The 576,716-nt window shown below is 41.6% G+C and overlaps 3 protein-coding genes and 2 long non-coding RNA genes across 15 annotated transcripts; 1 reads left to right on the plus strand and 4 right to left on the minus strand.

Annotated features, from left to right (window-relative positions):
* Positions 1–410: 410 nt before the first annotated feature.
* On the minus strand, positions 411–35,567 carry LOC138739026 (UDP-glucuronosyltransferase 2A2-like). 2 transcript variants are annotated; one of them, XM_069890382.1, is made up of 6 exons: positions 34,797–35,566; positions 24,406–24,554; positions 21,195–21,326; positions 19,387–19,474; positions 8,113–8,332; positions 411–1,098 (listed from the first exon to the last, which is right to left on the minus strand). In XM_069890382.1, exons 1-6 carry the CDS (start codon positions 35,500–35,502, stop codon positions 816–818), a joined length of 1,578 nt encoding a protein of 525 aa, XP_069746483.1. In that variant the 5' UTR covers positions 35,503–35,566; the 3' UTR covers positions 411–815. The 2 variants fall into 2 exon arrangements, with proteins under 2 accessions (XP_069746483.1, XP_069746494.1); XM_069890393.1 differs by having other exon boundaries at positions 1,095–1,175; positions 34,797–35,567.
* A 105,135-nt stretch (positions 35,568–140,702) lies between these two features.
* On the minus strand, positions 140,703–151,968 carry LOC138739069 (uncharacterized). Of its 2 annotated transcripts, none has more exons than XR_011341978.1 (2): positions 151,191–151,968; positions 140,703–140,885 (listed from the first exon to the last, which is right to left on the minus strand). It is a non-coding gene; the product is annotated as an uncharacterized lncRNA (long non-coding RNA). The 2 variants fall into 2 exon arrangements; XR_011341984.1 differs by having other exon boundaries at positions 150,830–151,968.
* rasa1a (RAS p21 protein activator (GTPase activating protein) 1a) lies at positions 147,261–379,421 on the plus strand. Of its 7 annotated transcripts, none has more exons than XM_069890456.1 (27): positions 147,261–151,269; positions 174,671–174,886; positions 191,280–191,432; positions 193,849–193,984; positions 211,893–211,963; positions 248,082–248,199; positions 275,991–276,022; positions 279,704–279,756; positions 283,494–283,644; positions 289,677–289,755; positions 292,476–292,596; positions 296,502–296,658; positions 304,490–304,577; positions 317,642–317,722; positions 321,907–322,064; positions 335,998–336,074; positions 343,417–343,589; positions 345,942–346,101; positions 346,930–347,072; positions 354,054–354,169; positions 356,648–356,734; positions 357,654–357,721; positions 370,101–370,189; positions 370,747–370,824; positions 376,222–376,356; positions 377,980–378,030; positions 378,450–379,418. In XM_069890456.1, exons 4-27 carry the CDS (start codon positions 193,859–193,861, stop codon positions 378,525–378,527), a joined length of 2,490 nt encoding a protein of 829 aa, XP_069746557.1. In that variant the 5' UTR covers positions 147,261–151,269; positions 174,671–174,886; positions 191,280–191,432; positions 193,849–193,858; the 3' UTR covers positions 378,528–379,418. The 7 variants fall into 7 exon arrangements, with proteins under 7 accessions (XP_069746557.1, XP_069746529.1, XP_069746509.1 ...); XM_069890408.1 differs by lacking the exons at positions 147,261–151,269; positions 174,671–174,886 and adding an exon at positions 151,718–152,383 and having other exon boundaries at positions 378,450–378,523; positions 379,116–379,421; XM_069890437.1 differs by lacking the exon at positions 147,261–151,269 and adding an exon at positions 152,300–152,383.
* Positions 159,489–166,384, minus strand: LOC138739035 (uncharacterized). The gene is made up of 2 exons (XR_011341969.1): positions 166,187–166,384; positions 159,489–159,682 (listed from the first exon to the last, which is right to left on the minus strand). It is a non-coding gene; the product is annotated as an uncharacterized lncRNA (long non-coding RNA).
* A 2,327-nt stretch (positions 379,422–381,748) lies between the features above and the next one.
* Positions 381,749–445,949, minus strand: ccnh (cyclin H). Of its 3 annotated transcripts, none has more exons than XM_069890477.1 (10): positions 445,871–445,949; positions 427,771–427,888; positions 425,336–425,461; positions 422,142–422,215; positions 407,039–407,249; positions 396,691–396,854; positions 395,014–395,084; positions 383,819–383,930; positions 382,184–382,244; positions 381,749–382,038 (listed from the first exon to the last, which is right to left on the minus strand). In XM_069890477.1, the coding sequence occupies exons 2-10, from the start codon at positions 427,885–427,887 to the stop codon at positions 382,009–382,011; spliced, it is 966 nt and encodes a 321-aa protein (XP_069746578.1). In that variant the 5' UTR covers position 427,888; positions 445,871–445,949; the 3' UTR covers positions 381,749–382,008. The 3 variants fall into 3 exon arrangements, with proteins under 3 accessions (XP_069746578.1, XP_069746587.1, XP_069746598.1); XM_069890486.1 differs by lacking the exon at positions 445,871–445,949 and adding an exon at positions 445,837–445,852; XM_069890497.1 differs by lacking the exons at positions 427,771–427,888; positions 445,871–445,949 and adding an exon at positions 426,408–426,494.
* Between the last annotated feature and the right edge of the window lie 130,767 nt (positions 445,950–576,716).

Raw genomic sequence — 576,716 nt, forward strand, 5'->3', positions numbered from 1 at the left:
AGTTAATAAAAGCCTTTGTTTGGATCAACAAGTCTTTGGTTCTTTCGATACAGGAAAATGCCAAAGAGGATTGTAAACTCAACCAGCACCATCATGGACATTAGTCTTCATTCCATTAAGGACATCTACAAGAGGTGGTGTCTCAAGAAAGTCGCCTCAATGATCAAGGACCCTCATCACCCTGGCCATTTCCTCCTTTCAGGAAGGAGGTAGAGAAGCTTGAAGACAAACTCACAGTGGTACAAAAACAGCTTATTTTCCTTTGCTGTTAGATTTCTGAATGTACGATGAACCACAGACATTACCATCTACTTTTACACTTTTTTTTTTAAAAAGGTTATTATTGCAATTTTTGCACCTGTAATGCACAAAAATGCTGCCTCAAAACAAGGAATATTGTGACACGTTCGTGACAATAAATTCTAATTCCCATTTATTGATTCCAATTGTGACTGGCATATTTATCAGACGTGACCCCCTTGGATTGATGACAATCTGCTGATCCAAATGAACATTTTGTTTGATCTTGATAAAGGATTGCAACATCATTCCAACAGTATATGATAAATACTTTCAATGGCAATGCAGATCACAAGAATCATGAAACATTGTGCTCTTGAAGCACAGACGATTTGCACAACTTGCTGATTTGATAAAGCAGTTAAACCATTGGAAACAGTGTAGTCACAAACTAAAACGAACTTCGTCCTGAGCCGATTGTGATGGAGGCATGAAGCTCAGTGCCATTTAAAATTATAACCACAGACATTCCAAACACAATCCCAATGTGAGGAAATTTTAAGTGATCTGTAAACTCATTGAATTTTGCCTTTTTGTACTTTCATGTGCATGCATTTTCTACAACAAAACAAACAACATTTAGTGAGAAGAATTAGAAAAACTGCGAAACAGGCAGCGAGAAATGCCATCACGTCGAGGCAATGATACTGTGGCCACGAGAGAGAGTGCGCCGCAGGTCGCAAATGTTTAGCTCCTCCATGTCGTATTACAAACTCAATCCAGAATACCGATCTGTTCAGTGGACCCGTTGGTTGGTCATGCTGAATTTGAAATAACTTCATTGCATTTTTTTTGTACCTAAGAGAACAGAAGAAGTTACTTTTCCGGTTTTGCCCCGTTACTCTGTCCCAGTTGATGCCACACATCTGTAAAATCTTCGTCCGCGAAGCCAAGCCAAAGAAAGAAAAGAAAATTAGCTTCCACTTACATGGAGTCTTTTATTTAATTCAATTTCCCATTACAATTCAGAATATAATTGGACACTTTTATTTTCAAAGGAGATTTTTGCAGGCGTCAGAACTACTGTGCTTTGATATGATCCATTGGTGGTGGCATTGCTTAGATGTCTATCAGATGTCAGTTAGCATGCTTGTGCTTCTGTGTGTCTGACACAGGCACAAATCTGGAGCTGAGGCCTTCAGATGAAGGTTCAGGGGTAGAATGTCAAGGATGGAGAACAGGCTGGAATTAGGGTGGGGGGGGAGGGGTGAACACAGCAAATCCTAAATAAAGACCAAGAATGAATTTTAAGGACAAGGCTGCTATATTTAGTCTTTAATGGTCCATGAGGCTCAAGGTGAAGGATTACAATATCATGGAAGTATTCTGCACAGAATACAACACCAAGGCAGCAAAGATCAAAGAAGGAGGTGATAAATTCACAATTGGCAATGTGGAATTATGGACAAGAAGAGAGTTTTGTTTAATGACCTTTTTTTGGTGAAACTTCTCCTGAATATTGCATTAGTTCAGCATATTGTTTTACTTTCCCCTGTACAATTCAATCTATTGAGGGAAAACAACTTCAGAAAATCAACAGGGTATTCGTGCATTTGGCCCACTTGCTCAATGGTCAACACTTCAGGTCACAGAGATCAAAAGTATTTAAATTATTGCTCAGTAAGTTGGCAGGATTTGAGTTCCAAGGTCAATGACTTGAGGCTGAGTTTTGGTGAAATAGTTTACTGTGTTCATTTCCGATACCTGTTCCTTCCGGGGTAGTGGGGTAAGCCAAACCTCAAACCAACACTTCCTGTGCATTTTCTCTTCACTGTTAAATCAAACTCTTCCAAGTCAAGAAAGTGTAAAAAATGTATTCTGGATGAGGGACTCCGTAGCACCAGACTTGACCAAATTATTTGGGTCCTGACGGTTGTTGTGTCGCGTACCTATCTTTGTTGGGAGGAGGAGAGTGGGTGGCAGGACCATCCGTGCGGCAGTGAGCCAATGAGAAAGTCAAAGGAGTGTAGCGGAGTGAGGTTTAGGGAGTTGAAGAATGCAATGTTGTGTCAAGTGAATAAAAAAATGATTGGCAACTTCATGGTGGCTGAAAGAAACGAATAAGGCTATTCTTGTTTGTAAGTTGTGGTGAATCAATGTCGTTACAAGTGGTAACTCCATTTTAATTTAAAATAGGTAGCGATAGGATAAACTCCTTACTGGGAGGTGAAACTTAAGATTCTCCTCCATTTTATTAATAATGCTCCAGCATGGTTCATGATCCTCGAAGCGAATTTCTCTGCCATCTGTGTGACAAGTCAGAAGACGGAGTAAGGATTACTTGTGAAACGTCTTCCAGATCAGATTGCCTATAGTATGAGGTTGGGCTGAACTGTCAGCACTCCAGACCGTTACATAGCAGGACAGTTCCAATCAGTTGGCTCCTTGCATGGCTGAGGCTGAGGCAGGGGATGGGGTGGGGTGGATGGCTGTTATGGTCACATACTTACCTTCATCGCGAGGAGAAGAGTGAATGTCAGGATCACCCATGTGGCAGTGGCCTGAGGAGTTTATCTGGGTGGGGTTTGGGGAGTTGAAGAATGAAATGTTGTGTCCAGTGAATAATAAAATGAAGGTCAGCTTCATGGTGGCTGTATTTGCGTGTAAACTGTGGAAAGTCAGTGCTGTTACAGGGTCATAACCTCAGACTGGGTCTGTGGGAGGTGGTAAATAAACAGACCTGTGGCCGATGATCTGTCCATGATTCATTGGTGGAAATGACCATTGCATAGCTCTTGTGAAGGTAAAGGCCTGTCTTCATGCTGATAACACCTTTGATTGTGTTGTGTAGCATTACACACATGCTCAGTGGGATCAAGCAAATCTCAGCTTAAAACTGTGAAGCATCACAAGCTGGACCTCAATCAGCATATCCCGCATCCCACCATTATTATCCAGTATGGAATTCAGGAAGATGTGCTGAGAGCAGAAAGGGCTGCCAAGAGCCAGAAGGGGTGCTGAAGGCCTCGAGGGGTGCTGACAGCAGTGCGGGAGGAGAATTGCTGAGATGCATAAAAATGAAGGGGTTCAGCTGAGTGAAGCTGCAACACAGAAGTGTAAGCATGCTAACTGACATCTGATAGACGTCTAAGCAATGCCACCACCAATGGATCATATCAAAGCACAGTAGTCCTGACACCTGCAAAAATCTCCTTTGAAAGTAAAAGTGTTGCTGTGCCTTCTTCATGGATGTCTTGAGTTTTTGGCCACAGTAGAGGTCCTCTAATGTCTGGATGTCAAGGAACTTTAAGGAACTGACCCACTCTCCTGCTGTTCCCCCAGTGCGTCAGGTGTGTGGTCCCTCAAACACTCCTTCCTGAACTCCACAGAAGCTCCATGATCTTATTGACGTTGAGAGCAAGATTGTTTAAGTATCTCTACAATTCTATGAACAGGATCAATACAACACATTCAACAATGTGGCATGTTGACCAAGGATGTGTAGAAATGTAGAAGGTTGTGTTCATAGGGTAAATGTAGAAATGTGGAAAGTTGTGTTCATAAAAAAAAGAAAAAGTTTACTCAGTCAAGAAGCTCCCACAGAACAGGGTATATGTTTAAAAGCTAACAAACCTCCCAGACAGGAATCATTTTCACCTCTTCTTCAGAGCCCCCCACCCCACCCCCCTTCCAGGCTCCAGATATCCTGATACTTGCCTGATATCTGTAACACAATAGTGCTACTACTGATTGAGTTACTACCTGTTAGACACAATGTGAATTGTCAATAAGCATCTAGCAACACTGATGGTGCCCCTCAGTCCCTGGTTGATATTTTTTTCTGCTCAGAAGTTTTGGCCACCATTGTTAACTTCAATAATTTAAGATTAGAGTGAAACTAGCCATTTTCATGTGTTAATTGGAAACCAGCAATCAGGCAGTCAGAAGATGGATATTGATATGTACTAAGAGTAATCCATCCTGACTTCTGTTGATTTTTGTATACAAGAAGGATGACTCTTAATTATGGCGTGTAAGTGAAAAAAATTTCTGACAACAAATCATTTCCCTATCTTTAGGAAGAGAATATGTAAAATGTAAAACATGAGTTGTAACAATACATTCAAAGACATTATATCCTATTTGTATGCAGGAAAATGTCTTAAATATTGTACCCTGTGACTGTTTTTTGAATGGGAATAAACCGTCTCAGTGAGGCATTCTTGTCTTCCCAACACTACAGATTGCTCATTCTTGCTAGTGTTATTCAAATAAAGTCTGTTTGAATTGTACTGTTTGACTTGGTTCTACTCTTTGTACCTTGACAGGAGCCCGACTATCATAGATGTGCTTTCCAACACAAGCAACATAGTGGTACTGATAGAGCCACTGGCTTGTGTCATTGACCCAGGTTCAATTCTGATGTCGGAGGCTGTTATCCTTTGACATCTGCTAGGGATTTAACACGGTCATTCCTAAAAGACTGGTTGGTAAACTATCCTCGCTGGGCTACTACACTCCTCTCTACAACTGGAATCTGCACTTTTTGACCAGAAGACCGCAGTCAGTCCTGTATGGCAGCACTGGTTTACCTCAAGGCAATGTGCTCAGCCCATTCCTGTTCAGGCTGCTGACTAACAACTGTCCTGTTCAGTTCAGATTTCAGATTTATTGTCAGAGTACATCAAATCCAACGCTGAGATTCCTTGTCCTGTGGGCACAACATTATTACCACTAATTGGAAGTGCAAAAAAATCTGTACACAGCGAAAACATGTAAACAAAGAACTGTAACGTAGAAGGCTAAGAGGGGATTTGATAGAGGTGTTTAAGATAATGAGAGGGATCAACAGAGTTGATATGGAATGGCTTTTTCCCATTGAGAGTAGGAGAGATGGATACAAGAGGTCATTGGTTGAGAGTTGACGGGCAAAGGTTTAGGAGTAACGAGGGGGAACTTCTTTACTCAGAGAGTGGTTTCTGTGTGGAATGCGCTTCCGGGAAAAGTGGTGGAGGCATTAAAGAAAGAGTTGGATAAGTATATGGATGGGAGGGGGGTGGAGGGATATGGGCAGAGTGCTGGTAAGTGGGATTAGAGGAGAGTACTTGGATCAGTATGGACTAGAAGGGCCAAATTGTAATTGTAATTGTTATATGGTTATGTGGTTAATGAATGTAAACAAACTGACTGTTCAATACAGAGAGAATAAAAAAGAAAATCAATAAAGTGCACAAGTCAGAGTCCTTAAATGAGTCTCTGATTGAGTTTGTTGTTGAGGAGGGGCAGCAGCTGTTCCAGAATCTGGTGGTGCGAGTCTTGTGGTACCTAGACCTCTTTCCTGATGGCAGCAGCGAGAACAGAGTGTGTGCTGGGTGGGGTGGGTCTTTGAAGATTGCTGCTGCTCTCCAATGGCAGCATTCCCTATAGATGTACTTATTAGTGGGGAGGATTTTCCTGGGATGTCCTGGGTTCTGTCCACAACCCTTTTGAGGGCTTTATGTTCAAACAGAATCATCATGTTTGTAGATGATACAACGGTAGTTGGGCCCTATCAGCAGCAATGATGAGTCGACTTACAGAGATGAGGTAGGAAGGCTTGTAAAACAGAGAACAACTTGATTCTCAACATGGTCAAGGCAAAGGAGATTATTGTGAATTTCAGGACAAAGGTTGACAATTCTCCTGTACACATGAATGGTTCTGCTTTGGAGAGAGTGGAGAGTGAAAATTCCTTGGTGCACAGGATACACACCCCCTCATTAGTGAGGAAGGTGCTGTAGTGCCTATACTTCCAAAGAAAGCTGAAAAGGGCAAGGCAACTGGATCACATTTTGACAACATTTTGCAGGTCCATAATGGAGAGTGTCCCGACTGGGGCCTCATTGTTTGGTTTGGTAGCTGCAAAACATTAAGAGGAAGTGCAAGGAATGAAATACAGAGGGTCATCAAAACACCCGAGAAGATTACTAAGGTCTCCCCTTCCTCTACTGAAGACATTCACTGGGATCTTTGCTTAAACGGGGCTCAATTAATTATTGAGAATCCTTTCTATCCAGCACACAGTATCTTTGGCCATTACAATCACGGAGGTACAGGACCATCAAATTCAGGACTGCCAGGCTGGGAAATAGCTTCTTCCCACAGGCGGTGAAATTGCTGAACAGTATCCTGCAACCATGATATATAATAGACTGATAAATAAAACAGAGTAAACAATCTATATACATTTATTTTTTCATTGTATATTTTCTCATGCATGTCAATATTAGGCAATGAGTATTTTGTGTGTTTATGTGTGTGCACCAGAGTCTGGAGAAACTAGTTTCATTTGGTTGAATATGCCCTACCTGATGATAATGAACTTGAACTTGAAAGGTGCAGCCAATGCTATCCCCCATTGGTCTAAATTAGTGATTTTCAAACTGCCCCCCTAAACTCACATTCCACTTTAAGTATTCCCAATGCCATCGGCGCTCCACTATTATTGAGGTTTTGTTTAAGTTGGAACGTGATTGGATAGAAAAAGTTTGAAAACCACTGTCTCAATCGTACCTAATTGACTCATTATGCACACGGATTCATAACTCCAAAGGAAATGGGCCAATGCCATTTCTCAAACAAAATATTTCAGTAACAATTGGGTCTAGAGCAGTGATTCTCAAACTTCCCTTCACATCTACATACCACCTTAAACAACCCCTTACTAATCACAGAGCGTCAATGGCATAGGGATTGCTTAAAGAGGAATGTGAGTTGAGGGGGCATTGGTCTAAATTCTTCTTTGGAAAATCAAACAAGAACAAATATTTCTCTGGATTTTTTGAAACAGCGGGGATGGTTTTAAATTTCCCAGAAGAGTAAAGGGGCAAGGACTCATTATAGATCGGTACAAAGAAAAGGGTGGATCTCATATGAAAGACTGAATGTATTTTGGGGATCCCCATTCCAGGAGTTAATTGGAGAGCATTCTGCATGGATGGAGCAGAATGGTGTCAGGGATGGCGGAGTTGAGTGAGGAAGAGCCGCTTGAGATACAAACATGATTTCCACTTGAATAAGATTTTATTTCATGAGAATTTTGGAATTAATTTTAGAAGTTATTTGCTGTGTTTAGTAAATTAATTCCAGGAACTGTAGTTCCATTTTGGAAGAGCTCCCTACTGCAATGTCAACTGATTCTCTCTTAGTTTTTCTAATGCCTTGTCAAATTGCCAAAATGTGTTACTCTGTAACCAAACCCTACTCCGTGTCACCAGTCAGGTATTAAATGCCGTTGATAATGTTACACTGAAAGGAGCATGGTTCTCCAAATCACAGACTATCACTACAATTATGAACCTTGTGCGGGATGAACTTCATCACAATTACATCATTGTGAAGCAAAACATGATTAGTGTAGCAGTTAGCGTCACTGTGTTCAGCGCCAGGGACACAGGTTCAGATCCATCGCTGTCTGTAAGGAGACAGTCTACACTCTACACATTCTCCCCGCAACCGCGTCAGTTTCCCCCACGTGCTCTAGTTTCCACCCACATTCCAAAGACTTTGAGGGTTTGTAGATAATTGGTCAGATGGGTGTATTTGGGTGGTGCGGCTCCTGAAGGACCTGTTAATGAGCTGTACCTCTAAATTTATTTTTAAAAAGTGGGAGTGATATAAGACAGAACAAAGTTCTTCCTGCTCACCCAGCAGACAACCCCCAGATTTAAAGGGCAAATAAGGCAGACTTGTTCCTGAAATTATTAATATGTGTTTTGTACCAGATCTGCATCAGACAATAGCCTGTCTTTCCCCTTGTATCTGAGCCATAGTCCAATGACCTGCATTCTTTAGTCAATTGGAAATTTATTCTGCTTGTTTGTTTCCCCTTACCTTGTGTCGTTGATTACAGTGTTGAGAGCATCAACCAGATCCTGTCTGGTCAACGTGGGAAACTGCAGGACCACGGCCACTCCCTTTGCTTTCATGTGAACCATGTTATCGGGCTGATCAGCAAATAGAGGAATGCCAACCATGGGCACCCCATGATAAATTGCTTCATAAATCCCATTGGTGCCACCGTGAGTGATGAATGCTCTTGTTTTGGGATGTCCTGTAAGTAAATTTATAGAAAATAAAAACTACACATAAAGCCTCACACCAACTAAACTGTTAACTGGATTAATCTTCGAAATTATTACAAAGCTTGTGTTTTATTTGTTTGTGGGTGCAGATATCACTGCCAATGGCAGAATTCATTGGCCTTTCCCAATTTGCTCTGAACTCTGGGGGTCAATAAGCAGCATTCATGCTGGTGAATCTGGAGTTACTTAACAAGCTTTCCCTCCGAGTGGACCAGATGGGACTTCACAACAATCTCATATTTGAGACGACTGCTACTTTGCGTGGTCCTATTTTTAATTTCCAGATGTTTTGTTTCATTATTACAGGCAAATTCCCTTGCTGCCAGTGGTGGGATTGACTTCATGAGGCTGCGTCACTCTTGTCACTGGCCCAGTAATGTAACCACACTTACTGAGATAGGTCCGAGACAGGAAAATGTAGGTTCAAGCTCTATTCCCAAGTCGAGAGGAGACACAGGCTGAGGTAACAGTAAAATGCTAGTGCTGGAGATGCCACCTCAGCGCAACATGTTGAAGTCTGATTTAGCCGGTAGAGGAAAGAACAGTGTTTGAGCCATAGAGTCAGACAGTATAACAGCAGATTATTTTGCTCATGCTGATCAATCCATATTCATTCCACCTTCCAGGACTTGGCTTGTAGCATTCTTTGCCTTGGAGATCTAAGCACCTGCCTAGACACACCTTAAATGCAGACACAGGAAACTACAGAGGCTGGAGCATAACTTCAATGCTTTTTCATACAATGCCCTGACAGATTAAGTCCGACATCCCAGATGCCTTCTCGCCCAGGTAACAACCTCTGCTGCCACCTTCAACAAATGTAACACAAACAGGAAAATGTCTGCCTTCTTCTGAAGTCTCTATGACCCTGCATTTACTGGTAGTACCCTTGTCTCACTAATTCTCCCCAAATCTATCACCTCTTCTGAATTGAAGACATACTGCATAGAACAGGCCCTTCAGCCTAACATGTCTATGCTGACCTAATTGGCATTCTGGACTTTTCCATTTGCCTGCATTTGATCCAAATCCATCTGAATCCTTCTTACCCATGTATCTGTCCAAATCTCTTGTGATCATGGTGACTGTACCCTTTTCTCCTGCTTCCTCTGGTATCTCAATCCAGATACAGACCACTCTCAGAAAGTTGACCCTCAGGTCTTTCTCACTCACTTTAAACCTCACCCACTAGTTCTAGAACTTGCGCGCCCTGGAGAAAAAACAGTGAGCTATCATTTTATCCATGCCCCTCATAATTTAAAAGCTTCAAGAAGGTTAGCCCTAAGTCTCTTTCGCTGCAGGGAATAAAGACACAGCCTATCCAACCTCAGCCCCTCAGCTTCTCCTTTGCAACCTTTCCGATTTATTATTCTCCTCCCTATAGCTTAGGTCCCAACCATTCCCAGTAAAGGCCAGCATACCAAACATCTTCTTAACAATTTAGTAACCACTTCGAGGGAATGATGCACCTATACACCCAGGCCTCCCTGTTCTAAGCACTCTCCAGGGCCCCACCATTTACTGTGTAATTCTTGCCTTGGTTTGCAACACCTTGTACTTGTCAGAATTACATTCCATTTCCACTCTTACCCCCACCTTCCCAAATGATCCACATCTTGTTGTAAATTTGGAACTCCTTCCTCACTGTCAACTGCACCACCAATTTTGGTGTCAGCTGAAAATTTTCAAATCATGTGAACTACATTGCCCTCCACATCATTACTCTAGGTGACCAGTGCCGTACCTGGTTACAGGTCTCCAGTCAGAAAAAAAAGTAATGTTTTCTCCACGACCCTCTGCCTCCTTCCAGCGTGATAACTTTCAATCCAATGGATCACCTCACTTTGAATCACATGTGATCGAACCTTCCAGACCAACCTGCCATGTGGGACCTCGTTAAAAGCCAAATACATGATATCCACTTCGCTGTTCTCATCAATCCTTTTCGTCACCTCTTCAAAACACTGCATCAGATTTGTGAGTTACAATCTCCCATATATCGATGCTGACTAACTGATACCAGTCCCCGACCATCCAAATGTCAATAGATTTGATCCCTCAGAATCACCTCCAGCATCTTTCCAATGACTGGCCTGCAGTTGTCTGCCTCGTCCTTGCTGCCTTGTTAAATAATAGCACAACATTCACCATTGATTCATAGAAGCATAGAACAATACAGCACATAAACAGGCCACTTTAGCCCTTCTAGTTTGTGCCAAAACATTTTTCGGCCTTGTCCCACTGACCTGAATCCAGTCCATACCACTCCATACCTCTCTCATCCATGTACCGGTCTGAATTTTTCGAATATGTTAAAACTGAGCCTGCATTCACCACTTCAGATGTCAACGCATTCCAAACTTTCACCACTCTATTTGTGAAGAAGTTCCCCCCCACCCCCCCATGTTCCCCTTAAAACGTTTCCCCTTTCACCCTTAATCCAGGTCCTCTGGTTTGTATCTCACCTACCCTCAGTGGAAAAAGTCGATCTACGTTTAATTTCTCTATCTCCCACATAATTTTAAATACCTCTATCAAATCTTCCCTCATTCTTCTACGCTTCAGGGATAAAGTCCTAACCTGCTTAACCTTACCCTGTAACTCAGTTTACAAGCAACATCCTAGAAAATCTTCTCTGCACTCTTTCTAAGGTTGAGGTCTTCCATTCCAGGACATCTGTGAAGTTTTCCTTCTTCAAAACATGTGATTTCATCTGGAGCCATCAACTCAGTGCTTATCCATATCTTCTCTCTTTCCTGCACTTCTGCCCTGTCCAACTCCTCCCCTAAATACAACACCTACCACCCCTCAAGCTTCCACATCCAACATGGCATCCTCTGCAATTTCCCTCACCTACAAGACATTTACTCCCCAACCTTCCCCTTTTGCAGGGGCTACTCTCCCCGGGTCTCACTCGTCATCCTCTCAGTGGGTATGGGTTATTGCCAGAAATGCTATTCTTGCACCCACATCTTCTCCCTCACCACCACTGTATGTGCCAAACAGCTATTCCAAGAGAAGCAAAGACTCCACTTGTGAATCTGCAAGGACCATCTCCTAAATCCGAAGCTCCTGTTGTGGCCTTGTCTACTCTGGAGAGATGGTACAAAGACTGGGCTATTGTTTTGTTGAGCACCTTCACTCTGTTTGCTGCAATAATGGGAACATTCCAGTGGCTAACTATTTCAATTTTGCACATGGGTCATGCGTCAACAAACCAGAAATTGGTGAGTTACAATTATTACAAGTATTACGAGCTCCCATTTGATTTTAGTGTGACTGTCACTTTAAGGATTAATAAATCAAGCTGCAGACATACACAGCTTTGGAGAGACTGGGATGGCAACAACTCATACAGCATTTACCAACTTTGCAATTTTTGGAGAAGAGAGGAAATGTGTTGCTTTTCCAGGGACACAGTTGGAGAGAGTCACGTGAGTGAAAAACATTAAAGGAACAGCACACGCTGTGCTCAATGGCCAGTTTAAAGGAACAGCACTGTGTGAGAAGCAACCATCTGAAGGAAAACTGGTGGAGTGGCTCTGTGTGGTGATCAACAATTTGTTTCATTCTCCTTGTCAGGGGAATTATTGAGCCACATTGCGACCAAAGGAAATGTCACTGTGATGGAATTGTGCCTGGGTTTTAGAAGCATAATGGAAATGAAGCAAGTCAACAAGGATTCATGAGTTTTAGGCAGTCTGGTCACTCAGTCTCTCCCACCTCCTTCGTGATTACTTCTTTGCATCAGTTTAAGAGTCTTCATGTCAACACTGGATTTCTAAAACTGAATTGTACCAGAATTCCAGAATTGTACCTATGCTGTAATGGTTTTTGGATATCACACACACACACACACACACACACACACACACACACACACACACACACACACACACACACACACACACACACACACTCACACACACACACACACACACACGTCTATTTGCGCATAGTGGGAATCAAGTTTTGAAAAGTTGGATATGGTGTTATATTATTAGTAATTAATAATTAAAATGTTATTTTAATAATAACACTGTCTTGGCGAATTACTATTGTTGCTGGTCTGAGACTTAACCACATCATATTCCGCCTGGACATTCTCCAGTTTCTGTTAGACCCCTCACCTTCTCCTATCCATTTGTGTACTTTCCGCCCACTCCACACCCATTCCCTCTCTGAGAGCTACCCCCTCCCCTATCACTGCACTGCTTTCCTCTCATCTACCCTCTCATCCAAACCCACCTATGACCTCCTACCTGTTAGCCTGTGCTCTTCTCCCTGCACTTTCTTCCCTCTTCTCCTCTCCTCCTGATCTTTTTATTCAGACATCTGCCTGCTTTTTGTACATATTGTAGCTGAAGGTGCCAGACTCAAAATGTTACATGTCTTTACCTCCTGTGGATGCTCTGTGACCTACAGAGCTCTGCAGCACCTTTGCACAATGTCCACCCCCTCAGTCTTGCAGCACTTGACCCCAGGCCAATGGTGTTGAAAATATCTCAGCAAGGGCTTCTGTAATTTTTCTCTTTCCCTAGCTTCCCACAAGATGAGAGGAACCCCTTCATGTGGCCCTGCAGATTGCCCACTGTAATGCCCAACATCTCCTCCCTGGTACCTCTAACATGGCACAGGACATCACAACTTTTTTGCTTCATTCATGTACCTGCATCCTCCTGTGTTCACACCCAAGTTATTCCTGTACATTGCAAATTGCAAGGCTCCCAGAACCCATCCCTGTGGAACGTCGCTGGTCATGTGGTTTCAATTACTATACACCCACTGCTGTCGTCATCTCTCTCCTGTTTTGAAGCTAATCTTGATACCACAATTTGCTCTGGATCCATTGGGACCTATCTCCCCTGTCAGATCTTGTTCATGACTTAGTGAAGTCCATCTGAACCATAATTATTTCTCCCATCTCACAAACCTGATTTGACCCTTCTAGTCTGTGCTGAAACATCATTCTGCTAATCCTACTGACCAGCACTCATTCCATAACCCTCTAGACCTCTCCGACTCATGTAGCAATCCAATGTATTCTTAAAATTTAAGAGTGAGTTCGCATTTATCACATCAGATTGCAGCTTGTACCACACTCCCACCACCCTCTGAGTGAAGAAGTTCCCCCTAATGTTTCCCCTAAGCCTTTCCCCTTATACCCTAAAGCCATGTCCTCTCATATTTATCTCTTTTATTTTGAGCGGAAAGAGCCTACTTACATTTATTCTGTCTATACCCCTCATAATTTTGTAAACCTCTAACAAATCTCCCCTTATTCTTCTGTGCTCCAAGGAATAAAGTCCTAATCCGTTTAATCTTTCCCTGTAACTCATCTTCAGAAGACCCAGAAACATCCTCATAAATCTTTTCTGTGGACTTTCATTCTTACTGATATCCTTCCTATGGTTTGGTGACCAGAACTGCACACAAAACTTCAGATTTGGCCTCACCAATGTCTTATACAACCTCAGCATAACATCCCAACTCCTGTATTCAATACTTTGATTTATGAAGGCCAAGATGCCAAAATCTTTCTTTACAACCAGGCCTACCTGTGATGCCACTTTCAGGTATTTATGTATCTGAGCTCACAAAGATCCCTTTGTTCCAGGGCACTAAGAAGGAACAGTAGGGCACTGTCCCTCCTTATTGCCCTTCTATTTACTATGTATGTCCAAAATGCAACATCTCACAGTTGTCTGCATTTAATTCCATCTGCCATTTTCTGTTCCATTTTTCCTATTGGTCCAAATCCCTCTGTAAGCTTTGAAAGCCTTCCTCGCTGTCCACAACACCTCCAATCTTAGAGTCATCAGGAAAATTGCTGCTCCACTTTCCCACATTATCATCCAGATCATTGATACAGACACAACAATGGTCCCAGCACTGATCCCTGAGGCACACCACTAATCACAGGCTTCAAGTTTGACCTTCCAAGGTGCATTGCTTCACACTTTTCTGGATTGAACTTCATCATCCACTTTTCTGCCCAACTCTACATCCTGTTGTAATCCACAAAAACTTTCTACATTATCCAAAATACCTCTGACATTTATGTCATCTGCAAACTTATTGACCCACCCTTCTGGTTGAGCTAAGTATGTTTGCAGATGACATGAGGTTGGAGGTGTGGATTATGCAGAAGATTGGTTGCAAGGTTACAAGAGAATATAGACAGGATAGAGACAAGAGGAAAGTTTAGGTGAGACGTTAGAGATACTCTTTTTTTACACAGAGAGCAGTGGGTGCCTGGAATATATTGTACCAGGCTGGTACAATGTGGACATTAAAAAACTTTTAGATAGGCCCATGGATTAATTAAAAATAGAAGGGTTATAAGTGTGTGTTTGGGAAGGTTTAGATTGTTATATTTGTATATAAAATGCTGTAATGTTCTATGTTCCACTTCTTCATCTAAGCCATTTCTAAAAATCACAAAGAGTTGGGTCCCAGAACAGATCCCTCTGGAATACCACTAGTCACTGACCACCAGACAGAATATATTCCATCCACTACTACCTTCTGTTTTCTGCATGCAAACCTATTTCAAATTGAAGCAGCCAGTGCTCCATGGATCCCATTCTTCATGTCTTTCTGAATGAACCTATCATATGGGACTTTGAAATCCACATCTATTGCCCTTCCTTCATCAATTTGTATTGTTACCTCCTTGAGAAATTTAATTTGGCTTATGAGGCACAACCAGATCCTCACAAAGTCATGCCAACTATCCATAAGACCAGAAGATATAGGAGCAGAAGTAGACCACAGCCTTTGAGTCTGCTCTGCCATTTCATGATGAACTTTCCCTCCCCCCACCTTCTCCCCATAATTTTTGATACTCATATTCAGATGCCAACCAATCTCTGCATTAAATACACCAAATGACATGGCCTCCATAGCCACCCGTGGTAGTAAATTGCAGAGGTTCACCACTGTGGCTAAATAAATTCCTCTGAATCTGTTTTAAATGGGCACTCTTAAATCTTGAAATTGTGCCATCTTGACCTCAACTCCCCTACCATAGGAAATAACTTTGCCACATCTACTCTATCTAGGTCTTACAACATTCAATGCTGCTTCTATGAGGTTTCCTTGCCATTTTTCTGAACTCTAAGGTGTACCATCCAGGAACTATCTCAGGTGCCCCTTCAATCCAGTTGAGTTTCGAGCAAGATTTTCACTTACAAAAACTATGCTGACTTTGGCCGATATTGTCATGCACCACCAGGTACTCTGTAACCTCATTCTTGACAATTAACTCTAACAAATTCCCAACCATGGATGTTAGGTTAACAGTCTACAATTTTCTTTCTGCTGCCTCCCTCTCCTTTTAGATAGTAGGGGTGAACTTTGCAATTTTCCATTTCTCGGGAATAAGACCATACTTTTCCTCATGGTCCTAAATCCTTTCTCAAAAAATCCTCTCCAAGAGTTTGCCCATCACTGACATAAGACACACTGATTTACAATTTGCAGGATTCTTCCTCTTAACTTTGTTTGACATCCCCCAATTCTCCAGTACCTCTCCTGTGCTCAGGGAGAATGAAAAGATCATAACTAATGCTCCAGCAATCTCTTTTATTATTTTCTCTATTAACCTGAGGTATTTCATGTCTGGTCACAGGGGCTTATCTATCCATATACATCTTTTCAGAAGCTCTAACGCTTCTTCTTTCTCAAGTTTAACATGCTCCAACACATGAGCTTCCCCATCTCATTGTCCGTTCCCCCTCCTTTGTGAACACTAAAGAAAAGTATTCATTTAGGACCTCTCCTGCCTCCTCTGTTCCAGGCATATGTTGCCCCCTTTATCTGAGCTGTCCTCACTCCAGTCATCTTTTTCTTCACATATGTGTCAAATGCCTTTGGGTTTTCCTCTATATAATTTGAAAAGGCCTTTGCATGACTCCTTCCAGCTTTCCTGAGGCACCTCCTTCCTGGTTACCTTGTAATTCTCATGAGCCTTCCTGACTTTGGCTTTCTTCACCTTATGTATGCTTTCTTCTTCCACTTGACCAGATGTCACAGCTCTCTCATGGTTCCTTTATCTCCTCCCCTTTCCCTATCTCAGTGGGTCAAACCTGTCCAGAACTCCACACAATTGGTCCAGAAACATCCTCCGCATTTCTTCTGTGCTCTTCCCGACAAAACCTATTCCCAATTTATTCTCCCCATTTCCTTCCTAATACCATGGTAATTTTCCATTCCTAAATTAAATACTTGTCCATTTCTTGTCATGCTCCTGTCCTTGTCCATATCTATATTAAATGTTAGGGAGTGGTCACTGTCTCCAAAATGCTCAGACACTGAGAGATCTTTCACCTGACCAGCTTCATTACCCAATGTGATCTCTCCTCTTCTGGTTAGTCCACATAATGTGCCAGGAATCCTTCTTGGACACACCTGACAAATGCTGCCCCATCTGAGCCTTTTGCATGAAGGAAATTCCTGACAATATTGGGGAAGTTAAATCTCCCATGGTAACAGCCTTGTCATTTTTGCACCTCACAACATCCTTTCTTTCTCAATCTGTGATATTATCCCTGATTAGCAATGCCATTCCCCTGCTTTTACCTCTCTCTCTGTCTATTTTGCAACATCTCAACCCCAGAATTTGCATCAGCCAAACCTCTGAAATGACCAATTCCATGTACTGATCCATTTTCTTCCTTAATTCCCCTAATTCTTTATCTTGCAATAAACACCTTTCAGCCCATCCAAATGACTACATCTATGCCCCATTCACAGCCTATGCTTCCTCACAAACTCACTACAAGTTGCATCTACCTTTCAACAAGTACTCCATCAACTGGCTAAACACTCTGGTTCCTGTCCCCGTGCCAAGCTAGTTTAAACCCTGCTCAACACCTCTGGCAAACTGAACTGCAACAACATTGGTCCCTCTCCAGTTCAGGTGCAACCCATCTCTTTTTTCACAGATCATACCTTCCACAAAAGAGATCCCAATGATCTGCAAACTGCACCTCTGCTCTCTGCACCCTCTCCTCAGCCATGTATTCATCTGTCATAACTTCCTATGCTGCAGAAGCAGCAATCCCGAGATTAACCACCCTTGTTAGCTTGCTTCCCTATATTCAGCCTTCAGGGCCTCATCCCTTTTCCTCTCTTTGTGTTTGTTAAATATATGTACCACATCTCGTTGGCTCACTCTCCCTCTCAAGAATTTTCAATTAAAAATGTATTTGAAAAAGAGACTGGGAGCAGAGTTGAGATTCCCTAAACAAAGTCAATTTGAAGAAATAACAGGTGCATTTGTTACTAAGAAATGTATTACTAATATGTATATAAAATTACAAGAAACTACAAAGAAAAAAGGATTTATATAAATCAAAAATCGGATGGAAGAAAGAATTAAGTATACAAATTCAGGAGGAGATATGGTCAAAATTATGTTATGAAAATGTTACGAATTCAGTAAATGTTAGATATCAAATGGTTCAATATAATTTTCTTAATCAATTGTAATATACTCCACATAAGTTAAATGGACTTATTCCAAATTATCCAAATAAGTGTTTTTGATGTGCAAAAGAAATAGGGACTTTTTGTATTCAGTGTGATCTTGTGAAAAAGTGGAAAGGTTTTGGAATGAACTGAGTTTATTATTAGGGCAAATTAGAAAGATTAAGATACCAAAGGATCTAAGAATATTTTTACTTAGGGATATCTATGAAAAGGATATAAAAGTGAAATTGGACAAAAGCCAAGTGTAGAGCTTGTCAAAAGAATCAAAGACTTGTTGATTCAAACCAAGGCTTTTATTAGCAAAAGACAGGAGCTCTTCACAGGTGGCCGACCAGTCCGGAATGATCCGACCTGGCTAGGGACACAACCCTTTAAGGCCCAGACAGTAGGCGTGGCTAAGCTCTCAACCAACCGCTGTAAGCACAGTCTAGATACTGTAACTATATACACTATATACATTGGTGATAGATCTGTACTATCACACCAAGAAAACATTTTTAATGTATTGCAATAGCAACTTCAAAGAAATGTCTAGCGAAATCATGGAAAGACGATAGAGAAGTATTAATAAGTAGACGATATAATGAGATGTAAAACTGTAGACCTTTGGAAAAAAATGAGGTATAGTTTAAGGAATTGAGTTGAAAATTTTTATAGTATTTGGAAACCATATATGGATTTTATGGATAATTTTCCATTCACCTCTTCTATCTTATTTACTCCTCTTAATTAGTATTTTTTAATAACAATTAATGATTGTGTATGCTAATATTATTTTATATTAAATAGTAGGTGTTTCTTTTCTTTCCTTTTCTTACTTTTAGTTGGGGGGATGGGAAAAAATATATAAAAGTTTTTTTTTGTGTCATTGGCTATGGATATTTGATTAACGTTTTATTCATTTTTTTTACCTGTAATGACGCAAATAATTAAAATAAATTTTAAAAAATATAATTCTCTGGACTCAGAGACATCTCTACCCAGCACCTGGGAGGCAAAATACCATCCGAGAATCTCTATCCCCTACAGTCACACACAGAACAACCTCCTGCCTCCGAATCTCTTCTCCGTTCTTCTCACCAATGAATTCCTAATCACTATTGCACTTCTTTCTAATCTTCCCTTCTGAGCTCTAGAGCCAGACTGTGCCAGCGACATAGCTGCTATAGTTTTTCCCTAGTATGTTGTCCACCTCAACAGTACCCAAAATGGTGTTCTTGTTATTGATGGGAACAGCCACAGGTGTACCCTCCACCGATGGACTGTTTCTTTTCCCTCTCCTGATGATCACCCAGCTACCTGCCTCCTCAGTGTGACTGTCTCCTTGTCATTGGGGTGAAGAATAATCATGTGAGCGGTAATCCAGCCTCCAGTGGAAGAGCTCCCCAATATTCAATGCCTACTCTCACACACAGAGCAGAGGCAGCATCCATAGAACCCCTGTCCAGCAAGGAACAAATCTCTCCTGACAGCTTTGAGCGAAGGAGAAGAGTATATTGGATGGTAAATTAAACCATCTCGCTCTTACCAAGCAAGTCATTCTGAGGTAGCCAATTGTACAGCTTCGTGTTAGATGCCAGTGTCTTCGGTGGTTCACCAGCGTATCTCCAAAGAACCTAAAAGATAGCAGTCAATAGAAAAAAAAAACAGAAAACATCTTTAAGAGCCATAGGCTGAAAATGGAAAATTCCTGTAGACTTGTCTGGTACCTATGACAAATGTCCACAAATATAACAACTCCCAAAACACTTTCCCTCTAGAGTAATGGAGAATGTGAAGCATCATAAGATTATGAGGTGTTTAGATAGGGTGAACGGCCAGCATTCTCTTCCTGGGGCAACTTTAGCCGATACCAGAGAATATATATTTAAGGTGAATGGAGGAATGTTTAGGGAACACACCGGAGATAAGTATTTTACTCAGAATGTGGTGGCTGCCTGTAATACATTGGAGGGGGTGGTGGTTTAGGGAGGTAACAGCAACATTCAAAAGTTTCTTTAGTAAGCAAATGGATGTATGCAAAATAGAGGGTTATGGGTGTGAGGCAGGGTAGGATTACATTGGTGTGGAATAGATTTGCAGAGATAAGGTCAACATTAGCATGGTTGGCATAGCATTTGGTGCAATGCCATTACAGCACCAGCGATTTGGACCAGAGTTCGAATCCCTCACTGTCTGTAAGGAGTTTGTACGTTCTCCTTGTGTCCGGGTGGATTTTCCCCAGGAGTTCCAGTCTCCCATCACCATTCGAAACATATCAGGGGTTGTAGGTTAATTGGGTGTAATTGGGTGGAACGGGGTAATGGGCCGAAATAGCCTGTAACTGCACTGTATGTCTAAATTTAAAATTTAAAACTTAAATTTAAAAAACTAATTTAAAATATAAAACCGAGGGCCGAGGGGGCTGCACAATGCTGTGACGTTCTATGTTACTGATCACATGCCCAGTGGGTTAGCATGGAACAAGTAATCAGAACACACCAATGTGGGAGGACAAGGAGAGATTTTCTGATGCAGGCTGAGAATGGTCAGGTTTTCCCACATGAACATTATGTCACAAGTAAAATACCCGCAGATGATGAAGATCTGAAATAAAATAAGGAGTTCTGCCAATACTCAGCAACAGTTACAGAGAGAGAAAAACTGAGGACCGTCACTTCAACCAAAACTATTACATTCATGAAGGAATCACTTTCACATTTAATTGAGATTCGGCATTATGTATTTATCTCAATTGACCAGAAAGATCTGGGGTATAGCTGTTAGAAAATTACTTTGAAGTTAAGTTAGCTCTGAATAGAGTTCTGGACACATCCCCAGGACCTGATGAAGGGCACCTCACACCATGTGGGAAAGTGGAGGAGAAATTGTGGAGATGTTGGCTGAGACATTTACATCATCGTTGTCCTCGGGTGAACTGCCGAAAGTCTGGAGGTGGCGAATGTTCTGCTGTTATTTCACAAGAGAATCAAGGACAAGCTAAGGACAAGCGTGTCCTTGACATCAGTGCTTGGAAAATTACTGGAGGAGATTCTGAGGGATAGATTCTCCCAACATTTGAGTGGTCAGCGACTGATTCAAAGTTGTCAGTGTGGATTAGTTTGTGGCAGAACATGTCTCACAGATCAAGTTGAATAAATTTTTAGAAGTGACCAAGAGCGTTGATGAGGTCAGGCCAATGGGCACAGGAGATATGTTCTGAAGAAAGGCCTTTGACAAGGTCCCGGATGGGAAGTTGATCTGGAAGGTTCATTAACAATCCAAGGTAAGTTAGCCATTTGGTTTCAAAGCAATCCAGTGGAAGGGGGCGGTGAGCAACAATAAAGAGAAACAAACCTTTTGTGGAATTTTCCCCAGTGCTTCAGCGATCAAGTTGGCTTTTTCATCTGTCAGGTTCTTTATCATGGAACCCAGAGAGAACACCACAATCCCATGGTCACCTGAACTCTGAAGAAATTCTTCCATCTCCTGAAAAGCAACAGGCATCAGTTCACACAGAGCTCCTGGAGTCCTGGGCTCATGAGGGAACAAATTTTCTCAGTGTGCACAAGGCTGTTTAGCAATTGGACTCTTGTGTCCACCCTCCAGAGAGGGACGTGTACTTTCTCCCTCTGGAGATGGACTTGCATTCTCACCCTGTGGCAAATGAACTGTGTTTACAAGCCTGCGGAGAGGGATTTGTGTTCCTCCTCTCCGGAGAGGGGTTTGTGTTCCTCCTGGACTTGCGAGTAGGATTCAACTTTCTCTGCCCTCCTTTTAATAGCATTTTCCCATTTTGGCTGGGATGAAGACAATTGTGATGAGAGATTGGATGGGTGAATGTGTGGTTCTCAGACTGGGCTAAAGGAAGAGCTGATAGACATATGTATGATCATGAGAGCCCTGGAGAGGGTTGGTCATAAGACATGTTTTCTCATAAGCAGGCCCTCCAATAGGTTTAGGATAGGCAGTAAAGGACATCTGACAGTCACCACTTACACTGAGGACTTTCCAGAGATGGGGAGCATGCAGTAAGGATGGGGGCTCATGAGGAATCACCTGGGATTGTGTATTCATTTGATTAGAAGACTGAGTGGGGATCTTGCAGAGACATAAAGTTAAGAACTGAATCCATGAGATAGAAGCAGGGAAGCTTCTTTTACTGGTTGATGAGACTGGAACGGGGCTTGGCCTCAAAATTCAAAAGTAGACAGAAGACAAGAGGGAATTTCCTGTCGAGCCTACTCCACCATTTTATCAGCTCATGGCTAATCTGCTCATAGACTCACCTCCACATGCCCGTCTTTTTCCCAGAACCATTCATACCCTTTTCATTGTGACTTTAATACATTTAAGGAGGTAGCCTAGACTGCTTCCTCACAGAGAATTGTACAGATTCACTAGGCTCTGGGAGAAGCAGTTCCTCCTTATCTCTGTCTCAGATCTACTGGCCTGAATGATAAAGCTCTCTTTCAGTTCTCATCTCACCTACCAGTGGCCACAACTATGCTGCTTCTATCTTATAGAGACGTTCAAGATTATTATTATCATATAATTGTATAAGGGCAACTGGATGAAATAGCATTCTTTGGTCCTGGGCGCAAAAACAAGCAAACACATATACAGACATAACACACATATTTATAAGTGATTTATAAATAAATATTGTTAAATAAATCATAGATTTTTAGAGGAGTTGTATGAGCAGTTCATCAGCCATTCAGTAGTCTTGCTTCCTGTGGGAAGAAACAGCCTCATGGTTCTGATACTTCTGTGCCTCTTTCCCAATGGGATTAGTTGGAAGATGCTGTGTGTAGGGTGGTAGGGGCCCTTAACAATTTTGTGAGCTCTCTTTAGACAACGATCCCTGTAGATCATGTGAATGTGGAAGAAGGAGACCCCAGTTATCCTATCTGCCAATCTTATAATCCTGTGGATTGACCTTTGATCCAATGCTCTACAGCTACCGTACCCCACTGAGCTGCAACGTTTTTGATTGAGCTCCTGCCGAAAGTTGACAGGATTGTGGCTGGTAGCCTTTCCCACCTCAGTCTTCTCAGGAAGTACATTCACTGCGGCACCTTCCTGACAAGTGAGGAGATGTGTGTCCGGAAGTTGTGTGTCATTACTTAAGTGGACTCCGAGGATCTTGGTGCTCTCTACTCTCTCCATTACATGATCATGAGAGACCTGAAGAGGACTTGGTAGTAGAGGTTTGTTGTTCGTGGTCCTATAAAGTCCACAATCATCCACATTGGGGCTCAGGTTGTTATTCTTACACCAACTATTTTCCAACTATTCTCTGTAATGTTGTTTCTGATGAGGCCAACTACTGTGTGTCATCTGCAAACTTGATGACTCTGTTGGAACTGGATCTGGCTTTGCTATCATGGGTCAGTAGGCTGAGTACACAGCTCTGATTTATACCTTTCATAATTTTATATCCTTTTATAAAGTTCTCTCTCATTCTTCAGAAATCCACTGAGAACATTTCCAGACAACTCAGTCTCTACTAAGAGGCCAACCCTCTCATCTCTGAAATCAACCTGGTGAACCTCCTCTGCACCACCTCCAAAGCCAGTATGTAAGGAAACCACAACTGCATGCAGAATGCCAGATGCAGCTCATTGCCACCCTGCACAGTTGCAGCAGAACCTCTCTGATCTTAAATGCAATCCCTCAGCAATGAAGGCCAACATCTTATTTGTCTTCTTTATGACGTGTTGCACCTGCCCACCAACCTGCTGAAATTCATGCACAAGTTCTCCTGAGTCACCCTGCACAACAGCATTCAGCAATTGTTTACCATTTCAATAAACCGATCTTCTATTTCTCCTTCCAAAGTGGATAACGTCACATTTACCAACATTTGTACTCAATTTGCATGTCTCTACCCTTTGCTTCAGCCTATCCATATTGCTGACCAGACTCTCTGCATCCCCTGCACAATTTGCTTTTCCACTCAATTAAATGTCAACAGCAAACTTCCATTTTACACTCTGTCTGCTCCTCTGAATCATGCATGTTTACAGTGAATGGGGCTAGACAACCTTCTTGTCAATGAATCAGGTAATAAATAGCTCCCTGCAGCTCTACTAGCTCTACCAGTCATTATGTGATAAGAGTTTATTGTCATATAGATGAGTACAAAGTACAGATGCACTGAAATTCTTACTTGATGAAGCTACTCAGGGATATAAGGTGCACCAATGATTACAGTAGAAATTTTGTTCCCGTAATATTCCAGGAAAAGAGAGGATACAAAAGAATAAATATTCACAATTGTAGTTATTTCTGCTTCCTTCACAGACAGTACTGCAATGTTTCCACTATGTTTATCTTTATTTCAGAAATAATTCAGGATCATGGTCCACTCCCCTTCCATCCAAACTTTATTAATGAATGAATAATCTCTTTAAGATGGAAGTGATCTGAAGAGTGTCAGATCTCTGCACCAATGATATATAGGAATATGTTTTGAATCAGCCCACAGAAACACTGTATTATCTTTTGTTATGTTTCTGCTTGTTTTATGAAGTGAACATTATTCTGTTTTCATCTGGATTACCTGAGGCAACGGCTTTGAAGGTTGGCAGTGAAGACCTCCGACAAACACAAAATTGGGCAGAAGTGGACGAGGAAATTCAAAATCCCAATACGTCCGAATCAGCCAAAGGTCCGCCTTGCCCATGACCTCACAGAGAGTTGTTGGTTCACCTGATGTAAACAGAGATGGACAGAGAAGGTTTGATTAATTTTGCATTATTCTTGGGTATCCAATTATTAGTGCCATTATCTGCAGTAAATTTAACGTTTCACCAATTTCTTCTTAGCTCAGGGTCTAAATGCTGAATGCCATGACATGAAACCGCAATGACAACAGTCAATCAATTCACTGACTGTGGCCAAGTTCCAAAAATCTAGTCCTGCCCATCAGTGCCCCTCCCCCTGCCCCTCCCCCCCACCTCCCCTGCTTTGCATGGATCTCTGTTGCCAACGTTTCACTGAATATTACAGTGACATCAGCTTTATTCACCAAAGACTTCCATGTTGAAGCAACTTCGCATGTAAAGATATTCACTTATATTTATTTTCATTGTGTGATTCTGAACCACTGAACACCAAGCACTTTCTCTTCCATTTGTCCAAAACCCCAGTTTAATTTACAACCCACAGAAATTCTTCTCTCAGTTTACTTGTCCCAGCCTCTCCAAATATATCAATTCCTCCCTTGCTGATGTATTGTCAAATCCCTTATATGACCTCCATGAAATTATTCCATATGTTTCATCTCATGAGATTCCCAGAAACTGCAGTCTAGTCCCAATGATGGATTTGTAGAGTTACAGCATGGTAACAGGTCCTTCCGGCCTGCAAACCCATTTAACCAATTAACCCTAGAGGCCTTTAGGACTGTAACTATGTCTCACACAAATTTATCATTACTTTTCTTTTTTTTAACTCTCTGTTTTCTTAACAATACCCAATTATATTGGCTGTCTTCTGACTTTATCACTTCAAAAACGATTAATATTTGTAACTTTCTCTTTCTTCACAAGCTCTCAGTATTTTTTTCCATTTCCTGCAACGATTAATTTTCTTTGTTTTGTCCATCTAAAAGGAAATGCCAATCAAAAGTTCTACCAGTCAGGTTTTGTCTCCACTGTCCTGAAGTTTGTCATTAACTGACAGCATATCAGTTTTCCCATCAGAGAGCTAATTTCAATCCTCAACACCCCATAACTTCTCAGCTTCTGTATCCACCTCTGATCTCTTACCTGAAGCCTATGCTCCTCCCCTCCCCTTCCTTCCTCCCTCATCTCACATTGCTTGAAAAAGAGTGACACTTTAAATATTGGGAAATTTGGGGAAAGCGAGGGACAAAGCTGTGAGAGGGAAAGAGCCACAAGGTCCTAATGCACAGTAAAGATGATGGAATGTCGAACTTGGAGGTACCACCATTGGGGTGGAGGTAATAAATCAAGAAACAGAAATGCTGGACCTTCTGGTTTCTCTAGCAGATTGTGTTCTGATCCCTACTGTTCTCTTAGCACAGTTTATGATCCAACAACAGAGAAGCCGGAAATGTCAATTAAACTGTGAAATAGAGACCAAAACCACAATGCCATGAGATAAAGAAGCAATATTGCAAAGTATCATTCTTTCAGCTTCATTCTGATCAGTGGGCACTTATTTAGCTTTGACTCAGATCTCAGATGCCCAGTCAAGTAAAACCAACAAGATTTCGACCATCTGGTTCAGTAAGATACAAACTAAAGTGCCAACTCTGGCTTTGACAGTGGGCAGAATACTAGTTGATGTGATGGTATTAAAAGATATCTTAAGACCTCATGTGTGAGATGGCATGTCAGCAGTAATCAATTCCTTTGCCCTCTGAGCCTGATTGGCACTTGCACAGTTATGGCTAAGGGAGGCATGGTTGACAGAAGAGGTGAGGCATTTACTGAAGAAGATGAAGAAAGCATACACAAGGTTTTGAAAGCAAAAGTCAGGAAGTGCTCATGAGAGTGATATGGTAGCCAGAAAGAATTTTAAAAAATGAACTTAGAAGAGCTAGAAGAGGCCCCTGTATGAATGGAGAAATACAGGGAACCCTGATTTAATGAAAAAAAAACCACAGGGACCCCTGTACGAACAGAAAAAAAAAACACAGGAGGCACTGTACTAATTAAGAAACACAGTGGGGCCTGTATTAATGAAGAAACAGGGAATCAGCAATCCCTCAGTTGGACATCAGGCACATGGAAATGGCAAGACCCTATCTTTGGCTTGGCTTCGCGGATGAAGATTTATGGAGGGGTAATGTCCATGTCAGCTGCAGGCTCGTTTGTGGCTGACAAGACCGATGCGGGACAGGCAGACACGGTTGCAGCGGTTGCAAGGGAAAATTGGTTGGTTGGGGTTGGGTGTTGGGTTTTTCCTCCTTTGTCTTTTGACAGTGAGGTGGGCTCTGTGGTCTTCTTCAAAGGAGGTTGCTGCCCGCCGAACTGTGAGGCGCCAAGATGCACAGTTTGAGGCGATATCAGCCCACTGGCGATGGTCAATGTGGGAGGCACCAAGAGCTTTCTTTAGGCAGTCCTTGTACCTCTTCTTTGGTGCACCTCTGTCTTGGTGGCCAGTGGAGAGCTCGCCATATTACACGATCTTGGGAAGACGATGGTCCTCCATTCTGGAGACGTAACCTACCCAGCGCAGTTTGATCTTCAGCAGCGTGGATTCGATGCTGACAGCCTCTGCGATCTCGAGTACTTTGATGTTGGAGATGAAGTCGCTCCAATGAATGTTGAGGATGGAGCGGAGACAACGCTGGTGGAAGCGTTCTAGGAGCCGTAGGTAATGCCGGTAAAGGATCCAGATTCGGAGCCAAACAGGAGTGTGGGTATGACAACGGCTCTGTATACGCTAATCTTTGTGAGGTTTTTCAGTTGGTTGTTTTTCCAGACTCTACGGAACCTTGAGAAAAGAAGATTGAGAAGATCAACGTGAATTTATGTAATTAAAACCATCCTCATCCACTGGAGTTCCGTGAATGAGGAAGATATAATAGAGGAGGTGTCTGTGGATTTTTAGGATACTGATGATACTGATCCACAGGACATTGCTCAAGGGGTTAGAAAACATTCAGTTGGAGTTAGATAATGACCTGTCTGAGAATAAACTGAAAATAAATGGGCTTTCCTGTGATGTCTGGAGTCCAGCAGGGAATAGGCGCACTCTGTGGTATAGAGGACCACTGTACACAATCTTTGATTAGAACAAGATCTAAATAAGCTGCAAAGGTGGGCAAGGAATGGTAGGTGGGATTTAGATCTGACAAGTGTGAGGTTAAATCAGTGCAGGACTTACATGGTGAATGGTAGGGCCCTGGATAGTGATGTACAAAAGAAACACACACACTCACATTGTGGGAGGTTAAGCTCTGACTTTATTGAGGCTGGAAAAGCTCCTTTTATACAGTTGGATTTCCCGCCATTTGGTTGATAGGCTGACATCAGCTGTATGAATAACAAAAAAGGGATTCCCACCCATGGGAACATGCTTGCATATGAATACCTTTCTTCCCTAGCCTGGTGTTGCTCTGTTAGCTGGGCAGCTTGGCCAGGGTAATTTTAGGGCTGCTGGTTTTGCACTGCCCCAGCTTCCAACCGCATTGGTTCGCTATGCGAGAGATCGCATAAGTGAGTTATGCCACTGTTTATTACCGCGCGTTGTGCCGGATTGATCTCCACGGTTGCTACAGTTCATAGTGTCCATGTCCCCAATGTCTTTGCCGGTCTGCCTCTGCGTTGAGGTGCTGGTGTTTCCACAGGTTGTGTCGGGTCCATGTGTGCCGGCTTGAGCCTGTCTGCAGTGAAGACCTCTGGTTTGCTCCCGACATCCAGTTCGAAGGTGGCCCCATTGTTCTGGATTACTCAGAAGGGGCATTCGTAGGGCTTCTGTAGTGGTGGACAGTGTGACCCTCTGCACATGGACATATATTCACAATCTTTGTGGTCTTTGGAGATGTTGAACTTGGCTTGCCCATGACCAAAGGGTGGAGTCGGAGCCAGGTTTCCGACCTTTTCCCGCAGCCTGTCCAGGAAGGTGGTTGTATCCTGTTGACCTCTGTCCGGTGGGATGAAATCCCCGGGGACCATGAGTGGAGTTCCGTAGATGAACTTGTGTGGATGTCTTCTTTTGGTGCTGTACAAATGGCCAACAGTCACCTTAGCAGTTCTCCACCCAGTTGGGGCCCTTAAGTCTGATCATAAGAGTGGTCTTGAGGTGCCTGTGGAAGTGCTCAACCATCCCGTTGGACTGCGGGTGGTATGCTGTCAATGTCAGTACACAGGCTGGAGGTGAATTGTGCGCCTCTTTCAGAGGTTATATGGCATGGTAGTCTGAACCTTGCTACCCAGGATGAGAGGAGTGCCTTGGTGCAGGACTTAGTGAATGTGTCAGCCAGGGTGATTGTTTCTGGCCACCTGGTGAAGCAGTCATCTACCCATGAACAGATAGCAGAAATCCTGTGAGACTGGTAAAGGCCCCACTATGTCCACGTGAATGTGGTCAAACCTTTGTTCCGTTAGCTTAAAAGGCTTGGTGTGCTGCTGTACCTTGGCTGCTTGGCAATGCGTTCATGTTTTGGCCCACCCTCTGACTGTGTCTGCAATCCATGCCATGCGTACTTGCTGGCCACCAACAGGACCATGGTCCTGATTGATGGATGTGCCAGCCCTTGGATGGAGTCAAAAACATCATCTCCATGCCACTGGTACAATAGATCGAACTTGTCTGGTGGCCACATCACATAGGAGGGTAGTTTTACCTGTGCTGACTGGGATGTCCTGAAGCTGCAGCCACGTGATGGCAGTCCTGTACTAAAGTATCTCGTCGTCCTGCTGCTGTGCCTTCGCCAGTGCCATGAATTCCAATCCTTTGGCCAGAGACTGGATGCTCTGTCTTGACAAGTCATCTGCAACCACATTGTCTTTTCCTGAGATGTGCCCCACATCATTGGTGTACACCAAGATGCAAGACAAGTATCTCTGTTGGCGGGCTGACCAGGGATCAGAGATATTAGCCTGGGAAAATGTCAGTGGCTTGTGGTCCATGAAATCCCTTCCCTCTAGGAAGTACTGGAAGTGGTGGATGGCTATGTGCAACGCCAGTAGATCTCTATCGAAAGCATTGCACTTTAGCTCAGATGTTTGGTGAAGAAAGCTAGCCAGTGCCAACTTCCTTCTATCTTCTGCTCAGAACTCCACCAATCACCATTCCTGAGGCATTGACCATGAGGGCTGTGAGTGCGTCTGGCCTGATGTGGGCCAGGAATGCAGCATTAGTCAGGGCTTCCTTCACTTCCAGGAATGCTCATGTGGAGTCGTCGTCCCAGGTTAAGCCCTTCGCCTTGCCAGTTATCAGGATGAAAAGTGGGCACACGGTTCGAGCTGCTGTGAGGATGAACCTGTGATAAAAGTTGACCATCCGCATGAACTCCTGCAGTCCTTTGGTCGTACAGGCCTTGGGAAGTGGCGGATAGCCTCCACCTTGCTGGGTAGTGGCATGGCCCTATCTTTGGTAATCCTGTGGCCCAGGAAGTCAATTGTGCTTAGTCCGAACTGGAATTTGGCCAGGTTGATAGTAAGGCCGAACTCACATAGGCAATTGTAGAGGTTTCGGAGGTGTTGAGGATGTTCCTTCCGGGTTGTCATCAAAGTAGACAAAGGTGCCGACCAGGACTCAGCTCACCACATCCATCAGTCGCTGGAAGGTCTGTGCCACAATCTTGAGTCCAAGTGGTATCCTCAGGAATTCGAAGAGCCCGAATGGAGTGATGATGGCTGTCTTGGGGATGTCGTCAGGGTGCACCACGATTTGGTGGTAACCTTGCTCCAGGTCCATTTTAAAGATTGTCGTTCCATGCAGGTTTGCTGCAAAGTCTTGGATATGCAGCTCAGGGTAACGATCTGAAGTGGTGGCCTTGTTGAGCCGGTGATAGTCGCCACACAGTCTCCAGCCCCCAGATGCTTTAGGCACCATGTGCACGGGAGAAGCCCCGCATAGTTTCCAGCCCCCAGATGCTTTAGGCACCATGTGCATGGGAGAATCCCATAAACTATTCAATCACTGAACAATGCCTAACTCCTCGAGCTTGCGAAACTCCTCCTTGGTGAGTCGGAGCTTCTCCGAGAGAAGTCGTCTCGCCCTTGCATGGAGCGGTGGACCCTTGATAAGGATGTGATGCCTGATGCAGTGTCAGGACATCTCCACCACGAACTGAGGGAAAGGATTGCCGGGAACACAGCTAGTACATTGGAGAACTCGTCATCCGAGCTGTGAATGGAGTCCAGGTGCAGTACCAGAAGCCCAGCGCCCCTCAGTGCGAAGGTTTGGAATGACTCCCTGTGTACGAGTCTCTTGCCCTTAAGGTCCACTAGGAGGTCGTGGGCCCACAGGAAGTCTGCTCCGTGTAGCAGTTGTTCCACTGGGGCCAGTGTGATCTCCCATGAGAAGAGACTGCCTCCAAACTCCACTCGGCCCTACAAGTGCCATAGGTCTGTATGCTACTGTTGTTGGCAGCCCTCAAAATGAGGTTCACATTTTCCAGAAGATAATTGGGAGGATATGTGCCATGATAGTACAACTAAAGTGACCAATGTACGATATGGAATAGTCAATTATAATTTTTTACATCAGTTATATTTGACTCCAGAGAAATTGAAAAAGTATGGGTTTAGTAATTCGGATTCTTGTTTGAGATGTGGATTATGTACTGTAACATTTTTACATGCAGTCTGGTCTTGTGTTAAAGTATAACCATTTTGGGAAGGAATTAGGTTGATTTTGGAAAAATTATTTAAAATTAAATTACCATTAGATCCATCGATTTTTCTGTTGGTTTCTTTGAAAGGATTAGGGTTAGATAAATTTCAAGTTGCTTTTGTACGTTTGGTGCTCTCTTTAGCACGGAAGTGTGTAGCTAGTACCTGGAGAGATAATGTGGAGGTTAATATTTCACGTTGGCATCATGAATTGAGAACTTGTATTACTATGGAAAAAAACTACATCTAATTTACATGATAATTATCCATTTTTTGTTCAAATATGGTCTCCTTATTTGGAGTATATGAATCTAGACATACTTTGAAATATTTTTTTATATTTACTGTATTGTATTTTATATTTGGCTCCCCTTAAGGGAGCTGGATGAAGGGGTAGGAGGGTGTGTGACTTTTTTTTATATGTAAAAAAAAATCTTTTTTTTCTATTTTTCTTTATCATTGTCAGTTGATTGTTATCTTTAAATAAAGTTTTTTTTTAAAAATGGGTCTCACTTGCCTGTGTCTAGTGTCCAACCCTGTCAGGGGCATCACACTGACATCTGCTCCTGTATACACCAAAAAATGTCTTCCAGACAGGAGGTCTCATACATAAAGCAGGCTCCCTCAATGGCCAGCTACTGTGGCCGTCAGCGACAGCTGGCCTTGTCGTTTCCCTGAAACTCGCAGGGCGACTGGCATTGGTGCCACAACTTTAGTCGTAGAAACACCATCTCTCCTTGGACTCGTCCCTGCCCCTTGCCTGCCGCTCCTTTCCAGGGCCTGCCTTGGTCTGGTTGTAAGACTTCATGACGAGTCCCACAGTAGCCGAGCACTTCTGTTTCAGCTTCCACAGAATATCTGCCCATGTTGTCACTTCCCAGGGGTCGCTGAAATCTGCGTCAGCCAGGAGCAGTTGGATGTCTTTGGGCAGCTGCTCCGAGAATGCCTGCTCAAACAGGATTCAGGACTCGTGGTCTCCCAGGAGGGCCAGCATCTCATTCATGAATGCTAACAGGGATCTGTCCCCTAGTCTATCCAGGTGGAGCAGCCATGCCCCTCTCTTTCACTGTGAGAGTACGAAGGTCTCAGTCAATAGCTCTTTGAAGGTAGTGTAAGTGTTTTCCAATGGTAGCTTGTGGATGAGGTTGGCCACTCGGTCTGCAGTTTTTGGATGCTGACCACATGGTAGTACTGTGTTGTCTCAAATGTGATGCCCCAAATCTGAAACTGAGCCTCAGCCTGGTTGAACCACATGCCAGCTCGAACTGACCAGAAGGTCGGGAACTGGAGGCCAACTGCGCTGATTATCCATCGCTGGGTTTAGATTCTGTCTAAACCGTCGGGGTCACCAATTGTAGTCGACCGCTACAAAGAAACACACACTCACAGTGTGGGAGGTTAAGCTCTGACTTTATTGAGGCTGGAAGTAATTTTTTTATACAGTTGGAGTTCCTGCTGTTTGGTTGATAGGCTGACATCAGCTGCATGAATAACAAAAATGGGATTCCCTCCTGCGGGAACATTATTGCATTTGAATACCCTTCTTCTCCAGCCTGGTGTTGCTCTGTTAGCTGGGCAGCCTGGCCAGCGCCATTTTAGGGCTGCTGGTCTTGAACTATACCAGCTTTCAACCACATCAGTTTTCTGAGCTAGGGTTCACATTAGTGAGTTATTCCATTGTTTATTATCGCACATTATGCTAGCCTGATCTCTGCAGTTGCGGGCCGCCACAGACCAAGGGTTACACGTTCACAGTTTGCTGTAAAAATAGACAGGGATTGGCATGTTTTGTTGATGACACTTCCCAGCTTCTAATATTTCCCAAGCTCAAAAAATGTCACCTTCCAAGAAAAGTAAGCCTCGATATTCCGAATTATATCTTATTCATCCAAATAAATCAAACTTTGTAATTGCAGCTATAATTTTTCAATGATAAAAGCAAATAAACATTTTCATAGCTTCACCCTTCACTACGATGAATATTGTAAATGAGAAAGAGACTCAACTTCAAACAAATATAAACTAATTAAAATGATAATAAATGAGTAATATCGAATAATAATGGTGATGAATAATAATGATAAATTCAAAGAAAGGTTTCTCGAGTGAGCTTCTGAGAATGAGAATGAGCTCCTTGTCCACTCGGACATTACGACATATGGTAAGTATGGTAACTCTGCCAAAACAATTAATCCTTAAAGGGATAGTCATCAAACAACCCTAAATCATAAACAGAAGGTTTTAACCTCTACATACTTGCCTTCACCAGGATGGGCACTGGCTACAGGAACAGGGACATCATGTAACGAGACATTGGTGAGGCCACTAGGACTGTGTGCAGTTATGGTTCCCTGTTGTAGGAAGGGTGGCAAAAGGAAGGGTTGCAGAGAGGTTTCATGATAACGTTGACCATTGGCTGGAATACTGAAAGGCTGTGGAGGTGATGATCTTTGTCTCTTAAGCCACCTTATGAAAGTTGATTAAATCAGCAGCTGTGGATAAAAGGCGCCTTTTCCCAGGGTACAGGAATTAATCTAAACATAGAGGAAATAGATTTAAGGTGAGATGGAAAAGATTCTCACAGAGGATGGGGGCACATGGAACGAGGAGCCAGAGGAAGTGGCAGAGGTGGAGGCGGAGGTAATAACAATGTACCAAAGGCGCTCGGGTAGGAACATGGACAGGAAATGTTCAGAGGGAGATGGGCCAAATGGGACTAGCTTGAGACAACTTGGTCAACATAGACAATATGGGCCACAAGGCTTGTTTCAAATGGTGTACCAGTGTGTAAGTGAGATCAATGGAAATTGCATAAGAAATCAACAGAGCAGCATTTAGAGCCACATTGCCAAGTCCTCTCCGACTTCTATATTTTTAAGCATAAACAATCAAAATCATTCAAATATGTATCATTCAAGCATTGCCTTGATATTCTGTTGTGACCCAAATGTTCAAATACAATGAGATTCATGGGAAATTGAATCCAAAATTGACTTGCTAGTTGGAGATTTTGGATTGTTCTGATTGGACATCTGGGACCAGTAATGTTCCAACGTGATCTTTTCTGGGTGTTTTGATGTTCAGAGAACAGCACTGCACAGACACAGACGCTTCGGCCAATCTCGTCTGTGCCAAACTATTATTCTGCTCAATCCACTTAGCTGCACCTGGACCATATCCCTCTAGACCCCCTCATACCTATGTACCTATCAAAATATTTCTTAAATATTAAAATGGAGCCTGCATTCACAACTTCATCTGGCAGCTTGTTACATGCTGTCACCACTCTCACCATGAAGAATTTCCCCAAAATATTCCTGTTAAACATTTCACCTTTCACCAACAACACACATCCTCTTGTTCATGTATATTCATTAATTTTTATTCTTTCAGTTTCTAAATTATCCTCACATAAATCTCTTGTTTATTTACAACATTTTATGCACCTGCACAGTTGCCTTAAAAATGGAAAAGGCTAATTTGATTAGTTTCTCAACACGGGCCCTGTCTGAGGGGATATGGTGAAGAGGAGGCATAAAAATAATATTAATTCCACTATTGATTTAGCATATTACAACGTGCTCATTTGCAATTTTGTGCTTTGTTCAAGCAATTTAACACTAGCAAACCTTACCTAAAACTTCACTGTAATAGGAGTCCCAGTGACGCCACATCTGTTTCATTATCCAATCGTACATGAGCGTGTAAAGAACATTTTGAATTCTCTCAGTAAAGGACATGTCATTGGTAAGCTCTGACAGAGTGGCCGGTACATAAGAACAAGGAGATGGCATCTGTCCGCAGAGTCTCTCTGCTGTGAAGGCCGGGGAGAATCGCAGAGTGAAGATGAAAGGCACCCCCAACTTTAGTGCCAGGAGGTCCCCACAGCGATTTATAGGGTCGATCAGCATCACTTCAAACTTGTCATCTCGCAGCTTCTGCATCAGTGTCCTGTTCTTGAGTAGCCCATCACACATCTGTTTGCCAAGTGCTCTGGTCTTCTCTATGAACGTGTTGAACCTTCTGTACGTTGTCCAAGGGGATAATTGTGGTCTCTCATAGATCCAGAATTCCAGAATGGCCTCCAGAATATCATTATACATCTTGGAGGTAAATGGTACTTGAAATACTTCAAACTTTATCAGTGAGGGTTCAGAGAAGTCGACGTAAGATGCTGCTGAATTAACAGCCACCGTGACGTTGTGGCCCCTCTCCATCAGAAGGTGAATAATGGATTTTAAATTAATCCAGTGGCTTCCTATAGCAGGCCAGATCAGCACCTTCCCTGCACTGACACCGTGCAGGGAGAGGAAGACCACAAGTAGACATCTCAGCTGCATGGCTCTCACCAGCACCAGCCCAGAGCTGCATTTATACTCTGACCTCCATAATCTCACAAGATATAAACTCCCTATATTGTGACTCTGTCTGGGGGAACAAAGTTCATTTTGGTTTGAAAGTGAAAGGGAACAGAAAAATCCCGGACCAGAATACAAAATGTTGGAATTTGTTCAGGTTCAATGTTAATATCTAATTGGGGAAGAGGTATTCTAGTGTTGGGATGAGTGTCTGTGGGCTGAGCCCTAGTCAAACATTGGTCCCAATATTACTCCACCAACATGCATAAGCATGAATATCACTTATTCCTGACAATTATTCTGCTTGATAATCCATCAGATGTGAAGTAACAATGTTTAAATTCAGCGGAATGCACCATTCTGAACAAATGTAATGTTTTCCCAGGAGAATGCAAACTCAAGATTCACCTGCAGACTTCACCAGCAGGTATCTCAGAAGGGAGTGTTTTTCACAGAGAGTAGTGGGTGACTGATTTTTCATCTTCATCTAACACAGGTAATTTAACTTGTCTCAAATACTCTTCGATTTTATTATCATCTTTGAAGATTCTGATTGAGAAAGTTTGACATAAAATTCCTTGAAATTATCATTTATCTCCTGCATTTTATAAGTAATCTGACCAGTAGTTTTTTTTAGTAGCAGTTATTGTTCTAGAAACTTGTTCTGCCTTTAATTGCCATGCTAATACTTTATGAGCCCTTTCATCTAATTCATAATATTTTTGTCGCAATCTCATAGTACCCCTCTCCATTTTAAGTTTGTATTGTATTAAATCTTAATTGTTTTGATTCTAACAATATTCTTTTCTCCACATTTTTTGTACTTATATTTCCTTACCAATTTCATTGTTTATTTTTCTAACTGATCCACCTCTTTCATTTACTCTTTCCTTACATTTGAAGTAGAACATTATTTGACCTCTTAAATATTCTTTCATAGAATGATAATTTTTAATCCCTCTCTCCATATGGATCCCATTCTGTATTTTCACTATATATTTTAGAATTGGTACTTCCATATTATTATTATTAATTTCCCAGGCAAGGTGCTGTCGATACTTTGTTGCCTCCTGCAAAAAAGCATTCTGCAAAAGTCCTGCAAATATTCTGTGTTTTAAAATGTGTGTGTGCAAGCTGCTCTAACAATTCCTCCCAAACCACCTCTAAATACTCTGTCACACTCATAGTCTCAAAATTCTTTTTTTCAGTAATGTTGAATTTAACCTCCACCTATAACCTATATTTTGTTCTTCTTCCAACAAAATTGACAAGATTAAAGGTGAATGATCTGATATCACTCAACCTTTTACACTCTAAATTAAAATTGTGCATAAATTAAAAACTTGAATGTTTTGTGTCGAAAAGAGTTAAAAGAGTAATCTCTTTCACTTGGATTAATTCTTTTCCATATACCCACTAAACCCATGTCTTTCATTAAATCTTTTTTTCTTATAAAGATCTTATAGACAAGGTTGCCCATTGTTGTCTTTTTTATTTGCATTAGCAATAAAGCCATTAGCAGAAATAATTAGAATTGATAAAGAAATTAAGGGACTTGGGATAGGTAATAAATAACAAAAATAGTTTGTTTGTAGTCAATGTTATAGTATATTAAACAAGACCAGAAGTATCATTGAATAAGTTGAATATGAGATTAAAAGAATATGGATTAGTATTGGGTTATAAAGTTAATGTTGATAAAAGTGAAGTGATGCCTATGGTTGATATGGTTTATTCACAATGTAAGAGATTGACAAAACTTGTGGCAAAATGAAGCAACTAAATAAATAGGAATAAAAAAAATAGAAACAGAAATAATTTATTTAAGTTAAATTATTTTCCACTATTGAAAAAGATAGATGAAGATCTGAGAAGATGGTAAGATTTACCAATAATGTTAATAGAATGGGTAAATTGTATTAAGATGAATATTTTTCCAAGAATACAATATTTATTTCAATTATTACCCATTCATGTACTAGAATTATTTTTTCGGGGTTTGAATAAAATTATACGAGAATTCATTGGGAAAGGTAAGATGTCAAGAGTTGGTCTTGAAAAATTAATGTGGAACTTTGATCAGGGAGGACTAAGATTACCAAATTTAAAAATTATTATAAAGCAGCTCAATTGAGATTTTTGTCCTCCTGTTATCAAAGGGGTGAGAAAACAGCTTGGGTTCAGATTTAAATGAATAAAATTGTGACAAAGTATTTAGAGGTGATTTGGGAAGAATTGTTAGAGCAGCTTGCACATAGGCATTTTAAAACACAGAATATTTGCAGGACTTTTGTAGAATGCTTTTTGCAAGAGACAACAAAGTATTGACAGCATCTTGCCTGGGAGACCATGTGATCTTTGCAGGCAGAGGAGAAGAGCTTTGCTCTCAGAGAGGGAGGGTGTGAAACAGAGGGAGAGGAGACAGAAAGCCATTCCAGCAGGACAAAGCTGGCAAACTTTGGAAGGCTGTCTGGTCAAAGGAGAAGACTGGCAGTGTGAAAGGTGACCTGAAAGAAAGAGCATCATTTGGAGAACCCTGAAGGAGGCAAGTTTCGTCAGCAAGACTGATTGGAAAGGAATAAGTTGTGCATTTCCTGGAAAAGGAATCTCTCTCTGAAAACCAGCAAGAACCCTCCTGAGTGGTAACCATTTGCCTGTTAAGCACCAAAGACTGGTGAACTTTGTTAATGCTAACTTCTGTGCACAGTACAAGAATTATCTTCATCCAGTGAGATTGGACTTTGATCCAAAGAACTTTTCTAATCTTAAATATATATTACACACATTTGCGCTTAGTATTAGAGGGGGGATTAAGTAGTTAGGTGGGTAAAGTAAGTAGGTTAAGTAATAAGTTAGAGTTTAATTTTGTTTTCTTGTTAAATTATAATTAAAAATTACTTTTGTTTAAGTAACCGTGTTGTAGTGCATATCTATTGCTCCTGGTTTTTGGGGTCCTCTGGACTCTGTAACAAGAGAAACTATCCCAGAATAAATTTTGTATAAATGGAAGAATGAATTATTTAAAGGAAATATGGAAGTACCAATTCTAAAATATATAGTGAAAATACAGAATGGGATCCATATGGAGAGAGGGATTAAAAATTATCATTACCTAAAATGTTGTTAAAACAAAATCAACTTATTCCTTTCACTTTGAATAATTCTTTATTTGATAATTGGTATAGTAAAGTTTTACAGAGGATAAAGATTGTTTTTTGGGATCTTCCTTTTTAACTTTTGAGCAATGAAAAGTTAAATATAATATACAAAACAATACAATTTTTGCATATAACTAATAAAACTTGTACTTAAAAAGGAAATTAGGAACAGATTTGAGACTCTCAGAACAGTCAATTTGAAGGTATAATAACAGATCGTCTTATTATTAAGAAATTTATTACTCAATATGTATGTAAAATTACAAGAAAATACAGGGAAAAAAAGATTTATATAAATCAAAATTATAATGGGGAGAGAGATTTAAATATACAAATTCAGAAGGAAATTTGGTCAAAACTGTGTCAAGAGCATGTTACAAATACAGTTAATGCTAGATATCAAATGGTTCAATATAATTTTCTCTGTCAGTTATATTATACTCTACATAAATTAAATGAGCTTAATTCTAATTATTCGGATAAGTGTTTTTGATGTGACAAGGAAATAGGGACTTTTTTACATTTGGGTTCATCCTGTAAGAATGTGGAACGATTTTAGAATGATCTGAATGCATTATGAAGATAAAGATACGAAAATATCCAAGAATATTTTTATTTGGGAATATATATGAAAAAGATATAAAACTGAAATCGGATAAATATCAAGAAAATGTTTAAATATGGCAGTAGTGACAGCCAAGAAATGTATAGCAGTAATGTGGAAAATGGAGATTTTGGTAAAGGAGGCAGATGGCAGATTGAAATGGAAAATTGTACACCTTTAGAAAAAATTACTTATAGTTTAACGAATCGAACTGGAAACTTTTATAAAATTTGGAAACCATACATGGATTTTATGAATAAAATTCCATCCACCTTTTCCAACTTGCCCGCCCCTCTCAGTTAGAAACTATAAAAAATAGTCAATGAATATTATATCTGCTAATAATATACAAGTAGGTGTTCTTTTTTCTTTTTATTTCTTTTCTTCTTTCTTTTGAGGGGAGGGGGTTGGGGAGAAAATTATTTTTTGTATAATTTTGTATGACTTACAATAATTACTATATAAGTGAATCATTTTTTGTAATGATGCAAATGATAAATAAAATTTTCAAAAATATATATAAAGGTACCAACTAGAGAGAGTGCAGTACTGGATCTGCTATTACGGAATGAGACAGGACAGGTGACAGAAGTATGTAAAGGGGAACATTTTGGATTCAGAGTTAATAATGCCCTTAGTTTCATTTTAATTATGGAGAGGGATCGGTCTGGGCCTTGGGTTCAGATTCTAAAATGGAAAAAGGCAAATTTTGAGGAAATGAGAAAGGATCTAGAATGTGTGCATTGGGATAGGTTGTTTTCTAGCAAGGATGTGTGAGGTAAGTTGAGGACCTTCAAAGGTGAAATTTTGAGAGTACAGAGTTTGTATGTTCTGTGAGGATCAAAGGCAATGTTAACAGGTATAGGGAACCTTGGTTTTCAAGGGATATTGAGGATCTGGGTCAGAAGAAGAGAGAGGTCTATAACAGATAGAGAAAAACTGGAGTAAATGAGGTACTTGAAGAATATCAAAAAATGCAAGAAAAACTTCAAGAAAGAAATCAGGAAGGCTAAAAGAAGATATGAGGTTGCTTTGGCAGAAAATGTGAAGGAAAATCCTAAGGGTTTCAGCAGTTATATTAAGAGCAGAAGGATAGTAAGCGACAAAATTTGTCCCCTTGAAGATCAGAGTGGTCAGCTAAGTATCTCAAAAGAGATGGGAGAGGTCTTCAATGTTTTTTTTTCTCATCTGTTACTTTTTCTTTGGCTTGGCTTCGCAGACGAAGATTTATGGAGGGGTAAATGTCCACGTCAGCTGCAGGCTCGTTTGTGGCTGACAAGTCCGATGCAGGACAGGCAGACACGGTTGCAGCAGCTGCAGGGGAAAATTGGTTGGTTGGGGTTGGGTGTTGGGTTTTTCCTCCTTTGCCTTTTGTCAGTGAGGTGGGCTCTGTGGTCTTCTTCAAAGGAGGTTGCTGCCCGCCGAACTGTGAGGCACCAAGATGCACGGTTTGAGGCGATATCAGCCCACTGGCGGTGGTCAATGTGGCAGGCACCAAGAGATTTCTTTAGGCAGTCCTTGTACCTCTTCTTTGGTGCACCTCTGACATGATGGCCAGTGGAGAGCTCACCATATAACATGATCTTGGGAAGGCAATGGTCCTCCATTCTGGAGACGTGACCTACCCAGCGCAGTTGGATCTTCAACAGCGTGGATTCAATGCTGTCGACCTCTGCCATCTCAAGTACTTCGATGTTAGGGATGAAGTCTCTCCAATGAATGTTGAGGATGGAGCGGAGACAACGCTGGTGGAAGCGTTCTAGGAGCCGTAGGTGATGCCGGTAGAGGACCCACCCGGGAAGAGACATATAAGGCAATTGAACAACTGAAAAGTGGCAAAGCAGCAGGTATGGATGGAATCCCCCCCAGAGGTCTGGAAGGCTGGCGGCAAAACTCTGCATCCCAAACTGCATGAGTTTTTCAAGCTTTGTTGGGACCAAGGAAAACTGCCTCAGGACCTTCGTGATGCCATCATCATCACCCTTTACAAAAACAAAGGCGAGAAATCAGACTGCTCAAACTAGAGGGGAATCACGCTGCTCTCCATTGCAGGCAAAATCTTCGCTAGGATTCTCCTAAATAGAATAATACCTAGTGTCGCCGAGAATGTTTCTCATCTGTATTCATTCAGGAAAAGGGCACAGAGTCATCGGAAGTAATGAAAACAAGCAGTGAGGTCTTGGAACCTATACAGATTAAAGAAGAGGAAGTGCTTGCTGTCTTAAATCAAATAAGGGTGGATAAATCCCCAGGGCCTGACTACATATTCCCTTGGTCCTTAAGGGAGGCTAACGTAGAAATTGTAGGGGGTCTGGCAGAAATATTTAAAATGTCCTTAGCCACGGATGTGGTGCCAGATGCCTGGTTGGTAGCACACATTGATCTGTTGTTTAAAGAAAGCTACAAAAGTAACCCTGGTAATTAAAGGCCTGTGAGTCTGACATTAGTCGTAGGTAAATTATAGGAAGGGGTTCTCAGAGATTAGATATACAAATATTTGGATAGCTAGGAACTCATGAGGAATAATCAGCATGGCTTTGTGTGTGGTAGGACATGTTTAACTAATCTTATATAATTTTTTGAGGAGGTTATCAAGAAAGTTGATGAAGGAAAGGCTGTGGATGTTTTTTCATGGACTTTAGTAAGGCCTTTAACAAGGACCCGTATGGGAGGATGGTCAGGAAAATTCAGACACTAGGTATTCATGGTGAAGTAGAGAACTGTATTCAATAATGGCTGGACAGTAGAAGCTAGTGGATGATTGCTTCTCAGACTGGAGGCCTGTGACGAGTAGACACAACAATAGCTCAGTATCATTTTTCAACACTTCTTCCTCATTTCACTTGTAAAGGACCAAAATAATCAACTCCCATGTATGTAAATGGGGGTTCATCAAGTGAAACTCTGTCCTGCGGCAAATCCACCATTTATCATTGACCAAGTTTAGCATTTGCATGTCGACAATTAACACATTTTGATATAATTCTTTTGATCAATGCGGAAGCACCAAGTATCCAATATTTCTGGCGCAATTCTGACAATACGTGATTACAACCACCATGACCTGTTTCCTCATGTACATGTTGAACAATCAATTCCGAAAGAAGAAATTCCTTAGCTGATACAATTGGAAGTTTCACTTCTTCTGGCTTTATTGCTTTTTCTAATTTTCCTCCTACTCTCAAAACATCATTTACAAAAAGAGGATTTAACTTGTAAACACCATTTGTTTTGTTGCATTCAGATTCTTCTTCAATTTTGATATCACATTATCGAACACTTTGCTTTGACAAAAACGAATTACCTCTAATTATTCTCCAATTCATCAACTGTCAGAAAACAGCTCCTTTGGGACTTCAAATTTTCTTTCTTGATATGATGTAAGAACATAGCCTTTAATCTGAGAATCCATGCTACTATCTTTTTCAAACAAAACCACAAGGAATAATAGCAAATTAATCAAATAATCGGATATTCCTCATTTGATATTTGAATTGTATTCACATTAGTGTTTTGGATTTCTGGATCCACCATAGAAATTTCCTTTAACTCTTCTGGATTTTGAGGCCAATCTTCTTGAGATTGGAAAAGAAATTGAGGACCGAACACCCAGGTGTTGGCTTTTCAGAAATGCTTGAACTTTTGATCCTCGTGAAGTCACATCAGCTGGATTATCCACTGTTTTAACATATCTCCATTGATTAACATGTGAAACGTTCTTGATCTCATTAATTCTGTTACTCACAAAAGTATGAAGCCTCATGGTTTTTTTATTAATGTATTTCAGCATTGATGTACTATCTGACCAAAACACAGAATTGGCTAACTCCATCTGCAATTCCCTTTGTAATATAGTGCCCATTTTGCTCGCCATAGTAGCGGTCGTCAATTCCATTCGACGTGTGGTGACTGGCTTTAATGGAGCCACTGACTATTTCCATTACTAATCCACAATGTACTCACTCTTGGTTATTTCGCAGTAGGAAATTACTGACAGTATCAAAACCACCTTCGCTTGCATCACAAAATGATGAAACTAAACAAATGTGACAATTCCAAAGTCTGTTGGTTTAAAACATCTGTCGACTTCAGAACTTTCTAACATTCTATCAATCCAATTCATGCAATCTTGTCTGATGCATTCTGGTATAGTTTCATCCCACCCAAATTTTCTTCATCAAAATTCTTGCAGAATTTTCTTGGCTATTAATACTGCAGGTGTCATTATTACCAAAGGATCAGATATTGAGCTTACCAATGAAAGAATACCACTTCTTGTAGTTACAAGCCCAGAGGACCCCAAAACTCAGCAGCAATAGATATTCACCAAGACAAATGGTTACTTAAACAAAAATTGCTTTTAATTATCTTTAAACATGAAAATAGAATCAAACTTTAACTTATTACTATTAACTTACTTAACCTAACTTAACCTCCTTCTAATTCTAAGCACAGGTGTATGTAATGTGTGTGTAAGTTCAGAAAAGTTCTTTAGTTCACAGCCCAATCTTACTTCTCACTCCTCCAAGTCACTGGTTGCAGGCAATTCTTATACTGTGCACAGAATTGAACATTTATGAAGTTCACCAGGCTTTGGTGCTTGAAAGGTAAATGGTTACCGCTCAGGAAGGTTCTTGTCAATTTTCAGAGAGAGATTTGTTGTTCCTGGACACAAACTGGTCCCTTTTAATCAGCCACTTCAGTGTCTTGCTGAAGTAACTTGCCCCATCACGCTTTTCCAGAAGATACCCTCTTTCTTTCAGGTCACCACAGAGTTCCCTTTTGTTTCTCTATTTCAAGTGAAACATTAGGAAGCCAGTCCTCTCCTCTTGCATGAACCACAAGGGCTTTGACCAGGCAAAACGAAGCACTCATATCCTGTCTTCCAAATGAGGTTCTCCCACAAGCTTTCCAGCTTGTCCTGTTCCAGTCCCAGCTGCTGCTGCTGACTGTAAAATTCCAGAACTAAGCTCTCTCTCTCTATCAGAGGAAAACCTTGTTTCACTCCCTCTTCTTGCAAAACCACATGACCCTCTTAGAACGGCAAGCTGCACTCCAGACAGCCAACAATCCATTAGTAAAGTCTCTTAGACACTCCCCAAAGTTTTTGCAAAGACTCGCAAGAGCCACCTTGTCTGGCTTGAGCAGAGCTCCAGTATTTTAATGAGATCTGTTTTGAAGTGTTTATATGTGACCTACACTAAAAAAAAACCTCCACCAATTTATCTACCAAAACATATCTATACACAATACAATCACAGCATAACCTGTCACATTGTTAAAGGGTGTACTCTCAAAACAAATTTTAATTTAAGACATCAGATTGAACACACCATTGCACTCCCAGAATTCATTTGACAGGTAGAACATCACAATCCAAGTCAAGTTGTTTTATCTTGTTTGCTCTTTCTGCCTCAGGAATAACAGCCAACATATCTCAACTGTTGCTAATCCATTTCATAAGGAAGAAACTTCTTTTATTACAGATCGCTTTTAACTCATGATAAAGATCTATTGCTTCTTTTTCTGAAACCACTGAAGTAAGACAATCATCAACATAGAAATTATTTCTGATGATACTAATAGACTGAGAACTAAATGCTCTTCATTATCTTCAGCACATTTCCTGAGAGCAAAATTTGCACAACTCAGTGATGAGGTTCCTCCAAGTTAATGAACTGTCATTCTGTATTCAATCATATTTTTACTGTAATCACCATTAGGCCACCATAACAATCGTAGAAAATCACAATAAGCTCTTTACAAAATCTTATCAAAACACCTATTAAAGAACTGGTTAAGTACGGACCTTGTAAAAGTTGCGAATTTCATGAAACTTCTTGAAATGATGCTCCACAATCAACTACTACATGTAGTTTATCCTTTTGTGGATGTATAAATCAATGAGGTAAATACCATTTTCTACCATCTTTACGTTCCAAGATATCTTTGATATCTTTTCCACATAACCCTTGGTTATCATATCCGACATGACCTTGGTATATTCCAAATGAAAGGAAGAATTTCTTTTGATTTTTTTTCAAATTCAACATACACTGTTCTGCAATTATTTTATTGTCTGGCATACAAATTTCCCTTTTCTTCAAAGGTAATGCTGTGCAGTAATGACCATCAACATGTTTCACAGAATTTGAAACTAAATCCAGAAACTCTTTATCCTCCTTCAAAGATTCTTGAATATCTTTGTGACATTCAGGGAAATCAATTTTAAACTGTTGTTCCCTCAGATCATTAAGTTGGACAACTGAAATTCTGTTGACATTAACATTCAACAACTCCTGATCATTATTCATTTTTCCTCCGAATGGTCTGGGTAATAACCATCTGGGCAATTGTTCTCATAGCATAAAGTCCATAATTTTGACTCCTTATTACTTCAAGAGGTTTAAGAGCTTTTGGTACATCTAATCTAATTAACATCTCAATTTTAGTATCAATCTTTTATATGAGCCCACTGTTTGATATTCTGAGATGGAATATTCTCCTTATTTTCAGGCATAGTCTTCTGAGTATATACACTTGGAAGATCGCAAAATTCATTGCTATTCAATCTGGCAATCTGTAAACCAGAAACTATATTAGTTTCAATGTTCCTTTCATCACTCATTGTCTTCAACAAGATCTGTGATCTTTAACGATGAAGATTAAGTTTATTCATCAATTCAACAGTACAAAATGATGCTGTACTTCCTGGATCAAGAAATACATAAGTCTTCAGTACGAAGCTTCCTTTTTTAATTTTAATATGTACAGGAACTATTAAGAGAGCCTTGTCACTGGCCCCAGTAAGACTGTTTGTCTGAACCGAAGCTGAAGCATTCTCTTTGACTGTGTCTTTAGTCTTGGATTCAGATTGTTTGACTTCCTTCCCAACTTCACTTCCTTGAATATGCAGTAATTTGGGATGCTTTAAACTGCATATCTCACAAGTCAGTCTCTTGTTACAAGTTTTGCTGATGTGTCTTTTACACAGGCATGCAAAGCATAATCCATTCTTCTTTAAAAAGGTTAATTTCTCATCATGTGACTTTTTCTCCAATCATGAACATCTTTCTAAAGCATGCTTCTTTTTCCTTTTGAAAGTCTTGTTGTGCATTCATATTTTGGCAACTTTTGACTAACTCCTTCACTTGTCCTCCAGTATACTGTTCCAAGTAATAAAGACAATCTTTAGCATTTTTAGCACTTTCAATATGATATTCAAAGGATTTCATGAATGTCAGATATTGCAATGGATCTCCAGTAAAAACTGGAACTTCCTTCTTGGGTAAACTGTATAAACTTTGTTGCTGTGTTAACATAGGAGAGATTTCATTTTGTTTTGCTGTGAGTGATATTATATTGCCTTGTCCACCATGGCTTACGACTGATTGTCTTGTTGTGAATGGAGCATACAGAACTTGAACTGGTGCCATACGTGTAGGACCTTAACTTGTAAGTGATGTTATTGGTAGTGATCGTTGACTTGTGACTGGTTCTCCAGCAACATGAAGAGATATCAATGGTTGAATATGATCGAGATTGAATGTTGCTAGCTCTTTCCATAGGATTGGCCATTGTCATTTGATGATTAACACTAGAACCTCCTTGCTTGAGTATATTTATTTCTTGTGGCTACATTAACCAAGGCTCTTCTGGAAGGTTAGGTGCTACCCCTTTGTGTATGTCACTTTGAGAGACATATCTTACAGAAGGCTAAGCTAATGCTTTCACTTTGGCCATATTCATAGCACGTTGTTCCTCAAGTTCAAGTCATTTCTTCTCTCTATTCAATAATCTAGTTTGTTCTTCACTTACCATTTGAAACTTCAGTTGCTAATTCTTGATTTCAGCTTCTTGCCTCAGTTGCTGATTCCTGATTTGAACCTTTCTATCCTCTATAGCATCTTTTCTCCAACCACTGTTGTTGTGCACAGAGTAGCCAAGTCTGCTTGTGCCTTAGCATGCATAGCTGATGTGCTTGAAGCATGCAAAATTGTACTTGTGCAAGATGCCTTTGAAGACTTTGAAGATCTTCCTGTGATACACTTGGAAATACAATCATTAGGATTCACATCTGAACTTTCAGATTCCACTGATTGAATCTCTATCTCTGCTTTTCACTTGACACAGCATCAAAGGGACTTTGCAACATACATTCATCTGTTCCAGTTCCAGTAACTTTTAAACCAGTTAATGAGACCTGAAGTGCTTTGACAGAGACTTCTTGCTTGCTAGTTGAAGCCGCTTCTTCTTTGGCTACTGGCTTAAACATCCTGCTCAGTGTTGTCAGTCCGCCTTGCTGGCTCAACTCACGATCAAATAACCCTTTGAGAGGATCTGTTTGCTTGATGTCTTTAGCCTGACAAGACCTGCATATCCTTCTTGGGTTCTTCAAACTGCAACTTGGCATTTGCCCTGGCTTCTGGTTCCTGGGAACTGTCAATGAATTTTGTGTCTTACTTGGTCCTTGTAAGAGAGTTGCTTCTGGTTGAACTGACCCTGTGGTTCTGCACACAAGCTTTCTTATATCAATGTTTATGTTTACAAGACATATTCTGGGTTTCCTGCCAATTCTGCTACCAGAACTTTTCTTTTTCAAGGACGCAAACTGTCAGTCCTTTGCTCAATTTCAAATTGTACAATTCACAGACAGGTTCTCACACTTCTGGAATATTCTATCATTACTGTGTGAATGTCTCTTGGCTTTAAATCAAGTTGTTAATTCTTTCAGGCAAATTTTATGCCTTTCTTTCAAAGTTCACAATTAATTTTTTTCTTTGAATCAAAATAATAGATAACATTTTTCTTATTCTAATATATCTTAATTTCAAAGTATCATCTTCCAAAGTGTGATCTATGATATTCTAAATTTCTATCTCTTTAATCCAACAAATCAAACTCTGTGGCTGTTATTTTATGTCGTTTTAATTCATTGATAGAACAGATAAACATATGGAATCTCTTTGCATTAAAACTTTCATAACAGTGAATAACAAAGCATTTATTAGATAGAGATAGCAAAAGCTTAAAGAGACACAAAAATTCAAAGAAAAATTTCTTGTGCTTGAGCTCCTTTCACATCTTGTAGAATAGAGAGTGGCACTTAGCCTGGTGGTTATTATTACCTATTACATTATTGTCACTATGGTAACACTACAAACAATAGTTCTCTTAAAGAGATGGGCACAAAATTAACTAAATATAAAAAAACACAAGGTTTTAACCTTTACACTAGGACATCAATTCCTCTGAGCGGAAATCCCTGCAAAAGGTAGTGGACACAGCAGGAAAAACTCTCTCTACTATTGAGAACATTGATATAGAACATTGTCATTGGAGAGCAGCAGTAATAATCAAGCATGCATGTCACCCAGGACATGCTCTGTTTTCGCTGCTGTCATCAGATCAAGTGCCAGTAAAATGGAATGTGGCAAATGTTGTGACTCAATTCAAGAAAGGATGCAAGGAAAAGCCCAGAACTATGGCCCAGTGAGCCTAATATCTGTGGTTGCTAATTTTCTGGTGACCATTATGAGAGACAAGATATACATGCACCTGAATAGATGAGGGCTGATTAGGGATAGTGGAATAGACAAGGGCTGATTATGGATAGTGTTACAAGCCCTGAGGACCCATAAACCCAGCATTAATAGATATTCACCGACAAATGGTTACTTAAACAAAAGTTGTTTTTAGTTATCTACAAACATGTAAACAGAATCACACTTTAACATAACTAACTTAACTTTACCCCCTTCTAATTCTAAGTGCACGTGTATGGAATGTGTGTGTAAGTTCTTTGGTTCACAGTCCAATCTCACTTCTCATTCCTCCAAGTTTACTGGTTGCAGTCAATTCTTATAGTGTGCACAGAATTTAACATTTATGAAGTTCACCAGGCTTTGGTGTTTGAAAGGCAAATGGTTACCACTCAGAAAGGTTCTTGTCGTTTTTGAGAGAGAGATTTGTTGTTCTTTTTTAATCAGCCACTTCAGTGTCTTGCTGATGAAACTTGCCCCTTCAGGGTTCTCCAGATGATAACCTCTTTCCTTCAGGTCACCACAGAGTTCCTTTCTGTTTCTCTTATTCCAAGTGAAACATTAGGCAGCCAGTCCTATCATCTTGCATGAACCACAAGGGCTTTGACCAGGCTGAACAAAGCACCACTTACAACCCTATCTTCCAAATGGGACTTTTCACAGTCCCAGCTGCTATGACACTATGGAAGTGATCTGTCTCTCTCTCTCTCTCTCTCTCTCTCTCTCTCTCTCTCTCTCTCTCTCCCCCTCCCTCTCTGATAGAAAGCCTGTTTGGCTTTCTCTGCTTATAAAACCATATGGCCCTCTTAGAACAGCTGCAGACAGTCTGCAGCTCCAACAAGATCTTTCATCTATTGCCTTTTTGTAAGCAACAATCCATTAGTGAAGTCTCTTGGGCACTATCCAAAGCTCTTGCAAAGACTGTTGGTCCCGACATGTCTAGCATGGGGCAGAGCTCCAGTATTTTAAATGAGATCTGTTTTAAAGCGTTTGTATGTGACCTACTCTAACAAACCTTTCCCAATTTATCTCCCAAAAACATATCTATATACTCTGCCACAATAGTCAGCATGATTTTTTTTTAACTAGGATCCAATATCTCACAAATCTAACTGATTTTTAAAAAAATGTGTCGAAGATAGTTGATGAGGGCAGAGCTGTCGGTGTTTTTCAGGATGCCTAACATGGGTAGAGCCTATCTAGTGAATGGTAGGGATGTGTAGAGTATTATAGAGCAAAGGTATTCAGGAGTACAGGTACATAGAACAGTAAAAACTCCTCTTATCTGGAATTCAAGCAACCAGAAAAACAAAAGAGGAAAATAAATAAATTTCAAAAAATAAATAAGAATAAATTAAAAAATAATTAAAAGTTAAAAAGTGCAAAAGTAACTGTTCTCTGAAAAATACACATAAATCTTTGGTGAAGATGGGAGCAAATATTAGTCAGGTAGTGCCTTGGTTATGTTTTGCTCGTAGTAGCTTTTTGAATAAAGTTGTGCTTGAATAAAATGGCAACACCTAGGATGAAGATCTGGTTGATGCCACTCACCATGGGAGGACTCTCTTAAAGTGTTTCCTTATCCCTGCTTGGTAAGTGGCTTTCTTTTATTAGTATATTATTAAGTATATTAGTAAGGCTTGATCTGTAAACTTGGGTGAGGGATGTAATTATCTCTAACGTTATTGCTCGTCTTTCAGGTGGCTCTGTAGATGGGGAGGAATCTGCAGGTACTGTGACGGTTAAATGTTCTCAAAGCATGTGACTGAAAATAAAGTAAAATGCTTTAGGGTTTATATATTCATGCATGTGAAGTTTGTTCTGTGTACAGTATTGTATTTTTGTCTTTCAAAATGCAGGTGCATTAGTTAGGGATTGCAAGAGTAGTTTGAAAACTTGCTTATCTGGCATCCACCAATCCCCGTACATGCTGAATACCATGTATTTTACAATACCTTGAAAGTGACATCAATAAAGCTTTAGAGACATTGGCTTTCATCAGTCAGAGTAATGAGTATAGAAGTTGGGAGATCATGATGCAGTTGTATAAGATGTTGATGAGGCTCCATTTGAAGTATTGTGTTCAAGTTCTATTTGAGATTTTTAAATATATTTTACATTATTTACATGTATTTAGAGAAAGCTTCTATGTCTGAAAAAAAACCCCATATCTTTTACAATTGGCAAAACTGCAAGGAAGGCTTTGCTGGCTTTTATATTTTTCATAAGCCAGAGTTCTTTAATTTACCATTGGAAACTTGCTGTTAACCAGGTTAAACTCTTGGAGTCATGAATATCCTGGGCCAACAAGCTAGATTTTCCTCATCCAATTCTAAAATGTACCACCAGATGGAGACCATTGGCCTGTAAGATTCTGCTCAATTAATCTGATTTTCCCTTTCAAATTTCCAAGCAGTTAAATTGCAAACGATAAGTAGTTGATCAGTTGCTTTTCAAGTTGTGTAACATTCTCTTAAATCATATTTACCATTCAGTCATGCATTGCCAAAGTGCATTCTAACATTTTCTTTGGCTTGGCTTCGCGGACGAAGATTTATGGAGGGGGTAAAAAGTCCACGTCAGCTGCAGGCTCGTTTGTGGCTGACAAGTCCGATGCGGGACAGGCAGACACGATTGCAGCGGTTGCAAGGGAAAATTGGTTGGTTGGGGTTGGGTGTTGGGTTAAGCATTCTAACATACTAGAACATTAACAAGCAAATTTTTAAAATGTGCATTCGTGGGAGGCCTTTTAAAGAGCAAACAATCAATTTATTTAACTTGTGGCTTTGCATAGAAATAACTTTAAAACATTGCATAAAGCAACAAATATATAAAATGATAAGCCACAAATTTAGGGGGCTGTTCCTGTGCATTTCTGTGAGCCCTTTGATTATGTAGTTGGTCTCAAATTTGAGCCAGGAACAAGAAGAGTTCAGGTCTTCGCAGAAAGATTCTGAGACAAAGATTATGGATACACTGATTCCAAGAATGAGGGCTAGAAAACAATCCACTGTAAAGAGGAAGTTTTAGACTTTAGTTATACAAGTTCTTTGTTGGGTTAAAACTTTCCATACCTTACTGAAGGGCTCAAGTCCAAAACATTGGTTATGTACTGTATCTTTATCTTTGCTATACGAAGTGCCCTGTTTGACCTGCTGAGTTTCCTTGCATTGTCTTTTTTACTTCAGCCCACAATGGCTGTGCTGAACATAATGCTCAAATTAAACTAATCTCTTCTGCTTGCACACAATACATATCGCTGAATATCCACGCGTCTTCCTACTAGCCTCTTAAATGCAAACATCACATCTCCTTCCACCACTACTCCCGCAGCCCATTCCAGGCACTGACCACTATCTGTCTGAAAAATGTCTCCTCTGAACTCTCCCTTCCCTTTACTTTAAGTGCATGTCCTCCAAAATGTGACATTTTCACCCTGGGTAAAGGATTCTGACTGTTTACCATACCTATAGAACAGAGAAATCTTCAGCCCAGTGTTGTGCCAACCTAATAACCTGCTCCAACAACTGTGTGGTGATACACCATTCGCCTACTGCAGGGGGCAAACTCTGTACCCGCAGGAAGAGCACTGGAGGACAAGACAACACCTGGCCGGCTGTCAATTAGCTGCCCTGAATGGACCAAGTCCCACCCGGTCGGCTGCCAATCATCCGCCGGGATATAAGCTACATCTGGTCCCTCGAGGTCAGTCACACAGAGCTAGCACAGCTAACCACAGCTAACTGCAGCAGGGACTTTTAAGTGGAATAAAGCCTGTCGATCAGTCTTTAAGTCTTGTGTCTGCTTTCTGTATGACAGCACACCACAAATTGCCTAGATTTTCTCTATTGTATAACCCTTATTTTTTCTCAGTTCTATTTACCTAATACCCTCTTAAAAGATCCTATTGTACCTGTCTTCATCACCGTTCCCAGCAGCACATTCTATGCATCCACCACTCTATTTAAAAAAAAATTCATCTTGCATCCCTTGTGTACTCATTCTCAAGCATTTAAATTGGTGCCCCCTCATGTTAGCCATTTCACCTCTGGGATAAAAGCCTCTGCCCATGCCCTTCAACATCACATACACCTCTATCAGGTCAACCCTCAATCTTACTGATGGTGACTAGCATCAAATCACACAAATCAGAGTGCAGGTAAAACACTAGTTTTAATAGGCTAATATATACAGCTAGGTCTTGAGGTCTTGCCTCTGTGCAAGAGTAGGCCAGAATGAGGGGGGATGAGTCTTCATTGGTTTATTATGCATGGTCACCAGGTGAGCCCCTTAAAAATATTAGGACTTCCCCCCCTCCCCACCCCATCTCTTATCAAGTGTTCATAAGTTCAAAATCTGACAATGTTTCCTCTTCCTTCTGAACCTTTGGGGTGCCGGGGCAGGGGAGGTCAGGGGTATCGGAGCTTCAGGGTTCTGGCCCTGGGCGAGGTTATGTTGTGGGGGTGTAGGGCTTTCCGCCCGCGTGTTGGTCGTTGTGAATGTGCTTGTCCGTCGCTTGTTGTGCTGCTCTGTAGGGGTCTGCAACCCTCCCGCGTCATCCGTGGTGCATTCCTGCTAGTCCGCTGGGGCCTGTGGCTCTCCTGCATCATCCGCTGTCCTGTCCTGCCGGTCTGTAGAGGTCTGCAGCTCTCCTGTGCCACCCACGCTTCCTGCTGGTGCGAGGTCCCTGGTGGCCACTGAGTCTTCCAGTCCACCCCGAACATGATGTATGCGTAGTGAGGGTTCGCATGCCTCACTTCCATGGGCTCCACCAGAGGGTCCATCCTGTGGTGTCTGCAGTGCTTCCAGAGGAGTGCCAGTCCTGGTGTCATCAGCTATCTTGGCAGCACCGTGTCTGTCGTGGCTTTCCTTAAGAAAGAAAACATATGGTCATGGGGTGTCATGTTAGTGCCTCCAGTGCCTCACTGCTTCCACGATGGCTTGGGCCTTCTCCACTGCCGAGTGTTTTACCTCAGACCCCTGCAGGGTCCGCGAGAAAAAGGCCACTGGTCGCCCCTCCTGGTTCAGGGCGGCAGCCAACACCACATCTGAGGCATCGGTCAGTCATATCAATGCAAGGAAACTCAGCAGGTCAAACAGGGCACCGTCTCATCTATGGATCGCAGGGTTGCTTTCCCAATCAGATTCCTAATCTCCTTAAAGGCTTTGGTAGCTGGTGGGCTGAGAGGAAAAGATGAAGCTTTTATAAGTGGGTGGGCCCTGTCGGCATAGTGGGGGACCCAGTGTGTGTAATATGCGAAAAGTTCTGGAGATCTAGGAGCGGGCGCATACAGGCAGGGTCCGGGCTGATTTCCCCATTCTGCACCACGTAGCCCAGACTAGCCGGCTTCCTAGTGATGAAGACACATTTATCCTTATTATACGTTAGATTGCGGACCTTTGCTGCCTGAACAAAACGTTGGAAGACAGTGTCATGGTCAGCTTGCGAGTGGTCGCAAATCGTATCATTGTCCAGGTATGGGAACACTGCCTGTAAGTGGTCCTCATCCACTATGCGGTCCATCTCCTGCTGGAACAGGGATGCCCCGTTGGTGATGCCAAAAGGGAGGCGGAGGAACTGGTACAGCCTACCGTCTGCCTCGAACGCTGTGTATATCTGGTCGCTCTCCCTAATGGGCAACTGCCTTGAGATCAATGGTGGAGAACACTTTGTACTGGGCAATGCTGTTTACCTTGTCCGCAATACATGGAAGTGGGTAGGCATCCAACTGCGTAAATTTATTGATCGTCTGACTATAGTCCACAACCATATGCCTCTTTTCCCCAGACTTCACTACAGCAATCTGTGCTCTCCAAGGGCTGGAGCTCTCCTCTATAATGCCCTCCTGCAGGAGTCTGTGGACTTCTGCCCTAATGAACTCCCTGTCTTTTGGGCTGTACCTCCTGTCCTTGGTGGCTACTGGGGTGCAGTTGGGAGTGAGGTGTGTGAATAACGGGGGTGGTTCTATATTCAGGGCAGTAAGGTTACAGTGTCATCTATTTCTAAGGAGTAGTGGGGGGAGCGGCCTATCATGCACCATTGTGATGCTTTTCAGCTGGCACTGAAAGTCCAGCCCCAGCAGTACTGCCGCGCAGAGGCATGGGAGCACCAGCAACTTAAACCGCTCGTACTCTGTACCCTGTATCTCCAGTGTGACCCTGCAGAAATGTTTGACCTTAGTTACACGTTTGTTAGATGCCAATAAAATTCGGTGGTCACTCGGGTACATTTTTAACACAAGGCGTTCAACTAACCCTTGGTCTATAAAACTCTCCGTACTCCCACTATCTACTAAACAATTTACAGTGGACCTGTTAATCTTAATACTAATGGCCACATCTGATAAATCGTGTGGTCTCGCCTGATTCAATCGCAGTGTGGCCAGCATGGCACCTCCTCCGTTCTGGTAGGAGTCTGCATCTTGGTCATAGTAGCATTCGGCATCATATTCATCACCCAGTCGCGATGGCCCTGTCCAGCGTCACTTTCCCAAGATGGCCAACAGCACATGGCACTCTGCTTCTGCTTGCCTGTGGGGGAAGGAGAAGAGCTTTCCCGCCTCTCATTTTCATGAGAGAGGGCTTTGGTGGGAGCCTTGAGGCTTCTCCAGACTTTCGCGTAATGCCCCTTCTTTCCACACCTCGAACAGTCGTTCTCCCTAGCCGGGCAGTGAGCTCTGGGTTGCTTTAGCTGCCCGTAGAAAGGGCACTTGGGGCACTCCAGTGGGGCTGCTGGCACTATGTGCTGCCCTTGATCACCCGTGTATCTCTCCCTGTGAGGGACTAACGAGTCCAGTTCTGAGTACTCCTCTAGTTCCCTCCTAGAATCTTCCAGAGACTCCGCAATAGTTTTCTGTCTCTTCAAGCCTAACCATCCCCTTTTCCAGCGGCCTTTGTCTTATTTCTGTCGATCTGAGACCGGCTACAATTTTGTCCCTTACCAGGTAAGCCGCATACTCTTGGGGTGATACTGCTTTAAAAGTACAAGCCCTCGCTAAATTTTTCAGTGCGAGTATGAAATCTCTAACAGACTCCCCTGCCTGCTGCGACCTGGTCATAAGCCGATGCCTGGAGTGCAGCTCACTGTGCCCTCTATTGTAGTGTCTCTGCAGAGTGTTCATCGTTTCTTGATACGACTTAGCGTCCTGTATTAACAAGTACAGGCGATTACGCAGCTGAGCTAACAGTAGCATCAGCATCTCCTCCTCTGATACTCCCTCCATCCCCGCGTAATTTAAAAAGCATCTCTGTCAATGGCTGAAATATATGCTCACTCCAGGGGTTCTGGGATCCAGCTCTAGCCTGTCGGTCCTCAGTACCTGGCTGAACATCAGTCTGTGGTTCAGTAGCTAGCGGGGGGGGGGGGTTGCGCATTGGTCCTGATCACTCTCCCACATGGTTACGCGGTCCTGCGGGAATGCGGGTCTTCTCCGGGGAATCGGAGATGGTTAGGGGTGGCTCTGGGGTAGTAGTCCATCCCCACAGTCTTGCCAGTAAATCGTGATTGGTAGGGCAACTTTCCTCACGCCTTCCACCCACGCTTGGCGTGACTCTTGGTCGTACACCAGCAACCCCGTGGGCTGCATGGCCAGTCCTGGTCCCAGCGAATTATTTAACAGGCAGGGCTCTTGTCCGCTCATTACCTGCTCCAGGATGCTTCTGCCCCTTCAGTAGTCCACCACGACCACTGGGTGGGTCCCTCTCTCTCCCTCGATCCTGATCTTGCAGCTCTCCGTCTGATCCGTTTCTGGCTGCACGTACGCGGGGCCCATCTCTGTTCCTAGGTCCCTGAGTCGGGACTCGGCTAAGTCGAGGGCTGGTGGGGCATCCATTCTGGATATATATTAGCCTATTAAATTGATGGTGACTAGCATCAAATCACACGAAGCAAAGTGCAGGTAAAATGCTAGTTTTAATAGGCTAATATGTACAGCTAGGTCTTGAGGTCTTGCCTCTGTGGAAGCCTAGGCTAGAATAAGGGGGATGGGTTAATGAGCCACCAGGTGACCTAGTGGTGTAATAACATACCACCAGACTTACTTCACTCCAAGGAGAAAAGACCAAGTTCACTCATCCTCTCCTCATAAAGCGTGCTCTCCAATCCAGTCAGCGTTCTTGTAAATCTCCTCAGTACCCTCTCTATAGCATCCATGTATTTCCTGTGGTGAGGTGAGTAGAAATGAAAACAATATAATTGTAGTTTAATCAATGTCTTATATACCTGTGGACTTGAGCCCCAAGATCTCTGTCCACACTGCCCAGAGTCTTCCCATTAACATTGTATTCTGCCTTCAAATTTAACCAACTGCAATGAACCACTCCACACTTTTCTGGGTTAACTCCATCTGCCACTTCCACTGTAACATTTGGTAACTCTCCAGACAATCCTCAATACCACTACCTTCGTGTAATCTGCAAACTTACTAACCCACCCTTCCACTTTCTCTTCAAGGTAATTTATAAAAACCACAAAGAGGAGGGATCCCTGAAGAACACCACTGGTCACCAAACTCTATACAGAGTACAAACTATCTACAACCACCCTCTGCCTTCTCTGGCCAAGGCAAATCTGCATTCTCAAAGCATTGCCTCCTTGGATTCCATGCCTCCTTACTCCTTGAATGACCATTGCATGGGGAATCTTATCAAATGTTTGACTGAAATCCATATGCACTACTTCACTGCTCTATCTTCATCAATGTGCTTAGTTACTTCCTCAAAGAATAAGAATTCAATTATTACCTTTCCCTGGCAAAGCCATATTGACTATCCCAAATCAGATTGTCTCTCCAAATGCTTGTAAATTCTGACTCTCAGGATCTTCTCTAGTACTTCTCCTGCCCCTAGTGACAAAGCAAAGTTCATTATCAGTGGTCCAGCAATCTCCTCTCTTGCTACCCAATGGTAGCCTTTGGTAAATCTCTTATTAATTTTGTAAACTTCTATCTCATCTGCCATTAGCATCTGTCCCTTCCAGAGAAAACAACACAAATTTGAGCAATATGTTGCACCTGCCCTCCAAGAAGCATTCTGGTAAATCTCTTCCGAGCCTTGTCAATGTCTCCACATCCTTTTTGTAATAGCGTGACCAAAATTGCACACAATACTCTTAAGTGCAGCCTAAATAATGTTTTATGAAGCTGCAATGTTAAAAATTTCATTTCAGATTTCCAAGATTTTACATGACAGTACTTTCCTTTATATATTGCACACATTTATATCCAAAAGGATTGAAAATTATTCTTTTGATTTTAAATGGTTGTGACATCCATTTTACCCCTTATTTTATTCACGAGCTACTTTCAAGGGTTTATATCAGTTAACATTTAGTTAAGAGCATAACACAGTGTAAATAATAAAGAACCCTTAATAATAACCTCTATGTACAGTTCTAAGGTCTGCAGTCACCTACAATCACACTGAAGTGAAACACAAAAGTCTGCAGACAAGTGGTTGAAGTAAAAACACAATTCTGGAGAAACTCAGCAGGCCAAACTGCGTACTTTATGTAGCAAATATAAAGATACATAACTGACGTTTTGGACTTAAGTGATATGAAAGGACATAACTAGGCAGGGAGAGTAAAGTTCAACTGGACTCTGATACACGGAAAGAGCATGTATCAGAGCCCGGCTTTCACCAAAAGCTTTCTGGTGGTGTGAAATGACAGACAACCTGTCCAATGAGGTACGATTAGTGACATTTGTGCTTGCATCAATCTGTTAGTTATATTTCATAACGTGGCCAGCTGTGCTGTGACATAAAGGAGGATTCCTTTACTGATTGGGAAATTCAAAGAAATGACTTATTAAAGAAAATTGACGCATTAGAGAACCAGAGCCGTAGAAATAATGTTAAAATTGATGGACTCCTGGAAGATTTTGAAGATTCGGATCCAGTACCGTTTTTCCAGAAATGGATTCCTGATGTTTTGCGCAAGGAGTATTTTCCAAATGGTTTGGAATTAGATAGAGCTCATCAAGCACTTAGAAAGAAACCTCTTCCTGGTCAACCGCCACACTCTATTCTAATTACATGCTTGTGTTACCAAGATAAAGTAAACAATTCTGTGTTTTGCAGTTCAGAATGCAAGAAAACATTAGGGTCCTTTGGTGGTTAAGAGTAGTAGAGTTTTCTTTTATGCAGATTTAAGCCAACTCATTATCAAATGCTGGAAAGAGTTTAATCTGGAGAAAGCAGTTTTGTGGAAGAAAGGTTATAAGTTTGCTTTCAGATATCCAGCAGTGTTAAAAGTTTTCTATGGAAAGTATCAAACCCATTTCTTTAGTGATGAAGCTGAAGCTCTGGTATTTGCTAATCCTTTGCCAGAAAATAAACAGCAAAGAAGTCAAAGATGTTTTTCTCAGCAGCCACAATCAGCTCAGGGAGGGAAGAAGAATGAGTGCCTAAATCAGTGTGAATCAGCTGAAATTGATATTGATGGTGATCACGTTAACAGAGATTTGGAAGATGTTTATCACACTTGAACTGTTTTATTTACTGTCGTCTAATGTTGTTCTGTTTGGGAGACATGGTATTTGTTGCTTCTCCTTTCAAAGTTGTTAGCCACTTAGTGGCATAGGTTATTTCCCATGCGGTAGAGGGAAGTAATACTGTGGTACAGTATTTTTTTGGGGGGCGGAGGATGGATTTATTTTTTTCTTTTGAGGGTTTTTTCTTTTTTTGCTTTATTAAGAAGATGAATATTGTATAATAGTTGATTGGAGCTTCACTGCACAAGGTAAGGAGGTTTTAAGATTAAAATAAATAGGATGTCTAATTTAATATTTGCCACATTTAATGTTAACAGTCTTAATAACATGATTAAAGGGATTAAAAGGAAGGCTTATATTAAAAAATTTAAATAGATATTGCTTTTTTACAAGAAACTCATTTAACTGAAAAAGAACATCAGAAATTGAAGAGATTGGGTTGCTCAAGTTGTTGCTTCATCTTTTAATTCTAAAGCAAGAGGGGTTGCCATTTTGATAAATAAGAAATTGTCATTTAAATTGGAATCTGTTATTGATTCGGTTGGTAGACTTTAAATTGTAAATTGTAAAATTTATTCAGAATCTGGACTCTTATGAATATTTATACACCTAACGTGGATGATGAAAAATTTATACGATTTTTAAAAAAAATATCACAAGCATATGATAAAGTTATGACTGGAGGTGATTTTAATTGTTGTTTGGATCCATTGTTAGATAAATCTCCGAAAACAGTAACTATAACTAAAATGGCAAAAAATTGTATTAACTTTAATGAAAAAAATGAATTTGGTTGATATACAGAGAAAGTTAAATCCTAAAGAGAAAGATTTCTCTTTTTATTCATTTTTATATGACTCTTATTCTAGAATAGATTTATTTTTGTTATCGGCACAATTACAAGGTCAGATAGTATCTGCTGAGCATAAAACTAAACTTTTATCAAATCATTCTCTTTTATTATTAAAACGTTGAGTTTTTTTAATTTTATGAAAGATCAAACACAGCATTTTTTAAAGACAATGTAAATTCTGTTAATAGTAAGTTCATATTATGGGATACTTTGAAAGCATATCTAAGAGGACAAATTATTAGTTATACTTTTAAAATTAAGAAACAACGTCTAGCTGAAGTAAATAAATTAGAAAAGGAAATAGAATCCTTAGAGAAAGATTTACAACAGAATTCAACAGGTTAAAAAGATACAATTGGTTAATAAGAAATTACAATATAATTCATTACAGACTTATAAATTTGAAAAATTATTACAAAGAACTAAACAGAAGTATTATGAGTTAGGGGAAAGAGCTCATAAAGCTTTAGCTTGGCAATTGAAATCAGAACAAGTATCAAGAATGATAAATGCTATTAGAAAAGATTCAGATGTTACATATAAACCTCAAGAGATAAATGATGTATTTAAGGAATTTTATATAAAAAAATACACTTCTGAGGCTGTGAAAGATGAAGTTGAGATAGACAATTTTTAAAAATCTGATCTTCAATTGTGTTCATTAACTAATAAGGAAATTGAGGAGTTGCAGACCCCTTTTACTTGAAGAGAAATTATAGAAGCACTTAAATCAATGCCTAATGGGAAGTCTCCAGGTGAAGATGGGTTTATGGCTGAATTTTACAAAAAATTTTAGGGATTTATTGATTGAGTTTCTTAAGTAAGCTATGGAAACTCATTCTTTACCAGATTCTTTTTTCTCAAACTATTACTACAGTTATTCTTAAGAAAGATAGATACCTTTTGAAAGCAAGTTTTTTAGACCTTAATTGTTGATTATAAAATTGTAATGAAAGTTCTACCCAATAGACTGGCAAGGTATCTACCTTCTTTGATTCACATAGGTCAAGCTGGATTTATTAAAGACCGTTATTCTGCTGATAATATTACAAAATTAGTTTGATAAATATTGTGCAAGAGATACCTAATTTACCAATGATTTTATCAATAGATGCTGAAAAAGAATTTGATAGAGTGGAATGGGGATTTATATTTAAAGTGTTGGAAATTTTAAAATTTGGACCAGTATTTATGAATTGGATTAAGGCAATATATAGAAAGCCGATGGTTAGAGTTGTGATGAATGGGCAAATATCATCATTGTTTATGTTAGAGAGGTCTACTGGACAGGGTTGCATTTTGTCACTTGCATTGTTTGCATTGATAATTGAACCTTTGGCACAATTAATAAGATGAATATTAAAGGTATTCAAGTGAAATTTGATTAATTTAAAATTAATTTATTTGTGGATGATGTTTTGATTTATTTAAAAGAATCTTTGAGATTTTCATCTGATAGATTGGATCAATATGGAGTAATATCTGGTTATAAAATTAATTGGGGAAAAAGTGAAATTATGCTATTAATGGAAGATGATTATTCTCCTTGTAAGAATATTGTTAAATTTAAATGATATGAAAGCTGATAAAGATTTGAATCATTTATACAACTTAAATTATTTACCTTTATTTTATAAAATTAAGAATCGATGGAAAGATTTACCGATAACATTAATAGGCAGAGTTAATTGTGTTAAAATGAATATTTTTCCAAGGTTATAATATATTTTTCAGTCCATTCCTTGTAAAGTTTCTCAAAAATTTTTTAAGGATTTGAATTTTAGAGTTAGGAAATTTTTTATGGAAAGTTAAAATGCCAAGAATCTCATTGCAAAAATTAACATGGAAGTATGATGTAGGAGGTTTACAATTTCCAAATTTTCAAAATTATTATAAGGCAGTACAATTAAAGTTTATTAATAAAATGTTTGATTTGGAAACTCAATTGATAGGGGGTGATATTGAATTAAATTGAATTTGTATATAAATGGAATTTGAAGGTGTTATGTCAATATAATTCACCAATTTTGATGTATTTAATGAAAATATGGAATAAAATAAATGAATAGATACATGCGGTAAAATTTCTATGAAGACACCTTTGATTCAGAATAAATTTTTTGATTTTACAGTTAATAATCAACTTTTGAAAATATGGGATCAAAAAGGAATTAAATTTGTACAGGATTGTTATGAAGCAGGTTATTTTAATATATTTCAAGGAATGAAAGAAAAATATGAAATACCATTGAATACTTTTTTTGATATTACCAAGTTAGAACTTTATTAATTGATCAATTTAGGAATACTATGAGGTTGCCTAGACAGACTAGTTCTGAAATTTTAATTATGGATGGCACAGTTAGTGTAGTGGACAGTGCAATGCTGTTATAGAGCCAACAATTGGAACTGGGGTTTGAATCCCGCACTGTCTGCAAGGAATGTGTATGTTCTCCCTGTGTCTGCATGGGTTTTCCCTGGGAGTTCTGGTTTCCTCCTACAGCTAAAATCATACTGGGGGTTGTACATTAATTGGGTGTAATTGGGCAGCACATTCTCATCGGCCAAAATATCCTGTTACCGTGCTGTATGTGTAAACTAAATTAAATTAAAAATTAAATAAAAATAAACAGTTTAATAGACAAAAATACTATACTGTACTTTATAATGAAAAAGCTTCACTTACATGAATATATAAACATTAAAGCATTTTACTTCATTTTCAGTCAGATTCTTTGAAAACATTTAAATGTCGCTGCATCTGCAGGTTCCACCTCCAATCCACCCCCATGGAGTCACCTGAAAGATGAACAATAAACAAAGTAATGTCCACTCCTCCAAGTTTATATGGACAAGTCCTCTGAACAGGGTGCATTTTACTAAGCAGGAGCAATGAGACAATTAAGAGAGTCACCTCAACAGCAAGTGGCATCAACCAGCTCTTCATCCTGGGACACGCCATTGCTGTTTCACATATCTTTATTCAAATAACTGCTGCAAGTAAAGTGCAACCAAGGCCCTCCACTACTCCCATCTTCACCAAAGGGTTACGTGTTACTTCAGAGAACATTTACTGTTACTATTTTTAACTTAAGTATTTTTTACCTATTATTTTATTTTTATTTATTTTAATTTCTTAATTTATTTTCCTTGATTTATTTTGCTGGCGAGTTGCTTGAATTTGAGATACCAGGGGTTTTACTGTATTTTGTTTACTTCAACAGTTTTCATTGGTAGCAAATTCCATACTTTCATAATTCTTAGGTGAAAGACATTCTTTCTGAATTCCACATTGGATTTCAGGGCTACTTAGGTCATAATTGTCTCTATGCTTTTGCAGTTAAATAGAAAGATTTTCTCTGCATCCTCTCTGTCAACACCTTTCATATTTTCAAGTTAGGTCAACCCACTATACAGCATATGCCTTACATTTTTGGCATTATCCTTGACATCTTTAGTGCACACTCTCCAACATCACTACATGTGTTGACAACCAGAAATGTAAACAACATCTTTAAGAGTGCTCTAGCCAAAGTTCAATGCAGGCTGACTATAATATTGCTAACAATTATCACTATTCAATTCTATCCCTCTGGAGATAGACCCTGGTGTTTAATGTATTCAATAACCTTGCTAACATGGTATACGTTTTAGTGGTTGGTGTGTTTGTATTCCAAGATCCCATTATTCCTCCACCCTATCTTTTCTCAGGGCCTTACAAGTCATGTGACACTGATCCCCACCTATTCCTGTCCTAAGTGCACAAGTAATATTGATCTATGTTGAGAAACAAACATCCTCACCATTTCTCAGTGCATGTGATAATAAATTTAAACTTGAATTTCAATCTGCAACCATCTGGGAAGTGTTGGTGTTCAGAGGGACCTGCGAATCCTCTAAAGTAGAAGCCTCTACTTCCTCTGGAGTTGGCAGAGGTTCAGGATGACAGAGAATATAGATATGTTTTTGGGAGATAAGTTGGGAAAGGTTTGTTAGAGTAGGTTACATACAAACACTTTAAAACAGATATCTTACTTAAAATACTGGAGCTCTGCCCCATGCTAGACATATCAGGGCTTCACAGCTTTTGCAAGAGCTTTGAAGACTGCTCAAGAGACTTCAATAACAGCCAGCAGACAGCAGCTGGGACTGGAACAGGACAAGCTGGCAAGCTTATGGAAAGCCCATTTGTAAGATGGCCTGGTCAAAGCCCTTGTGGTTCATGCAAGAGGAGAGGACTAGCTGTCTAATGTTTCACTTAGAATAAGAGAAACAAAAAGGAACTCTGTGATGACCTGAAAAAAAAGAGGATATCATCTGGAGAACCCTAAAGGGGCAAGTTTCATCAGCAAGATACTGGAGTGACTGATGGAAGTATATCTGTTGTGGATGTCCTAGAACAACAAATCTTTCTCTGAAAACTGACAAGAACCTTCCTGAGCAGTAACCATTTACCTTTCAAGCACCAAAACCTGGTGAACTTTATAAATGTTAAATTCTGTGCACAGTATAAGAATTGCCTGCAACCAGTGACTTGGAGGAGTGAGAAGTGAGATTGGACTGTGAACCAAAGAACTTTTCTGAACTTACATGCACATTACATAGATGTGCGCTTAGAATTAGAAGGGGGTTAAGTAAGTTAATAGTGATAAGTTAAAGTTTGATTCTATTTTCATGTTTAAAGATAATTAAAAGCAACTTTTGTTTAAGTAACCATTTGTCTTGGTGAATATCTATTGCTGCTGGGTTTATGGGTCCTCTGGGCTCGTAATATCGGTATGTCATTAGAAACCTCGGTAAACTTCTACAGATGTGTAGTGGAAAGTCTGATGACTAGATGCATCATGGCCTATTATGAGGACATCAATATCTCTGAGCAGAAAGTGCTGCAAATGTAGTGGATACAGTCCAGTACATCACAGACATAACTCTTCCTACGTCGAGAAAATCTACACCGAACATGCCATCGGAGAGCAGCAGTGATCATCAAGGATGTACACCAGCCAGGACATGCTGCTGCCATCAGGAAAGCAGTATAGATGTCACAATACATGTAGCACCAGGTTCAGGAACATTCGCTACCCCTCCGCCATCAGACCCCTAAATAACAAACTCAACCAGAGACTTATTTAAGGACTCTTATCTTCCATTATTTATTTCTGAATATTTTATTTCTGTATTGTGTGGCGGCAACTACACTGCTACTGAAAGAACACACAACCAGACGGGTTGAGCTCAGTGAGCAGAACTGATTTATTGCAGGCTGCTGGGCTGGACTTATACTCCCAGCCTGGACCTGGCTGAGAACCGCTCTGGGGGGCGCTGACGTCACCCGGGCATCACATGGTCCCCCAGCGCAGGCTTCTGAGCCCTGTGCTGAGAAGAAGGGAAAACCCCCAATGGCACCATTTTGGCCGGCTGCCCTGTCACGTGGATTACAAGTGGGGCCGGTTCACCTGCCTAGTGGCGTGCCGCCACAATTGCACAGTTTGTTTACATTTCTCATATTTATATACCTCTCTTTTCCTTGAGTACAGTTTGCACTATTGATAAGTAGAAATACTGCCTGGCCTCCAGGGAAAAGAATCTCAGGGCTGTATGTACTCTGACAATAAATCTGATCTTTGAACATGAATCACTGAAAGCTAATATGCAGTTACAGCAAAAAATGTAAAAAAGACAAATGTTTTGTTGACCTTTATTGCAAGAAGATGTGAATGATCGTGTACAGTTTGGCCTTATTTGAGGAAATACATACTTACATAAGTGATAAAGATCATAATAAAAGAGAGCTGGTCTCATTGAAACACACAAAGTTCTTATTGGGCTCCAAGTGGGGTGCCTATAACTAGGGACCATAATCTCAAAATAGATGGGGGGGGGGGTCATTTATTCAGGGCAAGAGAGGATTGATTCCTTGAAATTCTCTACCTATTTGGCTGAGTGTTTTTTTTTTAAATACAAGCCTTCTGGGGTTAGTATAGAAAAATGACATTGATATCACAATTGAAAAAAAACACACAAATGCTGGAGAAACTCAGCAGGTCAAAAAAACAGGCCTTTATGTAGCAAAGATACATCACCAATGTTTTGAGCTTGAGCCCTTCATCAAGGTGTGAGAGATGTCTGAACAAAAGGGGGGAGTGGTGAGGGTGCAAGATGATAGATGGAAACGGGGGATGTCTGAAGGTTAGTGGGGGAGGAGTCTAGGCTAGGTGGAGAGAAAAAGGAAGTAGGAACTGGAATAACTAGTTAAGGGGGGAGGGGGGTAAAGGCAAACTGATTAATATGTTGGCCTTTCACACTACCCCACCCTGACCACCCACAGATTGACTCCAGGGCATGAGCATTGAGTTCACTGTATTCCATTAATCAGCCTGCCTTTTGTAGCAGAATCAGCGACCACTCACAGAGAAGAAGTAAGGGCCAAAGGCTTTATTGATCTAAAGATCCAAGCATGCCTCAGCATGCTGCTGGCTCAAGTCCAAGGGCATGTATAGGGGAGAAGACTAGAGCTCTCAGCTTTTATTAGGGGTCTTAGGGGGAGGGGCTACCGATTCCACAGGTGGGCCATCCTGCCCAGCTCCATGGGGAACGTGCCCGCAATATCATATTCCACCACATTCAGCCCTTCTTTTTAGAAAGAGTGTGGCAGGGTGATGTGGGGCACTATCTTAATGGTCCATGACTTTATACAGTAATGTTCACAGGTTTAGTCCCTCTGGTGGTTTTACCCATCATTTGGACCTCCGCAGTCCTGTTGACTGTGCCTCTTGCTTCAACGGCCTGGTAGCTCGATCACTGGGGCTGGTTATTGAAGGAGTGAACCATGACTGTGTCCCCCAGATCTATGGGTGTTGGGGGCGTTAGTTAGTAACCCAGGAGGGAACCCTCCAGTGGGGGAAACATTTGGGGACTGTGCTGGGGATGGGGTGGTCCCTGAGGCAGGTTCTGGGTGGTCCCCAGGGCAGACTAGTTGCTGCCCAAGGGTATAATGTGCACTTCCCACACTGGGATTTTCGCTCGCGGCAGGTACCAAATGGACACTGAGTTGTCTCGTCCATTTGGATATCTTACTCACGCATACTGGGTGTTCACATACAGGAGGTGCACTTCCTCCACCAGTGGATCCGTCGTGTGGGTCCCAACATGCTTCCAGAGGAGCAACGGCCCAGGGGCTGTCAGTCAGACCAGCAGCGTGGTTCCTGACACTGATCTCCTAGGGAAGGAGAACAATCTTTCATGAGGCATTGCATTCGTAGCCATACGAGTAGGGACCTGGTAGCATGCAGCACTTCTGGGTGCACCTCTTGTCACAGGGAAATATTCATCCCTCTCACTTTTAGGGCCAACAGGACTGCCCTCCAAATGGTGCCGTTTACCCTCTCTACCTGGCCATTCCCTCTGGGGTTGTAGCTGGTGGTTTTACTCGTTGCTATGCCCCTGGAGAGGAAGTAACGTCACAGTTTCTCAGTCATGATCACTGAACCCCCGTCGCTATGCATGTACTTGGGGTACCCGAACAGAGGTAATATGGTGCGGAGTGCTTTAATGGCCACAGCTGTGGTCATGTCTGGGCAGGGAATGGTGAATGAAAAGCATGAGTATTTGTTCACAATGTTCAGGAAATAGCTGTTCTGGTTTGTGGACGGGAGGGGCCCCTTGAAGTCTATACTGAGGTATTCAAAGGGCTGAGTGGCTTTGATGAGGTGGATTCTCTCTGGCCTGTAAAACTGCAGCTTGCATTCTGCACAGACCGGGCAATTGCGTGTCAGCTCTCTGACTTCCTCCACCAAGTAGGGAAGGTTACGGACCCTCATGAAGTGGTAGAGTCTTGTGACCCCGGGGTGGCAGAAGCTATCGTGGAGGGTGTACAGGCGATCTACTTGCACTCTGGCGCAGGTTCCTCTGGACAATGCGTCGGGGGCTCATTGAGCTTACCCAGCCAGTACCCGATAGGTGGAGAGCTCAATTCTCCACTGCATGATCTTGTCATTCTTAATTTTGCACCGCTGTTTGTTAATAAACATAAAGGCGATGGCTCTCTGGTCCGTCAGCAGGGTGAATGGCCTGCCAGCCACATAGTGCCTCCACTGGTGCACCACCTTCACTATAACCTGTGCCTCCTTCTCCACTATAGCCTGTGTTCGGGGCCCTGCAGGTGCACAAAAGGCCTGTTTGCCTAGTTCAGTGGCGAAGTCAGAGGAATCACCCTCCACTTGGAACGGGACAGACTCATCCATGGCGTGCATTCCTGCCTTGGAAATCTCATCCCTGATGCTCTTGAAGGCCTTATGGGCCTGTGCCGATGGGGTTGGGCCTTGTCAGCATAGTTGGAGGCCCATTGTGCATAATACGAAAAAGCCCCAGTCACCATTTTAAAGCCTTGGGATTCTGTGGTAGAGGTAATTCTAGGAGGGGGTGCATGCGCTCAGGTTCGAGGGCAATCACACCATGCTCCAGCACGTGCTCCAGGAATGCCATCTGTTCCATGCTGAACACATACTTCTTCTGGTTGTATGTTAGGCTGAGGGCTTTCGCAGTGGTCAGGAAACTTCGTAGGTTGTGGTCGTGTATTTTCTGGTCATTTCTGGTCATGGCCGCATTATCCAAGTGTGGGTAAGTAGCTTTTAACCCATTGTCATCCACCATGCAGTCCATTTCCCTTTGGAACTCTAATACTCCATATGTGAAGCCGAAAGGAACCTGTAAGAACTGGTACAGTCTACCATTGGTCTCAAATGCTGTGTAGGACCGGTTCTTTGGGCAGATAGGGATTTGATGGTACGCTGACTTGAGATCTGTGGTCATCAATTCGGGGCAGAGGGTAGGCGTCCAATTGAGTGAATCAATTGATGGTTTGGCTATAGTCAATCGCTATCTGGTTCTTTTCTGCCCCCTTTACTACCAGCACCTGTGCCCTCCATGGACAATTATTGGGCTCTATTATCCCCTCCCTCAGCAACCGTTCCATCTCAGACAATGAATCCCCTGTCCTCCGGGCTGTACCGTCTACTCTTAATGGCCACTGGGGTGAGGTTTTGGAACAGTGGGGGGGGAGGGGGGCACCCGTAGGGTGGCCAATATGGAGGTTAGTAGTGCTGCCTCACCTCCAGGTGCACAATTGGGCCTCTCCAAAATGGGGGGGGGGGGGGGGCAGGACCACCCAGAACTGGTCGTTCCTAACTGTGAGTGGGGGATGGGGCAGTCAAACTGCATCAGTATCCCTTGTAACTGGCACTAGAAATCCAGTCCCAAAATGATGGGAACACCATGATGGGACATCACCAACAGTCTGAAATTTTTGTATTTCATCGCCAACATGGTTAGGTTCATGTGTCACTTCCTGCGGATTTCTGTCAAGAGGGATTCGGAGGCTAGCGATACCCGACACTTCACAGGGGACACAATCAGGGAGTAATGCTCGGCAGTGCCTGGGTGTATGAAACACTCATGCTCCCCGTTTTGAACAGGCACCGTGTGGTATGACTGCTTACCCCTATGTCAATCATGGACCGTCCCAGCTGGTGTGGTTGACTTTGGTCCAAGATGATCAAGGCTAACGTTGGTTCACTGTCTGACCCACTGTTGCCATGTTGTTGAGTTAGCAGCCCCCAAGATGACTGCCCAGGAGATCGTGAAAATGGCCACCACCATGGATCGCACATGGTGGGGCCCGGAAGTGAACCCGGCAGTGACATCCCTCCTTGTTGTGACATGGGCCCAGAAGTTAGGTTCTCCACAAATGGAAGTGAAGACTAGAGCTGCTCGATCCAAGATGGGACAGGTGTCGCGGGGGGCTTGGATTGACATACCCTTACGAAGTGTCCTTTCCGCTGGAAGTTCGAGCAGGTTGCCCTACATGCAGGAAAGTGCTTCCGGGGATGCTTGCTCTGCCCACAGTGGTTGCACCTCATGTGCTGTCAGGGGCAGGGGCCCTGAATCCCAAGATATCATTGCCTATTCTGCATATCTGGGGGCCATATGGCCCATGGCATAGGCCTCCGCATTCTTTTGGGCCATCTCCATGGCCCGGGTCATCTGAATGACCTTCAGTAGGGACCGATCGCCCTTCTCCAGAAGTTGTTCATGGATGTGTTTAGACTGGAATTCAGCAACCAGCCAGTGATGGATGGGCTCCTCCCAGTACTCCACTGCCGTCACATCCCGGCACCCGCAGTCTCATCCCAGCTCCCACATGGCCCACACAATCTCATCGACTGACTCACCCGGGCCCTGGCATCAGGAGCCAAGCTGGAAGCATGTTCATGGTGTTCCTTGGCACTTCATATTGTTACCAGAGCAGGGCCATTGCCTCTTCATACCGCATGCAATCGTGGATCAGTTGGTATGCATGATGGCCTACCACTACGAACAGTAGGTCATATTCATAGTTGTCTGCTGTGATTTTGTGGTGCCTCATGTAGGCCTTCAAGGAGTGTAATTTCATGATGAATTTCACAGAGGCCTCTGGGGTCGATCTCCAGCTTCTCCAACCAAATCGCCTTGTCCATGGCGCTTAAAATTTTTAGATCAATAAATTGTAGCGTGATCAATGACTACTTACAGACATGAAGTAAGGGCCAAAGTCTTTACTGATCTTAAGATCCAAGCATGCCTCAGCATGCTGCTGGCTCGTCCAAGGGCAGGTTTGGGGGAGGAGACTAGGGCTCTCAGCCTTTATTAGGGGATATCAGTTCCTCAGGCAGGCCAGCCTACCCAGCACAATGGGGAACATGCCCGCAATACCACGTTCCACCACAGTCTGGTCCTTGAGTTGAGATTCTAAATTGAAGAAAGTCCAATTTTGTGTAAATGAGAAAGGATCTATGAAGAGTGGATTGGAATAAATTGGTTTCTGGCAAAGATGTGTCCAGTAAGGGGAAGGCCTTCAAAAGTGAAATTTTGAGAGTGCGGAGTTTGCATGTTCCTGTCAGGATTAAAGCAAAAGTTAACAGGCAAAAGAAATCATGGCTTTCAAGGGATATTGGTGATCTTGTTAAGAGGAAGAGAGAGGTATATACTAGGTATTGGCAACAAGGAGCAAATGAGGTACTAGAAGAGTATAGAAAATATAAGAAAATACTTAAGAATAAAATTTGGAAGGCAAAAATAAGATATGAGGTTGCATTGGCAGATAATGTGAAGATAAACACAAAGGGATTCTACAGGTATGTTAAGAGTAAAAGGATAGTAATGTCCCTTAGGAGATCAGAGTGGTTGTCTATGTGTGCAGCCTCACAAAATGGGGGAGACCTTTAACAGTTTTTTTGCATCATTATTTACTCTGGAAACTGGCATAATGTATTAGGAAGGAAGGGAAACAAACAATAGTAGCATGGAACATATAGAGGTTAAAGAGGAGGAGGGGCTTGCTGACTTACAGCGAATAAAGGTGAATAAATCCCCTGGGCTTGACACTCGGACCGTGAGAGAGACGAGTGTAGAAATTGCAGGGGCCCTGGCAGAAATATTTTAAAAACCCTCATCCATGGGTGAGGTACCGAAGGATTGTTCTGCTATTTAAAAAGGGCTCCAGAATAAACCAGGAAATTACAGGCTGGTGAGTATTCTGAGAGATTGGATATACAAGTATTTGGATAGCCAAGGGCTGGTTAAGGATAGTCAGCATGGCTTTGTGAGTGGCAAGTTATGTTTAACGAATCTTATCAAGGAGGTTACCAAGAAAGTAGATGAAGGAAAGGCTGTGGATGTTGTCTACATGGACTTCAGTAAGGCCTTTAACGAGGTCCCACATGGGAGGCAAGTTCAGAAGATTCAGACATAGGTATCCATGCAGAGGATTTGGCTGAGTATGAGCAGCAGGGGTGCAGTGTTAATTTTTTAGGTGCCGAAGCTCACTAAAAATGGCATCAAGGAGATGCCATAGGAGATGCCTGGAGTGACTCCATGAGGTGCTGGAGCAGTGCTCCTGTGAGCTCTGGCAGCACTGCACCCTTGAGGAGAAGTCAGAGAGAGGTAGTGGATGTGCTTCTCAAACTGGAGGCCTGTGACTAGTGGTGTGCCTCCAGGATCGATGTTGAGACCATTGTTGTTTGTTGCCTACATCAATGATCTGGATAATAACGCGGTAAATTGCATCAGCAAGTTTGCTGATGACACTATGATTGGAAGTGATGTGGAGAGCAAGGAAGGCTTTCAAAGCTTGCAGAGAGATCTGGACTAACTGGAAAAATGGACATGAACGTGGCAGATAGAATTTAATGCAGAAAAATGTGAGGTGTTGCATTTTGGAAGGTCCAAGCCAGGAAGGACATACACAGTAAATGGTAGGGCATTGAGGAGTGCAGAGGAGCAAAAAGATCTGGGAATTCTGTGGCCCTGAATGTGTCACAGGTAGACAGGGTTGCTCAGAAAGCTTTTGGCATCTTGGCCTTCATAAATCAAAGTATTCTCTTTCAATATTTTTATTAACATCCAAAAATACAGAGTACATATGGATACATGTTAAAATTCAAAAATGATACATTACACTTAAATCATATCATTTCATCCATGGTACTCCACATCAGATTATTGATATTACATTATTTTATTATATAAAAAGGAAAATCTAAACCTACTACCAACAAAGAAGCTGTTTGGCCAAAAAAAGAGAAAAGGAAGATAGAATTCTTATTAGAGTGATAAATTACCTCATTAGTTAATATTTCTACCTTCATAACAAATCAAAGATTATAAAAGTAATTCAAAAAGGGTTGCCACAGTGTTTGAAAATTTACATTCAAATCAGAAATCGAGCATCTAATCTTCTCTAAGTTTAAACATGACATGATGTCATGTAGCCATTGGGCATGACTATTCTGGGTAACGTCCCTCCATCTGAGGAACACCACCCGCCTAGCCATAAGAGAAATAAAAGCTAATACAAGTAGCTCAGATGTCATTAACGTTATGTCACTGTTCAACAATACCAATTAAAGCAGTTAATGGATTGGGTAAAATTAACTTTAAAAAGTGCAGAGAAAGTTCCAATATTTCTCAAGAATCTGGCATATCAGCTGCTCCTATGTCACCACTGCCATTTTATGCAAGGCAGTCAGCAAAATGGCAGTGAGCAGCTGAGCGGAGGCATGGACCCCGGGCCCTGCTGTCCAGAAAATTTTTTTAAAAAGAATCTGGAATGCCCAGAACATATGTATTAATGAAGTATCTTCATTGTTGTATTTATAAATGCAACAATTTAAAAAAAACTTTATTTAAAACTTTTAAAAACAACAAAATCAATAGCAACAGTGAAAAAAAGGTTTCTATACAATATAGTAAACACCCCTCCCTCCACCCCCCCCCCCCACTCAGCCAGCCCCCTCAAGGGGAGCCAAAACATAAAACATATACAATATTTTAAGATTTTCCAAACCCATACATTCTAAATAAGATGACCACATTTTAACAAAAAGAGTAATTATCAAGTAAATTATGTTATTTTCTCCATATAAATACAAGATCTCAATTCATTATGCCAACGAGCTATATCCAACCACAAACCAGTCAAAGAAACCATACCCAACAAAAAAAATCTCTGGATCTAATGGTAATTTAATTTTAAATAATTTCTCCAAAACCAACCTAACTTTTTCCCAAAATGGTTGTACCCTATCACAGGACCAAACTACATGCAAAAAAGTTCCAGTACTTAACCCACATCTAAAACAAATCCTTTCTTATATATAAAAAGAAACCCCAACTAAACAAAAGTTCTCAATCACAAACTACAATAATGTAGTAACTGGGTGTGGTAAAACCCACTAGTGGAGGATGACTATCAAAAGCTTCAGTGCCATCCACCCCCCCCCCAGTCAAACTATTCCAAAGCACTTAATCAAACACATTCAACCCAACGATTCCAGTCCCAATGACTGTTCCGAATGTTCAACGTCAAGAAGTTTCTTTGTCAATTCAACCTTCTTTCCATTCCCATTTACCCTCCTTTTAGGTGACGATAATGGCGATCGCCCACTTCCTTGTAAATCTGGCAATGAATTAGCAAATGATCATTCTCAAAAAATTGAGACTGAAAATTTCCATAAAAAAACTTTCGATACAGCAGAGTAATGAAAAGCAAATATATAACCCTTTCTCCACAGTACTTTTTTAGCTGAATTAAATTCTCTATGCCTCCTAATAATTTCTTGACTCAAATCAGCATAAAAAAACACTCTATTGCCCTGAACCATCATTGGAGTCTGATTTTGTCGACCCTTTTTAACTGCAATCCGCAATACCATTTCTCTATCCTGGTATCTCAAGCAGTGAATCAAAACTGCACATGGTGGTTGTCCCGGAAAAGGCTTCTTCCTCAATGTCTGTGTGCCCGGTCCAATTTCAGACCATCTGGAAAAAATTCACAACCCAACACATCAGGAATCAACTTTTTAAAAAATTTCACTGGGTTTGAACCTTCAATATCTTGTGGAAGACCTACTATTTTTATGTTATACCTCCAACCTTGATTTTCTAAAGAATCAATCTTCTTCAACAGTTCCTTCTTCTGGATCTCCCAACCCACGAAAGAGTCCTCCACTTTGTCCATTTTTTCTCTATTTCGTTCCATTTGATCTTTACATTCAGAAAAAGCCTCTTTAGTTTTAAAAAAAAATTATCCTGTACAGTATCCACCACCTTTTAACATCTATTAACATCACTTTTAACCACATTCATATCATTCTTCACAGAAGACATTTCTTCACAAATATTATTCATTTTAATTTTCATTTGCATAAATCCTTGATTTTACTGTGTCGACATCTGTACTGACATATTTTCCATCTGATGAGCAATCCCTTCCAGAATAGTAAATATAGAATCCAGTCCAAGTTCTACTACTTCCTTTTGAGGTGTACCTTCCTTAACCACAGCTTTCAAAATAAATTCCTCCTGCCTTGGCTCCAGCAAGGCAGGACTTCCTTCTTCTTCAGTGTGCTTGCCACTTGTCCGGTGTGGCTGCGGGTCTGCATCCCGTCAACAGCGGGCCGACCATGTCCGGGTCCCTCTGCAGCCCACACTTTATCTAAAAGCTCCCGGATGCGCGACACACCGTGCGTGCCCAGGAGCATCGCCGGCCGTGCAGGCGTGTCCACTGACACAGCAATGCAAGCCCCTAGACCACCAGTCACTACAACGGACTCGCACAACTGTCCTCGCTCGGTTGACCCACCTGCGTGCACCGCTTCATGGGCGCACGAGTCAGAATCGGCTGAGGCCAAAACAATGCTGGCACCATTTCACGATTGCAAGGTCGGCGCCGGCCTGGAATACGTTGAGGTTTGGAGGCTCCTGCAGACGACTCCGTGGCTTCAGCTTGGTAAGTAGGCCTCAATTCTTCCGCACTTTTATAAGGTAATTACTTCTGTAATTGTGTCTTGGATGTTATGGTGAGGTTGTATAAGACATTGGTTAGGCAAAAATTAGAGTATTGCGTCCAGTTCTGTTCCCCAAACTACAGGAAGGATAAAAGAGTGCAGAGAAGATTTACTAGGATGTTGCAGGGTCTTTAGGAGTGAGTAGGAAAGATTAAACAGATAAGGACTTTATTCCTTGAAGCATAGAGGAATGAGGGGAGATTTAATGGAGGATTATGAGAGGTATAGACAGAGTAAATGCGAGTAGGCTCTTTCCACTTAGATTAGGAGAAACAAATACAAAAGGATATGGCTTTAGGGTGAAAGGGGAAAGATTTAGGGTAAATGCAGGCTCACTCAAGTTTTAAAAATAAATTGGATAGACACATGGATGGGAGAGGTTATGGAATGGGTGCAGGTCAGTGGGACTAGTGGTTTGATGTTTTTGGCACAGACTAGAAAGGTCAAATGGCCTGTTTTCTGTGCTGTAGTGTTTTATAGTTCTATGGTAATGTGTTGGATGCAGAGGCTGGTGGGGTAGTAAGTGAGGACAAGGAGGATTCTGTGTTTATTGTGTCTGGGGACAGAAGGGGCCAGGGAATGGAAGAGGTGCAGGTGAGGGCTAAGCTGGTGGTGGAGGGAAAGCTGTGTTTGTGGAAGAAGGCAGACATTTTGGGAGATTTGGACTGGAAGACTTCATCTTGGGAACAGATGTGATGGAGACAGAGAAATTGAGTAAATGGAAGGGACAGGGTATGGAAATGTAGTAAGGCAACCATGGGGTTTAGTGGGCCTGGAATATATGTTGGTGAAAAGCATTTCTTTCCTTTTAATAATATTTTTATTTAGTTTAACACAGTAAGGATACATAATAAATGTCAATTACATAATGAATCAATTGTATACAAGCAAATACATACCAAAGGGAAAGGAAAGAAATGAGTGCGATGAAATGTGCATATCTCCATTAATAGTTACTTGCAATAACTCCATCTAGTAATAAATATAATGAATGCAACCATGTCAGACCCATTATTGGACTGTTATATTAAAATAATAAGGATTAAAAAAAAAGACAAGGACTGAACTAAACTAATCTAATCCACTTCCTCTAATCAAAGTTACTTTTTTTTTAAAGAAGAAAAATAAATCAATAATGATGTGGAATCACAGGAGACCCCCGGAGAACAGACAAAGAATTACCAGAATGTATAATACTTATTGACTCTTCCAATTATAAAAAAATTCCAACAATGGGCCCCATAACTTCATAAATTGAAACTTTCTATCTTTAATACAATATCTGATTTTCTCCAAACTTAAATACGACATTACATCATATAACCACTGCATACATCTCCCTTTGATTTCAATAAAATAGCTCATCTGGCTATCAATGTAGTATAAGCTAAGAGTTTTTCTTTATGCCAACAGAGGTTCATCTGGGTGACAAGAAAAAACAAACAAGCAATTAACGGACAGGGTTCCAAGTTAATCTTGAAAATTGTTGACAGACTTTAAAAAATCTCTTTCCAGAATCTCTCTAAATTTGGGCATTCCCAGAACATTTGAATCAGAGAGGCTTCAAAAATTTTACATTTCTCACAAAAAAGGATAAATATCTGCATGAAAACAGGATAATTTAAGTTTAGATATATGAATTTTGTGCACCACCTTAAATTGTAATAAGGGAAAGTTTGTTTCCTGAGGTGGTGACAGAGAGATCCAGAAAGAAGAGATTGATGTTGCAAATGGACCAGGTGAGTTTGAGATTGAGGTGAAAGTTGGCTGTGAAATTAATGAAGTTGACGAGCTTGTCATTGGTGTATGAGGGCAGCCCTGATGTAATCATCAATATAGCGGAAGAAGGGTTGAGGGGCCTTACCTGTGTAGGCTTGCAATATGGATTGCTCCACAAAGCCCACAAAAAGCAGGCATAGTTGAGACCCATGCAGGTACTCATGACTACGCCTTTGATTTGGAGCAATTGAGATGAGTTAAAGAAGAAGTTGTTTCGAGTGAGAAGTTCTGCCAGGTGAAGGAGGGTTGTGGTAGAGGGTGACTGGTCGGGTCTCTGGTCCAGGAAGAAGCAGTCTTTAAGACTTTCTGTATGATGGATGGAGGTATAAAAGGATTGGACATCCATTGTGAAGATGAGGAAGTAAATGAAGAGATGGAGGCATGTGCATTATCACAGATACACATGCACAGAAGGGAGGTGTCATTGTGGTCTTGCATGCTACCTCATTGAGGCCAAATGACAGCGCTCAGACACCTCCAACTATCTACCCCTCTCACAGGACTCCACCAGGTTCATCAAGCCACTGTCTCCAACACCATCTCCAATCTCATCACCTCTGGTCACCTCCCTCCCACCGCCACCAACCTCATTGCCGCCCATCCCCGCACTGCTCGTTTCTACCTTCTACCCAAGATACACAAATCCAGTCATCTATATAGACCCATTGTTTCTGCTTGCTCTTGCCCCACCAAAATAGTTTAATCTTACCTTGACTCTATCTTTTCTCCCCTGGTCCAATCTACATCTGCGATACCTCACATCCCTTCAGGGTGGCTTCTTAGAACAGCTTGTGACTGAGCTGACCAGAGAAATGGCAATTCTGGATTTGATATTGTGGAATGAAGCAGAGTTGAAAAGGGACCTGAAGGTAATGGAACACTTAGGAGGTAGAGTAGTGATCATTATTTCATCTGCAGTTTGAGACAGAGAAATTATCAGATGTGTCAGTGTACCAGTGGAATAAAAGGGGCTACAAAGGTGAGAGAGGAACTGGCCAACATTGATTAGAAGGCACACTGACAAGGAGGACAGTAGAGCAGCAATGGCTGGAGTTTCTGCGAGAAATAAGGAATATACAAAAAAATATATTTCAATGCAAAATGGCAAAATTGACTGACAAGTGAAATCAAATACAAAGTCAAAGCAAAAGAAAAGGCATACGAGGAAGCAAAAGGAAGAGAAAGGACTTGGAATCTTTTAAAAGCTTGCAGAAGACAATTAAAAAGGTCATTAGGAAGAAAAGATCAACTTTGAAAGGAATCTAGCAAATAATATCAAAAAGGATTTCAAAAGCCTTTTTAAAATATATTAAGTGTAAACAAGAGGTGAGAGTGGATAAAGGATTGATGGAAAATGATGCTGAAGTTGAAAACTGAATGAGCATTTTGCATCATTCTTCACTGTGGAAGACATTAGCAGTGTACCAGCATCTCAAGGGTGTTAGAGAAGAGAGGCGAGTGAAGTCACAATCCACAGAAAGAAAGTGCCTGGAAAACTGAATGAACTAAGTGTTGATAAGACACCTAATCCAGATGGATTCCACCCTCAGGTTTTGAAAGAAGATCGTGGAGCCATTAGTATTGATCTTCAAAAAATTAAGAGATTCTGCAGTGCTTATGGAGGACAGGAAAATTGTGAAGGTCACTCCGCTATTTAGAAAGAGAAGGAGGCAGCAGAAAGGAAATCATAGACCTGTGAGTCTAACATTGATGGTTGGGAAGTTGTTGAGGTTGATTATCAAAGATGAGGTTACGGAGTACTTGGAAATGGATGAGAAGATAGCTCAAAGTCAGCATGGTTTCCTGAAGAAAAGAATCTTGCTTGACAAGCTGACTGCAATTTTTGAGGTAACCACAAGCAGCTTACACAAAGGAGATGCAGTGGATGCTGTACATTTGGATTTTCAAAAGTCCTTGGACAAGATGCTGCACATGAGGCTGCTTAAAAAGATGAGGCCCATGGAATTACAGGAGAGATATTATCATGGATTCAGCATTGGTTGATTGACAGGAAACAGAGAGTGGAAGTAAAGGCATCCTGTTCTAGTTGGCTACCGGTTATCAGTGGTGTTCCACAGGGTTCGGTGTTGGGGCCGCTTATTTCCACATTGTATGTTAATGTTAATGATTTAGATTCCTGAATAAATGGCCTTGTGGCTAGGTTTACAGATAGTATAAAGATAGGTAGAGAGGCTGCAGAGAGACATGGATAGATTAGGAGAATGATCAAGGAAGTGGCAAATGAAATAAAATGTAGTGTATGGTCATGCACTTTATTGTAAGAAATAAAAGAGTAGTCTATTCTTTGGATGGGGAGAACATCCAAAATTCAGAGGAGCAAAGAGACATTGGATGCAAGTAAATCACTGATAAACATTGTCAACTCCCAATTGGGAACATGAGGGTTGAACACACAGTACCCACAAACTCACTCTATCTCTAGCAGGCACAGCACACTAACAGACAGGAAATTAGTTACAACTAGCAAGTATATCAAATGAATTTGGTCTCTAGCATTGCTTAAGGCTCATGATCCAGGATGAGCCCATTGGATTCGGCCCTCTGGAGCTGCCTCTGGCTTGAGTTCAGTGATGGCCTCCATGTAGCAGCAGCAAACAAAAGCCCCTTTCACACCACCAATCCCATGTGGGTTAACTGGCAAATTTACCTGGTCCATTCCAGTAATTGTGTGGTGTAAAACGTCTCAACCTGGCAGGGTGTGTTAAGTTCCTGTTAAATTCAACCTGGCTCTGACACTTGGTGGGACCAAGTGTCAGAGCCCGGGTGAGTTAACTCACTAATCGCCTTCTGGTGGTGTAAAAGCACAATATGCTCTTGCATTATCACTGTTGGAGGCGGGATGCCCTTAAAATCCTGGGTTGCTGATTAACCAGGTAAATCATGGTGCCGTGGAAAAGGCTTCCCAGTGCAGCATGGCTAACAAATTTTCCCGCTTCACACAGCCAACCCTCCTAGGAAGCGGTAAAATTTACTGGGCATGCTGCATCAAGTCTAAGAGCCCGGTTGAATTTAACTCACTCTGCCGGGTGAGGCAGAGGACCATAGCTCCTTTAACACTGCATGATTACCGGGAACAGACCCACTAAATTAGCTGGTTAACCAACATGGAATTGGCAGCGTGAAAGGAGCTAGAGACAGAGACTGACGTGCTCAGCTTTTACAATGCAAGACCTGTCCATGTGACCTGCGAAGACCAATCATGCATCAGCCTCATCTGTGGGCAGATCTAACTCTTGACTGGCAGGTGAGGAGACTTTCAACTTGGCTATAGCTAGAGATTCTCCGCAATCCACATTCCCACAAGATTCCAGAGAGGCCACATTAACCTCACAATCCACACTACCACCAGGTTCCAGACAGAGAGGCCACATGACCCTCCACAATCTACACTACAGATGAGGAGGAGTTTCTTTTGCCAGAAGAGTGAACCTCTAGAATTTGCTATGTTGGGCAGCTGTGGGGCCTGTCTTTAGGTGTATTTAAGGCAGAGATGGTTAGGTATCTGAATAGTCAGGTATCAATGATTATGGGGAGAAGGCAGAGGAGTGGAACTGAATAGGAGAATGGATCAGCACATGATGGAGTGGCAGAGATGACTTAATGTGCAGAATGGCCTTCTTCTTCTTCTTCTATATCACTTGTTCATGGGTTTTACAGAGATAATTGTGGCTGAAGAGAATTACATAAATATGCAAATAAAGGCAAAGAAATTCCATGGATAAACAAAGACCTGGAGAGCAAAATTAATTGAAATTCTCAACTTAAAAATCACCAGAGATGTAAATGACCTCAACTCTTATTTAAAAAATAGTAACATATCACTGAACCATGGGAAGTTATATTCCTCCTCTTTGAGCTTATGACATTATTATTCCATAATCTTACAATTCATGGAAATTTCCCAAAACTACAATTGTGCACTGTGGAATCACCAAATTAACGTGCACATTTTTCTTAGAAAAAAGGAAACACTAGAAATAAACATCAAAAGTGGAGTTATGAGGAAGTAAAATGACTGCAGCACATGAAACGTGAGGATATACAGTATTTTCCCTTTCAAGAACTTAGTATAATTATAGCATTTCTATGCTATGTTCTGCCACTCATCAATTGCTAGTATAAATTAAAGAAGAAGCATGCAAGAAGTTGAGCAGGGAAAATTAATAACAATCTGAAAAGTGGAGAAGAGGAAAAGTATTGGGAGAGGAAGCCTCTCTCTCTTAGGAAGTGACTGGGTCAATTACGTGCTTCAACTTCAACTTTATGAGTTCTAAGTCAGTGAGATGATGTCACAAAAAACACACAATGCAAGACAAACTCAGCAGATCAAACAGAATCCTTTATACCTTTCTTTCTTTTATTTTCTTTGGCATGGGTTCGCGGACGAAGATTTAAGGAGGGGTAATGTCCACGTCAGCTGCAGACTCGTTTGTGGCTGACAAGTCCGATAGTAAAGGTAAAAATACATAACCGACGTTTCAAGCTTGACCCCTTCATCAAGGTATGGAAAAATGTCAGCAAGCGTCCGAATAGAAGAGTGGAGGGGCGGTGGGGGGGGGGTGGTTGGGTGTGGTTGCAAAGGCAGGAGATGATAGGTGAAGGGAGGGAGCAAACAGCAGCAAGCAAGAGAAGAAGTGAGAGGGAAGCGGGGAGGAGAGCTGGAAGGGGAAGGGAAGGCGGATGGGGAGAGAGGAAAGCAGGTTAGTAAAAAATGGAAAAAATCTACGTTAATGCCATCTGGTTGGAAGGTGCCCAGATGGAAAATCAGGTATTGTTCTTCCAATTAATGGTGGTCTTGGTGGGATAGTACATAAGACCATGGACAGACACATGAGTGTGGGAGTGTGACACAGAACTGAAATGGTTGGTTACTGGATGGTTTCTGTCACTGGTGTGGATGGAGTAAAGGTGCTCAGCGAAGTGATCACCCAATCTGCATCCAGTCTCTCTGATGTTGAGAAGGCCTCAAAGGGAGCATCCAATGCAGTAAATCAATCCTGTAGATACACGTGAAGTGTTGCTTCGTTTGAAAGGCCTTTTTGGGGCCTTGGACTGTGGTGAGCGAGGAGGTGCAAATGCAACTCTGGCACATCTGCAGCCACAGAGAAGGTGCTGGGGGTGGGGGGAATTGGTGGGGAAGGAGTAATGTATGAGGGAGTCAAGAAGGGAGCAGTCCTTACAGAAGGCAGAGGGAGAGGAGAGAAGATTTGTCTGGACGTCTGTTGTAAATTCTAGAAATTCCGGAGCATGTGTTAGATGTGGAGGCTGGTGGGATGGTAGGTGACGATAAGGGGGATTCTGCTTTTATTGCATCTGGGGGCAGAGTGGGCCAGGGAAGATGAGCAAGAAATGGAGGAGGTGCATGTTAGGGGTGAGTTGATGGTAGTAGAGGAGAAGCTGCGTTTGTGGAAGAAGGCAGACATTTCAAAAGATCTGGATTGGAAAACCTCATCTTGGGAACAGATGTGGCGGAGATGGAGAAATTGAGTGAAGGAAATAGAATCCTTGCAGGGGACAAGGTGTAAGGAAGTGTAGTCAAGGAAATTGTGGGATTTAGTGGGCTTGTAATTGTAGTGAACTGGAATTCACTAGAAGTGTGCTGTACTGATGACTGGTCCTGCCTCCTGGCCCCTCCCCTTGGAGCCTACATATAACCCTGGTTTCCTGCATAAACCCAGAACCCCTCTGAAGCCTATTCGTGAACCCAACCTGTGTTGTAAGCTAATAAAAGTGTTTGTCCTCCCTCCAGTTGAGTGTGAGCTTTTATCTACGCCACAAGTTAGTTAGCTTTTAAAACAAGGATGGAGACATTACTCAAGCCCAGTATGCTGCTAATAGACCCCCAGTCCCCCGATGCAGCTGAGGAGTTTGCATATTTGCTCGACTGCTTCCAGGCCTACCTGAACATGACCAGGGAAATCTTCCATACAGCCGAGCTCTGGAGGTCAGCGCTCATCTCAAGGGTAGGGATGAAGGGGTACGCAGTTGTCTGAGACTGCCCAATGTACGAGGTTGCTGTTGAGGCGCTGAAGGCCCGCTACATGAAGGCCCTGAACGAGGACCTAGCAAGGCACTGACTCACCCTATGCCACCAACGTCCTGGAGAGTTGATTGACAACTACCTGCTGGATCTGTGGATCTTGGCTAAGAAGTACAGGTATGAGGACGCTTCGGGCCGCATCCAGGAAGATGAACAGATCCAGGACACTCTGGTCACAGGGGTCTGCTCGAGGTACATGAAGCAGGGACTGCTCGAGTTGGGAAGGAAGAACTAGCCACATCGAGCTGGAACAGGCTAGTCTCAAGAACTACGTCCTTGAGACCAAAGAACTCATGCTCTTGGGTGAGCACCTCCAAGGACCGGCTGCTCCCACTACGGCGGCCCCTACTCTAACAGCTGCCACTTCCAGGGAGTGCTATTCCTGCGGTAAGGGACAGCACCCCCATGCCCACTGCCCGGCCAAAGACTCAGCGTATTCCAGCTGTGGGAAGAAGGGACATTGCACGAGGGTCTGGTGCGTGAAGGGAGGTCCAGGCAAGACCACGTCCTGTACTGCTCCTGGATCCGATTCCAGCCCCAAGCCTGCTGTTCAACTCCCTGCCTACAAAAACAGTGGGAAAAGGCTCAGTGGCTATCTTGCAGCGACCCGATTTCGAATTTGGCACCATTATCATCAGAGGAGCAAGGAGGGCGGTCATCTTTCCACACCACAAGGTCTGCACCATCGTAGCTGCACGGGACAACTCAGGACAGAGGGGGCCATTTGAGGGAAGAACACGGTGTCTCCAGCAACCTGGTATTGCTAATCCTTGACTAGAACAGACCTTACCAGCTCAGCAACTTGATGATGACGATGAAGGTAAATGGACATTTGACCCAGTGTCTGATTGTCACAGGCTCCACGAAAAATTTCATAGACTCACGGAATGTGTAAAAATATAACTTAAAAATGTACACCTCCCATTACCGAATCTTCCTAGCGTCCCAGTCCCATTCAGCATGTGTAGAGAAACATTGTTTAGTTCACCTGTTGTTTGTGGGGGGACTTTGTAAATTTCACATGTACATTTGGGATAAATTGTATTGTTAGCTCTGGACTTCTTGTGTCACTTTAAAAGCATGACCTTGGAGTTTTCTGGTGCCATTCCCCCGGTAACGGTTCAGAACAGAGGGCCCTCAAAACAAGGACGCACTTGCAGCCTCTCCACGCTGAACATCAACAACCCCCCTGTTCACAAACCTGTCTGTCGACTATAAGCCCGTTGCCACCAAGACCAGGAGGTACAGCGCAGCAGACAGGGAGTTTATAAAGGCTGAGACCCAGCGCCTGCGGGAGGAGGGGATCATCGAGACCAGCACCAGCCCGTGGAAAGTGCAAGGGGTGGAGTAAAGGTGTTTAGCCAAACAATTAACAGATACACATTCCTGGACACATATCCCATCCCTCGCTTTTCGGATATGGTGAACGATATCATGCAGTATCTTGTCTATTCGACCATTGACCTGAAAGGTGCCTATCACCAGCTGCCAATCCATTTCGAGGACGGCGTATACATGGCATTTGAGGCTAAAGATCAACGCTATCAGTTTCAGAAGGTCCCTTTTGGTATTACAAATGGGGTGTCTATTTTCCAGTGGCAGATGGACTGGATGGTGGACAAATACAGGTTGAAGGCTACCTTCCCCTACCTTGACAATGTCACCATCTTTGGCCACACAGTGGAAGACCATGATGCTAATCTCCAGAGCTTTCTCCATGTGGCAAGAACCATGGATCTCACTTATAATTCTGACAAGTGTGCATTCAGGATGCACAACTGGCTATCCTTGGCTATGTGGTGGAGAACTGCCTCATTGGCCCCGACCCTGATAGGATGCGCACCCTGTTAGAGCTTCCCCTCTCCCGGACCACAAAAGCTTTGAGGAGATGCCTGGGGTTTTCTCTTATTACGCCCAGTGGGTCCCTCAATATGCCAACGAGGTTCGTTCCCTCTTAAAGGCCACCATTTTCCCCCTTTCGGCTGAAGCCCAGACAGCTTTTAATTACCTCCGAGGTTACATTATGAAAGCTGCCATGCACGCAGTGGATGAGAATATACCTTTCCAAGAGGAAAGTGATGCTCTCAAACAGGCGGGCAGGCCTGTTGCCTTTTTCTCACGGATGTTTCAAGGCCACGAGCTCCAGAACCCATCTATGGAAAATGAGGCCCAAGCCATTATAGAGGCCGTAAGGCACTGGAGGCCCTACCTGGCTGGTAGAAGATTTACGCTTCTCACGGACCAGCGCTCTGTATCATTCATGATACAGACCAAGAGGGGCAAAATAAAGAATGACAAAATTGCTAGGTGGAGGATCGAACTATCCACCTACAGTTTTGACATTGCCTCCTGGCCAGGGGTGGTTATTCACCCTCCAGATGTTTTGTCCAGGGAATGCTGTGCCTCCGCACACACCGGTCAACTGCGGACCATACACAATGAGCTCTGCCATCCAGCGATCACCCGCATGGCTCATTTTGTTAAGCACCGCAACTTGCCTTACTCAATAGAAGAGATCAGGGAAATAGCAAGGTCATGCCAGGTCTACGCTGAGTGCAAGCCGCACGTTTTTTTCCCCGCGAACGCGTACCTGATTAAGTCATCCAGGCCCTTTGAACAGCTCACCTCTCTCCCCTCTATGAACAGGAACATCTAATTTTGGTCATCGATGAGTACTCCCACTTCCCATTCGTCATCCCTTGCACAGACACGTCTGCCTCATCCATTATGAAGGCCCTAGACTCTATTTTCACCCTGTTCATGTATCCCGGCTATATTCATAGCGACCGGAGCTCAGTCTTCATGAGCGACGAGCTGTATCAGTACCTGCTGGTGAGGGGCAGTTACAACTCCCGGGGGAATGGACAGGTTGAAAAAGAGAACGCCACAATCTGGAAGGCTGTCAAACTTGCCCTGAAACAAAAAGGCCTTCCAGACTTGCGCTGGCAGGATGTCCTCCCCAATTCAGTCGCTACTCTGCACTGCAACCAATGCTACTCCTCATGACCTCGTGTTTACATTCAACAGAAGGTCGTCATTAGGGACTACACTCCCAGCCTGGCTCACTAGTCCTGGTCTGTCCTTCTCAAGAAGCACGTGAGGAGAAGCAAAACCAAACCCCTGGTGGTAACGGTGAAATTGCTTCATGCCAACTTCTCATACATTTACGTGAAATACCAAATTGGCAGGGAAGACACAGTCTCTATCAGGGACCTGGCACCTGCCGGAACAGAGGATCCGTTGCCTCAGGTGCCCCACGAGCTACTGAGTTTTTTCTCCTCACCCCCACTCAGCATCTCAGGGACCAAGTTCAGGAGGAGAGTGAACCCCCCTCTATCGTCAAGTCAGAGCCCCAGCCCACTACCCTTCCATCACAGGTGGACCAGGAGACTCAAGGAGCCCAAGGCCCCCAGTCTCCAGATCCACAGACCCCCTGAATTTGTAAATAGCATTGTAAATATTTATCTTCTGTGTCTATTACCGGCTTCTAATCCTTATTCACTTCATCCACAGACCCTTAATTCTGAAGGAAGGGTTGAATGTAGTGAACTGGGATTCACTAGAATTGTGCTGTACTGATGACTGGCCCCGCCTCCTGGCTCCTCCCCTTGGGGCTTGTATATAACCCTGGTTTCCCACCTAAACCCAGAACCCCTCTGAAGCCTATTCATGAACCCTACCTGTGTTGTAAGCTAATAAATGCATTTGTTCTCCCTCCCAGCTTTTATCTACACCATGGAAGAGTCTTGACTGTGTAGGGTTGCAGCATGGATTGCTCCACAAACAGGCAGGCATAGTACTGTGTGTATTTTTGTTCACCCAATGGCATCCTTTTAGCTCTGTCTATATCTGGAATTACCTGGCAGAGGATGCAAGAGGACCAGGTACAATTATGATGTTCTTTTTTTTAATATTTTTTAAAAAATTTTCACACTGTGAACCATATCAACCAAAATATATACAAACGTTTCTCATTAAATATACACAACGGTATTTTCTCCTTTTTCCCCCCTACCTTCCCTTCCCCCCTTTCCACCCCCCTCCAAAACTATGTGGGTACCCATGGCTATTCCTTCGATTGGAAGGAATTGAGACAGGAATTCTATATTTTTTCTCTCCAAAGATTTAATTCCATTTTTAACCAGCTGAACTGCCCCACCCCCTCTGCTTACCTTCCTGTCCTGAAGATACACTGTATCCACAGATATTTAGTTCCCAGATGTGGTCTTCTTTCAGTCACAACCACTGGTTTGCTGCAGGGTTGTGTTGTTTGTTATCTATATTAACAATTTGGATGACAATGTAATTAACAGGATTAGAAAATTTGCAGCTAAAGGCAACATTGGTGGTGTAGTGGACAGTGAGGAAGATGGACTAAGGAATGGCATAATAAATTTAACTCTGACGAGTGTAAGGGGTTATGTTTTACTAAGTCAAACAAGAAACGGACTAGCACAGTAAATGGTAGAGAACTGGAGAATGTGTAGAAGAAATCAAGGAGTGCCTAGTACTGTGTGTATTTTTGTTCACCCAATGGCATCCTTTTAGCTCAGTCTATATCTGGAATGACCTGGCAGAGGATGCAAGAGGACCAGGTACAGTTGTGATGTTCTTTTTTTAATATTTAAAAAAAAATTTTCACATTGTGAACCATATCAACCAAAATATATACAAAAGTTTCTCATTAAATATACACAGCGGCATTTTATCCCTTCTCCCCCCTACCTTCCCTTCCCCCCTTTCCACCCCCCTCCAAAACCAAAAAATATTCAACATCTTTGGCTTGGCTTCACGGACGAAGATTTATGGAGGGGGTAAAAGTCCACGTCAGCTGCAGGCTCGTTTGTGGCTGACAAGTCCGATGCGGGACAGGCAGACACGGTTGCAGTGGCTGCAGGGGAAAATTGGTTTGTTGGGGATGGGTGTTGGGTTTTTTCTCCTTTGCCTTTTGACAGTGAGGTGGGCTCTGCGGTCTTCTTCAAAGGAGGTTGCTGCCCGCCAAACTGTGAGGCGCCAAAATGCACGGTTTGAGGCGATATCAGCCCACTGGCGGTGGTCAATGTGGAGGTACCAAGAGATTTCTTTAGGCAGTCCTTGTACCTTTTCTTTGGTGCACCTCTGTCACGGTGGCCAGTGGAGAGCTCGCCATATAACACGATCTTGGGAAGGCGATGGTCCTCCATTCTGGAGACGTGACCCACCCAGCGCAGCTGGATCTTCAGCAGCGTGGACTCGATGCTGTCGACCTCTGCCATCTCGAGTACTTCGACGTTAGGGATGAAAGCGCTCCAATGGATGTTGAGGATGGAGCGGAGACAACGCTGGTGGAAGCGTTCTAGGAGCCGTAGGTGATGCCGGTAGAGGACCCATGATACGGAGCTGAACAGGAGTGTGGGTATGACAACGGCTCTGTATACACTTATCTTTGTTTTTCAGTTGGTTGTTTTTCCAGACTCTTTTGTGTAGTCTTCCAAAGGCGCTATTTGCCTTGGCGAGTCTGTTGTCTATCTCATTGTCGATCCTTGCATCTGATGAAATGGTGCAGCCGAGATAGGTAAACTGGTTGACCGTTTTGAGTTTTGTGTGCCCGATGGAGATGTGGGGGGGCTGGTAGTCATGGTGGGGAGCTGGCTGATGGAGGACCTCAGTTTTCTTCAGGCTGACTTCCAGGCCAAACATTTTGGCAGTTTCCGCAAAGCAGGACGTCAAGCGGTGAAGAGCTGGCTCTGAATGGGCAACTAAAGCGGCATCGTCTGCAAAGAGTAGTTCACGGACAAGTTTCTCTTGTGTCTTGGTGTGAGCTTTCAGGCACCTCGGACTGAAGAGACTGCCACCCGTGCGGTACCGGATGTAAACAGCGTCTTCATTGTTGGGGTCTTTCATGGCTTGGTTCAGCATCATGCTGAAGAAGATTGAAAAGAGGGTTGGTGCGAGAACACAGCCTTGCTTCACGCCATTGTTAATGGAGAAGGGTTCAGAGAGCTCATTGCTGTATCTGACCCGACCTTGTTGGTTTTCGTGCAGTTGGATAATCATGTTGAGGAACTTTGGGGGACATCCGATGCGCTCTAGTATTTGCCAAAGCCCTTTCCTGCTCATGGTGTCGAAGGCTTTGGTGAGGTTAACAAAGGTGATGTAGAGTCCTTTGTTTTGTTCTCTGCATTTTTCTTGGAGCTGTCTGAGGGCAAAGACCACGTCAGTAGTTCCTCTGTTTGCGCGAAAGCCGCACTGTGATTCTGGGAGAATATTCTCGGCGACACTAGGTATTATTCTATTTAGTAGAATCCTAGCGAAGATTTTGCCTGCAATGGAGAGCAGCGTGATTCCCCTGTAGTTTGAGCAGTCTGATTTCTCGCCTTTGTTTTTGTACAGGGTGATGATGGTGGCATCACGAAGGTCCTGAGGCAGTTTTCCTTGGTCCCAACAAAGCTTGAAAATTTCATGCAGTTTGGCATGCAGAGTTTATATATATAAATATACACACACACACACATACACACACATATATATATATATATATATATATATATACACACACATACACACATCTCTTCTCTTTGGCTTGGCTTCGCAGACGAAGATTTATGGAGGGGGTAAAAAGTCCACGTCAGCTGCAGGCTCGTTTATGGCTGACAAGTCCGATGCGGGACAGGCAGACACGGTTGCAGCGGCTGCAGGGGAAAATTGGTTGGTTGGGGTTGGGTGTTGGGTTTTTCCTCCTTTGCCTTTTGTCAGTGAGGTGGGCTCTGCGGTCTACTTCAAAGGAGGTTGCTGCCTGCCAAACTGTGAGGCGCCAAGATGCACGGTTTGAGGCAATATACAATACAATAAAACCATAAAACAATGTCTTCACACAATTTAAAATAAAAAATAAAAATGTGTCATCTATTTTTACACATTGAATCAAGTCATTTTGTCTTCTTATCATTTTAGTGGGGTGGAGGTCCAAGGCAAGTCCTTTCTATTATGTTCCATGTATGGATCCCAAATTTGTTCAAATAATGTGACTTTATTTTTTAAATAATGTTATTTTTTTCCAATGGAGTAGATTTATTCATTTCCATGTACCATTGCTGTATTCTCAGGCTCTCTTCCATTTTCCAAGTTGACATTATACATTTTTTTGCTACCTCTAAGGCTATCATAATACATCTTTTTTGCGCTTTATCCAATATGAGGCCTAATTCCTTACTTCTTATGTTACTTAGAAGAAAGATCTCTGGATTTTTTCATATGTGTTTTTGTGATTTTATTTAATATTTGATTTAGATCTTCCCAAAACATATTCACTTTCGTACATGCCCAAATTGCATGTACTGTTGTCCCCATTACCTTCTTACAGCGGAAACATCTATCTGATAATGTTGGATCCCATTCTTTTAACTTTTGAGGCGCGATATATAACCTGTGTAACCAATTATACTGTATCATGAGTTACCTTGTGTTTATTGCATTCTTCATCATTCCAGAACATAACTTTTCCCATGCTTCATTTTTTTATCTTTATGTTTAAATCCTTTTCCCACTTTTGGGAAAAGCTTATAGCTTATTTCATCATTTTCTTTATCTTGCAGCTTAATGTACATGTTTGTAATAAATTTTTAAATTATCATTGTGTCTGTAATCACATATTCAAAGCTGCTTCCTTCTGGTAATCTCTAGCTGTTTTCCAATTTATCCTTTAAATAAGCTTTCAGCTGATGATATGCAAACATTGTGCCATGAGTTATTCCATATTTGTACTTCAACTGTTCAAATATTAATAAATTATTTCCCAAAAAATAATTTTCTATTCTTTTGATTCCTTTTCTCTCCCATTCTCTAAAGGAAAGGTTATCTTTTGTAAAAGGGATTAGTGGGTTTTGTGTCAATAACAATTTTGGTATTTGGTAATTCGTTTTTTTCCTTTCTACGTGGATCTTCTTCCATATATTAAGTAAATGATGCAATATTGGTGAGGTTTTATATTGCACCAGCTTTTCATCCCACTTATAAAGTATACCTTCTCCCCTATTTTATCTAGTTCTATCTTAGTCCAGTCTGGTTTTTACTTTGTCTGGTAAAAATCTGATAAATACCTTAATTGTGCTGCTCTATAATAATTTTCAAAGTTTGGTAAGTGCAAACCACCTTGGTTATACCTCTCTGTTAATTTATCTAACGCTACCCTCAGTCCCCCCCCTCTTTTCCACAAGAAATTCTTTATTATTTTCTTTAGTTAATTAAAGAATTTCTCTGTTAAGGGAATTGGTAACAATTGAAATAAGTATTGTATCCTTCGGAAAACATTCATTTTAATGCAATTTACCCTCCCTATCAACGTTAGCGGTAATTCTTTCCAATATTCTAAGTCTTCCTGCAATTTCTTTATTAGTGGCTGATAATTTAATTTGTACAAGTGGCTTAAATTATTATCTAATCTGATACCTAGGTATCGGATTGCTTGTGTTTGCCATTTAAATAGTGAATCTTTTTAAAATTCTGTATAATCCACGTTACTCATTGGCATCACTTCACTTTTATTTGTGTTGATCTTGTACACCAATATTTCTCCATACTCCTTCAATTTCTTATGTAATTCTTTTATTGATATTTCGGTTTCTGTTAGGTATACTATGATGTCATCTGCAAATAAGCTAATTTTATACTTCTCCTTTATTTTTATCCCTTTTATTTTATTTTCTGTTCTTATCAGTTCTACCATTGGTTCTATTGCTAAGGCGAAAAATGAAGGGGATAATGGACATCCCTGTCTAGTTGACCTACTTAATTTAAATTGGCTTGATACATATCCATTTACTGTTACCTTCACCAACAGTCCATTATACAATCCTTTAATCCAATTAATATATTTTTCTGGTAGATTGAATATCTGTAATACTTTAAATAAATAGTTCCACTCTATTCTGTCAAAGGCTTCTTCTGCATCTAAAGCAACAGCCACTGTTGGCTTCTTATTTCCTTGAACTGCATGAATTAGATTAATAAGTTTACAGACATTATCCGGTGTTCGTCTTTTCTTAATAAATCCTGTTTGATCTTGTTTTACTATTTTAGGTGTACAATTGGCCAATCCGTTTGCTAATAATTTCACTATTATCTTATAAGCTGAGTTAAGTAGAGATATTGGTCTATATGATGCTGGTGTTAATGGATCCTTCCCCATCTTTGGTATTACTGTAATTATTGCTGTCTTACATGAATCTGGCAAGTTTTGTGTTTCTTCTCTCTGGTTCATTACTTCCAGGAGAGGAGGAATTAATAACTCTTTATATGTTTTATAGAATTCTATTGGAAATCCATCCTCTCCTGGTGTTTTATTGTTCAGCAGCTTTTTCAATATATCTTGTACTTCCTCTATTTCAAATGGTTTTTATCAGTTTGTTTTGTCCCTCTTCTTGCAATTTTTGCATTTCAATTTTAGATAAAAACTCTTCTACTTTATCATCTTTCTCCTCATTCTCAGTTTGGTATAATTGTTCATAATATTCCTTAAAGTTTTCATTAATCTCTATTGGGTTATATGTAATTTGTTTGTCCTTTTTTCTTGATGCCAATACAGTTCTTTTTACTTATTCTTTTTTAAGTTGCCAGCCTAATATTTTGTTTTTTCTCCCAGTTCATAAAACTTTTGCTTTATTTTCATTATGTTCTTCTCGACCTTGCACGTTTGTAATGTTTCGTGTTTTTTTTTGTCCGCCAATTCTCTCTTTTTCGTTAAATCATCCCTTTTTACTAGTTCCTTTTCTGTACTTACTATCTCCCTTTCTAACTTCTCTATTTCCCAATTGTAGTCCTTTTCCATCTTAGTTACATAACTTATTATCTGTCCTCTAATGAAGGCTTTCATTGCAACCCATAATATAAATTTGTCTTTCACTTATTCTGTGTTTATTTCGAAATATGTTTTAATCTGGCATTCAATAAACTCTCTAAATTCCTGCCTTTTAAGTAACATGGAGTTTAACCTCTATCTATATGTTCTTGGTGGGATGTCCTCCAGTTCTATTGCTAATAACAGGGGTGAATGATGAGATAGTAGTCTAGCTTTATATTCAGTTCCCTAACTTTCCCATTAATTTGGGCCGACAACAAAATCATATCAATCCTTGAGTATGTTTTATGCCTACTCGAATAATTTGAATATTCCTTCTCTCTTGGGTGCTACCTCCTCCATATATCCACGTTTAATTTCCTGCATTGATTTAACCATAAATTTGCCCACTTTATTCTTTTTGCTGATCTTCTGTCCAGTTTTATCCAACATTGGATCCAAATTAAGGTTAAAATCCTCTCCTATCAATATATTCCCCTGCATATTCTCAATCTTCAAAAAAATATCTTGCATAAACTTTTGATCCTCTTTATTAAATGCATATATATTGAACAAATTCCAAAATTCTGAGTATATCTGACACTTTATCATTACATACCTCCCTGCTGGATCTATTATTTCCTCCTCGATTTTGATAGGTACATTTTTATTAGTTAATATGGCTACACCTCTAGCTTTTGAATTATAGGATGCTGCTGCTACATGTCCTACCCAGTCTCTCTTTAATTTGTTATGTTCCACTTCAGTTAGACGCGTTTCCTGCACAAATGCTATATCTACTTTTTCTTTTTTTCAGTAAATTTAATAGCCTCTTCCTTTTAATTTGGCTATGTATTCCATTAATGTTTATAGTCATATAGTTCGTGGCCATCTTATATCTTGTTTACACCTCATTTCCTCTTCCTCACCACCTCCATCCCCCTTTTCCTGATTTTCATCTCTCAGTTTTTCCTTTTTAAACTCAATATATGACAACACATTTAAAACATAAAATACTCCAACAATTCCCAAACCCAATATTACCTTAACCCCAAATACACACCCCCTCTCTGAGTTGCCCCTTATCTCTTGCCGGGCAACCACAACTCCCCTTTCCATTTGGATTGTGATCTTGTTCGCAAGAGTCAACAGATTTCGCAGTGATGGTTATTCTTTCCCCCCAACCCCCCCAGAAAACACTTTTTTTTTTAAACACATATAAGAAAGCTCTACCTTTTTCTCCCCCCACTTCCTTCCTTCCCTTCTCTTTTCCATCTTTTGTTCTTTACAAATACATTGTTTTTACATCTTTATATATACTTTATCTCTGTTCTTCATTCTTATTACATCTCTTCATCTCTCTTTCTGTCCTGCAAACGCTCTGCGAATTCTTGTACTTCCTCTGGATCCAAGAACAGTCTGTTTTGCTCCCCAGGTATAAATATTTTAAGCACAGCTGGATGTCTTAACATGAATTTATAACCTTTTTTTCATTGGATCGATTTTGCTGTATTATATTCCTTCCTCTTCTTTAAGAATCTGGGTAAAAAAATATTTCTTGACCCTTGTATTCCAATGGTTTATTATCTTCTCTAATTTTATTCCTTGCCCACTCCAGTATATTTTCTCTGGTCATATATCTCAAAAATTTTACTAAGGTGGATCTTGGATTTTGATGTGCCTGTGGTTTCGGAGCTAGTGCTCTGTGTGCCCTTTCTATTTCCATTTCTTCCTGCATGTCTGTCATTCCCAGGATCTTTGGGATCCATCCTTTTATAAATTCCTTCATATCTGTGCCTTCTTCACCCTCCTTCAAGCCCACTATTTTTATGTTGTTTTGCCTACTATAATTTTCCAACATATCAATTTTCTAAGATAACAACTCTGTGTGTCTCTTTATTTTTTTTGTCACTTTCTTTCAATTTTCCTCTTGTCGTTACTTCCATTTGTACTACTGTTTTTCGTTCTTCCACATTTTCTAATGACAACCATTCTTTTAAAGCTCTCATTTGTTCTTCAAAAAAACTTTATATTCTGTCCATCTGTTTTACCTTCTATTTCTCTGTGATTTTGGTCTTTTCTTCCTCTTCTTCTGTGTCTGTACCTGTGTTTGTGTCTTCTTCTTCTCTTCTTTGTATCTGTATCTTTTCTGATGATTTGCTTGTATCACTTTATCGGGCCTCTTGCTGTTGGTCTTCCCCTTCTGGGCTGCTCATCTGTCGGGCCTCCTGCTGCTGCTCCACTTGCCGTTCACCCAGTTGACTTTCTTTCTCGCCTGGTACCTCACTCCCTTTCCTGCAGCCTTCCTCATCTTCCAGCTGAGAGTCCTGGCGTCGGGCGTCCCTCAGCTGGTCATGCTGTGGTTGCCCGCTCCTCAGCTGAGCCCCCCTCCTGTCGGTGTTTTCTTTTTCCTTTGATTGCGCATGCGCAGTTGCGCACTTTTGTTTGGTTCAGAGAGCCATTTTTGCAGTCCACCGGTCGGGGGGGGGTGGCGTCGCGACTCCGCAGGGCTGGCACCAACCTTGGAGCCACCATGGCTCCCTGTTCCTTCGTGCAGGTAAGGCCTTCTTCTTTCTTTTCCAGTGACTTTTCTTCTTTTTTTTCCCGTTGTTTTTACTTTTCACTTCTTGGGTGTCATCTCCTTTCTCTTTTCTGCAAATTTATCTTCTATTTCTTATATTTGTTGAACTTTGTCTTTTCTTGACTTTTTTTCTGGAGAGGGCTGGTTTTACCCTACTGGCCACTACTTCATCACATGACTCCTATTGATTGGTTGTGATGTTCAAAGGATATTTAGACAGATATGTGGATAGAAAGGGTTTCCTTAGAAGCCTGAGGTAGGCAAGGCTCGCGGCCACTGTTCTATCAACTTTTTACAGGACCCCTATCGATAATGCCCTGGCCAGTTGCATCACAGTGTGGTATAAATGAATTGTTAATGGGCACTGAAATCTCCCCATCCAGAGTAGGGAAGGTCTGTATGGGACCCTGGGTGGTGAAAATGGAAGAGGCAAAAAATGGGTTTTGCATCTCCTGTTTCCGCTGCACCAGTGATATCTTTAAATGAATGCCAATGAAGCACTTTGGTAACTGCTACCTAATGGCAAACATTCTAGTCAATTCACACATCATATGTTTATGGCCAGATAATCTGTTTAGAGATATTAATTGAGGGATTAAAAAATAACTGTGAATATTAAAAAGGAAGCCTACATCCAAAGACAATAAGACATAGCTACTAAACTTCTAAAACTTAGTAGTGAGGAACATTACTAACAAATATCATCTCCATTATTATGCAAGAGCAGGATATGCCAAAGGACCATGGGAGGAGATGATGTAATCATGACCATTTTCAGTGAAGGATCAAATCTGATCTTGGTAGCACAGAAGCGTATCTCTGCTGTATACCACAGGGAAACTCGTTGTCAGGATCCTCCTCAACTCCTCGTTGCAGTGGGTGAAGAAGCTGCTCCCCAAATCATGGTATGGTTTCAGAAGGTAGAGTGAACATGATATTCACCACATGTCAGTTTCATGAGAAATTCAGAGAACAGGATATTCACCACATGTCAATTTCATGAGAAATTCAGAGAACAGGATCATCCCCTGTACATAGACTCTTGCAAATTTACTTAAAGCTTCCAATTTGTTAATTGAAAGAAATATTCTTCCCAAATGTGGCTGTGATACACAAAAGTCTGCAAATGTTGTGAATGTAGTAAAAACACAACCACGCTGGAGGATCTCAGCAGGTCATGTAACATCCAGAGGAGGTAAAGGTTATATCAACAATCTGGAGCCTGAGCCCTTCTTGAAGTTCCTCCAGCATTTTTGTATTTTTTACTTCCAAATTAGGCTGCCCGCAGAAATTTGTCTCCATTTTCCATTTGCTATGTGAAAGCTATGAACTTAAACAAAGTGCCCATAATAGACCCAATTTCAGTGCAGACTGACGCCAAACAAGTTCTTGTAATTATCTCATCACTTTATACCTTTTTGATAGAGGTGAGATAACCTACAGAACTAATGAAAAACATTTCAACCTACATTGCTTTTGCTCCAGAGCAAGGTCATATCAACCTCATGCATCAGACTATAAAACGTGATGGTATTTATGTATGCACATGTTCATAGGCTGATCTCAAAATCATTGCCAACTCTTTCACTGAAGTATATGAAGGAATGGTGGGATAAAAAATGAGTTGCTGGAGTAACCTGGAAGATCAGCCAGCATCTGCAGAGGGAAATGAAGAGTCGACATTTCAGGTCAAGAACTTGACCGAATGTGAAAAGGGAAGATGGCCAGTATGAAGTAGAGAGAGAGAGAGAGAGAGAGAGAGAGAGAGAGAGAGAGAGAGAGAGAGAGAGAGAGAGAGAGAGAGAGAGAGAGAGAGGGGTCAACAGGTGATTGGTAGACTCAGGAAGGGTGAAGGATGATAGACAGAAGTAGCTAGGTGGGAGAGTAGTGTGGAGGTGGAAGACAGAGATAGGTTAGGGATTGGCGGCAAACAAAAAGAGGAGGAGGGGTACATCAAGGAGGTGGGAGGGATGATGGTGGGGCAGCTATTGAACAGTGATAAGCAGTATCACAAAAGCTACGAGTCAGGAGTTTGATAAGTAGGGAAGGTGATAATTGGAACCATAGAGCACTATAGCACAGAAACAGTCTAAATGGTCTCTTTGGCTCATCTAGTTCAGAGACCATTAGGGGAAAAAGTGAAGGCCAGACTAAATGAATAAGGGGAGTGGGAAATGTGTGGATGGAACCTGAAAGGTGGGGGTGGGGTATGACATTGTGTGATGGGGAGAGATCTTCATCATCTGCACTTTCGTGTGTCCCTATGACAGAATTGGTTTTACTCTTAACATCCAAATAACAAAAATCTTCTAGCGCCTTTTAAAATAAATGTCCATAATTCCCCTGGAAAAATATAAAGCACTTCCCAAATTATGGTAGATTCCTTCAATAAAATCAAGCATCACCTTCAATGCACAATCTCAGCAAGGTGGCACAGTTTGCTTAGCTGTTAAGTGCAATGCTATTACAACTCCAGTGATTGAGTTTGAATGTGGCGCTGTTTGTACGTTCTCCCCATGTCTGCATGGGTTTACTCTGGGCACTCCAGTTTCCTCCCACACTTCAAGTGAATTGGGGTATTGGGCTTGTGGGCTGGGAGGGCCTATTACCATGCTGAGTGTATATATGTCTAAATGAGTGAAGATCAAGATTCCCAAACCCAACACAATGTACAGAGCTTACTGAGCAGCAGTCATGTAGTACCTAATGTTAGCTCTACAAATCTCTAGAGAGATACCACCAATAATGTATTTACAAAATCATTCAAATCTACTGGCAGGATAAGAGAAAAAATAATGATGTCCAAACCCAAGCCTCAGTTCTCAGAATTTAGGCTCTAAATATAAATAATAATTTCTGATGTGTAGGCCACATTATTATGTAGTAAAACATGAAAGTCTGCAGACACTGTGCTTGAAGTAAAAACACAATGCTGGAGAAACTCAGCGGGTAAATAGTGTCCTTTAAAGAGCAAAGATAAAAACCAATGTTTTGTGCTTGAGCCCTTCATCAAGGAATGGAAAAATGTTGGTTGGCGTCCAAAGGAAAGGGGAAAGGGTGGGTGGGGGAAGCACTGTCCCAAAGGTGGGAGAGAGGAAGGGCACAGCAGCAAGCAAGGAGAGGAGGGATGGAAAAGTGAAGAAAGAGGGAAGGGGGTGGAGAGCTGAGTGAAAGAAGATGGGGGGGGGAAGGGAGGGAGAAAGGAGAGCAGAAATCAGAAAAGTTCATGCTAATGCCATCTGGTTGGAGAGTGCCCCAATCAGAAAATCAGGTGTTCCTCCAATTTACAGGTGGTCTTTGTGGTATAGTATAGTACATATTATACACACATGGAAATATGGGAGTGAGCCACAGAACTGAAATAGTTGGCTACTGGGAGGTTCTTAACTTTGATGTGGACAGAGCGAAGATACTCAGAGAAATGATCTTCCAGTCTGCGCCCAGTTTCTCCGATGTAGATAAAGCCATAAAGGGAGCACTGGATGCAGTAAATCAATCCTGCAAATAACCAATTAAGTGTTGCTTCACTTGAAAGGCCTGTTTGCGGCCTTGGACTGTGGTGAAGGGGGAGATGCGGGCGCAAGTGTGGCACCTAAGTGCCAAGGGGGGGCCGATTTGCGGGGGTGGGGGATGAGTGCACGAGGGAGTCATAGAGGGAGTGGTCACTACGGAAGGCAGAGGGGGGATATGTCTGGTAGTGGATCCTGTTGTATCCTGGAAATTGCTAAGGATAATGTGCTGGATGCGGGGGCTGGTAGGGTGGTAGGTAAGGACAAAGGGAATCAATCTTGTGTTGTTGCATCTGGGGGCAGAGGGGGCCAGGGCAGATGAGCAGGAAATGGAGGAGGGCCACATCATTCTCATGCTCAATATTGTTCAGGGTTTTTGCGATGTAATATGTTGGAGATGTTTTTGGGACATAAATTGGTAAAATTAGAGTAGGTTACAAACATACACACATTTTAAAACAAATCTTATTTGAAATACTGAAGAATTCATATTCAGTGACTTTACAGAAACTATGGAGAATGCTATGCACATTTCACAAGTAGGTGCTAATTGAAATGATGTCATGAAATGAATGGACTGGAGATAGGTCATTTGTGTTGAACATTTTTACAATACTTCTGACTTTTCTGCAAAGTGCTCACTCAAAGGTCATTGAGAGGTTTGTTTACCTAAAGCAACAGATGGGAGCAGAAGACTGACTCCTATTGTTTGGTGGAGAAGGAGAAGTGAGAGGGAGAGAAGGACACATGGCTGACAGTTGGAATCTGAGATAGAGAGCGAAAGTCACAGCTGAAACAAGCGGGCGAAGCTTGTTGGAACTGAAACAGAAGCTCCAAGTGGCAGATGGCTGGAAGTACAATCTGTCTAATGTTTCTCTTGGAATAAGGGGAACAGAACTCTCCAGTAGCCTGAAAGAAAGAGGTTATCATCTGGAGAATCCTGATGGGGCAAGTTTAATCAGCAAGATATTGAGGTGACTAAATGTGGTATCTCATTCATGGAAATCCTGGAACAACAAATTTCTCTCTGCAAACCTACAAAGAACCTTCCTGAACAGTAAACATTTACCTTTCGAGCATCAAAGCCTGGTGAACATTATACATGTTAAATTCTGTGCACAGTATAAGAATCGCCTGCAACCAGAGAACTTGGAAGAATGAGAAGTGAGATTGAACTGTGAACCAAAGAACTTTTCTTAAATTTACACACACATTACATACACGTGCAGTTAGAATTAGAGTGGGGTTAAGTTGGGTTAGTTAAGTTAATAGAGAGAAGTTAAAGTTTGATTCTTTTTTCATGTTTAAAGATAATTAAAAACAACTTTTGTTTAAATAACTACTTGTCTTGGTGAATGTCTATTGGTGCTGGGTTTTGGGGTCCTTTGGGGTCCTTTGGATTCATAACATTTTTCCTAACCAGAAGCCCTTGATGAAATCTGGAACCTGCTGAAAACCAGATTACAGCATTTAAGTCTGGAGATCTAGAACACTACACAAGGATCAGGTACAACCTACAAAAAACAATCTCTCAGGTGAAATGGAGATTCCAGGCAGAATGGAAACAATGATGGATACCTAACAGCTGCGGCAAGGCCTAAATGACATAACTTGCTACAAAACCAAATCTGGTGCAGTAGGAGACAGCAAAGCTTTGCTTCCAGAGGAACTCAATGCCTTAAATTGACCACCAGAATAAGGAAGAACCTCTGCACACCCTCATGTCCACTGATGATCTTCTACTGGAGCCATTCTCAACCTTTTTGGCTATGGCACTCTGAAGACTCTGCTCAAAGTATGAAGCAGTCAAATTTTGGTTTCATCCACACATCTCTCTTACTGACTACATAAAAAATATTTATGCTTTGTGAGGTGAAAACAAGGCTTTCGCTTAAATGTGCTGTGACATCCCCATTGAGAATGGCGGGTCGACTGCCAGTATTCGAGGATGATGTGCGGGCTGCCTTCAGGAAAGTGAATCTAGGGCATGGCGTGATGGTATGAGTGAAGGACGTGGGAATATGCCTCTCTTGGGAGAACTAATTAATAACTGATTTTTATTTTTTTTTTATTTTAAATGATTGATACAGCTTTTGGAACCTTCCTGCAGATTTTTTGTATGGCTTCAAGGAAAGGGAAGCCACAGACAACTAGAAAAATAGTTATGAAAGAAGTAAAAAAAAATTGGAGAAATTTGGCCTATCTTGATGTCATAGCCTCAGGTTGTAGTTCCTTTCCCTGCTCAAGCAACAGCAGCACAAGTTCAGATGATATCAGAGGCTCTTCTCCAGGGAGCCAAAGAAGATGGCGCTGGAGTCCAGAAGCCCATCAAACTACAAAGACTGCAAGAGCAAGTGCGCATGCACAAAAGTTGGCAGGTGCGCAGAATGGATCAAATGGCAATATTCCGGGAGACTGGTAAAGCTGCTGTCAGCAGTGCTACTTTGCAAGATCTGTCTCCTTTCAAATTAGAGACAGAATCAGAAGCTCCTTTTTCAACATTAAGTGATATAGAAAGACAAAAAGAAGAAGACTAGGATAAAGAAGAGGAGGAGGAGGAAGAAGATGGAGATCAACTAAGACAAGAAATAAAAACTATGCAGAAAAAGGCATCTGAGGCTAGGGGACAGGGTATGGGCAGGCAATTGATGAATCAATTACAGGCAATGAGTGAGAAGATGGATATGCAGTTTGTGTCTGGAAGGCGTGATTAATAATCAATTTGATTATGTTAAAGGTGAGATGAAGAATATTAAGGAAGAAATAAAAAGATATGTTAAAGTGATGATTAAGTTAAAACACAAGTTCAGAAAGTTGAAGAAAATTTGCAAGAATATCATGAAGTGGAACAAAGTAAATATGTGGTTAATAAACTGGAAGATTCACTTACAGCATGGAGTGTCAAGAAGAAAGAACATACAAAAAAATGATATATTAGAAAATCATAGTTGAAGAAATAATGTGTAGATTGTTGGGCTGATAGAAGATTTTGAAGGTCCCAATCCTCAAGAGTTTTTTCAAAAATGGATCCCAGAAGTTCTGGGATCTGATAATTTTCCGAATGGAATTGAATTGGACAGAGCACATAGGGCTAATAGAGAGAAGCCATTACCTGGACAGATACCATGCTCTGTTCTGATTAGATATTTGCATTATCAAGATAAAGAGAGAATATTGAAAGCAACTGTCCAGAAGGATCGCCAATATCAAAGCCCATTGAATAGTGGCTGATAAAGTATTTTTTTCTAAGCAAATCTAAGTACGACAATTGTGAAAAGAAGAAAGGAATTTAATTAACCCAGCTAAATCAATTCTGTGGAAGAAAGGATACAAGTTTTCTTTTCACCATCCTCTAACACCTGAGGAGTGAAATGTAATTATTATTGTGGTTTAACATTTGTAATTAAAATATTCAAAGAAAAGGAATGAAAACCTGTGCTGTCCAACTCGCCTATGTATATCTTCAACATCTCACTCTGACACGATGTGGTACTCACCTGTTTCAAACAGACCTATCATGCATAAATGATTATCAGTCAGTGTCATTCACATCCACAGTGAAAGACTGATGTCGAAGCACATCAGCTCTTTTCTGAGTGGCGACATGAATCTGTTCTGATTTGCCGACTACAGCAGCAGGAGCTATCTCAATACAGCAGATGTCATCTCACTGACTCTACAGAAAGCCTTGGAGTACCTGGACAACAAAGAGGCATACTTCAAGATGCTCTTTATTGACTATTCTTAGACATTCAACCACATCATCATCTCAAGTAGATCGGCCAACTTCTAGACTGCTCTATTCCCTTAACACATGTGGCTGAGTGGTTTGGTACGACCACACCACCATGTACAAATTTGGTGATGATACCACCATAGTAAGGCATAAGAAAAGGTGATGAGTCGGCATACAGGAGGGCATGTGAAAACTTGGGTGAATGGTGTACAAACAATAACCATGCACTTAATGTCACCAAAATGATCCAGTGGTCATTGCAGGATAAGAGGTTCAGAGGGTGAGTAAATTTCAATTCCTGGGAGTTACTATCTGTGAGGACCTTTCCTTGACCGAACACACTAAAGTCATTATGAAGAAAACACATCAGTGCCTTGACTTCCTTAGGAGTTTGCGGAGGTTTGGTATGATATAGAAAACCTTGGCAAACTTCTACATACATGTTGTGAAAAGTGTGCTGATTAGCTGCATCACGACACATCATTGGGGGGCACCAATACCTCTGAGCGGAAAGCACTGCAAAAGCTAATGGACACAACCCAGAACACGACAGGCAAAACTCTGCCCACCATCAGGAAGACCTACATGGAACACTGATGTCGGAGGGCAGCAGCAATCATCAGGGATCCGCACCACCCAACGTGTGTTCTGGTCTCACTGCTGCCATCAGGAAAGAGGTCTAGTCATCAGGAAAGACTCACACCACCAGGTTCAGGAATAGTTGCTACCCCTCCTTAATAACATTCTCAATCAGATATTAATTTAAGGATTCTTAGTTGGCACATTATTTATGATTGAATATTTATTTTCTGTATCGCAGTCTGTTTGTCTGCTCTTCTCTCTTTGCTTATATTTCTCTCTTTCTAGCTTGAGTACAACTTTTTGCACTACCATTAAGTAGAAATTCTGCCTGGCCTACAGGAAAAAAGAATCTTATGGTTGTATGTGATGTTCTGTATGTTTTCTGACAATGAACTTGAGTTTTGAACATTGGATTGTTGAAACAGGCAATTTATTCAAAATTTTTTTCACAGCAACAAATTAATGGCTTAGAGAAAGGAAATGATTTAATGAGGTTCTTAAAGCCTCTTTGAAAAATGTAACCTCGTCATCATATTGTCAGAAGGGGCCTTTTCAGATGGCCTTTGAGAACCACGAGTTCATTTGTAAGGACCCCAGAAATGATCAGCAGAAATAGCGGAATCCGTACACTGCCTCCCAAACTGTCAGTGTTCACTTAATCAAATAATTCCTGCTTCACCTGTGGCAGAGTTAACGGCCCAGCATTAATTTCATGAATCACATCAAACTCCATGAAACCTGTGGGAAACCGCATTAGACCCCATGAAACTGGAGGGAAACAAATCCCGTGTGATCCTAAAGTAGGACACACTAATGATTTCTAAAGGTCTTTATAGCCAATTAGCTTTTGAAATGTGGGTATCACTGTAATATCAGTGTGTAATTTACCTGCTAATTTTATTCTGTGATGAACAATTAGAGGTAAATATAGAATAGGTTGCTAAGTATAATTCTCTTACTATTATTTAAAATACAGTCAAACTCCTAAATCTGCTCACTTTTTTTCCACAAATTCCAACCATTTGGCTTTTGGCTCACCTGGTTCTGCTTCCCACACTCCCTTTAAACTTATTCAAGCTCTGTTTTCCATTTTTCGTTTAAACTCCTTGAGAGCCATTTCTTGGACTTACTTTAAGCTCATTGGGCTCAGTATCATACTTTCCCTTTCATCTTTGGGGTTGCAGTTGCCCCGCGCCCTTTAAACTAACCTGGTTCATTGGAAAATTGATTATATTGCTGTACAACATTAAATGAAAGTAAATAGAATATGTACATGGGTATTAACAAGAATATAATATAGTCTGGAAATGGCTAGTTTGGCATTAACAAAATTCCATATTGGACTTTTACTGAACTGACAACAAAGAAGACACTACCTTAGTTTTGTATTTCATCTGAAATATGACAACACTTGGTAGCACTCACTCAGTACTGGCCTGGAGTTACAGTCTAGATTTGTGTGTTAAGTCCCGAGGATGGTGTTTGAAGACCAATTCTCTAAATCAAAGGCGGCATTATTACATTTGAGCTGCAGCCAACAAATTAAGGAACTGTTCTTTGAAATTTTCACTGATTGAAAGAATGAAAATAAAACAAAGCTGCATTGGAAAACAATGAACTGAATTAATTTCAGCCAAATGCAAAATTACCCATCAGATGATAAACAGGGTTCAATTTAATATGCTTATTGAGTAAAAGGCTATATTTATTCTTGGGCAAATTGTGGTTAATTTTCCAATTTCAAAGGCTGAAACTAAAGAGCTCTTTCTCCTACCAAAGAGCTTACTCATGTGTGAAACTATCCCTTGAGTAATGTACCTGTTAATACTAGCTTTTAAGCCTGGAAATTCAAGGTGTCCTCTGAATACATTTGTAAGTATTCCTAGGATACATAAAATGATCCTATTGGAGATGTGTTTTTTGAAATAAAATATTTCAAATTTTCAAGGATAGCTTACTGTAATCAGTTCCATGAAATTTCCTTCTGACCCCATGTCATGTTAAAATGTTTTTGCTAAATGGAAAAGGGTATAAACAAGGATATCACAGCATTATGAATAGGTTAAAAGTGTGAAAGATGAAATTTGAAAATTGTGACTACGATTCCAGTGCCAGCGACCAGAGTTAGAATCTGGCACTGTCTATACGGAGTTTGTATGTTGCACCCATGTCTCCATGGGTTTACTTGGGTGTTCTGGTTTCTTCCCACCTTCCAAAAATGTATGGGGTTTGTATATTAATTGGTATATTTGGGTGGCACAGGCTTGTGAGCCGGAAGGGCCTGTTACTATTCTATATCACTAAATTAAAAAAAATTAAATCCCTGCAATTTTTCCTCCTAATCTACCTCTGTTGCCAATTTTTAGTATCTGTTCTACTAGCTCTGTGGCTCAGACTTAAATTTGTAAAAATTTTGGTTGTGATACATCTGTCAAGTGCTCTATGATATTACTGTAGAGCTGGAATGTAATTGTGTATGGTGTTTATTATTTAAAATTGAAACAGCAAAGGAACAGAACATAAGCAGTAACTTTAAAATCTCAAAAAAAATTAAGAGACCATGGCTTAAAATGACAGTCTTTATTACGTGGAATAAAACTGGTGTTTCTTAGGGTTAAAAGGTTACTGAGCTATTATACTCTAATGTTTCCTGCGGTTGTGCTCATATAATATATATGTATATATATATATATATATATATATATACAGAGGCAGCCAAACAAAGAGCCATTAAATTCTTCTCCCTCTTAGCTGCTCATTCCCATTGAATTGAATGGAATCACTGAATCTATGCCAAATAAATGTCTGAAACTGCAGAAAGTTGATGATTCTGCTGCCACATTCCATGGAAATCAAGGACCTCTCAGGAAGTTTGAGACTTCTTAGATGTTTATCAGACTATCAAGATCATCCTTCTTACAAAGAGGTTCTGCACCTTCTGTTTAATTAATGCAGAAAGAAGAGGCAGAAGCGCTAAAGTGTGTTTTATCATGGTAGCCGCCACAAGAGGCTTCATGGTCATGATACAGAAGAACAACATGTCTTTGTTAATGAATTAAGTCCAAGTCATATTTCCTGTCTAACTGGGTAATGTGCAAGAAACAAAAGTTACATAAGACCACATTCCTAAACTATTTTTCAGAAAACCTCTACCGGCCATATGGTCAGACTAGCATCACCAAAACTTTCCAGGTTATACTGCTTTTATGTAATAAAAAAACACCTACACTTTCTTCATTTTCACTGGAGATTATTCCTTTCTAAATTCATTGCCCCTTAACCATGCACAATCCCACGCAACTCTTCCTTAGTTTATTCAAGTCGTTTAGGCTTCATAGTCTTATGGTTTAAACCTGTTTGTCTTCTAGAACACTAATTTCTTCCAACCTCAGTCCTATTCTTTTTCTTTGTCCAGTTTCTTGCTGTCTATATTTCTGACAAACATTGCCATTTTCAAGTTTCTTGGTCCCAAGAATTTATTTTCAACATGAACATCCAATCCCTTTAAACGTTCACCCCAAACCATGGTAGTTTGTATCTTTTTCACTTCTTCCTGAATAGAAGCCCCATTAGTTGCCTCCATTGGAGAACATGTCTTTTCAAGAAACCTGTACAGAGCCAAGCCTTCTTCTCTTTGGAGCGAAGGAAAATGAGCAGCATTTTATAGGATGGACAGCCAGCACCTTTTCCCAGGATGACAATAATCAGAGGACATTTGTTTCAGGTGAGTGGAGGAAAGTTTAGGGGAGTTGTCAGAGGGAAGTTTTTTTTTCTACGCAAAAAATGCCTGGAAACCATTGCCAAGAGGGTGGCAGAGACATTTTAAAAACTCTTAGATATGCGTATGGATGTAATAAAAATGAAGAGTTATGGGTTTGAGGTAGGGAATAATTATATTTTTCTGGTTTTATATAGGTTGGCACAACAGAATGGGCCAAAGAGCCTGTACTATGCTGTAATATTTTATGTGCTAGCCCCCTTTCATGAGGAATCAGGCCACATTAATTCAACTGTAAATATTCTGGAACACTGCAAAAAAAAACCTGAAAGTAGCACAAATTTAAAAGATAGAATCTGCCATCCAGAATGTAAGACCCAATGATTCAGGGGAATATTCTGATTATTCCTATAAGTGCTGGTTTCATTTTTGGCTAATTATCAATGAATAGCTTTTGAAAACTCAATCATATCCATTTTAAGTACCTCCCAAATCTCAGAATTGTTGGACACCAGATCTGTAACCTACTACCTGGCTTGTCTTCTAACTCCACCTCTCACATTTTTACCTCACAGGTATCCCATTAACACTCAACCCCACCCTAGCTCTCCCTTTTTTTTTAACAAGGCTATCTCTCCTTCCCACCTCAGTCTTTTAAAAGAGATCTGAGCTGAAATGATGACTGCCCATTATTTCTCCATGTTTGGTGCTGGACCCATTGAGATCCTCTAGTCTCCCATAATTTGGACAGCAAAAATGTTCCTTGTTCCCAGCTTTATTCTGGTGAAAAATGACAGGAAGTACACTAAATGTCTAATTCACTCACCTCATTTTGTCAATTCAGTCACCTCAACTTCAAGCTTGAACTGCGAGTACAAACAAAACTTACAAATGTCCCCATTCCACCAAAAACTATCTATCATGGCAGTAAATTATTTTAGAATATTCATATTATCTATAAATATTGTTGACAACAAAAGTGCCCTGGGAAAACCTTTAAACTGAACTGCAGGTAACAGAATGGGTTTATTTCAAGGTAAGAGGGCATAAAATATCTTTCTCTATTTAAAATGTCCTTATTACAAAATTTCTACTTTATTTAAAGGAGAGGACTTGCAAAAAAAAAACTTTATTACTTAGGCTGATACTCGAGAACCATAGAACATTACAACACAGAAAACAGACGCTTTAACACCTCGTCAGAGCCAAACTATTATTCTATCTAGTCCCACTGACCAGCACCCTTTCCATATTCCTCCATACCCTTCCCAACCACGTACCTGTCCAAAGTTTCCTTAAATGTTAAAACTGAGCCCACATTCACCACTTCAGCTGGCAGCTTGTTCCATTCACCACCACTCTCTGTGTGAAGAAATTCCCCTAATGTTTCCCCTGAACTTCTCCCCCTTCACCCTTAACCCATGTCCTTTGGTTTGTATCTCACCTGACCGATCATAATTTTGTATGCCTCTATCAAATCTCCCCTCATACTTCTGCACTCCAGGGAGTAAATTCCTAGCCTGTTTAATCTTTACTGGAACTCAGTCCCTCAAGCCCCACTGACATCTGAGTCAATCTTCTCTGCATTCTTTCAATTTTATTGATATCTTTCCTGTAGTTATGTGACTAAAACTGCACACAATACTCCAAATATGGCCTCACCAATACAACCAATACACGACTTAAAGAGATTTATGTATCTGTATTCCAGATCTCTCTGTTCTACCACATTCCTCAGTGCCCTACTGTTTACAGTGTATGACCTACCTTGGTTTGTCCTTCCAAAGTGCAACACCTCACACTTGTCTGCATGAATTCTATCTGCCATTTTGCAGCCCAATTCTCCAACTGGTCCAGATCCCTCTGTAAGCTTTGAAAGCCTTCCTCACTATCCAGTATCCAGAGCTGCTGTAACACCAAGCAACACTGCTGTGGATCCTGAAGAGCAGAGACCAGAGACACAGCGCTATTCCTAAGGTTTTAACTGTACGATCCTAAGACCAGCAGCACTGTACCGTCTTTAAGCAGACTGTTAAAGGAGATGATGGTGTTTGTAAGGAAAATTCTGCAACCACGATATCTCTGCCTAAAATGGCGTTGCATCTGCTCAGTAGTGACCACGAGTTGTTGCAGAGGAGCAGAGTAGGGCACCAGAAATGGGGAGTACACCCCCCATTGAGAAGAAGCAGTGGAGATAACCCTTCAGGAAAGTGACCACAGAAGCAGATCAGCGAGGGGCTCAATGACTGAAGGACCCACACAGACTGTGGGCAACATATGGTTGGATGACCTGCAGGTGACTGGTCACTGGCTCATGGAAACCAGGCATCAGAGCTGGGATTCGAGGTGCTGAGGGCAAGAAGAGTTCCTGAAGGACCTTGGGCACTGAAGGTGTCTTGATTGTGTGGGAGGTTTGGATCTGGAAGTCGAGTTTCCCATGAATCAAACAGGAATCTGCAGCTGCAGAGGCTGAGAGAGCACTGGAGGTGAATCCGTGGACACAGCGACTCTGAAACTATTATTATGGGCACTGGGCAATGCTCATGGAGACTCTTTGTTTCCCTCATAGTGAACAGTTACATTTGTTACATTTTTAATGTAATATTACAGAACATTAAAAGAAACCTTGAACCTTGCTCCTTGTTGTCTATATCTTCTATATACCTCTCTCATCTTCTTAACTAGATCTCCAATATCCCTCAAAAACCAAGGTTCTTCATGCCTGTCATTTTACTTTTAATCCTTACAGGAACATAAATATATTGTACTCTCAAAATTTCACCTTTGCAGGCCTTCCACTTCCCAAGCACATCCTTGCCAGAAAACAACCTAGCCCAATCCACACTTTCTAAATCCTTTCCCAGTTCCTCAAAATTGGCTTTTCTCCAATTTAAAATCTAAACCTTAGGGCCAGGCCTATTCTGATCCTTAAAAATCTTGAAACTGAAGGGATTATGATCACTGGACCCAAAGTACATACTTTTGTCACATGTCCTGTCTCGTTTCCTAATGGGAGATCCGGTATTGCACTCTCTCTAGTTGGTATATCTATATATTGATTTAGAAAACTTTCCTGAACACATTTGACAAACTCTTACCCATCCAGCCTTTTTACAGTATTGGAATCCCAGTCAATATACGGAGTTAAAATCACCTGCTATCACAACTTTATGCTTCCTGCAGCTGTCTGTTTCTCCCTGCAAATTTGCTCCTCCAATTCTTGTTGACCATTGGGTGGTCTATTATACAACCCCATGAGAGTAGTCAAACCTTTCCCATTTCCATCAGCTCAATCCATGTAGCATCAGTAGATGAGCCCTCTGGTCTGTCCTGCCTGAGCACAGTTGTGAGATTTTCCCTAATGAGCAATGCCTCTCATCTCCTTTTCATCCCTCCCATCTGTTGCATCAGAAACAACAGAAGCCCAGAACACTGAGCTGCCCGTCCTGCAACCAAGTTTCACTAATGGTCATAATGTCATAATTCCATGTTTCAATCCACACTGTAAGCTTGCTTGGCTTTCTTACAATATTCCTTGTATTGAAATAGATGCACCTGAGAATATTATTTCCACCATGCAGAACCCTTTTATTTCCGTCTCTATATGCAGTCTTAACATCATTTCCCCCCCCCACCCACTCCAGTCTGCTCTCTGCTCTGGCACTCTGGTTCCCATCCCCCTGTAAATCTAGTTTAAACCCCCTCACCCAGTACAGATTCCATGTTCCGTGACAGAGATCTAGAAATTTGAAGCCTTCCCTTCTACACTATCTCTTTAGCCACATGATAAGCTGCATTATCCTCCTATTTCTAACCTCTCTAGCCAGTGGCATGGGTTGCAATCCTGTGATCACAATTTTTGAGCTCCTGCCCTTCAAATTCACATCTAACTCCCTGAACCCTCTTTGCAGGACTTCCTCACCCTTCCTACCCACATCATAGTCCTTAATGGTCCACAACATCTGGCTGCTCAACTTTCCCCTTGTGAATGCTATTAACTCGATCTGTATATCCCAGACTCTGGTACCTAGGAGGCAACATACCATCCAGGATTCTTGATCTCCTCCACAGAACGCCTTGAGTGAAACACGAAAGTCTGGAGACATTGTGATTGTAGTAAAAACACCAAAATGCTGAATGAACTCAGCTAGTCTTTTCAGCATCTATTGGAGACAAAGATATATTGCCAACCTTTGGCCCAGAGCCCTTCTTCAAGGAATATGCAGAATTGCATAGAACCTCACTATTGAAACCCCTATCACTACAGATCACCTGTTCTCCTCTATTACTTAGCTGCAGGACCAGATTCTATGCCAGAGATGTGACCACCATGGGTTGTGGTGTGGCAAAGACTATAGCTTTGAGATTATATATGAAAACAAGGCTACATTGGTGTAAAAACATCCAAATAGTTCTATGAAAAACAAGAATGCATTCATACATGCCAACTTTCATTCATCATCTAAATCCAAGTAAATTAATGTATTCACATTGTAAAAACCCCTGAAGTCGCCAATGTCCGCGCTGAGCTGGGTACATTTGGCGAGGCTAGTCCACCACTCATTTTGGATCTCTCGAAGATGGCTGCATGCACGATGGAAGGCTTGTTTCTTCTCTGGCCAGGACGGCTTTGCAAGGTGAGCCTGGTGGGCAGCTCGCTTCTTTGCCAGCAACTCCTGGATTTCCTGGTTGTTTTCATCGAACCAGTCCTTGTTTTTCCTGGAGGAGAAGCCCAGTACCTCTTCAGTGGATTGCAGTACGGTAGTCTTCAGCTGATCCCAGAGGGTTTCAGGGGACGAGTCCGTGAGGTGGATTGCATACTCGAGCTTTGCTTTGAGGTTTGCCTGGAAGTTTCCTCTCACTTCATCTGACTGCAGGTTTCCAACATTGAACCTCTTTCTGGGGGCTTTACTGTTCCTGGGCTTTGGCTTGAAGTGAAGGTTGAGCTTGCAGCAAACCAGCCGGTGGTCAGTGTGGCATTCCGCGCTGGGCATGACCCTGGTGTGGAGCACATCTCGTTTGTCTCTTTCTCGCACCAGGATGTAGTCCAGGAGGTGCCAGTGTTTGGATCGGGGATGCATCCAGGTAGTCTTCAGGCTGTCCCTCTGCTGAAAAAGGGTGTTTGTAATGACAAGCCACTGTTCTGCGCAGAGCTCCAACAGGAGGCGCCCGTTGTCGTTGCACTTGGCAACACCATACTTGCCCAGGATTCCTGGCCAGGTTTCTGAGTCTTTTCCGACGCGAGTATTGAAGTCGTCAAGGATGACAACCTTGTCGGCTGTAGGGGTGCGTTGAATTAGGTTGCACAGATCAGTCTCTTCAATCTGGCCACCGTGACAGAGGTGCACCAAAGAAGAGGTACAAGGACTGCCTAAAGAAATCTCTTGGTGCCTGCCACATTGACCACCACCAGTGGGCTGATATCGCCTCAAACCGTGCATCTTGGCGCCTCACAGTTCGGCGGGCAGCAACCTCCTTTGAAGAAGACCGCAGAGCCTACCTCACTGACAAAAGACAAAGGAGGAAAATCCCAACACCCAACCCCAACCCACCAATTTTCCCCTGCAACCGCTGCAACCGTGTCTGCCTGTCCCGCATCGGACTTGTCAGCCACAAACGAGCCTGCAGCTGACGTGGACATTACCCCTCCATAAATCTTCGTCCGCGAAGCCAAGCCAAAGAATGTATTCACATGGAAGAACAAAGCAGGTTTACATCAAAATTATTTTTTGATTGTAGAGGGCTTTTATTTAATTTTTTATATATTTAGGCATATACACAGTAACAGGGGATTTTGGCCCACAAGTCCGTCCCGCCCAATTTCCACCCAATTAACCTACACCCCGTTATGTTTCAAACTGGAGAAACCAGAGGCCCCAGGGAAAACCTACATAGACATGGGGAGAACACACAAACTCCTTACAGTCAATGTGGGATTCAAACCCCGGTCCCGAATGCTGGTGCTTTAAAGGTGTTGCGCTAACCGCTACACCAATCGTGCTGGCCAATCTCCTGTCAACTCATATTATTTTGTGGAATCATTCCATCACCTTAATTAGTTTATAAAAGATGCTCTTGGGAATTTCTGATCATTTATATTCTAATGTCTGAGTTTATAGATCATTCAGAATATTAAAGGTATGAGAAAAATTAAAAACAAAATGGCAAGGATTATTTTCCATTATTTTTCTCAAAGGGGATAATAATTTTGAAATTAGGTTAACCGGCATGGAATACAGCTGAGCTACTGAAATGTATTAATTTGCACAGCTTGTTTTGAAAGCTGTGCTTAGTGTCATTGAAGACATCTGTGATAAAGAATTAAGGTCAGAATTATAATGACAGAAAGCATTTATTTTGTTTTATTTCTTTGGTTCTAATACTATCTAGCACAGTCTGCATTATATCTTCTTAAAAAGTCTTCTGAGACTCAAAAGCATTGAAAACCCTACTGTATGACAGGAAATAAACAACTATAGAGAATGCGCACCTGAGGCTAAAAGGGACAATTAAGCATACATGGAGGCATTTGGGTGCTTGGGATTTAGAGGTAGGAAACAGCATTGATGGCAAATTTAGATAATGTAAATATTTCCAAATGCGGGCCTTGTTACCTACTGCACCAATTGACACTTGCATTTCTGGGAGTTCAGTAGGTTTTTTTTTGAATGCTTTGAATTTTCATGTTAAAATTTGCCAGTTTCCTTGAGCAAAAAAAAAAAAAAGACCATATAGGGAATTGAAACCAAGTGTAGTATTCAACTGAAATAGGATTCAAATTCAGGGATAATTACAGGCATGGGCTGCCTGCTGAAACTCTCACCATTTTAAGGTTTTCTGCTCTGCCTTTGTTGGACTAGAGCTAATCCTCAGATCTAATGGGCAACAATCAAACCCAAGGTATCTACACTCCAGAACCAAGGTCATCTAACCCCAGAATGCAAATAACATGCTTCCAGCCATCATTGATTAATTCACTGATTAATACATGTGCAGGCTTTACATTCAACTTCTTCCAACACTAAAAAATCCACTGTACAGTATCACCTCCTAAAAATGAAAGTTTATACTGATATAATGGAAAATATGGACCACTTCTCATTTCTTGAGAACCATCTCTCACAAAGGCAGATGACAAATTCACCATTGCTTTTAATACATTAATTTAATTTTTGTGAATGTGGTAAAGAGTATGTGAAATCAAAGATCTCAAATTTAGCAAAAAAAAAATCATGTTTGCCAGGGAACAGTAATGCTTTCCTACCTAAATGCTTCTGATTCCTGGATTAGTTTCAACTGGTACTTCAAGGGATTACCAGACAGACAGGGGAATAAATTCAAGCCTCTGAGAAAATACAACATTTCCATTGATTCATTGGAATCCCATACCCACTGAAATAAAAAGTATTTGGAATTGTATTCAGATCCTCAAATCTATGAATCAGAAGCATACAGAGGAACCTCAAAGTTGTCAAATCCATCAGGCACTTCCTGGCCCCATCCTACACTGGCCTCATTAGTGATCTTGGAATCCACAAAACCATAATGGAACTAAATCATCCCAAATCCCCAAGGACTGCCCAAGAAGAACTTTAAAATTGTGAAAAAGCGCCAATATGATTTAAAAAAATATATTCAATAATATACTGTATAGGCTTTGGAGCCCACAATGTGGTGCTACCAATATAAACCTAGTCCTCATCAATTTAACCCTTCCCTCCCAGCCCATAATTCCCCTCCTCATTTTTTCCTTATATCCACATGCCTAAAAGTCTTTTAAATGTCTGATTGTACCAGTGTGATGTTCTCCCGTTTTCAATTCAATTTATCATGTGGGACTGTCCCTTTAAGAGAACAGATTTAACAACTTGCCTGCAGGATTTGAAGTGACTGTGAAACTAGCTCGAAAACCCAGGTTCAGAGACCATATGACCAACAGATTAAGACTGAATATACAATTTTACTCAAGGGCCATTTTAAGGAAGCAGCACAAGAGTCAACAGCTCTTCGTCCTCCTTTGTGGGAATGAGAACCCCACTTACCCTCATTGTGTGGTTATAGACAGAATTGTCAGATTTCCTCTTTTTGCTTACAGAGGAATGAGAGACCACTTCTACTGACTCATGAAAAGGGTTTTAAAGTTGCAGAAGAAATACTGCACTCTACCTCGACTGACCCACAAAAGGAGTTTTAAATTTGCAGAAGAAATATTGCACTCCACTCAACTGACCCGTGAAAAGGATTCTAATTGCTGAAGAAGGTACTCGTCTAAAAAGGAAATTTCTCTGAAGTACCTCAGCAAGGGTTTTGTGAGTTAATCAACCTTCTGTCAAGCCTGGTCTCTTTCACCCACTTCAGGAATTGCTATCTTCATCTTAAGGCCTTTGTGTCTCAACCATTTAAAGCCTGCATGTCGTATCAATCTCAAGCCCACATGTTATTACCGAATTTCTGAACTTTGATCTTGGAACTGCCTTCCCAGAATTGAGCCTTGAGTTGTAGTAGCTTGGGGTATTCCACACACACCAATATGTTCGAGTATAGTTTAAATTAGATAATAGTATATAAATTTAGTTGAGTTTAGATAAGTTAGTTAGAGTGGGTGTTATATCATTGTTAATTAAAATAATATTTTAAATATAACATCTGGTATAATTTTTATTACTGCTGTCATATACTTAACACCAGCCTCTACCAACACCCCCAATAATTTACTCTAGGCACCCATCACTCACTCTCTATGTTCAGAAAACCCATCCCTCTGATGTTACCCTAAACATTCCTCCTCTTACCTTACATAGATGTCCTCTGGTATGGGCCACTAGTGTTCGGGTATAAACTATTTTTAATTATACATAGTTAATATTCTGCCTCATAGATAATTTAAGTTTATTTATGCTAGTAACATTGTATTAACTGCACACAGGGATTTATTTTCTTACCTTCAAGCCTACTTGTTTAACCAATCCATAATTTATTATAGTCTCCTTGTGTCCTCCAAATACCCTCCTCTGCTTTTCATTCAGGAGCCAGTAATTATTGGATTGTGACTGAACTATGATAAGAAAACTGTGGTATTTAGATTTAGTTTGGGGAAGTAAATATGGAAAAACCTGAATTAAAAGAAGCAGCGCTATGATTGAATGCATTAGAAAGAAATTTAAAAGCAAGTCTTGTGGTGATACATTAGCCACACTCCTATCAGGGGGCAACCACTGTACCTGCAGGTAGGCAAGCTGGGAGACTGGCCCCACCTGGCAGGCAGTTAATCACCGGCCTGTATATAGAATCAAGCTGGCCCCTCCCGGGGTCAGTTGAATACATGGAACCAGCAAAGGACAGCCAGGCACACATGGAGCCAGCAAAGATATTAAGACTGGTGCATACAGAGTTTGAGCTGATTAAAGCCTGAGGTACAGTCTTCTTGTGTTTTGTGTTTGCTTGCTGCACCACAGCACGTCACAAGTCTTTCACTTATTGTCATAGTGTAAAGACCAATTTTTGAACCTTACTTTCCTATGTTTGGAAGGCAGCATTGATTTGAAGATTGTCTCATTATAAAGGCTTTCAATTACCCCTCGATGAGATTTAAGGCTATAAATGTTTGTTTATTACTTTTAATAAAAATTCCATTACATGAATGCAAATGAGTAGCCTACTTTGGATAAAAATCAACTTTCTTCTTTTTGTACGAAATAATGTCAATCTGCTCTAGAAATTCCTAATTAAAAACAGATGGTATGGTGAAGATGCATTTTTTTACTAGCAGACGACACTGTTGGTGTAGCAGTTAGCACAATGCCTTTACAGCACTAGCGATCGGGCTTTGAATCCCGCACTGTCTGTAAGGAGTTTATATGTTCTCCCCGTGTCTTCATGTGTTTTTCTCGGGGGCTCTGGTTTCCTCCCGTTGTTTGAAATGTACCAGAGTAGTAAATTAATTGGGTGTAAATTGGGCAGCACAGACTTGTGGGCCGTTTCTGTGCTGTATGTCAACATTTTTTTTGAAAAGAAGTCAAATACTTGGTTAAAAAGACAAAAATAAAGGAGTAGATGATGCATAGGAGACCACAGTTGAAGGGGATGTTTGTTAAAGAAGGCGAGGGTTGAGGAGATTACAAAGATAGCAGAGATGGTGATTGTGGTATGTGTGGGTGGAAGAAGGGGAAATAGTTCTGAGGCAATAAACAGCTTTAAACACAAAAATGAGAATTAAAAATTGGAAAATCCAATGTGATTTAGCAAATGGAGAAGCAAGAAAGCCCTATCACTACAAGGATACTGACATTATTTAATGAGGAAATGGCCCAAATTAGACTTTTCAAAGTAATTTCATGGGTCCTTTTTGCACTCCTAATTTTTTCCTTTTCTCTCTGATATCTCCTATAAACCTCAAAAGTCTTGTTTAATACTAATTTCCTACATCTGTCATATACATTTTTTTAACCTAATCAAATTTTTTAATACTCTTTGTTAAACTAAACTTACCATCATTGTTTCTTATCTTAAACAGAAATGTGTGACTGAACTCTTACCATCTTGCTTTTAAACACTTTCCACTTATTGGATGTTGTTTTACTTCTCTAGCACTTGCTCTTAGTCTATTTCAACAGATCATGCCTTGCACATACCACCCACCCACCCACAAACACACACACACACACACACACACACACACACACACACACACACACACACACACAAACTCTTTAGGGTCTTATCTTGAGGATTAATCTTATCTTTTAATATAAATATCTTGAAGCTTACAGAACTATAGTAATAATGTGAGAGGGTGCTGAGGGTTCACTAGGATGATGCTTGGAATGCAGGGCTGAGCTATAAGGAGAGATTGGATAAGTTACATTTATTACTGTAACATGGTCTGAGGGGCAACCATGTAATGATTTATAAAATTATGAGTGGCATAGATAGGATAGATGGTTGGAATCTTTTTCACAGGGCAGGAAACCTAGAACTAGAGGCACAGGATGAGAGAGGTGAAATTTAAAAGCGATCTGAAGGGAAAGGTTTTCACGCAGAGGGTGAATGACTTGCCAAAGGAAGTGGTAGATGCAGATGCAATCACATTCAATAGGTACTTGAAAGAAAAATTATAGGTGTATATAAGCCTAATGCAGGCAAACAGGATTAGTAGAGATAAGTATTTTGGTCAACTTCATTGCGGTTGAGGAAAAATGGCGGTGCTGCTTGAACCATTGTAATGCCAGTGCTGCTGCTGGTGCGGACTTGCAGAGAGCGGGGAGCAGAGACACTGCGCTCCTATGGCGTCCTTTCATGGAATCTGACTTCTGTCAGCTCCATACAGGCTTTGAAGGACCTGTTAAAGGAGCCGACGATAGTTTTGTATAAAATACCACAACCGCAGGGTCTGGTCCCAAGATGGTGGCGCCTATGATCGGCAGCAGCTGTGAGTGGTTGCATACTCCAGGGAAGTGAAGGACTGGTGCAGGGCACCAGAAAACAGGGAACACCAGAAAACACCTTGTCTGAGAAGGGAAAACAGAGATGACCCACGGGATGGTGACCACGGTGGAGGACCAGTGAGGGGTAGACTGCTGGTGACTCGAGGTGAGGAAACAACAAAGATTGGATACTGTGGTCAAGTGAGTCACACCAGGATGTGGACTGGCTTGAAACTAGCTGTAGGGGTGTAAGAGGTGCCATTTGGAGACTGGGGTGAATTCTCTTTAGTTTTTCTTTCTCTGACTGCAAGAGGAGCTTCAGGAAATTTCTGCCAATATCAAATTTGTCTTTCTTACAGCAGACAAAAGGCAATTTCATGTAATCTTCTTGGCTTGGCTTCGCGGATGAAGATTTATGGAGGGGTAAATGTCCACGTCAGCTGCAGGCTCGTTTGTGGCTGACAAGTCTGATGCGGGACAGGCAGACACGGTTGCAGCGGTTGCAGGGGAAAATTGGTGGGTTGGGGTTGGGTGTTGGGTTTTTCCTCCTTTGTCTTTTGTCAGTGAGGTGGGCTCTGCGGTCTTCTTCAAAGGAGGTTGCTGCCCGCTGAACTGTGAGGCGCCAAGATGCACGGTTTGAGGCGATATCAGCCCACTGGCGGTGGTCAATGTGGCAGGCACCAAGAGATTTCTTTAGGCAGTCCTTGTACCTCTTCTTTGGTGCACCTCTGACATGATGGCCAGTGGAGAGCTCGCCATATAACACGATCTTGGGAAGGCGATGGTCCTCCATTCTGGAGACATGACCTACCCAGTGCAGTTGGATCTTCAACAGCGTGGATTCGATGCTGTCGGCCTCTGCCATCTCGAGTACTTCGATGTTAGGGATGAAGTCGCTCCAATGAATGTTGAGGATGGAGCGGAGACAACGCTGGTGGAAGTGTTCTAGGAGCCGTAGGTGATGCCAGTAGAGGACCCATGATTCGAAACCGAACAGGAGTGTGGGTATGACAACAGCTCTGTATACGCTTGTCTTTGTGAGGTTTTTCAGTTGGTTGTTTTTCCAGACTCTTTTGTGTAGTCTTCCAAAGGCGCTATTTGCCTTGGTGAGTCTGTTGTCTATCTCGTTGTCGATCCTTGCATCCGATGAAATGGACCAGCCGAGATAGGTAAACTGGTTGACCATTTTGAGTTTTGTGTGCCCGATGGAGATGTGGGGGGGGGGGGCTGGTAGTCATGGCTGATGGAGGACCTCAGTTTTCTTCAGGCTGACTTCCAGGCCAAACATTTTGGCAGTTTCCGCAAAACAGGACGTCAAGCGCTGAAGAGCTGGCTCTGAATGGGCAACTAAAGTGGCATCGACTGCAAAGAGTAATATGACACTTTTCATTACACGACAATAAATTGAATCTTGAGGTGAGCATAAACTGTCTACTTTTGTGCTGTATATTTTTGATTCAATTGTAATATACTCAACAGCTCAAATTGAGAAAAAAAATAGACATTAGTTCCTAAGATTCTAGTTCCATAGTAAATAGTGGCAAAGATGTGGAATTTGGTGCAGAGATTAAAGATGTTGGCTTTAATATTAGCAAGAATATTGGTCAAGCTGCCCAATAATATAATAATTTCAAGAGCATTTGAAGGTAACAACAGTTCTGGTAGGCTAAGATGAGTATCAGTAAAGTTCGAAGTTCAGACTTATTGTTAGATTATATACATTACATCACATACAACCCTGAGATTTTTTTCCTGCAGGCCAGGCAGTACTTCTACTAATCAACTGTACAAAAAGCTGTACTCAAAAGGGAGAAATTAAAACAAAAAAATCTGTAAACTGTACAATAAAAAAAACCAGAATAAATATTCAGTCATAAATAATATGCAAAGCAAGAGTCCTGAAATGAGTCCCTGATTGAGTTTGTTGTTGAGGAGTCTGATGGTGGTGGGATAGCAGCTGTTCTGAACCTGGTGGTGTGAGTCTTATGGTATCTATACCTCTTTTCTGATGGTAGCAGTGAGAACAGAGAGAGTACTGGGTGATGTGGTTCTTTAATGATTGCTGCTGCTCTCCAACGGCAATGTTTCTAGGTGGTAAGGAAAGCTTTGGCTGTGATGTACTGGGATGTGTCAATAAGATTTTTCAGGTCATTCTACTTAAGATATTGGTGCCCTTATACCAGGAAGCGATATAGCTGCTCAACACATTTTCTACTCCATGTATGTAGAATTTTGCCAAAGTTTTCGATCTCATACCAAGCCTCTACAACTCCTGAGGCAGAAGAGGTGCTGACATGCTTTCTTCATGATGACATTGGTGTATTGGCTCCAAGAAAGGTTCTTCCAGGTGGTGACTCCCAAGAATTTAAATTTGCTCATCCTCTCCACCTCTGATCCCCTAATGATCCCTGGATTGTACACCTCTGGTTTTCTCCTCCTGAAGTTCACAATTAGCTCCTTGGTTTTGGTGACATTGAGTGCGAGTTTGTTGTTAGTACACCATTTCAATATCCCTCCGATATGCTTATTCATTGCCCGTTTTTATACAGCCTTAGCATTACCATAGCATTATCAGCAAATTTGTAAATTTGTCAATGTGTTGATGTCGAACAGAGCCACACAATAATAGGTGTAAAGCGAGTAGAGCAGTGGGCAAAGAACGCATCCCTGTGGTGCTCTGATACTGATGGAGATTGTGGAGGAGATGTTCTTACCAATCCTCATTGATTGTGATCTGGAGGTGAGGAAATCCAGGATCCAATTACACAGTGGGGTGTTGAGTCCCAGGCCTTGGAGTTTGTTGATCAGTTTTGAGGGGATGATAATTTTGAATGTTGAACTGTTGATGATAAAGATCTTTGCTGTCCAGGTGTTCTAGGACTCTGAGTAGATCCAGTGAGGTGGTATCTGCTGTAGACCTGATGCTATTGTTGGCAAATTGGAATGGATCCTTGTCGCTGCTCAGGCAGGAACAAATGTACTTGTTCAGCTGTCTCTGAGGATAATGTCTTTAAGAGGCAAACTTGTGATGAGCAGGAGGAGAGCGTAGATTAATTTGGAGTGGGGTGAGGGAAGATGCCTAGAATTAACACCTAAAAGAAATGCTTAATTGATACAGTACATTTAACATTTTTTTCTGTAGCCACTTTTCAAATTTCTACTTATTAATTAAATATCTATTAAAAATAGAACAAAATGACAATAAATATATTTTAATTCCTTGGGGACAATACAAAAATAGTTTACAGTCATCTCAGAATTTGAAGTGCTCTTTGCAAGATGTGAGAGCTGCTAAGGGAAAAGGGCAGATAACCTAAAGCTACAGGTACTCAGTATCTTTGTCTGCTGAAGAGTTTATATGTCTGGGTCACTTTTATTCTGAACATGTCTGTGTGGAGAACTGCTACAAATGTTGACATGGATCTTGAAAAACAAATGACTTTCAGGGACCAAATTTAAAAGGAATGAGTGCGAGAATCACACACTAGCAACAGAGGTACTCCCACACAATGTGACACCTCTAACAATGTAGACTAAGTGAACATGTATTCGTAGAGCCCCCCTCCCATCCTAAAATTTCTCAAAATTCAGTTTTGACTTCTAGTTGATTTTATTTCCCTTTCGTAAAACCAATTAAACTAACCATTTAGCTCATTTTTCATAAGGATGGAAGAAAAATAAAGCATAATTCTGTGAATTAAATAGGTCATACAATTGAAATAAAGAAATGAGATTATTTCAATTAGCTGACGATCTGATATGCGGTGACCAAATTCAAGATCATTGTCAAAGAGCAAGTGGACATACGACATTTCTAAAAATGTAATGATTAGTTGGCATTTTGAATATGAAAATTGACGGGCCTTTCAGCGAACCAATAGAATAGCAAGGAGAGAGAGAGAGTTACGCACAGGTTGGGGAGAAGAACTTAAAAAGGAGTGTTTTCAAGGGTCAATGCTTTAGTGGACCAATTGAAGAGAGAGTTATGTCCAGGTAGGGGAGAAGAATTTAAAAAGAAATGTTTGGGGGGGCGGGGGGGTGGGGGCTAGGTGTTTTAACAGACCAACCAAATTGAAATTCAATTAGCAGGAACAAATAAAAGTAAAGCAGTCACAAGTGGAGCAGCCATTCTTGGAGTGGCAAGTGTATGATTGGCCCAGTGTAGGAATGGCGAGTTAGAGGCTTTGACTTGCAGAGATTTCGGCGAGCAGGGTTTGATGATGTACGACAGGGAAAGGTCAGGTCAAGTATGATCTTTTCAGTAGTACTTCAGAGTAGTTAGTGGAGATGGCAACAAGGGCAGTTGTATGCTCCAAATGCAGCATGTGGGAAATCTGGGACAGTACAATGTACCTGATGTCTACACCTGCAAGAAGAGCATCCAGCTACAGCACCTTTCAGACCAAATTAGGGAACTGGACCTGGATCTGGATGAACTCCAAACGATACAGGAGGCAGCGGGGGGTGATAGATAGAATCTATGAAACAGTCACACCCAAGAAGCAAGAGGCAGGTAAGTGGATGACTGTTAGGAGAGGTAAGGGGAATAGGTAGTCAGCACAGAGCAACCTGTGGCCATTCCCCTCAACAATAAGTATGCTATTGTGGATACTGTTAGAGGGGACAACCTACAAATAACAAATCATTGTGGTCAAGTCTCTAGCAGAGTCTGGCCCTTGTTCTTTGGCTCAGAAGGGAAGTGGGAAGAAGAGGAGAGCTATAGTGATTGGGGGATTCGATAGGGGAACAGACAGGAGGTTCTGTGAGCAAGATTAAGACTCCCAAGTGGTATGTTGCCTCCCAGGGTCAAGGACATCACAGAAGAGAGCCCACAGCATTTTCAAGTTGGTATCGATAACATCGATAGGAAAAGGGATAAGGTCTTGAAGAGGGAAAATAGGGAGCTAGGAAGGAAGCTAAAAAGCACAACATCAAGGGTTATAATCTCTGGCTTGCTGCCTATGCCACACGCAAATGAGAGCCTGATTAGGAAATTGTGACAGATAACTGCGTTGCTGGAATTGATGCAGGGGGCAGATGTTCAGATTCATGGATCATTAGGATCTCTTCAGGGGAAAGACTGACCTGTACAAAAGGGACAGGCTACACTTGAACTGGAAAGGGACCAGTATCCTGGTGGGCAGGTTTGCTGAAGCTGTTGGGAGAGTTTTTCTGGATTAGCAGGGAGATGGGAACCAGAATAAGAGGGCAGTAAATAGAGCAGAAGATACACAAATAGATACACTGTACAACAAGATTGTGAGGAAGACTAGACAGTCACTAGGGTAACATTGCAAGTGTAAAATTAAGGAATTAATTTAGGGTACTTTGGAAACAAAATTGAAAAGGGTGTTGAAGACAGCACTGAAAGTTTTGTATTGAAATGCCCACAGTGCCAACCCTCCTAGAAAGCGGGAAAACTTACCAGGCCTCCTGCGCTCAGGAGCCTTTTCCACTGTACCATGATTTACCTTGTTAATCAGCAACACAGGCATTTTAAGTGGGGGGGGGGGGGGGTCCTGCCTCCAGCAATGACAATGCCAGAGGCAATTAGTGAGTTAATTTGGCCGGGATTTGACACTTGCCTACACCAAGTGTCAGAATCCAGTTGAATTTAACTCACCCTGCCAGATTGTATTGTTCACGCTGCATGATTAGTAGGAATATACTCACTAAATTAGCCAGTTAACCCACAAAGAATTGGTGGTGTAAAATGGGCTGGAGACAGAGACTGCACGTGCTCAGCTTTCTCAATGCAAGACCCGTCCACGTGACCTGCGAGGTCCAATCATGTATCAGCCTCACCTGTGGGCAGTTCTAACCCTTGACTGGCAGGAGAGGTGACTTCCGACTAGCCAGAGAGGTCACATGACTTTGCAATTCACATTCCCACCAGATTCCAGACGGAGAGGCCACATGACCTTCCGCAATCCACACTACAGTTGGGGAGGAATTTCTTTCACCAGAGGGGTGAACCTCTGGAATTTGCCATGTTGGGGGCGGCTATGGGGCCTGTCTTTGTATGTATTTAAGGCAGAGATGGATAGGTTTCTGAATAGTCAGGGTATCAATGATTATGGGGAGAAGACAGAGGAGTGGAACTGAAAAGGAGAATGGTTCAGCACATGATGGAGTGGCGGAGATGACACGATGTGCAGGAGGGCTAGGTGAATAGAGAGGAAAGGGGAAGAAGAACTGGAAAGGGGGAGGGAAAGAGGGAAAGAGGAGAGCAGGTTAGCAGAAACTAGAAAAATTGATGTTAATGCCATCTGGCTGGAGAGTCTAGATTGAAAGTCAGGAGTTGTTCCTCCAATTTATGGTGGTCTTGGTGGGACAATACATATAGCCATAGACAGACATGTGAGTGTGGGAGTGTCACACAGAACTAAAATGGTTGGCTACTGGGAGATCTCTGTTACTGGTGTGAACGGAGTGAAAACCTTCACGAAGCGATCTCCCAATCTGCTCCTAATCTCTCTGATGTAGAGAAAGCCAAGAAGAGAGAAAGGCCTATTTAGGGCCCCAGACTGCGGTGAGGGAGGAGATATGGGAGCATGTGTGGCACCTCCTGCGATCACAGGGGAAGGTGCCAAGGGGGCTATTTGCAGTGAGGGATGAGTGCACAAGGGTGTTATGGAGGGAACAGTCCCAATGGAAAGCAGAGAGAGGAGAAGAGGGGAGGTTGTGTCTGGTAGTGGGATCTTGTAAATGCCGGAGGATAATATGTTGGATGTGGGGCTGGTGGGGTGGTAGGTGAGGATAAGGGTGATTATGTGTTTATTCTGTTTGAGGGCAGAGAGGTACAGGGCAGATGAATAGGAAATGGAGGTGGTGCTGGTGAGCACTGAATTGATGGTGGTGAAGGTAAAGTCACATTTGTGGAAGAAGGCAAACATTTCAGAAGATTTGGACTGGAAGACCTCATCTTGGGAACAGATTCGGTGGAGAGAGAGAAATTGAGAGAACAGAATAGAATCCTTGCAGGGGACTGGATGTGAAGAAATGTAGTAAAGGTAATTATTGGGAGTTAAATGGTTGGTAATATATATTTTGGTGGAAAGTTGGTCTCCCGAGATGGAGGCAGAGAGATCAAGGAAGGAGAGTGATGTCAGAGATGGACCAGGTGAGTTTGAGATCAGGGTGAAAGTTGGTTGCGGAGTGAATGAAGTTGACAACCTCATCATGGGTGCATGAGGCAGCTCCGATGTAGTCATCAATATACAGGAGGAAGAGTTGGGGGGGGTCTTGCCTGTGTAGGCTTGCAGCATGGATTTCACCAAAAATACCACAAATAGGCAGGCATAGCTGGGACCCATGTGGGTATCCATGGCTACCTCTTTGATTTGGAGGAAGTGAGATAAGTTAAAGAAGATGTTTGGAGTGAGGACAAGTTTTGCCAGGCAGAGGAGTGTAGAGGTAGAGGGTAACTGGTCGAATGTCTGGTCCAGAAAGAAGTGAAGTGCTTTAAGGCCTTCAGTATGGGGGATGGAGGTATTAAGGGATTGGACATCCATCTTGAAGATGAGGCAGTCCAGTTCAGGGAATCTGAGGTCATTGAAGAGATGAAGGGCATGTGAGGTATCGCGGATGTAGATGGGGAGAGATTAGACCAGGGAGAAAACTATTTTGGTGGGGCAAGAGCAAGCGGTAACAATGGGTCTATCTGGATGGTTCAGTTTGTGTACCTTGGATAGAAGGTAGAAATGAGAATTGCAGGGATGGGAGACAATGAGGTTGGTGGTTGTGGGAGGGAGGTGACTTGAGGCGATGAGGTTGGAGATGGTATTGGAGATAGTGCTTGATGAACCATGTGGGAGGGGTAGGTAGTAGGAGATGTCTGAGAGCTTTTGTATGGCCTCAGCAAGGTGGTCAGTGTTCCAGACCACAACAACACCACCCTTGTGTGCATGTGTCTAATCCTTCCCCACCTACATCCACATTAACACACATGCCCTCAATCTCTTCAATTATTTCAGATTCCCAAAACTGGACTGCCTCATCTTCACGATAGATATCCCATCCCTTTATACCTCCATCCTCCATACAGAAAGTCTTAAAGCACTTCACTTCTTTCTGCACCAGAAACCTGGCCAGCCACCCTCTACCACCACCCTTCTCTACCTGGCAGGACTTAGAGTGTCCTCACTCTAAACAACGTCTCCTTCTAGAATTATTTTTATTGAGTTTTATCAGAAAAACAAACAAAAAAACAGTAAATCAATTGCAATGAAACCTTGGCAGATTTTCAAATAATAATATATGGTACAGTACCAATACTATTTAATTCTAAATCCAATAAATGGTAATACATACAATATTATGAGATAAGTAAGAAAAAATGAAAAGAAATTCAAACCTATAGCAGTCAAGGTTAAAATTCATATTCTGTGTAATGTTAAATCTGAACAAGTGGCCTCAGGGTATTCAAACAAGCACGCCCAGTGACATTTATCATCTCACCTAATTAGTCAAATAATAGAAGTGAGCTACAAATGGGCCCCAAGTCTTATTAAAAGAAATCTTGATTTCCATGACATTATGATTAATTTTCTCCAGATTTAAGAAGGACATAACATCTAATAGCCATTGACTACATGTAGGTGGGAGCTCATTTTTTCATTTTAACAGAATTGCTCTTCTAGCTAATAAAGTCTATAACCTGTCTTTGATTAGAAGATAAAATAATATTTATATCCTTAGAAAAACCAAATAGTGCAATTACCAGATATGGACCCTGAAGTGATCCTAAATATGGATGAAAAAGTTCTAAAAATGTCAGTCCAATATTTTTGCAAATTAGGGCAAGTTCACAACATATGTAACAAAGTGGTATCGAATATTTTACATTCGTCACAAAGTGAACTAATATGAGAATAAATTCGAACAAGTTTGACTTTGGAAAAATTCTCCTTTAGCTCATCTCATTTCCTCCAAATCAAAGTAGTCATGGGTCCCAGCTATGCCTGGATGCTTGTGGGCTTTGTGGATGAGGTGCTACCACTATGTGAATAGATGTATATATGTGCTGTATGGGCTGGCCCACCCCCTGAACCGTGACTCCTCCCTCCCAGATATCCCCATAAAGGCTGTTATGCCCAAATCCCTCCCTCAGCACCTGGCTTGGAACTGGGCCATCAATATGCAAGGTGTGCTGACACTTTAAGGTGATTAAAGCATATTAATCATGATTCTCTGTCTGATTGTGGTGAAAATTGGCTGCGAAGTGGTACAGTTGAGCAATCCATGTTGCAAACCTACACAGACAAGACCCTTCAACTCTTCCAGTGCTGGGGGGGCGGGGCAAGATGGTGTAGAGTCTAGATGTGTAATCTCGACCTCTCTGGCCAGACTTTTAAGAACCTGTTTTTAACTCTTTGTTTTCAGGTTTAAATTTTTTAAAATTTAGTTTAAAGTATTAAGAAATTGTTATGGCTTTTAATGGTAAAAAGATTAAACCTCAAGTACAGAAGAAACTACATTTTCGGAGTGTTGAAGATTTAGGGATCAAACAGTTTGCTACAACTTCAGGTTTGCTTTCTTTCAAGCCTAAACCACAGAGATTGCCTGTGGGAGCTGAAAAAATGACTACTACTCACCAGGAGAAGGACATCGCTGGAATTACCCGTTCTCAGAAGGAAGGTGCGTGTGCCCCCGATGTGGATCCCGATCCTGGCAGCCTGCCGACTTTAACGGAGGGGGCATGCAAGGAGACGACTCCATTGCTTGAAATACCCCAGGATATACTCCAATCTGAATATTTTGGTCTTTTTTGTGAGTTTTTGAAGCAACAACGGGTTGCGGGGGGAGAACAGCGTCGGCCCCCTGAGAAAGTTGGGGTGCCGTCGCTGGGAATTCAGACCCGCAGTAAAACTGTTAAACTGCCTGTTGTTGAGATGCAGCAGGAGCCTCAGTTACCTGGTTCTGCCACTACGTTAGAGAAAGCAGGACTGAGCTTTTCTGAATTACAATGTGAACAGCTAAGCCTTATCATTCAGCCTATGCTGAATGAAATGTCTCAGAGGCTCAGTTTGGAACTGGATACAGTTAAAATACGTGTGGAAGCATCTTGTGAGGATTTTAAACAATTTCAGGCTGCATTTTTGAAATGTCAACAACAAGTGGCTTCTAATACAGAAAAAGTGTTGGAGGTGGAAAAATACGTTAAAGAATTGCGAGAACGTGAGAGGGAGTTAGAGAGGAAAGTAGATTATTTGGAGAATCAAAGTAGAAGGAATAATGTGAAGATTGTTGGTTTGCCAAAAGGTATGGACGAACAAGATCCTCTTCGTTTTTTTACTGAATTGATTCCACAAATACTGGGGCAGGAATTTTTCTCTGGAGGTTTGGTATTGGAAAGAGCTCATAGAGCCTTAAGAAGACCTCTGCTTGGTCAACCACCGAGACCCATGATAATTCAATGTTTGAATTATTTGGACAGAGAAACGATACTTTGTTTAGCAGTGCAAAACGCGAGACGACAAGCCCCATGAATGATTCAGTATAGTAGAGTTTTTTCTATCCTAATTTGAGTCAAGAGGTTATTCAGCGTCGGCGTCGATTTAATCCAGTTAAAGAAGTTTTGTGGCGTAAAGGTTATAAGTCTACTTTTTGCTATCCGGCAGTGTTGAAGGTGTTTTATGGAGACTTTCAATCTCGGTTTTTTGAGAATGAGCATTAAGGAATGAGTTTTGCTGACTCGTTGCCAGATGTAAGAGGACAAAGACGTAGCCCACCATTGTCTCCTAAAGAAAAATCTGGTTGTTCTGGAAATGGAAGAAATGGCAGAAATGTGAGAAATGGGAATGGAAAGAGTCCGTTTCCTTGAAATGGGGTCACCGAGTCTGGAATCTCTTGGATGAATAGAAGAAATTTTTATTTTTACTTTTTTTTAATGTCATTATGATATCTTGTTGTTATTCTTTGTTTGGCTGGGGAGAGAGAAATTTGCTCTATGTTCTACTAGTCATCGGCCATGGTGGGTAATCCATACCCAACTTTTGTTTAGGGATTACTACTTTTTGGTAGTTTTTTTTTGGGTTTTTTAAATCTTTTTTTAAAATTTTCATTTTATTTACTTTAATTTGTGGTTTCTTTTTCTCCTATTGGAGGGCCTATTAACATTGATCTGAGTCTTTATATATTGATATTATTAGTTTTTAGTAATATTAGTGGATATGTCAAAGTTGAAGTTTGCTACTTTTAATGTTTGGGGTTTAAACAGTACGATTAAGCGTAAGCGTATTTTTATCAAATTTGATTTTTGGTAAAACATGTGTTTGGTAGAGATATGATTTTACCTGAAATGATTAAATTTGAGACTTTTGGCATAATGAGATGAAATATTGTTTAATAATGGAAAAAATTACATGTTTCGCGGATAACTATAGTTCTTTTTATTAATAGGTGGTTGTTATATTCACAATATTTACATTTTGATTTATATTGACTAGATTTCAATATGTATGCTTTACTTTTATTTATCTTTTTCTTTTTTCTTTATGGCTCTCCTTAGGAGAGTTGGCTGAAAGAGGGGGGGGGGGGTTCTTTCCTTTTTTTTTTCTTTCTTTTTTTATATATATAAAATATGACGTTCATGCTGTTTATTCTTATATATGTTACTTATTATCTGTATTTTGAACGAATAAATAAAGTTTAAAAAAAACTCTTCCAGTGCTATATTGATATATAGGAACTATATCGGAACTGTCTCATGCACCCACGACGAGCTTGCGAACTTAATTAATTTCATGGCCAACTTTCACCCTGATCTCAATCTCACCTGGTCCATCTCCAAAGATATTCTCCCATTCTTGGATCTCTCTGTCTCCATCTTGGGAGGCAAGCTTTCCACTGACATACATGACAGGCCCACTAACTCTCATGGCTGCCTTGACTACACTTCTTCACACCTTGTCTGCTGCAAGGATTCGAGCCCCTTCTCTCAATTTCTCCATTTCTGCAACATCTGTTCCCAAGATGAAGTCTTCAAATCCAGATTTTCTGAAATGTCTTCCTTCCACAAAAAAGGCTTCCCCTCCACTACCATCATCTCAGCCCTCACCTGCATCTCCTCCATTTCCCGCTCATCTGCCCTGGCCCCCTCCCCTTCCCTCCCCCCTACAAGTTCTTCTCCCCTTTCCCTCTCTATTCACCTAGACATCCCTCCTCCACTTGATCGCTGTTGACCTCTCCCTGCCTTCTCCATCTATCACCTCCTGTTTTTGCGACTGCACCTCCCTCCAACTCTTTTGTTTGGATGCCTGCCAACATTTTTCCATACCTTGATTAAGGGCTCAAGCCCAAAACATTGGTTATGTACAGCAGTCCCTGGGTTGAAGACATTCGATTTATGAACAATCCATAGTTCGGAACCAGAAAGCTGACCAGAAGTAGAATGGCACCAATTTACAGTTTGAGCGTAGTTCAATATAATTTCAATTAAATAATTTTTCTTAAAGAGTAAACAATGTGATTTCAATCTCATTTTTCCAAAAGTGTCACCTTTCCCCCACCCCCCACCCCACTGCGATTTCCTCCCTCCCTCCTGCTTGCTCTGATGTGGTTCCCTCCCCTCCATGTGGTCCAAAACAGTTCCCTGCCCTGCTTGCTCTGACGTGGTTCTCTCCCCCCCCCACCCACTCAGACATATCCACCACCCTCGTTTGTTCCGTCGTGGCCGCCATCCCCCATTTGTTTTTACACAGCTCTCCCCCCACAAGTGGAGCGAGCAAGAGGGAAGGGGGTGAGAGGGAGGGAGGGAAAGAGGGCAGGATGGGGGGAAAGGGAGAGAGGGGAAGGGAGAGAGGGAGGGTAGAGGAGAGGAGAAGGGAGGGGAGAGAGAGAGAGGGAGGGAGCGAGGGGGGGAAATGGAGGGAAGGAGCAAGGTGCGAAATTCAGAATTCGAAATTGAAAGTACCTGTACTGTAGCCATATCTCCATCATGTCATGTGAGTGTTAACTTTTGAACATGATCTTATGACCATATGTAGTCACTTTTATTATTGCATACAAAATTGTATTATTACCAATATTATTGTTATGTTCTGCATTATTATGTTAATGTTTTAGAGTATTGGGGAGTGTTTTATATGCATATAGATGTATAATATATATATATATATATATATATACATACACACACACACTGAGATAAACATTTGGCTAACTGATGCTAAATAAGGACTGTACGTACAGGTTCTGACTTAAATACAAATTCATGTTAAAGACAGACCGTGGTAATGGAACTTGTATTTAACCCGGGGGCTTGCTGTATTTTTATCTTTGCAATATAAAGTACACTGTTCGACCTGCTGAGTTTTCGCTTCGACCAGTGTCTGCAGATTTTCGTGATTTACTGGTGAGGTGCTATGACAGGAAATGTTCTCTTTCATGAGAGTATAAACAGGAACATGGTTTGTGACATGATGTCCTTTTTCTGCTGCCATCTAAGCCAAGCTTCAGCGTTTTCTCATAAAGGAATTCAAGGTTGAAGGCATGAGGTCAAAGTAGGAATTGCAGCATTCCATGAATCCGTGGGATGTTAGTCCTTTTCAAATGTTTAAAAGTTCCTTTAACTGTCATTTAATGATACATTAAAAATGTAATATGCATGATATATTGCAACCTCTATCTGCTGTAAAGCAATCAAAGAATTGCCACTGGGTGTCTGCGGATTTGATATCAGCGCTCCTGCAGCCTCTGCAGCTGAACAGACTCTAGTTCAAACCATCAGGCTCCCGAGTTTCAAATACAAACTTCCAATATGATCAGGAAGTCTCCAGCACCCGGGTCCCTTTGGGAGCCCTCAGCACCCTCTTGAATCCACGTTCCATAACCTTGTTCTCATGACCCAGTCTCCAGATGCTCACAGCTATGTGGGTCCTTTGACTGCAAAGCATCAGCAGCCCATATGAGCATTTTGACTGCAAATCGCCAACAGCTCTCCTGGGTCTGCACTTGTGACAGCACTGCCATTATGGCAGCTCTGTTAGCGCTGCCATTTTTATTTTCAAAGAAATTTTGAGGATGTCCTTGAATTGTTTTCTCTAACCACCGGGTAATTTCTTTCTCTGATGGAACAAGGAGTTTGGAGACTGTATCTGGAGTTTGGTTTTGACATACAAACAGGATCTGAACAAAATATGTGGAAGTTAGGTTACCAGCATGTTGGCTGGGGAAAGAATGCTGACATGGTATTGTTTATACTGGCAGTTGACTTGAAAAATTTTGTGGAGACACCATTAGTGATACCTCCTCTGTCCTTTAGGACGCTGATAGCAAATTGTCCATGATTTAAGTTCAAATAAAACTCAGAGGTTTACAAGAAAGCAGCATGTGTTACATTTTAAAATTTAAAATAGCCTTTGCTTTCAATATGCTGAAGGACTTGCGTGTATTCACAGTGTTAAGTATCAAACGATTGCACGTATTTCTAAAGAACAGTAAAATCTCAAGTGTCCAGCTCCTATGAGGATTGGTAGATGTTGGATAAGTGAATTTTCTGGTTGACTGTGATTGCGTGTTGCATAGATTGTCGAACTAACGGAAAGGCACATCAATTTTAAACTTCCGAATTTTTTACCTACCATATATTTCGGTGGAAAAGGTGACCTTCAGATAAGATGAGACCACAATTTCAGCCTGAATTTCATGGTTTTAGCTTATATTGGTGATATGATGACCCCCCCAAACCTTACATGTGTTAACTTAGCTGGAGGGCATGGCCAGTAGGTGGGTGACTCACCATCACATAGTGATTCATGGTTCAGTCTGTTGCTAGCTTCTGACTTAACCAGTTAAAATGTTTTTTTATCAAATTATCTTTCAAAAAGTACGGTATCTCCAGTGCATGGACGGTACTGAGAATGATTTATTGTGGGACTCTGATGACGAAGCTGAAGCTGACTCACCAGATTCAGACCGGGACCCATATGATGACAGTGTAAACATTGAGACTCCAGATATGCTTGCTGAGTTTTTTTGCCTCAGACGAAGGAAGCTAGCGATTTAGTGATTTTCAAGGATTTTAAATGCGTGTTATGTGCTTTTTTTATTTTATAATTCTTTTATTGGTTTAAAACCACATTGGTAATGGATTTTAGTACAGAATAAAAATTGTGTACACTACAGCAGCTTTTTTTAAATATACCAGTAGCTTAAAAATTTGTTACAGGATGGGGTATGACTGGGTTATGGAACCAATCAAGAGGTATTTTGAGTAGAATTTTAAGGTCACTGCTTTTGTATCTGACCTATAGTATGACCCTTTTTTTTGGGGGTGTTTCAAGTGTCATCATATCCGCCAACATATATGGAATTTATTTTCTGCAATTGAGACTTGAGGCTGCAGGTTGCTTGAATTCCAGGTAACAGGGTTTTTTTTAGTTGTGGTTAAGAAGCAGACCGTTCAGAGGAGAAATGAATGATTAGCTAAGAAATGTTTGGACACCAGGGAATAAAAAACCTGCTGCTTTCAAGAATACTTAAAAGTAATGAGTGATCTTCACTTTGAATATGACTTAACTATGCATGTATGTGCATCAAAGAGCATGTCACATGTTTTAATGGAGCTTGCTCAATATTCTTCATTACATAAACAGCAGATGCAGGTCTCACACATTGGAGTACACAGAAAATCAAGCCCTTTTTCAGCCATTATTTAAAAGGGGGAAATCTTGAGCTGCCTCAATATCTATCGCCCAGTGGCACTCATATCTACTGCAATGAAATGCTTTGAAAGGTTGGTCATGGCCAGTAAAGACCTGCACTCATTGCAATTCACCTACCGCCACAATCTCTGCATAGCAGATGCAATCTCACTGGCTCACCGCTCAGCACCGGATCACATCAACAACAGCAACATGTACATTAGGATGTTTTTCATTGATTACAGCTCAGCTTTCAACACTCAGTATTGACAAGCTTCAAAACCTGGGCCTCTGCATCTCTCTCTGCAACTGGATCTTTGACTTCCTCATTGGAAAACCACAATCAGTAAAGATTGGTAACAATGTCATCTCTTCACTGACAATCCACAAAGGCACACTTCAAGGATGCGTGCTTAGCTCACTGCTCTACTCTCTCTACATCCAAGAGTGTGGGGCCAGGCACAATTCAAATGCCATCCATAAGTTTGCCGATGACACCACAGTTGTTGGCAGAATCACAGACGGCAATGAGGAAGCATAGAGGAGTGAGATAAATCAGCTAGTTGAGTGGTGTCACAAAAACTTTGCACTGTGCTAGCAAAACTAAGTAACTGATTGTAAATTTCAAGAAGGGGAAACCAGGAGGACACAAACCAGACCTCAGCGTAGGGTCAGCAGGGGAAATAGTAAAGAACTTAAAATTCCTGGATGTCATTATCCCTCAAGATCTATCCTTGGGCCTTAAAATCAATGAAATCATGAATAAAGCTCACCAGCAATGATACTTTGTTAGGAGTTTGAGGAGATTTGGTCTTTCACCAAAGACACTTGCAAATTTCTACAGGTGTATCATGGAGAGCAGTCTGATAGGATGCATCACTGTCTCATCGACCCCCTGAGGAAGTCGGGGTGCCGTCGCTGGGAGTCCAGACCCGCAGTAAGACTGTTTAAATGCCTTTTGTTGAGTTGCAGCAGGAGCTGCAGTTACCTGGTTCTGCCACTACGTTAGAGAAAGCAGGGCTGAGCTTTTCTGAATTACAATGTAACCAGTTAAATGCTATCATTCAGCCTATAATGAATGAGTTGGCTCAAAGGATAAGTTCAGAATTGAATACAGTTAAAACACGTGTAGAAGCATCTTGTGAAGATTTTTAAAAAATTCAGTCTGCATTTTTGGAATGTCAACAACAAGTGGCTTCTAATACAGAAAAAGTGTTGAAGGTTGAAAAATCCGTTATAGAATTGCGAGAACGTGAGAAGGAGTTAGAGAGGAAAATAGACTATTTGGAGAATCAAAGTAGAAGGAATAATGTGAAAATTGTCGGTTTGCCAGAAGGTATGGAAGGACGAGATCCTCTTCATTTTTTTACAGATTGGATCCCACAAGTACTAGGGCAAGAATTTTTTTCTGAAGGCTTGGTATTGGAACGAGCTCACAAAACTTTAAGGAGATCACCTTTACCTGGTCACCCACCGAGACCTGTAATAATTCGATGTTTGAATTATTTGGATAGAGAAGCAATACTTCGACTGGCGGTGCAAAATGCGAGAAAACGACAAACTCCGTTATTGATTCAGAATAGCAGAGTTTTTTCTATCCTGATTTGAGACAAGAGGTTATTCAACGTCGACGTCGATTTAATCCAGTTAAAGACGTTTTGTGGCATAAAGGTTATAAGTCTACTTTTCGCTCTCCGGCAGTTTCATGGAGACTTTCACCATTGTCTCCTAATGAAAAATCTGGTTGTTCTGGAAATGGAAGAAATGGTAGAAATGGGAAAAACAGGAATGGAAAGAGTCCAACTTCTTTTGAAATGGGATCTTCGAGTTTGGAACCTCTTGGATGAATACCAGAATCTTCTTATTCTTATTTTACTTTTTATGTTATTATGATATTTTGAGATTTTTTTTGTTCAGCTGGAGAGGGAGAGATTTGTTCTGGGTTCTATTAGTCATCAGCCACTGGTCGGTGATCCACACCCAAATTTTGTTTAGGGATTACTACCTTTTGGTAGTTTTTTTTGGGTGGGTTTTTTATTAATTTTTTTTATTTTTATTTTATCTAGCTTTAACTTTGTGATTTTTTTTCACCTATTGGAGGGCCTATATACGATGATTTGAGTTTTTATATAAAGATATTATTGTCTTTAGTAATATTAGTAGATATGTTAAAGTTGAGGTTTGCTACATTTAACGTTTGAGGTTTAAACAGTTCGATTAAATGATGAGGGACAGCTATGGTATTGATAAGAATTCTTTGTTTCTTTATTTTTAAATTTGATCTTTGGTAAAATGTATGTATGGTAGCGATATGATTTTATCTGAAATGATTAAATTTGAGACTTTTCTTATGAAGGTACCAGAGAAGGGTTATATTTCATTCATGCATTAAATATTATAGGATGGTATGGATAAAAAGGGTTGGGATAAATCCAAATCTGTATAAGACTAAAATACCTTTAGATCTTTTTTTTTTAAAACTTTATTTAAGATTTTTATAACATGAATAAAATAGAAAGTTACAGTAAAAAGATTAAACATAAGGTAATAAAAATTACAATACTACATTGGCAGACTAAATAAACTAAACCCCCCCCCCCAAATTAGTACACAACATTAATGAGCTAGCTTAAAGTTAGTCCAACCCCCCCAAAATAAAGAGTAAAAGAGTAAAGAGTTAATAAAATGAACAATAATTATATATAAAAAACCCCCTTACACAAAAAAGATAAAACATAACAAATAAAGATACTAACATCAAAAAAAAGAAAAAAAATTATCAATACTAAAATATCAAACTTAAAAACATATTTAAATCAAACTTAATTGCATATATTTAGCAAACGGAGTCCACTTCAACCTATAAAAATACATCCTATCCTGAATTGAAAAAGATATCCTTTCCATAGTCAAACAGAACTTCATCTCCAAATACAACCTATCTTTCCAAGTAAGAGCTATACATTTCTTGGCCACAGCTAAAGCTAAATAGATAAAAGAAATCTGATAATTTTGTAGGCCCAAATCAATTAATGATTGCATATTCCCTAATAAAAATATACCAGGATCTAATGCAAGACAAATATTATATAAACTATTAAATATAGATTGAATACCCTTCCAAAACTGTTGCAATCGATCACAAAACCAAACAGTATGCAAAAAGGTATTAGCTGTCTGGTCACAACGAAAACAGCAATCCAACTTACCAAACTTTTTTAGTTTCTCCGGTGTTAAATATAACTGATGTATAAAATTGTAATTAATCATCGCTAATCTAGCATTAACCAATTTCGTAATACTATTCTGACAAATTTCCATCCAAGCTTCTTCAGCTATTATAAAACCTAAATCTTTTCCCCATTTCAACTTATCCTTATCCCAATCTTTTTTACTATCAATTTCTTGTAAAATACAATACAAATCAGATATATATCCCTTTTGTGGTATTGAAAGTACATATTCCTCAAAATTAGAATCAGGCAATAAAATCATATGTCGACCACATATCTGTTTTACAAAAGATCTTAATTGATAATACACAAATACAGAATTTCCACTAATACCGAATTTCCTTTGTAATTCATCAAAAGAACAAAAACATCCCTCAGAAAAACAATCGGATAAATTTTTTATTCCCTTCCTTTCCCACTGTTTCAAAGTAATATTGGAGACTGCAAAAGGAACAAGTTGATTGTTATATAATGGCAATCGTCCAGACCATTTATTTTTGAGCCCCAATTTATTAAGTTTACTTGTCCATAAGTTTAATAAATGCTTCAATATTGGGACATCATAAGTTCATAATAAATTTTTATTCCATCGAAACAAAAACTCATGAGAAAATTTTTCTGAAATAACCGCCATTTCTATCTTTGCCCAACTGGGCGGATCATCCATATTCATTAATGCACTAAGAAATTTAAATTGAGCTGCTTCATAATAATGATGAAAATTCGGTAATCTTAAACCTCCAAATTGAAAATCCCACATCAACTTTCTCATCGCTACCCTCGGAAATTTTCCCTTCCATAAAAAGTCTCTAATTGCTTTATATAAATCCTTAAAAAAAACTTTTATTTAAAAAACAAGGAATTGATTGAAACAAATACTGTATTCGGGGAAAAATATTCATTTTTATAGTATTAATCCTCCCTAATAGACCCAAAGGCAAATCCTTCCACTTAATCAAATCTAATTTAATCCTTTTTATTAAAGGAAGATAATTAATTGAATATAAATCTTGAAATTCTGTATTAACATTAATTCCTAAATATTTAATTTGTGTGGTCCACTTCAAATTTGTAATACTTTTATACATTGAATAATCATTTTTACAAATTGTTAAAATTTCACTTTTGGTTCAATTTACTTTATAACCATAAATTTCTAAACATTCTTGAGTTGCTGGTAAAGAAATACCCGGATCCACCAAATATAATAAAACATCATCAGCAAATAGATTAATCTTGTATTCCTCATTCAAAACTCTCATGCCTTTAACATTTTCATTTTGACGTATTAATTGTGCCAAAGGCTCAATAACTATAGCAAATAAAGCAGGTGACAATGGGCATCCTTGTCTAGTAGACCTTGTTAAATTAAAAGAGTCTGAAATCTGCCCATTGACAGCAATTCTGGCCTTCGGGTTATTATATAAAGCCTTTATCAATCCAATAAATGAAGAACCAAAACAAAATTTCTCAAGTACTTTAAACAAAAACTTCCATTCCACTCTATCAAAAGCCTTTTCTGCATCCAGCGAAACCACTATTGGATAATTCATCTGAGATTTAGATTTATTTATCAAAGTTATTAAACGCAAAATATTATCTGTAACATATCTATTTTTTATAAATCCCGTTTGATTTTATTTTATTATTTTAGGCAAATATTGAGCTAATCGATTAGCCATAGCTTTTGCTACAATTTTATAATCTACATTTAACAGCGATATTGGTCTATAAGAAGAAACCTGTAAAGGACCTTTATCTTTTTTGGTATAACTGTAATTATTGCATTGGAACAAGACTCGGGTTATCAAAAAGTATCATAAATTTGTTGTAGAACATATAGGAAATATATCAGCATAAAAAGTTTTATAAAACTCTATAGAAAATCCATCTTCACCAGGTGCCTTTCCATTTGGCATATCTCTTATCGCCGTTTCTATTTCCTTTTCTGTAAAGGATTTATCTAACTCCTGTCTATCTTCTTGATTCAATTGTGGCAATTTAATATTTTTCAAAAAAGAATCTATAGCATCCTCAGTTACATCTTTACATTCCGAATTATATATATTTTTTTATAAAAATTACAAAATTCCTCATTAATTTCCTTTTGACTAAAAGAAATACCAGATTTTTTTTCTAATTACTGGTATAATTCTAGATAATTCTTCCTTTTTTAACTGCCATGACAGAACTTTATGAGCTTTCTCACCCCATTCATAAAATTTATGTTTAGTTCGATTCATTAAACATTCAAACCGATAAGTTTGTAATTCATTATATTTAAATTTTAAATTAGTTAACTGATTCTTTTGCGTTTCAGTAGCATTTTTTTGAAATTCTTTTTCAGTAACAGTTATCTTTTTCTCTAAATCTTCAATCTCTTTAATTCTCTCATTCTTTACTTTAGAAGCATAACTAATAATTTGACCTCGTAAAAAAGCTTTCATTGCATCCCATAAAACAAAATGACTAGAAATTGAATTACTATTATTACTAATAAAAACCTCAATTTGTTGTTTTAAATAACTAATAAATTCCGGTTTTTGCAGTAACATAGTATTAAATCTCCATCTTGGAGCTCTCTGAACTTCCTGTAAACTCTGATATTCTAATAATAATAATGAATGATCCGAAACCAATCTTGCCTTATAATCCACAGATGTAACCCTATCCTGCAAATGTGTTGAAATTAAAAAATAATCAATTCTAGAAAAAGAATTATGTCGTGACGAATAAAAAGAAAAATCTTTCTCTGTAGGATTAAATCTTCGCCAAATATCAACTAAATTCAAATCTGACATCATATTAGTTACTTGAACTGCCATCTTCGATTTCTTAATTACTCTTGGATACTTGTCCAATAAAGGCTCCAACACCACATTCAAATCTCCCCCAATCATCACATTAGAATTTGATTGTCCAAGTAATAAAGACATATCAACAACAAAAGCTGTATCCTCAACATTCGGAGCATTCTCTTTCTTTGGCTTGGCTTCGCGGACGAAGATTTATGGAAGGGGTAAAAAGTCCACGTCAGCTGCATAAACATCAAGCAAAGTCATTAAAAATTGTACAGTTCAATTTTAATAATCTTCCACCATTTTTCTCTTCATTTTGTAACTGAAATGGTAAATTCTTGTGCACCAAAATTGCCACTCCTTTTGCTTTTGAATTAAATGAAGAATAAAAAACTTGTCCAACCCATTCACGTTTGAGTTTCAAATGTTCCTTATTTGTCAAATGAGTTTCCTGTAAAAAAGGCACATCAACTTTTAATTTTTTTAAGTAAGCAAGTACTTTCTTATGCTTAATGGGATTATTTAAACCCTGGACATTAAAAGAAGCAAACTTCAATTTAGACATTCCTTACAACATCTCAACACAAGAAAAAAAAAGAAAAAAGAAAAGAAGGAAAAAGAAAGAAACCCCCCCAAATCCTTCCTCTTATTCCCCCTTAAAACTACAATCAAAAACAAATAAAAAAGAGAAAAAAAAATTAAAAAAAAAAGGAATTAAAAAAAAAAACTTCACTCCTTAACCCAAAAATTAAGAAAAAAAAAACAGGCAGGAGGTTACTACTACCCCCTCCTGTTTAAACCGCACAATGCGGTAACTCCCACAAAATACTGGGTGTGAGATAACTCACACATAGCTGACGACTTCTGGAAAATAGTGCCCACCCAGTTCCCTCTCCCAACTCCCATTTCATATTAAACTATCATCAATAATTAAGATCTTCCAAAAAAAATGTATTATTTTTTAAATCAATTTTATCACTTCTACCACCATTGTTTCCATTTCTTCTTGGAATCTGATTCCCATCTTGTATCTCCACTCCCTTTGGAGACCAAGGAGGACTACGTCGTTCTTGAAATTGTGTGATCGGTAAAGATTGAACAAAGTCCATAGCTTCTTTAGGATTATCAAAAAACTTTGGCTGATATCCATCTTGAAAAATCTTCAATACCGCAGGGTACCTAAAAGTTGCCTTGTATCCTTTTTTCCACAACAACTCTTTCACAGAATTAATTTCACGTCGTTGAAACATAATTTCTTGACTCAGATCCGGATTAAAAAAAAACACGATTATTCTGGACGATCAAAGGAGATCTATTTTGCTGAGCGTTTCTAATAGCCACACGTAAAATTGTCTCTCTATCACAATAATTTAAACAACGGACCAGAACAGGTCTCGGATTCTGTCCTGCAAAAGGTTTCCTTCTTAAAGCTCTATGAGCACGTTCCAATATTAAACTTTCAGGGAACTTATCTTGCCCTAACACTCGTGGAATCCATTCGGTAAAGAATTTTCTTGGATCTGGCCCTTCTATATCTTCTGGCAAACCAACAATTTTTACATTGTTCCGTCTAGATTGGTTCTCCAAATAATCAACTTTTTTTGCTAGATTTTTATTCTGAATCTGCAATGCTTCAATTGTTTTGTTTACATCTTGCAGTTGATCTTGTACATCAACTAAACCTTGATCACACATATCAAGTCTTTCAGTGGTTTCAAGTTTAAATGCTCCATAGTCAGCCATCTGTTGAGTATTGATATTCACCAATTCATTAAGCTTAGAATGGACGCGAGTTATAGAGCTACCTAGCTGTTTCATTGAAGAATACATCTTAAATTCAAGATTCTTAACAATCATATCAGCAAAAGTAGATTCAGACATAGTAGGATCCTGCAGTTTCTGAGAAACCAAAGGGTCTTCTGTCCCTTCCCTTGGTTTAGCAGCCTTTAATTCCTGCCACAGCCCCCTCAGCAACATCAGAAGGCTGATAGTCAGAGTTATCCTTATCCTTAAGCCATATGTCATCAAAAGCTTCCATTATATCCATACCTGGGGAAAATGTCATGACTGATGGTGCATTTTGCAGCGCCACCGCTATATCAATCGGAGGTCGGCTCTTTAACTCTCCAGCTGGCGGCGCCCCAGCTGATTCAGCTGTCAAAGTCTCAGTGACAGCGCTCACAGCGTTTGCTGTTTGAAATACACGCACCCGGCCAGCCCTTTGTTCTAAAGGCTGCCGAATGCCTTCTTTCGAGAGCCCTACCGGTACAGAGCGGAGCTCCAATGCCGAATCCTGCACTACTTCTCCTGGATCCATCCCACGCTGAGTCCTGGCTTCTTGTAAACAGGTAGGCTCAGATAATTTCGGGAAATGTAATTTTTTAACAATCTGTTGGTGTTTTCTTTTACTTTTTTTTAACAAATGTACCATTAGGCATTAATTCAAGTACTCTTACTATTTTTAAACAATAAATCAGAGTCAGGAGAGGACTGGAAGGCACGTGTGTTCCTTACGCCATCTTGCCACGCCCCCTAAAATACCTTTAGATCTGATAGTATCTTTATTGGACAGTTTGTAACCTCTGAAGGGCTTGGGATTAGATAAATTTCAACTTGTTTTTGTATATTTAGCATTATTTGTAGAGAAAAAATGTATTGTTAGTATGTGGAAAGATACAAATATGATTGATATTAATAGATGGCATATTGAGATGACATACTGTTTAATAATGGAAAAAATTACATGTTTCGCGTGATAACTATAGCTTTTTTATTAGTAAGTAGTTGTTATATTCAGAATATTTACATTTTTATTTACGTTGATTAGATTTTAATATGTATGTTTAAATTTTCCTTAATATATATATTTTTTTCCTTTCTTTATGACTCTCCTTAGGAGAGCTGGCTGAAGGTGGGGGGGTTCTTTTTTTTCCAATAAAATATAACGTTCATGTTTTTGGTTTATTGTTGTATATGTTATTTACTATCTGTATTTTGAACGAATAAATAAAGTTTAAAAAAAAAGATATGCAAGTACTCTGATAGACAGGGACTAATGAAGAATGTCAACATGATGTGTGTGGTAGGCCATATCTAAAAAAAATTATGGAATTTTTCGAGGACGTTACCAGGAAAGCTAATGCAAGAAAGGTAGTAGACATTTTCAACTTGGTCCTGCATGGAGGTTGGTCAAGATCGTTCAGCTGCTTGGTACTCAATATGAGGTAGCAAATTGGATTTGACATTGGTTTTGCAGGGGAAGTTTGAAATGGTTGTACAGGATTGTCTCTGACTGGAGATTTGTGATCAGTATGTGCCTCAGAGACTGGTGCTAGGACCATTGATGTTTGTCATCGAGAGCAATGATCTGGATAATGCAGTAAATTGGTTCAGCAATTTCACAATGACACTAATATTCAGGATGTAGTGTACAGTGAGGACAGCTTTCAAAGCTTGCAATGGGATCTGGACCAAATGGAAAAAATGGGTTGCAAAATGACGTGGAAAGCTTAATGTGTTGTATTTTGGGAGGACAAAACCATGGTAGGTCTTGCACAGTAAATGGCAGCGAACTGCAGAATATAGTAGAACAGAGGGATCTGGGAATATAGATACATAACCTTGATAGTGGCATTGAGAGAGATTTGGCAATCAAATATTGTGTACAAGCGTTGGGATGTTATGCTGATGTTGTATAACACATTGGCGAGTCCAAATTTGGAGTACTCACCTAACAAAAAAGGTATCAATAAGATTGAAAGAGTCCAGAGAAACTTTACAAGAATGTTGCTGGGACTTGAACAGCTGATTGTACAGAAAGGTTGAATAGGTTAGAACCTTATTCCCTGAAGCATCAGATAATATTTGATGGAGGAATACAAAATGATGAGGGACAAAGGTTGGCTGAGTCAAGAACCAGAGGACAAGGGTTAAAGGTGAAATGTTTATGTGGAATGATCTACCAGTGGAAGTGGTGAATGCACGTTCAAATTCAACATTTAAGAGAAATTTGGATAGTTACCTGGATGGGAGGGGTATGGAGGACCTTGGTCTGGGTGCAGTCAATGGGACTTGGCAGAATATGTTTATCACAGATTAGATGGGCCAAAAGTCCTATTTATGTGTTGTAGAGTACCATAGTTCTAAACAGGTTATGGTAATTCTATTAACTTAAAGAATATTTTTGCCAGTCTTCTGCAAATCTCAGATTCTGCAAAGTCTGCAAGTCCCTTGCTGATAATCTGACAATTATTTGAAATTAAAAATATCTATAAATATGAAGCTAGTATATGATGCTAAAATTAGCTATGTGGTTGATAATGAGGAACGAAGTTGCAGGTTTCAGGAAAACCTCAATTGGCTGTAATAGGTAGGCTCAAAGTGACAACTGGTCCATTCTACCCTAATCTTCCATTTTACCTTTATCCATTCAAAACTGTTTTGAGTTTTATTCTATTTCCCAATTCACTCTCTATTTCCCATCCAAACAATACCAATTCCCCATATTTGTAGCTCAATTAATTTTTCCAAATTGAGTGTCAAAGGCAAAGCCTGACAGACAGTACAATTTTTGGTGTTAAAATTAAATAGGAAAAGAACAGTCAGAATGGAGAAAAAATAGTACGAAGAAAATGTCTTTGTTGCTGAGATTTTTAAATTATATGTATTGATTAGATCATGGAGGAAACAAAAGGAAAAAAAGGGAATTTTCATAAAGTATTTTGGTCCTCAGAGATCTAGATGAATCCATGCTTTACTTGATATATTTCATGAATATAATTCTTCAGTAATTCTTCAAAATGTGAGTGTGATAATTAAAATTCAAGCATAACCCTGGCATAGTTAAAATAATTGAATATAAAACAGAACATGTTCGTTTCCTTGTACGTGGCTTTCATCAGGGTTCGATTATTGTTTCTAATCTTGGTGGTATCTTCTCATGTTGACAACATTTTAGTGGTGTTCTTAATGGAGAGTTCAAAGTTTTTTAAAATTGTCGGAAGCTTAAAAATGGTGTATTTTCTTTTCGAAAGAACTAACAAAATTGAATGTATGTTATGCTATATAAAATGAATTAAACAATTTAAATGAGTTAATATCATGGCTTGGCTTCATGAACAAAGATCCAGGAACAATTGTAGAGATAAGGATGTCTTGAGAGGCTGCACAATGGATATTTTTAAGGTGGAGCGTAGTGTGTGTAGTACTGGCCCCACCTGGGGTTTATCTGCCATGGCCTAGCACGCTGGGACGGGGACAGCAGGTCGTAGATGTTACTTCAGTATGTCCTTCGCATAGATGGATGGCACGATGAGGCTAATGAGCCCCATCTGCCTGGGTTCGAACTCAGAGATTTCCTTCTCTTAGGCTGGCTACAAATCAAGGCTCACAAGCCCAGCCTACTCATCCAGATAAACCACCACACGATCCCGCCATGACATAGCAAACTCAGTGAAAATGTGGGCATCATGAGGTGTTGCTACGCACACAGTATTGTTCGAGAGGCCATTTGCAGTGACTTCCTGCATGGCAAGCCAGACAGTGGTGATTACTACACCGAGAACTTTCCCTGGGTGAGCAGGACATCAGGTCCAAACCTCACCCACGCCCCTCCCCCACTGAGATAAGAGGTATTACGAAAGTTACACAAGCCTTGACCTGACAAAGGCTTCAATGTGTTTTCCTTTCCATGGGGCGCTAACCGATGGAACAAGTTTTTGGTAAAGGAAAATTGGTGTAAACTTGTTATAATCATTCTAAAGGAAGGCAGTTGATTTCTTGATTAGGTTATTTTTTTTGTGTACAGTGAGCATGCTGAGTATTGCATAAAATCTTTGGTTACAAAAGTTGGAAATACACTGCACCTAAGGGAAGAGGAACAGAGTCAAGGTTTCAGATTCAAGAGCTTTTGTCGTAACTTCATGACAACAGTAGTTTCTGAAGCATATTTTCATCCACTTTGGAATGTGGAAGTGGTTGATTGATACGAGGTCATGGTAGCAATTGCTCCCATAGTTTTGTAAATAAAGAGATAACATAGCACCAGAAATCAGAGCTGCAAATTTATGCTGTCATTTGATGGAGTTCTGTTGGAGTCTATCTGATGAGATAGTATGATTTTAATTTTGTATACCAGCAGATCTCTTTTTACCCATTGTCTACTTTTGAATACCAACTCTGATTTCTTTAACCATGAAATCATGCAATACAGATTAGGTGTTAAAAGAAATAAGAAAGGCAGCGAAATGAAAGACTTAATTCAGTTGGGAGAATTCTTGCTCCAAGATGCACTCCAGAGATTTGAGCACATAATGTAGGTACAGTAAAACACTGGAGTACTATTGGGCATGGCATGTTTGTAACGAGTTTGTACGTGTATACACACCAAGATTCTTAATTACTGCAGTTGAAAAGGTACTTCATAAAAAAAATAACCACACTTGTATACAATAAATTAAAGAGAGAAATATAAAACATAGCTAATATTTAGTTGCCATACTGCAATAAAAATGTTGAAACCATACGCGGATCACTTTTTGATGAGCAGGGAGTTCTTTCCAGCTTCCTTGGAACATGCGGCATATATGGTTATTTTGTGGCGGCGCACATCCTCATGGCGAACCGGCCCCACTTGTATCGCCATATAGCGGGGCAGCCATGGGGAAATGGCGTCGTCAGAGGTTTCTCTCTGACTCCAGCATCCCTTCCAGCCCACACCCTGGGCAGCGATTATGATGTCACAATGCACCAGGTGACTGAGCTCATGCTGCCCTTAAAGGGTTGTGGTGAATTTGAATAAAATCAGTCATTAACGATCCTCAACTTGGTGGTTGTGTCCCTCTCACTGCTCACACCACCACAGTGGTAACCCCGACAAGACCAGATGAATTTCTGGACTCCTGAACACCATGGATTCAGCAGAGGTTAACGCTGTCTCCATCAAGCTTCCCCCCTTTTGGACCCACCTACCGAGAACATGGTTCGGGCAGGCGGAAGCACAATTTCAACTCTGCAACATCTCCTCAGACGCCACAATATTCTATCATGTCCTGAGCGCTCTGGACCAAGTTACGGCAGCGAGGGTGGATGACATCATCCACCACCCCTCGGCTACGGGCAAGTACACCATCCTCAAAGACCTGCTGCTGGGAACTTTTGGGCTCACCCCCCAGCAACGGGCTTCCAGGCTCCTACACCTGGATGGGCTTGGGGACCGTAGTCTGTCGGTGCTGATGGATGAGATGCTGGCCCTGGCAGAAGACCACAAGCCTGGTTTTCTCTTCCACCAGATATTCTTGGAACAGATGCTGGAGGACTTTTGGCTGCACCTTACGGACGAGGACTTCTCAGACCTGAGAAAAACAGCAGCCCGTGCGGATGTCCTCTGGCTCACGAAGAGGGAGAATGAGGTGGCCCTCAACTTGGTGGCATGTCTGGGAACTAGCAGACCGCCCCCAAGACCAAGCCAGAGGAGGGCCAGTACCACCAGCACTGGGGAGCACAAGCCCGTAAGTGCACCAGCCTTGTGGGTTTCAGGGAAACTACCAGGCCAGCCACCGTTAATGTCTGGCCGCATAAACAGCCTCCTTCATGTGACGGACAGGTCCACCAACCACTGATTCCTTCCCCCACTGCATTAGAGACTCGCACCCGATCTTGCGGTCCAACCCTGCGGGCGGCCAATGGCTCCACCATCAGGACCTACGGCATGCTTAGGGCACAGGTCCAGATAGGGAGGGAGAAGTTCCACTGGAGGTTTGTCCTAGCTTCCGTGGGCACTGCGCTGTTGGGGGCCGACTTCCTGAGGGCTCACAGTCTCCCGGTCAACATGAAGGGCAAGATGCTGGTCAACGCCCGAACGTTCCACTCCACACGAGATGACAAAGCAGACACCTGCAGGCCTGAAATTGCCGCTGTAGCCTCCCCAGAGATGAATTCACCAACATCCTAGAGCCATGTTTCAACGCCAATGTGCCCCAGCATGGGGTCTTTCACCACATTGCCACTCAAGGCCCCCTGCTGCACGCTAGGATCAGATGGCTGCCACCTGAGAAGCTCCAGCAAGCAAAGAAGTTCTCTAGAATCCAAGAACTCGGAATCAACTGGCGCTCGGACAATGCTTGGGCATCACCGCTCCATATGGTCCTGAAATCGTCTGGGGGCTGGAGACCACGTGGGGACTACTGGCGGTTGAACATTGGAACCACCCCCGACAGGTACCTGGTCCCCCACATACAAAATTTCTCCGCCAAACTCCACGGCGCACAGATCTTCTCCAAGGTGGACCTCGTGTGGGTATACCGTCAAATCCTGGTGCATCCAGACGACGTGGGTAAGATGGCCATTATCACCCCTTTCAGCCTCTTCAAATTCCTACGTATGCCTTCGGCCTAAAGAACGCAGCCCAAATGTTCCAGCGCCTCATGGACGCGGTAGGGAGGGATTTGGGCTTTGTGTTCATTTACCTGGACGGTATACTCATTGCCAATCGCAGCCCTGAAGAACACAAGGCCCACCTCCGCACCTTCTTTGCTCAGCTGGCGGATTTCGGCCTCACGTGAACACAGCCAAATGACAGTTCGACAAGGTGACCCTTCTTGGGGTACACCATATCAGTGGCTGGGTCCACACCAATGCCGGAGAAGGTGGTAGTTGTCCAACGTTTCCCCAAAACCTCCACTCTAAAAGGCCTTCAACAGTCAAGAGATCATGGGGATGATGAACTTTTACCATCGTTTCATCCATGGAGCTGCTCGCACCATGCGCCCATTGTTCGCGCTGATGGCCTCCAAACAAGACTCTATCCTAGCCGGAAGAGGCAATTAAGGCCTTTGTCATGACGAAGGAGGCCCTTGCCAATGCGACACCACTAGTGCACCCACGCCCAGAGGCACACAGGTACTCTCCGTGGATGCCTCAGTTATGGCAGTGGGTGGGGGGGGGATCTTGGAACAGTGGCTCGATGGACACAGGCTGCTGGCCTTTTTCAGCAAGCAGCTGCACCCGCCAGAACTCAAATATAGCGCCTTCAACCGGGAGCTCCTGGTGCTGTACTTGGCCATCCACCACTTTTGCTACTTCCTCGAGGGCAGGCTGTTAATAGTCTTTATGGACCACAAGCCCCTCACCCAGGCACTGGTGATGGCCAAGGATCTGTGGTCCGCCAGACAACAATGACGCCTCACATACGTGTCGGAGTTCACGACCAACATCCGACACAAGGTTGGCAAAGACAACGTGGTGGCAGATGAACTCTCACAACCCGCCATCAACACTCTCGCACCCGGCCTAGATTATGCTCAACTGGCCCAGGCCTAGAGGAACGTGCGGAGACGCAGACCTTGCGGACCACCATCTCGGGCCTCAAACTCAAAGACATCCAGTTGCCCAGGAGCCTGGACACACTGCTGAGCGATGTGTCAACATGTACGCCGCGTCCTGTAGTCCTACCACACTGGAGAACGAGGGTCTTTCAGTCTATTCCACAACCTCGCTCATCCAGCGGTGTAGAGGACGGTGCATATGGTCGCAGAGTGGTTCATGTGGCATGGGCTCAAGAGAGAGGTGGCGGAGCTCGCCAGGAACTGCACCAGGTGCCAGACCTCCAAAGTCCATTGACACACGCAGGTTCTCTTACAGAAATTTGGCTTGGCAGCTCGCAGGTTCCAACACATTCACGTCGATATCATTGGATCCCTGCTGGTGTCAAAAGAGGCTCGTTGCCTCTCTTGACTGCGTTACAAGGTGGCCAGAGGCTATCCCGATCAAGGAAGCCTCTGTGGAGATGTGCGCCAGGACTCTGGTCAACCAGTGGACTGCCTGATTTGGAGTCCCATCACACATCACTAGCAACAGGGGTGCGCAGTTCACCCTATGGACCCAGATGGTGAAACTCCTGGGGGTGAAGCTCCACCATACTACCCGCAGTCCAATGGGTTGGTGGAGAGGTTCCACAGGTATCTGAAGGCATCGCTAATGGCCAGGCTCTCTGGCCGAGGTTGGGTGGATGAGCTACCCTGGGTCCTCCTCAGGATTAGGACGGCTCCCAAGGAGGACTTACAATCCTCGGCAGCGGAGATGGTGTACCGTGCACCGACCGCTTTCCCTACTGGGTGAGTTTTTTGGTTCAGACCCTGACAACGCGACCGACACAAACCTGCTGGCGGACCTCCGCAGGAGACCGGGCTCCCTAGCTCCCCCACCACGGCACCCTGCCAATCCACCTCCCCAAAGAACTTGATTCGGCTCAGTTCATTTTCGTGCGAAGGGGGCCGCAGGGTGCACCGCTGCAGCGACCGGATGACGGGCCGTACAAAGTCTTGCACCGGACTGGAGAAACCTTCACCCTAGACAATGGGGTGAGGGAGGAACTTTAGGTGGCCCATCTGGACTTACCACAGCAGGTGCAGATGGCCGTGCTCAAGCGCTGGCCGCCAAAGCGGCAGGACGCGTAGCCGGTTCTGGGGGGGGGGGGGGTTGTGTGGCGGCGCACATCCTCATGGCAAACCAGCCCCGCTTGTATCGCCACGTGGCGGGGCAGCCATGGGGAAATGGCATCGTCAGTGGTTTCTCTCTGACTCCAGCATCCCTTCCAGCAGGCACCCTGGGCAGCGATTATGACGTCACAATGCACCAGGTGACTGAGCTCATGCTGCCCTTATAGGGACGTGCTGAATCTGAATAAAAACTATCATTAACGACCCTCAACATGGTGGCTGTGTTTCTCCCACTGCTCACAAGCCAGTTTAATCTTTACCTGAAATCTTGTTTATTTGCCCTTGAGGATGACGTTCACACAAATTGCTGGGCCCCGATAGAAATACCCGTCAAAATTGGTACGTTGTTCCATGTTTTGAAAAAGTTGGCGAACTTTTAAACCCGAGCTCGAAGGATAAATGGGGATGGATGTTGATGCATTTTCCCCAACCACCGCACTGACAGTCACTGGGCATCTTCATCGGGGCAGTCGGCATTCCAGATGCCACAAGTGAAGCTCGGAGCTATTCTAAAGCGATACACCATCTCATCACCTTTGGTTCGAAGGCACCTCTGTTCGTGTTGCGAGCAGGTTGCCAGCTTTGCACGTACTCGCCCCTCACTTGCTTGGCGAGATCGCAGATCACATCGTTCCGACTCGCCGCGGCGCGCAGTCGATTCCTCGAGCCTTAATCGGATACGGCGGGAGTTGCGCAAGGAAGGGGCCGAGGCGAACGGGAGGGTGGGGGGCGGGAGAGAGGAACTGGTTGACGCGGGGGGCGGGAGAGAGGAACTGGTTGACGCGGGGGGCGGGAGAGAGGAACTGGTTGACGCGGGGGGCGGGGGGCAGGTCCGAGGCCACGAGCCGAGCCGAGCGACGGTTGAACGGCCCCCTCGCCCGAGACGCAGTGAACGGCCGCGAGCTCAAGCCTCTCCCCCCCCGCCCCCTCCGCCGCCGCCGCCGGCGAGAGGACGGGCCGACGGAAGGAAGGCAGATGAAGTCATGAACTCTCCGCTCCGTTAGCGCTCTTTCATTCAAGTTGCGATTCCATCTTCCCCACCCCGGCCGTCGCAAATAACACAACAGAGTGTGGTTCCCCCCCCCCCCCCCCCCCTTCCCCTTTCTGCTCGCTGTTATCGTGCGCCTGGGCGGCCTGCGACCATGATGGCGGCGGAAATGGGCAATGACTGCATCTTGGCGGCTCCAGGCGGAGAGGGGAACACGGTGGTTTTCCAGCCCCCGCTGCAAGAAGCGGCAGGATTCGGCCCGCTCCTCGTGGAGAGCGAGTCCACGTCGCCGGCCTCGGCCTTCGTCTCCCTGCTGCCGGAGGCCGCGGCGGCCGCTGCCCCTCTCGCCGACGCCGCGGCCGCCGGAGCCCTCCCTTTGCCCCCGGACGAGGTGGATTCGTTCGACGGCCACGAGTTCGAAGAGGAAGAAGTGGAGATTCCGCTGATGGCACCCCCGACCAACCAGTGAGTAAATGACAGCGGCCCCCACCCCCAACCCCGTGCAAGGCAGCGGCCCAGGGCTGGGGAAGGAAGAGGGAGGGCTCCGGAGAACAAAGAACCAAAAGCCGCGGGCCTGTGCTCGAACCCGAACTCAGGCAAAGATCGTGCAACAAATGTCCTTCACTGACAGTTGTGGGAGTTCAGAGATGACCGGGGAACTTCTTTTTACCCTCGTGCAGCTTGAAATTTAAATAGCCGAGAATTCACGCTATTGAATGGATGCACGGATTAGAAATATTCCACTTGATTTCATTGACTCACTTGGGGGGTTTTTCTTGCGTATTCTTTCAGTAATTGATACCGGATCCTAGTGTGCAATGAAACGCGGCCGCCTGAAAGTTTTTATTAACGTGCATGTTGTGTATTCCCTTCATTTATTGATCAAAATGTATTGCTTCAATAGTGACTTGAAATCTGACGTGAGATGTGTTTCAATTGGATGCGTGGCCGTTTAATTTAATACAGTCGGGTTCCTTCTTAAAACGTGCACTTTAACTGGATGTTTGCTTCTGCGCAGAAAAGATATGATCTGTTGCAATGTTCCCAAAACATGCTGGTTTTATTTAAAGTAGAAGTATTGAGGTGTCCCAGCCCTATATTGCTGTTTGAATTTATCCTCGCAATAATTCAAGGAAGTTTTTATTGAATTGTTTTGTAATGTGTATACATTTCGTTTTGCCTGCGATCCAGGGAACTTAACATGCAATAGAACAAATAAGACAACGGTGCAGGGATTAGTACTACCGCGGTCGAATAGTGCAGGGAAGCGAGCAAAGTAGTTGTAAAAGAAGTACAAGATGCTTTCAAGAGTATGATTAAGTTTATTTGTCACAAAATATCAAGTTTAGTGACCAGAGCCCTTCTGCATTTCATGCAGCAGAATAAAGAGGGATTGTAATAAAAAGGGTAAACAGAAATCAGCAGATTTCTTAGTCTCCATAGAAGGATAAGATATAGATACTATAAAAAGGCTGGGGAAAGGAAATTGGGGGGGTGGTGAGTGGTGGGGAGGGCAGGAGGAGGGTGGTGAGTGGGGCCGATAGATATGAATAGGAAGACAGCAGAGGAAAGGTGAGAATTGATCGAGGGAGTTGGTGACTGAATGCAGAGCTCGAGGAAAGAAAACTGAGGGAAAGAGGGAGATGGGGTGGGGGTAAGGACCTGGAAAGTCGACTTCAATCTCACCTGATGGGAGAGTCTCCGGACAGAATATGAGGCGTTGCTCCTTAATTTGTGGGTGGCCTCAGTCTGGCAGTGCATGAGACCATGGACAAACATCAGCATGGAATGAGGCAGGGAATTGAAATGGATGGCCACTGGGAGATCCATGCTATTGCAATGGATTGAGTGAATGTCCTCAATGAAGCAACCTACTAGTCTTTGTCCAGTCTCTAATGTAGAGAAGGCTACAACATAGCATGGAATGGAGAAGATAACCCCTGCAGATTCACAAGTGAAGAGGAAAAACTGTTTGGGGGGGCTGACAGGTGGTGAGAGAGGAGGTGTGGGTGCAAATGTAGCATTTCTTGCAGTCGTAGGGGTAGGTGCCAAGGGGGCAATTAGTGGGAAGGAAAGACTGGACAATGGAGTCAACGAGAGAGCAGTCCCTGCGGAAGGAAGGCGGAGAGGGGAAGATGTGTCTGGTGGTGGATATGGCTGAGGATCATGTGTTTTGGTGTAGAGGCCAGTGGGTTGGTAGGTGGGGACTTTGTGCCTAGGGGCAAAAGGGGACAGGGCAGATGTGGGGGTAATGGAGGATATGCGGGTGAGGGCTGTTGACGGTAGTACAGGGGAAAGGGGGACATCTCAAATGATCTTGCATTTAAGATGTTGTCCTGGGAGCTGATGTGTCGGAGGACTTGTGAAAAAGTAATGGTTATAATATAAATGTTTCCACCATGATGCTGCTGCAAACCACCAAATTTCATGACTTATTCTTGTCAATAAATTCTGACTGAATCTGGGCAGGGTGTGAAGCGTTGTAGTCGAGGTAGATGTGAGAGTTGGTCGAAAATGTCTGTTGAGAGTTTGTCGCTCAAGATGGAAACGGGGAAATCGAGAAAGGGGACAGTGTTGCCAGAGATGGACTAAGTGAACTGGATCTCAGGGTGGAAGCTGTCAGCTAAGTGGATAAAGTTGATGAGCTCAGCATGGTGCATGAGGATGCACCGCCAAAGTAGTTGTCAATGAGGCGAAGAAAAAGTTGAGGAACCTTGCTTGTGCAGGCTTGTAGCATTGATTGATTGTGCCACATAGCCCACAAAAAAGGAAGTGAGTACTCATGGATAGCAAGTCATGGTTATCTGCATTGGCTCCACCTGCACCAGCCATGGGTGCCCACATACGTCCTACCATGTGATCTCACCACTAGACACAACTTCCTTCTCCACATTCTGGAGGATCTGCTCCTTCCTTGACTCCCTCCCAACCACCCCCTCACACCCCCACTCTGTAGCGCGGCAATAGGGCATTTTGATTCACAAGCCCGTGCCGCCCCTGCTATGCTTTGAACAGTGAGTGGAAACTGGAGCCTCCAGGAAAAACCCACACAGCATGGGGAGAACATACAAACCCCCTGCAGACAGTATGGGAGTTGAACCCTGGTTCCAATCGCTGTTGCTGTATCAGCTTTGGATTAACTGTGCCACTGTTCACTCATCCTTCCTACTTATCCCTGTGACTGCAAAAAAAAATGTTCCATTCACCTAGCTATACCTTCCCCATAACAACATTTAGGGGCCACTGACATTCCTTCCAAGTGAGGCAATATTTCACATTTGAAAGGTCATTTACTGCATCTGGTGCTCATAATGCAGCCTCTTCATTGAATAGACAACACAAACCAAGGATTGCTTCGTTGAGCACTTCTACTCTGCTGCAACAACAAGGATCTCCCAGTTTCCAGCCACTTAAATTTTAATTTAGACATGCAGTATGGTAACAGGCCTTTTTGTCCATGAACCCATGGCACCCAAATACACCTAATTAACCTATAACTTCCTGTACATTTTTAGGGTGGGAGGAAATCAGAACATCTGGAGGAAACCTACACAGACAGGGGAAGAAAGTACAAACTCTTTACAGACTGTGTTCGATTTGAACCTGGGTCACTGGCACTGAAATGACATTGCCCTAACTGTGGCACGCCATTCCACTAACCACACTGCTTTCCATTCCCAAACTGACATGTCTGTCCGTGAACTGATGTACTGCTAGATTGAGGACACATGTAAATTGGAGGAACAGTATCAGACTCCAACCAGATGGCATTAATATTGATCTCCAATTTCTGGTAGCCTCCTTCCTGCCCTCCAACAGTCCCCCCACCCCCCAACCCTTTTTTAAACTTTTTCTCTGTGGCCCCATCTCTTCTTTTTCTTCGACCACATCAGGCATTGGTCATTAGGCTGAGTTGGAAAGTCAAGCTATCTCATTTAAAAATAGCTGTGACTTCATTTTGAACTTAGTACTGAGAATTTCCTGGTTGATTTGCTGCTGTATGTACAAACTTTCAATCAACTGAAAACATTGGGGAATCATTAATGTAGTTCTTTGTATTTTTACATTTAATTTTCTGTTATCTAAAATGGCAATTCTATGAAGGCTTTTTTCCCCATTTGCTATTGGTTTGAAAGTTTCTCCTTATTGCGTAGATTTACTTTACAAAATGAAAATACCAGCAGAATGCTGTGGTTTCAGAATATTAGTTTTGTAGTCTGAGAGGCTTGGGCACATTTTAATTTAACCAGTTTGTTTTGGTGCAGAATTCAGTATACTGGCATTATTTTAATTCAAAGTACCCTGATGTAAACCACTGCATGTCTTGAGCAAAACATAAATGTGATAGAAACTTGGGGAAGTTTATAGTATCCTGTCTTGGGGCAAATATGTTACAATAAAATGAGAAGTTTAGTAAGTCAGACAGAATCCATAGAGAATAATAGTCACTGTTATGGCACAGAATCTACAACATTGGTTGACCATTTTCTTCTGTGGATGCTGCCTGACCCACTCAGTTTGTATTGTAGTTCTTGTGTTTCTGTTACAGTGTACATTTTCTATGAGAATATTACATAGAATCATAGAACAGAAATAGGCTCTTCTGGTCTGTGCCAAACTATTTTTATGCCTAGTCCCACTGACCTCCACCCAGTCCATTAGCCCTCCATACCTCTCCCATCTGTATACATGTCCAAATTCTTTTTAAATATTAACACTGAGCCTGCATTCACCACTTCAGCTGGCAATTCGTTCCACACTCCCACCACTCTGTGTGAAGAAGTTCCCCCTCAACTTTTTCCTTCACCCTTAACCCACGACTTCTGGTTTGTATCTCACCTATTCTCCATGGAAAAGGCCTACCAACAGTACTCTGCTTATACCCCTCATCATTTTAAATACCTCTATCATATCTCCCCTCATTCTTCTGTGCTCCAGAGGAAAAAGTCCTAACCTATAACCTTTCTTTGTAACAAGTTTCTGAAATCCAAGAAGCATCCCAGCTTCTCTGCACTTTTTCCAATATTTTGGTATCTTTCCTGCAGTTAGGTGACCAAAACTGCACACAATTCTCCAAATTTGGCCTCTCTGATGTCTTGTATAAGTTTACCATAACATACCAACTTCTGCACTCTGATTTATGAAGGCCAATACCAAAAGCTCTCTTTACAGCTCTGTCTTCCTGTGACTCCACTTTCAGGGAACTATGTATCTGTATTCCCAGATCTGTTTTTCTCTGCTGCACGCCTCAGTGCCCTACCATTTACCATGTTAGTCCTTTCTTGGTTTGTCTCTTCTATAATGCAGCACCTCACCTTTGTCTGCATTTAATTCCATCTGGCATTTTTCAGCTCTTTTTTCCATCTGGTCAAGATCCTTCTGCATGCTTTGAAATCCTTCTTTGCTGTCCACAACACTTCCAAGCTTGGTGTCATCGGCAAACTAGTTGATCCAATTTATCACATTATCTTAAATATAGATGACAAACAACATTGGTCCCAGCACTGATCACTGAGGCACTCCACTATCACATGCCTCCAGCCTGAGAGGCAAATATGCACTACCACTCTCTGGCTTCTCCAGCATTGCCAATGTCGAATCTAGTTTACTACCTCACTATGAATTCCTAATAACAAAAGATTTCTTTAGATACAATTGATCAAGGAAATTACACTTTCATTTCCAACAGACAAATTAAATCCTATTTTTCTCAATTTTTAAAAAATACTAGGCTTCTATATTACGAGAATTTAGTATTTCATATTGTAACCATGAAGGTACCTTGTTGTCTACTGTTCTTTCATTGAAAGAATGCACCTGAACCATGCTCAATCTGCAGTGTGTACACTGATACATTTTAAAGAATTACCTGACCTTGATCCTCTTCAACTACCGCACTAAATGTTCATTTGATTTTTTTTTAATCCATAGATGTGTATCAGCTGACTATGCATTCTTTTGCTGATAAAGAAAAAATGGTTAAATTGACTAATCAATTTACTAATACAGGTGCTCCACTACTTACAATGGTCCAGCTTATGGTTTTTTCAAATTTATGATGGTTCAAATCTGTACTTTCAATTTCAAATTCCGATCTGTTCCCATGTTTGCCATATGTGGTATGCTACTCTCTCGTGATGCTGACTCAACCATTCTCGCAGTCTCTGTAGATCAATGCTTCAAACATTCTTCATGCCTACTGTGCTTTCAGCTGCATATAGTATTGGTTTTTTAAAAAGATATTCAAAATTTAATTATAAAAAATGGGAGGTGCGGTATTCTTTTTTGATGATTTATGATGGGTTTTCCAGAACACAACCCCATCATAAGTTGAACAGAACCTGTACCTAACCCAGATCTCTTTGAATTTTGCTGTGAGGTTATTAGTCAATCATTATATGCAGGATTAATGGCATAAGGATGTGAAAGGAATTATTGAATGATGCTTTATCTGGTACTTTTTAACTCTGTACTACTCTCTTACTAATTTAATCAATGCTTTAGGAAAAAAGATGGAATGACTTCTTGTCCAGTTTAAATCAGTAACATTAAAAAGATGCTCAAAGCTAAACAAAACCCTGTAAGCAAATAACAGTACAACTTTGATGATCTAAAATGGTCGGGACCGGGCCTATGTTGGATAAACGCTTTTTTTCGGATAACTGGTCATTTTTTAAAAAAAACAGCCCAGTAACAATAACAAGTCGCTTGCATCAATGTTTAAGCAACAACAAACAACAAGGGAAGGCTTTTTAAGCTGCCACCGATCTCCAACACGTCCCCACCACTGCCGCTGATCCTCGGGGAGGCTTCAGGTGAAACACTCATTGGTGAGTCGGCGGGCTCATGTCTTCCTGGTCACGTCCGAGTCCTGACTCCAAATCCTCCCCTCGGCTTACTGGACATGCAGACTGGAGAGTCTGGTGTTTTGTGCAGTAGTAGGCCGAGGGGAGGGTTTGGAGTTTATGTCGGGATCTCCGTTGGGCTGAGGAGTGAGGGAGAGAAGGGGATAAGAGTGGAGGAGAGGGAACACCACTGAGCCTGAGGTCCTGCTCCTACCTGGGAGCATACTCTTCTTGATGATGCCGGGTCAAGGGATTCTTCCAACCACTTGTGGCAAGGAGACAGTGACAAGCAGTTTGAGAGGGAGAGTTGGGGAAAAAAGTTAATAGGGGAAGGTAAAGAAGAAATTGAAAGAGAGGGGAGGGAGTTACCTGAAATGAGAACAATCATCGTTCTAATTTCATGTCGAGTGAATGGTTTTTCAACCTGTGAGGTCAGTTTAGCTTCAAAAAAATTTTGGATCAATGAGGATTTCTGATTTGTTTAGGATATCCTCATTGATCCAAAATTAAAAAAAAAATTCAGATAAATGAGAATTTCAGAGAATCCGATTTCGGATAATTGAAGTTGTACTATATTGTACCCTGTAGTGACATTGGAAAACCAAATATAGCTTGAAGATGGGAGCCTGCAGAGATTTGGAGAGTTCCATGTACCTTTTGGTTTTTATAGTAAAATTAACCACGTGTGCATGATTGCATTTGAAAATAGTGTAATCGTTCAATAATGAGTTTCAGGAGATTGGTCTCCCCATTTATGATATAGCAACTATTTTTGCTCAGGGTTCCATGTATTCTTTTGATTGATATCCAACTCAAGTTCTTTACAGTAGGTACACAGTAAAACATTGATTCAGAAGGCTTGGCGAATCTTAGAATGAAGGATCAACATCTAATGAAAACATCAGGTAAAGAGGGTCACCTATAAGTGAGGAGAGAAAAAAACAGGTTAATCTATTGAATTAAAATTTTTAATTAGATAATTGTATCCTTTTTTGTGACGGATGCATCCCAGGACATTGGAGGAAACAGTGGAATTTATCATAGAGGCATTTTTGATAATTTACCACCATTCTCTGGATACGATGCAGGTCCTGGCAGGTTGAAAGAAAGCATATGTCATGATCGCTTTTTATGAAAAAAGTGTAATAGGCAGGTAACTATAGACTAGTTATCTTAATGTCTGTAATTAATGAAATGTTTGAAACTATCATTGAATAAGTAACAAGACATCTAGATAGAAATTGTTATGGGAAGTTGCAACATGGATTCAGGAAGAGCAGGGACTACTTGACAAATTTATTCAAGTTCTTTGAGGATTTAATGAGCAGTGACTAGAGGCAATCAGGTGGATGTTTGATAAGGTGCCACATAAAAGACTGCCATAAGATGAGGGTGCGGAGAATGGGCTAATGTGTTTGCATGGATAGAGGATGGGGTAAGTGGGTGTTTCCAGGTTGGTGAGCAGAGTGCTGCAGGGGTCAGGGCAAGGCCCACAGCTATTTACAAAAAGGGTCTGGGTGTAGAGTTAAATTGAGGGGAAAAGCAAATTGTGTGGAGAGTGCAGACAGATAGAGATTAAGTGAGCAGGCAAATGTCTGGCAGATGGAATACCAATTTTGGCAAAAGGAAGGCCATTGATTTTAGATGATCAGGTTATTACTTTAAGTGATGAAAGATTATAGCATGCTGTTGTGCAGAAGAACTTGGTGCTTGTGCATAAATCACAAAAGTTTGAACATAGCATGTGGAACATTACAGCATAGCACAGTGTAGGCCCTTCAGCCATCGATCTTGTGCCGACCGATATAAACCTACTCAGCAAATTCAACCTTCCCTACCTCACACCCATAACCTTCTATTTTACTGGCATCCATTTGCCTGCCTAGGAGTCTTTTAAATACCTCCATTGTTCAAGCCTCCACCACTACCCTGGCAATGCATTTCAAGCACCCCCAACTCTGTGTGTGTGTTGTATATATATTATATATATATATAAAACTTACCCATGACATCTTCTCTAAACATTTGCTACTCTTGCTCTGGGAAAAGGGTGCTGGCTTTCTATCCTATCTATGCCTCGCATAATCTAGTAGAGCCTGTAGGTACAACTGTTAATCAAGAAGGCGAATGAAAGATTAGCTTTCATTCCTCGAGGGATTGTATTTAAGAGGCAGTGTCCCAGCACTGACCTTGTGGAGCACTATTATCTACCAGTACCTGTTCAGAATAAACATTTAGTCTGACATTCTTTTTCATTTGAGTTAATTCTAAGTATTTTGTCACCTGCTCTTTTACTCTGTAGCTTCAATTTTATTGTGAGCAGTGCAGTGGCACAAATAGCAATAGTGGAGTATTGATTGCCTCACTGTGGAAGAGATCTAAACTTTAGTGATTCCCAAAGTGGGTGCTGCTGCCCCATGTGGCCAGTGGAAAGATCCAAGGGAGTGGTGAGGTAAAAAGGAGGTAGTTAGGGGCAGTGAGGAAAAAGGAGGCAGTCCGAACCTTCTTAATGAAGAAACCAGTGCAGTAATCTTCTGGCCAGATACCCCACCACCCTCTCACTGCTGCCACTGCCTCCCCACTATCCCCCCAAAGATATTTAGAGAGTGACCTGATAGTGCAGGGAAAATAGATTTAAGTTAGAAGATCAGCCATGATCTTGATGAATGGCAAAGCAAGACTCCAAGAACTATATGGCCTACCAATGACTGAGTCTTCGCAGTTCTCCAAAAGTTTCAAAGAATTCCTTACTCTCTGAGTGGAGTAATTTGTTCTGTTGAGTGGGTGAACTTGATGTTTATCTGGGACAAAAATTAAGTGAATGAAAGACTTGAATGAATGTGGCAAAGCAGAATTGAAAAGTTCAAAGGAAATTATTTACAACTTGCCTTTTATAGGACATTTTTAGAATGAAACACAAAGGAGTAAACCTATATGTGTTATTCTACTGACAGATGAGTTAATGGGTTATAATTATACAAAATAGATACAAAATTGTCTTGGAGGTTGGAGTCAGAGGTGATAGTGGAGGGATGTTTATGAGATTTATGACCTATGACCAGTGGTATGATGTAGTGTTTATTGCTAAGTCTATTGTTTTCATCATCTGTGTTAACTATTCAGTTTTAGTTGATATAATTAATAGGTTTCACGATGCATTGATGGCATAGTGAACAATGAAGAATATCTAAGATTGCAACAGGATCTAGATCATTTGATAAAATGAGCCAAGGAGCGGCAGATAGAATTTAACTTGGACAAGTGCAAAGTGTTGATTTTGGTAGGTTAAACCAGGGCAGGATTTGCACAGTAAATGGCAGGGTCATGGAGTGCTGAATGGAAAGACTCTGAAGATGATGAAACAGATGCATAGGGTGGTGAAGAAGACATTTGGTGTGTATGCCTTCATCATAAAGGGCCTGAGCACAGAAGTTGGGGCATGTTAAAACTGTATAAAATATTGGTGAGACAAGTGTTAACCAACTATAAGAAAGACATCATTAATCTGGAGAAGGGTGCAAAAATGATGCACTCTGGCAGCACACTCTCTTATGGTGAATTGGCCTCGCGTGTAATGCCACGTGGCGGGGCAGCCAAGGGAAGATGGTGCTGTCAGGGTTTCTCCCTGCCTCAAGTCTCCTGGTCAGTGTGTGCCTGGGGCAGCGATTATGATGTCACAATGCACGAGGTGACTGAGCTCATGCTGCCCTTAAAAAGGGCGCGCGCTGAAGTTGAATAAAAAGTCATTAACGACTTTCAGTGTGGTGGCTGAGTCTTTCTTGGCTGTGTCCAGCACTACATTGGTGACCCCGTTGAGCCCAGACGCCTCTGGTCTCAAGAACATGGAACCGGCAGAGATCAGCGCTGTTGCCATCAAACTGCCCCCCTTCTGGACCCATCGCCCGCGTACGTGGTTCGGGCAGGTGGAGACGCAGTTTCAATTGAGGAACAGTTCAGCAGACGCCACAATGTTCTATCACATTGTGAGCGTGCTGGATGAAGAAACGGCAGCCAGGGTGGACAATCTAATACACAACCCACCGGCTGAGGGTAAATATCCTGCCCTCAAGAACCTGCTCTTTGGTACTTTTGGGCTCTCCCCTCAGTAGTATGCCTCCAGGATCCTGCACCTTGATGGGCTTGGAGACCGCACACCATCGGCCCTAATGGATGAGATGCTGACGCTGGCAGAGGATCACAAACCTTGTATTCTATTCCATCAGATCTTCCTTGAGCAGATGCCCGGGGACATCCAACTACTCCTGGCGGATGAGGACTTCAAGGATCCACACCGAGTCGCAGCCTGAGCGGACACCCTCTGGCGCACCAAGAGGGAGAACGAAGCAGCCCTCAGTCAGGTTGCGTGACCAAGAGCCAGCCCGGCAGCAACACTTCCTCAAGCACAAGCCGGAGGAGCACCATTCCACCTGGCGCATTTACCATCAGCGCTGGAGAGCACAAGCTTGTAAGTGCCGACAATCGTGTGACTACCAGGGGAAATGACCCGGCTAGCCACCGTTGATGGGTGTGACGGCTGGGCACGAGGACAGTCTCCTTCATGTTACCGACAAGTCCACCGGCCGACGTTTCCTGGTGGACACAGGAGCAGAGCTGAGTATCCTGCCCCCCACCACCCTCGAGACACGCACCCGATCTCTTGGTCCCACCCTGCGGGCGGCCAACGGTTCCGCCATCAAGACCTTCGGTACCTGCAGGGTGTAGATCCAGATTGGGAAAGAGACATTCCGCTGGAAGTTCGTGTTAGCCTCAGCGGGTACTGCATTGTTAGCGGCCGACTTCCTGAGGGCACACAGGCTGTTGGACGACATGAGGGGCAAGATGCTGGTCAATGCTTGTACCTTCCATTTGGTGCGCCTGAGTGCCACGAATGCCTGCAGGCCCGAGATCACTGCCATCACCACTTTCAGGGATGAGTATTCGAACATACTCCATGAGTTCCCCGCCATCCTTTAACCACGATTCAGCGCCACCTTACCCCAGCATGGGGTATACTACCATATCTCCACGCAGGGCTCCCCACTGCATGCCAAGCCCACATGACTTCTGCCCGAGAAGCTGCAGCTAGCAAAGGAAGAGTTTTCCCGGCTGCAGGAGTTGGGGATCGTCTGTCGCTCGGACAGCCCCTGGGCATCCCCTATCCACACGGTCCCCAAATCCTCCGGGGGCTGGAGACCCTGCGGTGATTACCGGCGTTTGAACGACATGACCACACCGGACAGGTATCCGCTTTCACACATTCAAGATTTCTCGGCCAATCTCCATGGCGCACCAGGTCGATCTGGTGCGGGGGTATCATCAGATCTTGGTACAGCCTAAGGACATTGGCAAGACAGCGATCATCACCCCCTTTGGCCTCTTTGAATTCCTGCGTATGCCTTTTGGCCTCAAGAACGCTACCCAGACTTTTCAGCGCCTCATGGATGCAGTGTTTATCTACCTGGACGATATCCTTATTGTCAATCACAACCGTGAAGAGCACAAGGCCCACCTCCCGTACCCTGTTTGCCCGACTGGCAGTGTTTGGCTTCATGGTCAACGTGACCAAGTGCCAGTTCAGCAATCAGACGCTGCAGTTTCTGGGGCACACCATCTTGGCAGCAGGTGCTGCCCCAGTGCCAGAGAAGGTCGCGGCCGTCCAGCGGTTCCCCAAGCCAGCCACCCTCAAGGGCCTGCAGGAGTTCATCGGGATGGTGAATTTTTATTGTCAGCTCATTCCTGGCGCCGCCCGCACCATGCGACTGCTTTTCGTGTTGATCGCCACTAGGGAGAAAGTCCTGACCTGGTCGGAGGAGGCAGACCCCATTTTTGCCACAATAGAGGTGGCCTTCGCCAATGCAACTCTATTGTAGCACCCACGCCCGGAGGCACACACGGCGCTTTCGGTGGATGCCTCAGCCACGGCGGTAGGGGACATACTCGAGCAGTGGCTCAACAGACAGTGGCGCCCACTGGCCGCCTTTAGCAAACAGCTGCACCCGCTGGAGCTCAAGTACAGCGCTTTCGACAGGGAACTCCTGGTGCTGTACCTGGCCATTCAGCACTTTTGATACTTTCTAGAGGACAGGCCCATCACGGTGTTCACGGACCGCAAGCCCCTCACACAGGCACTCATGATGGCCAAAGATCCGTGGTCGGCTCGCCAGAAATGCCACACCTCCTACATGTCGGAGTTCACCACTGCCTTTCGGCACAGGGCAGGCAAAGACAACGTTGTGGCGGATTCGCTGTCTTGTCCGGTTATCAACGCTCTCGCCCCCGGCCTTGACTACACACAGTTGACACAGGTCCAGAAGCTGGGCACAGAGATGCAGGCTCTTCCGACCTCCATCTCTGGTCTCGAGCTCCAGGACATTCAGTTGCCCAACAGCTTCTCTGCGACGTCTCCACCGGCTTGCCGTGCCCAGTAGCCCCACCGCAGTGGAGGTTGAGGGTTTTCAGCTTAGTCCACGACCTAGCCCACCCCTCGGTGAAGAGACTTCGGTGAGAATGGTGGCAGAGCGGTTTGTGTGGCACGGGCTCAAAAAGGAAATGGCCGAGATAGCAAGGAACTACACCAGGTACCAGGCCTCCAAGGTCCACCGGCATTCGCAGACCCCAATCCAGCAATTCGACCCGGCAGTGCGGAGATTTCAGCACATCCACGTTGACGTCGTAGGCCCCCTGTCGGTGTCCAGAGAAGCGCGCTACCTTCTCACAATAGTCGATTGGACCATGAGATGGCCGGAGGCCGTTCCCATCAAAGAGGCTTCCGCAGAGACGTGTGCAAGGAACCTAGTCAGTCATTGGATCGCTAGGTTTGGAGTCCCAGCGCACATCAACTGTGACAGGGGCACCCAGTTCACCTCCGCGCTCTGGGTTCAGCTGGTGAACCTCTGGGGGGGTTAAACTCCACCACTCCACAGCCTACCACCTGCAAGCAAATGGTTTGGTGGAGAGGTTTCATCGTTTTATGAAATCCACCCTCATGGCTTGCCTCACTGCCCCAGGCTGGGCAGATGAACTTCTCTGGGCCCTCCTCGGCATCAGAATAGCACCCAAGAAAGACCTACAGGCGTCTTCTGTGGAGCTGGTCTACGGCGCGTCGCTCTCGCTGTCTGGTGAGTTCTTTGGTCTGGAGCCCAACATCACATCCGAGCACGTGAACCTTTTGGCAGATCTCCGTAAGAAACTATCCTCGCTAGCCCTCCTGCCTCCTTCGCATTATGGCGTCTGGCCGACACATCGTCCCAATAAGCTGGACTCGGCGGAATTTGTATTTGTTCGGCGTGGCCCACATACGGCACCTTTACAACGCCCGTATGAAGGTCTATACAAGGTCCCCCAGCGGTCCGGCAGGACTTTCACTTTGGACATAGGAGGTAAAGACTAACTTTTCACCATGGACTGTTTGAAAGTGGCGTACTTAGACCTATCTTGGCCAGTGCAGACGGCCATGCCAAACACCTGCCCAAGTGGCGGGACGTGTAGCTGGTTCTGGGGTTGGGTTGTGTGGCGGCGCACTCTCTCATGGCAAACTGGCACCGTGTGTAACGCCACGTGTGGGGCAGCCAAGGGAAGATGGCACTGTCAGGGTTTCTCCCTGCCTCAAGTCTCCTGCCCAGCCTGTGCCTGGGGCAGTGACTATGATGTCACAATGCATGAGGTGACTGAGCTCATGCTGCCCTTAAAGGGGCACGCGCTGAATTTGAATAAAACAGTCATTAACGACTTTCAATGTGGTGGCTGAGTCTTTCTTGGCTGTGTCCAGCACTACAACACATTGATATTGGAATGAATAGCCTTGAGTTACAGGGAGAGATTGGAGAGGCTGGAGCTTTTTACTCTTGGAGCATAAAGGTTGAGGGGAGAATTTGCTGAGGTATTTTATAATGATTTTATAATCATTTTATAATGATGATCATGAATAAAATGAATGGTCACCATTATTTTCCCATGTAACGGAAAATTAAAATCATAGATTTAAAGTGAGGAGGAGGGAGATATAATAGGGACTTGAGCGGCAGCTTTATTATACAGAGGGTGGTGGGTTTGTAGAGCAAGCTGTTAGAGGAAATAGTGGAGGTAGGTCCATTTTCAACATTTAAAAGACATTTGGACAGATACATAGATAGGAAAGGTTTACAAGGATGTGGGTGAAACACAGGCAGGTTACTTGGATGAGTTGAGCCAAAGGGTCCATTTCACTGTTGAAGAGGTTTGTAACTCTTAATTCTTGTATTAAGATTTTTGGATAACTAGCCAATCAAAGTCGATTTGTAGTGGAGGAATAGATCAAATAATGAAATATTGGAGGAATTCAATGGGCCAGGCAGTATTCATGGTCAGAAATGGTCAGGTGAAGCTTCAGACCCTATATTGTCTTCCATAACTAGAAACTTTCTATCATCACTATTGTTAAACAAGTAAGAAAACATCTATTGTTAGAGGTTGCAGCTTCTTAGTTTCCTTCTTGCCTCTGGCCTTGAATCTGGCTCTGTTAAGTCAAGTTCAATTTGTAATATGTTGCATCAAGGACATGTGGACTGAAATCCACAATACCTGATTGTATGTTGCAAATTTAATTGCAGGAACAACAATAACAACGTTAGATATTTTCAAATTTTTCATTTGGCCTTCTGAAGTTGTGTTATCATTTACAAATGTAAACTTATCACCATCCTCTAAAGAGATAATACAAAACAAGCTTGATTCATAAAGGTAGTATGTTGAGGGTAACTTTTAAAGTCAAAATGGAGCAAAATATGAACTTCATAAACCAGTGAAATTTAAAGACTTTAGAGTATTTTGGAGTTCATTCTCATGGATTTTCCAATGAATTCAGCAACATCATTTTAATTCAGCCTTTTGCTTTGGTGTAATGCAGTAATATTGGAACAGTTATAGTGAACCTGGTTACTTAAAGGGAGTCTGAAGATAGCCCCCCCCGTAAATGAAACAGTTTCCAAAAAACTGTACTCTGAATTTTAATGGAATGCATGATGACTCTCATGGGAATGTGGGAAATAGAACCAAATTAGTTTAAAGATTATGTGGTGTATTGAAAGGAAACAGAAGATTCAAAGCAGCTACTATCATCCCACTGCCCAAGAGAACAACAATAACTGGACTAAATTACCATCATCCAATGACACTGACCTCAACGATTATGAAGTACTTTGAATGATTGGTAATGGAACACATCAAATCACACTTTTCAGTGACATTGGGCCTGTTCCAGTTTGCCTCTACTTACTGCAAAGGCTGAGGAAAGTTAATCTCCCACCCTCCATTCTCACTACATTCTACAGAGGATGCATTGAGAGCATCCTGTGCAACTATATCACTGCCTGGTTTGGAAGTTGTAGCACCTTGGACCACAAGACTTTGCAGAAGATAGTGAAGTCAGTGGAAAAGATCATTAGGAGCTCTCTTCCTACCATGAAGGACATGTACAACATTCGAGGCAATAAACATTGTGAATGATGCCACACATCATACATGTAAACTGTTCTCCCTTCTGCCCACTAACAGAGAAGAGATTGGGCATTTTCATAAAACAGTGCAAGAACCTGAGTCTCAACATGGACAAGACTTGTGTCTTGTGGAAGATTGTGGACTTCACGAAGATGAAGGTTGACCATTCCTCATTACATATCAATGGTTCTGTCATAGAGAAAGTGAAGAACACAAAGTTTCATGTAAAAGATGTGCCTTCATGGACCCATAATGCCTCCATATTAGCCAGAAAGGCGTAGCAGCAGCTACATTTCCTGGGAGGTTGTGGAGGGAAAGGATACCACTGCCACCTTGACAACTTTTTACAGGAGCAGAATGGAGAGAGTCTGGAATGTCATTTTGTAGGATGGTAGCTGCAAAGCATTGGTCTGGAAGTCAACACAGTGAAGTAAGAGGTTTCTCTTTCCTGCATTGACACTTTTTTTACCTTGGTTTTGCTTAAATAGGGCTCAAAGAATCATAGAAAACTCTTTCTGTCCAGCACACAGCATCTTTGACTCACTACCATCGAGAAGGAGGTACAGGGGCATTAAAATCAGGACTGCCATGCTAGAAAATATCTTCTTCCTGCAGGCTGTGAAATTGATGAACAGTATCTTGCAGACGAGTAAATCATCCCAAAATATTTCTTTCTTCCAAATGATATCTTGTGTATATGTGATTATGTGCAATGTATGTGCGCGTGGTAGTTCTGGAGAAACGCTTTAGTTGGGTTGTGTATGATGATAAAGTTAAACTTGAAATTTGTATCTGGTCCACTGGATGCTGAGCCATTCGGATTTCAGAGCAATTGGAAAGCAGTTTGTTTGAGCTCTGAATCTTCCAGCATAACTCTGAAGTGGTGCTTCGCGTGTTATTTGTCATCTATATCAATGATCATTCCATTGGTGTTTGACGTCTACATCAATGATCTGGATGATAATGTTGTAAATTGGATCAGCAAGTTTGAAGACGACACTCAGATTGGAGGCGTTATGGATAAAGAAGAAGGTTTTCAAAGCTTGCAGAGGGATCTGGACCAGCTGGAAAAATGGGCTGAAAAATGGCAGATGAAATTTAATGCATACAAATGTGAGGTGTTGCATTTTGGATGGAGCATGGTAGAACAGGGATTTGGAAATACAGAAACATAATTCTGTGAAAGTAGCATCACAGAACATGGAACATAGAAAACTACAGCACAGTACAGGCCCTTTGGCCCTCTGTTGTCAAGCTTAAAAAAAACTAAACCCACACCCTACCCTGTAACCTTCTATTTCTCTTTCATCCATGTGCCTGTCTAAGAGTCTCTTAAATGCCCCTAATGTTTTAGCCTCCACCACAATCCTTGGCAAGGCATTCCAGGCACCCTCAACTTTCTGTTATATTTAAAATAAAAACTTAGCCCTGACGTCTCCCCTAAACTTCTTTCCTTTAACTTTGTACATGTTGTCATTACACCATTCAATGAGCTGAACTATCTCCCTCCTGGACGCCTCCTCATTGCTATTTGTGATTCTGCTGACAACTGTGGTGTCATCAGCAGACTTGTAGATGGCATTGGAATTGTGCCTGGCCACACAATCATGGGTGTATAATGAGTAGAGCAATGGGCTAAGCCAGCATCCTTGGGATGCATCTGTGTTAATAATCAGTGAGGAGGAGACTTTGTTTCCAATTCGTCTTTCTGTGGTCTTCCAATGAGAAAGTTAAGGATCCAGTTGCAGAGTGAGGTAGACATGGGGGATATCCACAAATTTACTGACCTATCCTTGCGATTCTTCATCCGGGTCTTTTATAAAGATCACAAAGAGCAGGGGTCCTAGAACAGATCCCTGTGGTGCTCCACTAGTCACTGACCTCCAGGAAAAATACTGTCCTTCATTACTAAGTCTCTGCTTTCTACGTGCAAGCCAATTTTTTATTCACACAGCCAAGGATCCATGGATCTCATGCCTTATGATTTTCTGAACAAGTATCTCATGGGGACCTTGTCAAATGCCTTAATAAAATCCATATAGACTACATCAACAACCTACATTCATCAATTTCCTTTGTTACCTCCTCAAAAAACTCAATTGGTCTCGTGAGGCACGACTTCCTTTCACAAAGCCATGCTGACTATCCTTGAATAGACTGTACTCAAAATGCTCATTGATGCTATCCTTAAGAAACCTCTCCAATAGTTTGCACACCACTGACTTAAGACTCACCAGTCTATTAATTCCCAGAATTCTCCATATTAACGTTTTTAAACAAGGAGCTACATTTGCCCAGCTTCAATCCTTTGGCTTCTCTCCTGTGTCCAAAAAGGACAAAGATCATAGCTACTGCTCCATCTATCTCTTCCCTCACTTCCCCAGCAACCCGGGGTATATCTCATCTTGCCCAGGGGACATCAATCTTGATGTGTTTAAAAAGATCCAACACTTCCTCTTCCTTAATCTCCAGATTGTGCAGCACACAAGCACGTTCAATTTTGACCTCCCCTTGATCGAGGTCATTTTCACTTACGAATACTCAAGCAAAGTATTCACTTAGGACCTCCCAATCTCCACTGCCTCCTTTAGCAGCCCCACCTTTATTCTCATCATCCTTTTGTTCTTCACATGCACATAGAATGTCTTGGGGTTCTCTTCAATCCTACATGATAAGGCCTTCTCAAGCCCCTTTGAGCTCTCCTAAGTCCTTTCTTAAGCTCCTTCCTGGCTATATTTCACATGAGCCCTTCCTGTTTCCTTCTTCCTATATCTAATGTGTGCTTCCCTCTTCCTCTTGACTAGCTACCTCACCTGTTTTGTCAACTTTCCAACCCTTTCCCTATTCCAGTGGGACAAGCCTATCCTGAACCCAGCACGTGGTCCCTAAAGTTCCTCCACTTTAGTTCTGTACTTTCACCATTGAACATCAGTTTCTAATTTACTCTCACTAGTTCCTGCCTCATACCATCATAATTAATCCTCCCCCGGTTAAAAACTTTCCCATTTTGTCTGCTTTTATCTTTATCTATAGCTGCGTTAAAGCTCAGGGAGTTGTGGTCACTCTCACTAAAGTGCTCACCCACTGAGAGGTCCACCACCTGACTAAGTTCATTACCCAGAATTAGATCCAGTATGAACTTCTCTTGTCAGCTGGTCCACATTCTGTGTCAGGAATCCTTTTTGATCACATCTGACAAATTCAGTCCCATCTAGTCCTCTTGCAGTCAGGAAGTGTCAGTCAATATTGGGGAACTTGATGTCTCCCATAACAACAACCATGTATTTCCTGCACCATTCCAAAATCTGCTTGCTTATCTGCTCCTTGGTGTCCCATGCGCTAGTTGGGGGCCTATGGAGTATTCCTAGTACAGTGATTGCTCCCTTCCTATTTCTAACTGCCACCATACCATCTCAGTAGACACTCCCTCAGCAGTGTCTTCCCTTTCTATAGGCATGATACTATCCCTGACCTGTTATGCTGCTTCTCCCCACCACCCCCCTCCCTATCTTACATCCCAACCTATTCCTTTTAAAACACCTATAACCCAGTATCTGAATCAGGCTATCTTGCCCTTCCTCCAGCCAAGACTCTGTAACATCCATAACATTGTAGTTCCACATACTGATCCATACTCCAAGTTTATCCCCTTTATTCCTAATACACCTACCACAGAAATAGACACTTTGGGTGATGTGTAATGAACCTGAGAAATTAGGGATTTAAAGGTTGTGGAGCTCAGCTTCCAATTTGAAAAGGAAAAAATGATATCAGGTGTGTTAATATTTCAGTGGAACAAAGGGAATTACAGTGGGATGAGAGAGGAACTGGCCCAAGTTTACTGGAAAAGTAAGCTAGATGGGGGGGACGACAGAATTGATTGATATTTCTACAAGAAATAAAGAAAACACAGGATAGATATTTTCCAAGGAAAAGGAAAATTATGAATGGTAAAATGACGCACGTGGCTAACAAGAGAGGTTAAAGCTAAAACAAAAGGAAAGGGGAGGACATACAGGGTAGCAATAATTACTGGAAAAACAGAGGACTGGGAAATGTTTAAAAACTTACAGAAAAAGACAAAGAAAATAAAATTGGCAAATAACATACAAAAGGATACTAAGAGTTTCTTCAAATTTATAAAAAGCAACACTTGTGTATCTGCAGGATTGATTTACTGCATGTGGTGCTCCCTTTGTGGCCTTCTCGACATCAAAGAGACTGGCACAGATTTTGGGAGATAGCTCCGCTGAGTACCTTTGTTCCATCTGCACCAGTGACAGAGACCTTCTAGTAGCCAACCTTTTCAGTTCTGTGTCACATTCCTTGTGTACTGTCCCACCAAGACCACCTGTAAATTGGAGCAACTACACCTGATGGCCCCAACATTGACTTTTCTGGTTTCTGCTGACAAGCTCACCCTTTCCCTTCCTCCTTCCAACTCTTCTCCTTCCCTCTCTATTTACCTATTTCTCCTCACCTTGCTTACTGCTGTCTCCTACCTCCCTTCTTCACCTATTATCTCCTCCTGCCTTTGCGTCCATGCCTCCCCCCACCCCACTCTTCTGTTTGGATGCCTGCCAACATTTTCCATGCCTTGTTGAAGGGCTCAGGCCCGAAATGTCGGTTATATATTTTTACCTTTGCTATATAAAGGACACTGTTAGGTCTGCTGATTTTCTCCAGCATTGTATTTTTGCTTCAGTCATGGTGTCTACAGATTTTTGTGTTTTGCTACATGGTGCATGATGGAGGGTTTCAAGTTTCTGGATCATTGGCCTCTCTTCAAGGGAAGGTGAGACCTGTTCTGACACAATGGTGGGGGATTAATATCCTTGCAGGAAGGTTTGTTCGTGCTGGTCCAAGGTTTAAACTATATTTGCAGGGAGATGGGATCCAGAGTACCAGAGCAGATAGAGGAGTGGAGGGAAAAATTGATGTCAAAATTGCATGCACAATTGGAAGTCAATGGGTTGTACGTGGTGGAAATGTTCTCATGTGCATCTATCTCAATACAAAGAGTTATTGTTGTTTGTCCTTTGTAGTCGAAGATGACCATGGCTTCAAAATCAAATGGAAGATTGGTGGCTGTTGGTCGGAGGTGACTGGTGAGGCCAATCCCGGCCCTGAAGGCTGGCCCAAATGTGGGACACAAGTGGGTGGGTGCTGTTGTGACAATGAATGCTGCTTGGGCCTTGCGCACAGCACGCTTTCATTGCGCCTCGATGATGCGCCGGACTTCAGCTGCATGGGCTATTGTGGTATCTTGCTGTGCCAAGCTGGATGGTCGAGGGAAAGCGTTTCCTACATGCTGATGTTGACGCCCAGGCCTTTGAAGGACGCTCTGAGGCAGTCTTTGTAACATTTCTTCTGCCCCCCGACTGAGCGCTTGCCCTGACACGGTTCTCCGTACAGCAGCTGCTTAGGCAATCAGCAGTCTGGCATTCTGACCACATGTCCAGCCCACCTGGATTGAGCTTTCAGCAGGAGGGTGGAGACGCTACAGAGCCAAGAACGTTCCAGGATTTGGATGTCTGGGACAGTCCTGCCACCTGATGTGGAGGATTTTGCAGAGACAGGTCAGGTGAAAGTGGTTGAGCTGTTTGGCATGTCTGCTGTAGACAGTCCAGGTCTCGCTGGCGTAAAGGAGGGTGGTAAGGACCACTGCACAGTAGATCTTCAGCTTGGTGGCAAGACTGTGTCCTCTCCGCTCCCAGACGTTCTCACGGACTCTCCCAAATGCAGCGCTAGCTTTGGCAATCCTGTTGTTGATCTCATTGTCTATATTCATTGCGTGAGAGATTATGCAGCCCAGGAGGTGAAGTTGTCGACTGCCTGGAGGTTCTGGCCCTTCACCGTGATGCATGGCTCCTGGTATGTCTTTCCTGGGGCAGACTGATACTAACTTTGGTCTTTTTGATGCTGACAGTGAGACTGAAGTTGTCTCAGGCTTGTGAGAAGCTGTCCATTTCACGCTGCATCTTCTGCTTTATGAGGGCGTCGAGTTCTTCATAGATCTAGTCTTTAATGTCATCTGAGTTGGTCATGGGGCGTGGGCACTAATCAGTGGAGCAATCTTCTTGCTTGCAAGTGGAAGCTGGAGGGTCATCAGGTGGTTGTTGATGCCCTCTGGGTGCTTAGTGAGTTTACGGCTGAGACTAGAATTGATGGTAAATCCCACGCCTGCTTCTCGTTGTTCAGCACTGCTGTGACCACTCCAAAAGAACATGTATCCACCACTACGTTCTGTCAGCTGGCCCTTGTCTGCTAGGCCCTTGGCTGAGAGCTGCTATGTCTATGTTGTAGTGAGCTCGCTCTTTTGCAACCAGTGCAGTTCTTCTCTCCGGTCTGTCTTCCTTGATGTTATCTCGCAGAGTTCTCATGTTCCATGTGTCAAGGTTGAGCACCATCACTCTCTTCTTCACTGTTTTAGGTCGACTGCTATGAGGGATTCCCACCAGCTGTGGTAAGCTGGTCAGGGTGAAGTGAAGCAGACTATGTTTGAGGCAACTTTTCCAGCCCCTTCCTCCATGGAGGTGAGCAGAGCGAACCTAAAGAGGGCTGCTCAGACACCCTGGGGACTGCTGAACTCAACTGCTACTTCGATCCAGTAGAGAGCGACCCTATGCCCTTGGCCACCTGTGTGCAGGTTTGTGACTACAGCTGCCAGTGTATCTGTACCTGCTACTTCGCCACTCCCCCATTGCCGCAGGACTTTAGGTGTTGCATGTTGGGTTTGAAGTCATGACTTGCGCTTGACTTGAATTAAAGTGAGGGAGAGTTGCGCAGGTAGTCAGCCTCACTCTCTCGCCCCAGTCTACCTGGACCCAGTGCCAAGACATAGTCGAGACAGGTCAGGATGCAGTGGATGGCCAGCAGTGTCTCATTGTGCCCTCTTAGCACTCCACAACACACTGCTGAGAATCACCTTTCTCCCCGTTGAACCAGTGATGATTTCTTCTGCACAGTCCACCAAATCCAGGCTTCACATGCTAGGTAGACAAGCCTTGAGTGTTATGGGTCCTCGGCAATTCTTGCGGTGTGCTCGCAAGCCTTCCTACCCATTGTCAGGCATCCTCACCTGACTTTGCAGCTGTTGGGAGATGTCTCCTCTTCCACCTGCTCCATTGTTGGGATGATCACCTAGCGGTGTAGTAATGACACCATCTCCTCGCTTGTTTTCGCCCGCTAGTTTCTAGGGAGTGACACGAGGAATCAACAAGTAAGAGATTTAGGAGATGAGTGAGGTCAGTGATGCCTACCATCTCCACCTTAGTGAGGCGCAGTTATCAGCACTAAAGGTACTCCCTCTCCTCAGAGCACCCTACACCCTAATACAAGGAGTATTGAGAAGGCAGATGAGTCTAGAGGGTGGATTAGCACGCGGAATTATGACATTGTAGCCATTAGTGAAACTTGGTTGCAGGATGGTCAGGATGGGCATCTGTTCCTTCAGATGAGATAGAACAGGGAGATGAAAGGGGAGGAGTGACATTGCACATCAGGGAAAATATTACAGCTGTGCTCAGGCAGGGCAGACCAGAGGGCTCGTCTACTGAGGCGAGATGGGTGGAGCTGAGGAACAGGAAAGGTATGACCTCACTAATAGAGTTGTATTATAGATTGCCCAATAGTCAACGAGAATTGGAGGAACAAATTTGTAGAGAGATAGCAGACAGCTGCAGGAACCATAAAGTGGTGATGATAGGAGATTTTGATTTTCCACTTATTGACTGGAACTCCCACACTGTAAAAGGGCTGGATGGCTTGGAGTTTATCAGATCTGTTCAGGAAAGTTTTCAACATCATTCTATAGTCACCAAAAAGAGAGAGTGCAGTACTGGATCTCCTTTTAGTGAATGAGACAGGACAGGTGACAGAAGCATGTGTAGGTGAACATTTTGGGTCCAGTGATCATAATGTCATTAGTTTGAAGTTAATTATGAAGAAGGATAGGCTTGGGACTTGGACTGAGATTCTCAATTGGAGAAAGGCAAATTTTGAAGAAATGAGAGGATCTAGAATGCGTGCATTTGGATGTTGTTTTCAGACAAGGATGTGCAAGGTATGAAAAGAAAGGCAGCCCTATATTAAAACATGTAATTCTAATTTGGAAGAAAATTAATCAACATTTAGAGCTTAAATTGGGGCTGTCTCCAAAAGCACCCCTGGCTCCAAATAAACTGCTCCCTAGGTCTGTGGGTACAAAATCCAAGACACCTGTCATCATAATGGCTTCCACTGTTTAGAGGACTGTTATGAGCAGGGGCAGTTAATGTCATTTGAGCAGCTTAGAAATAAATATGGTTTTGGGTAAGGATGTGTGAGGTAAGTGAAGGACCTCAAATGTGAAATTTTGAGAGTATAGAGTTTGTATGTTTCTGTCAGGATTAAAGACAAAGTTAGCAGGCATAGGAGAACTTGGTTTTCAAGGGATGTTGGGGATCTGGTTCAGAAGAAGAGAGAGAGAGGTATATGACAGGTATAGGCAACACGAAGCAAATGAGGTACTTGGTAAGTATTTAAAAAAAAAAGCAGGTAAAACCTTAAAGTAATCAGGAAGGCTTAACCTTAAAGTAATCATATTGTTTTGGCAGACAATATGAAGGAAAATCCTCACATTTTCTACAGGTACATTAAGAGGAAAAGGGATATCCAAAAAGCTTGGGAATGGACATTTTTCAGAACTGGATTTTTGGATAACTGAATAGTGGCTTTTGGCAGCTCAGTAACATCAGTAGAATACTTGTATCAGTGGTTAAACAACAACAAAACAACAAGTGAAGGCTTTTTCAAGCATAAAATAAATAATGTTTAAATTCTTCTTAATATTTTAATTTTTTCAAGAGGCCTATAGAACATTATTATATAAATAGTATTTTAAAATTACAGTCTCATACGATTTCCCAAATCTCACCCTCCCATCTGCTAACATTAGAAAAATGGTGTTTGAGCTTGCCTTCATTAATGAGTCCAAGTCTAGATCTTTAGGAATTCAATGCTATTAACCTAACTATATGATTTAAACCTTTTTGGGGAAGTTAATTACATCCTTAAACCAGTATGATTCAAATAAGGTTAAATAATGTTTAAATTTTACCAAAAAACAATGTAATCTCTGCTTACAAAATAAGATGAATGCTGATCCCCAACACCTCCCCACCACTGCTGCTGATCTCTGAGACGACATTCATCCGTTCAGTGTCTCTCTTTCCGGCTGGTTCTGTGCTCTGTTGTTATCAAACTGGCACTAACACAGTGTCAGAACCCCATATGAGAACATTAGTTGAATATTTTTCAAATTTTGACGTCATATCACTGCTGAAATGAAGTTCAGATAACTGCGCTTTTCAAATAATCAGAAACTTGGTAAGTGAGTGACAAAATTGGTTCACTTGAAGATCAGAGTGGTTGGCTTTGTATGGAGCCAAAAGCCACTCAGAAGACAGGAACAGAGTCATGGGAAGTAAGGAAAATAAGCAGTGAGGTAATGGAACCTATTAAAATTTAAGGAGAAGGAAATGCTCATTGTCTTAAAGCAAATAAGGGTGGATAAATCCCCAGGACCTGACAAGATATTCCCTTGGACCTTGAGGGAAGCTTATGTAGAAATTGCAGGGGCTCTGGCAGAAATATTTAAAATGTCTTTGGCCATGGGTGTCTTACCAGAGGATTGCAGGGTTGCTCACATTGTTCTGTTATTTAAAAAGGCTCCAGAAGTAACCCTATGTGGACTTTAGTAAGGTCTTTTACAAGGACCTAAATGGGAGGTTAGTCAGGAATGTTCAAACGCTCTGTATTCATGGTGAAGTAGTAAACTGGATTCGACAATGGTTGGATGGGAGAAGCCAGAATGTAAGAGTAGATGATTGCTCCTCAGACTGGAGGCCTTGGGGATCGGTGCTGGAACCAATGTTGTTTGGCATCTATATCAATGATCTGGATGAGGATGTGGTAAATTGGATCAGCAAGTTTGGAGATGACACTCAGATTGTAGACGTTGCGGACTTAAAAGAACGTTGCAGAAGGATCTGGACCAGCTGTAAAAATTGACTTAAAAATGGCAGATGAAATTTAATGCAGACGTGTGAGGTGTGGCATTTTGGAAGGACAAACCAAGAAAGGAAATACATAGTATATGGTAGGGTATTGAGGTGTGTGGTAGAACAGAAAGATCTGGGAATACAGATGGATAATTCCCTGAAAGTGGCATCACAGGTGGATAGGGTTGTAAAGAGTGTTGTACCAAATAGCAGCAATAGAAATTAGCCCAGACAGTGTTATATTTAAAATAATTTAAATTATTAATAAACAATGATATACCATCTAATCTAATTAATTTACACTTATCTAAACTAATCTTATCTATACTTATTTAACTTAATGTCCAACTATGCGTGAAAATACTGGTGTGTGTGGAATACCACAAGCCACAACAGCTCAAGGGCCAGTTCTTGAAAGGTAGTTCCAAGTTCAGTTTCAGAAATCCCAATGTTGTCAACCAGGCTTGAAATTGATGCAACATACAGGCTTTGGATGGATGAGATACACAGGCCTTGGTGGATGCGACACGTGAGCTTTAGATGAAATTATCAGTTCATGAAGTGGGTGAAAGTGACCGGGGGATGACATTAATTGATTGATTAACTCACAAAACCTTTGTTGAGGTGTTTTCAACAAAGTGTCCTTTTTGGATGAGTGTCTACAGAAATTCCCCTCTTCTTTGGCTTAGGGGTCATGAAGCAAGTGATGCTCACAAAGCCTCCAGAATCCTTTACGCGGGGCAGCTGAACTTAAGTGACTCTCACTCTGTCACCATCCAAGCGCAATATTTCTTCTGCAAGAAGAAGCCATTTTCGTGGGTCAGTCGAACAAAAGTGACCTTTACTCTTTTCAGTCACAGTGGTCTTCTAATTTCTCTATCACAAACTGGAGGAAATCAGATAGAGGAATGAATATATAGGCAATCTATAACTAACAGGAGGAAATCAGACAGATTGTCTATAACCACATATGAGGCCAATCCAGCACAGCATTTCATAAGAGAGCTGTTTGCTCCTCTGCCATCTGTATTCTGTGTATTCAGTCTTATATGGTGTCTGCACCTGGGTTTTTGGGATTCTTCAAACGTACCCAATTTAGGAACATGATATCTTCAGTCTGCCAGGTTTGTTAGATCTGTTCTCTTAAAGTGACAGTCTCACACAAAAATGAACTGATAAATGGAAGTGTAGCATGTCAAATGACCCGAAGACTTGTTCACTCAAACCAAGGCTTTAATCAGCAAAAAACTGGAGCATATTACAGCACAGTCGACCAGTCCAGACTGACCTAGGTCTGGTTAGGAGTAGCCTTTTATGACCTGCCAGTAGGCGTGGCTACGGCTATCATCCAATCACAACAGCTATAAGCAAATATATACAAGTATACATTGGTGATAGTTTCCTGTACAAGAGCTTTTGGCATATTGGCCTTCATAAATCAAAATATTGAGTATAGGAGTTTGGAAATTATGGTAAAGTTGTATAAGACATTGGTGAGGCCAAACTTGGAGTATTGTGTACAGTTTTGGTCACCTAACTACAGGGGATGTGGCCTGGACTTCAAGAACTGTGTTACAGGGAAAGTTTAAATAGGTTAGGACTTATTACTTGGAGTGTAGAAGAATGAAGTGAGATTTGACAGAGGTATTTAAAATTATGAGGGGGATAGACAGAGTAAATGTAGATCGGCTTTTTCCCATGTGGATGAGTGAGACAAAGCAGAGGGCATGGGTTAAGGATGAAAGTGGAAAGGTTTAGGGGGAACATGAGTGGGAACTTCTCACAGAGAGTGGTGGGAGTGTGGAATGAGTTTCCATCTGAAGTGGTGAATGTGGGGTCAATTTTTACATTTATGAAAAATTTGGACGTACCTGGATGGGAGAGGTATGGAGGGCTATGGACTGGGGCAGGTCTGTGGGATTAGTCAAAAACATCATTCAGCACAGACTAGAAGGACTGAAGGGGCCTGTTTCTGTGCTGTAAAATTCTATGGTTCTAAGAGTCAAACTATCTTAACTTAAAATTTACTGGGCATTATCATCACTGAATCCCATTAAACCATTGAACAGAGGCTCTTTTGGATAAGTCGTGTAAATATTGATGTTTCAAGGGAATTATCACAGGCTAGGCTTTTTGCAGTAAATGACATGCTCACAATCCACAAACTGCAAATAGAGAGCATGATGAAATACCTACAACATTTACAGTGGCAATGGTGCCCAAAAAAAACTGATATCTAGAACAAATCAAATTATTTGATTTGCACTCTTTCTACCACCACCACATTTATTCCTTCCATCCTGCTAAGTGCCCTGTTTAAAAAATGGAATGCTATATTTTTGTCCAAGCTACTTCAGTGCATCTGCAAAACTCAATCAACAATATTAAATATTAAAGGCAGCAGGCAAATGGGAATACTCCTGCCAGTCATACCTTATTCTGCTTTGGAAAGCATTGCTCTTCATTGTTGCTGGGACTAAATCTAAGAACCCCTATCTAGTTTTATAATATCAGTACCATGATTAAGAACCACTCACCACCCCTTTCTCATTGGTAATAAATGCTGGCCACGCCATTGTCCATCTGCTTAAAATTGGATATGTGTAAATATTTTTTTTCAGCATGCTGTAGGAAAGGTGGATATATTGTGTGAATGTTATGGTGCATGTCCTGTAGTTTAATGGCATTGGAATTTCATATTAAAATGTATACACCAGAGTTTTAATGACACAATTCAAGTACTGCATGTCATTTGTTGTTTTTTTTAAAGCTTGCATTAGGCTAGGAGCTTAATCTCATCCTATAGATTTATTTGATGAATAATCAGACATTTTTCTTTTCTGAGATGCAACTGTGACTGCAGTATTTTACCTTTCTTCTAAATTTATGTGATATTTTCACAGAAGTCGCATTGTTCTGATTATAGTATAATGTTTGACTTTCTGGAATATTCTGTCACTTGAAATTTATTTTTGTTCTTTATTTAATGACATGTAACCAAGTAGAAATCCAGTTGCACTTTGAGGTTTTATGAACTGCAAATGAAAGTGCATTTTTAAATAAAACTGCCAGCATCAAAATAGGGTCATTAATTTTGCATTGAAATTAAAGTTTTTGGTAAACTATTTGAAACAACAGTATAATTTTTTCATAAATCTGGTAATATGGAATTTAAAAATTACGTTGCCTACTGCTTCAGTGCATGTCCATGGAATATTAATGCTGATAAATTCTGACAGATTGTCTTTTGAGATGCTTCAACAAAGCCACATAACCAACATGTGTACCACTGCATGACTTTCAGTTAGTCACTTTATTTAGCTGCAGATTTGCTGCCTAGTTGTACCAGATGAGGTATGCAATGCTTTTTTTTTGTTAAGAATAAAAATATTTGTGAATTTTGTTATAATGGAAAGAAATACCAGTGTGAGTAGAGGTTTTTCCTTTTTCAAGTTACAGAATTGTACTGCAAATGTTATAGTGGAGATAGGGTATTGCACTAGGGTACCTAACCTTGTGATTTAATGGTGTCTATATTGGGGAGTTAAAAATGCATTCATTCACTATAATGCAGAACACTAATGGTATTTAATCATTCTTAATTTTAATTGTTTTTGTACTCCTGAAGGCAAGTTTTCATTTTAAAATGCATCACTGTCCAAGGACTTTCATTTGCAATTTTCCAAAATCTACATTTTCAATCCTGTTAATCTGATATCGTTGATCAGTTTCCCCCTCCCCACAGTTTTTTAAAAAAATGAGCTTTCCTCGTGGAGTTGTGCTGTTCTTTTTTAACAATATTGCAGCCAGCTAGTGATATTCACAGATTAGTACTGTATTGTTTATTTATTATTGCATGTTTGAGAAGACAAAAAATATTTCTTGTGCATTATTCTTTAACCAAATGCAAGCTTAAATTGTTTTGCCTTATTTTACACAGCCAGTATATTTTTGAAGTATTTGATTTATTTGAAAAGACTGAAAAATTAAATTTTTAAAAGTGAGAAAATATTTATAATTCTTTGGATATACTGTAGTATTGCTGATCAGTGATGTGTATACACATTGTTCATTGAGCATAAGCAAAAAATGTTGGAATTTTTTTATATTTGCTTCTCTCATGTTAGTAATACTAAACTCTGAAGTTGGGAGGATTTTCAGTCTGCTGCTCATGTAAATTGACTCGCAAATGAATGTTGGCATGCAGCTAGTATTTTTATTTGGTTAATTGCCCAGTTGAAAATATTAACAAAGGACAGATGTTTTTCCAGTGCAGCTTTATTTAACACAATATACAAGTTTTATAAGAAAGCAATCCTTTCATTGTATTAGACATTTTTTAATGGCTTGTTGTTCTGAAAAAAAAAAGTTTTTGATGGAGAAGTTTTCTATTATGTGCAAATCTTACTTTTTGACAGTTTACAGATAGTCTTGTTCAGCCTAAATGTGCTGATCTGTAAGTGGATGGAAAATGGATGTACTGTATATGGGCTTTGTTAATCTTCAGAAATTTAGACTCTCTGTGATTTAATTTTGCTTAAGCAATTGAAATATTTTGGTAAGAATTATGGAGTTTAAACATAAAACTAAACATTGAATCAAATAAACTGAGGATGCTAGATTTTAGAATTTAAAAATTCTGGAACTGCTTGGAGGGTTGAGCATCTGCTATGGGGAGAGAAAATGAGTTGATGTTTCAAGTCAAATTCCTGTAGCAGTACTTTAAGCATTGTTTTTCTTTTTAAAATAGATCACATAAAATTAACTGTTTTTATACTTTGATACACGCGAGATCTGAAGGTGATTGCCAATCTTCCCATTTGTTTTTGGTTTTTGCAACTCTTAATTCTGACAAGTACGTTTGAATGTTTTTTTTTGATTGCCTTGACTCATTGAATAATCAGATGGATTTGAAAACTTTGTTACTGAATAGCATTGGTTTGAGCTTCAGATTTCAGTACCAGAGCATCACAGGGCTGTGTTCATAGCTTCCCTGCTCTACTCACTTTACACCTACGACTATGTGGCTCAGTACGACAATAACACCATCTACAAATTTGCTGATGATACCAGGATAGTGGGTTATATAGAGGAAGGGGATGAGTCAACATACAGGAGGGAGATTGAAAAGTTGGCTGAATGGTGCACCAACAACAATCTTGCACTTGTGCCACCAAAACTAAGGAACTGATTGTTGGCTTCATGAAGGGAAAGCTAGAGGTATACAATCCAGTGATCTTTGGGGAATCTGATGTGGAAAGGATGAGCAAATTTAAGTTCTTGGGAGTTACTATCTCAGAGGATATTTCCTGGACCAAACACATTAAGGCATTGTAAAGAAAGCACGTCAGTGCCTCTACTTCCTCATGGGTTTGCGGAGGTTTGGTATGTCACCAGAAACCCTGGCAAATTTCTACAGATGTTTGATGGAAAGTGTATAGACTGGCTGCATCATGATCTGGTATGGGGACATCAATACCTCTGAGCGTGAAGCTGTGCAAAACGTTGTGGATGCAGACCAGGACATCACAGGCAAAGCCCTCCCCCTACGGAGAATATCTGTAGGGAATACAGCCATCAAGAGAGCAGCAGCAATCATCAAGGATCCACACCACCCAGCAGATGCTCTGTTCTCGCTGTTGCCATCAGAAAAGAGATATAGGTGCCACAAGACTCACACCACCACCATCAGACTCCTTAGCCACAAACTCAATCAGGGAACAATTTAAGGACACATACTTGTACACTTTATTGTATTTTTTTAAAAATTATTTCTCTATTGCACAGTCAGTTTGTTTACATTGTTATCTGTTCACAGTTTTTTATTTGTTTACCATAGAATATTATAGCACAGAAATAGGCCTCTTCGCCCCTTCTAGTCTGTGCCGAACCATTTTCATTTTTTGCTTAGTCCCACTGACCTGCACTGTCCATAGCCCTCCATACCTCTCCTATCAGTGTACCTGTCCAAATTTCTCTTAAATTTTAAAAATTGAGCCCACATTCACCACTTCATCTGGAAACATGTTTCACACTCCCACGACTGTGCAAAGAAGTTCCCCCTAAACTTTTCCACTTTTACTCTTAACCCATATCTTGTTTGTATCTCACCTAAATGGAAAAAGTCTATCTACATTTACTCTTGTCTATCCCCCTCATAATTTTAAATACTTCTATCAAATCTCCCCTTATTCTTTTCCACTCCAGGGAATAAAGTCCTAACTTGTAACTCGGTTCCTGAAGTCCGAGCAATATCCTAGTAAATCTTCTGCCTTTTACAACTTTACCATAACATCCCAATTTTTGTACATTACTCAATACTTTAACTTATGAAGGCCAATATTCCAAAGGTTTTGTTTACAGCTCTATCCACCTGTGATGTCACTGTTAGGGAATTATGTATCTGTATATCAGATCCCTCTGTTCGACCACACTCCTCAGTACCCTACCATTTACCGTGTACGTCCTTTCTTGGTTTGTCCTTCCAAAATAAAACATCTCATACTTGTCGGCATTAAATTCCATCTGCCAATTTTCAGGCCATTTTTCCAGCAGGTAGATTCCTATGCAAGCTTTGTTAACCTTCTTTGCTGTCTACAACACCTCCAATCTTAGTGCATTCACAAACTTGCTGATCCATTTTACCACATTATCATTCAGATCATTGATATAGATGACAAACAACAATGGTCTCAGATTCCTGAGGCACACCACCAGTCACAGGCCTCCAGTTTGAGAAGCACTCTCTGGCTTCTCCCATCCAGCCATTTTCAAATCCAGTTCACTACTTCATCATGAATACCTAATGTCTGAACCTTCCTGACTGCATGCGGGACCTTATCAAAGACCTTACTAAAGTTCATGCAGAGAACATCCACAGCCTTTACTTCACCTTTCTTGGTAACCTACTCAAAAAAACTATAAGATTGGTTAAACACAACCTACCATGCACAATGCCATATTGGCTATCCTTAATCAGTTCATGGCTATCAAAATATTGTATATCCAATCTCTTAGAACACCTTCTAATAATTTACCTACTACTGATGTCAGGCTCAAGGGCCTATAATTTCCATGGTTACTTTTGGAACCTTTTTTTAAACAACGGAACAACATGAGCAATCCTCCAGTCCTCTGGCATCACACCTGTGGCTAACAGCATTTTAAATATTTCTGCAAGAGCCCCTGCAATTTCTACACTTGCCTGCCTCAAGGTCCAAGGGAATATCTTGTCAGACCCTGTGGATTTATCCACTTTTTGCATTAAGGCAGCAAGCACTTCCTCCTCTTTAATCTGTGTAGGTCTCATGACCTCACTTCTTGTTTTCCTTACTTCACACCATTTCCTGAGTGAATACTGATTTAAAAAAAAACATTTAAGACCTTTCCGATCTCTTTAGCTCCATACAACGCCAACCTGATCTTCAAGGTGACCAATTTTGTCCCTTACTATACTTTTGTTTAACCTGCCGATTTAAGGGGGTTCCTGTCCCCATGATGATACGGTAAGTGACGCGTCACATACCCAGGGGAAATATCGTTAAGACTCCCCTCCCCCCCACTGGCTGTCAGTTGCCCCCCAGCAAAGTCCCATTGCCGCAAACATTGAGTTGTCACAACTAGAGTGGCGTTCACAGCAATGGCAGTTCGTGGCCCTCCACTCCAATACCCTGCTGTGTCAGCGACCCCTCTCTTGCTGATCGTGGCACCCCCCCCCCCCAAGGCAGCGACCTCCTGATTGTGGTCCCCATTCATTTCCCCTCATGGCAGCGACTCCTCTTTCCCATTCCGATCGCCGCAGGCATTTATTGGTCGGCCATTATTGTTTTCAAGCTGCCGGAGGACGTGACCTGGTTAAGTTTAACTGGGTTCCCTGACTACCTCTGAGGTAGGCAGGGACCTGGTTGGATTTAGACCATGTTGACCGGGACGGATCCTGCCCATTTTGCACGATAGCTTGAAAGGGCCTATTGTCTGCCAAAGCAACTTCGTGTCTTCCTTTAGGCTTCCTTATTTCTTTAGGTTTTTCTTGCATTTTTTCCATTCCATTTTTTCATTTGCTCTATTTTGCCTATACCTGTAATACTCCTCTCTTTTCTTTTGAACCAGATCCCTATTATCCCTTGAAAACCAAGACTCTCTATGTTTTCTAACTTTGTCTTTGATTCTGACAGGAAGATACAAACACTGTTCTCTCAAAATTTACCCAAAAATGTCATCTACTTACCTCGCACACCCTTTTTTTTGGAAAATTCTATTAATAAGTTTTGAAATTCATATAGTGATCAATGTTCATCCAAACTTACAGTCATCATTTCTGTAGAAGTTTCACCATTGAGTTTGAGCTCTGGTTTTTCCACCCTCCCCCTGTTATCACACACAACAGACTACATAACAACCAACATTCAAAACGCTCACAACAAAGGTTAAAAACTAAAATCAGGGATATGTGGATTGTTTTACACCCTGGCGGCCTGTGACCCAGCTATTATCCTATCCATGGTGTAAATTTTTTTCTTCCAATTGGAAAGCTTCAAAAACCAGCATTCTTTTTCCTGGTGTGATAGAGAGAGAGAGAGAGAGAGAGAGAGAGAGAGAGAGAGAATTTCTGGGGCAGCTGGCTTTTGTTCTGAAATCCGTTTGTTATTCCAAGTCCGACTCCCACCTCTGCCTTGACTTGTAAGTCCTGGTTTAGCCTCCCCACACCCTGCCTAAAGTAAGAAATGCATCGCCTAAATTAACTTCCACGTTTTTCCACTTCAAATCAGTCTCTATATCATTGTACTCTCGTAGGACCGTAGTTGGACCTAGTTTGTCCCTCAGAGATTATTTTATTTGTAGATATCTGTGGAATGTCCTATTTGGTAAACCATTTTTATTTCTAAGCTGCTCAAATTACATTACCTGCTCCTGCACTGAACACCATTATGATGACAGGTGTCTGCGATTTTGTTACCCACAGTCCTTGGGAACAGTTTTTTTGGAGACAGTCCCAAATGAAGCCCTATATGTTGATTAATTTTCTTCCAATTTAGAATTACATGTTTTAATATGGGGCTGCTTTTCTTTTCACACCTTGCACATCCTTGCCCAAAAACAACATCCAAATACATGCATTCTAGATCCTTTCTCATTTCCACAAAATTGGCCTTTTTCCAATTTAGAATCTCAATCCAAGGTTCAGGCCTTGGATTAACTTGAAACTAATGACATTATGATCACTGGACCCAAAATGCTCCCCTACACATGCTTCTGTCACTTAACCTGTCTCATTCGCTAAAATGAGATCCAGTATTGCATTCTCTCCAGTTGGTGCCTCTATACTAATTAGAGAGCTAATTAGGTGAGAAATGAATTGGCTAATTAATTGAAACTAATAGATCAACAATATGCTATGACTTTGAAACCTGAGTTTTATATTAAAAAAGTCAAACTTAAAACTAAGTATGATTTACCTCTTACTTATCCTATTCAGACTCAACATTTGCAAAGTAAATTGCAATTCTACATATATGGAGATAAAACAGGAAAGTTATTAGCTAATCAATTGAAAGGCTTCACTGCTAAGCAAATTATTTCAGAAATTTGTAAAGGTAATGGGGTGATTACCACTGACCATTGAGATAAATGAAGCTTTTCTACAATTTTATTCTAATCTCTAGAAATCAGAATCTCCTAAAGATTCAGTCTCTGGAGAAATGTTTTAATAAGCTGATTGCTCCTTTGTTTTCCTCATAAGACCAGTTACTGTTCAATAAGCCTGTCTCCTCTGTTAAGATTGCTGCAATAATGAACTCTTTACAATCTGGCAAAGTTCCTGGTTCTGATGGTCTCCCAGCTGAGTTTTATAAAACCTTTTCACAATCTTTGGTATCCTATTTAGATTCAGTGTTTTCTGAAACTTTTACTGTTGGGAAATTACCTGCCACTTTTTAAATGAAGCTTCAATTTTACTTATCCCCAAAAAGAACAAGGATTTATCTGATTGTTCCTCTTTTAGGCCTATTTCTCTTTTGAATGCTGATGCTAAGATTCTGTCTCAATTATTGACATAGGTTGGATAATATTATGCCTATTATTTCTGAATATCAAACCAGATTTATTAAGTGGCGTTACTCGAGTTTAATATCTGTTGTTTATTAAACATTCTTTACTCCCCTTCTGTCCTCCTCCTGTGTTATCTCCCTAGATGCTGAAAAAGCATTTGATAGGGTAGAATGGGACTGTCTATTTAAAGTAGTAGAAAAATTTAACTTTGGCTCTAAATTTATTAATTGGATCAAATTGTTATACTAATCTTGTGTTATTTCAATTTTTACTAACTCATTAAAATCCAAACCTTTTAATCTTTGCCGTGGGACAGGCAAGGTTGTCCTCTTATTGTTTTATTATATAATTTAGCATTAGAACTATTGGCCTGACCTTTAAGCAATCTAGTGATATCTTTGGAATTTTAAGAGGTGGAATTGTTCACAAGGTTTATGCGGATGATTTAAAAAAAAATTATATTTCCAATCCTGATCATTCAATCCCATCTATTTTGTCACTGTTCCACCAATTTGGTCAATTTTCAGGGTATAAATTAAATCTTCAGAAAAGTGAGCTGTTTGTATTGAAATCTGGTTCCCTACATACTGTTTTTTTTTCTTTTAAAATAGCTGGAAGTCAATTTAATTTTCTGGATCTCACTATTACTGAAAATTACAATAATCTGTTTAATGAGAATTTTTTTACTTTATTGAATTATGTTAAGAAGTCCTCCATGGTCTCCTCTTTCAATGTCCTTAATTGGGTGAATTAATGCTGTCAAGATGAACATTTTGCCTAAGTTTTTATTCATCTTCCAAGCTGTTCCTGTTTTTGTTCCTAAAACTTTTTTATTCACTTGACTCAATTATTTCATCATATATTTGGAAAAGTAAGTGTCTTTGTCTTAGTAAAGTTTTTCTATAAAATCTTAAAAAGAAAGATAGTTTGGCATGACTTAATTTTATATTTTACTATTGGACAGCTAATATTATATGCTTCAATTTTTGGATTCATTATAGGACAGAATGGATGCTTTAAATTGGATTAATTTAGAAATTAATTCTACTAAAAGTACTCTTATTTTAATATGGAGCATCGTTACCTTTTTAATGGTGCTTCAAAGTTAACTGATAATTTTGTTGTTAAACATACTTTGAGAATTTGGTTTTAACTTAGAAATCTTGGATTTTTACTAGCTAGCCCAATATTATCTAATTCTCTTTCCTCAGCTTTTAGTGTATGGTGTAAATTGGGTATCCAGTCCTTTCAACGTTTATTTATTGATAATAATTTAGCTTCATTTGAACAACTATCTTCTAAATTCAAGCTACTCAAGTATCATTTCTTTAGATATCTACAGATTAGGAATTTTTTGAATTCTTTATTGTTGAGACTTCAGGACATTTATATTAATATTGTTTGGATGATTTATAAATTTAAACCAATTTTAATGAAAAAGCTGATATCAGCTATATATGATTTATTATTAAATTCTAGGGACAGTTTCCTAGATAAGATTAAAAAGTTATGGGAACAAGATCTTTAGCTTTCATTTTCCGATATTACATGGGATTCTATTTTAAAATTAGTAAATTTTTATTTTTTTGCCCATCACTCACTTCTACAATTTAAAGTTGTAAATCGACCCTACTTTTCTAAAGTTCAATTGGTTAAATTTTACTCCCAGTATTTCTTTGCAATATGACAGGTGTAAGACTGAAAACTGTACTCTGTTACACATGTTCTGTTCTTTACTTCTCTTTCCCTTTTATTGGGAAGTTTTTTTTTATCTTTAATGTAAATCTTTAACTGTCCTATTTGGATTAACTAAAATGACTGACTTAAATTTAACAGTCTCTCAATTCCATGTAATCTCCTTTGTTTCCCTGATTGCTAGACATTCAGTACTGATGAAATGGGAAGGTGCTGTCCCTCCTTCATGTACTCAATATATATCTGATGTGATGGCATGTTTAACTTTAGAAGAAAATCAGATTCTCTACCAATGTAATGGGTTTGATTTTTTTTTAAATTTATGGGATCATTTTATCAACTACTTTCATAATTTATAAGATTATTTTTATTCAGATTTAGTGTGTGGTACAATGAACAAAGCACAACAGGAGTCGTCTGTGAGCTGAACCAACAGAACTGTTTAATGGAATCTTCGCAGTAGTTTAACTAAATACAGTTGGAGTGCTATCACTATCACCTGACCTCTGAAGTCACACAACTCCCAGAGTTCTTTGTGCCCCCCCCCCCAAACTGATTCTGCGAGGGCACACAACTACAGACACCAGAAATGGAATTTGGAGGTGACACCGCATTCTCACTTATATGACTAGAACAGGCTGGCGGATTCCCTCTGTGCCAGGGGCATTCTACCTGTACTGGTTAGTCCAGGTCCAAATGAACTGGCTTAAGGCGATCTACTGAAACAATCACTTGTTTTCCGCCCATGTCTAGAACAAACGTTATGGCTTTGTTCTGCAGCATCTTAAAAGGGCCCTTGTATGGCCATTGCAATGGTGTCTTGTGGGCATCCCTGCAAAGAAACATACTGGCAGTCCTTAAGCTCGGCTGGAATGTTGGAAGTCCATACTGGGTGGTCAAGACCAGAGCCAGTGCCCCCACTTTCTCTCTCAGGTGTGACATTGAGTGCAAAGATAGTGTTGGTGCACCATTCAGAATAACATTGAAAATAACATTTTGGGTTATTCCCTATTTATTTCTCAATTGTTCAAATGACATTAACTGACCCCTTTCAATGTTTTTGTTGATAATGATTGTAAAATAAGGATTGAAACTGGGAAAAAAACATAATTTATGGTTGCTTTGACCTTGACAACCTTCAATTTTATTTTTAATCAACTAGGGTTAACTGCTCCATTTATTTGTTCTAATTTGAATAAATTGTTATTCATAATTGTTTTTAATGCAGTACAAATACATTCCTTTTTCATTTCCCAGGTGGTATCATGGAAAACTGGACCGTACAATCGCTGAAGAGCGGCTTTGTCAGGCGGGCCGACCAGGAAGTTACCTCATCAGAGAAAGTGATCGAAGGCCAGGTTCATTTGTGCTTTCGTTTCTAAGTAACACAGGCGTGGTCAATCATTTCAGGTGAAAAGTTAAATATTTTGCATATAGTGATCATGTTGGGATTGGGGGGAGCTTGCAGAGAGGTGCGGTGGTGCAGATGAAGAAACTAAGAGATTTGATGTTTGTGTTTCCTTGAAATTCCTTTTACAACATGCTTTGTTGGTTACAGTTGCTTAATTATTTCCTGACCAACGTAACAAAACGAATATACTGTATTTCTTCACTGGCCAGTGATTATTTTGAAAATGTTTTTAAGCAGTTCCACCCTCTATAATAGTCAAGAACTTGTTAGCTTGATTCTTGAGTGACCACAAAGTTGGTCAAGTTACTTGAAATGTTGTTATTAATGTGCAATTTTTATCAAAGGTGTAAAATCCTACTGATTCTGAGATTGTCAGAAAATAGTCACAATTTGGGAAAACAGTTGAACGAGAAAATTGGTGTTGTTTGTGATACTTAATTCATTTATGAAAAAGGTCACTTGTGTGTGAAGTAACTACAGCTCTCTTCCCCCCTCCGCCCACAATACTACAGGGAGGGGAGGGTGTGTTCACAGTATCTATAACACAAAGCCAATGTCATCTGCGTATGCTGTAAACTGTTAGTTTTTTAAAAAAAATGTTTTATTTACCTTCACATAAATTCTTTGAGAGTGAATTTTTGTATCTCAAATTTTTGTGTAGCAATTTGTGAATTCTGTAAGATGAATTTCCATTACCCATAATGTGTGGGTTGCATGTAATGTATTCTGAAGATTAATTTTAATGTCACAGCAAATAATGACTAATCACAGAAGTGGGAGCTTTCTGTTACCTAAATGTTGAATTCAGCTGAATTTGCTGTTTTATTTAATTGAGATGTGAGTTAGTTTTACCGGTTGCATAACTTATCACTCTAAAATATCAATTTTACTGCTGTGTCTTGGTTTGTGGTGAGTTGTGAGCTCCATAGTAGATGTAAAATATGATTTAATCATTTAATTGTTATGTCACGGATGGCAGTCTCTTCAATCTGAGGCGCCTGCAAGCTCACACCAAGACACAAGAGAAACTTGTCCGTGAACTACTCTTTGCAGACGATGCCGCTTTAGTTGCCCATTCAGAGCCAGCTCTTCAGCGCTTGACGTCCTGCTTTGCGGAAACTGCCAAAATGTTTGGCCTGGAAGTCAGCCTGAAGAAAACGGAGGTCCTCCATCAGCCAGCTCCCCACCATGACTACCAGCCCCCCCACATCTCCATCGGGCAAAAACGGTCAACCAGTTTACCTATCTCGGCTGCACCATTTCATCAGATGCAAGGATCGACAACGAGATAGACAACAGACTCGCCAAGGCAAATTGCGCCTTTGGAAGACTACACAAAAGAGTCTGGAAAAACAACCAACTGAAAAACCTCACAAAGATAAGCGTATACAGAGCCGTTGTCATACCCACACTCCTGTTCGGCTCCGAATCATGGGTCCTCTACCGGCATCACCTACGGCTCCTAGAACGCTTCCACCAGCGTTGTCTCCGCTCCATCCTCAACATCCATTGGAGCGCTTTCATCCCTAACGTCGAAGTACTCGAGATGGCAGAGGTCGACAGCATCGAGTCCACGCTGCTGAAGATCCAGCTGCGCTGGATGGGTCACGTCTCCAGAATGGAGGACCATCGCCTTCCCAAGATCGTATTATATGGCGAGCTCTCCACTGGCCACCGTGACAGAGGTGCACCAAAGAAAAGGTACAAGGACTGCCTAAAGAAATCTCTTGGTGCCTGCCACATTGACCACCGCCAGTGGGCTGATATCTCCTCAAACCGTGCATCTTGGCGCCTCACAGTTTGGCGGGCAGCAACCTCCTTTGAAGAAGACCGCAGAGCCCACCTCACTGACAAAAGGCAAAGGAGGAAAAACCCAACACCCAACCCCAACCAACCAATTTTCCCCTGCAGCCGCTGCAACCGTGTCTGCCTGTCCCGCATCGGACTTGTCAGCCACAAACGAGCCTGCAGCTGACGTGGACTTTTACCCCCTCCATAAATCTTCGTCCGCGAAGCCAAGCCAAAGAAGAATTAGTAGGTACATGTGAGCTGTTATGTGCACTTCCGGTAGACTCAAAGTTTTCTGCAGCCGATTTAGAATATTTATGCTTCTGCAAGTTGGAATTGATGGGGACTTTTTGCCTTGGAGCATTTTAGAAGTTTAGCACAAAGCCTTGGAGACAGATGAATGAGAATCCTATGTGCATAGTTAGCTGTAATATCCAAAATGTGATCTCTTTGCAGTTATGTTGTGGAGGAAATCCAATGCTTCTCTGGATTATTTTTCTGCTTTCTTTGCAACTGCTAATAACCTGTGTCCATATCATGTACAACCAGCAATTTTTTACATTCAGTGACTTGACCAGATTATTTGAACTACAATTTCTAAAACTTATCGTATTGTGTTTGTTTCAGAATCTTTGCAATGTGCGGTGATTATTATATTGGAGGACGACGGTTTTCTTCGCTTTCAGATCTGATTGGCTACTATAGTCACGTGTCCTGTCTACTGAAAGGAGAGAAACTGTTGTTTCCTGTTGCACCTCCAGAGGTAAATGTAGAAATTAATTATATTGATACAACATTTGTTGTTGTAATATAGGTAACTCAGATGAGGCCATGGTGGCACATCCATTGTTCCCTTCTAGAACCAGTGTTGGCCAAACTTGCTTAAGATAAGAGACAATAGATAAACTTCAGATATTTGAGAGCCACGATCCATGGTGGATTGCGTGTTTTTACTCTTAAGTGCACATTTGGATACAAAACATTTTGATAAATGTTAAGAAATACATGTATGTAATAATATTTGTTCATGTATTAAGTTTTTAAACTGCTAATTTGCAATAGTTTCAATAATCAAAATGTACACAACATATACTTGTTTAATAGTTGAATTTTGTGGATCAATTTTTAGGGTAAAATTTAGGGGGTCAATTATTACACTCTGTGGTAAGTACTTGAGTTGTTCAAGGCATCAGGAGATCAGAGGCAACCGGCAGGGATGAGGTGGTAAGTCTGCGTTCGAAATGTCGGGAGCTCTGATGGGTGGGTGGCTAGGATGTCGGGAGCTTGGACAGGCAGCTGGGGTTTTGGGAGCTCGAATGGGTGGATGGTCGGGGTATCGGAAGCTCGGATAGGTGGGCAGCTGGGGTTTTGGGAGCTTGGATGAGTGGGACAGTGGTGGCGGCATCAAGAGCTCTAATGGGTGGGTGACCGGGGCAAGAGATGGCAGTCGGAATGTTGGAAGCTCGGATGGGTGGTGGTCACAGTATTGGGAACTAGGATAGCTGGGACGTCGGGAAGCTGGGGCGTTGTGAGCTCAGATAGGCGGGCGGGCGGCCGGGGGGTGGGGTCAGGAGCTCTCAGGGGTGGGCGGCCGGGGGCTCAGGAGCTCCCGGGGGCAGGTGTTGTGAGCTCCCATGGACAGGCGGCCTGGTTCCACTAACACTCTGCTTAATCCACTGTCCGCAACACAGCCACATGTGCCACAATCATGTGATCGCGAGCCACACCCACTATCATTAATTAGCGAAAATACCTCTGCGAGCCGCACATTCATGTCAAAGAGCTGCATGTGGCTCGTGAGCCCCTGGTTGGCCACTCCTGGTATAGATAACGTTGCCTAAACACTTCAAAAATGCTATTGCTGACTGATTTGAGTGAACTTGTTGGCCTCATTGTTTAAGTTTTGATAAGTCAGCAGTTTCTGCAGCTGCTGATCTGCATATTTAACATGTCCAGATAAATGTACAAATCAGAAAGCCACTGCCCTCCAGCCATGGAATTGAATACACTCTTTTTTGCATGGAGAGTCTGCATTGAAAAAGACCTAGGTAAGGTAGGTGTGTGTGTGTGTGTGTGTGTTGGTGTGTGTGTGTTGGTGTGTGTGTGTGTGTGTGTGTGTGTTGCAAGGGTCTTGGAATGAAGCAATTAGAGATGAGTTAATGTTTGGGAACCATTAAACTATAGAACACTACAGCACAGAAACGAGTCCCTTTGACCCTTCTAGTCTGTGCTGAACCATTTTTTTCCCTCTTCCCTCTGAACTGCACCCATTCCATTGCTCTCAATACATCTCCTATCCATGTATCTCCAAATTCTTCTTAAATGTTAAAATTGAGCCCACATTCGCCATCTCAGCTGGCAGCTCGTTCCACACTCCCACTGCTCTCTGAAGAAGTTCCCCCTAAATTTTTCCACTTTCACCCTTAACCCATCTCCTCTGGTTTGTATCCCATCTACCCTCAGTGGAAAAAACTTATCTACATTTACTGTTGTTGCCCCTCGCAATTGTAAGTACCTCTTTCAAATTTCCCCTTGTTCTTCTATGCTGCAGGGGATAAAATCCTATCCTGTTTAGGAACTGAGTTACAGGGAAGGGTTAAAGTTTGGATAACATCTAAGGGCGGCACGGTTGGCGTAGAAGTTAGGGCAATATATTTACAGTGCCAGTGATAGGGACTGGGGTTCAAATCCTGTGCTGTTTGTAAGGAGTTTGTACATTCACCCCGCATCTGCGTGGGTTTTCCCTCGACACTTCGGTTTTCTCCCACTGTTCAAAACATGCCAGGTTACTTGGGTGTAAACTGGCAGCACAGACTTCTGCACTCTTTCTATCTTATTGATGTCTTTCCTGTAGTTGGGTGACCAAAACTGCACAAAATACTCCAAATTTAACTCACCGATTGTTATGTTTGTTCCTTGAAGAAGAACAACCTTGTGTGGTTTTAATGCTTAAACAGTGTTATTTAATTTTAAGCTGTTTGAACCAACAACGCACTTGACTTCGTCGTAGTCTACTTTTTGTTCCAGTGCCTACTGGGAAATGTTGTTCTTTATTTCTCACGCATAATAGCACATCTTTCCTCTTTTTTTAAAAAAAAAAGAAAAAATGCAAACACAATACTACATTACAAAGGTATCTACGTTCCGTGGCTAGTCTCTTCCCACTCAGCAGCTTTCAATCAGTCTCCGAGGTGGTATAATAGTCCTTTTTGGTCTGGTATGTGTTTCCATTGGTGTGTTACTTACATTTACTGCATTAGTACTTGTGTCTTTCTGTGAACTCTGAACAACATATTCCTTTTCTACATGTGCTGGACCCTTTTGTGTTCTGACAGATGACCATGGGTTGGAGCTTGTTGTCATAGATTCACACGGTTCCTTCTCTGAGGTGTTCATCCCTCTGTCTGGATCTGGTAGGAATGTGGATCTATTTCCTCTTGCACACATCCTTGCATGGACCTATTTCCTCTTGCACACAACCTTGCATGGACCATGTGCCAGAATTGTGACCTTGGATTCGTACTTGAACTCCAGGCTTCTGGACTGGTCGACTTTTCACAGTCTTATCATGATACTGTGTCTGTTTTACTTTCTCTTCCACTTTAGCCTGTTTGACTTTGTCTGCTCCTTTAGGTGTCAACAGATTTTCATGCATTGGAAGGTTGGTCCGTATACATCAACTCATCAGCATTAGGGCAGGATAAAGGCCATTTTGTAGTGGTGCACTTCTGTGAATTATTAAACTTCTATGGAAATACTCTCATTCATCATTTGCTTTCTTCATGACGCTCTTCACCACCTTGACAGAACTCTCTACTAGGCCATTCGAATTTTGGCGATGTGGGCTTGAAGTTATATATCGAAAACCCCAACTATTGGCAAAGGACTCAAATTCACTGCTTGAAAATTGAAGACCATTGTCTGATACTACTTCTTAAGGAACTTCCTTGTCTTGCAAACACATTTTTCATGAAAGCGATAACTGCTTTGCTGGATGTTTACAGCAGTGTTGCTACCTCTGGGTAATTGAAAAAAATAGACTGTTTCTACTATATGACTACCTAACAGTAGTAGAGAGGTTGGGGATGGCATTAAACAGGAAATTGGAAATGCGTGCAACAAAGGCAAAGCAGTTAATAATGGGTGACTTTAATCTCCATATAGACTGGATGAATCAGATTGGTATGGGTACTGATGAGGATGATTTCTTAGAAGGTATACGGGATAATTTTCTAACCCAGTATGTTGAAGAACCAACGAGGGAACAGGCCATTCTAGACTGGGTTCAGAGAAATGAGGAAGGGTAAGTTAACAATCTTGTTGTGCGAAGCCCTTTGGGCAAGAGTGACCACAATATGGTGGAATTTTACATTAGAATGGAAAGTGACAGGGTTAATTCTGTAACTCAGGTTCTGAACTTAAAGAAGGGTAACTTTGAGGGTATGAGACGCGAATTGATTAAGTTAGATTGGCAAATGTTACTTAAAGGATTAACTGCAGAAAGGCAATGGCAAGGATTTAAGGATCACGTGGATGAAATGCAGCGTTTGTTCATCCTGGTTTGGAAAAAGAATAACTCAAGGAAGATAGTGCATCCTTGTATAACAAGGGAAATCAGGGAGAGTATCAAGTGTAAAGAGGAAGCGTATAGACTAGCCAGGAAAGACAGAATACCAGAGGATTGGGAGAAATTCAGAGTTCTATAGAGGAAGACAAGGGGATTAATCAGGAAAGGCAAAAGAGATTATGAAAGAAAGTTGGCAGGGAACATAAAAATGACTGCAAAAGTTTTCATAGATATGTAAAGAGAAAGAGACTAGTAAAGACAAATGTGGGTCCCTTGCAGTCAGAAACAGGTGAATTGGTTATGGGAGACCAATTAAATAACTACTTTAGTTCGGTCTTCACGAGTGAAAATATGAATAGTCTTCAGGAAATAATAGGGGACCATGGGGCTAATGTGACGGAAGGACTGGGGAAAATAAGTGTAAGTTATGAGGTTGTGTTGAATAAATTGAAGGGATTAAAGGCAGACAAGTCCCCAGGGCCAGATGGTCTGCATCCCAGAGTGCTAAAGGAAGTAGCCCATGAAATAGTGGATGCATTGTTGATAATTTTTCAAAACTCTTTGGATTCTGGAGTAATTCCTGAGGACTGGAGGGTGGCTAAAGTAACTTCACTTTTTAAAAAGGGAGGGAAAGAGAAATCAGGGAATTATAGACCAGTTAGCTTGACATCGGTAGTGGTGAAAATGTTAGAGTCAGTTATTAAAGATGTGATTGCGGCACATCTGGAAGGTGGTGAATTCATTGTTCAGAACCAGAATGGATTTTATGAAGGGAAAATTGTGTCTGACTAATCTTATTGAATTTTTTGAGGATGTAACTAGTAGAGTGGATAGGGGAGAACCAGTAGATGTGGTTTACCTGGATTTTCAGAAGGTTTTTGATAAGGTCCCACACAAGAGATTACTATACAAACTTAAGGCACACGGCATAGGGGATATGGTATTGAGGTGGATAGGGAATTGGTTGACAGATAGGAAGGAAAGAGTAGGAATAAATGGGTACTTTTCGGAATGGCAGTCAGTTACTGGTGGGGTACCACAAGGCTCAGTGCTCGGACCCCAGTTATTTACGATATATATTAATGATTTAGATGAGGAAATGGCAAACAGCATTTCCAAGTATGCAGATGACACGAAGCTGGGTGGGATTGTAAGCTGTGTAGAGGCTGTTAAGTGTGTGCAGGGTGACTTGGACAAGTTGGGTGAGTGGGCAAATGCATGGCAGATACAATATAATGTGGATAAGTGTGTGGTTATCCACTTTGGAGGAAAGAATGGGAGGGCTGAGTACTATCTTGATGGTATCCATTTAGGAAAAGGGGAGATGCAAAGAGTCCTGGGTGTCGCTGTGCATCAGTCATTAAAAGTGGGCAGGCACGTGCAGCGAGCAGTAAAAAAGGCGAATGGTGTGTTGGAGTTCGTATCAAGAGGATTCGAGTTCAGTAACAGAGAGGTATTGATGCAGTTGTATAGGGCCTTGGTGAGACCTCACCTGGAGTATTGTGTTCAGTTTTGGTCTCCTTGTCTGAGGAAGGACATCATTGCCATGGAGAGAGTGCAGAAAAGGTTTACCAGATTGATACCAGGGATGGCGGGACTTGCATATGAAGAAAGGCTAGAACAACTGGGCTTGTACTCGCTGGAATTTAGATGATTAAGAGGAAATTTAATAGAAATGTTCAAAATTCTTAAGGGATTTGACAGGCTAGATGCAGGAATATTGTTCCCAATGTTGAGCAAGTCTAGAACCAGGGGTCACAGTTTAAGGATAAAGGGGAAGTCCTTTAGGACTGAGATGAGGAAGAATTTTTTCACTCAGAGGGTGGTGAATTTATGGAATTCTCTGCCACAGGAAGTGATTGAGGCCAGTTCCATAGCTATATTTAAGAGCGAATTAGATTTAGTACTTGTGACTAGTGGGATCAGGGGGTATGGAGAGAGAGCTGGAACAGGGTACTGAGTGGATGATTAGCCATGATCAAAATGAATGGCGGTGTTGGCTTGAAGGGCCAAATGGCCAATAAACCCGAATACCCATTGGATAGTTATTCTTAGCTGCTGGCCATCCTTTCTGTATCTTTAAGCTCTTTCATTGTTTCATGTCTCTGTTGCTTTCCAGATCTGATCTGTACTATCCTGGGATATTGGAAATGAAGTGATAATCTTGTGAACATAGGCCTATAAAACTGCATTAACATCTTGGTTGCTCTTTTCTTTCTTGGCAACTGATTGAGACAATGCAACAGCTGCAAGCATGAATTTTCCTGGAATGTAGATCATTTTCACTTTGTGTTTCTGCAGTCTTATCAACATGTGCTGTACTGCCGTGGCATAGTCATTCAGTGGTTATGACATAATTGAGACCAGTTTATGTTCCGTCTTCACTTCAAGAGCTTGTCTATAAACGTATTGAGGGAACCTTTTGCATGCAAAAGTGCTGCCAAGAGGCTTTCTCCATCTGTGCATAGTTGGCTTCTGCACTTGTTAAAACCCTTGCTGTATAGGCCACAGGTTGCCATATGTCCTCCTGCTACTTTGATAATACTGCTCCAAGGCCATGTTGGGATGCATCAGCCGAGATCCTTGTGCACCCATCCGGATCATAAAATTTTAGTCCAGGCTCTTCTGTTAGGACTTTTTTGAGTACCTGGAGCACTCTTGTTCCTGCAACCAGATCCACTCCTTGTTTCTGCACAAGGAGTGACCTAAATGGTGCTGACATAATTTGCAGACAAGGGATGTACTTAGCCAGGTATGTCCCATCCCTAAGAAACGTCTCACTTCCTCTTTGTTTTGGGGCCTCACAAAATTCTCAATGACTGATGTCTTTCGTGGATCCGGCATCGTACTTTATTCAGATATGACATCTCCAATGAAGTACATTGTCTTTATACTAAATTCGTATTTCTCTTTATTTAATTTCAAATTTAAATTCCGTGTCATGTCAAACACTTGGCTTAGTTAAGTATCATGTTTATCCTTGGTGGACCACCATACAATGATGTCATACATCATGGTCTCAATTCCAGCAATACTTTCAAAGATTAAGTGGATGGTTTTATGGTAGACTTCTGGTGCGGACAAGATCCCAAATGGTAGCCAAAGAAAGCAGTATCTTCCTTGTGGAGAATTAAAAGTGCATAGTCTTGAACTTGCCTCATCGAGCTTCATCTGCCAAAACCCTGATGATGCTTTGAGCTTGCCAAACCTCTTGGCACCTGGAAACTGGGACATGATTTCCTCCCATGTCAGCAATTTAGAATGCTCTTGTAGCGGCCCATGCAAAGAGATGCGGACCAGCCCACAAAATGGCTGATGAACACGTGACCGTGTGGACCTGGCGGTGGAACTGGCTGTTGTCCCAGGTGACATCCTGCACAGCAGGAAGACGAGGAACTGGCGGGAACGCTGACCAATATCAGGCCAGCACTCCAATGATGTGGGGCCCTGACGTCAGTGCCTGGGGCCCATATAAATGCGACGGCCAGTGCAATAAACCATTTTTAACCTCAAGGCTTTGGTGTGCGTGTGGTTCTTCTTTGTGCCTTCTTAGTGCGAACGCTACACTCTCTCGATGGCTTTATTGAGATCTCTTGGGTCCAGACTTGCATGCCGTGCTCTGTTTTTCTTTTTTAAGATGACCAGTGAGCTGATGCAGTCTGTAGGTTCTTCAATTTTCTGTATGACTTTCATCCATTCAATGTGTATAGTTCTTGTTTAAGTTTGTCTCCAAGTGGATATGGAGCTTTCTTGCATGCATGGACAACAGGAGTCATTGTCTCCTTTACGTGGATATTATGTACACCAGGTAAACATCCAAGGGCCTCAAAGACATCCATAAATGTTGTGTGCTCATCTTCAGTCAGTGAAGCCACTATGAAAACTCTTTCACCAGGTTGAGCTCTTCACATGCACTCAGACCTAATATTGGCTGTGTCTCTTTTCTACAATCAGTAGCTGTGGCTTTAGATGCTGCTTTGTGTTGGAAGATCACCATACAGCCCCTTTTACTGGAATGTTCTCTCCAGAATAGTCTGTCACTTTTAATTTCACTGGATAAATCTTGCTCTTTACAGTGAGGGTCTTGTAATCATCCATATTAACCTGGGATTGGGTGTTGATCTTAAATGGAATTACTGTTTCATAACAATCACTAGAATCATCTATAGAAACATGGAAAACTTACAGGCCCTTCGGTCCACAAAGTTGTGCTGAACATGTCCCTACCTTAGAAATTTCTAGTCTTTCCCATAGTCCTCTATTTTTCTAACCTGCATGTACCTATCCAAAAGTCTCTTAAAGGACCCTAACCTATCTGCCTCCACTACCATTGGCGGCAGCCCATTTCACGCACCCATCACTCTTTGCATTAAAAAAAAATGGCCCCTGACATTTCCTCTGTACCTACTCCCCAGCACCTTAAACCTGGGTCTTATTGTCCTGATAGCCTCATAATTCCCCTTTTTCCAATTAAACTCATTTCTAACTTGTCTGTTCCTATCTCTCTCCAATTCGATTGTAAAGGAGATAGAATTATGATCACTATATCCAAAATGTTCTCCCACTAAGAGATTTGACACCTGACCAGGTTCATTTCCCAATACAAAATCAAGTAAAGTCTCTCCTCATGCAGGCTTATCTACATATTTTGTCAAGGAACCTTCCTGAACACACCTTACAAACTCCACCCCATCTTAACCCCCTGCTCTTGGGAGATGCCAATCGATATTTGGGAATTTAAAATCTTCCATCACGACACTCTGTTATTACTACACCTTTCCAGAAGCTGTTTCCCTAAATGCTCCTTGATACCTTGTTTTCATTGGGTGGCCTATAAAAAATGCTCAGTAAATTTATTGACCCCCTTCCTATTCTTAACCTCCACCCACAAAGACTCCATAGATAATTCCTTCATGAAGTTCACCTTTTATGCATCCATGACACTATCTCTGATTGACAGTGCACGCCCCCCACCTCTTTTGCCTCCCTCCCTGTCCTTTCTGAAACATCTAAAACCTGGCTCTTGAAGTAACCAATCCTGTCCCTGAGCCATCAAGACTCTGTAATGGCCACCACATCATAGGTCTAAGTATTAATCTACACTCTAAAATCATCTTTTTTGTTCACATTACTCCTTGCATTAATATAGACACATCTCAAACTGTCCTTCTGAGCACTTCCCTTCTCTCTCACCTGCCTTTCTTCCCTCACACACTGTCTCCATGCTTTTTCTATTTGTGAGCCAACTTCATCTTCCCCACTCTCTTCAGTTCGGTTCCGATGTCCCCTCCAACAATTCTAGTTTAAACTCTCCTCAGTAGCCTTAGTAAACCTCCCCGCCAGGATATTGGTCCCCCTGGGATTCAAGTGCAACCTGTCCTTTTTGTACAGGTCCACTCTGTCCCAAAAGAGGTCTCAATGTTCCCTGTTCCAATTCCTCAGCCATGCATTTATCTTCTACCTCATTATATTCCTATACTCACTGTCTTATAGCACAGACAGTAATCCAGAGATGATTACCTTGGTGATCCTGATTCTCAACTCCCTTGCCAACCCCCTATAATTTTTTTTAAGGACCTCTTCAATGTTCCTACCTATGTCATTGGTACCAACATGTACTACGGCCTTCCGGCTGTTCTCCCTCTCACTGCAGGATATCGTGGGCACGATCTGAAACCTCCCGGATCCATTTTGTTTCAGCAGTTGCAGTCTGTATGTGGTGAATCCATGAAGAATTCTTCCATTTTTTTTATCTTCTGTGTACACCTTTCTCTTAGTAGCCCCTGCTTTGCAGCACTTTGAAAAATGATTCTTCTTCCCACATTTATTGCAGGACTTTCCTTAGGCAGGATACATCTTTGGAATATGTCTACCATCGTACCTGCTACATATGCTGTTTGACCCTACACCTCTTTGTTGTAGCTTTGGGAAACTGCTGGTACTCTGCTTCTCTGTTTTGACTGCATGTACTGTTGTGTCACTCTTGTGCAGCTCCTTAGCTTGTCCTTGTGTGGTCTCTACTGCCCTACACATACTCACAACGTTTTCCAGCGTCAAATCTTTTTCACGCAACAGTTTTTCTGTAAACCCATTATCTGGGATTCCGCAAACTATTCGGTCTTGAGTGAGTTTTTCAAATCTCCAAATTTACAGGAATTGATCAGTGTATGAAGCTCGGCGAAGTTTGGTCGAAACTCATACCTTGTTTCTGGTCACAGGAGAAAAACTTGAACGTTTTTACTTGGAACAAAATACTCCTCAAATTTTTTCATCAATTGTGTCCAACATAAGAGCTGTCTCGTCAATTTGAAAACTATTATAGATGTGCAAGGCATCTTCAGCCATCACGTGTAGAAATGTAGACAATTTCTGTTTTTCGTTGGTCTCTTCTGCTTCACCAGCCTCTTAATAAATGCTGAATCACTGAAGTGTTTCCAATTATCGATTAGATTGCTGGTAAACTGCATCGGTGTGGGAGGACTTAACTTATCCATGACGGGAACTATTGTCTTTTTTTACACACTTGGCATCATGTTATGCTTGTTCCTTGAAGAAGAACAACCTTGTGTGCAATGTTCCCTCTAATTTTTAGTAGTTGGTGTGTGAAAATATGTTGTGCAAATTTTTTTCCTGTGACAAAGGTATGTACGCACTGAATGCTTGTACAAATGTAAACTTGAAATTGTTTCAAGATATCTCTTATGGCTAATAAAACTGCATTGGCATGGAAAGGTGAGGAGATGTAAATTAGTGATGTGCAAATGTGGTATTTGTAAAACTGACTAACCAGTTAACAGAAACAGTTAGGAGATTATTTTAAATAAGCCTAATTATTTATGACTACATTATTTTAGATAACTAACCTAATTAGTTAGGCCTAGGGATTTATCCACCCTCATTTCCTCCTTTTTAATCTGTATAGGTTCCATGATCTCACTGCTTGTTTTCCTTACTTCCCACAACTCTGTGCCCATTTCCTGAGTGAATACTGATTAGAATACTGATCTCCCCCATCTCTTTTGACTCCATACAAAGCCGACCACTCTGATCTTCAAGGAGACCAATTTTGTCCCTTTCTATCCTTTTGCTCTTAATATACTGGTAGAAACCCATTGGATTTTCTTTCACATTGTCTGCCAAAGCAACCTCATGCCTTCTTTTAGCCTCCTGATTTCTTTCTTGAGGTTTTTCTTGCATTTTTATACTCCTCAAGTACCTCATTTGCTCCATGTTGCCTATATCTACTATACATCTCTCCCTTCTTTCAAACCAGATCCCCAACATCTCTCAAAAACCATGGTTACCAATGCCTGTTAACTCATCTTTTATCCATGATAGGAAATTACGTTGGTGAGTAGAGGGGCTATGCCTGAATTATTAATGTTCCTTTTCATTACACCTTCTTTTGGATGCTTCAGACAACATCAATATTTTGTTTAAATTTTGTGCATGGTGTAATCTTGTTTGGATAACTTGTAATCTCTCAAATGACTTATTTTTTAGAATCCTTTAAAAGAGAGCTTGTAAGAACCCTAGGGCTGAATGAATTAGAAAGGGTAAAAGGAAAAGATGGCCAAATCAGGAAAGCTTGGATGACAAAAACTATTGAAGATTTGATCAGGAAAAATAAACATTATAGCCAACTGAAATCTGGGTTTGTCCTCCTCAGAAGCCATAGATATAGTTGTAGTTGGGGATCCTCTTGGAAAGAGTCATCACAGTATGATTGAGTTTCTCATACAAATGAAGGGTACATTGGTCTAAAACCAGTGTGTTATGCCTAAGCAAGGGAAACTACAAGAGTATGAGAGGAGTTACCCAGGGTAGTCTGGGAACGCAGGCTATATGGAGGGACCATTGAGGAACAATGGAAGACTTTCAAAGAGATTTTTTACAGTGCTCAACAAAAGTGTATTCCAGTTGAAAGGAAGATCAGTAAGGGTGGGGACACCCAGGCTTTGATAACTAAGGAAATAAAGGAAGGCATGAAGCTAAAAGCTTATGCGTGGAAAAAAATCACCAAGAGCAAGGGAAAGCTAAAAGCTAGGGAAAAATGTAAAAAGCAACAATGAATCGTGAAGCTAGCAATAAAGAGGGGGAAAGTAGATTATGAAAAAAAGATTAGTACAAAATATAAAAGTGAATAGTAAAAGTTTATATAATTACATAAAGTGCAAGGTTGGATGTGAAGGGGAATTGATATGGGGTAATGAGGTTTTGAATGACTTTTCTGTCAGTCTTCACAGTGGAGGACACCTCTATCATGCAAATGATAGATATGGATGTGATGGGAGGGGATGACCAAGATGCAATAGCTATCACCAAAGAGGCAGCCTGAGTAAATTTGTGGGTCTAGAAATAGATAAGTCTCTGGCTGTGATGGAATGTATCTCAGGGTGCTGAAAGAAATGGCAGAAGTTATAGTACTGGCTTTGGTAATTATTTACCAAAATTTTATGGTCTCTAGGCAGGTCTCGGCAGATTGGAAGATGGTAAACTTCACGCCACTATTTTAAAAAAGTACACAGGGAACTATTGCAAAATTAATTTAACATCTGTGGTTGGGAAAATGCTCGAGCTATTATTAAAGAAGAAATAGTGAGACATCTGGAATGAAAGGGATCTTTCAGGTAGCTGCAACATGTATTTGCCAAAGATAGGTTCTGTTTGATGAAGTTACTGAAGTTCTTTGAGGATATAATGAGCGCGGTAGATAGAGGGAAGCAGAAGGATGTTCCTTGAGGAGGCACAGAGTTGGGGGAGATATATTCGCATGGATAGAAGATTGGTTAACCTATAGAAAGCAGTGAGTTGGTGTTCAGTGGTGAGCGAGGTGCTGCAGTGATCAGTGCTGGAATCTGAAAGAGGGGACAGAGTGTAATGTATCTTTTTGCTGATGATACCAATTTGAATGGAAAATAAAATTTTGCAGAGGACACAGAGTCTGCAGAGACATATAGATAGTTTAAGTGAGTGGGCAAGGATCTGGCAGATAAGTACAATGCTGATCAATGTGAGGTTATCCACTGGAAGGGAAAATGGAGGATCAGATTATAATTTCAATGGCAAGCAATGCAGCATGTTGCCATGCAGAAGGACTTGATAGTGATAGAGCATGAATTGCAACTGTACAAGATGCTGGTAAGGCTACATCTGGAGTACTGTATGGAGTTCTGGTCTCCTTCCTTGAGGAAGGATGTGGTGCAGAGGAGGTTCACCAGGTTGATTCCAGAGGTGAGGCGGTTCTCCTGGGAGGAGAGATTGAGTTGTCTGGAGCTGTACTTACTTGAATTTCGAAGAATGAAATGGATATTTTAGAAATATGGTGGATCTGTGTAATGTGTTATCCATTGAAGCAGTGGAGGCTATCTCAGTAAATATACTTAAGATAGATTGGATAGATTTTTTACAATTAAGGGATGGGGAAAATGCAGGTAGGTGGTGATGAGTCTATCATCAGATCAGCCATAATCTCTGTGAATGTCAGAGCAGGCTCACAGGCCAGATCATCTACTCTTGCTCCTATTTCTTGTGTTGTTCTGTTCTTATGAATCAAGAGATCCATAAACTGTTGAAGATTAGATCTGTGATGTTTTGGTCAGGAAAATGAGAAATATACAAAAGTACCAGGTACAACTTCCAGAATGCCATTACCAATACAATGAGATAATTCCAGATCAAGGTGTCATCTGACAGATGTTGACAGCTGTGGCAGGACATGCACACCATTATATCTTACATGGTGAAACAAGGCATCATCATGAACTGTGAACATCTCTCCCACATGCTGTGAATGTCTTCTATGCTTACTTCAAGTGCAAAAATAATGAAGAACCCTTGAGAGCCCCATAGCCCAAGGTGACACTGTGCTCCTAGTTTCTGAGACAGATGTGAACACAAACTTCAGGAGGGTGAATTCTCCAAAAGTGTCTGGCCCAGACAGTGTACTTGACATTGACCTTAAAATCAGTGTGAACCAACTGGTTGAAGTTTTTACAGACATTTTCATCCTATCACTACAACAGTCAGAGGTCCTCACCTGCTTCAAAAAGAGCATCCATTATTCAGTGCCTAAGAAGAGTGAGGTGATGTGGCTCAAAAACTATTAACTGATGATATTTGTGTTAACTGGGCTGAAGTTCTTTGAGAGATTAGTAATGGAACAAATTAACTCCTATCTCAGGAAGGATCTGGACTCACTTCAATTCGCCTGTTGTCCAATAGATCAATGGCAGATGCCATCTTTCTGGTACTCCCTCTTAAATTACCTAAACCACAGGAACACCTATGTCAGGGTGTTCATTGACTAAAGCTGGCATTCAACTCCATCATACCTTCAAAGCCTATGACCAAACTGCAGGATATGGGACTCTGTTTGTCTCTTTGTTTCTGGACCCTCAACTTTCCCAATCAGTGCAAATCAGCAATATTACTTCTACCATGATGACCATCAATGCTACCCCTAGGCTAAGCGCTTTGTCCTCTCTTTCCTGAACACTCATGACAGCTTAGCCAAGTTTGGATCTAAATTAATCTACAAATTCACTGATGACATCACTGTTGTCGGCCAAATTGCTGGAATTATGATCCAGACTACAGATGGAAATTGAGAATCTGGTTTGGTGATCTAGAACAGCAATCTTGCTCTTAACATCATCAAATCAAGAGGTTTATTATTGATTTTAGTAAGGAGAGGACGAGGGACCTTGTGCATGCCAGTATTAATGGAACAAAGGTGGAGGGGGTTTGAACCTTCGTTGCTGGCAGTCAAAAGTCTTCTCCTGGAGCCAGCACATAGAAACATTAGTGTAGAACACGTACCAATGCCTCTCCTTTCCAAGGAGTATGAGGAGATTTGCCATGTTGTTGAATACTTTAATTCTCGAGGTGCACTATGTTAATTCTGCTGACTGGTTGCATCACAGCCTGGTTTGGGAATTCAAATGCCCAGGAACTCAGAAAGCTACAGAAGACTATAAACAACCAGGCACATCACAGGCTCTGATTTCCCATCCATTGTATATTTCTTTGTGAGGTTCTGCCTCAAGAAGACAGTCAAGATCATAAAAGACCCCCATTACCATGGTCACAACTGTTATCTTTGAGCAGAAGGTTCAAAAGCACAACTGCTATCTTTGAGCAGAAGGTTCAAGCCTGAAAACAAGAACCTTGAGGTTCATAGTTTATTTCCATCAGCTCTCAGGCTCTTGAATCTTCCCTTGTTACAATAATCAACTCTACAGAAGGATTGACTACATTATTGCTAAGTCACTTTTATTGCTCTAGGAAAACTGTGAATTTATTTTTTTACTTTATTAACTCTTTTTAATGCAGTATTTATTGTAGTTTTTGTTGCAAAGTAGCTGTTTGGCTGCAGAAAACAAGCGAGTCCCTTCAAGAATATAAACTAGCATAATAAGAGGCCATAATATTCTCAGTATCGAGTTAAATCATGGAGATGCCGATAATTAAAGGAATCTGTGAGGATATCACTAAATTTCAGAAGAACTCCAGCCTTGATAGTATTGACAAACTACAGACAAGAAAATTGAAGTAGTAAATAGGTGTGGGAGAATGGCCATACATCAGTCAAGCCAGTTCTTCTAGTCTGCTCACAATTACAAAAGGATATTAGAAGAATCTTCAAGTTTGCTGAGATAGTAGTTGTGAGGAAAAAGAATAGTTTTATGCAAAAAAAATCTTTCATTATAACAACAAGATTGGCATAGCAGTTTACAGTGCTATCCGGGGTTTGAATCCCTCACAGTCTGCAAGGAGTTTGTATGTTCTCCCCAAGTCTCTGTGGATTTTCTTCAGGGGCTCTGATTTCCTCCCACTCTGATTTTCCTCCTCAAAACATACCAGGGGTGTAGGTTAATGGGGTGTTAATTGGGCGGCACGGATTCCTGGGCTGAAATGGCCTGTTACCGTGCTGTATATCTAAATTTAAAAAAAAATTGAATATCAATTTACTAGATGGGTTTCTCTTCAATCATTCATTTAGAAAGCAGGAATTTTAATACTAATGCTGCATCTTTTCATTTTTAACAATAGAAGTTGAATTCATTAAGCCAAACTTTTCATTATGTGCATTGCTTTATATGACCCTTTGGAGACCAAATAAATTTCAGAATATTTCTATTCATAATTGGAGAGATGCTATTCCTAGATACTCTTATGGAAGCAGATAAAGGACAGTAAGACTTGATTCTCAAAATCCTACCTTAAAGGGGCAATTTGGAGTTGAGTCCTTTTATGAGGAGTTGAGTCCTTTTATGACAACTCTGATCTTAAATAAAATCCAAAGACTCTATTTTCGCTGTTTTAAAAAATTTATACATACAGCATAGTAATGGGCCATTTCGGCCCATGAGTCCATGCTGCCCAATTTCCACCCCATTAACCTACACCCCCCATTATGTTTCAAATTGTGGCAGGAAGCTGGAGCCTCCAGAGAAAACCCACACTGACACGGGGAGAACGTAAAAACTCCTTACAGGCAGTGTGAGATTTCAACCAGGTCTTGATTGCTGGTGCTGTAAAGGTGTTCCACTAACTGCTACGCCAACCATGTTGTGTATAATTAATAAGATTTTATTTTGTACAAAACTTCTTTTTCCTCACAACTACTATCTCAACAAACTTGAGGATTCTTTTAATTATGAGCAGACTATAAGAACTTGCTTTTCTGATGTATGGCCATTCTCCCACAACTATTTACCACAGCAATTTTCTTGTATCTCTAATTTGTTAATACTATCAAGACTGGAGTTCTTCTGAAATTTTGTAATATCCATACAGATTCCTTTAATTCATGGCATCTCCATACTGCTTTAATTACCAAGAATAGATGATGGGTCTTTCAGAGTTTCTGTCATCTACTGTACAAGCTTTTAAAATTTAAAACACAAACATAATTGGTGTTTATAAATTTAATTTAATTTACCACTGCGAGAAATCTGGTTTCTATTACCCAATGAGATGTGGTAGAGAGCAAAGTGCAGGAATTTGATCTTTGTAATTTGAGGAAATCAAAATTTACAAATACAGCAGTGGCACCTCGCTGAGGAATGAACAAAGAGTGAATAGATCTTTTGGTCACTTTCTCAATTGGAAAAGTTGCCTTGTTGCTGCACAGCTCCTGTTGCTTCTTATTCCCAGAACCAGTTTATCTCCCTGTCTAGATTTTTCACATATTAATGAATTACCTCATCCATAGAAATTAGATCTATTTTGACTCTGTATGTTTAGTGAATTTGGTGAGATTTGCCACTTGGAGTAGGGAATAACAGTTTACCTGTAGAAGTTTGAGTGTCTTCCACTTGTTTTTTGTTTATTTTTCTTTGTTTTTTTTCTTGTTTTATGATACAGGTATCGTCATTCAAGTAAAGCAGATAGTGGATGGGCTAGATCAAAACCTATAATCCCACAAATCAATTGGAGCACATTTTACAGTTATTTGGAAATCAATCACCTGCACTTTGTTTCATATTCAACTCTATTTTGTTTTGTCTAATCATTCCAAACCTGTATATAGAGAAGAGAGGGAAAACCTGCAATTTTGTCCATCATGAATCACTTGTTTTTCTCCATATGTTGTTCTATTTTCCATGCCAATAGTATTTTACTTTGAAACAAAACTTTCAGTTTTTGAATGGAAAGTTTTCTCTGAAAGATGCTGGTACCTGACTGAAGAAAGTAGCCTTTCATGGTTTATGTTTTACTTTATAAACTTGTGTTGCCAAGTATCAAAAAAGTGCACTTCAATAACTAGTTTTGATGATCATTATGTAACTTTAAGTAGTGAATTATGATTATCTGTCATAATTTTGACGTGACATGCAAGTGAGTTATGTTCACCCTGATGAGATGTTAATTCAAACAAATGATTGATTTAACTACTGGTATGTTAGTGTCCACTTTGAAACAAATTAGAAACCTAACATTGCATCCTTCAATTTTGATTAAAGAGACATTGGTATGGAATATATTATCATTACTCAGTCATGTACGAACTGAATAATACAAAGAAAATGTCGATTTTATTTTGGTATGTTGTGAACAAAAATAATTTAAATAGATTTTTTTTTGTCCAAAATTGTAGCCTGTTGAGGATAGAAGAAGAGTTCGAGCTGTCTTGCCATACACTAAAGTACCAGATACAGATGAAATTAGGTAAGTTGTTGATTTTTTTTCAGCTAAACATAGAAATCTTGAGCTGTTTTGGGCTTACCAAGATGAAACTTAGCCTGGAACACAAGTATCAAATGCTTCCAGACCAAAGAGAATGCACTCGTTAGCTCTCTATTCTGACCCAAATATACATCATAGTGGTCATGTTGCTGCTGTATGTTGAATCAATTACCTTCAAGCTGTTTTCTTTGAGGGTTGCTTCCTTTAATTTCAGGCTCTTTTCTGAGTCACTCCGAGATGCTTGGGGAGGTCAGAGTGAAATATCAATAAGTGATGGTGATTAAAAAAAGTGACAATGTTGTAAAAGTATATCTGAATCTCTGAATTATTTTAAGGGAAGGAAAACTGCCAGTTTTATTAGATGCTGATGATGGGTCTCCAGGCTCATATGACTGTGGTTGATTCTCTGTCACAGGGATAGAGCATTTTGAAGGCTGTGTTGCCTGCTTAGTGCTCAGATTTGGTGCATCTTACCTGACCTGCAGAGGAATTTGCATTTGTAAGGGAAAGATTCAGTTGTGGTCCATGTGGAACCACAAGATGTTAGTAGAACCAGGAAAGATTGTATTAAAGGAATTTGAGGAAGTGGTGACTAAATTACATAAATCTAGATCAGAAATGTACTTTAGGTGTGGTGTGAAGATTGGAACCTGGTTCTGTACAAAGGTGAGATCCTTCTGGGAGGACCTGTGGGACATTCTGAAAAAAGTTAAAGGTGGATTTTCCACAGGATCTGGAATTGTACCTTCTGGCAAATATTATGGACATAAGTTTTAAACTGTCCAGATACCAAATTCAGTCTGTGAAGGCCACCTTGTCAGTAGCCAGGAAGTGTATAGCGGTTACATGCAAGTCTGACTCCCAACTAAATATTACATGATGGAATACAGAAATCCAGAATTTTCCCTGGAGAAAATCACATACATTTTGAGGAAGAAATATGGCACATTCGTTAGGGTGCAGCAGCCCTATCTGCAACACATTGGTGCATAGATGTAATTATACCCCTTTTAGATAGAGTGAATACAACAACTGTGCCAGTAGTAGAATGCTTGAGATCAGTGAAGTGGTTGTGGCGGAGGCGACTGTCATGATAATGAATATGTATGAGATGTACCGGAAGTCACGTGGTATGAGAGAGATAAGAACACAAGCAGGAGAACAAAGGAAACGGGAAAATAAAGCCACTGAGAAGTTTACCTGATAAAACTTGTGTTTAATGTTTTATTAACTTCACATTTCGGGCCACAAATGTGACATTGGCGACGAGGATGAAAGAAGCTTGAAGAAAATTAAAGACTAAACAAGATTACAGAGGATTACAGACAACTTCAAGGTGATAAGAATTTTCTCTGTGACTCAGTACTTTTGGGGCTGGAATTTTTCCTCATGGCTGGGGCAGACGGTGACTTTCTAACACATAGTGGAATTGCTCATTTTGACCCGACTGGTGATGCAAGCACTGTAAGTGTGAAGTGGAAGGCATGGCTGGAAGAATTTGAATCCTATGCCGACAGTCATGGCCTATTTCTAGATACCGGTACAGTTGAACAAAAAGCGCAGAGAAGGGTGTTACTTCTTTTCACTGCTGGACCTGCAGTTTGGGAAACATTTAAGACACTTTTGAATACTGGAAGAAAAGATGAGTACCGGAAAGCGGTAGATGCATTAAATGCACACTATGTAGTGACACCGAATGCTACATTTCAACGCCATTTGTTTCGGAGAACGAGACAAGAAGATGGCCAGACAATTGCTCAGTACGTGACGAGGCTACGTCAGCTAGCTGTTGGATGCAATTACATGCCAGCTGATTTGGACAACCAATTATTGGATCAAGTCGTACCTCACTGTAGATCAGATAAACTCAGAAGATGTCTACTGGAAAGAGGGAGTGAGTTGGAACTCACCGATGCTTTAACCATTGCTGCTGCATTAGAGGCTGTTGAAGGGCAATTTCATACCATGACCCTGAAAGACAACTCAAGCCAGCAAATTAAGAGCCTCTCACATCGCCATAATCAACCAAGATATACGCCGACACATGACGTGGAGTGTTATCGATGTGGAAACCGAGGTCACTTTGGAAAAGACCCATATTGCCCGGCCAAAGGCAAAGTTTGCAGCAAGTGTGGAGGCAAGGACCACTTTGCAAAGAAATGCAAAAGCAAGTCCAATGCAGACCAGAAGAGGAAGAGTACAACTTCCAAAGGCAAAGCCTGGGGGAAAGGAAAGTATCCTGGAAAGAAAGATACCATTCGCCAGATAGACGGTGACGATGATGATACCCAGGAGGAACAGAGTTGTTACCAATTTACGTTGAATGAGATACATCATGAGAAGGTCCCAGTGATCATTGGTGGAGTGACAGTGCAGGTCATTGTAGACTCGGGCAGTGACAGTAATGTGATTGATCGACATTTATGAGAGAAGTTGAAAAGGAAAAAGATCATCTGTACCTCAAAGAAGTGTTCCAAGAAACTGTATCCATACACAGCAACCAAGCCATTGCAGACCATTGGATGTTTTACTGCAACTGTTGAAGCTGGAGATAAGTACACCGAAGCAGAGTTTATGGTCATAGAAGAGAGGGGAGAACCATTGCTGAGTAGAAGCACAGCGCAAGACCTGGCAATACTTCATATTGGAGCTTGTGTCAATTCAATTCAGTCATACGAGGATATGAAGCAAGAATTCCCCGCAGTCTTCCAAGGAGTAGGAAAGCTGAAAGGTTGACAATTGAAGCTAGCGGTAGATGAAACGGTCAAACCCAAGGCACAACCAATGCGCCGAACTACGTTTGGACTTCGTGGAAAAGTCGAAGCCAAAATTAAAGAATTGATTGAACAAGACATTATAGAACCGGTGGAACATTCGACACAATGGGTCAGTCCCGTAGTGATTGTGCCCAAACCAAAGGGTGACATAAGACTATGTGTTGACAAGAGAATGGCCAATGAAGGTATAATTAGAGAACGACACCCTATACCAACAGTGGAGGAAGTACTTCAAGAACTAACTACCAGCAAGGTATTCTCAAAAATTGATCTGAAGTGGGGCTATTATCAATTAGAGCTGGATCCAGGTTCCTGAGATGTAACAACCTTTGTGACTCACTGTGGATTGTATCGTTACAAGAGACTATCATTTGGAATTAATGCAGCTTCGGAGATCTACCAGTATGAAATCCATCGAGTGATTCAAGGCATTCCTGGAGTTGCCAATATTTCTGACGACATCATAGTCCATGCACCAACAAAGGAAGAGCATGACAAACGGTTGAGGCGGGTACTATCTAGACTACAGGAGGCAGGCCTTACCGTGAATGGAAACAAGTGCCAGTTCGGTGTGTCAGAAATGGACTTCATGGGACACAGACTTACACGGGAAGGACTAAACCCTGCAGAGGCCAAGGTGAAAGCTATTGCAGAGGCATGTGCACCTCAGAACGCAACAGAGGTGAGGAGTTTCCTGGGATTAGTCAATTTTTGTGCAAAGTTCATTCCTAATTTCGCTACAGTGGCAGAACCACTAAGGAAACTAACCAGGAAAGGTGTACAATTTCATTTTGGATCTGAGCAGAAGAAAGCGTTCACAGCGCTGAAGCAAAGCCTGACAGATGCAAAAACTTTTGGATATTACGATCCGGCGGCATCAACCAAAGTCATAGCGGATGCCAGCCCGGTTGGTTTAGGAGCCGTGTTGGTCTAGATGCATGATGGAGGACCAAGAATCATTGCCTATGCTAGCAGATCGTTATCAGATGTGGAAAGAAGATACTCTCAGACAAAGAAGCACTCGGACTTGTATGGGCCTGTGAGAGGTTCCATGCATATTTATACGGCATTGAATTTGAACTCTTCACAGAATATAAGCCATTAGAGGTGATCTATGCACCTAGATCCAAACCGTGTGCCAGAATAGAGAGATGGGTACTCAGACTACAACCCTACAAATATAAAGTAATCCACATTGCAGGGAAAGCAAACATTGCAGATCCGCTGTCCAGATTGGTGAAGGATGGATGTCCACAATCCAAGTCAAAATTGGGAACAGAAACAGAGAGCTTTGTACGCTTCGTAGCTATTCAGGCGACACCGAAAGCTGTGACTACGAAGGAGGTCGAGAGAGAGAATCTGAACGTGATCCAGAACTCATGGAAGTAAGAGAATGCATACAGAGTGGACAATGGGACAAGTGTACTCACAGGGCTTACATTCCCATTAGAGACGAACTTTGTTGCATCGGACAGTGTGTATTAAGAGGTTGCAGATTGGTGATACCGCAAAGATTGAGACCGAAGATCGTATCCTTAGCGCATGAAGGACACCTAGGTATTGTTAGTACCAAGCAAAACCTCAGGACCAAGGTATGGTGGCCAGGTTGTGATAAAGACGCAGAGAAATTTGTTAAAACTTGTCACGGATGTCAAATCACAAGTAGGAGTAATCCGCCAGAACCGATCCGGAGTACGCAACTCCCGACAGGACCATGGATCGACGTAGCTGTTGATTTTCTTGGACCTTTACCGACGGGTGAATCAATTATGGTAGTGATAGATTACTACAGCAGATACTATGAGTACGTGGTGTTGAAGTCCACAACCACTGAAAAAACAATACAAGCGTTAGCAGAGATATTCGCAAGATATGGATTACCTGTTACATTTTACTCTGACAATGGTCCACAATTCATTTCAGAGACATTTGCGGAATACATGAGGACCACAGGTATCCACCATCATAAATGGCTGCAAGCCAACGGAGAAGTAGAGAGACAAAATCAGTCCATTGAAAAACGATTGAGGATTGCACACGCAGAAGGACAAAATTGGCGAGAAGCATTGCTATCTTATGTGGCTGTCTATCGAGCAACGCCTCATGCAACCACTGGAAAAAGTCCTGCAGAAGCATTTTTTGGGAGAAAAATCCGCACCAAAATGCCAGAAATAAAGGAAATCCGAGACGACCAGGAGATGAGGGACCACGATGCTGAAAAGAAAGGTGCAGCAAAGCTGTACACAGATTCGAAACGTGGGGCCAAGTACTCAGACATCATGCCAGGAGATAATGTTCTAGTGAGGCATGAAACTGGTGGTAAGCTAGACACACCTTATTACCATCAACCCTATACTGTCGTATCCAGAAGTGGCAGTATGGTGACAGTCAAGTCTCCGACTGGAGTCCTGTATAAGAGAAATGTCTCAGGTGTAAAAAGGTACCAGTCCAGAGATACATCGAGCGAAGAGGTTGAAAGGCCAATACGAGATGCTGAAACTGAGAGACCTGATGATGTTCCAGAGGCAGTTACCAGCACTCCTGATGAAGTGACTAGAGCTCCAGAAACACCCGAAGCCGTGGCGAGCAGTATTGCCGACGCAGAGAGTGAACAACCGAGATGCGACGACAATATTGCAGGCAGGCCGAAACGAATCCGGAAAGTGCCCAAACGATACGAAGACTTTGTGCCATAGTTTTAATAAGAACTTTGGGACAGTATTTTAACATTATGATATATGTGGATGTATGAGTGCTGTAGGAAGTAAATTTTATGTAGTTGAGTTATAGTATTACCATTAGTTACAATGTTTGTAGGTTTCCGAGGGATATTGGTAAGTGAAGGTAAAGTTTATTTCTGATTAAAGGAGGGATGTCATGATAATGAATATGTATGAGATGTACCGGAAGTCACGTGGTATGAGAGAGATAAGAACACAAGCAGGAGAACAAAGGAAACGGGAAAATAAAGCCACTGAGAAGTTTACCTGATAAAACTTGTGTTTAATGTTTTATTATCTTCACATTTCGGGCCACAAATGTGACAGCGACCTGCTCTTGTATTTTGTTCCTTATCCTATTATTTTGGGTTTCTTTGGGTTCTTCCAAAGTTCCCTTAAAGGTTTTTGACTTCAATAATATTTTGCTCTTTGTATTTGTTTAATTTATATAATCTTTCCTTTTTTTGTCTTAGGATACGGGAGGGAGGGGAGGGGGTAGGGGATAAAATAGATTCTGTATGATATTTGTGTATTGTTTATTTGGATTTATGAGTCTTTGAAAATCAAAAATAAAATATTCAAAAAGAAACTTAGACTAAATTAAAAAGCAGAACAAAAGAGGTGATAATCTCTGGATTACTACTTGAGCCATGTGCAAATTGGCAGATCAGAGAGTTAAATGTGTGGCTCAAGGATTGGTATGGGAGAAGTAGTTTTCAATTCCTAGGAAATTGGCATCAGTATTCGGGAAGGAAGGAACTGTTCAAAGGGGATGGGTTCCATCTGAGCTGTGATGGGACCTAGATCCTGGAGAATTGTATAACTAGGATTGTGGACAGGGCTTCAAATAGATTGGAGAGGGATGGATAAAGTAAAAGATAAAATAAAAACAAAAGCGAGATTAGAGTGTAAAAGTTATCAGATTTTAAAAGCAGGAAGAGTATAAGGGCTCTTATCTGAATGCCCTTCTTATTCATAACAAGGTTAGTGAACGTAACCTTTTTCTGCTTTTATATTACAAAAACTTTTACTGTACATTTTTATATTTTGTGCTCATTATTTTTCATAATTACCTTCCCTCTCTTTATTGCTCAATTTGTGATACTTTGTTGCTTTTTAAAGTTTTTCCATTCTTCTAGTTTCTTGCTGCTCTTGGCGACTTTGAGGAGAAGGAACAGCATTTTCCAAACTAAAAATGAGGTGGATGGGAGGGAGGAGCAGGGGGAGGATAACAGGTAAGAAGTCATAGGTGGATACAGGTGCGAGGGAAAAAGAGAAAAATATTGAAGTAATAGAGGGAGGGGTAACTGAATGGAGAAGGAAGGTATGGGGAGTTTGAGGAAAGAAAGTCAAGAGAGAAACTCTGGTGAGGAGGAGTTAATGGAAAGCTGGAGAAGGCAGCATTAATGCCATCTGGTTGGAGTGGCCGAACAGAATATTAGATGTTGTTGTTCCAACTTGTGAGTAGCCACAGTTCTGTAGTGCATGTCATAGATAGACATGACAGCACATTGTTATGAACCCAGAGGACACCAAAACCCAGTAGCAACAGAATTTCACCGACAAATGGTCACTTAAACAAAAGTTGCTTTTAATTCTCTTTAAACATGAAAACAGGATCAAACTTTATCTTATTACTATTAACAACCCCCTTCTAATTCTAAGTGCATGAGTATGTAAGTTTAGAAAAGTTCTTTGATTCATAGTCCAATCTCACTTCTCCTTCCTCCAAGTTCACTAGTTGCAGGCAATTTTTATACTGTGCACAGAATTTAACATTTATGAATTTCACAAGGCTTTGTTGCTTGAAAGGTAAATGGTTACCGCTCTGGAAGGTTCTTGCCAGTTCTCAGAGATATGTTGTTCGCTGGACACAAACTGATTTCTTCTAATCAGCTGCGTCAGTGTCTTGCCGAAGAAACTTGCCCCATCAGGGTTTTCCAGATGATAACCTTTCTTTCAGGTCACCACAGAGTTCCTTTTTGTTTCTCTTATTTCAAGTGACCATAAGGGCTTTGACCAGACTGAACTAAGAACTCAGAACCAGTCTTCAAAATGTTTTTTTTTCACAAGCTTGTCATGTTCCAGTCATAGCTGTTGCTGTTGAACTGTCGAACTGAATTCTCTCTCTCTCTCGTAGAGAAAAGCCTGTCTTACTCTCTGTGCTTGCAAAACCACATGACCCTCTTAGAACAGCATACTGCACTCAGACAGACTGCGGCTCCAAACCTAATCCTTCAAGTTCTTTCATCTGTAGCTTTTCAAAACAACAATCCAATTGTGAAGTCCCTATAGACACTCTTCAAACCTTTTGCAAAGGCACTCGGAGCCAGGCCTCTCTGGTTTGAGCAAAACTACAGCATTTGAAAGATCTGTTTTGAAGTGTTTGCATCTGATGTACACTTAAAAAAATAACCTGCCACAATTTATTTCCTTTAAAACATATCTATATATAATATAAAATACAACATAATCTGTCACAACAGAAACAGGCCTCTTCGGCCCTTCAGGTCTGTGCTGAACCATTTTTTTGCCTAGTCCCACTAATTTGCCCTCAGTCCATAATCCTCCATACCTCTCCCATTCATGTACCTGTCCAAAATCTTCTTAAATATTAAAGTTGAGCCAACGTTCATTAATTCAGCTGGCAGCTCGTTCCACACTCCCACCATTCTCTGTGAGAATAAACTCCCCTTGTTCCCACTGAACTTTTCCCCTTTCACTCTTAACCTATGTCCTCTGGTTTGTATCTCACCTACCCTCAGTGGAAATAAACTATCAACATTTACTGTTTATCCCCTTCAAAATTTTAAGTACCTCTATCAAATCTCCCCTCATTCTTCTATGGTCCAGGTAACCTGTTTAACCTTTCCTTTTAACTCAGTTCCTTAAGTCTGGGCAACATCCTAGTCAATTTTGTTTGAACTCTTTTTTTCTAATTTTTTAAAATTAGATTTTATAATAAATATAGTACAATGAAGAAGAGGGAGCAAAACTGAAAATACAGTATCACATATGTATAACTCCAATTATCTGAAATTGGATTCTCCAAAATCCTCAATTATTAAAAAAATATAAAAAAGATTCGGATAAACGAGGATATCGGGAAAAAAAAAATCAGAAATCCTCATTTATCCAAAATTTTTTCAGAGCCGAACTGACTGGGGACGTCGGGCTGCCAGGCTATGCCTAACATTTTTTTGGTGAGAATTAAACATTATTTTAATACTTAAAAAGCCTTCCCTTGTTGATTGTTGTTGTTTAAATACTGTTACAAGTGATTTGCTGTTGCTACTGGGCTGTTTTTTAAAAATGACCAGTTCTCCGAAAAAAAAAAAATGTTTATCCAAAATAGACCTGGTCCCGACCACTTCAGATAATCAGAGTTGTACTCTATATCAAGCTAAAGGCTTCAAACAGTATAAGCTCGGTCCCCCATCCACTGCACTGGATGAAAACAGAAAATACATTAAAAAATTTATATAAAAACCCACCTAACCTACTGTATTGAAAAAAAGAAAACTACAAAAAAAAATCTGTGCATTTTATCATGAGGGTTACATATATTTTGACTCTGAAAACAAAGATAAGACTATATCTCATCTGGAAGAGTGAGTACATTTAGTCACATTAAAAACATTTACATCATATGAAAATAAGACATTAAAGGTCACCATGTATCTTCAAATTTCACCCATGAAACAAATACATACCATATAATTTTTTCTAAACTTAAGCAAAACATATGACAAAACCATTGAAATATTGTTGGAAGTCTTAGAGTCTTTCCATTTGAATAGGATGGCTCTTTTAGCCAACAATGTAGAGAAGCCCACAACCTGTTGCACAGGTACAAATAAAACTGCAGTTGTCCAGTTCAATAACCCCAAAGAGAACAGTTATTGGATTGGGTCGAAGCTCCACCTGAAATACAGTTGAAAAGATATTAAAAATATCTTTCCATAGATTTCGAAGGATGGACAAGACCAAAACATATGTGTCAATGTGGCAATATCAGATTTGCATCTGTCACAAGTAGGGTTAATATTAGAAAAGCTATAAGACATCTTTGGACATGTGAACACGATGCACCACTTTGAATTGGATTAATGAATGTTGGGCACATATTGAAGATGTATGTATTCACCAGTTTAAAAATCTTGTTCCATAGTTCCTCCAATAAGGGTCTTTCAGTTCCAATTCCCAAGCCTTTTTAGTCTTATCCTGGAGTGCTGGATGTAATTTCAATAATCTATCATATATAATTCCAATTAATCCTTTCTGCGGATTCAGTTGAAAAATATTATCAACTAGTTCTGGTGGATATACAAATGAAAAGTCTGGTAATGTGGTATTTAAGATATTTCTAATCTGTAAATATCTAAACAAAATCAGTATTTGTTAAGTTGTATTTACTTGCTAGCTGTTCAAAAGACATTAAACAACCTTCCTTGAATAAATTTGTGTCTCTTTAATTTTTTTTTCGCTTTCTTCCAGTTTTTCTCTTAAGTCATTTACTTCCATTTCTACAGCTGTTTCCCGCTCTTCCACATTCTCTACTCTTTTCCCTATTTCTTCATGACTAGTTCTAACCTTTGTATTTTATTTTCTGTTCTTTTCATTTTCCTTTTAATTGCATTAAATTCTAATGCTAACCATTCTTTTAATGACCTAATTTGTTCTTTAAAAACATACTTTATCTATAATCTGTCCATCAATTTTACCTTCTATTTCTCTGTGAAGATCTTGGTCTTCTTCCTCTTCTTCTGTGTCTGTACTTGTGTTTGTGCTTTCTTCTCTTCTTTGTGTCTGTGTCTCTTCTGTTTTTACTGTGGATCTACTTGTATCTCTTTGTCAGGCCTCTTCTTGCTGGGCCTCTTGTTGCTGGTCCTCCCCTCTTGGCCTACTCCTCTGTTGTGCTTCCTGCCGTCGATCTTCTTGCTGGTCGTCTCTCTCCCATGTTGCTCCCTTCTCTGCTGCCTTTCTCATCTTCCAGCTGAGCGCCCTGGTGTCGGGCGTCCCTCAGCTGTTCGCGCTGCAGCTGGCTGCTCCTCTGCTTGACCCCCCTGCCGCCGGTGTCCTCTTTTTCCCCTTGTTTCCATTGGTTGCGCATTTTGTTTGGCTCCGAGAGCCATTTTTGAAGTCCATCGGCAGGTGAGTTGCAACTCTGCAGGGCAGGCACTGACCTCTGCGGTCAGGCACTCCTCGCCACCACAGAGTCCTGTTCCTTTGTGCAGATAAGGCCCTCTTCTTTCTTCAGCAATTTTTCTACTACTTTTATTCCAGTTTTTATTTTCTCCTTCTTGGATGCCATCCTCCTCCTCTGTAACTTTATCTTCTATTTCTTCTATTTTATTTTTGTTGTGCCTTGTCTTTTTCTAATTTTTTTTCCTGTTTGAAAAAGTTCACTTTTATGAAGGTTTATTTTATATCCAGAGAAAGCTGAATTGAGAAAACAGATAACATAGCTGGGATAGATCAATCGTGTTCTGAAATAGAAACTAATAGTTTATTTGCATGCAAAGAAACCTTATCAGTTGCTCTGTTTCTGACAATTTGTTGAACCTTAATAGTCTCAAAGGGCTATTGTCAGAGCTTCTAAAACAAGATCAATTAGTAAGGCGCAAAGGGAACATCATGTCTAGTTTCCCTAAACAGCCTAAATAAGGAGGATTTGTTATTATTAGTAAGCACCATAGCTAAGGTGTACTATAAATCAATTTAATCCATGATATAAAGCCCATATCAAAATTAAATTTCCTTAATGTCTCAAAAATCTCTTTCTATCTCATTGACATATTTCCTGTAGTTAGGTGACCAAAACTGCACAGAATACTCTAAATTTGGCCTCACCAATATCTTATACAACTTTACCATAACATCCCAACTCCTATACTCAATACTTTAATTTATGAAGGACAGTATGCCAAAAGCTCTCTTTACAACCCTATCCAGTTGTGATGCCACTTTCAGGAAATTATATATCTATATTCCCAGATCCCTCTGTTTTTCTGCACTCCTCAATGTCCTTCCAATTACCATGTACGTCCTTTCTTGGTTTGTCCTTCCAAAATGCAACACCTCTCATTTGTCTGCATTAAATTCCATCTGCCATTTATTAGTCAATTTTTCTTTTCTTTGAATATTTTATTTTTGATTTTCAAAGATTAGTATAAATTTAAACAAACAATTCAATCAATTGCAGCACCAAAATGACATACAGAGTCCATTTTTATCTCAAGAAGCCCTGGAGCAACAAAATGGGTAACAACTGAAATAGATGTTGTAGCCTTGGCATCACCTTCATTTTAACACAGTTAACTCTGTCCACCAAAGTTATGGGCAGAGTTCTCCATCTACTGAGTCCTCCTCAATCTTCTGGAGCAAAGTGTATAACCAAGGTGGTTTGCAGTTACCAAACTTTAAAAATTATTATAGAGCCGCACAATTAAGGTATTTATCAGATTTTTACCAGACAAGGGTAAAACCAGACTGGACTAAGAAAGAACTAGATAAAATAGGGGAGAAGGTACCGGAACATATACTTTATAAGTGGGATGAAAAGCTGGTGCAATATAAAAGCTCACCAGTATTGCATCATTTACTTAATATATGGAAGAAGATCCACTTAGAAAGGAAAAAAAAACAAATGACCATATACTAAAATTGTTATTGACACAAAACCCACTAATCCCTTTTACAATAGATAATCTTTCATTTAGAGAATTGGAGAGAAAAGGAATCAAAAGAATAGAAAATTGTCTTTTGGGAAATAATTTATTAACATTTGAACAGTTGAAGTACAAATATGGAATAACTCATGGAACAATGTTTGCATGTCATCAACTGAAAGCTTATTTAAAAGATACATTGGGAAACAGACTGAGATTACTAGAAGGAAGCAGCTTTGAATATGTGATTACAGACACAATGATAATTAAAAGATTTATAACCAACATTTACATTAAGCTGCAAGATGAGGAAAATGATGAAATAAGCTATAAACCTAAACAAAAGTGGGAAAAGGATTTAAACATGAAGATAAAAAATGAAGCATGGGAAAAGATATCTTCTGGAACTATAAAGAAAATAATAATCACAAGCTTAACATTCATGGATTTTCAATATTCAGGAGGGACAGACAGAAAGGAAAAGTAGGTGGGGTAGCATTGTTGGTTAGAGAGGAATTAAAAGCAATAGAAAGGTAGGATGTTAGCTTCAATGATGTGGAATGAATATGGGTAGAGCTGCAAAATGCAAGGGGGCAGAAGACGTTAGTGGGAGTTGTATATAGACCACCTAACAGTAGTAGAGAGGATGGGGATGGCATTAAACAGGAAATTGGAAATGCGTTCAACAAGGCAAGGCAGTTATAACGGGTGAGTTTAATCTCCATATAGACTGGATGAATCAGATTGGTATGGGTACTGATGAGGATGATTTCTTAGAAAGTATACGGGATAATTTTCTAACCCAGTATGCTGAAGAACCAAGGAGGGAACAGGCCATTCTAGACTGGGTTCTGAGAAATGAGGAAGGGTTAGTTAACAATCTTGTTGTGCGAAGCCCTTTGGGCAAGAGTGACCACAATATGGTGGAATTTTACATTAGAATGGAAAGTGACAGGGTTAATTCTGTAACTCAGGTTCTGAACTTAAAGAAGGGTAACTTTGAGGGTATGAGACGCGAATTGATTAAGTTAGATTGGGAAATGTTACTTAAAGGATTAACTGTAGAAAGGCAATGGCAAGCATTTAAGGATCACATGGATGAAATGCAGCATTTGTTCATCCCGGTTTGGAAAAAGAATAACTCAAGGAAGATAGTGCATCCTTGGATAACAAGGGAAATCAGGGAGAGTATCAAGTGTAAAGAGGAAGCGTATAGACTAGCCAGGAAAGACAGAATACCAGAGGATTGGGAGAAATTCAGAGTTCTACAGAGGAAGACAAGGGGATTAATCAGGAAAGGCAAAAGAGATTATGAAAGAAAGTTGGCAGGGAACATAAAAAAATGACTGCAAAAGTTTTTATAGATATGTAAAGGGAAAGAGACTAGCAAAGACAAATGTCTTTGCAGTCAGAGACAGGTGAATTGGTCATGGGGAACAAGGACATGGCAGACCAATTAAATAACTACTTTAGTTCAGTCTTCACGAGTGAAAATATGAATAGTCCAGGAAATAATAGGGGACCATGGGGCTAATGAGATGGAAAGACTGGGGAAAATAAGTATAAGTTATGAGGTTGTGTTGAATAAATTGAAGGAATTAAAGGCAGACAAGTCCCCAGGGCCAGATGGTCTGCATGCCAGAGTGCTAAAGGAAGTAGCCCATGAAATAATGGATGCATTGTTGATAATTTTTCAAAACTCTTTAGATTCTGGAGTAGTTCCTGAGGACTGGAGGGTGGCTAAAGTAACTTCACTTTTTAAAAAGGGAGGGAAAGAGAAATCAGGGAATTATAGACCGGTTAGCTTGACATCGGTAGTGGTGAAAATGTTAGAGTCAGTTATTAAAGATGTGATTGCGGCACATCTGGAAGGTGGTGAATTCATTGTTCAGAACCAGCATGGTTTTATGAAGGGAAAATCGTGTCTGACTAATCTTATTGAATTTTTTTAAGGATGTAACTAGTAGAGTGGATCGGGGAGAACCAGTAGATGTGGTTTACCTGGATTTTCAGAAGGTTTTTGATAAGGTCCCACACAAGAGATTACTATACAAACTTAAGGCACACGGTATAGGGGATATGGTATTGAGGTGGATAGAGAATTGGTTGACAGATAGGAAGCAAAGAGTAGGAATAAACGTGTACTTTTCGGAATGGCAGTCAGTTACTAGTGGGGTCCCACAAGGCTCAGTGCTGGGACCCCAGTTATTTACGATATATATTAATGATTTAGATGAGGAAATAGAAAACAGCATTTCCAAGTTTGCAGACGACATGAAGCTGGGTGGGATTGTAAGCTGTGTCGAGGCTGTTAAGAGTGTGCAGGGTGACTTGGACAAGTTGGGTGAGTGGGCAAATGCATGGCAGATGCAATATAATGTGGTTAAGTGTGTGGTTATCCACTTTGGAGGAAAGAATGGGAGGGCTGAGTACTATCTTAATGGTATCCAATTAGGAAAAGGGGAGATGCAAAAAGACCTGGGTGTGGCTGTGCATCAGCCACTAAAAGTGGGCAGGCACGTGCAGCAAGCAGTAAAAATGGGGAATGTTGGTGTTCTTATCAAGAGGATTTGAGTTCAGGAGCAGAGAGGTATTGATGCAGTTGTATAGGGCCTTGGTGAGACCTCACCTGGAGTATTGTGTTCAGTTTTGGTCTCCTTATCTGAGGAAGGACATCATTGCCATGGAGAGAGTGCAGAAAAGGTTTACCAGATTGATACCAGGGCTGGCGGGACTTGCATATGAAGAAAGGCTAGAACGACTGGGCTTGTACTCGCTGGAGTTTAGCCGATTAAGAGGAGATTTAATAGAAACGTTCAAAATTCTTAAGGGATTTGACAGGCTAGATGCAGGAAGATTGTTCTCAATGTTGTGCAAGTCTAGAACCAGGGGTCACAGTTTAAGGATAAAGGGGGAAGTCCTTTAGGACTGAGATGAGGAAGAATTTTTTCACTCAGAGGGTGGTGAATTTATGGAATTCTCTGCCACAGGAAGTGATTGAGGCCAGTTCCATAGCTATGTTTAAGAGCGAGTTAGATTTAGTACTTGTGACTAGTGGGACCAGGGGGTATGGAGAGAGAGCTGGAACAGGGTACTGAGTGGATGATCAGCCAAATGGCCTACTCCTGCACCTATTTTCTATGTTTCTATACAGTATAATTGGTTACACAGGTTATATATCATGCCTCAAAAGTTAAAAGAATGGGATCCAACATTATCAGATAGATGCTTTCTCTGTAAGAAGGAAATGGGAACAACAGAACATGCAATTTGGGCATGTAAGAAAGTGAAAATGTTTTGGGAAAATCTAAATCAGATATTAAATAAAATAACATACCAAAAAGTCCAGAGATCTTTCTTCTAAGTAATATAAGTAAGGAATTAAGGCTCAAATTGGATAAAGCACAAAAAAATGTATAATGTCAACTTGGAAAATGGAAGAGAGCCTGAGAATACAGCAATGGTACATGGAAATGAATAAATCTATTCCATTGGAAAAAAATAACATATAATTAAAAAAATAAAGTCACATTTGAACAAATTTGGGAACCATACATGGAACATAACAGAGGGGCTTGCCCTGGACCTCCACCCCTAAAATGATAAGAAGACAAAACTACTTGATTCAGTGTGTAAAAGTAGATGACACATTTTTCTTGTTTATTTTTCATTGTGTGAAGACATTGTTTAATGGTTTTATTGTATTGTTTATGTTAGATATTTATTGGTTTCGGAGGGGGGTGGGAAGGGGGGGGGAGGGAGGGAGGGTGGGTGGGTGGAAAGGGAGAAAATGCCACTGTGTATATTGAATGAGAAATGTTTTATATATTTTGGTTGATATGTTTCACTAAATAAAAGAATATATAAAATTAGGATCCACACCACCCAAGTGAAAAAAAATCTTCTGGAGCAAAGGGAGATAATTGAGTTTGTAAAAATTTTGCAAATCCTTATCTGCATTTATCCCCAGATATTTAATGCCTTCTTGTGGCCATTTGAATTGACCTCCCTGTTGGTATTGTCTATAATCCCCCTTCGTCAAAGGAATGATCTCGCTAAGGAATGATCTCGCTCTTATTCAATTTACCCTATATCCAGAGACTTTCGCATAATCCTCCTGTATGATCCTCAGCCTGGCCAACAACACCCTCCTCCCCCCAAAACCCAAGTCCTTCAAATATACTAACACTGTCTGGATCTTTCCAAGAAGCTTCTGCCAGCAGCTCAATGGCCAGTATGAAAGATGCTGGGACTAATGGACAGGCCTGCCTACTGGACCTACTCAGTGGAAACACTGGAGATATCTACCCATTTATAATAATTTTTGCTTAGGCTTTTTTAATAAAGTGTCCTTACCCAATTAATAAATGTTTGTCCCAGTCCAAATTTCTCCAGTAAAAATCCCACTCCAATCTGTCAAAGGCTGTTTCCGCATCCAGAGTTGCCGCCACTCCTGAATCCACCCCTGACTGGGCCAGATGTACTATATTAAGCAATCTAGCTATGTTGTTTGCTGGTTGCCTCTTTTCTACAATTCCACTTTGATCTGGATTTGTTAATTTCAGCAAATATACTGACAACCTATTGGCAATGCTTTTGCAACAATTTTGTAATCTCCATTCAGTAATGAGATGGGCCGATAAGAGGAGGGATTCAGTGGGTCTCTGTCTTTTTTCGGGATCATCCTGATGATTGTAGTTGAGAAATGCTTTGGGACAGTATATGTCTCCACCACCTCAATCTCTCTAGAGAAGGGGGAATTCAGCCCCTCTCTATCTTCCTGATCCAAATTTGTTAGTTCCAATGTAAGCAAGAAATCATCTATATTACTGGAGTTCCCCCCACTATACAGCTCTTTTTCAAACTTACTAAATGTTTCATTTATTTCCATTGATTTATGTGAAATCTTGCCTTCCCCTGTGTGGATCGCATTGATTATTCTTGAGACCTCTTCTGCCCGCTCAAGACTTTATGGGCCCTCTCCCCCAGCTCATAATACTGTTGTCTAGATCTTAAGATCGACTTTTCTGTCTTATATTTTTGCAGTGTATTGTATTTGAGCATTTTATTCATTAAGTTCCTATTTTTTTTCTGATCCTGTTCTTTGATAGTTTTTTTCCAATTGAACTATTTCCAGTTCAAAATTTTTGATACCTTTTGTATATTCAATGTGTTCCATATTAACTTATTGTCAGTAGAGGGGCAGTTCATCTTACAAAAATGATTTTATCTTAGCTCTGACAAGGCTACAAAATTCCAGTTTTCTCAACAGCAATGAGTTCAGGCACCATCTATACACCATCTAGCCTTATGATGGACAGGGTCAAGGGTGAATGGTCTGACAGAAATTGAGCCGTGTAATTAACCTCCACTATTCTACTCTCCAACTGGCCTGATACATTTCTAGTGTAGGAATCGTGTTGTCTCAAGTAAAAGGAATATTTCTTTTCTATCAGATTCTGCCTTCTCCAGACATTATTAAATTCAACTCTTTCAGAAAGGCAACTTTGCTGCTTTGACTCTTGATACTTTCTTTGCTGACTTGTCCATGATTGGATCCAGACATAAATTAAAATCCCCTCTAATCAAGGTATTCCCACACCCCCTGTAACCTTCAAGAATATGTGTTGTATAAATTGTTCATTGCCAAAATTCAGGGCCTATATATTCATAAGAGTCCATGATTTGGAGTATACTTGTCAATGCATCATCACAAATATCCTGGCCAGATTGGCAACCACACCCTGGAACACCACCGGAACATTCTTCCCAATCAGGATAGCTACTCCCCTGGGTCTGGAACTAAAGTAGAATTACATCTCCTGGCCCACCCACCTTTTTTTTAAAAACTTTGTATGTTCTAATTCATGTTAATATACTATATCAGCCTGCATTGTTTTAAGCTGTGCCAAAATTCTCTCTATCTCTCATGTTGAAACTTACAAACTTAATTGTCTTATCCATTACCCCAGAGCCGATCCATCATTTTCCTCCCCTTCCTTCTTTTCCCTGATATGTTACTTCTGTCCTGCTTATCTGCCATAGATCTCTGGTGCAGATGATCAATCTCCAAACAAAACCCAAACAAACTTTAAAAAAAACTAAAACCAACTATTCATAAAAAGACAATAGTGCCACTCCACCCCATCAGCCCCAACCCACAAAACCTTGGCACCATCTCCCTCCATATCCTGGAGTGTGCTTAGTGCACTCATCTACCCACTTCACAGCCTCCCTAACCACCCAGAGCTCCCAACAAATTCTTATTTAGTTTTTACATTAGTAACGAGCAAAATACAATAATCAATTTTTTTTGTTATAGCTACAGTATTTACAGCCAGATTATCCTTTATCTTTCTCCTCAGTGGCTTTCCTCAGGGATTGTCCTGGCTGGTGATTGAGGCATTTATATACTGTACCTCATTGCCTCCTTGTCCTCTTTAAACACCTTCTTCCCCCCACCCCCCCGCTCCGCCACCATCCCGCCAATATCACTTTCACGGATGGAGCAGTGTAAAATTGATTCTCTTGCTTCAGCAGCTTTTCGACTGCGTCAATTTCTTTGTACCTTTTTTGTAGTGCTGTACTGGTATCTGAGTAAAAAAGAACTTTACCCTCTTCAAACTCCATTGGACCTCTTTCCCTCATGCCCACAGTTGCCGCTCAATGAATCCGCTCCCTATCCTCATACCTCAGGAGTTTAAGCAGGACAGTGTGGGGTCTCTGACCCAGACCCAGCTATTAGAAGGGGGGTCGGTGGACCCTTTCTATTTGGAGGTTACCCCCCCCCCCCACTCTTTCCTGCCCCAACATCTTAGGGATCCATTCTCTGAAGAAAGTCACTGGGTCCCTCCCACAACTCCCTTCTTAATGCCTACAAGCTTTACATTATTTCTGCAGCTCAAATTTTCCAGTCTGTCCAATATTTCCCAAATCTTTTCTCTCTTTTACCCAGGCATCTCTATCATTTTCTATTTTCCCTACCCTATCTTCTACCTCCTCAACCCTCTCAGTTACCCTTCCAAACAAATCCCCAATAGCCCTCTTAATCTCTCCCATCTCCATTGACAGTTCGTTTAATTTTTTTAAATTCTGTTTTCTGAGGCCTCCACCAAAGCATCCATTCAGTCTCTTATGGAGGGCTCCAAGCCCTTCCTCTCCCCATGATACATCTTCTTTCTCCTCCCTGCCCAAAACGTTGGGCCTCCATGCCTATTAACATCCTTGCCATCTGCACCGCTCACTGACGTCTCCGACATGAGGTCTGATTCTTCCATGCTGCCTGTGCTCTGCTCCTGTCACCCACTGGGCTCATCCTCTGCTGTTGGTGTCGCTCCTGCGGCTTTGTCTGCACCACTCCCCGAAATCTCTGACGCGCAACTTGACTAGTCCTTCGTGCCAACGCACTGTCCCTGTGGTTCATGGGTCTCTTGCATTGCAGGCAATGTTGCTCTCTCAGCACTGCCTGTACTCTTCCCTAGGACCTCCAACATGGGGCCAGGATTGCCTGCAACCCTAATGCCAGCACAGCTGCCACCACTCTGCTACAGCCGCTTGTGTGGCTCTTCTCGTGCTGCAGGCAGTGTTGCTCTAGTGGCAAAGCTCTGGACCTGCCCATGGGTGGGTTCCGCCACCACCACCTCCTTGGTGAGATGCTTTCCTTAGAGCAGGCCCCTCCATCTTCATGACTACGGGCCTCCTCTCCTGGTCATGGAGATCAGGACCCCCAAGGTAGATTTTCTTTCTTACCTATTACCCTTTCTGTTGCTTTTTTTTGTTGCTACTTTTCCTGGAGCTCTGGTTTCTACGTCTACTCTCTCCTCTGCATTACGTGACTCCCCTTAACCCATTTTTTCCAGCTGGTCCAAATCCCTTTGCAAGATTTGCAAACTTTCTTTGCTATCCACAGCACCTCCAATCCTAGAGCCATCTTCAAATTTGCTGATCCAGTTTACCACATTATCATCCACATCATTAATGTCAATGAAAAACAACAATGGTCCCAGTACTTATCCCACCACTAGTCACAGGCTCCAGTCCGAGAAACAATCATCACCACTTCTCTCTGGCTTCTCCTGTTCAGCCATTGTTGAATCCATTTCGTTACTTCTCCATGAATACCTAGCAACTGAACCATACTGACTAACTTCCCCTCTGGGACCTTGTCAAAGGCCTAACTAAAGCCCATGTAGACAACATCCACAGCCTTCGTCAATTTTCCTGTTAAACACTTTGGAAAAACTCTCTAAGATTGGTTAAACACAACCTACCATACACTAATCATTGCTGGCTATCTAAATAATTGTATGTTCAATCTCTTAGAACACCTTCTAATAATGTATCTACTACTGATGTCAGGCTCACAGGCCTTTAATTTCCAGGGTTACTTTTGGAATCTTTTTTAATCAATGGAACAATGCGAGTTACCCTCCAATCCTCTGGCACCACACCTGTGGCTAACAACATTTTAAATATTTCTGCCAGAGCTCCTGCAATTTCTACACTAGCCTCCCTCAAGATCTGAGGCCCTGGGGATTTTCTTTAAGGCATGCCTCCTCCTTAATTTGTATAGATTCATGACTTCATTGCTTGTTTACCGTACCATGACTCTTTGCCTGATTCCTGAGTGAATAGTGATTGTGGTGTGGTGGGGTGGAGCTTAAGATTATCCCCATATCTTTTGGCTCTATACAAAGCTGATCTTCAAGGGGACCAATTTTGTACCTTACGATCCTTTTGCTTTTAATAGACCTGTAGACATCTTGGGACTTTCCTTCACGTTGTGTACCAAAGCAACCTCGTGCCTTCTTTTAGCCTTCCTGATTTCTTTCTTGAGGGCTTTCTTGTATTTTTTGTACTGCTCAAGTTCCTGATTTGCTCCATGTTGCCTATAACTGCTATACACCTCTCTCTCTTCTGAACCACATCCCCAATATTCCTTGAAAACCAAGATTCCCTATGCCTGCTAACCTACCCTTTAATCCTGTCAGGAACTTACAAACTCTGTACTCTCAAAATTTCACCGTTGAAAGTGCTATTCTTACCTCACACATCTTTGCCTGAAAACAACTTATCCCAATCCAAGCATTCTAGATCATCAAAATTTGCCTTTCTCCAATTTAGAATCTCAACCTGAGGCCCAGACCTATCCTTCTCCATAATTAACTTGAAACCAATGGCATTATGATCATAGGACCCAAAATCAATAACATAACAATAACATAACAATTACAGCACGGAAACAGGCCATTAGGCCCTTCTAGTCCGCACCGAACCAAACACCCCTTTCTAGTCCCACCTCCCTGCACAATGCCCATAACCCTCCATCTTCTTCTCATCCATATACCTGTCCAACCTTTTCTTAAATAATACAATTGACTCCGCCGCCACTATTTCTCCCGGAAGATCATTCCACACGGCTACCACTCTCTGAGTAAAGAAGTTCCCCCTCATGTTACCTCTAAACCTCTGCCCCTTAATTCTTAACTCGTGTCCTCTTGTTTTAATCTTTCCTCCTCTTAACGGAAATAGTCTATCCACATCCACTCTGTCTATCCCTTTCATAATCTTAAATACTTCTATCAAATCCCCTCTCAACCTTCTACGCTCCAAAGAATAATCTTTCCCTAAACATATCTCTGTTACCTGTCCTGTCTGTTGTCTAATAGGAGATCCAGTATTGCACTCTCTCTAGTTGGTACCTCTATATATTGATCTAGAAACCTTTCCTGAACACATTGAACAAATTCTAACCCATCCAGCCCTTTTATAGTATGGGATTCCTGGTCAATACTGTATGTGAAAAGTTAAAATCTCCTAATATCACAACCTTATGTTTCCTGCAACTGTCTGCTATCTCTTTACAGATTTGCTCCTCTAATTGTTGTTGACTATTGGCTATTTGTACTACAACCCCATGAGTGTGGTTGTACCTTTTCGATTTCTCAGCTCCACCCATATAGCTTCAGTATATGAGTCTGTCCTGGCTGAGCACAATCGTGATATTTTCTCTGACAAGACATGTTAGTGTGGGAATGGTGTGTGAGATTAAAATTGTTGGCCACTGGGAGGTCCTGGTTATTGCAGCAGACAGAGTGAAGCTGCTCAATGACATGGTCTCTTAGTCTGTGTCACATCTGTCTGATGCAGAGTGGGCCACAAAGGGAGTACTGGATGACCCCTGCAGATTCACAAGTGGTGTTGCTTCACTTGGAAGGACTATTTTGGACACCAAATGGTGGTGAGGGAGGAGGTATGGCTGCATTCTTGTAGTCACAGGTAGATGCTCCAAGGGGTCAATTAGTGAGAACGCGCTCACCCCCTCTCCATATGATGTTGTGCCCATCGTAGCGTCGTGGATACAGGATAAATGGCAATGGGAGCCAAGGATGTACCATGCATTGAAAGGAAAGGCAGGTAATCAGAGGGGTGGTGTGGCTCTGTTGGTAGGAACATCATTAAATTATTCAAAAGAGGTGACCAAGGATTGGAAGATATAGAATCATTGTGAGTTCAGTTAAGAAATGGCAAGGTTAAAAAGACACTATTGGCTATTATATACAGACCTCCAAACAGTAGTAGGGATGTGGACAATAACTTACAACAGCAAATACAAAAGGTGCATCAGATTGACAATGTTAAGGCTGTCGTGGGTGATTTTAACATGCACGTTGCTTGGGGAAATCCATTTTGAGAAAGGATTTGTAGAAAGCCTACGAGATGACATTTTAGATCAGCTTGTTGATGAGCCCACTTGGGGATTGGCTGTAAATATGATTGAGTTCAATTTCAGATATAACAAGGAGAAACTAAAGTCAGGTGTGTCGATAATTCAGTGTAGTAAACTGAATTGCAGAGGCATAAGAGAGGAACTGGCCAATTAGGTAAGGTAGCAGAGCAAACAGTGGATAGAGTTTCTGCAAGAAATGAGGAAGGTGCAGGATAAACACATTCCAAAAATATCTGAAATTGAACTCAATCATATTTACAGCCAATCCCCAAGTGGGCTCATCAACAAGCTGATCTAAAATGTCATCTCGTAGGCTTTCTACAAATCCTTTCTCAAAATGGTTTTCCCCAAGCAACGTGCATGTTAAAATCACCCACGACAGCCTTAACATTTTTGAATGGAATAATGTCAACATAAGGGAAGTCAAAACCAATGTAAAAGCAAAAGAGAGAGCAAATAAGGAAACAGAAGTTCATGGGAAGATAGGATTGAGAAGATTTAAAAACTTACAGAAGGTAATTTAAAAAGTTACAAGGAAGGAAAAGATGAAGTATGAAAGTCGGCTAGCAAATAATATCAAAGAGGATACAAAAAGCTTATTCAAAGATGTAGGACCCTGGAGAAATAATAGTTGGAGACAAAGTGATGGCAGAGGAACTAAATGAGTATTTTGCATCAATCTTCACTTTTGAAAATATTGGTCCGAAAGCTAGAGTTGTTACTAATGGTTTGCTTTCAGAATCCTTTAATTTAACAAGATCTACTAGACAAGGATGTCCATTATCACCCGCCTTGTTTGCTTTAGTTATTGAACCTCTAGCACAATTAATATGTCAGAATGATAGTATCAAAGGTATGAGAATCTTGAATGAAGATTATAAAATAAATTTATTTGCGGATGATGTTTTGCTGTATTTGGTGGATCCTGATGTTTCTCTGCCAGCACTTCAAGATTTCTTAGAGATTTATGGTCAATTATCTGGTTATAAGGTTAATTGGACTAAAAGTGAAATTTTATCAATTAGTAAAGATGTTATTCAATGTTTAGAAATATTACGAATTTGAAGTGGACAAAACAAATTAAATATTTGGGAATTAATGTTAATACTGCTACCAAAATTTATATTCACTTAATTATCTTCCTTTAATGAAGAAGATTAAGGCAGATTTAGTTAAATGGAAAGATTTACCTTTGGGTTTATGAGGAAGAATTAATACTATAAAAATGAATATTTTTCCTCGTATACAATATTTATTTCAATCAATTCCTTGTTGTTTACAAAAAAGATTTTTTAAGGATTTATATAAAGTAATTAGGGATTTTTTGTGGAAAAGAAAGTTTCCTAGGGTGGCGTTGAAAAAATTGATGTGGGATTTTCAATTTGGAGGGTTACGGCTACCTAACTTTCAATTTTATTATGAAGCAGCTCAATTTAGATTTCTTAGTGCATTAATGGCCACACAAGATACGCCTAGTTGGGCACAGATAGAATTGGCAGTTATTTCTGAAAAATTTTCGAATGAATTTTTATTTTGATGGAATAAAAATTTGTTATGAACTTATGATGTACCAATATTGAAACATTTAATGAATTTATGGACAAGTAAATTACATAAAATGGGATTGAAAAATAAGTGGTTGGGAAGATTACCATTATATAATAATCAACTTGTTCCTTTCACGGTATCTAATACTATTTTGAAACAATGGGAGGAGAAAGGAATACATAATTTATCTGACTGTTTTTTAGAAGGTAATTTTTGTTCTTTTGTAGAATTGCAAAAGAGATTTGATATAAGTGGTTATTCTATATTTGTGTATTATCAGTTAAGATCTTTTGTAAAACAGGTATGCGGTCGTCAAATGAATTTACTGTCTGAAACTGATTTTGAGAAATATGCGCTCTCATTTCCAAAAAAGGGTTATATATCAGGTTTGTATCATATTTTGTTGGAAAGTGAAAGTAAAATAGATTGGGATAAAGATAAAATGAAATGGGAAAAAGATTTAAGTTTAACGATAACTGAAGAAGATTGGTCTGAAATCTGCTGTAATAGTGTTCGAAAATTGATTAATGCTAGATTGGCGATGATTAATTATAGTTTTATACATCAATTATTTTTAACACCTGAAAAATTAAAAAAAAATGTTTTTAGTAAGTCAGATCTTTGTTTTCGTTGTGATCAGGTTTCTGGTACTTTTTTACATGCTGTTTGGTTGTGTGATCGGTTACAACAATTTTGGAAAGGTATTCAATCTGTATTTAATAATCTATATAATCTTCATATTGTATTAGACCCTGATATATTTTTATTAGGGAATATGCAACCGTTGATTGATTTAGAATTAGATAATTACCAGATCCCTTTTATTTACTTAGCGCTGGCAGTGGCCAAGAAATGTATAGCGATTACTTGGAAGAATAGAAATGTATTGTCTTTAGATAGGTGGTATTCAGAGATGAAGTTTTGTTTGGTTATGGAAAGAATATCTTTTTCTATACAAGATAAAAGATGTCTTTTTATGAGTTAAAGTGGATCCCATTTATTGATTAGGTACAATTTAAATAAGTTTGAATTAATCATTTTTTTTCTTTAAAAAAACATTTTTATTATATATTTTTTCAATATATATGTTTTCTTTTTTTTCTTCTTTTTTCTTTTTTTTAGTTTTTTTAATTCGTTGGTTTTTTTTTCATTCAAGTTCTTTTTGTTTTTGTTTTTTCATATATATTCTTATATAATAAAAAATTTTTTGGATTAATAATTAATACTTAATATTTTTTTTGGTTTTTTTATATAGTATTAATTCTTCACTCTTTATCGTGGGTGTGGGGAGGGGGGGTTTATGGGTTAAAAATAGTTTTTTTTTTAGTCTTAGTTTTTAGTTGTTAGGGGGAGATGCCGAGATTGGTATTGTATTAACTATGTTACTTTGTACTTGTATTACTTTATTTTGTATTTTTTTATGTACGTGAATTACTTACTTTCTTCATATGTTAAAATTAATAAATAAAGTTTCAAAAAAAAACTTTTGAAAATATTTGCAGTGTGCCAGATGTCGAACGGTATCAGGGAAGGGCAGTGAGCACAGTTACTATTTCAAGGAGAGGGTGCTCAGAAAGCTGAATGGTCTAAGGTAGATAAGTCTCCCAGACCAGATGATGGATTGTACACTCGGGTTCTAAGAGAAGTTGCGGTAGAGATTGCGGAGGTATTGGTAATGATCTTTCAGGAATGCTAGTGGACTGGAAAATCACAAATGTCACCCCACTATTCAAGAAGAGAGGTAAGCAGCAGATAGGAAATTATAGACAGGTTAACGACATCATTGATTGGAAAGCTGTTGGAGTCGATTGTAAAGGATGTAATGTTACAGAGTATTTGAAGACATGACAAGATAGAGCAAAGCCAGAATTGCTTCCTTAAGTGAAAATCTTGCTTGAAAAACCTATTGGAATTCTTTGAAGGTGACAAGCAGGCTGGATAAGGGAGAAGCAGTTGATGTTATGTATTTGGATTTTCAGAATACCTCATACGAGATGTTGTACTTGTGGTATGTCAGGAAACCTGGGTGGGTAGAGGATTGACTGATTGGCAGGAAGCTGAGAGTTAGAATAAAAGAATCATATTCTGGTTGGCTGCCAGTTGTTAGTGGTGTTCTATAGAGGTTGGTGCTTGGGCCACTTTTTATGTAGCATATTAATGATTGAGATTATGGAATGAATGTCTTTGTGGCCAAGGTTGCCGATGAGACAAAAGCAGGTGGAGGAACAGGCTGTATTGAGGCTGCAGAAGGAATTAGAATGTACAAAGAATGGCAAATGAAATACAAATAAAATAAAAGGGGCTGACTATTATTTTTTAATTGGAGAAAATTGAAAATAACCATATGCTAAGGTACCTTGTGCAGGATACCCTGAAGTTAAACTTGCATTTTTGAGTTGATGATGGTGAAGTCAAATGCTATGCTAGCATTCATTTCAAGAGGAATAGAATATAAGAGCAGGGACATGATGTGGAGGCTGTATAAGATATCAAAAGCAGAGAGTAGTAGTGGAAGGCAAGTATTCTGCCGAGAGATCAGTGACTAGTATAGTTTTGCAGGTATCATTTCTGAGACCCCTGCTCTTTGTGATTTTTATAAATGACCTAGATGAAGAGGCAAAGGGTGGGTCATTAAGATTGCAGATGATGCAAAGGTTAGAGGAGTTGTGATGGAGCTGAAGGTTGTAGATTACAAAAGGATTTAGACAGGATGCAGAGTTGGGCAAAAATGTGGCAGATGGAGTTCAGTATGGATAAGTGTGAGGTAATGCATTTTGAAAGGACAAACCAGAAGACTGCTTACGGGGTTAATAGTCATTTACTTAAGTGTGGATGTATGGATTTGGGGTCCAAATCCATTCATTTTTCAAGGTCACCGCACAGGTTGAAAGGATAGTTAAGAAGGTCTGTGGGATGTTGGGCTTCATTAATAGGGGGATTGAGTTCGAGTCAAGAGGTTATGTTGCAACTCTACATATCATAATTCTGGTCACCTCATTATAGAAGGAACATGGAAGCCGTGGAAAGGGTGCAGAGGAGATTTACAATGATGCTGCCTGGATTATGAGGCTAGGTTAGCAGAGCTGGGAATTTTCTCTTTGGAGTGTAGAAGGATGAGAACAGACTTAATAGAGGTTTACAAGATTATGAGAGGCATAGATAGGGTTGACAGCCAACACCATTTTCCCAGGGTACATGTGTACAAAATGAAGGGAAGGAAGTTTAGGGGAGAGGGTTCAGAGGAGGTTTGCGAGGATTATTGGTTGAATGAAAAGGTTATCATATATGGAACATTTGCCACCTCTTGGACTGTATTTGTTGGAATTTATGAGAATGAGCAGGGATCTCATTGAAAAAGTTTGAATGTTGAAAGGCACGGACAGAGTAGATGTAGAAAGGTTGCTTCCCATGGTGGGAGAGTATAGGACAAGAGGGTACAACTTCAGCATTTAAAGGTGTTCACTTAGAACAGAGATCATAGAAATTTATTCAGCCAAAGAGTAGTAAATGTGTGGAATTTGTTTCCAGGGGTTGTGGAGGTCAGGTCATTGAGTGTATTTAAGGCAGAGATTGATAGGTTTTTCATTAGCCAAGGCATCAAAGGTTAGGGGGAGAACGCCGGGCAGTGGGGCTAAGTGGGAAAATGGATCAGCTCATGATTACATGGCTGGCAGACTGGATAGGCTGTATAGCCTATTTCTGCTCTAATATTCTATGTTCTCTCTTGTTCTCTCTCTCCCCCTCTCTCTATTTCCCTATTCCTCTGTCTCCTTTCCACCAACTCTCCTTCTCTACCCACTGTCTTCAGAGAGCTAACTCTTTCCCCCATCATTTCTCAGCTTTTTTTCTTTACCTCTCACCCATGACCTTTTTTACCTTTTGGCCTGTGCTTCTTGCCTTGCTCATTCCTTTCCTCTCCTCCAACTTTTATACTCACTGCCTTGACCAATGAAGGCAAATCTTCCAAACACCAGCTTTATTTTCTGTCTATTTGTATTGCTATTTTTGGGGACCTATGGACACACCCCAAGATCTCTTTATACATCAATGTTCCTAAAAGTCCTATAAATATCCCTATGGCATTTGAACTAAAATGCATCATCTCAACATTGGGACAGATTAAATTCTATCTGCCATTTCTTTGCCCAAATTTCTAATTGATTTAACACAATACAGCTCCAATTCTCCAAAATTGGATTCTCTGAAATCCTGTTATCCGAAAATTTTCAGAGCTGAACTAACCACGGATGTCGGGCTTCCAGACAAGAGCGGGACCCTAGAGACAACAAGGCCTTGGTGGAGAGGTGTCAGAGATTGGTGATGGCCAGCAATTTTTGATGAGAATTAAACATTATTTTAGTGCTTAAAAAGCCTTACCTTGTTTGTTTTTGCTTAAACATTGATTTAAGTGATTTGCTGTTGCTACTGGGCTGTTTTTTTTTAAAAAAAGACCGGTTCTCCGAAAAAATGTTTATCCGAAATGAACCCAGTCCCAACCATTTTGGATAATTGGATTTGTACTGTAAATTCAGATCCTTTAAATTTTAAACATTTTAATTAATGACTTAATTATTCTGCACATGTTCTAAAACATCTATATTATGGTAGCAACACCCAGAAGGTTAACAACAGCACCCTCTTGTGTTCTAGGCTGATGCTTCATGTTCCCTGTCTGATTAGACAATTTGAAAGTGCAGCAGACAAAAATTTAGTTGAAGCCAGGCAACTGCAAACTGTTAACTTTTAATGCTTTGATTGACTTCTTTGTCTAGTTTGAATTGAGTTTGCACACTCTCCTAGGTTCCCTTATATTAGAGGAATATCTGCTTATTACCTTTATTATTGGTTTAACTTTGATAATCCCATAACCTCCTAATTTTTCACTAATATAACTATTTCATTTAATGAATAGTTATATTTTGCTTTGGAAATTTTATTAGATTTTCTTCAAGGATCCTTCCTATCACTAAATTCCTAAAATGGAGTGAACTATTTTCCTTGAGATCTACTGAGAATAACAGTTCATTAGTTACTTGTATATTTTGTTCTATTGACATAGAGTCAGAGTCACATTAGACAGGAAAAGAGCCCTTTGGTTTAATCAAGTCTGTAATGACCATCAAGTATCCGTTTATATTAACATTAGCTAATATTATTTTTATTACCTGAACATTGCCATCATCTGTCCCAAAATTCTATTCCTTATCTGAAAACTAAAGGCAATTTATAGTGACAATTAACCTGTTGTTTACACATCTTGAGGATGAGGGAGGAGACTGGAGCACCTTGGAGATACCTTTGTGGTCACGGTCAGAACATGCAATCTCAACACAAACAGCACTAGATGTCAAAATTGAACTCTGATGCTAGAGCTATGGGATGGCACCCTTCTCCATGGAAGAGTCCCAGCCTTTGTAATCCATCCTTTAAACTATATTTCCTTGCCCCAAGAACCATTCTCATAAATCTTTTCTGGACCCTCTATAGGTGATCAAGATTTAACGTGATACTCCTGTTGATTTTTGTAAAAGATTGTTTCTCTTACACTCTATCAGTAAAGCCCAGAATTGTGTTGGACTTGTTCATTGATTTCACAACTAAACCCAAGAACATTCATCATGTCCCCAATGTCTCTTACCAATTTTTAAAGAGGCAGCAAATCCTGTCCGAATGCACCACAGCCTGGAATGGGAAATATCTGTCAAAGCCTGAAAGAAATTGAGTAGGATTGTGAAAAACACAACTCAGGCCACATGCTACCAAATTTAAAAAAAAGGAAGGTATTCCTTGGGGTAAAAAAAATCAAAAGTAAACTAACCTTACAAATTTTAAAAATAATTAAGAAATGAGCTCCATAAAGAAACATTTCAGTCGTGGAGTATCTATTTTTTTTCCAAAGTCAGACATGCCATCATATCAGACAAGCATTTAGTATGAGTGGGAGGGACAGCATCTTTCCATCTCTGTAATATGGCCCTACTAGCAACAAGGGAGGCAAAGGAAGCAAGATGTTTAATGAATTGGAATTGGATATGGACTGGTTTTGTGGATCAAAGTTCAAATTTATTGCGTACATGCATAACATCACAGACAATCCTGAGATACTTTTTTCCTGCTGGCCAAGCAGAATTTCTGTAGTCAAGAATTTGAGAAGAAAGATGTGTATACAAAGAGAGAAATGTAAATAAACTATGCAAACACAGAAAAAATTTTCAGTCACAAATGTGGAAAGTAAGAGTAATTAAATATGTCTCTGGTTAAGTCTGTTGTTGAGGAGTCTGATGGTGGTGTGGTAGCAATAGTTCCTGAACCTGGTGGTGCATGTCCAGTAGCACCTATATCTATGGCAGCAGTGAGAAGAGAGCATGTCCTGGATGGTGTGTACCCTTGATGATTGCTGCTGCTCTCTGAAGCCGTGTTCTATGCATATTTTTTCAATGAGTTTTGCCTGTGATGTACTAGGCTGTGTCCACTACCTCTCAGAGTTTTCTGTTCAGAGGTATTGGTGCAGTGAGAAGTTTGCCAAGTTTTCTTATGTTATACCTAATCTCCTCAAATTCCTGACAAATAGAGGCGTTGGCGGTTTCTTCATGGTGACATTGGTATGATGGAACTGGACTAGATAAAGGACCTCTGAGATGGTGACTCCCATGAACTTAAATTTGTTCACCCTCCACATCTGATCCCCAAATAATCACTGGTTCACACACTTCTGGTTTTCATTTCCTCAAGTCAATAATCAGCGCCTTGGTATTGGTAACATTGGTGTACTAACAACAACTTCTCACTCATTCAGCCAAGTTTTCCCACTCCCTCCTTTATGCTAACTCATCATTCCTTTTTATACAGCCCATCATGGTAGTATCATCTGCAAATTTGTAAATGGTATTGTTGGCGTACTGAGCTACACAGTCATAGGCGTAAAGCGAGTAGAGCATAAGTATCCAACCTCATCGTGCTCTGGTGCTGATGGAAATTGTGCAGGAGATATTCTTCTCAACCTGCACTGATTTGGCTTTGGAGGTGAGGAAATCCAGGAACCAATTGCATAGTGGGGACTTGAGGTCCATGTTTTGGAGTTTGTTTTAAGGGAATGATGGTGTTGGATGCCAAACTGTCATCCGTAAAGAGCATCCTAATGTACTGATCATTGCTGTCCAGGTGTTCCAGGGCTTTGTGTAGAGCCAGTGAGATGGGATCTGCTGTAAACCCATTGCTGAGGAAGGTAAATTGGAATGGATCCATGTCACCTTTCAGACAGGAGCTGATCTGCTTTAACACTAACCCCTCAAAAAACTTCATCACTATGGTTGTAAGTGCTACTGGTTGGTAGTCGTTTAGGGGGTTATCACTCTCTTCTTGGATATTGATACTTTTGAGGCCTATTTGAAATAGGTGGGTACCATTACCCTGTTGGAGTGAGATGTTGAAGATATCCGTGAGTACAGTTGGCAAATTGGTCAGCAAAGGTTTTCAGTACTTGGCTGGATAATCACTACCGACCAGATGCTTTCCTTGGATTCACTCTCCTGAAGACAGCTCACACATCATCTTTGGATGCTGACAATAGAGGATCATCAGGGGACCTGGGGTGTGCGGTGATTCTTCCTTGTTCTGGAGGTCAAATCAGGCATAGAAGACATTGAGCTCATTGGGAGTAAAGCTTTGCTGTCTCCTATTGCACTGGATTTGATTTTGTAGGAAATTACGTCATATTCTTCTCATTCTCGTCTGGAATCTCCACTTCGCTCAGGAGATGGTTTTCTATAGGTCATACCTGTGCCTTGTATAGTGTAACCAGATAAGTAATGTCAATTTGAATATAACTTAACAGAGCAAATTGACCTTGCTATCTTGTTTAATTTTTGTTATTTTGCTTTAATTTCACACAAGCTTGTTTATGAATCTCTTTTACTGTTGTCAAGAAATGGTTATGAAAAAGCATAATGGTGAAATTCATTTATTTCAGGTTCAATGTGAAGCTGTTAAGCCATATGTTTGAAATTATAAAATAATAAGATGGAGGCCATTCAACCCATTGAGACTGTCTGCCATTCAAATCATGGCTGAGGGGATTTTCTTTCATTTTCCTTCTAGTCAGGGCATCAAAGGTTATGGGGAGAAGGGAGTGAATGGAGATTTTAATATTCCCAATGACTTGTCCTCCACAGCCTTCCGTGGCTGTATCACAGATTCACCACTCTCTGGTTGAAGAAAATTCTTCTAATCTCTGTTTTAAAGGGATGTCCTTTTATTCTGAGGCTGTACCCTCTGGTCTTTGACTCTGCCACTGCTGGAAACAGCTTCTTCATGTCCATTGTATGTTGCCCTTTCAATATTCGAAATGTTTCGATGAGATATCCCCTTATCCTTTTAAACTGTAGTGGTTACAAGCCCACTCCTTGTACATTCCCCCCACCCCTCCATCCCTGGGATTATGCTCTCAAACCTCCCCTGACCCTCTCTAACGCCTGCCACACATCCTTTGACATGGGCCCCAAAACTACTCCCAATGCTCCAGATGTGGTCTGACCGACAACTTGTAAAGCCTCAGCATTACATCTTTGCCTTTATATTTCTAATCCTCTGTTGTGTTCAAGAAAAGGTTTGATGGGTTCAGAGTGAATCAAAGCTAGACACATGTTATCCACAAATATGCACAGGGGAATTCGCAAAATAGCACACGCTCACACAGATCAACCCAGAATAATACACAAATAACCACACATCAGGTCCAAATAAATAGCCTCTAAACATTCTGAATTCCCAATTGGGAATGCAAGGATTAAATGCGCAGTGCCCATTGATCCACTGGCAGAGCACACCAATGAACAGCAAGTTAATGACATTTAACAATATGTCAAATGAACCTGGTTTCCAGCATCGACCGTGGCACAAGATCTGAGACGGGCCCATTGCAATTGGCCCTCCAATGCCCGCCCGTGACTGCCAGCCTGGACTTCAGTGCTGGTCTCAAGGCAACAGCAAAAAAGGGGACCAAACAGGCTCGACATATGGATTTTCAATGCAGGGCCTGATTATGTGACATGCTCAGACCAATTTTGTGTCAGCCTCACCTGTGGACAAATCTAACAATTGATTGACACCCAGAGGACCAGTCAGCAGCAAGAACCAATCACAAGTGGGCAGATTTAAACCTTGATTGGCATGTGAGATCACTTCTGATCTCAGGCTCACTGGAGAGGTCACATGACACTCCACAATCCATACTAAATCCCCTCAAAATAAATGTTAACATTGCAGTTGCCTTCCTTACTTCTTATTCAACCTGCAAGTTATCCTTTAGGAAATCTTGCATGAGGACCTCTAAGTCCCTTTTGGACCTTTGCTTTCTGGATTCTCTCCTATTTAGAAAATAGTTTACTTCTTTATTTCTTCTACCAATAGTACATGACTACGCTGTATTCCATCTGCCACTTTGTCCATTTCCCAACTTGTCCATCACGCACCAACTAAGTGAAATAGATGTTCATCTTTGATTGGTTTCTGCAATTAAGGGATTAGATTGTGAACATTGAATTAGAAGAAGTTTAAGCAAATTGCTGCTTCACTTGGATAGACCGTTTGAGTCCCTGGATGATGGGAAGAGGGGAGATAAAAGGACTAATCTTGAAAGTGCAATGAAAAGAAGGGTGGTTGGTGGGAATGGAAGAGTGGATCAGGAAATTACAAAGTGAATGGTCCATGAATAAATTTGAGGATGAAAGGGGAAGGTGTGATTGATGGTGGAATTTCTTTGAAGATTAATAGAACTTGTGGAGATTGAATTTTTGAATGCAGATGCTGGTGGGATGGAAGGTGAGAGACCAGTGGATATTTCAGGAATACTGATGCAGTATCTCAACCTGAAATGTTGAGTATCTCTTTGCATCCACAAATGCTGTTTGATCTATTGAGTTCATCCATCAGTTTTTTATATTTTAAATTTAATCATACAGCTCAGTAACAGGCCATTTTAGCCACCCAATTAACCCACACCCTGGTACGTTCAAATGGTGGGAAGAAACCGGAGCCCCCAGGTAAAACACGCAGAGACACAGGGAGAACATACAGACTTCTTACGGACAGCGTGGGATTTGAACCCCAGTCGCGATCACTGGTGCTGTAAAGGCATTGTGCTAACTGGTATGCCAACCATGCTGCCTATGTTGCTTTGGATTACATCTGCAATCTCTTGTCTCCAGGGTACTCTATCCTTATTCTGCACCAGAGGAAAGAGGGTGAGAGCAGAAGCTCGGGCTGTGGATGAGGTGTGGTCAAGGGTTTTGTTATCAGTGGTAGAGGATGATGCATGGTTTAGAAAGAAAAACATTTCCGAGTTACCTGCATGAAATCTCTCATCATCAGCAAATGGAGATTGAGAAACTGGGAGAATGGAATAAATTCCTTAAAGGAGGCAGGGTAGGATAAAGAGTAACTGAGATGGAGAGAGAGAAATCCAGACTCATGCACGAGACTGCATAGGTGCAGCAGGCAGCACCAATGTACCAGAGAAAATATGGTAGTGAGATTCAGCAAGATTAAAACAAAGACTAGTGTTTACCTCACAAAAGAGAGGCAAGATGTTCCCCTTGCAATGTCCATGGCTGTACCTTTGATCTAGATAGAATGAATGCAGTTGATGAAGTTATTCACCCAATTGATGTTGGGGATTTGGTTAGGAAGAACTAATGGGTCCTCAGACCATCCTGATGTAGGTGTAAATAAATTACATGCCCATAGTAAAAAGGAGTCTGTTTGGACGATGGAACTGGAAACTGTCGACATGACAATTGTCATGTCATGGATATGTGGGAATGGAGTGGGCCAGATGAGAAAGGATAGAGTCAAATTAGGAAGAAATAAGTTTGATGAGGCAAGAGCAGGATGAAACGATGGGTTTGTAAGGCCAGTCCTGCCTGTGGATTTTGGGCAATAGATTGATGTGGGCTTGGCAGGCTGCATCACAATAAGACTGGAAACTTGGACAGAAAATGAGGTCCATGACTGTTGACTATGAGAGATATGAGGAGACCTCTTGGATCTAATGCCTGGCCTCTGCATGATGGAAGTTAGATGGCCAGACCATATCAGCATCGACCTTGTCAGTGGATTTGGTGATGATATTGGGGTTAGTATTTAATGCAGGGAGTTCTGAAAGCTTAAAGGGCACGAGGAGAATGGAAACGTCAAGACAGTCATTGTCCAAAAAAAAAATCAGTTTACATGTCAGAATGACATACAGTCGGTCAAATCCAGACCAGTTCTCTGCAGGAGAACTTGTCCCATACCACTGCAAATTCTTTTTTGTCATAATTATGCAGCTTCCAGATTGCTGGTGGAGCCTGGTTCAAATACACTAGCTTAGAGAATGGTGAATTTGAACCAGCCCCCACCAGTATTTCTGCAATTACTTTTAACAAAAACACCTCATTAATTTTTAAAAGTATATTAGGTCACTTTTGCCCATCAGGATGTCTTCTGATTAGATTGCTTAGATAAAATTCAAGATGCTTGTACTGATTCATGATGCATAGGAATGTTGCTTGTAAAACTTTAAATTCTGACAAAGATTTGTTTCCAAACTTTGGATTGTTATTTTAAATGGAATGTTCGTTCTGTGATATCATAAAAGGTATTTTTCTATTTATGCAGTTTCCTGAAGGGGGATATGTTTATTGTTCACAATGAACTGGACGATGGATGGATGTGGGTGACTAATTTACGAACTGATGAGCAAGGCCTGATTGTAGAAGACTTGGCTGAGGAGGTGGTGAGTAATTAAAATTAAATCCTTCTTAAGTTTGCCGTTTTATTTATTCACACAATATGAATTCAATACTGCTTACTGGTAAATAATGGGCATTCCCTTTCATCTGTTTAGAAATAAAATTAAAATTGTAAAGGTTGAACAATAGCTATTGGAACAAATTATGTAAAGCTAATTTGCTATGTAATCTTTTCTGAGTAATTCAAAAGCATTAAATTTTACAAATTTACTCATATGCATAACTATATTTAAAAACAAACTTAAAATGATGACAACTTCCATGAATATGGGAAGAAATAAATTCCATACTCAAAATATCCAAATGTAGTGAATTAGAAAAACTTTTGTAATATTTAATACCATCAAGTTTATATTATATAATTAACAATGAGGCTTGAGGTTACGTTCACCCATTAATTTGACATTTTCTTAGAGTAATGCATTCTTGCTTATGATCAGATTATTGAACTGAATTCATAAAATTCAATGTGCAATCGAGGGATTGTTGGACATAAGGGGAGATTCCATCTTTCTAACTTTGTGATTAAAATATTAATGGAAATGTTAAGAGGTAATCATGGTACAAATATTGCTTAGAATTTTTTGACCTGTGACAAGGTGTTTCTGCTGAGCATGGAAGGCCTCACTTTTTTAGTGCAAGTCGAATGGAATATTATGGAATGATATGTCCCACTTCTGGCAATATGATGCAAGAAACTCATTGATGGCACTGCTGAAGATGATTACATCTTGGGCACAGCCTTTAACACCTGCATCTAAGGACTGGATACTCATAATAGCAGCCAATGTCTTCACCAATGACCAGTTGGTTTCTAGGTTTCCACCAATGACAGATTCCATCTGTAGAGGGTTTTCTCCTTGTTATCCATTCACCAAGGTTCCTGGATGATCCATTTGGGCAAATGCTCATTATGTCTTGCTGCTGGAAATGGGCACTTTTATCCAGGAAATGAGTTTCTATTAACCAAAATACTGGTGAGATTGCATATGGAATATTGTGTGCAGTTCTAGTTATTGCACAGTAGGAAGGATGTGGACATACTCCAGAGAAAACAGAAGAGATGAGATACACTGCGATTTCCTTAGAGTGAAGAGGGCTGAGGGGGGGCCTTATGAAAGGATAAATGATTATGAAAGGCTAAGACAGTGGAAATCATTTTCCTATGCTAGAGTTATCGCAAAACAACAGTGCATAGTTTTAAGAGGAGAGGAAATGTTTTAAAATAGATATTTCGGGTATATTTTTTAAGCATCGGAGTTATACGACTATAAGAGAATTAGGACATTTGGCCTATTGAACCTGCTCCATCATTTGAATCTTGGCTGAAGTATTTTCCTCTCAATACCATTCTCCTGCCTTATCCCTGTAACCTTTGATGCCCTTATTAATCAAATCAAAACAAATTGGCCTCAGCTTTAAGTATACCTAATGGCTCCAAAGCTATCTGTGGCAATGAGTTCCAATTAAATAATATTTTCTTCACTTCTTTTATAAAGTGTTATCCTTTTTGTTGTTAGGCTGTGCCCTCATCCTACATTTTCCTACTACAGTACTACAAACATCTGCCTCATATCCACTCAAACCAAAGCGCTCAATAGGTTTCAATGCTTCTAATATGCTAACCTTCTCATCTCCAGGATTATTCTCGCAAAACGTCCTTTAATTCCTCTCCAATGCCAACTTTCTTAGATATGGGGCTCAAACTGCTCACAATATTCCAAATGTGGTCTGACTATCACCTTATAAAGCCTCAGCATTACGTCCTTGTATATTCTAGTCCTCACAAAAGGAATGTTAACATTGCATTTGCCTTCTTTACTGCACTCAACCTGCAAGTTAACCTTTAGGGAATCCTGCACTACGACTTTAAGAGTGAAGTGATATTTCTGATTTTCCACTCTTCTTGATCCATTTCCGTCTCTAATGATTCATGAAAAATTACTACTAATCTCTTCTGCTACCTCTTTCAGGACCCTTGGGAATAGTTCATCTGATCCAGATGACTTGCCCACCTTCAGGGCTTCCAGTTTCTCAAGCACCTTCTCCTTAGTACAGTCGAAGTTCGAAAATCAAGAATGGTTTGGGTTGGTCCAGATTTTTGGGCAGTACTTTTAAAATTCAAATTTATATCGTAGGCAAGTGCACAATTCCTTTAAAGACCCATGGGTGCTGAAATTTGCCAGTCACCAAAAACTTAATTTTATGCTAACCTGTTTCAATTCATTCTAGGTTTCCAACCGCATTATAAATTTGATCAGCTGTGAGATCATAGTTCGTTACATAATGTTGCACTCCTATTTTGTTGCCGCTTGTGTATCAGCCTATTTTCTTTCTCCAGTAATATCTAACAATCTAATACCATGTTGAGTCTTGCAATTCCTAAGACATCCATCACTAAATGTATACTGATTCAATGTTCATTTGCTCATTATAAGACTTTGCTTTGGCAATAAGCATTAGCCCAGAAATTGTCATACCTTCTGTTCTGATCATTTTAACAAAAAACATTCTTTGCAACACTTTATTGAGATATTCTAATTTTGGCCAATGTAAACTTTTTCTTTCACCGATTTTATTGCAAGGCTCAGATGAGGCTGTGATATCTAGAATTTTATATTTAGCTTTTTTTTTTAATATTGTAAATTGTAGACTTTGATTATTGTATGTTTCTTTTAGAACATTATTGCTCACACCGTACTCGATTTCAACATGTTCTTCTTTCTCTTCACACAATGGTTTATCTACTTTAGGATGTATTATTATGGGTTTGCAAATTCATATGCTATGCAGGAAAATTGAAAGAGTGGGATTCAAAATTATAGCATTGTCATAGTTTGATGGCTCATTTCAAAATGGTGACCGCATGGTTGCTTGTTGCTGTTGTGCACCTGTGGTGCTTATGCAAGCGCATGTTCACAAAAGCCTGCTAAGTTTAAAATGTTTGAGAGTTTTCAAAAAGTCTGGATTTCTGGCAAATGACGGCTTTTGTTCTTCTACTGTAATAGCATCTAAAATCACCTCTGCTTTCTAAGTCTCTGATTTCGGGCATCGTGCTGATGTTTTCCACAATGAAGTGAAACATGAAAGTCTGCAGACACTGACATAAAATCCAGAAAGCTCTAAAATCCAGCAGGTGGGGGGAGAGACGGCAGCACGAGTCGGCCTGGTGAGGGGGAGAGACCAGCAGCGTGAGTCGGGCTGGTGAGGGGGAGAGACTGGAAGCGCAAGTCGGGTTGACGAGGGTGAGAGAACGGCAGCACAACTCGGACGGGCAAGGGAGAGTGACCGGCAGCACGACCCGGGCAGGCCAGGGAGAGAGACTGGCAGCGTGACTTTGGCGGGCGAGGGGGGTGGGGGAGACGGCAGCGTGACTGGAAGGGGGTGGGATGGATATAGCAGCACAATTCGAGTGGCCTTAAATCTGGCTTTCCGAAATCTGGAAAAATCTGAAATTCGGAACACACTGTCCCCCAAGGGTTCCGGATAAAGGATTGTGTACCTGTAGTAAAAATACAGAGATTCTGGAGGAACTCAGCTGGTCTTAGTGTCATAGGAGGCAAAGATGTATCATCGACACTTTGGATCTGAGCCCTTCCTCGTTCTATAAGTAAAAAAAAAGAGAAAGCAACATCTATATAGAAGCTGGGAGGGGAAAAAGGGAAGAATGGTGGGGGGAGGAATACAGACCCATAAACAAAGATGTCATGGATTATGATAAGAGGACAGGAGAGAGGAAAGGTGAGAATTGATTTTTGGTTCTGTGAAAGGAGACGGGAAGGGAGGGCAAGGGAAGTAAGAGAGAAAGAGAGAGATGGAGCTAGCGGGCATGGGGAAAGATGAGGTGATTTAAATGGAAACCGAAGTCAATATTAATGCTGTCCAGTTGGAGGGTGCCCAGATGGAATATGAGTGTTCCTCCAATCTGAGTCCAGTCTCTCCGATGTAGAGGAGACCTCAATGGGAGATTGCTTCATTGAGAACCTCATTTCTGTCCGCCACAATATTGTGGATCTCCCATTAGCAACCCTTTTCAATTCCCCACCCATTCCCTTGCAGATATGTCTGCCCATGCACTGCTAGATTGAGACCACCTGCAAATTGGAGGAATGGCACCTCATAGTCTATCTGGGCACCCTCCAGCCAGATGGAATTACTATCAACTTCTCCTGTTTCTGTTTTAACACTCCCACCACCACCATTCTTTCCCCATGTTTCCCATCTTCTTAATCTGTCAGTCTCACTCTCTTCCCTTTTTCCTGTCTTTTTAGTGAGCCAACATCAATTCTTATCTTTCCTCCCTCTTGTCTTTTTATCATATCCAATTAACACCTTTTGCCTGTTGGTCTGTACTCCTTTGTCTCCCATTTTTCCCTTGTCCCAGCCCATCTATTCAGATGCCTGTCTCTTTCTTTCACCCATAACTTGAGGAAGGACTCAGGCCTGAAATGACGGTAATATATCTTTACCTCCTATGGCACCGTGAGACTGGGTGAGTTCTTCCAGCATCTGTTCTTTTACTTCTTCCACAAAGAAGACTGATGCAAAATACTTATTCAGACATCTATCATTTCTTTGTTCCCCTTTACCTCTTCTCCCAGCACCATTTTCCAGAAGTCTGATGTTGACTTTTTCTGTTATTTTTTTAAATATATTTTATTATCCTCTTATATTATTTAGCTTGATAGCCTTCATTTTTTTCAAGTTTATTTGTCATCCGATAGTACTAATACAACCCGACAAAACTGCATTCTGCAGTCCATGATGCAGAACAGTGCAAAACACGCATATAGACATAACACACATGCACACAAATGATAAATATATATAGTACATATGTACATATATTAAAATAAATATTATAAATAGTAGAGTCAAGGAGTGTTAGCAGTCATTCAGTAGTCTCATTGCCTATGGGAAGAAACTGTTCCTCAGCCTGATGGTTCAAGCTCTGATATCCCCATACCATTTTCCTGACAGGAGTAGCAAGAAGATGCTGTGTGTGGGTTAGTAGGGGTCTTCCTTGATTTTGCAAGTCTTCTTTAAATAATAATCCCAGTAAATCAAGTCAATGAAGGGGTAGGACACACCAGTGATCCATTCTGCTGCTGTTATGGTCCTGTGGATTGACTTCCGATCCAAGGCTCCACAACAACCATACCACACTGTGATGTAGCCAGTCAGAAAACTCTCCATTGAGCTGCTGTAGAAATTTGACAGATTGGTTGTAACCTTGCCCTCCTTATCCTTCTAAGGAAGTGCAGTCACAGTTGTGTCTTCCTGACAAGTGAGAATATGTTGTGTCCAGAATAATTCACTTTTTAAGTGGACTCCGAGGAGCTAAGTGCTATTAATGTGTAGCAGAAGGTGGTCGTCCCTGGTCCTCTTGATGACCACAATCATCTCCTTTTTCTTATCAAGGATGTCTCAGGTTGTTATGCTTGCACTATTTCACAAGATTTTTTTGGTGAATATTTTATTTAAAATAATAAAATACATTTAATTAATAAAGAATTATACATATAAAACAATAAATGTAATAGATAAACAATCCATTCCTCCCTCCCCACCCCCACTCCCTTACCCACCATCCACCTCCCTCCCAATCACCCCCAACTCATCATTGTTGCCGTTGAGACCAACTACTGTCAAATCATCTGCAAGTTTGATGACTTTGTTGACGCTGGATCTGGCTTTGTAGTCGTGGGTCAGTTAATTGAGCAGGATAGGACTGAGCATGCAGTTCTGAGGTGTGCCAGTGCTCAGTGTGATGATGCTCTGCTGCCAACCCGGGCAAGCTGTGGCCTTTCCATTTTTTAAACCTTTCTGTTATTGTTTTTTTTTATTCCCTTCTTTTGGTTCTGAAAAGATTCCAATCCTCTAGCTTTCATGTAATTTTTGCTATATTGTATGCCCTCTCATTTGGTGATGGCGATGGAATCAAGTAAAATTATTAAATTTAGACTCCAAATGCAGGCAAATGGGATGAGGGTGGGGGGGAGATGGGGAGGTGAGGAGGAGGGTGAGGAGGGAGGTCAGCCTGGATTTGGGTGCGGCTGAAGTTTCTAAAATGTATCTCTCTTTCTGAGGATCAAGTTGCCCTGTTTACTAAGTGCTATTTAACAGGACAGTTAATGACATATTCCATTACTTAAGAGTGGTAATAGGCCAATTAAGAATTAGTGAGCCAGATTTGATTTGTGTGTCAAAGACAATGCTGCACAATTGTTCAGTAGATACTAATGCCCCATCCTGATGCTGGAGCAGTGTGTCTTAGTATGGTTAATTCTGAAGCATATCACTACTTTTGCTTAGATGACATCTGGTTCAATCGTCTTTTTTATATTCAGAGCTCTACATAGTTTCTTAAGTGAATTGAATTGGCTGAAGACTGTCTTCTAACATGGTGGGTGTCCAGAGAGGATGCTGAGATGCCACTTTTAACTAAAACTGGAATTTCTTTAGCAATTCTTTGGAATAAACTGGGTGCTGCTGTCATTGAAAACCAGCATATTCTCAGATCTAATGCTGTGTTAAAGTCTTTGAGGTATTGAGGAGGTCAGTATTTTTTAGAGGACAAGTCCATCTCTGCAAAACCACCTTTTTATGATTACGAAATGTCAGATTTTTGTGCTTGCTTGAGTTACCAAACTGGTGTAATCACCAAGGCATTCTTGATGAATATTTGTTTATTAGCTTGAAAATGCTGAAGCTTAGCCACAATAATTGAAAATTATTGATACACTCGTCAGTTTAGTTCTTTTCAGACCATTAACTAGAAAGCAGTTTATCCAGATTTAGCAATTTATCTTTAACTATCTTGGCATATCTGTTTGGCCTGATCAATTAAGAATTTTGGTGCATTTATAAATTGTACTTGTGTCTTTCTTGTGTAATGACAATAAATTCTCATCGTTCTCTTAAATTGCCTACATGCGCATGGCTAGTTTTCAAAACGCTGTCACGCAGGCCAGACGAATGCATAGAAAGACAAAGTTAATGGTTTGGATTATGATTGCCTCTTGTTAGCTATTTTGTAATCAAAGAAATTAGATGAGGTGGAGATCAGATTGCCATCAAATGCCCTCCACTACAGTCTTGCCTTACACCCTGGGTTGTGCAAGTAACGCAGTCATATTCATTTCAATTCCTGCAATTAAAAGATGTAAAGTAATTCATCTACTCTATATTGACTATGTAATTATTTTTAGGATTCTATTGGTATTAGTTTTATTTTTTGTAATTAAAAACTAAAAATGTGTTTATTTGAATAGGTGTTTAAGTATTTCAATTCTCAGACGATCAAGGCCTTTGACAACAGCAAACTGTCACATGGTCATTGGAGGCAAACAAAAAATTTGCAGAGTGCAGATTCAGTGTTTATACAAAAGTGCTGGAGAAACCGAGCAGGTTACGAGCCCCCAGTGAAAACAAAATGCAGTTGACATTTTGGGCCTCAGAACTTCAGTAGTGCAGAAAATTGGTCAGATGCCTGAATAAGAAGGTGGGGGGGAGGGAGGGTGGTGTACAGGGTACCACTGATGGTGGATATAGGAAAGGAGCCAGAAGGTGAAAAGGGGAGAGACCAGAAGATAGCTCTCTGATAAGGAAGGGAATGAGTCGTGGAAATAGAAATGATGGAAAGAGAGGGACCAGGTGAGGGGGTGAACAGAAATTGGAGGTTAATATTGATGGCCTCAGATTGGAGACTGCCGAGACAGAATGTTAGGTATTGTTCCTCAAACATTTCAGTGGCCTCACCTTTGGGCAATGAGATGTTGAATTGTGGTGATTGGTCATTGGGGGATCTTGGATCACAAGATATGGTAGCAGAAAAAGGACACGCAGCCCATTGAGTTGCCCCGCCATTAAATCGTGAGATGATCCATTTTCCCACTCAGTCTGGCCATCTCCCCATAACTTTTGATACCCTGGCTAATCAAGAATCTATTAATTTCTGCCTTAAATATGCCCAGTGACAGCCTCCACATCCATCTGTGGCAACAAATTCCACAGATTTACCACCTACTAGCTAAAGTAATTCCTCCGCATCTCGATGCTCTTCAATTCTGAAGTTGTTCCCTCTTGTCTTGGACTCTCCCACCATGGGAAACAATCTTTCTACATCTACTCTGTTCCTGCCTTTCAACAATTGAAATGCTTCAATGAGATCCCTTCCCTTTCTCCTAAGTTTCATCGAGTGCAAAATAAGAGTAAACGCTCCTTGAATGATGACTCTTTCATTCCTGGAATCATCCTTGTGAATCTCCTCTGAACCTTCTCCAATGTCGGCACATCCTTTCTTAAATTAGGAGCCCAAAATTGCACACAGTACTCCCAAGTGCAGTCTCACCCATGGCTTATAAAGCCGCAACATCACATTCCTATTCTTATATTCTAATCCTATTGAAATGAAGGCCAGCGTTTTATTTGCTGCCTTCACCACCGACTCAACATGTGCAGGATATCCTGAAGATAAACTTGTGAGTACTCCCTGGTCCATTTGCATCAGGGTATTTTCATTTTTTTCTCCCAATTTAGAAAATAGTCTGCTTGTTTATTTTTTTCTACCTAAGTGCATGTCCAACTTTCCGACATTGTATTTAATTTACCTCTTCTCTGTTCTGCAGCCTCCCTGTTTCATCAATGCTACCTACCTGCATTTCATCTCCAAACTTGGCCACACAGCCATTCATTCCATATCTATATCATTAATATACAATATAAAAAGAAGCGACTCCAACACTGTCCTCCATGGAGCACCACTTGCAACTTGAAGCCGACTGGGATAGTATCCCTATATTCCGACTCTCTGCTTCCTGCCAATCAATGTTCTACCCACCCACGTATTTTTCCTGTTATACCATGGACTCTTAGCTTGTTAAGTAGCTTCATGTATGACATCTTGTCAAAGGCCTGAAAATCCAAATACACAACATACACTGCATTTCCTTTATCTAGCCTGCTTGTCACTTCTTCAAAGAATTCCAATAGGTTTATAAAGCAAGGTTTTCCCTTAAGGAATAATGCTGGCTTTGTCGCTATTCTGTCTTGTGCCTTCAAGTACTCCCTAGCCCCATCCTTGGCAATCGACTTAACATTTTCCCAATCCCTGATGTCAGGTTAAATAGTCCTACCTGCTGCCTCACTCCTTTCTTGAATAGTGGGACGGCATTTGCAATTTTCCAGTCCTCCAGCACCATGCCAGAATCTATTGATTTCTGAAAGATCATTGCCAATGCCTCCACACTTCAATCACTACTTCTAATCCATCTGTTCTGGGAGATTTAACCACTCTCAGACCATCCCGCTCTCTGAGCATCTTCTAGGCTGCCATTTGACACCAGGATCCTGTTCCTGCTCGCATTCTCTTTAAATGGGTGCCACAAGTGCCTGTGTTAGATCCCTGCAACGAGAGCTAGGAGTCAGGACTGAAAGTTAGCCAATTTATGATTTCAAATAAAAGCTCCTGAAGCACCCACCCACCCTGAGGTATTTGTTTCTTTTAATGGGAGGGCTGGTGGGGACGCTGGCATTGCCAAGTGGTAACAATATGTACAATATTTCTTGCTAGTGTGTGATCTAATTCTGATTTGTAACATTGTAATTAAAAGCTGAAACTACAATTTCCTGAGTGTGCTGAGAACTCAGTTGCAAAAAAAATCAATTGAAAAGGTTGTACTTGGAAGATGCACAGCAAAGGATGTGGTTGAATGTACAATGTTGAGATTTAGCATTTGCCTGTCTTGAGGAGAGTTCTTTGAATAATAAGTGACTAATTATGTCTTGCTGATTGATGTAAAGGTGCTGGCTGAAATCAGTGAGGAGATTGCAACAGTCTGTGTTGATGAGCATTTTATAGACCCTGTTGTCGAGAAGGAACAGCTTGAAGAAGTTGGGAGAGCAGCGTGAAGAGGTCAGGGGCCACCTCCAGTGAGAGAGAACCAGAAGGGAGGCTGGTCCAGGTCAGAGTGGGCAGCGCATGGGAATCTCCACTCCTATGGTGCTTCCACCTGCAATGCTCTCTCCAGAGAGTACTTGTCTCTCTAAGTCACCGGCAGGGTGACTGCGCTGAACTTTCCCTCAGCCCTGAATACTCGGGCAGGATCTCTGTGTACTTCGAATCCTCCAGAAGGGTAATGGCTTCCTGGAATCCCTTCCTCATTGCCAGTCCCATGAGGGTCAAGACCACCCCTCTCAGGTCAGAATGTGTGGTAGTGACTAAATAGCCCACCAAGTCACCAATCACCTTCGTGCTCCATGGGAGGTGGTGTTTGCAGGTGCCTCTGTAGATATCCACAAGTCGTGTCCCCATGCAAATGGTGTGCCATTGTGGCTGGCTATGTCGGTTCCATTCTAGGAAGGCAGGGAACTTGGTCCGGACCAAAGCGACCACCCATTCCCATGGGGTGCTGCTATCATTGACTCCATCTGGAGGCGCCTGCAATGCATTGTCAATTGTCTGTTGGTCAGACAGACTGCCCAGGGTGCTCGCTGCCCTGTGTGCGTGTGTGTCTGTGTGTGTGAGTAGGTGAGAGAGAGAGAGAAGGAAATTGGGGCCTCATTGTCTCCCCACTGAAGCAACGGCATGGCCGCTGGTGGTATTGATTCCCTCGCCCAGATAGCTCCTTAACAGAGTAGTCCTGGGATTCTATTATCTCACCGTGACCACATAAATGCCCACCTGAGGTTCCACCATTTTTGGCTACCTTCCCCTTTGGAGGATTGGCAGAGTGCCCTCATGGCAGACCTTGGACCTGGTCACTGGTTGGGCTTGTGAAGGTTCAGGCACACAGGGAGGAGGAAGTGTGTCGTGGAACTTAGTTTCCTCAGGGTTATCTCCATTCATCCACACATACCCGTCCACCAAACATGTGTTGATCCCCTTCCCTTGCTGGACAATGGCTCAGAATTTTCCTGAGTAAAGCTGCAAGCCAGAGCAGCGAGCTGCTTGCAGCTGCTGACTTTCAATCAGGTTGGAAGCTGCCTCTATGATTTTAATTTCTTAGTGGCCCTTATGCAATCTGCAATGCCTCTTGCAGTTTACCCCATTCGTGTTGCAGGATTCTCTTTCCCTATCTTTTTGAGCGCTCTGATTACTTAACTCGGACATGATACCCCACTGGCACCTAAGCAGCGATGTCAGTAATCGTATGGCTCCCTTACAACTCCACCCACCCTCAGTAACTCCGGGGGGGGGGGGGGGTGGGGGAAAGCCACATAGTGGCCTATTTTCATGGGGGTCTAAGATGCAAGCCTTGGCAAATGTGGAATGATTTGGATATTGGGCTGTTCCTTTACACCTCCACACTTTGCTCTTGCCATCATTCTGATACAGGTTAATGTTGGTCTCATCTGTCTACATGACTTTTTTCCAGAATTCTGCCGGCTCTTTTGAATACTTATAAGTTTGAAATCTGGCCATCCTGTTTCTGTGGCTAATAATGGTTTGCATCTTGCAGTGTAGCCTCAGTATTTCTGTTAGTGAAGTCTTTTGCAGACAGTAGTCCTTGACACATCCACAGCTACCCTCTGAAGAGGGTTTCTGATCTGTGGGACATATGTTTTGGGGACTTTTCTTCATTATGATGACAATTCTTCTGTCATCAGCAGTGGAGGTCTTCCTTGGAATATCAGTCCCTTTACGATTACTGATCTCACGAGTACACTTTTCCTTCTTAATGATGTCCCAAACAGTTGATTTTGACACTGCTAAAGTTTGGGTGATATCGCTTCCTGTTCTTTTCTTGTTTTTCTGCCTCATAATGGGTTCCTTGACTTTCATTGGCTCAACTCTGGTCCTCATGTTCAAAAATGGCAATTACAGAATCCAAAGGTCACCAAAAGCTTAGAAGCAAGCCTAGCTCTCTTTACCTGCACCAATGAAGCAATTAAGTATACCTGAGTACTCACAAACACCTGTGAAGCCAAATGTCCCAAACATTATGGTGCCCTGAAATGAAGGGACCATGTATAAAAGAGCTGTAATTTCTACATGGTCAAACCAAAATGTATACAAATAATCTTGAATAAAATCTGGATGTGCACTTTAATTACGCAAATTGTTTGATTACAAATTTAAAACTGTGGAGAACGGGGAAAATAAAGAAAAAGTTGTCTTTGTCCCAAACATTATGGAGGGCACTTTATATCACCAATGTTTTGGGCCTGAGCCCTTCCTCGAGGTACGCTTACTAAGCAGGTATCTTAAAAGACTGGGGCAAAGAGAAGACTGGGTGGGTGATGAGTACAGACCAATGGACAAAAGATGTTAATTGGATATAATAATAGAACAGGAGTGAGAAAAGGTGAGAACCCACCTTTCCCAGTGCATTTTTAGCACTCCTCATTCACAGTCACACTCTCGCAGCCCTCGACGAGATTTAAAAAGCATCTACCTCTCCTGGTGCTTTTAAAATTCTCCGCCCTCTTGTACACAGTCCTACTCTCACAATCCCCCAAGAGTTTTAAACAAGCACCTACCACCCTGGTGTTAGTATAGGTGGCATTGCATATTTGTGTAATACATTGGATTCAGACTTATCTGATCCATATTTTGGCTTGAGACCTGATTAAAAGTAACTGATGAGAAATATTAATCATTTCATTTTTTTACAGCTTCTTGCTAATCTTGTGAGTATTTGAGTACCTTCTATTTTCAATATAATAAATGACGTGATCAATATAGGTAGGGGAAAGAACAAATTACACTGACAGAGGTTTGAAATGATGAAATGCAAACATCATGAACAAAGCTAATGAGAGGGAATGCATGATGCACACAATACATCTGACCATACCAGTGCCCTTCGGAATGAGAAAAGATGTCAAATCTATTTCTTTTGAAAATGGAAAAGGAAATGGATAGGAATAGAGTGAGCAATAATAAAGGTGAAAAATTAGGGGAAGACCAGTTTCATTAACATAAGAGATGATTAGGAGCATCTATTTGCAGATAAGTCTGAAGGGTTGATTGTATTCAAAGAAGAAACAGCAGGGGTCAGAGCCATTGTGTTTGGACAAGGGTAAAGACGAAGAAATAACAAGTATTCTTATTTTTCAATCATTTTATTGATTTTAATATAAAACATACAATTGATAATGCCCAGAGAGAATAAGGATTGAAATGATTATAGTATACAACAATCAGTAAATAATAATAGTATCTTCATCTCCCCATTTTCAAAGAAAAAAAAATTGCTTTATAGTAAAATCCCTTTTTTCAAATATAATGAAGAAGAGAAAACAAAAAAAAATAGAAACCTTTGGATCAGTGTTCATCAAACATAAGAAGCCTGGTCCTCACCCAAAAGAGAAACTTAATGGCATTAGTCAGAAAAAAACTTTAGAAATTCATACTGTGACAGATTATAGATATGATTTGGGGAGATAAATTGGGGCAGAATTTTAAGAGTAGGTCACATACAAACACTTCAAAACATATCTCATTTAAAATACTGAAGCTCTGCTCAAGCCAGACAGGCGGATCCTGGGGGCCTTTGCAAACCTTTGGGGAGAGCCCAAGACACTTCACTAATGGATTGTTGTTTTGAAAAGCAACAGATGAAAAATATCGGAGAAGTAGTTCAGAGTCGCAGGCTGTCTGGAGTGCAGCTTGCTGTTCCAAGAGGGTCATTGGGTTTTGCAAGCAGAGAAAGTCAAACAGGCTTTTTCTCAGAGAGAGAGAGAGAGAGAGAGATCAGTTCTGCAGTTTTACAGTCAGCAGCAACAGCTGGGACTAGAACAGGACAAGCTGGAAAACGTGTGGGAAAACCCCATTCTGAAGACAGGTTGTGGGTGCTTAGTTCAGCCTGGTTCATACAAAAGGAGAGGACTGGCTGTCTTATGTTTCACTTGAAATAAGAGAAACAAAAAGGAACTCTGTGGTGAACTGAACGACAGTGGTTATCATCTGGAAAAACCTGATGGGGCAAGTTTCTTTAACAAGACACTAATGTGGCTGATTACAAGGGATCAGTTTGTGTCCAGCGAACAACAAATCTCTCTCTGAAAACTGACAAGAACCTTTGAAGCACCAAAGCCTGGTGAACTTTATAAATGTTAAATTCTGTGCACAGTATAAGAATTGCCTGCAACCAGTAAACTTGGAGGAATGAGAAGTGAGATTGGACTGTGAATCAAAGAACTTTTCTAAACTTACACACACACATTACATACAAGTGCGCTTAGAATTAGAAGGGGGTTAAGTTAATAATGATGTGTTAAAGTGTTATTCTGTTTTCATGTTCAAAGATAATTAAAAGCAACTTTTGTTTAAGTAACATTTGTCTTTGTGAATGTCTACTGGTGTGAGGTAGGGGTCCTCTGGGCTTGTAACAATACAAAAATATTGCATGAATGGATGCCATGTTTCTGCAAATTTAACAGAGGAATCAAATGTAGCACTTCTAATCTCCGCTAAGTTCAAACAGGCCATGGCTTGAGAAAGCCATTGAACTATAGCAGGCAGTGTGGTGTCTCATTTCAGAAGAATTGCTCTCCTAGCCATCAGGGTGGTAAAAACTCATCCCATGAGCAGAAGCCAGATCAAGTATTGAGAACCTATTTTTGTCATGGTATATTGAGGGTTGGATAAAGAGATGAAGGGAAACCTTGAAGAAGGACTCAGGCCCAAAACATATTCCTTTCCTTCCTACAGACTTTCTCCAGCACTGTGTATGGCACTACAATTACGGTTTCTGCAGATTTTCCTGTTTTACTTGAGATAAAGCATATACCAGACAGTGAACTAATAATAGAAGGTTTGTCAAGGGTATAAAAAATGTTGGGAAGCATTTCAGGAAATAGGAAGGGTCAGTGGGGTTACAGATTATCATTGGAAGACAGGATCAAGGAAAATCCAAAAGCATTCTATAAGTATTTTTAGGGCAAACGAACCAGAGTAAAATGTAGGGCTCATTAGGGACAACTGGTCAATCTGTGCAGTGAGCCAAAAGGTAGAGATTAGGTCTTAAATTTTATATCAGTATTAACTAAAGTAATAGATATTCCAGTTGGCGAATTCACTGAAATGGGTAGGTGAAAGTTTAGTGAAGATCTCCATTCGATACCTGAGTGGACTTTAAAGGTGGATGAATCCTCTGGCCCATTTGCCAAGGGAAGAAACTGCTGGGGGTCCAGCTGAGATTTTTAAACTTTTACAGGGCCTAAGGTTGCAGATGACTTGAAGACTGCAAACATGGTCCCCTTTTTCATTAAGGCAATAGAGGGAGGAAAAGTTGCTGGATAAGTCCTGATGGAGTGGATTAATTATCATTTGGAAAGGTGAGGGGTGCTCACAGACAGCCTACCTGGCTTTTTTAAAAGGCAGATCCTATTTGACCAATTTTTAATAAGGGCAGGGCAGTTGAAGTGATTTATGTGGACTTAGTAAGACCTTTGACAAAGGCTGACATGGGAGATTGATTCAAAGGGTTAGGACTTTTTAAACCAGGAAAGTTGATAAACTGGATCCAAAATTGGCTTGGCCATAGGAGACATGATGATGGTAGTGTCAGTAGTTAGTGGTCTGGCCTCGGCACTAGCTGTTTATAATGTACATGTATTACTTGGAAATGAATGTGGGAGGCACAATCATTAAATCTATAGATGACACAAAGATTGACAGAGTTGTTTGGAATATGAAAGGTAGCCTTGGGGTTCAGAGAAATGTAGATGATTTGGTGAAATGGGCTGCAAGATGGTAGATGGGATTTCAATTCATTTTTCAAATTTTCAACATCTGCAGTTTTTGATGTGAATTCAAAATTATCAGGTTGTCATACAAATGTTCTTGGGAGTGGAAGCTGTTACCCTACTTGATCTGAACTACATATGATAACTATTCTGTGTTGTGGTTAATTGCATTTGAAAGTGGCTTCGAGAGTCAATCAGGCAATTAATTGGATTCTATTGGCGTAATATATTGCTCCATCTGCTCAATAAAAGATGAGTCCTGGTTTAGAATTTAGTCCAAGATCAAGTTTATCGACTGTTAAAATTCGTCATATATAATTAGTTTTCATCTTAAAACTTAAATGTAAACTGCTAACCATTTCCTATCACAACTGTTGTGTTTTTTGGCTGTTCACAAAATGGAATACTTGATTTTCTTTTCATTTCCTTTGAGAAAATAATTTTTCATGTGGCATGAGATATCAATGTCTAGATCTGTCACCAGCTGCTTCATGCTTGTGGTCATTATGCAGAATCTATCTTCCATGCCTGAACATTTGTAAACTCTGCATCTCATCTGTTGGCTGGGTATCATATCCAGACAGGAAGCATTGTGAGCAGAAAACAGTTGACATTTTGTGCCGGAGGGCTTCGTCAAGATCTGGACCTGCCTCGATGAAGGGACTGGCCCAAGTGTCAATTTTTATTTTCCCACTGATGTTTGAGTTTTGGGTACAAATGATTTTCAACTTCCTTATCACTTAGAAGATCTGAACAAGCTGCTACCAATTGATGAATTAAGTGACCTTTTTCACTTTTATTGTCAGCAGTAGTGCAGAGATCTTGCCTTCAGTTGCATGGTTTGATGCTTAGATGAGCAAGTATGCATGTAGCCATTGATTTTTAAAAAGTGCAATATTGAGACATTTTTAGTACGACAGCATTTGCATCAAGTTGAAACACACAAATGTGGTTAATTTGAACATTATGAAATGTGCATCCCATTATGCTGGTGTGAGACGTCAGCTGTACATGTAGAACCTTTATGATCAATATTCTGATATGGGATGTTTATCGATGAGAGAAAGACCTACTGTAACATCCAGGGATTGGTGATTGATGAAAGGATATACATCCCTACTTGAAATATTCAGTATATTTTTTTTATTTTTAAAATATTTATTAATTTTAATACAGAACTTATACAAATAATATACTGTAATTCAATAAAATAATATGGATAATTATATAAAATCAATAAAACATGCAATGTAACAAACATAAGTTGTAAATCATATCCATAATTCATATTCCAAGGGCTATATATAAAAAATAATTAAAAAAAATAAGAAAAACTCTAACCCCCTGCCTAACAGCATGGTCAGATGTTATGTGATTAATATTAAAAGAAAGATCAAGGTAGAAAATTAAAAAAAACATGAAAAAGATACAATTACAGTGACATTAAATTATAAAGTAAGAAATGAGTCATAAATGGCATCCATAATGCCTGAAATCTTGTATCTGAATCCTTTCCATATTCAAACAGGACATGAGCTCACACAACCACTGATCATGAGTAGGCAGCATCCTTCCATTTAAACAAAATTGCTCGCCTTGCCAAAAGAGAGGCCAAAGAAATAGCACGACTCTGAACCAGAGACAAAAAAAATCATTCCCTCCCATTGTACTGAAGAGAATCACCAAAGGGTTTGGTGTTAAATCTATATTAAAATTTTTTGACAAACTATGGATAACCTCTAAGTTCAGAACATATGAATTAATGATGCTTCTCCACTCATACATCTGTCACAGTAAGAATTCATATCTGGATAGAAACAAAATAATTTAGCTTTAGACATGAATACTTTGAGTACCACTTTAAATTGTAATAAACAATGTCAAGCACATAATGAAGAGCTATTAACCAACTTAAGATTTGTATCCCAATCCACATCTGATATAGTCAAATTTAAATCCTATTCCCAAGCATTTTTAATTCTAACATTATGTCTGATTTAAACAACAGTTTTTCTCATAACTAATAGATATTAAATCTTTACGAGAAGGTGTTAAACTAAAAAAACTCATCTTCAAAATTTGATTTTGACTATCTTGGAAAATCAGATAGTTGTGATTCAAGGAAATGCTGGACTTGCAAATGTCTTTAAAAAAAGAGGTTTGCGCAGGTTAAATTTAACAGAAAGCTGCTCAAATAATGCAAAATATCCATCAATGAACAGATTCTAAAAGCTTCAAATACCCTCTCTATACCATCTCTGAAAAATAACATCATGTAAAGAGGATTGAAGAAAGTGATTGGATACGACAGAGCTTGAAAGAGAAATTATGAAATGCAAAATGTTTTCTAAACTGTGTCCAAATTCTCATAGAATATTTAACAATTGGATTATCTATTAACTTAGTTGAATATGGAAGTGAAGAGCCAAGAAGTGCTAAATTAGACAAATTTTGGGGGAATTCTGCTCCATTGATACCAATGGAGTGATTATGATAAAAGTCAGAGTGATTATGATAAAAGGACCATAATGTAAGATTTTGTATATTGACTGCCCAATAATAACATCTAAAATTAGGCAGAGGAACAAAAATTTGAACAGATTGAAAAAGATATAAAAAATTTTGTAATATATTCATTTTAATAGAATTTATATGGTCTACTAAAGTTATGGACAAAGGCGATCAATGGGTCAGGGAATGCTTCATTTGTTTAACCATAGCAAAATAATACTTAAAAAGATGTTTATAGTTCTTTGTAATTGTATTTCCAAGATAGGTAAGCTGTTTTTTAACAATCTTAAAAGGAGAGCCATCATACATTGCTGTAGAGGAATTCAGTGGAAGAAGTTCATTTTGTCTACATTCAACTTGTATCCTGAAAATTGACTGAATTGTGAAAGTAATAACATCATATGGGTGAGGGAGGAAACTGGATCTGAAATGAAAAGTAAGAGATCATCTTGCATAGAGGGAAACCTTGTATTCTATCCCTTTCCTCTGTATTCCCAAGATGTCCTTACACTCACGAAATGTAATTGCCAATGTTCAATCGCCAGATCAAGTAATAAGTGACTTAATGGGCCTCCTTGACAAGTGCCACATTGCAGATTAAAAGGTTGAGATTGCTGTAAGTTAGTAAGAATTGTGGCAATTGTTTGTGAGTACAATAATTTAACCCATGTAATAAAATCAGAACCAAAATTGAATTTTTTCAAGGGTTTTGAACAGATATATCCATTCTATCTGATCTTTTTCTGCATCCAATGAAAAAATACACTCAGGAGTCTTCCTGGAGGGAATATACATAAGTGATGTATATTAAAATAGGAATAATGATTTTTAATAAACCCCATCTGATCATCAGAAATAAATTATGGTAAAGTATAACAAAATTTTAACTTAGTCATCAAAACCTTCTTATCTTCTGTCTGTTTTTGTTGCACATCCTTTTCCAAAATCTCTATTCCCTTCTCCAAATTTTGACTATCAGCCAAATATTGTTTTTTAAATTTTAGTTGAATAACTAATAATCTGCCCTCTCAAATATGCTTTTAAAGCATCCCATAGGACAAATTTACTTTGAGCAGAGTTTTCATTAATTTGAAAGAAAGATGTAATATGTTCTCTAATGTATTCAATAAATTCAGGTTTATTTAACAACGTTGTATTAAATCTCCAACGAGACGTAATTCCTACATTTTCAGAACCTATACACGAAATTAATAATAAAGAATGATCAGACAAAATCCTGCTTTTGTATTCTGCTTTTATAATTCTACTTTGTAATTGTGTTGATACTAAAAGTAAATCTATTCTGGAAAAAGATTAGTGTCTGGCTTAGTAAAAAGAGAAATCCATCTCTGTCAGATTTAATCTGCTCCAACTCTCTACCAAATTCAAATCTTTCATAATTGTTGACAATTGCTTAGCCATCTTTGTTCTCTTCAAAGTCTTCAGAGATTTATCCATTAATGGATCTAAACAGCAATCAAAGTCCCCACCCACTAAAACATTCTCATGCGCCTGATTTAAATTAAAAAAAGTTTCAGTCACAAACCCATCATCGTCCACATTGGGTACATAAACATTCATCAATGTCCATGTTTCAGAAAAAAATTTACAATTTACAACTGATACTCAACCGGCTGATGCAAAAACTGACTCGAATGCAAAAGGTAACTTGTTATGTATTAAAATAGCTACCCCTTGAGCTTCAGATTTAAAAGATACTACTATATGCACTACCCAATCCTTTTTCAATTTATGATGTTCTTTTTCACTCAAATATGTTTCTTGTAGAAAAGCAATATCAATCTTCATCTTCTTAATATAAAACTAGCCTCCTTTTAAACGGATAATTAAATCCATTAAATTTAAGTTTCAAAATTTAAATTAGCCATGTTCTTCAATCACCCCGAAAATGGCCTCTCACGCAGCTCTACAATTTAAAAAAAAGTCTCCTCTAAAACTAACAAAGAAAACACCCCTCAGAGAAAAACAACATCCCTAAACCAAGAAAAAAAACTAAAAAAAAAATTAAACAACCCCCCCCCCCCCAAAAGCAACTACAACAATTTGTAGTACCCCCTTCAGTTGAACGGGTGTGGCCAATACCACCGGTGGCAGACAACTTTGGAGGCTGCAGAGTTGTCCACCTCTCCCCAAACCAAACACTACTGAAACAAATCATAGAGTTCATGTTCGACTAGCTGCCTCCAATATGCGATTCACTTGATCATCATCCTCGATTTCGATCAACTGCAAGGATTCTATCCCATTTTCCCCATTTTTCGCTTGTGGAAACTTTACCAATGGCTGGTTTGTCACCTCTTGATTTGACCTATTATCTGGCAAGGAATTAGCAAAAGTTAAAGCATCATAATCATTTTCAAAAAACTGAGCTTGATAACTCCCGTAAAACACTTTCAAAACTGCCGGATATCGAAAGGCAAATTTGTATCCGTTTTTCCATAATACTGATTTATCCGAATTAAATTCCTTCCGTCGCTTAATTATATCCGGACTAAGATCAACATTAAAAAAAAATACCTTGTTTCCCTTCACCATTAAAGGGACCTGATTTTTTTGGGGGCATTTTGGACAGCGAGACGCAAAATCATCTCTCAATCTTGATAATGTAAACATTGAATAAGAACTGCCCAAGGAGGTTGATCCTGAAAAGGTTTTTTCCGCAACGCCCGATGTGCTCTATCCAACTCCAAACCATCTGGAAAACCTCAACTCCTAACATTTCAGGAATCCATTTCCGAAATTGTTTTTACTGGTTCCGGTCCTTTAATATCTTCTAAAAGCCCAACAATCTTAATATTATTAAGACGACTCTGATTCTCTAACGAATCTATCTTCTTCAACAATTCCCTCTTTTGAATCTCCCAACTAGTAAAGGAATCTTTGATATGATCCACACTTTCCTTGTATTGGTCCATCTGATCTTCACAATCAAAAAAGGCTTCTTAAATTTATCTTGCACATTATCAACAGCCCTCAAACATTTATTAACATCCATTTTAACTGTTGAAAAGTTGCTGCAAAGGTCTAAACAACGTTATTATGAGTTAGGGTAACGTGCCCATAAAGTTTTAGCATGGCAATTTAAGACAAAACAATCTTTTAGGCCGATAAATGCTATTAGAAAAGGTTCGGTTGTTATTTATAAACTCCAGGAGATTAATGAAGAATTTCATTTAATTTATTAAGAGTTGTATACTTCTGGGGTGGTGCAGGATAATGACTGTATTGAAAATTTTTTGTCAAGTTTGGATTTGCCATCACTGGAAGAGAAAGATGTGAAAGAGTTGAATACTTCTTTTACGGAATTTGAGGTTAACAAAGCTCTTTTGGCTATGCCAGGTGGGAAATCAACAGGAGAAAATGCATTTACTTCCAAATTTTGTAAAGTATTTTATGATCTATTGCTTCCTGCATTTATGGATGTATTGAAGCAATCTACTGACACGGGTTGTTTTCCGGAATCTTTCTCTAAAGCATTAATTACTGTTATTTCAAAAAAAGATAGAGACCCACTCAAAGTTTGTTCATATATACTGATTTTGTTCTTGAATGTTGTTTATAAAATAGTATCTAAGGTTTTAGCCAAGAGATTCGCTAAGTTTTTGCCACAGTTGGTCCATACAAATCAAGCTGGTTTTATAAGAATAGGTATTCTGCAGATAATAATGTTAAGTTAATTTCTTTAATCAATGCATTGAGAAAGCAACTCAACCAATGATAATTAGCCTTAGATGCAGAGAAGGATTTTGATAGAGTGGAATGGAGTTTTTTGATTTAAGTACTAGAGAAATTTAAATTGGGGCCACTGTTTATTGGTTGGGTTCAGGCTTTATATAGGGATTCATAGCTAGGTGGTGACAAATGGACAAATATCATCTTCTTTTAATTTAATCAGATCAACTAGACAAGGATGCCCTTTGTCACCAGTCCTATTTGCATTGGTAATAGAACCACTGGCACAATTGATTAGACAAGATGTTAATCTCTTTATTATTATTTATTTTTTTTTTTAAGCACAACCTGCTGGGTTGAACAGCATCAGTGGGAGAGAAAGAACGCGTAAGTTTCAGGTTCCAACTCTCAATTGGGGATCATTGTTTATTTTTTTTTAAAAAAAGGTGGCAACCATTTAATATAGAGAGGAAGCAAAATATTTTTTCCATCTGGGTGTTTTTATGGAGGGGCTCCGCTTTGAGGCCAACTGCATCGGTGGGGAAATAAAATCTGCACTTCCCTTTTTGTCGATCTCCAGCGTCACTTTAATGTGGAGCAGCCCCTCGGTGCGTCCTGCAGAGCCGATGGAGGCGGGGGGACTCAAGATGTTAATATTAAAGTAGGTTTAGATGAATATAAAATTAATTTATTTGCGGATAATGTTTTAGTATACTTAACTCATCCTAGGAACTCTTTGGGTTATTTACAAAAGCGGCTGGAGCAGTATGGGAATATTTCGGGTTATAAAATAAATTGGGACAAAAGTGAAATATTGCCAGTAGCAACCAGAGAATACTCTGATTGTAAACAAGTGACACAATTTTGGTGGTCTAATAAAATCAAATATTTAGGAATAGTTATTGATGTTGATTATTGGCACTTATATAAGTTGAATTATATTCCTTTATTAAATAAAATTAAAACTGATTTACATTGATGGAGAGATTTACCATTAATTCTATTGGGACGTGTCAATTGTATTAAGATGAATATTTTACCATAAACAGTTTTTTTTTCAATTATTCCTTATAAGCTTACAAAGGAATTTTTAAATTAATTGAATAAATCAATACATTTATTTTTATGATAGGGTAAATTATCTAAAGTATTGTTACAAAAATTAACATGGAAATGTGCTTGGGGGGGTTCAATTGCTACATTTTCAGAATTATTATGAGGTAGCCCAGTTGAAATTTATTAATAAGATGTTTTGTATGGCTTCTTTTCCTACTTGGGCTAAGATTGAATTGGTCCAGATTCATGATCAAAATGTAGATCAATTTATTTATAAATGGAATCCAAATCTTTTATAAAGTTATAATTTACCTGTGTTGAAACATTTAATGGATGTATGGTATATTAGGGACTGAATTATTGAGACCAAAGGTAAAGTTTCAGTTAAAACTCCATTATATCAGAATAAATTGTTTCCTTTTTTGATAAATAATGCTTATTTAAGACAGTGGGAATAGAAGGGCATTAGATTGGTGGATGATTGTTTTGAAGGGGGATTGATTGAGGGAAAAGTTTGGGATTACGTCATATATATATTATCAAGTACGTACTTGGTTAGTGGAGAATTTAGGGCGTGAATTGAGTTTACCTAAATGTTCTAAGTTTGAATTTTTCCTGACGGAAAGGAGTAAAAAAAGGTTTTATCTCAGAAATGTATGATTTGTTGCAGCAGAAGATGGCCAAGCCTGATTTATATAAAATGAAAAATAAATGGGAGACTGATTTAGCTACTACAGTATCTCAGGAAGTGTGGATGATGATGTATGAGGATAGTATGACCAAATTAATTAATGTGAAATATAGTTTAGTCCATTATAATTTTTTACATCAATTGTATTTAATTCTTGAGAAGCTAAAAAGATATGGCTTCAGTTCTTCAGATGTGTGTTTTCGTTGTGGGAAATAGATTCGTACTTTTTTTTACATTTGGTTTGGCTTTGAAAAGGTGAAACTTTTTTGGCAAAGAATTATGGAGTTTTTGAAAGGTTGATTTAAATTTATATTAACACTTGATCCTTTATTATTTTTAGTGGGATGTACTACCACATTCATGCTGGGCTTTAAATTGGATAAATTTCAAGTGGTGTTTATTTGCTTAGCTTTGGCAGTTGCTAGGAAATGTATAGCGGTTACATGAAAGGACAAAATTAAGTTGAATATTCAAAGATGGCATGCTGAAATGAGAAGCTGTGCTCCTTTGGAAAAGATAACGTATAACTTACATGATAATTATTTATTTAATTAAAAAATGGGATCCATATCTGAAATGTATGGGTTTGGAAATAAAATAGTTTGGTATAGATGATAATAATAATAATTCAGTTTTGTCTTTACCTTTTTTTATAATTAAAGATATACAAGTCTCATTAAATTAATCTGGAAGTTTACCCTGTTTAAATGAATCTGAAAACACCACATTCAAGTGAGATGTGAACAATTGAGAAAATAATTCTAAAAAATCCACAGGAAACCCATGGGGTCCAGGGGCTTTTCCAGATTGTAATGAGGTAATAGCAACGGTTATGTCCTGTTGTGAGATAGGTTCATCCAGTCTAATTTGACTATCTGAAGAAATCTTGGGAATTTTCAATTTGTACAGAAAATCTTTCATCAAATTACTGTCATTTGTGCATTCAGAAGAGTATAGCTTGGAGTGGAATCTGTTAAATGTATCGCTTAACTCCCAATGATGCCATTATCATTATGGACCTTTGCAATATGTCACTTAGGACAAATTCCTCTCAGTTGGCTAGCTAAAAATTTTCCAGATTTATCACCATGAATGTAAAATTGACTTTTACATTTCAAAGGATGGCATTCGACTGGTTATGTTGAGAGAAGATCATATTTAGTTTTCTGTTCAATCCATTTTTTTGTAAACATGTGAGTTTTAATTTGAGCATATTGTTAATATAACTGTTTAATTAACTCAGAACTTTCCTTGTTAGTCTTTTTTTAGTTACAGTATATGAAATGCTTTGCTCCCTAAGAAAAACCTTCAAAGTATCCCATATAACTCTCTGAGGAAAGATTTGTATCAAAGAAGAAAACTCTGTTTTTAAATAAATTTAACAAAGTCTTTATTTGATAATAACATCGAATTGAAATGCCAGTGTCTTTTACCTTGAGGAAAATTAGGAAGAGTCAGTGACCTTGTTACAGGGGCATGATTAGATATTATAATATTGTGGTATTCACAAAAATTAGTTAATGAAAGTAAATGATTATCAATAAAAAAAGTATTCAATGCACGAGTAAGTGTGAAAAACTTGGGAAAAAAAGAGTACTCTATTACTAAGATTTAAAAAAAAGTAAGACATCTGAAATCTGATTTTAAAAAAAATGTATTAATGAGGCAGATTTATTTAAGGGAGCCAGGTTAGAAGATGAACAATCTAGGATAGGGTCCAACCATAAGTTGAAATCACCAGCTAGAATAAATGAATATAAACTTACATACAGCAAGGAAGTAAAAAAAACCAAACGAATCCCACGTCATCAGCATTAGGAGCATAAATATTTGTAAAAACCACCAATTTATCATGTAATTTCTTTGAACCAATAACAAAATGACTGTTTTATGTTTTAATCAAAACATCATTATGTATGCTAAAAGGAATATTTTGATTGATACACCTCTAGATTTATCTTGAAAGGAAGAATGATATTGCTGCCATTTCCACCACAGCATCAGGTGCAAAACATTACTGTCATGCATTTGTGTCTCATGTAAAAATTTAATCGCAGCTTTAAGATGTTTTAAATGCGAATCCACTTTATTTTGTTTTACTGGATGATTTAAGCTTTTTGCATTCCATCTCAGCAACTTAATAGGATTAGCCTGTTATTAAAAAAAACACTGACATTAAAGCTAATTTCAGAAATTCCAACGCGCATGAGCAAAGCTGAGTTTGTGCAACCTACGTAACCTCCAGCCTGCAGATAACCTTATTAAACTAGAGAGTATGACATCCCAAGCTGGATCCTTGATTTCCCCCCTCCACCACCCCGGTCTTTTCCCCCTCTGAGCCTGTTCAACAGCAAACTAATTAAGAACAGAATCCCCCATTATTTTCCAGTTGCGATAAGGTGTTCCTGCTCTAAAACAAAATAATAATTCCCCAGCAGCTGTTCATAAAAATAAGCTATATTTAGTCTAAATTACAACGTAGGTCAGAAAAGATTAAAACATTTCTCAAAATTTTCTTTTAAATGTGTTGCAAAATATCAAAATAAGATTATCCTGTTTTTAGTAAGGCAATCTACCATAAATACAATCAAAGTATGTCAAATTCTTTTCCTTCAGCCACTCCAAATTTATTCATTTCCCACTAACAATGCCTTCCTGTGAAAGCCTTAAAAACAGATTAATGAATCTTTAATGTTTCAAAATGTAATCATTGGTTCAAAACAGCTATTCAGGCAATCATTTAGTAACTGGAGCAGGAAGGTTACTCATATACTCCCGCGCTTCCTTCACTGAACCAAACCAATTCTTATTCCCATTTGGAAGAGAGATACAAAGTCTTGCTGGAAACAGGAGTGATGGCTTACACCCATGATTGTACAGCTCTAACATAACCTCCTTGTAGATGGCATGCTGCTTCATAATTTTGGGAGAGTAATCTTCAACAATTCTAAATTGTTTGCCTTGTTATTGCAGTATACCTTTCCGACGGGCTTCATGAATAAGCAGTTCCTTAGTTTGATAATGATTTAGGCATATAACCACCAAACATGATTTTTGCTGCTGTTTTAGGCTTGGGTAGTAGTGAGCGATGTGCTCTGTCAAGCTCCAGTGGTGTCAGAAACATATCTTTCCCAAACACCATTACCAACAACTTAGAAAAAGATTTGGTAGGCATACAAGTTTCAGTATCTTCAGCCAAGTCTACAATATGCAGGTTTTGTCTTCTACTTCAACATTCTAGATCAACAACTCTTGTCATTAGCTTCTCGTTGTTATCTTCCAGGTGTTTGACCCGGTCTTTCAAATCCTTTAAAGTAGATTCTATCGAGGTTAAGCGCTTACTCTGTTCTTCAGTAGAACAACAGACCTGTGTAAGTTAATTCTGTGCCATAATCTTCAAGATGTTTAAAGTCTGCAGCAATAAACATTTTGATTTCTTCAGTAATTGGATTTGGCTGTGAATTAGCCGGAGTTTCTTGTTTCTTCTAATTTTTCCACTTGTATCCATTTAATACATGGAATATGAAATTTGACACCACTTCAAAAGTTTTTAAAAAAGTAAACGGGAAGAAAGTATGCTGAAGGTATGGAGCTGTGAAGGAGAAGTCTAGTCCATATCACACTTTAACGGAAGTCGGTTTATTTTTGACCTGACAATCATACTAATTTAAGAAAGACAACATTTATTTATTGATACCCTACTATAGAGAGCATTTGTGGAGAAAATTAATGAGATATACAGTTCAAATACTGTATCAATCCCAATTCTATGGTGCTTGTTGCTTGAGCTACTATAGCAACTTCATTAGAATGAACATATTGCTTAACTTGTATGTAGAAAGTTGGTGCATAACTGATGAAAAGTACAGTGAGTCAATTACATAGAATTGACTTCCCAATCTCTGAGAATATATTTGAGAAAAGTCTAAACTGATACAAGATCAGAAAAAGAAGCAGGAATTGCCCTTTAGACCCTGCAAACACACTCCACTATTCATTGAAATTTTTGTTTATTCCAAGTTCCTGCACTAGTTCTGTATTCCTTCATTCTCAAAATATCTCAACCTCTGTCAATCTCTGCCTTGAAAATACCAAGTAATTCAGCCTCCAATCTCAATTGTTTTGCAGGATCGTGAAGAAGATCCACATGAAGGAAAAATGTAAGATATTTTAAGTTTTTAATTAATTTGGTTGTATTTCTGAAAAAATAAAGCATTCCTGGATTGAAAACAACAAGGGAAAGTGAAGCCATTATTGGGTAGACTATTGCGTACAATGAAAGTTTAAAATTCATTAAGAAAACATCATTGGATTAATACCTTTGTTTGCAAGTTCTTTGTTCCAATGTCATCTCTTGTTGAGATGTATTCCTGTATTTGATCAAAATTAATTAATTTGGATATTCTTGCTGTGTTAGGGAAAAATATAACAATTATTGTTGCGACGTGAAATTTTCTATATTGAGATTGCTCAAGAATTCTCTTTAAAGTAATGATTTCATAAAATGGAAGTTTGAAGTGCATTTTAAAGCTCTGGAGCAATGATCTTGTTATACATCCAACATGCAGGTATAGCAGGCATAATCAAGGAAATTAGACATTTGTCATTAATTTATATTTGCTTTGATGAGTATTATAACTGAGGTCTTTATAAAATAATTCAGGTTACAATTTAATATGCTTTATGCTGAATCTCCATTTTTGTTTATTGGGAATAAACAAAATTGGAGGGAAAAAAACAAAGCAGAAACTTAAGGATGAGCAGATGATTATTAAAGTGAATGCCATGGTCTTATTGTAGTACATAAAGTTCTGGAAAAACTCAGCAGGTCCTGCAGCATCCATGGGAACCAAAAGGCGAACAAGGTTTTGGGCTTGAGCCTTTCATCGTATATCTTTTAAGGTATAATAATGTTGGATGTGGAAGCTAGAGGGGTGGTAGGTAAGGGGAACCCTATCCGTGTTATGTCTATAGGGGTAGATGAGGCAGAAATTTGCGGGAGGCAAATTGGATTCCAAATGAGCTTGGTAGTAAGAGGAGGAGGATAGTGATGGTTGAAAGTCCCTGACCAGTAATGTACCACAAAGATCGATGCATGGATATTTGATTTTCCGGGCACCAAGCACTCAGAGTTTGAAAATAAAACTTGCCCTTTACATCTATTTTAAACTTTTCTCTTCCCCCCCACCTGCCTCCCCCTCCCCCCCACCTTTAATGCATATTTCTGGTTGGAAACATGTCATGTTACAATATTATAAAACATTGGTTAGGGCACACTGAGAGAATTGTGTGGTGGCCAGAACTGCATACTATTGGTAAGATGTAGTTATGTAGGAGAGAGCAGTGATCAGATTCACAGAATGTTATCCAGATTGTAGGACTGGGATTATGGGAAGAGATGGGATAGGCTGGTGTTTGCCTTCCCTGGAGCAAAGGAGGCTGCGGAATGATGTAATAGAAGTCATAGAGTCGCACAGCATGGACATGAGCCACTCTGTCCACTGTCTTTGCAGACCAATGCAAATCGATCGCTGACATCCCTTCCGGTAATCTCCCTTCCACAGCCTCTAACCACATTATATCTCAACTCTACACTGCCTATTTCTGCCTCCTACCCAAGATCTACAAATTGCATTGCCTGGGTAGACACATTATATTAGTGTACACCTGCCTTACTGCATTTTGTCCCGGTCCCCCTTGGTCCAGTCCCTTTCCACCTACTTCCGGAATATCTCACATGAGCTGGGCTACCTCATTTTTACCATGGATGACTAGTCTCCATATACCTCCAATCTGCTTAAAGAAATTTAAAGGCCCTCCATTTCTTCCTTAAATACAGACCTAACCAGTCTCCCTCCACCACCTGACAGAACTTGTGCCCACCTCAATAAATTCTCCTTTCATTCATCCCACTTACTTCAAGTCAAAGATGCAGTCATGGGTACTCACATGGGTCTCCCAGATATACCTATCTTTTTCTTAGCTACATGGAGCAACCATGCTGCAAGCTTACACAGGCAATCCTCAATTCTTCCTCCACTACATTGATGCTGCTTCCCTCATCCACGATCAGCTCGTCAAATTCATATACTTTGCTGCTAACTTTCACCCTCAACTTCACGTAGTCCATCTCTGGCAACAATCTCCCTTTTTTGATCTCTGTCTCAATCTCAGTTGACAAACTATCTGTTGATATCCTCCATAAACCAACTAACTCCCACAGTTATCTTGTTTTCACCTATTCTCACTCTGTCCTCTAAGGATTTTATTCCTTTCTCCCTCTTCCTCAGTCTCCACTGCATCTGCTCCCAGCATTTGAGATGTCCTTTCTTCAGAAAATATGGCTTCTTTTCTGTCATTAACTTAGCATCACCACTCTTTCCTGCACATCTGCCTTGGCCCTTTCTCCCTCACCCAAGATGGGAATCCCCTTGTCCTCATCTACCACCCCACTAGCCATGACATTCAAAATAATATCCACTGTAATTTCTGCCACCTACAATGGGTTCCCATCACCAGACACTTCTTTCCCTTTCCTCCTCTCTCTGGTTTTCGCAGGGACTGCTACTTCTGGTACTGCCTCATCCACTTATCTCTTCCCACCAATTACTTCCTTGGAATCTACCCCATGAGCATAAGAAGTGCTACACCGCACCTCCTCCCTCACCAATATCTGACCAAGCTTTCCAGTTTCTAGATGGAAAAAAATCCCTCCAATCTCCTCCAAATCTTTTGCCCATCACTCTAAATCTATGTCCTTTAATATGTCTTGTACGGGGAAATTTTTCCTGAAATGTACTATCTATAAATCTTCATAATTTGATATACATCAGTCATGTCCCCTTTTAACCTCCTTCACCCCAAAGAAAAGTACCTAACTTTTACATTCTTCCATCAAAACTGAAATGTACCAGCCTAGAGAACTCCCTGGTTAATCTCCTTTGCACGCTTTTTTTCTTGAGTAAGTACTCCAGCTAAGGTGTGACCAGTGTTTTATGAAGTATAATTTTCCTGGTCATTGTCTTGACTAATGAAGATTCCTTGTTTTGTCTCCCCTCCTTTTCTTTTGATTCCTTTCCCACCCAGACCTGCCACCCATTCTCACCTCTCCCCCCTTCTTTGATTCCATCCTATTCCAGACCCATGTTTCCACTGATTTTTCTCTTTTGCCCCCTGATCCCCTCCCCGTGGTTCCATCTGGTATCTCTTTATAACACCAATGACACTTTCAATACTTATCAAATTCCCACATTGGCAGTCTTTGTCTTCTAAGCACTCACTACACCCTAAATGACACATCTTCATCTGACCCCTTTAGTTTTTTTTTAACCCCTCTCTCACTATTATTTGACATCTGCCAATCTTTTGCCTCTGTCTGTTATGTTTCCCCTCTTCCTGGTCAATTAATACCATGTGAGCCCCTGTCTTGCTCCTCCCACCCTGTCCTCTGCACTGGCTTCTCCACGCTACATTCCCACTCTTGATTAAGGGCTTCAACCTGAAACATTAACTATTCATTTTCTCCCACTGCTGCTTGGTCCACTTGTTTCCTCCACCAAATTGTGCTTAGCTTCAGATTCCAGCATCTGCAGATTCCTGGTGGTCTCTAATGATGATCAGTATCTCATTACAGCTTCTTAACCATGTTATCTACTGCTATATCTACAACTTTCTAAAATGCTTGCAAAAAATATCTAAGGTGAGCATCACACTTTTATTTACAACATTTTCTTTCACACTTTTACACAGTTTAATTTTGCAGAGTTAACTCCTTGGAATACAACTTGTTCAGGCAATTGCATTAGAAAACATGATTTTAAAATGTTGTGATTACTTTTCAGTTGGTTTCGTGGGAAGATATCAAAACAAGAGGCATATAATCTACTAATGACAGGTACTGATCTATTGCAGGTTATGTAGCTTAATTGCATAGAAATGACCTTATTTCTGAGGCATTTGGATAATTACTCGGAGAAGCATTTTTGATGCAAGAATTTTAATTGAAAAACTGTTTTGCTTCAACAAGATTATTTTGCACTTGTGAAGCAGTAATATAACTTGTAATAAAATATTTTTAATGCCTTTGGTTAAATATAAATTTAGTAGCATAAGTGTATCCAATGTACAAGTGTTGAAAAATGTGGTTTTAAAAGATCCACATTGACCCTTTGATATGGGTGACAGAAGTTGCTCATGTTCTGTTGCATTATACTTAATTAAATATGCTTGGCCCATATCCCTCTAGAGCTTTTATACCTCTGTGCTTGTCCAAATATCTTTTAAGTGTTGTAATTCCACCCACCTCTGGAGACTCTGATACTCTTGGAGAAAAAAAACCTTGACAATACACCGTACACCCCTCATGATTTTACATGCCTTTGTAAGGTCACCCTTCAGCCTGTGGTACTCCAGGGGAAAAAAAATAGCCAACTTTAGTTACATGGCACCTTACCCATGACTAATAATGATACAAATTTCTTTGCCAGGCCATCCTCAATTTCTTCCTTAGCTTTTCACAATGTCCTATGATGCACTTGATCAGGCCCTGGGAATTTATCTATATATGGCACCATCTCTTCTGTAATGGACTGTCTTCAAGGCACCACTGTTAATTTCCCCGAGTTTCCAAGCATCAATGTCTTCCCATGGTAAATAAAGGTGAGAAAAACTTGTTTAGGGTCTTGCCCATTACCTATGGCACTTGCTTATTTTTAAGATGGCCTATTCTCTCTCTAATTAGTCTTTTGTCCTTAATACACTTGTAGAATCTCTGGACTCTCTTTAACCTTGTCTGTTTTAGCAATATCATGATTCCAATTTGCCCTTTTGATTTCCCACTTGAATGTACTCCTAAATTCCCTATACCCAGGGATTCACTTGTTCCCAGCTGTCTATACGTGATTGTGTGGCGGCGCATATCCTCATGGCAAACTAGCCCCGCTTGTATCACCACGTGGTGGGGCAGCCATGGGAAATGGCGTCGTCAGAGATTTCTTTCTGACTCCAGCATCCTTTCCAGCGCTCACCCTGGGCAGCGATTATGACATCACAATGCACCAGGTGACTGAGCTCATGCTGCCCTTATAGGGACGTGCTGAATCTGAATAAAAACTGTCGTTAACGACCCTCAACATGGTGGCTGTGTTTCTTACACTGCTCACACCACCACAATATATGCCTTCCTTTTCTTGCCCTGAGCCTCAAAATCTCTCGTCATCTAGGAATCCATACTCATGCCATACATGCTGTCCCCAAACTCTCCCATCTCTTTTTTTAAGCTGCCTATTTGGCAGATATCCCTTTACCTGCAACAATCTCTCCCAATTAATCTTTACCAAATTCTGTTTATGCTATTAAAATTAAGTTTGCTCCAATTTACAACTTTAACTTGTGGACTGGTTCTATATTATAACAATTATTTTAAAATTAATAAAGTTGTGGTCATTGATTCTAAATTGCTCCGACACTGACAACTCAGTTTTCCATTGGGAGAGCCAGCATTGCATCCTTTTTAGTATGCCACCTACATGTTGTTTAAAAACACTTCCTGGATATGTTTAATAAATTCCACCCTATCCAACCCTTTATACTGGGAGTTCTAGTCAATGTGAGGGAAATTTAACCACCTATTATTAGAACCCTAATATTTCTTCAATTATCTGATCTTCCTGCATATTTTCCTTATATTTGTTATTCATTTGGGAAAATTTACTGAATTTTTCAGTTTTTCGGAGGATCAAAACTGAGTTTAGCAATGAAAAGCTGAAGGTTTTTTTTAAAAGTTGTCCAGACAGCAATGTGTATTATGAGAATAATTTTATCTGCAGTCTGTTCAGGACTCTGAACTTTATTAAGGAGGAAGAGAGATATTTTCAAAACCAGTTGAATTCTGAAGCAAGCTGTAAATATCTGTTACCTGTCATCTGATAGATCTGAGATAACGCTAAGATTGTGAATGTTTTTCCTTCTAATTTTTCTTTCTAAAATATTAAACCTATATTTTATTTTTTTTTACTTTTTAACTTAATGACAGAGTGAAACTAATTATGGAGATCACTTATCTTGACAATGTTAAAAACACAAGAGTTAATATGGGACTAGATGGAAGGTTATGGTTGAGTTGTGTAAGGACAGTAAGGTTAGAAAAGGGATCAACTGGAAAAGCAGAGAAGTACAGAGGGATTCAGGTGTTCTTGTGCATGAATTATAAAATAAAGCAGGCAGTTGTAGCAAACAGTTCAAAGGGCAAATGACATGTTGACCTTCATAGCAATGGGATTAGAGCTTGGAAATAGGGAAGTATAGGTACTTCCTGACTTGCGACCTATGCACATACATCCATAGGCACATATGACTGAATTTAAAAAAAAAAATATAATTTACACGGTTTATGTATATTTGATAAACTATAACAGGGATACAGGGTATGTAAGAGCCAAGATGTGCGTACTTACATAGTTAGTCGGCGTCCTAGGGTACATAGACAAGGTGCGTCCATCTTGATTCCAGTATGCACGTACAAGTCTTTGGTTGACGCATGCGCAGTGGGTTTGTATATTAGAGTTCAGTTGGTGCATGCATGAGAGTTAAGGCCATTAATTCAAAATCATCAGGGCGCTTAACTTTCGTGCATGTGCCAACCAAACTCCAATATGTGAACCAATCGAGATGGCTGCGCCCAGCCTACGGACTATGGGATGTCTACTAACATAGTAAGTAAGCACATTTCGGCTTTTACTTGCCCTGTATCCTTGTTATAGTTTGTCAATTACAATATTTGATTAAAAGGTTTCCTTTAAGACTTCAGTTCTTCATGCAAACGGGCAAAATTCCGATGTGTCCATTTCTAGATACGACAATCCTTTGGTCCCAATTACGGTTGTAAGTTGGGGAGTACCTGTATGCAGGGTGTGGTGAGGCCACTCTTGATTTAAAAAAAAATTAAGATTGGAAACAGTCCAAAGTGATTCATCAAGCTACTTCCTGGGATGAGAAGTTTTCCCTATTGAAAAAAGGCTAATGATTTGGACCTATATTCTTTGAACTTTGGAAGAGTGATGCATGTTCTTCGTGAAATGTTAAGGGGACATGACAGGGAAGATGTTAAAATGTTTTCACAGCTGGGAGAAACAAAGAAACATAATTCTACGATCAGGGGCATTGATCCAAGATCAATAGAGGTATTTAAATTGAAGGTAAATACATTTTTGAAAGATTAGGGGATTGATACTATGTGAACTCTTACAGAAGATAAATTAAGATCTGGGGTAGATCAGCCATTTATTCCCACATTCATTTAGAATGTGGAAAGGTTTGCTGGCCAGGCAGCCTAGTCCTTTTTTTTGTATGTTCTTGTAGGGTAGAAAAGAAGGTGCAAAATATGTTCATACATCTGCGGAAAGTAATGAAACAAATTATGGAAATACAAGGATGAAGGGAATAGAATGAGATATCTTAAAAGTAAGGCAAAAAGATTGGAGTTAGGAAATGCAAAAATACATATAGACTACCTGCTGCATATAACTTAAATGTAAATTTATTTTCCTTGCCTGAAGTATAATTCAAGAATTAATTGTTAGTTTGCTTTAAAAGCATTAATTAGAATGATTAATCAGTTTTTTTTTGTTCTAGTGGGCCAAATACGTGGCTTTCTTGTAAGACCATCAGATAACACACCGGGCGATTACTCTCTTTATTTTCGGACAAATGAAAATATTCAACGATTTAAAATATCTCCAACTTCAAATAATCAGTTTATGATGGGTGGCCGGTATTACAACAGGTAATCAATGTATTTTTTACACATTAAATTCAGATAGAACTGAAAGTTACAGTTCAAATAGAAGCCACTTGTCTTCAAAGTTGTTTGGCTGGTTACTGTACTGCAAAGCCTCACATGGATAAGGAGTTCAACTCTCGAGCAAAATTCCTGATTGCATATAGAATAGGTTTAAATTATAGCCAGTTGATGAAGTTTTCTCTTTTAACTCCTAAAATTGTAATTGTTACCTATGCTATTTTTTAATTGTGTCAAAACAATTATTGCTTTAGATGCAATAGAATGGGGTGGGGGGATGAAAGGGGAGGAGTGGCATTGCTCATCAGGGAAAATATCACAGCTGTGCTCAGGCAGGACAGACCAGAGGGCTCTTCTACTGAAGGCTATATGGGTGAAGCTGAGGACGACCATACTCATGGGGTTGTACTATAGTCCGCCCAATAGTCAACGATAATTGGAGGAAGAAATGTGTGGACAGCTAGCAGACAGCTGCAGGAAACATAAGGTTGTGATAGCAGGAAATTTAATTTTCCACATATTGATTGGGACTTCACTACTGTAAAAGGACCAGATTGCTTGGAGTTTTTCCAAATGTGTTCAGGAAAGTTTTCTAAATCAATATAAAGGTACTAACTAGAGAGAGTGCAATACTGGATCCCCTATGACAGAAATATGTCTAGGGGTCCAGTGATGATAATGCCATTAGTTTCAGGATATTTATGGAGGATAGGTCTGGACCTTGGGTTGAGATTCCAAATTGGAGAAAGGCCAATTTTGATGAAATGAGAAAGGATCTCGAATTTGTGGATTGGGAAAAGTTCTTTTCGGGCAAGGATGTATGAGGTAAAGGTAGAACTTTTTCAGATGAAATTTTGAGAGTATGGAGATTGTATGTTCCTGTCAGGATTAAAGGCTAGGTTAGCAGGCAGTGAGATCATGGAACATTTACAGATTAAAGAGGAGCAAGTACTTGGAAATGAGGGTAGATAAATCCTAAGGGCCTGACAAGATATTCTTTTATACCTTGAGGGAAACTAGTGTAGAAATTGCAGGGGCTCTGGTAGAAATATTAAAATGTTCTTAGCCACAGGTGAGGTGCTGGAGGATGGGATCGTAGCTCATGTTGTTCCATTGTTTAAAAAAGGCTCCATAAGTAACCATGGAAATTATCATGCCTTTGTGCATGGTAGGTCGTGTTTAACCAATCTTAGAGAGTTTTTTGAGGAAGTTACCAGGAAATCTAATGAAGGAAAGGCTGTGGATGTTGTATACATTGATTTTAGTAAGGCCTTAGACAAGGTCCCACTCACATGGGAGGTTAGTCAGGCCACTCACATGGGAGGTTAGTCAGGAAGGTTCAGACCCTAGGTATTCATGATGAAGTATTGAACTGGATTCAACAATGGTTGGACAGGAGAAGCCAGAGAGTAGTGTTGTATGATGGCTTTTCAGACTGGAGGCCTGTGACCAGTATTTCAATGATCTGGATGATAATGTGGTAAATTGGATCATCAAGTTTGCAGATGACACTAAGATTGGAAGAGTTGCAGACAGTGAAAAAGGTTTTCAAAACTTTCAGAGGGATCTGGACCATTTGGAAAACTGGGCTGAAAAATAACACTGGAATTTAATGCAGACAAGTGTGAGGTTTTGCATTTTGGAAGGACCAACCAGGAAAGGACATGCACAGTAAATAGAAGGGCACTGAGTAGTGCAGTAAAACGGAGGGGTCTGGGAAGACAGATACATAATTCTCTGAAAGTGGTGTCACAGGTGGATAGGGTTATAAAGAGAGCTTTTTGCATATAGGCTGTCATAAATTAAAGTATTGCGTATAGGGGTTGGGGTGTTATGGTAAAGTTGTATAAGACATTGGTGAGGCCAAATTTGGAGTGTTGTTTACAGTTTTGGTCACCTAACTACAGGAAAGATTTCAATAAGATGGAAAGAGTGCAGAGTAGATTTCTAGGATGTTGCCTGGACATCAGGAACAGAATTGCAGAGAAAGGTTAAACAGGTTAGGACTGTATTCCCTGGAGCGTAGGAGAATGAGGGGAGATTTGATAAAGGTATTTAAAATTATGAGGGGGGCAGACAGAATAGTCTTTTTCCACTGAGGGTAGGTGTGATTAAAAACCAGAGGACACGAATTAGGAGTGAAAGGGGAAAAATTTAAGGGGAACTTGAGGGGGATCTTCACACAGAGAGTGGTGGGAGTGTGGAATGAGCTTCCAGCTGAGCTGGTGAATGTGGGATCAATTTTAACATTTAAGAGGAATTTGGACAGGTACATAGATTGGAGATGTATGGAGGGTTATGGACTGGGTGCAAAAAAATAGACTAGAAGGGCCCTGTTCTGTGCTGTAATGTTCTATGGTTTAATCTGGTGTAAAAATTGAAGTTGGCAAATTAATCATACTTTTTATGATTACAAGATTGATAAAATAATGTAAACTTGAAAAGATTTGCAGAACAATCATATCACTTGCATTCAATTAGGCCCCTTGACCTTATTCACCTGTAGTAACTAAGATGTCATTCTAGGCTAGTCCCATTTGCCGTATTGGGTCCATAGTCTTCAAAGCTCAACTGGCTTGAAAGTTATAAATCACCATTGCAATGAATATAGTCTTTTTTTTACTGTTTTCATGTCAACATACAACAAATATGACATCACCCTTATAAGAATTGTTTCTCAAAGAGAGCACCAATTGGTAACTTCACCTCATGGTTGGTGGTATTCATTATAAATGCAGGAATCTTGCAACCTCTGTCCTACATATGCTTGGTGGCTAAGATTTCATATCCTCTTGGTAGAGAAATTAAAAATATAATTATCCACTGGGTGGGTGAAGATGTGTCGTGCCAAGTGACTGGGCCTTTCTTTTGACCGAATGGTCTATGGTTCTAAATATCAAAACCAGAAAAACATACTGTTGGCCAACACACTGTCCGGCCCCACCCCCCACCTCAGGGTCTGTCCCAGGGAATAGACTATTCAGCCCAGCCAAGGCACAACAGGAAGACCTTGAGATCCCGGCATTCAGGACAGCAAATTCTGGGCTCAGGCTGGAGGATGTCACCATCTGCCCAATAACCAGATGCTCCAGGCAGCTTGGAGACTGCAGATCTTCGACGCAATACACAGCCTGTCAAAATGGTAGTCAGTAGGTTTGTCTGGCATGGCTTCCAGAAACAGGTCAGTCAGTGGGCCAAGACCTGCATGCTCTGCCAGACGTCCAAAGTGCAGACACTTGTTTGAGGGGGGCACACTGGACACCTCTACAATAGCCGTACAAGGGGGTCGTACAAAGTAGTCAGATATAACAGGTTGACGTGTGGTGGATATCGGAGGTAAAGAAGAGACTTTCACCATCGACCGCCTCAAGTCAGCACATCTGGACATTAGCCAACCGGTCTCCACTCAGCCCCCGCGGTGCAGAGGTAGGCCATCAAAAGTGGTGGATAGCGTTCCGATCGGCAGTTCTTGGTTGGGTGGGGAGGCCTCATGTAGCGGCTCGCTAACCAGGATGTGACCCGGTACACAAATGGCCAAGAAATGTGGTAACCCCGCAGGGGTCTATAACCTTCATCCCAGGTGACAACCCGCACAATGGGATGCAACAGCAATGGCGGGAACGCTGATCCATCCGAGGCCGGCACTGCTTTGATGTCACTCCTGATATCAGCAGTGGGGAGGTTATGTAAGCAATAAACCAGTGTTCCACTTCTTGGTGTGTGTCATTCTTTCCACACTTTGCAGTAGTGCACAAGCTACAGTCTCACTGATGTAGAGGAGGACACACTGAATGTAGTAGATTGGATTGGACGACGTGCATGTAAAGTTCTGCCTCACCTGGAAGTGGCTCTGGGTGGAGCTGAGGGAGGAGATGTAGGGACATGTTTTACAGATGTGGGAGTGCCTAAGAGGTAATCAGCCTAATTGAAACAATCAGTCTTTCCCCCATTTTGGTACCCTGTAAATCACTCCTCTTTTTCTCATTAACTATTCTAAAACTAAAAAAGTTATGGTCATTGGTTCCAAAATATGAGTAAGGGTAACCTGTGTACAGCATGTAAACAGACACTTCAGCCCATTTCAGGTAAAACACCCCCAGCCTGTTCCCCTTATAACTCAGGCTCTAGTATTGAAATATTCTTCATCAATTTTTATTTGCAGTCAGTCTATCTTAATTACATCCTTCTGCATGGCGACCAGAACTGCATACAATATTCCAGATGCAGTCTCATCTTATGTAGCTTGTAACATGACATCAGAATCAGGATTTATTGTCATGAAATTTGATATTTTGCAGAAGTATCAGTGCAAAAATACATATTATAAAAATCTTACAACATTACTATAAAACAAACTTTAAAAAAACCAATAAGCGTGCACGAAAAGTAAGGCAGTATCTATAGTTCATTGACTATTCAGGAATCTGATGTCAGCGGCGAAGAAGCTGTCCTTGTGCCACTGTGTGCTCGTCTTAAAGCTCCTGTACCTTTTCCCCATTGGTAGCAGAGTGAAGAGGGCATGCCTTGGGTGGTGGGGATATTTGAGGATAGAGGCTGCTTTTTAAGACACACCTCATGTAGATGTTTTCGATGGAGTGAAGTCTGATGCCTGTGATGTTGCAGGCTGAATTAAACCCACTGGAGTTTATTCTTGTCCTGAGAGTAGGTGCCTCCATACCAGGCAGTGATACAACCAGCCAGAATACTTTCCATGGTACATCTGTAGTAATTTACGAGAGTCTTTGGTGACATATCGAACCGCCCCAGACACCTCACAAAATATAGCCGCTGGTGAACCTTCTTTGTGATTGCATCAACATGGAGGCTCCAGGACAGATCCTCAGAGATGTTGACCTCCAGGAATTTGAAGTTCTCGACCCTCTCCACTACTAAGCTCTCGATGAGGTCTGAATCATGTTCCCGACTTCCTCCTGAAGTCCACAATCATCTCCTTGGCTTCGCTGACATTGAACACAAGGTTGTTGTCGTTACACCATTCCAAGAGCTGATCTATCTCCCTCCTGTACGCTTCCTCGTTGTCGTTTGTGATTCTGTCGAGAACTATGGTGTCATCGACAAACGTAGATGGCATTAGAATTGTGCCTGGCCACACAGTCATGGGGGTATAAAGAGTAGAGCGGATGGCTAAGCACACATCCTTGGGTGCATCCCAACTTTTATACTCAATGCACCCCATGATGAAGTTAAGCATGCCAGACTTCTTCACCACCTTGTCCACCAGAATAGAGCAATTGGTTAAACAACTGACTAGGGAGATGGGTATTATAAATCTGGTGTGTGTTGAGGCAAGATTAATTAATGCCTCAGGAAAACAAAATTTCCCCTGTGATGGTGGAGAATTTTGAGCATTTTGAATTCTCTACAGCATTGCACTATGGAGCCAGACTAATTAAATAGTTTTAAACCCAATATTTGAACTGGAGTGTCAAGAGGTGCAGGGTGAGAGTGGAAAATAGTCCCTGTACTGAGGCCAAAATTAGATCAGCCATAAAATTATTACATCGTGCAACAATCCTAGAGAGACCATTATGAATAGCTCGGCCTAGCATGTGTCCTTGCTAAACAATATTAGTAGGAGCCTGAAAATCATCCTTTTCCTCCTAGTACGTTTCTTGCTGGTTAACCTATCCAAAATCCATTCTGATATTTAGTACACTTGGGATGTGTTTCCAACCTATCTATTGCCTTCTTTCTATTTAGTATCTGCATTTTTTCTGTTTTATTATTGATCTGGCACTACTACCAGGTCAAAGATGCTTTCAAGCACTCCTAGTGCTTCCTATATTGGTATCTCTCTTCATGGTTCTAAAGAAATATATATGGTCTGAATTGTTATTTATTTAATAAGCACTACAGTATATGTGAACTTTTGAAGTGTTACCAATAAAATGAAGATATTTTTAATCCATAAGCAAGGCGACACTTTTAGCAAAAAATAGTATTAATATTTTCAAATGATTTTGACTTAATTTTAAAATGTGATTGCTTTACTATAGCATAGAAGAAATCATTGAGCACTATAGGAAGGAGCAGATTGTTGAAGGTTATTATCTTGAAAATCCTGTCCCCCTGCTGGTGAGTTAAGATGTAATAAATTTTCATCTTTAATTTTATCTGACCTTGTCACTAGACTTGTTTAAATATGTATTAACAGAGTATAAGTGGAGCAATATATATTCATTCTAATGTTTATTTCTAACGTTTTTAAAAAAAATTATAAACTTTGGATTTTAATATTTCCATAAAATACATATAATACATAATATTAGATGCAGTCCATGGATTTTGGAGTCTGATAGTTACAATTTCTACGATTGGGCAATTACTTAATATTGGTGTAATGAACACCTTTAAAGATTTTAAAAAAAGATTCTGAATATGTTACATCTTAGAAGAAAAAATTGTTACAATTTAAGAACCCATTGCAGAAAGAGAAAATTGGAACAGGTGTAGGGTGTTTGAATATTTGTTCCTGCTTTGCCATTTAGTACAATCTTGTTGGTCCCTGTTTTAATATCATATTGCTGCTCAATTATCATATACTTTTTGTGTCTAGAAATCTCTGCCTCTTTCTTAAATGTGTTCAGAACCTTAGCTTCCACTGCTTTCTTTGATAGAGAATTCAGTATCTTCTACTCCATTCTGAAGTATTTCTTCATCTCATTTCTTGCTGACTTTGCTCATATCTTGAAATTGTTAACCCTGGATCTGGGTCATTAGACAGTGGAAACATTCACCATCTATAGAATCGATGTTGCCCTGTCAGTATTCTGTATGTTTTGTTGGATCCCCACTCATTTTTTTTTAAGCTGGAGTGAATACAAGTCTACTCCATATAATCTTGCCTTGTATAACAGGAATCAGTCTGTTGAGCCTTTGCATTTCTCCCTTGAAGCCATGCAGATTATTTTAGGTGAGATTAAAATTGTGTGTGCTATACCTGTTGTTATTGTAACAAAACGTCCTTGCTCCTGTAACTCAAGGCTACAATAACAACAGGTTCTAAGGCATACAATTTGCCTCAATTGCTTGCTGCAACAGCTTGTTTGTTTTGATGATTGGTATATAAGAACACCCAGGTCCTTTCATATATCAGTATATCCTAATATATCTTCATTTCATCTATTGTATCCTGTTCTTCTATTGTATCCATTCTTACTGCTATTGATCTGACCCAGTAGGATCCAGTATTGCTAATGTATGGATCCCTCATCTAAATCATTTGCATATATTTTTAATTGTTGAGGCCCAAACACCATTCTGTCTCACTTTGATAAAGACTCATTCCTATTCTTTTTCTTGTCTGTCAACTATTTTTTAAATCTAGGCCAAGATATATATCCTTCAATTGTAACCTTTTGTCTAGGTCTTTATCTAATGTTGCCTGAAAATCCTAAGACACTACATCCACTAATTCTGTTTCTAAACTACTAGTTTCATTCTCATTAAGGTTGTCAAATACAATGTCACATTCATTGTAGATAGCACACAAGGCACTTCGTAGACCTGTTTCCTCACCATTCCAACTCCCCCAAGCGCCGGCCACCTCACTCTCCACTTACCAGATTTTGGAGCTTTCTGGTTTTTAGATGTCCAGATAAAGGATCGTGTACCTGTACTCTGCTTTTGCCTTTGACTGATAGTAGGTTAACTGGTTTGTTTCCTCTCTTCTCTTTTAAAAAGGAGTTGTCATTCTCCAATCTGCATAACTTGTTCCATAATCAATAGAATTTTGGAAGATGACATCCAATGTCACTATTTGCATACTCTCTTAGTACTATGGGATTCAGATTATCAGCATTCAGACACATTAATTTTGGCAGCTTTTTTATTTACTCATTCACATTTCCTTCAATTTCTCTTTTCAGTAGATTTTGCATTTCTAGAATGTTATCCATACCTTCTTCTTTGAAATATATTTGTTATTTTCCAGTTTTTCAATATTAATTTTCCTGTTTTGGACTGTAATAATACTAGCCAGTTATTATTGAACAAATGTAAGTTCCTGCACTCACAATTAAGCATGAAGTGAACCAAAGCAATCAATAAGCATCTCAACTATTTGTAAACTCGTAAATACATAACCTCAAATGTACGATCACTGAAAGTTTGTTTCAGGGAAAATCATATTCAGATGCTCTTCAGGTCAAAAGACCCCCCCCAAATTCAAAGTTGTCACTCATTAATAAAAACAATTATAACTTCACAAATGTAAGTATGGTAAAAGTATAACTTCCCACCAGCCTTTCAGTATGTGAGGCAACACTCACCAAAAAAAGTGTTTAGGATTACAATCTAAAAGTTCATCCCACAATTTTCATTCAATGCAGTAGCAATAGAAAATCAAATGGCATGATCAAGGTTTGTATTTTTATGTCTAGATTTTCTTGTTTCATAGTCTTTGTTCTGAATTGCACACTTTGAGTTTGCTCACTTAACTTCAGTGAAAATTCATCTGAAAAAACAAATTGCAGGTGGTCTGGTTCAGTTTTTATACTGAAGAGTAAAGCAGATTTAAGGAGGTGCTATTGGTGCTTGTTTTAAATTAAAGAACTGCTGCTGTTTGATGAATATAGTGAGTCTAATTGTGGTCTAACAGTTCTAGTATCTTAGGAATAAAGTTGAATTGAAAGTCATGTAATTGCCCTGTTATGTTGACTGATTTATTGAGTATTCAGATGTTGGGGCTGGTATTCAAAGTTTTGTTTTAGTCTTTTGTTGTTTCAAAATTGTAATTTGTGGAAAAAATTGGAAATGAAATGATACAGCTAATGAAAGATTTTAATTTATTTTAGAATCAAGAGCAAGTTCTCGATGATTCTGTTGATGGTAGAGAAATATACAATACAATCCGGCGCAAGCCAAAGGATGCACTTTATAAGAATATAGTGAAGGATGGCTACCTCTGGAAAAAGAGTAAGGAAACAATTTCAAGAGATTGTTCATATTTATCCTAATTTAGCTTTAATCATTCTGCTACAGAATTTTTTTGATCAGATAGGCTTGAAAGAAATTATCTTTCACATTGAATTCATAAATACAAAACTGGATACAATATCTAATGATTTAGCCCCTTACTTTGCTTGAGAAAAAATATTAATTTGAAATGTCAACTGAAATCAGGAAAAAGATAAAACTGGTAGGATTTTCACACTCTTTGATCTAAACACAGAAGTTTGTCACCCTGTGACTGCTTGGATTTGCTCTTGGTCATTTGGTTTTCTCTCTTTTCCCAGTGTTACACTGGTTGGTAGTTAATTGACCACCATAAATTGCCCCGTATGCATTAATGAATGGAAAATTTGGGAGAAGTCAGTGAGAATGAAAATTAATTAATAAAGTTTTGGTGCCAATAAGTAAATGATGATCAGTGTAGACTCTGGGTTGGAGGGCCTGTTTCTGTGCTGTACCTCTCTGTAATTCTGATGCTACAGAATCATAGTCTCTCGGGAATGATTTGATTAACAAATTGGGTGAAAAAACATAGAAATTTAGTTTTGACTTCCCTAAAGTAAGTTAGCCAAGGTTTCAGAAAACATCATAACACATAAATCTTTTTAATTCAAGATGAGCATCCCATGACTGCAACATGGATCATTCTCTGAAAGCTTTCCATTCTGTTTTAGTGTTATATATGTTTGGCTCATACTTTCATAATTGGTTTGAGGATACCTATCTTTTTAAAGTCAAGAATACTTGTACATCTCTCCCTATAGATCACAGTTTCCATACAAGTTTCCAGAATGTGAATCAAAGTATTGCAGATGCATAAAACCTGAAAATAAAAGCAGAAAATGCTTGGAAAAAATTTACCCAGTCATGCAGCATCAATAGAAAGAACCATTTTTTCAAGATGATGAATCACCCTGAATAATGACAGACCATTTGCCTGAAACATTGTTTGTTTCTCTCTCTGCATATTCTGCCTGATATCCTGAGTATCTCAAGCATTTTCTGTTTTAACTGATGAAATTATTCCATTTATCACCTAAAGTGTAATTTTCCAATAGTTCAAATTTGTAAAATGTTTTCTAATAACAATTCTTTCAGCATTTATTCAGATTATATTTAGTCCAAGATTTGTGATGTTTTGTGTAGTCTGAGGAATTAAATTAATTTTTATGTATATTGAAATTTAACATGTTAAGGATTAAGTCTCTTTCACCCCATACACCCTGCATTGGAGAAAAGGTAAGTAAATTAATGTCTCAGATCTCTGCAGTTATCAAGGCTCAAGTAAAATCCCTTATCCATCGTGTTCTCTTTGTATTAACTCTCTACATACTCCATCCTTGGGATGTAGATCATTAGGTCCAGAGGTCTTATCACCTTTCAGTCCCTTCTATGTTTCTTCTAACAAACCTAATTTGTCTATGTGACCAAGTTGATATTCTGTGCTAGTCCATATTGTTCTAAACCCATCCTATCAAGTTCAAGTTTGTTATCACCTGATTCTACAACTTCAACCCAATAAAATAGTGTTCTCTGGTCCTCAGTGCAAAAACATGCAAATAGATATCCAGTCATAGCACAGATGCAGACAAATGATATATATGCAGTACGAATATTTATATATAAAAATTCTTTAATAAATAGGAGAGTCTTGGAAAATTTGTATCATTCATTCAATCATTCAACAGTCTTATTGCCCCTGGGAAGAAGCTGTTTCTCAGCCTGGATGTGCTGACTCTGATGCTCCTGTATCGCTTTCCCAATGGGAGTAGCTGAAAGATGCTCCATGCTGTATGGTATAGGTCCTCCGTCATTTTGTGAGCCCTCTTCAACAACGATCCCGGTAGATCATGTTGATGGATGGTAGGGAGACCCCTATGATCATCTCTGCCACTCTTTTGGTCCTGTGAATTGACCTTTGATTCTGTTCTCTACAGCGTTGCGAAGCAGCTGGCCAGGACAATCTAAAAAGTTGATAGGACAGTGGTCAGTAGCCTGTCCACCTTGGTCTTCTCAGGAAGTTTATTTGCTGTTGCACCTTCCTGACAAGTGAGGAAATCCAGATAGATCTCTCAAAATATTTTCTATATCTTCAGGCAGCTCCTTCCAGATATGGACTATTCTCTTGTGTGAAAGAGTTTCCCTTCAGATCCCTTTTAAATCCTTCGCCTTTCCCCTCACCTTATAAGTATACCCTCTAGTTTTAGAATTGGGTCCCCTAGGAAAAAGATGGAGCATTCATTTTATCCTTGCCCCTCAATATCATTTTGTATACATTTTGTAAGTTCACCACTCAGTTAAAAAAAAGACTGAGCCTTTCCCAGCAACTCAAGCCTTCAAGACCAGATAATGTCCTGTTGAATTTCTTCAGCATCTCTTCAATATTGATAACATCTTCTTTCACCTGGGCAACCATACTCCAATTGTGGTTTTACCTGCAACTTGTACAACTGTTTCATGGTATCCCAACTTCTGTACGCCATATCTTGCCCAATGAAAGTAAACATGCTACCTTGTCCACCAGAATCTCCGCTTTCACAGAACTAAGCACCTGGGTCTTTCTCTTCTACAATTCTCATAATGGTTTGACCACCTCCTCTGCATGTCTTGTTCTGGTTTGTCAGAATTAAATAAGAAAGTACTTGTGAGCAAGTCAGGGTCTTTAATTGCAGCAACCTGAAGAGATTGATTGGGAAAGGATGTTTGCAGGCAAGTGGACAGGTGGCAAGTGGGAAACTTTCAATAAGTGAGAGAGTAAAATCTGACAGACAGCCTCTGGATCAAACTAATCCTTCATTGAGTATAAATGTGTTAAAGGACCCATCCCATCCTAGTCGCATTACCTTCTACACCCATCCCTCCCCAATCACTTCTGGCTGGCAGAAAATGCACGAGCTTGAAACGAAGCTCCAGATTTACAAACAGTTTCTTTGCTGCTGTTATCAGACTCTTGAATGGACATTTCATTAGTAAAAGATGATTTCCCTTCATTGTTTAACTGTACTTTTCTCTATGTCCAGTACTTTGTCCTATGTCTTGCAATTTGTTTTATTGTTGCACATCCTATTATACTTTAAGTATGGGTTAACTTACATGGATAACACAGAAAGCAAAATTTTCATTGTATTTTTGTACACTCGCACTTGTATTTGGTACACTAGTCGGTAACCTTATCTTGCTCTTTAATAGGAGATCCAGTGTTGTACCCTTCAATCTCTATGTAGTAATCAAGGAAACTTTCTTGGACACATTCAACAAATGGTCCATCATCCAAACCTTTTACTCTTATTGGGGGCCCAGTCAATATTAGTGGTTAAAATGACCCAGGGAAACTCCTCTATTATTTTTATTCCTTTCTGAGATCTTCTGACATATTGTGTGCAATTCTGGTTGCCAAGCTATAGGAAAGATATTGTTTAACTGGATAAGGTGCATTTCTTATTAGAGGATCTTTTAATGAGAAAATTTGGGAAAAATTTATTTTCCCATGAAGATAGATTATGATGCATGGTGTTCAACATCCAACTAGAATATGGTGTATGTGCTCCACAGCTGTTTCCTTTCACATATTTGGGGCATAAAATGCTTGGTATATCCCTGGTTAATCTAACTCTTACTTGGAAATTTTATGTAATTTAGCTGTATGACACTAAATTTTAATGCCTAATTGTAATATTTCTAAATGATTTATTTTTCTGCCTTTTTATTGATTCTTTGGGGAAAAAAAAGACTCAATTTGAGTATGGTACTGCCAAATTAGTAAAATCCACCTACATTGTGATACCATAATTAATGCTGACGTGTATTGTGAAATGTTCATTTATATTTTTCTATAAGATTGCACAAATCTTGAATGTTGTGTATTCCAGGCAAAAGTAAACGATGGAAAAACTTGTACTTCATTTTGGAAGGGAATGACTCCCAGCTAATCTATTTTGAAAGTGAAAAGAGAGCCACAAAGCCAAAAGGATTAATTGATCTCAGTGTTTGTACTGTGTATGGAGTTCATGACAGTCTATTTGGCAGGTGAAAATGATTATGAAATTTTATCTTTTCAAAAAGTCTCTGTACAAAATGTTTTTAACATTTCCATTGTTTTCCCATGTTCATTTAAATATCTATGGTATTTGTTGGAAAATCTTCCTTCATGTAACTTCAGATATTCTTTTGATTATGCCTTGTGCGTCAAGTTTTTATCTAAATAACACTAATGGGTGTTTGGCATCAATCCACTTGATTTATCTACACAAGCTAATGTTTCTTTGTCCCCCCTCCAACACTTTACCTGCTTTGGTTTAAAATAAAATGTATGCTAATAATGGGCTGCAAATCCACAGTGTAATGCTTCATCTCTTAAGAAAGGGTGTAAATTAATCATTAAAATGAATAAAGAGGTTCAATTTACAGATTTCAATTTTACTTATTTTCATTTCCACAGAAATATTGGATTAGTCAAGATCAGGAAGCTTTCTCACTTTCTGAAACTCCTTCAGGGATATCTTTCATACCACATTACTACCAGTACTATCCTCACAACCAAAAATTACTTGTATTAAACTCATTTAAACATATAAAATTTAAATGTGGCTTGACGGTTTTGAAAATGCTTCCTTTTTTGAAGGAGTAGAGCTTGGAGCTATACAGTCCAGTTGAGAATAAAAATCTAGAAATAATGATCTAAAATAACAATTGACCAATCTGCTTTCTCAGTTTAATATAGTTTATTCCCCGTCTGTTTGTGGTTGTTCCATGTCACTATAGTTAACTAGCCACTTCTTGATGTGACTCACCTTTTTAGGGGCACTGCAGGGAACTTGGATGGCATTATCCAAGGAAAGTTCATTGATTGGGAACCCTGTCAGAGAAGTCCATGGCCTTCAATTGTGTTGTATCTTACCTCTATTCAATAAGCCTTTGACCCAAAAATTATTCCTGTCACTTATCACACTTCTCAGTTCTCGGCACAATGGCTTTTTTTCATTTTGTGTCTTCTCTTTCCTGGCCGCAGTACAAGATGTTCTTGTCTGAGTTATAGACCAAAAACACACAATAAATCTCCAATCTATCCACCTCTGCAAAAGCTCAAAGAGGCCTAGCTTTCAGAAATAATGACTTTTTTCCCTTATACCGTAACCCCATAAATCCCCATCCCTATAACATTGGACAGCACGTATTCATTACCAAATATGTGCAATACATATTTCACTGCAATCAATATTGGAAATGGAAACATGCCGTCATAAAGTTTTGCCTTTACCATCCCGATTGCTCATTCCATATATCCCCACTTTCTATGCTATCAAGTCCCTATTTAAATTCTTCCCCTCTCATCTTAAATCTATGCCCCTTGGTTTTGGATTTCCTCACCCAGGAAAAAGACTGTCTTTTCACCTTATCAATGCCCCTTGAGATTTTATAAACTGCTGAGGACCCCATTTAGCCTCCTGCACTCAAGGGAGAAAAGTCCAAGTGGATCCAGCCTCTCATAATTCAAGCCTACCAGTCTTGGTGATATACTTGAGAATAATTTCCCAGTTTAGTGATGTCTTTTCTACAGCTGGGTGACTGAAATGAAAGATTTGGCCAAAGTTATCATTGATCCTCTTGCTGCACAACCTATCTATCTTTTAGGTGTAGTAGAATTTCTAATCCATTGTTAAAACAGTTTACTCAAACAAATGTGTGGATTATAAAGGTTGGTCCTGAATGAGGGAAGCCTATTCTGCCCAAATGGTTAGATTTTTTGTGATAAGAACAAAACAGCAATGTACATAGAATGCAAAAAAAATTAAAATGGCTTATACTTTAGGTAGTTTAAGATTTTAAATATATTTTGTTTTGAAAAGTTCAACTACAACATATTGGTTACATATACATTATTCTAATGAATTGGTTTTGAGATATACATTTCTATATATTATTAAAATTCAGTATTGTTTTGGTATTTGATTTGTATTTTGGAGAGATTGAATAGGCTGTGACTATTGTTCCTGGACCAAATGGGGTCGAGGGATGATTTTTATAGAGGCTTATAGAATTGTGAGGGGCATATTTAGATAGATTGTTCTTTTTCCTTGGGTAGGGAAACCTAAAACTAGAAGATCTGAGGTGAGTGTGATTTAAAGGGGATCTGAGGGAAGGTACAATTACTTTGTTTAAAATTAAAATTTGTATAGATAGGAGTATAGATAGGAACAATTTGGAGGTATGTGGGATAAATGCAGGCAAGCGCAATTAGCATTTTGTTCAGCATGGATGACTTGGACTGAAGAGCCAATTTTTGTATAATTTATAAATATTAATGAATTTAAAAATTATTTTTCTGTGTCTCGACCACAAGTTTACAGAAAAGAAATAGCCTATCTTTCTTGCACAAGAACAATGTAAAACTGTCATCTGCTGCACCAAGTATTTTTCTAATGCTCTCCATTTAATTTTGCTGAAGATGGCTAGCATGCTCTGGCTTCCCAGTAGTCGATGGGAATTAAAGGGGCATATATGTAGTGAAATCAGCTGTAGCAAGTAAGAATTTTGGTGCATATGTATATTATATAGGGTTGTAATAGAAGAAGATCTTAACTTTACTAATATTGACTAGACTGACCATTGAGCTGACACATGAAAAAGACTAGATGGACCAGGGTTGCACTCTTTGGAGATTAGAAGATTGAGGAGATCTCATTGAATCATATAAAATTCTGACAGGACTAAACCAGTCAGATGCAGGAAAAATATTCTTGATGTTGGGGAAATCTCGAACAAGAGGACACTGTTTACATATAAGGGCTGGGCCATTTAGGCCTGATATCAGGAGAAACGTCTTAACTTAAGAGTCGTAAATGTGAAATTCCCTGCTTTCTTCACTTAGAGTCGTAAATGTGAAATTTCCTGCCTCAAAGTTGGCATTTCACAAAAGGAATTGGATGTTTAGCCTAATGGCTAAAGGGATCAAGTTGAATGGAGAGAAAATAGAAATAGGATTCTTAAGTCATCTCATATAAGGCCATGATCATATTGACTAAGGAGGAGTAGAAGAAGGCATGAGAAGACCTTACTTGGTTAAATGAATTGAAGAAACCCCTAAGACATTGTACATGTACATGATGAACAAGAGCATGACTAGAGTGAGATGAAGGCCACTAGGGATAAAGGGAGAAATGTGTCTGGAGGATGTAGGGCGGTCCTAAATGAATAAGTTGCTTCAGTGAACACAGGGAGAGAGAAACCCTGATGAATGTGAGGTCATTGTAGAACAAGCTAATATGCTGGAGCATATCAAGGATGAGAAAAAAATCCAGCAACTGCTTAAAGGCATGTAGATAGATATTTCCTGGGACTAGATGGGATGTATCTTGTTAGTACAGAAAGTGAAGGAAAAGATTGCTGAGGATTTGGCAATTATTTTTGCGTCATCTTGGCCATAGGTTGGGAGGAGGGGGGCAGGGCGGGAAATACTGGAGGACTGGAGAGGGGCAAATGTTGTTCTCTTGTTTAAGAAAGATAGGTGGGAGAATCCTTGGAATTATAGACCAGCGATTTTTACATCAGTGATGGGAAAACTATTGGAGAGAAGGGACAGAGTTTATAACCTTTTAGAGAAGCATAGTCTTGGGAATACAGGAGCTCCTCAACATAAGATAGGGTTACGTTCCGACAAACTCATCGTAAGTTGAAACAGATATAGCTTGTATAACACTGATAGTGCTGAATCAGTCCCCACACTGATCCCACTGCCCTGCTCTCCTCTGACAGCACTGTATCTATCTCCACACTGATCCCACTCCCCTGTTCTCCTCTGACAGCACTGTATCTATCTCCACACTGATCCCACTCCCCTGTTCTCTTCCCATGGTCCTGTTTCAGACACACATTGATTTCAATGCCAAGCTCTCCCCTGACAGTGCTCTATTGGTCCCCACACTGATCCTGCTCTCACCCAACAACATTGTATCAGTCTTTGCAAGCTTTCTGACTGAACTAAAAGAAGTGATTGACCAAGGCATTTTAGTAAGGCATCATTGGTTCAGAAAGTCATGAGTCTATGGAAACTTGGCTGGTGGATTTGGAATTGGCTTGCCAACAGAAGGCAGCAGTAGATAGAACATATTCTGTCTGGAGGTCAGTAACTAGTGGCATTCTGCAGGGATTTGTTCTGGGATCACTGCTCTTTGATTTTTGTAAATGACTTGGATGAAGAAGTGGATGAGCGCATTAGTGTTTGTAGATGACATGAAGGTGGGAAGTATTGTGGATAGGGTACAAGGTTGTTGTAGGTTACAACACGATACAGACAGAATTCAGGGTTGGTAGCAGGTGGAGTTCAATCTGGAAAAGTGTCAAGTAATGCACTTTGAAAGGTAAAACGAAGGTGGAATATATTGTTAGTCACAGGATTCTTAGTGTGGAGGAACAAAATGATTTTGAGGTCCAAGTCCATGCATCCTTCAAGGTTGCAGCATACGTTGATAAGGTGGCTAGGAAGATGCAAGATGTGCTGACTTTCATAAGTTTGATTGAGTTTAAGAGTCATGAAATAAAGTTCCAGGTCTATAAAACTCTGCCTGAAGCACACTTACAGTATTGCATTCATTTCTCGTCATCTCATATCAGGAAGGATCTCAAGACTTTAGAGAGGGTGCAGGGAAGATATTACCAGGAAGTTGCCTGGATTGGGGAACAGGTCTTAGAAAGCAAGTAAAAGTGCTGGAGAAAATGAGCAAGTCCCGCATTGTCCATAGGAGGCAAAAATATATAACTAACATTTCAGGCCTGAGCTGTTCATCAAGGTATAAGCAAAAAGCAGGCAAACACCTGAATAAAAATGTGGGTGGAGGAGGGAAGAAGGGGCAAGGGGTGGAACACAAGCCTGTAGCCAAGAGGTCATAGGTGGACGTCGATAGAAAGGCAGGAGAGAAAAATCTTAGAATTTATTACAGGAGAGGGGTAGCTCTGAGAATGCAGAGCTGGAGGAAAGGAGCCTGAGAGGTCGGGAAGGAGAGACAAATGGGAGGAGATAGAGGAAAGGTGACACAGAGATAGGAAAAGAGAGAGTCAGATGATTGGGGCTAATGGAAACCTGAGAAGTTGCTGTTAATGCCATTTGGTTGGACCATGCCCAGGAAGAATATTTGTTATTGCTCCTTCAATTTGCGGGTGGTCTCAGTTTGGCAATGCACCAGAGCATGGACGGACAAATTGACCTAGGAATGGGGTAGGTCATTTAAATGTGTTGTCACTGAGAGAATTCCACTAATGCAGCGAACAGAGCAAAGTTCCCCATTAGAGTCAACATACTAGTATCTTCTATGCACCCTCTTTAAAGTTTCGAGATCATTCCTGTAATGAGGTGACCAGATGTAAATGCAATACTAACTGTGCTCAAGTTGAACACCCAGTCTGTGTCTAGTCTGGGTCATTGCTTCGTTGAATACCTTCTCTTTGGAGTGATGAAGGATAAGAGGTGATTTAATGGAAGTGTGTAAGACTATGAAGGGCTTTGATAGGGCAGACATTCTTTTTCTAGGGCAACAATAGCAAATACTAGGGGACATCTGTTTAAGGTGACTGAAGGGACTTTTCAGGGAAATGTCAAAGCTAATTTTTTTAACAGAGAAGTGGGTGTCTGGAATACATTGCTGGGGATGTTGGTGGAGGCTGGTGCAATTGGCACTCTTAGATTGGCATATGGATGTAGAAAGGATGTCAGAAAAATAAAGGATTATAGGTGTGAGGTAGAGAAGGATTGGATGGTTGTAGAGTTGGTTAACATTGGTTGTCCAACAGCGCAGGTTCAAGGGCTGTACTGTGCTGTAATGTTTTATGTTCTAGCTCCCTTTCATGAGGAATTCAAATCAATTGATAAATATTCCAGAACACTAACAAAAAAGGATGTAGGAATCTATTTAAAAAAAAATGTGGGTCAAAAAGAGGCTGTGAGTTACAGTATCCTTGGCAGGTAGGATAAAGGAGACTCCTAAAATTTTCTATCTACATCAAGAATAAAAGGGAGAGAGTAATTCCTGTAAAGATCAGTGTGGAGCCACTTGAAATCAATGAGGTCTTAAATGAATGCTACTTTTCTTTATTTACCTTGGAGAGGGTCATTGAAAATCAGGAAAGGAACACTGAGATCCTGGTGCAAATCAATATTATGAAGTAAGTGTTTTTGGAGATCTTGAAATGTTTGAAGTCGGATAAATCCCTGGGCCAACCAGGTGTAGGAGAAGTCAAGGAGGAGTTGACTGGGGCCCGAGCTGAGATTTTTTATTTACAGGTGAAGTATTAGAATATTAGGAATAACTAATGTTGTGCCTTTATTTAAGGCGTGGATAAAGTAATCTAAAGGGATTCAGAGAGTTAGGATTCACTTGCATTTAGAAAGGCCAAGGATAGCATAGCTTTGCATGTGGAAAATGGTGTGCCACAAACTTAATTGAATTTTATTTTAAAGAGTGTAAGCATTGGGATGACATGTTTATAGTTCTGCCATATTTTTTGTTTAGGCTGCATTTGGAGTGTTGTGAGTGGTTCTGGTTTCCATGCTATAGGAAGGATGTGATTAAGCAAGAGAAAGTCCACAAAAGATTGACAAGAATGTTGCCTGGTTTGAATAATAGGGAGCGATTGGATAGGCTGCATCTGTTTTCTCTGGTAAAGGTAGCTGAGAGGTGACATGATAAAGGTAGATAAAATTATGAGAGACATCAATAGGTAAATAGCTAGAGATTGCTTCTCATGGCATGGTAGAGGAGGGCATAGGTATAAGGTGAGAGATAAGGGATCTGAAGGGTTTGTATTTTCCGACACAAAGATCAGTTTGTATCTGGAATGAACTTTCAGAGGAGCTAGGAACAATAACATTTAAGAGGCATTTGGATAGGAAGTTGAATGAGCAACCCATCAAAGAATAATAAGCTTTGTCATCAGGCCAGTGTGATGCATGGAATTAGAAAACAAATAGCCTAGTCAGCCTAACAAGTTATTTAACCTTAAAATTCCACTATTTAAATTTAGAAAATGTGAATTCATATCAAAGTAAGTCATGATATATTTTCTCACTTCAGAATCATGAATTCACAGCCATGAGTAGGCTCAGCTCATTGTGTCAGTGACTGGTGATGAAAAAGCCATTCTAACTTAATCCTATGGCTCTTTCAATGTAGCTTTATATGAGACAATGTGCCAAAGCCAGTCTAATCAATCTTTTCTGTTTTCTTTAAATCAAAAGAAGCAAAGGAGAGGTGAAATCAAGGTGTACTGGATTTAAATTTCAGGAATTCAAACAATAAAACTAAAGAGCTCACTGTGTTATTATTCATGATCAGTAAAATTCCCATTCTCACTATCAGATTGTTTTGATGTTCAGATGGATTCAGCATCTTGCTCACTGGGTGCAGATACCCATGCTGCTTCTGGCAAACTGTGACCCAGCTTTCCATGCTCTCTTGAAACTTGCTAAGTCTGCTGTTAACAGTAATGTGTAACATTTTTTAATGAATTAAAACTGTATTGGAGTATTAATTTTAACACCAATAGTCCAAAAAAAATCATGAATTCAAATAGTATATTGTTCAGCCCATTGCACCTGTTCTGTTTCTTTAAAAGTATTGTCCTAATTTATGTAAATATACATAATCTAGTAGTTTTAATTTATGAACTTGGAATACTGGCATAGCATAAAGTTTCCTAAACATATAGCAGTTGGCAAAATATGGACCTTTAGACAGTTGTTAAAGATTTGGGTTATGTGTAAATTATTGCAGTTTTCCTGAGAATAAATTTGGAGAAGTTTGCTTCCAGCAGTGATTGCTTGGCTCTCCATCCATGGATTAATTTATTTTGTTTTTCTTTTCTGTAGGCCAAACTGTTTCCAAATAGTAGTGCAGCACTTTAGTGAAGACCAATACATCTTCTATTTTGCAACAGAAACTCCAGAACAAGCACAGGTAAAAAATTTTAACATTGACACTTTCATATTAATCAGAAGTTTTCCGATTGTACATAGTTAACTGCACTTTTCAGATAAAAGCGATATATTAATCTTGCATAACTCTTATCATGGAAACAGGCCTTTGACCCAACTTGTTCATCCTGACCAAAGTAATCCCTTTTGTCTGCGTTTGGTCCATATCCATCTAAACTTTTCCTTTAAACACATAAGAGCATAGGTAATTAGAGCAGGAGTAGGCTATCTGCCCTCCAAGCCTGTTCCACCATTCAATAAGATCATAGCTGATCTGGCAGTGGACTTAACTTCACCTTCTTTCCTTTCCCCAGAACCCTTAACTCTTGAATTATGCAAAAAATCTATCCAGATCTTTCATAAATAGCTTTAAATTTCGTCTGTGATCAGTGACATGAGGGTGTGACTGCATGTGATGCAGGTAGGGGTATTCAAGAAGAAGTGACAGAGTTTATTCAACAGGTCAGAGATTCTTGATTGTTAGGTGGACAAAAGTGGGATGAACAGCCTGACTGTGTCAATGTGGTTCAGGCAGCCATTCAAAAGGAGGAGAGAAGGGAAATGTAGTGGTAATTTGTGATGGTTTTGTCAGCGGAATAGACCTGACTTGGGCAGGCTGAGAGAATGGGCAAAGAAGTGACAGTTGGAATTCAGTGTACAGAAAATGTAGACTATTTTCTAAATGGTGAAAAGATTCAGAAAGCAGAGGTCTGAAGGGGCTTGGGTGTCTGAGTGGAAGATTCCCAAAAGGTTAACTCTAAGGCTGTATCAGTAGTAAGGAAAGCAAATGCAATGTTAGGATTCATTTTGAGAGGACTAAAAGTTAAAAGAAAAAGATTTAATGCTGAAGCTTTATAAGGCATTGGTTAGACCACATTTGGAACATTGTGAGCAGTTTTGATCTCCATATACAAGGACGGATGTGGTGGGATTGGAGGAGGTTTATGAGAATGATCCCAGGGATGAAAGGGTTTGATGGTTTTGGCCTGTTGTTGCAAGTGTTTATAAGGATGGTGGGGGGGGGGGGGGGGGGGGGGGCGAAAGGGACCACATTGAAACATACCAAAATTGAAAGGCTGGATAGAGTTGTTATGTAGATGATGTCTCCAGTACTTGGAGTATTTAGGACCAAAGGGCACAGCCTCAGAATAAAAGGGTGTCGCTTTTGAACAGTAGTGAGGGAAATTTCTTAAGCAAGAGGGTGCTGAATCTGTGGAATACGTGGCCATAGACTGTTGTGGCGATCAAGACTGGGTAAATTTAATGCAGTGTGGTAGATCTTGACTAGTAAGGGCGTCAAAGGTTACGGGGAGAAGCCAGGAAAATGAGGTTGAAAGGAAGAATACATCAGCCATGATATGAATGGTGGAGCAGACTCGATGGGCTAAATGACCTTATTCTGTTCCTTTCTCTTGTGGTCTTAAATATATTTAACGAGGTAGCATCTTCTGCTTCCTTGGGCAGAGAATTCCACAGATTCACTGCTCTCTGCAGGGAAATACAGTTTCCCCTTATCTGCTTCCTCAATCTACTCCCCCAAATCTGGAGGTCATGACCCTTGTTTAATCTTGCATACCTGTAGAAACAATTTTCCTGCCTCTATCTTATGTATACCTTTCATAATTTTGTGTGTTTCTTTCAAATCCCCTCTCATTATTCTGAATACTAGCAAGTGTAGTCCCAGTCATCTTGTCTCTCTCTGGTGAACCTCCTCTGCACCACCTCTAAAACCATTATCTTTTTGGTGTTGCCAGTCCACTGTACAGTTGCAGCACGACCTCCCTCCTCTTAAGTTCAATCCCTCAATCAATGAAGGCCAATGTTTGCCTTCTTAATTACCTGTTTCACTTTTAAACCTACCTTTTGCAATTCACAGACAAAAATCCCTAGTCCCTTTGCATGACAGTACGCTGCAATCTTTCACTATTTAAATAGTAATTATTCACCTGTGCCCATCTATCCACTGTGGTCATTAAATCCTCAAGAATCTCACTAAATTTTTCAAACAGGACCTGCCCTTTCTGAATCCATGATGCATCTGCACGGTAGAACCATTTCTATCTAGATGTTTTCCTATTTAACCTTAATGTTAGCTTCGAGCATAAGATAGCTGGTCACTAATATACTAAAACAATATTGAATGCATATTAAATTGGATTGCTCTTGGAAACACTGTAAGATCTCACATAACAACATTTTCACAAAAAAAAACATAGTTCATTAAAGGAAAACTTAATGAAATCGGAGGAGTCAAAGGAATTATTTAAAAATTTAATCCTAATATTGAGCATAAGGGCTCCAAGTCTGTAAAATAAAAAAAGAATATTTGCCTCTCAAATTGTACGTATTTTTTTTCTAATGGAGTACATCTTTGAATTTCTGTTTGCCACCTTCCTAATGTTAAATAAACATCAGATTTCCAAGTAACAGCAATACATTTTTCTTGCTGTTACCAGAGCTAATTTGACAAATTTTAATTGAGAGTCTGATAAATCTAATTAGGAATTATATTTTCAAAATTTCCTATCAAAAATAATTCAGGATTTAAGAGAAAAACAGTCACTTGTTGCAAAAAAAAATGATAGAAATCCAAAATAGTTTGACTTTTGAACGAGACTTCACCACCACATCTACATTGATCTGAAATATCTGATTCCTATTTTTTCAATTTTTGAGGCTAAAATATAATTGATATAAAAAAATTATATTGGAGCAACCTAAATCTTACATTAATTGTATTAATCATAATATCTTTACACAAATTTTGCTATATCTCTTGATCTATTGATATATTTTAATCATGTTCCCATCTTTCCTTTGACCTAAATAAATCTAATTTAGACATTTTCTCCTGTAATTCCATATATACTAATGAAATACATTTCTTAACAATTCCATCAGTAACCATTTTTTTCTAAATCAGTGCTATTCATTAATATCATTTCTGGTCTTAATTTATTTCTCATAGATTTTCAAATGAAAATAATAAAAAAAAGAGTATGATGAGGAATATCATATCTAGCTCTCAATTGACTAAATGTCATCAAATGACCACTCTCATAACCGTCCCCTATTTTACAAATTCCTTTATGATACCATATATTTAAAAATGGATTATCTTTAGAGAAAGTTATAAGAGGATTAACTAATGGCATTTTTGGTGACAGATCCTCTATCATTTTTGAGCTTTTAGTTTTTTTGGGTAGATAAGCGGGTTTTGGGAAGGATGTGGGGGTGGAAGGGTGTTTTAGTTTTTTTTTTCTTTTCCTTTTTTCTTTCTATATATAAATTTAACATGTATTTAATTATTTCCTTTATATAATATCTTGATATATGAAAACTATATCTATGTAGCCCACCTCACTGACAAAAGACAAAGGAGGAAAAACCCAACACCCAACTCCAACCAACCAATTTTCCCCTGCAACCGCTGCAACCGTGTCTGCCTGTCCCGCATCGGACTTGTCAGCCACAAACGAGCCTGCAGCTGACGTGGACATTTACCCCTCCATAAATCTTCGTCCGCGAAGCCAAGCCAAAGAAGAATTATAAATAAAATATTTTTTAAAAAGATAGCTGGTCGGTTAGTTAACTGCCTTGTGACTGCATCTTTTAAAAACTGTGGCATGTCATTCACTCTCTTCCAATCTGGCAGCACCTCCCAACTGTCCAGATTATTTTGGTAAATTATCTCCTATTACATCCACCATTTCATTCCATCAGGATCATGGAACTTGTCTGTCTATAGTCCTGCTAATTTGCTCAGCACTTCTTCTCAAGGGATGACAAGGTCCTTGCCTTTCATTTTTAAAAACCTTTATTTAATATTTTTTTCAATAAAAATAAACAGACTTTTACAGAATAAGTAGCCTAATAATAAAACAGTAAAACAAACCCATCCCCTCCCCCCTCCCACAACAGATCCCTAAAGGGAAGCATTAAAAATGAACAAAAACATTCAGTAATTTACAATATTACTAAATTCATATTCTTCATATAAGGTGTCCACATCTTAACAAAATAATCATAATTATTATGTAAATTAAATGTTATTTTCTCCATATAAATACGCAACTTCAACTCATTATGCCATCGAATTACATTTAACTCCACTTCATTTTTCCAAGACATAGCAATACATTTACGAGCAACTGTCAATTTACCAAAATAAACTTATCCAACCCCATGTCCGCTAATGGAGTAAAATAGCCTAACAAAAAAAATTTTGGATCTAAAGGAAATTGAATTTTAAACAATGTTTGAAGAAAATTCCTAATTTTAAACCAGAAAGGATGAACTTTATCACAAAACCAAACAGAATGTAGAAATGTTCCAACACATAATCCACACCTAAAACACAGATCTGAATTACTAAATCCATATTTTTTTCAATTTTTCAGGGGTTAAATATAACTGATGCAAAAAATTATAATTAACCATACTATATCTTACATTAATTAATTTAGTCAACCCATCATAACACATATTTTCCCAATCCACCTGACTAATTTCACAACTTAAATCATGCTCCCATTTAATTCTCGATGTATCTAATTTTTTAAATCATTGTATCTTATAATAATGCATACATTTCTGATATAAAACCTTTATCTGAAAAATATGAAACCATAAATTCAAATTTAGTTAACTTAGAAATTTTCATTTCTCTTCCAAAATGATCTTTCACTAATGCCCTAATTTTATAATAAACAGAGAATTCTCTAAAATCCCAAATTTCTCTTTGTTGTTTAAATGATAAAAATTTACCTTCCTCAAAACAATCCTGCAATCTTTTTATTTCTTTAATCCACCAATCTTCTACAACTATTATTCAATGAAAAAGGAATCAATTTATTTTGATATATTGTGGTTTGAACTGATAAACTACCTTTTGATCATATTAATAAATTCCTTTTAGTCCAAATTTCTAATAAATGTTTCAAAATTGGTACCCTATATTTCTGTAGTAAGACAGTATTCCATTTAAATACAAACTGATGGGGGCAAGATTCCAGTATCACAGCCAATTCCACCCTAGCCCAACTAGGAGGTTTTGAATATCTAACATAGCTGCTTCATAATAATTTTAAAAATTAGGTAATTGCAAACCTCCCAAAGCATACTGCCAGGTCAATTTATGCATCACTACTCTTGCTAATTTTCCTTTCCATAAAAATTCTCAAACTACTTTATTTAAATCTTGAAAAAGGGATTTCGGAAGAGAACAAGGAATCGATGGAAACAAATATTGAATTCACGGAAAAATATATTCATCTTTATACAATTTACTCGACCTATTAAAGTTAAAGTAAATCTTTCGATTTAATCAAATCTGCTTTAATCTTTCTCATTAATGGTACATAATTTAAATTATATAATAATTGAAAATTTACATCAATCATTATCCCTAAGTACTTAATTTTATCAGTCCATCGAAATTTACTAATTTGTCTAGATCAGTAGTTCCCAACCTTTTACTTTCCACTCACATACCACTTTAACTATTCCCTATGCTATAAGTGTTCTGTGATTAGTAAGGGATTGCTTAAGGTAGTATGTGAGTAGGAAGGGAAGGTTGAGAATCACTCCTCTAGACCCAATTATTACTGAAATATTTTGCTTGAGAAAAATTGTCATTGGCCCATTTCCATTAAGAGTTATGAAACCATGCACATAACAAATCAATTTGGAATGATTAAAACAGTGGTTTTCAAACTTTTTCTTTCCACCCACATCCCACCTTAAGCAATCCTTTACTAATCACAGAACACTTATGGCATAGGGAATACTTAGTAGTATGTGAGTGGAAAGTAAAAGATTTGGTCTAGATTGATTGTAATTTCCTTCAGAAATTGGTAGTATTTCACTTTTATCCCAATTCACTTTATATCCAGATAATTTATCATATAATTCTAAACAATTTTGCAAATAAATTAAAGATTGATCCGGATTAGTTAAATATATCAAAACATCATCAGCAAATAAATTAATCTTATATTCATCCTGTCCAATCCTTATACCTGTAATATTCTCATTCTGCCTGATAACCTGAGCTAACGGTTCAATGACCGACACAAATAGGGCTGGCGACAAAGGACAATCTTGACCAGTTGAACACGTTAAATTAAAAAAGGAAGAAGTTTGACCATTTGTTGCCACCCTTGCTACAAGATTATTATATAATGCTTTCACCCAACCAATAAATAAGGGTCCAAATTTATATTTCTCCAAAACTTTTTTAAAATTCCATTCGACCCTATCAAAAGCTTTTTCAGCATCTAATAATACTGCCATTGATAGGTTGAGTTGCTGACGTGAAGCATTGATCAATGAAACCACTCTAAGAATATTATCAGAAGCATATCTATCTTTAATAAAACCAGCCTGGTCAGAATGTACTAATTGTGGTAAATACTTTGCTAATCTATTTGCTAATAATTTCGCTATTTTATAATCCACATTTAATAAAGAAATTAGTTGATAAGAAGAAACCTTCAAAGGGTCTCTGTCTTTTTTTTGGTATAACTTATTATTCCACTCAAACATGAGTCGGGTAAAGCTTGTTCCTGAGTTACCTGATTAAGAACATCCATGAATACAGAGGACAGATTATCATAAAAAACTTTATAAAATTCAGCAGTGAACCCATCATCTCCTGGTGATTTCCCATTAGGCATTTGTTGAATAACATCCGTTATTTTTAAATCTGTAAAAGGAGAATCCAACTTTCTCACATCCTCCTCCTTTAATATTGGTAAACTTAACTGACAAGCACGCTTTAATGGAACCATCATCTCATGCTCACTCAGAAGCATATAATTTCTGGTAAAATGACAAAAATTGGTCATTAATTTCCTGGGGTTTAAAAGTAACTGAATTGTCCTTCCTCACAGCATTAATAATCCTTGAATCTTGTTCATTTTTCAATTGCCATGCCAAAACTTTATGTGCTCTGTCCCATAACTCGTAATAACATTGCTTAGATCTTTGAATCAAATGTTCAAATTGGTCAGTTTGCAATATATTATATTTTAACTTCAATTTTGTCCAAAAAAATCCTTATTATCTTCTGTAGAATATCTCTGAAATTCCTTTTCCAACTCTGCTATATGTTTTTCACACAACTGAGTCTCTACCAGAATTTCTTCTTGTCCTTTGATGCATAATTAATGATTTGACCACGTAAAAATGCCTTTAAAGCATCCGATACAATAAAATTACTCCTGACTGTATTCTTATTTAAATCTAAATAAATAGCAATTTGATTCTTAATAAATTTTACAAATTCCAGTTTTTTCAATAATATTATATTAAACCTCCAACGAAAAATTGATTGATTAACTTCTGGCCCCACACAGGAAATAAACAGCAAAGAATGGTCAGAAATTATCCTACTCTTATATTCAGCTTGAATAAAACGTGCTTGAAAATGTGCTGATGCTAAAAAAAAATAAATCCTAGAAAATTAATCATGACATGAAGAATAGAATGAAAAATCTTTCTCAGTAGGATTTAATCTTCTCCAGATCTATATCAAATTCAGATCTTTCATCAAGGAAACCAATTGAACTGCTGCTTTCGATTTTTTCACAACTTTCGGAAATTTATCCAATAATATGTCTATGACACAATTGAAGTCTCCCCAATCAAAATATTCTCCTTAGCTTGACTTAAAGTTAAGAAAGCTTCAGACACAAGCTGTTCACCATCGACATTAGGTGCATACACATTTAATAAAGACCATGGCTCAGTAAACAATTTACAATTAATCATTAAAATACGACCAACTGATTCCGACAAAGAAACAAGTTCAAGTGGTATTTTCTTATGAATCAAAATTGCCATTCCTATTGCTTTTGAATTAAAGGAAGATGAAAATACATGTCCAACCCAGTCCCTCTTCAATTTCAAATGTTCTTTTTCGGTTAAATGAGTCTCTTGCAAAAAAGCAATATCAACTTTCATCTTTTTTATACAAGCTAAGACACGTTTTCTCTTAATCAAATTATTTAAACCCTGAACATTAAACATTGCAAAGTTTATATTAGACATTATTATCAAAGTAAAACTCAACCAACAAATACAAAAAAAACCTTAACTTTCTAACCCTCTACTAACTACAAAAAAAACCCTTAAAACTCCCCTTAAAAGCCTCTCTTTCTTTCTATCTCTTCTAATAATTCAAAAAAAGATTTAATCTTAAAGCTTCCCTTGATAAATGATCACCAAACAAAACAGCACTACCAAGTAGTAACTCCCCCCTTAGCTGGGTGTGGACAGAAAGAAATCCCCCCCCCCCCACAGGTGGCAGACGACTTCAGAAAGCCTCAGCGACCTCCCTTCCCCCAATCGGACTCATAAAATAATGTCTAAATCAGCTCACAGCCCCATTCATTTTAATCCCAAAACTTGCTCCGGTTCATCAATATCAATCAAACTCTTTGAGAGATTCCCATTCCCGTTTCCATTCTTCTTCTCAGATATCCTCCTCTTAGGTGAAGAGTGCCCTATTCAACAGCCCTATCAGGCAGAGAATTAGCAAAGATTAAAGCATCATAATTATTCTCAAAAAATTGTGATTGAAAATTACCATAAATTTTTTTTAATACTGCAGGATATCTAAAAGAAAATTTATAACCCTTTCTCCAAAGCACCTCTTTAGCAGAATTAAACTCTTTACATCTCCTAATAATTTATTGACTCAGATCTGGATAGAAAAAAACCTTATTTCCCTGTACCATCATCGGGGATTGATATCTACGTGCATTCTGAGCTGCTACTCTGAAAATAGTTTCTCTATCTTGATATTTTAGGCAGTGAATCAAAACAGCTCCTAGTGGTTGACCTGGATACGGTTTACTCCTTAAAGGCCTATGAATCCTACCCAACTCCAAACCTTCTGGAACAAAACTCCAATCGCAATGCCTCAGGAATCCATTTTAATTTTTTATTGAATCTGAACCCTCGATTCCTTCAGGAATTCCCACTATTTTAACATTATTCTGACGACTTTGATTTTCCAAAGTCTATCTTCTTCAATAGATCTTTCTTCTGAATCTCCCATCCAACGAAAGAATATTCCACTTTCTCTATTTTCTGTTTATTACATTCCACTTGGTCCTTACAAACTTGATAGACACCTTCCATTTTCTTTAAATTATCTTGAACTGTGTCCACCAAATTTAAACATTTATTGACATCTCCTTTAACAGCAAAAATGTCCTTTTTAGAAGAAACAATCAGAAATATTATTCATTTTTTCAGTTATATTCATAAATCCATGTTCCATCTGAGTAGATATTTGCGTTGACATATTGGCCTTTTGATGTGCCATTGTTTCCAAATCAGTAAAAACAGCTTCAAAGTTAGTGTCCTCTCCTTGAGGCTTACCTTGTTTCTTTTCAACAACAATCAACGTTTCTTCCAATTCTTTTAATTCAGCCTTTGATTTAACCTTGCTTCTGGTCTGGATCCCTATAGGTCCAGACCCAATTTGTTCAGAACACTGTTGACCCTCACCGACAGCCCAGACCTTATTCAGTAACTCCCAGACCCGCATCACACTGTGCATGCCCAGCAACACAGGGGCCAGTGCATGCACATCTTCCAACATGCTGCCCCGAATCTCCGCGCCGCTGGGACCCGCAGCAGCGCCGCACGTTGGGTCCACTGTGAACTCCAGTGATTCTGCAGCGCTCCCGACATAATGAAGAAAAAAAATTGGTAGCCCGGCGCCATCTTGTGGTGGGGCTGGGGTAATACTCAGCTGGGCTGGAGTCCTTTGTTGCTTGGGTGGCTGTCCTGGACTGCTTTATATACAAGGTCACTGGGATGACCCCTGGTGACATATTGGTGTAATTACATATCACCACAAAAACTTTTCCAAGTATTTAAATTCAGGTATTTTTTAGTTCAACTGAGGGAATATGGAATTGCACTTCTTCCTCCTTCGCCATCAGGCCACGCTCCCCCCCACCCACCTCCTTGCCTCTAATTGAATCCATTACATCTGGCTTTGGCATGTCAGAAGTGTCCTGACGACCGACACAAAAGAGTCATTCAATGCCTTGGCTATTTCCTAACATTAATCCCCCCACACCCCCTTTGCATCCTCAAAGGGACCTACATTCACTTTAGCCACACTTCTTTATATAATTACAAAAGCTTTTACTATCTGTGTTCTTTATTCCTTTTTAAAATTTTCCCAGTCTTTGTTTCCCACTACTTGCGCTGACTTTGTAGGCATGAGCTTTAGGTTCAATATCTTGCTATGTTTTCTTAGTTATCCAAGGCTGACTCTCCCATCTTTGCAGGTAACTAGAATATACTTTTGCTGAGTACTGAAAAATCTCTTTGAATGTCTTCCACTGTACCATGACCATTTCACCATCTAACTTGTATTCCCAGTCTACACTACCCAACTCTATTGTAGTGTCCCCTCATCCCTTTGTCATCTCCCATATTTGGGTATAATACACTGGTTTTTAGATTGAATTATTTTACCCTCCATGTGTAGAAAAAATTCTATCATGCTTTCTGAGTTAATGCCACAAGCACACCTTTGAGATGTAGGAGGAAACCAGAATATTTTAAAAATTACAAAGTAGTGGAGAGAGGTGTAAATTCTGCACACCTGGCAACCGCGTTCTGGATCCCTGGAATTCTGAACCTACACCATCTCCTGCAATTCATCCTATTGCCAATCTCTAATAATTCTTGCATTGGGCCTCCTATTTCTCTGTCATTATCTTATGGCCCTTCATCTTTGTCTATAATCATCTCCTGCATCATTTTATTATTTACATGATGGCTTTAAAAAAAAAAAATGGCTGTGCAGCTGGGAATACTGCCAAGGCAGCACTGCCACTGGTGCAGTCCCAGAGAGATGACAAATGGCTCCTTTGCAGGGTTCTACGACCTAGTCCAACTACCGTCAACTCCATACAGGCTTTAAACAGCCTGTAGTAAAACACATAAATCTATAGACACCATGGTTCATTGCTGGGGAAACAAAGCAGGTCAAACAGTGTCTTTTATGCAGCAAAGGTAAAAATACGTAAGTGACATTTTGGGCCTGAGCCCTTCATCAAGGTATGGAAAAAAATTCAGCAGTCATCCAAACAAAAGAATAGTTGGGGGGGGGGGGGAGAGAGGTGTGGTCACAAAGGCAGGAGGTAATATGTGGAGAAGGGAGGGAGGTGACAGCAGTGAGCAAGGGGAGGTGAGAAGGCCACAGAGGGATATCTCAATCTGCGCTCAGTCTCTCCGATGTAGTGAAGGCTACAAAGGGGCCTTTTCCACATAGGAGAGACTGGGTGCAGATTGGGAGATCACTTCACTGAACACTTTCACTCCGTCCGTATCAGTGACAAAAACCTCCCAGTAGCCAAGCATTTCAGTTCTGTGTCACACTTACATGCCTATCCATGGCCTTGTATACTGTCCCACCAAGACCACACGTAAATTGGAGGAACAACACCTGATTCTCCAGCCAGATAGCATGAACATCAACTTTTCTGGTTTCTGCTAACCTTCTCTCCTCTCTCCATCCCCTTTGTCCTCCCCCTCCTCCCTTCCTTTCCCCTCCCCTCCTTCCTGCTCTATACATCTAGCCATCACTCCTCTCTTTGCTTGCTGATATCCCCTCCCTCCCCTCACCTATTACCTCCTGCCTTTGCGACCACAACTTCCCCCTACTCTTTTGATCGGATATTTTTCCATTCCTTGATGAAGGGCTCAAGCCTGAAACATTAGTTATGTATTTTTACCTTTACTATATAAAGGACACTGTTTGACCTGCTGAGTTTCCCCAGCATTGTGTTTAAGCAGCTGTTAAAGGAGCTGACTGTGCTTTATTTTAAAATTCTGTGTCTGCGGTATCTGGGTCCAAGATGGTAGCACCTGTGTTCAGCAATAGCAATGATGGGTTGCAGACACCAGGGAAACAGAAAACAGGTACAGGGTAGCAGAATATGGGAGACCACCCCACCCCCCAGTGCAAGGCTCTGCAGCTAAAGAACACATAGATGGCGACTCAAGGCAAGAAACCCTTGCGGGCTACAGGCGGCTGTGGTCAAAGGACTCACACCAGGGCGCAGACTGCTGGAGACTGGAAAGAATTGGAGCCGGAGGCTGCCGAGGGCTCTGAGGGCTTCCTGATAGTGTCAGAGGTTTCGATGTGGAGCTCAGGTTGCTGATGGTTTGAACTGAAGACTGTGTGGCTGCGGGAGTACTGGATTTGAATCCATGGACACTCAGTGACTCTGGGGGATTTCTTTTTTTGCTTCTCGTTTTCTGACTTAGAGGCGCCAGGCAATTTCTGCTGATGGCAAATCTTTTTCTGCGTTTATGGCAGACTAAAGTCAGTTTCATGTAATATTACACCTGTTTTATGACATGATAATAAAAGATCTTGATTTTTTTTGCATTTAGTTTATATTTGACTATGGGATTTCTCACCCATTTTTAGTTATCTTTTGACACAAGCTCAATCCTCTTTCAATGGTAAATATCAACACAAAGTTTGTCTATTTTGGGAGGTGGGGGGGCAGGACCAGAAATCTGTAAATTCTGCTCATTTTATTTGAAAGGGGCAAAAATTAGGAAGAAAATTTAGACTCAAATTAATATCACAATTGTTATGCCCGGTAAAAGCCCTGGATCAGAGCCAAGACTACAAAACTGGACTTTTCATTCAAACTAAATTTTGTGTTCTGTCTGGAAGTTTTTAACTGAAAAGTAAATCAATATCCTGCTTCAAGCTTATTTTCCGCTGTCCAGAGACATGCTCAGACTCAGTTTTACATGAAGCTGTTGATACACAAAGCTGCTAAACTGTTGTGCTTTATTGATTCTGTTCAGAGTGATTTCATTATGCCTTAGTTCCTCCTGGATGAGCTTTGTTACACTTTGAACAAGGATCATCAGCTACACCAACCAATAATAAACTTAAATTAACAATAAGATTAGAAATATAGCTATTTAGTTCTTGTCTTTTGAATAATGCCAGAGATAAGTAAGTTTTTTTCCCCAATATTTTTATTGTAGGACTGGATGAAATGCTTGCAGGCATTTTGCAATAACTTGAAGAAACCTCTGGTACCACCTTCCAGTAAACGTCTTCGACAGGTAAAAGGAACAAATTATTCACTTTGTTGTAAATTATGCCTCACAAAAAATAAATTTGTAACACATAGGACATTGCAAATAACTACAATTTGCTTTATAGTCTTATTAGTCTATTAGTATTAGACTATTAGTATTCTAATAGTCTTATTAGAATAGTTTGGGTGTGATTATATACTTTAAAGTGTCCCCTTTTAGATGCACAAGTAATAATAGTTTGCCTGGACAGTAGAACTACAGAGGGAAGAATCATACAGAAATTAAAATGAATAATTTCAGTAATTTAACAGTTACTTCTGGAGAAATTGATAAAATATGTCTCTTTTTAAAAAAAAAAAGAACTTAATGTCTGAAATTCCAATGCTTTTTGTCTAAAAACTTGTTTGAACTGATTGAGATTGTGTGGTCCTTATGAGTTTTTTTTAATCCTCCACCTTCAGCAACAATTACTATTTCTTGTTGATATATTGTGAGATGCTCTGATGCCAGATCTATTGATGTTATTGCCATTTCATAGATGCAAGAACTGTACCAGGATGAATTTCTCTTCCTTTCCTGCTATATCTTTTTTCTTACTGTACGTCAAGGTCACTCACAAATCAAGGAATACCAAAAGCAGAGAATAATGACTATTGAGATAAATGGGCAGAATAGAAAAGGGAGAGAGAGACTAAAATTAAATAAGGATAATTATCTATTTCAGTTTTGGTACATAACAAATGCAATAATGCATTTTTTAATCAAAATATGCAGTAGAGTTGGGAAATTATAAATGAACAGTTAGTGTAGTAGTTAGCATAATGATGTACAGTGTCATTGAGCCAGTTCAAATCCTGTGCTGTCGATAAGGAGTTGAACAATCTCCCCATGTCTGCGTGAGTTTTTCAGGTGCTCTGGTTTCCTTCCACTTCCAAAGATATGGGCTTTGTAGGTCAATTGGTGTATTTGAGCACACAGGACCCTGGTTTGGATGGGCCTGTTGTTGTCCTGTAAATTTAATTTAAAAAAAAATTGAAAAGATTAAAGTGGAATCTATTAGTTGAAATGAAAGTTTGGTACTTGGGTGATTCCTGACGAAGGACTTAGACCAGAAAAGTTTGTTGCATTTTACTTCCAACAGATGCTGCATGACCTGCTGAATTTCTCCAGCACTTTTGCATTCAACCCCAGCATAAGCAGATATTCTTGTTTAACTGATAATTTGGGAACAATGGGCAGTAGATTGGACACGGTAGTGGATAGGAGGAAACTTGGATCAATTTTATTAATTTACAAATAGATTGAGGATTTCAAATGTTATCCGTTAACACCTGCTGGAGTTTCTTAAATCATTATATATTGAGGACCAAACTAGAGAGGGCACAGCACTGGATTTTATTAGGGAAATAGATGGAGCAAGTGACCAAAGTGTTAGTGGGGAACATTATGACACTAATTGTTTAATCTTATATTTGTATGTGTGAGTTCTTAGATAACGCATGGATGAAGGAAAAGGTTCTTTACTTTAAAGTTGATGTAAACAGAACATGAGGCTGCAAGTGTCCATTACAGCTCTTGCATTCTGTTTGTCAGCTCCCTGCTGGCAGCCAAGTCTAGTCAAACAGTAATGCATTGCTAGTTGCCATGCAAACATGATCACTATCATTTCACTAGTGACAATAAGCTTTAAAGTAGTTTTGGAGAAAAATAAAACAGTTCTACAAGTTTGGGCTTTAAATGGGGCAAGGTGTATTGTGACAGAGTATATGGAGGTGTTTGAGAGATAAATTGGGAAAGATTTGTTAGAGCAGGTCGCACACAAACAATTTAAAACAGAATTTTTGGAGGAGTTTTGCAGAGTGCTCAGAGATTTCAATGTTGGACTGCTATTTTGCAAAAGGCAACAAAGTAGCAACATAAAGTGGCAGTTTGTCTGGAAAACAGTTTGCTGTTTGGAAGAGCACGTGATCTTTGCAGGCAGAGGCAGAAAAGCTTTGCTCTCAGAGTGAGAGAGAGGAGAGACAGACTTTGGTTCCAGAGGGACAAGCTAGCAAGCTTTGGAAGACTGATTGGTCAAAGAAGAGGACTGGCTTTCTGGTGTTTCCCTTGGAATAGGAGAAACAGAAAGGAACTCTGTGGTGACCTGAAAAAAAGAGGTTATCATCTGGAGAACCATGAAGGGGGCAAGTTTCGTCAGCAAGGCACTGGAGTGGCTGTCCTGGAACGAGAAAACTCTCTCCTCAAAAACCAACAAGAACCCTCCTGAGTGATAGCCATTTACCTGTTAAGCACTAAAGCTGGTGAACTTTATTAATGCTAACTTCTGTGCACAGTACAAGAATTGCCTGCAACCACTGAGATTGGACTGTGAACCAAAGAACTTTACTAAACTTAAACACACATTACACACACCTGTGCTTCGAATTAGGTGGGGTTAAGTAAGTCAATAGAGATAAGTTAAAGTTTGATACTGTTTTCATGTTCAAGGTTAATTAAAAACAACTTTTGTTTAAGAAACCCTTTGTATTGGTACATATCTATTGCTGCTGGGTTTTGGGACAAGGCTGGTCAGAAAAAAGGTGGTATATGTCAGATTTACACAATCCGGTGAATCTCTCATTGAGTATAAGAGGTGAAAAAGTATGCTTAATAGGGAAATCAGTTGGCAAACAGATTGACATGAAATGGATCTGGCAGGCAGGAGAGAAGCATATCTCAAGAGATTATTTAAGATTATTAAAAGGGTGAGTAAGAAGAGAATTGGTCCCAATAAAACTCAAGAGCCATCTTGGTGTGGAGCCACTGTAGGCGGGTGATATTGTAAATGAAAATCGTGAAAGGCAAGAAATTTAAATAAATGAGTTACAATTTCCTGGACCATGTACAAAGTACCAGGCAGGTAATGTTACCGACCATGCAGCGCATTAATTTGGATAGCTACCCAAGTCCTGATGTAGTGCATCCTTAGACATTGTGGAAAGCTGTGGAAGAAAATGTGGAGATCCTTGCTGAGATATTTACGTCAACTTTGGCCTTGAGCGAAATGCTGGAAGACTGGAGAGAGACTAATGTGCCATTATTTAAAAAGGACATCTAGGATGAGCCAGGACTGCAGGGCTTTGAGCCTGATGTCGGTAAATGGAACATTGCTGGAGAGGGTTCGGATAGACAACAATTACCAGCATTTGGATAGGCAGGTACTGATGATAGGTGGTTTTATGTATGGAAGATCATGTCTCATAAATCTCAGTGTTTCCTGAAGAGGTGATGAAGGGAATTGATAGGGTAAATGCAGTGGACTTTGCAACACCTTTGGCAAAGTTCAGCATGTCAAGTTAATGGGAAAAGTTAGACCATGTTGGCATGCAAGGTGACTGACCAATTGGATTCAACACTGGATTGACAGACTGAGACAGGATGGTAGTGGAGTATTGTTACTCAGATTGAAGGCCTGTATTGTGCCACAGAAATCAATGTTGGATCCAATATTCTTTGTCATCTATGTTGGATTAATTTGGATGGTGATGTAGTTAGCATAATCAGTACATTTTCAGAAATTAGCAATGTAGTGAATAGTATGAAAGGATATTTAAGCTTACCACATGATCTAGTTCAGTGGGAAGGTGAGCTGAGGAGTGGCAAATGGAATTTAACTGGCAAGTGTGACGCATTGGAGAATGTTGTCAGAGAGACCTGGGAATGGTTCCCTGAAAGTAGCAACTCTGGTGAATAGGATGATGAAAAAGGCATTTAGTATGCTTGTGATAATTTTTCAAGTTTGTTTGTCATATCATGTGACTTAGTTTATATTTTCATATTTCATTTCTTTATAATATTCAACCCATTAAATCTGTTTTGGATCTCATCAATCCTGTCTTTGTACATTCCCTGTGCTCTCTTAAATCCATCATATCTCTTCCAACCCTCTGAATACCAACCGTCCGAATGGGTAATTCACAATTGCCATCATCAACCTGCACATCCACGTGGGAGGAAAACTGGACCACTGGAGGAAAATCTGTGTGGAGTCCTCACAGATAGGATCGAATCTGGAAAGCTGATCTGTGGTACAGCAACATTACATGGAGCATTACTGTGCCACTCATAATTATTTATTAAATAGAATCGATTGCATATATTTAAATTTTGCTTGTGTTGTAATTTAAAAATCACCTTTAATTTAATAGATGCATTATTTTTCCCTAAAGGTCAATAGTCTGGTTTTGTATGTGGAAGAAGCTCATAAACTACCAGTGAAATATTTTACACACCCTTACTGTAACATCTACTTAAACACTATTCAAGTAGCAAAAACTCATGCCAGGGAAGGCCAGAATCCTGTTTGGACTGAAGAATTCATTTTTGAGTGAGTCTGTTTCTTCAAAGTAAAATAAGTAAAAAATGTTCTTTGAATATTTACAGAGGTTTTGCAGTGATTCAATAACTTCTATATTTAACATTTGAAGGCATTTTGGAAAATGAGTGCAAAGACGATTGAAAAATGTGACATTTTATGGATTTTTGTTTGTACCCCTAAACTTCTGGCCTCCATCACTTCTCGTGAAATCAAGTTCTGGGATCATCTATTTTGATCTGAAATACATGGAATTTGAAACAATCTTTCTATATAAAGATGGCACCAAGATACGGTAACTCAAGTGTATGATGCTCCAATTCAGTCCAAATTGTATACTCAAAACTTGAAGTGAGACAACTACTTAATAAGGAGTAAATTTCAAACTTGACCATATATTGCCTACTTTGTGTAAAGCAGCGAATAAGGTTGAAAATGCATATATGCACGTCATTGTAAATTTTTTCCACTGTATAAACTTTCAAGTCAATCAGCTTGTGCTTCTCATTTTATATGATCATGCCTCTCTTTTGAATAGGAAGAAACATTTTATATTAAAGTGGCAAGTAAGTCTGTAACAGAGCAAAGAACTTCCTTTAAAAGGGGACCATTTTCAGATATAAAGGCATATATTTCTACAGAGAGAACATGTTAAGGAGGCAGGATTTACATGATAAAAAAACACAAGATGCAATGAATAATTCATAAGAACTAGCATGAATCTAATAAAGTGAGCAAGGAAGTAAAATGCAAACTTGTGAACTAGTCAACTGGATATAGAATTGGCAAGTGGTGTGGAGTGTTGATTTCAGATTGCAAGCCTTTGACCAGCAGTGTACTGCAGGGATTGTTACTGTTATTTCACAACTATATTTGTGACCTGGATGTCAATATAGTTAGCATGGTTAAGTAACTTTGCAGTTAGTGTAGCGCTTTGCGCAGCACTGTTACAGTGTCAGTGATCAGGACTTGGGTTCGAATCCCATGCTGTCTGTAAGGAGTTTGTACATTTTCCCTGTGTCTGCGTGGGTTTTCCCAGAGGCTCCAGTGTCCTCCCACTGTTCAAAACGTACCATGGGTTGAAGGTTAATTGGGTGTAATTTGGTGGCACAGGTTCATGGGCCGAAATGGCCTGTTATGGTGCTGTATGTATAATTTTTTTTAAAATTTTGATGCCAAGCTTGTGGTATATTAGAGTGGATAGTTGAAGGTTAACTGAGACAAAGTTGGGATCTTAATCAACTGATTTATCGATCATATAATTGAGTTCTCAGCCTCGTTTCCCAGTAGGAAGTAAGATGTTGTTCCTTTTTCCTGTAGGGCCTCTATATATTGATTTGGAATGCTTTTCTGGATACACTCAATAAATTCTGACACATCTACTCCCACAATATATGGCAGTCCAGTTAATATTGAGAATGTTACGATTACCTTACTATTCCTACAGCTGTCTGATCCTCTTACAATTTTTTCCTCCAGTGCCTGCTGATTATAGGGCATGGGGCCTGTCAGACCTTCCACACTCTTTATCCTGTCTTTGCCAGACCTGAGTACTAGACATATTCATTTCTATATTTGCCTCAACTTCTTCATCTGCCACACTACTACTTTGGATCCCATCCCACTGCCAGACAGTTCATGGTAGACCTTTCTGAATAGCACTAGCAACTTGCCCCAGCAGAATATCGGTGTGTCTCCAGTTGAAATGTAACCAATCCCTTTTCTGCAAGTCCCACCTTCTCTGGAAGAATGCCCAATGGTCCAAGAATATAAAACCTTTCTTTGCCTCCCCCATCCCCCATAGACCCCACACTTGAGACACACATTGACCTGTGCTTTCTTTCTATTTCTTGCCTCACTCCTCATTCATGGCAGAGGGAGTAATCCTGAGATTACCATCCTTAAGGGTCTGTTTTTTTTAACTTTATAACTTCCTGAATTCTCTGTCAGACTTTCTCTCCCTTACTGCATCATCCCCTATAATCTATATCTTGCTTAATGAAGGTAAATGTTTACAGGTCTTTCTTTACTATATCTGTGTTGATATCTTTAGGAATTGTTGAACTTGCACATGAAAATCCCTCTATTCTCAAATACTCAATGGACCTGTACCATTTGTTGTGGATGCATTACTTCTATCAGTCCTAAATGTGTTAACAGCTACTCTTTATTGTCATGAAGTAAAACAGAAATGTCACATTACACAAAATTGCCTTTAGTCTGCCACAAGGCAGATAAAGATTTACCATTAGCATTGCCTGGTGCCCCTTACAGAGAGAGCAAGAAGCAAGAGAGGGTCCCCTCAAATGCATGGAATGTCCATGTCCTACAGCCTCTGCAACCTCACAAGACTCCAATTTAATTCAAGTCATTGGCACCTCGAACCCAGATCCAAACGTCTGACACAATGAGAAAGCCTTCAGGAGCCCTTCTTGCCCTCAGCATCTTCTCAAATCCACATTTCTCTGAACTTTAACCTGCCCAATTTACTATCAGACCAATGTAAAGGCCATGAGCAATACTTCTAATTTCAAGTCATCTGCAAACTTGTTAATCAGTTACATTCATATCTACATTGCTAATGAATATTACAAATAACAAGGTCCCATACTTGCCCTATGGTATACCACTGGCCAGATGTCCAATCACAATAATAATTCTCCAACATCAACCTTTACCTCCTGCTTGTGCTTTTTTCCTTTTTTATAAATGTATGGGTCACTCATTTCCTTTACAATCATCCCAATGCTTGAGGAAGTTTGGAATACCATGACTTGAACCGCGTTTCCGATCGCGGTAGATTCAACCTTTACAGTGCCAGCAATTGTGACTGGGATTCAAGTCCCGCGCTGTCTGTAAGGAGTTTGTACTAACGGCTGCAGATTCAAATGTGTTGGGCTATGGGAGTTGCCAGTCCACGGAACACCAGATAAGAGAGGTTATCCCTCATGACTTGGCCTTCACAGCCATCTGCAGCAACTAATTCCACAAATTCATCATATTCTGGGTAAAGATTTTCCTCCTCAAGTCTGTTCTAAAGGGGAGATTTTGTATTCACACTATAGGAAACATCCTTTCCACATCCAGTCTATCCAGGCCTTTCTTTATTTGATAGGTTTCAATGAGATTCCCCCCCCTCATTATTCTAAACTCCAGTGAGTACAATCCCAAAGCCTTCAAGCACTCCTCATGTGACAACTTTTTCACTCTCAGGGTTATCCTTGTCAACCTCTTCTGGACCGTCTCCAATCCAAACACATCCTTCCTTGCATATGGAGCCCAAAACTGCTCACAATATTTCCAAATGTGGTCTGACCAATGTCTTATAAATCTTCAATATTACATCCTGTTTTTTGTATTCTATCCCTCTTGAAGTTAATGCTAACATTCCACTTGCCTTCCTTACCACTGACTCTATATGCAACTTGACCTTTATGAACTTGTCGCCTATTTAGAAAACTATTTGACTTTATTCCTTCCACCAAAGTAAATGATCAAATATTTGTCTACATTGTATCCCATTTGCCATTTCCATGTCCAATCTCCTAACCTGTCCAAGTCTTGTATTCTCTGTAGTTCCTCACATTACCTCACTTAATCGAGATCTTTGCTACAAATTGGCTACAAAGCTATCTAATCCATTATCCAAATTATTTGCATACAACATGAGAAATAGCACCCCAGCACAGAGCCATGTGGAACACCACTAATCACTGGCAGCTAACCTGAAAAGGCCCCTTTTATCCCCACTTATTGCCTCCTGTCGGTCAGCCAATCTTTTATCCATGTGAGTATCTTTCCGATAATACCATGGGCTCTCATGTTGCTTAGCATCTTCATGTACAGCTCCTCGTCAAATGGATTTAAAATATCTAGATGAACCACATCCACTGACTCTCCTTAATCTGTCTGTCCTCTTGTTTCCTCAAAGAATTCCACAAGGTTGTTAGGCTCCATTTCCCCTTCATGAAACTCTGCTGACTTCTCCCTATTTTACCATGTGCCTCCATGTACACTGAAACCTCATCGTTAATAATAGATTCTAACATACGTTGGCTTCGTTTCCATGATTACTTCCACAACAACAATTCTCCATCCCCTACTACAACAGATCCTTTCTCCTGCTTTAAAACATCCTCCTCCTGGACACTTTGTACCGGTCTTCCACCTGTTCTGGACCTTTATATTTCCAACTGTCGCCGAGATATCAACTGTATTGACTTCACTACTCCCCTCACTCATTCCAATCTCACCCCCTCGGATCACCTGGCCCTTCACTCTCTGTCCACCAATCCAAACCACACCATTGAACCTGTAGACAAGGGTGGCGCTGTTGTGGTCTGGCACACTGACCTCTATGTGGCCGAAGCTAGACGACAACTCAGATACCGCCCTTTTCTTGCCTCTCCAACAGGACCCCTCAAAAACTCATCACACGCCATCTCTAAACTCATCACTTCTGGTTACTTCCCTGGCACAGCCTCCAACCTTATTGTTTCCCAACCCCATACTGGCCGTTTCTACTTCCTCCCCCAGATCCACAAACCCAATTATCCCGGCAGACTCATCGTGTCTGTGTGCTCCTGCCCCACAAATTGGTCTCCGCTTACCTTGGCTCTGTTTTGCCCCCTCTGGTCCAGGCCGTCCCCACCTATATCCAGGACGCTTCAAACACGCTCTATCACTTCAGCAACCCAGTTCCTGAACTCTATTGCCTTGTATTTACCATGGATATCCAATCCCTATACACCTCCATTCCCCATAGTGAAGGCCTAAAAGCCCTTTGTTTATTTCTGGACAATAGAACCAACCAGCCTCCTCCACCATCACCCTCCTCTGGCTGGCAGAACTTGTCCTTACTATCAATAATTTCTCCTTTGACTTATAGCACTTTCTCCAGTTTAAACGGATAGCCATGGGTCTCATCTATGCCTGCCTTTTTGTTGGCTACGAGGAGCAATCCATGCTACAAACTTACACAGGCAAGGCCCCTCAACTCTTCCCTCACTGCATTGATGATTACTTTGGTGCTGGCTCATGCACCCATTTTGAGCTCGTTGATTTCATCCACTTTGCTGCCAACTTCCATGCTGAGCTCAAATTCACTTGGTCCATCTCTAGCATCAATCTCTCTGTCTCCATCTCAGGAGACAAACTCTTGACAGACATCTTCTTTAAGCCCACCAACTCCCATAGCTTCCTCAACTGCACCTCTTCCTATCCTGTCCCCATAAGGATTTCATTCCTCTGTCTCCGTCGCATCTGCACCCAGGATGAGGTCGACCATGCCAGATCATCAGAGATGTTCTCATTCTTCAAACAATGTAGCTTTCCCTCTACCACCATCAACTTGGCACTAATCTGCATATCCTCCATTACCTGCACATCTACCCTAGCTCCATCTACACCCGTGCGCATCAAGGACAAGATTCCCACCAGCCTCCGCGTTCAACACTTCTTCCTCCGCCATTTCCACCACCTACTATGCGATCCCACCACTAGACACATATTCCCCTTTCCACCTTCTTCAGGGACTGTTCCCTCCATGATTCTCTTGTCCACCCTTCCCTCCCTAGCATTCGTTCCCTTGGGATCTACCCTTGTGACTGTAGAAGATGCTCCACTTGTGCTCACACCTCCTCCCTCTGCACCATTTGGGGCCCTAAACAATCCTTCCAAGTGAAGCAACATTTCACTTGTGAACCTTCAGGGGTCATCTACTGCATCCAGTATTCTCGCTGTGGTCTCCTCTACATCGGAGAGACTTGTCGCAGACTGGGAAATCACTTTGTTGAGCCCCTCGGCTGTCTGCCGCAATAGTGTGGATCTCCCAGTGGCCATCCATTTTATTTCTCCATCCTATTCCCTTGCCAACATATCTGTCTATGGTCTCATGTACTGCCAGACTGAGACCACATGTAAATTAGAGGAACAACACCTCATCTTCTGACTGGGAACTCTCCAACTGGATGGCATTAATATTGACTTCTCTGGCTTTCAATAAACCATCCCCCACCCCACCCCCTGCTTCCCCCACCACCTCACCATTCCCTGTCTCCTTTCACACAGACACACCTAGTCCCTTATCACATCCAATTAACACCTTGTGTTGGTCTGGATGCCTCCCCCATTGTTTGAATTCTGAGACTTTGATATATCCTGCTTCTGCCTTTTCTGATGTTTCCATGAAGAAGGGTTGAGGCCCGAAATGTCAGCAACATATCTTTGTCCCTTGTAGATACGGAAAAGACCGGCTGAGTTCCTCCAGCATTTCGGCGTTTTTACTACAATGACAGCATTCCGCAGCCTATCGTGTTTCACTGTAACATCTTACCAACCACTCGAAATTCCTTTTCTTGGGATCCAGCATCAACTTGTTTTCCTAAACAACCTGCAGAGTGAAATCCCCCATGACTATTGTAATATTTCCCTTTTTCCTGCCTTTTCTATCTCCCACTGTAATTTGCATGCCATATCCTAGTTACTGTTTGGAGGCCTTTACACAACTCCCATCAGGGTCTTTTGACCCTTAGTTTCTTAATTCTACCCATAAGGATTCCATATCTTGAGATCCAATGTCTCCTCTTTCGAAAGATTTGATTCCATTTTTTACCAGCAGAAGCACCACCACCACCCCACCTCCCCAACCCTGCTTACCTGCCTGACCTTCTGATGTTCTGTGTAGTCTTGGGTGTTTAGTTTCCAGCTGTGGTCTTCTTTCAGCCATGACTCAGTGATGGTCATGATATATCTGACACCTTCCAGATGTACTACAAGATAATCAACCTTATTTCTTATACTGCAGACTTTTAAATACAAGACCTTCAGTGCTGTATTCATTAACCCTTTCAATTTTTCTTCTAAAGTACCGTGGGTTAAATTCTTAATATTGCTCTTGCAAATTTCCCCTAATGATTGCCTAGCCTTCCTCACAATATCACTAGACAGTATATTTACTTGTGCATCATCTGCCCTATCCAGGGTGGGAACCTCATCCAGCTCAAGCCTTAGGGGCTGTTGAGGGAGCTGGAGCAGGGCGGAATCTTGGACTGAGCGGTTGGTACTGAAAAGAGATTGGAAGTGTTCTGACCATCGGTTGAGGATGGAGATCTTGTCGCTGAGGAGGACTTTGCCGTCTGAGCTGCGCAGCGGGCTTTGGACTTGGGGTGAGGGGCCGTACACAGCCTTTAGAGCCTCGTAGAAACCCCTGAAGTCGCCAATGTCCGCGCTGAGCTGTGTTCGTTTGGCGAGGCTAGTCCACCACTCATTTTGGATCTCCCGGAGTTTGCGCTGAAGATGGCTGCATGCGCGACGGAAGGCTTGTTTCTTCTCTGGACAGGACGGCTTTGTAAGGTGAGCCTGGTGGGCAGCTCGCTTCTTTGCCAGCAGCTCCTGGATTTCCTGGCTGTTTTCGTCAAACCAGTCCTTGTTTTTCCTGGAGGAGAAGCCCAGTACCTCTTCAGTGGATTGCAGTATGGTAGTCTTCAACTGATCCCAGAGGGTTTCAGGGGACGGGTCCGTGAGGCGGGTTGCAACATCGAGCTTTGCTTTGAGGTTTGCCTGGAAGTTTCCTCTCGCTTCGTCTGACTGCAGTTTTCCAACATTGAACCTCTTTCTGGGGGCTTTATTGTTCCTGGGCTTTGGCTTGAAGTGAAGGTTGAGCTTGCAGCGAACCAGCCGGTGGTCAGTGTGGCATTCCGCGCTAGGCATGACCCTGGTGTGGAGCACATCTTGTTTGTCACTTTCTCGCACCAGGATGTAGTCCAGGAGGTGCCAGTGTTTGGATCGGGGATGCATCCAGGTGGTCTTAAGGCTGTCCCTCTGCTGAAAAAGGGTGTTTGTAATGACAAGCCGCTGTTCTGCGCAGAGCTCCAACAGGAGGCGCCCATTGTCGTTGCACTTGCCGACGCCATGCTTGCCCAGGATTCCTGGCCAGGTTTCTGAGTCTTTGCCGACACGAGTGTTGAAGTCGCCCAGGATGACAACCTTGTCGGCTGTAGGGGTACGTTGGATGAGGTTGCGCAGGTCGGTGTAGAACTTGTTCTTTTCTGCTGGTTCCGCCTGGAGGGTTGGAGCATAGACACTGATGAGGGTGATGTGACGCTTGTTTTGAAGTGGGAGTCGCATGGACATGATTCGGTCCGAGAGGCCTGTCGGAAGGTTTTCGAGTTTGGAGGCAATGAAGCTCTTGACCATGAAGCCTACACCAGATAGGCGTCGTTCATCCGAAGGCTTGCCAGACCAGTAGAGTGTGTAGCCCGCGCCGCGTTCTTGGAGGCTGCCTACATCTGCCAGGCGGACTTCACTGAGAGCGGCTATGTCGATGTCAAGTCTGAGGAGTTCATGTGCAATGAGGGCAGACCGACGTTCAGGTCGATGGCTGTCAGTCTTGTCTAGCATGGTTCTGATGTTCCAGCATGCTAGCTTGAGTTTGTGAGCATCTTTTGAGGGGGAGGACGTGGAGGGGGAGGACGTGGAGGGGGAGGACGTGGAGGGGGAGGACGTGGAGGGGGAGGACGTGGAGGGGGAGGACGTGGAGGGGGAGGACGTGGAGGGGGAGGACGTGGAGGGGGAGGACGTGGAGGGGGAGGATGTGGAGGGGGAGGACGTTGAGGGGGAGGACGTGGACCTGTCCTCGGGCCTGCGCAAAGGAGCTTTTAGGTGGAGTGCAGTGCGCGCAGTACTGGCCCCACCCTTTACACCCATGGTTCGTGTGCCGTGGCCAAGCAAGCTGGGACGTGGCAGCGAGGTCCTTGGGTCGTAGGTTTTATATCGGAGTGGCCTTCTCCTATGCAGGTTTCTTACCCGGGCTGGAGGGGCCTGCCTCCCCTCCTAGGTCGGTCCATACTGCCCGGACCAGGGCCGAGGCCGCCGCAGTTCACCCTGTGCCTGGATTGGGGCCGCCGCCTCCCACTCCCTGCCCGGACCGGGGCCTCCGTCTGCCTCACTCGACCGAGGCCGGGGCCGCCGTCTCCCCCTTGTTCCTGCCCGTATCGGGGCCGCCGCCGTCTACCCTTCGCCCGGGCCGGGGCCGCCGCTGCTCTCCCTGTGCCCGGACTGGGGCCGCCGCCTCCCCCTTGCTCCTGCCCGTATCGGGGCTGCCGCCGTCTACCCTTCGCCCGGACCGGGGCCGGGGCCGCTGCTGCTCTCCCTGTGCCTGGACTGGGGCCGCCGCCTCCCACTCCCTGTCCGGACCGGGGCCTCCGCCTGCCTCACTCGACCGAGGCCGGGGCCGCCCTGGATGAGACATATAAGGCAATCGAACAACTGAAAAGTGGCAAAGCAGCAGGTATGGATGGAATCCCCCCAGAAGTCTGGAAGGCTGGCGGCAAAACTCTGCATGCCAAACTGCATGAGTTTTTCAAGCTTTGTTGGGACCAAGGTAAACTGCCTCAGGATCTTCGTGATGCCACCATCATCACCCTGTACAAAAACAAAGGCGAGAAATCAGACTGCTCAAACTACAGGGGAATCACGTTGCTCTCCATTGCAGGCAAAATCTTCGCTAGGATTCTACTAAATAGAATAATACCTAGTGTCGCTGAGAATATTCTCCCAGAATCACAGTGCGGCTTTCGCGCAAACAGAGGAACCACTGACATGGTCTTTGCCCTCAGACAGCTCCAAGAAAAGTGCAGAGAACAAAACAAAGGACTCTACATCACCTTTGTTGACCTCACCAAAGCCTTCGACACCGTGAGCAGGAAAGGGCTTTGGCAAATACTAGAGCGCATCGGATGTCCCCCAAAGTTCCTCAACATGATTATCCAACTGCACGAAAACCAACAAGGTCGGGTCAGATACAGCAATGAGCTCTCTGAACCCTTCTCCATTAACAATGGCGTGAAGCAAGGCTGTGTTCTCGCACCAACCCTCTTTTCAATCTTCTTCAGCATGATGCTGAACCAAGCCATGAAAGACCCCAACAATGAAGACGCTGTTTACATCCGGTACCGCACGGATGGCAGTCTCTTCAATCTGAGGCGCCTGCAAGCTCACACCAAGACACAAGAGAAACTTGTCCGTGAACTACTCTTTGCAGATGATGCCGCTTTAGTTGCCCATTCAGAGCCAGCTCTTCAGCGCTTGACGTCCTGCTTTGCGGAAACTGCCAAAATGTTTGGCCTGGAAGTCAGCCTGAAGAAAACTGAGGTCCTCCATCAGCCAGCTCCCCACCATGACTACCAGCCCCCCCACATCTCCATCGGGCACACAAAACTCAAAACGGTCAACCAGTTTACCTATCTCGGCTGCACCATTTCATCAGATGCAAGGATCGACAATGAGATAGACAACAGACTCGCCAAGGCAAATAGCGCCTTTGGAAGACTACACAAAAGAGTCTGGAAAAACAACCAACTGAAAAACCTCACAAAGATAAGCGTATACAGAGCCGTTGTCATACCCACACTCCTGTTCGGCTCCGAATCATGGGTCCTCTACCGGCACCACCTACGGCTCCTAGAACGCTTCCACCAGCGTTGTCTCCGCTCCATCCTCAACATCTATTGGAGCGCTCACACCCCTAACGTCGAGGTACTCGAGATGGCAGAGGTCGACAGCATCGAGTCCACGCTGCTGAAGATCCAGCTGCGCTGGATGGGTCACGTCTCCAGAATGGAGGACCATCGCCTTCCCAAGATCGTATTATATGGCGAGCTCTCCACTGGCCACCGTGACAGAGGTGCACCAAAGAAAAGGTACAAGGACTGCCTAAAGAAATCTCTTGGTGCCTGCCACATTGACCACCGCCAGTGGGCTGATAACGCCTCAAACCGTGCATCTTGGCGCCTCACAGTTTGGCGGGCAGCAGCCTCCTTTGAAGAAGACCGCAGAGCCTACCTCACTGACAAAAGGCAAAGGAGGAAAAACCCAACACCCAACCCCAACCAACCAATTTTCCCTTGCAACCGCTGCAATCGTGTCTGCCTGTCCCGCATCGGACTGGTCAGCCACAAACGAGCCTGCAGCTGACGTGGACTTTTTACCCCCTCCATAAATCTTCGTCCGCGAAGCCAAGCCAAAGAAAGAAAGAAGATCTGCCCTATTCATTGTTCTCTCAATCTGGTTCCCATCCCCCTCCCAAACTAATTTAAACCCTCCCCAACAGCTCTAGCAAACCTGCCTGCCAGGGTATTGGTGCCCTTCCTGTTCAAGAGCAGTCCATTCTTTTTGTACAGGTCAGACCTTCCCCAGAAGTGTTCGCAATGATCCAAAAATCTGAAATCCTGCCCTTTGAATCATCTCTTCAGCCATGCATTCATCTGCCATATCTTTCTATTCCTTCTCTCACTGTCACAAGACGCAGGTAGCAATTCAGCAATTATCACACTTGAGGTCCTGTTTTTTTTTTAGCTTTCCTAACTCCCTATATTCACTCTTTAGGACCTCAACCTTTTTCCTATCTATGTCATGGATACCAATGTGAATCATAACCACTGGCTACTCACCCACCCTCTTGCGAATGCCTAGACTCGATCTGAGACCTTGCTGACTTTGGCATCTGGGAGGCAACATGCCATCTGACAGTCTCAATCTTGTCCAGAGAACCTCCTACCTGTTCCCCTAACTATTGAATACCCTGTCATTGAAGCTCTCCTCTTCTCTCCCCTTCCCTTCTGAGCCAAGGGACCAGACTCTGTGCTAGAGAGCTGACCACTACAGCGTGTCCCTGGTAGACTATCCCACTCAGTAGTAATACAAAAGAGTATACCTATTTTTGAGGGAAATGGCCAAAGGGGTGCCCTGTACTGATTGTCTATTCCCCTTCCCTCTCCTAACAGTCACCCATTTACTTTTCTCCACTCTCTTGGATGTGGCTGTCTCCATCACCCCCTTTTTATCTAGCTCCAGGTCTCTAATATGCCCTCCAAGGAGCTGCAGCTGCAGCTGGATGCACTTCTTGCAAGTGTCGTCATCAGGGACATGTGCTGTCCCAGATTTCCCATTCCTTGGAATTGGAGCATATCATTCCCCTAGCTATTCTGGGTTATTATGAAAATACCTGACCTTGCCTGTAGCACGTCCTCAGTCCCGGCTGCCTGAAGCCTCTTAAGCCAACTTCTCTAAATTCTTACTGGTTTTACATTTTGTTAGCCATAGCATTTGAACCAATTAGCCGGAGTTTTCGTGGACATTTTCAACCTCTCATTACGGCAGTCAGTGCTTCCCACTAGCTTCAAAAGGACATCAGTCATCCCGGTACCCAAGAAGAGTAGTGTGAACTGCCTCAATGACTACTGCCCCATAGGACTGACTTCTACTGTGATGAAATGCTTTGAGAGGCTGGTCATGGCCAGAATCAATACATACCTAAGAAAAGATCTGAACTCACTGCAACTCACCAATCGTTACAATTGCTGCACACTAGGTGCAACATCATTGGCTCTACATTCAGCTCTGGATCACCTTGGAAACAGCAATTCATTCATACAGTTGCTCTTCATCGACTACAGCTTGGCCTTCAATACCATTATTCCCTCAAGTGCTGGTCAAGAAGATACAAACTCTAGGCCTCTGTACCCCCTTCTTCAACTGAATCCTTGACTTTCTCATAGAAAGACCACAGTCAGATGATTTGAAAACAATGTCGCCTCCTCACTGATTATCAACACAGAGCACCTCAAGGATGCAAGCTTAGCCCACGGCTCTACTCATTATACACCCATGGTGCCATGTACAAGTTCGCCAATGATACCACATTTGTCGGCAAAATCACAAACGTCAATGAGGAACCATACGGGAGGGAGATAGATCAGCTCGTTGAATAGTGTAATGTCAAAAACCTTGCACTCAACGTCAAAACCAAGGAGATGATTGTGGACCAGGAGAATTCCGGGGAATACGATCCAGACCTCATCGAGGATTCAGTAGTGGAGAGGGAAAAAACTTCAAATTCCTGGGGGTCAACATCTCTGAGGATCTGTCCTGGATCCTCCATGTTGATACAATCACAAAGAAGGCTCGCCAGCAGCTATTGTAAGGTGTCTGAGGAGATTCGGTATGTCATAGAAGACTCTTGTAAACTTCTACAAGTGTACTTTGGAGAGCATTCTGGCTGGTTGCATCACTGCTTTATATGGAAGTGCCAACTCTCAGGACAAGAATAAACTCCAGAGAGTCAACAACAGACTTCATTCCATTGAGGGCATCTACATGAGGTGTTGTCTTAAAAAAGCATCCTCTATCCTCAAAGACCCCACCATTCAGGCCATGCCCTCTTCACTTTGCTACCATCAGGAAAAAGGTACAGAACCTAAAAGCAAGCACTAAACCGGCACAAGGACAGCTTCTTCCCCACTGCTGTCAGATGCTGGAATGATCAATGAATCAGACACTTGTCTTACTTTTCATGCACTATTTTTTTATATAGTAATTGTTGTAAGATGGTTTCAATATGAATGTTTACACTATGATGCTTCCGCAAAACACTGAATGAAGAAGTCATATTTTTTGAAATTAAAATCCAAGCTAATTAATATCTCATCTGAAACTTGAACTATCCATACTCTTAAATTTACTTCACATATATTTTAAAAGCATTGAATTTCCAGCTATATGAATGTGTATCCCCCACTCCCTGTGCACCAATTTGGTCCAGAGCATTTTTTTTTTGTTTTCTGTGGAGTAGTCACTGTAGAGAAATTGGCATAATTTGTCATGAGGTTATTTGGGTAAAGTGAGTAGCTGAATTCGTGGGTTTTTAAAAAAAAAAATATATATAGAACCATTTGGTGCAAAATTACATCTCCTCAGTTTGAATTAAATTTAAAGTTGGTCTTCTCTGGGTCTGCTCTATTAAGTGCATTCTGTTCTTTTGCCTAAATTAATAGCCTACTCTTGCTTCAGTAACTTAAAAGTTCATGTCTGCTTAATATGCATCAGACTGTAATGTAAAACTTTAGTTTTCAGAGTTCTTAAATTCTTTATATCTTCATTTCCCCAGTGATCTTTCATCAGATATAAAAGTATTTGAGATTAGTCTCAGTAATAGAACAAAGAAGAGCAAGGATCCTGATATCTGTAAGTATATTTGACTGTTATGTTGTAGGATCTTATTTTTCTTTCAAAAAATGAATATGGTATGAGCTCTTTGGATTTGTATACTTTTTGACACAGAATAAATTATGTTTGCTTGCCAACAATGCTCACTAAAAATCAAAATATTCTAAAAGCAGAATACAATTATGATTGTTAAAACAAGTCCCAGGAGAGAGTTGTCATGGGTTCATTCAACACAGAATCAGACTCCTCAGTCTACCATATCTACACTGACCATCAAGCCAGTATCAATCCCATTTTATTAATCACGGAGTGGGCATAACCACTTCCTTGAACCATTTCAGTCATTTTGGTGAAAATAGCGAGTTCCAGGATTTTGATTCTGTGATAATGAAGGAGCTAGGAATGGGAATATATTTCCATAATATGTATTATGACTTTAGGATGAAATGTGCTTGCGTGCCGAGTTAGATTCATTGAGTCATACAGCACAGAAATAGGGCTTCAGCTTCATGTCCACACCAACCATCAAGTACCTATCTATATTAATTCAATTTGCCAATGCTTGATCCATAGCCTATTATGCCTTGGCCAATCAATTGCTAATCCAGGTGCTTTTTGAATGATATGAGAGTTCCTCCTGCCACCTGCTCAGGTATTGTGTTCCTAACTACAACTAACCTCTGAGTGGGAAAAAAAAATCTTTCTCAGCCTCTTGTTACTCGCCTTGCAATTATGCACTCTCGTCATGGATACTCATGCTGTAGGAAAGGTTTCCTGTTCTCCATGGCTATCATAAATATGTATACCACTTGTCTGCCTCTTCTGCTGCAAGAACAGACAAATGGCCTATCCGTTTTCTTCTCTTGATTCATCCTAGACATCCTGGAATCTTTCTTGCACACTCTCAATGACATCTTCCTATATTGTGACAGCTGGAACTGCACATAAAATTTCAGCTGTGATATAACCAATGTTTTTTGTGAATTTGCACCAAGACTTCCATGTATTAGCTCTGGCTAATAAAGACAAGCATCGTATGTGCCACCTTGCTTATATCTACTGTCATCTTCAGGGTATATTCATCAAGATATTTTTTTGCTTCTTAATACTGTCTTTGGCTCAACCATTCATGGCTTCTATCATACCCTTATCACACCCACTCATTCCCAAAATGCATCACTTCACATTTATCAGGATTTCATTCCATCTGCCAATGCCCTTCCAAACATTTAGTGAAACTCCCCATCCTAAATAGTCTAGCTACGTGGCTTGCCACCTTCAAGGATGTGTGAACTTGTACTCCAAGGCTCTTCTGTTCTTAAATACTCCCTGAGATCCAATAATTCATAATATTGGCCCTGGTTTAATTTATAGTCCCAAGATTGAGTCCCTCACTTTGACTAGTGTAGTGACTCCTTTATAGTCAGAATACTGTTGTTGTCTATGACTCATTCAAACAAATTTATGCTAAACTTAAGTTGAGTTTTCTAAAATTTATTAAATGATCTTAAACTATGGTAACATTATTATCAGTTGCCATACATTATTATAAGCCATTAAAACATTGTTAGATGCTCAGTAGAATTTGTCGGAACTTTTGTGATCCTTCCATTTTGCAAAACAAAAAAAAAACTAAACTAAAACATGTTATTCCCCCAGTATGTCGAGAAACCAGCTGTAACCTTGGCTCAAAGATGTTGCTAGGAGACGACATAAAATATGTTAAACGACAACTAGAATCAGACTGTTTGTGAGCATGAAATACATTTTAACCCCTACAACTAGATTCAAGTTCTTGACTAGAGTGTCAAGAAATTCAAATTTCTGGGTGTCAACATCTCTGGGGATCTGTCCTTGAGCCTCCATGTCGATGCAAACATGAAGAAGGCTCCTCAATGGCTATACTTTGTTGGGTGTTTGAGGAGATTGAGTATGTCACCGAAGACTCTCGAAAACTTCTGCAGAAGTGTACCGTAAAAAGCATTCTGGTTGGTTGCATCTCTGGTACAGAGGTGCCAATGCTCAAGACAAGAAAAATCTCCAGAAGGTTGTTAACTCGGCCTGTGACATCACAGACTTCACTCCTAACTTCAAGGACCCCCACCACCCAGGCCATGCCCTCTTCACTCTGCTTCCATCAGGAAAACAGTACAGGAGCCTGAAGACGATGCCTTTCTTTGATTTCTCATGCACTATTTTTATTTATTTTTGTAAGGTGAATTATATGAATGTTTTTACCGTGATGCTGCCGTAAAACTATGAATTTCATGACTTGATGATGACTAAATTCTGATTCAACCCCACCTGCCATCTTTCAGCTCATATTATCAACACATCAATATATCCTTGCAATCTCTATGATCAATAAATCTGCCTTTTTTGTAATCATCCTCCCACATCCATGTCATTCATGTGTATTACAAACAGCAAAGGTCCTAACACCAATTCTTGTAGTGCATTAATACTTGCAATTCTGTGTATTGTGCGTGCTTGCTGACTGGGTTCATTCCTGATGTTTACATCTCATAGCTTTAGTTCCCTTATCAGTGCAATTGGCTCTTCATCTTTCCTGTCTTAATCACTTATGCTTTTTATTATATTGAAATCAAAGTGCTCAGGTACTCATAAGGATGGTCAGTACTTGCAGAAAGAAACAGTTCACATTGCAAATCAATGACATTTTATCATTTAGCTAAAATATTCAGCCAGATCAGCCTAAACCTAACCTATTGTCAAAATTCCACCAGCACTAACCTGACCAAAACACAAAGGCTCTCCATGAGAGTGCTCCAACTATCATCAGAGGTGCACCAGAGCAATACGCCCCCCCCCAACCTCATTCACACAGCTCCGATTTGATGGTTTCCTGTTGTAAAAGCCTTCAGTCTCTCTGATAGACCAAAACATTTAAATACTTGTCAAATAAGCATATTTTTTTAGTTTTGAAAATAATTCCTGGTTATTTTAGATGATATATTATTAAAATGAAAATAATTAATGCCTTAAAGTCCTAAAATAAATATATACAGGGCCCTCCATAATGTTTGGGACAAAGGCACTTTTTTAAACTTTATTTGCCCCTGTGACCCTCAGTTTTCAATTTATAATCAAACAATTCACTTATAGTTAAAGTGCACATTCCAGATTTTATTCAAGGTTATTTGTATACATTTTGGTTTGACCATGTAGAAATTATAGAATTTTTTATACATAGTCCCCTCATTTCAGGGCATCATAAAATTTGGGACATTTGGCTTAACTGTTGTTTGTGAATACTTGAGTTTATTTAATTGTTTCATTGGTGCAGGTATAAGAGAGCTAGGCTTGCTTCTAAGCTTTTGGTGACCTTTGGAGTCTGTAGTTGCCATTTATCAACATGAGGACCAGAGTTGTGACAAAGAAGCTGTTATAAGGCTGAAAAGGAAGAATAGAACAGTAAGAGACATCGCCCAAATCTCTCTCTCTCTCTCTCTCTCTCTCTCTCTCTCTCTCTCTGACTAATCTAACCCCTCTCTCTCTAATCAAGGTCAACTTGTAAAATTGTAAAGATATGGAATTTCAGACACCAGACAGAGAATCTCTGGAGCATCCAGACTTCTTAATATCTTCCACTTATGATATTATTCTATGAATGGGCCCTACGTCTTGTCAAATTGAAACTTTCTGTCTTTAATATTGTATCTAATTTTATCTAAGCTTAAATAGGTCCTAATGTCATGTAACCACTGAGCATGAGTAGGCAGAAAGTCATCTTTCCATTTCATTAAAATTGCTCATCTAGCTATTAACGAGGTAAAAACTAAAATTTTCTCTTGAATTGAATATTTCCTCTTCTTAAGAAAAATCAAGCAAAACAATAAGAGGGCATGATTCTGTTACATACACCTCAGCAGCAATAAAAATGAGCCCAGATAGTGTTAAATTTAAAATAATATTTTAAATTATTAATTAACAATTATTTCACACCTACTGTAATTTACTAACATCTAAACTTAACTAAATTTGTATATAATTATCTACTTAAACATTAACTATGCACTACAGCTCAAGGCTCAATTTTGGGAAGGTAGCTCAAAGTTCAGAAATTTGGTGATAACACATGGGCTTGAGATTAATGCAACATGAAGGCCTGAGACGAATAGTGAGATATACAGGCCTTAAATCATTGAGGCACGCAGGCTTTAAAATGGTTGAGACACACAGGCCTGAGATGAATGGTGAGACATGCAGATTAGTGGTTTTCAACCTTTTTTCTTTCCACTCACATACCACTTTAAGTAATCCACATGGCATCAGGGGTCTGTGATTAGTAAGGGTTTGCTTAAGGTGGTATGTGAGTAGGAAGGGAAGGTTGAGACCCAATTGTTACTGAAACATTTTGCTTGAGAAAAATTGTCTTTGGCCCATTTCCTTTGGCGTTATGAAACCATGCACATAATGAGTCAATTAGGTACCATTAAAACAGTGATTTTCAATCTGTTTCTTTCCTCCTACATACCACCTTAAGCAATCCCTTACTAATCATTTAGCACCTATGGTATAGGGAATACTTAAAGTGGTATGTGAGAGGAAAGGAAAAGGTTGAGAATCACTGCCTTAGTTGAAGTTAGCAGTTTCTGAAGTGGGTGAAAGAGACAGGGGGTGACAGAAGGTTGATTACTCATGACACCCTGGCTGAAGTGCTTCAGAGAAATGCCTTTTTCAGCAATTAGAACCCTTTTCATGGGACAGTAGATATAGAGAGCAATTTTTCTTCTGCAAACTTTAAAACCCTATCTTGAGTCAGTAGAAGTAGAGTGGTCTCTCATTCCTCAGAAAGCAAAAAGAGGAACTCTTGACAGTGTTGTCTATGATCACACGATGAGCCCGATTGGGTTTCTCAATCCCACAAAGATGTCTCTCTTTTTGTGCTGCTTTCAAAATGGTTTCATGGGCCATTTTCAAATAAGCTGGTCATATGGTGTCTGCTTCAAGACTTCTCCAAGACTTTCTTAAAATGTATCAAGAGCATGCTATCTTCCAAAGCTATAGCCCTCTCACATATTTAAACATCTACAAAGTTTATTTAATTTGCTCTCTTAAAGGACAAGCCCACACAGTAAAATGAACTGAAAATGGGAGGAATATCACGATTCTAATTTGATCTTTAGAATCATTGATAATGTCTGAAAAATATCTTTACAAAATGTTTCTAAATTAGGGCACTCCCAAAACATATTAATCAATGAAGTTTCAAACATTTTACACTTTGTTCGCACAGTGGATCGACATCTGTGTAAAAACGAGATCATTTGAGTTTGGACATGTGTATCCTATGCGCCACCTTAAAAATCCAATCTTGGTCTGAAAATGATTTATCACATTTTCAAGTTCAAATTTATTTATTCAATTATACTACTACAACCCAACGAAACAGCGTTCTTCAGTCCACAGTGCAAAATCGTGCAAACACACATGTGCACATAGCACACTTATACTAATAGATATATTTAAAATAAAAAATACTAATAAATAGGGGAGTCTCAGAAAGTTGTTTTAGCAGCTCATCAGTCAGTCATTTAGCAGTTTCACTGCCCATGGGAAGAAGCTGATGCTGCTGTGTGCGGGGTGGTAGGGTTCCTGTCTGATTTTACGAGCCCTCTTCAAACAAAGGTCCCGGTAAATCATATATACAAATCAAATCAAATAATTTGATGGCTTTGTTGGAACAGATCTGTCGTGACAGACATGGGTCAGTAGCATGAACAGGAGTGGGCTGAGCATACAGCCCTGAGGTGTGCCAGTGCTCAGCGCGATGGTGCTTGACGTTCTGCTGCCAACCTGGATGGAATGTGGTCTTTCCGTTAAGAAGTCCAGAATTCAGTTACAAAGATGGGTTTTTGAGTCTCAGCGAGGACAGCTTCATCACTAGCCTCTGGTGACTTCAGCTTAGTGTTTAATACAATAAACGGTAGCCTGACATAGGAGGTATTGTTCTTCAGCAGGGTCAATGAAGGGACAAGGCTATAGCATCATTAGTGTAATGTTTCTATCAGAAGATGAATTGAAATGGATTCAGTGCCTCTGGGAGGTGCTTTCATGCATCCATCGCCAGACACTTGAAGCATTTCATAATGATGGAGGTCTGTACCATTGGGCTCTGGGCTGTAGTAGTTGAGGACTATTAGTATCTCCCACCTTGGCACTGGGATGATGGTGGCTTCCTTGAAACCTGCGTGGACATTGGACTGCTGTAATGACTTGTTGAAGATGTCCATGAAGACCCCTGTTGGTCAGCACAGTCCTTCAATTCCCAATTGGGTATGTTGTCTGGTCATATCACCTTGTGTGGGTTCACCTTGGATAAGATTCTCCTCACTTCAGCTGTGGCTATGCAAGGACCCTGTTCTTGAGGGGAAGACAGCTTTCTTTGAAGTCAATCTATTCTTCTCGTCGTATTGTGCATAGAGATGTTCAGTTTGTCTGGAACTGAGTTGTCATTACCTATGACTCGCAAGCTGTCTTGTAATTTGTTATTGTTTTAATACCTTACCCCTTGTGCCTTGCATTGCCAGTGTGGCACACCTGACTATAGATCTTCTGTGCATACCCCTGCTTTTCCTTCTAGAGTGTTCATCCCTGGCTGTTCTTAGTGCCATTTTGTCTCCTGTTCATGGGCACATTTCATTTATTTGAAATGAATGTGGTAGTTCTATTTGCATAAACCAGAATGCCTGGCAAAATGGCAGGGAAGTTGGAAGTCAGATGCTGGAGGTCTGATCTCCAACTCATCTAATTGACCTGATTATGGAATGTCCTGCAGGAGACTATTATAATGCCGCTCAATAACATTGTTTCACTATCCTTCGTTGTTGCCTGTGGAATAATTTACAGCATGTTCCTTTTTAATTCTGATGATTCTAATAACCAAAAATTTAGCTTTTGAACCAATCTTTCTCTCACAATTACTATGTTTATCTCTTGTTTATCTTTATCATCTACTCTACATTTTTTTGCCAATTTTCTTTAAAGTCATCCTCACTGTAGTCAATGTACACTCTTCACTCTAAAACCTACTATCGTTCTTCTTTACCCAACTTGCTAAACAGGTTTTTGCAGCATTTTTGCAATTGCAGGATAGTGTTGTGGTCAGTTAACAGATTATAGAGTTTGAAACTTGTTTTTATGAACACCCCAAGAATGGGGAGAATTAATTTTTGGTGAGTGAGAAGCAGAAAACTCATTCTGTTTGATAATCTGGTTAGAATTGTAGAAATCCAGGACATGATGTTTTGGATACTCTGCATCAATTATTGTTTTTATTTTAAACTCATGAAAATATAGTGTTTTAACTGTTTTATTTGTGTTTTTTTTCCTTCAGTATTTATGCGCTGCCAGTTGAGTAGGTTACAGAAAGGTCAATTGATAGATGAGTGGTTCCCTCTCAGTTCATATTTTCCACTGAAAGGAATTGAGCCAGGAACACTACGTGTGAGGGCACGATATTCATTGGAAAAGATAATGCCAGAAGAGGAATACAGTGAGTTCAAAGAGGTATAATTTGCTTTCAGCACTTTGCATCTTCGTAATAGTTTTAATCAAATTTTTAAAAATTGTTTGTATGGGCAAAATTCCTAAGAAATATGTGCTTCTATTGATGGCATTGCATGCAAACACCATGCAGACAGTACTAAAGGTGTTAAACATAGTAATGTATCTAAGTTGTTAGGTTGCACATTTAAAAAAAAAATAGCATTTATGTAAAGACTGTGATTTGGAGGAATACCCCAAAATAATATTTGAATGAAAAAAATTGCATTCACAGCCAAAGCGAGAACAAGATGATAAAGTTTAGAAAAGGATTTCAAAAGTTGCCTGGGAAGTTTTTTTTCTCCATGAATGCAGCATGACCTGCTGAGTGTTTCTTCTATTTTCTGAGTTGAGCTAAGAGTTTTTAGTGGAACCTTCGGAAAAACACTTATTAGACATAGAATTACTAAATTGGGACATAGTTTGAATTCCTGTTTCTGTTGATTTACCTAGCAGGCATTGAAGTAATGTGGATAGCAACTAAAAGAATTATATTTCCAAATTAAACCATTACATTTCCAAATTCATACATGTGTGTTTTACAAGCCAATGTACCTTCCCTTTTTAAATTTTTTTTTCAAAAGTTATACATAGTAACATTTTAAATATACAATATATTAAACTTTTTCTCAGTAACACAACAAACAAAAATAAAACAGTCCCTTCATCTCCCTCCCCCCTCCAATACATACAGATCCGTTCACTGTCAGAGCTTACATCTATTTTAAATATATAGAGTACAGTATGGAAAACTACTTTTTTGTATATATAAAAGTTACTTTTATACCCTTTTTTTGTTCCTTTTTATTACTGTATCTGGGACCCTATGTGGTCCAGGTAAGGCTGCCAGACCTGTACAAAAATGTCATATTTGTTCTTTAAGTTGCATGTGATTTTTTTTTCCATAGATACACAGCTGTTCATTTCTGCAATCATTCTTGCTATAAGTAGAGGGGAGTTGGACTTCCAAGTGATCACAATACATTTTTTCGCTACCACCATTTTTATACATGAGATTTGGTATTTAGACGATTTGTCATTTATTTCCATGAAATTACCTAACAGATATGGCTCTGGGTCACCCATGATGCCATTCCTGTTATCCTGGTTAATTTTTCTGTGATCTCTTGCCAAAATGGCCTCACTTCCGCGCATGACCACATGGCATGTAGAAAAGTTCCTGTCTCAGTCCCACACCTGAAACACATCTCTGAAACTTTAGTTTTTGATCTGTGTAACTTTTGTGGAGTAAGATATAATTTGTGTAAAAATATTATACTGTATCAGTCCATATTTTTGCATTTATAATTGATGTCATGCTGTCCTTACACCAATCTGACCAGCTTCTTTCTGAAATCACCACACCCATGTCCGACTCCCATCTTTCCCTTGATCTTTGCAACCCTGGTTTTGCGCTTTCGCTCTGGAGGGCAGAGTACATTTTTGTTATAAATTTGGATGTAGTTCCTATCCAAACAATTCGTTCAGTTTCACTAATTTCAGGTGGGGTTAATGTTGGTCCCCATCTTTCTCTTAAGAATGATCTAAGCTGGAGAAAACAGAATAAGATCTCACTGGCCACTCCGTATTGTGTTTGAATTGTTCAAAGGACTTAAAGAGTTTCTTCCATGTAACATTCCTTAATGTATCTTACGCCTTTGTCATATCACAAATTTAATATTGCCGATATACATAGGCATTAACACATTTTTACACAATGGGGCTTTTATTGATATCCCTACCTTTTTTTCCTATACACATTAATTTCTTGCCACATTCTAATCATATGTATTAGAATGGGGTTTATCTGTCTGTTTCTTTAGTGATTTGAAACTCCATTTATAGATAAAGTCCTTTGCTTCCCCCTCCTCTATTGAGTACATTCTCATTTCAACCCAAGATGGACAGACGGGGGGTGGGGTGGGGGTGGTGGTTGTTGTCTTCCCTTCTTTATATTTCTCTTCCCTTGAATCACTACTCTGAGAGAGAATTTAGTTTTCAATTTCTAAGCTACTGCTTTAAAAATAAGAATTGTATTTCTAAAGGACAGTGAATCACATTGAGCAGTCACATTTAAAGTTTTTAAAAAATTATTCTCTACCAGATTGCATCATCAACTAGGCACTGGACTTGATACAAATTTTTCACATCAGACTTGTTAAACTTCCTTTATGGCATTTTTTTCTACAATGTTTTAAAGTCTACACCAACAAAGTATTTGCATTGAAGTTGTACATTTCTAAGAAATTTCATCAAAATAAATTAAAATCTATTTTGCATTTTATTCACTTTCTTATCAAATATTTCATTTTTCAGCTTATTCTGCAGAAAGAATTTCATGTGATATATGCATTATCACACGTATGTGGCCAGGATCGCACATTATTGGCGAGTATTCTGCTAAGAATTTTCCGGCACGAGAAGCTTGAATCATTATTATTACGTATACTAAATGACAGAGAAATTAGCATGGAAGGTACGTCCAATTGCACCCAAGTCATTAATCTATTCATCTTCTATAATCTTCATTTTATAGAAAGTCACTTACCCCCCACATTTACCTTGACTACATTTCTTCCCACTCTATCTCCTGTAAGTATTCTTCATCTTCTATAATCTTCATTTTATAGAAAGTCACTTACCCCCCACATTTACCTTGACTACATTTCTTCCCACTGTATCTCCTGTAAGGATTCTATCTCTTAATTCCTCTGTCTCTACCAAATCTGCTCACAGGATGACTCTTTCCATTCCAGTCCTCCTTTTTCAGAAAACATAACTTCCACTCTCCTGTTATATACTAAGCCTCACCCACATCTCTATTTCCTGGATATCTGTCCTGGCTATTCCCTCATAGATATAAGGACTGGCTTCCCCTCATCCCCACCTACCAGCCCATGTGCCTCTACAACCAACATATTCTATGTAATTTCCGCAATCTAGAACAGGATCCCACTACCAGGAACACATTCCCATTCTTTCCCAGCCCACCCCCCCCCCCAAACCTTTTATTATTGGCGCATTTGCCTGATTTTTGGCACTCTTAAAGAAGGGCTCAGGCCTGAAATGTTGGCTGTTTTCTGCTTAATATGGATGCTGCGTAACTTGCTGAATTTCTCCAGCACTTTTGTGTACTGCACAAGTGTCTAGATTCCTGTTTACTTTATAACCTATTCATTATAGTTTTTTTATTTTATTTGAAATATAGAATTACTTTGCTTGTATGTGAAATATGCTTTTTAGTTTTGGAATTGGTTTCAGAGACGCTCTTTCAATTTTAACATTCGTTGTAACTTTCCCCCAGATGAATCTACCACACTCTTTCGTGCCACAACTTTGTCAAGCACACTTATGGAACAATACATGAAGTCAACAGCAACACCATTTATCCATCATGCTCTGAAAGAAACCATTTTAAAGATAATGGAGAGTAAACAATCATGTGAGGTACTGTAATAGATACAATAAATTTATTGTGACAAGGGCTGTAACTTAGGGTTACTTTGGGTATTCAGAAGTACCTTTGTAGTAAAATTTTAATATCAGTAAGGAACATGTTCAACTTTACATCAACACTAAATTTGTTGTACATATTTCAGAGTTGGAGCCTAACATGATTTCAGCAAAAATCTGCACAAGAGGCCTTAGCAAAGGAATGACCTACTCCTTTCCCTCCTGTCACTTGTCAATGCACATAATATGGAATCAATTTTCATTTTAATTAAACCATGTGTAAAATGAAGCTGTGATGTAACCATCAAATTTCAAGTTTGTTGTCAGAGTACATAACATGACAACACATACAACGAACCCTGAGATTCCTTTTTTCCTGCAGGTCTGCAGAATTGCCAATTATTGGTAGTGCAAAAGAAATTGTACATAATGTACACATGTAAACAAATAAACAAATGTCAATAACTGTGCAATAGAGAGAAGAGATTTAAAAAAATAACGAGTCCCTGATTGAGTTTGTTTTTGAGGAGTCTGATGGGGGGGGGGAGCAGCTATTCCTGAATCCCTGATGGTGTGAGTGTTGTGGCACCTAGACCTCTTCCTCGTAGTAGCAGCAAGGGCATTTCTAAGAAATGATGATTGGTACTGCTCTCAGACAGCGGTATTCCTGGAGATGTTCTCGAAATGCTGATCACATTCTGGCACTCATCCTCTCCACGTGATTGGATGGTATAAATATCATTATTAGCAACCATTCAAACAGTTAAAATGTATAAGCTTAGAAACAGTAAAATACTGAACTATTTGACTCCTTTAAGTTCAACCCAGGTAATGAACCTACCACTTCCAAAGTAAGCTCCTTCGTGGAGAACCCACCAGTGGAGCATAAATATGAACAATTCGACTCCCTAGAACTCAGCCAGCACAAGTGTGCCGTTCATATCTTAAACTTGCAGGGCCTGGGTGACAAGAATCCCTCTAAGCTCGTGCATGAGATGGTGGCATTAGCGGATTGGCGTACAGACTGTTTCCTATTCGAGGCCTTGCTGCCGGAACACGTTTCCTCGGCAGACAGGCTTTTCCGCACCCCACTGCAGAGCTCCCTCCACATGCAGGCCGGCGGCGGCATCATTGTGACCAGCCTGCCGGAAACCCCAACAGTGACCGCAGCATAGCTGCAACGTGATGGGCACACAGAGAAGCACAGTGAATACAGTTTCTACCACAGCCGATGGGGCTGGAACACCCAGCGGTGCACTCCCCCCCCACCCATGCTCAGACCCCACTACCAAACCTAACATGGCGACGGGAATAGGGCAAACCGGCTGCCAATAGTGGCCTCAGTGGTTGGCACTCTGAAAGGGCTACTCTACCTTGGAGTCCAACAGATGGAGAGACTTCTTAGTCAAGGCTAGACACAACCCCAAGGGCTTCCCCCTGCAAGCGGCGAATGGATGCTCCATCCCAAGCTACAGGACCCGCCTAGTCACCATCCATGTCACAGACACGGTCTTCCAGTGGGAGTGCACGATCACGGCCATGAGATAGGCACTAGTCGGAGCAGATTTTCTAAGGGCACACAAACTGCTGGTGGACACGATGAGATGCTGGTTGGTGAATGCTGCCACATTTCAGTCTTTCCCCCTCACCCTGCAGTAACGTTCCTGTCATTAGGGATCCACACTCTGGACCGAGATGAGTATGCCCGCCTACTGGCCAGATACCCAGCCTTACTGGCCCCAAACTTCCATGACTCTAACCCGCCGCATGGCATGGAGCACCACATAGAGACTGCCAGGCCCCCAGTGCACGCCAGGCTGACGTCTCCCACAAGAGAAGTTCCAACAAGACAAGGCTGAGTTCACCACAATGGAGGAGCTAAGGATCGTCCACCATGGGCCTCCCCACTCCACATGGTGCAGAAAAGCTCCAGCTGTTGGCGCCCATGCGGCAACTACAGACAGCTGAACGAGGCGACAGTCCCGGTCAGATACCCTATCCTACATGTCTTGTACTTCGCCACAAGGCTGCCGAGTTTTTTCCAAGGTGGACCTCGTCAAAGGATACCACCAGATCCAGGTACACTCTAGCGACGTTCTGAAAATGGCAATCATCACACCCTTTGGCCTTTTCAAGTTCCTTCAGATGCCATTAGGACTAATGAAGGCAGGGTCCTTGATTTCATGTTCGTCTACTTTGACGTCATCTTCATCACCAGCCCCGCACAACACTCACAGGATGCATCTGACCCTCCTATTCGACAGACTGCAGCAGTTTGGGCTCACAGTGAACCAGGTAAGTGCCAGTTTGGCTTAGAGACAATAGACTTCTTGGGACACCGTATCACCCCAGAGGGAGCCATACCACTGCCCGACAAGGTGGAAGCCATTCAAAATTTCCCCAAGCCAAGCATGACCAAAGGCCTGCATGAGTTCCTGTGGATGATTAACTTCTACCATCTCTCCCTACTGGGAGTGGCCCCCCCTAATGTAGCCCCTGTTTCGACCTTGTCAAGCTCAGTGACAAGACGCTCTAGTGGATACCGGATGCCACAGAAGCCTTTCACATTACAAAATCAGCACTGGCAAGGGCCATGGTGTTGGCACATCCAGATGTGTCAGACAGACCAGTGGACGCAGTCCTGGAGCAATGGGTCAACGCGCACTGGCGCCCCTTTGCTTTCTTCAGTAATCACCTTCGAATGCCAGAGCTAAAATACAACATGTCAACCACGAACTGTTGGCCCTGTACCTGGCGATACAGCATTTCCGGTACATGCTGGAGGGAAAGGTTTTCACCGCCTACACGGACCACAAACTGCTAACCTATGCACTTTGCAAGGTCTTGAACCCGTGGTCGGCGAGACAACAGCTGCACCTCTCCTAAATCTCAGAGTATACCACGGACATTCGCCATGTCGCAGGCAAGTCCAACGTGGTGGCCAACGCGCTATCCAGACCTACGATTGCTACAACCTCAGGAGGGCTCGACATCGCCCAGCTCACCAAGGACCAGACGGAGGATGCAGATAGGATGTCAGCAATTTATGCCCCTCACCAGGAGGCCCATTCCTGCTGTGCAACGTCTCTACAGGTTTTCCCAGACCTATCCTACCCATGACCTGGCGACAGTGGGTTTTCAACCAAATCCATGGCCTATCCCACCCCTCCATAAGGTCCATGGCCCACCTGATGTCTGACAAGTTCGTGTGGCATGGCCTCCACCAAGACATGACCCTGTGGGCCCAAAGCTGCTTACGGTACCAGTGCGCCAAACTACACCGGCACACGAAAGCCCCACTCCAGACTTCTGAGCCAGCGCAGCGCCGGTTTGAGCATGTCAATGTAGACATTGTCGGCCCACTCCAGGGAGCCAGGGAACGCAGTACTTGTTCACAACGATCCGTTTTACCCGCTGGCTGGTGGTAATACCTATGCCTGCGTGCGACACGGAGACATATGCCAGGACTTTTCTATCCTGCTGGGTTGTATGCTTCAGAGTCCTGATCCACATCACCTCGCACCAAGGGGCATCTCCTTGCTCTGGTCCAACCTGACTAATTCTGCAGCAGTCAAGTACACCACAACACATCCTACCACCCCCAAGTAAACGGCCTGGATAAGTGTTTCCACTGCCACCTGAAGGCCGCCTTGAAAGCCCGGCTGCATGGCCTGAACTGGGTGAATGAGCTCCTGTGCGAACTCCTAGGCATTCGCACAGCACCGAAGGAGGACCTGCCAGCAGCCTTATCCGCAGAGATGATGTAGTGCTTCCTATTCACCATTCCACTATTCCCGAGGATATCCATTTCAACCCCCCCAACCCCACCCCAGCCCACAGCCCAGTGCCTTAGACACCCTCTAGAGTTTGAGGGTGCAAGGGGTGAACGGCTCCCCGCCACTGTCTCAACATGGCTCGCTGCTCAACCACATCCCCGCAGAACTGCAGTCTACCCATTACGATTTTGTAAGGAGAAGTCAGCAAGGAACACCCTTACAGTGCCCATACGAAGGCCCGCTCAAGGTACTACAGAGAGGCAGAGTCGTGTTTACACTGGATATTGGCAACCGGCCGAACAGATTCACAGGCAACCACCTCAAAGCCACATACCTGGATTCTGACCTGCCAGCCCCGGACCCCCAGGTCAGACACAGAGACCGACTGCCCAGAGACTGTTAAACCACTCAGAGGATGGTGGCAACGATTCTGGAGGGTGGTGGTGGTGGAAGGGGTGGTGTAGCGGGCTGAGTGACCACATGGGTGGACGGGCTGAATTGCTGCAACAGTCGGCCATCCCAGATGATGTGGGCCCTCCTACACTACTGAACAGAAGCCTGCAGTTGACACCACGTGCAAACTAAGGGAGTCCCCTGATTCTGTGTGGCGCACTGCCGGCCGAGGAGTGACTCAGTGACGCGCTGACATCACTTATGGAAGCCAGCGCATACATCACTGGAAGTCGGCATTCTCCTCGGGGCAACGCGGCAAATTCTGATAATAAAGTCAGTTTTTGGTTCACTCTCGTACAATGTGGACGTCTCTTCATTTCATAGCACTGCCACAACAGTCGCTACAAAGTACTAAATTGAAAATTGACTTGTAATTTTGACATAATTGAATACAATCCAAAATTACCCATGTCAAAGTTATAAGTACAAAAAAATTGACAGGATTACAAATAATTAGTTTATGGTGACACAGTTGACGTAGTGCAGTGGTTTCTAACCTTTTTCTTCCAACTCACATACCACTTTAAGTATTTTCTGTCTTCGGTGCTCTGTGATTAGTAATGGATTGCTTAAAATGGTATGTGAGTGGGAAGAGAAGGTTGAGAATCACTGCTCTAGACCCAATTGTTACCAAAATATTTTGCTTGAGAAAAATTGTCATTGGCCCATTTCCTTTGAAGTTATGAAACCGTGCACATAACAAGTCAATTAGGCATGATTAAAACAGTGGTTTTCAAATTTATTTCTTTCCACCCACATGCCACCTTAATCAATCCCTTACTAATCACAAAGCACCGATGACATAGAGAATACTTAAAGTGGTATGTGAGTTGGAATAAAAAGGTTGGGAACCACTGGCGTAGTGATTAGCACAATGCCGTTAGGCATTAGCTATCAGGACTGGGGTTTGAATCAAAATTTATTGTCATGAACAAGTCAAGAAATTTGGTGTTTTGCAGCAACATCATCGTGTAAACTTTCATATTATAACGATCCTACAATATTAGTATAAAAAAATAGCAATAATAATACTGCACAAAAAGTAAGACAGTGTCTTTGGTTCATTGATTATTCAGGAATCTGATGGGAGCAGGGAAGAAGATGACCTTGTGCCGTTAAACGTTCGTCTTTAGGCTCCTGTACTTTTTCCCCAATGGTAGCAGAATGAAGAGGGCATGCACTGGGTCTTGGGGGTCTTTGAGGATAGAAGCTGCTTCTTAAGACACCACCTCATTTAGAAATCTTGTCTTGAGAGTTGGTGTCTCCAAATGAGGCACTAATGCAACCAGCCAGAATACTCTCCATGGTATGCCTATAGAAGTTTTGAGTCTTCGGTGACATACTGAACCACCTCAGACTCTCACAAAATATTGCCGCTGGCAAGCTTTCTGCGTGATTGCATCAATGTAGAAGCCCCAGGACAGATCCTCAGAGAAGTTGACCCCCAGCAATTTGAAGTTCTTGACCTTCTCCACTACTGAACCCTCGACGAGGACTGGGCCTTGTTCTCCTAACTTCCTTCTGAAGTCCATAATCATATCTTTGCTTTGCTAATGTTGAGTGCAAGGTTGTTGTCATTACACCATTCATTCAGCATATCTATCTCCCTTCTGTATGCTTCCTCATTGCCGTTTGTAACAACTGTGGTGACATGGGCATATTTGTAGATGGCATTGGAATTATGCCTGGCCACGCAGTCATGGGTGTATAACGAGTAGAGCAGTAGGCTAAGCACGCATCCTTGGGGTGTGTCTGTGTTGATAATCAGTGAGGAGGAGACATTGTCTTCCAATGAGAAAGTCAAGGATCCAATTGCAGAGGTAGGTACAGAGCCCTAGAGTTTGTAGCTTCTTGACCGGTACTGATGGAATAATGGTATTGAAGGCCAAACTGTAGTTGTTGAAGAGCAGCCGTATGTATGAATTGCTGTTTTCAAGATGATTCAGAGCTGAGTGGAGAGCCAGTGATATTGCATTTGCTGTGGAGTGATTGTGACGATAAGTGAATTGGAATAGGTCCAGATGTTTACTTAGGCATGCGTTAATTCTGGCCATGACCAGCCTCTCAAAGCATTTCATCACAGTAGAAGTTAGTGCTACTGGGTGGTAGTCATTGAGGCAGCCCATGCTACTCTTCTTGGGTAATGGGATAATTGATGCCCTTTTTGAAGCTGGTGGGAACCTTCAACTTCCAGAATGAGAGGTTGAAAATGTCTATGTACATTCTGGCTAATTGATTGGTGCAGATTTTCAGTACCCTGCCAGGTATGCCATCAGGGCGTGACGCTTTGTAAGGGTTCACCCTCTTGATGTTCTGATGTTGCCGTCAGAGACAGCTATCATGGGCTCCTCAGCCTTTTCAGGGATTCAAATAGGGATTGTTTAGTTCTTCTCAAAGCGGGCATTTAAGGTGTTCAGCTCATTGGGTAGAGAATCCTACGCTGTCTGTAAGGAGTTGTTACGTTCTCCCCGCATCTGTGTGGGTTTTCCCTGGGTACTCCGGTTTCCTCCCACCATTCAAAACTTACTGGGGATTGTGGTGTAATTGGGAAACATAGGCTTGTGGGCCAGAATGGCCTGTTACTATACTGTATGTCCAAAAAAAGTTAAAATTTTAAAGTTGAAAAAAATTAAATACAATAGAATATTTCCTTTTATTTTTATTGTTCTTTCTTATTTACATACAAAAATCTTATTTCCTCATGGTGCAACTGTTGTTACATAATGGAAACCTATTTATTTTTCAGCTAAATCCTTCTAAACTTGAAAAAAATGAAGATGTGAACACTAATTTGACACACTTATTAGGTCTCCTATCTGAATTGGTGGAAAAAATTTTCATGGCTGCAGAAGAACTGCCTCAGTAAGTAGCAAAACGACAGGTTACTCTATTGCAACAATCTCAAGCTCTCCAACCCAAAAGTGGAGAAAACTGGTAATGGAAATTACTTTATATCATGTGGGTAATTGAAAGAGTTAGCAAAAGAGAATCTTTATGAAAGCAGAATTTTCCAAATGTTAATTTTACGTAAGAGTGTGCTTCATGTAATTTTAGTTATTACATAAGAGGGTACTGGCCTGCATTCATCAGTGCCCATTGGCAATGCACATTCTAAATCTTTACTACCTCCATATTGCTGAAAAGACATCTGGTCAATTTCTTTTTGTTAGTCTATCCATATACTGTGACTTCATTAGATTACCTTTGGTAATTTTATCTTCTCCCATCGTTTATCATTACTTTCTTGGACATTAGCAATTTAACAATCATCATGTACATTTCTCTCTAGAATGAAATTTTGGAACAGTGTAGCCAATTGTAAATACTTGTATGGATTTCCTTTTAAAAAGTGGCTATAGTTTCTACCAGCAACACAGTCCAAACTGCCTTTCCATTGGGGTTCAGAGCTTTACTTTGGTCTTTCCCATAACCTGTTGGCTGCTTCAGCTTTTGGCCTCATGTCCAGTTTGATGCTCACTTTGGGTTCTAGCAGAACCTCTGGACTTCGGACTTCATCATAACCTTTATTCAAACTTGTACCAAAGAGCTGAATTTGAGGTGAAGTGAGTGACTAGCTTTGATGTCAAATCAGTCTTTGAACAAATGTGATTTCAAGGATCAATGGTAAAAATTGTAGTCAATGAACATCAAGAGAAAGCATTTCATTAGTGGAAATAATGGTTTGTAAGAAGGAAAATGATAATAGTTTTTTGAGGGTTAACCATCATCACCACAAAAGTTTCTCAGAGCCCGAACAAGACTCTTCTGATTTTTAACCTGATTCTTCAGTGATCTTTAATCATAAGGTCAGAAGTGAGAATATAAATTAATGTTCAATTTCTATGATAAATAAAACAGTCCATGCTTTCATGCAGCAAGACCTTGACAGCATTAGAGTTTGTCTAAGAGGCAAATTACTTTCATGCCACAAAATTGCCATCCAAAGTCCATCTCCATCAAGGGAGAGTCTAACCATCTATTTTAAAGTTCAATAGCATAACTGTTCCTCAACATCCATTCATGAGTTTTTGGTCAGGATATTGGCAAACGTAGCAGTGATAAGAGATCCTGGAAAAAGTAAATGGTAACAAAAATTCTATCCATTGACTGCTTTTGAAAATTAAATATCTGCTGACCGCACCATTATTTTTGCCAAATTTCTGCCCCTTTCCCTCAAATTATTTGAAGCTATTCATTGAATTGTCTCCTCCTCTGCGCAAAGAAAGCTTTTGAATAACTTCATTGAAACATCATTCAAGTCTTTCAGCAAAACTGAAATGCTGAATATCTGAAATAAAAATAAACACTGCTGGAAACAATGAGGAAAAGTAGGTTGGTTTTAAATTCCATAGTGGGTAAATGAATTCATAGGACATAGGAAATTACCCTGACAGAGTGAGGCTAGAGTTACCATGGCGATAAGATATCGATGGGTTATAAAGGTTAATTAGATGGGGAGAAAAAAGCACGTAAAAGCTCTGAAATGCAATCCAATGATCTGGAAAGTCAGTGGAGAGAGAAAAATTAAACAAATATCACTCGTCAGCACTAGGCAGTTCTGATATAAGTTGAAAAAATTTAATCTGAAATTGTTGAAATTGACATTTTGTCTGGAAGTCAGCAGCACGTCCAGATGGAAGATGAGATGCTGTTCTTACAGCTTGCAATGGTCTGCTTTATAACTGTGAAGGAGTCCACAGGGAGATATAAGTTAGAATGGGATAGAGAATTAAAACATTAAGTAAATTAAAGCTTGTGATTTGTGTGGCCAAAGTCATTGAACCTGATGTTCGACAAATAGATTGGTTCCTCCAATAGAGAGACCACATCGTGAACAGTGAATGTCAAACTCACTCTTTCACCTTGAAGGACAGTTTGGCATCATGGATGGTAGGAAGCTAGAAGTAAATGTAGATGAGTTGCCTTTAACCCCCTAACACAACCATGAAAGCCTTTATGGTCATCTACTCTAATCTAATTTGCCCACATTAAGACTTTATCCTTTAATGTCATGTCTATTATCATTTGAGCATACTTTCTCTGTGGTTCTCCTCATAATTTTTCTTCATGTAAGTGCAGTATGTTTTAGCTTGAATTATTGAATATATGATTTTTTTGAAGAACACCTGGTTTTGTTTTTGTAACAGTGTGATCTGTTTGTATTAATGCACTCCTGTTCTGATTCATAAATGGGTTAATAAATCCCTGAATGATGAGGTTCTTTTATATATTTATAAAATTTGTATGTCATATATTTCAAATGTTTCATTGTTGGACTGTAACTGCAAGAAATTCCTTAGTGAATTCTTAATGTATTTCCAATTCAATTTATTTTCACAGGGCTTTAAGGTTTATTTTTGGATGTTTACAAAAATCTGTTCAGCAGAAGTGGCCAAAAAATACTACGATGAGAACCAGAGTTGTAAGGTAAATTTTTTGGGACTTTGTGATGGCATCGATTTATTTCACTATTTTGTACTGTGGTTGTACTGCAGTTTTCCATTTGGGCATGTTTTAATTAGCACCATGTACTTCATATTACAGCAAGGAATTTAACACTGCTTGAACTTCACCAGATGCCATTAATAAGCCTATCAAAAAGTTAATTACCCAATGACTTTGGTAGCCACGTGTTCTGGTGAAGGGCAGTGACATTGCATTTTTGCTTGGACAAGAATTTGATCAAGCTGATACCCACAAGCTCTTGAGGCGAAGTTATTAGAGAGCAAAGCTGTAGATAAGCTAGGGTTCCATGGAAGAAACATTTCAGGAGGAACTTTTCAGAAATATTGCCAGGGTAAGGAGCAGTTGAAATAGATTATTGAGGTGACTGCTTGAGACCAGGAAACTCCATCCATTAGATCATTGCCACCACACTCAATATGTTTTAGCTATATCTTCAAGTATTTGAATGTTAGTCAGATGCCTGTGGATTACTCTATTTAATTACTTTTGACTCATTCACTCGTACAAAATAATTTGCAGATCTTAACTATTGATTTTATGGCCTTGTATGCCTCATGTTAAAATGTTTTTTTCTTTCCTCCCTATGGATTATCACTTTGCAAGTTATCCAATTAATTTGAACATTTCCGTGTAACTACCAAATTGTTGAGTCAGCTATTTCAGTATCAAGTGCACTTCAACATTTTTTTTGTCAGTTGTCTACTCCAAGATCTCAATGGATTAAGATGGACTTTGAGATTTGAAGATTGTTTGCACAGCAACTCATTACTTTGTTAAAGTTGTCTTGATGTATTCAAACTGATTTTTGCATGTGCTGATTTTTTTGGCAATGGTGTCTTTGGCAATTTATACATAATAGATGTTTTTCCTTTTGTTATAGTGGATTTGTTTTCTTGCGATTGATTTGTCCAGCTATTCTCAATCCACGGATGTTCAATATCATTTTGGGTGAGTTTTGGGTGATGGAAGTTTGTAATGCTTTAATCTCTTAAACTAAAATGTCCAAAAACCTGCCCTTAAACGATTATTCTCAAATCCCATGCAATTTGCCACTTTTTCTGCATGTGCACAATACCAATTAAGCACCTTCAATCAGTTAAATATACAGAAGATAATTACATTACATTTGTAGTTTCTGGCGGATTGAGTAATCAAGGCGTCTCTTCATCATCATTTTATCATGTCCTTTGCTTTCATGATCGAATCTTCCATCTTCATCATAATGTGACTCATGTTTTCACATTCATGCCTTCTGTATCAAAGTACAGTTTGAGTATCCCTTATCCAAAATGCTTGGGACCAGTGGAAAATTCACATGAAATAATGATTAGTACTTAACAAAAAAAAACCAGATCTTTGCTGACAAAAGACCACTTTCCCACCACCACCGCCTATTCCCGACACCTCCCCACTGCCACTGCCGGTCCCCAACACCTCCTCACTGCCACCACCGATCCCCGACTAAGGTCTCCGCAGCCGCCCAAGAGCCCAAGGCAATTTCTTCAATGCAGATGGCACCACACCCGATGTTGAGAATGGAGTCGCTCTCACTGATTCCAGCTGCAATTGATGAAGAAGACTTGGAGCCTGCTCTGTTTGGATCATTCTGGCCAGAAGCAAAGATTTCATTTTTTTAAACTATTATTGTACTAACTGGCACTAACAGCAGTAGAACCCCACATAGGCAAGTCAGGTGTTGAATCTTTTTCCACTTGTGACATCATGTCAGTGCTAAAAAAAAATTGGTTTTTTTTTAAGCGTTTTCGGTTTTTGGATCTTTGGATAAGGGGTACTCGACCTGTATTATAATGTAGTTGCTAATTTTATGTCTATTGCTAGCAAAATTGAATGCATTATGGTATAATATATTGCAACTCAGAAAGAGGCACTAAAGCACATTGTCAATGTGCTTCAATCGATCAAAACCAAAATATTTCCGATGTTAGAAATAAGGTATTGGAAATATACAAATTAAATAGTGACTACAAAGTATATATTTTAGGTACCTGGCTTTTTTATTCAAATGATTGAACTGATTCCTCCCCTACTCTTTACTCACACAAAATTTATTTCTATTCAAGTATTTACCAGTCCCTTCTACATCCACTGAACCATCAGGCAATTCAATGTAGATCTTTTGTAGCTCACTACATGATCCATTCATGACTTTCAATTTAGATTTTCATGTTCATAATCTTTCTAATATTGAATATTTTGAATAGTTTATTTATTGTCACATGAATCAAGATGCAATGAAAATCTTTGTTTTCCATGCTATCCAGATAAGTCAACTCATACTCAAGTATAAAATTGCAGTATACAGGGTTACAGAGAAAATTTCAGTTAAAACAGTGAAAGGGGTGTAATCAGATAGGGCTTGCAAGATCAAGAGATGCTCTTATACTAATCAGAGGCCTGTTCAACAGTCCGTTAACAGAATAAAGAAATGTTTCTTGAATCTGGTAGTGTATGTTTTCAAACTTGTGCTTGTCCTGCCTAACAGGAGGGGAGAGAACAAGTGTGTCAGGGAAGAGATGGGTCCTTTATTATGGGTCTCAAGACAGCAAGAAGTGTAAACTGGGTCCAAGGAGAGGAGGCTGGTTGACAGTGAATTTGTGGAACAAATCAATACAAAGGGGTATTATTTCATGGCAATTACAGAAATGTAATTGCAGGGTGGAGAAGATTGGGAATTAAATATCCAAGCTAGATATCAGGTAATAAGGAAGGACTGGTGGGAAGGTAATGGAGGCGGGGTAGCACTCTTAGTTAAGGATGAGGTCAGGGTAATAATGAGAGAAGATGTAAAATCTCAGGAGAAAAATGTCGAGTCCATTTAGGTAGAGATTTGGAACAGTAAAGACCAAAAGAAATCACTAGTGGGTGTTGTCTTTAGACCACCCACTACTAAGATTACAGTGGCATAAGTAATAAACCAAGAAATATTGGAGGCATGTAAGGATGGAACAGCAGTTATCATGGGGGACTTTAACATGCACATAGATTGGGTGAATCATGTTGGTCGAGGGCTTCATCAAATGCATAAGAATGGCTTTCTTGAATACCATGTTACTGAACCTACAAGGGTACATGCCATCTTGGAACTGGTCTTGGGCGATCTTATAGTTAGTGATAACTAACTATGATTTGAGTTTATCATACAAATGAAGGGTACAATAGCTCGGTCTAGAACAGTGGTTTTCAAACTGTGCCCCTAAACTCACATTCCACCTTAAGTAATCCCAATGCCATAAGTGTTCTGTGGATTACTTAAGGTTGTATGCGAGTGGGAAGGGAAAGTTGAGAACCACTGCTTTAGACCCAATTGTTACTGAAATATTTTGCTGGAGAAAAATTGTTATTGGCCCATTTCCTTCAGATTTATGAAACATTGCAAATAATGAGTCAATTAGGTATGATTAAAACAATGGTTTTCAAACTTTTTTTCCACTCACATACCACCTTAAGCAATCCCTTGTTAATCTCAGAGCACTTACGACATAGGGATTACCGAAAGTGGAATGTGAGTTTAGGGTGGTAGTTTGAAAACCACTGGTCTAAAAGAAGTGTGTTATGCTAAACAAGGGAGACTACAAGGGGATGAGGGAGGAGTTGGCTAGACTAGACTGGGAATGCAGGCAATATGGAGGGACGGTTGAAGAACAGTGGAGGAGTTTCAAACAAATATTTCACTATGCTCAACAGAAGTATATTCCAGTTAAAGGCAAAGACAGTAACAATGGGGATAGCCAGCCTTGGATAACTAAGTAGTTCAAGGAAGGCATCAAACTAAAAGCTTGTGTGTTTAAAGTTACCAAGGGCAGTGGGAAATCCGAAGAGTGGGAAACCTTTAAGAAGCAACAAAGAACCATGAAGCAAGCAATAAAGAAAGGGAAGGTCGACTATGACAAAAGATGAGCACAAAATATAAAAGGATTGTAAACATATTTATAATGATATAAAGCACAAAAGGATGGCAAAAGTGAAGGTCAGGCCCTTGGAGGATGAGCTGGAAGAATTGATATTGGATAATGAGGAAATGGCTGAGGCTTTAAATTACTATTTTGTTTAGGTATTCACAGTGGAGGGCACATCGAACATGCCAAAACAGTTGTTGTGGATGGGAGGTGATGATCTAAATGTAATACCTATAACTAAAGAGGTTGTTCTCCAAAAAATTTATGGCTGAAGAAAGAAAAATACCCTGGTCCTGATGGAATGCATCCCAATGTACTGAAAGAAATGCCAGAAGTTATAGTCGAGGCTTTGGTGATAATTTACTAAAATTCTCTGGATATTGGACAGGTCCCATTGGATTGGAAGATGGCAAATGCAGCGCCACTGCTGTTTATTTCAGTGTACAAGTCAAGTTGTGAAACCCCAAAAAAACTCTTAAAATATTAGGGTCAACTTATCCGCAGATATACTTTTGAGATCTTAAATTCATCTTAAAATCCAATCTGCGCTGATCCGGCATACAAGTCGACCCTTGAAAAACCGATTTGGCATATAATTTGACCCTTGAAAAACCAAAAAAAAAGCCCAACTGTGTCAGATTTTCATCAATATTTTTATTGAAAAAAAGCACAATTAGAACTCTTCAAAATCACTCTTGATATCATTGACTGAAGCAAAGATGGCAGCAACGCATCCATACTCTCACTGTTTAAAGAGTTACCCATATGGGTGTATCTGATGAGGTGCTTTCAGCTTCACCATCAGTGTCCCACAATAAATCATCTTCCATACAATTGCACACTTTTTAAACGATTTTATCACAGTCTCTAACTTTGTCCCATGCCTTGAGCATGAATTTACACAGCACATCAAGTGATGCAGCACACACTGCCCCGCCTTTTGTAAACAACTTTTCTGCACCCAACATCCATTTAATTCCATTCCTCGCTCATATGGTCTTTGAATGGCTTGTTCAGGCAGACATCGAGAGATTGCAATAGAGACGTCAAACCACCTGGGATAACCACAATGGAAGTATTATGTAGTGCTAATCTACTTTTAGTGTTTTTAGTTAAGTGGCTCCAAAACAGATCATAAAAGCTCTGTTCTTTGCGTAAACCCCTGCCTGCTTGTTCCACACATTGTCTATCCATAGTTTTACACCATTTTCATCCATCTATCCTTTTTCATGAAAATGTACAAAAATACCTGGAGGGAATTTCATTTTCAGTTTAATTTTGTGTTTGAAGATTACCTTGGGTTTTCATCCCGTCGGCCATGCACAATAATACTGTGGTAAACGTGGTCCTTTCATGACCTGTACTTCTGGTTTGCATTTTTAACACCTTTCCATTCCACTGTTCTATTGCATATCATGTCGAAATTAATGGCGGTTTGTCCACATTTCCGATATTTCCCAATGCAAACGGGTGTTTCTGCCGGTTCCGAATAATAAACAGGTGAAAACTTACAACTTTATGATCAAGATCTTTTGATCTGTGCAATTTTTGTCCTTTGGTGTAATACAAGATTTTTCCTTTTCATGAAATGATTGAACCAGCCAACTGTAGCCTCAAAATCATCACTGAGGGCTGGGTGGACTTTTGTTCTTATTTTATTTTGGCTGACTGTGTAGCAATCTTGCCTCTGTTCATGTACCCATTCTGCAATGTGATTTTCCAACTTTGGCCAACGAGTGATTCCTTTTTCTCAAAGAATATTGTCTTTTTGGTATTTTTCTTAAAGTCTCTTCTTTCTTCCTCCATTCTCTTACCGACATCACATTATATGCACATCAAATTATACTGCAGAAATGCAGTTGTTGGTTTTCTTGGCCATTTCTATCACTTTCAACTTAAAACTTGCTTAATGTTTTTGTCGTGAGCTGCATTGTGTCGATAGACCCTCCATGATAGCAATCACCTCCAACCATGTACACGCCAGTCTCATCTCATGAATTGTGAGCTTTGGGGGTTGACTTATAGGCTGGATATACCATAAACCCCTTAAAATGAGGCTGAAAAAATGGGATTGACTTGTGCGCCAGTCGACTTGTAGGCCAAAATATATGGTAATTTAAAACAAAAAGTTCTAGGCTGTAGTGCGCGTCGAAAGAACCAAAGACTTGTTGATCCAAACCAAGGCTTTTATTAACTAAAAGACTGGAGCATATCACAAATAGGTTGACCAGTCCAGAATGACCTGGTCTGACTAGGAGTAATCCTTTAAGACCTGCCAGGAGGTGTGGCTACACTCTCAGTCAATCACAGTAATCTTACACTACAATCTGTACACATGTACATATACACATTGATGATATAATCTGTACTATCACATAAGCAAAAGGCAAGGAACTATAGACCAGTTAGTTTAACATCTGTAGTTGAGAAAATGCTTGAAGCCATCATTAAATAGCGAGGCATCTGAAGCAAAATGGATCCATCAGGCAGATATGGCATGGATTTGGCAAAGGCAGGTCCTGTTTGGCAAATTTACTGGAGTTCTTTGAGGAAATAACAAGCTCAATAGATAGAGGGGAGCAAATGGACATTCTTTACCTGGATTTTCAGAAGCCATTCGATAAGGTGCCACAAAAAAGACTTGTACAGAAGATAAGGATGCATGAAATTGGGGGTGATGTATTAGTGTGGATAGAGGATTGGTGAACAAATAGAAAGGATTTGGGATACAGGGGTGTTTTTCTGATTGGCAATTGGTTGTGAGCGAAGTGCTGCAGGGGTTGGTGCTGGGACCGTAATTGTTCACAGTATACATAAATGATCTGAAAGAGGGGACAGAGTGTAGTGTATCTAAGTTTGCTGATTACATTGAGTGGCAAAGCAAATTGTGTAGAGAGACATAGATAGGTTAATTGAGTGGGCAAGAGTCTGGCAAATGGAGTACAATGTTGGTAAATGTGAGGTTATCCACTTTGGAAGGAAGATCAGATTATTATTTAAATGGAAAGTGATTGCAGCATGCTGCCATCCAGAATGACTTGTGGGTTCAGATGCATGAATTGCAAAAGGTTGGTTTGCAGGTGCAGCAGGCTATCAAGAAGGCAATTGGAATGTTGGCTGCCTTTGCTCAAGGGATTGAATTTAAGAGCAGGGAGATTATGGTGCAACTGTACAAAATACTGGTGAGGCTGCATCTGGAGTACTGCATGTAGTTGTTGTCTCCTTACTTGAGGAAGGATGTACTGGTTTTGGAAGCGGGTCCAGAGGAAGTTCAAGTTGATTCCAGGTATTAAGGGACTGACCTATGAGGAAAGATTGGAAGAATTTAGAAGAATGAGAAGAGGTATATTTCTAAAAATTATTTAAAGTTATGAAAGGCATTGATAAAATGGAGGTAGGTATGTTGTTTCCATTGGTAGGGAAGACCAGAACTAGGGAACATAGCCTCAAGATTCAGGGTAGTAGATTTAGGATGGAGATGAGGAGGAATTGCTTTTCCCAGAAGGTGGTGAATCTGTGGAATTCGCTGGCCATTGAAGCAGTGGAGGCGACCTCAGTAAATATATTTAAGACAAGGTTGGATATATTTCTATATAGTAAGGGAATTAAGGGATATGGATAAAGGCAGGTAGAAAATCTTCTTCAGCATGATGCTGAACCAAGCCATGAAAGACCCCAACAATGAAGACGCTGTTTACATCCGGTACCGCACGGATGGCAGTCTCTTCAATCTGAGGCGCCTGCAAGCTCACACCAAGACACAAGAGAAACTTGTCCGTGAACTACTCTTTGCAGACGATGCCGCTTTAGTTGCCCATTCAGAGCCAGCTCTTCAGCGCTTGACGTCCTGCTTTGCGGAAACTGCCAAAATGTTTGGCCTGGAAGTCAGCCTGAAGAAAACTGAGGTCCTCCATCAGCCAGCTCCCCACCATGACTACCAGCCCCCCCACATCTCCATCGGGCACACAAAACTCAAAACGGTCAACCAGTATCTCGGCTGGACCATTTCATCAGATGCAAGGATCGACAACGAGATAGACAACAGACTCGCCAAGGCAAATAGCGCCTTTGGAAGACTACACAAAAGAGTCTGGAAAAACAACCAACTGAAAAACCTCACAAAGATAAGCGTATACAGAGCCGTTGTCATACCCACACTCCTGTTCGGCTCCGAATCATGGGTCCTCTACCGGCATCACTTACGGCTCCTAGAACGCTTCCACCAGTGTTGTCTCCGCTCCATCCTCAACATCCATTGGAGCGCTTTCATCCCTAACGTCGAAGTACTCAAGATGGCAGAGGTCGACAGCATCGAGTCCACGCTGCTGAAGATCCAGCTGCGCTGGGTGGGTCACGTCTCCAGAATGGAGGACCATCACCTTCCCAAGATCGTGTTATATGGCGAGCTCTCCACTGGCCACCGTGACAGAGGTGCACCAAAGAAAAGGTACAAGGACTGCCTAAAGAAATCTCTTGGTGCCTGCCACATTGACCACCACCAGTGGGCTGATATCGCCTCAAACCGTGCATCTTGGCGCCTCACAAACGAGCCTGCAGCTGACGTGGACTTTTACCCCCTCCATAAATCTTCGTCCGCGAAGCCAAGCCAAAGAAAGAAAGGATAAAGGTGGCAATATGCGCCTAGAGGCGTAGGAGGTTGGGGAGGTCCTAAATGAATATTTTGCTTCAGTATTCACATGAAAAAGGGACCTTGATCAGGGTGAGGTTGGAATAGAACAGGTTTGTGTGCTGGACATTGTTGAGATTAATCTTCTTAAAACATTTAAGATTGATGTCCCCAGGGTCAGATGCAATATACCCCAGGTTATTATGAGAAGTGAAGGAAGAGATAGATGGGGCAGTGGCTATGATTTTTTAGTCCTCTTTGGCCACAGGGTAGGTGCCAGAGGATAGGAGAATGGCGAATGTGGTCTCTTAGTTTAAAAACGTAATAGGGAGGATCCTGTGAATTATAGACCCGTGAGTCTCTCGTCAGTGGTGTATAAACTAATGGAGAGGATTCTTAAGAAGAGGATCAATGAGCATTTGGAGAAGTACAGTTTACTTAAAGATAGCCAGCATGGCTTTGTGACGGAAAAGTCATGCTTCAGGAGGACCCTGAATGAGTTCTTTGAGGAGGTAACAAAAGAAATTGATGAAGGTTAGGCAGTAGATGTGGTCTATCTGGATTTTAATAAGGCATTTGAGAAGGTCCCCATGAGAGACTCATGAGGCATGGGATCCATGGAACTTTGACTCTGTGGATAAAAAATTGGTTTGCATGAAACTAGTTGTGAAAGGAAAGTATTCTGCCTGGAGGTCAGTGACTAGTGGAGTATCACAGAGATCTGTTCTGGAACTTCTGCTGTTTGTGATCTTTATAAATGATCTAGACGAAGAGGTGGAAGGATGGGTCAGAAAGTTTGTGGATGATTCAAAGTTTGGAGGAGCTGTGGATGGTGCAGAAGGTTGTCGTAGGTTACAAAAGGATATAATCAGGATACTGAATTGAGCAGAAAGTGGCAGATGGAGTTCAATCCAAATAAGTGTGATGTGATGCATTTTGGAAGGTCAAACCACAAGGCTGAGTACAGGGTTAGTGCTCTGTTAAACTGGATAGTATGGATAAACTAAGAGATCTTTGGGTCCAAATTCATACATCCCTCAAGGTTGCTGTGCAGGTTGATAGGATAATTATGAAGGCCTATGGGATTCTGGAATTCATTAATGGGGGATTGACTTCAAGAGGCGAGAGGTCATGTTGCAACTCTACAAATCTCTGGAGGGACCATACTTGAAGTATTGCGTTCATTTCTGGTTACCTCATTATAGGAATGATGTGGAAGCTATGGAGAGGGTGCAGAGGAGATTAATCAGGATGTTGCCTGGATTGGAAAATAAGTCTTATTAGGCAAGGTTAGAAGAGCTAGGACTTTTCTCTTTGGAGCGTAGAAGGATGAGAGGAGACAATAACGGTCTACAAGATTCTGAGAGGCATATATCAGGGTGGACAGCCAGCATCTTTCCCCAGGGCAGGAATACCAAACACCAGAGAACATGTGTACAAAGTGAAGGGAAGGAAGCTTAGGGGAGAAATCAGGGCAAAGTTTTTTTGACACAGAGAGTTGTGGGCTTCTGGAATGCCTTGTCAGGGATGGTGGTGGAGGTTGAAACATTGGGGGCATTTAAGAGATTCTTAGTCAGGCATATGGATGAAAGAAAAATAGAGGGTTAAAGAGACACTTTGGCACATGGATGGAAGAAAAATAAAGGGTTATGAGGTAGGAAGGGTTTCGTATTTTTTTAATATAGGAATATATGGGTTGGAAGAACATTGAAGGCTGCAGGGCCTGTGCTGTAGCGTTTTATGTTCTATGTGTTATAATCGTTGAGTAAACAGATGTAAATGGAGCAAGATATTCGTGGTGCTGATCATGTCAAAGCTCTGTGTGGTTGTAGCAAGACTTTATTAATGTTGTATTCCATTCCCTTTGTATTAATGTATAGCATCTTGTTTGTCTTAATTACTTGATGTTCCTGAGATGCTAATTTTTTTGGTCTTGTACAAGGACTAACATCCCCCTTAACACTAACATTTAACTGTTCACGTCACTTAAATACTCTACTTTTCTATTCCTCCTCCTAAGGCAATAACCTTACACTCAATATGTCTTTTTAACCACATTATACTTGTGCTGAGTTTTTATATTCATCACATCTAGACAAATTTGAATGGATTAAGATTGGTTCCTTTATCTGTCATTAATAAAGCTAAGGCCCCAGCACAGATGCTTGTACACCAGACTATTCTTGGTCGCCAGAGATGCTCTACTTGTGCCCATTCCTCCTCCCTCAGCACCAGTTGGGGCCGCAAATGTCCTTGCAAGTGAAACAACATGTAAATCTGCAGGGGTCATCTACTGCTTTCAATCCTCCGGCTGTGGTCTCCTCTACATTGGAGAGATTGGACGCAGACTGGGAGATTGCTTTATTGAGCACCTCAGTTCTCTGTCTGCCACAATAGCCAATAGCGTGACTCTCCTAGTGACCACCCATTTCAATTCTGCATCCCGTTCCCTTGCCAACATGCCTGTCCATGGTCTTGTACTGCCAGACTGAAGCCACCCATAAATTGGAGGAAAAAACCCCACCTCATCTTCCGACGAACCCTCCAACCGAATGGCATTAATATCGACTTATCTGGCTTTTGTGAACCACACACCCCTCCCCACACCCTGCTTACCCTGTTGCCTCTCCATTTCCTTTCACATAGACATGGTAAATTCTACTTAGTTCCTTATCACATCCAATTAACGTCTTTTGTTGGTCTGGATTCCTCCTCCACCATTGTTTGAATTCTGAGACTTTCTGATATTTCTGATTTTTTCTTGAGGAAGAGTTTAGGCCCAAAACATCAGCAAAATATTTTTGTCTCCTAGAGATGCTGAAAAGATCTCCAGCATTTTGGGGGTTTTAGCCATCTACACTAATCTAGTTTACCTACGTTAAGACCAAATGCTTCTGTGTTTTGACAATTATCATGCTTTACTGGAACCCAGTATATATAAAATTTTACAGAATCACTACCATACACCTACTATCTCAGTAGCCACCTTCCCTTAGAATTAAACAACGCAGGCCATCAGTCCAGTGGATTTATCAACCACAAGTTTGCCCAGAATTTTGACTCCAATTATATTATTTTAAATTCTTCCTTATTTTTAGCCCATCGATTACCTCAATTTTTTGGTATTTATTATTGTTTAATGCCTTCTACTATGGAAAAAAAATATATAAAATGGTTGTTTTAAGACTCTACTATTTCTAAACTCATTATTATTATCTCTCAGCTTCAAAGGATTCTGCTCTCTCAAAAGATAAAGAAGCTTTTACAATCTGTTTTATTTTCTTGCTAGATTATGCCTACATTCTATTTTCTCGCATCAATTTTAGTCATTATTTACCAGTTTTTTAATTTCTTCTAAACTGGTCATTTGGTATTTCTTTATAGCTTTATTATCACTTCAATCTAATACCATCTTGCTACTTCAGTAAAGCATGAATAGATTACTTTTCTCAAGGATTTATTATATCTCATTAAAATGTGTCTTCTTTGGAAATAAAGTATTTCTTCAGATGTCTGGTATTATTTATATACCAGATAGTTTTATTTTTAATTTCTTCATCCACTTAAGAGAGCTAACCACTCATAAATGTGAGTGATATCATTTCGATACTTCTAAAACTCATGTAAAATTCTATCCTGGTTATTACTGTGAGATTGTTAGCCAAAACAAATTTCAAATCTGTCTCTTTATAAGTGACAAAATCTAAAATTGCCTCTTCCCTGAGTGAATCCAAAACCTATTTCTTCCAGCATCTAGAAAACTGACTCAAATTCCAATAAACTAATTTCCAAGCTACTTCCATCATCGTTGTGGCATTATTTTGTTACAAGTCTTCATTGGTTCTGAAATTGAATGGTATTTAACTTGATGTTAATTTTACAGTGTTCCTTGTCATTTCATAATTATTTTATATCTAATCATATTCCAATAGCACTGATACAAAGTATTCCCCCATTGAAAAATGCTCCAATTGAACTGCTTAATTTTACTGAACATGAAGTCAGGTGGCACAGAGTAGCAGATAATGCAGCGCTATTACAGCACCAACAACCTGGGTTTGAATCTGTTGCTGTCTATAAGGAGTTTGTACATTCTCCCAGTGTCTGTGTGAGTTTCCTCTGGGTGCTCCGGTTTCCATCCACCCTTCAAAATGTACGGAGGTTTACAATGTTTAGCCTCTGTATAATTACAATTGCAATCATGTTATACTGAGAAAATAAAAGTTTTTCATTTATTATTATGAAACTTTGAAAAATGGAATGAAATTGCTTTGTTTTATTTTACCATTGTGTCAACTACATTGCAGTTTACCTCTAGATATGTCCAAATCAAAGGTTCCAGTCAGAATTTAGTTTTCAATCCTATTTGTGCCAAAGATTGAGAGGAATTCCATTTTTTAATGGTCTAGTGTGTTTTATACTCTTGACACCATCTCTATTTATCATTTTTCAGCAAAGAAATCTTTGAATTACTCTGCACTCTCCCAGAATACTGTTTAAATTTGATGCAATTATTCACTGTTTTGGCATCTTTGATCTTGAGCTGGGCTCCTGTGCTTTTCAGCTTCTGCTACATGCCTCATTTCTTGCAGTATAACATTGCCACTTACAGCCCCTTGTCTGATGCTGATATTTTTGCCCATACGTTCAATACTTGACTTTTGCAAAGACCTCCTGGGCTGATTGCAAGATGGTTGATTGTTTTGTCAGAAATTGACAAAGATTATTAAATAAGTGATGAAATTAAAACTTTTACAATAATGCTTGTCTTTCACTCTTTTAGATCCACCTTGCTCCACCGCTGCAAGGACACTCACTCTTGTGGCAAAGTCCCTTCAAAATTTAGCAAACTTGGTGGAATTTGGAGCCAAGGTATTCTAAATCTGATTCAAGAAAGCTCGGGTTAATAAATGTATTGTTCTGTTGTCTAGCATCTTTAATGTTTCAGTCATGTCATCACATCAACGTTATCTTTATTTTCCTTAATAATCAATGTCCACCTTTTTCCATTTTAAAAATTTTGCACAATAAACAGTTCAGACAGATGATGTTATTCATACTTGGCTTTTTCTCAACATGTTTTACATTTGATCCACAAATTAGAAGTAGGATTTGAAGAAAGACTTGCATTTTAGTATGTCATCAACGTGAAGAATATATTTTAAAATAATTGGGACCTGCAACCAGTACAATGGTACAGAAATTGAAATCACATAACCCAGAACATTTATATTGCTGAGAAATAGTGACTAGTAACCTATTCAGTTACAAGGGCACAGAATAATTGTTCATAGTTCATTTCCTGATCATCATGTTGCCTCATTGACAACATTGAGAGAAGAATTGATTCAGACTTACTAGTTTAGCACAGTGATACTTTGGACACACAGTGATATTGATTTTTTTAAGGTGATGTTACTTTGTTATAGGAACCCTACATGGAAGGTGTAAATCCATTCATCAAGAACAACAAGCATCGAATGATTATGTTCCTAGATGAATTAGGGGTAAGTGCTTCTAACTTTAGTTTTGGGGAAATATTAGTCACTTTGAAATTGTCAATTGAATTTTTTACAATTACATTCATTTAAGTTGCTATAACTTGAGACAATTATATTCAATTCTGAATTTGATTGAATTAATAAAATCCAGAATTCCATTCACTTTAATATTGAAAAACAACACAAATTAAACTAACTGACCAAAATTTATTCAAAGATGAATTAGGAAGAAGTAAGGCAGGTTCTAAAAGACATAACAAATTAATGAGGTGATTGAAGGACAAAGATGGCTAACAGTAATGGGCCACAATTTATACAATGAAAACATTTTGAATGCACAGAACAGTAAGAATCCAAAATATAGTTCTGAGTAGCTGTTGATGACAGGAAAGCTGGTACATCAGGAGAGGTGCAGCCATTATTGGATTTTAAACCCAATACAGAACAGCATGATCACTACTATATGAGTAAATTTAATGTGGTATAAGATATGAATAACTAAGTTTAAACCAGGTAGAGAACAAGTGATTGGCTAGTGGGCGAATATTCTATCTGCTAATAAGAATGCTGGTTTAAAGTTTCAAAAGCAGGGGAGGTTTAAGTCTTCTGGTCATTGACATGGAGGCAATACATCAGAAGCTTGTATTCCAAACATTACAAGAGATCAGGTTCAATTTAATACAATGGTCGTTCATGTGGGAGGTACAAAATTTGTGGCAATGTCTGAAGTGGTTTGCTTTCAATTTTTCAGATGTTAACTGGAGTAATCTGGTCACAAAGCTGGTAATTTACGCAAACATTAGGTAGTCAGGTCAATAATTTACCTCTATTAACATTAACTAACAATCTATTTTTATCATCTGAGTGACATGATCGCCCACACCAAACAGCAAGACACCTGAATGAACAATCTGTTATGAGCACATAAAAATGAGGTTTGTTTTAAAGGCCATATTTAGAACATACAATGGCATTAAGTTGAGAACCAGAAACTTGAGAAGACATTTCCTGGAGGAACACGGCACTTAAACAGCATCCATTAGTAGAAATAATGGGACTGTGGTGGCCCGTAACCTTGGAGATTGTCCGGCACAACGCACAGTAATAAATAGCAGTATAACTCACTAATACAACCCCTTAGCGAACGGGTGCGGTTGGAAGCTGGGGCAGTACAAGACCTGCAGGCCTAACATGACACCAGACTGGGGAAGAAGGGTATTCGTACATAATAATGTTCCCGCAGGAGGGAATCCTGTTTTTATTATTCATGTGGCTGATGTCAGCCAATCAACCAAACGGCAGGAACTCCAACTGTATAAAAGGAGCATTTCCAGCCTCAATAAAGTCAGAGCTAAACCTCCCACACTGGGAGTGTGTGTGTTTCTTCATAGCAGACGGCTACAATTGGTGACCCCAACATTTTAGATAGAATCTAAACCCAGCGACGGATAACAAAGCAGCGATCAGCGCAGTTGGCCTCAAGCTCCCGACGTTCTGGACAGTTCGACCCAGCGTGTGGTTTGGCCATGCTGAGTCCCAGTTCCAGATTCAGGGCATCACATCTGAGACCACACGATACTACCACATGGTCAGCGCCCTGGATCCAGAGACTGTAGACAGAGTGGCCAACTTCATCCACAGGCCACCATTGGAAGGCACTTACACTCTCTTCAAAGAGCTATTGACCGAGACCTTCGGACTCTCACGGCGAAAGAGAGGGGCATGGCTGCTCCACCTGGATAGGCTAGGAGACAGATCCCCATCAGTGCTCATGAACGAGATGCTGGCCCTCTTGGGAGACCATGAACCCGGCATCATGTTCGAGCAGCCGTTCTTGAAGCAACTGCCCGAGGACATCTAACTGCTCCTAGTTGTCGCAGATTTCAGCGACCCCCGGGATGTCGCAACATGGGCAGATATTCTGTGGAAGCAGAAACAGAAGTGCTCGGCTATCGTGAGACTCATCGTGAAGTCTCACAAACAGACCAAGGCAGGTCCAGGAAAGGAGCGGCAGGCAAGAGGGAGGGCCGAGTCCAAGGAGAGATGATGTTTCTACCACCAAAGATGGGGCACCGAGGCCCGCCGATGCCAATCGCCCTGTGAGTTTCAGAGAAATGACAAGGCCAGCCATCGCTGATGGCCACGGCAGCTGGCCATCAAACGAGCCTCCTGTACGTATGGGACCGCCTGACTGGAAGATGTTTTTTGGTGTATACAGGAGCGGAGGTCAGTGTGATGGCCCCGACAGGGTTAGACACTAGACGCAGGCAAGCGGGCCCTGCGTTGAGGGGTGCCGACAACAGCAGCATACGGACCTATGGCACTCGTAGGGCTGAGCTGCAGTTCGGACACTTACTTCTCGTGGGAGTTCTTGCTGGCCGCAGTGGAACAACTGCTACTTGGAGCGGACTTCCTCGACACCTCCGAAACCTCTACAATCGCCAATGTGAGTTCGGCCTTACCATCAACCTGGCCAAATGTCAGTTTGGACGAAGCACAATTGATTTCCTGAGTTACAGGATTACCAAAGACGGGGCCAAGCCACTAACCATCAAGGTGGAGGCCATTGCAACTTCCCGAGGCCCAGTACGACCAAAGGACTGCACGAGGTCGTGGGGATGGTTAACTTTTATCGCAGATTCATCCCCATAGCGCCTCGAACCATGCGTCCACTTTTCATCCTGATGACCAGCAAGGCCGCCTTAACCAGGGACGATGACTCTGCACGAGTATTCGTGGAAGCAAAGGAAGCTCTGGCTAATCCTGCACTCTTGGCCCACCCCAGGCCAGACGTACCCACAGCACTCACGGTCGATGCCTCAGGAATGGTGATGGGTGGAGTTCTGGAGCAGCAGATAGAAGGAAGTTGGCATCCAATAGCTTTCTTCAGCAAGCATCTGTGCCCTCCTGAGCTAAAGTACAGTGCTTTCGACAGAGAGCTACTGGCACTGTACTTAGCCATTCGCCACTTCCAATACTTCCTCAAGGGAGGGACTTTCACGGACCATAAGCCACTGTCATTCGCCCTAGGTAAGATCTCCAACCCCTGGTCAACCCGCCAGCAGAGATACTTGTGTCGCATCTCGTTGTATACCACTATCATGAGGCACATCTCAGGAAAAGTCAGTGTGGTTGCAGACACCTTGTCAAGACAGAGCATCCATTAATAGCAGCAGGATGATGATATTCCTCAGTACAGGACCGCTGTCACGAAGCTACAGCTTCAGGACATCCCAATTGGCACAGATAACACTACCCTTCTGTGCGACTAGGCTACCGGGCAGGTTCAACCTATATGCCATTGGCATGGAGGTGACGAGTTTTCAACTCCATCCATGGGCTGGCACATCTATTGATCAGGACTACAGTCGAGTTGGTGGCCAACAAGTATGCGTGGCATGGATTGCAGAAACAAGTCACTGGGTAGGCCAAGACGTGCACGCAAACAGAACAAAGGTTTGACCACATCACGTGGACATAGTGGGGCCCTGAAACTATCACAGTGTTTCCGCTACCTGTTCATGGTGGTTGACCGCTTTACTCGGTGGCCAGAAGCAATGCCCCTGGCCGACACATCCACCAGGTCCTGCACCAAGGCACTTGTCTCGCCCTAGTTAGCAAAGTTTGGACTACCGTGCCACATAACCTCCGACAAAGGTGCACAATTCACCTCCAGCCTGTAGACTGACATTGCCAACCTGAGGGGTGCTCAACTACACCACACGACAGCATACCACCCGCAGTGTAACGGGATGGTGGAGCGCTTCCACAGGCACCTCAAGACTGCCCTTATGACCAAACTCAAGGGCCCCAACTGGGTGGACGAACTGCCTTGGGGACTGCTGGAAATTTGTACAGCACCAAAAGAAGACCTCCGCAAATCCTCCGCTGAGTTCGTCTACGGAACTCCACTCATGGTCCCCGGGGATTTCGTCCCACCGGCCAGAGGTCAACAGGAGGATACAACCACCTTCCTGGACAGGTTGTGGGAAAAGCTCGGTAACCTTGCTCTGACCCCACCCTCCAGACATGGGCAAGCCATGTTCAATATCTCCAAAGACCTCAAAGACTGAGCACATGTTCGTGTACAGAGGGTCACACTGTCCTTACGAAGTCCCCTTATGAGTCATCCAGAACAATGGGGCCACTGGACATCGGAGGTAAACCAAAGGTTTTCACCATAGACGGCTCAAGCCGGTACACACGGACCCGACGCAACCCATTGAGTCGACAGCACCTCAATTCAGAGACAGACCGCTAAAGACATTGGGGACTGCATCCATGGACACTGAACTGTAGCTCCGGTTCTTTGGTGGGGGGGGGGGGTCATGTGGGACCCGCAACCGTGAAGATTGGGCCGACATGACTCACTAATGCGATCCCTAGCATAGCGAACCGGTGAGTTTGGAAGCTGGAGCAGTTCAAAACCAGCAGCCCTAAAATGGTGCTGGCCAGACTGTCACTGCTAACAGAGCAACAGCGGCTAGGGAAGAAGGGTATTCCTGTGCAAGAATCTTCCTGCGGGTGGGAATCCCATTTTTGTTATTCATCCGGCTGATATCAGCCAATCAACCAAATGGCAGGAACTCCAACTGTATAAAAGGAGCATTTCCAGCCTCAATAAAGCCAGAGCTTAACCTCCCACACTGCGAGTGTGTGTATTTCTTCATAGCAGATGGCTACAGGACAATGTTTTGGATCTAAACCCTTTATCAAGACTACAGGGAAAGAGTGACATTATGTATATAAACATAGGAACATAGGAAGTAGGAACAGGAGTAGGCCAAAAATGGCCATCCGAGCCTGCTCCGCCATTCAATAAGATCATGGCTGATCTAATTTATGACCTAACTCCACCTACCTGCATACTCCCCATATCCCCTAATTCCTATACCCTAAAGGGTGAAAGAATTTGGGTAGGTGTACAGGGAGGGGTTGGGGAGGCAGAGATGTTAGGTGGAAGTTATGGGCAGGTGCTGGCTGGTGTGGCATATAAAAGTTAGAATGGTTAAAAATCAAATCAGGAGTTTGTAAAGAAGAGATGGAAACAGGTGGGGGTAGGGATTACCTAAAATTAGAATAATATGTGTTCATACCTTTAGGATTAAGGCCATTCAAGAGGAATAATGCTAACATTTATATTTTGCCTCACCCTGACATGGTGCCCACATATGTGACATGCAATTTTCCAATATAATTTCAGATTTGTTATGAAGATTACATACATGACATCATGTATAACCCTGAAGTTCTTTTTCCTGTGGATGAGACAGAATTACCACTTATTGGTAGTGCAAAAAAATGTCATAATGCAACAATTCTTAAATCAAGAGATGTTAGACGGTTTAAGAACCATATTGTATATGTTTCTTCTTCAATGAGATGTTTTACTTTTGTGTTAAGAATGTCCCTGAGGTTCCTGATGCTACAGAGCACTTTAGGATTGACTTGTCTCGTAACCTGGCGGCTTTGCATGAAGTTTGTGCAGCACATTCAGATGAACTACGCACTCTAAGTAATGAACGAGGAGTCCAACAGGTAATCTGTTATTGTCCAGATGCTACTTTAAAATTCAAATGGTACAAATAGAATATTGGCTTGCAATTTTTCAGTGCCTCTTCAATGAGGGAATGCACGGGAGCTCATGATGAAAAAGAATTATCAATCTGATTACCTTGACTTTTGGTTATGTTCCATGTAAAAATCTGATTTTCTTATTTTACTCACATTTATGGTGATATTTTGAATATTTTTCTCACATTTTGATCAAAAATATTAAATATGAAAATCAAAACAGTTCTAAAATTAGAACATTATCTGTTCAAGTTTCAACCAAGAATAATGATCTGGATATGTAGAGACATATTAGTGGATTGAAAGAAGGGGAATTTGTGCTGCCTTTTTAATTTCAACAAACTATTCCTTTGTGCTCCATCAGAATTTGAACTGAATTTTAGATCATAGCTTTTTTAAAATATATCTTGCTATAAACAATTTGGAATTCTCATTGCACCAACTCTATTTGGATTAGTTGAAACATGTTTTGCCAGGTGATGGACACTGCCTATTTATAGAACAAAGAACATAACAGCACAGAACATGCCCTTTGGCCCATGGTCTTTTTGCAGTCCAAAATAAAGCTATTCCAAAACAATCTAATCCTTCCCTAGCTCTCACCCATAACCCTCTATTTTTCTTGCATCCATGCCCCTATCTATCTTTTAAATTACCCTATTGTACCAGCCTCTGTCAAGGCATTCCAGGCACCCACCACTCTGTAAAACAAAAAAAAATGCCTCTGACCCTAGCGTTCCTTCCATTTACCTTAAACAGATGTCCCTGGTGTTATTATCACCTCAGGAAAAAGGTGCTGGCTATCCACCCTATCTGTGTCCCTCATAATCTTGTACCTCTTAAGTCCCCTCTTATCCTTAATGGCATCAAAGAGAAAAACCCAGTTCTATCAACCTTTCTTCATAAAACATGTTTTCCAAACCAGGCAACATCCTGGTAAATCTCCTCTGCACCCTCTCTAAAGCTACATCCTTCTTTTAATGAGGCAACCAGAATGGAACAATAGTATTCCAAGTGTGATCTCACCAGAGATTTATAGAGCTGCAACATTACCTCACGGTTCTTGAACTTCATCCCCCAGTAATGAAGGCAATCATACCTTATACCTTCTTAACCACCTTATCAACTTGGGCAGCAACTTTGAGGGATCTATGGATTTGAACCTCACATTATTAAAAATCCTACTATTCACTACATCGTCTCATGTTTGAACTTCCAAAGTTCATTTACATTTATATGGCTTTAACTCCAACTACCACCACTACCCAGCTCTGCATACTGTTTATGCTCTATTATAACCTATGCCAATCTTCCACACAATTCTACACACACTCCAACCATTGTCATCTGCAGCTTACTGACCACCCCTCCACTTCTTCAACCAATCATTTACAGTGTCCCCCATAATGCTTGAGACATGCATTTTTTTTCACTTATTTGCCCGTGCTCCACAATTTTAAATTTGTAATCAAACAATTCACATAATTAAAGTGCACATTCTAGATTTTATTCTAGGTTATCTGTATACATTTTGGTTTGACCCTGTAGAAATTACAGCACTTTTTATACATCATCCCCTCATTTCAGGGCTCCATAATGTTTGGGACATTGACTTCACAGTTGTTTGTGATTACTCAGGTATGTTTAATTGCAGGTGAGGCTGCTTCTAAGCTTTTGATCCCCTTTGAAGTCTGCAATTGCCATTCCTGAGCTGAATTAACCATTATATGAGGGTATTTACCGTACTTGACATAATTCTGTTAGCCTTTTGAATTTTGTGGTCAAACTAGACAATGAAAATCCTACAGATTATTCAACTGTTTTTTTTTAAATTTCCCTTACTTTTCTTTCCACTTTCCCAATCCACAGCAGTAAAGAAATTATTGCCTGTTATCATCTGCAGGACATGGACAACAAAATGCTACATTTGCTAGAATTGTCCATGTCCTGCCCTATTACTATTGTAAAGATGGACAAACTGCATACTGCTGATGTTTGAAAAAAATTGAATTGTATATGGTAGTCACTGTACCCAATATAGTTTGTTTCTTTTTCAGCATGTCTTGAAAAAGCTTCTGGCCATTACAGAACTGTTACAACAGAAACAAAAACAATATTCTGCATCCAACAGGTAGCAGATTTCATATTCTGAGAATTTTGCATGGATCAGCATGTCCCAACGTCCTCATTGGACAATTCGTTGCAATTTCACTTTCTTGTGTACTTCTGGAAGAAAAACATCATGTACCACATTCCTTTTGTCGTGCAAACTATGCAACAGGAAAAAAAATGCTGGTGGATGTTTCCACCAGTAACTTAAGTAAGCTATTTGTGCAGGCCACCTCTTGCACTTCATTCTCTGAACCTATCACTAGCTGTTGAGCCTTGATGTACGAGTCACCTTTTGCAAACCTAAGAGGACTGACAATATAATAGACTTTTTAAGGCTTTTAATATTTCAATTTGCCAAAGTTCCCAGGATCTATACAGAGCTGCATTGTAGATTGTCAGTCAACTGACAAGGTGAAGAAACAAGTTGAATTACCTGTGTTTGTTGTGCAACTGGATTATGGGCTGTAAAGTGTATTATACTGTAATTTCTGACTGACTACCTTTATAATTAAGATTTGCTTACGTCTTTATTCTCTGGTTATATGTGCAGTTTAATGGAAATGTCTTTAAATACCAAGATCCCTCACTAAAGACTGGTTATTTTTTTATAGATAAAAACTGCAACAAGCATTCATTGCATGACAATGCAATGTGAAGAGCAATCACAGCATTTGTTGTGGCACTAATTCTGATTGGTTTAATTACACTGTATGATTGCCTACGACAATGAAAAAGTCTGTTAAAGTTGTGTAATCAAAGGCTTTTTATGTATCAAGTTTACATTTGTAAACATTCAATAGTTGAATAAATTTATTGATCACTTATTGGAAATGCATGCACTTATTAAACTATTTTGTAGATTATTACATTTTGTTTTAATAAATGGAAAGCACGTGTTGAAACTGGTTCAAAAATTTAAATAGTCGATTTCATTAACATTTGATGAGATACAATAATTATGAAATGTAAAGTTTTTCTGTATTATATGATATTTTTTGAGTAAATGTATAATAACAATTGTTAGCCTCATATTTAATAATGTAAATGAGAAAGGCTTCCATTTCTATCTTTCAAATTTTGTATTTTTCACTGTATAGGTTGGTTTTCCTTTCTACTCTCATTTCTTTGTATCACCAGTGGCTCAACGAAGGATGGAAAAAATGTTCATCAGTGACTCTCACTTTTCCACCAGACTTCCACTCTTTTATGATACATCCTTTATCGCCAGCTGTTTACTTTTACTTTCTCCAGTTCCAACTCCCCTTACTCTTGTATGAGCAACTGACGAGGTACTAGGTCACAACAAACCTATTTTTTGTTATTGACTTTTTAATTTCTCTTGAGGTGGTGATAGCCAGTCATCTTTTTTAAATACTGCAATTCTTAGGATGTTGGTCATCCAGATTGTTGTGTTGTGAATTTCCACTTAAACCGAGCAACAATGGGTCAGCTCTGAATGACATGCAATTTGAAGAAGAGCATGCAAGTGATGATGTTCCTGCCCTTGTCCTGGAGGGTAAATACGTGAATTTGAGAGTTGATTCTAAGAAATGATTATACAAAGGCATTTTTTTTTTAAAAAATGGTCCTTTTATTGAGAAATTCAACTAAGTAAATACTAGGCGTAACCAAGGATTTTGGGTAAAGATGTGAGTTGAAATGAGCCGGCATGAGAAGAGCGGAAAGGATGTAATGGAGCTAGAGTGCGCAATAAAGCCATACAAGAATTTAAATTAAAATTCTGGAGGAACCTGGAAATCATTGCATAGTGTGGTGTTCATTACTGCCATCTGTGCTACCATGTTGTGCAGGCACTTGAATGTTGATCCAATGGTAATGAAGAACATAGAAGCAGCGGCAGGCAATATGTCCTTAAGAGTGGTCCACTATTGTTTTTTTTAATCCTCTGCCCTAAGCCCTGGACTGTACTACAAAGAAGCAACCTCTCTGCATTTATTGACTGTTACTCAAGAATCTTGTATCTCAAAAAGAAAAATTCTTCTAAACTCCAGAGTATTGATTCCCCTTTAGTTATTTTTTACATTGGTTAACCCTGCTCCTTCCCCCATCCCAGGAAGCAGTCTTCTAAACCTGCACTGCCCTGACTCCTAGGTCAGTCTACACATCCTCAGGAAAGGAAGCCAAAACTGCACATAGTGTCCCACCAAGGTCAGTATGTTTTAAGCAAAACCTCCCTACTTGCCTGTTCCAGCTTTCTTACAATAAAGATCAATTTGTTACCATCCCCGCATGTTTATTTTTGGTGCCAGAATCAGCATATCCAGATCTTTGTGTTGTATTTTTCCACCTTTTTTTGTTACCACATTGTGCCTCTCTCCTAGCCACTTTCCCTTTAGAAAACTTTATATCCTACTTTAGTGGTCTATTCACTTGCCTTCCTAGCAAACTTGGGGTATTTAATATCTTTTCTCATTTCTCATATAGATCACCCAATATAATGCTGTTGCACTATATTTAAACAGTTTTCTATGTTCCTCGCTAACTTACCCAGTGGCCTTTTATTGTTGGTGCTGAAAAGATAACAGGTTTGCTTTTAGTTATTTCATTAGAGCTCTCTAGCCACTTTGAGATGCAGCCTTTCTCTCCAGCTAATTACCAATACCAGGACACTGATCTTGGGCCACTGGAATACCAGAAGATAGGCTCAAATTTTTCTGCTGGGCCTATTAACAGCTTAACTTGGTACAAGTATATGAACCCACTGAAATCAATTGTGGGAGTGGGAACAACTGGAGAAAGAATTACATTTTGGAATTATTTTATTTCTGATTGTTCATTTATATGTACGGTAAAATTTTATCTTTTAATGAAATGCTGGTTTTCTGTACTCCTGCAGTCTACTAATTTCCTGTACTCCAGTGAAACCCATCAGGTTGTTTCCAGTGATGAATAGGAATGATAGCCAAAGCCAGGGAAAACACCAGATATGTGTGCTGAATTTTGATAGAAGTTAACTGCATGCTTTAGTTTTGCATTAGCTTTAAAAAATATCTACATTATTTTCTGTAGAGCCACTTAAAACTCTGGTTTCAGTTACCAAATACATTTTTAAAGACTGATATAAAAAAGTTTGATTTTTTTTCTATGTAATCTAAGCCAAGAATAAAAATCTAAACTTGAATAAATATCATTTTTTTTAAATTTTCAATCCTTTTCTCTTGAAATAGAAATAACAAAGGCTTAACATTTTACAGAACATCCCAAATCATGAATGAGTTTCAAATTCAAGGAAGAAAATTGAACATTTAATTGTTTCCGCGTAATAAATTTCACAAAAAGTCGTTCCAGTCTAGGTAATGTGAGCTTGCATTTGATTTAACATTTCATCTCTTTCTTTAGGACTTGCAGAATTTATTTCACCTTCGAAGCCATTGAATTTAAGGCCTTTCTATCAGATTCAACTCATTTTACGACATGATCAGCTTTTCGATAATCACAGCAGCAGCTCCTCCAAAAATAGCTTCAAATTATGCCAAGCAGTATTTACAATGTACCATCATCACTCCATTCCTCCTAAAATAAAAACATAATAGAAAATGAAAAACACAAAGCTGAAGTGGTGAATTTGTCAAACTGGAAATGTCCCAAGACTTTATCAGGATGATTCAAATATTTGTTATTTTAAAATGTGCAAAAAAGTGTTTAAAAACATACTAACTTCCTCTACTTTTGGTTTTTTTGAAACTGTTCCATCTTCCTCGTATCCTTTCCTCCTCTTTCTGTTTTCAACACGAAAAACAATTGCATTAATATTCATTGACTATTTAACCTTAACTGCATCCTCCACAGTTAACGAGGACAGTGTTTGTTATTTCCAGATTTAGAGATTGAAGCTCTTCAAATGTTTGTTCAGGTACATTTTAAAATATGTTGAAGTTTCGGTCTCTACCACCCTTTTAAGACAGTAGATCCACAGACCCACTATTGTTTTGGTGAAATGGCCTTTGATTCATCTTCATAATTTTACAGAAAACAGTCTTAATGAAACTTTACATTTTATTTACAAAGTAGTAGAAGCAGATTCTGCCCATAGAAACCCATGCTGCCCAAATACAAGCTTGAAGGGTGGGAGGAAACAAGAGCACCCGAGGTAAACCCATGCAGGTCATGGGGAGAACATACATATTCCTTACAGACTGCAGCAGATTCGAACCCAAATCGCTGGTGACAATTTCAATTCCTCCCCCAGCCACTTGACCCACCGAGTTCCTCTAGCAGATTGTTTTTTGGTCCATCCTAGATATCCTGACCAGCCTCTCAATTTTATGCACTTCAATTAACTTGTTTCAAACAAAATAATCCCATCTGAGCTACCTCACAATTCCTCAAATCTTCTCTAAAGAACTTTGTCCTAAACTCGAGTTTCATTTCCAGAGGCAAGTTTTGGACCAAGAGTTAGAGTGCCAGTAAAGATGTTTGCATGGGTTTTCCTGAGGGGTTTGGTTTTCTCCCACTCTTCAAAACCTACCGAGGGTTGTAGGTGAATTGATGTAATTGGGCTCATGGGCCAAAATGGCCTTTTACTGTGCTGTATGTCTAAGTTAAAAAATGTACAAAAGGGTTTCGCCTGACTCCAGAGGGATTAATATCCTTGTGATTAAGCAGGAGAATTTGCAAACACTATGATTGTCTCAGGCCAGAAATGTTGGTTACCCTTTTCTTCCTAATATCCTTGGGGAGAATTTTAACAATATGAGTATGGGAACCAAAGCTTTAGATCAGATGATGGAGTGGAAAGGTGGATGCAATGTGCAGTGAAATGGAGGAAGGAAAAGCATTGGATAGGGTATAATTCTGTCAATTGAATGAGTTGAAATATGTTTAATGTCGGAAGTATTAAGAATCAGGGAGATCAACTTAGAACATGGATAGTATGTGGAATTATAAATGTTGTGGCCATCACAGAGACATGGCTGTTGCAAGGACAAGATTAGCTGTTTACAAAAGAAATGTGCACCTGACCTAATCTTGTATTCACGCTAATGTCAGTGCTACTCAAAACTAGGCCATAAGCTTCATATTTGCTGATCACAACAGACAACGATTGCCTGTTGATGTATAATTGGAACTTCTAATTTTTTTTTTAAAAACAAGGACATTTGCAGTATCTGGTGACAGAATAGGAATGGCATCTTGGCAGGCAGTGCTTTACAGATCCCTTTTTCCACCTTGGATTTAAGCTTTGATTTAAAGAAATTGCCTATTTGAATATGAGAAAACAAAGTACTGATAAATCCTGCTACTATTTGGAGTAATTGAAGCTATTATTTTATTAATGGTGAATAATACTTACAAACTTGTACTGACACCAAGGTCCAAGCTGTGAAAATGTTCAAGCTTCTGTTTCAGAAGATTAACTTCTTCCAGTTTTGGAGGATCATACTTCTTCACCATCATCTTTATACCTGCTCAGCATTAATCATATCATGCAATAAGATTAATATCTCAAGAAACCAAATTTTAAATACAATCTACAATAAAACCATAATTTTAAAGAAACAAAAAAAATTAGCATACAAGATTTATTTCAAATATTTCCTCAGCAACTATATAATAAAGACCTGTGACACAAGTAATGGCACAAAAAATTGAAGGAACAGGACTGTGTTGATACAGGTAGTCCTCAACTTCCAACCCACATGAGTTACGTCAGCCCACACATACAACCAAATTTTAAAAATCTCTATTAAAACTACTGTGCAAGTACATATTTTGTAGTAAAAGTACTGTATACAGTGGTTCCCGCTCCCCGAGTTACCACCAATCCTTTGATTCCTATTGCGGTTGTAAGTTGGTGACTACCTGTACGAAGAAAGGGAAGGACAGAGACATAAAAAATGCAAAGGACTGTTTCTCACAAGAATTTGATTGTGATTGCTTATATTTAATGTATGCATAAATGGCAAGAAAGGAAAAGAAAAAATATTTGACCATACCAAATTGTGGTTACTAGTTTGAATTGCATCTTGCTGGCCTTCCATCAACGTAAAAACATACAAATTGGCAAATTAATGACTGAGAAATTGGAGTGCATTTTACAAGCAACTTGAAAGGGAAACAATTAAAAACCACAAAATCTTGAACTGTACCTGAGTCAGATTGCAATAAAGTTATGACCTGAAAGGGAATGCATGAAAAAGGGCAAGTAGATTCTAGAGAAACTTCCAAAAGGAAGGATGTACAACAGAAGGATGCAGTTAATGCTTTGGTACAGTGTTGGAGTTTTGGAAAGAATATCTTGGTACTCTCAATTCTCTGTTCATGTTCTCTTTCACTTAAACTAATTATCCAAATGTTTTAATGTCATTTCTGTTCTCCCTACCACAGATAAGGAAAATCTAGAACTTCATCATTTGGTATTCAAGTTCTAGTCATAAAACCAAGTACTTCATGCCCCCCAAATAAAATCTCAAGTTTTTATTACAATCTTCTGAATTTTCTCAAATGAAAATGTTAATGCCATTTATGTTCAAGTCCAGATCAATAATGTTTGAATTTACATTTAAACATAAAGCACAATAAAAGGTCATTTCGGTCCATGCCACCCAATTAACCTACATCCCCAGTACATTTTGAACAATGGGAGGAAACCGGAGCCCCTGGAGAAAACACATACAAATTCCTTACAGACAGCGGAGGATTCAAACCTCAGTCTCATTGACACTGCACAAACCACTACACCAAATGTGCCATCCTAATCCTATTGGATCTGATATGAATTGCAGGGGAGCCATCAATTTCCCCTGTGAATTTCACCCAAAATACCAATTGGCATTCAGAGATCCACACCATGCCATGAGTTACCATATGCAGCTCTCATTGAGAGAGAGTAAGATGATGCTGTTGCCATGATCCACAGTTCCATTTTATTATCCTTTCTGATTCAATGCTGCAACCTTCAGGTATTAAAAGGATCACAAAGTCCAACAGCTCTTCAATTCTAACACTATCCTGACATTTCCACCATGTTCTACTGCCTGCCATTTCTCACCACTGATCCCAATCAGTCCTTAAACATCTGATTCTTCCACCTCTCCCTCCAAGCCCAATTCTTTGACCAGGAATCTGCACACTCTTTATTCCATTACCAAAATAGCTGATCCACCCCCACTCTTCCCTCTGGTCTCCTACCCGTGAGAGATCTATCCATTGCTAACTGATGATGTGGCATCGACCTCCTTGATTTTTTTCCCTGCCCTCTCATGAACTAAAAACCAACATCCATATAGTTATCAAATCTGCTGACAAAAATTACGCTGTTGTATCTGGCATACTGACCACTATCTCACAGAGAGCAAAGGTCAGCTCTCAGAACATCCTCGTACCTCTTTCCAAACCTTGACTCCAGCAATAAATATCGTTATCGTCTTTCCAGATTGATCTCAATTCTTCAGTAACTTTCCCTTCACTGGTTTCAGCTTTATGATATCGAAGTCCCGCATAGTTACCTTCATCGGGGTGGGGTGGGGGGGGGGGGGTCCCTCGGCTTCTTCCTTGAGCAAAGACTCGATTAGTTTTCCTCTGCCCAGATACTTCCAAACTTGACTGAACACATCCTCATACTGAACAGCAACTTTTTCGACTTTATTCAAAGCGAACTTGGACTCCAGCTTTGTCTTGTGGAATGCACAGAACGGTCAATTTCAGTCATTCTTATTTTCACATGGTCCACCTATGACTCTTCCCTTACCTTTCCAGCTCTCTCTTCTCAGGGGATAGGCAACATTCATTACAAACTAAAAGAATCCCACAGCTTGTTTCCTTCCAACCTGCCTCCTAAGAAATGCACTTCATTTTCTGAGTTTCCACCTTTCCTTCACATCTGTCTGGCTGTTACAGCTTCCCATGCTTCTGAATTTGTATTCCCCCTTTCTAATGAGTGAAATACAACAGGCTGCAGACACTGTGATTATAGCAAACAGACCAAAATACTGGAGGGTCTCAGCCACTCTTTTCAGCATCTATAGGAGACAAAGCTATATTGCCGACGTTTCGGGGCTGAGCCCTTCTTCAAGGAAAAATCAGAAAAGGCAGGAGGATATATCAGAAAGTCTCAGAATTCAAACAATGGGGGAGGAATCCAGATTAACAAAAGATGTTAATTGGATGTGATCATGGACTAGGTGAGAATTTATGCACGAAGGAGACAAGAACTGGTCAGAGATTGGGGAAGAAGTGGGTGGGGGTTTTAATGAAAGCCAGAGAAGTCGATATTAATGCCATCCAGTTGGAAGGGCCCCAGTTGGAAGATGAGATGGATAGACATGTCAGCAAGGGAATGGGATGGAGAATTGAAATGGGTGGTCACTGGGAGATCCACGCTATTGTGGCATAGAGCGCCAAAGTGCTCAACAAAGCGGTCTCCTAACCTGTGTCCACTCTCTGATGTAGAGGAGACCACAGCGGGAGCACTGGATGCAATAGACGACCCCTGCAAATTTCACAAGTGAAACGTTGCTTCACTTGGAAGGACTGTTTGGGGCCCTGAATGGTGCTGAGAAAGGAAGTGTGGGAGTAAGTGGAGCTTCTTCAGTCACGGGTAGGTTAAGAAGTCCGTAATCCAAGTTAGGTCATCAGTATGCATAGAAAGATCAGGAGAAAGAATCGCTCCAGCATCACTGTTGTGCACCCCAAGAAGCAGTGCAGATTGCCTAGGGGCAAATGATCTACTTCTAATTTAAAGTCATGGACGCAGCTTCCAAGATGATTGAAACAGCAGCTGCAAGCTGGCTCGCAGCTTGACTCAGAGGAAGTCCAAGACATTGTCCTGTGGGGGGAGGGGATCGATACGTGGTTGGAGGAATGTGTGGATGGATTGAATGACCACGAGGAAACAGAGTCCCATGACATGTCCTCCCCGTGTGCCTGAGCCTTTACAAGTCCGACTAATGATCACGAGGGCACCCTGCCAACCCTCCAAAAGGGGTAGGTAGCCAAAAATGGGGGACCTCAGGTGGGCACATTTGTGGTCATGGTGAGATAATGGAGGCCTGGGACTACTCTGCTAAGGAGCTAACAGGGTGAAAGGACAGATACCACCAATGGCCATGTGAACACCTAGTCATGCTGTTGTTTCAGTTGCAAGACAAGAGGTCCCCAATTCCCTTCTCTCTCTCATTGGGAAGTGAATGCCTTGGGCGGGCGGTCTGACAATCATTGTGGGTATCACCAGAAGGGGTTGATGATGGCACCATACGGTGACTACAGTCTGGGCCAAGTTCCCTGCCCTCCTACAATGGGGCGAACACAGCCGTCTGCAATGGCACACCATTGGCATAGGGACACAGTTTGTCAAAGAGTGGGCACTTAATGTGGGTATCTACAGTAATGCACATGAGAACCACTTTCCAGGGAGCATGAGGGTGACTGGTGCCTTGATGGGCTATTTAGTCACTGCCCCATGTCCCGATCTTATCACTCAGGGGACTGGCAAACGGGAAGGCGGTCTGTGAAGCCATTATCCTCCTAGAGGTATTGGAGTACGTGGAGAAGAGAGTACCTGCTCTAATTTTCAGAGCTGAGGTGAAGTTTAATGACATAATTCTGCCAACTCACAGGTACATGGAGAGAGCATTGTGGGGTGGAGCTTCCCATGCCCTGTCAACTATGACCTCGACCAGCCTCCCCTCTGGTTTTTCCCCACTGGAGGTAGTCCCTGACTAATCTATCTTGTAAGCTCTCCCAACCCCTCCCCACAGGAGAAAACTATTCTTCAAGCTGTTCCTCTTCTCAACATGAGGATCTACAAAATGCTCATCAACAGACTGCTGCAATTTCATCACTGATTTCAGCCAGCTCCTTCACAGCAATCAGCAAGACATAATTAGTCACTTATTATGCAATGAACTCTCAGCAAGACAGGCAAGAGTTGTTGCCATGGAAACCCAAACCTCCAAATTAGACATTCAATTGCATTTTTGTTAAGTGCATTCCGGGTGTATATTTTGTAATGGACCTTTTGTTTTGTGTTTCTCGTTTTTAATCACCTTGAGCTGTGGTACTGATGTCTTTAAGCACACTCAATGGAATTAGAGTTACAGTTCACAGATTCAAATTACAGTTACAAGCAGTGTCACAGATGAAACACCAGAAAGAAATGTTGCATATATTTTGTTACCACTCGGCAATGCCAGCCCCCACCAGCCCTCCCATTAACAGAAACAAATACCTCAGGGTGGGGGCTTCAGGAGCTTTTATTTAAAATCATAAATTGGCTAACTTTCAGTCCTGACTCCTAGCTCTCATTGCAGGCATCTAACACAGACACTTGTGGCACCCATTTAAAGAGAATGCGAGCGGGAACGGCATCCTGGTGTCAAACGCCAACCCAGAAAAACGGGTCGCCCTGGGTACACCCTGCACAAACGTCTGCCGGCCTGCCCCGTCTCACCACAGCGATGGCCATCTGCGCGAGGCCAAGGCGCGGGATGTGCAAACCAAGAGAGGGCTCTGGCACCCAATGGATGACCTTGCACTGCCTGCTCGCAGACGTTAGTTGTAAGGGTGCTCACATTCACCAGCCAAGCCAGAGAAACCAGGCATGTGAGTTGATGACCAGATTTTTCTCTACCCTCTCCTCTGACACTGGGGAGCAGTTCTCACAGCACTCTGCTCCACCAGAAACATAGATACCCTGTTTGGTCAGGGGTGGCTGGTGAGGAGTTGTTACTGAATTGGATTATGTGTGTTGTCCAGCATGCAGAAGGCATTTGTGTATATATATATTGATCCACTTGATTAGTATCTTTTATTTAAACACGTCTTTTTGTTCCTTTTATAGATACAACCTGTACATAGTTATTGGCTTTGTAGTGATTGCAAAGTAACATGACTTCCAAGGGGTAGAATAAATGTGGTCTCCCTGCTTGTCTGGAATGTATGCATTGCAGGTGGTCAATAGACAATAGGTGCAGGAGTAGGCCATTCAGTCCTTCGAACAAGCACCGCCATCCCCTGTGATCATGGCTGATCATCCATAATCCATACCCTGTTCCTGCTTTCTCCCCATATCCCGCAACTCTGCTAACTTTAATAGCTCTATCTAACTCTTTCTTGAAAGCAGGCAGAGCATTCCACAGATCCACAACTCTCTGAGTGGAAAAAAATTCTTCAACTCCGTTCTGAATGACCTACCCCATATTTTTAAACTATGGCCTCTGGTTCTTGATTCCCCCCAAAATCAGGAACATGTTTCCTGCCTCTAATGGGTCCAATTCCATAATAATCTTCTATGTTTCAATCAGATCCCCTCTAATCCTTCTAAATTCCAGTGTATGCAAGCCCAGTCACCCCAATCTTTCAATATATGATAGTCCCAACATCCCAAGAATTAATCTCGAGAACCTACGTTGCACTCTTCAAATTCGAAGACCAAAACTGCACAAAGTACTCCAGGTGTGGTCTCACCAGGGTCCTGTCCAACTGCAGAAGGACCTCTTTGCTCCTATCTTCATCTCCCCTTGTTATGAAGGCCAACATGACATTAGCTTTCTTCACTGCCTGCTGTACCTCCATGCTTACTTTCAGTGACTGATGAACAAGGACACCTAAATCTCGTTGTATTTCCCCTTTTCCTAACTTAAACCCATTCAGATAGTAATCTCCCTTCCTGCTCTTGCCACCGAAGTGGATCGCCTCACATTTATCCACATTAAATTACATCTGCCCACTCACCCAACCTGTCCAAGTCACCCTGCATTTTCGTAACATTTCACACTACCACCCAGCTTTGTCTCATCTGCAAATTTGCTAATGTTATTTTTAATTCCTTCATCTAAATCATTAATGCATATTGTAAATAGCTGCGGTCCCAGCATCAAGCCTTGTAGTACCCTCTAGTCACTGCCTGCCATTCCGAAAGGGACCTCTTAATCCCTACTCTTTGTTTCCTGTCTGCCAACCAATTTTCTATCCATGCCATTACCCCCAATACCATGTGCTCTAATTTTGCCCACTAATCTCCTATGTGGGACTTTATCAAAGTCTTTCTAAAAGTCCAGGTACACTACAGCCACTGACTCTCCCTCGTCTATTTTCTTCGTTACATCCTCAAAAAATTCCACAAGATTAGTCAAGCATGATCTCCCCTTCATAAATCCATGCTGACTCAGACTGATCCTGTTACTGCCATCTAAATGTGCAGTATTTCATCTTTTATCATTGACTCCAGCATCTTCCCCACCACTGATGTCCGGCTAACTGGTCTATAATTCAGTTTTCTCTCTCCCTCCTTTCGTAAAAAGTGGAATAACTTTAGCTACCCTCCAATCTGCAGGAACTGATCCTGAATCTATAGAACATTGGAAAATGATTACCAATGCATCCTTAAGCTCCCTAGGATGCAGACCATCAGGCCCTGGGTATTTATCAGCCTTCAATCCCATCAGTCTACCCAAGACCATTTCCTGCCAAATGTGAATTCCCTTCATTTCCTCCATTACCCTCAGTCCTCTGTCCACTATTACATCTGGGAGATTGTTTGTGTCTTCCCTAGTGAAGCCAGACCCAAAGTACCTGTTCAACTCATTTGCCATTTCCTTGCTCCCCATAATAATTTTACCAGTTTCTGTCTTCAAGGACCCAACTTTGATCTTAATGTAATTTTTCCTCTTTATATCACTAAAAAAGCTTTTACTCTCCTCATTTATAATCTTGGTGAGCTTACCTTCGTACCTCAACTTTTCTCCCCATATTACCTTTTAAGTTATCTTCTGTTGCCCTTTTAAAGTTTCCCAATTCTCTGGCTTCCCACTCATCGTATACTGTCCTTGACTTCCCTTGTCAGCCACTGTCGCCCCAACTCCCCTTAGAATCTTTCTTCCTCTTGCTGATCCTGTGCCTTCTGTATTATTCCCAGAAATGCCTGCCATTGTTCTTCCACTGTCATCCAGTCAACTGTGGCCAGCTCCTCCCTTATGGCTCCATATTCCCCTTCATTCATCTGTAATATTGGCATTTCTCATCTTCCTTTCACACTCTCAAATTGTAGATTAAAACGTCATTATGGTCACGACCTCCTAATGGCTCCTTTACCTCGAGTTTCCTTATCAAATCTGGTTCATTACACAACACCAAATCCAGAATTGCCTTCTCCCTGGCAGGCACTAGTACAAGCTGCTCTATGAATCCATCTCGGAGGCACTCCACAAACTTCCTTTCTTAGGGTCCAGCACCAACCTGATTTTCCGAGTCTACCTACATGTTGAAACACCACCACCCCCCCCCCCCCCCCATAACAACTGTAACATTACCTTTGCGACATGCCAATTTTAACTCTTGCTTCAACTTGCACCCTATATCCAGGCTACTGTTTGAGGTCCTGTAGAGTGTCACATGTCCTCCTCATCTGAAACTTATTCGGAAGTCACCACCTGTCAATCAAGGTTGGACTCCTGTCACCCATTAATGCACACCCATTAAATCATCTGGGGTAATTTTTGGCTAGAAGCACAGATTCTTCTTTGGCTTGGCTTCGCGGACGAAGATTTATGGAGGGGGTAAATGTCCACGTCAGCTGCAGGCTCGTTTGTGCCTGACAAGTCCGATGCGGGACAGGCAGACACGGTTGCAGCGGTTGCAGGGGAAAATTGGTTGGTTGGGGTTGGGTGTTGGGTTTTTCCTCCTTTGCCTTTTGTCAGTGAGGTGGGCACAGATTAGGACTGTATAAAATAACAAAGCACAGTACATTCTCGCTCTCTGCCTTGTGGTCCAAGCCCCGGACATCACTCCATGCCAGGTTGCTACTATGGACATCGCTGGAAGTGTTGTGAGTAAGGGTGGTGTGCACTACACTGAAGCTGAGCTGTTAGTAATAGGCACTGGATAGGTGCGGTGTAGACTGGGAAAACCAGGTTGGTACTGAACCCCAAGAAAAGGAGTTTGTGGAGTGTCTCTGAGATAGATTCTTAGAGCAGCTTGTACTAGAGCCTACTAGGGAGAAGACAGTTCTGGATTTAGTGTTGTGTAATGAACTGGATTTGATAAGGGAACTTAATTTAATAGGTGGGTACTCGCAGAGAGCCGCAACCACGTTGGTGAGGGAACAGGCTGTGTGTGTAAGAGTACCTGTTTGTAGTGTGTGAGTGGGTCAACTATAGGTTTACTATTGTCAGAGTCCAACCGAAGTGCAAGGTGAATGTCTATATTGTCACTTAAGTTGAATAGTGATCAAGTATTGTTTAACATTTTCCCCTTCTTGTTTCCCTTATTAATGAAAATTATGTGAGATTGTAACACCTGTGTCCAGACTCATCTCTCTGTGATCCCACCGAACCTGATACTCTTCCCAACACACACCCCCCGCAACCCTGTTCTTCCCCTGGTTGTCTCTCCTTTTGCAGACAAGATCAATTCTACCTAGTCCCTTATCACATCCAATTAACACCTTGTGTTGGTCTGGATTCCTTCCCCCATTGTTTGAATTCTGAGACTTTGATATATCCTGCTTCTCCCTTTTCTGATGTTTCCATGAAGAAGGGTTGAGGCCCGAAATGTCAGCAACATATCTTTGTCCCTTGTGGATACGGAAAAGACCGGTTGAGTTCCTCCAGCATTTAGGTCCACCTTTCTAATTGCCCACTTAAGAGCTGTTCCTGTTTATTCTCATGCCAACTCTGGCCTCACAAGTGTTCTTCGTGACTTATTCATTTCATCACCACCTAAGAAAACTATTGAGATCTTTTCCCTGTGGTCCTCAATTTTGACAACGTTGTATATATTCAGCTGACGCCCATTTCCTTTAATTTTGCTAACTCCTTTTGAAATTCTACATCACTCTCACAACTACCTTCTCTGCAACTATAAATTAAGGAATTAAAATGTACACCATACTTGAAAGTGGAACAAAATTGTTATGCTATTAAATATGTAAAGGGTACAGATTTATTTGATAGCTTTTTCAAGATGTCAACACTCATTACTCAGATTCTACTGCTAACAGTAGTAAGTTATAACAGCGATAGAATGGGTGATGAGGTGATCAGGAACAGGAAGTTCATTGTCCATACTTTGTTGGGTTTGCTGCAGTTCACTGTCAATCACTGGCATTTACCCGCCACCCTCAATTTCAGATATGCTGAAGGATTCCTACCACTGCCGAAACATATCAGCATTTAAAATAAGAAATTGCTTTAGGATCTTAGAGCCAATTCATCTCGATGGAGACTTGTGCATATAATGATCAGGTTTGCTGCAGTTCATTTTAATTACTTAACATGTTTATAGGTGTTTTGGATGATTTGTTTTCATTTCTCATAATTTTATTTGAAGGAAACACTTTTTCTCTGCAATTCAGTTATACAGGGCTCTGGAGGGCCTTGCTGGCTTTCAGCCAACAGGTTCATCCAACTCAGTGGTTTTCAAACTGCCCCCCTAAACTCACATTTCACCTTAAGCAATCCTTATGCCATAAGTGATTTGTAAGGAATTACTTAAGGTAGTATGAGAGTGGGAAGAAAAAAAGTTTGAAAACCACTCTTTTAATTGTACCTAATTGACTCATTATGTGCACGGTTTCATAACTCCACAGGAAATGGGCCAACGACAATTTTTCTCAAGCAAAATATTTCAGTAACACTCGGGTCCAGAGAAGTGATTCTCAACCTTCCCTTCCCACTCACATACCACCTTAAGCAACCCTTTACTAATCACAGAGCACCAATGGCATAGGGATTACTGAAGGTGGAATGTGAGTTTAGGGGGCAGTTTGAAAACCACTGAGTTGGATGAACCTGTTGGCTGAAAGCCAGCAAGGCCCTCCAGAGCCCTGTATAACTGAATTTAGGAAAAAGTGGATGTTCAACAGTTCTCCAATGTCTGTCTGAATCTAACTCAAAATAGTTTTGCGAAGTTAGGGGTGTAAAAATTATGAAGAGTTACAATGAGGTATGTTATAACATTTCTGATGGTGAGAGGATAGAGTAAACATGATTACAAAAAAATAAATTCAAACTAATGGTTTCTGATAGGAGACATTGAAACTTTCCTTCCTGCTTTTAATCAGACTCCTGAACAAATCTCATGCAAGTAAAACAATGTTGCCTATGCTCTGTACTAACTAATCTCTCTCTCCACACTATGTTTTACTACTGTACTATATATGGGTCGACAAGCTGGACTGCTCTCAAATCAAACTCACTGTACTAATGTACATGTGACAACAAACTTGAACTAGGCAGCAAAATGTGGACATCTCTGCCACAAACTATTGATGAAACATTGCTCAAAAATTCACAACAAAATAGAATTAGACAAGTAGCTGAAAAAGAGGAATAAAGGAGTAATGTGATGATTGATAGGTGATTGGAGTTAAGAATTAATGTACTGCGTGGTCTGTTCTTGTACTATAAAAGTTCGATGTGGAAAGACATTCTGAATATTAATTAAGGACTAATGTCTGTCATAATTTGTCTGATGAGAAAATTATCTCAATACCTAATTAACAGGGAAAGCATTTTCAACAAACGACAGTAACATTACAAGATTACTTACATCGGATTGCTTCAACCAGTTTTGACAGGCATTCTTTGTTATCCTTTAACAACAGGCATTCCATCAAGTAACTGAAGTACCAAATACAAAATCAAAACAAGTGATAATTAAACTAGATTGAGAACTTAGATGGAATTTCACTGGTGTATTCAAACATTATAGCAACAATATTGTTGATAAATAAAAGGTAATTAAAAGACTTTATGCAGGTTTAATTAAGAATAATTTCTTCCAAAACATAACCTGGAACTTATCTTGAACTTTCATACTCTTTAAAACTTTGTAAAATGTACTAGAACAATTTTAACTACCATATACACTCGTGTAATTGTCGATACTGTGTAATAGTCGAACCCACCCCCCCTCCCTTTGTTGGCCTAAAAAGAAAATCGGCTGTTTTTTGTATGACCCGTGTAAAAGTTGGCCACCCTATCTTCCAATGCTCTGACTGCGGATCCGCACCCCCACTGCCCGCCCAACCGAACTCCCGAGCACGGATCCTCACTTCAACACCCACCCATCTGAACTCCCAGCCATGGATCCTCAATCTGCTGCCCGCCCATCCGAACTCCCGGCTACAGATCCTCACTAAAGTGCCCACCCATCCAAACTCCTAACCACGGATCCTCACTCCAACTTCCACCCATTTGAACATCTGGCCATGGATCCTCAACCTGCTGCCCGCCCATTCGAACTCCTGACCGTGGATTCTCACTCCAGTGCCTACCCATCCAAACTCCCAACCACTTATCGCTGCCCCTGCTGACCACCCATGCGATCCCCCAACCGCGGATCCTCACTCACACTGCTGCCTGACCATCTGAATTCCCGGCCATGGATCCTCAAGCCGGCTGCCCACCCATCCGAGCTACCGACACCCCGACCATGAATGTACCACCTGGTCCCGGTTATCCGAGCTCCCAACACTTTGAACCACACAGGTATTCATGTGGTCAAAAGTCTGAACCATGTAAAAGTTGAGCCCCCTTTTGTAGTCCGAAAAATTTGACGATTGCATGAGTATATACAGTACATATGCCAGTCTAGGATACAATAAATTCCATTTCTGTCCTTGCTTGCACTATCCAAGAGAATGCTATGAACAATCATGTAGTAAACAGTAATAGTCTTCCATATCATCAATGCATAAAGCTGCTACTTAGAAACCAACTTGGATATCTCATTACTCTGGTCTCCCATCTATCTGATGCACATGTTCTACATACACTTTTCAAAGCTTTCCCCGATCCAGGATCACAAATTCACACATCATCTGCTACGAAACTACATTATAGAGTTTTCGAGAAATGCAAATAGACAAAGAATTGAACAGATAATTTTGTAGTTCTACACAATATTTGGAAGTTAATTTACAACTTGAACAACTTCTCATTTTAGTATTTTTGTTATGAATTTTGTGACTCAGCAACTATTTTTTCCACATCCCCTATGACTAACCTTTATTTTTACATTATTCTTAATTTTTCCCCCCAGATTTGCAATTCTCAATGGATTTTATGCATTTTTAAAAATGTTCCTACCCAAATGTCTCTGATTGCTAATTTCCAAAAAACAAGCATGAAGTCAGGTTACATAAAGATCCAATACAAAGTTAAAATATTCCAAAAATTATAACAATTATTGTTAAAGCAGTAGAATACTTAAGAGTACAAGTACCTTTCCATATTAATACCAATTCTGGAAGCACTGAAATGGATGGCTGTTAATGCTATCTGTGATGGTGTAAAGAGAAGACCAGCGTCAGTCATCGTTTCTCTGCTGAGAAATTCATCTGCTGTTTTTCGTAATGCTTCCGGATTTTCCAATGCTGAGCATCGGGTCTAAAAAGAAATGTAGAAAAGAGTAACTGTCCAGAGAAATGCATATCCACAACTATTCTTTTGAATATACAATTTGAAATAAGAAACCTACATTTATCTGAAAACTAACCAGCCTTTTTGGAGAAAGTATAAAGGTGACCCCTGAATTATGGCTAATGAAATTCATCCTCGCACAGTTCACAAATTACCCAAAAATTTGAGATACAGAATAAAATTCTCTCAAGGAATTTGTATGAAATTAAAGTAAATATTTTCTTTTAACTAATGTTTCTTGTTGCATGCACTGTTAAAATGGCTTCACATTACTGAAAAGCACTTAGACTGTTCTTTTAAGGATGAAAACACCCCACCCCCAACATGGTGGGGTGGGGGCAGGGGAGTTCCCAGAATTCTTTTATTATTTATATTTTCCAATGTATACCTGGCTGCATTATAAATATAGATAGAGGTTAAACTTGTGATTACAATTTGATTGGTTACACTTTAATTGTTAGAGAATTTAAAATTAATAAATTAGAGGTAGCATGAATATGCAAGTCATTTTTACACTAAATTGAACTATTCAAAGAAGGAACTTCTTTCTGTGAGTTGATGGAAACAAAATGATCTATGGAATGTGCATTGTTTAGCAACGTACCTCAGAAATGCACATCTTCTGTTCATCAATTATTCAAAGAACATTTTTAAATGATACAAAATAAGAAATGTTTCAACAAGATTTTTATTTTTAGAATCTTTCATTTAATTTTGGTTTAGGATGGAATTAAAAGCTTTATTCTACCACCTATCTACAATCCCATCCCACTTCCTTTGTAAAGAAACTTTTCCTATGTTCACGAGACAATTTGCATTTCACAGCACATTAGCAGTTATTTACAGATAGTAGTGCCACATTGACCACCGCCAGTGGGCTGATATCGCCTCAAACCGTGCATCTTGGCGCCTCAGTTCGGCGGGCAGCAACCTCCTTTGAAGAAGACCGCAGAGCCCACCTCACTGACAAAAGAGGAAAAACCCAACACCCAACCCCAACCAACCAATTTTCCCCTGCAACCGCTGCAACTGTGTCTGCCTGTCCCACATCGGACTTGTCAGCCACAATCGAGCCTGCAGCTGACGTGGACATTTACCCCCTCCATAAATCTTCGTCCGCGAAGCCAAGCCAAAGAAAAAAATCAAGAACACTGAATCAGACCTGAATCGAGTCAAAATGCCTGAACTGATTGAAAGAAAATATAAGAGGAAGCTATCGGAAGGCCTATAGAACAATAAAAAACGCCTCCTAAGAAAGATAAAACAACTGTTACTTTACAAGAACTAGAACAAGAAAAATAAGCTGAAAAAGAGAGGCCGACCTCGAAGAAGGATCCTGGAGCTCTCTGGAGGGTAGGTGCCCGTGGGGATAAGCCTGGGAGCTGGGGAGACCTTGGACATCACTCTCCAAGGTCTCCCTGACAATGGCCATCTGCCATGGGGGAAGAAGTGACTCTGCGCGAGGAATCGCACACGTGCAGAGAACAGAAAAAAATTGAGGCAATTTTTAAAAAGGCTCAAGAAGCCTCCACCTCCAGCAACCAAGAAGAGGAGCAGGAAGAAGAGAAATGTACGCTGAACACAGAGTTTTGGCCAAATGACAGGAGAAAATAAAGGAGTCTCATGCATCTACAATTGAAATGAAGAAATATATGGATACTTTCCAGCAAACTCTGTTACAGTTAACAATGGAAGATTAAAAAATGTAATGAGGGTATAATTGAAAATAAGTTTCTATGAAGAAGGTGGAGAGAACGCTGTGTCAAATGGAACAAAATGTAAGTGATTGATGCAAAAATTAACGGTAATGAATTTGAAATTGAGCATTCAAAGAGCAAATGAAGTAGATTCAAGCTGAAGCGGCCGCAACTAAAGATCAATTAACCCCATATGAAGAGATTTTTTTTTTTACAATATTGTATTCCGCAAACTTTGGGGCAACTGAATTTCAAGGAGATATTGAGATTGAAAGAGCTAATCGAGCATTACTACCTAAGCCACAGCCAGATCAGATGCCACGTTCGATTTTGGTCACGTTCCTTTGTTATGAAGTGAGGGAGAAGATCTTGGAGCTGGCTGCGAAATACGCAGAGGAGAGACAATCACCATTGATTTATAACAATAATGAGATTTTCTTTTAACCTAATATAAGTTTTGATTTGTTGAAAAAAAAAGAGAAAATAATTCAATGCTGTTAAAAATGTTCTATGGAAAAAAAGATTACACTTTTGTTTTAAGGTACCCAGCAGTGTTAAAAGGTTTTTGCTCCTGAGGGCAAAAACAGATTTTTTACAGAACTCAATGAAGCGAAAAGTGTTTGCAGATTTGCTGCCTGAGAGAATGAGATGAGAGCTGGGACATATCTGAAGTGAGAAAGGAAGCAGAAAGATTGTAGTTGGGGATATATAATGAAATGATACAAGTCTAGGAGGAGAGAGAATATTAGGGAGGACAGTTTCTACCCGATAAATCTGTGTAAAAAATGAATTGATAATTGTGAGACTGAATAGATTTGAGGCATAAAAAACAGCACAATATTTCGGGGGAGTTAGGTGGGAGTATGAACCTGGCCTCTACAGAATCTAGTGAGTGGGTGTGGTTTTTGATCACAACTCCTACAGATCAGGGTGTAAAGACATATTGTTGATAATGTACACCTTTGGGGGAGGGTAAGGTTTCTGCCCTTTTCTTTGTTTCTTTTTTTTTTCTTTTTATTACACCTGAAGTTAACAATTGTATTATGAAATGTTTAGTTAGTATTTTGGATGTTGGAGTGGAGGTGAAAAGTTGTGGACAGTTACTGGATTTATGAAAGATTAGATGGCTGATAAATTGAATTTTATTAGTATTAACATTACTGGGATTCAGAATCAAATAAAGCAGAAAAAATTATTAGTTTATATGGAAAAAATAAAACAGGCATCGCTTTCTTTTAAAACAGGAAACATTTGACAGAAAAAGAACATCAAAATTAAAAAAAGAGATTGGGTAGGGATAGTAATAGCATCATCTTTTAATTCTAAGGTTAGAGGTACAGTAATATTAATTAATAAAAATGTACCAGTTAAAATATTGGATATTAGTATAGTTGTAGCAGGGAGATACGTTATGGTGAATTGCCAGATTTATTCGGAACAATGGACTTAATGAATGTAGATGATGGCAAATTTATGCAAGATGTTTTTATGAATTTATCAAATGCCAAGGGGAAAGTTATATTGGGAGGGGATTTTACTTTTGCTTTAGACTCTAAATTAGATAGAATGGTGAAAAATAAGGGAGCAAAAATGGTAACAGATTTGATGAAAGATATGGATTTAGTGGATATTTGGAGAAAAATCCACCCAAGTGAAAAAGATTATTCTTTTTGATTTAAAACATATTTTTCACTGCTAGATGTGTTTTTAATTTCTGCACAATTTCAATACAGAGTACGAAGAGTGGAATGTCAAGCACGGGGTTTATCAGATCATTCACCTTTAATTTTGAAGAACAAAAGGTAGGTTATAAATGGAGGTTAAGTACAACTTTGTTGAAGAAAAGGAAATTTTGTGATTATATGAAGCAATAGATAATTTTTTTCTAGATTCTAGTAAAGATTCAGTTGTGAGTAAGTTTGTATTATAAGATTCTATGAACACATATTTGAGAGGTCAAATAATAAGATACATTTCAAAAATAAAGAAAATATGAAAGAAGTAATTCAATTAGATAAAGAAATAATGAAATTGGAGAAGGAAATTCAAGTGCATAAATATGAAGAGAACATTGTTAGAGTTAAAGAAATTAATACTTAATACTGTGCAGACTTATAGAGTGGAGAGACACAATATTTAGGAATTAAAATTAATAGAAATATAATTAATTTGTTTAAGTTAAATTATTTGCCATTGTTAAAAAAATTGGAAGAGGATTTGAAATGGTGGAAAGATTTACCAATAATGTTAATAGGACAAGTAAATTGTATTAAAATGAATATTTTCCAAGAATACTATATTTGTTTCAATCATTGCCCATTCAAGCACCAGAATCCTTTTTTCAAAGTTTGAATAAAATAGTATGTGAGGTAAGATGTCGAGAATTGGTTTAGAAAAATTAATGTGGAAATTTGACTAGGGTGGATTAAGATTACCAAATTTTAAAAATTATTTTAAAGCAGCTCAATTGAGATTTTTGTTCTCCTTTTATCAAAGGGGTGAAAAACCAGCTTGGGTTCAAATAGAAATGAATAAAATTGGTGAAACTATTCCGGAGTTATTTTGTATAAATGGAATAGTGAATTATTTAAAAGAACTAAAGATTTATTAGTATTAAAGCATATATTAAAAACATAGAACAGAATTCATATTGAGAGAGGAATTAAAAATTATCAATGACCAAAAATGTTGTTAAAACAAAATCAACTTCCTTTTACTTAGAATAATTCTTTGACAATTGGTACAGAGAGCAAAAGATTGTTAAGATATTTTTTAAAACTTTTGATCAATTAAAAGATAAATATAATATACATAATACAATTTTTGCATATTATCAATTAAAAATGCATTTGAAAAAGAGACAGGAGCAGATTTGAGACGTCCTAAACAAAGTCAATTTGAAGATATAATAAGATACATTTGTTGTTAAGAAATTTATTACTAATATGTATATAAGATTACAAGAAACTACAAAGAAAAAAAAATTATATAAATCAAAAATCCAATGGGAGAAAGATTTAAATATACAAATTCTGGAGATTTGGTCAAAATTATGTTATGAAAGTGTTATGAATACAGTAAATGTTAGATATCAAATGGTTCAATATAATTTTGTTCATCAATTGTATTATACTCCACACAAGTTAAATGGACTTAATTCCAATTATTCAAATAAGTGTTTTTGTTGTATGAAAGAAATAGGAATTTTTTTGCATTCAGAGTGGTCTTGTGAAAAAATGGAAAGGTTTTGGAATGAACTGAGTTTATTATGAGGGCAAATTATGAAGATAAATATACCAAAGAATCCAAGAATATTTTTACTTGGAGATATTTATGAAAAGGATATAACATTGAAATTGGACAAATACCAAGATTTTTTTTTCAAGTATTGCAATTGTAACTGCAAAGAAATGTATAGCGATATCATGGAAAGATGATAGAGAAGTGTAATTAAATAGATGGTATAATGAGATGCAAAATTGTAGACCTTTGGAAAAATTTACATATAATTTAAAGTATAGAGTTGAACATTTTTATAGTATTTGGAAACCATATATGGATTTCATGGATAATTTTACATCCACCTCTTCTACCTTATGCACCCCTGTTAATCAGAAATGTTAATAATAATTAATGACTGTATATGCTAGCATTGTTGTATGTTAAATTGTAGGTGTTTTCTTCTTTTCCTACTTTTGGGGAGAAAAATAAAAAAGTACTTTTTTTGTATCATTGGTTATGGATATTTGATTAATGTTTTAATCATTGTTTCTTTTTCTGATACAAATGACTAAATATTTTATAAAAAAAACAATCAGGTTTATTGTCATAAACACAAAATTGATTGCTTTGCAGTAGCAATATTGTGCAGAACAAAGTTCAAAATTACTATAAATTACAATTCCGTAAATACAAGATTTGGAAAAAAATGAAGTAGTGCAAAAAAGAGAAAAAGTGAGGTAAAATCTAGATCAGTGGTTCTCAACCTTTTTCTTTCCACTCACTATAAGTATTCCCTATGCCATAGGTGCTCTGTGATTAGCAAGGGATTACTTCAAGTGGTATGTGGGGGGGAAGAAAAAATATGAAAACCACTGTTTTAATCGTACCTAATTGACTCTTTCTGTGCAAGGTTTCATAACTCCACAGGAAATGGGCCAACGACATTTTTTCTCAAGCAAAATATTTCAGTAACAATTGGGTGATTCTCAACCTTCCTTTCCCACTCACATACCACCTTAAGCAATCCCTTACTAATCACAGAAAACCTATGACATAGAGATTACTTAAAGTGGTATGTGGGTGGAAAGAAAAAGGTTGAGAACCACTGCTCATTGATCATTCAGAAACCTGATGGCAGAGGGGAAGAAGCTGTATTTGTACTACGAAGTGTACATCCTTAGGCACCTGTACCTCCATCCTAATGGCAGCAGTGTGAAGAGGGCATGGTCTGAGTGGTGAGGGTCCTTGATGATAGAAGCTGGTTTCTTCTGATGCCTACAATGGCGCTAGCTGAGTTTACAGCCTGTTCCTGTCTTGTGCATTGGCACCTCCCCATCAAACAGTGATGCAAACAGTCAGAATGCTCTCCAGCTGTAGAAATTTGCAAGACTTTGGTGACATACCAAATCTCCTAATGAAGTGGGTGCCTTCTTCATGATTGCATTGACATGATGGCCCTAAGATAGGTCTTCAAAGATCTTGACACTCATGAATTTTAAGTTTCTTCCCCTCTCCACTGCTGATCCCTCAATGAGAAATGGTTTGTATTCTCCTGGTGTTAGGTGTGGAGGAAATGTGGCCTCCCTGCCTGTCTGGAATGAGTGTATTGCTGGTGGTCACATATTCTCCCCATCTGAAACTTATTCGAAGTCACATCAGCCATTAGTGCACATCTCGCTGTTGGCTAATTTAAATTTCCCAGGGCTATTATTGGCTCGGAGCACAGATTAGCACCGTATATAACACTAAAACACAGCACATTCTTTCTCTCTGCCTCATGTTCCAAGCCCCGGACATCACTCTTCGCCAGGTCGCTACTGTGGGTATCGCTGGAAGTGTTGCGGGTAAGGTGTGCACTGAAGCTGAGCCATAGTATTGCGATAGATCAAAACTTACAGAGAGCTGCACCCTGTTGTTCAAGCAATCCAGTGTGTGTAAGAGTCCCTGTTTGTAGTGTGTGTACTCAAGTGTTGTGAGCTTGTTGAGTATAGGTTCACTATTGTCATAATCCAACCTGGGTCCGAGATGAACGTCTATATCGATGGTTAAGTGAAATAGTAATTGAGCACCATTTAACATTCTTCCGTTTGTGTTACAGTTACGTGTGATTGTAAAACCTGTGTCCAGACTCATCGCTCTGTGAACCCACCGAACCTGATACTCTTCCCAACACAACACCTGGTTTCCCCTTCCTGAAGGCACCATTCAACTAGCTGATTTATCTCTCACCTGTTCACACTTCTTCATTGCCATCTGTGATTCTGATGAAAACCACAAATTTGTAGATGGCATTTGTATTATGTCTAGCCACACAGTCATGAGTGTCGAGAGAATAGAGCAGTGGGCTAAACACGCATCCCTGAGGTGCACCTGTATTGATTGTCAGTGAGGACAAGATGTTATTACCAATCTGCATTGACTGTAGTTTTCAGATGAAGAAATCAAGGATCCAGTTACAGAGGGAGGTAGAAAGGCCCATGTTTTGAAGCTTGCTAACCAGTATTGAGGGAATGATGGTATTTGAAGCTGATCTATCATCGATGAGAATCCAGCCAGATGTATGTGTTACAATTGTCCAGGTGATCCAGAGAGCCAATGAGATTGCATCTGCCATGGACCAGCTGTGGTGATAGACAACTTGCAGTGGATCCAAGTCTTTGAAGTTAATTCTGGCCGTGAACAGCCTCTCAAAGCATTTCATCATAGCAGATGTGAGTGCTACTGGGCAGTAGTCATTGAGGCAGCTCACTCTGCTCTTCTTGGGTACCGGGATGTTTGATGCCCTATTAAAGCAGGTAGGAACTTCTGACTACATCAGGGAGAGACTGAAAATGTCTGCGAACACTCCAGCTAGTTGCTTGCCTCAGATTTTCAGCACCCTGCCAGGTACGCCAACAGGATCTGACGCCTTGTGAGGGTTCACCCTCTTGAAAGTTGTTCTGAAGTTGCCCTCTGAAACATATCACAGGATCGCCAGCTTCTGCAGGGATACAGCTGAGTTCTCCTTTTCAAAGTGAGCAGAAAAGGTGTTCAGGTCATCAAGGAATGAGGCATCACAGCCAGTGATGATGTAAGATTTCACCTTGTTGGATGTAGTGGCCTGCAATCCCTGCCATAGCTGGCTTGTATCTGATTCTAACACACAACACAAATTGTATCAGAAAGTGCCAGATCAAATATCAGCAGAAAATAAATTAGTCCAGAATATGGAAAGGCATGCACTGATTTTGGAAAAACAATCCATTTTTTGCTGCGCTATGGAACAGGTTTCACATCAATTATGATTTTAGCAAGATGAGCACTGTGAAATATCTGTACAGTCCCAACAGTATGCAGCAGGTGGAGACAACAGCATGAAAAGCAACTACTTATGTGCTGCTTAACGTCCGCAACATGGTCTGTGAAACTGGACGTTCTGCGATCTGGACGTTGTGTGAACACCATATTATATATTTAGCAAAGCTAAATGGGATACTGTCGTGTACCTGTAAACTTTTCATTTATAAGTAAGGATTAGTGTGAGGACTGACATGGGGTTGTGGGGAGAGAGCACGGCAGTGGGATCAGTGTGGGGTCCGACACGGGGCTGGGGGGGGAGAAAGCGGGGAGGTCAGATCAGTTTGGGTACACAGTATACAATTTCCTACCGCTAGCAATCGCTTTTTCTAAATTTCTGCGGACTTGCTTGCGGTAACTGAATAATTATGGGAACCATGGGCATGTATGTGGTTGGATGTTGCCCGAACATTAATCGGCACATATCTGTATATTGTATTTTTTGTTACAGCTAACCAAGTTATAATTTAGCATTAAAAATGCAGTTCCTTAGAAGTGAATTACTTCAAGGCAAAGACATTACACATCAGGAAACTCAACTTAAAGCTTTAACATTGCAAAAAAAAAAAGCAACAATATAACTCCTCTAGTTAGAAGAAGAAATCTCACTGAGCTCAAAGTTCTGCAATGAATTTGACCGATGACAATCAAAGAAATTAAAGTCTTCTTTTACTTAGGGTTTCTTCAAAGTAAAAATTTTAATATACAAAGGTGACTAATTGGGCAACCTTCATAGCATATACATCAAAAATGTATTTTCCCATTTCTGTTACCATAACCATTAAGGCTGGGTAATCATTAAAATGAAAATTATCCATGGCCATTTCTTTATAGTATCTCACATGTTCCCAGTCTTGATACAGACAGGCATTTTCAACATTGCACGTGGATTGACTGACAGACCAAAATTAAAATAATTTAGTTCCCACACGTTAAAGATTCCAGCTGCCTTGGAAAATGGTCTGCCATCAATACAGGAGTAGTAAACTTTGACGACCCACTTTACAGGAGGCACAAGAAAATACAGATGCTGGAATCTGGAGAAAAATAATAAACTAAACTGCTAGAAGAACTCTGAGGGTCAAGCAGTATCTATGGAGGCTAAGCAATGGCCGACATTCCCCACGGACGCTGCTTGACTTGGTGATGTTTTCCTGCGCTTTAATTTTTAATCCCACTTTACATTCGTTTGCATAATTCATGCCAGCAAAGACCAATAGTGGACTATCTCAAAACACGATCTTTGAAGGAGTCCTGCTCAGCCCACTTAACCTTTATTCAAATTTATACAATGGGTATAAAGACCTCAAGGTCTTCTGAACAATTCGTTCCATATCAGGCACAGCAGGATGACTAGAAATAACAACTCCTCAACCCAAAGCCAACTACATGAGCTCACTATTCATCCCTGCCACTTCGAAATAAAAAAAAATTAGTCTTAATCTCACTGACTGAAAGGATAAGTGTACAAAGTTCATTTCTCAAATGCACAAAATGGTTTAGGTCTTAATGATGCTTTCTTAACTTTGCAATGACAGAGTACTGAAGTAGAATTACCTGACAAGACGCAATGCACAAGTTTATCATAAAAATGCAAATTCATCTTCCACCTACAATTATGCATTCCTTGTATGTTCATCTAGATTGTTTCAGCTAAGGCAGTGGTACATCTGATGGAATTGGTATACAATTGAATCTTAAATGCATATACCATATAATCTGGAGCATTAAACTAAAGATGTCATCACTGCTGTGGCAGAACTTAAATTATCACAACACATGAAACAAAAAGATTGGTTTTGTCTTACAATGAGAAAAAAAAACTTATTTCAAACTTTCAACTGGGAGAAATCTGTTCTAATGTTTTATAAAACTCCAGTCAGTTCATAAAAGTACCTTTAGATCAATAAGAAATCCTTCAAAAGGTCGAAATGGGTTGTGGATAATAAGATGAAAGTTCAGCTGCTGAATTAACAACAGCTCATACTCAAGGATTTGTTCCAGAGCCTTTTCTTGGGCTGCAGCACTTTCCCACAGATTAGCAACAAACTGGGAACTGGAGACGTTAAATTCATCCACTTTACATGCTAAATATACACTTGTCAACCTGCATAAAAATAAAAAAAAGATTTCTGTAAAAAAAATTCAAAATAACAATTAGATTCCAAAACAGAACTCCACATGATCAATTAGATTAGAGTAGCAGTGTCCTGGGTAAACTTGTACCTCTCACTTTGTTGGTTTTAGATTGGTCACAGTGTTTGAGCTACTGAAAGAAAACAGTAGAGCACTTCAGTTTATACAAATCTTTATTACTAAATCTAAAGCTGATTTCAAACTACAATATGCAAGCCCTTCCCAATTATACTTATCAACGCCTGGACAGGTCCCAACTGCCGAAGCGAGGCAACGACTGCACACTTGTAGTAGGTTGTCGGGGCGCCGGTAGCAGCTTCTCCACCTCCCCTGACCGGGTTGGACTCTAGAAGTTCTTCTTCTTGCTGAGAGGCATTTCCACCCCTCAGTCTCAAACTTCAGCAGCGGGACCACGGCTTATATTACCCATTCTAGCTTATCACTTTAAATACAATGATTTACTTAGCTTCAAGGCCTCGCCTGACAGTCTGCGACCAACAATCTCATCAATCTCAAACAGCAATCGGCTAACAAGTAGGAAGATCAAACGTTCTTGGTACCAGATGCCTTTTTGTCAGATAACTGCATCTCTGGGCCCCATGGTGGAATCTAGCTTATGTCTGCTGATTCATACATTATTCTCAAAGTAGGTTACTGATATTCAGCCTTGCATAAGCAAAAGCATGGTCTAAATCCTCCATTACAAGCAGCCCGTGCACAGAGATGCAGACCAGCCCACAAAATGGCCAACGAACACTGGGACCGTGCAGACCTGGGGGTGACACCAGCCGTCGTCCCAGGTGACCTCCCGTATGGGTAGAAGACGGGGAACTGTGGCAGGAATGCCGGCTAGTCCCAGGCTGGGGGTCCGATGACACTGACGTCAGTGCCTGGGGCCCATATAAACGCAACAGCTAGTGCAATAAAGCAGTCACTACTTCCAAGGCTTTGGTGTGCGTGTCATTCTTCTCCAAGCTCACATAGCGCAAACACTACATTGTTGACCACGACAGGTCCAATTGGCAGTTGGACCTGAAAATGACAGACCAGGCAGAGCCAGGACCATCGACGTGGTCTCACAAAGGTTCCCAATGTTTTGGGTTTTGCAGCCACACATGTGGTTTGAGCAGGCTGAGGTTCAGTTCCAGCTTTGACACATCACCACCAACGACACCCACTAATTCTACATCGTGAGTGTCCTCGATCAGGTCACAGTGGCAAGGGTCATAGATTTCCTACGGCAGCCTTCGGAGCAAAGTAAATACGCGGCCCTCAAAGAGCTACTAACCTGCATTTTTGGGCTTTCCTGGCGCAAGCATGCCACCCAATTGCGGCATGGACGGATTGGGGGACAGGGCCCCGTCCACCCTAATGAGTGAGATGCTCGCTCTAACCGAGGGCCACAAGCTCTTTCTGGAGCAATTGCCTGAAGATATCTGACTCTTGCTCAAGGATGAGGACTTCAGTGACCCTCAGAGCATCGCAGCCCGAGGGGACTTATTATGGAGAGCGAAGAAGGACACCAGAACCATCATAGACTACATCATTATACCCCACGAAGAGCCCCCGTGAGTTCGAAGCCAGTGGAGAGGCAAGTGAACACCCTGGGACAGTTATGCTACTATCACCAGCGATAGAGTGCGGAGGCCCATCTATGCCGCCCACCCAGGAGGTTTCTGGGAAACACCCTGGCCAAATGTCATTGATGGCTGCAGCGGTTGGCCCAAGTGATGGCCTCCTCTATGTTTGGGACTCCTTGTCAGACAGACATTTTCTGGTCCACACCCACAGACCTCGATACCCACAACAGCAAGCAGGGCCCAGCACTGAGGGCAGCCAACAGCTCCTGCATTCAGACTTTTGGGACCCACACCATTCCCCTTCGTTTTGACAAAAGCTGCTTTACAAGAACCTTCACCCTCACAGAAGTGGTGCAGTCAGGGGCCGACTTCCTTCAGGCCTACTGCTTGCTGGTCAACCTCAAGGGACAGTGTTGCTGCACACCAAAACCTTTCACACTCTACCTCTGGGGGAAGCCAACTACCCCCCCCCCCCCCCAACCTTGACTCTGACATTTTCAGATGAGTTTGCCCGGCTCCTGGAAAAATTCCCCTTGATAGTGGCGCCACAGTTCTCCGCAGCCGAGCCAAAGAACGGGGATAGGGCACCACAATCTAACTGAGGCCCCCCCCCCCACCCCACCCCACCCAACGCCAAGGAGTGCTGCCTCCTACCTGAAAAGCTCAGCCAAGTGAAAGAGCAGTTTAAGAAAATGGAGGAGGTGGGGATTATGCGGTGCTACGACAGTCCCTGGGCCTCCCCCCTCTACATGTGCCAAAAGCAATGGGGAGGGGGGGGTAGGGGTGGGGGTGTGGCCATGTGGCAACTACCACCATCTCAATGAGGCCACCACACCCAAGAGATATCCCATCCCCCACATACAAGACTTCGCCACCAATCTGCACGGGGCATGAGTATTTTCCAAAGTGGACTTCATCCAGGGGTATCACCAAATGGGATTAAATTATACCTGGATGAGAGAGACATCAATATGAGTTCACACATGGGTGCACACCGGCCGCTCCTAAGAGGGGCCCTAGAGGGTCATCATGGACAACAGCGCCACTTTCGCGGCCGTAAGGAGGAGACCTTTACCGTTGACTGCCTAAAGAAAACATATCTGAACTGTAATCAGCTGATCACCACTCCTGCCCCACAACGCAAGGGCAGAATGTCCAATTCAATGAACCCGATCACCAGTTCTTAGGGTGGGGGGGAGGTCATGTAGCAGCCCATGTTGGGAGACGTGGACTAGCCCATAAAGTGGTCAAATGAACACTCCGACAGCACGGACCTGGGAGGTGACACCAGCCATTGCCCCAGGTGTCTTCTCGCTCGGTGGGAAGACAGTGAAAGGTGGTGGGAACTCCAGCCAATCCAAAGCCGGTGCTCCAATGACGTGGTGCCCTGAAGTTAGCGCCTGGGGCCCATATAAACCCAATGACCAGTGCAATAAACCACTCTCGACTTCAAGGCTTTGGTGTACACGTCGTTCTTCTCCACGCTCACATAGCGCGAATGCTACATGCTGACATTTCTTTGAACTTGGCCCACTTCATCATATCACAACCCCTGCTCATTTTTTAATCAATTATTTAATTCTATACTTTTCAGATTTGTTATCGCACAGGAGGCCATTGAGCGCATCAAGTCCATGTTGGCTTCTGGTATCCGGCACCTATGGGTATTGATAGATGGCGGATAAGCAAATTTTCTGGTTGCTTGAGACTGTGTATTGTATGACTGCCGAACTAATAGTGAGGCGTGCTAATTTTTAAGTTACATATTTGTTACCTATTTATTTTCTGAGATTTTTTTTTTACAGGTGCCTGAATTCTGGATAACAGGTTTTACAGTGGTCCTTTCCATTTCTCTGATCGTTCCCATCATTAATTCGGGACTCCTGTCTGCTACATCTCATTACACAGAAGGCAAGTAATGTTTTCTTCAACAGAGTCAATATTACAAGTACAGTTGCCGTTTATACTCATGCAATCGTCAAATATTTTGGACCAATTTTTCAGGTCAAATTTGGGGTTGGGGGGGTGGGCCTCATGAAATTCTATATAACAAAAGCCTTTTAATTTGTCTGTCTCTTTATTTCTGTGTAGACGAACACTCCTCACATTCAACTCTTTAAAAGTGGCATCAATGTATTCTTGCAATGTATAGAAAGCTAGATTTCCTACATATGCTGTATATCAGGGTTCTGTTCGTAATTTCTTCTGCTTTCTATTTAACGGCTTTTGTTATGCAGAATTTCATGTCCTGGAATCACTTAAAGAAGCCTGGACATACGATGGTACTCTTCTTGGTGATCGATCTCTTCGGGTTGGCATAGTGGAAAGCAGAAAGCAGGAGAAGGGTGGTTTTGGGTTCAGGAGATCAGATGACAGAGGAAGTTCCACAGACAAAGAGTACAGTGATCATTCGATATGTGGATTCGGAGGAACCAGAGTCAGAGGTAGTCCCCTGGAGATAGACAAGGTGGACCTAGTCACCCTGGAGATAGACAAGGTCGCTTTAGAGAAAGACTTCTATGGAATTCTGAGAGGCCACAGAAGACCCAGATTGCAACTTAAACCATGCATAGTCACTGCACCCCTTAAGCAGGCAGCCAATCCATACTCAGCCATATTTGGTGGAGCCAGGACTCAGGAGGAAAAATCTGGGTAGGAGGGGCCCTAACAAGGCTGGACTTCATGGCAATCATTTTCCAATCTTAACAATGAGAGTTTTTTTTTTTTAAAAAGAGCTCTCCAGCCCATCTATATTTTATCACCTGCCTGGTACCTGCTTTCTGATAATGCAGTTGCTCCACATATAAAATGAACCTGAGATGGATTTTCTGATGGTACATGCCAATATTGGTGTCCTGACTTGCTGAAGATCAGAAGCACAACTGGTTTATTAGAACAATGTTGTGTGAAGAACTTGCACCAAATAACCTGTTTGTCTCAGACAAATGTATCCACACAATAAAACAAATTTTTTTTGGGGGGATGGGGGGTTCAAATTTTACACAGGTCAAATTTTTGACTGTGGTAAGTACCTATATTATTCAAGACATCGGGGAGCTCAGATGGTAAGTATGTGTTCACGGCATCAGGAGCTCAGATGGGCAGCTGGGGCCTAGGAGAAAGGCTGTGGCTGGGACCTCGGGAGCTTGGATGGGTGGGCGGCTGGGGCGACGGTCTGCAGTCAGAGGTGGGAGGGGCTAGGGAGTTCCAGTGGGTGGGCTGTCGAGGCCACGGGAGTTCCAGTGGATGGATGGCCAGGGTGAGGATCTGCAGTTGGGGCATCAGAAGCTCAGATGGGCAGGCGGAGCCAAAAGGGAGGGGGATTGACTTTTACACAGGTCATACGAAAACACAATTTTGGGCCCAAAAAGGGGTCAACTATTACACCATATCGATGATTACTCAAGTATATTCAGTAATTACCACTGTAATGAATAACGCCGCCAACTTCTGTTCAGACACACGATCTGTCAAGAGACTAATCAGCATCTGTTGATATTTTGAGTCTGCAAAGGTTGCCAGGGTAAACCAGAAGATGTGCAAGATGATACTCCTCAGCAATTGGTCTGACTGATTCTGTACATAATCAGATCTGATTGCCTGAAGATGAGTGGGATCTGATTGGAGAGGTCGAACATGCAATGAAAATCAGCCAGAAGGGACCAAAAAAGTCCACTAGAAATTGAATCTTGGGGATTGGCACTCCCTCTCAATAACATGGTCATCAGGTGCAAGGTGCGCTCAACACTGGTGTGTATGGAGCACATGTGGTCCAAATCCCGCACCTCCATCCTAGCAGTTACCAGAGCGATATGGGAGTCCAAGATGGATAGGATCCAAAGGAACGCCACGTACAAGTCACCAGACAATGGGGGCAAAGGCATACCCAACGTGGTCTCATCCTGTGTGTGGCTGCAACAGGCTGTGTGTGGAACCAAAGTACAAGGGCATCAAGTGCTGCTCTGTGCTGAGGGTCTTCTTGACCCAGGTGATACAAAGAATGGATCTGGCCCCACAGCCAGATGATGTTCCAGTTAGATGGACTTTGCCACACTACCAATCCTTCATGGAAAAGTTTTGCCAAGCACTTTTGACTATAATGCCATCAGCCAGCACAGAACGTCCTGCAGACACCAAGAGACGAGGGCTTGATGGACATGATGGGGTGGTTCCGAGAAGATTCTCCAGGTCATCTGGTGGAATGGCTCATTGTCAGTTCTCACAAACAAACACCAGAACTTGGCCTGGCTGGTGGTGAGAGGAGCCCTCCTGGTGAGATCCTTCCTGTACAACCAGAACATTACCTACATTGTCCCCGAGGTAACTGCTGTGGAGAGGAGACAGTCACTCACCTCTTTGCAGAATGCAGATTCACTAAGAATGTGTGTAGAAGGGGGGTGTGCCACGTGATGATGTGGGGTTAGACTCTGAATCCCTTCTCTCTCCAAAAAAGTTCAAGAGTTAAAAAAAGGTTAAAGTGGTTTAAAAAAAAAGGAAAAGTTGTCAGAAGACCTAGTTAACCCAACAAAATGTCACTTAAGAAAGATAAAACTGCTGTTACTTCACAAGGAAGTGAACCAAAAAAAGACAGATAAAGATGAGAGGCCTCCCTTGAAGAAGGATCTTGGAGCTGTCTGGAAGGTAGGAACCCGTGGGGACAAGCCTGAAGCTGGGGAGACTTTGGATGTCACTGTGCAAGGTCTCCCCTGACAATGGCCGCCTTCCATGGGAGAAGAAGTGACTCTGTGCATGTGCGAGGACAGAAAAGAATGGAGGGAATTTTTTAAAAAGCCCAAGAAGCCTCCAGCTCCAGCGATCAGGATGAAGACCAAGAAGAACAGGAATTGTACTTAGATCAAAGAGTTTTGGCTAAAAAAAAAAACCCAGAAAAAATGAGACTTGTATATCTACAATTGAAATGAAGAAATATATGGATACTTTTCAACAATCTTTGGTGCAATTAACAGTAGAAGTTAAAAAGTGTAATGAGAGTATAGTTGAAAATGGGAATTTTATAAAGGTGGAAAGAATGATGCTGAAAATGGATAAAAAATTTTTAGTTGTGGAAGAAAAATTTAAAGGGAACAAATTTAAAATTCAAAATGTTAAAGCTCAAGTGGCTGCAACAAAAGATCAATTAAATTAAAAAATTGACATTTTAGAAAATTTCAGTAGAAGAAATAATATAAAAATTGTTGAGTTTAAAGACGACGACGAAGGTCAAGACATGAAAAAGTTTTTGCAACATTGGATTCCGCAATCTTTGGGGGTAACTGAATTTCAAGGAGATGTTGAGGTTCAAAGAGCCCCATAAAGCATCACGACCAAAACCACAGCCAGATCAAAATCCACGTCCGATACTGGTCAAGTTACTTTGTTATGAATTGAGAGAAAAGATCCTGGAACTGGCAGTGAAACAAGCCAAAGAGAAGCAATCACTATTAATTCATAATGGAAATAAGATCTTCTTTTACCCTGATATAAGTTTTGATTTGTTGAAGAAAAGAATTCAATGCCATTAAAAATCTTATGGAAGAAGGGTTATGCTTTTGTTCTAAGATATCCAGCAGTATTGAAAGTTTTTGTTCCAGAAGGGAAAAATAGATTTTTTTTTAATATATACAGAGCCCAATGAGGCAAAGGTGTTTGCACATTCATTGCCTGAGAAAGAGAAGCAAGAGGGGAGGGATGGTTGAAGTGTGAGATAATACAGGATCATTATAGCTGATAATAGAGGGGAAAGAGCAAATATTTTTTTTTAATATTTTTTTTCGAGAGAGAGAATTTTAGGGAGGAAAGTTTTTAACCTGAAATAAGTTAAAATTTGTAATTCGCAGATATTAAATAGACCTAATGCAATAAGAGACAGTACAGTATTTTGAGAGTGTTAGTTGGGAGTGGAGGCTTAACTTCTACAGAGTCATGAGTGCTGGTGTGGTTTCAACTGCAACTCCTATAGATCAGGGTTTTAAGGACATATTAATAATGTACATCTTTGGTGGGGGGGGGGGGTTCCTACCTTTTTCTGTTCATCTTTTTAATACAGCTAAATATTACAAATATATTACAAAATATTATATTAGTGTTTTAAATGTGATAGGGATGGGAGTGGAAGGATGAATGGTTAGTATATTCAGTAAAGTATTTGATGGCTGAAAAACTGAATTTTATTAATATTAACATTAATGGGATACAGAATCAAATAAAGCAAAAACAAATATTAGTTTATCTGAAAAAGACTAAAATAGATATTACTTTTTTACAAGAAGCACATTTGACAGAAAAAGAACATGAAATTAAAGAGATTTGGTAGGAACTGTAATAGCATCCTCATTTAATTCAAAAGCTAGAGGTACAGCAATATTGATAAATAAAAATTTACCAGTGAAAATACTAGATACAATTGTAGATGTAGCCAGAAGATATTGTTTGGAATAATGGACCTTAATGTATATGCACCTAATGTAGATGATGGTAAATTTATACAAGATATTTTCATTCAATTATCAAGTGAAAAATTATATTAGGGGGATATTTTAATTTTACTTTAGATCCTAACTTGGATAGATCAGGAGATAAAATGGTGGAAAATAAAGTAGCTAAAATAGCAATAGATTTAATGAAAGACAAGGGCTTAGTAGATATATGGAGAAGAATTCACCCAAGTGAAAGAGATTATTCTTTTTACTCTTTTCAATATCAAACATATTCACGAATAGATACGTTTTTAACTTCTACACAATTTCAATATAGAGTACAAAAGTATCAAGCATGAGTTTTATCGGATCATTCACCTTTAATTTTGTTGAAAGAACAAAAAAGAGGCTATAAGTGAAGGTTAAATGCAACATTATTGAAGAAAAAGAATTTTGTGCCTTTATGAGACAAAAGATATTAATCTTTTCTTGAAACTAATAATGATTCAGTAACAAGCAAGTTTACAATATGTGATTTTATGAAGGCATATCTAAGAGGTGAAATAATAAGTTATAGTTCAAAAGTAAAGAAAGAATATACAAAAGAGCTAGATTAGTTAGAAAAATAATGAAATTGGAGAAGGAAATACAAGTACAAAAAATTAGAAAAGAATATTGTTAGAATTTTTTAAATTAAGATTTAATACAATACAAACAGAGTGGAGAGGGTTATAATGAGATCACGACAAAATATTATGAATTAGGTGAAAGGGCTCAAAGTAAAGTTGAGTATGAAGCACAAGTTTTATCAGATAATTCACCTTTAATCTTTTCAATTTTGTTGGAAGAAGAACAAAAGATAGATTATAGGTGCAGGTTAAATACAACATTACTGAAAAAAAGAATTTTGTGACTTTATGAGACAACAGATAATTTTTTTCTTGAAACTAATAATGATTCAGTAACTAGCAAGTTTACAATATGGGATTTTATGAAGGCATACCTAAGATGTCAAATAATTGTTATACTTCAAGGTGAAGAAAGAATATATGAAAGAGGCGGATCAGTTAGAAAAATAAATAATGAAATTGGAGAAGGAAATACAAGTGCAAAAAATGAGGAGAAAAGAATATTGTAAGAATCAAAATAATTAAGATTTAATACAATACAAACTTATAGAGTGGAGAGGGATACGATGAGATTGCAACAAAATATTATGAATTAGGTGAAAGGGCTCATAAAGTATTAGCATGGCAATTAAAGGCTGAACAAGTTTCTACAACAATAATAGCAGACTACTTACAAAACGAAGCAGATAAATCATAATTTTAAGGAATTTTATGTTGAATTTTATCATTCAGAATCTTTGAAAGATGATAACAAAATAAAAGAGTATTTGAGACAAGTTAAATTACCTGTGTTAGATGAAGCTGAAAAGTTAAGATTGTCTAATATTTTTTCTGAAATAGAAGTTTGAGACTCTGATGGCTTTACAGAATAATAAAGCACCAGGTTTTCCACCAGAATTTTATAAGGAGTTATTAATACCTGTATTAATGTGGGTATTAGACCAAATGAGATAGGTACATGACCTATCAGAATCTTTAAAAAAAGAGTTAATAACAGTAATTCCAAAGAAAGGAAGATTATTTAGAACCTTCTTCATATAGACCTATATCATTAGTGAATATAGATTACAAAATTGCATCAAAATTATTAGCTAATTGGTTAGTTGAATTTTTGCCAAAATTAATAAATATGGATCAAACTGATTTTATTAAAAATAAGAGAACAGCAGATATTATAGTTAATATTTTAAGTTTGATAAATATAACACAAAATAGAAAGATTGCAGTAGTAGCAGTTGTGTTAGATGCAGAGAAAGCACTTGATAGTTTGAATGGGTTTTTTTTTTGTTTAAAACACTTAATGTTTTTGGGATTCCAAATACTTTTATAAATTGGATAAAAGAATTGTATGCTCAGCCAAAAGCAAAAGTGGTTACAAATAGACAAATATCAAAAAACTTTTTTTTATTAGAAAGGGCTTCAAGGCATTGTCACCTTTTTCATTTGCATTAGCAAAAATAATTAGATAAAGAAATTAAAGAATTTGAGAGACGTAATAAAGAACATAAAATTAATTTGTTTGCAGATGATGTTATATTTAACAAGACCAGAAATATTGTTAAATATGATGAATATGAGATTAAAAGAATATGGATTAGTATCGGGTTATAAAGTTAATGTTGATGTTGATAAAAGTGAGGTGATGCCTATGGTGGATATTGATTATTCACAATGTAAAAGATTGACAAAATTTAAGTGGCAAAATCAGGCAATTAAATATCTGGGAGTAAAAATTAATAGAAATACAAATAATTTGTTTAAATTAAATTATTGACCACTATTGAAAAAGATAGAAGATCTGAGAAGATGGAAAGATTTATCATTAACATTAATAGAATTGAACTGTATAAAGATGAATATTTTTCCGAGATTATAATATTTATTTCAATCTTTACCCATTCATATACCAGAATTATTTGGGGGGGGGAGGGGTTTGAATAAAATTATACGAGAATTAATTTGGAAAGATAAGATGTCAAGAGTTGGTCTTGAAAAATTAACGTGGAAATTTGATCGGGGAGGTCTAAGATTACCAAATTTTAAAAATTATTGAGATTTTTGTCCTGTTATCAAGTAAGTGAAAAACAGCTTGGGTTCAGATTGAAATGAATAAAATTGGAGAAATTATCGCAGAACAAGTTTTATATAAATGAAAGAGTGAATTGTTTAAAGGAAAAATGAAAGTACCAATTCTAAAACATATATTGAAAATATGGAATGTTCATATGGAGAGAGATTAAAAATTATCAATGACCTAAAATGTTGTTAAAACAAAATCAACATATTCCTTTCACTTTGAAGAATCCTTTTTTTGATCATTGGTACAGTAAAGGTTTACAGAGGATAAAGGATTGTTTTTGGGATCTTTCTTTTTACCTTTTGAGCAATGAAAAGATAAATATAATATCTAAAATAATATAAATTTTGCATATCACCAATTAAAATTGTACTTAAAAAAGAAATTAGGAACAGATTTGAGACTCCCAGAACAAAGTTAATTTTAAGGTATAATAACAGATAGAATTAATACTAATTATATACTAATATGTATATACAATTACAAGAAACTAAAAGAAAAAAAGATTTATACAAATCAAAATTATGATGGGAGAAAGATTTAAATATACAAATTCAGGAGGAATTATGGTTAAAACTGTGTCAAGAGAATGTTACAATACAGTTAATGCTAGATATCAAAATATAATTTTCTTCATCAGTTATATTGTACTCCACATAAATTAAATAGGCTTAATTCCAATTATCTGGAGAAGTGTTTTAGATGCAACAAGGAAATAGGGATTTTATTTTACATTCAGGATGGTCCTGTAAGAAAGTGGAAAGAAGATAAAGATACAAAAAGATCTAAGAATTTTTTTAGTTGGGAATATATATGAAAAAGATATAAAACTGAAATTGGATAAATATCAAGAATTTTTTTTTAAAGCATAGCAATAGCGACAGCAAGGAAATATCTAGCGGTAACATGAAATTATTAGGCAGGTGGCAGATTGAAATGGAAAATTGTACACCTTAAGAAAAAATTACATATAGTTTAAGGAATCAAGCTGAAAATTTTTATAAAATTTGGAAACCACATATGGATTTTATGAATAAAATTCCATCCACCTTCTCCACTTTACCCATCCCTCTCAATTAGAAGCTATAAAAATGGTCAATGAAATAGTATATATGCTAATAATATTAGATATGTAGAAGTAGGTGTTATTTTCTTTCTTTTCTTCTTTCTTTTGGGGGGGTTGGGGAGAAAAATTTTAAAAATTTGTATCATTGTGTATGACTTATGATAATTACTATATTATTGAATGATTTGTTTTTGTATTGATACAAAAGATAAGTAAAATTTTCCAAAAAAAAAGGTGTGTAGAAGGATACAAGTGTCCTTGTCACGGTTCATCCCTAGCAGCAATGTGACAGAGGACTCTCTGATCTAAGGGCTGTTATTGGGGATGCATGGAGTCAAATATCCAGACCCTCAACTCGGTGAAAGTCAAACTTGGGACTGTGCAGAACCTGTTGCACTTTCAGTACATGCAGATGTCAGTCTGGGAATGCTGCAGCCTGGCACCCTCCAGGGTGCAGGAGTATATGCTCAGGGACACACTGAGGCTTGACACAGTCAATGCAAAGGTGCTGTGGGGATGGACCATAGTCTAGAGTCCTTCAGTTACTGGGTATTGAGGGGCTGATACCGAGAGGAAGCCCATCAAGTTACAGAAGGGGGAGTGTTGATCGAGGTGCTACAGTGGAACCAATGGTGTAAATATAAATTAATGTAGCAATCAACAGCAATGGAAATGTAAAGGTGGGAAGAGACTTTTGAATGGTTTTCTTTTTGTAAATAATTCATCATGAATAAAGGTTATTTTTTCCACAAATTATTTATCTTAATCCAACAGGTTATTTTACAATTATTTCTGTAACATCATGGTTTTAAATTGGTAACCAACTGTGTTCTGATGTGGGCTAATGGGACTACAGCAGACTCCTACCCAATTTAGCCTAAAGATTTCAAGGAGCTTTCCTCTAACACCATGGTTTTATTTAAACATTAACACTTCTGATCTTGTTCAGGTTAGCATATGATATTAGGAACTTTGTGCTTTCAATGTCCCATCTATCCCAATTTCTTCATGATAGTTAATTCTTGAAATCTTCTAATTCACAAAAAATTAAGGTGAACTGTTCTGAACAGCATCAACAATATTGTTACCAAACAGGAGTAAACATGACTTTTTAAAAAAATATATATATTTAGACATACAGCACGGTAACAGGCCCTTTCAGCCCACGAGCCTGTGCCGCCCAATTAACCTACACCCCTGGTATGTTTTGAAGGGTGGGATAAAACTGGAACCTCTGGAGAAACCCCACAGACACGAGGAGACTGTACAAATTGCTTACAGACAGCACAGGATTCAAACCCGGTCCAATCACTAGTGCTGCAGCAGCATTGCACTCACCACTAATGCCAACTGTGCTGTCCTTTTAATGTACATACTCATTCAAATTTAATTTTATAAAAAAGATATTTATGCAGTCAATTAGTGTGACATGACCAATAATGCTATTAACTTCCACAAGCCATTAATGTTATAGTTTTATAACATCAGTACATCTTACAAAGGTGAAATATAGGAATATAACACCATCTACAAATTTGATGATGATACCACGGTAGTGGCTATATAAAGGAAGGGGATGAGTCAACATACAGGAGGGAGATTGAAAAGTTGGCTGAATGGTGCAACAACAATAAACTTGCATTCAATGTCACAAAATCTAACAAGCTGATTGTTGGTTTCAGGAAGGGAAAACCAAGAGGTGTACGATTCAGCGATAATTGGAAAATCAGAGGTGGAAAAGATAAGGAAAGTTAAGTTCTTGGGAGTCACTATCTCAGAGGATCTTTCCTGATCCCAACACTCCAATGGCATCATGAAGAAAGCATGTCAGCCCCTCTACTTCCTCAGGAGTTTGCAGCGGTTTGTTATGACACCAGAAATCCGAGTAAATTTCTACAGATGTTTGGTAGAAAATGTGCTGACCGGTTGTACCACATTCAGAAGGTAGTGGACACAGACCAGGACATCAAGGGCAATACCATCCCCACTGTCGAGAACATCTACAGGGAACGCTGCCATCCAAGAGCAGCAGCAATCATCAAGGATCCACACCAACCAGCACACACTCTGTTCTCGCTGCTGCCATCAGGAGGTATAAAAGACTCGCACCACCAGGTTAAGAAACAGCTGCTAACCCTCCACCATCAGATTCCTCAACAACAAACTCAATCAGGGACTCATTTAAGGTCTCTGACTTGTACACTTCATTGACTTTTTTTCATTCTCTCTGTATTGCAGTTTGTTTACATGTATACACCATGTATACTTTTTTTTGTACTACCAATAGGTGGTAATTCTGCCTCACCTGCAGGAAACAAAATCTCAGGGTTGTATGTGATGTCATGTAAGTAATCTGACAATAAATCTGAAATCTCAATCTGAAAAATAAGGCTTCAAGAAATTTAACAGTCACCTGTGACGCCACTTAGAAAGAATTGTGTATCATAGATAGTTAGGATCATTAAAAAAAGCTTTAAGCACACTGGCCTTCATTAATCAAAGGGCATAGCAGTTGGGATGTTGTGTTGAAGTTGGTGAGGCTACATTTGGGGCATTGTGTGTAGTTTTAGTCACCTACCTATAGGAAAGCCATCTTTCAGAATGAAACACTAAGACAAAATTTACAAGGATTTTGCCGGTACCTCAAGAGCTGAGTTAGAGGGAAAAGTTGAATAGGTTAGGAGTCAGAGAATATGGGGAGATTTGCAAGAAGTATACAAAATTATAAGGCATATAGATAGGCTAAATCCAAATAGACTTCTTCCACTGAGGATGGATGAGACAAGTACAAGGGAACATGGGTGAAAGGAGAAATGTTAAAGGTGAAAGGGAATGTTGTAAGTGTGGAACAACCTGCCAGCGGAGGTGGTAGATGCAGGTTCCATTTTGACATTTAAGCAAAGATTGGATAGGTACATAGGAGGGATGGATATGGATGTAGATCAATGAAATTAGGCAGAATAAATAGTTCACTATGGACTAGATGGGCCAAAGAACCTATTTAAGCACTGTGTTCAATGATTCTAAATACACATACAGAAGTTGGTACATATGGCAACTATAACCTAATCATGCAAAAGGTAATAAAAACTCACATAATTGTCCTGGGATGATATTCCATCAATGAGTTGTTTAAATAAAATCTCTTGAAATACATACTTGCTGTACCCTAGACAAAGATGTATAAAAAAGTTTTCAATTGCATGTACCTCCATCTAAACAGTAGATGACAAGACCAAAATCCAATACCTTATAGTGCAGACAATGCAGGATTTTGATAATCTATAAAATAATTTTGAATGAATATTTAACTTCTTTAAAACTTACCAAAAATTATATTTTAAGAAAACACTAACTAGACATTTTCAGAAATCCAAAACAAAATCTTAGAGGTAGTCAGCGTATCAAGCAGCAGTTTGTGGAAAATAAAACTAAATTAATGGTTCAGCTCAATGACCTAAGCAGTTGTGATGAAAGTTAACAAATATATATTTTAACTCTTTATCCCAGAGATCAGCAAACTCCAAGATCTGGAACTCAACACCCCACTGGAATTGGATCATGGATTTCCTCACCTCCAGATCACAGTGAGATTGGTAAGTACATCTCCTCCCAATCTCCATCAGTACCAGAGCACACTAAGGCTGCGTTCTTAGCTCTATGCTCTATTCACTTTACACCGATAACTGTGTGGCTCGGTACAACAATAGTGGTAATGAGTCAGCATGCAGCAGGGGAGTTGAAAACTCGAGTGAATGGTGTACTATCAGCAACAGACTAGAAGGGCCGAATAGCCTGTTTCTGTGCTGTATCATTCTATGGTAATAACAGGTCTCAATGATTACCCCCTTGACCTCCACTATTCTAAAATGTTTTGCACATCTGCAGATGGAATGCATCAAAGCACACCTCCCAGAGACGCTGGATCCATTTCAATTCACTTATAGAAGAAACCGTTCCACAGACGATGCCACAGCCTTATTACTTCACTCCATCCTGACCCAACTGGAGAATGATTCCTCATATGCCAAGCTGATGTTCATCAACTTCAGCTCAACCTTTAACACGATCATTCCTCAGAGACTGATGGAGAAGCTATCCTCGCTGGGATGCAACATCTCTCTCTGTAACGCGATCCTGGAGAGGTCAGTTTGGTCAGGTCAGTAGCAGAATATCAAGCACCATCATGCTGTGCACTGGCCTGCTTCAGGGCTGTGTGCTCAGCCCGCTCCTGTTTACACTACTGACCCATGAATGCGTCACCAGATCCAGCTCCAACAGTGTCATCAAGTTTGCAGATGACACACCAGTAGTCGACCTCATCAGCAACAACGATGAGTTGCACGACAGAGAAGAGGTGGAAAATCTCATGAAATGGCGTAACAACCCGAGTCTCAATTTGGACAAGGCCAAAGAGATGATCGTGGACTTCAGGAGAACCAGGAACAACCAGCCTCCACTACACATCAACAACTCTGTAGTAGAGTTAATGGAGAGCACCAAGTTATTTAGGTCACTTATTTAGTGACCTATCGTGGACACTCAACATTTCCACATTTGTCAGGAGAGTGAAACAGCGACTGCACTTCCTGAGAAAACTGAAGTGGGCAAGGCTACCCCCCACCATTATGTCAGTCTTCTAGGGGAGCTCTATCAAGAGCATCGTGGCTGGCTGCATCAGTGTGGTACAGTTGCTGCAGAGAAATCGATTGGAGGTCAATCCACAAGACTATAAGAGTGGGAGAGAGGATCACTGGAGTCTCCCTCTCTCCCCCCCCCCCCCCCCCATCAACGTGATCTATCGAGATGCTCACAATCATTGAGGACCCCTTCCACCCTGCACATAGCATCTTTTAGCTGCTCCTGTCAAGAAAGAGATACAGGGGCATCAGAGGCAGCTCCACCAGGCTGAGGAACAGCTTCTTCCAACACAGTGAGATGCTGAACGACTGAAGGAGCTGATCTAACAATAATCATAAATCACTAATCTGACACTAATCATCCAAGACTCTCTTTTGCACAAAGCAATATTTATTTATTTTTATAGATAGAATACTCATCCTGCATATGTATTGTTTGTCTAAATGTGTGTTATGTCTGTATGTGTGCCTCCATGTTTTGAACTGACGACCACACAACGCTGTTTTGTTGGGTTGTACTTGTACAATCAGGTGACAATAAACTGGACTGCGATAGCAAAAAGAATCAAGAAGTCATTGAAGTGGCAAAGATTAGGGTTGAGGGTCAGTCAGGTCAATTCCCTTCAGGGGAATAAGACATATCTGCCTCCGGAAACAAAGCAGAGAATCTGATAACTCGTCCAGCACCCCAACAAGAACAAACTGATCAAGTGGAAAGAAAAGCAAAATGTCCAGTTTTCAGACATCCAAACTGATGTACCAATTTTCAACTTTTTTTTAGCATCAATAATTTTAAAAAATATTATGTTTCCCTCAGCTCCTTGCTTTAAAGTATTGCTTTTAGGACATTATCTGTTAAGAGGGTGATTTAAAAAGTAGCAGGCAGCATGGTTAGTGTGCCAGAGATCAGGACCTGGGTCCGAATCCCACACTGTCGGTAAAGTTTGTACGTTCTCCCCGCGTCTGCGTGGGTTTTCCCCAGGTGCCCTGGTTCCCTCCCTCTGGTTGAAATGTAGAGGGGGTGTAGGTTAATTGGGTGAAATGGCCTGTTATCATGCTGTATGTCTAAAATTTAAAAATAGATTCTGAAGTAGTACACCAAATGCTGCATGGAATGTGAACAAAATTCCAGCAGGTTTCAAAAATTAGCCAAACTACCTAGGCCATTTCCTTTGTATTGAACACTCTCACCAAATTTACATAAATATGTTCTCAAACATTCTAAAAATATAAATATGCATTAATAAACTAATTAAAATGTTTAAATAACTAAAAGAAAATTATATAACTAATAAACCACTTCCATTGTAACTTAAAAACAGTGACTGGTTTTGAAATTACAAATTTCAGCTGCATGAACACCTCTCTCTATTAGAACAGTGCACAGCAGGAAGCATCCTGTCCACGTGGTTTGGAAACTGATCACTGTATTTATACAGACAATAATTGATCCCTGAATCATGTAATGTATTGGCCAAGCTCACAAATCTGCTGAGAAAGCAGCAGCGGATAATGAAGACTACAGGAAGTGCATATTATTCTGTAATGTAGATATGTAAATAAAATTGTGGCTGAGTTAAAAACTTACAATCAGCTACCAGCTCTCAAAACGTTTTCATTCGGTGTAAAGATAACATCTGGATTCTTACCATCACAGATTTGGGCATGGTTGGTTTAAATGCAGAACAGAAATCCAATAGTCGTTTCTCATAATATTTACAGAGCACTTTTTCTTCATGAGGTTCCAACAATGGCAGAGAATCATTTGGAGAAAACTGTTCACCAAAAGCAATCAAAAAGAAAATAACTGTCAGATACATAATGTATGCCCATAAAACAATAGTTATTGACCAAATTACTCATTTTCCAAGTTTATTATACATCACCACACTAATTTGTATTTCTACAGTGGTTGGCGCATCGCTATTTCAGCGCCAGCGATCTTGGTCGAATCCAGCACTGTCCGTGAGCAGTTGTATATTCCCCACGTATCTGCATCAGTTTTGCCCAAGTACTCCAGTTTCCTCCCACCCTCCAAAACAGCATATGGGGTTTGTAAATTAATTGGTGTACTTGAAGGGCACTGGCTCATGGGCCAGAAGGGCCTGTGTGTCTAAAAATATTTTAACAAAGCCAAATGAACGAAGATGCTATTTGGAAGTATAATCCAGATCCAAGAATAGGACACTGAAAACTGAAAAGGCTTGATCAAGGAAATAAATTAATTAACAAAAAGGAAATGGTTGAAAATGGTTGAAAATTCCAGGGCCAGGAAGCTTTGCACCTGAAAAAAAAATACATGGAATTATTAAATTTAGGAATGACCAAGGGTTGAATATGAAGAATGCAGAACTCAGAGATAAGACACAAAAAGCTTTAAACAAAGAGGGAAAATTTGAGAATTAAGTTAGTTATTTGAAAGATCAATAAACAGAGTTGATTAGTGAACAGAATGTGATGCAAAATGAAATACAGAAGGTATGGTTGGAACACAACATTTACGAGGGTAAAACAAAGGTCAGAGAGTATGGTTTTGGATTAGTGAAATATAGAATTATCAAAGCAATAGATAAGGACTTCAACAACAAAGAAGCCAAGCAGGTATAATCTAACGTGACTTCATAAATAAAAACACCATATTTGCTAATGTTCAAATACTCGCGTCAGAAAGTAAAAATGAATTCACAAAAAATTGACTTTGCACATTCTAAGTATTCCTACCTCAATTAAAATCATGCTTGAATATTTATATTCATTCACGGGACATAGGTGTTACTAGGAATTCCAGTGTAAAGACATCATGAATTGACCTTGAACAGAGGAGGTAGTTAACAACTAACAATATTGGTGGATACTCACGTGCAGGGAGACCAGATGAAGATAGAGTGAGTAAAACATATCCTGTTAAATTCGGTAATTTCATTGTTTGCATCCTTGAGATTCGTTTTAGTTTTAAATTTATTTTATAACATTAAAACTCATATCTGAGTCCAAACCACGTTCTTGGCAGTGAGTCAAATTACTTAATCACAATGTTATAATGTCCAGTAGTACATAGATCAATTAAAACTAAAATATTGCTTACCTAATCTAAAGTTTTAAAATATGTAAAAAGTATCAAATCCTAACGAAAATCAAAAGGCCCATTAAATTTAAAAAGCAGAATTATATGTTAGGAGTCCAGAGGACCCCGAAATCCAACAGCAATAGATATGCTCCACGACAAAGGGTTACTTAAACAAAAGTTGCTTTTAATTATCTTTGAACATGAAAATAGAATCAAATTTTAACTTATCTCTATTGACTCACTTAACCTATTTAACCCCCTTCTAATTCTATGCGCATGTGTGTAAGTTTAGCAAAGTTCTTTGGTTCACAGTCCTATCTCACTGGTTGCAGGCAATTCTTGTACTGCGCACAGAAGTTAACTTTAATAAAGTTCATCAGGCTTTGGTGCTTAACAGTTAAATGGTTACGTCTCAGAAGGGTTCTTATTGGTTTTCAGAGATAATTTTTCTTGTTCCTGATTCCTTTACAATCAGCCACTCCAGTGCCTTGCTGATGAAACTTTCTCCCTTCAGGGTTCTCCAGATGATAACCTCTTTCTTTCAGGTCACCACAGAGTTCCTTTCTGTTACCCCTATTACAAGGGAAACACCAGACAGCCAGTTCTCTCCTTTGATCAGGCCGTCTTCCAAAGCTTGCCACCTTCTCCCTCTGGAACCAATGTCTGTGTCTCTCTCTCTCTCTCTCTCACTCCCTCCAACTCTGAGAGCAAAGCCTGTTTTTTTTTCTCTGCTCTCTGCCTGCAAATATCACATGGCCTTCCAGACAGTAATTTGTTTTCCAGACAAAGCTGCTACTGCCTGTTGTTACATTTGTTGCCATTGTGAGTCTCTGAGTACTCTTGCAAAAGCTCCTGCAAATATTCTGTGTTTTAAACTGTTTGTGTGTGACCTGCTCTAACAAACCTTTCCCAATTAATCTCCCAAACACCTCTATATTCACTGTCACACATCTTATAAGCATTGCACATCAAGTATCCAACTTAATTATTTTAGAGAACGGATTGGAATTGTTTTACCTTTCTACTTGCCAAAACTTTGGACCGAAACTTTTGATTGGCTTCATTTCTCATATTTTCTAGTATTCCTTCATTGTGAAAAATCCAGCATTTTTTCTGGGTACTGCTGTTAAACATTCTGAAAAAAAAATCACTCAAAATTTTATCCTGTAACCAAATAAACAACTCTGCTTTTGTGATAAGTTAACATTAATGATCTGAAATGCATCACATAGATCCATTAGAGACAACATCTACATCAGCATCTTCTGGTACACACTGGAATAAATCTTGGAAACAGTGGCAAGCATCAATATTTATTTTAACTCTACATTAGTTTGAAATAGTACAGGTGTTTTTGTACTGCATACCATTTTCCAATTTCTTGCATTGAATTTTGGACAGATAATGGGTAATCTTGAAGAATAAAAAGATGTCTAAACATTTTTGAATATATTAATAAATGTTGGAATTAAAATTTTCTTGAAAATAAAGTTGACTTTATTTACAAAGAATCGAAACATTTTACAAGTGGCCTTTGACAAAAGTTATCAGCACAAGGTCAAGGACTGGCAAATTGCACTCTTTCCATTTTTACTTTGAACTCGACTGCAAAAGACAAGCGGTGCTTGATTTAGAAACTCATTCAACTCCTCAAATGAGAATTTCTAACTCTCTGGCCCAACTTGCATTAAATCAGCTATGTTCTTAGTTAAGAGAAAACAGAATGACATGGCCCACAAGCCAAGATGATGGAAATGGCTGCCAGTCAATCCACTTGGAGGTCTTATTCAGAAAAAAATGTTCCCTACAGAAGAGCCCCAAGTATATTTTTGTTATCCTGGTCCTCACGCCTCCATGAAGAAAGTTTAGAACTTGTGGGAAAAGTTTCTATCCCTCGGTTCTGAATGAACCTTTCCTGATTTTAAATATCTTGATAAAAGGTTCCTGTTTTCCAGAGCCCAATCCAGCTATTTCACATAACCAAAGTCCCTTATAAATGGAATGGTTTTGGTAAATATCTTCTCCACCACCCAAAAACCTCAATTCTTTCCAGACATACAACTACTTCAAATTTACCAATCCAATATCAAATAAAAGTGAGATGGAAAACACGAAAGAGATTGAAAGTTTGGTGCCAAGATAACCACTTCTCTCTCAACCTAAATAAGATGATGAGATGATCATTGACTTTAAAAGGAACAGAGTCAACATTCAGGTCTATATTGATAGTGCTGGTGCACCATACACAGCTTCAAGTTAACAGAAATGTATATCTCCAGTGACCTGACCTGGGCAAACACCTTGACATGATGATTAAAAAAAAACTGCACCAATGCCTTCATTGTCTTCAAAAGTTCCGCATGTCCCCCCTGTACATCAGCAAGATCCACAGGCACACTATAGAAAGCATACTAGATGAATCCATCACAATATGACATGGGAGCTGCTTGGTTCAAGATGGAGCTCAGAAAGTAACATAAATGTCTCTCTTCTCCATGGACACCATCTACTTCTCCCAATGCCTAGGAAAGGCAGCCAACATATTGTTGGACCCATTGCACGCAGGCACACACTCTTCTCCCTCCGCTCCTATCACACAGGTAGAGTGTGAGAGCACACACAAGACTTTAAAAAAGTTTCTTTACACAGCCATCAGGATCCTCAATGAACCCCATAACAGTGCTATTTTATGGCTATACAAATGTTAGACTGAATACAGAAGAAAACTCACTCTAATACATATTTTGTAGCAAATAAAAATACCCAAAAATGTAGAACCAACATTTTTATAAAGGTTCATCATGACGTCCATGCTCTTGAGCTCCATTCGCCCACTTATACTACCCAAGATCCTTCAAGCTTTTACAAAATCAATTTCTCATCCTGTCACTTTCAACCAATTACACACATTGATCTAGACTTCTGTTCTTATAAACCTTTCAGAATTGTGCCCTCTTGCTTCCCGCTTCTCATTCATCCAACCAAAAACAACTTTCTATTTCTCACCAGTAAACGTAACCTGCCGCACATTCACCTAGTGCGATCAGGTCCCTGTGAAGAATGTTAGTATCCTCACAGGTCATCACTAAGTTTGAGTCATCTGCGAATTTAGTATCAATGAACAGAAGCTTCCACTGTACACTTTCCTCCAATGTTAAGTAGCTAATTTTTCTAACCACACTGCTATGCTACTGTACAGCTGTTCATTCCATTGTATTTAATGTTGATGACAAAACCTGCTACATAGAACCCAAATGCCTTTATAAATCTACTTATACAGTAACTATACCTGATATCATGTTATTAAAGCACAATTTCCTTTCAGTATACCCATAGAGGTTCTCTCAGATCAATTTACACTTCTAATTGTTATTTCTAGCTCTTCCCCCATCATCCCAGTTAAAAACACTGGTCTACAGGTAACTGGTTTTTTCCCCCACCTTATATCATTTTTAATGTATTTTTTCAAGAGTTGGATATGACAGACATGGCCAGGAACTAACAGTCCAGAACAATTCAGAGGATAATTGAGACTTTGTGAGACAACAACATCTCTCATTAGGAAGACCAGATGAGGATTTCCAATAGTTTTATGAGATATAATTTTTAAAGCAACAGTGAGTCAGAGTAAAATCTAACGTTGCCTCCCATTTGAACCAGGTGATTTAATCACCCCTAATGCAACAAGGCCCGTTCTTTATGGACTTCCATATTACTTCCTATGGTGTGACTCCGGCAGTATTTTTTTCTTCCTAAAAGGATGAGATCCCAGGGCTTTTCACTATTCACCCAGACTGTACACGATCCCTCCGGGGTGAGCAACATTTATGCAGAATACACGTCCCACCCCAAGGTGTGCACCCTTCACCCATAGAGATCATGTCACTACAGGGTCTGCACCGTTCACCCAGAGAGTCCATGTTGTTTCCCCACCCGCCCCCCCCCCCACCCCCGGGTGTGCACCCTTCACCCAGAGTCTCTACGTCCTCCCCTCCCGGGGTGTGCACCCTTCACCCAGAGACTCTACGTCCTCCCCTCCCGGGGTGTACACCCTTCACCCAGAGACTCCACGTCCTCCCCTCCCGGGGTGTGCACCCTTCACCCAGAGACTATACGTCCTCCCCTCCCGGGGTATGCACCCTTCACCCAGAGACTCTACGTCCTCCCCTCCCGGGGTGTGCACCCTTCACCCAGAGAATCTACGTCCTCCCCTCCCGGGGTGGGCACCCTTCACCCAGAGACTCTACGTCCTCCCCTCACGGGGTGGGCACCCTTCACCCAGACACTCTACGTCCTCCCCTCCCAGGGTGTGCACCCTTCACCCAGAGACTCTACGTTCTCCCCTCCCGGGGTGGGCACCCTTCACCCAGAGACTCTACGTCCTCCCCTCCCGGGGTGTGCACCCTTCACCCAGAGACTCTACGTCCTCCCCTTCCCGGGTGTGCACCCTTCACCCAGAGACTCTACGTCCTCCCCTCCCGGGGTGTGCACCCTTCACCCAGAGACTCTACGTCCTCCCCTCCCGGGGTGTGCACCCTTCACCCAGAGACTCCACGTCCTCCCCTCCCGGGGTGTGCACCATTCACCCAGAGACTCCACGTCCTCCCCTCCCGGGGTGTGCACCCTTCACCCAGAGACTCCACGTCCTCCCCTCCCGGGGTGTGCACCCTTCACCCAGAGACTCCACGTCCTCCCCTCCCGGGGTGTGCACCCTTCACCCAGAGACTCTACGTCCTCCCCTCCCGGGGTATGCACCCTTCACCCAGAGACTCTACGTCCTCCCCTCCCGGGGTGTGCACCCTTCACCCAGAGAATCTACGTCCTCCCCTCCCAGGGTGGGCACCCTTAACCCAAAGACTCTACGTCCTCCCCTCCCGGGGTGGGCACCCTTCACCCAGAGACTCTACGTCCTCCCCTCCCGGAGTGTGCACCCTTCACCCAGAGACTCTACGTTCTCCCCTCCCGGGGTGGGCACCCTTCACCCAGAGACTCTACGTCCTCCCCTCCCGGGGTGTGCACCCTTCACCCAGAGACTCTACGTCCTCCCCTTCCCGGGTGTGCACCATTCACCCAGAGACTCTACGTCCTCCCCTCCCGGGGTGTGCACCCCTCACCCAGAGACTCTACGTCCTCCCCTCCCGGGGTGTGCACCCTTCACCCAGAGACTCTACGTCCTCCGCTCCCGGGGTGTGCACCCTTCACCCAGAGACTCTACGTCCTCCCCTCCCGGGGTGTGCACCCTTCACCCAGAGACTCTACGTCCTCCCCTCCCGGGGTGTGCACCCTTCACCCAGAGACTCCACGTCCTCCCCTCCCGGGGTGTGCACCCTTCACCCAGAGACTCCACGTCCTCCCCTCCCGGGGTGTGCACCCTTCACCCAGAGACTACACGTCCTCCCCTCCCGGGGTGTGCACCCTTCACCCAGAGACTCCACGTCCTCCCCTCCCGGGGTGTGCACCCTTCACCCAGAGACTCTACGTCCTCCCCTCCCGGGGTATGCACCCTTCACCCAGAGACTCTACGTCCTCCACTCCCGGGGTGTGCACCCTTCACCCAGAGAATCTACGTCCTCCCCTCCCGGGGTGGGCACCCTTCACCCAGAGACTCTACGCCCTCCCCTCCCGGGGTGGGCACCCTTCACCCAGAGACTCTACGTCCTCCCCTCCCGGGGTGTGCACCCTTCACCCAGAGACTCTACGTTCTCCCCTCCCGGGGTGGGCACCCTTCACCCAGAGACTCTACGTCCTCCCCTCCCGGGGTGTGCACCCTTCACCCAGAGACTCTACGTCCTCCCCTTCCCGGGTGTGCACCCTTCACCCAGAGACTCTACGTCCTCCCCTCCCGGGGTGTGCACCCTTCACCCAGAGACTCTACGTCCTCCCCTCCCGGGGTGTGCACCCTTCACCCAGAGACTCTACGTCCTCCCCTCCCGGGGTGTGCACCCTTCACCCAGAGACTCTACGTCCTCCCCTCCCGGGGTGTGCACCCTTCACCCAGAGACTCTACGTCCTCCCCTCCCGGGGCGGGCACCCTTCACCCAGAGACTCTATGTCCTCCCCTCCCGGGGTGGGCACCCTTCACCCAGAGACTCTACGTCCTCCCCTCCCGGGGTGGGCACCCTTCACCCAGAGACACTACGTCCTCCCCTCCCGGGGTGTGCACCCTTCACCCTGAGACTCTACGTCCTCCCCTTCCCGGGTGTGCACCCTTCACCCAGAGACTCTACGTCCTCCCCTCCCGGGGTGTGCACCCTTTACCCAGAGACTCTACGTCCTCCCCTCCCGGGGTGTGCACCCTTCACCCAGAGACTCTACGTCCTCCCCTCCCGGGGTGTGCACCCTTCACCCAGAGACTCTACGTCCTCCCCTCCCGGGGTGTGCAACCTTCACCCAGAGACTCTACGTCCTCCCCTCCCGGGGTGTGCACCCTTCACCCAGACACTCTACGTCCTCCCCTCCCGGGGTGTGCACCCTTCACCCAGACACTCTACGTCCTCCCCTCCCGGGGTGTGCACCCTTCACCCAGAGACTCTACGTCCTCCCCTCCCGGGGTGTGCACCCTTCACCCAGACACTCTACGTCCTCCCCTCCCGGGGTGTGCACCCTTCACCCAGAGACTCTACGTCCTCCCCTCCCGGGGTGTGCACCCTTCACCCAGAGACTCTACGTCCTCCCCTCCCGGGGTGTGCACCCTTCACCCAGACACTCTACGTCCTCCCCTCCCGGGGTGTGCACCCTTCACCCAGAGACTCTACGTCCTCCCATCCCGGGGCGGGCACCCTTCACCCAGAGACTCTACGTCCTCCCCTCCCGGGGCGTGCACCCTTCACCCAGACACTCTACGTCCTCCCCTCCCGGGGTGGGCACCCTTCACCCAGAGACTCTACGTTCTCCCCTCCCGGGGTGTGCACCCTTCACGCAGAGACTCTACGTCCTCCCCTCCCGGGGTGTGCACCCTTCACCCAGACACTCTACGTCCTCCCCTCCCGGGGTGTGCACCCTTCACCCAGAGACTCTACGTCCTCCCCTCCCGGGGCGGGCACCCATCACCCAGAGACTCTACGTCCTCCCCTCCCGGGGCGTGCACCCTTCACCCAAAGACTCTACGTCCTCCCCTCCCGGGGCGGGCACCCTTCACCCAGAGACTCTACGTCCTCCACTCCCGGGGTGTGCACCCTTCACCCAGAGACTCTACGTCCTCCCCTCCCGGGGTGTGCACCCTTCACCCAGAGACTCTACGTCCTCCCCTCCCGGGGTGTGCACCCTTCACCCAGACACTCTACGTCCTCCCCTCCCGGGGTGTGCACCCTTCACCCAGACACTCTACGTCCTCCCCTCCCGGGGTGTGCACCCTTCACCCAAAGACTCTACGTCCTCCCCTCCCGGGGCGGGCACCCTTCACCCAGAGACTCTACGTCCTCCCCTCCCGGGGTGTGCACCCTTCACCCAGAGACTCTACGTCCTCCCCTCCCGGGGTGTGCACCCTTCACCCAGAGACTCCACGTCCTCCCCTCCCGGGGTGTGCACCCTTCACCCAAAGACTCTACGTCCTCCCCTCCCGGGGCGGGCACCCTTCACCCAGAGACTCTACGTCCTCCCCTCCCGGGGTGTGCACCCTTCACCCAGAGACTCTACGTCCTCCCCTCCCGGGGTGTGCACCCTTCACCCAGAGACTCTACGTCCTCCCCTCCCGGGGTGTGCACCCTTCACCCAGAGACTCTACGTCCTCCCCTTCCCGGGTGTGCACCCTTCACCCAGAGACTCTACGTCCTCCCCTCCCGGGGTGTGCACCCTTCACCCAGAGACTCTACGTCCTCCCCTCCCGGGGTGTGCACCCTTCACCCAGAGACTCTACGTCCTCCCCTCCCGGGGTGTGCACCCTTCACCCAGAGACTCTACGTCCTCCCCTCCCGGGGTGTGCACCCTTCACCCAGAGACTCTACGTCCTCCCCTCCCGGGGTGTGCACCCTTCACCCAGAGACTCCACGTCCTCCCCTCCCGGGGTGTGAACCCTTCACCCATAGACTCCACGTCCTCCCCTCCCGGGGTGTGCACCCTTCACCCAGAGACTCCACGTCCTCCCCTCCCGGGGTGTGCACCCTTCACCCAGAGACTCCACGTCCTCCCCTCCCGGGGTGTGCACCCTTCACCCAGAGACTCTACGTCCTCCCCTCCCGGGGTGTGCACCCTTCACCCAGAGACTCTACGTCCTCCCCTCCCGGGGTGTGCACCCTTCACCCAGAGAATCTACGTCCTCCCCTCCCGGGGTGGGCACCCTTCACCCAGAGACTCTACGTACTCCCCTCCCGGGGTGGGCACCCTTCAACCAGAGACTCTACGTCCTCCCCTCCCGGGGTGTGCACCCTTCACCCAGAGACTCTACGTTCTCCCCTCCCGGGGTGGGCACCCTTCACCCAGAGACTCTACGTCCTCCCCTCCCGGGGTGGGCACCCTTCACCCAAAGACTCTACGTCCTCCCCTCCCGGGGCGGGCACCCATCACCCAGAGAATCTACGTCCTCCCCTCCCGGGGTGGGCACCCTTCACCCAGAGACTCTACGTCCTCCCCTCCTGGGGTGGGCACCCTTCACCCAGAGACTCTACGTCCTCCCCTCCCGGGGTGTGCACCCTTCACCCAGAGATTCTACGTTCTCCCCTCCCGGGGTGGGCACCCTTCACCCAGAGACTCTACGTCCTCCCCTCCCGGGGTGTGCACCCTTCACCCAGAGACTCTACGTCCTCCCCTCCCGGGGTGTGCACCCTTCACCCAGAGACTCTACGTCCTCCCCTCCCGGGGTGGGCACCCTTCACCCAGAGACTCTACGTCCTCCCCTCCCGGGGTGTGCACCCTTCACCCAGAGACTCTACGTTCTCCCCTACCGGGGTGGGCACCCTTCACCCAGAGACTCTACGTCCTCCCCTCCCGGGGTGTGCACCCTTCACCCAGAGACTCTACGTCCTCCCCTTCCCGGGTGTGCACCCTTCACCCAGAGACTCTACGTCCTCCCCTCCCGGGGTGTGCACCCTCCACCCAGAGACTCTACGTCCTCCCCTCCCGGGGTGTGCACCCTTCACCCAGAGACTCTACGTCCTCCCCTCCCGGGGTGTGCACCCTTCACCCAGAGACTCTACGTCCTCCCCTCCCGGGGTGTGCACCCTTCACCCAGACACTCTACGTCCTCCCCTCCCGGGGTGTGCACCCTTCACCCAAAGACTCTACGTCCTCCCCTCCCGGGGCGGGCACCCTTCACCCAGAGACTCTACGTCCTCCCCTCCCGGGGTGTGCACCCTTCACCCAGAGACTCTATGTCCTCCCCTCCCGGGGTGGGCACCCTTCACCCAGAGACTCTACGTCCTCCCCTCCCGGGGTGGGCACCCTTCACCCAGAGACTCTACGTCCTCCCCTCCCGGGGTGTGCACCCTTCACCCTGAGACTCTACGTCCACCCCTTCCCGGGTGTGCACCCTTCACCCAGAGACTCTACGTCCTCCCCTCCCGGGGTGTGCACCCTTCACCCAGAGACTCTACGTCCTCCCCTCCCGGGGTGTGCACCCTTCACCCAGAGACTCTACGTCCTCCCCTCCCGGGGTGTGCACCCTTCACCCAGAGACTCTACGTCCTCCCCTCCCGGGGTGTGCACCCTTCACCCAGAGACTCTACGTCCTCCCCTCCCGGGGTGTGCACCCTTCACCCAGACACTCTACGTCCTCCCCTCCCGGGGTGTGCACCCTTCACCCAGACACTCTACGTCCTCCCCTCCCGGGGTGTGCACCCTTCACCCAGAGACTCTACGTCCTCCCCTCCCGGGGTGTGCACCCTTCACCCAGACACTCTACGCCCTCCCCTCCCGGGGTGTGCACCCTTCACCCAGAGACTCTTCGTCCTCCCCTCCCGGGGTGTGCACCCTTCACCCAGAGACTCTACGTCCTCCCCTCCCGGGGTGTGCACCCTTCACCCAGACACTCTACGTCCTCCCCTCCCGGGGTGTGCACCCTTCACCCAGAGACTCTACGTCCTCCCCTCCCGGGGCGGGCACCCTTCACCCAGAGACTCTACGTCCTCCCCTCCCGGGGCGTGCACCCTTCACCCAGACACTCTACGTCCTCCCCTCCCGGGGTGGGCACCCTTCACCCATAGACTCTACGTCCTCCCCTCCCGGGGTGTGCACCCTTCACCCAGAGACTCTACGTCCTCCCCTCCCGGGGTGTGCACCCTTCACCCAGACACTCTACGTCCTCCCCTCCCGGGGTGTGCACCCTTCACCCAAAGACTCTACGTCCTCCCCTCCCGGGGCGGGCACCCTTCATCCAGAGACTCTACGTCCTCCCCTCCCGGGGCGTGCACCCTTCACCCAAATACACTACGTCCTCCCCTCCCGGGGCGGGCACCCTTCACCCAGAGACTCTACGTCCTCCCCTCCCGGGGTGTGCACCCTTCACCCAGAGCCTCTACGTCCTCCCCTCCCGGGGTGTGCACCCTTCACCCAGACACTCTACGTCCTCCCCTCCCGGGGTGTGCACCCTTCACCCAGACACTCTACGTCCTCCCCTCCCGGGGTGTGCACCTTTCACCCAAAGACTCTACGTCCTCCCCTCCCGGGGCGGGCACCCTTCACCCAGAGACTCTACGTCCTCCCCTCCCGGGGTGTGCACCCTTCACCCAAAGACTCTACGTCCTCCCCTCCCGGGGTGTGCACCCTTCACCCAGAGACTCCACGTCCTCCCCTCCCGGGGTGTGCACCCTTCACCCAGAGACTCCACGTCCTCCCCTCCCGGGGTGTGCACCCTTCACCCAAAGACTCTACGTCCTCCCCTCCCGGGGCGGGCACCCTTCACCCAGAGACTCTACGTCCTCCCCTCCCGGGGTGTGCATCCTTCACCCAGAGACTCTACGTCCTCCCCTCCCGGGGTGTGCACCCTTCACCCAGAGACTCTACGTCCTCCCCTCCCGGGGTGTGCACCCTTCACCCAGAGACTCTACGTCCTCCCCTCCCGGGGCGGGCACCCTTCACCCAAAGACTCTACGTCCTCCCCTCCCGGGGTGTGCACCCTTCACCCAAAGACTCTACGTCCTCCCCTCCCGGGGCGGGCACCCTTCACCCAGAGACTCCACGTCCTCCCCTCCCGGGGTGTGCACCCTTCACCCAAAGACTCTACGTCCTCCCCTCCCGGGGCGGGCACCCTTCACCCAGAGACTCTACGTCCTCCCCTCCCGGGGTGTGCACCCTTCACCCAGAGACTCTACGTCCTCCCCTCCCGGGGTGTGCACCCTTCACCCAGAGACTCTACGTCCTCCCCTCCCGGGGTGTGCACCCTTCACCCAGAGACTCTACGTCCTCCCCTCCCGGGGTGTGCACCCTTCACCCAGAGACTCTACGTTCTCCCCTCCCGGGGTGGGCACCCTTCACCCAGAGACTCTACGTCCTCCCCTCCCGGGGTGTGCACCCTTCACTCAGAGACTCTACGTCCTCCCCTTCCCGGGTGTGCACCCTTCACCCAGAGACTCTACGTCCTCCCCTCCCGGGGTGTGCACCCTTCACCCAGAGACTCTACGTCCTCCCCTCCCGGGGTGTGCACCCTTCACCCAGAGACTCTACGTCCTCCCCTCCCGGGGTGTGCACCCTTCACCCAGAGACTCTACGTCCTCCCCTCCCGGGGTGTGCACCCTTCACCCAGAGACTCCACGTCCTCCCCTCCCGGGGTGTGCACCCTTCAACCAGAGACTCCACGTCCTCCCCTCCCGGGGTGTGCACCCTTCACCCAGAGACTCCACGTCCTCCCCTCCCGGGGTGTGCACCCTTCACCCAGAGACTCCACGTCCTCCCCTCCCGGGGTGTGCACCCTTCACCCAGAGACTCCACGTCCTCCCCTCCCGGGGTGTGCACCCTTCACCAAGAGACTCTACGTCCTCCCCTCCCGGGGTATGCACCCTTCACCCAGAGACTCTACGTCCTCCCCTCCCGGGGTGTGCACCCTTCACCCAGAGACTCTACGTCCTCCCCTCCCGGGGTATGCACCCTTCACCCAGAGACTCTACGTCCTCCCCTCCCGGGGTGTGCACCCTTCACCCAGAGAATCTACGTCCTCCCCTCCCGGGGTGGGCACCCTTCACCCAGAGACTCTACGTCCTCCCCTCCCGGGGTGGGCACACTTCACCCAGAGACTCTACGTCCTCCCCTCCCGGGGTGTGCACCCTTCACCCAGAGACTCTACGTTCTCCCCTCCCGGGGTGGGCACCCTTCACCCAGAGACTCTACGTCCTCCCCTCCCGGGGTGTGCACCCTTCACCCAGAGACTCTACGTCCTCCCCTTCCCGGGTGTGCACCCTTCACCCAGAGACTCTACGTCCTCCCCTCCCGGGGTGTGCACCCTTCACCCAGAGACTCTACGTCCTCCCCTCCCGGGGCGGGCACCCTTCACCCAGAGACTCTACGTCCTCCCCTCCCGGGGTGTGCACCCTTCACCCAGAGACTCTACGTCCTCCCCTCCCGGGGTGTGCACCCTTCACCCAGAGACTCTACGTCCTCCCCTCCCGGGGTGTGCACCCTTCACCCAGAGACTCTACGTCCTCCCCTCCCGGGGTGTGCACCCTTCACCCAGAGACTCTACGTCCTCCCCTCCCGGGGTGTGCACCCTTCACCCAGAGACTCTACGTCCTCCCCTCCCGGGGTGTGCACCCTTCACTCAGAGACTCTACGTCCTCCCCTTCCCGGGTGTGCACCCTTCACCCAGAGACTCTACGTCCTCCCCTCCCGGGGTGTGCACCCTTCACCCAGAGACACTACGTCCTCCCCTCCCGGGGTGTGCACCCTTCACCCAGAGACTCTACGTCCTCCCCTCACGGGGTGTGCACCCTTCACCCAGAGACTCTACGTCCTCCCCTCCCGGGGTGTGCACCCTTCACCCAGAGACTCTACGTCCTCCCCTCCCGGGGTGTGCACCCTTCACCCAGAGACTCCACGTCCTCCCCTCCCGGGGTGTGCACCCTTCACCCAGAGACTCCACGTCCTCCCCTCCCGGGGTGTGCACCCTTCACCCAGAGACTCCACGTCCTCCCCTCCCGGGGTGTGCACCCTTCACCCAGAGACTCCACGTCCTCCCCTCCCGGGGTGTGCACCCTTCACCCAGAGACTCTACGTCCTCCCCTCCCGGGGTATGCACCCTTCACCCAGAGACTCTACGTCCTCCCCTCCCGGGGTGGGCACCCTTCACCCAGAGACTCTACGTCCTCCCCTCCCGGGGTGTGCACCCTTCACCCAGACACTCTACGTCCTCCCCTCCCGGGGTGTGCACCCTTCACCCAGACACTCTACGTCCTCCCCTCCCGGGGTGTGCACCCTTCACCCAAAGACTCTACGTCCTCCCCTCCCGGGGCGGGCACCCTTCACCCAGAGACTCTACGTCCTCCCCTCCCGGGGTGTGCACCCTTCACCCAAAGACTCTCCGTCATCCCCTCCCGGGGTGTGCACCCTTCACCCAGAGACTCTACGTCCTCCCCTCCCAGGGCGGGCACCCTTCACCCAAAGACTCTACGTCCTCCCCTCCCGGGGTGTGCACCCTTCACCCAAAGACTCTACGTCCTCCCCTCCCGGGGCGGGCACCCTTCACCCAGAGACTCCACGTCCTCCCCTCCCGGGGTGTGCACCCTTCACCCAAAGACTCTACGTCCTCCCCTCCCGGGGCGGGCACCCTTCACCCAGAGACTCTACGTCCTCCCCTCCCGGGGTGTGCACCCTTCACCCAGAGACTCTACGTCCTCCCCTCCCGGGGTGTGCACCCTTCACCCAGAGACTCTACGTCCTCCCCTCCCGGGGTGTGCACCCTTCACCCAGAGACTCTACGTCCTCCCCTCCCGGGGTGTGCACCCTTCACCCAGAGACTCTACGTCCTCCCCTCCCGGGGTGTGCACCCTTCACCCAGAGACTCTACGTCCTCCCCTCCCGGGGTGGGCACCCTTCACCCAGAGACTCTACGTCCTCCCCTCCCGGGGTGTGCACCCTTCACTCAGAGACTCTACGTCCTCCCCTTCCCGGGTGTGCACCCTTCACCCAGAGACTCTACGTCCTAACCTCCCGGGGTGTGCACCCTTCACCCAGAGACACTACGTCCTCCCCTCCCGGGGTGTGCACCCTTCACCCAGAGACTCTACGTCCTCCCCTCCCGGGGTGTGCACCCTTCACCCAGAGACTCTACGTCCTCCCCTCCCGGGGTGTGCACCCTTCACCCAGAGACTCTACGTCCTCCCCTCCCGGGGTGTGCACCCTTCACCCAGAGACTCCACGTCCTCCCCTCCCGGGGTGTGCACCCTTCACCCAGAGACTCCACGTCCTCCCCTCCCGGGGTGTGCACCCTTCACCCAGAGACTCCACGTCCTCCCCTCCCGGGGTGTGCACCCTTCACCCAGAGACTCCACGTCCTCCCCTCCCGGGGTGTGCACCCTTCACCCAGAGACTCTACGTCCTCCCCTCCCGGGGTATGCACCCTTCACCCAGAGAGTCTACGTCCTCCCCTCCCGGGGTGGGCACCCTTCACCCAGAGACTCTACGTCCTCCCCTCCCGGGGTGTGCACCCTTCACCCAGAGACTCTACGTCCTCCCCTTCCCGGGTGTGCACCCTTCACCCAGAGACTCTACGTCCTCCCCTCCCGGGGTGTGCACCCTTCACCCAGAGACTCTACGTCCTCCCCTCCCGGGGTGTGCACCCTTCACCCAGAGACTCTACGTCCTCCCCTCCCGGGGTGTGCACCCTTCACCCAGACACTCTACGTCCTCCCCTCCCGGGGTGTGCACCCTTCACCCAGACACTCTACGTCCTCCCCTCCCGGGGTGTGCACCCTTCACCCAAAGACTCTACGTCCTCCCCTCCCGGGGCGGGCACCCTTCACCCAGAGACTCTACGTCCTCCCCTCCCGGGGTGTGCACCCTTCACCCAAAGACTCTCCGTCCTCCCCTCCCGGGGTGTGCACCCTTCACCCAGAGACACCACGTCCTCCCCTACCGGGGTGTGCACCCTTCACCCAGAGACACCACGTCCTCCCCTCCCGGGGTGTGCACCCTTCACCCAAAGACTCTACGTCCTCCCCTCCCGGGGCGGGCACCCTTCACCCAGAGACTCTACGTCCTCCCCTCCCGGGGTGTGCACCCTTCACCCAGAGACTCTACGTCCTCCCCTCCCGGGGTGTGCACCCTTCACCCAGAGACTCTACGTCCTCCCCTCCCGGGGCGGGCACCCTTCACCCAAAGACTCTACGTCCTCCCCTCCCGGGGTGTGCACCCTTCACCCAAAGACTCTACGTCCTCCCCTCCCGGGGCGGGCACCCTTCACCCAGAGACTCCACGTCCTCCCCTCCCGGGGTGTGCACCCTTCACCCAAAGACTCTACGTCCTCCCCTCCCGGGGCGGGCACCCTTCACCCAGAGACTCTACGTCCTCCCCTCCCGGGGTGTGCACCCTTCACCCAGAGACTCTACATCCTCCCCTCCCGGGGTGTGCACCCTTCACCCAGAGACTCTACGTCCTCCCCTCCCGGGGTGTGCACCCTTCACCCAGAGACTCTACGTCCTCCCCTCCCGGGGTGTGCACCCTTCACCCAGAGACTCTACGTTCTCCCCTCCCGGGGTGGGCACACTTCACCCAGAGACTCTACGTCCTCCCCTCCCGGGGTGTGCACCCTTCACTCAGAGACTCTACGTCCTCCCCTTCCCGGGTGTGCACCCTTCACCCAGAGACTCTACGTCCTCCCCTCCCGGGGTGTGCACCCTTCACCCAGAGACTCTACGTCCTCCCCTCCCGGGGTGTGCACCCTTCACCCAGAGACTCTACGTCCTCCCCTCCCGGGGTGTGCACCCTTCACCCAGAGACTCTACGTCCTCCCCTCCCGGGGTGTGCACCCTTCACCCAGAGACTCTACGTCCTCCCCTCCCGGGGTGTGCACCCTTCACCCAGAGACTCTACGTCCTCCCCTCCCGGGGTGTGCACCCTTCACCCAGAGACTCCACGTCCTCCCCTCCCGGGGTGTGCACCCTTCACCCAGAGACTCCACGTCCTCCCCTCCCGGGGTGTGCACCCTTCACCCAGAGACTCCACGTCCTCCCCTCCCGGGGTGTGCACCCTTCACCCAGAGACTCCACGTCCTCCCCTCCCGGGGTGTGCACCCTTCACACAGAGACTCTACGTCCTCCCCTCCCGGGGTGTGCACCCTTCACCCAGAGACTCTACGTCCTCCCCTCCCGGGGTGTGCACCCTTCACCCAGAGAATCTACGTCCTCCCCTCCCGGGGTGGGCACCCTTCACCCAGAGACTCTACGTCCTCCCCTCCCGGGGTGGGCACCCTTCACCCAGAGACTCTACGTCCTCCCCTCCCGGGGTGTGCACCCTTCACCCAGAGACTCTACGTTCTCCCCTCCCGGGGTGGGCACCCTTCACCCAGAGACTCTACGTCCTCCCCTCCCGGGGTGTGCACCCTTCACCCAGAGACTCTACGTTCTCCCCTCCCGGGGTGGGCACCCTTCACCCAGAGACTCTACGTCCTCCCCTTCCCGGGTGTGCACCCTTCACCCAGAGACTCTACGTCCTCCCCTCCCGGGGTGTGCACCCTTCACCCAGAGACTCTACGTCCTCCCCTCCCGGGGTGTGCACCCTTCACCCAGAGACTCTACGTCCTCCCCTCCCGGGGTGTGCACCCTTCACCCAGAGACTCTACGTCCTCCCCTCCCGGGGCGGGCACCCTTCACCCAAAGACTCTACGTCCTCCCCTCCCGGGACGGGCACCCTTCACCCAAAGACTCTACGTCCTCCCCTCCCGGGGTGTGCACCCTTCACCCAGAGACTCTACGTCCTCCCCTCCCGGGGTGTGCACCCTTCACCCAGAGACTCTACGTCCTCCCCTCCCGGGGCGGGCACCCTTCACCCAGAGACTCTACGTCCTCCCCTCCCGGGGTGTGCACCCTTCACCCAGAGACTCTACGTCCTCCCCTCCCGGGGTGTGCACCCTTCACCCAGAGACTCTACGTCCTCCCCTCCCGGGGTGTGCACACTTCACCCAGAGACTCTACGTTCTCCCCTCCCGGGGTGGGCACCCTTCACCCAGAGACTCTACGTCCTCCCCTCCCGGGGTGTGCACCCTTCACTCAGAGACTCTACGTCCTCCCCTTCCCGGGTGTGCACCCTTCACCCAGAGACTCTACGTCCTCCCCTCCCGGGGTGTGCACCCTTCACCCAGAGACTCTACGTCCTCCCCTCCCGGGGTGTGCACCCTTCACCTAGAGACTCTACGTCCTCCCCTCCCGGGGTGTGCACCCTTCACCCAGAGACTCTACGTCCTCCCCTCCCGGGGTGTGCACCCTTCACCCAGAGACTCTACGTCCTCCCCTCCCGGGGTGTGCACCCTTCACCCAGAGACTCCACGTCCTCCCCTCCCGGGGTGTGCACCCTTCACCCAGAGACTCCACGTCCTCCCCTCCCGGGGTGTGCACCCTTCACCCAGAGACTCCACGTCCTCCCCTCCCGGGGTGTGCACCCTTCACCCAGAGACTCCACGTCCTCCCCTCCCGGGGTGTGCACCCTTCACCCAGAGACTCTACGTCCTCCCCTCCCGGGGTGTGCACCCTTCACCCAGAGACTCTACGTCCTCCCCTCCCGGGGCGGGCACCCTTCACCCAGAGACTCTACGTCCTCCCCTCCCGGGGTGTGCACCCTTCACCCAGAGACTCTACGTCCTCCCCTCCCGGGGTGTGCACCCTTCACCCAGAGACTCTACGTCCTCCCCTCCCGGGGTGTGCACCCTTCACCCAGAGACTCTACGTCCTCCCCTCCCGGGGTGTGCACCCTTCACCCAGAGACTCTACGTTCTCCCTTCCCGGGGTGGGCACCCTTCACCCAGAGACTCTACGTCCTCCCCTCCCGGGGTGTGCACCCTTCACTCAGAGACTCTACGTCCTCCCCTTCCCGGGTGTGCACCCTTCACCCAGAGACTCTACGTCCTCCCCTCCCGGGGTGTGCACCCTTCACCCAGAGACTCTACGTCCTCCCCTCCCGGGGTGTGCACCCTTCACCTAGAGACTCTACGTCCTCCCCTCCCGGGGTGTGCACCCTTCACCCAGAGACTCTACGTCCTCCCCTCCCGGGGTGTGCACCCTTCACCCAGAGACTCCACGTCCTCCCCTCCCGGGGTGTGCACCCTTCACCCAGAGACTCCACGTCCTCCCCTCCCGGGGTGTGCACCCTTCACCCAGAGACTCCACGTCCTCCCCTCCCGGGGTGTGCACCCTTCACCCAGAGACTCTACGTCCTCCCCTCCCGGGGTGTGCACCCTTCACCCAGAGACTCTACGTCCTCCCCTCCCGGGGCGGGCACCCTTCACCCAGAGACTCTACGTCCTCCCCTCCCGGGGTGTGCACCCTTCACCCAGAGACTCTACGTCCTCCCCTCCCGGGGTGTGCACCCTTCACCCAGAGACTCTACGTCCTCCCCTCCCGGGGTGTGCACACTTCACCCAGAGACTCTACGTCCTCCCCTCCCGGGGTGTGCACCCTTCACCCAGAGACTCTACGTTCTCCCCTCCCGGGGTGGGCACCCTTCACCCAGAGACTCTACGTCCTCCCCTCCCGGGGTGTGCACCCTTCACTCAGAGACTCTACGTCCTCCCCTTCCCGGGTGTGCACCCTTCACCCAGAGACTCTACGTCCTCCCCTCCCGGGGTGTGCACCCTTCACCCAGAGACTCTACGTCCTCCCCTCCCGGGGTGTGCACCCTTCACCTAGAGACTCTACGTCCTCCCCTCCCGGGGTGTGCACCCTACACCCAGAGACTCTACGTCCTCCCCTCCCGGGGTGTGCACCCTTCACCCAGAGACTCTACGTCCTCCCCTCCCGGGGTGTGCACCCTTCACCCAGAGACTCCACGTCCTCCCCTCCCGGGGTGTGCACCCTTCACCCAGAGACTCCACGTCCTCCCCTCCCGGGGTGTGCACCCTTCACCCAGAGACTCTACGTCCTCCCCTCCCGGGGTGTGCACCCTTCACCCAAAGACTCTACGTCCTCCCCTCCCGGGGTGTGCACCCTTCACGTCCCCCTCCCGACTACTCACACCCGATGGAAAGTTCGAGCTGGAAACAACTTACCCGCCCGCATCCGCAGCCTTTCCTCCAATGCCCCCCGCCCCCCTGTGAGCGCCAATGGCAGCGGCGGGACGAGGGAAGGGAAGGGGCGGAGCGTGAGAGTCTCGCGAGGTCTCGCTCGACCGTCGCCCGCAGAGCGGAGCCGGTGGAGCCTCTACCTGCCGCAGCTGCTTTGCAGAACTGTAGGTTATTGCATAGAAAAGAAACGTTGAGCGCTTTCTCCCATTCCCATGCGGAACTCGCCCGTTGCCCCCACTGCGGCCCCTTGTCGCCTCCGACCCCGCCTCAGGGCCCCGTAATGCGGGACCCTCCCCTCAGCCCGGAACGTGCCTGCCAGTCGGCTCCGTGTGCTCAGATGGCCAGGTTTGTGACCGGCCCGTCGTTGTGGGTGCCCGTAGGGCGGACAGTCCTCTGCCCCACCGCCGGTGGGCATGAACCGTGACGAGCAGCCTTCTCCCCCTCACTTCGCCACAGGAAGGCAGTGAAACACCATAGGCTGCAGACGCTGTGGTTGGAGGGACAACTCACGGTCTGGTGACACCGTGGTTCAGTGATCAAAATGCTGGAGGAACTCTCCAGGTCAAACAGTGCCTTTATGTAGCAATGGGGAAGATACATCACCAGCGTTTCGGGCTGGAGCCCTTCATCAAGACGATGTGGTTGTCGTAAACACAACGAAATGCAAGAGGAACTCAGCTGGTTTTTCCATATCAATATTGGACCAATACTCCCACTCCAAACACACTCTACTCCCCCTCTCTTCAGGCAGAGAGGGAGCAATTTTAAACATACGCAGTATCAGGCTTTCCTGCCATGAACATGTCACAAAATGTGTTTTGTAGCACAGCATTACAGTGCAAATATTGCTATAGATTACATTTCAAGAATCAATAAATAGTGCAACAAAAGATGAGAAAGTGAAGTAGTGTTTGTGGTTCATTGTCCATTCAGAAATCTGATGGCAGCCGGGAAGAAGCTGTCCTTGTGCTGGGTGCTCATCTTCAGGCTCCTGTACCTCCTTCCTGATGGTAGCAGTGTGGTGAGGATCCTTAAGGATCTTCAGACACCACCTCTTGTAGATGTCCTTACTGGTGTCCATGATGTCACTGGCCAAGTGAACAATTGGAGTTTTTTTTTCCTGCATTGGCACTTCTATTTCCAGAGAGTGATGCAACTCGATAGAATAGCGGGATTTCCCAGTGACAATCCATTTCAATTCCCCGTCCCATTCTCAAGCCTAAATACCTGTCCAAAGATGAAAGTTCAGATTTATTGTCAAGAGCACATGCATGACATCATATACAACCCTGAGATTCTTTTTCACGTGGGCCAGAGAGAATTTCTAATTATCAGCAGTGTAAAAAGCAGTACTCAAGGTAGAGATGTAAACAAACTGACAGCAAATCAGAAAATAAATGTTTAATAAGAAATAAAATGCAAAGTAAGAATGAGTCTGATTGAGTTTAGGTAAAAACACAATGCTGGGGAAACTCAGCAGGTCAAAATGTCCTTTATATACCAAAGATACATAATGATGTTTTGTGGTTGAGCACTTCATCAAAGTATGGAAAAATGTCAGTAGGTTACCAAATAAACAGGAAACAGAGAGGCATGGTTACAAAGCAGGTGGTAATAGGTGGAGAAGGGAGAGAGGGTATAGCAGCAAGCAAGGGGAGGAGGAATGGCTCATGGAATAGAGAGGGAAAGGTGTAGAGAGCTGAGGGAATGAAGACATGGGGAAGGAAGGGAGAATGGAAAAGTCAATGTTAATACCACCCTGCTGTAGACTGCCAAGACAGAAAATCAGGTGTTATTTCTCATTTACGGCTGGTCTTGGTGCATGAAGCCATGTTTGTATGGGAGTGAGATGTGGAACTGAAATGGTTGGCTGCTGGGAGGTCTCTGTTATAGGGGTGGACAGAGCAAAGATGCTCAGCATAGCGATCTCCCGATCTGCGCCCAGTTTCTCCAATGGAGAATAGTCCACAAAGGGATCACCGGATGCAGTAAATCAGTCCTGCAGATACACGAGTGAAGTGTTGCATCACTTGAAAAGCCTGTTTGGTGTCCCAGATTGTGGTGAGGGAGGAAGTGTGAGCACAAGTGTGGCATCTCCTTAGGCCACAGAGGGTGGAAGGTGCTGGGGGGACGATAGGGGATGGATGAGTGCCCGAGGGTGTCACGGAGGGAGCGGTCCCTACAGAAGCCGGAGACGGGAGGACTGGAGAAGATGTGTCTGGTAGTGGGGTCCTGTTGTAAGTTCTGGAAGAGACTCTTAGACACATGGATGTAAGAAAAATAGAGGGTTACAGGGTAGGGAGGATTTAGTATTTTTTTGAGGAATATATGGGTCAGCACAACATTGAGGGCCAAAGGGCCTGGAGTGTTCTATAATATGTTCAAGGCAGAGGCTGGTGTGATGATAGGTGAGGACAATGGGAATCCTGTTTTTGTTGCGTCTGGGGGCAGAGGGAGCCAGGGCAGATGAATGGGAAATGGAAGAGGTGTAAGTGAAGGCTGAGTTAATGGTGGTGGAGGGGATTTGTGGAAGAAGGTGGACATTTTGGATCATCTGATCTGGAAGACCATCAAAGTAGTGTCACAGGTGGATAGGGTTGTTAGAGCTTTTGGCATATTGGTCTTCATAAATCAAAGTATTGAGTAGAGGAGTTGCGATGTTATATTAAAGTTGCATAAGACATTGAAGAGGCCAAATTTGGAGTAATGTGTGCAGTTTTGGTCACCTAATTATAGAAAAAAATATCAATAAGATAGAAAGAGAGCAGGGAAGATTTACTTGGATGTTGTCGGGACTACAGGAACAGAGTTACAGGGAAAGGTTAAACCAGTGGTTCTAAACCTTTTTCTTTCCACTCACATACCACTTTAAGTGTTCCCTATGCCATAGATGCTCTCTGATTAGTAAGGGATTACTTAAGATGGTATGTGGATGGAAAGAAAAAGTTTGAAAACCACTGTTTTAATCGAACCTAATTGTCTTGTTATGTACATGGTTCCATAACTCCAAAGGAAATGGGCCAATTACAATTTTTCTCAATCAAAATATTTCAGTAACAATTGGGTCTAGAGCAGTGATTCTCAACCTTCCTTTCCCACCTTAAGCAATTCCTAACTAATCCCAGAGCACTTATGGCATGGGGATTACTTAAAGTTTTATGTGAGTGGAAAAAGAAAGGTGGAGAACCGCTGGGTTAAACAGGTTAAGACTTTATTCCCAGACCATAGAAGAAGAATGGAGATTTGATAGATATATTTAAAATTATGAGTGAGATAGGCAGAGTAAATGTAGATGGGGTTTTTTCTACTGAAGGTAGGTGAGATACAAACCAGAGGACATGGGTTAAGAGTGAAAGGGGAAAGGTTTAGGAGGAACACGAGGGGGAACATCTTCACACAGAGAGTGGTGGGGGTTTGGAATGAGTTGTCAGCTAAAGTGGTGAATGTGGGCTCAATTTTAACATTTAAGAGGAATTTGGACAGATACATGGATGGGAGAGGTATAGAGCTTTATGGACTACGTGCAGGTCAATGGGACTAGGCAAAGAAAAAATGGTTCAACACAGACTAGAAAGGCTGAAGAGACCTGTTTCTGTCCTGTAATACTCTATGATTCTATCTTAGGAACAGATGCAGCGGAGCCGGAGAACCCTTGTCCTCGCCTCCCTTTCAACCTATCATCCACTCCGCACCTACCTCTTTGACTGCAAGAAATGCCACACGTGCACCCATACCTCCTCCCTCAACACTACTCGGGGTCCCAAACAGTCCTTCCAAGGGAAGCAACACTTGTGAATCTGCAGGGGGCATTTACTGCATCCCATTGTGGTCTACATTGGAGAAACTGGTTGCAGACTAGGAGGTTGCTTCATTGACCACCTTTGCTCTGTCCTCTGCAGTACCTGAATTTTTGGAAATATACCTTTACCTCCTATGGACCCTATGAGATCTTCAGATTTTGTCCAGCAATTTTGTGTTTTTACTACAAAAGAGATGGTGAAACAACTATACATATATACATTTTACAGGTTAAGTCTATCAGGAAATCTCCTCTGCCACAGCGAGTGATGTGGCAATGGGGCATTGCTGTAGCTTCCTGAGGAGCTGGTGAGGCTGGCATGCTTGTCGAGGGGTGTGGGCAGGTGGGGTGGTAAAGGAGGATGGTGCTGGTGCATCATTGGCGACAACAGTGGACGGGTAGAGGGGTGGTCAGCTGCAGGTTCTGGGACCACAAAAGTCAAAGTGGGGAGTGTGTCTGTTGAGAGTCAGTGATGGTCAGGAAGGCCTCTGGTTGTGCCATGTCTTGGATCAAGACTGTGTCTTCACGCCCATCAGGGAAGGCAACACATGCACACTGGGGGTTAGCATGGAGAAGGCGGACCATCTCAACCAGCGGGTCAGTCTTAGATTGTCTGACATGCTTCAGGAGCAGAACCGGTCCTGGGGAGGTAAGCCAGATGGGCAGTGTAGTCCCTGATGCAGACTTCCTACGGAAAACAAACATCCATTCATGAGGCATGTTGTTGGTGGCCATATATAAAAGTGATCAGACAGAGTGGAGAACATCTGGGAGAACTTCTTGCCACTGGGAGATGGGTAGATCCCGTTACCTCAGTGACAGGAGGACAGTCTTCCAGACTGTGGCATTCTCCCTTTACACTTGCCCATTTCTCCTAGGATTGTAGCTGGTGGTCCTGCTCCTGGCAGTGCCTCTGGCCAGCAGGTACTGCCACAGCTCATCATTCACAAATGATGTACTCCAGTTGCTGTGGATGAAGCCAGGGTACCCAAAAATTGGGAAGATATTCTGGAGGGCCTTGATAACTGTGGTTGTGGTCATGTGTGGGCAAGGTATGGTGAAGGGGAAGCGAGAGTATTCATCGATGATTGTAAGGAAGTAGACATTCCAGTTGAAGGAAGGGGGTGGTCTTTTGACATCAATGCTGAGGCACTAGAAGGGGTGGGTAGCCTTGATCAGATGAACCTTGTCCGGCTGGTAGAATTGAGGTTTGCATTTGGCGCAAAACCTGGCAGTTTTTAGTCATTGCCTGGTATTCTTCAACCGAGTATGATAGATTTCGAGATTTGATAAATTGGAAAAACCTAGTTACTCGGGACTGGCAAAGGTTATTGTGGAGAGTCTGCAGTCTCTCCATTTGAGCACTAACACAAATTCCTCAGTAGAGGGCGTCCAGGGGCCCGTTAAGTTTGCTGGGCCAATAGAGAATGTCAAAGTTGTAAGTGGACAGTACAATTCTCTACCTGAGGATCTTATCATTTTGATTTTGACCTTTTGCTTATTATTAAACATGAATGCGACCGCTCGCTGATCTGTGAGGAGGATGAACCATTTTCTAGTGAGGCAGTGGTTCCAGTGGCGTACAGCCTCCACAGTGGCCTGGGCCTCCTTCTCGACAGAGGAGTAGCAACTTTCAGGGCCTTGGAGAGTGCATGAGGAAAAGGCGATGGATTTCCCTGCTTGATTGAGTGTGACAGCCTGGTCAAAGTCAGACACGTCTCTCTACTTGGAACAGTGTGGACCTGTCTATGGCATGTATGGTTGCCTTGGTGTTGTCACCTTTGATTCTGTCAAATGGAGCTTGGGCCTCTGCTGGCATGGGAAATATGGTGGCCTTGACCAATGGGCAAATTTTGTCTGGATAGTTTGGAACCCATTGAGCTTAATATGAGAAGAACCCGAGGCATCTCTTCGGTGCTTTGAGGGTATGTGGGAGGGGTAGCTCCATCAGCAGATACATGCCATCAGGGTTGGGGCCAAGCTTCTCAGGTTTCATGCTTCTTTGAAATTTTAATTAATAAAGTTGATGTACCATCAATAAACACAAAAGGATGAGTTGCAAAAATATCGGATTTTTATTAACTAAAGATTGGAACAACCATCAATCTCATTGACTGAATGAAGCAAAGAGAAAGGGGAAGCATGCAAGGGGCTATGGGTAGGATCAGTCTTGGGAGGTGTGTCCACCTGGCAGTAGCCAATCATGGCACAACAGTGGTTTACCACAACTACATTCACATCCTTTACAGACTATCGTGTTTCACTACAGACTTCTTTGCCATTACACTGGTGAGCTATATCACTTTTGTGCACATTTTGGTGAATGATCATCTGCTAGTTCTATCCTATCTACACCACTGGTCTTCAAGTATTTTCCCATTGCACTTTATCTTGCAAGATGTCCTGATCCAATTGGCTGCATGATGAATGGACTTAACCATATAACCATATAACCACTTACAGCACAGAACAGGCCAGTTCGGCCCTACTAGTCCATGCCGTAACAAATCACCACCCTCCTAGTCCCACTGACCAGCGCCCGGTCCATACCCCTCCAGTCCTCTCCTATCCATGTAACTATCCAGTCTTTCCTTAAATGTAACCAATGATCCCGGCTCGACCACGTCTGTTGGAAGCTCATTCCACATCCCCATCACCCTTTGCGTAAAGAAATTTCCCCTCATGTTCCCCTTATAATTTTCCCCCTTCAATCTTAGACCATGCCCTCTAGTTTGAATCTCCCCCACTCTTCATTGAAAAAGCCTATCCACGTTTACTCTGTCTGTCCCTTTTAAAATCTTTTCATTTGGCAAAAGATTTGTAAAATACATATTCCATCGATAAAATTATGATTAGTTGCTGACATATGTTAACTCACAACTGGATAAGTTGATTGATTGTTGCATTGAATTGTTTATTGTCATGTGTACCAAGTGATGTAATCCAAGCAAGTCAATTCATTCAGGAAGTAGTGGAATAATAAGAAGTGATGGTGATAATTGGACATGGATAGGAGGACAGGAGAGGACAAGTGAGAATTGATTGGGGGAGGGGGTTGTTCTGTGAATTCAGAGCTGGAGGAAAGGAATCAGAGCGAAAGGGAAAGACAGTGACAGAGAGATAGAAAAATGGAGAAATAGGGATAGGGGAAGAGATGGGAGGAGGAATGGCTTCGGGAAACAGAAGGTTGATGGTAATGTCATCTGGTTCGAGGATGCCTAGATGGAATATGAGGTGTCATTCCTCTAATTTGCAGATGTGCAGGTGGTTTCAGTCTGCCAGTGCATGAGACAATGGGCAGACACATGGGAATGGAGTAGGGAATTGAAATGGGTGGTCACTGGGTGATCCCTGCTATTGCAGAGGACAGAGTGAAGGTGGTTAATGAAGCAACTCCCAGTCTGCGTCTAATCTCTCCAATGTAGACCACAATGGAATGCAGAAAATGACCCCGCAGATTCACAAGTGAAGTGTTGCTTCACTCGGAAGGACTGTTTTGGGCCCTGAGAGAGATGTTGGTGCAAGTGTGGCATTTCTTGTGGTCAAAGGGGTAGGTGGTGAGTGGGTGATAAGGGGAAAGGGAGGAGTGGACGAGGGAGTCACAATGGGCATGCTCCCTGCAGCAGGTGGAGATGGGAGGAAATAGATAGCAGAAATGGTAGAGGATGATGTGTTGGGTGTGGAGGCTAGTGGGGTGGATGAGGAACCTTCCCCTTGTTGCATGTGGGGGTGGAGGGGGCCAGAGCAGATGTGCGGGTAATGAAGAATATGCGGGTCAATGCTAAGATGATGGTGGTAATGGGAAAGCCGCATATGTTGAAGAAGGAGGACATCTGAGATTATCTAGCGTGGAAAACATCATCCTGGAAACAAATGTGACAGAGTCAGAGAAATTGTGAGAAAGGAACTGAAACCTTACTGGTAACAGAGTGGGAAGAGGTAGCTGTGGGCATTGGTGGTTTTGTAGAAAACGTCTGTTGCGAGTTTGTCTCCCTAGATGGAGACAGAGAGATCGAGAAAGGGGAGAGTGTTGCTAGGGATGGACCAAGTGAATTTGAGGTCAGGGTGGAAGTTGGCAGGAAAGTGGATAAAGGTGCATGAGGCAGCATCAAAGTAGAATTTCCAATTCTAGCTGTTTCATCAACAGTAGAATCTTTGTCAATGAAGCAAAGGAAGAGTTTAGAAACCTTGTCTATGTTGGGTTGTATTATGGATTGCACACATTATTTGCATTGACTTTCCTGCTAATCAAGAAAAAAATGTACATATTTCCAAATGTTGACACATATTTTTGTCCTTGCAAAACAACTGAAACCAGATCTTACAGGCATCAAATTACAAGTGCTGTTTTAGTTTAATAAGATAATTAGTCATTGCGAGCATTATATACCCATATTTGTTTGTTTTTCTTTGCTTTAATGTTATCTGATTTGCTTGAATACCTATGAAAAATCAACAAATGACATGCTTGTTGAGAATGTTCTAGGCAATATCTTGAAGCCAAAAATGTCTTTAGAACTTCAATTCTGCCTAATCAAGGTTTCTTCAAAATTCTTTCAGTTGGTGTTGAAACAGGAACTCATGAAAATTTGACCCACAAACATCTAGAAAATTAAAAAGATATACTGCACTGCTGTATTTCACTAATTTCTGTTCTGCTTGTTTGTTTGGTATGTGACAGATTATGTTATTTTTTATATTGTATATAGATATGTTTTAAAGGAGATAAATTGTGACTTTTTTTAGTGTAGGTCACATACAAACATTTCAAAACAGATCTCATTTAAAAGACTGGAGCTTTGCTCAAGCCGGACAGGCCGGGCTCTGAGTGCCTTTGCAAAATCTTTGAAGAGTGCCTGTAGGGACTTCACTAATGGATTGTTGTTTTGAAAAGCTACAGATGAAAGAATTCAGAGGATTGGGTTCAGAGCTGCAGTCTGTCTAAGTGCAGTTGGCTGTTCTAAAAGGGTCATGTGGTTTTTCAAGCAGTGAGAGAAAAACAGGCTTTTCTCTGTGAGTGAGAGAATTCAGTTCTACAGTTCAGCAGCAGCAGCTGGGACTGGAACATGACAAGCTGGCAAGCTTGTGGAAAACCCCATTCTGAAGATGGGTTGTGAGTTCTTAGTTCAGCCTGGTCAAAGCCCTTGTGGTGCATACAAGAGGAGAGGACTGGTTGCCTAATGTTTCACTTGAAGTAAGGGAAACAAAAAGGAACTCTGTGGTGACCTGAAAGAAAGATGTTATCATCCAGAAAACCCTGATGAGGCAAGTTTCTTTGGCAAGACACTGACGTGGCTGATTGGAAGGAATCAGTTTGTGTTCAATGAGAAACAAATCTCTCTCTTTGAAAACCAACAAGAACCTTCCTGAGTGGTAACCATTTACCTTTCAAGCACCAAAGCCTGGTGAAATTCATAAATGTTAAATTCTGTGCACAGTATATGAATTGCCGGCAAGCAGTGAACTTGGGGGAATGAGAAGTGAGATTGGACTGTGAATTAAAAAACTTTTCCAAACTTACACACACTTTACATACACGTGCACTTAGAATTAGAAGGGGGTTAAGTTAGGTTAAGTAAGTTAATAGTAATAAGTTAGAGTTTGATCCTGTTTTCATGTTTAAAGATAATTAAAAGCAACTTTTGTGTAAGTAGCCATTTGTCTTGGTGAATATCTATTACTGCTAGGTTTAGGGGTCCTCTCGGCTTGTAACAGGTATGTTTGAATGATTTTAAAACAATATTAAAATACAGTCTTTTATTTGTATTTAATGGAAAACTATAATTTTATACAATTATTTAATACCATCCATTTGAAAGAAATGTTGAGTTTTAAAACCTGTATAAATCAGAATCTTTCCATTCCTCAATGATTTTAAAAATAATACATAGTTTTATACTTTCATAATTTTACACATTTCTTAAAGACGCCCCCTCATTCTGCTAAACTCTAAGGAGTATAGTCCTAGTTTACATGATCTCTCCTCATTCCAGAAATCAACTTGAACCTCCTCTACGCTATCTCTAAAATCAGTGCAGGTACTCCTCTACTTACAATAGGGTTACATTGTGACAAACCATTGTAAGTGAAAAAAAATTGTAAGTTGAAAAAGAATAGGTGCTGTACAGTAAGTACCTGGTTTTGATGGCGCTGCTGTCGATTGATAACAAGTGTTAAATGGTACAGGTACTTACCATTAACGTACACAGCTGAAAGCACACTGGGCCTGAAGAATGTTTGAAGTATTGAACTAAAGTTAATTGCTGGATGGTGGGGTGGCTAAAGTTACAGGGTTATCAGTTTCTCTCTCTTCTGATGATGGTCGAGAACTGCTCATAGAACGTACTGGGGAATCAACCCTTGTTGAAGGCACTGGGGCATCGACACTTGTTGATGGTTTAACAGGTGTAGTCTTCTTCAGGAAGATATCAATTTTTGACTGGACAGTTTGTTTCTTCTTTTCATTGTAAATTTCTCTGTAGCAAGCAAGACCATCCTGTATCTGCATGACAACTCTTACAAATCTCTCATCATTGACTTTTATTTCTTCTAACATCTGTATGCCACTATTGATGGTAGCAAGTGCCTCAGCCAGTCTCTTTGCTGTGAACTTTACTGGTGCCTCAGGTATAGCTTCTGCTTCCTCTGCCTCAGTTTATTTATTTCTTGCTTCCTCCAGTTTGATCAGCTCCTCATTGGAAAGTTCTTCAGTCTCAAGGCCAACAAGCTCATGAACATCCTCTTCCTGCATTTCCAATTCTAGCTGTTTCATCAACAGTAGAATCTTTGTTAAAGCCTTTGAAAGTGCTCACAAATATTTTCAAAACTTTCATCCAAATGCTGTTCATGTGTTGCCTTGTGACTTATTCCCATACTGCAGTGATGTTCTGGATAGCATTTAGAATGCTTAGACCTTTCCAAAACTCTCGGAGCGCTCAGCCACGTTCAGTCGATTCAATGGCAAATGTTTGGCATAAATAGAACACTTTGAATGCAGCTATTGTGCCTTGGTCAATTGATTGAATGAGTGAGGTTGTGCTTAGTGGCAAAAACACAACCTTTACATCAGGATGCATGTCACTGATGTGCTGTGGATGCCCTGGAACATTGTCTAAAATCAGTCGAATCTCGACTGGGATGTTGTTTTGATGACAATTTTCTTTTGCCTAGGGATTAAATCAGTTCAAAAACTAGTCTTCAAATAATGCTAATAATCCAGGCTTGCATGTTACGGCAAAAATAAATAAGATAAAAATATGCTTGCTCACATTCTTGAATGCTCTAGGGTTCTCAGGCTTCAATTTGAACCCTGTAACATTTCCACCCAAAAGCAGCGCTACACAGTCTTCAAATGCCTTGAATCCTGGCATTGTCATGGCCTCTTGAATATAGGTACACCCCAGCATACGCTTCCAGAACAAGCTCATTTCATCAATATTAAATATTTGTTCTGGCAAATATTTTTCATCAACAATTATCCTATGCAGCTCTTCCTTAAAAGCTTTGGCAGCTTCAGTATCAGGACTTGCTGCCTCACTGCTAACCTTATGGAAATTTTGATGCCTTTTGAAGCATCGAAACCACCCATGACTTGCTGTAAATGTTTGTATGTATGCTAGATTATCAACATGCTCATTAAGTCTTTAAAAAAAAAATAGCCTGTATTGTCAGTCGGCTAAGCGGTATCTGCTTTTGTATGTGATCTTCCATCCACGTGACAAATTATCTTTCCACATCATCAATTGGCCCAGCTCTTTTCTTCATGAAGATAGTAGAACTTACCAATGCTGACGATTTCACTGCATCACTGATTTGATTCTTAACATGACTGAGATCGTCGATTGTGAAATTTCTAACACATGCTATAGCCATTACCGGCTTCCCTCCTTCATGCCGAGCATCTTGTTTTGTCTCCTGACTAATTGCTTTCCTCTTTTTCTTCTTACCAGAAGCAGGAGACATACATGGGTGTTCAGTAGACATGATGGGATGGAAAAACACAAAATAAAAATTTACACTCATTTGTATGATCGCTACAGAGACTGCACGTTTGGTTGAGTGGATGTTCCAGCTTGCTAGCAATGCCAGCATTACGAGAGATTATCATACTGCATAACGCATGCATGGGAACAGAGCGAAATTCAAAATTCATAGTACGATTTCTACCAAATGCGTATCACTTTTTGAAAATTCATAAGTCAAACTATTGTAAGTAAAGGAGCATCTATATCCTATCTCAAGTAAGGAAACTGGAACTGCCCGCAGTACTCCAGGTGCAGCCTCACCAGTACCCTGTGCAGTTGCACCTGAACCTTCCTGCTCTTAAATTCTATACCTCTGGCAATGAATGCCAATATCCCATTTGCCTTTTTGATTAACTGCTGCACCTTCAAGCTAAAATTTGTGAGACCGTATTGTGTTCAGTTCTGGTCACCTCATTAAAGGAAGGAGAGAAAACTATGGAGAGGGTGTAGAGGAGAATTACCAGGTTGTTACCTGCATTGGAAAATAAGTCTTATGAGACAAGGTTAGCAGAGCTGGAACTTTTCTCTTTGGAATGTAGAAGGATGAGAAGAGACTTAATAGAGGTCTACAAGATTATGAGAGGCAGACATGGGAGGGGGGGGGGGTGGGGGGGACAGCCAGTGCCTGTTTCCAAGGACAGGAATAGCAAACACCAGAGGACATGTGTACAAAGTGAAGGGAGAGAAGTTTAGGGTAAACATCAGGAGTAAGTTTTTTTACGCAGAGTTGTGGATGCCTGGAATACCTTGCCAGGGATTGTGGTGGAGGCTGAAACATTGGGGGCATTTAAGAGATTCTTAGGCACATGGATGAAAGAAAAATAGAGGATTATTGGGTAGGGAGGGTTTTAGTATTTTTTAAAGATATATATGGGTCAGCACATCAAGGGCCAAAGGACTTATTCTGTGCAGAAGTGTTCTATGTTCTAAAAATTCTTTTAAACTTTATTTATAATGTATAAAATACAAGAATATATATATAAAAAACCCGATTACAATTCTTCATTAATAAAATATAAAGTGATAAATTAGTAAATTAGTATACCACCCCAATAAAAATACCTAATAACAGAGCCTTTTACATAAATAGATAAGTGCCCCTTCATTATATATATTAAAAAAATAATTAACATATACTCAGATCCATATATTTTAAATATGGTTCCCACATTTTAGTAAAAAAAATGGTTATTATGTAAACATTATGTTATTTTTTCTAAATAAATACATGATTTCAATTCATTACGTCATCTTTGAATACTTATCTCTACATCATCCTTCCATGTTACCGCTATACATTTTCTTGCCACAGCTAGAACCAAGCAAATAAATGCAATTTGAAATTTATCCAATTTTAATCCCTCTTTTAAATCCATCATGATTCCCAATAGAAATAATAAAGGATCAACTAATAACAGAATATTCTATAAACTTTCTAAAAATTTTCTAATTTTCACCCAAACATTTTGCACCTTTTCACATGACAAAACAGAATGCAAAAGGTCCCTTTTTGTATTTCACACTGTAAACATAGATCTGAATCCCTAAATTCATATCTTTTTAAGTTTTCCAGTGTCAAATATAACTGATGAAAAAAATGAAAATTAACTAAACTATATCTCACATTAATCAACTTTGCTACAGCATCTTCACTCAATCTTCCTCCAATATAACAAGTTGTAAATCCTTCTCCCATTTATTTTTTATTTTAAAAACACTAGGTTTATTCATCTTTTCTTGTAATAAGATAAAATCTGATATAAAATCTTTTTTTCAAAGATTCTGTAATTAACTTTTCAAACCTAGTCAAATTAAGTTCCTGTCCAAAATTTTCTTTTAAAAAAGCTCATATTTGATAATGAGCAAATATTGAATTTAATTATATCTCAATTTTTTTTCTTGCAATTGAGCAAAAGAAAGAAAGACGCCCTTCTCAAAACAATCTTCCATCCTTCGAATACCTTTCAAATCCCACTATTTTAAGTATCGACAATTCGAAGTTTCAACGCATCTCTCTGGCAAAGTTGAGAGGAGTGTCGGCATCCTCTGTGCATGGAGCGACACAAGATGGCGCCGGTGCTACCTCGCTGGCGTAGCTCCAGGACGTCCGTGGGAGTGCTGCGATGTGCGTGGCCAGTAGCGTGGCCGAGAGTTGGGGGGGGCCGAGGGATTTGAGTCTGAGTGAGTTAGTGTGTCTTTGGTCATGCTGGTGCACAGTGATGCACCGTCTTCAGAGGCCCACTTTCGTGCGGGTGGCATTGTCAGACCCACAGCCAGGGAAGAAATACTGATTCCTGAAGATGAAGAAGAAAGGAATCACGTGATGGAGTAGTGGCCAGTAGGGTAAAACCAGCCCTTTGTAGAATAAAAGAAAAAAAGTCAGGAAAAGACAAAGCTCAACAAATATAAAATATAAGAAATAGAAGATAAAGTTGCAGAGAAGTGAATGAAGATGGCACCTAAGAAGGAAACAATAAAAACAACGGGAAAAAAAGAAGAAAAGTCACTGGAAAAGAATGAAGAAGGGCTTACCTGCACGAAGGAACAGGGAGCCATGGTGGTGAAGAGCGCCCGATCTCCGGGGTTGGTGCCGGCCCTGCAGAGTCGCGAACCCCCCCCCCCCCCCCCCACCGACCGGTGGACTGCAAAAATGGCTCACTGAGCCAAACAAGAGTGCGCAATCAAAGGTAAAAGAAAACACCGACAGGAGGGGGGCTCAGCCGAGGACCGGCCAACCACGGCGTGACCAGCTGAGGGATGCCCGACACCAGGGGTCTCAGCTGGAAGATGAGGAAGGTGACAGAAGAGGGAGTGAGGAACCAGCCTACGAAGAAAGTCGACAGGGTGAATGGCAAGAGGAGCAGCAGCAGGAGGCCCGACAGATGAGCAGCCCAGGAGGGGAGGACCAACAGCAAGAGACCCAGCAAGAAGAGGCCTGACAAAGTAATACAAGCAACTCATCAGGAAAATCAGAAGAGACACAGATACAAAGAAGAGAAGAAGAAGACACAAACACAGGTACAGACACAGAAGAAGAGAAAGAAGAAGACCAAGATCTTCACAGAGAAATAGAAGGTAAAACAGATGGACAGAATATAGATAAAGCCTTTTTTGAAGAACAAATGAGAGCATCAAAAGAATGGTTGTCATTAGAATTTAGTGCAATTAAAAGAAAAATGAAGAGAACAGAAGATAAAATGCAAAGATTAGAACTGGTCATGACAGAAATAGGGAAAAGAATAGAAAATGTGGAAGAATGAGAAATGGCTGTAGAAATGGAAGTAAACAACTTAAGATGAAAATTGGAAGAAAGTGACAAAAAAATTAAAGTAGGAGAAACAACATGAAGGTAGTGGACCTGAAGGAGGGTGAAGAAGGCACAGATATGAAGGAATTTATAAAAGAGTGGATCCCAAAGGTCCTGGGAACGACAGATATGCAGGAAGAAATGGAAATAGAAAGGGCACACAGAGCATTAGCTCCGAAACCACAGACACATCAAAAACCAAGATCCATCTTAGTAAAATTTTTGAAATTTTCGACAAGAGAAAATATACTGGAGCGGGCATGGAATAAAATTAGAGAAGATAATAAACCTTTGGAATACAAGGGTCAAAAAATATTTTTTTACCCAGACAGCAGGAGGCTGTGTTTTGAACACAGAGTTTTGAACTCTTAAAGAAGAGGAAGGAATTTAATACAGCAAAATCGATTCGATAGAAAAAAGGTTATAAATTCATGCTAAGACATCCAGCCGTGCTTAAAATATTTATACCCGGGGAGCAAAACAGACTGTTCTCAGATCCGGAGAAGGCACAAAAATTCGCAGAGTGTTTGCAGGATAGAAGGAGAGATGAAGAGATGTAATAAGAATGAAGAATGGCGATAAAGTATATATAAAGATATAAAAACAATGTATACGTAAAGAACTAAAGATGGAAAAGAGAAGGGAAGGACGGAAGGGGGAAAAAATGGGAGAGCTTTGTAAAAAAAAGTGTTTTCTGGGGGGTTTGGGGGCGAGAGAATAACTGTCACTGTGAAATCAGTTGACGCGTGCAAGATCGCAATCCAAATGGAAAGGGGAGTTGTGGTTGCCGGCAAGGGATAAGGGGAAACTCAGATGGCGGGGGGGGGGGGGGGGCATTTGGGGTTAAGGTAATATTGGGTTTGGGAATTGTTGGAGTATTTTATGTTTTAAATGTGTTGTCATACATTGAGTTTAAAAAGGGAAAACAGAGAGATGAAAAGGGGGATGGAGGTGGTGAGAAAGTTGAAATGAGATGTAAACAAGATATAATATGGCCATGTTGAACTATATGACTATAAACGTTAATGGAATACATAACCAAATTAAAAGGAAGAGGCTACTAAATTTACTGAAAAAAGAAAAAAATAGATATAGCATTTGTGCAGGAAACGCATCTAACTGAAGTGGAACATAACAAATTAAAGGGAGACTGGGAAGGTCATGTAGCAGCAGCATCCTATAATTCAAAACCCAGAGGAGTAGCTATATTAGTTAATAAAAATGTACCAATCAAAATAGAGGAGGAAATAATAGATCCAGCAGGGAGGTATGTAACGATAAAGTGTCAGATATATTCAGAATTCTGGAATTTCCTCAATATATATGCATCTAATGAGGAGGATCAAAAGTTTATGCAGGATTTGTTTTTGAAGATTGTAGATACACAAGGAAATATATTGATAGGAGGGCATTTCAACCTTAATTTGGATCCAATGTTGGATAAAACTAGACAAAAGACAAGCAAAAATAATAAAGTGGCCAAATTTATGGTTAAATCAATGCAAGAAATGAAACTTATGGATATATGGAAGAGGCAACACCCAAGTGAGAAGAAATATTCACATAATTCGAGTAGGCATAAAACATACTCAATGACAAAAAAAATAAAATACAAAACATTACAAACGTACAAGGTGGAGAAAAACATAATGAAAATAAAGCAAGAGTATTATGAACTGGGAGAAAAAAAACACAAAATATTAGCCTGGCAACTTAAAACAGAACAAGCTAAAAGAACTGTATTGGCATCAAGGAAAAAGGACAAACAAATTACATATAACCCAATAGAGATTAATGAAAACTTTAAGTAATTTTATGAACAATTATACCAAACTGAGAACGAGGGGAAAGATAATAAAATAGAAGAGTTTTTAGCTAAAATTGAACTGCCAAAATTGCAAGAGGAACAAAAAAAACTGATAAAACCATTTGAAATAGATGAAGTACAGGATATATTAAAAAAAGCTGCCAAACAATAAAACACCAAGAGAGGATAGATTTCCAATAGAATTCTTTAAAAAATTTAAAGAGTTATTAATTCCTCCTCTCCTGGAAGTAATGTACCAGATAGAAGAAACACAAAACTTGTCAGATTCATGTAATACAGCAATAATTACAGTAATACCAAAGATGGGGAAGGATCCATTAACACCAGCATCATATAGACCAATATCTCTACTTAACTCAGATTATAAGATAATAGCGAAATTATTAGCAAACAGATTGGCCGATTGTGTACCAAAAATAGTAAAACAAGATCAAACTGGATTTACTGAGAAAAGACGAACAGCGGATAATGTCTGCAAACTTATTAATCTAATTCATGCAGTTCAAGGAAATAAGAAGCCAACAGTGGCTGTTGCTTTAGATGCAGAAAAAGCCTTTGACAGAGTAGAGTGGTACTATTTATTTAAAGTATTATAGAGGTTCAATCTACCAGAAAAATATATTAATTGGATTAAAACATTGTATAATGGACCATTGGCGAAGGTAACAGTAGATGGATATGTATTGAACTAATTTAAATTAAGTAGGTCAACTAGATAGGGATGTCCATTATCCCCCTTGTTGTTTGCCTTAGCAATAGAACCATTGGCAGAACTGATGAGAATAGAAAATAAAATAAAAAGGATAAAAATAAAGGAGAAGGAATATAAAATCAGCTTATTTGCAGATGACATCATAGTATACTTAACAGAACCAGAAATATCAATAAAAGAATTACATAATAAATTGAAGGAATATGAAAAAATATTGGGGTACAAGATCAACGCAAATAAAAGTGAAGTGATGCCAATGAGTAATGCGGATTATACAGAATTTAAAAAAGAATCACCATTTAAATGGCAAACACAAGCAATCCAATACCTAGGGATCAGGTCAGATAATGATTTAAGCCACCTGTACAAATTAAATTATCAGCCATTAATAAAGAAATTACAGGAAGACTTAGAATATTGGAAAGAATTACTGCTAACATTGATAGGGAGGGTAAATTGCATTAAAATGAATGTTTTCCCAAGAATACAATACCTATTTCAATCATTACCAATTCCCTTCACAGAGAAATTCTTTAATTAACTAAAGAGAATAATAAGGAAATTCTTGTGGAAAGGGGGGAAACCAAGGGTAGCATTAGATAAATTAACAGAGAGGTATAACCAAACTTTAAAAATTATTATGGAGCTGCGCAATTAAGGTATTTATCCAATTTTTACCAGACAAGGTAAAAACCAGACTGGACTAAGATAGAACTAGATAAAATAGGGGAGAATGTACCAGAACATATACTTTATAAGTGGGATGAAAAGCTGGTGCAATATAAAACCTCATCATTTACTTAATATATGGAAGAATATCCACTTAGAAAGGAAAAAAAACGAATTACCAAATACCAAAATTGTTATTGACACAAAACCCACTAATCCCTTTTACAATAGATAACCTTTCCTTTAGAGAATGGGAGAGAAAAGGAATCAAAAAATTGAAAATTTTTTTTGGAAATAATTTATTAACATTTGAACAGCTGAAGTACAAATATGGAATATGATATGTTTGCATATCATCAACTGAAAGCTTATTTAAAGGATAAATTGGGAAATAGATTGAGATTACCAGAAGGAAGCAGCTTTGAATATGTGATTACAGTCACAATGATAATTAAAAGATTTATAACAAACATGTACATTAAGCTGCAAGATCAGGAAAATTATGAAATAAGCTATAAACCTAAACAAAAGTGGGAAAAGGATTTAAACATAAAGATAAAAAAATGAAGCATGGGAAAAGTAATGTTCTGGAATTATTAAGAATACAAAAAACACAAGGTTACGCATGATACAGTATAATTGGTTACACAGGTTATATATCACGCCTCAAAACTTAAAAGAATAGGATCCAACATTATCAGATAGATGTTTTCACTGTAAGAAGGTAATGGGAACAATACATGCAATCTGGGAATATACAAAAGTGAATATGTTTTGGGAAGATCTAAATCAGATATTAAATAAAATCACAAAAAATAACATACCAAAAAATTCAGAGATCTTTCTTTTATGTAATATGAGAAGAAAGGAATTAGGTCTCAAATTGGATAAAGTGCAAAAAAGATTTATTATTATTATAGCCTTCTTTCTTTGGCTTGGCTTCGCGGACGAAGATTTATGGAGGGGGTAAAAAAGTCCACGTCAGCTGCAGGCTCGTTTGTGGCTGACCAGTCCGATGCGGGACAGGCAGACACGATTGCAGCGGTTGCAAGGGAAAATTGGTTGGTTGGGGTTGGGTGTTGGGTTTTTCCTCCTTTGCCTTTTGTCAGTGAGGTGGTCTTCTTCAAAGGAGGCTGCTGCCCGCCAAACTGTGAGGCGCCAAGATGCACGGTTTGAGGCGTTATCAGCCCACTGGCGGTGGTCAATGTGGCAGGCACCAAGAGATTTCTTTAGGCAGTCCTTGTACCTTTTCTTTGGTGCACCTCTGTCACGGTGGCCAGTGGAGAGCTCGCCATATAATACGATCTTGGGAAGGCGATGGTCCTCCATTCTGGAGACGTGACCCATCCAGCGCAGCTGGATCTTCAGCAGCGTGGACTCGATGCTGTCGACCTCTGCCATCTCGAGTACCTCGACGTTAGGGGTGTGAGCGCTCCAATGGATGTTGAGGATGGAGTGGAGACAACGCTGGTGGAAGCGTTCTAGGAGCCGTAGGTGGTGCCGGTAGAGGACCCATGATTCGGAGCCGAACAGGAGTGTGGGTATGACAACGGCTCTGTATACGCTTATCTTTGTTCCTCAACATGATTATCCAACTGCAAGAAAACCAACAAGGTCGGGTCAGATACAGCAATGAGCTCTCTGAACCCTTCTCCATTAACAATGGCGTGAAGCAAGGCTGTGTTCTCGCACCAACCCTCTTTTCAATCTTCTTCAGCATGATGCTGAACCAAGCCATGAAAGACCCCAACAATGAAGACGCTGTTTACATCCGGTACCGCACGGATGGCAGTCTCTTCAATCTGAGGCGCCTGCAAGCTCACACCAAGACACAAGAGAAACTTGTCCGTGAACTACTCTTTGCAGATGATGCCGCTTTAGTTGCCCATTCAGAGCCAGCTCTTCAGCGCTTGACGTCCTGCTTTGCGGAAACTGCCAAAATGTTTGGCCTGGAAGTCAGCCTGAAGAAAACTGAGGTCCTCCATCAGCCAGCTCCCCACCATGACTACCAGCCCCCCCACATCTCCATCGGGCACACAAAACTCAAAACGGTCAACCAGTTTACCTATCTCGGCTGCACCATTTCATCAGATGCAAGGATCGACAATGAGATAGACAACAGACTCGCCAAGGCAAATAGCGCCTTTGGAAGACGACACAAAAGAGTCTGGAAAAACAACCAACTGAAAAACCTCACAAAAATATTATAGCCTTAGCAATAGCAAAAAATGTATAATATCAACTTGGAAAATGGAAGAGAGCTTGAGAATACAGCAATGGTTCATGGAAATGAATAAATGTATTCCATTGGAAAAAATAACATATAATTTAAAAAATAAAGTCACATTATTTGAACAAATTTGGGAACCATACATGACACAAGAGAGAGGGCTTGCCTAGGACCTCCACCCTCTAAAATGATATAACAAAACAATTTGATTCAGTGTGTAAAAGTAGATGATGCATTTTTCTTGTTTATTTTTCATCGTGTGAAGACATTGTTTTATTGTATTGTATATGTTGAACATTTATTGGTTTTGGAGGGGGGTGGGAAGGGGGGAGGGAGGGTAGTGGAAAAAAGGGAGAAAATGACTGTGTATATTTAATGAGAAACATTTGTATATATTTTGGTTGATGTGGTTCACAGTGTGAAAAATAAAAAAATTATATTAAAAAAAAAGATGATGAAGAAGACCAAGAATTGCTAATACCTGCTGCTAATGTTATTGAAGGTAGGCCTAGAACATTAAAGGCACCTTCACCATATAAATCATCAATTTTAATGAGTCCTTCGCCAGGCCCCGATATGGTAACAATGTTTGAAGAATTAACAAAACAAAATGATAATATGATGGAATACATGTCTAACAGTTTCCATAGTATTCATGAACAGTTTGTTGATATTAAAGTCAGAATATCTGATATGTCTGGAGAAATTGCTTCAATGAAATTGGATGTTAACAAATGCCTGCCAGCTGTTGATGTGGTTCAAGAGAGAGTGAAGAATGTCAAAGACAGAGTTGATCAAATTGAAGAGTCGATCACTGGATGGCAAGTGGAGGAGAAATTTTTGCAGAAAATTGATTCATTGGAGAACCAAAGTCGTCGGAATAATATTTAAATAGTAGGTCTTCCAGAGGGTATTGAGGGACCAAATCCTACAAGATTTTTTAAGGATTGGATTCCGGATATGTTGGGGAATGAATATTTTCTAGAAGGTTTGGAATTAGATAGAGCTCATCATGGTTTAAGAAAGAAACCTTTTCCAGGTCAGCCTCCAAGAGTAGTATTGATTAGATGTCTCAGATATCAGGATCGGGAAATGATCTTACGTGCGACAATTCAGCAGGCTCGTATGGATCAGGGCCTGATGATGGTACAGGATAATAAGGTGTTTTTTTAATGCAGATTTAAATCAAGAGGTTATTCAGAGGTGAAAGGAGTTTAATCCAGCTAAAACTGTGCTGTGGAAGAAAGGGTATAGATCTATTTTTCGATATCCAGTGATATTGAAGGTATTCTATGGGCAATTTCAATCGCAATTTTTCAAAAGGCACAAGATGCATTAACTTTTGCTAATTCTTTGCCAGATTCCAAGTTGACTTAAGACCTTTCTACAAAAGCTTTGGTGAGCATTGATAAAGCTGGAAATTGAAAGGGGAGCAGAAAGTTTGAAACTGAACAATTGATGGATTTGGAGGTGGATGCTCAAACTACATCTGAGTCATGAATGGACTATATATTTTATTACTGTGAAGTCTGGTTGGAGGGAGGAGGATGGCACGGTTGTTTCCGAAGTCGTCAGCCACTGGTGGCATTAACCGCACCCAGTTAATAGAGGGGAGTACTGCATTAGCAGTTTTTATGAGAGGGGGGAATATCTTTGTTTTAGTTTAGATTTTTTTTTGTTTTTAAAAATATATTTAAAAGGAGTTTGGAGCCTTTATATTGAAATTGTATTTTTGGTGTGTGCCTGAACTGTTGTAGTTAAAATGTCTAATTTGAATTTTGCAACTTTTAATCTTAAGGGTTTGAATAATCTGATAAAAAGAAAGCACCTTTTGGCCTATATTAAGAAAATAAAAGTGGATATAACCTTTTTACAAGAAACTCACTTGACTGAAAAGAACATTTAAAATTGAAAAGGGATTGGTTTGGACAAGTTATTGCATCTTCTTTTAATTCTAAAGCATGTGGAGTGCAATCCTAATTCATAAAAAAAATGCTTTTTACACTGGAATTAGTTTCGGAGAAGAAGCGTGGACATTGCTAAATGTTTATGCTCCTAATGTAGATGATGAAAAGTTTATTACTGAAGCTTTTATGGGGATGAATCAAGTGCATGATAATATATTGGTGGGAGGAGTCTTTAATTGCTGTTTGGAGTCTTTGCTAGATAAATCTCCAAAGTCTGTAAGAAAATCAAAGATGGCAGAACGTTTGGTAGAGCTTATAAAAGATTTAAATCCGGCAGAAAAAGATTTTTCATTTTATTCGGCAAGATATGAGTCATTTACTAGAATTAATTTTTTTTAAATATCTGCCCAATTACAAGGGAGAATAATTAGTGCAGATTATAAAAGTCGAACATTGTCAGATCATTTACTTTTATTAGTGTCATGTACTATTTCTGATATGGTACAAACTATTTATGGATGGAGATATAATATAGCATTGTTGAAACAACCTGAATTTGTTACTTTTATTAGAGATCAAATTAATTTGTTTATACAATTGAATGAGAACTCAGTACAAAGTAAATTTATATTATGGGATGCTTTGAAAGCATATTTAAGAGGTCAAAGTATTAGTTATACAACTAAACTTAAGAAGAAATATCTGGCAGATAGTCATAGATTTGAGGAGGAGATTAAAGATTTGGAGAAAGACGCAGAGAAATGTGACGGAAGATAAAAAGATATAACTATCAAATTTGAAAATGCGTTATAATACCTTGCAGACAGGTCATTATGAGAAATTGATTCAAAGATTGAAGCAATGGTATTATGAGTTGGGAGAAAGAGCTCACAAAGTATTAGCTTGGCAGTTGAAAACAGAACAAGTTTCCAGGATGATAAATACGGTAAAAAGAGATACAAAAATTACTTATAAACCTCAGGAAATTAATGATGAATTTTGTTCTTTTTATCAGGATTTATTTAAGTCAGAGATTGAACAAGATACTGATCATGTAGAATCACTTTTGGCTGGGTTAGATCTTCCATTTTTACATGATTTAGAAGTTCAGGAGTTAGATTCTTCATTCACTGATTTGGAAATTAAAGAAGTATTACAAACTATGCCTAATGGAAAATCACCTGGAGGAGGTGGATTTACGTTAGAATTTTATAAGGAATTTATTATTTCCGATATTTTGACAGGTAATAACGCAAGAGAAACATTTTCTCTTCCGGAATCTTTTTCTAGAGCTTTGATTACAGTTATTCCAAAAAAAGATAGAAATCCATTTAAAGTAGCATCATATAGACCAATCTCTTTGTTAAATGTAGATTATAAAATTGTGGCTAAAGTGTTGGCAAATAGGATAGCAAAATATTTACCAAAGTTGATTCATGTAGACCCAGCAGGTTTTATTAAAAATCGTTATTCAGCTGATAATATTGTTAAATTAGTTACATTAATTAATGCATCTAAAAATCAACATAATTTACCTTTAACAGCAGCTCTAGATGCTGAAAAGGCTTTTGACCAAGTTGAGTGGTACTTTTTGTTTCAGGTACTGGAACATTTTAAGTTTGGTCCATTTTTCATTGGTTGGGTAAAAGCTTTATATAATAATTCTTCAGCTAGAGTAGTAACAAATGGATTAACTTCATTTTCATTTAATTTATCAAGATCAACTAGACAGGGTTGCCCATTATCTCCAGCATTATTTGTTTTGGTGATTGAACCCTTGGCTCAATCTGTTAGACAGAATATTAACATTAGAGGAATAAGAGTACGAGAAGTGGACTATAAAATTAATTTATTTGCTGATGATGTGTTAATATATTTAACAAACCCTAAAGAATCTTTAGTACATTTGCAGAAATGTTTGGATCAGTTTGGAAAAATGTCTGGGTATAAAATTAATTGGGATAAGAGTGAATTATTACCAGTCTCAAATGAAGATTACTCAGATTGTAAACAGATTACTCAATTTCATTGGTCTGATAAGATAAAGTATTTAGGAGTGATAGGTAAATGTGTGAAATATTGACAGTTGTATCAATTGAATTATATACCTTTAATGAAAAAAATTAAGGCAGATTTGAAGAAGTGGAAAGACCTACCTTTAACCTTAATAGGAAGGGTGAAATGTATTAAAATGAATGTGTTCTAAAATGTTATTACTCATGCACAAGCATTCTCAGGACTCTGCACAACAGGATTTCTCCATTAAAAGGTAAATAGATTTACTACTTTTCTTTCCAAAGTGGATGACCTCACATTTGGCCGCATTGTACTCCATCTGAGAGACCTTTACCTGCTCTCTCTCTTTGCAGACTCTGTCCTCTACATAATTTGCTTTTCTACACATTTTAGAGTCCTCAACAAACTGAGATAGACTACACTTGGTCTTTTCTTCCAAATCATTTGTGTATACTGTGTGCAGTGATGGGCCCCACAGCAATCCCCATGGCATTTCACCAACCACTAATTGGTAACCAGAGAAATGCTCATTTATCAAAAACCCAATTCTGGTGTCTATTGGTTAATAAATCCTCTATCCTTGCTAATACATTACCCCGCACTCCATACATCCTCATCTCATGCAGAAGCCATTTGTATTACATCTATCCAATGCCTTCTGGAAGTCCAACATACAACATTCACTTGTGCCCCTCTAGCTACTGCACTTAAAGAACTTTAGTTAGTTAGTTAAACATGAATTGCCTTTCCTGAATCCATGCTGCATCTGCCTGATAGAACAATTTCTTTCCAGTTGTCTTCCAATGTCTTTCTTAATGATAGCTTCAAAATTTTTCCAGGCTACAGATGTTAAGATAACTGGCCTATAGCGAACTCCCTTTTGTCTATATTTTTAAAACAATGATTACAATAGGGTGGCACAGTTGGCATTGTGGTTAGTGCAATGCCAGCGATGGGGACCGGGGTTTGAATCCCATACTCTCTGTAAGGCATTTTCATGTTCTCTCTGTGTCTGCGTTGGTTTTCACTGGGAGCTCTGGTTTTCTCCCACCATTAAAAATGTACTGGGTTTGTATGTTAATTGGGTGTAAATTGGACGGCATGCATTTGTGGGCTGAAATGGCCTGTGCTGTTTGTCTAAATTTAAATTTAAAATTTAATATGCCTATCGATAACCATTAGCAGAACTGGCCTTCTCAAATATATATATATAGAGAGAAAGAAAGTCATCTGAGATTGTTGAACTTGATATTGAGTTTGGAAGGTTGTAATAAGCCCAGATAGAAGATGAGGTGTTGTTCCTCAAGCTTAGATTGGGCTATGATAATTAACAGTGGACGAGGCCACAGAGAACAGAATGGGAATGGGATGGAGAATGTAAGTGGCTCTGCAAACTGAATTGAGGTATTCCACAAGGTGGTCACTTAATCTGGCTTTGGTTTCTCCAATGCATAGGAGACCACATTAAGACTGTTTAATACATTAACCATTTGAAGGGTCCATGTCAGGGGTGGCCAAAAGTGGCTCATGAGTCACATGCGCTCTTTGACCTTTAATATGCGGCTTGCTGCAGGTCTCCCCCCCCCCCCCCCCCGTCCGCCCGACTCGGACTTCCGGTCTCTCCCCGTCACCCGCCCGACTCACTTCTTTAATAGCCTGATATTTGTAGCATTGTATTTTAGTCATAAAAAATATGATTACAATAAGACTAATTTTGTAAGGTGGAAATCCGATTAAAATATCTCTCATTTTTTTTGCTTTACCTTTTTTTTACATATTTATGTCTTTATGAATACTGAAACTAATACAAATTAACAGTTTAAAAACTGCATGCATGAATAAATATTATTGCATTTAATATGCATTTCTTAAAATTTTTATAAAATTTTTGTTACAAAATGTGTATGTAACAATAAAAACGTATGTGTGAATTTTGTTCTTGTCCTGCGGCTCTCAAGCATCTGAGCTTTATTGTTTGTGGCTCTTACATTAAGCAAGTCCATGTGAAAATATAAGTAAACCATTGCCTCACATGGAAGGACTATTTGAGTCACTGGAGAAGAGGTAAAAGATCAAAAGGTCTTTATGCAATTGCACAGGAAAGTGCCACGTGATTTGTGAAAATGGAAGAGAAGACCAGGGAGTCCAAAGAGAATGGTCCTTTAATGCTGAAAAATAAGGGAAGGAGAGGATATGGCTGGTAGTGGAATATTGTTGAAGGTGACTGATATTGCAAAGAATGAGCTGTTGAATGCAGCTGTTGAGAGTGGGGTGGAAAGTGACGATCAGGGGAACTCTAGTGTAGGGGTTAAAATCACTTGGAAAGCCAGGACTGCCAGTAATGGAACAGTCCACAATTTGTTTTGCATTCCTTTGAATGTAGTCTGTGTGGTTTTGAGATAAGACAGCCAGTTTCAAATTGTTCTTTATTTCGAGGAGATGTAACATCTAGAATTTAGGCCTGTAAACTCTATTGACTGTATCAATTTTAAGTAATGTATAAAGTATCATGTTAATCATGTATCAAAATTGATAGGTAATAACCCTCATAAGGTATAATAAACCTTGAAAAAAACTCTGGTCAACTTTGTCATCGATCATTTATGAAGAGTGACTCACAAATAAAGGAATTCTGGACTCTACAGGTGACTATATAGAAAGATAATCACTACAACTTAGTCAATTGAGTGATTGTTATTGAGCCATTAGTCAATATAACACAGATCTCCAAGCAAGACTCGTATGTCAAAGAAAATCTGCACTATTGACTCGTTAGTCAATAGAAGGATGAATTGGAAGATAACAGAAAGTTGGAAATCGAATTTGGAACCAGACTGAATCGATCGGACTCTGTTTAGAGCAAATTGGAAAAAGAAACACAACAATCAGAACCATTGTATGAAGCAGTAAACATTCTATATTTATTGCTGATTAGAACATGATTTGGGGCATTGGAGCTGCTTGACGGATGGACTGATATGGTTTTTGGAAAACTTGTTGTGCAAGTTGATATATGAGTGCAAATGAATGACTCAATCAAAAAAATAGCAGCTGCAGCTGCTAAAGAAGCCAGAAGCAGTTGCTAAGAAATTGTGTGTTGAGAAAATGAAAGTAACAGAGCTCCTAATAGAATTGCAAAAGCGGCAATTAGATACCAAGGGAAATAAAAAGGCTCTTCAAGCAAGATTGATGGAGGACATAGATAAAGAAAAGAAAACAGTTGTGTGGGATATACCACTCCCAGAATTACTGCAAAAACTATTAATAGATTTGGATATTGCACAGGATAGTGGTGTGAAGTTTGAAAATTCTAAGATGGAGACATTGTCAGAGATTGAAGTATTATCAGACGGACAGGAGTTAAAAATTGCATGATAATGTGACAAATATTACCAGCAGGGGGAGCTCTAGAGCAAGCTCCAGAGTTTCAAGTGTTGAAACTATGCATTGAAAGATTCGAACAGGGTCAGCAGTTCCTAAAGTGCAAAGGAAAATGTTTCAGCTTGAATTGAATTTAGAAGATAAGGAGGAGCCGATAAGATGGACATGGGAGTGGTGATGACAAGAGAAGCTGCTGCAAAAGGAGCAGTTAAGACAGAGATGGGAGCAGTGAAGACAAGAGAAACTGCTCCAAGAAGAGCAACTAAAATGGAGGAAATAGAGCTTAAAAAAAATCAAATGAACCAACAGGAACTGGACAAAGAAATTGCTCTTAATGAGGCTGTCATGAGCACTGGAAAGTTCAATGGTATCTGGTGCTCAGAGTAAATTATCGAAAACATTAAGTTTTAGTGAAGAACTCCAAGAAAGGAAATTACAAGATATCAAAGCCACTGTTTTAGAATCATGGCCAGGGCCTGGTCTGGAAATAGACAGTTCTAGGTACAAAACTCAACTAGTACTACAGCCCCCATCCGGGCGTGGTCATGAATGAGATCTAGCCATGGGGTTGAGCCAGAGATAGAACCATAAGAAGCACTTGATCAAGGACTAAACAGATTAAGATGATGCAAAGCCAGTGCTGCAGAGGCAGTTTGTACTTAATCTTGAATCAGGCAGAGGAAAGGTTGAACCATTGCCGCAGATGCGAGATGAACCAGATCCAGAATTAACGAGGTGGATCTAAGGAGCCAGAGATCAAACCCTGATGATGGCCGCATTGTGTGGTGATACAACCACTACACTGGCCGCACTCCTACTGGCCTACTGCAAGGGGAAACCACTATACCTGCAGGTAGGCAACCTGGGAGACTGGTCCCACCTGCCTGCTGCCAATTACTGGTCCATATAAAGACTCGAGCTGGCCCCTTTTGGGAGTCAGTTGGGCACTTGGAGCCAGGAAGGTACAGAGACCTGATGTGTACAAGTTTAAGCTGATTAAAGCCTGTTGTACAGTCTGTGAACTTTGTGTCTGAATATTTAGCACAGCAGTGCTCACAATTTAATTAACTTAAAATTAAAGGACCACAGAGAAGTTCCTCACCATCGAGAGGCTGGATATTGACCCTCAGCACATGGACACTCCAGTATACTTTGAGATCTGGAAGCATGTGATTGAAACAATCATCCACACACAGGCTAAGAAATTAATGGGACTATGCACCAAGCTGGGCCTGCGCGCTTTCCAGGCTATCCAAGACTGAAGAGATTTCAAACCAGCAATGGTCATCCTGGAAGGCATGTACCAGCTCCCGACGAACATACTCTATGCCCAGTACCTACTCAGCATCAGGGTACAGCAGCCAGATGAGATGACAGATGCTTACCTGGGGGCACTGTGAAAACTAGCATGCCCATGCACAATTGAAGCTGGGGTGACTGCTGGGGAAGTGGTGCGACTTGATCGAAATGCATATGAGCGAGGGTTTCAGTCAAGAGTGACCTGAGAGAGGCTGTTGGAGGAGAATAGTGCTTCCCTTACCAGGATCATAGAAGTGGTCTGCTCCCCAGAAGCTGCAGCTCACCATGCAGAGGCCTTCGATTCTCACCTCCCCCAATCTCCGGCCTGGTCGATGACAATGAAAGTAGTCACTGAGGGGCCCCACGTGGAAGAGATGATCGCTGCTGCCGACGCAATCCGCCAATGTAAGTATTGCAGGGCATGACATAGGTAAGACAGGTGCTCCTGGAAGAACTGCCCCGCAAGGAACTCACGTTGTTCCCGATGCAGCAAGAAGGGACACTTTGCTAAAGTGTGTCTCTCCAAACCCACTGAGAGGGCTGCAGTCCTCCACAACCAACTGGGAGCTTCTTTCGACCATCTGGGCACCCCTACATGCAATACCGGGCAGCGCCATCACTCTATCCATTACCTCTGCCCACACCAATGATGTCACTTCCAGCCCAGTCATTGAACTACGTGGCCGCCATGTGCTCACCATGGGTACTGCCATCTTTCACTGGCCAACTTCTGCCTGCACCAATGATGTCAATTCCACCCCCACCAAACTCGTCACATCTGCCTGCACTGATGGTGTCACATCCGGCCGGATCGCCAAACCATGCTGATGCCATGTGCGCCCTCTGGGCACTGCCATCATGGGCCAGCTGACCCACACCCACCCCAAATCTGGCTCGCCTGTCTTGCCGACCAAACGGTGTGTTCAAAACATGTATGCATAAAACCGCATGCTCATCACACCCTACATTCCAAAAGATTCCCACCAACTGCTACTCGCCACAGCTGGCTGGGAGCAGTGACTCAGACTCTGAGGCAGTCCTAGCATCCACCACGCTAACAGAGGGCATCCCCCATGGGCTCGGGTGCTCGATGATGGACATCACTGTCAATGGGAAGGTAATAAAATACCTGCTTGATAGTGGTAGTACTGAGAGATTTGTGCACCCGAATGTGGTCCATCTGCTAGTGCTCAAGTATACCCAGTGAACTTCACTACCATCTTCATGTCCCAGGACCACCCTATCACAACACTGGGGTGACATATCAAGGGTTCAGGCTACTGGTCATGCCCAAGCTCTGCACCCTGGATATCCTGGGACTAGATTTCCAGTGCTACCTCCATACCCGTGCCTTAGCCTTTGGTGGCCCATTCGCCCCACTCACCATCTGCAACACAAAGTTCAGCAACCACCCCCATTTCACCTGGGGTCTCTCCACCCTACGGATGCCACCTCCATCCCTCTTTAACTACCTGATGCTAGCGGCCAAGAGCAGGTGCTACTGTGCAGCCTACAGAACCTTTATCAAGGTGAGATGGTTTCTGGCAGAAGGAGTAATAGAGTCTATAACCAGCCTCTGGAGAGCTCAGGTCCTTGTCTTCAAAGGGAGAGTAAACTGAGATGGTTGTTGACTATAGTCAGACCATCAACCGGTACACCCAGCTGGACACCTACCCACTGCTCTGCATCACTGACATGATCAACGAGAGAGCCCAGTGCAGGGTTTTCTCCACAATTGACCTGAAGTCAGCCTACCACCAGCTCCCCATCCATGCCAGAATAATCCATATCTGGCCTTTGAGGCAGACAGGCACCTCTACCAGTTCTACTGGGTCCTGTTTGGGGTCATAAATGGGGTCTTCGTGTTCCCACGAGAGAAGGACCATATGGTAGACTGGCACAATCTAAGAGCGACCTTCCCATACCTGGACAATGTCACCACCTGCAGCCATGACCAGCAAGACCACAATGCCAACCTGGAGATATTTGTCTGGACTGCAGAGGCACTAAACCTCACCTATAATAGAGAGAAGTGCATGTTCAGCACCACCCACCTCACCATCCTGGGATGCATCGTGGAACATGGTGTCATTGGTCCCGACCCCGAAAGCATGCATCCCCTGATGGAACTGCCCCTCCTCCACATGCTCAAGGCCCTCCACAGGTTCCTAGAGCTCTTCTCTTACTATTTCCAGTAGGTCCCCCGATTCTCAGACAAGATATGCTCATTGGCCCAAGCCACCATCTTTCCCCTCCCTGCCGAGGCATAAGAAGCCTTCACCCACATCAGATAGGACATCGCCAATGGCATGATGCATGCCATGGACAAGGACACCCTATTCCAGGTGGAGTGCGATGCCTCTGATGTTGGCCTCACTGCCACTCTCAATCAAGGGGGTTGACCCGTAGCCTTTTTCTCCAGGACCCTCCACAGCTCAGAGCTCAGGCACTGAAAAGGATGCCCGAGAGATCATGGAAACAGTCCACCACTGGCGTCACTATCTGGGAGGCAGAAGGTCACTGATCAGCACATGGTGGCATTTATGTTCAACACCACCCATAGAGGCTGGAGAGTCAAGCTGACCACATTCATCTACGACATCTAGTATAGACTGGAGAAGCTCAATGATTCCCCTGATACCCTGACCCAGACCTGTGCCAGTGCACAGTCCGAACAACTTTAGGCACTGCATAACACCCTTTGCCACCCAGGCATCTCGCGCCTGCACCACTTCATAAAGTCCCCTTCACCATTCAAGAAGCTGGAGCATGACCAAGTCCTGCAGGGTCTGTGCAGAGTGCAAACTGCATTTCATCCACCCTACACAGGCCCATATAGTGAAGGCCACTTGGCCCGTCAAGTGAATCAGCATCGACTTCAAGGGACCACTACCTTCCATGAACAAGAACGTCTATTTCCTCTCAGTCATGGAATAATACTCCTGTTTTCCCTTCACCATCCCTTGCCCTGACACTTCCATCTCTTCCGTGTCAAGGCACTGGCACAGATCTTCACCATGTTTGGACACCGGCATTCATCCACAGTGATGGGGCATCCTGTTTCATGAGTGAGGAGATGCACCAGTACCTGGCAGTGCAAGGCATTCCGTCTAGTCGCACGATTAGCTACAACCACAGGAGGCAGGTTGAATGTGACAATGGGGTGATCTGGAAGGCAGTCCTCCTGGCCCTGAGGTCCAAAGGATGCTCCAAATATTGGCAAGAGGCCCTTCCCGAGGTGCTCCACGCCATACGATCATACTCATGTACGGCTACCAATCAGATCCCTCTGGAACGCCTTTTATTTCTTAGGCTGATGTCTCCAGGACCGGTACTCCTCTGTAAACATGTGAGGACTCACAAATCCGACCCCCTGGTCGAGCAGGTGCACCTCCTCCATGAGAACCAAAATTATGCCTACTTCAGGTACCCCAATGGACATGAGGGACATCTCTACCAGGGACCTAGCACCAGCAGAAGCCCAGCTCCCCTCCCCCTCCCCATCCCAGGCACCCCCCAGCCCATCTAGGATCCCTGTGGGGCCGACACCCTCTCTCCGCCTCTCCACAGGGCCCCACTCACCGTGGACCTGCCTCAAACCTACACCTACCTGCCAGACACCATCCCACCTGCCCCACCAGCCATCTCAGACCCTGCCAACCATCAGGCGGCCCTGCCCCCACCAACCATTAACTGTCCTGCCATGGTCTAAGAGGCAAAGATGACCGCCAGACTGCCTGAACTTGTAAATATGGTTTCAGACCACTCAGTACCAAGAACACCCCACCCTCCCAAGAACTAATTTTAAGAAGGGGGTGAATGTGGAGATGCAACCATTACACTGGTCACACTCCTACCAGACTACTGCAGGGGGCAACCACTGTACCTGCAGGTAGGCAACCTGGGAGGCTGGCCCCACCTGCCCGCTGTCGATCACTGGCCCGTATAAAGACCCAAGCTGGCCACCTTTGGGAGTCAGTTGGGCACATGGAGCCAAGGAAGGTACAGAGACCTGATGTGTACAAGTTTATGCTGATTAAAGCCTATTGTACAGTCTGTGAACTTTGCGTCTGAATTCTTCGCACAGCAATGCTCACACATTGGACAAAGATAGGAGCCAAATGCCACCTCTTGTAGGGTAATACCAAGCATTCCCAGCATGAAGCAGGAATTGGAGTGGACAAAGTAACAACCTTTGACAAGACAGGATGTAATGGCTGCATTGTTAATTCAGTTACAGACACTCTCTTCTCTACCCAAGATAAAAATTCCAATTTTTGATGTGATCCACTTCAATTTCAGGGATTTATGAAATTAAAAATCACAACTTGGAGGATTGTTTAGATATTTGCTTCAGTTCACGAATGAATAGATGACCACGAGACTTGTAAAGAGTTGACAGAATATGGCTCCAGATCAAGATTTCACAAGATTTCTGCTAAGTGGTTAACAGAAACATTTTGGTGATGTATAGAATTTCTAGAGCTTATATAGATAAGACCAGAGGACATGAATGGTTTACAAGCTTGCGCTCTCTTCCTAAGAGGATGCTGCAACATCATGACAGAGTTTGGCCATCTTGGAGAGCTTTATGTAACTCAGAGTATGGTAAACATTGTAGATAAATTACCCAATCAGATAAAAGTATTATGGAGAACACAAGTTGTTGAATATCAAGGAAAACATAAGGTGGCAGCTTTTTTTAAGGATATGGTGGATTTCATTGAAAGACAAGTGGATGTTGTTACAGAGTCAATGCATGGAATTAAGAGTACTCAAACAATGGGTAAAGAAGTTGGGAAGTCCAAATCGTTTCCTCAACCAAAATTGATGAAAAGCACATTTGCCACCTCTCTGACAGTGTTGGATAAAGAAATTAAGGAAAATGAAAGTTCACCTGTTGATAAAATGTTTGTTATGCAATGATAGATTGTAGAGCTCGTCGAAAGAACCAACGACTTGTTGATCCAAACCAAGGCTTTAATTAGCAAAAGACAGGAGCTCTTCACAGGTGGCCGACCAGTCCGGAATGATCCGACCTGGCTAGGGACACAACCCTTTAAGGCCAAGACAGTAGGCGTGGCTTAGCTCTCAGTCAATCGCTGTAAGCACAGTCTAGATACAGTAACTATGTACACTATATACATTGGTGATAGATCTGTACTATCACATAGATACAACTTGGAAAAATGTGCACAGATGGAAAAGAGGACGGATAATGAGAATCATTTTCTTAAAGGAAAACAGCATGTGTTTTGGATGTCTGTGTAAAGGACACATCAACAAGGACTGCAAGAAGTGACTCAGCTGTGAGCTATGTAATCTCAACCATCCCAAAATGCTATGTCTTCAAAGAAAAGTAGGAAACAGAAAAGGAATAAATATTGATTAAAAAGAAACAGATGAAAACAGTGCTAAAGTTTCAGTATTGACAAGTGGGCACACTGGAGCCAGTGCAGATAACTGCAAACCCTTGATAGTACCCGTACAAGTTAAGGTCAAGGATGGGAATCTTATCTCTAATGCAACTCTACATACTTATGCATTTCTTAACCCAGGAAGAACTGGATCATTTTGTACTGAGGGGCTTACGATAAACCATATCCCATATAACTGTTTACAGTGCGGAAACAGGCCATGTCAGCCCTTCGACGGTTAAGCTTAATCTTGAAGAAGAAAAGATAAAAATTCCATTGAAAACCATGGGGCAAAGAAAGTTTGTTGAAACTAACATGATTTCAGTATTAAAGATTGCTGAGAAATGCAGTAATTATTTTTTTGAGATCTTCCAGGTGTATATACACTGAAGACCATGCCTGTGCATAAAGGAAACATCCAACGACAAAGTGATGTGGATCAGTGGAAATATCTGAGAAAGGTTTATATACTAGGAGCAGATAACTCTGAGATAGAAATGCTAATTGGTTTGAATGTACCAAAAGCATTGGAAAGAATAGAAGTAATCCTTAGTGAGGAAGATGGACCTTACATTATTAGAACTATGCTTGGAAAGACAACCAATGGACCATTAGAAAGAAAAAAATGATATTGCTCAGAAGCAGTCAGCAAGTGTCAATACAATATCTGTTGTGAGACTCAAAGAACTTTCAAGAGAATGCAAATAATTCTTAGAAAATCTTACTGATGAAAATAAATCTGTAAAGAAGACATTGTTTTCCTCAAAAATGAATGAAAAGGAAGAATTAGAAGATGCTACAAATACTTCTGATGATTATTTCTGTGAAGATAAATCAAAAGCAGGAATGAAACAAATACTTCAAAACAAAACTGAACCTGGTGATTCTTCAGTTTTGAAAGTTGACAAGAATGAAGAATTAATTGGAAATAGAATTTGTAAAACCACAAGGAAGAAAAGAAATTAATACAGTTATTGAAGAAAGGGATTCAGCATTATCAAGATGCAAAAGGTTGGAAGAGGAGATTCATGTCTTAAAAGAGAACATCGTTGTTTAATGACACCAAACAATTGACTATGAAAAACAAGGGAAGAATTACATTCTTGAAGACCCAGTTGATAAATACAGATGGAGAGTCTGATAGAAAACCTCTAGATAAATCATCAAGAAATTAGATTGAATTGAAGATTGCAAATTTGAATCTGAAATTACAGGAAAAGCCAACCAAAGTCAATGTGGCTCTTGATAAGTTTGATGAATCAATGTTGTTTGAGTCCTACTCTTTCTATAATCGACTGCAGAAGAAAAAGGGAAAGAGAAAGAAGACCCATCTTGTGACCTCAAGAAAGTAAATACTTTGAAAATTGAAATTGAATTTCTTTGCAGAACAATTGCTAAAATTTGACATTTTCAAGAACCAGAAAGCTTTGATGATTGACTTTCACTTTCTTTTGAATATCTATCCAATGTATTATCATATTTGATTTGTTTGATAATGGTAATTATTATTGGTAGATATTATAATTAGGGTCCAGTATTGTAGGGGTTAACATCACTTGTATAGGCTGGGCTGCCAGTAATGGAGCAGTCTGGAGTTTGTTTTGTATTCCTTTAAATGTAGCCTGTGTGGTTTCAAGGTAAGAGCCAGTTTTGAAATGTTCCTTATTCTGAGGAGATGTAGAGTCAAGAGTTTAGACCTGAAAACTCTATTTGACTGCATCAATCACATTTTAATTAATGCATTAAGCATCATGTTAATCATGTATCAAAGTTGATAAGTAATAACTCTCATAAGGTATCAATCATTTATGAAGAGCGAGTTATAAATAAAGGAATTCTGGACTCTGCAGGTGACTATATAGGAAAATAGTCACTACATCTAGTCTTGCTTTCTTTGGGAGGAAAGCAGGCAAAAACAGAGCTACAGGAAATAGAAGAGGTCAAGGGCTCTATTAATTAAGGCATGGTCACAGAAAAGAAGAATTAAGAATCACATGTATGGAGAACCTCATCAGTGACAGAGATGGTGGAACTGGCAGAATGGAATTGTGCCCTTGCACAGGACAGGGTGGGAGGAAGAATAATCAAGGTTGGTGCGTGTGTAATGAATATTTGTCACAGCTGTCCCCTGAAATTGAGGTAGAGAGATCTAGGGAAGAATCAGAAAGGGCCCACATGAAGGTAAAAGTATGGTGGAAAATGGCAGCAATAGAGAGTTGAAATACAAACCTTTGATACTCAGAGTCATTGCTCATCAATATTGACCATAAACTCAACAGGATCAGACACAAATATAACATGACCAACAAGAGCCAGTCAGAGCTGTGGCAGGTGACATGCTCACAGCACAAAGCCTTTGATCTACCAACACATCACAAATTATGACTGTGATGGACTCCTCTCCATTTGGCTGGATGAAAGTTGAGACTATCCAACACAAAGCAGCTTACCTGCTTGTCACCCCATCCACCACCTTAAGTCAATGGTTCTCAACCTTTTTTTATTCCAATCACATAAGTCAATGGTTCTCAACCTTTTTTTTAATTCCAATCACATACCACCTTAAGTAATCCCTTACTAACCACAGAGCACCTGTGGCACCCTATGGCATAGGTGCTCTGTGGTTAGTAAGAGATTGCTTAATGTGGTATGCCTAAGCGTTCATTCACTCCATCACTGGCACATAGTGGCTACAAATTCTTCTCCATAATTACTTACTTAGGGAACTTCAAAGTATTTCCTAATATCATCCGCAAAGAAGAACAAATTGCTTGAGCCCTGGTGGAGATATTGTTAGCCATGGCCGTGAAGCTGGAAGACTGGAAGGTGGCTATTGTTGTGCTTTTAGTTAAGGAGGGTGACAAGGAAAAGCCAAGTGCTACAAGCTGGTGAGCCAACATCAGTGGTGGGGAAGTTGCTGGAGGGGAATCTGACAGATAGGATCTACTTGCATTTGATAGTGGATTGTGAAGAAGGTTGTCTAAGAAGTAAAACATGAAGGCCTGCAGACACTGGTTGAAGTAAAAACACAATCCTAGATGAACTCAGAAGGTCAAACAAAGTCCCTTATAGAGCAAAGATAAAGATAGATTCTCTGAGATTACAAGATTTAGATCAAAGGAATGGGAATATGGAGGCATTTTGAATAGTTAAATTGGAGTGTGACAAAAAGTAGACTTAAATAGTGAAATTGTAGATGAAACTAAAATTGGTGGTGCAGAAGACAGTGAGAAAAGATGTTTTAGTTTACATCAATATCTAGATTAGTCTGGATGGCATGCCAAGGGTTGGCCAATTAGATTTCACTCTGACTAGTGTGAGATGGTAGGCCTTTGGAGAGTGTTGTGGAACAGAGACCCAGAGGTACAGAGACATAGTTTCCAAAAAGTTGTGATTCAAAAGGAGAGGGTGGTGAAGAAGGTATCTAGCAGCCTTGCCTTAATTGGAAGGAGTATTGAAGACAGGAATTGGATCCTCATGGGAGTTGTTGAAGGAATTGATGAGTCCACACTTGGAAAATTGTAAGCAGTTTTGGTTTCCCAGTGTAGGAAGGATGCTAACAAGTTGAATAGGGTTCAGAGGAGATTCATTAGGTTTGTGTGGCAGAGAAGAGGTATTGTCTGCTTTGGTTTATATTACAGTGGACCTAAGGTACCTCCATATTACAGTGGACCTAAGGTACCTCCATATTACAGTGGACCTAAGGTACCTCCTTGCACCTTGAAGGAAGCTAGGGAAGAAATTGTAGAGGCTCTTGCTGAGATCTTGCTCTTGGATGAAGTGGTCTTGGGGGGGGGGGCGGGGTTGTGTGGCTAGTGTTGTGCTGTTTTAAAAGTCAGCAAGGACAAGCTAGGGAACTACATGCCAATGAGCTTGAAGTTAATGATTGAAAATTTTCTGAGCAACAGCATGTAGCTCCATTTTGATAGGCAGGGACTGATTGAAGGTAATCTCCAGGGCTTTGTGCATGGAAGATCATATTCAGCAACAAGAGGTGGAAAATATGATATGGTGAGAGATTACAACCTGGTTGCTAGTTGAAGGAGAAGATCGTGGACTTCAGGAGGACCAGGAACGACCACCGTCCTCTGCACATAAATAACAATGGAGAGAGTAGAGAGCACCAAGTTCCTTGGAGTTCACCTATCATGGACACACATCTCCTCACTTGTCAGGAAGGGATATTTCCAGAGAAGACTGAAGCAGGCAAGGCTACCGGCCACCATTATGTCAATTTTCTACCGGAGCTCTATCGTGAGCGTCCTGGCTGACTGCATCACCCTGTGGTATGGTTGTTGCAGAGAAATTGATCAGAGGTCAATCCTCAAGAACATAAGAGTGGCAGAGAGGATCATTGGAGTCTCCTTCCCCACCATCGAAGTGATCTAAAAGGATCGTCCGAAGAGGGCATGCAAAATTATTGAGGATCCCTTCCACCCTGTTTGTTGCCGACGGTGAGGGGGAGGGGTCCATCAAAGCACAGAGTGACTTTCTGAAGTTGATACTGGAAATCCAGCCCCAATAGCAAGGGAGCACAGAGGTGTGGCCTAATGAGCAGTATGAAGTGTTTGTACACTACACGAGTGATATCCTGTGTTTGGAGGGCTGTACTTTAAGGCACAGTCTTATAACGGTATTGGGGTGGATACAGCTTTCTTTACTCCCACTACCGAATAAAGAGATGATGACATGCCCGTTTACCTGGATGTCCATCATGGATTTGGTGAGCTCATGATGTACCTTCTGGTTCCAGGTGATGGAAGCCAATAGGGACTCGTTGACTAAGTCCAAAGGGTGCTTATGCTCCCAAGATGATTACCATTGGCCTCAAGATGGCTGGCCTCGACCTCTCATGGTGTTGTATGCCTGGGAAGATGGCGTTTGGTGTGCAGTCCAAAATGGCAACCCCCATGATTCACACATGGTGTCGCTGGTGTGCAGGGAAGACAGTGGCAATCGCGCTTCGCAGAGTGGCAACTGTCTGCTCACGGTGCTGCTAGATTTTATGGATGGTTTGGACTGAAAAACTTTGGCACAATGCCTCTTTTTTCAACAACTGAACCACACTGCACCCTTGGCGGGGCAGCATTTCCTCCCCACAGAAATAGCAATTGGGTAGATAACCCGCAATGGCGGGCAAGGTCCAATCACTAGAGTAGTGGAACAGTGTAGGGGACCAGCCACTCATGGGTTTGGATGATGCCCCATCCCAGGATACCGGCGCCTGCAGTGACCAAAATGTTGAGTGATCATCTGAGCTCTGGAGGGCCACCTCCAGTTCAATTGCCCTTTGCAGATCAAATACTTTTTGTCCCAATATTAATTGCCATATGTACCCAGAGCGGATGCCGGCTACATACACACCTCTGATGAGGTCCTCTGCATTCTGTGTGGCTGACACGGCCTTAGAGTCGCACATTCTGCACAGGATGCAGAGGGCTCACAGGTACTTGGTGCTTGATTTACCAGATTACTATTTTCTTGTGGCCAGGAGGTTCCTGGCACAGACCTCATTAACTTTTCTGCGATACTGGAGCTTGAGGATCTCCATAGCTGCTTGGTAGGAGTTGGGATCACTGATCATCGGGAACACTTGGGGCCCGACCCACAAGAGGAGTAATCTCAGTCGGTAACCATCTATGGTGATGGTGTCTGTGACCACAGCATAGCCAAAGTTCAAACATGTTCGTGGCATCCAGACCAAGGGTCGATGCCAAGCTTCTCAGGTTTCATGCTTCTTTGAACATGCACTTCTCTTTAGGTCCTTTCAGGTGGACCTTCCACTTTGAGGGTGGTGGCAGGAGCGGATCTTAACTTGCAGACTCTCCTTTCAGATGGCAGCCCTAAAAGGCTGCTTGCAGCATTGCCTGGTTCACCTGAAATGGCCTATTCATATCCAGAGCCACCTCGTAGCGCCTATGGATCTGATGAAGGTGAGGTGACTGGTGCCGCAGTACCACCCATCATAAATATGCAGCATAGCAATGGCTGTCTTCCCTACCCATAATGCCCCATGTAGGTGGAACTGCTCTGTGTTTCCCACACAGTTCTAGCTGTGTGGGGGATTATGGGTAGGAAAGTTCACCATGGCTATGCCACATTTTGAGCCGCAGAGAGCGGCCCCGGTGTAGGAGTGGCCAGCTGGGCTGTGACAGCCTGCACCAGCCACCCTCCAATGTCTTTCACCGGCCGCCCCTGCCCCGCCTGCCGCCCCTACCCTAATGTCCCCTGCTTGCCACCCCTGCCCTGACGGACCCCACCAACCTCCCTTCCGCAGTAGGGCAGGGTCCGTCAAGCAGCGTGGAAGGGGTGGCTGTCAGTCAGGGGGCAGCTGTCAGATAGTGGGGCAGGGGATGGCTGTCAGGCAGCGGGGCAGGGGGATGTTAGGCAGCAGGGGGGTGTGGCTGTCAGGTAGCGGGGCGGGGGGTGGCTGTCAGACAGCGGGGAGGGGGCTGTCAGGCATCAGGGTGGAGGGCAGCTGGCAGGTCACTGGTCTTTGTGCTGTGGACAATGAGCAGGGGAAGTGGGCCATCGATGGCAAGGGTGAGGCTTTGGAGCTGGCACTGGAAGTCCAGCCCTAAGATGACTGGGGCACAGAGCTTGGGCGTTACCAGGACTCTGAACCCTTGATAAGTTTCCCCACCCACTGTTAGATCTGCGGAGCAGCGCCAAAGTGCCATGATAGAGTGGTCCTGAGCAGCAAAGGCGATAGAGAAGTTCATGGGGTACACCTTTAATTTCAGTGTCTGGGCCACGTTCGGGTGCACAAAGCTCTCAGTATTACTGCTATCAAAGAGGCATTTTATTACCTTGTCATTGACCGTGATGTCCATCATTAAGTGCCTGAGTCTATAGGGATGCTAGGACCATCTTGAGGTCTGTGTCGCTGCTCCACAATGGTTGTGGTGAGTAGAGGCCAGCATCTTCCCCCTGGGGCATTCAGTGCATTAGGTGCACAATTGTGCATGTGCATATGTTGACCACATCATCCCATCTGTGAGGTGAGCAAGCTGCAGTGGTCGGGGGCTGGCTGGCCCATGATGGAAGCACCCAGCGGACACACGTGGCCTCGGTGCAGTCGAATAGCCCAACTGGAAGTGAAGCCAGAGATGACATCATTGCTGACGGATGTGACATCTTCGGTGCAGGCGGAAATTGACATCAGCATTGCGGGCAGAAGTGGCAGGCTGAGTAATGGTGCTGCCCGGTCCTTGCATGTCCTGGTGGGTCTGAAAAGGCACACCTTAGCGAAGTGGCCTTTCTTCCCTCATCTGGAGCAATGTGAGTTCCTCGCCAGACAGCCCTTTCGGGGGTGCCTGTCTGACCCAAACAAGGACCCGCAATACTTGCGGCGACTGTTTCCTCCCTGTAGAGCCCTTCAGCGACAGCGGTATCAGCCAGGCAGGTGGTTGTGGGAGTCAGGCCTCATACCTCCACATGGTGGATGCAGTCTCCAGGAAGCAGACAACCTCCATTTCTCTGGTCAGGGAGGCAGTATTTTCCTCCAACAACCTCTGTTGGGTGCCCCTCGATCATAGCCCTCGTACGCAGGCATCCCCAATGAGTCGCTCCACCTCCCCTTCAGCCACCCCAGTCCAGTCAGGCATGGGCGAGCTAGCTCACGTAGAGCCCCCAAAGAGGTGTCTGCTGCACCCTGATGCTGAGTAGGTATCGGGTGTAGAACACATTCTTTGGGGGGCTGTACATGTTTTCCAGGATGGCCATCACAGGTTTATAGTCTGAGCTGTCTCTGAAGGTTTGGAAAGAGCAGGGGCCCAATTTAGTGTGGAGTACCATGAGGCATTTCTGGTTCGTGTTAATTACCTCAGCCTGCATCTGGATGATTGCCTCAGTTGCATGCTTCCAGATCTTGAAGCGTGCCGGGGCATCCGGGTGTTGGGGGTCGATTTCCAGACTTCCGATGGTGAGCAACTTCTCCATGGTCTTTAAATTTTTAAGTGGATTAAATTGTGGTGCACTGTGGTGCAGCAAGCAGGCACAAAACACAGAAAGGCTGTACTACTTTAATCCACTTAAAGCCTTGTACCTAGTTTCAATCTCGATGGTTCCACATGTGACTGGCCCGGGAGGTGCCGGCCCAAGGTTTATTGCCAGGTTGGTTGATTGACAGCCAGCAGGTGGAGTCAGCCTCCCAGGTGGTCCTCCTGCAGGTACAAAGGTCGCCCCCTGCAGTAGGCTGGTGGTTGTATCACCAGACCCCTGTACTGCCCAAATACACCCCTATTAATTAATTAACATACTAATTGTGTACATGTTTGGAGCTTAGGAAAAAACCAGAGCACCTGGGGGATACCCACATGGTCACGGGGAGAACGTATAAACCCCTTACAGGCAGTGGCAAATTCAAACCCGTGTCACTGGTTTTGTAATAGTGTTGTGCTAATCGCTACACTAACTGTGCCACCCAACTTTTAACAATTAAGACAGTACTGGCTTAAAAATATGTCATTATTCCTTTACATTGTCTGCCAAAGCAACCTCATGTCTTCTTTTAGCCTTCCTGATTTCTTTCTTGTAGTTTTTCTGGCATTTTTTAACACTCCTTAAGTACCTAATTTGCTCCATGTTGCCTATACCTCTCTGTTATACACCTCTCTCTTCTGATCCTCAATGTCCCTCAAACATCAAGGTTCCATGGATCCAACGATGTGTTTATTGGGTTATACAAATGCTGTTACTTAGGGATTGGTTGATAAGCCACAATTGGCATTTTTGCAGTTAGGGTTAGCAGTTGCAAGAAAATGTATAGCGATAACTTGAAAAAATGATGTGGAATTGAATATACAAAGATGGCATAATGAATTGCAATCATGTTTATATTTATATTTGGAATAAATAACTTTAATTTGTGAAATAATAATTTTTTTGTATTTTTTTATATTTAGATTGTATGGTTGATCTTAAGTACCGAGTTATGTAAAGAGTTGGCATGTTGATTAACTAATTTTAAATGTATATTTTTTTTAAGGCTCCGAGGGGTTGGGGAAGAAGTTAAGATGATATAGTTAGTAGAGGGAGGGAGGGGGGTGGGGGAGATATTATCAATATTACCATTATTTTTTTATATTTTTTTCCCCTTTTTTTAAAATATCTGCATTTGTATCTTGCATTTTCCTTTTTTATAATATTTTGTAAAATTCTTAAATAAAATTTTCAAAAAAAATACCCAAGGTTCCCTATGTCTTCGAGCCTTGCCTTTGATCTTGACAGGAACATACAAACTCAACTCTCAAAATTTCACATTTGAGGGTCCTCCACTTACCTCGCACATCCTTGTCCAAAAACAATTTATCCCAGTCCATACATTCTAGATTCTTTCTCCTTTTAAAATATTTTTATTGAGTTTAACATATACAAGATGTTAATAAAGCAAGACAAAATAACAACATATGCATAACATAACATTAAAGTAAATGCTTAGTATGACAAATTTTAAATTCCACCCCTTATTATTAAATATGATTGTCTATTAAAATGATTATATGTATAAATCAGTTAAATACTATGAAAACAAATCGCATTATATCTTGATAAAATCTAAAAAAGGGATGTTATCTAGATTCTTTCTCATTTCCTCAAAATAGGCCTTTCTCCAATTTAGAATCTGTCCTTTTCCATAATGAAAGCAAAGGCCTTATGATCACTGGACCCAAAATGTTCCCCTACACATACTTCTGTCACCTGACCTGCCTGGTTCCCTAATAGGAGATCTAGTACTGCACTCTCTCGAGTTGGTACCTCTATATATTGATCTAGAAAACTATCCTGGACACTTGTGATTAAGAAAGAAGTTCTATATCCTTATCTATATCAATAGCAATTAGTGAAGGGCAATAAATTCATGCTTTGCCAGAAATGCCATATTTTAAAAAACAATTAGATTTAAACATCTGGAAAATCAATGAATAATAAGGAAAATAGAACAGCACAAAATGCTGGAGGAACTTAGTGGGCAGCATTCTTAGAAAGCACAGACAACACTTCAGGAGTGGCAAGAAAAAGGGCAGAAGCCAGAATAAAAGGGTGGGTGGAGGGGAAGGAAGACAAACGGATTAATAGAGATGGGAATGGGAAGAAGGTGTGTGTGGAAATGAGGAAGAAATGGGGGAAAAAAGTAAAAAGCTAGGTGATGATAGGAGGAAGAGGCAAAAGGCTAAGGAAGATTAACACTGATAGGAGAAGACAGTAGATCATGCCATGAAGGGAAGGAGGCTAAGAGCTAGTGGAAGATCGGTATGGGTGGTGGGCAGGTTGACAGGGCAGGGGTGGAGAAAGAGAAAGAAAGGATTAGATGCAATGGGGTTAGGGAAATCAGAGAAAGCAAAGGGAGGGGAGAGGTAGAAACTAAGGTGAGGAGCTTACCTGAAATTGGACAAGTTGATATTGATGCCACCTGGTTAGAGATTGGCAAGTGACCTTAACTTGGCAGACGAGTAGGCCATGGACAGGCATGTCAGTATGGAAGTGGTGAATTAAAACTGCTAGCCAACAGGAGATCCTGATTATTGTGGTGGATGGAGCGAAGGTGTTCATTGCAGCAATCCCTCAATCTGATGTAGAGGAAACTGAATCTGGACCACAGGATTCATTAAATGACCTCAGAAGATTTATAGCTAAATGCTTTACATGGTGTCTTGGGTAAACTTATACCTCTCACTTTGCTCATTTTAGATTGGTCACAGTGTTTGAGCTACCGAAAGAAAATAGACACACACACACCGAGAGCAGTTCAGTTTATACAAATGTTTATTACAAATTCAAAAGCTGATTTCACACTACAATATGCAAGCCCTTCCCAACTATACTTATCAAGGCTTGGACTGGTCCCAACTGCCGAAGCGAGGCAACGGCTGCACACTTGTAGTAGGTTGTCAGGGCGCTGGTAGCAGCTTCTCCACCTCCCCTGACCGGGACGTTGGCTGGACTCCAGAAGTTCTTCTTCTTGCTGAGAGATGTTGCCACCCCTCGGAGAGTCTCTCTCTTCAGCAGCAGGACCATGGCTTATATTACCCAAAAACTGCTTACCCAAGCATCTATTCCCAGCAGAGCAAAAAAGATAAGCAAGCAAGCTAGCATGCTAGGCTATTAACAAATAACATAATTTTCAGTTTATCACTTTGAATACAATGGTTTATTATGCATCAAGGCTAGGCCTCTGACAGTCTCTGATCAAAACAAGCAGGAAGATTAAATGTTCTTGGTACACAGATGTCCTTTCTTCAGATAACAGCATCTCTTGCCCCTCGGTGGAATTTAGCTTATGTCTGCTGATTCTAAAACACAAGCAGGTTCTCAGCCTTGCAGAACCAAGAGCAGCAAATTAAAAAAAAACAGGTTATAATCTTCCATTACACATGGAAGGACTGTTTGGAGTCCTGAATGGTAGTGAGAGAGGAGAGGTAGATACAGGTGTAGCTCTTGGAGCGGTCATGGGGATAAGTGCCAGGGTCAGGGGTGGGGGAGGGGAGGAGGGGAGGTGGTTGGTGGGGAGAATTACTGGTAGTTGGAATATTATTTTTGTTATTTGTTTGCAATAATGCAATGCAATAACATGTTCAGCCATTTTAATGATAAGTTAAGAGCCACTATTTTATTATAGGATTTCAGTTGCATTTTAGCATTTCTTCAGTAATGAAACAGTTGCATATAATTTATGGCAATATGTTCATTCACATTTACCAGTTTTCTCTACAGAATCTATCAAATTCTCAACCTGAGTTATTAGACTCGACCTCTGAATGACTAGACCTCAATATAAACTTCATAATGCCATAGTAGTGTCAAAATTATATTTTTTACTAATTCTAGAATACTCCTCAACCAACTTATTCCTGCTTAGTGTAAGAGGATATAATTTCCTTATGAGTAATCTTTGGTGCCTGGATACGGTTTTGATTATTTGGCTTGAGCTTTCCGTGCTGGTAAACAATTATATACTTTTTAAAAAAAATTGTTATTCTCTCTGATCACTATTTCATCTGCATATTTCAAAGACAGATAATAAAACCACAGATGAAGCCAAGGTAATACAGAAACATTAAGAATAAATAGACAGAGGCAACTGAATCCATCATCTCAATTTGTAAGATGATCCTTCCTTTGAATTTCTGTTTCCCTATGTGATCCATTCTACGATGGTTTTTTCGACTGCGACTCACAGAGACAAGAAACAGTAGAGTATTACAGGCCTATCAATACTATTATAGTAAGGATATCTTATCCTTACGAGAATAAAACCCCAAATCATCAAGCTCTAGATGATCCAAAGTGGTGCTTGATGACATATTTAAAAGGTTTCCTCAAATATTCTATAATTAGCAAAAACTGTAGTTTTACCATATATATGGGCAATATGATTGTTTATGATACATTAGAAATTCAGGCATCTTTCTTAATAATCTATCTGCATTGATTCATCCCTTTAATTTTTCTTTTTAATGATAGTGAAAATTACACTTTTTAAGTTACAAAATTGTAAATCTGCACAATTTGTAGTTTCCATTATGACAGTGGAAACAATATGATTGAAATATTGATTCATTATTTATGTCATTATACATTCATTCAAATATTAATCACAGAACGTAAGCTAAGATAGGAAGCAACACAACATTAAAAAAATCTCCATTCTTGCACACAATAGCTTATTATTTATTTACCTACTTGCCTCAAGCTCCTGAATTAAATGATACCATTTTATGGCAAAATATCTGAATTTACTGCAAGGACATTTTCTATCTCTCATTGAACCAGAAAGATGCACATTAAAAAAAAACAATGTAGCTTTCCATTATGATTGGAACTTTTATTACAAACCTAATTCTTAATTATTTTTGCAGTAATATACAGATATGCATTTTTGATTTCTCTTTTACGAGATCACTCTTATTTAAATTTCTAGAGTTGTCCATAGATTTCAAAACACATTTTGTCTAAATTCTCTCATTGAGTAACATTAAACACCAGAATATCATCTGTTGTATAAAGTGTATATTTAGCGAGAGATTAATTATCACTGTAAATGGTTAATAGGATTAGTTAATTCAATTAATATTTATTATCTTTTTAATTTAATTTAAGACATACTATTGTAATTTGTTTTAACGAAGTACCTGTTTGGGCGCGGCAAGTAAGAGTTACAATACACAGTAAAATCCCTGGTATCTGGCACCTATGGGGATCAGTAGTGCTGGATAAGAGTATTTTCCGGTTGCTTGAGATTGTGCATTGCGTGGATTGGCAAATGCCAATTTTAAATTTCCATATTTTTTACCTATTTATTTTCCGCAACTTTTTTGCCAGTTGCTTGAGGTTGCAGGTTGCTTGTATTCCAGATAACAGGGGTTTGATTGTATATGAAAATAAATGCATTATCATTATTAAAGGAATGAAGCCGAGTCACCTATGTTTAATTTGATTTTCACTTAGGTTCATTTTAGCTTAGTTTGTATTGACAATTGTAATAACTATAGAGATATTCCCAATCAATTACTGCAATTTTAATTGTGATGGTGTTTATAATTTCTACAGAAAATTGTAACAGCATTCAGAAGTCCTATAAAAACATAAGAGAGCCAATTTCTAGAGACTACTTCCTTTAGATAATACTCATGATTTTTTTTCATTTATGATCGAGACCAAGAGGGCAATTAAAGGGAATCTGTTGCAAAATGTCAAAGCATGTTAAGAACAGCTTATTGAAAGGATCCTTTATTTGAAAAAAGTTCTCAGAAAAAAATTATTGCATCAAAGCAGGCATTAATAAAAGCTATTTTAACATGCAATGCATAGAATATTTGAGAGTTAAAATCTAGGAGCATTTTTCATTGCCATTTAAAGTGATCCATGCTGTTGCCATGGATATACCTTGTATATCTTCTCTATTGGGATAGTTGTATACTCATGTCTCAAATACTATTCAGCATTTCAATAAGATAATTACAATTTCATTTACCTTTATTTTTCATAGGTCATTTTTAAAGTGTTATAATTTAGCCCTTAGAAAAGATTATTTTTTTATTAATGTACTTTGAAAATAAGGAAATAATTCTGTGATTAACAATAAAATAACGAAAAAAATCATTACAAGTTATAAAATGTGTGCTTTTTTTAGGTAACAAAAATACATCTGCTAACAAATTAATAATTCAAAGAGCTAAACTATGACAGAAATGCAATCAGCTATGAGTGGCATGGTTCTCATAGCAGTTAGTGCAAAGCTCTTCCAGTGCCAGCGACCTGGGTTTGTACTCGGCACTGTCTGTAAGGAGTTTATATGCTCTCCCTGTTACAACTTCATACTCTAGTTTTCTCCCACCCTTCAAAATGTATGGGAGTTTTAATTAATTTGGATATATGGGTAGAATGGCCTCGAGAGCCAGATAGATCTGTTACCATGTCCCAATTAAATGTAAAAAGAATACATTATAATAATATGTGCAATGCATTGGAATCTGGGACCATGCAACTGTGCCCACTCTTTTACTCAAACATAAACCATGCTATTCCCAAAATGTTGAGTTTCTAATTTCTGATGGTTATTAAGCAAGACAGCAATATCAGACAAGGCACTTTATCATTGAGTGAAAGGGAAGATAATAATGGGAAATCAATCTGAGTTGCTGTTGTTCTCAGTTAAAGAAAGAATGAAAGAATTCACATTTATATAGTGCCTCAGGGCAACTGAAGGCACTTACACAGCCAATAAAATACTCTCTGAAATCTAGTCACCTCTGTAATATAGTGTATACAGCAGCTAATTTGCATTTAGGCCCCATAAATGGCAAAGAAATAATTAGATCATCTGACCTGCATACATGCAGTTCCTGCTTTAAGTTTCTGTACTTGCTATAATTTCAGAGCAGAAGCAAGACAGATCATCAAGATCTTTCTACAACCAAGTAACTCCAAACCATCTGATACTATACCTACCAACAGAGCTGCTCTTTTATGACATGGCTTTGAGCTAACCCCCTAGCCCTCAAGTCACGTGACTGTCTTTTTTGAGAGGCACCCAAGATTTTTTCCATTTAAGTATTTTTATTGAGTTTAACATATAAACTTTCATACAAAATTTTAAGGAAAACACATAACAAGACATCTCATATACATATTAGTTCAAAAAAATGGATGGAACTACATTAGACAGTTCCTTAATCCACATGAGAAACAAGTTATTGAATTAATCTATGATAAACATGTTGAAACCAATATTTTCCAAATTAATCCAAATAAAAATTGATTAAAAAAAACTAAAAACTAATCAAGGTAACCTTTGTAAAAGAAAAGGGAAATTGTGGATCAAATAGCATCCTCCAGAATCGGATGGAGAATCTCCAGAACATTCAAACTTCTTAATTCTTCCAATCATGATAATATTCTAAGAAAGGGCCCCACATCTTTATAAAATTAAACTTTGTATCTTTGATGTTGTATCCAGTTTTCTCCAAGCTGAAATAGAACATTACATCATGTATGAGTAGGCGAAGAGTCATCTTTCCATTTCAATAAAATTGCTCATCTGGCTATCAGCAAGATGATGCATCTGAATGCATGAGATCATGGGATGTCTGACTCAAATTTTTGGGACAAATAAAAGATTGTGGGAGATTAAAGAACATATCAAAGATAGATTGAATAGTGACTGAGTAATGGAGAGTCAAAGATCAAGAGGTTAGAAATTTGAAACTGAATTTGAGAAATACTTCTATCCAGGGATAAAAACAAAAAAAGAAATTAAGTTGAAATAAAAACACAGATAAAGAATGTTTTTTAAAGTTAATTTGTCAAAAAACTGAAATTTCTTTACTATCATAAAATAAATATACAGGTCATTGTATAATTATGTAATAGGAAATCAAGTTCAAGTTCCAGTTCATTGTCACATTTACCAAGATGCAGTGATAGAAATTGTTTGAAATTTCAGCCAGTAAAGCTGGACAAAGTTTAAAAAAATTTTTTTAAAACATTCTAGTGGTGTTGCTAAGACATTGGATATATTTAAAGCAGAGGTTGATAGGTTCTTGATTAATAGGAGTGTCAAAGAAGGCAGGAAAATGGGGGTGAGGAGAAAACGACACTACCCATGATGTGAATGACAGAACAGACTCGATGAGCTGAATGGTCTAACTCTACTCCTCCATCTGCTCTGATGGAAGGCATTTTTGTTGGACTTTTTGGTGACTTTAATATGATTGGTAGAACAATAGAATCTCAGAGTCATAGAGCTTTACAGCATGGAACCAGGCCCTTCGGCCTAGCTTGTTCAGGTAAACCAATTTGCCAAACTGAGCTAATCCCATTTGCCCATATTCCCCCGAACTGTCTCTATCCATGCACCCGTTGAAATCCCTTCTGTGTTAAAATTGTACCCGCCTCTATGTCTTGCTCAGGTTGTTCATTCTATTTATACAACACTTTCTATGTGAAAAAAATGCCCCTCAGTTCCCTTTTAAAGCTTGCCCTCACTTGAAACTGCTGCTCTTTTAGACTCCCCTACCTTGAAGAAAAGACTGTGCCCATTCAGCATCTTAATGCCCCTTGCCATTTTATATATCTCTATAATCTCTGTAAGGTCAAACCTCAGCCTCCTCCAGCCTTTCTTTTTGTTCTCCAGCCACGTAATCATCTTGTGTTCTTTCCCCCCCCCCCCCCCTTTCCTGTTTAATGACATCCTTCCTATAGCAGGGTTAGCAGAATTATCCATAATACTCTAAATATGGCCTTAACTGTTATGGACAGCTGCAACGTAACTTTTACTTTCATTGCTCTGACTGATGAGGAGTGGCGTGTCAAACATCTTCCTCATCGCCCTGTGTTCCTTTTTCACCACTTTTAGGGTACCAGATACCTGTGCTGCCAGCACTTTCCAAGACCATACCATTTGCTTGTCTGTCTTGCTTTCATTTGACATACCAAATTGCATCAGCTTGCACTTACTTGAATTAAACTTCATCTGCCATTCCTCAATCTACTTACCCAGTTGATCAAGATCCCAATGTAGTCATACCTAACTTTCTTCAGTGTCCACTCTACAGTACCATCAATTTTAGCACTTCTCCTAATGCAATGTTTGGGGAGAAATTAAATCTAACATAGCTAGGAGTAGTTGATACCCATTTTGTAAAATTAAGATTGTTATCTGTTCTGTATGAGAATAAAATTGCTTGGCAAATATAGCTGGAAGTGAGATCTGGTTAATATTTTCATGGTTCTTTTTCTTTGGCTTGGCTTCGCGGACGAAGATTTATGGAGGGGGTAAAAAGTCCACGTCAGCTGCAGGCTCGTTTGTGGCTGACCAGTCCGATGCGGGACAGGCAGACACGATTGCAGCGGTTGCAAGGGAAAATTGGTTGGTTGGGGTTGGGTGTTGGGTTTTTCCTCCTTTGCCTTTTGTCAGTGAGGTGGGCTCTGCGGTCTTCTTCAAAGGAGGCTGCTGCCCGCCAAACTGTGTGGCGCCAAGATGCACGGTTTGAGGCGTTATCAGCCCACTGGCGGTGGTCAATGTGGCAGGCACCAAGAGATTTCTTTAGGCAGTCCTTGTACCTTTTCTTTGGTGCACCTCTGTCACGGTGACCAGTGGAGAGCTCGCCATATAATACGATCTTGGGAAGGCGATGGTCCTCCATTCTGGAGACGTGACCCATCCAGCGCAGCTGGATCTTCAGCAGCGTGGACTCGATGCTGTCGACCTCTGCCATCTCGAGTACCTCGACGTTAGGGGTGTGAGCGCTCCAATGGATGTTGAGGATGGAGCGGAGACAACGCTGGTGGAAGCGTTCTAGGAGCCGTAGGTGGTGCCGGTAGAGGACCCATGATTCGGAGCCGAACAGGAGTGTGGGTATGACAACGGCTCTGTATACGCTTATCTTTGTGAGGTTTTTCAGTTGGTTGTTTTTCCAGACTCTTTTGTGTAGTCTTCCAAAGGCGCTATTTGCCTTGGCGAGTCTGTTGTCTATCTCATAAAAATGTTGCAAATTACACAAGATTTATGTAAATGTTATGAGTTGTACTTAATCATATTTAGACATGACAGGTGTGGCTACTCAGTCATAAATGGAAAATATTTGAATAATCTACACTGTAAATGGAGGGAATGTAATCTGTTCATCACATAATCAACTATAGTCCACTACACAATTACACAGGAGATAGAGTTGCTTAAGTCTTAAATAAATCAAAACTGTTGAAAGAATATTGAAGTTCAGCATAGCTTTTGTATGAGTTTTTGTCATTTCTTTTCAAATGCCACGGGAGTAAATAAATAACTGAGAGGACAATCCTTCAGGAGAAATGTTAAATCAAGGTCTGTCCAGTCAATGCTGCAAGAAATCGTGTTGTGCTATTCAAAGAAATACAGAGTATATCTTCCAGTGATACAGCCAACATTTATCATTCACACCAACATCTAAAAACAATGGCACCAAATTGCTCTGCCCTATTACTAACCTTTAGTAATATCCACAACATGCAATCTCTTGGGATGATCATCAATAACCAACCCCACCCACCCACCCCTGCCCCCCCCAACCGCCTCCCAAACACCCGTCTGATTTGATTCTCTGACTAAATGGCAGATTCCCCACTGCTCACGCGACTCGTCCTTGCATATGTTGATATCAACAAAAAATCTAACACTTTTCCTCCATTGCTGATAGTCTGGTTGTTTCCTCATAAGTTTTCAAAAGCATTAATTTACTTCTCTAATGGCAGCGCTATGGCAGACCCTGGAGAGTGGAGAGTCAGCGCTGCTCTGAAGGTTTAAACTGCCTGGTCCTAATACTGGCAGCACTGTACATGCTTTACATGGCCTGTTATAATTTGTAAGTAAAATCCTCCAACTGCAAGGTCTGTGCCAAAATAGTGGCGCCTGTGCTGGCAGCGGCCTTGAAGTGTGGTAGACTTTGAGGGTGCAGCAGACTGGTGCAGGGTAGCCGAAACAGGGAGAACACTCCCCCCTTCCACCCCTGTTGAGAAGGAGAACCAGAAGAGGTGACCCTATAGGATGGTGACCATGGCAGAAGACTAGCAAGTGGTTCAGCGGCTGAGGAATTCACCCAGGCTGTGGGTGACTTCTGGTTGTGGGAACCACACGAGCTGTAGGCTGCTGGACACTGGGTCAAGGGAACTAGATATCAGAGCCAGGATTAGAAAAGGTGCTGAGGGCAAGAAGGGCTCCCCAAGGGTTTCGGGCACTGAAGGCTTCTTGATCGTGTTGGAGGTTTTGATCTGGAGCTCGAGTTGCCAATGAATTGAACAGGAATCTGTGCAGCTACAAAGATTAATTTTCCCCTGCAACCACTGCAACCGTGTCTGCCTGTCCCGCATCGGACTTGTCAGCCACAAACGAGCCTGCAGCTGACGTGGACATTTACCCCCTCCATAAATCTTCGTCCGCGAAGCCAAGCCAAGAATAAGATGCACTGGGCAATACTAATGGCAACTCATTTTCTGCCTTACAGCAAGTTAAAGAACATTAAAAGAAGCTTAAATCATTGATTCCATAGTGATCCAATTGGATTCAGTGTCCATTCCTCAACAGCACACAGTCCTGTTATTAAGCAAAACATAATCAGCATAAGGAAAGAGGTAAAGATGATGTTACCCTTGACCTTTTTAAACTTTATATGTTTTTAATGTTTTTTTCATGGGAGATCTTTATGCACAGAAGTCAGATTGAGCCTGCTATGGAGATAGGGCCAAGAGTCATCCTAGATACAGAACCACAATGAATCAATTAACATTTTTGTGTTAATGTGGTGAGCAAATTTATACACCACCCACAGAAGTGGACAGATGGAGTTAAATCACTTATAGCCACAAAGGAGATTGCAATACCATTTAAGTGACCCTCAAGGAGTACATGGAGATTGTCAGAATGCAAGCCAGAGAACCAATATCATACCCATAAGAAATGGGAGCATAATCAGGACATTCTTACTTACACTCCTGCTAATTAATAAATTATCAACTTCTGCTTTAAAGGGCAGCATGGTTGGTGTAGCAGGTTAGCGTAACACTTTTACAGTGCCAGCGATTAGGACTAGGGTTTGAATCCCACGCTCTCTGTAAGGAGTTTGTATGTTCTCCCCATGTCTGCATTTGGCTCTGGTTTCCTCCCACTGTTCAAAGCATACTGGAGGTGTAGGTTCACTGGATGTAAATTGGGCAGCATGGACTCGAGGGGCAAACTGACCTGTTACCATACTGTATATTCTAAAAGTGAAAAAAAATCTTTATATCGCTTGGTGTCCTCAGCCATCAATAACAATAAATTCCACCATCCTCTGGCTGAAGAAATCTCTCTCATCTCCATTCTGAGGAGATTTAACAGAGGTGTATAAGATCATTAGATGGGATGAACAGCTAGCACCCTTCTCCTGGGGCAACAACAGCAAATACCAGACGATATTTGTTGAAGGTGAGCGGAGGAAAGTTTAGGAGATATGTTAGAGGTTAATTTTTTACACAGAGAGTGTTGGGTGCCTGGAATGCAGTGTGGTGGTTGTGTGGAGGCTGGTCCAATAGGGGCATTAAGAGGCATTTTAGATAGGCATGTGGATATAAGAGAAATTGAGGGTTATGGATGTCAGGTAGGGAAGGATTAGATTGTTGTGGAGTAAGTTTATGTAAGTTGTCACAATATTTTTGGCCAAATAGCCTGTACTGTGCTGCAATATTCTATATTCTACTTACATTAAAGGATAACTCTTCCACTACTGGAAAAATCCAGCCCTTTCAATATATGGTATATTTCAATGAGATCCCAACTATTCCTTCTAAACTCTAGCGAGTACAGACCCAGAAACTCAAAACACGCTAATTGAGCATTATGCATGTTGCTTGCCTCTCTCTTCTGACACTTAGGCTAACTAAGTATTTGCACACCATCCCCCACCAAATTAACTTTATGCAACACAACTTATATGTCCTTCTTCTTTCATTTCATCAAGATCTACAGACTGGCCATTTAACAAAAGAAGAGAATTAAGAGTTTGTGGAGGAAGTTAGTAGATGGCTTATTTGTGCTTCTATTTCTGATGTTCAAGGTGAAATCTTTATGCAGTCAGTGATTTCCATTGTTGAAGTACAATATTGTAAAGGTAAAAAGAATATAGGTGGCATCCCAAAGGAAGCCAAGGTTACACATGAATTTCCAGAGAATGGACAGAGATTTTGATGGGGCAGCATCCAAAGGTGGCTAATGGAAATGGAATTGGTGCCAATACAGGATGACCAGAAAATCTGTTTGCAAACTCTAGAAGCAAGAAGAGAACTTGTAGGTAGGTTCTCACAAAGCCATTGTTTGAGTATGGGTGGATAGAGCAGTACCAGAACATATATGAAAATTTATTATGATAAATTGACCAAATAGAGCAAAGAAAATAATAAATTATAACACTACAAATTACATGATGTAAAATGTTATCATAACATGAGTTATGAAGGTATGATATAAAATATAAACCATTGCATTTTCATAGAACCTCTGTATTATCTCTTTTTTCACCTTAAACCCTTAACTCTCTTTTCCTCACCCATTTGCTCTGTTACTTCCCCTCAACCGAGGGTCAATTCTGTTTGAAATTACATTAATAACTACTTGTATTTCAAAATATTACTTATTCATTAATTCTAAATGATGTAAAACAGAATGCAAAAGGACATGCTATCAATGGAAACATGAAATTGCAGTTACTGGAATCTGAAGCAAAAATAATTGACCTCAGTCCTGATGCATAGTCACAACCAAAAATGCTGGCCATACCTTCACCTCCACCGATGCAACCTGAACCATTGAATTCTTCCACACATTTTTTTTTAATGAAGCTTCCAGCATCTGCAGTCACTCATGTGATCTTTACCTGATATGTGTCATCACTCTAACCATGTCTTGTGCTTCAAGAATCTGATGTGTGATGCATACCATGCCAGAAATATGGGGAAATTTACATTTTTCAAACAATTTTCATGACGTGCCTCAAATTCAGGTACTTTGGTAATTTAATGATCTTAAATATCCAAAATTTAGCAAAATTGGCAGATCCATTCAGCAATTTAACCATAAATCTATTAGATTTAGCATTACAAGTAGAATTATGTGGAACAATTTTGCTTTCCTGAATAATTAACATTGGATTGATCCCTGAATTTTATTTGATTTGGCAACACATTCTTATTTCCTCTTTCACAGGAACATTCATCGACTATGATTAACAGGTTTGTGAGGTTTATACACACAAATTTGGGGTGTTTATGTTAGGTGTTTAGACTTGTGATAAAATATTCTAGTGTGTGGCAAGGCAGCTCTATGAGTACATTATTGTTTTATATATACAGAGTAGATACAAAATTCACTGAGATACATGTTTACAAAATTTAATTATATTATTTTATATGAGGGCTTATGATTATAAATTTAACACCATGCAGAAGGCCAGCTGTCTGATGTTGACTTACAATTTTGACTCTATGGTCTATCACTAATAGCTGCATAAATTGTAGCTTGTACAAGAGCTGTTCATCATGAGACTTCAAATCCTATCATCGTCAGACATATTTTATCCTAATGCTGACATGTGTCCAGAAACAGTTTAATGCACAAATCCACAAGGCTACTTAAAATAGAATGTGAGTGTATGAGTAACCTTTGCTATATATACACAGAGGGCCTTCCTGTTCAAAATAATGAGACACATTCTAGTGGAATTTATTTATCTTCATTTTTATGGAAGATGAACAGTTGCACTCTGTTGATGAAGATCAAATATTAAGGAAAGAAATTGTAGAGGACATGGAAAGGCTGAAAGGGGAGTAGACAAATGATGGAATATCTTAGAAGATATCATTTCACATTCAATTGGTCACAAGTCAATGAACAAAAGTAGTTTTTAATTTATTCTTTTGAGTTTATGTAAAGTTCACTCAGAAAGATGCTATCCATTTACAATTAATTCCCCAATATCTATTGATTATGGAATACTTCTAATAATTGACAATTTTGGTGCATGATTCTATCTTAATTATTGAACGTGTTGCTTATTTTCTATAATTTAGACTGGATGAAAAATTAGTGCTTGGCCAAAGAAACAACAAAAGATTTAGATATTGCTTTGTATTTCCAAACCATTTACAATATTCCAATAAAGTAATATAAATCCTTCCTGATGTGGACTGGTAAGAATACATTAAAGATTTATTTTATTGTTTTTTTTTAATTTTTTATTTTTCACACCATAAATCACATTAACCATGGTACACACTTTTTCCTTTTCACACATATACAGTGCCATTTTCTCCCCCCCACCTCCTTCCATCCCACCCTCCCTACCTCCCCCCCCTCCCGTCCATTTAAGGTATAAAATCTAGGATACATTAAACCAGTCAGACAATGTTGTCATTCAATAAAAATACACCAGAAATTCCACTGAGTCCATTCTTTTCATTTCCTTTTCCTTCCGTTAACTTAGGTAGTGATTGTCCCCGGTAGGTTTTTGCTATTGTGTTTAATGTAAGGCTCCCATATTTGTTCGAATATTTCAATATTATTTCTTAAACTATATGTTATTTTTTTCTAATGGAATACATTTATTCATTTCTATATACCATTGTTGTATTTTCAAATTATCTTCCAATTTCCAGGTAGACATAATACATTTTTTTGCTACGGCTAGAGCTATCTTAACAAATCTTTTTTGTGCATCCTCAAAATCAATTCCAAATTCTTTGTTTTTTATGTTACTTAGGAGGAAGATCTCTGGATTCTTTGGTATATTGTTTTCTGTTATTTTATTTAATATCTGATTTAGATCTTCCCAAAATTTTTCTACTTTCTCACATGTCCAGATTGCATGAATTGTTGTTCCCATTTCTTTTTTACATCGAAAACATCTATCAAATACTGTTGGGTCCCATTTATTTAACTTTTGAGGTGTAATGTATTGCCTGTGTATCCAGTTATATTGTATCATACGTAACCTCGTATTTATTGTATTTCTCATCGTTCCAGAGCATAACTTTTCCCATGTTTCCTTTTTTATCTTTATATTTAAATCTTGTTCCCATTTTTGTTTAGTTTTATCATTTGTTTCCTCATTCTCCTTTTCTTGCAGTTTAATATACATATTTGTTATAAATCTTTTGATTATCATTGTATCTGTAATCACATATTCAAAGTTACTTCCCTCTGGCAAACTCAAACTGCTTCCTAATTTATCCTTCAAGTAGGATCTCAATTGGTAATATGCCAGCGCTGTATCTTGAGTTATATTGTATTTATTTTCATTTGTTCAAAGGATAAGAATCTATTTCCTGAAAAACAATTTTCTATTCTTTTAATCCCTTTTTTCTCCCATTCTCTAAAGGAAAGGTTATCTATTGTAAAAGGGAGTAACTTGTTTTGCGTCTATATTAGTTTTGGTAATTGATAATTTGTTTTATTTCTTTCTACATGAATCTTCTTTCAAATATTGAGTAGATGATGTAATACTGGAAAACTTCTATGTTGTACCAATTTTTCATCCCATTTATATAATATGTGTTCAGGTATCTTTTCCCCTATTTTATCTAATTCTAATCTAGTCCAATCTGGCTTTTCCCTTGTTTGATAAAAATCTGATAGGTATCTTAATTGTGCGGCTCTATAATAATTTTTTAAAGTTTGGCAGTTGTAAGCCTCCTTGTTTATACCATTCTGTTAATTTATCTAGTGCTATCCTCGGTTTCCCCCCTTTCCATAAAAATTTCCTTATTATTTTCTTTAACTCCTTGAAGAATTTCTCTGTCAGTTGTATTGGCAATGCCTGAAATAGGTATAATATCCTTGGAAAAATGTTCATTTTAATACAGTTTACCCTTCCTATTAGTGTTAGTGGTAAATCTTTCCAATGCTCTAAATCGTCCTGTAATTTTTTCATTAGTGGATAATAATTGAGTTTATATAGTTGGCCGAGATTTTTGTTTATTTGTACACCTAGGTATCTTATTGCTTGCATTTGCCATCTAAATGGTGATTCCTTCTTAAATTTTGAGAAATCCGCATTATTCGTAGGCATTGCTTCACTTTTATTTACGTTTATCTTGTAACCCGACACTTTTCCATACTCCTTCAATTTCTTATATAATTCTTTTATTGATAGTTCTGGTTCTGTTAAGTATACTATAACATCATCCGCAAATAAACTGATTTTATATTCCTTGTCTTTTATTTTTATCCCTTTTATATTATTTTCTGTTCTTATCAATTCTGCTAGTGGTTCTATAGCTAACGCAAACAATAAAGGTGATAATGGGCATCCCTGCCGTGTTGACCTGCTTAAGTTAAATTGCTTTGATACATGTCCATTTACTGTCACTTTCGCTAATGGTCCCTTATATAATGCTTTACTCCAATTAATATACTTCTCCGGTAAACTGAATTTTTGCAATACTTTGAACAAATAATTCCATTCTACTCTGTCAAAGGCCTTCTCTGCGTCTAAAGCAACTGCTACTGTTGGTGCTTTATTCCCTTCTACTGCATGAATTAAGTTAATAAATTTACAAATATTGTCTGTTGTGCATCTTTTTTTGATAAATCCAGTTTGATCTAGATTTACCATTTTCGGTACATACTCTGCTAATCTGTTTGCTAATAGTTTAGCTATTATCTTATAATCTGTGTTAAGTAAAGATATTGGTCTATATGACGCTGGTGTGAGTGGATCTTTCCCTTGCTTTAGTATTTAGTATTTAGCCCACCTCACTGACAAAAGGCAAAGGAGGAAAAACCCAACACCCAACCCCAACCAACCAATTTTCCCTTGCAACCGCTGCAATCGTGTCTGCCTGTCCCGCATCGGACTTGTCAGCCACAAACGAGCCTGCAGCTGACGTGGACTTTTTACCCCCTCCATAAATCTTCATCCGCGAAGCCAAGCCAAAGAAGAATTATTGCTGTTTTACATGAATCTGGTAAGCTTTGTGTTTTATCAATCTGGTTGATTACTTCCAGGAGGGGCGGAATTAATAAGTCTTTAAATGTTTTTTAGAATTCTATTGGGAATCCATCCTCTCCTGGTGTCTTATTATTTGGTAATTTTTTTTTAAATTATCTCTTGTATTTCTACTATTCCAAATGGCTCTGTTAATTTATTTTGTTCCTCTATTTGTAGTTTTGGTAGTTCAATTTTAGTTAGAAATTCATCTATTTTCCCTTCTTTCCCTTCGTTTTCAGTTCGATATAATTGTTCATAGAATTCTCTAAAGTTTTCCTTAATTTCTTTTGGATTATATGAAATTTGTTTGTCTTTTTTCCTTGATGCCAATACCATTTTCTTAGCTTGTTCTGTCTTAAGCTGCAATGCTAGGATTTTGTGCGTTTTTTCACCTAGTTCATAATATTTCTGTTTTGTCTTCATTATATTCTTCTCCACCTTATATGTTTGTAGTGTTTCATATTTTATTTTTTTATCCGCCAATTCTCTTCTTTTAGTTGTATCTTCCTTCACTGCTAATTCTTTTTCTATATTTACTATTTCCCTTTCCAACTGCTCTGTTTCCTGATTATAGTCCTTCTTCATCTTGGTTACATAACTTATTATTTGCCCTCTAATGAATGCTTTCATTGCATCCCATAGTATAAACTTATCTTTCACTGATTTCATATTTATTTCAAAATACATTTTAATTTGTTTTTCAATAAATTCTCTAAAATCCTGCCTTTTAAGTAACATGGGGTTTAATCTCCATCTATACATTCTTGGATGGAATGTATAGATTCCATCAATACAGCTTTGTTGGGACCAAGGTAAACTGCCTCAGGATCTTCGTGATGCCACCATCATCACCCTGTACAAAAACAAAGGCGAGAAATCAGACTGCTCAAACTACAGGGGAATCACGTTGCTCTCCATTGCAGGCAAAATCTTCGCTAGGATTCTACTAAATAGAATAATACCTAGTGTCGCTGAGAATATTCTCCCAGAATCACAGTGCGGCTTTCGCGCTAACAGAGGAACCACTGACATGGTCTTTGCCCTCAGACAGCTCCAAGAAAAGTGTAGAGAACAAAACAAAGGACTCTACATCACCTTTGTTGACCTCACCAAAGCCTTCGACACCGTGAGCAGGAAAGGGCTTTGGCAAATACTAGAGCGCATCGGATGTCCCCCAAAGTTCCTCAACATGATTATCCAACTGCACGAAAACCAACAAGGTCGGGTCAGATACAGCAATGAGCTCTCTGAACCCTTCTCCATTAACAATGGCGTGAAGCAAGGCTGTGTTCTCGCACCAACCCTCTTTTCAATCTTCTTCAGCATGATGCTGAACCAAGCCATGAAAGACCCCAACAATGAAGACGCTGTTTACATCCGGTACCGCACGGATGGCAGTCTCTTCAATCTGAGGCGCCTGCAAGCTCACACCAAGACACAAGAGAAACTTGTCCGTGAACTACTCTTTGCAGATGATGCCGCTTTAGTTGCCCATTCAGAGCCAGCTCTTCAGCGCTTGACGTCCTGCTTTGCGGAAACTGCCAAAATGTTTGGCCTGGAAGTCAGCCTGAAGAAAACTGAGGTCCTCCATCAGCCAGCTCCCCACCATGACTACCAGCCCCCCCACATCTCCATCGGGCACACAAAACTCAAAACGGTCAACCAGTTTACCTATCTCGGCTGCACCATTTCATCAGATGCAAGGATCGACAATGAGATAGACAACAGACTCGCCAAGGCAAATAGCGCCTTTGGAAGACTACACAAAAGAGTCTGGAAAAACAACCAACTGAAAAACCTCACAAAGATAAGCGTATACAGAGCCGTTGTCATACCCACACTCCTGTTCGGCTCCGAATCATGGGTCCTCTACCGGCACCACCTACGGCTCCTAGAACGCTTCCACCAGCGTTGTCTCCGCTCCATCCTCAACATCCATTGGAGCGCTCACACCCCTAACGTCGAGGTACTCGAGATGGCAGAGGTCGACAGCATCGAGTCCACGCTGCTGAAGATCCAGCTGCGCTGGATGGGTCACGTCTCCAGAATGGAGGACCATCGCCTTCCCAAGATCGTATTATATGGCGAGCTCTCCACTGGCCACCGTGACAGAGGTGCACCAAAGAAAAGGTACAAGGACTGCCTAAAGAAATCTCTTGGTGCCTGCCACATTGACCACCGCCAGTGGGCTGATAACGCCTCAAACCGTGCATCTTGGCGCCTCACAGTTTGGCGGGCAGCAGCCTCCTTTGAAGAAGACCGCAGAGCCCACCTCACTGACAAAAGGCAAAGGAGGAAAAACCCAACACCCAACCCCAACCAACCAATTTTCCCTTGCAACCGCTGCAATCGTGTCTGCCTGTCCCGCATCGGACTGGTCAGCCACAAACGAGCCTGCAGCTGACGTGGACTTTTTACCCCCTCCATAAATCTTCGTCCGCGAAGCCAAGCCAAAGAAGATACATTCTTGGAGGGATGTCCTCTAACTTTACTGTCAATATTAAGGGTGAATGGTCCGATAGTATTCTAGCTTTATATTCTGTTTTTCTTACTCTATCTTGCATACGAGCTGATAACAAAAATAGGTCTATTCTTGAGTATGTTTTATGTCTAGCCGAGTAATATGAATATTCCTTTTCCTTTGGGTGTTGTTTCCTCCATATATCCAAAAGTTGCATTTCTTCCATCGATTTAATTATAAATTTGGTTACTTTGTTCTTTCTGTTAATTTTTTTCCCAGTTTTGTCCATATTTGAATCCAAATTCAGGTTGAAATCCCCTCCTATTAATATGTTCCCTTGCGTATCTGCTATCTTCAAAAAGATATCTTGCATAAACTTTTGATCTTCTTCGTTAGGTGAATATACATTGAGTAGATTCCAAAACTCCGAATATATCTGACATTTTATCATTACATATCTCCCTGCTGGATCTATTATTTCCTCTTCTATTTTAAATGGCACATTTTTACTAATTAATATAGCTACTCCTCTTGCTTTTGAATTATACGATGCTGCTGTTACGTGTCCTACCCAATCTCTCTTTAATTTCTTGTGCTCCAATTCAGTTAAATGTGTTTCTTGCACAAATGCTATATCAATTTTTTCTTTTTTCAGTAAATTTAGCAGTTTCTCCCTTTTAATTTGGTTATGTATTCCATTAATATTTAATGTCATATAGTTCAACGTAGCCATTTTATACTTTGTTTATCTTCCCTTTCCGTTTCTCCATCATTACCTTTCCTTCTTATCCATTTCTGTTTTCTTGTTTTGAACCCTTTATAAGACAACATTCCCAAAACATCAAACATTTTCCTTATTCTCCTATTTAAAACTTCTTTAGCCCCAATCTCCCCTTCCCCTCCTGAGTTGTCCTTTATCCCTTGTCGGACAACCACATCTCCCCTCTCCATTTGGATTTGCGAATTCACTCGCAAGCGTCAGCTGATTTTGCAGTGACCATAACTCCTCCCCACCCAGCCCCCCCAGAAAAGATTTCACTTTTCATATGTAACAAAGGTCACTCTTTTAATTCCCTCCTTATTCCCTCTATTCCATTTCCTTCCCTTATTAATTCTTGTCTATACTATCTATATTTTCCTCTAAATACGGATACATTCATGTATGCACATTATACATATACACACATATACCTCTTTACCCACATACATATAAATCATGGTCATTTTTACTCTTATTACATGTCTTCATCTCTCTGTTTGTTTTGTAGTTGTTCTGCAAATTTCCTTGCTTCCTCTGGATCCGAGAATAGTTTTTTTCCATAAGATCGTTTTCGATGTATTGAACTCCTTCCTCTTCTTCAGGATTTCAAAACTTATGTGTCTTTTTAGTTCGCAGTCTTTTGTACTATCGTTACACGTCTTCATCTCTCAGTCTATTTTGTAATTGTTCTGCAAATTTTCGTGCTTCCTCTGGATCCGAGAATAGTCTGTTTTGCTGTCCTGGAATAAATATTTTCAATACCGCTGGATGCTTTAGTATAAATTTATACCCTTTCTTCCATAAAATCGCCTTTGCTGTATTGAATTCCTTTCTCTTCTTCAGGAGTTCAAAACTTATATCTGGATAAATGAAGATTTTTTGCCCTTTGTACTCCAGTGGCTTGTTGCCCTCTCTTACTTTTTCCATTGTTTTCTCCAGTAACTTTTCTCTTGTAGTATATCTTAGGAATTTTACTAAAATAGATCTTGGCTTTTGTTGTGGTTGTGGTTTAAAGGCCACTGCTCTATGTGCCCTTTCTATTTCCATTTCTTGCTGTAGTTCTGGACATCCTAGGATCCTAGGGATCCAATCTTTTATAAACTCTCTCATATTCTTGCCTTCTTCATCTTCCTTAAAGCCCACTATCTTTATGTTATTTCTTCTGTTATAATTTTCCATTATATCTATTTTCTGAGCTAACAGTTCTTGTGTCTCTATAACTTTTTTATTAGATTCCTCTAATTTCTTTTTTAAGTCCTCTACCTCCATTTCTACTGCTGCTTCTCGTTCTTCCACCTTGTCCATTGTTTTTCCCATTTCTGATAAAGTCATATCTATTTTATTCATTTTCTCTTCTGTATTGTTTATTCTTCTTCTTAAATCATTAAATTCTTGCGCTTGCCATTCTTTAAATGACTCCATGTATTCTTTAATAAGAGAAAGTATATCCTTTGTCTTGCCTTTCCCTTCTTCTTCCATTTCACTGTACTCTTCCTCTTCCTCTTCTTCTTCCTCTGGGTTGGCCATCTGTTGTTTCTTTGTTGTCCTTTTCTTCTCTTCTTTCTTGTTTTCGTTGTCTTCTATGTTCTCCTCTTGCTGCAGCTGTTCTGCAGCTGTCATTGCCGGCTGTGGAGTCCACTTTCTACCGACCTGAGGGAGCGGGCTTCTCTCTCCACCACGGGCCTCTTCGAACAGGTAAGGCCTTCTCCTTCTTCTTCCGTTGTCTTCTCTTCCTCTCTTCTTACCGTTGGTTTCGATTTTTCTTTTTTCGTCACCATCTTCTTTCCACCTTTATACTCATTTTACTTTAATTTTTATTTTTGTGCCTTTGTGTTTTCCTTTGTTTTTTCCGACTTTTCTGGAGAGGGCTGGAGTTCACCGTCCGGCCACTACTCCATCACATGACTCCTCCCCATTAAAGATTTATTAAGGGCATACCCGCATTAAGGTTGGTAGTTTAGAGAAGAGGCTATGGTAGCTTGTGTTATTTTAGTATCAATGTTTAGGGAGATATTTGATGGAGATAATTAAAATTAATTAAGTTATTTGCCAAAGCTAATTATTAAAAATATTTCCATCGGCAAAGAAATTTAAAAAGTGAAGGCATTATTGGAACATTACTGGAAGAATGATCGTAGATTATAAGGGAAAATTTTCACACTGATTGCAGTTGGAGTTGCAGTAGTGGGATATAACCCATAATATATTACTGATATTTATCTAGTTTTATTAATGAGCTATGAATATTTTCTTTAGATTATTTTTGTGTTAACTTTGATAGCTCATATTAGATATAATTTTCTTGGATTTATTTTAAAAGTTGCAATAATTGCAACTATTTGAAAAGAAATTCAGATTTTGTTTAATCTAGTTCAGTGGTTGTCAACCTTTTTCTTTCCACTCACATACCACGTTAGGTAATCCCTGTGCCATCGGTGGTCTATGATTAGTAAGAGATTGCTTAAGGTGGTATGTGAGTGGGAAGGGAAGGTTGAGAATCACTTCTCTAGACCCAGTTGTTACTGAAATATTTTGCTTGAGAAAAATTGTCACTGGCCCATATCCTTTGGAGTTATGAAACTGTGCACAAAACGAGTCAATAAGGTACGATTTAAACAGTGGTTTTCAAACTTTTTCTTTCCACCCACATACCACCTTAAGCAATCCCTTAATAATACCAGAGAACCTATGGCATAGGGATTACTTAAAGTGGCATGCTAATGGAAAGGAAAAGGTTAAGAATCACTGATCTAGTTGGTATCATATTAAACATACAGCTTGAGCCGATCCACCCAATTACACCCAATTAACCTACATCCCTGGAATGCTTCGAAAGGTGGGAGTAAACTAGAGCCTGTAAGGAAAACCATGCATATACGGGGAGAGTGTACAAGGTCCTTACAGACAGCAGGGGATTCCAAACCCATTCCTGATCACTGGTGCTGTAAAGGCATTGTGTTAACTGCTACACCAACTGTACCACCCAATTCTGTAAAGCAGAAATACCTGGTAGAATGAGTGAGGAACTATCGATGGGTATTAGAACTATAGAACCATGGAACCAGAGAGCACTACAGCGCAGAAACAGGGCCCTTCAGCCCTTCTAGTCTGTGTCAAACCATTTATTTTGCCTAGTCCCACTGACCTGCACCCAGTTTATAGCCCTCCATACCTCTCCCATCCACGTACCTGTCCAAATTCCTCTTAAATATTAAAATTGAGCCTGCATTTACTACTTTAGTTGGCAGCTCATTCCTCATTCCTACCACTCTCCGCGTGAATAAGTTCCTACTCATGCTTCCCCTAATTTTTTCCCCTTTCACTCTTAATTCATGTTGTATCTCAACTACCCTCAGTGGAAAAAGCCTATCTATATTTACTCTGTCTATCCCCCTATAATTTTAAATACCTCTGACACTCCAGGGACTAAAGTCTTAGCCTGTTTAACCTTTCCCTGTAACTCAATTCCTGAAGTCCGGGCAACATCCTAGTAAATCTTCTCTGCACTATTTCTATTTTATTAATATTTTTCCTGTAGTTAAGTGAACAAAAATGTACACAATACTCCAAATTTGTTATTTCCAATGTCTTATACTATTTCACCATAATGTCCCAACTCCTGTACTCAATACTTTGATTTAAGGCCAATATGCCAAACCCTCTCTATAGAACTCTGTCCACCTGTGAAGCCACTTTCAGGGAATTATGTATCTGTATTCCCAGATCCCTGTTTTACCACACTCCATAGTGCCCTACCATTTATCGTGTATTTCCTTTCTTGGTTTGTCCTACCGAAATGCAACCCCTCACACTTGTCTGCCATTTTTCAACCCATTTAACAACTGGTCCAAATCCTGCTGCAAGCTTTGAAAAACCTTCTTTGATTTTTCCTCCTCCAATCTTAGTGTCATCTACAAAGTTGCTGATCCAATTTACCACATTATCATTCAGATCATTGATATAGATGACAAACAACAATGGTTCCTGAGGCACACCACTAGTCACAGACCTCCAGTCTGAGAAGCAATCATCCACCATTACTCTCTGACTTCTCCCATCTAACCACTGTTGAATCCAGTTCACGATTTCACCATGACTACCTAACATTTGAATCTTGCTGACTCATCTCCCATGCGGGACCTTGTCAAAGGCTATAAAATACAGATTTTGCAAGGAGTCTTTGAAGATGTTGTTGACATCCTTTGAGTGTCTCCTTAAAAACATATGTCTCTTTCTCTCTTTGTGTTTTAAGATAAAGTTCAGTTTTGATTTTGTTTTGTTCTGTGAAGATGGAGGGTCTTGGAATAGACTAAAAAATTTTAATGACCATTTTAAGTATCAATTAGTCATATCACAAAGTTGTAATAATGTAGTAACCCATATAAGGTTTAATAAACTTTGGAAAACTCAAATCAACTTTTGTACAGATCTTTTTTGAATGAGCCATTAACAACATTATTTGATCCTCCAAGTGACTATAAAGGAAGATAGTCATGACAAAGGCCTTACTAAGTCCATGTAGACAACATCTGCAGCCTTTCTTTCATCAACTTTCCTGATAATCTCCTCGAAAGACTCTACAAGATTGGTTGAACATGACCTACCATGCAAAAATCCATGTTGACTATCCCTAATCAGTTCTTGCCTTTCCAAATAATTGTATTTCCAATCTCTTAGAACACCCAATAATTTACCTACTACTGACATTAGGTTCCTCAGCCTATAATTTCCAGGGTTACTTTTGGAACCTTTTTTAAATAACGGAACAACATGAGGTACCCTCCAATCCTCCAGCTCCACACAAGTGGCTAAGGACATTTTAAATATTCTGCCAGATCCCCTGCAATTTCTACATTAGCCTCCCTCAAGATCTGAGAGAATATCTTGTCAGGCCCTGAAGATTTATCCACCCTTTATGACAGCAACCACTTTCTCCTCTTTAATCTGTATAGGTTCCATGACCTCACTACTTGTTTTCCTTACTTTCCACAACTCTGTCCATTTCCTGAGTGAATATTGATTAACAAAAAAACAATTAAGATCTCTGAAATCCCTTTTGGCTCCATACAAAGCCAACCTCTCAGATCTTCAAGGGGACCAATTTTATCTCACATTATCCTTTTGCTCTTAATATACCTGAAGAAGCCCTTAGGATTAGGTCAGCACAACTTAGAGGGCCATAACATTGTCTGTCAAAGTAACCTCAAGTCTTCTTTTAGCTTTCCTGATTTCTTTCTTGAGGTTTTCTTGCATTTTTATATTCCTCAAATACATCATTTGCTCCATGTTGCATATACCTGCTCTACATTTCTCTTCTTCCAAACCAAAATCCCAACATCCCTTGAAAACCAAGGTTCCCTATGCCTGCTAACCTTGCCTTTAATCCTGACAGAAACATATAAACTCTGCAGTCTCAAAATTACACCTTTGAAGGTCCTCCACTTACCTCGCACATCCTTGTCCGAAAAGAATTTATCTCAATCCACACATTCTAGATGTTTTCTCGTTTCCTCAAAATTAGTCCTTCTCCAATTTAGAATCTGAACCCAAGGCCCAGACCTATCCTTCTCCTTAATTATTGAAACTAATGGCCTTATGATCACTGGACCCAAAATGTTCCCCTACACATGCTTCTGTCACCTGTCCTATCTCATTCCCGAAAAGGAGATCCAGTACTGCACTCTCTCTTGCTGGTACTTTGATATATTGATTTAGAAAACTTTCCTGAATGCATTTGACAAACTCCAAGCCATCTGGTCCTTTTACAGTATGGGAGTCCCAGTCAATATGTGGAAAGTTAAAATCTCCTACCATCACAAACTTAAGTTTCCTGCAACTGCCTCTGCAGATTTGCTCCTCCAATTCTCATTGACTATTGGGTGGTCTATAATACCATGAGCGTGGGTCATACCTTTCCCATTCTTCAGCTCCACTCATGTAGCCTCAGTAGACGAGCCCTCTGGTCTGTTGTGCCTGAGCACAGCTGTGAGATTTTCCCTGATGAACAATACCATTTCTCCAACTTTCATTCCACCCTCCAACCACCCCATTCTATCATGTCTAAAGCAATGGAAGCCCAGATCATTGATCTGTCAGTCCTGTCCCTCATACTGATGGCTACATTGTCATAATTCCACGTGCCAATCCATGCTCCAAGCTTGTCTGGCTTTCCTACAATATTCTTTGCATTGAAATACTTGCACCTGAGAATATTTCCACCACGTACAACTCCTTGACTTCTAATGGTGCATGCAATCTATCAATTTTTCCCTCCCCTACTCCTCTATCTGCTCTGGCACTCTGGTTCCCCTCCCCCTGCAGATCTGGTTTAAACCCACCAGAGCAGCACTAGCAAACCTTCCTGCAAGGATATTAGTCCCCTTCCAGTTCAGTTGCAAACTGTCCTGTTGGACAGGTCCCACCTTCCCTGGAAGAGAGCCCAATGATCCAGAAACCTGAAGCCCTCCCTCCTCCATCTTGTCTTTAGCCACATGTTAAACTGCATTATCCTCCTATTTCTAACTTCACTAGTACATGGCATGGGTAGCAATCCTGAGATCACTACCCTGGAGGTCCTGTCCTTCAACCTAGCTCCTAATTCCCTGAATTCTCCTTGCAAGGCCTTGTTACCCTTCCTACCCACATCATTGGTCCCTACATAGACCATGACATCTGACTGCTCTCCCTCCCTCCTGAGAATGTCATGAACTCGATCTGAGATATCTCAGACCCTGACACCAGGGAGGCAAGATACCATCCAGGATAATTGATCCCTTCCATAGAACCTCTTCTCCGTTCTTCCTACACAATACTCCAAATTTGTAATTTCTATTGTCTTATACCATTTTACCATAGCATCCTAACGTAATCTTTACAGCTCACATCCTCTCCTCTCTTCCCTTTATAGCCATAGGACCAGACTTTGTGTAAGAGACCTGGTCACTGTAGCTTATCCCTAGTAGGTCATCATCCCCAAAAGTATCCAAAATGTTATATTTGTTATTGAGGGGAATGGTGACAGGGGTGCCTTGCATTGTCTGCCTGTTCCCTTTCCCTCATCCGACTGTTACCCATCTATGCTCCTCCTGCCTCCTAGGTGTGATAATGTCCCTGTAACTTCTGTCTATCACCCCCTCTGCCTCCTAAATGACCTGGAATTCATCCAACTCCAGCTCCCGTCCCTTAACTCGGTTTGGCAGGAGCTGCAGCTGGATGCACTTCTCACAGATGAAGTAATCAGGGATTCTGCTGGTTCCCATGAAAACCCACATTCTGCAAGAGGAGCATTCCCCTGCCTTGGCTGCCATTCCCACTGTTTATGACTGGAGGTACAAAATATATGATATCTAAAACCTCCCCTTACCTGTGCCTACCTGCTGAATCCTTTTTGTTCCTTGAATAGTGTGGTCCTTTCTTACTTCAACTTCTACTATCCCTCACCTCTTATCTGTTCTCACCGAAGCCTGTTGAGCAACAGCCTTACCACTCTGACTCAGACCACTCTGACGATGACTGTTCCTTTTCTCATAACAAAACCTGGAGAAAGATGAAAAAAGCTGCAGTGAACCTTGGGACATGCTCCAGATTACTCATAGACCATACCCAATAATTCTGTTTGTGGCAAAGATGAGATTTGCTTTGTAAAGTCATTACCAATATGAATAATCAACCATGAATTTCAGTCAATTGTTTACAGGGACACACACATTTAAATGAATTTTTTACTCAATTTTGTATTGCATAATGAAAGCAAATATGCTTGGTGATGCAGTTACAAGTGTTTAAACCGTAACCTTATGCCACAGAAATTTATGTTCCTGCATTACCACAAATATTTAATCTTCAAACAATATGTATGTTGATCATGTTTACATTTTAGCAGTGATCAGAATAGATCAGAGATAACCACATTTATTTGTTTGATCTCTTTGCTCAGTCATGTGGCCAAATAATTGTGATAAAATGTAAGATAATATTTTTAGGTAAAATAATTTGGGATGCCATGATGTTCTTTATCCAGGTCGTTTAAAATATGTGAATAATTTTGATGAAATTACAGATATGCAATTTTAAAAAATCAACCTAATGTTAAATGTTGCTTTTTCATGTCAAAATAAACCATAAGCATGGTAAAATCATAAGTATTTTCATGATCACCATTACTATGTGCCATTGGAAAGTAAATTTCAGTAGACAAAAAGACGCGAAAGCACAAGCATTCAACTGAAAATTCAATCCTTCACAGTACAGAGCACCTACGAAGTCTTTTAAATGACCCCTTTTATCATGGTGCCATTTGTACTTCTATGAATACGAGACATGTTACAGAAATTAGATGCAAGTATACAACTGGTTAAGTAATATGTTAGTTGAGACTGCTCTGCTCTTGTTGTTATGACAGGTGAATAAAAACATGTTGTGACATGGCTAAAATTCATAATGTCACCACATGGCAACAAAAGGTGCCTGCCTGTTTTCTGCTCATACCTTGATGAAGGGTTCAGCACCGAATAATTGGTTATATCCCTTTGTTTCTTGCTGAGGTTTAGCATTGCAGCATGTCCTGTTGAAGATCTCCAACCTTTTGGTGTATTTCAAGGCAAACAATCCAATGTTATATTTTATTCTTTACACCACCGACCTACTGCAGGGGGCAACCAGTCAATCAGTCGGTCTGAATGCATCAGTCCCCACCCGATCGGGTGTCAATCACCCTCCGGGATATAAGCCTGAACCAGACTCCTGAGGCCTCACTCAGTGTTGTTGCAGCCACAGCCAGCCTGGCTCTGTGGAAGTCTTTGTGGATTAAAGCCTGTTGTACAGTCTTTATCTTTGTGTGTGTCTGATTCTGGCTAACAATGCACCACAACATCGCAGGTTACTTTTAAAGGATCTGTCATTTTTTTTGAGACATACTTCTCATGAATGATTTTATACTGAAAATCATGCAAATGAATATTAAATCTTAATTATTTTTGTCACCTTTATTGACATTTCACCTCATTTTCCTCTTCCTCCACGTGACTCTTCCCTAGTTCTCTCTCCTGTCTCCATTCACCACTTCCTTCTTATGCCACTCTCCCATGCAGCCACAGAAGATCTCTTCTCTCCTCACCTTCCAGGAACCCAAATAATCTATCCAGGTGAAGAAACAATTAAATAGCACTTATTGTTCACTGTCCTCCCTGATAACTAGATTCTGGACTTCCTCACAGAAATATCGCTGTCAGTCCAGGTTGGCAACAGAACATCAAGCACCGTCTCACTGAGCACAGGCTGTGTGCTCAGCCCACTCCTTTTCAGGCTACTGACCCAAGACTGAAGGGCCAGATCCAATTCAAACAGAGTGATCTGGTTTGCAGATGAAATGACAGTAGCTGGCTTTCTCAGCAACAATAAGGTGCACCACAGAGAAGAGGTGGAACATCTCATGAAATGATGTAAATAAAAACCTGAGTCTCAACATGGATAAGACAAAGAAGGTGATTATGGGCTTCAGGAGGATCAGGGAAGACCACCCTTCACTATACATTAATAGCTTGAAGGTGGAGAGAGCAGAGAGCACAACATTCCTCGGAGTTCACTTAAGAAGTGACCTATCCTCACTTGTCTGAAGGCTGAGGTGGGCAAGGCTACCAACCACTATTTTGTCAAATTTCCACAGGAGCTCTATCAAGAGCATCCTGGTCACTGCTTCAGCAGCAGGGAGGATCATTGGGGTCTCCCTCCCACTCCTCCCTCCCCCATCATGGATGTGATTTATTGGGATCATTGTTTAAAGAGGGCTCGCAAAATCAGGAAGCATCTCTACTACCCTGCACGCAACATCTTCCAGCTACTCCTGCTGGGAAAAATATGCAGAAGTATCTGAACCAGACTTACCAGGCTTTCGCATAGACATCATCACTTCTACCTAGTCCCTGATCACATCCAATTAACACCTTTTGTTGGTCTTGATTCCTCCCCATTGTTTGAATTCTGAGACTTTCTGATATATCCTGCTTCGTCCTTTTCTGATTTTTCCTTGAAGAAGGGCTCAGGCCCGAAACATCGGCAATATAGCTTTGCTTTGTATGGATGCTGAAAAGACCACCTGAGTTCCTCCAGCATTTTGGTGTGTTTACTACCATCACAGCATCTGCAGCCTATCATGTTTTACTCTTACCAGGCTGAGAAACAGCTCCCCTTGGGCAGTGAGACTGCTGACGACTGCTAATACTCTCTGAGACTACTATTTATTAATATTATTTATTTTAATATATGTACATATATAATGTGCATACTGTATGCATCATTTGTCTGTATGTGTGTTAAGCCTGTATGCTTGTTTTACCATTATCTTTGAGTTGTACTGCAATAATTGGATGACAAATGATCTTGATCTCTCTACTTTGTTCCTCCAATTCTCATTGACTATTGGGCAGTCTATAGCCCCTTTAACACTTGCCCCTTGTCCCAGGAGTTAACTGCCAATTGACTGTTTAAGGGTCAAGTGTGAAAGCAAAATCATCTGAACGCTAGCATGAAATGACGTCATTTCACGTTGGGGATAGATGACCTTGATCTCTACTGCAATCTCCGGCATCTCCCAATGCCAGCATGTAGATTAGCTGAGTGTAAAAGTGAGAATTGCATTCTAGGACAGAAATAACACAGGTTTTTGTGTGAGTGCAGGAACGTGAAGGAAAGAAAAGATTAAAATGAAGATATAAGCTTTGCCATGGGAAGTCACAGTGGGAGAGAGAGAGAGTGGAAGGTGCAAACATCTGCACAACTCCCCTACCCCACCACATGCACACACCCCTCCATCTATATATTGATCCTACCTAAATGTCAGTCTTTTGTTCACACATACAGTTAACAATCACTCAAAGGATACTGGAGCAAAAGCCGAGACATGTGATGCTACTCATTGTTATGCCACTAGATGGCAGTGAAACACTGTACAGTACAGTATGGATTCTCCATCTCTTGCCCATTTGTGTCTTTTCATTCAATTCAGATCCCTGGCATCATATTATAAACAGAATGGAATAGAATGGTGTTAGCACAGAAACAAAGTAAAGATGCCCATTACATCCATGTCAGATCCATTTAATTAAAAAAAAATGTAACAAACCATTTCAGCCCACAAGTCCATGCCACCAGTTTACACACAATTAACCTTCACTGCAAAATCCCCCTCCTCCCCCCCCTACCCCACCAGGAACAATTCGAACACAGACACCTGGAGAATGTATCAACTCCTTACAGACAGCACAGGATGCAAACCCCAGTCCGATTGCTGGCGCTGTAAAAGCGTTGCACTAACATCTACACCAACCCAAAGCAACTTTTCCTGTACAATTTCCCTAAAACTTACCCTGTCAGCCTGTGACACTCCCTCTCTGATCCTTTCTAAAAAGACTGATTGACTTTGTTCTTATGGCCATTACAGACAGTGATATCATAAATCCCCTATGAAAAGAAAAAAATCTTTTTTTCTCTTCCTCTCTGTCTCTTTTGCTCATCACTCACAATCTATATTTCCCCACCCATTTCTTCAAACAGCTAATGGGAATGGATCCTCTCTGTTTACCCATCTAAAACCATCATGGTTTTGTACAACTTTATCAGTTCTCCTTTCAAAATTTTTTTACACCATGGGGCAGCATGGTTGGTGTAGCAGTTAGTGCAACGCCTTTACAGTGCCAGCCATTGGGACCAGGATTCGAATCCCACACTGTCTATAAGGGGTTGGCACATTCTCCCCGAGTCTGTGTGGGTTTTCCCCGGGGGCTCCATTTTCATCCCACCATTCAAAACGTACCGGGGAGGGGGGGGGGTAGGTTAATTGGGTGTAAATCGGGTAGCACAGACATGTGGGCCAAAATGGCCTGTTACCATGCTGTATGTCTAAATTTAAATGGGAACCACACCAGCTTTACGAGACTATCTTTAAGCTGTAATTCTTCATTCATGGAGCCATTCTAGGGAACTGAATTTCCTTGTTTCTTGGACTTTTCTTCAATGTCTTTCAGTACGAATGGAAAAAGAAATTAACTCAGAGACACTAGATAATAAATTGTATTTCCAATATTTTGGAGAGCACATATCCTCTGCTCAGGAAATGCCAATTAATCTGAATTAGTCATTTCAATTTATGTGGAATTTCTTTTTCTGATGATCTGATCCAGGCTAAGTCAATTCAGAATCTAGCCAGGTACAATTGTCTTGCTTAGTGAAATTCAGTGATTTATTACAACTGACAACACTTTGGGTGACACAGTTCACCATTTATAAGCTGTCAGGAATTAAATGAATTTAAACAGCTTTAAATATACAGGTGGCCACATAAACATTTGCCATTCATAATTAATGCTTTTTAAACACATTCATATTTAAAGCTCCAGGAACATTACTACTGGCCCTTTTTGAATACTTAATCAAATTGATATTGGCAACAATTGAATAAAATATATTTATTCTCTTAGTAGCAGTAATTTTGCTGCTGTCAGTATAATTTTAAAGTGGCAAATTCTGTGTTGGTTCACACATTAAATAACTTAACAGAATGCAATGCCTCTAAATTACTTAAAGAAGTATTAATGTTCCACAGAAGATTGGCAGCAACAAGATGAAGAGAGGTGCCCCGTTCATACACAAATTCCTGCAATTTAATTGGCAAAATGAATAAACCAGTGTCAAGAATCCCATCTCATAGCAAATCACCTGAATTGAGGTTCTGATCTCAATCTTCTGATCGTACTATTTTCCCATGTGTCTGCAGTAGATCTCTGCCATGTCTCCCACTTCACTTCTCACACCTGCATCAGAACAACCAGGCAGAATATTCATGAAGAAATTATTTCAAGAAGAGAATGGGTAGTGCCTTGGGCACTGCAAATTGACAGTAAACCCTTTCAAGCAGTGGAAAAAGCCCGACTGTAGAGGTAGAGATTCTCCGCCCTTACATCGGGAAACTTACCTGTATCAATGCGCTGTGGCTGGCTACAAGGTGCTGACTACAATCCCTCTCAGAGAAGGATAATCAGTGCAATACTGCGCTCCACTGCCTCATATGAATGTACGGCTGCTGCAAGCGGCTGGTTAGGGGTGGGCTGATGATGCTGTCAGCCCACAACTCATCTCCCCCTCACCCCTTCCCTCCATGACCCCCTCAAGGCAGGGGCAGCCAGCGAGAGCCATCAGGGCAGCAGGGGCCAGAGGGCAAGAGCCATCAGGGCAGGGGCGGCGGGCAGGAGCCATCAGGGCAGTGGGGATTGGCGAGCAGGAGCCATCAGGACAGCAGGAGCTGGCGGGTGAGAGCCGTCAAGGCAGGGGCGGCAGGTGGGAGCCGCCAGGGCTGTGGGGCTGGCGGGCGAGAGTTGTCAGGGCAGTGGTGATCGGCAGGAGCCGTCAGGGCAGGGGCAGTGGGTGGGAGCCATTAGAACAATGGGGACTGGTGGGCAGGAGCCGTCAGGGCATTTCCAGTAGGCGGAAGCTGTCAGGGCAGAGCCAGCGAGTGGGAGCTGTCAGGGCAGTGGGGCCGGTGGGCGGGAGCCGTCAGGGCAGGGCCAGTGGGCGGGAGCTGTCAGAGCAGTGGGAATGGGCAGGCGGGAGCCATCAGGACAGTGGGGACTGGTGGGCAAGAGCCATCAGGGCAGGGCCAATGGGCGGGAGTTGTCAGGGCAGTGGGGACCGGCAGGCAGCAGCCTTCAAGGCAGTGGGGACCAGCAGGCGGAAGCAGTCAGGGCTGTGGGGACCGGTGGGCAGGAGCCGTCAGGGCAGGGCCAATGGGTGGGAGCAATCAGGGCAGTGGGGACCAGTGGGCGGGAGCCATCAGGGCAGGGCCAGTGGGCAGGAGCCATCAGGCAGTGGGGACTGGCAGGTAGGAGCCGTAAGGACAGTGGGAACCGCTGGGTGGGAGCCATCAGGGCAAGGTCAGTAGGCAGGAGCCATTAGGGTGGTGGGGTCCAATGGGCAGGAGCTGTCAGGGCAGTGGGGACCAGCGGCCAGGAGCCATCGGGGCAGGGCCAGCAGGCAGGAGCAATCAGGGCAGCGGGGGCTGGCGGGCAGGAGCTGTCAGGACAGACAGGCAGTAGCCATCAGGATGGGTGGGGTCAGCAGAACCCATTAGGGCAGTGGCAGCAGACAGGAGCCATCAGAGCAGTGGCGGTGGGCGGGAGCCATCAGTGCAGGGGCGGCGGGTGGGAGCCGTCAAGGCTGGAGCAGCAGGTGGGAACTGTCGAGGGGCAGCCAGTGCATGCAGTGACAGCCTCACCGGGCCGCTTCAGCCTTCGGGGCTGCTCTCTGCATCTCAAAATGTGGAAAAGCGATGGCCATCTTCCCTACCCATAATCCACCATGCAACTGGAACTGTTCTGGGAAACACAGAGAGGTTCCTGCTGTGTGGGAGATTATGGGTAGGGAAGATGGCCTTTGTTCTGCCGCATATTTAAGAAGGGTGGTGCTACGGCACCAGTAGCCCCACCTCCATTGGCTCCGGAGGGTGCTACGAGGCGCCGCTTGACATGAATGTGGCATAGGAACAGCCTTTTATGGCTACTCCATGAAAGGTAAGTTTTATGTTTCCCTCTGCGCTTGTAGCTGGTCTCCAGGTGGAGGCCTGGCATGAAAGCGCCTAGTGGTTCACATTTTCCACAGATGTTTAAGATTCGGAGGTTTGGTATGACACCAGAAACCCTGGCAAATTTCTACAGATGTATGGTGGAAAGTGTGCTGACAGGCTGCATAACAGTCTGATATAGGGACACCAATACCCCTGAATGTAAATCCCTCCCAGGAGATCACAGGCAAAACCCTCCTCACTGTTGAGTAGATCTTCAGGGAACGCTGCCGTTGGAGAACAGCAGCAATCATCAGACTCTCGCCACCCAGCACATGTTCTGTTCTGGCTGCTGCCATCAGGAAATAGGTACAGGTGCCACATGACTTGCACCACCAGGTTCTGGAACAGATGCTACCCGTCCACCATCAGACTTCTCAACGACAAATGTACTTCACAGTCAGTTTCTTTGCACTTCCTTCTTGTGTACATTTTACTCTTTGCATACATATCTTTTCTTCAATATATATATACTTTTTGCACTACTGATAAGTAGTGGCCCGCAGGAAAACGAATGTGACGTTATGAATGTACTCTGACAAGAAATCGGAAATCTCCTTGTCTGCACACATGGCATCTACAAGGGCTTTACTGAGAATCTGGATTTTGAACATGGGTTTACCAAACTGGGACTTTTGTGCTAGGAGTGATGAAGGATGAGAGGGGCATATAAGATTATAAGAAGGGTGGATAACCAGCATCTTTTTCCCACAGCGACCATAGTAAGTACCAGAGAACACTGGCTTAAGGTGAGAGGAGGAATGTTTAGAGGAAATGTTGGAGGAAACTTTTTGCACAGAGGTGTTGGGTGTCTGGAATACACCAGTAAGGATATTGAAAAGTCTCTTAGTTACGGATGTAAGAAAAATAGAGGATTATAGGATGTGAAATTAGGAAGGATTAGATTAGATCATCCGCGAAGCCAAGCCAAAGAAGAAGAAGATTGATGGAGAAGGATTATATAGGTTAGCACAGTTTATGTTCTAATATCTAGCCTGTCGTAAGTCATGAGAAGAACCTTCTCAGGTGAATGCTATATATGTACTACTAAACATTTTCACTGCAAATGGCTATAATGGATAGGTACTGCCCCCAAGGCTGCTCACATCAGTGCACATTCCAACAACAGGATCTGAGCTAAAATATGACAGGCAACTTCATTATTTAATGGAAATAATATAGGTCTCCTGGATCTGAAATGTTGTTGCCTGCATCTGTATGGGGTGTGCTGAAGTACCCTGATGCAGAGAAACTGTTTCAAACATTTCTAGCTGAAGAGCCAACAAAGGCATCATAAATACAATTATAGGAACGGGACATTTTAGACCAGGCTGACCATGTTTCTAGCATTGTTAATCCCCTTTGCAGCATTAGATCAATATTCCTCTTTTCCAAACTAACTACCTCTCCAAATGTCTCTTTAAAATGTTGTAATTGTATTTACCTCTACCACCTCTTCAGACAGCTCATTCCAGATCATCACCACTTTCTGAGAAAAAACATCTTACTTTAAATCTGTGCCCTTTAGATCTTAGCTTCTCTGCCCTTGGATAAAGTCTCTGAGTTTGTATTATATCTAAGCCATATATAATGTCTTAAGCCTTCAGAAAGTCAGCTTCCAACATTCCAATGAGAGTACACTCTCCAGCCTCTCCATCTTTTATAACTACAGTCCTCAATTCCAGTGAGCATCTACACTGTTTCCACATCCTTCCTCTAGTGTGGCAACCATAAATATAGGCAATATTTCAAATGCGGTTTAACCAATATTTTGCACAGAAATAACAGGAGCTCTTATTTTCAATGCCTTGCGCTAGTGAATTCCCACTGCATTACCTTATCCACCTGCAATTGGACTTGTACCCTAAGGTCCCTCTGTATATCTACTATTCCAGAGGAATTCAGTATTAAATATTTGGATAACTAAATGCATACATTGATTACATTTTTACATTGAAGTTTTTAATCCTTCTCTGTGACAAAGTTCAGTGATTTACGTAATAATTGACTACACATTGTAGTTTCTGTAATGCTAATAGAATAGGCTTTTCTATCGAGATGCAATTGCTATGAAAGTCTGGACATCTTTCAGAAAACTATGTACTGCATCAAAATTTAAAAAAAATCTATAGTTATATAATAGATTGTTATTCAGAAGCAGAATTTCTGTTCCGAACTCAGTGGTTCACCAATAATAGATGGCAACAAACAAAATGACGTTACTTTTTTTGCTATTTTGTAAGTGTGCAGAAACATAAGCCATTTTCTAAGACATTTGTGATATTTTTGTTCAGTTTGCTTCAAGAATTATGTTATTGGTTTAAAGTATATTAGACCTAATTTTCCTTCCACTCCTGCATAATGAACTCAGCAAGCAAAATATCTATTGTGTCATTGAATGTTTCAATTTGCTTTTTTGAGTAGCTCAAACTCATTGGCATGTCCCAAGTTGTTAAAACTGGAAAAGGCTTTCTCTGTGCTAAGATAGTGGACAAGAAGGTCTGCAGACACCATGATTGTAGTTAATACACAAAAGTGCTGCAGAAACTCAGCAGGCTCTGCAATGTCCATAGGAGCCAAAGATGCATAGCCAACATTTCAGCCCTGAGCCCTTCGTCAAGGTATGGCAGACACCTGAACATAAAGGTGTGGGAGAAGAGAAGAAAGGACAGGGGAGGAGAACAAGCCAACAGCCAAGAGGCCATAAGTGGACATTGATGAGAGGGCAGGAGAGAAAAGCTGAGAATTGATTGGGGAGGATGGGTAGCTCTGCGCTAAAACATTGCATAAGGAATCATTTGGTTTAATTCTTGCCTGTTTGCCTCTAGTTTCTGTTTGCCTTTGTCCTCTTCCAAAGCCCTTTGAGGATTATTCAGCCTCAAGAGTAATTACATGTCAGAATTCCAAATCACCCACATTTTTAAGATGCTGTTCTATGGGTATCTTATACATAGATAACATGGCCCAAAGATTTGCTTGTGAGCCACATTAATTTAAGCTATCAAAAAGTGGAAAATAATGTTTAGAATTTATGACCCAGAGTCCTTCAGCTCACAAAGTTATGCCTACCTATGTATATCTATCCTGGCATTAATTTAACTCTTCCAACCTCACTACCCATAAGCCTCTATCTTTTACACATTCATGTGCCTATTTAAAAATGTTTTAAATGTCCCTTTTGTACCAGCCTCCACCCCACTACCCCTGGCAATGCATTCCAGGCACCCGCCACCCTCTGTGTAAAAAAAAACTTAACCTTGAAGCCTACCCTAAAATTTCCTTAATTTTCCTAAAACAGGTGAAATATTACTGGCTCTTCACTCAGCTGTGGATCGCCTAGACAACAGCAACATGTACATCAGACTCTTTGTCAACTACAGCTCAGCTTTCAAACCCTCAGTACTGGTCAACAAGCTTCAAACCCTGGCCTCTGCATTCCACTCTGCAACTGGATCCTTGACTTCTTATTGGAAGACCGTGGTATGTATGAATCGAAAATAACGTCTCCTCTTCACGAACAATCCACACCTGTGCACCTCATGGATGTGTGCTTAGTCCACTGCTCTACTCGTTCTACAACCATGATTGTGTGGTTATACATAAATCAAATGTCATCTACAAATTTGCGGATGGCATCCCAGTTGTTGACCGAATCACAGATGACAATGAGGATTGACTATGGACTTCAAGAGGGGAAACCTGGAGGATACGAGCAGTCCTTATCGATGGCCCACCAGTGGAAAGGATAAAGAACTTCACATTCCTAGGTGTCAACATCTCTAAAGATCTATCCTGGGGCCTCCATGTCGATTCAATTAGGAAGAAGACTCAGCAGGCTATACTTTGTGAGGAGTTTGAGTAGATTCAGTATGTCACCAAAGATTCTTGCAAATTTCTACAGGTGTATCGTGGAGAACATTCTGATTGGTTGCATTGCTGTCTGGTAAAGAGGTGCCAATGCACAGGACAGGAAAAGGCTACAGAGAGTTGTGAACTTGGCGCCATCGTAGGCATCAGTCTGAACTCCATCAAGGAAACCTACAAAAGGCTGCATCTTAAGAGAGAAGCCTCTAACCTCAAGGACCCCCACCACTCAGGCCATGCCCTCTTCACACTGCTACCATCAGGGAAAAAAGTACAGGAGCCTAAAGACAAATACCCAGCAGCAAAAGAATAGATTCCTCCCTTCTCTGAATGGACCATGACCCACAGACTCTACCTCACTTTTTCTTTTGCACTCATTTATTTATTTTTAAAATATATTTTATAGCTTTAATATCTGTGCCCATGATGAATAATGCCAAACATAATGCCAAACAACGAATTTTGTGACATTAATGACAATAAATTCTGATTCTGACCTCATTAAATATTTGCCATTACCGCCCATGAAAAAAGGTGCTCACTGTCCACCATATGAATGTCTCCCGAGAAGGTACAGGCTCTGACATGCTTTCTTCACAATGACATTCATGTGTTAGGTCCAGGAAAGGTCCTCTGAGATTGCAACTCCCAATAACTTAAATTTTCTTGGTCTCTCCACCTCTGATCCCCCAATGATCACTAGATCATATACCTCTGGTTTTCCCTTCCTGGTCAACAATCAGCTCCTTGCTTTTGGTGACATTTAGTGCAAGGTTATAACCCACAACTTTGGTAGATGATGTTATTGTTGTACCAAGGTCTAAAGTGAGTAGAGCAGGGGACTAAGAACATAGCCCTGTGGTGCTCCGGTACTGATGGAGATTGTAGAGGAGATGTTCTTACCAATCAGCACTGATTGTGGTCTGGAGGTGAGGTAATCCATGATCCAATTACACAGTGATAAAGTGCTAGTGACAGTCCTAACCACTAGAGTGAGTCAGAGACTAGTTTGTGGCAGCTTGGGTTGGATTCAAGATAGATTTCTCCACACGGTCATGAATGAGTGCTATAGCTAATAAAATACAATTGTTTTAAAAGAACCTGAGTTCCTTTATTGCAATAAAAGAAACATCCCATGGCACCAGGAGTGAGAATCAGTCAATAGCAGCAGAGTGACGTTTCCTGATACTGTAAATTGGACTGAAAATGTCAGCCATGAGTGAAGACAGTTCAAACAAAGATTAACACAGTATCTGCAAACTGTTGGACTTGATAGCAAACCTGATGCATGGATGATTGCACTGCTACTTACTATGGTAGACATCAAACACTAACGGTTTTCAATACATTTGTTTTTGCTGAGGCAGAAGACAAGGGCAAGTTTGACAAGGTTATTGAGATGTTTCCTGAACTCTGTTCCCCAAAGGAAAATGAAATGTTTGAGAGGTATGTGTTTTGGTCATGCAACTGCCGAGAGAGAGCTTTCATATTTTATAATGGACTTGAAATTAAAAGCAAGAACTTGCAATTTTGGATTGCTGCTAGATTCAATGATTGGGATTATTGATAAGAAGGTGAGAGGTTGCTGTGAGAGACAGAGATTACCTTAGCTGCAGTTGTGAACACATGACATGCCAGTGTTTTAGCTCTGCAGCACATAAAAAAGTTCAATGAGAGTGCAAAAAACAGTGAAAATAAAGGCATAGATATAGCCACAGTGTCAAGACAGACACACAAACAAAAAATGAAATGTAGGAAACAGGAAAGAGATGCAGAGACATTCAATTGCAAATGATGTGACACTCAACATGCACCAAAACAATGCCCAGCCTATGGAAAAGTAATAAGTGCAAAGAGCAGAATCACTATGCAGTGCTTAGTGATTTTCATTGGCATGGTAGTGAAGGAAGACTATAAACCAACAGACACCGAACAGCCAAGTGTGAACAGAGTTGAACAGGATAAGTGGACTGTTTCATTGCATACAAATGGAGCAAATATTCTCTTCAAGATGGATACAGGAGCAAGGGTCAATTTGATCTGTGAGCATGACATCAGGGCAATGAAGATAAAGCCACACATCCATACAAATCCTGTACAGCTCAAAGTCTACAATGGACAGAGCATCAACATGAAAGATACATGTAAACTCAAGGTGAAAGTTTGAGGATTTGGAGTCGAATGGGGATTAAGAAAATTGAAGATTGTTTTGAAGCTGGTAAATTTATTACTTTTCAATGAATGAAGGAAAAATTTAATGTTCCAAATAATTATTTTTTCTGTTATTATCAGGTTAAGCCTTTCTTGGTTGACAAATTAGTTCCTAATTTGATATTATCTAGACAGAATGAATTAGAATTATTGATATGTAGTGATGGCTTGAATAAGTTCATCTCAGAGATGTATAAATTACTTCAAAAAGAAGCTCCTAAATTAGGAATTCATAAATCAAGATTAAGATGGGAGGTTGATTTAAATAGATGAATAGATGAAAATGATTAAATGCAATTATGTAAAGAAAATATGACAAAAAATATTAATGTTAGGTATAGATTGATTCAATATAATATTTTGCATCAATTATACTTAACTTCTTAAAAATTTTAAAAAATGAACTCAACTTTATCAGATTTATGTTTTAGGTAATACTCTGGTGTTACTAGTCTCACCCTGGGAAACAGGTGCTGGCTGTTCACCCTATCTTTGACTCTCATAATCTTGTAGACCTCTTACCCTTCTTGGCTCCAAACAGTAAAGCCTTAGATCTGCTAACTTTGCTTCATAAGACACCTTCTCCAATTCAGGCAAAATCCAGGTAAATCTCCTCTGATTCCTCTTCATAACTTCCACATCCTTCCTGTAAGCTGGTGATTTCCTTCAGCATGTTTGTGTTTTACTACAATCACAGTGACGAAAACCTTTCAAGTTTCACAATATTCCAAGTGTGGTCGAACCAGAGTTTTATAGAGCTAGAACATTACCTCAACTCAAACTCAATCATCTGACTAATGATGGCCAGTGTACCATAAGCCTTCTTAACTGTCCTATCAGCCTGCACATCAACCTTGAGGGATCTATGGATTTGGACCCCAAGGTCTCTCTGTTCTTCCACACTATTAAGAATTCAAGTTTAACCTTCCGAAATGCAGCCCTTCACACTTATCCAGATTGAACTCTATCTGCCACTTTTCTGCCCATCTTTGCTTCTTGTCTATATCCTGTTGTAACCGACTTCAAGCAGCATTTAGAGTGCTCGCTGTGAATGAAACCTGCTATCTAAATTCATATTCCTTTATTATTCTTATGCCCTGCTAGCTGGATCAATTAGTGTAGTTAGGATACAAGAGCTAGAAGGAGGAAAAACTGCAGTAACAACAGCACCAGCCGCTCTGGATCCCAGGACTGCTGTAACTAACAAGTAGACGCGCCATTCACTAACCTGGATTCGACAAGAGTGTTAAGTGAAACACAGTGAGTCTGGAATGGCAACGTGGGTTGCCAAACAATGAGTGGGTTGCTGAAAGGAAGCCACGAGGTTTGCAGCACGACGGTCGTGGAGTGAGGCCTACAGAAGAGATTGAGCTGCGGGGTCGTGTGGCGATGTGGCCTCGGCCTTCCAGTGGTGCCTGCTTCAGTGGTCGTGACAATAGTGCCAAGTGTTTGAGATGGAGGAGTTGTCCTGATATAACTGGAGTGGTGGAGCAATGTTAGCCCTGATAAATCCCAAAGGATGTTATGGTGGAACACAGTATTGAGGGCATACCCTCACTGGCCTAGGCAGGTTGGCCCACCTTCTGTACCTGTAGCCTTTCCCCATAAGATCCCCTAATAAAGGATGAGAGCCCTAGTTAGTCTCCTCCCTTATACCTGCCCTTGGACATGAGCCAGCAGCATGCAAAGGCATGTCTGGGTCTTCTGATCAATAAAGCCTTTGACTCTTGCTTCGTGTCTTCGAGTGGTCATTGATCACACCACAATTTATTGATCAGAATTTTAAAGTGCCATGGATAAAGCGATCTGATGGGAGAAGCTGGAGATTGATCCAAAGGATCCAGAAGCCTCCGTTAAGTTTGATACGTGGCTATACCCTTTGAAGGCCTACCTGAGGCGTAATGAAATCACAGCCGATAGTGATCGGTGTGACCTGCTCTTCGCAGCAGTGGGCCACGAGAGTACCAATTAATATGCAACTGCACGATACAAAGAGGCAATGGCCCTACTCCAACAATAGTATGGAGCTCCAAGGTACACGATGTACGCATACTTCCAGCTTTCCTCCCAATGGCAGGGTCTGGGCGAGTCGGTCGATGAATTCATAAAGGATATGTGGAAGCTGGGATGAGACTGTGGGTGCTGGGATGTGACTGCAATGGCCTACCAGGAGGAGCTCATCTTCGACGGGCTAGTTGCTGGATTCCCCACCCATCAAATATGGGAACGATTCCTGGAGAAAGGTGATCAGTCCCAGGAAGTGGTGCCTGAGTGATGAAAACTGCTCAAAAGAACATGGAGGCCTACTCAGTGGGCTATGTGGCCACCAGGTGGGAACAACGGGTGATGTCATCTTGGGACTCAGGACCCCTGACTGCCGATGGCACCCCTGAGCCAAAGCAATCACTGGCGAAAGTACTGCCCGACCTGCTCATTGTTCTAAGCCCTTCTCTAGCAAAGCGGCGTGCGGACCATGACCCACTTTCAGCATCATTTCCAGTAGCCGAGAAACGAATTTCCGGGCCAAGGGCGCCATGACATGGAAAGACCACATTTGGCTTAACTTCCGGACTCTGCCATGTGTGATCCAGGGGGTGGCCATCTTCGCATTCTCCCAGGAGGCCATCTTGGTGGCAGCTAACCCAATGACATGCAGCAGTGATTTGGACAGTGAGCTGACGTTGGTATCCATCGTGCTGGACCAGAGTTGATCACACCAGCTAGGATGAGGTAAACGGTCACATCACTGGCTGCCTGTTCAACACGGGAAACATCGAGAGCTTCATACACCCAGGCATGGCCAAACGTTATTCCCTGACTGTGTCCCCAGCCAAGTGCAAGGTAACACTAGCCTCCAATCCCTCACTACAGAAATCTGCGGGAGATGCACCATGACCCTAACCATGGGGGGGGGGGGGGGGCACCAAATATAAGAACTTCAAACTGCTGGTGATGCCCCACCTCTGCTCACCTGTCATATTGGGGTTGGATTTCCAGGGCCAGCTTAAGGGTGTGCTGATGCAGTTTGACAGTCCCCACCCCCTCCCCTCCCCTCACTGTAAGTTATAACCAGTTCCATGAGGCACATCTCCTCTCCCCCGAAGAGGCCAAATCACTTGCCCGAATGCTAGACCGGACTCCCAACCTGTGGACTGGCCACCCTTCGGGTCCCTCCGCCTCCACTGTTACAAAACCTCACCCTAGACTGCAAACCTGTAGCCACTAAGAGCAGGCGATACAGCCCCTGGAGACGGAGGTGGAGTGGGTGCTGGGGGAGGGCATTATAGAACTAAGAAACAGTCCCTGGACGGTGCAAGTAGTGGTGGTGAAGAGTGTGGAGAAGTACTGGATGGTGATAGACTAGAGTCAGACCATCAACCAGTTCACCTTATTGGATGCCTACCCTTTGCCCCACAGAGGTGATATGGTGAACGAGATCACCAAGTACAGGGTCTTCTCTACCAGAGACATCAAATCGGCGAACAACCAAATCCCAATTTGCCCATAAGACCGGCTGTACATGGCATTTGAGGCCAACCGCTGACTCTATCATTTCCTATAGGTCCCATTCGGCCTCACAAATGGAGTGATGGTTTTCCAAAGGGAAATGGACTACATGGTGGATGACAATAAACTAAAGGCTACGTATCCATATCAAGACAATGTCACAATCTGTGGCCATAACCAGAAGGAACATAACAAGAACTTGCAGAGGTTTCTGGCCACCACAAAGGCCCTCAATCTCACGTATAATAAGGAAAAATGTGTGTTTAGCACCAAGCGCCTGGCACACCTGGGGTACATGATGGAGCATGGTGTCATCACCCCTGACCCCGAGTGTGTGGCCCCTTCTGGAATTACCTCTGCCACAGAACCCCAAGGCTTTACAAAGGTGCCTGGAGCTTTTCTTGTATTATGCCCAATGGATCCCCAACAATGTAGACAAGGCCCAACCCCTGGTGAAAACCACGAACTGTCGGTGGAGGCCTGTAAGGCTTTCAAAGGTGTAGGGACGGGATTGCCAAGGTGGGGATGCACACCATTGATGAATCTGTCCTGTTCCAAGTGGAAAGTGATACCTCCGACTTGGCTCTGGCTGCCACACTGAACCAAGCAGGCAGGCCAGTAGCATTTTTTCCCTGCACCCTCCAAGGCCCCGAACACAGGCACTCCACCCTCAAGAAGGAGGCACAGGCTATAACAGAAGCCGTGCACCACTGGAGGCATTACTTGGCCAGCAGAACATTCACCGTACTGACGGACCAGAGAGTCATCACTTTTATGTTTAACAAGAAACAGCTGGGTAAAATCAGAAATGACAAGATCATGAGGTGGAGAATTGAGCTGTCCACCTATAATTACGAGATCTTGTACTGGATTAGCAAGCTCAGTGAGCCACCCGATGCCCTCTCCAGGGGAACCTGCACCAGGATGCAAGTTGATCACCTCCATGCCCTCCACGATAGCCTCTTCCACCCTCAGGTCACAAGGCTCTACCATTTTGTGAGGGCCCACAACCTCCCCTACTCAGTGGAAGAAGTCAGGGAGCTGACTTACAATTGCCCAATCTGTGCAGAATGCAAGCTGCAACCGGAGAGAGCCCAATTCCTCACAGCCACTCGCCCTTTCGAACGTCTCAGCATGGACTTCAAGTGTCCCCTCCCATCCACGAATCGTAACATCTACTTCCTGAGTATCGTGGACAAGTACTCACGTTTCCCATTCGCCATCCCCTGCCCTGATATGATCACATCGATGGTCATTAAAGCATTCTGCGCAGTATTTACTCTGTTCAGGTACCCCAGTTATGTTCATAGCGACCGTGGATCCGCCTTCATGAGTGAGGAGTTGCTGCAATACTTCCTTTCCAGGGGCATAGTTACAAGCTACAAGCTACAACCCCCGTGGGAATGGGCAGGAGGAGAGGGAGAATGGTACGATCTGGAGGACAGTCCTTTTGGCCCTCAAGTCAAAAGGGATGCCCATATCCCAGTGGCAAGATGCCCTACCAGAAGCGCTGCATACCACCAGGTCTCTACTTTGCATGGCAACAAATGCAACGCTCCATGAAAAATTGTTCTCCTTCCCTAGGAGGTTAATGTCAAGAACCATGCTGCCGGTCTGGTTGACAACCCAGGACCAGTGCTTCTCTGGAAGCATATTAGAATGCACAAGGCAGACCCATTGGTCGGGGAAGTGCACGTCCTGCATATGAACCTCCAGTGTGCATCCAGGACCTGACGTGAGCAGGGGCCCCGGCACAGGAGGTACATCCGATAACACTGGGCAGTGCCAAGTCGGCACCAGTGATCACCCTGACAGATGAAGTAGGGATCCCACTTCCAATACGGCCTCCCGAATGTTCCCCCCACTGGAGTGTACACCCCCACCACTGTTACAAATTCCCCACCCCATACGGACCTGGTAGACACAGACACAGCTCAGCCCTCCAACACCCAGCTGAACGAACACGCCACCATTCTGCTGGGATTAACGATACAACCAGCAGTACTTCGGAGATCTCAGGGCCGAATAAAACTGCCAGAATGGCTGAACCTTTTTACTGTATGGATTACAAGACCCGTGCCAATGGACATTGCCCCACATCACCCAACCGGACTTCATTGAATAAAAGGAGGGGTGAATGTGGTGGGACATGGAACTGTGGGCATGTCCTCACAGGCTGGGCAGGCTGGCCCACCTGTACCTGTCGCCCTTCCCCATAAGATCTCCTAATAAAGGCTGAGAGCTCTAGTCTCCTCCCTCATACCTGTCTGGACATGAACCAGCAGTATGTAGAGGCATGTCTGGGTTTTCTGATCAATAAAGCCTTTGACTCTTGCTTTGTGTCTGCGAGTTTTCATTGATCGCGCCACAGATGTGTTGGTTGTGGTTGATATCGATGTGAGGTGTGAGGCCTCAAGGCGTTTGGATCATCTGAGGTCGGGGTGGGAGGGGCTTTGAGGCGAATTGTTGCTCTGCCGCCTGAAGAAACTGTGACTTGGTTAGTGGTTTCCCCTTTGAAGCTGGCAGACGGTAACATCCAAGTCCTGCCGGCATGGTAAACCAGGCCTAAGATGGCTGCGGTTGGATTTTTTGTAAAACCCAAATGGAAATGCAACTGGACTTACCTGTTTTCACTGCTTGTTCTTTGAAGTCTGGTGTTTGCAGAGCTCTTGTTCATTTGAAATTCGGAAGTGATTCATTGCTGCATTTGGGAAGAACAGGTTAGGGTTTAAGTAATTAATGCTCTAAGTCAGATAGTATATGTAACAAGATAGAGGTGCCAGTGTATTTCGGCTGCTTGTCATTGTTTGGATAGTAACTAATTTATTCCTAATTGTATGTTCAATGCTTTGGATCAACATGCGTTGTGTTAAATGCACTATATAAATAAACTACTACTAGTTCTACATTATCTTTGCAGTCCTATAACTCCAACATCTCCACCTCCCTCCAGTTCTGGCTTGGACAACACGATCAGTGTTGGTGGTGGCTTTGCCATTCTAAATTCTTGAACTTTATCGCTCAACTCCTTTACCACCATGTTCCTTCCAGATCAAACCCAGCACAGAAACACACAAATGCCTGGAATCTGAATGAAAAAGCACATCAGGTGTAGTGGCCGTGGCATTCTGTAATTTGCAAACGTGCAAAGGAGAGCAGATAGAAATGAAACACACTGTTTCTCCATTCTGATTCATCAGGAGGCGACTGACAGGAAGCTCTTGGTCTTCCTTCTTGTATCCTTGTGATGCATTTTTATAATCCTTGCCAGTTTTGTCCTCATCATTTATTTTCCTTCCTCTTGTTATCTTTAGTGCTCATTGCCAGATTTACTGTAACTAGAGCTAATTTATGGAAACAAAATGTTTGTGAAATCTTTTTGTATTAAGATACAAATCCCTTAGATTTGCATTCTTGATTTTATTCATCTTGCTTTATTTTGTACTGTTGACCTATTTATCTTTCACCTTTGATTTCCCTGTCTTCTGCCTTTGTTTCTCCTTCCTTAGTTCTTCTATTTAAGTCTGACCCCCATTCCATTCCAGTTTAAATCTGACCCAACACCCTTTAGTTCCTGTTCCGCTTGCGTGTGAACCATCCTTTTCCAAAACCGGGTCCAATGACCCAGGGTCCTATATCCTTCTCTACTCCATCATTTCTCCGCCCACACATTCATTAGGTCTGTTCTCCTATTCCTAATCTCAGTAGCACATGATAGTGGAAGTAATCTTGAGATTAGTGCCTTTGAGGTCCTGAATTTTAATTTGGCTCTCAGCTTTTGAAATTCATTTTGCTGAACTTTATATCTTTAATTTTGCCAATGTCATTTCCCATGATGTGTCACATGACCACTTACCCTCCCTTTTGAGAAACTCTGCAGTGTTCGGTGACATTGTTAAATCTAGTATCATGGAAGCAAATTATCATCATGTGGAAATATTTCCAGAAAGGCCTGTCTGTTCATCTTACAATAGAATTCCTGATTTTTATGGAATATCGGAGCTGAGAGGTGATGTTAAGACTGTTCAAGTCATTGGTGAGGCCAAATTTGGAATACTGTGTGCAGTTCTGGTCCCCAAATTACAGGAAGGATATTGATAATGTAGAGAAGATTTACTAAAATGTTACCTTGATTGCAGTATCTAGAATCTGGAGAAAGATTGAGCAGACTGAATCTTTATTCATTGGAGCGTAAAAGATTGAGTGGGGATTTGATAGAGGTATTTAAAATTATAGACAGAGTAGATAGGAATAGGCTCTTCCCCTTGAGGGTAGTTGAGATTGGAATGAGGAGTCATAAGTTAAGGGTTAGGGGGCAAAAGTTTAGAAGTAATGTGAGAGGAAGCTTCTTCACTCAGAGAGTGGTGGCTGAGTGAAATGACCTTCCGGAAGAGGTGGTTGCAGCAGGGTTAATTTTGTCATTTAAGAAAAAATTGGCTGTGAGGAGATTGGAGGGTTATGGACAGAGAGCAGGTAGGTGGGACTAGAGCAGATCACTTAAATTGGTGCGGACTAGAGGGGTCGAGATGTCCTGTTTCCATACTGTAATTGTTATATGGTTATTATATCACTACCAGAGCATGATGTATTTTGCCATCACTGGCAGTTCCCCCTTCCTTCCTGTGACGCTGGCTCTGTTTCTCCAACAGTATCAATGGGGGTGTTTCTACTGAGCCAGGAAAAGTGCAGTGATGCGAGGTAATGTGAGGTGAAGCGCGGTGATGCGCGGTGGTGCGCGGTGACACCTCGAATCTGGCCGCACTATAAACACATCCGGTTGTGGCCGATGTGCCGCGATTCGAGGTGCTCCGGCGTCTTACTTTTGAGATGGTCGATGCGGGGTGATGCGAGGGATGTCCTTGCAGTCGCGATTTTTCACCTGCGGTTTTCAATTGTTCATCGAACTTCCTGGTCACCTCGCATTGTCCTGCATCACCTCAAATTCCTCACATCACCTCGCATCACCTCGCATTGCCCTACATCACCGCGTATTCAATCGCTCGGTTGAAACAGTTCAGGTAGTCCAAAAATGCGCGGTGATGCGAGCGACAAAAAATCGCGGTGATTCGAGGTGATGCGGGGTGATGCGAGGTGTCCTTAGTATAAACACAGCTAATGACTGTATATCTTTTGGAGAAGAGATTGGCCACAGGGGATTCCTGCACAACCTGCCTTGTTTTGCAACCACCCATTCCCTTGCTACCTGAACACTCTTTCAATGTGACCACTTCTCGAAACAATGTTTCCATGTCCATCCTGTAGATGCACTGAGACATCCTTCTTGCTGACCTGGTCACCACAGAAACTGGAAATGAATCAGACTTCCCATATCATGCAGGGGGATGCATTCCACAGATCCAACCTCTTCTGCAATGTATCATCTTTAAATAAAGCTTCTTAATTACATCCATAAATGAAGAATATGAAATATGTTAAGGAACATGCTCCATTCCAAATGTTTCTTAATATCCCAAAAAGTCTTTCTATTTGAGCTAATAATCTTCAGAAGGGCAGCATGGTGAGTGTAACGGTTTGCACCACACTATTACTGTGCCAGGGACTTAGGTTCCAATCTTCCCCTCTCTGTAAAGAGTTTGACAATTCTCCCCTTGACCATGTGGGTTTCCTCCGGGTGCTCTGGTTTCCTCCCATGTTCTAAAGACGTATGGCTCAGAGGTTAATTGGTCATCTGCCTGTGTACAAGATGGCTCGTGTTAAAACAACCCCTGAATTTCCACTTAAAATTCAATTTTTGAGCTATACTCGCTGTATAAGACTACCCCAAGTCTGTCTCTTATGGCTGACCAGTGGAGTGATGCTGCTTGGCACATTTAATATACTAATTCATAATGTTTTAAAGCAAATTACCCAGAAAATGTTAAAATTTTATGAGTATATTTGAAAATAAACCACTGTCAGCTCCTTTAACAGGCCGTTTAAAGCCTGTATAGAGCCGAAGGCAGTCGGACTGGAAGGTTAGATCCCACAATGGAGCACTGGGACATGGCTGTAAGGTTCATATTTTATAGTTGGTGTGCGGGATCCCCGAGAATTGGCTATTGCAGATGGCTGACTCCTCCCTTGGTTCCACCCTCACCTACCCCATTTTAAACCCTGGATTTCCCACTTTACCTCAGATTCACCTGAGGACTATTCTATCTACCAGCCATTGATTGTAAACCAATCAAGTGAAGATTGTACTCTGGGTGCAATCAGTTGCGTTACAATTTTAATAGCTTAACTTTGAAGCAGGATGGAAGCCCCGCTGAAGCGAGGCATGCTCCAGGTTGACCCGCTATCCCCAGAGGAATTCACCTACTGGCTGGAGGGCCTGATGGCCACACAAGACCTCTTCAACCCAGATATTCTCTGGAGATTGGCACTTCTCTCTCCAGTCAGCCCCAAGGGATTTGCTGTCATCAGAGACTGTGCAACTTATGAGTCAGCCATAGAAGGCTTGAAGGCCACCTACTTGAGGCCCCAGAATGACGTGCTGGAGAGGCACTGACTCTCTCAATGTCAGCAACGCCTGGGTGAGTTGCTGGACGATGATGTCCTTGAACTATGGGCCCTGATGAGGAAATGCCACCATGATGCAGTCACGGCCTGGTTGAGAGAAGAGGAGGAAATCCAGGACACCCACTTAGCAGGAGTGAGGTCGAGGTACGTGAGGCAGCAACTGCCAGAGTTGAGGAAGAAAGACTTGGCCAGGACCCTATAGCTGGCGTAAGTGCTCGAACAGATCCAACTGGGAGCTGACGACCTCAAGGGAGAAGCCGGCACCTTTTCAGAAGACCAGGTCATTGGGGCACCTGTGACACCCACAGCCCCAATGCCAACTGCTACAGCCATGTGTGACCGGGGATGCTACTTCTGTGGATGGGCACAGCACCCCCATGCCCAATGCCCCATGAAGGACTCCATGTGCTCAGGTTTTGGTAAGTGAGTGAACTGGGTGAAGATCTGTAGGGCCAAGGGGTACCCAAAGAGGGTGACTATGTGTGTGATCCCTGAACCATGCCCAAGTCCCAACGTGTTGGCCCCAGCCTCTCCATGCTGCTCGTCTTCAGCATCTTGCTGTGCCTTGTGATGAGATCCGCCACAGTAAGTAAAACATCATGGGAAACAATAGCAGCCAACTTGCTGCACCTTGTGGTTGATGCCACCTAGTCCTTCATTGGATCAAGATGGAGGATGGCCATCTTGCCACGCCTCATGGTCGACACCATCTTGTCTGCATGTGGGCCAAGAGGAAAGAGTCAACATCGACATGGGGAGCAACAGAGTTACTAGAGCACTGATATCGGTCATCCTGGATCAGTCAATATCTCACCAGTTGAATAACTCGATAAAGGAGGTGAGGGTAAACAGACACCTGACTCCATGGAGAGCTTTATAAACTCTGCAGGCTCTGCAGTGCAACTTAAGAGTGTACCTGATGGACTATCATTTTCCTAGCTTTGCACTCACACTCTACGATGATCCAGGGGTTTAATATAGTGCATCTAACTGGGGGGAGGGGGGAGAATTTTGTAAGTTCCAATTATATGTACTGAAGGATTTGTGTGCCCCTATGTTGCTGGGCCTGGACTTCCTGTGTCACCTTAAAAGCGTGACCACTCCCTCCAATCACGGTGCGGAACTGAAGGTCCCAAAAGCCGGACACCACATGCGGTCTCTCCACCCTAAATATTGATCCCCTCCACTGTTTCCAATCCTGACTCCCAATTGCAAGCCAATAGCCAAAAGGAGCAGGCGATGGGAATTTATTCGAGCCGAGACACAGCAGCTACTCAAAGAAAACATCATTGAGCCCAGCAACAGCCCATGGAGAGCCCAGGTGGTAGTCGTGAAAGGGGAAGAAAAGTCCAGGAGAAACAAGGAGAAACAAAGAAAAGTCCAGGCTAGTGATTGACTACAGCCAAACAATTAACTACACACTCCTGGACACGTACCCTCTCCCTCAAATTTTGAACATGGTAAACAAAATTGTGCAGGATCGGTTCTATTCGACCATTGACCTGAAAGCTACATATCAACAGCTAGTGATCCATTCTGAGAACAGCCCCTACACAGCATTCAAGGCAGATGGATGGCTCTATCAGTTCTGGAGGGTCCCTTTTGGCATCACCAGTAGGGCTTTAGTATTTCAGAGACAGATGGACAAAATGGTTGATGAGTACAGGTTAAAGGGCACCTTCCCTTATCTCGACAACGTCACCATTTGTGGACATTCTCTAGAAAACCATGACGCCAACCTCCAGAGTTTTCTCCACATGTCCTAAGCCTTAAACCTCACATACATCTCCAGTAAGTGTGTGTTCTGGACAAAACGTCTGGCAATCCTGGGCTATGTGGTGGAGAATGGCGTCATTGGCCCTGACCCTGATTGAATGCACCCCTTGTTAGACCTCCCAATCCTGAAGATCATGAAAGTCTTAAGGAGGTGCCATGACTTCTTCTCATGCCCAATGGGTCCCTCACTATGCAGACAATGTCCGCCCATTATCAACCAAAGCCCAGGTGGCTTTCAACTACATTCGGCGCTACATCACAAAGGCCACCATTGCAAAACACCCTTCCAGGTGGAAAGCGATGCCTCTGATGTAGCTCTGGCTGCTACCCTTAACCAGGCAGGCAGGGCGGTTGCCTTTTTCTCCTGCTTCCTACAAGGCCACGAGCTTTGGAACCCATCAGTAGAGAAAGAGGTCCAAGCCATTGTAGAGGCCATCAGGCACTGGAGGCATTACCTGACCGACAGAAAATTTACACTCCTCACCAACCAGTGATCAATGGCATTTATATTTAATAACACTAAAAGGGGAAAAATAAAGAATGATAAGATAAGATTGCCACCTATAAGATTTCCACCTATAATTACGACATAGTATACAGGCCAGGTACTCTCAATGAACCTACTGTCAAGAGAAAGCTGTGCCTCTGCACACACCGGCCAGTAGCAGTCACTGCACGATATGCTTTGCCACCCGGGTATCACCCGCAAGGCTCATTTCGTTAAGGCAGTAACCTGCCCTACTCCACTGAGGACATCAGGGCATTAAACAGGTCCTGCCAGGGCTGCGCTGAATGGAAACTGCACTTCTACCACCCGACAAAGCACATCTGATAAAGGCATCCTGACTCAGTGTCGATTTCAAGGGTCCCCTTTCTTCCACCAATGGAAATGTGTACTTTCTCAATGTCATCGACGAGTATTTATGTTTTCCATTCGCCATCCCCTGCCCAGACATGATCACCATCAAGGTCATCGTGGCTTTGCTCTCTATTTTCACTCTGTTCGGGTATCCCAGCTATATTCATAGTGACTGGGGCTCATCATTTATGAATGAAGAGCTACGCCAGTATCTGCCCATAAGAGGTATTGTCTCAAGCAGGACGACTAGTTACAATCCCCGGGGAACAGATATGTTGAAAAGGAAAACACAACAGTATGGAAGGCATCTGATCCAAAGGCCTTCCACGCTCATGCTAGCAAGAAGTCCTACCCACGGCGCTCCACTCCATAAGGACGCGCCTCTTCAGTGGAACCAACGCAACTCCTCATGAGCTAATGTTCACTTTCTAGAGGAAATCCACTCCTGGGACCACCCTTCCAGCTTGGCTAATGACACCAGGGCCAGTCCTGCTGAGAAAGCATGCGAGGAGGAGCATGACAAGACCCCCTGATCGAGAAGGTTCACCTGCTGCATTCCAATCCAACATATGCCTACATGGCAGACCCTGATGGCAGAGAGGACACCATCTCGATCAGAGACCTGGCACCTGCCAGAACAAAGGATCCAATGCCTCAAGCCACCAAGTACCCCACCCAGGGTTCCGGACGACACTACTTGGGAAGTGGCTCATTCCACTCTGCCACCAGAGCCGGAGCCCTCGAGATCCACTGACCCTGTATCACAGGGGGTCCAGGAGGGTCAGGAAGCCCAAACTCCTCCAGTATCATGGCGCTCAACAAGTTGATATTTGTAAATATTTGTAAAGTATTGTTTTTTTTTTGAATGAATGGTCTCTGTTTCTCACTCACAGGCTCAATTCTGAAGGAAGGGGTGAATGCCGTGAACTGGAATTCACTGTCTGTGTATTGTTCTGATGTCTGGCTCCTCCCCTGACTCCACCCTCACCCACTCCAATATAAACCTGGTTTATTGTATCTACCGGCCATTGATTGTAAGCTATTAAAAGCATGCTTGTGCTATCAGTCGTGCTATAGCTATAAAGGTTCGTATTTTATATTTGTTGTGCGGGAGCACTGAGGCTTCACTGTTAAGGTTTGTATTTTATTCTTGGTGTATAAAATGGCCCCGTTTTTGGAGTGACAGTTTTAGCGATCAAGGCCTACACGGTGGCATATACGGTAATTGAACCGATTGGCCTGTTACCGTGCTGTATTTCTTGAAGTGAAAAGAAGTAAAATTAGTGAAAATACACACCTGATCATAGTGTCCAGTCAGCAGCCTCCTCTGCAACTTGGTTCTTGTTGAATCGTAACATCACCTTTGGAGTTCTGCCTCCAAACACAGGAAAGGTATGATGTGCTGAGGATTTAAACTTTTCCTACTATTTACTGACATGTATACAATGCATCACTTGTAGCTCAGGTCATTTTGGACAATACAAATCTGAATCCAAACCAGGCCCTAAAGCATGGGGTTCATTTTCATTGCCGAAACAGTCCAGCAGTCATTAAAGAAAGTGCTAGAAGCTTCCACAACCAGGTAATTTATAACAAAATGAGTGTGCAGTGAAGGGAGCAGGAGTCATTCATGACAACATTTGTTAATAACAATGGCTTGTGTAATATTTACATTGGAGCTGTTTTTAAACCCTGAACTGAGTGGAGCCCCAATTGTGAAAAAGTTGTCAACCAATGAGGATTATGTCCTCTATGTACAGTGACACCTGGAGCAGCTCTACCCAGAGGTAAAGTTAGCAGAAATAATCTTCTTAAAATTTCCTCCATGAAGAACATTGGGTCGAAAAATATATGCAATTATTAAATTCTGACCTCATCTTACTTCAATTTTCCTTTTGTTTTATTTCAGTCTGGCTATCCCTTTCTTTAATTATATTGGAGCGGTTACTTTAATGTGAGACACCTGCTTTATCTTCACTCTAGTCCCAAGGCTCGCACTGACCTATTTTATGCTAGTTCTTTGGTGTTTTTCACTATTTTACTTTGTGGGTACTTCTACATTAAAATTTTGCCATTTGTCTACTATTTACATAATTAGGGCATCTATACTCTCTGGTATAGATGATAAATTCTAAGGGTTCATATGGTTTGCTTTGTGAATTCGAGTCACAATAAATAAAAATGATAAATGCTTGTCCGTGTACAATGAGGTTAAACATAAATAAGTTTGATTTATTTCGTAGAACTCTGTCATGAAATGAATCTTCATTAACACTTTCAAACGATGTTGATATTTTTACATCCACTTAAATAGTGAGCATGTCAACCTTTCACAAATCTGTTACACTGCAGATCATTTGAAATGGAGACAGAAGGTAGCCAGTTGGCCCTTCATGTCTGCTCTGGCAAGCAATAAGCACCTTCAAAGGTTCTTGTTTTACCTTAATCCTATGTACTATACATTACAACTGTTGGTAAGTAAAAATTTAGTGATCTGTATCAATATAAAATGTTCATGTAACCTGGTTTATATCTTTAACAACATTGAAGACATTGGGTTAGACACCAGGCCGCTTTTCTGTAGTAGTTCATGTTAGTCATATATAAAATACAGGCAGTAAGAAGCTCTTTTGTCAGATCAATTTGTTTTTATTGTGCACAGGGGAGCTTTTAAATTGAAGAGAATATTTTCTGTGAGGTGGTCAAGTGTATTTATGAAGTTACATCATAGCTCCCTATTCTTAGATATTTGGTTGGTTAACACAAGAACATCTGGCTCTGAATGGCCAGAAAGGAGAGATTTTACAAATAATGTCCCTCCCAAAATTTAGTAATTAAGTCAGAGAAGAGTTTGAAAAAAAAGGCAAACCGATCAAACCAAATAATCAAGCAAATCATCACAGAATCCGGCACCAAAAGAAAACAGGCGTTAGCAAATCAAAGAGCCCAGAGAGAGAGCTCTAGTATTAAATTCTATTTATACTCCTGTCTAATCATTATAGTGTTAATGACACAAAATAAGTGTATAATTATGACATTATTTCAGTCATATTTGCTTTAAAAATTAACATTTAGTACATTAACATCTGAATTACAATTAAAAAATGGTCAATGAAATAGTATATATGCAAATAATATTAGATATGTAGAAGTAGGTGTTCTTTTCTTTTTCTTTGGAGGTGTTGGGGAGAAAAAAATAATTTTTTTGTATCATTGTGTATGACTTATGACAATTACTATATTATTGAATAATTCCTTTTTGTATTGGTACAAATGATAAATAAAAATTTCAAAAAAAAGAATGATTATATATAACATAAGCAGTTAATAAAACAGTTATAATTTCTTCCTACAAATTTAGGATTGTCTGTATGTGAAAGTAGGTCCTTTTTGAGTATAAAGCTTAAATGAAGTTGATAATACATTGTTTGATGTGCCACGTGTTGGTTTGAAAATGCCAAAGCTTTAAGTAAATCATTTCTTTTTACTGGCAAATGAAGGATGTGGTGAGATTTACAAGGGGTAGACTGTCTAACTTTTTTCCCTGTTTTAAATGGAGAAACACCACTAAAGTCTAGTGCACAAGTTAGTCCGTCAATCACTCTCACAGTTGGAATCCAAGCATCTCGAATCCACGGATCTTTTAATCCGCAGGCTAATCAGTTCATAGCAGCACCATATGGTGCTGGCCAATTCCACACAACGGTGAGTCAACACTGTGTAGAGTGGCATGCCAGTTTCTCAGGTTCTTCCTTACCAGTTGAGCCTTTGTTAACAAAGATCAAGGTGCTCCACGCAGCACATTAAATAAATTGATGATCTCAAACCATATAAATTTTAGCTAATAATTTTTAATCATTTCCACAATTTGTGTGTGACGAAAGGCACTGCATGTGGGTGGGCCACTTGCTGCTTCCCCAAGGCTCTCTCCACTGGATAATACAGATATTGGTTGAGAGCTGTCAGCAGGTGGGGCTGTAATATTAAGTGATGCCAATAACTATAGTCATGTTCACAGTTAAACAAGCTGGGTTGTTCTTTATATTTAAAGTAAAACATCAGCTTATTTATTTCTCATCTGCAATCAAAAATTACAGAAGTACAAGAACATGTAGAAATAGGTAAGCCATCTGAATCCACCGTTCACTAAGATTGTGGCTGATCTGGCCGAGACTCAGCTCCCGACTTGCACGTGTCCCATATTTTTAATTCCCCTACTATTCAAGAGTCTATCCTTGACTGAAATGCATTTAATGAGGCTGACTCTACTGCTTCATTGGGCATAGAATCTTACAAATCAAGTTTACTGCAAATTAGTGCAGATGTCAGAAATCTTAAAAAAAAAGATACTCGGGAATTCAGCAACATCTGAGGAGAGACAAGTAGTTAATCGCTCAGGATGATCATCATCCTGAACTGTTGCCTGATCTTCTGAGTACTTCCACCATTTTTGTTTTTCATTATAAAGGGATGAAGGTGGGAATCATTCGCTTTATCACTTTAATAAAAATTGTCAAATGGATCTGCTGCAAAAGCAAACAATGGAGCATGATGCAGCTGACAACCATTCTGGTGCTTTGCCTTGGTTTCTATGCTATTAGTTCCCAACCCCAGTGATGTCAGAAGGTGAGATTCAAGGCTGCTGAGGTTCTGAAGGAGACAGTTCAGATGTTCCCACGATTCCCCTGAGAGAACAGACATCCAGCAAGTCCCTTTAAATGGAGAATCCCAGATTTGTATTACACTTTCCTCAGCTTTCACTGCAGTATGCTTCCATTCTGTGTTCTGATCCAAGTAGGGCAATGGAAGCTGTTTTTACAAAGCTGAAACCTCACTCACCGGACACCATCTGCTGCTGTCATTCATGCCTGTTTATAGCTACCATGAAACCACAATAACAGTATATAATAGAGCCACATTGTAAATATAAGGCTTATTCATTGATACAATTTGCCAAAGGTTAATATGAGCTGCAAATTTTGCACATATTGTTTTCTCCTCCAAACACTCCAAAATTCAGTCACTTTTTTGGTCATTGCAGTTCACATACTTCGACACGTAATCAGGATTAACATGCTTCAATTCACTAAATTTATCCTGAAATTCTCCCAAAAGAACCAAAAATCTTTTTCTCTTTAAATCACAATTTCATTTAGCCCTCAGAAATGAACTACAATTACAGCTTCCTTGATGAATTTATTAATTAAATGATTCATGCACTTAATGACAAGCCACAAATCCAGTCTGGTGGTAAATCTTTAAAAAAAATCCAGCCACAGGTGAATATGAAGTCCTGAATCAGACGAGCTAATAAACACCTTATTCAAGTAACAAGTGCCTTCATTCAATTTTTTTCAATAGTTGTTCCAAAACTCTGACATTCCAAAACCCCTGACCTTGTGGTTATATATCTCCAGGGATTTCTGTGGACAAGGAATGTGATAACATGCGAGTAATCCGTTTTAAGTGGGTGAAAGCCCAGGCAATTGTGGCAAGATTTATTGGCGGTGCATAAACATTTGAAGTGTTGATAAAATATCTTTATCTTACATATTATATTATAATACCATTACGAATAAAGACTCATTTATTTTTACTGCACTGAAGCTAATGAAGAGTATGCAGGTATATGTGACATTGTGCAATCAATTTTGAATAAAACATTGTGAGCTTTAGTGAACAATAACAGTTTGGCTCATTTCTGCTACTGTTAGGACATATCTCACACAATTACAATATAGTTATTCATTTCATGTGATTCAACTCCAGAAGTTTAGCATTACATTTCTTTGCAAATATAATTTAGTTATATCCCAATGATTAGGACAGAAATGCATCTTGTTCGTTGTGCCAAAAGACTGATTATTACAGTAGCTGTTCAATCCAATTGATTTAAGTAAACATCTATAGAAGTTTGGTGCTTTCAGTGGCTTATGGAGGTGTATGTATCCATTCTAACAGAATAATATAGGATAATCAAGGATTGTTATGTTCCTAAAAATAGTAGATAATAACAACATACATTTTGAAAAATCATTTAAAATAATGCACTATTTATCTATTGGAACTGAAGTTTTTCTTGGAACGTGTAGTTTTTTTTCACTACCAATAAGTGGTAATCCTGCCTCGCCTGCAGAAAAAGAATCTCAGGGTTGGATGTGATGCCATGTATGTATTTTTGACAATATATCTGAATTAAGATTTATCCTAGAATTGCTTAGACAAGTCAAGTCAAGACAAGTCAAGTTTATTGTCATCTGATTGTACAAGTACAGGTAAACGATCCTTTATCTGGACATCTAAAATCTGGAAAGCTCCAAAATCCGGCAAGTGGGGAGAGAGGCGGCAGCGGGAGTCGGGCGGCCGAGAGACCGGCAGCGGGAGTCGGGCGGCCGAGAGACCGGCAGCGGGAGTCGGGCGGCCGAGAGACCGGCAGCGGGAGTCGGTCGGCTGAGAGACCGGCAGCGGGAGTCGGTCGGCCGAGAGACCGGCAGCGGGAGTCGGTCGGCCGAGAGACCGGCAGCGGGAGTCGGGCGGGTGAGAAGGGGGGGGAGATTGCAGGGCGAATGGAAGGGGATGGGGGTGGATACGGCAGTACAATTTAGGTGGTATTAAATGTGGCTTTCCGAAATCTGGAAAAACCCGAAACTTGGAACACATTGTCCCCCTAGGGTTCCGGATAAAGGATCATGTACCAGTACAATCCAAAACTGGGCCTTGGTACAAAACATGCAGACACACAGTGAGGCATAACACGCATACAGGCAAATAATACATATGCAGGAGAAGTAGTATATCTATTGTGGCGGCTCACCCACGCAACAGGTGAATCGGTTCATGGAGTAGCAGGCAAATCCAAGGGAGATCTGACTGTGAGAGCTCCGGGTGTGGGGCAAGCCCACCACCTAGCAGTTGATGTCATAAAGGTTCTGGGAATCACAAGCATCATTGTCCAAAGGATTTAAACACGTGAGAGAGTTCTATTAAAGTCAGTTGCTTCAACTCACTTTTGACTCTGTGTGGTTCTGTCACTTACTGGGTGCCTAATGCGACTACACTATATAAAAATAAATAAATAAATGTTGCTTTGTACAAATGAGAGTCTCGGATGGTTAGAGTGAGCAGTTCATTTGGTCGTTCGGCTTTCTCACTGCCCATGGGAAGAAGCTGTTTCTCAGCCTGGTGGTGCTGGTTCTGATACCTCTTCCTCGACAGGAGTAACTGAAAGACGCAGTGCGCAGGGTGCAAGGAGTCCTCAATTATTTTGCACGCCCTCTTCAGACAATGATCCTGGCAGATCACGTCAATGGGTTGGGCGGGGGGGGCAGTGCAGGGGAGAGAGACTCCAGTGACCCCCTCTGCCACTCTTATAGCCCTGTGGATTTACCGCTGATCCATTTCTCTGCAGCAACTGTACCACTCTGTGATGCAGCCATCCAGGATGCTCTCGATAGAGTTCTAATAGAAGGTTGGCATAATGGTGGCCACCAGCCTTGCCCGCTTCAATCTTCTCAGGAAGTGCAGTCGCTGTTGCACCTTATTGACAAGTGAGGAGATGTTGAGTGTCCACGATAGCTCACCAGTTAAGTGAACTCCAAGAAACCTGGTGCTCTCCACTTTCTCTACTACAGAGATTGAAGAGTAGTGCAGGGTGGTCATTCCTGATCCTACTGAAGTCCACAATCAGCTCCTTCATCCTCCATTCAGACTCAGGTTCTTACTCTCACATCATTTCACGAGATTCTCCACCTCTTCTCTGAGAGAGGTAACAGAATATTTTAAACAACATACAAGTTAAAGTAATAGCTTGTGGCGGTGTGAGCAGTGGAAGAAACACAGCCACCATGTTGAGGGTCGTTAACGACAGGTTTTATTCACATTCACCGTGTCCCTTTAAGGGCAGCAGGAGCTCAGTCACCTGGTACATTGTGACATCATAATCGCTGCCCAGGGTGGGAGCTGGAAGGGATGCTGGAGTCAGAGAGAAACCACTGACGATGCCATTTCTCCGTGGTGCCCCGCCACGAGACGATACAAGTGGGACTGTTCCACCATGAGGACATGTGCCGCCATACAAATCCTGAGGATGACCCAGGGTAGTTTGTCCGCCCAGTCTGGTCCAGAGAGCCTGGCCATAAGCGATGCCTTCAGGTGCCTGTGGAACCTCTCCACCAACCTGTTGGACTGTGAGTGGTATGCTGTGGTGTGATGGAGCTTGACCCCCAGGACCTTCGCCATCTGAGTCCACAGGGCAGACGTGAACTGCGCCCTTCTGTCACTAGTGATGTACGCCGGGACTCTGAAATGGGCGATCGATTGGCTGACCAGAGTCCAGGCGCACGTCTCTGCGGAGGCCTCCTTTAACTGGATGGCCTCCAGCCTCCTTGTGGCCCAATCCACCACCATGAGGAGGTAACGAGCCTCCTTGGACACCGGCAGGGGCTGATGACATCAATGTGGATGTGTTGGAATCTGCAAACTGCCAGGTCGAAGTTCTGGATGGGGGCTCGCATGTGTCACTGGACCTTGGAGGTCTGGCACCTGGTACAGTTCCCGGCCAGTTCCGCCACCTCCTTCTTCAGTCCGTACCACACAAACTGCTCCATGACCATCCACATGGTTGTCTTTACCCCTGGGTGAACGAGATCGTGGATCAGACTAAAGACCTTCACCCTCCAGTGCGACGGGACTACCGGGTGCAGCGTTCCTGTTGAGACGTAACAGAGTAATGTGTCCAGGCTGCTGGGCACCTGGACATCCTTGAGTTTGAGGCCTGAGATGGCTGTCCGCAAGGCCTGCATCTCCATATTGTTCCTCTGTGCCTGAGCCAGTCGCTCGTAATCCAGGCCGGGTGCGAGAGTGTTGATGGCTGGATGGGAGAGCACATCCGCCACTACATTGTTCTTGCCGGCCCTGTGCTGGCGCTGCTGTCTGGCAGACCACGGATCCTTGGCCATCGCCAGTGCTTGAATGAGTGGCTTGTGATCTGTGAAGGCAGTGAACGGCCTGCCCTCGAGGAAGTAGCGGAAATGGCAGATGGCCAAATACACAACGAGAGCTCCCGGTCGAAGGCGCTGTATTTGAGCTCCGGTGGGCGCAACTGCTTGCTGAAAAAGGACAGCGGGCACCATTGTCCATCGAGCCACTGTTCCAGAACCACCCCCCCACTGCCGTAGCTGAGGCATCCACAGAGAGTGCCATGTGCGCCTCCGGCTGTGGGTGCACCAGAGGCATGGCGCTGGCTAGAGCCTCCTTTGTTGCAATGAAAGCCCTGTCTGCCTCCTCTGACCACAATAAAGTCTTTTTTTGGTGGCCATGAGTGCGAACAATGGACACATGATGCGCGTGGCTCCGGGGATAAAAGTTCACCATCCCTGCGAACTCTTGGAGGCCTTTCAGGATGGAAGGTTTGGGGATTCGTTGAACAGCTGCTACCTTCTCCAGCACCGGCGCGGCCCCAGCCACCGAAATGGTGTGCCCCAGGAACTGGTGGGACACCTTGCTGAACTGGCATTTGGCTGTGTTGACCGTGAGGCCAAAGTCTGCCAGCTGGGCAAAGAGTGTGTGGAGGTGGGCTTTGTGTTCATCATGGTTGTGACTGGCAATGAGAATATCATCCAGGTAAATTAACACAAAGTCCACGCCTTTTCTAACCGTGTCCATGAGGTGCTGAAACATTTGGGCTGCGTTCTTTAAACCGAAGGGCATATGCAGGAACTTGAAGAGGCCGAAAGGGGAATGGCTGTCTTACCCACCCATCTGGATGCACTAGGATCTGATGATATCCCCAGACGAGATCCACTTTGGAGAAGACCCATGCGCCATGGAGGTTGGCGGAGAAGTCCTGTATGTGGGGCACCAGGTACCTGTCGGGGGCAGTTGCATCATTCAACCAATGGTAGTCCCTGCACAGTCTCCAGCCCCTGGATGTTTTCGGGACCATATGGAGCGGCGATGCTCAGGCTCTGTCCGAGTGCCGGACAATTCCCAGTTCCTGGAGTCTGGAGAACTCCTCCTTTGCCTGCTGGAGCTTCTCGGGTGGCAGCCGTCTGGGTCTAGTGTGGAGCAGTGGGCTCTGTGTGACAATGTGATGGAAGACCCCATGCTGGGACAGGGCGGCTTTGAACCAAGGCTCTAAGATGGCAGGGAATTTGTGAAGGATCTCGTCGAATTCATCGCTGGTGGCGGCTTTGGTGGCGATTTCGGGCCTGCGGGCTTGTACTGTGTCCAGTCAGGTGGAGTGGAATGTTCAGGCATTGACCAGCCTTTTTCTCTTCATGTCAACCAGTAGGCCGTGAGCTCTGACGAAGTTGTCCCCTAACAGTGTGGTGCCCACGGAGACTAGGACGAACCTCCAGTGGAACTTCTCCTTCCCGATTTGGATCTGTGCCCTGCAGGTGCTGTAGGTCCTGAGGGTGAAGCCGTTGGCCGCCTGCAAGGTTGGATCTCAAGATTGGGTGCGAGTCTCTAATGCTGTGGGGGGAAGGATGCTGAGCTCAGCCGCTGTGTCAGCCAAGAATCAGTGACCAGTGGATCTGTCCATCACATGAAGGAGGCTGTTTATGTGGCCAGCCATCGCAGCCATCAACAGTGGCTGACCTGGTTGTTTCCCTGAAACCTGCAGGGCTGGTGGCACATACGGGCTTGTGCTCCTCAGCACTGGTGGTAGAAACACCAGGTCAACTGGACCTCCTCTGGCTTGGTCTTGGGAGTGGCCTGCGGTCAGCTGGCTCCTGGTCGTGCCACCTGGTTGAGAGCTGTCCCATTCTCCCTCTTCATGCGCCAGAGGGCATCCGCACGGGCTGCTGCTCTCCTCAGGTTCGAGAAGTCTTCATCTGTGAGGAGCAGCTGGATGTTCTCCGGCATCTGTTCCAGGAATATCTGGCGGAAGAGAAAATAAGGCTTATGGTCTTCCACCAGGGTCAAACTTTCGTCCATCAGCGCCAATGGACTACGGTCCCCAAGCCCATCTAGGTGAAGGAGCCTGGAAGCCTGTTGCTGGGGCGTTAACCCGAAAGTTCCAAGTAGCAGGTCTTTGAGGGCAATGTACTTGCCCGTAGCTGGGGGGTGGTGGATGATGTCGTCCTCCCTCATTGCCGTAACTTGGCCCAGAGCGCTCAGGACATGATAGAACATCTTGGCATCTGAGGAGATGTTGCGGAGTTGAAATTGTGTTTCCGCCTGCCCGAACCACATTCTTGGTCGGTGGGTCCAAAAGGGGGGAAGCTTGATGGAGACAGCGTTAACCTCTGCTGAATCCATGGTGTTTTGAGTCCAGAAAAACATCTGGGCTCGTCGGGGTCACCATTGTGACGGTGTGAGCAGTGGAAGAAACACAGCCACCATGTTGAGGGTCGTTAACAACTGTTTTTATTCAAATTCAGCACGACCCTTTAAGGGCAGCATGAGCTCAGTCACCTGGTGCATTGTGACATCATAATCGCTGCCCAGGGTGGGAGCTGGAAGGGATGCTGGAGTCAGAGAGAAACCTCTGACGACACCATTTCCCCATGGCTGCCCCGCCACGTGACGATACAAGCGGGGCCGGTTCGCCAAGAGGATGCTAAACATTTGTCCTATGATTTTGGCATTCAAATCAATAACATTAAAAAGGCTGCATGTGAAGAAACAATAAAACAATTAACCTAAATTATAACTAACAATAATAAAGGTTAACATTAATTTAATTCTTTTTATTCCCTTCTACTATTCATAGAGTTAACCAGTTAAAATAATGTACATTTAAAAGTTCTAACCTTCGTTTAAATATAATTTATTGTATTAAACATTCATAATTGATTAAACACTGTTAGTTTCGCATTACATTTTGTACAGCAGAACTACCAAGGAACAGGAATATACCAACAGGTTTTAAGCCAGTTCTATCACTTCTGATCTCACTTCAACTCCACTCATCCACGTTTGCCTCACATCACTTTATTCCTGAAATTCTATTGAATTTCACATTGTAACTATCTAGCCTTTTGGAAATTAAGATACTGATTGCAACCATACTTGGGATGCAGCAGAGGATCCTGAATTCACTCTCAATTGGCCCAGTTCTGCACACTAGCTAAGCCCCAACTCCCACCACCAGCACAGACTCTTTCACCCACTGTCTAATACCCACAATATATTAGACACAGTACACAAACTCGGCAGGTCATGGAACTTCACAGGAAGTAAAGGGTAAGCAATATTTTTGGGCCTAGTTTATGAGGTTCAGGTATTCCCAGTTTTCTTCTGTGGCAAAAAATTGCTGAAATACTGAAACCCTTAACACCAGTACTTTCTTCAGAGATCGGCTGCACTAACTGGGAGATTGCCCAACTGACAACAGTGCCCACATTCTCAATATTAAGAGGCTAATTGTTCAGCATGAATGTAGCTGCATAGAGTCACAGAGCCATGGAGGGTGGGAACAAGCCCTTCAGCCCAACTTGCCCAAGCCAACTAAGATATTCCACCCACACTAGTTCCATCAGCTTCTGTTTGGCCCATATCCTATCATGTATCTGTTCAAATGTTTCTTAAACATTACAATACTACCTGGTTCAAGTCCTCCTGCAGCTGCTTGTTCCAAATGCCCACCAACTTGGATATCAGCTAAAAACTTGTTAAAGGACTGGCCACAGTTATAGAAACTTCTTTGCAAGTACATGCCAGCAAAGGAAGTTCAGACCTAGTCTTATATTAACTGCAGCTGAACCCTGCCTTTAAACTTTGTAGCAGGGCCCGTGCAAGGAGACGCGGACCGGCCCACAAAATCGCCAACGAACATGGCGACTGCACGGACCTGGAGGTGACACTGGCTGTCATCCCAGGTGCCCTCCCGCATGACGGGAAGACAGGGAGCTTTGACGGGAATGCTGACCAATCCCAGGCTGGCACTCCGATGATGTGGAGTCCTGACGTCAGCCCCTGGAGCCCATATAAACGTGCCGGCCAGTGCAATAAACCAGTGGGGGGTGGTGGGGGGTGGACATGTGGTGATTACCACCACCTCAACGAGGCCACCACGCCTGACAGGTATCCTGTGCCCCATTTCGCCGCCAACCTGCATGGGTCACAGGTGTTCTCCAACGTGGACCTCATCCAGGAGTTCCACCAAATTCCAGTTCACCACCAGGATGACCCAAGATTGCAATCATAACTCCCTTTGGCCTGTTTGATCTCCTACACATGCCCTTCAGTCTGAAAAACATGACACAAACTTTCTTCCCATTTGCGTTCATCTATTTGAACAATAGCCAGCCGCAGCCACAAAGACCACGTCACCCACCTGAGATAACGGTGCACCTGGTTTAGCTAATTCAGCTTAACAATTAACCCTGCGAAGTGACAATTCGGCCTGGACACTATTGATTTCATTGGGCACAGAATAAACAAACACGGGGCAACACCCCTCCCCGAAAAGGTTGAGGTGGTCTGGCATTTCTCCAAGCCACTAACAGTAAAGGGGCTACAGAAATTCACCAGTATATGAACTTTTACAACAGGTTCATACTGGCAGCGGCCCGCATCATGCATTCCCTCTTCATGCTGATGGCTGGCAAGTCAAAGGACATTACCTGGGACAATGAGTCTTCAAGAATGTTACAGAATGCCAAAGATGTGCTGGCCAACACCACCCTCCTGGTCCACCCCAGACCAGAGGTACCTACTGCCCTGACAGTCGATGCCTGCAGCACAGTGGCACCCCCTGGCCTTTTTCAGCAGGCACCTCCGCCGCTCCAGAACTCCAATACAGCACCTTCGACTGAGAGCTATTGGTGCTGTACCTGGCGGTAAGGCATTTCCGTTATTTTTTGGAAGGTTGGCAATTTAAAGTCTTCACCGATCACAAGCCGTTGACCTTCATCTTCCATAAGGTATCAAACTCGTGGTCAGCCTGGCAGCAGAGACACTTGTCCTACGTATCCGAATTTACCATGAACATACAGCCCATCATGGGTAAAGCAACATGGTAGCCGATGTTCTGTCACGCCCCATGGTCGAGTCAGTCCACGCCCTGGCCCAGTGGATCAACTGCATGGGCCTCGCCAAAGTGCAGCAGCAAGACCTTGAAATCCCCATGTATAAATCAGCTGTCTCCGGCCTGAGGGTGGAAGACATCCCTGTCAGTCCAGGTAACCTGACACTGCTGTGCGACGTCTCCACCAGCAGTCCTCGCCCGATCGTCCTGGCCACATGGAGGTGCCAGGTTTTTGACGCCATACATGACCTGGCACATCTCGCAATATGATCTATGGTCAAGATGGTGACTAGCAGGTTTGTCTAGCATGGCCTCCATAAGTAGGTCAGCCAGTAGGCCAAGACATGCACAAACTGTCAGTCCTCCAAAGTGCAGACTCACACAAAGGCGCCCACACAGACCTTTCAACCGGCACGGCGCAGGTTCAGCCACCTACACATTGATATAGTGGGGCTGCTACCAGTTTCCCATGGAGCGAGATCCCTGCTGCCCATGGTCGACTGCTCCACGAGGTGGTCTGAGGTGGTCCCGTTGGCTGATACCACCACAGAAACCTGTGCCAGGGCACTCATCGACCCTTGGGGGTCCGGATTTGGAAGCCAGAGCACCTAACCTCAGACATGGGGGCACAATTTATTTCTTTGCTCTGGGCAGTGCTGGCTAACCTCCTGGGGACAGCTCCACTACATCATGGTGTACCACCCTCATGCCAATGGGTTGGTAGACCGGTTTCACACGCACCTGATTGCAGCCTTGAGGGCCCGGCTCAAGGGTCTCAATTGGGTAAATGAACTGCCTTGGGTTCTTCTGGGGATTCATACTGTTTCGAAGGAAGACTTCAACAACTCGGTGGTGGAAATTGTCTACGGCGCACCCTTAATCATTCCGGAGGAGTTCACAAAGACTTCCACAGAGTCAGGCTGGCTGTAACTGCAGCAACTCTGAGTGAGGCCGGCGCAGGCTTATATCCTGGAGGGTGATTGACACCCGACTGGGTGCGGCTTGATCCATTCAGGCTGAATGATTGATAGCTGGCCAGGTGTTGTCCTGTCCCCTTACACTCCTGCAGGTACAAAGGTTACCCCCTGCAGTAGGCCGGTGGTGTACCACCACACAGCCCAAACACAATATTCCCAGGGACTTAAAGACTTATCAATGTGTGTTCGTGGGAAGGGGTGCACACTGGCCGCTCCTACAACAACCAATGAGGGGCCATACAGGGTCATCAGGGACAATGGCTCCACTTTTATCCTCAACATTGGCGGTAAGGGGGATACCTTTATCGTCAACCACCTGAAGCCAACATATCTGGACTTTAACAAACTGGTCTCCACTCCTCCCCATGACACAGGGGCAGACCACCTAAGTCAGCTGACAATGGCCCAATCGTCAGTTCTGGGGGGCTGGGGGGATCATGTAGTGGCCCACACACAGAGACACTGACCAGCCCACAAAATGGCTGATGAACACGGCATCTGCTCGGAACAGGGTGTGACACTGGCCGTTGTCCTAGGTGACCTTCCGCACGGTGGGAAGACTGGGAGCTGTGGCGGGAACACAGACAAATCCCAGGCCGGCACTCTGATGACACAGGGCCCTGAAGTCAGTGCCTGGGGCCCATATAAACACAACGACTAGTGCAATAAAGCAGTCTCAACTTCAAAGGTTTGGTGTGTCATTCTTTATGCCCGCATAACATGAAAGCTACAACATGATCTTTAATATCTGCATCCTTATCATTTGCTCTCAGGGTAGAATCTTCAAAAATCTAATGCCTCATTAAAAAAAATAAAGCGAGAGAAATCAAACTCAACGTCTTTGAAAGGCATGGACAGGGATCCCAGTTCTGAGCCCTATCGAATACTAGTGACAAAAGCCATCCACTCACAAACCAACCCCCAACTAATCCTTTCCTTGAAGCCAGTGTGTTTTGGATCTGATTTACTGCTTTTCTTTGGATCTCATTTGGGTTTGCTTGATTGGTCAGCCCACCATAAGGTTTTGTATAAATTCCATGTAAATGACTTCAAATGCATTTCCCTTCATTGACCTTCCTCAAGGCTCCTTTGGAATATTCAATCATACTCAGACATGAACTTACCTTAACAGGTACATTCTGACATCCCCTGATTAATCTGTGTGCCTTTCCACATAAAGGTTTAATGTATCACTTAAAACTAGTTTAAATAATTTATCCAACACTGGTATTAAATTAACCAGTCTGTAATTAATCAGTTAATCTTGCCCTCCTATATTAAACTATGGTACAACATTAGCTGTCCTCCAATTTGTTGGTATTGCCCTTGTAATCACGGAGCTTTAAAATATTGTAGGCAGAGCTTCTACAATTTCCTCACTTGTTTCATTTAACAGCCTGGAACATATTTCATGCAGGGCTGGCAATATATTCATTTTCAAAGATGATAAACCCTTAATACTTCATCCATTACTCTGTTTATCCCATCTAATATTTCACAGTTGCTCACAAGCTGGTGATAAATTCGAGTATCTTCCCATGACATACTCAACCTAACATCCTGTCTTCTCCTCTAATAAATAATGGAGTAATATTTATATTCTTGCATTTGAAAAGTACAATTGAAAAATCCAGAGAGCTTTGGAAAATTATGATTCCATTTCCACTTACCTCATCACCTGAGGAGTTTGTGGAGGTTTGGTATGACTTCGGAAATGCTGGCAAATTTTTTTTACAGGTGTTTGGTGGAAAGTGTGCTGCCCGGCTGCATCAGGGTCACCACTATCCCTGAGCGTAAAGCCCTGCAAAGCCCAGGACCCCACAGGCAGAACTCTCCCCACCATCGAGAACATCTACAGAGAACGCTGCCGTCGGAGAGGAGCAGCAATCATCAAGGATCCACACCACCCAGCGTATGCTCTGTTCTTGCTGCTGCCATCAGAAAAGAGGTATAGGTGCCACAAGACTCGCACCACCAGGTTCAGGAACAGCTGCTACCCACCACCAAAAGTTAAGAGTGAGCCCACATTTAACATGTCAGATGCAACTCATTCCACACTCCCACCATTCTCTGAGTTTAGGTTTCCCCTAAACCTTTCACCTTCAAGCCACGTTCTCTTGTATTTATCTCTCCTAATCTAAGTGGAAAGAGCCTACTTGCATTTATTCTGTCTATACCTCTCATAATTTTGTAAACCTCTATCAAATCTCCCCTCATTCTTCTACACTCCAAGGAATAAAATCCTAAACTGTTTAATCTTTCCCTGCAACCCATCTTCCGAAGACCCAGCAACATCCTAGAAAATCTTTTCTGCGGACTTTAATTCTTATTGATGTCCTTCTGTAGTTTGGTGACCAGAACTGCACACAATATTCCAAATTTGGCCTCACCAATGTCTTAAATAACCTCTCCATAATATCCCAACACCTATACTTAATAATTTGATTAATGAGGCTCAAGATGCCAAAAGCTTTCTTTACAACCCTGTCTACCTGTGATGCCACTTTCAGGAAATTATGTCCCTGTATTTCCAGATCTCTTTGCTCCTCTGCTCTCCTCAGTGCCCTACCATTTACTGTGTCAGTGCTATCTTGGTTTGTCCTTCCAAAATGCAAAACCTCACACTTTTCTGCATTAAGTTCTATCTGCCACTTCCTATCCCATTTTTCCAGTTGGTCCAGAACCCCTGCAAGCTTTGAAAACCTTCTTCACTGTCCAAATGTATCCAATCTTAGTGTCATCAGCAAACTTACTGATCCAATTTACCATATAATCATCCAGATCATAGACAACAAATAACAATGGTCCCAGCATCGATCCCTGAGGCACATCACTAATCACAGGCCTCCAAACTGAGAAGCAATCATCCACTACCACTCTCTGTCTTCTCCCATTTCGAATCCAGTTTATAACCTCTCCAAGGATATCAGTGTCTTAACCTTCTGAGTTAGCCTTCTGTGTTGGACCTTGTCAAAGACCTTACTAATGTCCATGTAGACAACATCCACAGACTTTCCTTCATCCACATTCTTGGTAACCTCCTCAAAAAACTCTAAGATTCATTAAACACAACCTACCACGCCCTTGGCTGTCAAAATACTTGTATATCCAATCTCTCAGAACAATTGACCTACTACTGATGTCAGGCTTACTGGCCTGTAATTTCCTGGTTTACTTTTGAAGCCTTTTTTAAACAACGAAACAGCATGAGCTCCCTTCCAATCCTCCAGCATCTCACCTGTGAATAAGGATATTCACAGGTGCCAGGGCCCCTGCAATTTCTATACTCATTTTCTGAGGGAATATCCTGTCAGGCCTGGGGGATTTATTCACCTTTATTTGCTGTAAGGCAGCAAGCACCTCCTCCTCTATATGCTCCATGCCACTGCTGCTTGTTTCCCTTCCTTCCTTATACACTACACCAGTTTCCTGAGTAAATACTGATGTAAAATACTGTTTAAGATCTCCCCCATCTCATGAGGCTCCACACATAGTCAACCACTCTGATCTTCTAGGGGACTAATTTTGTCTAGCAACATAATTGTAGAAACCCTTTGCATTTATCTTCACATTATCTGTCAAAGCAACCTCATGTCTTCTTTTTGCTTTCCTGATTTCCTTCTTTTCTTACATTTTCTATACTCTTCTAGTGCCTCATTTACTCCTTGTTGCTTATACCTGTTATACACCTCTCTCTTCTTCTTAACCAGATCACCAATACCCCTCAAAAACCAGGAACTTGCAATCTCAGCACTCTCAGAATTTTGCCTTTGAAGGCCTTCCACTTATTGAACACATCCTTGCCAGAAAACAACTTATCCCAATCCACTCTACCTAGATCCTTTCTCATTCCCACAAAAATGGCCTTTCTCCAATTTAGAATCTGAACTCGAGGACCAAACTTATCCTTCTCCATAATTAGCTTGAAACTAATGACATTATGGTCACTGGACCCAAAATGTTCACCTACACAATGCAGTTACAGCCCCAGTGGATCGGGACTTGTGTTCGAATCCCATATTATCTATAAGGAGTTTGTGCCTTCACCCTGTGTCTGCATAGGTTTTCCCCGGGGTCTCCGGTTTCCTCCCACCATTCAAAATGTACCGGGGGTGTAGGTTAATTGGGAATAAATTGGGTGGGATGTGCTCATGGGCCAAAATACCCTGTTACCATGGTGCATGCCTGAATTTATGGTAATTGATGACATCCTGTGCAAAGTGTGCAAAATTAAAGCACATGTGGCAATAACATATTGGCTGAAGCACCTGAATGTGGTAAACCACTGTATATATGTTTGGATGTACTCGGACACGTCCCTTGCTGACTGTGCCTGAGGCTCTTCCCACTGACCCCTGAATAAAGGCGACTGTGCCACAGCCCCCTCCTCAGTCCAGGACAGTTGACCAGCATGGACGGACCTCCATTCTGTGGTGAATAAAAGCCTAACAGTTTCTCTACAACTTCTAGTCTTTGAAGTTATTGATAGGGCTGTGGCAGCTCACCAAGAGGCAGGTGAACTGGCCCCACTTGTAAGCCATGCGGCGGGGCAGCTGGCCAAAATGGCGCCATCAGGGGTTTCCCATTCCTTCCAGCATGGGGCTCAGAAACCCGTGCTGGGGCACCATGTGATGCCTGGGTGATGTCAGCACCCTCCAGAGTGGTTCTCAGCCAGGTCCGGGCTGGGAGTATAAGTGCAGCCCAGCAGCCTGCAATAAACCAGTCTGGCCACTGAGCTCAACCCGTCTGGTTGCATGTGTTATTGCAGGAGCAGTGTAGCTGCCACTATAATTGGTGACCCCCGACTGTTTCAAACGTCTTTGAACCCATCATGAGCGAGCCTGGGATCAGCGCTATAGTCGTGAAACTACCTGAATTCTGGGTTCAGGAGCCAAAGACCTAGTTCGGCCATGCAGAGGCTCAGTTTCTCCTCTGCCAGATTTTGTCCAATTCAACTAAATTCTACCATGTGGTTGCTGCCCTGGACCAGGCCACCACCAGAGGTATGTTGCACCTTGTTCAGCACCCACCTGCCGAGGACAAATACGAGACCATCAAGCGAGTGCTTACCGGGTCCCTCGGACTATCCAGACACCAGTGTGCCGCTTGGATGCTGCACCTCGACCCCCTGGGGGACAGGTCCCCGATGGTGCTGACGGACGAGATGCAAGCGCTCATGGGTGAGCACACCAACTGCCCACTCTTTGAGCGCATCTTCCTCGACCATATGCCTGGAGACATCTGGACGCTGCTGGTCCAGGAGAGCTTCACCGACCTGAGGAAGGTCGCCCACAAGGCCCAAGAGCTATGGCTTACACAATTCCCGGAAGGCTCAGTGGTCCAGCAGGTCATGAGGCATGGGCACAACCATGCCAAGTCTGCCCCTAGTGCTGCAGTAGAGCACCCGGCCCCTACAGCGGACCCCAAGAGCATAACCAAGGCCACAGCATCTGCTCCAGGCCTCTGCTTCTACCATCAGCACTGGGGAGCCAAGGCTCGGAAGTGTCATCAGCCCTGCTCATTCCAGGGAAGCAACTAGGCCAGCTGCTGTTAATGGCTGTGATGGCTGGCTAAGGACACAGCCTCTTCTACCTGCAGGACTCAGTCAGCGGCCGGTGGTTCCTCATTGACACTGGAGCCCAGATCAGCATCATCCCGGCCACAGCTGTCGAATCCAGGAGCCGACCTCGTGGACCTCCCCTCCATGCGGCCAACGCAATGGCAATCCAGACGTATGGAGACAAGACAGTCCACTTCCAGATTGGCCAACGGAATTTCACATGGAGGTTCACCGTCTCGTCCCTCCCGACTGCCATCCTGGGTGCAGACTTCCTCCTCGCACACAGGCTTCTGGTGGACATTAGAGGTAGGCACCTGGTGGACACCTGTACCTTCCAGGCCATTCGCCATGATGCCTCCCACTTGGAGCAACCACAGATGGCTATGATCAGCACACCCAGAGTTGAGTTCCAGCAAATCCTGGATGAGTCCCCGATGCTCCTCAAGCCACAGTTCTCCGCTGCCTCGCCGCACCATGGGGTGTTCCACCACATCCCCACACAGGGCCCACTGGTTCACGCCAAGGCACGCCATCTCCCGCCTGACAAGCTCCAGGTAGCGAAGGAGGAGTTTTTGCACCTGTTGGAGCTAGGGAACATTCAACAGTCCAACAGCCCATGGGCCTCGCTGCTCCACCTGGTCCCAAAAGCTTCCGGTGGCTGGCAACTCTGTGGAGACTATCAACAGCTCAATGAGGCAACCTGTTCCTGACCTTTACCCCATCCCTCACATCCAAGACTTTACAGTCAACCTGCACGGTGCGAGGGTTTTCTCCAAGGTTGACCTGGTGCGCGGATATCATCAGATCCTGGTGCATCCTGAGGACATACCCAAGACAGCCTTCATCACCCCCTTTGGCTTGTTCGAATTCCTGCGCATGCCGTTCGGGCTCAAGAACACCGCTAAGACCTTCCAGCACCACATGGACTCTGTGGGCAGCGACTTGGATTTCATCTTTATTTATTTGGACAACATCCTTGTCGCCAGCAAGGACCGGGTGCAACACAAGGCCCACCTATGTGCCATTTTCTCCTGGCTGGCCGACTTTGGCCTTGCCATCGATCCGGCCAAGTGCTAGTTTGGGAAAGAGTCCATGCACTTCCTGGGCCATACCATCACGGCCAAAGGAGCCATGCCTGCTGCAGCGAAGGTCGCCACTATCAGGGAGTTCCCACGCCCAGACAGCCTTAAGGGGCTGCAGGAGTTCATGGGTATGGTCAACTTTTACAATCGCTTCATCCCGGGAGCTGCGCGCATCATGCAGCCGCTATTCGCCCTCATCGCAGCCAAACACAAGACGCTCGCTTGGAACCCAGAAGCCTGCAATGCATTCAAGGCCACCAAGGACGCCCTCGCGAAGGCCACCATACTCGCCCACCCGCACACCGACCTGCATATGGTACTCTCTGTCGATGCCTCTGCCACAGCCGTCGGTGCTGTCTTGGAGCAGCAGGTGAATGGACATTGGAAGCTGCTGGCATTCTTCAGCCGCCTGCTCCGCCCGCCGGAGCGTAAGTATAGTGCCTTCAACTGCGAGTTACTGAGCATGTACCTGGTGGTGCGGCATTTCCACTATTTTCTGGAGGGGAAGATCTTTAGCATCTTCACCAACCACAAATCCCTCAACCAGGCACTCGCAATGACAAAGGATCCCTGGTCGGCCTGCCAGCAGCGTCATCTCTCCTTCATGTCAGAGTTTACCACTGACATTCGGCACAAGGCAGGGAATGACAATATGGTTGCCGATGCACTCTCACGTCCGGCCATCTGAGCGCTGACGCCCGGCCTCGACTTCGACCAGCTCACCCTGGACCAGGAATCTGATGAGGAGACGAGGGCTTTCGAGACTGCCTTCATGGGCCTGCGGTTCCAAGACCTCCCGACTCTGAGCAGCGAAGGCACCATCCTGTGCGATATCTCCTTGGGCACCCCGTGGCCAGTGGTTCCCCAGCAGTGGCGCAAGCATGTCTTCCATCACATCCACGAGCTTTCACATCTGTCCATCAGGTCCACGGTACGGATGGTGGCAGAACAGTTCATATGGTATGGACTGCAGAAGCAGATCGTAGGCTCGGCCAGAACATGTACCCATTGCCAGACATCCAAGGTGCACAGGCACACCAGGGTGCCCGTACAGGAGTTTGAGCACATCCAGGAACGGTTCAGCCACATTCACGTGGACATCGTCGGGCCCTTACCCATTTCCAGGGGCAACCGTTACCTGTATACGGTGGTGGACCGCAACACTCACTGACCCGAGGCGATCTTGATGCCAGACACCTCCACCGACTCCTGCTCCTGAGCACTGTTGCATGGTTGGGTCGCCCGGTTCGGCGTCCCAGGTCACCTTACCAGCGATTGGGGCGCCCAGTTCACATCTGCGCTCTGGGCACAGCTCACCAACAGGTTGGGTTTCCAGCTACACCACACCACGGCCAAACACCCGCAGGCCAATGGACTTGTCGAACGTCTGCACTGCCAGCTTAAGTCGGTGCTCATGGCCCGCCTCACCAGTCCTGACTGGGCGGACAAACTGCCTTGGGTGCTTCTGGGCATCTGCTCCACTCCCAAGGAAGATCTGGAGGCATCATCAGCTGAACTGGTCTATGGTGCACCGCTGGCATTACCTGGTGAGTTCGTCAATGCACCTCACAATCCCCAGCAGTCACCGCATGAAGTACTTCCTCACCTCTGGGCACGCTTAGACTTGTTCGAACCCCCACCACCGCCCAGGCATGGCACCTGCTTTCCACGGAGTACATTTTCGTTTGGCGGGGCCCGACCACGGCACCTTTGCAGCGATCATACGAGGGGCCGTACAGGGTTGTACAGTCTTCCGGCTCAACATTTACGCTGGACGTGGGCGGCAGGTGGGAGCTGTTTACCATGGACAGGCTGAAGCCAGCGCACCTCGATCCCACCAAGCCTGTGGTCATTGCTCAGCCCAAGAAGCGAGGCTGCCCAGCAAAAAAGGACATTGGCGCCGGTTCTGGGGAGGGCTGTGTGGTGGTTCACCACGAGGCAGGTGAACTGGCCCCGCTTTTAAGTCACGCGGTGGGGCAGCCAGCCAAAATGGTGCCATCAGGGGTTACCCTTCCTTTCAGCACAGGGCTCAGAAACCCATGCTGGGGGACCACATGACGTCCAGGTGACGTCAGCACCCTCCATCACGGTTCTCAGCCAGGTCCGGGCTGGAAGTATAAGTGCAGCCCAGCAGCCTGCAATAAACCAGTCTGCTCACTGAGCTCAACCCATCTGGTTGTGTGTGTTATTGCAGGAGCAGAGTAGCTGCCGCTACAAGGCATCAGTTTTATTGAATACAGAATGGAGATCTGTCCATGCTGGTCGACCGCCCTGGACTGAACAGAGGGCTGTGGCACAGTTACCTTTATTCAGGGGTCAGTGGGAGGAGCCTCAGGCACAGTCAACAAGGGGCATGTCCTAACACAGCCACACACACACACACACACTCACATATATATATAAATATATATGTATCTCTCTCTCTCTCTCTATATATATATATATATATATATGTATCTCTATCTATATATATACAGCATATCCAAGCATATAGACAATGGTTTACAACACTGGCATGAATTGAAAATTAGTTGACAGAAAGAAACAGAGAGTAGAAATTTATCCAGGTTCCAGGTGGTGGCTCATGTAGTGTCAAAAGAATCATTATTTTTTGTCAATAATTTAGGTGAGGGAACTATGAAGATGAGATTGTTGATCAAGGAGATGTTGGGTCAACTGGACATGTATTCATTAAAGATGATGTCATTAAAATGTACACAATTCTAACAGATTGTAGTGTCCTGCAGGTAGGGCACTTCACCTGAATATAGAGTCCAGAATGTGGGGTCATTTTGTCAGGATTTAGGACCAACGTGAGGAGAAATTGTTCAGAGGGTGGGAACTCTTTATCGTAAAAGGCTGCAGAGGCTGATTTCTGACACACAGAGAGAATTTCAGACTCAAGAGAGACGAAGAGACAAAGGGAATTTGTTACTGAGGAAAAGGATCAGTCATGATCTTATTGAATGGTAGATCAGGCTCACAGGGCCGAATAAAATCATCTTGCTTTCATTTTTCTCTGATTCGATGTTTGTAATCAAATGAAGTGATAAAAACACAGAAATACTGAAGGAACACAGGAGATAAAGATATATAACCGAGGCATTGGACCCGAACCCTTCATCTAGGTATATATTTGATCTAATTAATGTAGGTTGCATTATTAACATAATAAAATTCTGGCTATTGTAAGTGGATTGATGTCATTCTTGATACAGACCACTGACAATAACCTGAATTTCATTATATTATTAGTAGATGTAGGTGTTGATAACAAAGCTGATATAATTGTCTACCACTAACTGCCCTTGAAAAGATGATGATGATCCATCTTGAATCATTGTACTATTGAGAGTAATTTTAGAGTGCCAATTGGTAGGAAGTTCCAGAATTAGGCCCAGTGGTGAAAGATTTGGGAAATATATATTGCCAAGTAACAAAAGTGCATGCTTTTAATTTTATTTTAAATGTTGCTCTAAATTTTCAGGGAACCATGAATTGTGTAATTGTTAGTGGGTTTTTTTTTTATTCAGTTTGCTCTTATTTTGACTTTTAAAGTGGATTTCCACAACTAGTAAATTGATTGTACATTTCTGTTCATTCGAAAAGAAGTGGAGTTCCATGGGGATCTATTCGGGGACCCTTGATCTTTGCTATTTTTTATAAATGACCGAGATGAAGAAGGGGAAGGATGGGGCAGTAAGTTTGCAGATGATACTAAGGTTGGAGTATTTGTGGATAGTGTTGAGGCTGTGGAAGGTTACAAAGGATTTAAGCAGAATGCAAAGTTGGGGGGAAAAGTGGCAGATGGAGTTCAAACCAGATAAATGTGAGGTGATGCATTTTGGAAGGACAAACCAGAAGGCTGAGAACAGGGTTAATTGTCAAATACTTAACAGTGTGGAAGAACAGAGGGACCTTAAGGTCTAAATCCATATATCTTTTGTTTGCCACACAGGTTGATAGGATAGTTAAGAAGGCCTAATGGGATGCTGGGCTTCATTAATAGGAGGATTGAGTTCATGAGTAGAGAGATCATGTTGCAACTCTACAAATCTCTGGTGAGACCACACTTAGAGTATTGTATTCAATTCTGGTCGCCTCATTATCGGAAGGATGTGGAAGCTATGGAGAGGGTGCAGAGGAGATTTACTAGGTTGTTGCCTGGATTGGAAAACATCCTATGACATTTTATGAGCTGGGACATTTCTCACTGGAGTGAAGGATGAGAGATGATTTAAGAGACGTGGACAGCTACTGCCTTTTTCCCAGGGTGGGAGTAGAGGACATTTGTCGAAAATGAAGGGAGGAATGTTTAGGAGAGACATCAGGGGTAGGTTTTTTAAATATTTTATTTAAAATGTTGAAGCATACAAATATATTTCAAAATATAGATATAATAATATGTTGAATATCAAATCCATGATGATAATACTCCAACACTCCCCTCCCCCCACAGTCCCAAGAAAAAATTAAAGAAAAGAAAGAGAATACATAGTAAGATGTTAGAGTGGGAAAAAAGGGAAAGAAAGAAGAATGAGAATGAACTCCTGAAAGTGTTAAAATCCATCTAGTCTAAAATTCATATCTAGTTCATCATTAATAGAGTTCCATGCAGGTCTTAGAGGCTAAGAAGAACATCTAAAAATCTAAAAAAAGTAAAATTTAATCATTTTTTTTGTAGATAGGGGTGCAAAATTTGTAAAAATATATCATATATTTTTCCTTAAATTATATATAATTTTCTTGAGTGGAACACAACTGTACATTTCCCCATTCCATCATTCCAAACTTGGGTGTGAATCCGATTTCCAAGCAAATGCAATGCACTTTCTGGCCCAGGAAGATGGATTTGGGGTGGGGGGGGGGTAAGTTTTTAATATATATATATATATATATATATCTATAAACACAGAGATGTGGGTGGAGGAGGCTGAAACATTAGGGGCATTTAAGACAGACGTGGATGAAAAGAAAAATAGAGGAACATAGGAACATAGGAAGTAGGAACAGGAGTAGGCCAAAAATGGCCCATCGAGCCTGCACCGCCATTCAATAAGATCATGGCTGATCTAATTTATGACCTAACTCCACCTTCCTGCCTTCTCCCCATATCCCCTAATTTCTCTATCATGTAAAAATTTATCTAACCGAATTTTAAATATGTCTAACGAGGCAGCCTCAACCACTTCCCTGGATAGAGAATTCCAAACATTCACTACTCTCTGGGTAAAACTATTTTTCATCATCTCTGTCCTAAATCTACTCCCCCGAATCTTGAGACTGTGTCCTCTCGTTTTAGTTTCCCCGGCCAGCTCAAAAAACCTTCCTACATCTATCCTATCCATACCCTTCATAATCCTATATGTTTCTATAAGATCTCCTCTCATTCTTCTGAACTCGAGCGAATACAATCCTAGACGATTTAATCTTTCATCATAAGTCAACCCCTTCATCCCAGGGATCAACCTAGTAAACCTCCTCTGGACCGTCTCCAAAGCCAGAATATCCTTCCTCAAATATGGAGATCTGAACTGGACACAGTACTCCAGATGCAGTCTCACCAGTACCTTATACAGTTGCAACATTACCTCCCTACTTCTGAATTCAGTTCCTCTAGCGATGAAGGCCAACATTCCATTTGCCTTCTTAATAACCTGCTGCACATGCAACCTAACTTTTTGTGATTCATGTACAAGCACTCCCAAGTCCCTCTGAACAACAGCATGCTGTAGTTTTTCACCCTTTTAAATAATATTCAGCTCTTTTATTTTTCTTGCCAAAGTGGATAACCTCACACTTACTAACATTGTACTCCATCTGCCAGACATTTGCCCACTCATCCAGCTTAACTATATCCCTCTGCAGACTCTCCCCATCCTCATTACAATTTGCTCTTCCACTCAATTTGGTGTCATCCGCAAACTTGGCTACATCACATTTTGTCCCCTCCTCCAAGTCATCAATGTAAATGATGAACAGTTGTGGGCCTAGCACCGACCCCTGCGGCACCCCACTTACCACTCTCTGCCAACCTGAAAGACTCCCACTTATCCCGACTCTCTGCTTCCTGTCAGACAACCAATTTTCGATCCATGCCAATATACTTCCCCGGACTCCACTTTCCTGTAACTTACTGATAAGTCTCTTGTACGACACCTTATCAAACGCTTTCTGGAAATCCAAATATACAACATCAACCTGTTCCCCTCTATCCACCGCACCCATTATATCCTCAAAGAATCCTAACAAGTTTGTCAAACCAGATCTTCCCTTTCTAAAACCATGCTGTGCCTGCCTGATTGAACCCTTACATTCCAAAAGTTTCACTATTTCATCTTTAATGACGGCTTCAAGCATTTTTCCAACTACAGACGTCAAGCTAATTGGCCGATAATTTCCAGTCTTCTGCCTACATCCCTTCTTAAAAAGTAGTGTGACATTTGCTGTCTTCCAGTCTGCCGGGACCTGCCCAGAATCCAAGGAATTTTGGTATATGACCACCAATGCATCAACTATAACTTCTGCCATTTCCTTCAGAACCCTTGGATGCATATCATCAGGACCAGGTGATTTGTTTTGTTTATTTTAAAATTTGGTATGGAATATATAGGTCACCACAAAATTGAGGGCTGAAGGGCCTGTACTGTGCTGTAGTATTCTATTTGCTATGAGCCTTTGCCCTGCTCTCATTCAAAACCCTGGGCTAATGTTCCATGCTGAATACACTATCAAATTCATTGGGACTTTTCCAATTGAAAAGGGACTGTCAGGAATACCCTGGTTGCTCTCATTGTAACAACTGGAAAGATGTTTTGATCTTCAGTGCTATTGATGGGGTATTTATTAGATGTATTTTCACCTAAGCTCCATACAATGCAGCAAAACCTCATGCATGCCAGCCTGCTTGCAATAATTAGTGATATTTTTATTCGTGATTCATTGCATCTGATCATCCAACACTTCCCCAGATTTCCCTGTGCCCCACCATTTCTCACCCTTTAAAAACATTCAGTTTTGGTTTTCCCTTTCCCAAAGTGAATAACTTGCATTTTCCCGCATCATTCACATCTGCCATCTTTTTACTCACTCACTTGGTCTGTTGGGCACCTTTCCAAGACTTTGAGCACCCTTCTCACATTCCACCAACTTACACAGCTTTGTCTCATCAGCGAACATTTCAGCTCAGTTTATCCGATATCCCATGTCAAAATGCTCACATACAGAGGTGCTAATTTGTTGAGACTACAAAATGAATGTCGAGTAGTTCTTCGTTGAACACGTGGACCATACTTTTCTGGTTTGTTTCAATTTTCGACACATTTCATGTGTATTTTTTAAATTTATGGACTAGATATATGAACTAAAACTGCAAGAAAACATGGATGCCCATTCTGTATAGTCATCCTCTCTGATGGGCTAAAATAGAACCATATATTTCATGGTTCATCTCATGATACCCCACTGACAGATCTCTCAGCACAACCTTTTCAGAATCAATTCACTATTGCAGTGAAAAGGTCATCTTGCTTTTAACAGTGTCCACTAATAGGACCATTATAACTTGATATTTACATGTCTACAAGTGTTTTTATGTCATAAATGTATATTACCAATTCTTGCCTTCAGAAGATCTTACAAACTGCTGCATCATTGCAAGCAAAATGAAACCGCAAGAAGCATAACTTGTAAAAAACATTGCTCACCATGTGGGGATTTGGCTCAGAAGCACGGCTTTGTCACAGTGGCATATTATATAAACTCAAGGTTGCCCAAAGCACAGGAAAATGATGGTGAGCAATTCAGGAAAGTAGCATGAAGTGAACTTAAGCAGAAGGAGTGGGAAACATTCCCTCCGTTAGAATTAGAATTGGGCATCTGTTGCAATGAAGGTAACACAAAACACCCTATATACCATAGAGATGCCTGTGTGCATGTGTGTGCAGTGCAGGGGAGTGGGAGGTGGGAGAATGGTGTGTGTGTGAATGAGTATCTGTTGATGACAGAGGGATTGAGGTGGCAAATGAAAGCTATGGATACAGGCCTCACTATTTCTACCCTAGCACAAATTTATCACAAATAAAGTGGCATGACAGTTGCTCTTTCCAGCCAATGGCTTGGCTAATGCAAGCTTTTAGCTTTAGTTATCTTGACAGCCAATTGCAGTGCCTGTCAAGTTGATGTAACAACTAAATAACTGAATTATTTGTCTAGAGAATCCTAAAAGGACATGCATTGTATTTAGAAATTGTTATTTATAAATGAACTTGGCTGTAGTTCTACAGAATTATTTTGATTAATTTAATTGCAGAATAAAAATATTTACTTGTTAAATATTCTTTCTGAATTATAATTAAAGAGAAAAAAAATTGCAAATATAAACTGGTATATAATTCACACCCATCAAATATAAAAGACTCCTCATAGACTTGCAGTTAGTTGGGAAGTTGAAATTTATTTTCCCATTCAGATGGTACTTCAAGCATTAACAGATAAGAAATGGTGTGCTGTAATATTAATCACAGCTAGGATGGTTTAATGATGCAAGAAGCTCCAACATTTTAGCCCAGGTACCATGAATAATGAAACTTGTACAGTTGGGACAATGTTTCACTTGGCTGTTTTTCTTCTTGCTGTTAGGTTTGAGATGGCAAAGGGTAATAATTTTCATCAATCAAACTTTGTGATTTACAAGAAATCATACTGGTATTTATTTAATTTTACAATAACATTGTTATAGATTTAATCAATATCATATAAATATTTTCCTTCTCCATTAAAATAGTCTTTATGATAATCCTTCATTCTTTGGACATGTTTATAATTGTTCTTATTTTGTGGTCCACTTGGCATTTAGAAGATATTGAATTATGGATGGGGTATTAGAATACCTGAGAAATATCAGGCTCGAGTTTCCAGGCATGGAAGTTCTCTGTTTTTAATGCATAATTTGTTGGAATTTTATGTAAAATCTGATTAGAATTTTCTATATGTATCATATAACTAAGTGTATCAAATTATGTATCAAATTAACTAAGTGTCTTCCTGGTGCTCCCTTCCCAATAGAACTGTGGAAATATCTTAACCAGATGGATTAAAATAGTTCCAAAGGTGCTCACTATCCCTTTCTCAAAGATAATCTGATGGTCAGTAAGTGTTGGCCTACCCAGCTATGGCCGCATTTCAAAAGGAATTAAAATTGATGTGCATACATAAAGAGAACATGGGTATGTGAAGTTGGCATTACCTTGGTGTAGTTCTTCTTCATTTGCAGGGATCATAAATGGTGCCTGATTCAAACACTAAAACCATTCTGAGCTAGTGTTGAAACTAGCTCTGAAATTAGTTAAATGATAGTTCCCTACCTGAACTATCTTCAAGTTTTGACATCCTTCATCTTTTGTAACAATATTTTATTCAATTTCCATCTCTTCATAATTTCCCCTCTCTTTCCTGCCTATGTCATTTTGGCCCCATTGAGCTCTCACTCTCTCTTCAGCCTATCCCTAGTCTTTTATCTCATCTCTCTCCATCCTGATCACTCCTTAGCTCTACTCCAATCTTTCTCCTAAGCTGTTTATTTTCCCTGCCCACAACCTTCTTTCACTCCCAATAATCTAAACGCCCTCCACTCTGTTTGTCATGATAATGAATGTTGTATGAGATGTACCGGAAGTCACGTGGTATGAGAGAGAGATAAGAGCACAAGCAGGAGAACAAAGAAAACTGGAGAATAAAGACACTGAGAAGTTTACCTGATAAAACTTGTGTTTGATGTTTTATTAACTTCACATTTCGGGCCACAAATGTGACATTGGTGACGAGGATGAAAGAAGCTTGAAGAAAATTAAAGACTCAAGAAGATTACAGAGGATTACAGACAACTTCAAGGTGATAAGAATTTTCTCTTTGGCTCAGTACTTTTGGGGCTGGAATATTTCCTCATGGCTGGTGCAGACGGTGACTTTCTAACGCATAGTGGAATTGCTCATTTTGACCCAACGGGTGATGCAAGCACTGTAAGTGTGAAGTGGAAGGCATGGCTGGAAGAATTTGAATCCTACGCCGACAGTCGTGGCCTATTTCTAGATACCAGTACAGTTGAACAAAAAGCGCAGAGGAGGGCGTTACTTCTTTTCACTGCGGGACCTGCAGCTCGGGAAACATTTAAGACACTTTTGAATACTGGAAGAAAGGATGAATACCGGAAAGCGGTAGATGCATTAAATGCACACTATGTAGTGACACCGAATGCTACATTTCAACGCCATTTGTTTCGGAGAACGAGACAAGAAGATGGCCAGACAATTGCTCAGTACGTGACGAGACTACGCCAGCTAGCTGTTGGATGTAATTACATGCCAGCTGATTTGGACAACCAATTATTGGATCAAGTCGTACAGCACTGCAGATCAGATAAACTCAGAAGATGTCTACTGGAAAGAGGGAGTGAGTTGGAACTCACTGATGCTTTAGCCATTGCTGTTGCATTAGAGGCTGTTGAAGGGCAATTTCATACCATGACCCTGAAAGACAACTCAAGCCAGCAAATTAAGAGGCTGTAATGGAGGATTAAAACCATGTACTCAGATGCTTTTTGCTTATGTGGAACTGACGACACTGGGTCCACACGCAGGTCACCTTACTTTCAGAACTAGCAGATGTAATTAAACTCAGCCATGGGGACTTATCTGAAGATACACTTTGAAATGGAATTCCACCGTGAGGCCCAGGGAAAGCAGTTGTCAAATACGACACTCTGAAATTGACGTATTGGTCACAACCTGTCTTGCTCAAGAAGTTTTAATGAGTCCTTGTATCTACGAGATAAACCAGGATATCATAGCATCCTGCTCCATAATAATTAATCTTCTAAATTGTAGAATAGTATGCTCAGCTTTGATTTTGACTGACAAATGTTAGAGGGAGTGGGTGCATGATTAATTGTTTTTGGGGTATAAAAGTCTGTGGTCCTGCTGCTGAAGTTTAGACTCTCCGAGGGGTGGGAACACCCCTTGTCAAGAAGGAAGAACAGCCAGAGTCCGAGCAACGTCCCGGTCGGGGGAGGTGGAGAAGCTGCTACCAGCGCCCTGACAACCTACTACAAGTGTGCAGTTGTTGCCTCGCTTCGGCAGTTGGGACCAGTCCAAGCGTTGATAAGTATAGTTGGGAAGGGCTTGCATATTGTAGTGTGAAATCAGCTTTTGAATTAGTAATAAACATTTGTATAAACTGAACTGCTCTCGGTGTGTGTGTCTATTTTCTTTCGGTAGCTAAAACACTGTGACCAATCTAAAATGAACAAAATGAGAGGTATAAGTTTACCCAAGACAATTGGCGCTGCGAGCAGGGTTGGTCTCAAGATGTTTCGCCGAAAGAAAGAGGTGAGCCCTGAGCAGTTTTTGATTCCGGGATGGACTTCCAAAGATGATGGGTTTGGCATGCTGGCTAATACCCTGTCTTTGTTGGGACCACCCATCAGTTGGGATGAAAGGTTAGAACCCTTAAGTGTGCCTCTGGGAGAGCGGGTTGCCACTCTCCTCCGAGAAAGTAAATTTCCAAAAAAACGGGGGACGCTGACAGACGGTTTTTGGCTGCTGGCCACAGCCTTACGCCACTCTGTTCAGCGTGAAGTTGAATTAGTTCAGCAGCAGGTAAAGTCTGAACATAAGAGAAAACAACTAGAGGAGGAAGTAGAGACTCTGCGACAGCGCTGCTCGATGATGAGCGAAATTGTTAGCACCAGTCAGGATCGAGCCAAAGAATGGGAGGATAAGCATGTTCAAACAATTTGCCGTAATATTAAACTCCGGCAACAGCTCTGTGCGAATAAGGAAAAGCAAGGGGTAGAACCTGATCCACACCGTATTCGTGCCATGATAAGGAATGGCAATGATCCTGATGTAATTGATGATTGGGACGGGAATATCTGGTATGATGATAATGGTAATAATGCAGATACCCCCCGGCATGTGCCTGGCATACTCCCCTCTCCCTCCGCTGTTCAAGCCCGCCCCGTAAGGCAGCGGACTGTCCAAGCAGATGAAGGCGAGAGGGGGGATGATGTAAGTGTAGAAACTGAAGGGACC

This window comes from Narcine bancroftii, chromosome 1, assembly GCF_036971445.1.
Source record: "Narcine bancroftii isolate sNarBan1 chromosome 1, sNarBan1.hap1, whole genome shotgun sequence".
Taxonomy (NCBI): Eukaryota; Metazoa; Chordata; class Chondrichthyes; order Torpediniformes; family Narcinidae; genus Narcine; species Narcine bancroftii.

What these genes read in the sequence shown, in the direction of transcription:
- LOC138739026 (XM_069890382.1), bottom strand. Translation starts at nt 35,502, where the DNA reads ATGCAGCTGAGATGTCTACTTGTGGTCTTCCTCTCCCTGCACGGTGTC. An exon ending in TGGGGAAAATTCCACAAAAG is followed by an intron (nt 19,475 to 21,194) that starts GTTTGTTTCTCT and finishes GCTATCTTTTAG; the next exon opens with GTTCTTTGGAGATACGCTGG. An exon ending in ACTGTAATCAACGACACAAG is followed by an intron (nt 1,099 to 8,112) that starts GTAAGGGGAAAC and finishes CTGTTCTCTTAG; the next exon opens with GTACAAAAAAAATGCAATGA.
- ccnh (XM_069890477.1), bottom strand. Translation starts at nt 427,887, where the DNA reads ATGTTTAACAGCAGTACCCAGAAAAAATGCTGGATTTTTCACAATGAA. An exon ending in CCATGCCCAAATCTGTGATG is followed by an intron (nt 422,216 to 425,335) that starts GTAAGAATCCAG and finishes ATCTTTGTCTAG; the next exon opens with GGTACAGCAAGTATGTATTT. An exon ending in CTTGGTGTCAGTACAAGTTT is followed by an intron (nt 382,245 to 383,818) that starts GTAAGTATTATT and finishes TGTTGAAAACAG; the next exon opens with AAAGAGGAGGAAAGGATACG.
- rasa1a (XM_069890408.1), top strand. Translation starts at nt 152,073, where the DNA reads ATGATGGCGGCGGAAATGGGCAATGACTGCATCTTGGCGGCTCCAGGC. An exon ending in TTCCTGTTGCACCTCCAGAG is followed by an intron (nt 193,985 to 211,892) that starts GTAAATGTAGAA and finishes CCAAAATTGTAG; the next exon opens with CCTGTTGAGGATAGAAGAAG. An exon ending in ATATAATCTACTAATGACAG is followed by an intron (nt 279,757 to 283,493) that starts GTACTGATCTAT and finishes TTTTTGTTCTAG; the next exon opens with TGGGCCAAATACGTGGCTTT.